Source organism: Pygocentrus nattereri, chromosome 12 (genome assembly GCF_015220715.1).
Source record: "Pygocentrus nattereri isolate fPygNat1 chromosome 12, fPygNat1.pri, whole genome shotgun sequence".
NCBI classification, from domain to species: Eukaryota; Metazoa; Chordata; class Actinopteri; order Characiformes; family Serrasalmidae; genus Pygocentrus; species Pygocentrus nattereri.
In genome coordinates, this window is record NC_051222.1 from 34,905,454 (window position 1) to 35,358,672 (window position 453,219).

Genomic DNA, 453,219 nt, shown 5'->3' on the forward strand with positions numbered 1-453,219 from the left:
CTTGAGATGATTGGTTTGAGCTCAAGTTAATGAAGCAAACAAAGTGGAACCTTTTACTGATGAAAATCTGTTCCACTGATCTTTCAGGCCACCTGAGGTTCATATTAAATTTTTATTATTGATGATAACATTAAATAATTCATCTTTATTTACGAATAATTGTAAATACAATATGTGGTAAAACAATCAGGGTTATGGTTAAAACACGTGACGGTTAAAGTTTAAAGTTTAGGGTTAGTGGAAAACTGAGCAGATACTTAGTTGCACACTATCTAAATAAAGTTTTAATGATTCATCTTTTTAAACGCTTTCAAACTTCAAATTGTTGGTTGGCATTTCCTAAATGTGTGTTAATTTAAGCCCTTAAAATCCTTATTACATACTAAGGCTTATTACATACTAAGGCTTATAATTCAGTAGCTACTGCAATGCAAATTGGATGAACTATTCCTAGGTTACAGCAGTCTATAATAAAACCTTGGCCATTTAATTAATTATTAATTTGATCGAAGGTCACGGGTATTCAATGTTGATTTTCTGCCTTGCCGCTTACTTGCAGAGATTTCTCCAGATTCTCTGAATCTTTTGATGATATTATGGACTGTAGATGATGAAACCCTAAATTCCTTGCAATTGGACATTGAGAAACATTGTTCTTAAACTGTTGGAATATTTGCTCACGCAGTTGTTCACAAAGTGGTGAACCTCGCCCCGTCCTTGTTTGTGAACGACTGAGCCTTTCAGGGACGCTCCCTTTATACCCAATCATGACACTCACCTGTTTCCAATTAACCTGGTCACCTGTGGAATGTTCCAAACAGGTGTTTTTTGAGCATTCCTCAACATTCCCAGTCTTTTGTTGCCCCTGTCCCAACTTCTTTGGAACTTGTTGCAGGCATCAAATTCAATATGAGTGAATATTTGCAAAAAACAATAAAGTTAATCCATTTGAACATTAAATATCTTGTCTTTGTGTGTATTCAATTGAATATAGGTTGAAAAGGATTTGCAAATCATCGTATTCTGTTTTTATTTATGTTTTACACAACATCCCAACTTACTATCAAAATAGTGATAATTTATACATGTAATTGCATGCTTATGTTATTTTATGTAAATGGTAACCAAGCAGGGATGTTTGATGTTTTGTAATATTGCCTCAATGGTGAATTTGAGCAGCCAGCAGACAAAGAAATTTAATTCATATGAAATTCAGCAAAAAAAACTTTTCCCCACCTTAGCTCTGCCTGTCAAATGTCTGGTTTTATAACTGACAACTTCGTGTAACCACGAAGAAATGACAAGAAAACAAAACCCTTTCTTCTTTCTTTTGCACTTTAGGTCCACAGATCTTAGATTTTAGTTTAGTTGTTTTATGTCTCAGTTCATTTTATTTTCATTGGTAGCGTTGGTAACTGCTAGGCTGTGTTTACACACTGAATAGTTGCATCTTGCTGCCTTTGTTTGAAGTTTTGTGGGTTTTTTATGAAGGTCTGATTGGCAACAATAGGTCGCTGTGAACATAGTTTAAGAACAGAAACAGAAGTAAACACATGCAGTACATCAGTCAGCTCCAGCCCACATGAAAAGGCAGCTTCACTTCCTCAACGTGGAACATGCATCACCATGGCTCTCTGTCTGAAGTGCCAAGGTCATAAGACTCACCCACACTGCTAAGTTATGTGATTTCAGTCTCGCTGTGACTGTGGCTAGATCTACACTAGCGTATAATACAATTGTATATTGTTCTGCTTGCTGCTCAAATTTCAAGTCTAAGCTAATTACAATGTTTATTTAAGGAATTTAATATTTTCGGTTTCTCTTGATAACTCTTCATCCAATAGTTGGTGCCTATATAACTTCTGCAATCCATCATTTAGTGGTTATATACCTCCATCACTAAATAGCCCTTTCTTAAAGTCATCACTGAGGGTTATGTGCATGTAATGACCACAATCATTCAAATCAGATCCCTGTCCATGGACAAACCATAACCTGAGATTAATCTAAGTACTTGTGTTTGTGTAGTAAGGGGAAAATAAGTATCCTTGCCCCACTGCACTCTTATTTTAAAGCAGTTTTAGCAATTATGTTGTACAATATTTTTTAAAATGTAAACTGAAATGTAAAGGGCAAAAAATGGAGGAATCTTGAATAAAACATGGTAATTTTATATTAAATTCACTTACAAGCATGAAAATAAATGATTTTTTTTACTGTTTGTTGATGTTTTCTTGTTCTTTTATAATAATAATAATAATAATAACAACAACAATTCCAATTACTGGTACGCAGGTCCAACAGGACAAAATAGTCCAAAAAGAGATCTTGAACACCCAGAAAATATTGATCAATACTAACATTAGTTATCATTTCTCATATATCTGAAGGATGTGGAGTATTTTTCCTAGCAGTAGAACTTCTTTGACAAAGATACAGAAACATGGGTAAAACGTTCATGAAGTTTTCAAATAAGGCAATTGGTCCAAGAAAAGTAATATATACACAGCTGATGTTTCACCTCTTCACCTACAGAAGTCTCTGTCTCCTGACCTTCTCTGTCCTGTCACCTGACCTTCAGTAGCATGTGGCCTATGCCATGTCCATTGTGACATCTTGCTCTTGCCATGCTAAGCAACTCTGGGCATTGTTTCTGGTTCTGCTTCCTTGGTTATGGTCTTTTGCTTTGTATTACGGTTTCTGAGAATCATTTTGTGTTTCTACTACAACACTATACGGGGTGTTATAATTGTCCTGCAACAATTATATTACAATAATTGTCACACGCTCCTCGATATACAAACAAGAAGTTTCATGCATAGGTGCAGTCTACCCCAAACTCAAGTATTTCTCTGCTACACACAAGACACTACAGTACACTGGACAAAGCCCAAGTGAGATGTTACGAAGTGACAGAAGCCCAGACGCTCGCGGATGAAAGGTTCCACTATTTATTCGGTTGGCTAACAGCCAAAGATACAAAAAAGGGGCAAAACACAAGGGAGTAGTCAAAGTGCAGTCCAAGAGTCCAATAACAAATCCACACAACCAGCAAAAGTACCAAAAGGGAGAGGCAACATACGTAGTCGAAAAACACGATTCTAAATGGTCAAAAATCACGGTAAGACAATCAATAACAAGAAGGAATCCGCTCAGTAAGTTTCTAAGAAAACAATACCTCGCACTGACTGTTTGTCAGAGCCGGGCTTAAATGCTCAGCTCTAATGAGGTACAGGTGACATTCCTTAAAAGTCTGGGGATTGTGAGCGCTGATAGGTGCGCGTGCCTGAGTCCAGAGTCATATGATCTCCCAGGGTGTTCTGGGAGTTGGAGTTCGCTCGTCTAGCTGAATGCGTGACATGAGAGACTTCTAAATAGTTTAATCACCCTGCATTAAGTTTCATTTTGATTTCATTAATATTGCATTATTCATCATTTTGCACAAGAACACCTTTTCGGTTGGTATAGTGTAGTGGGCTGTCGACCCCTGCTGTAGACTGGGGTTCAATCCCCTGACTGGGTAAGCACCCTACACTACACCAATAAGAGTCCTTGGGCAAGACACCTAAAACTACCTTTGTCAACCTGTATAAAATGATCACCAAATGCTGTAAATGTAAATAAATGTCAATAACTTGTTATGCAACATAAAGAACATGAGGTAGTTATCTAAACTGACATTAGATAAGAGATTGTATTGTTTATTGCTGTATACTACTTAAGAGGTAATAAGAGTTCTATAAGTCTTATTAAGAGACTAACTATAACCAATAAAGTGTGCACCACCTGAGGAGGGTGATGCTGATTTAACCCCTAATTTACTACAAATATAGACTTGGTTGTGATGTTTACAATTTGTCTGCACAATTCCCACACTGTAAAAAATGAGAGGTCAGCTTGACTCAAAATGATATAGTAACTGATTACATGGCTTTTCTTGAATTGAGTCAACTTGAAGACACCAGAGTTCACACAATTCCAATTTCTTAGTGCAGTCAAAAGTTCTCTTAATGCTTTTAGTTCTGTATCTCAGTTACGTAAATAAAATCAACTTGTTTTTATATACTCAACTTCCTCACCATCCAAGACTCTCTCTATCCTGTGAGACATTGAGTACACACTCATGGATGGCTATGGCATCACTGGGGCTCAAACTCACAACCTCCTGTTGGGTAGATGGCTCAGTCCACTACACCACTCAGGAACACATGAAAGATCTCAGATTTTGTATCTATGAATGTTTAATACACTGGAGAAAATATTTGTTGTTTTGACTTTGAAGTGTGGTATCATCTCATGTGGTGCAGCTGTGTAATAATTCATCCCAACATCAGGAGGTTGTGAGTTTGAATCCCAGCAATACCACAGTGGTCCATTTTCTGGAAACCAAAGAGGAAATATGCCAAATGGGATTGTATGATAGAAGACACCTTGACACCCTGTCCATGAATATCACGAACAGGAGTGGAGACCAGGCACAACCCTCCCGGAGCCCAAAACTAATACTGAAAAGGTCCGACTTAATGCTGAGTATATGAACACAGCTCTCACTCTGGGAGTACAGAGATCAAATGGCCCGGAGTAGTAGCCCTGGTACCCCATACTCCCGGAGGACCTCCCACAAGATGTCTCGGGGAACCTGGTCGTAAACTTTCTCCAAATCCACAAAACACATGTTGACTGGGTTGGCAAACTCCCATGCTCCCTCAACAATCCACATGAGGGTGAGAAGCTGGTCCATTGTTCCATGGCCGGGACAAAATCTGCATTGTTCCTCCTCAATCTGAAGTTCAACTATCGGTTGGGGTCTCATTTCCAGCACCTTGGCATAGACTTTCCCAGGGAGGCTGAGCAATGTGATACTCCGATAGTTGGCACACACCCTCGGGTCCCCTTTTTTAAAAATGGGGACCACCACCCCAGTCTGCCAGTCCAAGGGTACTGTTCATGAGGTCCATGCAATATGGCAGAGGCGCATCAGCCACGACAGCCCCACAATATCCACAGCCTTATGCATCTCCGAACGAATCTCATCCACCCCCGGTGCCTTGCCACTGAAGACCTTGCCTACTACCTCAGTGACCTCCACCAGGGAAATGGAGCTTGACACACCAGAGGCCTCCGGCCCTGACTCCTGTGAGGGAGGCATGTCTCCCAGATTAAGGAGTTCTTCAAAGTGCTCCTTCCACCGACCGACAATATCCTCATTTGACGTCAGAGTTTCTCCACCCTTGCTGAATACAGCTTGGGCGCAGCCAACCTGACCACTCCTGAGTCGCCAGACAGTTGTCCAGAACCTCCTTGAAACTGACCGAAAGTCTTTTTCCATGGCTTCGCCAAAACTCCTCCCACACCCTGGATTTTGCTTCTGCTATCATTGTGGCTGTCACCTTTTTCGCCTGTTGGTACTTCTCTCCTGAGTCGGGAGTCCCCATCCAGTCCCTAAAGGCCTCTTTCTTCAGCTTGATGGCCTCCCTCACCACTGGTGTCCACCAAGGGGTTCTTGGGTTACTGTCCCGACAGGCTTTTGGCCACAGCTATGCCTAGCAGTTTCCACAATGGAGGTTTTGAACAGGGTCCATTCAGACTCCATGTCCCCTACCGACCCTGGGACATGAGAAGAGCTCTCCTGGAGATGGGAGTTGAAATCATTCCGAACAGGGGCCTCTGACAGTCATTCCCAGCACACCCTCATTATTTGCTTGGGCCTACCGGGTCTGACCATCAGTTTTCCTTGCCATCTGATCCAACTCACCATCAGATGGTGATCAGTTGACAGCTCAGCATCTCTCTTCAACTGAGTGTCCAGAACATATGGTTCTAGGTCAGATGAAATGACAACAAAGTCAATCATTGACCTCTGACCCAAGGAGCACTGGTATCATGTACACTTATGAACATCCTTGTGTTCGAACTTGGTGTTTGTTATGGACAATCCATGCCTGGCACAGAAGTCCAATTACAATTCACCATTCAGGTTTAGAACAGGCAGGCCATTCTTCCCAATCATGCCTCTCCAGGTCTCCCAGTCATTGCCAACATGAGCATTGAAGTCCCCCAGTAAGAGTATGGAGTCTGTAGGCGGGACCCTTTCCAGAACCCCACCCACTTGCTCCAAGAAGGCAGAATACTCTGACCTGTTGTTTGGTGCATAAGCACACACAACAGTTTTCCTCTTTGCAATTTTAATTCACATTGAGATGACCCTCTTGTCCACTAGGACAAACTCCAACTGTACGACTCGTGAGTATACCCACTCCCGCCTGGTGCCTCTCACCCTGTGCAACCCCTGAGTAGGAGAGGGACCAACCCTATCAAGGAGTATGGTTCCAGAGCCGACACTGTGGGTGGAGGTGAGCCCAACTATATCTAGTTGGTACCTCTCAACCTCCTGCACAAGCTTTTACCATCTTGAAATAATGCACAGTCTGGCTACTGTAAATTATTGGTTTAGTAGGAGTAGGAAACAACAAAATAAAGCACTGATGGTAATCAGTGGTGGCTTTTTGTTTAGGGGAGATGGGCAGGATATTTGAATTTATTTCTATGTTTGGCTGCTGGGCTTGTTTTACATATTCATTGCTGGCCTGTATCGCGAACAAGAGACATTGTGTGAATGCTTCCTGACATATCTCAAAACCACATCAAAATGAGGACAGCTCAGCTTAACTGAACTGTTTTTTGTTTGTTTGTTTGTTGCTATGCCAGTGAAAACAGGTTATCTTATAACATCCAAGTGCTTTCACAGATTTTTCCTTGCTACTGTTGCGTGACCCAACCCATGACCCACCTGCTGCTTCCGCCTCTGCACATCTTCCTACTCTTATTGTCTCAGTCAATCGAGTTAGGAGAAAAACCACAGGGTTCTGAAGGCCTGCACTAGCCAGTCCTGCTAGCTAGCTTCATAAACTTCAGATCAGATTTATGCCGATGAGCAACAGCTGTCAGAACATACTGATGTACAAAGTGAGTTAACTGAGCTCAGTTCATTCTATTTTCAATCAGGACAGGACTATAATAAGTTACTAGTGCCATTTGCCCCAACTTGTGTTGAAGATTTTCATGAATTTTATGAAAACAACAGCAGGGAACTAATTTCGCCATTATCAACAGTGGAATTGCTTGGCTTTAAGTGGCCTTTCCAAGTATTTTGGTGGTATGTCATGTGTAGTATGGTGGAATGTTTAGGGGTTTCACATTTTCACATTAAAGTGAACATAGCCATTAATGAGGGACACACCCACTTTGTGGTGGGTGGAACGTGGGTAGGCGGCATGCTGATTTCTGGGGAAGGATAAAAGGGGAGCACACCCAGGTGAGTTTACTTCCTGATTGGTTAAACAAAGGGATGGTGGGGATTGTACCGAACTCTGTTTGGTAAGTTTGTATACGGTTGCTAACTGTTAGCAGGATGCTGGTGGTGATAGCTTGAAGTCTGCAGAGTGTAATTCCAGGTTAATTTTCATTCCTAGTGTATGTGTGTTAGTGGGGGTAGCCAACCAGGTGAGAATCTGAAAAGTGCACTTGGCAGACTCAACGGTAGGTTGTTGGTTTACTGCTTCTTATGCTGACTAATGGTGGTTGGGAAGCATGGCCTGTCCAGTAAGAGTTTTTAGCTATGGGTGAATATATTGGGTGATTCTATTTTTGGCATAGGCTGGCATGGCTGGGTATCAACCGTGGCCTAAGTGGCGCTGCTGGTCTACCGTTGTCTGCATACGTATTAGGTATGTGGTCACGTTTGTTGCTTTTCATTCATGCTTGAGCAGTGTGTGGTTTGGAATGTTTTTTGTGTACATTCTAGCTGCATGATCATTCTAGCTGGATGATAATTCTAGTTCTTCTTACAGCTATGGAGCAAGTATGCTGAGCAAGCAATCGTAGTGGTGTCAGTAGTGCCTGTTACCTGGGTAGGTCATTCAATGTGGAGATACCACTATGTGGTGGCACATGGGCCAGTGTGTGTGTGTGGTGCCATTGTTGCCATTCGTATTACTATTGACTTATATGATGTGGGTGCATAGTGATTATGTATTGTATTGTTGGATATTATAAATTGAGCAGTCATCATAAGTACTTTACATATGTGTAGACTGCATGCTTAAGGCAACATATTGGCACCCTATACTTGTGACTTTATGATTTATATTGAATCTTATTTTAATGTGGGTTTATTTTCTTTGAGTGAGATCGCAGCCGGGGTGCTTGCGGTCCACTGTTTCTTCCCTCCACTGAGTTTGTTTTTATTATTGTGTGCCTTGCAAATGGTATAAGTGTTTTCTTGTATCTATTTTTATGGATTGTAGTTTCTTGTTGAGGTTTTTAGGTATTACCACTGTTATTTATGGAACTTTAATAGTATATCACAGGTCATTTGTTCATGGTTGCACCCTGGAAGGTGTCTACTTTTATTCTTTTCGATTTTTGATTTGTGGTCAAGGGGTGGGCTGCCACGGTGCTCTGGCTGTGCCATCTTTGGGTGTTTTATTTGTTGTGTAGTATTGCTGTGGGTGATCTTTATTTGGTGAGCATGGGTTTGTATGGTCATTGATTGGGGGTACTTTTGGGGGCAAAGAGCACCGTGGGCTTGGGGCACCTCCTTGGCCACATTTGTTTATTTGGGCCCTGTGCTATGCTAACTAGTCTTGGTAAGTAGCCTGAATCCCATACAGTTATCAATAGTAACTACAATCTTTAAGACTTTGTTCTTGTGTTTTGTGGTGTGTGTGTTTGTGTGTGTGTGTTTTTTTTTTTTTTTTTTTTTTTTTTTTTTTTTTTTTGTGAAATAAAATGTACTTCAATGTTATATTCTGATTGATGCAGGTGTATTATTGGCTGGCTCTAGACACACTTTTGGTTGAGTGGCCTGTGAGAGGGGTCCCCTTCCCCATAATATAGGGGTGGTGTAGTCGAAGCTCTATTTTGTTTAGGTGTCTGCATAAGTACAAGGTGGGGCGCTTTTATTGTATTGATATTGCACCCGGTACCAGTGGGGGTAGTACGGCCACACGTGCTAAATACTTGCAACAAAAATAATGGCCTCCCCTGTGTCCCTGACACCACAACATTGGCAGTGTAAATAAAATAAGTAGCTAAAGATTAACACAGCATTTAGCCAAGATTGTTCCAAAATACAGTAGCAAAAAGGGGCATTCTCTGACAGTTATTGCATCACAGTAATTTTGTATAATTCTTAATTACAACACTGAACCATAGGAATGGGGCATTTACAACACTCTAGTTTTAACTTAAAGTATTGGATGCTTTCTTAGACAAAGATTATTTTAAAAGGGAACTTGAGGAAACCAACAACCCAGTAAACGGAACAAAGCTTTTGAAAAAAAACAAAGCTTTATTCTTACTGACCAGCCCCACAGCTAATAAACTAAGTATGTTTTTAGTCCATACTATGTCTGGAAACGGTAGAAAAAGGAGAATTTGTATATGTTTTATGTGCCCCTGTGATGTTATCTAGAGGTAAAGTGGAAGTAACTTGTAGTTGTATGTGATGAGGGGTCGAAGGGCGAGACACAGACATCGAGAGTATTATGTTTAGACAATGCTTCACTTCTCAGTAATAAAAATGCACACATGCGGCTTTAAAGGTTTAGTGAAGTGTTTCAGTAAAATGCAGTAACTATATTTAAATACAGTGTTCCATAATTTGGAACTGCAAAAAGCGGGGAGTGAGTTATTCCCTTATTGTTATGTATGCGTGGGTGTTATGTTTATATGTCTGGGTCCGTGGGAGTTGAGGAATCTGATGGCTTGTGGAAAGAATCTGTTGCACCTTCTGGCTGTGAAGGGCCGAATGTATCTTCTTCTAGATGGCAGAAGAGAGAACAGTTCATGTGAGGGGTGTGTGGGGTCAGTCACAACGCTACTGGCTTTTTGGATGCAGTATGTGGTATAAATGTTCATGATGGAGGGCAGATGGGACAGTCACTGAGGCAAGACACTGGGGATTTCTTTGGCACAGGGACAATGGTGGTGGCCTTGAACATGCTGGAACAACAGTGCGGCTTACTTAGCAACATGTTAAAGATGTCCGTAGGAACTCCCACTAGCTGGTCCTCACTGTGCTTCATCCAGGAGGGAGATATGGAAAGAGGGTGAGATGCTAAAGGGTGTGGGTAAATTAAGCTGGTAAATGATATCATTTATTTGTTTAACAACCTTGAATGGACCGATGTATTTGGCTGCAACTTGCAACAACCGCAAACCTGATGTCCTGAGTGGAAAGCCAAACCTTGTCTCCAGGCTGAAACAACGGGATCTCCCTGACACCAATCTGCTTGTTGTTGAGAGTGCTGCAGGGCCACCTCAATGTTGCAGTGGGTCTGTTCCAAGACCTCCTCACTGCACTTCATCCAGTTGTCTACAGATGGGATATCTGAGGGAGTAGCAGCCCAGGGGTGAGCAGAAGTTGATAACCTAAGGCACACTGGAAAGGGGTCATACGAGTGGCGTGAAGGAACTTGCCTATCTCTTGATTAACCTACCCACATTGTCCATTAGACTGTGGGTGATTGATTCCTAAATGTTCACAGAAACTGGACCAGACTGTCATTGTGAATTGTTACCCTCATTGGGCAGGATACACCCTGGACAGGTCGCCTGTCCATCGCAGGGCAGGGTGAAACATTTCAGAAGGTGTTAAATCTGTGACACAATATCAGAGCTTTATGGGACCAAGGGTAGAGGCATGAGTTTACCAGCGGGTAGAGTCCTGGGTGTCTTTATTTTGTGCACAAACTGAATAAGATGATAGAAATGGATGAATCCTGTACCAGCATGGCCAGAGCTAAGAGCGGAGTGAGCCCAAATAACTAAACAATCATGAAATTGATCAGGTACAGAGATTAATAGGTGGACAGTTATCAGGGACATAACCAGAACTCTTAACAGTTTCTCATCAATCTCCCAGTGAATGATATGAGATAATAAACTGGAAGTGTGAGAAGAACATGGACAATCTGGCTTGGTTAGGGTTTAGACGTTTTGGTAATCAGTTATTTCAAATCCTTGTGGTCAGTGAGCACCAAGAATGAATATTACTAGGAGTTCAGTCTCTTATGCAATTTCTTTCTGTGGGACCTGGTTTGTGGGAGTAGAATCCAACTGGGTGCAACTTTTCACTATAGATAGACAAGAGTGCACTTTTAGAAGTAAAGGTGAGGAGGGGTTCACCACTCTGTGAAAGATTGCACAATCAAATAGCACAACAATTCAAAAATAACATCTCAAAGTAAACAGCAAAGAACTGCTTTTCATAATCTATCGTATATAATAACATTAAAAGATTCAGAGAATCTGGAGAAATCTCTGTATGCAAGGGGCAAGGCCAAAAAAACCTGTATACACTGGCTGTGATCTTCAAGCCCACAGGCAGCCCTGCATTAAAAACAGACATAATTCTGTAGTGGAAATCACTGCATGGGTTCAGAAACAGTTCATCACTACATCCATAAACGCAAGTTAAAACTTGAAAATGCAAAGAAGAAACCAAATATAAACAGGATCCAGAAACCTGGCGTCCTTCTCTGGGCCTGAGCTCATTAAAAATGGACTGAGGGGAAAGTGGAAAGTGTCCTGTGGTCTGACAAATCAACATTTAAAATTCTATTTGGAAATCATGGACACTGTTCTCCAAGCAAAAGACCACTCAGTTGGTTCAGTGCACAGTTAAAAAGCCAGTATTAATGATGCTATGGGGGGCATTAGTGCACATGGCATGGGTGAGGTGAATCTGTGAAGGCACCATTAATGCTGAATACATACATGCTGACAAATGCCACCATCCAGACATCTTTTTCAGGGAAGGCCTTGATTGTTTCAGCAAGACAATGTCAAACCACGTGTATTATGTATTAAGAGTCTGGGTGCTAAACTGACCTGCTTGCTGTCCAGACCTTTCACCCACTGAGAACATGTGGAAGATTATGAAATGAAAACATGACAAAGCAGACCGTGAACTGTTGAGCAACTGAAACTTTTCAAAAAAGAATGGAAAAAGCATTTCACTTTCAAAACTACAGCATTGTCTTGTCAGTTCCCAAACACTTGGAGTGCTGTTAAGAGATGATTAAACAGTGGTAAACAAGCCCTTGTCCCAACTTTTTTTTGGAATGTGTTGGCATAAAATTCATGTTTTTCAAAAAACAAAATTTCCATTTTAACATTTGATGTGTTTATTTTCCTTTAAAATATGTAAATTTACATGATTTGCATATTATTGCAATGTATTTGTATGTGTATTCTGCACAGCCTCCCAACTTTTTTGGACAATGTGTTGTATTTCTTTAGGTGTTATGCGAATCTTGGTTCGTCCAAGATAATGGAAGAAAATTCTTTCCAGTTCATCTAAACTTTAGTGTAGATTGTGTGGTCCAAAAAATTTCTCTCAATGATGTGAACATACATTCACACCAGGTGTTAAATATATTTGACATTGTTTTATTTTAGTGTACAACACATTTTGTCTATGTATAAATGATTTGAATTATAGTTTGAGAAACTATACTGGCTCAGTTCTTCCAAATTGAAATATTAAAAAGTAAACTAACAGTCTTAAGTCTCCAGTTAGTTGCTCTTAAGTTGATCTTTTTTTTTTTTTTTTTTTTTTTTATAACTTGTGTGTTAGGTGGTAGCATTAGCTGTGGCTCTGTGACCAGCTCTGGATAAGCAAGCACCTTTTCAAGAAGTAGAGAACATAAAATAGTCCAGTGCCTGGTTGTTTGCTGAAATTGCATCATTGCTTAAAGGAAGAAATAAAGCTGGGATAAGTTTGATGTACAGGGGACCAAGATCATTTGGCTTTCATTTAGGCAGCTGAGAACGAATGCATATCCTTAATAAAAAAAAAAAATAAATAAAAAAAAAAGCTGAATCAGATTGTTAAATCCCAAATCTTGTTCAATCCCCGCTAAATTCAGGCATGTACTGAACACAAGTCCTTCATCTAATTTGCTTCTCTTGTAAGCACTGATGGATGTACTTAAATGAAAGTATATTGGAGCATACAATACAATCAAAAAAGACTTCACAGTATTAGCTTAGATTAAAATATGTATAAACAGTTTGAGTTGTTTTGGCTTAGTCTGCTCCTGGCAAAGATGCATGTTGGTAATGTATAGAAAATATGAATGTAAATTATACATAACTCTTAAGTGCACTATAAAACCATCCCAAAACAACCCCCCCCCCCGAAAAAAAAAACAGAAAAAGCCCCCAAAATTTTTATCCTTCACTGCAAAAAAAAAAAAATTAACTTGCATATTATATTCTTTGTATATGAAAAATGTTGCATTTCAGGAACATTTTGTAAATTCATTTACATATGTAAGAATCATCAAAACAAATACTTTATGACAATATATTATAGGGGGAAAATAGGAATATGCACTGTTGCCAAACACTTTTTGATGCTGCATCCACAAATGCAAGTTGAAATCGTACTTTACACTGTGGAAGCCATATGTCAGCAACTTTCCAAAATTCTTCTCTGGGCTCATCTGAAATGGACCTTACGCTCTGAATACACATTTCAGTTTGTATATGCAGGAAATAGGAAATTATGTATGAAAATAAATGACAGGTTTTCCAGGCCGAAGAGGACTAGAACAGTGCAGTTGTTATTAGTATGAAGTTTATATATAAATGGTATAGTGGTATACTAGAGGGTGACTTGCACATCTGTGAAGGCACCATTGACTGTAAAATATGTGATATTTTTCAGTGCCTTTTTCAGGGATGTCTATGCTTGTCAATAACACTACCAAGCAATTTCCTAAATGTGTTAAGAGCAGTCAAAGTGCAGTTGCCAGATGGGCCTGAGTGTCCCACTGAAAACCAGTGGTGCATCATTACATTCAACATACAACAAAAAATGCCCTAGACTGACTTTCAAAACTAGATCAATTGTCTTCAGTCCTCAAACAATTAAGTGCTGTTAGAAGGAAAGGTGATGGAGAAGCTTGTTGCAGGCATCAAATTTGGAATGAGTGAATATGTATAAAAAGTAATAAATACATGAACAATAGGATGTACTTTATGAACATTAAACTATTCTATGGCCCACCTCCTCCAGAACCTGCATACACACATGCCACTGGTGTGTCTACATGCATCCAAGACTGTATTTGCCCCTTGCATATCTTCTTCTATACATATGTGCTGTGTACGTCTATTTTATTTTTTTTATTTCTTGTAATTTAGGCAGCCTGTAGTTAAGTGCACACTGAATCTCACTGTATTTAAGAAAATGTAGTTTACAAATTACAAAAAGGTATTCAAACAAAACAGCCATAAAGGAACAATGGAAAGTACATTATGTTTGGATGTTCTGATCTTATTATTGAAATGCTGTTTTAATTAATGTGTGCATGTTGGTTTTCCATCACGTCTGAGGGTTTGAAGCAGCAGCAAAGTGTGTTCAGCCAGTTCCTGTACTGCTTTCTGATCTGAAATTACATGATAATCAGGTAGTTAAAAACACATCAACATAAATATTAATGTCAAAGTATTTTTATCCAATCCTTGATTTTCTTCCAAGCTGGAATTATAGGAAAGTCATGCAGACAACTTGGATATTTATGAATAAAAATTGGAATGAATACTGACCACTGCACAACAGAGTTAAAACACATAGAAGTGATGCATTTACTTTTTTACCCAGGACATACAATATGCACCTAAGCTGAGTGTGTTCATCTTCTGAGTAACCATTTATATTGTTAAAGAACTCCTCCCCATGGTGGTGGGTACTAGTAGACATGGACTTGGCAACTGATGCTCATGCACTCACACATCTAATCAACTTTTGCGACATTGCTGTCCACAGAGGCCAGTATCTGGCACTGCCACAATGCTGGTTAGTCCCAAATGAACCATGTTCAATTACCAAGTTGCTTAGAAAGGCTTTAAGAGTTTTGGATTTCAAAAAGCTCACAATATTCTCTCTGGATGTTGAACTCCATTGTGTATGGTAACGGTTTATTCTTATTATTTAAGTTGCCAATATTAATTATGTGGGAGTGAGGTGAGGTGCCAGTTCAAATGCTCCCTCTTCACCACTACAGTCTGGTACAGTGACTGCATTACTGCTGCCGCCTGTCCCAGCCTGTGGCTGATCTCAGGATCCCTCTTCCCATCACTCGTGAACAAGAGCCCGAGATACTTAAACTCCTCCACCTGGGGCAGGTCCTTTCCCCTTACCTGGAGTGGACATACCATCCTTTTCTGGGTTAAGACCATGGACTCAGAGGTGCTTACCCACATACCAACCACTTTACACTCAGCTGCAAACCGCTCCAGTGAGTGCTGGAGGCATCCATGTGATTCAGCCAAAAGAACATCATCTGCAAACAGCAGAGACACCACCCTCCGGCCTCCACACATAATGCCATCCTGACCCTGGCTATGCCCTGACATTCTGTCCATGAATATCATGAACAGGAGTGGAGACAGGGCACAACCCTGGTGGAGTCCAATGCTAACACTGAAAGAGTCTGACTTAAGGCCGAGTGTACGAACACAGCTCTCACTCCGGGAGTACAGAGATTGGATGGCCCAGAGGAGTAGCCCTGGCACCCCATACTCCTGGAGGACCTCCCACAAAATATCTTGGGGGACACGGTCATAAACCTTCTCCAAATTCACAAAACAGACCTTTGAGCCTGTGTGTGAGCCCCTTTCCATTCCCAAGCACCTTAGCTCAGTCCCTTACACACTATGAACCACCCACAAAGACCAGGTTGGTCTCCTAAATCATGATCCCTACAAGGCTCAATTATCTACCATTAAACCTCTCTGTTGCAAGCAATGAAAACAATACTGCAGGGGTGATTCAATCTTTAATTGATCAGGGAGTTATTGTATACACCATTTCACCCTATAATACTCCAGTTAGCCCCATGCGAAAGCCAGGAGAGTGAGATTGGTGCTTCACACCTATTGTCCCTGATGTGTGCATTCTGCTACACCCTAAGTCACAGCCTTTATCTGCTGTCACATTTAGAGGTAAAGAACACACGGACTAGGTTGCCACAGGGCTTTGTCGATTCGCCTGAAGTTTTCACCACAGCTGTGCGTGCTTCACTGTCTATTCTGTCACTCCCTGAATATTGTACTGTTTTACAATATGCTGATAACCTGTTGATCAAGACAAGATGAATCCATCTGCCCTGAGGGCTCTTTGTTGCTGCTACACCATCTGACCCAATGGGAAGTCTAGTTCCTTTTTTTTTTTTTTTTTTTTTTTTTTTTTTTCTGACAAGGGGCAAACAATGACTGTCACACAAAAAATTAAATCTCATCCACTCCTTCAATCCACCCATGGTGAAGAGGGGCATGCAATCCTTTCTAGGACTTATGAATTACTGTTGTGCACCCCAGCCAGCTCTTAATCTGACATGGTCCTGCGGAAATACTGTAAATCTGAAGTGTCCAAGCTTACCATCTGTGTTCAGAAATACATCAAGCCTTTCAGACTCTTAAGAGCTTGCACTGCTTTGTTCCAGACTACTGGACTATCAGTCCATTTAATTTCTATATACATGATCATGCTGGTGTTAACACAGCTGCATGGCCCTTGGTATGGCCCTGTGGTATACTTTAGGATGTTGTAGCTCAGAGATTGCCCAGTTGTCTAAGGGCTAAAAGCATCACTCTCTTTAATACTTTAACCCTATACACATCACATTAGGTACAAATGGTACGCAACACCCATTTGACACACCATATGGCTGCAAAGTAGAGATGTGGAAAATTGTTAGAAAAATCAGTATTATACTCTGTGATAATGATCATATCAGCATTATATTCTATGTTAATATTCAGTGTCATATCAATGTTGTATCCACTTACTAACCAACAGTATAATGATCTTTAATGCATCCCTATTCTAGCCGTACACTTTATTTCACCCCTGGCCTGCCAGTGCACTTCTACTTTGTTTCACTCCTTGGCCTCCTAGTACACTTCTCCTTCTTTGACTGATTAAGACAAGTACACCGATGAGACGCTATATTATGCTTAGGATATACTGAGACAGGGAGAGCTGAGGGGGGCCCCTTAGGGGAAGCATGGCATATGCGCTGGCTCATTACGATGTAATGGAAGGTGTCGGCTCATCTGGCAACTGGAAGTGGGGTATAAATCTAAGGCATGTAAATCTAACCACTAAAGGTACAAAAGCAAAATACACCAAGTATACTTTGAGCATTTACATCTAGACTATGTTCTGTGTGTAACTGCTCCCTTGCTGCAAGAATAAAGACTTCAGACATTGGTAATCTCAGGCTGATTATTTAAAATATTTTTTTCTGTCAAAAATGTTTTGACAAGAACTTCTAATCTCACAATCAGATCTTACCATGCCTGACTCTGAATTTTTAGAAAGTGATCATGACTGTGCTGATGAAATTACAGAGGATTCTGCTTGTTGTTCTGACATTCAAGCCACTCCCTTAGGGCATGGCCAGGAGGTTTGTCAATTGCTTATGCTTCAAATCATATGATTGTGTATATTTGGGTAGGTACTTCATGTGTGCACTTCTTAATTTAATTCTTGAAACTCACTCTGATCCATATTAATCCACTCAGGAAGCCAAAGTAATCACTATGTTGGTGTCGTGTAGTGATGTATCCTTTTTGAGCACATCAGTTTCCCATACTAAACGTTTAACCTGTACACCTTGTTCAGCAATAAGTGTTGTATTTTCATTCTAAATAACAATGCTCCTGCTACACTCACTCAGGCCTTAACTAAGCTGACCTTTTTTCTAATGAACTGAAGTTCAATGCAGGGGTCAATAATTTACTTATGCAAGTATCCAGAAAACTTACTTGCTTCTCTTCAAATGAAGAAACCTTGTTTATTGCCTTTTTCGGCAACTTCATGCGAGTATGATGGGGAAGACACCTGTGATGGATTTGTCATGCTGTGCACTGTTTTCAGCAGTTAGTTTGCCCTATCTTTCTAGCCTATATCAGGGTAAATTTTTAAGCGGAGAAGGCAAACATTTTAGATAAGAGAGCAAAATGGCAAAGATTTTGAAGGGATTTTTCCAGCCTGTGGCTCCTCCTGAGGCTTCTGAAGATATCGATACAGCAGGCCTGTCTGGCCCTGATGATTTGCAGTAAGCTTGCCAGCAGTAGAAGACATTGATGTAGATCAGCCTGCCTCTGTGAATGACAGTGCAGTACCAATACTGCCCTGTGCTCTGGGGAGCACCTGCAAGATGGAACTTTTCCTCACAGCATTGTCTGAGGGTGATGCAGACTTTTCCCTGCTGACTGATGATATCAATGCAGGGCCACCAGAGACCATGAACCTCAGTCTCTGATACTGACCCAGCACTTTCCAGTACTGACTACAGTGCCCTTTAACTGCAAAGCTGAAATGGTTTGCATCCCTGGTCCTTTGCCCTGACCTGATTCCTGTTCCCTCTGAGTCTTCTGCCCTGCCTGTAGCCTCCAAGTCTGCCTTACCAGCTGCCAAGTGCCCTTATCAGTCAGTATTGGTCCCCTGAAATTGTACCCCAAACTGCTACTGTGCTGGTTTCAAGAGTCCCTCTTCCTGCTCCCTGGGCAGCTACAGTCCCTGCATAGGCCTCCCAGCACACTGTTCCAGCGCATGTTCCACACCCAGCCTCCTGTTCAGTTAGCCATCAACATCTCTGTTCCTGTTTCAACCTTAGTTCATACCAGCCCCTGTTAATCTTCTTGCTGTAGTCCCTGTCACTGTCTGTTATGAAGCCCATTCATTTTATTGACCAGTCTTCAGCCCAGTCTTGTATTGTCTTCTGCCCAGTCTGGTGTTTTATCCCCATTGGTTCTTTTGTCCAGTCTTCACTCAATTCTGTCCATGTTCAATCATTTCATCAGTCTCTTATGTCCCATGTCCAGCCTCCTGTCTCATCCACCTTCTCAATCAACTGTCTGTTCCCTCAAGTCCCAAGTCCAGATGCCTGGTTAGCCTCCCTGTGACCTGTTCGCTCCCCATTCGGTCATCTGTCCAATCTTCTGTCTGCCCTCCAATCTACTCTCCTGTTCAGTACCTTATCCAATTCTGTAGTTCTGTTTCCGAACTCTCCTCTAGGCCAGCTCCTTTTGGTTCTGTTCTGAGCCTCAAGAGCTGCATGTTAGAGAGCGGCATGTCCGTACCATCCATGCCCTGTGTCTTTCTCTGTCTGCCTTTGTTTACCTACCCTCTTGTGTCTAGGCATGTGCTTCTCTTTTTTGCTTTACCTTTGTTTCCAAAGTTAGAACATGAAAATAAGATGTGTGCTGCTTGTGACCTTATTCGTTTGATTTGGCAAGATTCACTGTTCAGTGTTTTTACTAAGAGTGATTTATGATGAGAATGATATAGTTGGACCTCTAAATGCAGGAAATACATAATTATTCTGAATATTTAAATATTATAATAAGCCAGTGTGATAAACTTACTGGCCCTCAGAATACTCAATGCTTATTCACAACCATGCTTCCAAAAAAATAGATGTACATATTGTGTATTTAAGTTGATTGGAGAACCTGCTGGAAAGACAATCATTTCTGCAGCACCACTAATCAGGGCTTTGTGGTAAAGATAGCAGTCGAATGAATGACAAAACATTCAATATGATGAAACCAAGAATGAACTCTTTGGTCTGAACACAGAACATTTCCTCTGGAAAATACCAGGCATCTCTCATAACCTGACCAATCTCTATGGTGAACATGGTATCTTATTGAGCAGCAGAAACTAACAGTATAATGCTACTATAATCACCTGAATGGCTTGTCAGGATTGAGGAAAAATGATCAGACCAAAGGAGAGAGAAAAGTTGCCCAGTAGCATTCAGGACCCTGAAATAAGGCAATATTCACTTTCCAATATGACCATGATATGGAATACATGCAGCTAAAACAAATTCAAGAGTTGCTTTTGTACAAGGTCCATGAAAAAGTGAATGCTTGCCATAAACCTCCAGACCAGGTCCCACTTTGCTTCTTGTAGATGTCCTGCCATAGTTGCTCAACCGCCTCTGGCAGACTTGAACAACCCCACATATGACACCACTGTTATATTCCCCATGTAAGAGGTGGTACAAGGAACAATTCTGAAAATTGTGGTCTTTAATAGCTTACAACACATTTGGTGGCAGCTGAAGTATTGAAATCACCCCCTGAGCAGTGGGAGGAAACAATCCAACTTGAACTTTGCATGCATGGTACATCAGCAGTTAAATATAAGCTTGTTATGTAATGACAACTCATATACCATGTAGAGCAGAACACATAATTGATTTTGAAATGGACGTTTAAGTCTTTGTTTAGTTACTATTTTTTTTATGGATTTCTGTAGCATGTACTAATGGCATGGCAAGTGCTGTGGATTAGCACAAAGATGCAAAGACACTATTCATATTCATCTTTGATGAAGATGAATGAGGTTTAAAGCTACAGACTCTACCTCACTGAAGGGCTGGAAAGGAAAAGTAATTAATAAAAGTGAACAAAGACAGAAACACATTAAAACACATTTTCCTGGTAGTAGAAGATGACAGATCACTAAGTGAAAGTGGCATGTTTAGGATGAAATGCTAGTTGAATAAGATACAAGCAATGACTGACCTCTTGGTTGAGGACACAGTGGACCAGGAAGATGAAGGTGCCCTGCTGGGAGTTGAGGAACAGGAAGAGAATCCCCAACACCTTACTGCCATTTACGAAGAAACCCAGAATCCAGGGACAGCCGAGGATGACAATCTGGATCAAGGTTTTAAAAATAAGAATTCTAGGGATACAGAGAAAGAAAGGGAGAAGAAGGTGGATTATGCATGTTTATTTCATTTTTATTTTATATATCAGTGGGTTTATTATGGTTGGTGTACCACAGTGGACAACACCTCTGCCCTCCACATGACACTGAGCTTCAATTCCTCACTTGAGCAAGAACTCCACATTATACCAACAAGTGTCATTAAGTAAAACTCTTAGATATATTCATCTATCTCTGTAACTACATTAAACTGCAAGTTACTCCAAATAAGTGTCTGCAAATGTGATAAAAATAAATGGAAACTTTAACAAAAAAATTCAATGTGTCAATGTTATATTGTAACATACCTCATTTGTTTCATTTGGGAAAATTCACTGTTCAGTCCTGCCACAGTTTTTCTCAGAGTGATGATGATCATGATGAAGAAGATCAAGTTAAACTGCAAATGTAGGAAACAGTTACTCATTATTGCAAAACAATTCCTGCTGCATAATACAGTGATATATTATTTATATATATATATATATATAGCCCTCATAATACCTCAAATGCCTATTAACCTACCAAATAACTTCACATGATAAAAATTAAATTAACTAAGTTTTATTTAATCTACTTTGAATTAATGATTCTTTCAATCAATGTAGTTTTCTTCTAAAAAAGTTTAATCATGACCGTTAAACACTTAGTGTAGGTTTACGGTAGCAGAGAATCCCACATGACCCTGTCGCCTTGTCCCAGTAGGCCATGCCTGGTACACCCCCACCAAGAGGTGTCCAGGGGCATCTGGGTCAGATGCCCAAACCACCTCAGCTGGCTCCTCTCAATGTGGAGAAGTAGTGGTTCTACTCTGAGCTCCTCCCAGAGGACCAAGCTCCTCACCCTATCAAATAGTGTAGCCTGCCACCCTACAAAGAAAGCTCATTTCCGCCGCTTGTATTCGCGATCTCGTTCTTTCGGTCATTACCCACAGCTCATGACCATAGGTGAGGATCGGGATGTAGACCGACCGGTAAACAGAGAGCTTCGCCTTTTGGCACAGCTCCCTCTGCACCACTACAGTCTGGTCCAAAGACTGCAATACTGCTGCCACCTGTCCCAGCCTGTGGCCGATCTCACTTAACACTCAGTGAGCGCTGAAGGCAAACATGTGATCCAGCCAAAAAAACAACATCTACAAATAGCAGAGATGCCACCCACACCAGAGAGGCGTCCACACATACAGTAATGCCCTCCAGTCCTCCTTTTTTAAAAATAGGGACCACCACCCCAGTCTGCCAGTCCAAGGGTACTGTTAACAAGGTCCATGCAATATTGAAAAGGCATGTTTAATTCACATTGAGGCGACCCTCTCGTCCCCCTAGACAAACTTCAACTGCACAGCTGCCAACTAGGGACTCGTGAGTATTCCCATACCCACCCGGTGCCTCTCACCCTGTGCAACCCTTGAGTAGGAGAGGGATCAACCCCTATCCAGGAGTTTGGTTCCAGAGCCGACACTGTGGGTGGAGCCCAACTGGTTCGTACCTCTCAACCTCCTGCACAAGTTCTGACTACTTCTCCCCCAGTGCAGTTACATTCCACATACAAAGAACCAGTTTCTGCCACAGGGGCCAAGGCCTTCCTGCAATCTCCCACTGCCTATATGGCATTGCACCGCTCCCCCATGCTGGACCTTGTGGGTGGTGGGCTCATATGTATGAAGAGATTTCTTAGAACTTACTATAATAATAAAACATACAGGACCCAGAAAACTCCAGACAAAGTCCCTGTCTGTCTTAATCCAGCATCTGCACAAAGGAAGACAGAGAATGTCACATTGTTATCTGTAGTTATCTGATTATCATCTGTAGCACACATAAAAGGATTTGCTTCATAACATGTTCATCAGAAATTCTAGTAAAGAAATTACTAAATTAAATAAATTCTAATTAAGAAATTAAATTCTAACTAAGACAGTTAATGAAACTATGTTCTTACTGTTCACTGCCATATCCATCAGGAAACAGCCCAATAGACACGCCCACCACAATCAGAGGAATAACATATCCAATCACAATTAAACATTTCCAGCTGAGCACCTCCTTCTGCTTTGATTGGATCTTTTTGAGGTTCTTCACTGAGATCAAGAGAAGAACAGCTTCAAAGAACATCCACACAAAAGCAGAGAGAAAAAGGAAATGCAGAACACCTGCTAGCACTGCACACAGCTGCTGGAGAGAGAGAGAGACAGAGAATATATCAGAAAACACTGTTTTAATGTATGCATGCATGCATGCATGTTGTACTTTAGTATTCCTATTATATTTATCCACAGCTGATAAGGGAAAAAAGTATTTCTCACCGGATTAGTCTGCATGTACTGCAGGAATGTCTGTGTGAGAAGGAAGAGGAGGTGAGCCAGAAACAGGCTGATGCACAGGTTTATCAGTGGAGTGAGGTTAACTCTCATGTGTTGATGACAAAGGGCAAAGGTCAACAGAGACAAACTCAGGAAAAACAGCCCCACTGCCACAGCCACTGTATTGAGCAGCTCCAAGAGAGGGTCACTCTGGAAAATCAAGAGTAAATACTTAATTCTCATTTTTATTCTGATTGTAATGATGCAAAAAAAAAACACTTTAAAACAAAAGAAGAGGGAAAATATGTTTTGACCCACAATTGACTAATTAGAAATGTTTCTTAAAATCTGCTTTTAATATTTTTAAAATCTGCTTTTAAAACGTTTTCTGCTCTTATTTAGCCTTTGCATGGCAGGTAACAATACTGTGTTTACATCTATAAATTGATTTTGTTAAATATTTTTGTGTGCCACATATTTTATTTTTTTTTTAAAAAAAGCTGAAAAGGTCAGTATACTTTTACTCTGGATTGGTCATTTTATAGCTTTTCTCCTGAAATTATCATATGGCCTTCAACATTCTTTTGAAAACAATTTTAGCTCTTTCAGCTTCAATGCAAATAATTAAGTGTAGGAGAACTGCATACCTCCTTTAAAGCAGCCAGGTGTGACAATGGCAAAGAAAAACTCAAATCAAGAGGAAGTAACCTTGACAGGAGGCAAGAGTCCCATCCTCCTTTTGTCAACACCCAGATACAAAAACAAAACGTGACAAAACCAATAAGCAATTGTTTGATTTAATCTTGAATCTTGAAGTATGCAGTTGAAAGTATGTGTTGCCTTGTGTTCCCACAGTCTTGGGAAAAAAAAGGTGCTGCGCTGTCAGTGTCTTTTCGCTGGAGTGGTACCCTCAGTGGCAATCCATTACAATGATGTATTTAAAGTTGCATTAACTCCACACACTCCACACCAGGACTTGGTCCTGGAGCCAGGCCTGTTGATAGTGTTCCCACTCCACCCACAGTGTCGGCTCTGGAACCAAAGTCCTGGATATGGTTTGGTCTCTCTCCTACTCAGGAGTTGCACAGGGTGAGAGGTGCTGGCTGGTGGCCGTGCAATTGGAGTTTGTCCCAGTGGATGAGAGGGTTGCCTCAAAGTTAATTAAAATCGCAGAAAGGAAAACCGACCATTTTGTGTGCTTATGCACTGAACAACAGGTCACAATATTCAGCCTTCTTGGAGCGAGTGGGTAGGGTTCCAGAAGGGGCCCTGCCTGCAGATTCCTTAGTCTTGCTGGAAGACTTCAAAGCTCATACTGGCAATGACTGAGAGACCTGGAGAGGTATGATTGGGAAGGATGGCCTGCCCAATCTAAACTCAAATGGTGAATTGTTATTGGACTTCTGTGGCAGGGAAGGATTGTCCATAACAAAACACAAACAAGTTCAAACACAAGGATGTTCATAAATGTACATGGAGCTCCTTAGGTCAAAAGGTCAATGAATGACTTTGTTGTCATTTCATCTGACTTGGGACCATATATTCTGGACACTCAGGTTCCAATCACCATTGTGGTGAGTAGGATCAGATGACAGGGAAGGACTGTTTGTCAGACCCGGTAGGCCCAAATGAATAGTGAGGGTGTGTTGGGAACAACTGTGCCCCTGTTCAGAAGGATTTAACTCCCAACTCTAGGAGAGCTTTTCTCATGTTCTGGAGGAAGTGGGGCACAAAGTCTGAATGGACCCTATTCAAAACCTCAAACCCTGGAAATGTTTATGCAATGGTGCTGGAAAAGAGACTCTGATGAATAGTTGAATCTCAGATAGAGGAGGAACAATGCAGTTCAGTCTACATGAGTTTTTGGACTTGGAGATGGTTTGCCATCATGCTCCACAAGATATCTTGTGGGAGGTCCTCTGGGAGTATGGGATGTTAGAGCTGTTACTCTAGGGTATTCAGTGTCTGTACCCCCAGAATGACAGCTGTGTTTATATACTAGGCATTAAGTCAGGCTCTTTGTGTTATTGCTGGACTCCACCAAGGTTGTGCCTTGTTTCCACTCCTATTTGTGATATTCATGGGCAGGGTGTCAAGGCATAGCCGAGGTCAGGAGGACATTATGTGTGGAGGCCGGAGGGTGGCATCTCTGCTATTTGCAAATAATTGGTGGGTATAGGGATCAGCACCTCCAAGCCCAGAAAAGGATAGCATGCTCACTCCAGTTAAGGGCAATGGACCTGCCCCAGGTGGAAGAGTTTAAGTGTCATGTAAGTAGGTCTTACACAAGGGGAAATTAATTTTGTCCTTTCACAGATAGAAATAAAAGTGACAATATATCTCTAGTTTTCTTTCTAGTTTTATGGATACTCCCGGCCTTTTACAGACCTGCACAAAAAGTTTTATCCAAAGTAGGCAATTTGAAGGGGAGTCATTTAGGAAGTGTAGCCATGCTGTGCTGTTTCTTTCAGAGCCTATTAAGACTGGGTATCCTAAAAGGACTAGAAAACTTTATTGAAACACCCTTTCAGCTCCTGGCTTAACATCAATAAACAGCTTGGGAAAAATAAATAAATAAATAAAACGGCCAGTTCAGATCAGGTTCACAGTACTACATCCTTCCAGTTTAAGACATATGTTAGATCTATCTGTGCAATGTGCAGTCAGCATGGACACAAAACCTGGTTTTGTGAAATGGGTAGCAGAGGGGAATATTTAGCTCTCACATTGCCAGGGACTCTAAGGCTAGGTTCACACAAGGCAAAAGTGACCTATTTCCTATATAGACCTATTTTCTCAGAAAATCTATTTCTTTTGTTAGACTGTTACACTATCTTTTAAATCTGATCTATATGCAATAATAACCTGAACAGATCATGCTCCTACTTTGATATACATCAACAATACTTTATGCATCATGCTCAACCAGAGATATAAAATCAAAAAGGAATCAACAGTAACAGCCATTCCTGAAGGTTTCAGGTTTATCTTTGCCAACATCACAGGAGCTAATAAGTTCCGCATTCGAGCTTGCTGTAAAAAGGGCATGTTATTCGGTCATGGCTACTTTCCAGCAATGATGATAAAGAGGAAAATATGCTGGTAGCAGTGCCAGCGATGATCTCAACTTAAGCACCCCCCAACTCCCCCACCCCCTTGGTTATTGGAGGTTAAATGGGAATCTCATGCAGTTTGTTCTTAAGTTGCCCCACCCCCTATCGGAATTACTTCAATCCCTAAAATCTCCCTTATTCACTGATTGTGTTACGACCAGAACAATGAATAGGTGCTGCTGCTTACTTGCTGTACAGAATATACATTTTAAATCATTTTAGTCCTTGGCAGTAAGTAGGGTAAAATGGTTTTATGATAGAGTAAGTCACTGGGATGTTGTCAGTTCAGCTTTTTTAAGAGTAAAAAATGCTAGCAATTATTATAAGTTTCTTAAACGCAGCCAATCATGCATGTTTTTAAATCTTCAATTATTCTTACATCTGAGGCTTGGTCTGGGTTGGTCTGCATGATGAGAGCAAAGGTTGACAGGTGAACACAGGAACACACAGAGTGGCTGCTGTTGGTCTGGAGAAGGGAGCACCCATCTTCAACCCATACAGTGTTATTCCAGTATACACAGGAAAGTGTACCATTAGGATCAATTTCCTAGGAAAAAAGAGAGAGGCTGTGGTAATCATATTGTGCAGTATAAAAAGACGATTCTGTATTGCTAATTTACATACAGTGCTCTGAAAAAGCATTTGACCCTTCCCAGTTTCTTCTATTTTGACACATTTCTCACACTTGAATGGCTCAGATAATTAAACTGCATTTAATATTTAGACAAAGTTAGCCCAAGTAAACACTAAAGGCTTTTAAATGACCATTCCATTTATTAAAGGAAAACATGTTTAGCTCTACCTGGGTATTGTGCCCTTAGCTACTAAATCAATTAACCAAACTCAACTAGCCACACCCAGGCATGATTAACAGCAGATCTGCTGAATCTAAATGTCACTTAAAGAGAACCTGTCTGGTAATGTAAAGCAGACTAAAAGGTCTTTTGAGCGGCACATGATGCCACGTTCAAGAGATTCAAATACAGATGTGAAAAATATGTTATTGAAATCTACCAGTCTGGAAAAGGTTATAAAACCACAATGAAGCACAGTGAGAGCCATGACCCACAAATGAAGAAAATTTGGAACAGTGGTCAACCTTTCCAGAAGTGGCCAGCCTAGTAAAACTAAAACAACAGCACATCAACTCATCCAGGAGATCACAAAAGAGCCCAAATTATCTTAAAGAGCTGCCTCAGTTAAGGTCAATGTACACAAGTCTACAATAACATGATGACTTCACCATTGAGATGCTTTTAAATAGGCAGTTTATGCTTAAAAACCCTCCAGTGTAGCCAAATTAAAACAATTCTGCAAAGAAAAATATTGGCCAGGAACATGAAACCATGACAGAATCCTCAGCACAGCACAGACATCATGGACTGGTGGTGGGGCAGTAGCAACGTTCTTGTAGGGACTGTCTGTCATGGGCAGGGCAGATCAGATGTCCTCTGATGCAAGGAAGACTGTAGTGTCTTCCTCAGTCACAGGCAGGACATGCAGCAATGTCAATAGGTGTGAGTAGGACTGCAGCAACATTCTCAACCATAGAGAGAGCTGCTGCAACCTCTTCAGGAACAGAGATGGGAGCAGCTCTGTCTTTAGCCATGGGAACAGATAGAAACGCCTATCCATTCAGCCGTGAGAAGTGAGATGGGAGCTACAGGCAGGCAGAGAGTCAATACCTCAGCATTTCTGATCATAAAGTGAACTGACCAGCCACTCACAATGTAAATTTACCAAGACTCTTTCTCTCTGAGAAAAGCCACATTAGTGCCAAAAACAAAACCAGCATTTCACAGGGTGTTAAACAGCACACAGTCAGTATTTACTATCAGCCTCAGAGAAAGTGGGTCTTTTAGACTCCTCACAGTATTTTATGCTTTAAGAGGGAAAAGTTCACAAGATCAGTGACCACCTCTTTGATCTTGTGTGCTACCTAGCTGTTACATCTTTATAGTACATTACTTCAGCCACTTTTTAATGCCAAAATAAGGTGGTCAGCTGCATAAAACATCATTAAATAAGCTTATTATAAAATAATGGATTTTCAGCCCTGCGATGGACTGGCGACCTGTCCAGGGTGTATCCTGCCTTCCGCCCGAAGACTGCTGGGATAGGCTCCAGCATTCCCCCGCGACCCTGACGGAGAAGCGGCTTAGAAAATGGATGGATGGATGGATGGATGGATTTTCAGCAGATGATCTGCTGTGGTGACCCATAAAGGGAGCAGCCGAAAGCAAGCAAGCAAAATTTATTTATACAGCGCTTTTTACAACGGGTGTTGTCACAAAGCAGCTTTACAAAACAATCAGTATTACAGAGAGAAGAGAAAGAAAATCCGGGTCCGAGCCCCCATGATCGTCACCAGCGGCGACGGTGGCAAGGAAAAACTTCCTAAAAGAGGAAGAAACCTTGAGAGGAACCAAGACTCAGAAGGGGAACCCATCCTTCTTTGGTTGACACCGGACAGCAAACATTATTAGTATGAAGTATTATAGTAAAGTGGGAAAGAGAAGATCTGAGGGTGAGGACTGCACAGCGCTGTACAGCAAGAAGCTCAGTGGTGGTCAAACCGGTCCAGAAGGCTGGTGAGCAGCGGCATCAATTAAGGCAGAAGAGGCAACAGCATCAGACGCACAGGATGGGCAGCTGATCAGCTCGGCAGAGAAAGGAAAGAAAAAACACAGAGTTAGTTCTGTAAAGAGTGGCTGACCACAGATTACAGTAAAACAGAGCAGCAGAGACTCCAGTAGGTCTAGACCTGACAGGGAAGACTAGTCACCAAACGCTTGACTGTACAAGTAAGTTTTTAGCCTAGACTTAAAGACTGAGGAAGAAGAAGATTATAAAATAATGGATTTTAAATTAGGATTTAAATATATGAAACTCACCTCGATGTGTTCCAGGGTGAAGTTGACTGGTCTTGGGAGCTGCATGTTGGTGGTTTTGGGCAGTGTTGCTGACACCACAATGGACATCATGGTTTTCACTGTGTTGTTAGTTGTGTTAAAGAAATTGGGTTTCAACATGCTCGCCATGTTAGAGAAGCTCATGAAAGCTGCAGCAGCTGATCCTGAAGCACAGCAACAAAACTATATTATGATGAAAAAGAAGTGTCTACTCAAAAAAAAAAAAAAAAAAAATCCATAAAAGAACTGTAATGAAACACAAACATCATTAAACACAATGATCTCTATCAAACAACCACCACCTTCCTCCCTTATAACTTTTTTAAACAAGCCTCAAACTGTTCTTTTCATGAAAAGGAGACCAGTATTTCTGCCTGTTGTTACTTACAACGTTTGACATGTGCAAAATTTCTGAATATCAGAGTGTTCAGCATGTCCACGTCCACCAAGGCTGATTCTAGACCCTTTTAGGGGGGGCGCAACCCCCATGTATTTAATCATAGCCCTCCTCATTTTCCAAATGTCTGTGATCAACTATCCCGCACTTTTATTACCATGCTACGAAAAACATTCAGCAAACCATCCTTTGAATTCTCTTCATTTTGTGACTTCTTGAATTGAACTGTACTGAAGGTTCTACCCAAAGCATTCCATAACCCACTATTGCTCAGTCTGAATGACGATGAGGGGCAGGGACGAGTTGGATGCCTCACAAGATAGCTGGCTAGCTAAGATCCCAATAGATCAGGCTTGCACAATTCGTCCTGGAAGGCCAGTGTCCTGCTGAATTAGACTTTTCCTTCTCAAACACACCTCATCACACTCATTTTTTAATTGCCAGATTTAGTGGGTGTGCTTGAAAGGAGGGGTGCACAGCTCTGCAGGAGTTGTAGGGGTTTTCAAATGTTGAATGACATTTGTAGTCTTTACTTATTCAGAACATCCTGAGAGCACACCACTGTGTGGCTAGATTACTTATTGTGGTGTCAGCAGAAAAAGAAACACAGAGGAAGCCGTGATCTGCTGCAAGAAAGGCTCTTTTCTGAACTTACCAGCCAAAACAGGCACACACAGAACACAGACCTCAAGGGGGAGCCACACACTTCACCCCGATGGTGACCCTCACACACACAAAACCCACAACTTTCAGACTTAAGCCTTATCCCATTTCTTATTTTTAAGCCTTACCCCTTGTTTTCAAGTATCACCTTACCCCTAGGAACTGAGTTGCCTCAGGTAGTGGTTCAAATCTTCCCCTACAAAATGAGACCATCAAATAAAAAGAGAACATTTCTTTAAGAGGCTACTAGTAGAGGACCCTGCCAGTCTGCAGTGATAGCAGAGAAGGGTAAAGTCCAGCAACCTCACTGCTGGGCTTTAGTTAGATCCCTAATTCTTCAGTGATATGAAGCTTAAGTCAGCTATTTCTCAGCTTCTAGTTCAAATTTTCCTCCCTTAAATGGAGCAGCAGTTACATTCTGGAGCTTCAGTCATCGGAACTGCTGGATTTAAGAGAGAATTTAGCTAGCTAGCTAGCTACTGAGATATCAGCAAAGTATTATCTATTTTTATACTTATGACATTATGAAGAAAAGGACCATAATATATTAAAGCAACATTAAGCTAAGATAATACAATGCTTATCAGAATGGAGGGTTAAGGGGTAAGTGGTAGGGGCAAGGGGTGAAATGGAATTTATGGCCTAAATAAATTATTTACACTTAAATTAACAGAAATCAATGTAAATAGTGGGTTTTTTGGAGGGTGCATGCGTACCATGAGACTACGCATCAGGCCATCTGTCCAGGAACACCTCCAGAGTCTCTCAGTGCCAGCAAACTAGGCAGTTTGTTTCATTTGTAATGGTTTCTTTTACAGTGACTCTTTTATTCTTGCGTACCATACAGGTCACCCCTCTACAAAGGTGTGACAAAGGACTGCTGTTCGCACAGCCTTAAGTAGAGGGATCCACAGGTGTGTCAGGTTGTGCCTAAACAGCCCGAGGGCTTCTGGGAATGGAGTTCCCTGAAGTTATGGCACTTTGCTGCCCTCTGCTTGTGGCCGGTGGCACAGGCTGGGCATCTTGCCACTGCTGCCCTCTGCTGGTAGCCAGATTAGGCTAAAACAAATTTTTGAAAAATAACATTTTCTGCAAACATTGATGCCAGTTACTTTATTTAAGTCTTGATATCCTTCCAGTAGAATTTAATTCACTTGTTATACCATAATTGACTCATTAGATCTGATAAGGTAGGTCAGTGACTCCCATTAGGAATTGGGGGCTGATGACAATTTCAGAGGTAAAATTCTCAAAATCTTCAAACTTTGTGCTAATATTCCTTTAAGCAATAGGCTAGAGATTTGGTGGGGGGGTGGGGTAATTTATGGAAAGAAAGTCTATCAAAACAAAGTATTTCCACCTCAGTTAAAAACAAAAAAAAAGAAAAATAAGGGCGAGCTGTTCAAATCGAGGCAAGATCTGGAACACCATGGAAATTGTCAGATAGAATTACTTATATGCCAAAGAGCGGAAATAAAAGTAGCTGGCACGAGGGTGTTTCCTGCCTTCCATCCGATGACTGTTCGTCACACATCCAGCAAACTCCTGAACGGACTTCATTTCCCCGAGTTCAATGGGAGCTCATGTGACTGCAGCCTCAATTGGAGTCGGACTCGCACATGAATTCCATTACCCAGGATTCTATGGGAACTCCTGTGAACTCTGACTCATGTCTGCGCTCCTATCAGCGCTCGCAATCCCCGGAATTCCAACTGGGTTCACCTGTTTTAGATGGTCATATGACTAATAGATTTAGTATATAAGAACTACTGCGCGTCATCTTCTGACCGCCTTTATTACGTTTCTGACCATTGCTTTCTTTACCCTTTGACGACTTTGTGTTTGCTCCCTTTTTGCGCTTTTGCTCGTCTCTTTTGATCTGTGTTTTTAACTTTTGCCCTGTTCCTCAATTACGATTCTGTTTTGCCCTTGTTGCTGATTAAACTTCCCTGGTCCTTTCATCTGCTAGTGTCTGGATTCTGTTGATAGCTTCTAGCACTCCTTGCAGTAATGCAGTAATGTGTGTAACTTGGTTAGGAAAACAGTTTAGAGGAGAAGTTTAGTTCCATCATATATTTTAGTGAAGGACTCAATGTAGATATACTAGGTTTTTGGTGGTAAAATACAGGGCTTTCTAGAGTAGAGCTCTGAAAATGGTTAAGATACTCACACCTATCAAATCACTTTTTTGTTTTTCACACATGTGTGTTGTGTAACTTCTGCCCATAATAGCATGCATATTTTCTCACATAGCCTAAGATCTATGCACAGGACTGCATATAATGAATAAGAATATGAATAAATGCACTTTTCATGTCTTTCATATCTTAAAGTGACCTATTACTTAGGACATTTTGCCAATAATTTGTCACTGTGGGATTAAGAAGTAAAGTGTTTCAGTAAGGAGATCTGTGAAAGCATGTAAAGATTGCTACTATACCATCATTATTCTTTGAAATCTGGATGAGGTCAATGTCCATCTGAGTGCTGCTTATCCTCAGTTGAGGGATTTCATTCAAGGAAGCTTTTGGTCCAACTGCAAAGACTTGAATATCTGAGAACCATAACCCATAATCATAAACCATATGCTCACATAGCTATGCCATGCTAGTGTTTTGGATGTTAAGTCAAATCAAGACGATTCCTTTGTACAAATCTTTTGCAACAAAAGGCACAAATAGTTTAATCTTTGAAATCTGTTTAAAACAGAGATTTTGTCTCATTACATTTGGACAAACTAGTTTTCGCTTCTGGGTCATGGTGAAAGACCCAGTGGTGGAAACAGTGGGTATAATTCAGTCGCTAAATAATGTGCATATGTAATCATTTACCTAAGCCATTGCGAGAGATGTTAACAGAGTCGGTGGTCTCTGTTGGCTTCACCAGTGTAGACACCAGTTTCTCAGTCCTGTTCAGCACTGTGTTCCCATAAGATGCCATTTTCTCTGGACTCGCTGTTTCAACCTTCAGAAGCTGCTCTTGGGTGTTCAGCACCATGTCTAAATACTTCACTACAACCTGATCAATAATCAGAGAGAAGTTTACAAACATTAGCGTACTGCATACAGAACACAGTGTATCTATTTTATCACATTGTATAAAGTGGCTTGTCAGCTCTACTTAAAAAAAAACATACTTAATGTGGTAAGAAGTAAATTAACTAGTTTTATTGAACCTAAATAGATACTTTGAAAGAATAATTCTAACCACATGAAGTAACTTTTAAAGTAGATCTGATGAGCCATTTTATACAGTGTATTTGTTTATTGCAGAACGTACTTGTGGTGGGAGCACTTGAGCAGTGATGTTCTCAAGTTGGTTAAACAGATCCTCTCCACATTTTGGTGTGAAATTGTCCTGAAACAAAAAGTCAGTTAAAATAATCTATTTTTGAAGAAATCGTAATTAACAGACAATGTGTAATCCAAGTGTCACAAACCTTGCATTCTGTAGATACGGTAATATTTGGCACTGAAAGAATAAATAGTTAGAGAACAGGTTTTAAAGTCAGAGGTTTTGTTATGCTGGTAGAAATAAGACAATATGTAGTGGCTGTTTATACGCACAGTGGTAGTTATAATTGTCAGTACATTAATAATTGAAATGTATATCAGATATTAGAACCGTCTAATATGAATAACTCCCTAATAACCTCTTTAATCAAGTGTCGTGTTTTTTGACCAAATAGGCTGAGATTTTACTAAAAATCTAAAGAATTCAAGTGTGTTGGTGAAATAGGAAAAAAAAAAAACTTAACACCAACAAAACTAACGTTGGTGATGTCCCTGACTTATTTTTGGATTTTTCTTCACAGCTCTCACAATGTTTTTCATCAGCTGTTTTCCCAACATGTTCAATGCCTGGTTTATTTCAATTCACATGATTCAAAGTTGTCAGATGGAGAAACATGAAGAAATGTTACATCAACCCAATTAATGTCTTTCAGTTTAATTCTGTTTGCGAGAAGTGTGGTGACTCGGCATAGTTCATTCATGTACAACCAATTGCAATTTTTACTTATAATTAATTACATTTGAATCATATGCAGTTGGCACCCCATCATTTTTGGCACCCTTAGTAAAGTTAAGAAGAAAAAAAAAATCATAGAAATTGTCTTTGTGGATAATTGATCAGTTCAATCTCACACTAAAAATATGATACAAAGCCTTTAAATTAAGTAAACTTAGTCTAAGAAGGTAAAAAGCCAAATTCCCTTAGTCATTCATCAAAATGAGAAGATAAGAGAATACAAAAAATGGAATATTATGTTTGATATGAGATCTTGACTTTCGAATATAATATACAATGGCTAAAAACATCTTCATGCATGAAAATGTCCATGTCCATTGTATTGTAATTAAACAACCAGAGCAATAGGAAACCTGCCTGGAGAATTGAAGTGTATTTTGTCCCTGTGCACAGTAAAGACACACATTGACAAACTGACATTGATATAATTTATCTTCTGCAAAGCTGGAAATTTTCAGAAGATACATTTTGGGGTAACAAAGTTCTCAAAACTATAATAAGATGTGGCCTCCATGCCAACATATTACTTGGAAGGCGTACCAGATGACACCCTTTCCTTTCACAACCATGGTACAGATGATATCATAATATATTGTATTATATTGTTTCATAAGGTATATATTACATTATCACAAGTATACGCTGTACTTTGTCAGTGCAGCTATTCATTATTATTATTATTATTACTATTATTATTGTTATACTACTACTACTACTATAACTACTACTACTACTACTAGTAGCCAGTTAATCTAGTGAAATAATATGAAATTTAAATGTACCTGGTGTCTCAGCAGCAGGAGTTAAAAGAATAATGTCTGAAACAAGACAAACCAATGTCAAAATACACTCAAAAAGAGGGACAATTCCATTAAAACATAGTAGCATGTCTGAAGAATATACAGTGCTTGCAAGGCAAGAAAATGATAGCTTCTATTGAGTGTACAAATGAATGAACGAATTAATTCATCCTACATACATCCATACTTTTGTGTTCTACTACACCTTTACAGTAACATTGACATTTACACCTGAGTTCTACCACATATGCACCCTGTCATATACAGTCACACATCCCCACCTGTATATATTTACACACACACACACACACCATCCATATATAAGCTAGCAAGATAAAAATAAAATGACAAAATAAAAAAGAAGAGTAAGAAATAGGTGAGTAAGTCAGAGCATCAACTTTCTCAACAATGCTTATAATTTCCTTACAGAAAGCAGCAAATTTGAGAGAACATTATAATTTTAGCTTTAGTTTCCTGATATTTATATCCAGATGCCTTCCTGGAGCTTATTTACATCTGGACATCATTTTAGAACACCTGGGCAACACGAAACACCCGTCAGTCCCATTCCATTTTGGCTCACTTGAAAAATGAGTGGGTTCAAACTGAAGGTGTCATGTTCTGAATTATCTAGCACTTTTAAAAATGTTAATATCAAGAAAAAAAAAAAGCATTTCATGTTTGTCTTTGGATCTGAAACCTAAAGCCAATACATATCTAGTGTGAAAACTGTAGGAGTTCTGAGTAAAATAATTCAGCTCAACCCACTTAACCTACAAACTTTGTTCAAACTTAATTTTACAGATAAATTCAGCACAAAATGTGCTTTTCATTTCAGTCCTTTTATCTATTTTTACTGAATTTATTTCTTTCCGTTTCTTCTTTTGTTGTTGTTGTTGTTGTTGTTGTTGTTGTTGTTGTTGTTGTTGCTTTGTTTTGTTTTTTTTCTCCACTAGATGGCACACTAGACCAAAACTGAAAATATCTAATAGTTGAGATACTTTCTGTTCCTATGACATGAACTCTTAGGGCTGCACTATACTGAAGTAAACACTTGTGAACACTTGTGTTCACAAGCAGCACTGCTCACATCCTCATCTGCATCCCTTTTGTATATTTTGTTAAAATGATTCAGTAAATCCAGTAGAGGGGCAGATCAGGGCTGAAACATCCCGCCTCAGAATGAATGCAGGATGTGAGGAGAAGCCATTCTACACTCTCAAGTCTGAAGCTATTTTATGGAATCTCTTAACATCCGTCAAAGGATGACCGAAGAAATTTTGCCTTTTAAGTTCAGCAAATTTCTGGCCCATTTACAGTTCTTTTGATACTGTTGATAACTAAATTTCACTGTCCCTGATAAATAAATGAGTAAATAAGTAAAAATCAAAAGGAGGTAAGTCACTGCCCCTAATGCCTTGTTTCTCTCTCTTTTCATATTTTCATCCAATCTTTCACTTAAACCTTGAAATTCTGTATTTTCTTGCCTTATGCATACCATGTCCTTTAGGAAAAGTACATCTGGGTTATCTTTTTTTTTTTTTTTTTTTTGGTACATTTTTTCATCATCATCATTGAATGCAATTATTTTGCCAGAGATCAAAGGAATACAAAAGAGGGGGTTATAATTTTGAAATGGAATCCTAATAAAGCACTTTAAACACCATGTAAAGCTCAAGATGGTACCTGCACAGTAAGCTAAATAGCAGTAGTTTGGGCCGACAAACTCATAGATGTAGTAGTTTCCTGGACATGCTTTGACGCGAATTGGGTAGGATCTGTAGAAACAGCAGTCACTTCCTGAACTCCCACAGACTCCACGAGTGATTATTCCATCCTCTATCTGAGGGTGAGATCCATTCAGCCACAGTCCAACATCAGTACCACATCTGGATCGATTAACACAGCTCTCTGGCATACGGACACTCATCCCCTTATACAGCAGACGATACCAGCCAGTCCAATAGAAGTTACTGTCACAGTTGGACCCTCCAGTCTCATTAGTGCCTCTCCAGGGTTGATCCAGAAAATTGTAGCTGTTGCACGGATCATAACTTGGAGTATTAAAAGCAACTGTAATGAAAACAGATGGACATGTTAAAATGCTGAAAAAAATATGTAGTTTGTGTGTGTAAAAAAAAAAAAAAAAAAAAAAAAAAAAAAAAAAAAAAATTATATATATATATATATATATATATATATATATATATATATATATATATATAATGAACATTGGTCTATATGTGGAATGAACATTGATATATATATATATATATATATTGAATGAACTTCATCATATATCAGCCACTCTCAGGTCACTCTGTCCAAGGGATCACTGTGTATACATAATGGTCACTTTATCAGAATTCCCTTCTTTAAATCTCCACTTGGAGTTTGTTAATGCCCATTTATTGATGCAGTTTTCATTGGCCATTCTCAACTCTTCAACAGCGACTTTCATTCAGTGAATAGGAATGTTCACTACATATATATCAACGTTCAGTTCATATACAATGTTCATTGCATATATGTCAAAGTTCATTCCATATATATATATATATATATGCACACATACACACAATGTATTTTTAATAAAGAACCAGTTAACAGTGAAACCCCTAATCTGCTGTAGTATATGGGTGACATTCATGTGGCAAATTTGCCTTGGTTATTTTATGAAATTAAGGCCACTTTTGATATGCTGATGACTCCAATAGTTACACATAAATAAATAAGAAAATGATGTGATAGGACTCATTTCATTATAGTTGCATGGTTATATATCAGATATATGGAACTGGTGTTGGAGCGGATTATAAAGAGGGTGAACTCTGAAAAGATCACTGATCACTGATTTTCTATCAGCTATCAGTCAAGTCTTCAGTTCAGCAGCACACCAGATATAAATTGTGAAACTCCTGATATAGATATTAGAATCTAGAACCAGTTGTCACTGGGTTGGCACACTGTGGAATTAGACCTCTGCATTTAACCCATCCGTGCAGTGAAACACCCACATACATGCACACTAGTGAGCACACACACTAGGGGGCAGTGAGCACACTTGCCCGGAGCAGTCCTATCCATGGCGCCTGGGTAGCAGTTGGGGGTTAGGTGCCTTGCTCAAGGGTACTTCAGTCATGGACTGTCAGCCGAGGGGATCGAACCGGCAACCTTCCGGTCACAGGGCTGTTTCCCTGTTTGACTTATTTACAGTGACTGAAGAGGAATAAAATCCACTAGAACAGAGCTCTCTGTGGTTAACCTCTAAACACATCTAAGCACATATAATGACACTGTCTGCTCAAAGGTGATGTGTAATTAGCTGTTTAGGGGAATTATTAGTTTCCTTTTTCATCATGATGCTAAAAAAAGTTAGCAAATAGTCGTTGAGCCATTCAAATCGTCGCTTACTTAAAATGGTTAAATACATGAAGTATGACTTGCTCACTGGCTGTGCAGTAACTAGTATTAATAACTGCTTAGCAAGGGTTTCTAGTGTTTGTTCAGTTCAGCCATGAAATTAAATAGCTGATCAAACTGGCTGAGAGAACTGATGGCTTTTTCATTCCTCCTCTTCGTACACTGAGTGCAGGGCATTTAATTGGACTTCTCTTTTAGTTTCACTCAGCGGTCATCCTTTCTGGAAATAACTCCTACATGATTTTAATGAAATGCATTGTGTTAAATTCAAGAGAAATGCAACATGGAAGCATTTTCTCTCGCAGTCTCATGTACCAGTCTTATGTACCCTACTGTGTGTGTGTGTGTGTGTGTGTGTGTGTGTGTGTGTGTGTGTGGACCTCTGATTTTTCTCATTGCACATCTATATCATTAGCTTTTTTTTTATTGTTACACATTTTACACATTTCCATATTTCTCATTGATATTTTCTTAATTTTAAAGTTCCAAAAGCATCCTTAAAACAGATTTAACAGGGTCTAGTATACTTTTATTAATTTGATGTTTTTAGTAGTTATTTAATGAAATGTGATGTAATGTGTATATAGAAATAATAGTGTATATCAAGGAGGATGAAAACCATCACTTCAAGATTATTATTATTTTTTTACTACTACTACTACATAATAATAATAATAATAATAATAATAATCATAATAATCATAATAATCACAGTGCAGTGTCTTGGACTGATGTTCTAGCACAAGCTTAAGGAGATGTGTAATTATACCTGCACAGTATGTGGGCATTGGAAGTGACACAGCTGGCTTGACGAGTCTGTAGACGTAGTAATTTCCCGGACAGGCTTTGACTTGGATTGGGTTTGATTTGTAGGAAATGTATTGAGGATTTGATCCATAGACGTCTCGGGTGACGACGCCGTCCTTCAGGAGTGGATGAGGTCCTTCAAGCAAAAGTGAAGAGTACCCACCACAGGACACGTAACCTGAATAAAACACCCTTTCAGGCATCTGAGCACTTCTTCCCTGAAGATACAGCCGATACCAGCCGTTCCATTCCACAACCGTATCATCATAACCACTGAAGCCAGTGGAGACTGATCTCCAGGCATTATCAAGAACACTGGAGACGTTGCAGGGGTCAGAACTGATGTTTATTGATGTGGCTGCTGTAAAAACAGAACAACATTTTTCTATGAGGAAGCCTAACTATACTATATAACCTTTAACAACTGTGAAACTAAAGGTGGGCAATATAACCTTGAATTTATTTCATGATTTCCAATATCTGGACAATATTGATATAAAAAATTATAAAATAATAATAATCTACACAAACATTTTTAATGCTTTTTCAGTTAAAAGTACTTTTTTATTTAATTTTGAAATTAGGTTCATTAGAAACATCATTTGTTTCGTTTTTTAGGGTTAGGGTAGTTTAATTCACTGTTTATGGGCCCATGACAGTGTTCATGTTAATACTTTCAGAGTGATTGCTCTGTATTCTTTGATCTCATCAAGTATTACACGAGAAAACTCATTTCTGTAATGTTGGAAAAATTAGATTAGTAGTACAGAGTACTGATGCAGGGCTGCCGATAACAGTGATTTTTCTTTCATATATTTCCGATTACTGTTTTAGACGTAATTTATTTCAGCTAAAGCTTAGATTAATCTCATATTTCTATTGTTGGAATGATTTAAATTGACCACAAAACACTTCTCAGTATATCTTACATCTTTCCTACATCTGTCAGCAGTACACAATCTGCATCAAAACTTTATTTTTTCTAGATTTTAACTTTGTTTTTAATGATAGATATTCTCAAATACAGATTTTTCCAAATATACTATATTATTATTTTTAGTATTATTCATTGGTGGCAGTTCAGTTTTAGACAGTATCAAATAAAATCATATGGAAGTTTAATGTACCTGTTGTCTGCGCAGCAGGAGTTGCACTAGTAATGTCTAAAACAAGACAAGCAAAATAGAAACAGTCAACAAAATAAGACCATTGCATTAAAGCAGAGAAGCACAAATACAATGATTAAAAGTCAAGAGAGTAAACGGGTGAAGGCTTGAGTGAAAGAAAGAAAGAAAGAAAAAGAAAAATGTCCTACCCAAACTGTTACTACTGCTATGAAAAATATTTGATTAAAGAATAGAAAAATTCAAATATTACAAAAATGTAAAAAGTAAACCAATAAATAAAAATAATGAATTAATTAATTAAAAGAAAATAATAAACAGACAAGCATTGTAGTAAAATCTAGACAGAGTTCCATCCATCCATCATTGTTGACTGCTAGTCCAGACAGGGTCACAGTAGCAGTTGGGAGAGCAGAGAATCCCAGATGACCCTGTCCGGCCGCAACTTCCTCCAGCTCATTCCCGGGGACCCCAAGCAGCTCCCAGGCCAACTTGGAGACATAATCCCTCCAGCGGGTCCTAGGACGGCCCCGGGGTCTTGTCCCGTTAGGCCGTGCCTGGAACACCCCCACCGGGATTTTTCGCCTTTTGGCTCATCTCCCTCTTCACCACTACAGTCCGGTACAGTGACCGCATTACTGCTGCCGCCTGTCCCAGCCTACGGCTGATCTCACGATCACTCTTCCCATCACTCATGAATAAGACCCCAAGATACTTAAACTCCTCCACCTGGGGCAGGTCCTTTCCCCTTACCTGGAGTGGGCATGCCATTCTTTTCCGGGCCAAGACCATGGACTCAGACTTGGAGGTGCTGACCTGCATACCAACCACTTCACACAGTGAGTGCTGGAGGCATCCACGTGATTCTGCCAAAAGAACAACATCATCTGCAAATAGCAGAGACGCCATTCGAGTTTAGATCGGGCAGGCCGTTCTTCCCAATCACGCCTCTCCAGGTCTCCCAGTCATTGCCAACGTGAGCATTGAAGTCTCCCAGTAGGACTATGGAGTCTGTAGGCGGGACCCTTTCCAGAACCCCGCCCACTCGCTCCAAGAAGGCTGAATACTCTGACCTGATGTTTGGTGCATAAGCACAGACAACAGTCAAAGTTTTCCTCTCTGCGATTTTAATTCGCATTGAGGCGACCCTCTCGTCCACCGGGACAAACTCCAACTGCATGGTCACCAGCCGGGGACCGTGAGTATCCCCACACCCGCCCAGCGCCTCTCACCCTGTGCAACCCCTGAGTAGGAGAGAGACCAACCCCTATCCAGGAGTTTGGTTCCAGAGCCGACACTGTGGGTGGAGGTGAGCCCAACTATATCTAGTTGGTACCTCTCAACCTCCTGCACAAGTTCCGGCTCCTTCTCCCCCAGTGAGGTTACATTCCATGTGCCAAGAGCTAGTATCTGCTGCAGGGGCCTAGGCCACCTACGGCCTCCCCGCAATCTACCACTGCCAATATGGCACTGCCTCATGGCCTCCCCACGTTGCCTCTTCGGCCTGAGCCCGGCTGGGTTACGTTGGCTGCCTGGCAACCAGGCGCTCACCGTGGAACACTACTCCCAGGCCTGGCTCCAGGGGTAGGTCCCGGTGACCCTTTCCCGGGCAGGGTACACGATTTCTTGTGCCCGATATGCATGGAGAACTTTGGATCGTGTTAGTCTGGGTCTTCACTCCAGACCTGTTCGCCCTGGGAGACCCTCCCAGGAGCATATTGCTCCCGACAACTTAGCTCTGAAGATCCCTAGACGACATAAGCCCTTCTACAACGACAAGGCCCCGATGCAGGGAGAGTAGACAAAGTTTGAATTCCAAAAACTTCCAAAAACTTCCAAAAATCTGCATGCCAATATAATATCATAATATATTACTTCTGAGCAAAAACTAAAATGCAATACTTATAATGTGTATTGTAATAATCTATATGTAATATAAATATAAAATAACTATACAGTAACACAGCCATCCATACCTGAGTTCTACCACACTAATACAGTAACAGACATCCATACCTGAGTTCTACCACATTAATACAGTAACTCAGACATCCATACCTGAGTTCTACCACACTAATACAGTAACAGACATCCATACCTGAGTTCTACCACATTAATACAGTAACTCAGACATCCATACCTGAGTTCTACCACACTAATACAGTAACAGACATCCATACCTGAGTTCTACCACACTAATACAGTAACAGACGTCCATACCTGAGTTCTACCACACTAATACAGTAACAGATGTCCATACCTGAGTTCTACCACACTAATACAGTAACAGATGTCCATACCTGAGTTCTACCACACTTATACAGTAACAGACCTCCATACCTGAGTTCTACCACATTAATACAGTAACACAGACATCCATACCTGAGTTCTACCACACTAATACAGTAACAGATGTCCATACCTGAGTTCTACCACACTAATACAGTAACAGATGTCCATACCTGAGTTCTACCACACTTATACAGTAACAGACCTCCATACCTGAGTTCTACCACATTAATACAGTAACACAGACATCCATACCTGAGTTCTACCACATTAATACAGTAACAGATGTCCATACCTGAGTTCTACCACATTAATACAGTAACACAGACATCCATACCTGAGTTCTACCACACTAATACAGTAACTCAGACATCCATACCTGAGTTCTACCACACTAATACAGTAACAGACATCCATACCTGAGTTCTACTACACTAATACAGTAACAGATGTCCATACCTGAGTTCTACCACACTAATACAGTAACAGACATCCACACCTGAGTTCTACCACATTAATCCAGTAACACAGACATCCATACCTGACTTCTACCACACTAATACAGTAACAGACGTCCATACCTGAGTTCTACCACACTAATACAGTAACAGATGTCCATACCTGAGTTCTACCACATTAATACAGTAACAGATGTCCATACCTGAGTTCTACCACATTAATACAGTAACACAGACATCCATACCTGAGTTCTACCACACTAATACAGTAACTCAGACATCCATACCTGAGTTCTACCACACTAATACAGTAACAGACATCCATACCTGAGTTCTACTACACTAATACAGTAACAGATGTCCATACCTGAGTTCTACCACACTAATACAGTAACAGACATCCACACCTGAGTTCTACCACATTAATCCAGTAACACAGACATCCATACCTGACTTCTACCACACTAATACAGTAACAGACGTCCATACCTGAGTTCTACCACATTAATACAGTAACACAGACATCCATACCTGAGTTCTACCACACTAATACAGTAACTCAGACATCCATACCTGAGTTCTACCACACTAATACAGTAACTCAGACATCCATACCTGAGTTCTACCACACTAATACAGTAACAGACATCCATACCTGAGTTCTACCACACTAATACAGTAACAGATGTCCATACCTGAGTTCTACCACACTAATACAGTAACAGATGTCCATACCTGAGTTCTACCACACTAATACAGTAACAGATGTCCATACCTGAGTTCTACCACATTTATACAGTAACACAAACATCCATACCTGAGTTCTACCACATTAATACTGTAACCCAGACATCCATACCTGAGTTCTACCACACTTATACAGTAACACAGACATCCATAACTGAGTTCTACCACACTTATACAGTAACACAGACATCCATAACTGAGTTCTACCACATTAATACAGTAACACAGACATCCATACCTGAGTTCTACCACGCTAATACAGTAACAGATGTCCATACCTGAGTTCTACCACGCTAATACAGTAACAGATGTCCATACCTGAGTTCTACCACGCTTATACAGTAACAGACATCCATACCTGAGTTCTACCACATTAATACAGTAACACAGACATCTATACCTGAGTTCTACCACACTTATACAGTAACAGACATCCACACCTGAGTTCTACCACATTAATACAGTAACACAGACATCCATACCTGAGTTCTACCACACTTATACAGTAACCCAGACATCCATACCTGAGTTCTACCACACTTATACAGTAACACAGACATCCATAACTGAGTTCTACCACATTAATACAGTAACACAGACATCCATACCTGAGTTCTACCACGCTAATACAGTAAAAGATGTCCATACCTGAGTTCTACCACGCTAATACAGTAAAAGATGTCCATACCTGAGTTCTACCACGCTAATACAGTAACAGACATCCATACCTGAGTTCTACCACATTAATACAGTAACACAGACATCTATACCTGAGTTCTACCACACTTATACAGTAACAGACATCCACACCTGAGTTCTACCACATTAATACAGTAACAAAGACATCCATACCTGAGTTCTACAACATTAATACAGTAACACAGACATCCATACCTGAGTTCTACCACACTTATACAGTAACAGACATCCACACCTGAGTTCTACCACATTAATCCAGTAACACAGACATCCATACCTGAGTTCTACCACATTAATACAGTAACACAGACATCTATACCTGAGTTCTACCACACTTATACAGTAACAGACATCCACACCTGAGTTCTACCACATTAATACAGTAACACAGACATCCATACCTGAGTTCTACCACACTTATACAGTAACAGACATCCACACCTGAGTTCTACCACATTAATCCAGTAACACAGACATCCATACCTGAGTTCTACCACACTAATACAGTAACAGACATCCATACCTGACTTCTACCACACTAATACAGTAACAGACATCCATACCTGACTTCTACCACACTAATACAGTAACAGACATCCATACCTGAGTTCTACCACACTAATACAGTAACAGACGTCCATACCTGACTTCTACCACACTAATACAGTAACAGATGTCCATACCTGAGTTCTACCACATTAATACAGTAACACAGACATCCATACCTGAGTTCTACCACACTAATACAGTAACAGACATCCATACCTGACTTCTACCACGCTAATACAGTAAAAGATGTCCATACCTGAGTTCTACCACGCTAATACAGTAACAGATGTCCATACCTGAGTTCTACCACACTTATACAGTAACAGACATCCATACCTGAGTTCTACCACATTAATACAGTAACACAGACATCCATACCTGAGTTCTACCACACTTATACAGTAACAGACATCCACACCTGAGTTCTACCACATTAATACAGTAACACAGACATCCATACCTGAGTTCTACCACACTAATACAGTAACAGACATCCATACCTGACTTCTACCACGCTAATACAGTAAAAGATGTCCATACCTGAGTTCTACCACGCTAATACAGTAACAGATGTCCATACCTGAGTTCTACCACACTTATACAGTAACAGACATCCATACCTGAGTTCTACCACATTAATACAGTAACACAGACATCCATACCTGAGTTCTACCACACTTATACAGTAACAGACATCCATACCTGAGTTCTACCACACTAATACAGTAACAGACATCCATACCTGACTTCTACCACACTAATACAGTAACAGACATCCATACCTGAGTTCTACCACACTAATACAGTAACAGATGTCCATACCTGAGTTCTACCACACTAATACAGTAACAGATGTCCATACCTGAGTTCTACCACATTAATACAGTAACACAGACATCCATACCTGAGTTCTACCACATTAATACAGTAACAGACATCCATACCTGACTTCTACCACACTAATACAGTAACACAGACATCCATACCTGAGTTCTACCACATTAATACAGTAACACAGACATCCATAACTGAGTTCTACCACATTAATACAGTAACACAGACATCCATACCTAAGTTCTACCACACTAATACAGTAACAGACATCCATACCTGACTTCTACCACGCTAATACAGTAAAAGATGTCCATACCTGAGTTCTACCACGCTAATACAGTAACAGATGTCCATACCTGAGTTCTACCACACTTATACAGTAACAGACATCCATACCTGAGTTCTACCACATTAATACAGTAACACAGACATCCATACCTGAGTTCTACCACACTTATACAGTAACAGACATCCACACCTGAGTTCTACCACATTAATCCAGTAACACAGACATCCATACCTGAGTTCTACCACACTTATACAGTAACAGACATCCATACCTGACTTCTACCACGCTAATACAGTAAAAGATGTCCATACCTGAGTTCTACCACGCTAATACAGTAACAGATGTCCATACCTGAGTTCTACCACACTTATACAGTAACAGACATCCATACCTGAGTTCTACCACATTAATACAGTAACACAGACATCCATACCTGAGTTCTACCACACTAATACAGTAACAGACATCCATACCTGAGTTCTACCACACTTATACAGTAACAGACATCCACACCTGAGTTCTACCACATTAATCCAGTAACACAGACATCCATACCTGAGTTCTACCACACTTATACAGTAACAGACATCCACACCTGAGTTCTACCACGCTAATACAGTAACAGATGTCCATACCTGAGTTCTACCACACTTATACAGTAACACAGACATCCATACCTGAGTTCTACCACATTAATACAGTAACACAGACATCCATACCTGAGTTCTACCACATTAATACAGTAACACAGACATCCACACCTGAGTTCTACCACGCTAATACAGTAACAGATGTCCATACCTGAGTTCTACCACACCAATACAGTAACAGTTGTGCTGGTCTAAAGAAGCAATATTGGACATTTGTCTCCGTACAATCAGGCAAGGAACATATTGAACAAAGAAATCAGAGCTGCAAAAAAGTGCTACTCAAACAAGCTGAGTGCTATGATTTCCACAAATGAGCCAGCAACTGTCTGGGATACGTACACATACACACAAATATATATATATATATATATATATATATATATATATATAAAAATAAATCAATATACTGTATTAATAATAACTATATTAATAATATATACTGACTATGTAGAAAGAAAATTGCACAGACTAAACCATGTAGAGCAGAACAGGTTCCATTTTTGTCATTTTTAAAAATGGTTTCAATTTTTTTTATGGTTTAATTTTTGTATATTTGTGATTGACAGTTTATATTATGTATGTGGTGAATACGTATTATAATTCATGCATTGTTAAATTGATATGATTGGAAGAAACTTATCACAAATCAAATTTCTGTTGCTGAAATTAAAAGATCCAAAGATGCAGAAGAATAAAACTTAAGTGGGCACAAGTAGAATGTATTGCATAATAACAGATTAAAGTTTAGAAAACGGTTACAGTACCTGCACAGTAAGCTGCATTGCAGATAAGTGTCCTCACAAACTCATATACATAATAGTTTCCTGGACATGCTTTTACTCGAATTGGAGTGGAGCCGAAGTAACAGCAGTCACTTCCTGACCTCCCACAGACCCCACGAGTGACTATTCCATCCTCTGTACGAGGATGAGATCCATTCAGCCACAGAGTGATATCAGTACCACATGTTGACCAATTAACACAGCTGTCTGGCATATGGATACTCATCCCATAATACAGCATCCGGTACCAGCCGTTCCAATTGAAGTTACTGTCACAAAACTGCAGATTAGTCGCATTAGTGGCTCTCCAGGGTTGATCCAGAGGAGTGTAGTTGTTGCAGGGATCATAACTGAGAGTGTTGAATGAAACTGTCATAAAAACAAATATAAAGTGTATATAAAATGTATTTAAAAAACATTTCTGGAAAAAAGACATTCTACATAAATCTTTGGAACTAAACTGTTTACAAATGTACAAAGGCAACACTTTCACCAGACTTAGGTCCAGTCAAGCTTCAGTTAGCTGGATAAGTAAGAAATACTGTGCAGTGAGAGAACCCTGGAGCCAGAATCCAGAGAAGCTTATCTATAATTTAAACTATAAAGAACCTCTAACCAAGTTATGAATCTATATAATTTAGACAGTATAGAGTGGCCATTGTTTCATGATACATCAGTAAGCCAGATGGTGACCCCAACAATCCTGCTTAGGGCACCCAAAAGGCTTGAGCTGGACCTTGGGTACAGTGCATGTTCAGTGCTGCATAAAGGTATCATGAGCCAAATTAAAATCAAGTGTTTTGGTAGTTGGTGCTAATCCCAGTGAAATTAGAAGATTGTCTCTTAAATACAGCAATAGCTGTAGTGCTACAGGTCACTGGTTCTTCTATAATCTTTTAAACTTTTTTTTTTCAAATAACTCAGCGAGAGACTAATCATAGGATATTTCACATCTCACTTATTACGCTGCTTATTTTGTATGTGTTCTATAACCTAATTTGTAAAGAAAATCAGGATGCTGTGCAAAATGTAAAGAAACAAACTGCAGTGATTTGATATGCAAATCATTTAAAAACTATATTTCACTGAAAATAGAAAGACGATATATAAAATGTTGACACTGAATTTCTATTGTATTTTGAAACATATTTGCCCATTTTGAATGTGATGCCAAAAATGCATTTAATAAAAGTAGGGACAGAGCAACAAAATCCTGGTAAAGTTGCTAAATGATAAAAAAAAAAAACACATTAAAACAATAAAATGATTCAGTACAAAACAGCATCTCGGAGAGACAGTCTTTCAGAGTCATTCAGAAGTAAAGATAAGGAGGGGTCACCATTCTGTGAAAGACTGCACGATCAAATACAGGAATAATGTTTCTCAACATAAAATAACAAAAAACTTTTGCTTTTCATCGTCTATGGTGCATAATAACATGAAGATTCAGAGAATCTGGAGAAATCTCTGTATGCAAGGGGCAAAGCCAAAAAAACGTATTTGCTTGCAATGATCTTTGGGCTCTCAGACGGCACTCCATTAAAAACAGACATGATTCTGTAGTGGAAATCACTGCATGGGCTCAGAAACACTTCTGAAAACCACTGTCTGTGAACACAGTTCATCACTGCATCCACAAATGCAAGTTAAAACTCTAAAACACAAAAGGAAAGTACATATAAAGAGGATCCAGAAACACTGCCACCTTCTCTGGGCCTGAGTTCATTTAAGTGGAGGGCAAGTGGAAAAGTGTGCTGTGGTCTGACAAATCAAAATTAAAAATTATTTTGGGGAATCATGGGCACTATAACATCCAGACTAAAGATCACTTGTTATCAGTGCATAATTCAAGAGCCCATATTGTATCATATATGATGGTATGGGGGGCATTAATACATCAAATCAAATCAAATTTATTTGTATAGCACTTTTTACAATGGATGTTGTCACGAAGCAGCTTTACAGAATTTCGGAAAGTTTCAACAGGACTGTAAGAATGTACAGAAACCCCCTGGTGGGCAAGCCAGGGGCAACAGTGGCAAGGAAAAACTCCCTCAGAACTGAGGAAGAAACCTTGGGAGGAACCAGGCTCACCAGGGGGGACCCATCCTCCTCTGGTCAAACTACCTACAAGTGATTATATTACTAATATTAATAGCAGTAATAGCTATTAGTAGTACATATTGCATGGGTGACTGTTCCATCTGTGAAGGCACCATTAATGCTGAGTGATATATACATGGTTTGGCAACAAATGTTGCAATCCAGAGGACATCTTTTTGAGAAAAGTCCAAATACAAATATTTTATCCCTATATAAAAGCTAGATGTGGCTTTAGAAGTAGAATTTCTTTAGATCACAGTCCAGATGGATAGGAGCATATTACTGATTTGTTTATTGTCTGTAACTGAAAATTGCAACAGATGTGTTACTAATATTTCTATTTATACATGCATTTGTTTAAAAAGGTAAAAATACCAAATCTCTGAATTTTTGCTAGAACATGCTAGTCATATAATAAATTTAATGCAATATCAGCACAGAAAAATCACATATTTTACAGTGATGAACAGATTTAACAGACGTAGTCAGCACTTTTTTGTGATGACCTTAAGGGGTTTAAATGCTCATCTGATGGACTCAGACCTGATGGATGTTCACTTATGTCAGCAGTACAGGGAATTATATAAAAACAATATAAAAAACAGTCGAAATTACCTGCACAGTATGTGGGCATTGGGATTGATACAGCTGGCTTGACGAGTCTGTAGACATAGTAACTTCCTGGACAGGCTTTGACCTGGATTGAGTTAGATTTTTGGGAACTGCATCGTCCACCATTGGATCCATAGATTTCTCTGGTGACGATGCCGTCCTGTAGTTGGGGATGAGATCCACCAAGTAAAAGTGCAGTGTATCCACCACAGGTCATAGAATTCCAACACCAATCAGATTCAGGAATCTGAGCAATTTTTCCCTGAAGATTCAGACGATACCAGCCACTCCAATCCATGAGAGTGTCATCAAAGCCACTGTAGCCGCTGGAGACTGATCTCCAGGTATTATCAACAACAGTGGAGATGTTGCAGGGGTCATAAGTGATGTTCTGTGGAGTGACAGCTGTAGAAACAGATAACAGATCACTATTTCTATGAGGAGCCCTAAATGCTATATAACCAGTGAAAATGTGAAACAACTAAGAATGGCAATATAACCTCATGATATTGATACTATGATGATACTATTACTACTACTACTACTACTACTACTACTACTACTACTACTACTACTACTAATAATAATAATAATAATAATAATAATAATAATAATAATAATAATAATAATAATAATAACTTAAGTAAAAATCAATCAGTTAATCGATGTCCGGTTCTATTGTAATGTAAAAACCTACAAAATGTCAATACTTTTTAACTGAATTGTTTTTATTTATTTATTTATTTAAACTTATTGTGTTCATAAGACATGTCATTTAAGAGTATGTTTAGTTTTTGGGGAGCAGGGTTGTGAGGTTCACTGTTTTTGGGCTCATCACAGCATTCATGTTAATGGTTTGAGAGTGCTTGCTCTGTATTCTCCAGTCTTATCAAGCATTAAAGGAGAAATTTCTGTTATGTTGCATTAATGATACAGTAAAAATCCATGTCATGCTAAAATATTACCTCATTCACTTTTACACCTCACATTTTAATCTGTACAGCTCACACTAAAAGCAACACATATGGTACCTAAAACTGATTATACTTTGATATTTTAAAATGTTTTCTTACTAAAGTTGCAGTAAAAAGCTTGGGTACCATTATTTAAATTTTTCTGCTGCAAGGACTGTTTTGCTTTCTTAGACTCATGGAGAGAAATTGTTGGTGTCTACAAACTGAAAAAGACATTTTAGTATCAGTAATATTACAGGCAGGATTATGTAGCTTGTTTTTATAGTCAATAATTCTATATACATATATTTATTATGCACTGGATTTCAGTTTGAAATTATTCTAGGATTTCCAGTCATAACAGATTTTCCACTCTTCCATATGTTTTTTATTTAAGTGTATATAAACCAGCATGTTAATGAGTTTGCCTGATACATTAGTTTCATAATGCGAGTAGTGATTAATGACTCACTTAAAGTGGTCAAAAGTAAAACATACCAAAATAAAATAAAAATGTAAATTTAAAGTTCACACAATTAATACAAGACCATGTGAACTTGATGACTGGCTGACCAATGACTACTGATTTATATTCACCACTGGCTTGATATTGATCCTAACACTGGTTCATCTGTAAAGGCTGGCTTTATAACCATGAAGTATATTTGTTTTTGGTTAGTAACGACAGCTATGAAGTCTTTGGCTTAAGCTTGCCAGCATTAATATAATGAATAACAAATAATGAATATGGTAATTATTTGTAATGAATATTGTGTTATGCGTCACTGCTAATGAACAAACATGAGAAGGCAGTTTAATAAACTCTTTATTAGAGTCAGTAATAATCATTATATTAAAATGCAGTATTATGCATGTAATGTTTTTCAATATATAAAAGTCTAAAAATATATGTAGCTTACATCATAACATACTATATAAGAAATTCTTTGTATTATTATTGCTGTTGTGTTCCAAAATGTAATATTATTATTATTATTGTTGTTATTATTAAGTTAAAACAATATAACAAATGACTTATTCTCTGTGCCTATTGGTTTAGCTATCAAGTGTGCTAAATAAAAAAAAAAGTACTTTGTCTTGTTGGATTAGTAGAATGCTATTAATAATAATAATAATAATAATAATAATAATAATAATAATAATAATAATAATAATAATAATAATTTAGAATACCTTAATTAATATAGATATTTACCCACAATTCCTACATTAGAAAATGAAAACTGCAGTCTTTATTTAGACACTAAATGAGATTCATAGGAAATCTAATAGTGTTTCTAGATGAAGCTGCACTACTAATGTTCACACCTGAACTGGTCCGATTTGCCAGGGGGTTGGTTGGAATGATGGTGTTCACATCTGGATAAAAGAGAAAGTAAACTTATTAAAACAAACATGAAAGCCTAATAATCATTTGGAAGGTTCTGCCTAAAACTTACAAGCCAAGAAAGTACCTGCACAGTAAGCTGCATTGCAGACGTTTGGTCTGACAAACTCATAGACAGTGTAGTTTCCTGGACAGGCTTTGACTCGAATCGCGGTGGGTCTGTAGTAACAGCAGTTACTTGCCCAACTCCCACAGACTCCAAGAGTGACTATTCCATCCTCTATCTGAGGGTGAGGACCACTCAGCCACAGAGCAACATTAGTACCACATCTGTATTCATTAACACAGCTGTCTGCCATACGAACGCTCATCCCATAATACAGCAGCCGATACCAGCCAGTCCAGTTGTAGTTGCTGTCACAGATCACCAGTTGAGTTGCGTTCGTGGCTCTCCAGGGTTGATCCAGAGGAGTGTAGTCGTCGCAGGGATCATTAACAGTGGCTGTTGCTGAAACAAATAACATAAGCAAAAGGCGAGAGTGGTGAAGGTGTTCAAAGGATTTCTGTAGCTGTGAGCTGATTATTTTATTATTGTTTATTATGTGTTTTATGATATTACAGAGAGCTAGTCCATATAGCTCCCATGACATATTCTACTAAATAGTTGTAGAAAATGTACGCAGGATCCTTCTTACAAGTCAAAACGTTTTAGAAGTCCATATAGCTTTAGGCTTTACTTACCCAAATTTGTGTCGCTGCTGTTTGTGATGATAGTTAGGAGGACCGCAGTGACCCCTGGTGGCAAGATTAAAAAATTGCTGAATCATCACCAGTACAGCTGTATGGAAACCTTTTCTGCTGAAAGTAAAAGTGGCCACTGTCTTGTGAAGTTTACCTCACCACAGCCCACGTGTCACCACCAATTCTGTGATAGTCACACTTTCAGTGGATTCATTTTAAAGGCAGCATTTGTATTCAGAGTTTACAGTAAGTATGCTGAATAGGGCCGTCGTAGTGGCTCAAATAATCTTACTTGATTAAAAAGTATACATTAAATGCATGCATCAGCATTAGCTTGTGACTTTAATGGTGATTTTAAATTCTCCCAGCGGTTCCTCTAGCGGTCTGTCTTACAGCAGAAAACACAGCCTGATGGATCAGAGAGAGACACCTAGGGCAGCAATCAGGGCTGAAACAATTTACTCGAGAAACTCAATTGCTAAAAATCATTGATACAAGTTCTTTGCGCAGAAGCTTAGTTTAATGCATAGAACTATATACAGCTCACTGTGTTTCACAGAGATGATGATTACTGCCATACAGTGTGCTTATGCTGTGAGCAAGTAACAGGAAGGATCTGCGACTTGACGGCACAAGTTGCAAAATGGCAAAGAAGAGATAGAAACAGTGAGGGGTGAAAAGAGAAAACAGAAAATCTCAAAAGGCTGTGCATTAAAATATAACTATGGATAGTTAAGAACCTACATCAGTATGGTGATACTGAAATACTGCAGTCAGTTTGTGAAAACCTGAGCTTCTTTCATGTTATTTTTGGGCAAATAGTCTAACACACACACCTGCATACACACCTGCACCCCTAACAGTGGTATAAAATACTCCAGAAAGCTCAACTTTTGAAACTGCACTAGTTTCATCATATTAGGCTCAAGAGGCAATACAGATCACAAAAAGATGGCACTGACTTTGTGTTTCAACCTGAATCTCCAGACACAGCCCTAACTGCTGCTGGTCTGGGTATTTAACTAAAATAACCAGAACTAAACTCCGCACCATGGAGGGCCGGACCTTCTGTTCTGCTGCTCCTCTTTTATGGAATGCTCTCCCTGACCATCTGAGGGCACCGCAGTCGAGTGAGAGTTTTAAAAAAGGACTTAAAACCTGCAGCTTTAGCAGAACTTATAACCCGTGATCTTCCTGTGGAGTGTAAAGATGTTTTTATAGTACTTTGATTTCATTGAAATGCTTCTACTGTATGGCACTTTGAGATTTGCTTAAAATGTAGAGTGCGTTACAAATAAAATTCATTATTATTATTATTATTATTATTACGGTCCAAAGCACAGTACACAGTGCAAACCATGGCACCTGAGAAAGCCCAATGTAGGCACATGTAGCCTCCAGCACTGTACAAGCCCAGTGATGCATGCCAGAGGTGTAACGTTATTACTTGACAGCATAATTTGATCATCAGGCTCAGCACCAGTGTGGAAAAGGATAAGGTACAGCAGTTGAGCCAAATGGTGCAGAAGGAGGTCTTCATGTATTTTAAAGAACATCCTCTGTCCAAGAAGGAGAATCCGCTGTCACAGCGGAAAACAGATACAGTGCTCTATTAAATGCTGGAAAAAGCTAGCAGAGTCCTTGCTGTGTATTTCAGCAGCAGTATTCTTTCCAAGACGGCTCACAGCAGCCTCCCCGGCTCCAGCAAATGGTGCTATGTGTGTCATTAGTTTAAGTTTCAACTTTTGTTTTTCTCTGACACAAGCACATGGAAACCACCATGACTTACATTTACCATTGTTGTTTATTCTCCGTTGTGTAGGTGGGGAGACAAAAGCTCTGTAGACACTATCTAGATTTAAACATGAACAACTTTATTTCAAATTAATAAGATAGTGTAGTCTCTATAAAAATATGGAGAAAAACATGATTAATACAATATAACAAATGCAAGATGAGTGTAAATACACCTCACCATCACCAGACCGCGCTAAAAACAGCCAGAACTAAACAGCAAGTATAACATCTTATACTTTTAATTGACAGACAGACATATAAACATTAAACCAAGATATTTCAAGTTATGAATGAGATTTAAAGGAAAAAAAAAAGACATGAGCCAGTTATTATTGCAAAAACTATGGCCATTAAGCAGGGTTTTATAAGAAGATGGCATCAATAAACACAACCTGACAGATGTATAATAACACATTTCTGAAGCATGACATTTCCACTGTTCTAGATACCCTTATCTATGCCCTCAGAGATAATAAAGCAATACTCACATGTCCAAAGGTGTATTATATTTCTACTCATCATTAATAATCATTTGCAGAAAATAATATATATACTTGTCCACAGACAACAGGTTCAAAATATGCCTTCTGACTTGTCGTGGATTAGAAAGTCAAGTGTTATTTGTTTGCATTTTTTTGTCTGTTAAAGGTTGGGGGTTTTCAGTTTTTCTGGCAGCCAATCAGCTTATCCATAAATAAATTATGTGGTTTTGAAATGGTTCATTTCCTTGTGGTTTGATGCACCTTTTGAAGAGAGGGCTGTGTTCTATGGGGAATGTGATGTCAAATGTGATGTTTTTTTAAACAAAATGTGAATATTTGCGTACAAGGATGTGACTGTAAAGACCAGTTCTTGCCCTCAAGCACATTTACAAACGTACTCGTTGCCGCTTTATATACCTAGATTAATGCCTTTGTCATTGTTGTATGTCCTGAATGCCCACTCCATCACATACATCAACTCTATAACTATACCTAGTTGTACTAACTTTACAGCTTTACACAGATCTGGCACCAAGTTTGTTCTACTTAAGACACATACACTCTGTGTGTCAAGCTAACTTTTCATGATGCAAGGCATCATTTATGGATGTACAACTGTATAACCCTGGCCTATGTGTCCAGAGAAAATACACTGGGGTTTGTTGAAGTAAAAGGACCATGCCCTTATTGCAGTGTAAAGAAAAATCTAACTGCTGTTAACTAATTTCTGTATAAAAAGTGGTTTCCTGGTTCAGAACATGGAAATAATGTCTATTACAGCATGTAGTTAACCCAAGTAATTACATGCCTTCATTTCTTGGAATGCAAATTGCAAAAGAAAAAAGGTTATTCAAATAAAAATATCAGTCTTTCTATTATAACTTTCTGTATGACTGTATATTTCTCTGTAAATTGGAAGGACATTAAACAAGTCAGTCAGAAATAACAAAAAATCACCAGTTAAGATTAGAGACTGTGGGAGGTTGTGCGGCTATACAGTCAGTTCCATAATTATTTGTTGATATTTTATTTTACTTGTCTACCACTGCATAGTCCAGCTGAATACTAGCCCAAAATTCAAACCTTTAGCAATAAAACAGACCAAAGTTGTATTACACCCTTCTAAAATCTAAGAGAAGCTTAGCCAGTTTGAATTTATTCATTACACACACACACACACACACACACACACACACACATATATATATATATATATATATATATATATATATATATATATATATATATATATATATATATATATATATATATACATACTGTTCAAAAAAATAAAGGGAACACTAAAACACCACAATATAAACTCCAAGTAAATCAAACTTCTGTGAAATCAAACTGTCCACTTAGGAAGCAACACTGACAATCAATTTCACAGCTGTTGTGCAAATGGAACAGACAACAGGTGGAAATTATAGGCAATTAGCAAGACACACTCAGTAAAGGAGTGGTTCTGCAGGTGGGACCACAGAGCACTTCTCAGCACCTTTCTGCTTTCTGGCTGATGTTTTGGTCACTTTTGAATGTTGGTGGTGCTTTCACACTCGTGGTAGCAGGAGACGGACTCTACAACCCACACAAGTGGCTCAGGTAGTGCAGCTCATCCAGGATGGCACATCAATGTGAGCTGTGGCAAGAAGGTTTGCTGTGTCTGTCAGCGTAGAGTCCAGAGGCTGGAGGCGCTACCAGGAGACAGGCCAGTACACCAGGAGACGTGGAGGAGGCCGTAGGAGGGCAACAACCCAGCAGCAGGACCGCTACCTCCGCCTTTGTGCAAGGAGGATCAGGAGGAGCTGCCAGAGCCCTGCAGAATGACCGCCAGCAGGCCACAAATGTGCATGTGTCTGCACAGACGGTTAGAAACCGACTCCATGAGGATGGTATGAGGGCCGGACGTCCACAGATGGGGGTTGTGCTCACAGCCCAACACCGTGCAGGACGCTTGGCATTTGCCAGAGAACACCAGGATTGGCAAATTCGCCACTGGCGCCCTGAGCTCTTCACAGATGAAAGCAGGTTCACACTGATCACATGTGACAGACGTGACAGAGTCTGGAGACGCCGTGGAGAGCGATCTGCTGCCTGCAACATCCTTCAGCATGACCGGTTTGGCAGTGGGTCAGTAATGGTGTGGGTGGCATTTCTTTGGAGGGCCGCACTGCCCTCCATGTGCTCGCCAGAGGTAGCCTGACTGCCATTAGGTACCGAGATGAGATCCTCAGACCCCTTGTGAGACCAAATGCTGGTGCGGTTGACCCTGGGTTCCTCCTAATGCAGGACAATGCTAGACCTCATGTGGCTGGAGTGTGTCAGCAGTTCCTGCAAGATGAAGGTATTGAAGCTATGGACCGGCCCGCCCGTTCCCCAGACCTGAATCCGATAAATATGTGGAGAATTTAAACAGCATGCTGTTCAGTCAGGGGGGCGTTTAACATCCTAAAATAATACAGTACAGCTATGGTAATTTAGCTTTATAACTATTGTCAAAAAAAAAAAAACTGTAAAAAAGTGATTTCAGAAAAATGTTCAATATAAAATTGTGAAGAAATCCCACTATCTACAGTATACAATATCAGAAGATTAAGGGAATCTGGAGAAATCCCTGGAATGCAAGGGAAAAAGCTGATGGTCAACATTGGATGTTCATGATCTTCGGGCCCTCAGATGGCACTGCATTAAAAACAGGCATGATTCTGTACTCAAAGTCACTGCATGAGCTCAGGATATCGTTATCTATGAACACAGTTTATTGTGCAATATGAGCTGTTTCATGCAAAGAAGCCAATTGTCAACGTGATGCTCAGTTATAATGGACTGAGGTAAAATGGAAAACTGGTCAGATGAATCAAAATTTGATATTCTTTTTGGAAACCACAGATGCCATCTCCTGCAGATTCAGGAGGAGAGGGACCATCCAGCTTGTCATTAGTCCAAAAGCGTGCATCTCTGATGGTCTGGGGTTGCATTAACGTCTATGATGTGGGCAGCTTACACATCTAGGCACTATCGATGCTGAACACTATATATTTTTTTAAAACAATGCTGCCATCCAGACAGTGTCTCTTTCATGGAAGGCCTTGCATATTTCAGCATGGCTATACAAGACACCTTGCTGCATCCATCACAACAACATGGCTTCGAAGAAGAGTCCAGGTGCTGAACTGGCCAGCCTGCAGTCCAGACCTTTCACCAATAGAAAACATTTGGTGCATCATGAAACAAAAGATTGGGCAAAGAAGACCCAGGACTGAGCAACTAGAATCCTATACCAGACAAGAATGGGACATTCCTTTCCCAAAACTCCAGCATTTGGTCCCGTCGCTTCCCAGACGTTTACAGACTGCTGTTAAAAGAAGAGCGATGTTAGACAACGCAAGACGCGGCTCTGTCCTGACTTGAGAGATGAAAGTTCTAAATGAGTTAATATTTTTCATGAAACGGCAAAATGTCTCACTTTCAACATCTGATGTGTTTCATGTTCTATCATGAATAAAATATGGTTTGGGAGATTTGCAATTTATTACATTTTATTTAGATTTATTCACATTTTACACAGCGTCCCAATTTGGAACTGGGATTATTAATCTACACAGACTATAATCTACATAGAACCAATTGAAATAGTAAATCAAATAGCTTTAGCCTTAACCATCTTTAGCTTCTGTAGGATATTTTTCATGTGCTTGCTGTTTTTCAGGAAATGAAAACATTCTGACTTAACATTGACAATTTTTGCTCTGAAATGTCTTGATTGATGCACCAAGTTTATCATGGGTTAAAATATTGAAAGTCCATGTAATATGACAATTTGTGCAAAATGAAAAGTCACTGAGCTCTTTAATGTTCCCCATTCTACCAGCGCTGTTTACCTTTGGAGGTTACCTGCCTATTTGCTTTATTTTACACACATTATCAGTGGTGTGGCTGATGTACCTGCACTCAATGATTAGGAGTGTCCAAAATAACAGCATACTTTTGGTCACAGTGTAATTAATCATTTCAAAATATGTTTTTGGGGGACTGAATTATGAGTTCACGAGAGAGAAAGAAACAAAATAAAGCACTGATGCTAATCATGTGGCATAGGTATGCATGCAGATGTGGGTGGTGGTGAGTGTGTTAAGGGGGGAGGGGTGCAGGGTGCATGAATACATCTCTGTGTTTGACTGCTGGGCTTGTTTTATATATACACAGACGGCCTGTCTGGAAAACAAGAGAGGCTGTCTGAATGCTTCCTGACAAATTTCATAACCAGATCAAAACAAGGACAGGTCAGTTTAACTGAACCACTTTTTCAGAGCAGGCCTGTGAAAACAGGTTATCTAATAACAACCAAGTCCCCTCAGAATGTTGCCTTGCCACCGTCACCCTTGGCTTCCTCTTAGGAATTTGGACCCAGATTTTCTGTAACGATGCTTTGACAGCGCCTGCTCTAAAAAAGCACTAAATAAATAAACTGGCTTGTTTAGAAATGAGGTAGCAAAAAAAAGTAGCACAACAATTTGTTTACAGCATTTGGCTGAAGCTCTTATCCAGAGTGACTTCAAATTTGATCATTTAACACAGTTAGGCAAAGGTGGTGTTTAGGTGTCTTATTGGTACAGTGTAGGGTGCTTGCCTAGGCAGGGGACTGAACCCCAGTCTACAGCAAAACAAAAGGTTTTACCCACCACACGATTCCAACCTCAGTCCAGAACTGAATTAAAAACAGCCTTACTTTGAGTTTTTTGGCAGCACGGTGGTGCGGTGGGTAGCGCTGTCGCCTCACAGCAAGGAGGGCCTGGGTTCGATTCCCCGGCTGGGTGATCAGGGTCCTCTCTGTTCTCCCCGTGTCTGTGTGGGTTTCCTCCGGGTTCTCCAGTTTCCTCCCACAGTCCAAAGACATGCAGTCAGGCCAGTTGGACATGCTACATTGCCCCTGGGTGTGAGTGTCTGTCTGTCTGCCCTGCGATTGACTGGCGACCTGTCCAGGGTGTATCCTGCCTTCCAACCGCTGGGATAGGCTCCAACAACTCCCCCCCCCCCCCGCAGAAGCGGCTTAGAAAATGGATGGATGGATGGACTTTGAGTTTTTGCTTCAAGATTCAAATTAAGATATGCATGATTTATTAGTGTCAGTAAAAATATATTTTTTTTGTTTCTTCCTACAGTCCCTGTTAACTCCATCGCTGAAGAGATGACCCCCTGCTGCTTCCATCTTTCCACAACTTCCTATTCTTATTGTCTCAACAGATCAGGTGAGGAGAAAATCCACAGGCTTCTGAAGGCCTGCACTACCCAGTCCTGCTAGCTAGCTTCAGAAACACGGATCATTTTAATAGACGTCAGCGTCACTAATTAATGACGTTCTATTAAAAGACTGGTTTACCAAGAGAGACGCTGGAGGACTTTCACCTGAAATGAGTTCATGAAGCCAGTCTGGTTATAAAAATGATAACAGGACATCAGAGCCAGAATTACTCTTTTAGTACTTTTACTTTATACTTAAGTACATTTGAAGGGAAATACTTTAGTACTTTTACTCAATTGGAGGTCTAAAGGGAGAAACTTCTACTTTTACTGCAGTGATATTTTACCTTGGGGGTCTCGACTTTAACTCAAGTACATGATTTGTGCACTTCGTCCACCTCTGGTCCCTGGTTTCAGTCCCATTCTGTTTCTGTTCTCGTCTTACAGTAGTTCATACACTTTCTCTCACCATTTCATGCTACTGTTTACTTATCATTGCAGTCTCAGCGTTTGCTAGCTTGATACATAATTTCACCTTTTACAGTTAAAGTAATGCTACTGGACTTTACATCATGATACCAGCAGCAGGTTTAGAACATACATGACTTGCATGAGCTGCAGCACATCCTGGTCTGGGAAAAGGCCCAAGCTTGATTTGAGCTGTCTTTAAATGATGCCTGGGAAAAATTCAGACATGCTCAGTAGAACCTTATTGGACTGATCCATTCGGGGGGAGGGGGTTCACAGGATTCATGTCGTTTGAAATGTTCTTTTTTCATTTGATCTTGTTCACTCTGTGTGTTTTTCTAACTGAGAACAAGCTTTTCATGGATTTTGTATTTACTTAATAAGTTATTATTGATGGTCATTATTGGCTCCCCCTGCAGAGGAGCAGGACTGCTATGTGCTGGGTTGAGTGGGCAAGTGGACGTCTATTCAAGGAGCTCAATGTGTTTTTGTAGGTGAGAAAAGATGGTTGGTTGATTGTTAAACCAATATATTTTGAAGGAAAGTGTCGTTTTCTCAAGATGCATAATATATTCTTTAACTAGTTTTTTTTGTTTGTTTCTTTCATTTTTCTTTTTCTTAACATTTTGGTATTTTCTCGACACCTTTCATTAAATAAACACCCTCGTACTAAATGTGCTGTTGTGGTTTGCCATCACTGTTTCCTACGACTCATGACCTTGTCAGTAGTGATGGCCAGATGAAGCCTTGAAGCTTTCCATCCAGCTGGTTCAAAAAAGGGTTCATTCCTTGAAGCTTCATATGCACACAAAGCCCCCTGCTGGTCAAAACCTTTACTGTCATTTCAAATATTGTGATGGCCTCTTGCAACATTGTCAGCATGAGAATAATCACTGCCACAAATAGAAATAGAAACACATTCATTTGATTTTCTGTGGTTCATTCATTTATTGGTCTATTCTGTTTTTGATTGCGGTGGTAATAGAGGTCTGTTAATGTCAAAACACATGCCAGTATGACTTCAGTCAATAAATAAATCCAATAGGACGTGAAATGTTTGTTAAAACTGCTGCAGTGCTTTCAAGAGATGAGATGGTGATTGTGGGTTGATGGTGACTTTATTCATTTTTATTGGGAAAAATATTTTTCCCACTGTGCTTGGACTTGGGAGGGATCTGCTCAAAGTGTTGCCCTACAGGGGAAACTCTTCTCCTCTTACCAGGCTCCATTAAAACAAGTTCCACTATGTCACAGATAAACCGGCAAATCTCCAACGCGAACATGTGAATTTTGCGGGATCCATTGCACTTTATATATGTTCATTAATCACACCAATACTCAAACCCCTTCCTGAACCAACGAGGCTTCAGACGTCATCAGTGACATCACTCACCCTTAAGGAAGCAAGCCTCGATATGCGCTTCATAAACACCTTCCTGGATTTCTCGACATAAGCTCCGAAGCCTCGGTATCATTTGCCCATCACTACTTGTCAGAGCATATCTACCTTCACCCGCAAGCAAGGCTATCACAGTTTAAAAAATGACCAGAACAGGAAAGATTGAGGATGAATGTTGAGAGGTCAGGGGTCTGCCTAGACCTGGCATTATTCAGGGCTTTATAACGTTTCATATGTGTTTGTTCGCTTTGTTCTATTAGTGAAAACACAACTGTCCTGTGTTCATAGTGTTCTTATAACAGTGTGGCGGCAGCGCTGGCTCTGGTTTTGGGGGAAAGGAGCTTTAGAGGTGCATTAGAGCTGCTCCAGGAGTCTCTGTTTTCAGGACTCTGCTCAGTTCGTTTCTGGAAGTGTGTTTTTTATGATTACATGCCTGATCGGGTTTAGCTGGTTGGGTTAAAGGTCCACCATGACATGGAGGGAGCAGAGGTGACCTTCAGACGCTGCCATGTAAGTGCCTTTTCTGCAATAAATAGCACTTCTCTAACAGTCTCTCCTGAGTCTCCTTCACCAAGAGGCCACAGTACTGGTCATTATGACTGCAAGATAGAATGCAATCTAATGTCCGTATGCCTGTGTGGTGCACGTACATGCATAGGGGAGTTCGGCAGAACATAGACAGAACACATCTTGAACTTCAGCGCGTCAGCAGCAGATCTGGGGAGCACAAAGCTCTTGTCAAATGGTGGGAGTCAGTTTCTTCTGTTTATTCTTCAATTCTTTCTCAAATAGTTTGTACAGGTCAAATATACAAACGCTTATACAAAAAGTAACATGGCTTACCAATATACCAGAACCACAGGCCTGATTTTTGAGCTTCCACGCCTGGACTCTGCATGTTTATGTCCCGCTTATGATGGGAAATTCAATACGATCCTTCGCTCCATTGCCAATTGTGTATTTGATTTTATGATTAGTTTGTGAAATTGTGAAACTTGGCTATTTCTTGATTTTTCCACTGACTATACCAGAATCAGAAACCAGAATCGACCCAATTGCCATTTTCCAAAAACTGTAAAGTGAAAATCAAATGAACAGAGGGGACACGGACCACCATCCGTGTCACCATCATCTGAATGAAATGATTGTACAGGGTTTTTACAGTCATGCAGTTTTACAGTATGTTTTTTTAAGTTGTCAAATCATTGAGCACAATATTGTAGCCGTGTTTACTTTACATTTTAGTTTCTACGTTCCCAGATCTCCTTCCCTGTGTCTTGTCAATGTATTCGAAAATCAAGGAAAAGTTTGTTTAGTATCATTTCAAGTCCACTCGCAAATGTCCTGAACCAACTAATTTACTGACACAGCCATTCTCACTACAGATTTGTAGTTTGAAGAGCTTGGCCAGAGTTTTTTTATTTTATTTTATTTTTTTTATTATTGAACACAGGCCAGCTGTATATATATAAAACAAGTCCAGCAGCCAAACAGAGGTGTATTCATGCATCCTGCACCCCTGCCCCATTGAGGAAATAACATTTAGAAATGGTTGTGAGGGACATGTCAGTCATTATTTTGTTTCTGAATTCTACCACTCACTTAAAAATAAAGGTGACACAAAGGATTCATTGCATGATAACCACATTTGTTTCTCCAAAGAACCTTTCAATGGGTGTATCTCTAGAGAAATGGGATGTGTGAGTATGAAGAACCCTTTTGAAGATGTAATATAAAGGTTCTCAGAAGAAGCCCTAAACTGCTAGTGCAGCTTCTTGGCAAAATGACTCCAAACAGTCCCTACATACAAAATACGCAGCACAACTGCTCTTTTTTCTGATGCCATGCAAACCAATACATTCACATATATCCATCTATAGCAGTTTAGCCACGCCCATTTATGCTTAAGTTACAGAGAGTGATCCAGCCCTGACAGCTTTATGAATGACAGACAGTATAGCGTAGCCAATCAGAACAGAGATCATTAATAAGGCTCATTAATGAAACAGCCTATTTAATTACATGGTGTAAAAGAAATTAGACTCATTTGGGAATTCTCAATTGCAGGTAATTCCTACCATCTTTTAAACTCATCTGCAATAAAAATGTAGCTTTGTGCATGGAAAGGAATAATTCTACGTGCCTGCGCATCTTATTTATTTATTTATTTTTCGTTGAAGCAAATAGAAATGTAGAGATTATATTTTGGCATTGAACACATCCACCCGGCATGTGAATGCAGTGTGTACATCAAGGTTTATTAGAGCACTTAGCATTTCATACACGTCATAGAAAAAAAAAGACAACACAAAATTCCACAGCAAATTATATACATTTATATATGTGTTTGTAACAGAGATTTGAGTTACTTTAATATGTCTGAATGTTTAAGGCTCACATATAGCAGTTTGACACTCTGAATTAAAACTAATTAATTAATGTTAATAGCAAATAAGCAAAAAAAGAAATCTCTCCGTCTTTCTCTGTTGGGGCAGTTTCCATGGTTCAGTGTTGTTTCTTCAAGTCTAAGAGAAGATGACAAAAAAATTAAGGCAGAGTGTACACACACACACACACACACACACACACACACACACAGCTATTGTGTTCATTTATACAAGTACACAATGTTCTGTTTTAGCAACATGACACTATTGCACAACTACTAAATATTACTGCAAGTATAGTCTGTATAGCCACATTAGAATATAAGTATAGGCAGAAATGCATATTATAAGTGGCTGTTAACATGAACTATTTTGGTTAAGGGCAAAAACAAATAATGATACATTTAATTTTCAAGGTCCACTTTATTATGTGCTGTTATCAAATAAGTAAAAGCTCATTGTTATGAACTTCAGTGGCTAGGATGCAGCTGATCTAGCCAAAGCTGTAGATTCACAGACTGCCTAGATTTATAATCCGTGACGGCTATTTTTATTCTGGCTTCCCACAGTTGGCAGTTAGTATTAGCTGGAACAGATAAGTCTGGTTTTAAAATCTGAGACATTAAGCCATTAAACATGAGACATTGTAAAATATTGCATGTACACGCTGAGTGTGAATATGACCATGTTTATTTTGGTTTAGACTGATAGATCAAATTGTGAATATGGTGTTGTATATCACAATAATCAATGCAAAAAATATTGTATGTTTATTTCTTTTTTCACTACTGCAATAAAGCACACATATGGGATTTGCAGTACATGGTTGGTTAGTGTAGTGGTTAACACCTTTAGCTTCTACACTGTAGACTGGGGTTCAGTCCCCCACCAGGCCAAGCACCCTACACTATACCAATAAGGGTCCTTGGGCAAGACTCCTAACACCACATTGGTCTACCTGTGTAAAACGATCAAACTATAAGTCGCTCTGGATAAGAGTGTCAGCCAAATGCCGTTAATGTAAATGTATTATGTTACTAATGAGCTAACAGTGGTGCTTCAGCAGCTACGCATTGGTGGCTGAAGAGTCCAGACTACAGAGTTTCTCTGTTAGCTTGCAGTAGCTGTTATGTACTGGCAATGTACACATCATCAACTGTAGGTAATAGACAGCTTGACAGCTCATTTGCATCACTGATCTGTACCATTCCCAGTGACCAGTAAAATAATGATGAGTGTAGTAAGACTCATGTCTGTTACTCACTGGTAGACTCTCGTAAATTGAAGGACTGAATGCATCATTGTAGATTTCTTCTTCCACATTTTCATCATTCACCTCATTTCTCCTGTATCTTCAAAGTGTAAGTATTATTATGTAGGACAGACACAGTTATTTTTTAAATAGTATTATTTAAATAATAAACATCATATATTATTAATAACAATATAATATAGACTAATGCATTTACCTTAATTTTGTCTTGGTATGTTTTCTTACCTTCTCCAAAAATGTACAGCAAGAAAAGCTGCAATCCCACAAAATGCAATACCAACAGCTACATAAAGAATTATCAAATAGTCTGTAGTGACACACACACACACACACACACACACACACACAGAAACAAAAAACAAAACATTCATGAAATCTGTCAACATTTTAAAAGTGTCCCAATTTAATACTGTAACTTTTTAGGTTTTCCTTAAAGTTTAGCAGGTTTCAGCAGGTCTAAAGGTTTAAAATAAACTGTAGTTAAACCTGATGTACAGCATGATCTGGTGGCAGATGGGTCATTTTAAATGCTCAGAGCCCCAAGCCCAAGTGCATAACTGCATTCTAGCCTTAAGTCTAGCAGAAATTATGCACACATCAGAACATTCAGCAGAACCCACCCTCTCTAGCCAGCAAGACATCACATCAGTCATGTGTTTACATACACTCAGTAATCTAATCATAATCAACATTTTGCAGTTACCTGATTATCTAAGTGATCATTTAAATAGCATACTCTGATTTCCAAGGTCCTGGTAAGTGGAGCTGGATTTCAGCTTCGTAATCAGATTCCTCAGTACATGTAAACTTACTCTGATTTCCTTTGTATTTCTCAGTCTGCAACTGGCAAAACCAGACTGCTGTACCACAAATGGCAAGCAGCGATTAACACAGGAACTGCAAGACTGCAAAAAAGGCTTTTGGGGCGATGCTAAAACCAACTACATACTTGATGAAATGAAAGATTTAAATGAAATCTTAAACATCTTTATGCTTTACATGATGAATTTACATATTTCCATCTAGAAAGATCACAAGATGTTCGAGTTTTGCATTACGCTTGCATCACGTCTTATCCGGTGAGTTGATTAGCAGGTTGCAGAGCAGAAATACAATTATTGCCTGACTAATGAAAACTCAGTTTCAACATGATCTGATCACTCAAGTGCACATAAACAACTTAAACAGATTACTGACAAAATCTGATTTTCTGTTGTTATTGGATTAATAAGGATGTAAACCTCTATAAGCTCTCTGCCTTTAGCCTTTATACTATAACAGGATGGCTAAAAACAGCAACATCTTATAGATCAGAACACTCAGCAGACTCAGCACTTGGTAACCAGTTCCTCTAGCTGTGATCAAACATCACTCAGTAATCTTGTTCTTGTAACTGAACAAAATGCCAAAACAACGACGGTTAAATCATGTTGAATTGTAATCCACAGCTAAGTAAATGATGGTGCAATTGCCCCAAGAGGAACTGTTCATATCAAACACAATCAATCAACACAACCCATAGAATGTCCAAGGAAAACACTCATGATTTAGGGGCAGAGCTGGGCCAGGCTGTAATAAGAAAAACTAGCATGGAGTAAAGCATGCAGTGTATTCTCATTTAGAAGATTAGAATACTAGTGGTCTTTATTTAGACAACCAAATTATGAGAGGCTCAAACACAGAGAGAGCTGCTGGACACCTACTAGTGCCTGTATTTGATGGTCGATCAATGAATACAAAGGTCTGGTTGGTGTTTAGAGTGATGGTGTTCACATCTGAATAAAAAACAAGTTACAACAGATAAGAAACCCAATAATTATTAGCAAAACACAGACTAATGCCCAAAAACCAACAGAGTACCTGCACAGTAAGCTGCAGTGCAGAACGTTGGCCTGACAAACTTATAGATGTAATAGTTTCCTGGACAGGCTTTGACTTGAATTGGGATGGAATTGTAATAACAGCAGTCACTTCCTGACCTCCCACAGATCCCACGAGTGACTATTCCATCCTCTGTCTTAGGATGAGAGCCATTCAGCCACAGAGCAACATCAGTACCACATCTGGATCGATTAACACAGCTCTCTGGCATACGAATGCTCATCCCATTATATAGCAGCCGATACCAGCCAGTCCAGTTGGAGTTTCTGTCACAGATCCACAGTCCAGTTACATTAGTGGCTCTCCAGGCTTGGTCCAGCACAGTGTAGTCATTACAGGGATCAATGAACACAGCTGTTTTTAAAATAAATATAATCTGCATCAGTGATTAAGTCGTTTAGTGTCAGAGAACAAACTAAATTATTGAAACAAAGAAAATGACTGTTCACTATGAAAAACCAATTCAAAAAACAATTAAAACCCTGTTTACTGTTATTTCTCTATAAATCATAGGTTGAATATAAGTTCTCTAATACATACAGCTGCACGCAAATTCTGAACACCCACAGATAAAATCCTGTGAATGTTGCGTTTATTTTTTTAAATGAAAATAAGGGATCATATTTGAATCTTTGAATTTGTTGAATTTTTCCAATTTTAGCACAATTTCTATTGATTTATTGAGTTTAACATCCTGAAAAAAAAACCTGCCATAACTTTTGCAGAGGCCACATTAAAATATGCAGAAGTGTGTTCTCTATAAGCAATCATCTTAAAACTCTGCATCGCATGCATTCCTAGTGGGAGTTTCCTAGGGTGTGTTTCCACAGCTGCTCCAGCATCTCAAGTGGATTCAGACCACTGAGACATGGTTTTCTGGGCATATGTGAACACGTCAATGAGTTCAGCCCCCGAAAACAAACTGAGCTCTGACCACCTTTTAAGGTGGTTTCAGTACACAAACATAAGGGGGCAGTGAGCACACTTGCCCGGAGCAGTGGGCAGCCCTATCCACGGCACCCAGGGAGCAGTTGGGGGTTAGGTGTCTTGCTCAAGGACACCTCAGTCATGGACTGTCAGTGAGGGGATCGAACCGGCAACCTTCCAGTCACAGGGCTTGTTCCCTAACCTCCCACGACTGCCCACATATGCAACAACAGTGTATCTACTGATGATTTGAATTTTGAATTGTAGACAGGTTACAGAAAAACAGCACATGCAATTATCTTATTCATACTCTACAGATCAAAAGCCTTTTTCAGCAGTAAAAGTGTATTTTACAAAACATTACATTTTATGTTTTACACAATAACTGTGAAATGACTGTTGTAACAAGTTAATCGTGTCACATTGATTAATGCTATTATTACAGCAGATGTTCCTTATCTTAAAATATAACTTTAACATTAATTAATTAAATGTGTTGCATTTCCCCCAAAGTGACGTCCATATTACCACTGCATCATTACACTGTACATACATAACAACTACACAGGAATATTCCTGTAGTTTAGTGTTTGTTACATTTTAAAATAAGTGGACAATTCCTGTGTAATTACTATGTAGTTACTGTGTAATAATGCAGTGGTAATGTAGATGTTGCTTTGGGGGAAATACAACACATTTAATGAATGTTATGAAGCTACATGTTAATATAAGGGGCGTCTGCTGTTCTGACTCATTACAGACTGGTTTAAAGCTGAAACTGGTTACAGTGTCACAGCACTAACAACATAAACACCAGCTAAATGTCAGGAAAGCTGGCAGATGCAGTGTAAATAATGTCTTAATGTAAGTTATCACACACTTATGAAAACAACTGTTGTTCCAGTCTGAATACAAATCTAATTACATTTATGTTATAACATCAGAGAGAACCGGCTGTTACAACTATTACTTTTGTAATTACATGAAGTTGATACACACATAATTAAATAAGGTGTACTGCTTCCATCTGTAATTATTGTTAGAGGCACTTAATATAAAGTGGGACCAATTTTTTTTAATATAAATCTACTTGTGTTTTTTTTTTTTTTAACAAATGAAGAGAATTTCTCTTCATTTGTTTTGACTGTGCTGTGTAGTTGTATAATACAACTGTTGTGTGCCTGCGATGATCTGTATTGTTTGTTTCTGCTGTTCATTTGTCTGTATATTAAAATTTTGAAATCTGCTTATCTGCTTTATATTGGTCTCTGTACCCCTTTATTGTGCTCCTCCATACTCTAGTTGCTGTCCCTCCGTCCTCCTTGACTTATGTTTGAGATGTAACACTGTGTATTCTTAAGGTTTAACAGTTGATAGCTCATTGCATCACAGGTTTTGCTCTTTCTTTGTAAACATTCTCATATCATACATTTTTTGCAAGTGGGAAGCAAAGTAAGGTAAAAAAGTATTGACTAAGTATTCTTCCTCCTTCCACCACATGCTGCATGTTACCTCCAGTCTATCTCTAGCTATATCTGAGGAGACCATAACTGCAACAGAATAAAATGTTTTCCTGGATCCTGGTAAGGAATTAGTCTCCTTCTTTATTTGGTCCTAGCTAAGATTTGTCATAAGAAGTAGAAGAAGAAGAAGATGCTGATCTTGGTTAAATATTATTTTCCTTTATTTTCATTAACTTTGTCTTTTCCTTTATTTTTATTAACTTTGCAACATCTCTTAAACCTTCATCTTTTTCCATTGCCTTTTGTGTTAATCTTGACTTCATTTTGTATGTCTCTATTGGGTGATGTGTGAGGGCTGTGGAGAGGAGTCCCTTTGTCGTGTAACGACCTACAATGGTTAACCTATTACATATCTGGTTATCTATAGCTCCCCAATCTAGCAATGCCAGTTGTTGAAGGGATATCTCAGAGACATCCTGCCCCCCAGATGGGAGAGACTGTAAATTCCTGGGTGGGTCTCAACACCTCTATTTTAATTACAAAGGCAGAGGCAGTCACCCATCAAGTGGGGGTGGTTCTGGGTCATTTAGACAAAGAGACAAAAAGCAGCTGTGGTTTACATGGTTCACTATTTAAGTCCATCTTCTTTATAAGGTTATTAGACTTGCTTGGTACAAGATGTGTGTATTAAACGTCTTTTTCCTCAACAAGTCTCCACTCCTGTTCTTCAAGAAACCAATATTTTTGCCAGCAGAAGTCAGCAAGAAGAAGAAGAATAGTTCCTGTGTTAAAGGGTGTCTTGAACTCAAGCCATCAGCTTAAGGAGACATTTTCTAAACAGACTACGAAGGAAACCTTTAATTTGCTTTTTGAATTAATTCACCATAAGATACTGACCACATCAGCTGTACATCCATTATTAATAAAAAAGAGAAAACAGCAAACTTTACCTGCACAGTATGTGGGTATCGGAAGTGACACAGGTGGCTTGACGAGTCTGTAGACGTAGTAATTTCCTAGACAGGCTTTGACTTGGATTGGTTTTGATCTGTAGGAATTACATTGGCTGCTATGAAATGAGGAGAAATATGTTCCAAATATTTCTCGGGTGACGATGCCATCCTGTGGTTGAGGATGAGATCCTCCAAGTAAAAGTGCAGTGTATCCACCACAGAACATTCTCCAACTCCAACACTGATCAGATTCAGGAATCTGAGCACTTTTTCCCTGAAGATACAGACGATACCAGCCGCTCCATTCAACAAGAGTGTCATCAAAATAGCTGTAGTTGGTGTAGAAGTCACTGACTGGTCTTCTCCAGTCATTGTCAAGAACACTGAAGATACTGCAGGGGTCATAAGTCATGTTGTTTGCAGTGTCTGCTGTGGACAAAGGATCATAAAAAGCAAATATTTTCTTTAAAATTCTCACCGCTTTATCACATGCTGCAAAAATCAAAGAAGAACACACAAAAACCAAACATCAAATGTTCATGATGATTATAAAATTTTCATAATAAAATATTTATGGTGAAATACTGCTACTGTATTTTTGCTTATGTGATGCGTTGCTATTATTTAGACTAGAGTTCACTCAACTCAAACTACTGTCCTCTGAGAATAACTCAACACACAGCCATTAATGTCTAAATAGCTGGCAACACAAGTGAGTCCAACAGGTCCAAATTGCTCAAAGTTTCAATAGTTTTCAATAGTTTGTGACCAGTGTGACCACCATTACTATCTAGCACTGCCTGAACCCTCTCGGGCATGGAATTCACCAGAGCTGCACAGGTTGCTACTGCAATCCTCTTCCACTCCTCCATGATGACATCACGGAGCTGATGGATGTTAGACACCTTGTGCTCCTCCTCCTTCTGCTCAAGGATGCCCCACAGGTGCTCAATTGGGTTTAGGTCTGGAGACACTTGGCCAGTCTGTCACCTGTACCTTCAGCAAGGCAGTTGTCATCTTGGAGGTGTGTTTGGGGTCGTTATCGAGTTGGAAAACTGCCATGCTGTGCAGTTTCTGGAGGGAGGGGATCGTGCTCTGCTTCAGAATGTCACAGTACATGGTGGAATAGCAATCTTAGCAATCTTCTTATAGCCCAGGCCATCTTTATGGAGAGTAACAATTTTATTTCTCACATCCTCAGAGCGTTCTTTACCGTGTGGTGCCATGTTGAATATCCAGTGGCCAGTATGAGCAAATTGTACCCAAAACACCAAATTTAACAGCTCTGCTCCCCATTCACACCTGGAACCAGGAGTCACATGGCACCATGGAGGGACAACACAATTGGGCACAATGTGGACATGTTCACTGTGAGGTCGGCTCACTTGTGTTGCCAGCTATTTAGACATTAATGGCTGTGTGTTGAGTTCTTTTCAGAGGACAGTGAATCTGCACTGTTATACAAGCTGCACACTGACTACTTTAAGTTATATCCAAGTTTCTTTTCTAGAGTGTCGTCCCATGAAAAGATATAATAAAATATTTGCAGAAATATGAGGGGTGTATGCACTTTCATGAGATACTGTATATACATACATATTGTGTATATATACACAACCGCAATTCCAAAAAGTTGTGACGCTGTAGCCTTATAGACCTGTATTTTATTCATGATAGAACATGTCATATGTTGAAAGAGAAACATTTTACCATTTCATGAACAACATTAAATCAATTAGAACTTGATACTTGATGGCAGAAATACATTTTTAAAAAAAAATGGAACAGGGCCGTGTGTACCTTTCCATCTTCTTTTAAAAATGGTCTGTAAATATCTGGAAAGTGAGGAGACCAACTGCTGGAGTTTTGGGAGAGGAATTTTGACCCATTCTTGTCTGATGCCCGTTTTTCATGAGCTTTGGCCCAAATAAGATGGCTGCGTTTCTGGATTGTGCTGACATATGGCTTCATCATCGCATGATACAGCTTTAACTTGCATTTGTGGATTGCATGGCCAACTGTGTTCACAGACAATGATTTCTGGAAGTGTTTGAGGCCACACAGTGATTTCCCTGTACAGAAGCATGGCTGTTTTCAATGCAGTCCTGAAGTCCTAAAGATCATGAGCATCCAAATTTGACCGTTGGCATTTTCCCTTGTGTACAGGGATTTCTCCAGATTCTCTGAATCTTTTGATGATCTTATGTACTGTAGATAGTGGGATATCCAAAATCTTTACAGTTTTACATTGAGGAACATTTTTCTGAAGTTGTTCCACAATTTTTAGATGCAGTTTTTTGGGAGAGTGGTGAACAACTACCCTTCTTTGCTTCTGACAGACTCTGCCTCTCTAAAATGCTTTTTATATACACAGTCATGTGAGGTATTTGCAAGTTTCTTCTCCAGCTTTTAAATTTTTTTTTATTATGACTTACCCCGTTGTTGCCCTGTTCCAACGTTTTTGAGATGTGTTGCTACCATCAAGTTGTAAATGAACCAATGCTTGTCATGAAATGGTAAAATATCTCATTTTCAGCATCTGATATGCGTTCTGCGTTCTATTGTGAATAAAACATGGGTCTATGCAATTTGCATTTTGTTTTTGTCTAGGACAAAGTTAGCACAGCACATTTCTGACAAAAACACAAGCATCATTGTCTCGAGTTTAAGAGAAATTTGCTGTGGTGTTACTATATTACTATAGTACTATATGTGTAATGTATGTCCATAAAGCCATCATCCTTTATTTAGACAAGAAAGTCCTGAAATTACTGTGAAACCTTGGGAAGACCTACCAGTGTTCATCTGTGATGCAGCAACACTGGTCGCATTTGTCTGGATGGTGTTCACATCTGAATAAAGAGAACATTGAAACAAATATGAATGAACTTTGGCAACATTGTTGAAAAAAATGTCATCTTAAGTTTTTTGAAATAATCAAAGTACCTGCACAGTAAGCAGCACCCAAAAGATTTGGCTTCACAAACTCATAGACGTAGTAGTTTCCTGGACAGGCTTTGACTCGAACTGGAGTGGATCTGTAGTCACAGCAGTCACCTGCTGAACTCCCACAGACTCCACGAGTGACTATTCCATCCTCTATCTGAGGATGAGATCCATTCAGCCACAGAGCAACATCAGTACCACATCTGGATTGATTAACACAGCTCTCTGGCATTCGCACACTCATCCCATAATACAGCAGCCGATACCAGCCATTCCAGTTGAAGAAACTGTCAGAGATCCAAAGTCCTGTTACATTCGTGGCTCTCCAGGGTTGATCCAGAGCAGTGTAGTTGTTGCAGGGATCTTTAAAATTAACTGTTGTTGAAACAATAAAATAAGCATTGATGACAGAAATGCAAGATTTATTTATATATATTTGCTGTGGGGACAAAATGTTTTATATTCATTTGTTTCATTTTTCATTTTCCCCCCTTAATTTTTAAGCTTTTGGTGATTTCTTGATGGCAGATTTCCTTTTTTTTCTTAGAATAAATTTACTTTAATTAAAAGTTGGAGTTTTATCACTTTTTCTATCTACATCTAATCTTAAATCTAAAGACATATACAGAAATACAAAGCAACATTCAGGAAATTGAACTAATTATTCTTTAACATTGAGTGTTAATAGTGTGAAATTAATAATGAATTACATTGTAAGAAAACCTCAGTGAAAATCTTATATACAGCATATTCAAAAGGCAGATGTGTGATTATTAGGACCTAGTACCCAAAGCCCAAGGGCATAGCTGCATTCTAGCCTTCATAACTTCAGAACATCCTACAGACACGATACACAGATCAGGACTTGTGAGGACTCACATTGCAATCATATGAAAGCTTACAGTAGAAGACTAATTTTTTTTGGTTTTCTTAGACTAAATTTACATCAATTACAGTTTACATTCATATCTTATTTCCAGTGTTAGTTTGAACTGGTTAGCCACAAATGTAAGACTGAAAAAAAAACACAAGTCCACTGGAATGTATATGACAATCACATTACCTGCACAGTAAGCTGCATTACACATGAATGGCCTGACAAATTCATAGACATAATAGTTTTTTGGACAGGCCTTGACCCGAATTGGACTGGATTTGTAGTAACAGCAGTCACTTCCAGACCTTCCACAGACTGCACGAGTGACTATTCCATCCTTAATCTGAGGGTGAGAATCGTTTAGCCATAGAGCGACATCAGTACCACATCCGGACTGGTTAACACAGCTGTCTGGAATACCAACACTCGTCCCGTAATACAGCAGCCGATACCAGCCGTTCCAGTGGAGGTTTCTATCACAGTTGGACCCTCCAGTCTCATTAATGGCCCTCCAGGGTTGATCCAGAAAGGTGTAGTTGTTACAGGGATCATAACTGGGAGTCTCAATAGCAACTGTCATGAAAATAGATGAACATTTAAAAAGAAATCAGTCAAATAACAAGAAAGGTCATTTTTAGCTTAATGAAAATGTATCAGTGATGTTCTTAAAGTCTGCAGTAGATTATGGATGCTATTCTTGTTGTGAATAAAAGCATTTTAATAATTTTTTGGACATATTTTTGTATATACTAGTGTGCTATAGTCAGAATTTCACTTCATTTATTTTCACTATGTCTACTAGACTACTCTCTACTATCACCAGCTTGACAAGACATTTTAAACAGACTATGTTGGAGACCTATAAATTACTTTAAAATTAAATAAACATTCACCTTGATTTACTGGTCATATCAGCTAGACAATATAGGAAACGGCAGACTTTACCTGCACAGTATGTGGGCATTGGAATTGATGCAGCTGGCTTGACGAGTCTGTAGACGTAGTAATTTCCTGGACAGGCTTTGACTTGGATTGGGTTTGATCTGTAGGAATTGCATTGCCTACTATCATTAGAATAGACATACGTTCCATAGATTTCTCTGGTGACGATGCCGTCCTGTGGTCGAGGATGAGATCCACCAAGTAAAAGGGCAGTGTAACCACCACAGGACATAAAACTCCAACACCAATCAGATTCAGCAATCTGAGCAATTTTTCCCTGAAGATTCAGACGATACCAGCCACTCCATTCAACAAGTGTGTCATCAAAGCCACTGTAGTAGGTGTAGAACCTACTTTCTGGTCTTCTCCAGTCATTATCAAGAACCCTGTAGATACTGCAGGGGTCAGAAGTGATGTTGTTTGTAGTGTCTGTTGTGGAAACAAAATCATAAGAAGCAATTATTCTCTGCAGAATCTTCTCTGCCTTATACTCAAAATCACAGAACATTGTGCCGAAACTGAACGTTAAAATGTGAAAAGTGTTTGATGATAATGATGTTCATGATGAAATATTACGATTTTGAGGTGGGACGTCTTCCAATCACAATGACAAAGGTATTTTCAGTTCAGGGCAGCTGTGGCATTACCAGGATTTGAACCTACTATCCCATGATGATGCTGGAAACTTAAGAAGTGGCTGTTGTTGTTGAAGGTATTACTATTTTTTGTATACTGCCAAATCCAAAGTGGTGGACAATCAAAATAAGGATTGGCAGTTTACGATTTTGGGCAGAATTTGGGCAAATTTAATAATCCATGTTTAAAATGAAGTGGTACAACAGCAGCTCAACTTAAAGTAAAACGTAGAATGACAAATATGTGATTAGCTCTAAACTGTGTTTATAAATGGCTCAAAGTACAGATCATAAAAATGGTTTCAACCATATCTATCACAATGGCTATGAACTGGATGATTTACCTATCTGAAAACATGCCATCTGTCATAAATTGCTCTTGTAAAGCAACTTCTTGGCTGTAAAATTAGGATTTTATCAGAACACACCAAAGCTAAAACAAAGTTAGCTTAGGAAGGTGGCAAGTTTCCAACAAGAACACAAGCATCTTCATTGACTCCAGGCTTTTCTCTGGTGTTACCACATGAAAGGGCTCACAGGAGAAAGATGCAGGGACAATCTGTGGCATATTTCTATTATACATGTTGAAAATGTTCTCAGACTGTTTCTGACTGGCCAGTGACTACTGAGTTGCATTTACCAGTGGCCTGATATTATGTATTATAGCACAGTAACCTACTAGTGTTTATCTGTGATGGAGCAACACTGGGAGCACTTGTGTGGGCGGTGTTCAGAGTGGCGGTGTTCACATCTGAATAAAAATAAACATTGACACAAACATGAATAAACATGGGCAACAGTCTAAAGTACACAGTCTAAAGCGTATAGTGTAAATAAAGTACCTGCACAGTAAGCAGCATCACAAACATTTGGCTTCACAAACTCATAGACATAATAGTTCCCTGGACAGGCTTTGACTCGAATGGGGGTGGAACTGTAGTAACAACAGTCACTCCCTGACCTCCCACAGACCCCACGAGTGACTATGCCATCCTCTATCTGAGGATGAGAACCGTTCAGCCACAGAGCAACATCAGTACCACATCTGGATTGATTAACACAGCTCTCTGGCATACGGACACTCATCCCGTAATACAGCAGACGATACCAGCCAGTCCAGTTGAAGTATCTGTCAGAGATCTTCAGTCCAGTTGTATTAGTGGCTCTCCAGGGTTGATCCAGAGGAGTGTAGTTGGTGCAAGGGTCAGTAAAAGTAGCTGTTGTTGATATCAATAAAATAGGCATGAACGGCAAAGCAAGTTTATTTAAATATCATTGCTGTCAAAATCATCTACATCTGTCTTTTTTTCACATTTTGACATTATTTGAAATTCCAAACTTCCTTTGCACGATAAATAATGGACCAATACATAACTTATCTTTTGGTTTTGATGATTCTTGATGATGGATTTTTTTTTCTTCTTAAAATAAAGGTGAGATTTTTATTTATTATTTTTTTTCAGTGTGAGAATTAGTCTATTTCACCAAACAAAAGGTGTTTTTTTTTTCTATAGCCTCTATTAATCAAGGGTGCCAATAAGTGAAGATCAGTTAAAAATTTTTTATTTTTGAATTAAAAAATTGAAAAGTGTTGAATTAATGCTGATATACAGTATATTAAATGCACATTCATATAAATGGAAGCAATAAGTTTAAGTGACACTTTTTAATCCCACAAACGGGGAAATTTCACCTCTGCATTTAACCCATCCGTGAAGTGAAACACCACATACACACTAGTGAACACACACACACACACACACACACACACACACTAGGGGGCAGTTAGCACACTTGGCCAGAGTGGTGGGCAGCCCTATCAACAGCGCCCAGGGAGCAGTTGGTGGTTAGGTGTCTTGCTGAAGGACACCTCAGTCATGGACTGTCAGTGCTGGGGATCGAATCAGATTTCCAAGTCAGAAACTACAGCAATGATCCCTGACAGTTCAGTCTTTCAGGGACTACTGTACTGATTTACAATGAAAAGAGATCTTTATGCAGCTGTTTTCAAACGTGAATGTCACTGCTAGGTTTGGAGTGGTGCACCTCCCAAAAAGATTCATTTAAGAACAGCCCTCTGCCCAGAAACGTTTGAAGTGCTCGAGGATGGCTGAGAAAATCTGGTTGTATTAACAAATTGGATATCAACTAACACCAGGTGGACCTCAATCAGGGGGTTTCTGATAGTAATTTCTTGGATAAAAGACTTTGAAGGAGATATATAATTAACTATTTGAATTGTAATTTACCTTAAGATACTGTTCACATCAGCTGTGCATTCATTATGAATAAACAACCTGGGAAGAGACCCCGGGGAAAACCCAGGACACGCTGGCGTGACTATATCGCCCAGCTGGCCTGGGAGCGCCTCGGAATCCCCCTTGGAGAGCTAGTGGAAGTGGCTGGGGAAAGGGAGGTCTGGGCCTCATTGCTTAGGATGCTGCCCCCGCGACACGAACCCCGCAGAAGCGGAAGATAATGGATGGATGGATGGATGGAATATGGGAAACAGCAGACTTTACCTGCACAGTATGTGGGCATTGGAATTGATGCAGCTGGCTTGACGAGTCTGTAGACGTAGTAATTTCCTGGACAGGCTTTGACTTGGATTGGGTTTGATCTGTAGGAATTGCATTGCCTACTATCATTAGAATAGACATATGTTCCATAGATTTCTCTGGTGACAATGCCGTCCTGTGGTCGAGGATGAGATCCACCAAGTAAAAGTGCAGTGTATCCACCACAGGACATAAAACTCCAACACCAATCAGATTCAGGAATCTGAGCACTTTTTCCCTGAAGATACAGACGATACCAGCCGCTCCATTGAATAAGAGTGTCATCAAAGCCACTGTAGTTGGTGTAGAACAAAGTGACTGGTCTTCTCCAGTCATTATCAAGAAGAGTGTTAACATTGCAGGGGTCAGAAGTGATGTTGTTTGTAGTGTCTGTTGTGGAAACAGAATCATGAGAATCATCAGAATCATTTTCTGCACAGTCCTCACTGCCTTATACCTTATACTACATACAGTATATACACTTCTGCAAATATTCTGTTATAGCTTTTCATGGGACAAGACTATAGAAAGTAGTTAGTGTAGAGCTTGCATAGCAGAACGGATTTACTGTCCTCTGAAAAGAACAGCCATTAATATCCAAATGTCTTTTCAAATAGATCTTTTGAAGACCTGCTGGTTCTTATACAATGCCATTTTCAAAAAAAGTTGAGATCTTGTGCAAAATTGAATAAAAAGAAACGCAAACATGAATAAACATTGGCAATATTCTAAAATACAGTCTAAATCTTATAGTGTAAATAACGTACCTGCACAGTAAGCAGCATTACAAACATTTGGCTTCACAAACTCATAGACATAATAGTTCCCTAGACATGCTTTGACTCGAATGGGGGTGAATGTGTAGTAACAGCAGTCACTTCCTGACCTCCCACAGACCCCACGCGTGACTATTCCATCCCCTGTCTGAGGGTGAGAGCCATTCAGCCACAGAGCAACATCAGTACCACATCTGGATTGATTAACACAGCTCTCTGGCATACGGACACTCATCCCGTAATACAACAGGCGATACCAGCCGTTCCAGTTGAAGAATCTGTCACAGATCTTCAGTCCAGTTGCATTAGTGGCTCTCCAGGGTTGATCCAGAGGAGTGTAGTTGTTGCAGGGATCTTTAAAAGGACCTGTTGTTGAAACAAAAAATAACCATCCATGACAAAGAAGTGCAACGTTTATTTATATTTCATTGCTGGTGAGACAAAAGCTTTTATCAGGTTTTTTTGTCAGTTTGAAATCACACACTTCCTTTACAGTGCTGTGAAAAAACTTTCAAATGTCTTCAGTTTTTGCATATTTGACACATTTGAAAGTTTCAGATCATCAAAGATGATAATCCAAGTAAATAAAAATAAAAAAATCTCCTTTTACATGATGATTTTGTTAATTGAAGGGAAAATGCTGCTCAGCCTGACCTACCCCTGTGTGAAAAAGTAATTGATATTGAAAGTTAAGCTACTAAATCAAACAGTTCAAATTCAATTGACTACTGGGCTCAATTTCACGAGCCACATTGAGTTAATGTAATAAATGGTTGTGCAACCCTTGGCTGTAACAACTGCAAATGTTTACAATAATGTGCAGTGAGTCTATTACATCACTGTGGAGAAATTGGGGCCCACTTTTCTCTGGTGAATAGTTTTAATTCGGCTTCTATGGAGTGTCTGCATTCAATGGGATTCAAGTCAAGACTCGGCCAGTACAAAACCATAGTTTTTTTCTTTTTGAGCCAGAGCTGGACATGCTTGTAAACTTTGGATCACGGTCCTGCTGTATAATCTAGCTGAGCTTGAGCTCTAACTAATGATGCAATACTTTGAACGTCAGTGCTGATTTTTTCTGTGAGTTATTTAAAGGTTAAAATAAGAATACCAGAGAATCCTCTGGAAACCTACTTGGAGTGGAGGTCAGTTCAGTGCTAGTAGCGGTCACTGTTATGGTGGAGATCGAAGTGATGTTGCTCACATCTGAAAAGAAGTAAAAAAATATATATATCTATATACATATATATAAACATTAAGCTTTACCTCTTTAAAAATACATTTTTTTCTTGTGTGATATGATTTCTACAATTTCCTAATAGCAGTATTCTGAGAGCAGATTCTGTAGCAGTGGAAACGCATTCTGTGGAGTGATGAATCACGCTTCTGTACCTGGAAGTCTGATGGACAAGCCTGATGTTGGTGAATCCCAGGAGAACGTTACCTGCCTGACCGCACTGTTCCTACTTTAAAGTTTAGTGGAGGAGGGATAATGCTATGGGGATGTTTTTCCCACACCAAGTAAATAAACCTCATCTTTTCTTTTGATTCCCCATGTTTTTCTCTAGAAGTATACACACTTCATGAATAACAAAGTTTCTGCCATCATACCTTCAAAGACACTCATAATAGCTAGATAATATGCTTAGCATTTATATCATGCTACCCTATGTACATTTTCACTTAAACATTAATTGATAATAACATCAGAATTATGTTCTTCTTTTGGAAATCTTGTGTCTTTTTCCTGGTAGTCATGTTCCTTCAAAGTTTCTATATGTAACTGTAGTGTGAAATTAGAAAACTTTGAGACAAATATTTGCACTCTTTAAATGTTATTGTAATAGTTACTACTTAAACAGTCATGTTTATTCATATGAAATTACATGCTTATAATGTTCATATACATAAGTGATAACCATGCTCAGAAATTTCTGAAAACCCTAACCTCAGAATGACTTAAGTAGCTATGTTTTAGTGTAATTAGCCCACGACCACTATAACATGTGACTGGCTCATGAGTTAAATTCAACATATTATAAAATGACCATTACCCAATAAACAACCAACAGCACATTATGGTTTTAATCAGGTCATAGAAATAGTATGTTAAAGATGAAATCTATTTTGTGCAGCATGTTTAAATAATTCAGAGTCATATTTACCAAACCAGTTCATTTGGACAATATTAACTTTGCTAAAGTTACTAAACATACTGAAAACAAAAGCTGCCACTGAAAAACTTCTGACCGAATTTCTGACTTAATGACATTGCTTTTACCAAATTCAGCAGATATGTATTTGCACAAATTGCAGTCTAAGGATGTCAGTTCACCTTCACAAGCAAATATTCTCAATTATCATTATAATAAAAATCTAAACAAATGATGTGCTACTCTGAGCCTCTGCTGTGCTGAGTTGGTCTGTGAGTTATTTGAAGGTTAAAATGAGAAGTCCAGAGAATCCTCTGGAGACCTACTTGGAGTGGAGGTCAGTTCAGTGCTAGTGGTGGCCATTGTTGTGGAGGGGATAAACATGATGGTCCTCACATCTGAAAAGAAGTGGAAAAAACAAACAAACAAACAAAAACAAACATTTAAACAATATTCTTTACCGCATAAAATTACATTTCTTGTGCGTTGTAAAATTCCTACAATTTATTCATAACTATTTTTAAAAATTATTTTCATTTTGATATTTTCCAGTTGCTTTCTCAAAATCTCTCTATAATACTTTTTTTAATATTGCTGGCCACTGACTGCTGAAGCATAAAGTGCCTATCCTCTGTGAAGAACTCACTAAAGAACTCCAACTTGCCTATGGAAGCAACATCAGCAAAAGAACTTGGTTTCCTTGGCTGAGCAGCTGCACACAAACCTAAGATCAACATGCACAATGCCAAGCATGGAGGGAGATGGTGCCAGTGGACTGTGGAGCAGTGGTAATTGGTCTGTGAGTTATTTATTCAATTATGAAATGACCATTACTCATATGTCAGTTCATCTTCACAAGCTCATACTCAATTATCATTATAATAAGAATCTAAACAAATGATGCACTACTGTGAACCTCTGCTGTGCTGAGTTGGTCTGTGAGTTATTTAAAGGTTAAAATGAGAAGTCCAGAGAATCCTCTGGAGACCTACTTGGAGTGGAGGTCAGTTCATTGCTAGTGGGGGCCATTGTTGTGGAGGGGGGCGACGTGATGGTGCTCACATCTGAAAAGAAGTGGAAAAAAAACTGACATTGAATAGACTTTCATTTAAAGCCTGATATGCTAGGCACAAACCAATGATTAATTCCTATTACTGCAACATTTTAAATTGCATGGCAACCCATATTAATAAAATAGTTCATTATATTAATACTTTACGCTCCAATTGGTCAATCAGCATTTAATTCCATAAGCATTTAAGGAACTTTGTTGTGATGTACACCATTGAAAAAGATGCTACAGGGCCTCTTCTTGACATAAATGACCTTGGCAGCTGACCTGTGTGACATCTAGTGAGGGCAGCCATTCTACTGAAGAGGTTCAGAGGTGCTGCTGGACAGGATTAACTCTGCTAAAGTTACTAAACATGATACTGAACACAAAAGCTGCCACTCCAGCCCTGAAAAATTTCTGACTGAGAGCTTAATGACATTGTTTTACTGAATTCAGCAGCACAAGCGAATATTCTCAATTATCATTATAATAAGAATTTAAACAAATGATGTGCTACTCTGAGCCTCTGCTGTGCTGAGTTGGTCTGTGAGTTATTTAAAGGTTAAAATGAGAAGTCCAGAGAATCCTCTGGAGACCTACTTGGAGTGGAGGTCAGTTCAGTGCTAGTGGTGGCCATTGTTGTGGAGGGGATAAACATGATGGTCCTCACATCTGAAAAGAAGTGGAAAAAACAAACAAACAAACAAAAACAAACATTTAAACAATATTCTTTACCCCATAAAATTACATTTCTTGTGTGTTGTAAAATTCCTACAATTTATTCATAACTATTTTTAAAAATTATTTTCATTTTGATATTTTCCAGTTGCTTTCTCAAAATCTCTCTATAATACTTTGTTAATATTGCTGGCCACTGACTGCTGAAGCATAAAGTGCCTATCCTCTGTGAAGAACTCACTAAAGAACTCCAACTTGCCTATGGAAGCAACATCAGCAAAAGAACTGCATGTTAAGAGCTGCACGAAATGGGTTTCCATGGCTGAGCAGCTTCACACAAACCTAAGATCAACATGCACAATGCCCAGCATGGAGGGGAATGGTCTAAAGCATGGAGCCGTGGAAATGCATTCTGTGGAGTGATGAATCAGACGTCTGTAGGACTGTCAGAGATGAAATGACTAAGATTGCCTACAGTTCACAGTGATTTCTTGATTCTTGATCAGTAACCCAATTTCCAGCCAAAGTGACCAAATCACTTCTTTATGCTTGTATTTTATGCCCAATCTAGCAAGCAAGTAAAGTTTATTTATACAGCGCTTTTTACCACAGGTGTTGTCACAAAGCAGCTTTACAGAACAATCAGTATTACAGAAAGAAAGAAAAGAAAAATCGGGGTCCGAGCCCCCATGAGCATCGCCAGCGGCGACAGTGGCAAGGAAAAACTCCCTAACAGAGGAAGAAACCTTGAGAGGAACCAAGACTCAGAAGGGGAACCCGTCCTCCTCTGGTCGACACCGGATAGCAAGCATTGTTAGTATAAAGTATTATAGTACAAAGCAGGAAAAACAGGTGGGCACTGGTTAATTTGATTAGTTTATGATCAGCAGCAGCATCTGAGGGTGATGACTGCCCAGCGTTGTACAGCAAGAAGCTCAATAGTGGTCATGCCGGTACAGAAGGCTGGCAAGCAGTGGGCACCCGATCAGTTCAGAAGGGCCAACAGCATCAGATGCACATGATGGGCAGCTGATCAACTCGGGCAGAGTCAGTTCTGTAAAGAGTGGCTGACCACAGATTACAGTACAACAGAGCAGCAGAGACTCCAGCAGGTCTAGACCTGACAGGGAAGACTAATCACCAAAGGCTTGACTGTACAAGTTTTTAGCCTAGACTTAAAGACTGAGGCTGAGTCTGAGTCCTGAACATTAACAGGGAGATTATTCCAGAGCTGGGGGGCTTTGTATGAGAAAGCTCTCCCCCCTGATGGAGCTTTATTAATTCTAGTTATTTGTAGTAAACCAGCACCTTGTGATCTAAGTAGGCGTGATGGTTCACAGTAGTAGAGAAGTTCAATCAAATACTGAGGGGCGAGTCCGTTTAGAGCTTTATAGGTCAGTAATAGGATTTTATAATCAATGCAGTGGAGGGCTGATAAAACTGGGCTGATGTGGTCAAACTTTCTGGTTCTTGTGAGACTCTGGCTGCAGCGTTCTGGACCAGCTGAAGCTTGTTGAGGCTTTTGCTGGGACATCCAGACAGCAGGGCATTACAGTGTCCAGCCTTGAAGTAATAAAAGCATGAACTAACTTTTCTGCGTCCTGCAGAGACCATGCATTTCTTAATTTAGCAGTATTGATATAGGAAGGCTGTTCTAGTGATATTAGTAATATGTGCACTGAAGGACAGTTCAGAGTCTGTCATGACACCAAGGTTTTTTACAGATGAGCTTGATGCAACTGAGAAATTGTTATGTTTAAGTGTTAAGTTAGACAGTTTGTTTATAGTTGCTTTTGGACCAAGAAGCAAGACCTCTGTTTTATCAGAGTTAAGTAGGAGAAAGCTACTCGACATCCAGTCTTTTATATCTTTTATACAGTCCTCAATCTTGCTAAGTTTAATTTTATCATCCGGTTCGCTTGAAATATATATATATATATATGTATAAAAAAGCGTCATCGGCATAGCAGTGGAAATTTATGCCATGTTTACTGGTGCCAAGTGGTAGCATATATATTGTGAATAATATAGATCCTAAAACAGAGCCTTGTGGAACACCATACTTTACTTTTGCAATGACAGATGATTCACCCTTTACATTAACAAACTGATAGCGATCAGTGAGGTAGGACCTGAACCAGGAAAGAGCTGTTCCTGTTACCCCTACAAGGTTTTCTAATCTATTTAATAAGATAAAGTGATCTGTTGAGTCAAATGCTGCACTAAGGTCACGGGGGACTAGCAAAGACACATTTCCTTTGTCAGAGAATAAAAGATCATTTACAATTTTTACTAGTGCTGTTTCTGTACTGTGATGTGGTCTAAAACCAGACTGAAATTTTTCATGTAGATGATTCCTATACAAATAGGAGCTTAATTGTTTTGCTATAGTTTTTTCCAAGATCTTAGATAAAAAGGGGAAATTTGAGATGGGTCTATAATTTGATAGTTCACAGAGATCGAGGTTAGCTTTCATAATCAGAGGTGCAATTACTGCTAGTTTAAAAGTTTTTGGGATGTATTCAAGGCTAAGAGAGGAGTTCATTATTAACAGAATAGGCTATTGCTTATCCTTGAGTAAACCTGTAGGAATCGGGTCCAAAATACGAGTAGATGATTTTGCGGAAGAAACAGTTTTAACTAGTTCATTTTCTTGAAGTAACCCATGTGATTTCAGGCCATCTGTAGTGATTATAATATTCTCAATATTTATACTGGCATTATAAGGCAGCAGATTTAAAGAGTTTTACTGTCGGTTCTGAATTTCTATTTTTATTTTTAATTATTGTCTCAGGAGTGATGTATTGACCAACATCACAATAAACCTGTTTAAAGTCTGTCATACGATTATGTCAAAGACAGAGACCATTTACTGCAGCATTTTAAAAGAACTGGTAGCCAAATTGACCAAGTCATGTCTTTTTCTTAGTGTCTTGCACTCCATATGACAAATGTCATATGTCAAATTCAATTATGAAATGACCTTTACTCATATGTCAGTTCATCTTCACAAGCTCATACTCAATTATAATTATAATAAGAATGTAAACAAATGATGCACTACTGTGAACCTCTGCCGTGCTGAGTTGGTCTGTGAGTTATTTAAAGGTTAAAATGAGAAGTCCAGAGAATCCTCTGGAGACCTACTTGGAGTGGAGGTCAGTTCATTGCTAGTGGGGGCCATTGTTGTGGAGGGGGTCGATGTGATGGTGCTCACATCTGAAAAGAAGTGGAAAAAAAACTGACATTGAAACAACAACATTCATCACATTAACATTTAAAAATGTAAATATTTAAATCTTTATAATCTGAGCATCACCAACTACTACACCAAACAAGCAATAGACTTTCATTTAAAGCCTGATATGCTAGGCACAAACCAATGATTAATTCCTATTACTGCAACATTTTAAATTGCATGGCAACCCATATTAATAAAATAGTTCATTATATTAATACTTTACGCTCCAATTGGTCAATCAGCATTTAATTCCATAAGCATTTAAGGAACTTTGTTGTGATGTACACCATTGAAAAAGATGCTACAGGGCCTCTTCTTGACATAAATGACCTTGGCAGCTGACCTGTGTGACATCTAGTGAGGGCAGCCATTCTACTGAAGAGGTTCAGAGGTGCTGCTGGACAGGATTAACTCTGCTAAAGTTACTAAACATGATACTGAACACAAAAGCTGCCACTCCAGCCCTGAAAAATTTCTGACTGATAGCTTAATGACATTGTTTTACTGAATTCAGCAGCACAAGCGAATATTCTCAATTATCATTATAATAAGAATTTAAACAAATGATGTGCTACTCTGAGCCTCTGCTGTGCTGAGTTGGTCTGTGAGTTATTTGAAGGTTAAAATGAGAAGTCCAAAGAATCTTCTGGAGACCTACTTGGAGTGGAGGTCAGTTCAGTGCTAGTGGTGGCCATTGTTGTGGAGGGGATGAACATGATGGTCCTCACATCTGAAAAGAAGTGGAAAAAACAAACAAACAAACAAAAACAAACATTTAAACAATATTCTTTACCCCATAAAATTACATTTCTTGTGTGTTGTAAAATTCCTACAATTTATTCATAACTATTTTTTAAAATTATTTTCATTTTGATATTTTCCAGTTGCTTTCTCAAAATCTCTCTATAATACTTTGTTAATATTGCTGGCCACTGACTGCTGAAGCATAAAGTGCCTATCCTCTGTGAAGAACTCACTAAAGAACTCCAACTTGCCTATGGAAGCAACATCAGCAAAAGAACTTGGTTTCCTTGGCTGAGCAGCTGCACACAAACCTAAGATCAACATGCACAATGCCAAGCATGGAGGGAGATGGTGCCAGTGGACTGTGGAGCAGTGGTAATTGGTCTGTGAGTTATTTATTCAATTATGAAATGACCATTACTTATATGTCAGTTCATCTTCACAAGCTCATACTCAATTATCATTATAATAAGAATCTAAACAAATGATGCACTACTGTGAACCTCTGCTGTGCTGAGTTGGTCTGTGAGTTATTTAAAGGTTAAAATGAGAAGTCCAGAGAATCCTCTGGAGACCTACTTGGAGTGGAGGTCAGTTCATTGCTAGTGGGGGCCATTGTTGTGGAGGGGGGCGACGTGATGGTGCTCACATCTGAAAAGAAGTGGAAAAAAAACTGACATTGAATAGACTTTCATTTAAAGCCTGATATGCTAGGCACAAACCAATGATTAATTCCTATTACTGCAACATTTTAAATTGCATGGCAACCCATATTAATAAAATACTTCATTATATTAATACTTTATGCTCCAATTGGTCAATCAGCATTTAATTCCATAAGCATTTAAGGAACTTTGTTGTGATGTACACCATTGAAAAAGATGCTACAGGGCCTCTTCTTGACATAAATGACCTTGGCAGCTGACCTGTGTGACATCTAGTGAGGGCAGCCATTCTACTGAAGAGGTTCAGAGGTGCTGCTGGACAGGATTAACTCTGCTAAAGTTACTAAACATGATACTGAACACAAAAGCTGCCACTCCAGCCCTGAAAAATTTCTGACTGAGAGCTTAATGACATTGTTTTACTGAATTCAGCAGCACAAGCTCATACTCAATTATCATTATAATAAGAATTTAAACAAATGATGTGCTACTCTGAGCCTCTGCTGTGCTGAGTTGGTCTGTGAGTTATTTAAAGGTTAAAATGAGAAGTCCAGAGAATTCTCTGGAGACCTACTTGGAGTGGAGGTCAGTTCAGTGCTAGTGGTGGCCATTGTTGTGGAGGAGGTCGATGTGATGGTGCTCACATCTGAAAAGATATAAAAAAAAATAAGTAAAAAAAAAACCTTTGAAACAATAACATTTACCCCATGGAACTGCATTTCTTGTTTTATCAAATTCCTACAATTTATTCATAACTGCTTTTTTTTAAAGTTTCATTTGGATATTTTCAAGTTGTTTTCTCCAAAGTTCTCTGGAATAGTTTGGTAAGATTGCTGGCCACTGACTGCTGAAGCATACAGAGCCTATCTTCTGTGAAGAACTCACTAAAGAACTCCAACTTGCCTATGGAAGCAGCATCAGCAAAAGAACTGCATGTTAAGAGCTGCACGAAATGGGTTTCCATGGCTGAGCAGCTTCACACAAACCTAAGATCAACATGCACAATGCCGAGCATGGAGGGGAATGGTCTAAAGCATGGAGCCGTGGAAATGCATTCTGTGGAGTGATGAATCAGACGTCTGTAGGACTGTCAGAGATGAAATGACTAAGATTGCCTACAGTTCACAGTGATTTCTTGATTCTTGATCAGTAACCCAATTTCCAGCCAAAGTGACCAAATCACTTCTTTATGCTTGTATTTTATGCCCAATCTAGCAAGCAAGTAAAGTTTATTTATACAGCGCTTTTTACCACAGGTGTTGTCACAAAGCAGCTTTACAGAACAATCAGTATTACAGAAAGAAAGAAAAGAAAAATCGGGGTCCGAGCCCCCATGAGCATCGCCAGCGGCGACAGTGGCAAGGAAAAACTTCCTAACAGAGGAAGAAACCTTGAGAGGAACCAAGACTCAGAAGGGGAACCAGTCCTACTCTGGTCGACACCGGATAGCAAGCATTGTTAGTATAAAGTATTATAGTACAAAGCAGGAAAAACAGGTGGGCACTGGTTAATTTGATTAGTTTATGATCAGCAGCAGCATCTGAGGGTGATGACTGCCCAGCGTTGTACAGCAAGAAGCTCAATAGTGGTCATGCCGGTACAGAAGGCTGGCAAGCAGTGGGCACCTGATCAGTTCAGAAGGGCCAACAGCATCAGATGCACATGATGGGCAGCTGATCAACTCGGGCAGAGTCAGTTCTGTAAAGAGTGGCTGACCACAGATTACAGTACAACAGAGCAGCAGAGACTCCAGCAGGTCTAGACCTGACAGGGAAGACTAATCACCAAAGGCTTGACTGTACAAGTTTTTAGCCTAGACTTAAAGACTGAGGCTGAGTCTGAGTCCCGAACATTAACAGGGAGATTATTCCAGAGCTGGGGGGCTTTGTATGAAGAAGCTCTCCCCCCTGATGGAGCTTTATTAGTTCTAGTTACTTGTAGTAAACCAGCACCTTGTGATCTAAGTAGGCGTGATGGTTCACAGTAGTAGAGAAGTTCAATCAAGTACTGAGGGGCGAGTCCGTTTAGAGCTTTATAGGTCAGTAATAGGATTTTATAATCGATGCAGTGCAGGGCTGATAAAACTGGGCTGATGTGGTCAAACTTTCTAGTTCTTGTGAGACTCTGGCTGCAGCGTTCTGGACCAGCTGAAGCTTGTTGAGGCTTTTGCTGGGACATCCAGACAGCAGGGCATTACAGTGTCCAGCCTTGAAGTAATAAAAGCATGAACTAACTTTTCTGCGTCCTGCAGAGACCATGCATTTCTTAATTTAGCAGTATTGATGCAGGAAGGCTGTTCTAGTGATATTAGTAATATGTGCATCGAAGGACAGATCAGAGTCTGTCATGACACCAAGGTTTTTTACAGATGAGCTTGATGCAACTGAGAAATTGTTATGTTTAAGTGTTAAGTTAGACAGTTTGTTTATAGTTGCTTTTGGACCAAGAAGCAAGACCTCTGTTTTATCAGAGTTAAGTAGGAGAAAGCTACTCGACATCCAGTCTTTTATATCTTTTATACAGTCCTCAATCTTGCTAAGTTTAATTTTATCATCCGGTTCGCTTGAAATATATATATATATATATATGTATAAAAAAGTGTCATCGGCATAGCAGTGGAAATTTATGGCATGTTTACTGGTGCCAAGTGGTAGCATATATATTGTGAATAATATAGATCCTAAAACAGAGCCTTGTGGAACACCATAGTTTACTTTTGCAATGACAGATGATTCACCCTTTACATTAACAAACTGATAGCGATCAGTGAGGTAGGACCTGAACCAGGAAAGAGCTGTTCCTGTTACCCCTACAAGGTTTTCTAATCTATTTAATGAGATAAAGTGATCTGTTGAGTCAAATGCTGCAATAAGGTCACGGGGGACTAGCAAAGACACATTTCCTTTGTCAGAGAATAAAAGATCATTTACAATTTTTACTAGTGCTGTTTCTGTACTGTAATGTGGCCTAAAACCAGACTGAATTTTTTCATGTAGATGATTCCTATACAAATAGGAGCTTAATTGTTTTGCTATAGTTTTTTCCAAGATCTTAGATAAAAAGGGGAAATTTGAGATGGGTCTATAATTTGATAGTTCGCAGAGATCGAGGTTAGCTTTCATAATCAGAGGTGTAATTACTGCTAGTTTAAAAGTTTTTGGGATGTATTCAAGGCTAAGAGAGCAGTTCATTATTAACAGAATAGGCTATTGCTTATCCTTGAGTAAACCTGTAGGAATCGGGTCCAAAATACGAGTAGATGATTTTGCGGAAGAAACAATTTTAACTAGTTCATTTTCTTGAAGTAACCCATATGATTTCAGGCTATCTGTAGTGATTATAATATTCTCAATATTTATACTGGCATTATAAGGCAGCAGATTTAAAGAGTTTTACTGTGGGTTCTGAATTTCTATTTTTATTTTCAATTATTGTCTCAGGAGTGATCTATTGACCAACATCACAATAAACCTGTTTAAAGTCTGTCATACGATTATGTCAAAGACAGAGACCATTTACTGCAGCATTTTAAAAGAACTGGTAGCCAAATTGACCAAGTCATGTCTTTTTCTTAGTGTCTTGCACTCCATATGACAAATGTCATATGTCAAATTCAATTATGAAATGACCTTTACTCATATGTCAGTTCATCTTCACAAGCTCATACTCAATTATAATTATAATAAAAATCTAAACAAATTATGCACTACTCTGAACCTCTGCTGTGCTGAGTTGGTCTGTGAGTTATTTAAAGGTTAAAATGAGAATTCCAGAGAATCCTCTGGAGACCTACTTGGAGTGGAGGTCAGTTCAGTGCTAGTGGGGGCCATTGTTGTGGAGGGGGTCGATGTGATGGTGCTCACATCTGAAAAGATATAAAAAAAAAAAAAGTAAAATAAAACCCTTTGAAACAATAACATTTACCCCATGGAACTGCATTTCTTGTTTTATCAAATTCCTACAATTTATTCATAACAGCATTTTTTTAAAGTTTCATTTGGATATTTTCAAGTTGTTTTCTCCAAAGTTCTCTGGAATAGTTTGGTAAGATTGCTGGCCACTGACTGCTGAAGCATACAGAGCCTATCTTCTGTGAAGAACTCACTAAAGAACTCCAACTTGCCTATGGAAGCAACATCAGCAAAAGAACTGCATGTTAAGAGCTGCACGAAATGGGTTTCCATGGCTGAGCAGCTTCACACAAACCTAAGATCAACATGCACAATGCCCAGCATGGAGAGGAATGGTCTAAAGCATGGAGCCGTGGAAATGCATTCTGTGGAGTGATGAATCAGACGTCTGTAGGACTGTCAGAGATGAAATGACTAAGATTGCCTACAGTTCACAGTGATTTCTTGATTCTTGATCAGTAACCCAATTTCCAGCCAAAGTGACCAAATCACTTCTTTATGCTTGTATTTTATGCCCAATCTAGCAAGCAAGTAAAGTTTATTTATACAGCGCTTTTTACCACAGGTGTTGTCACAAAGCAGCTTTACAGAACAATCAGTATTACAGAAAGAAAGAAAAGAAAAATCGGGGTCCGAGCCCCCATGAGCATCGCCAGCGGCGACAGTGGCAAGGAAAAACTCCCTAACAGAGGAAGAAACCTTGAGAGGAACCAAGACTCAGAAGGGGAACCCATCCTACTCTGGTCGACACCGGATAGCAAGCATTGTTAGTATAAAGTATTATAGTACAAAGCAGGAAAAACAGGTGGGCACTGGTTAATTTGATTAGTTTATGATCAGCAGCAGCAGCATCTGAGGGTGATGACTGCCCAGCGTTGTACAGCAAGAAGCTCAATAGTGGTCATGCCGGTACAGAAGGCTGGCAAGCAGTGGGCACCCGATCAGTTCAGAAGGGCCAACAGCATCAGATGCACATGATGGGCAGCTGATCAACTCGGGCAGAGTCAGTTCTGTAAAGAGTGGCTGACCACAGATTACAGTACAACAGAGCAGCAGAGACTCCAGCAGGTCTAGACCTGACAGGGAAGACTAATCACCAAAGGCTTGACTGTACACGTTTTTAGCCCAGACTTAAAGACTGAGGCTGAGTCTGAGTCCCGAACATTAACAGGGAGATTATTCCAGAGCTGGGGGGCTTTGTATGAGAAAGCTCTCCCCCCTGATGGAGCTTTATTAATTCTAGTTATTTGTAGTAAACCAGCACCTTGTGATCTAAGTAGGCGTGATGGTTCACAGTAGTAGAGAAGTTCAATCAAATACTGAGGGGCGAGTCCGTTTAGAGCTTTATAGGTCAGTAATAGGATTTTATAATGAATGCAGTGCAGGGCTGATAAAACTGGGCTGATGTGGTCAAACTTTCTGGTTCTTGTGAGACTCTGGCTGCAGCGTTCTGGACCAGCTGAAGCTTGTTGAGGCTTTTGCTGGGACATCCAGACAGCAGGGCATTACAGTGTCCATCCTTGAAGTAATAAAAGCATGAACTAACTTTTCTGTGTCCTGCAGAGATCATGCATTTCTTAATTTAGCAGTATTGATGCAGGAAGGCTGTTCTAGTGATATTAGTAATATGTGCATCGAAGGACAGATCAGAGTCTGTCATGACACCAAGGTTTTTTACAGATGAGCTTGATGCAACTGAGAAATTGTTATGTTTAAGTGTTAAGTTAGACAGTTTGTTTATAGCTACTTTTGGACCAAGAAGCAAGACCTGTTTTATCAGAGTTAAGTAGGAGAAAGCTACTCGACATCCAGTCTTTTATATCTTTTATACAGTCCTCAATCTTGCTAAGTTTAATTTTATCATCCAGTTTGCTTCATATATATATATATATATATATATATATATATATATATATATAAAACTGTTACGTGCACATGCACATGGACAGTTTTTACATATTTTGCAGGTCTGGGCTCAGCCTCTGAAGGAGCTGCTCCTGAGAAGTGGGTGGAGCCTTGTTGGAGCCTTATCCTTATAAAAGCTGCCTCTAGGGGGGAATGAAGAGCAAGAGGGAGAGACAGACCACCAGAGGACAGCCACAGAAGAGCAGTTTAGGCTATGCTGCTCTGAACACAAACTGCTCTGATAGTTAACATGGTTGAATCCAGTAAAATTCCCATGCTTATATGTTTTGAGGAAAAACATAGTTTTGTTTTATTTCTCTCGAGCTGGGCAGGTAAGGAAGGGCGCGCCCATACATGCCTTCATATTCATGTAGGCCTCTAGTTGCATAGACACATTAGGTAAGGGGCGGGCACCATCCTGTGTATGTTTTGAATTATTAGAGTAGGTTTAGAGTAGTTAGTTATTTGTTTTTTGTTTTTTTTTTACCAAGGTGAGAGTATTTTTGGTTTAGTTAGTTTAAGGTTGACATTTACCCCATGGAACTGCATTTCTTGTTTTATCAAATTCCTACAATTTATTCATAACAGCATTTTTTTAAAGTTTCATTTGGATATTTTCAAGTTGTTTTCTCCAAAGTTCTCTGGAATAGTTTGGTAAGATTGCTGGCCACTGACTGCTGAAGCACACAGAGCCTATCTTCTGTGAAGAACTCACTAAAGAACTCCAACTTGCCTATGGAAGCAACATCAGCAGAAGAACTGCATGTTAAGAGCTGCACGAAATGGGCTTCCATGGCTGAGCTACTTTGCACAAACCTAAGATCAACATGCACAATGCCCAGCATGGAGGGGAATGGCCTAAAGCATGGAGCCGTGGAAATGCATTCTGTGGAGTGATGAATCAGACGTCTGTAGGACTGTCAGAGATGAAATGACTAAGATACTAAGATTGCCTACAGGTCACAGTGATTTCTTGGTTCTTGACCAGTAACCCAATTTCTTTAAATTAGATTATTATGAAGTTGACAAAGCAAAGTTTGCAAATAAATAGCTCCAAGGTCACGATCTAATTTCCTTGAATATATGGTTCAGTTGCGCTGTGTTACTCTGCCCCCCCCCCCCATTATCCAAGCTCAGGCCAGGTGTTACACTAATGTTAATAATCTGTTCTGTTTACTGCTCAAATGCCATAAAATAACCATTCCTGAATCTCAGCTCATTTCACTAAGTTCATACAGTGAATATCATGTCTAGTTTTCTCTGCATACCCATTAATCTAGCATTAGTTCCTATACTGTACCTATACAAAAGGAGACAGGCAAAACACGGAGTCGAAAAACAATTATTAATTATCATTATAATAAGAATCAAAACAAATTATGCACTACTCTGAACCTCTAGTCTGCTGAGTTGGTCTCTGAGCTATTTAAAGGTTAAAATGAGAATTCCAGAGAATCCTCTGGAGACCTACTTGGAGTGGAGGTCAGTTCAGTGCTAGTGGGGGTCATTGTTGTGGAGGGGGTCGATGTGATGGTGCTCACATCTGAAAAGAAGTGAAAAAGCTGACATTGAAACAACAATATTTACCCCATGAACATGTAAATATGTACATTTCTCGTGTGATAAGTTTTCTAAAATTTCTTCATAACAGTATTTTTTAACTTTTCATTTGTTTACCGGAAAGTCCTCTGTAATACTTTGGTAACATCGTTTGTAATAATACTGTAAAGAGAAATAAATAATAATAATACAGTAACTACCTGTTCTCTTATCATATCCAGAAATAAATCAGACATACTACCAGGTTCATAGTGATAAGGTCTCTGTAATGTCGCGGAGATAGGAGTGTAAAATAAAGTCTACCTAAAACTGTGAACTACAATACAGAACTGACTGGATTTCAGAGTTCAGATTTGACCCACAGATGACAACAAACATTTCAAACTACCTGGAAGATATTTAAAATTTAACTACCAAGCACACACACACACACACCCCTATATCCGTAGTCACACTCAAATAAACAGATTTGCTATATACTAAATATCTACAGAACACAAACACAAAGAGGGCAGAGTAAACAGCACAGCAGGGAAACAAGCATCGAGTAAATGATTCCAGCAGCAGAAGCAGTAACACGTTACAATACTTCTTCATAGTTAATAAGTAACTAATAAGGAATTAAGCAGACAGAAATGAGTAATGCTGCATAAACAGTTAACTAATCACTCTACCAAGAACTAATAATTAACTACTCAGTAAGTAAAAGTGAAGTAATGATTAGTGTAGTTCACCTCTAACTAAACAATAATTACCCCGACGCATAGAGAATTACTTAGTAACTATGGTTTCATAGAATAACTACATTACATAAATTACAGATCAATTCAATGAATTGCTCCATCTGACAAGGTTCCTCCTGAACTACTCATTTCTAACAATAGTGAACAATAGTGAAATACACTGTTCAATTGCTTGTTAACACAAATAGCTAACCAGCCAATCACATGACCGCAACTCGGTAGAGGTGGTCAAGACAACTTGCTGAAGTGCAGACCGAGCATCAGAACGGGGAAGAAAGGGGATTTAAGGGACTTTGAACGTGGCGTGATTGTTGGTGCCAGACGAGCTGGTCTGAGTATTTCAGAAACTGCTGATCTACTGGGATTTTCACACACAACCATCTCTAGGGTTTACAGAGAACGGTCCAAAAAAGAGGAAATATCCAGTGAGCGGTCAGTTGTGTGGACGAAAATGCCTTGTTGATTTGAGAGGTCAGAGGAGAATGGGCAGACTGGTTCCAGATGATGGAAAGACAACAGGAACTCAAATAACCACTTGTTACAACCCAGAAACGCAGAATATCATCTCTGAACGCACAACACGTCGAACCTTGAAGAAGATGGGCTACAGCAGCAGAAGACCACACCAGGTGCCACTCCTGTAAGCTAAGAGCAGGAAACTGAGACTACAGTTCGCACGGGTTCACCGAAATTGGACAATAGAAGATTGGAAAAATGTTGTCTGGTCTGACAAGTCTCCATTTCAGCTGCGACATTCGGATGGTCGGGTCAGAATTTGGCGTAAAAATCATGAAAGCACGGATCCATCCTGCACTGTATCAGCGGTTCAGGCTGGTGGTGGTGGTGGTGTGATGGTGTGGGGATATTTTCTTGGCACACTTTGAGCCCCTTAGTACCAACTGAGCATTGTTTAAATGCTGCAGCCTACCTGAGTATTGTTGCTGACCATGTCCAACCCTTTATGACCACAGTGTACCCATCATCTGATGGCTACTTCCAGCAGGATAATGCACCATGTCACAAAGCTCATAATCATCTTAAACTGGTTTCTTGAACATGACGATGAGTTCACTGTACTCCAATGGCCTCCAAAGTCACCAGATCTCAATCCAATAGAGCACCTTTGGGATGTGGTGGAGCGGGAGATTCGCATCATAGATGTGCAGCCGACAAATCTGCAGCAACTGCGTGATGCTGTCATGTCACTATGGACCAAAATCTCTGTGGAATCTTTCCAACACCTTGTTGAAAGTATGCCACGAAGAATTAAGGCAGTTCTGAAGGCAAACGGGAGTCCAACCTTTTATGAGCAAGTTTGCACCTAATAAAGTGGCCGGTGAGTGTAATATGTATATATATATATATATATATATATATATATATATATATATATATATATATATATATATATATATATATATATATACAAGCACTAAATGGCTATAGACTTTACTTACTTAAATCTGCAGCACTTCTGTTTGTGATTGTAGTTAGTAGGACCAAAGTGACCCCTATTGGAAAGATAAAAAAACGGTGATTGTTCATATACACAGCTGTTTACTGGATATTCCCAGAAAATACAAATAAATGAATTAAAAATGGAAAAGGTTTAAAGTTCCTTTGTGCCAGAATTCCAGTATGAGTCCTGGGCTGTTTTAGACTGAAAAATAGATAACTGTATTATAATGGCATGGAGAGGTGTGTCTGTGATGAGATGATCTCATGTAATGAGGATCAGTTGTGACACCAGGGAGAGAGAGACTAATGGTTTTACATAGGAGCAGATCCAGCACAGCTGGGAAAAGGACTGAGTTTGCTGGGGCTTGCTTGGGGTTTCCATAAATTCCATTTCCATCTATGCCAAACTTTGTGTTTTAATACTTTTTTTTTCAATACACTGAAGAGAAACCATAAAACCTTTTGTGATTTCTTCTTGCTTCAGTTCACTTCACCTATTGCTATGACTAAAATGAAAGAATGATCATATTTTAGGGTTCTGATTTCTCCATTGCAACCCTTGCTTAATGACAGTGAGAGCAAAATAATAACTAACGTTAACAAACAATAACAAGACAATGCACCAGCCTTCTTCCCACAGATAACATTACAGCACACCACCTCGACTAATAAATATGATATATTGTGAGAGCTATGAACTTACGGACAGCTATCCGTTCATCATAGTTCAAAAAGATCACTGAATAAAACTTTGCAGCCACATTTATAAGAAGAATCTTCTGCAAATATCTAAAACACTTGTTAATACTTTCACTGTTCTATTTGGCTATAAGTAAAAAAGTACTTACATCTTAAAAATCCTGTCGATTTTCTCTGCATTTTAATAATCTTCTGTGGAGATGTTCTTGTCTGCAGACCAACAGGTAGAAATGAGCCTTGTAGTTCGCACAGGATGTGAAATCTTTTTAGTTTCTTAAGCGTGAATAGTTTTACATATTTATCCATAAACAAATGACGTGGTTTAGAAGATGTTGTCATTACCTGCTAACGTGGTGTGCCATCAAAACAAAAGACTGTCCTCTGTTTTCTTCTAAGTCTTTTCCATGTAATTTGTGTAGGACACATATGTTGTCCATGAATTATATGGGAATGATTTCCATATAGCCTCCAATACATTCATTTCCATATTTCCACATGAGTCTCAGGAGCCTGTTTTTTCAAATAATTTCTAATCTAAAAAAAGGGAATCCCAAGCTGGAAGAAACATCCTGCTAACAACAAAATCCTTCTACAATAATAAGTTTGAGTAAAGACATTGGGCCAGTTAAATACAGCAAGCTGCAAGTCTGGAACCACTTTCAATTCAAGTTTTTCTGAGTTACAGCTTTTTTTATATTATTCAATTATGAATAGTGATGTGCATTTAATATTGAGGGATTGTGATAAGTGAGCATCTATAACAAATCACTAACCATGTTCTTTAACCATTAGTAAGTAAAGTTAGTTCATAGTTAGTTCATAACTGAGTATAACACTGATAATAACCTGAAACGTGTGTTACTCATATTAAAAAGTGACAGAAGAAATAATACATAGTTTATAGTAATAATAAAGTTAGTCAGTTAGTGGCATTTATTACTGATTAATGAACCTAATGATTTATCATTACAATTTCCACCATAGTCTATCACAATCAGTTTACACCATACTAATATCTTATTGTCTTAAATTTTAAGGTGCCTACAAGTTGTTTTAAGGCAATACCATGGGAACCCTCTCTTGTATCCCTACAGAACCTCCCACTGGATGAAATGTGCAAGTGCGAAGGACTCATTTTACTTCAAAAGTGACCTCTTTCTTGATTGCTGCTTGGTTTCTAGTGTAGAATCATTTGAAATAAAGGTTATTGGTGTTGTATGTATATTTAGATTTTAGGCTGCTTAGAAATAAATGCACATCCTTGAAAAATAAACGCTAAATCTCAATTATTTGTTGTTAATTCCAAAATCCTATTCAAACCCAGGTCAATTCTGGAAGGCAGTGAGCTCTATTAAAAGTATTCTCACCTTCCTATCTTGTAACTACTGATGGATGTACACAAAGAAAGCGAAGCATTCAATATAATCATTAATTATATGTCTACCTCTAAATTGTCATGTTTAAAAAATGTTAGAATCACTAGTGAATAATCAGCTCATTGGTTTTAGCATATTATGTTCTGAGCATATACCAAACTTTTAGAGAAAAGCACAGCACTGTTACTGCTGCCACTCATTTTTAAATGTCATTTACTTACTAGATATTAAAAAGCATTGTGGTAATCTTTTTCTTGACCTTTTAAAATCAATTTAAACTGCTAAGGTTTCAGAGTTACCTCTTGGATAGACAGTGATGTGTGACTATTGGTCATGTTATTTCTGGGTTTGTGCCTATTTCAAAAGGAGTTCCACAAGTCCCAATCCTGGGGCCTGTTATGCTCACAGCATACGTAGATGATATATCCTGACCACTGTTGCTGAGTGTCATGTACATTTATATCCCGATGAGGCTGTTGTGTATTGTTCTGCAAAAGCTGTGCACTTCAGCACAGTTTCAGTGATTTACAAGTTGAGCTCAATAAGCAAAAATTAGTTCTTAATGCAGTAAAGACTAAATTCATTTTAATGCAGTGAAGACTAAATTCACAGCCAAACACCTTAACCACAGGTAAGCCTGTTGGTCCCTCTTTTTCTTTTGTTTTCTGTGCAGTATTTGTAGTTCTTACTGGCCAGGTTCTAGAAACTCCTAGCAGACAACTTGTACCTTGTTCATCAACTGTAAAATGAGGTCTCACTTGAGCCAGAACTCATTTTGCCACCCTATGTAAATATCTCCTCTATTCGCTGGGAAATTGTCAAGGAGCTTCCAGAGTTTCACCCTCTAATGCCTCCGGTCAGTTAGGTGGTGCTTGTGATGGGTGCCCTCATTCCTAAGCCAATCCGGATGCCTTGGAGGTGGGGGTGGTACCATCACATCTACCGTTGGCATGGCTGGAACTAAAGCCGATGCTTCTGCCTCAGAACCCCTTGCTGCCTCACATGACTCAGGACATCAGATTAACCTATCAGCGCTCAGCTTCACTGGACTACTGATCACACACACAAACATACACACACACACACACACACGCACACACCTGTTACTCATTATGTGCCTGTGTTTGTTTAGTACATAAGTCCAGGCTTTATTTTAGCTTATTGCAAAGTATCTTCTCACTATGAGCATATAGAGTGTAACCTTCTTGCCTTTTTGTCAATTCCCATGTATGACCTCGTTATCGGTCTTGACCTTGATTTTTGCCTTATCCTTTTCTCTTTGTTTTTTTTTAACAATTCCATTTCCAAAAAATATATAAATATAAACAAAATGTAAAGATGTGCAAATCATTTAAACCCTACATTTAATTAAAAATGCTTCAAAGACAACAAATCAAATGTTGAAACAGAAATTTTATTGTTTTTTAAAAATATGTGCCCATTTGGAATTTCATGTCAACAACATGTTCCAAAAAAGGTGGGACAGGGGCCTGTTTACCACTGTTTCATCACCTCTCCTTTTAACTACATGCTGTAAGCATTTGGGAACTGAGGAGACACTGCTGTAGTTTTGAAAGTGAAATGTTTTCCCATTTTGCTTAACATTGGATTTCAGCTGCCTATCAGTTCAGGGTCTCCATGCATCCATCCATCCATCCATCTTCCAAGCCGCTTCTCCATCAGCGGTCATCAGGATACACCCTGGACAGGTCGCCAGTCCATCGCAGAGCAGGCAGACAGACACTCACAAACAGGGGCAATGTAACATGTCCAATTGGCCTGACCGCATGTCTTTGGACTGTGCGAGGAAACCAGAGAACCCAGAGGAAACCCACGCAGACACGGGGAGAACATGCAAACTCCACACAGAGAGGACCCCGGTCACCCGGCCAGGGAATCGAACCCAGGCCCTCCTCGCTGTGAGGTGACAGCACTACCCACCACCCGCCATGCTGCTGTAGTACATGCAGAATGTGGCTTGGCATTGTCTGGCTGAAATATTCAAAACGTTCCCTGAAAAAGACGTCATCTGGACGGCAGCATATGTTTCCAAAACCTGTATGTATCATTCAGCATTAATGGTGCCTTCACAGATGTACCAGTCACCCATGCCATGTGCACTAATGCCCCCTATATCATCATGAGTACTGGCTTTTGAACTGTGCACTGATAGCTGTGCACTAACACTGATAGAAAACCGAAAGTTTTTTTTCTTTTAGTGAAAGCTAATGATGTATTGATATATCGCTGTTGTCGGAAGAAAACCTTGTATCTCCAAAATGGTCAATTTACAGGAGAAGGAAAAAAACCTACTTTACTTTTAATGGAAGTCAAAGGAACCAGAATTTTTCCAAGTCATTTTGGGTCATTTCTTTTGGTCCATTCACTATAAACTTTACACACAATGTAAACAGTAAGAGGTATTTTCAAATTGTCAAAAAGTGAAAAAACGGAGATGTAAGGGTTTTGCTCCGACAGCAGTGATATATGAATACATAAATAGTGCTAGTCATGTATGTGTGTGTGTGTGTGTGTGTGCGTGTGCGTGTGTGTGTGTGTGTGAGAGAGAGAGGAGAAGGAGTTCTGCAGAAATTCGTGCTCATTGTTTTTGTTCTTCTGTTAATCTATGTCTGTGCATGGCTGCTGGACCTGATTTGTATATGTAAAAATGGTTGTGTCTGTAACAGATCAGCAGATTAGATCTGTGCACTGCCTTCATTTGAAATTCAGAATACATCATAACGTGTTTTGACTTGTTTACTGCTCACAACGTATAAACCAAACAGAGCTCTCAAGTATTCAGACACTGGTTTTCATCACACACTGAGTCAGATGTAATCCAGAGTGCTTTTAGCCATTAAGGTTAGTTTTAGTTGTGCTGGAATAACTGCTGTGCACCTGTATCTGGTTATCTACAAACTAAAATGCAAATAAAAACAGAAAGCAGTGAAATCCACTCTTAGCTGTTTTTAAATGAAAGCAGATAAAAGGCAAGCTATTTAATGATTTCTCTTCAATTTGACTGTTTTTTTTAAGAAAATACCTTCATTCTTAGATTGAATTTGCATCAGCAAATTTTTCCACAGTTAAAAAAATAACATTCCATTCCTCAACCAACATTCGCAAGGACTTTAGGTACTTGACTTTCTGCAGTGCATAATATCAACTGATTCAGAGAATCTATAAAAATCTCTTCGTGTTTAGAGTATAAGGCTGAAAAGAATCAATGCACATTGTAACTGCCTACCTGGGCAGTGCATATTTTAGTGTAACACACCTTTTGTTTGTTTCCTACCTCCCGAAGACATTAAGAACTGAGGTAGAACTATATGTCAGCAAGGGCTTCCAGAGGTTTTCCCATTATATCCACAGACAGTACAAGTAGCAGAAAGTTTGTTTGTCGACATCATTTTCTAAAGTTAAAAATAAGTGTTTAAAAGTGTTTTCACATGTCAAGGAACACTCCAAAGGAAGCCATACCCTTCCTGTTTTATTTAATGCAGCCTATGAGGTTTATGTTCTGCTTTTTTATGTTATTTATTCATGTGAAGTTGAAATGACTGCATTGCCACTACTATTGCTAATATCACTAATATGCACGTAGCTATAAGTTCGTGTGAAGCTTAAGTTAAACCCGTTTCTAGTATAAATGGAAATTAATATGCAATTCTATGATGTGTGTGAAGTTAAGGGTTAAATTCATGAAAAGTCAACATTGAACAAAGACAAACATTGATCTCTAATTCACATTTGCTGAAAGGTCCTCCCTCTAAACTGTGCACTTTTGGGGACAGGGCATTCCGTGTTGCTATTCCCAAGCTGTGGGACAGTCTCCCCTCTGAGTTGTTTGCTTGTTAGATGCTGGCTGTGTTCAAAGCTAGTCTTAAAACCCACCTTTTCCAGATGGCTTTTGGGTGAACCAGTACTGTCTTTTTTTTGGGAACTGTGTGTATTGCTTTTACATATTTTTATCTATTTTAAATTCTTTTTAATTTCATTTCTTTTAAAATTAATTTTTTTCTATGATTTTCATTGTACAGTGTCCTTGGGTGTCTTGAAAGGTGCTTATCAAATAAAATGTTATTATTATTATTATTATTATTATTATTATTATTATTATTATTATTGACATTGAGCTAATTCATAATGAATAAATAACACTGATAGTTTTACAAGGCAAGAAACCATTTCATTGCACAACAAGTTTAAAATGATATTGTAGTCTATGTTTAATGGGTATTGTATATTGGAGTTAAATAAGACATTTATGCCCAAATGTCTTCTTCTTCTTCTTCTTTCGGCTGCTCCCTTTAGGGGTCGCCACAGTGGATCATCTGCCTCCATCTTGCCCTATCTACTGCCTCCTCTACTTTCACACCAACCATCTCCATGTCCACCTTCACTACATCCATAAACCTTCTCTGAGGTCTACCTCTTCTCCTTCTACCCGGCAGCTCCATCTCCAACATTCTTTGCCCAATATATCCACTATTCCTCCTCAACACATGTCCAAACCATCTCAACCTGGCCTCTTGTACTTTTGTTTATTTCATTGTTTGTGTGATTTTTATATTACAGTCCTCACGTTTAGGAATAAGCCCTAATCAGTGCAGTTAAGAACAACTGCGCTGTCATCATTATATCAGAGGGAGGCATGCACATGACATACATACACATACAGATGGCACTGCATTAAAAACTGGCATGCTTATGTGAAGGATATCACCACATGGACTCAGGAATACTTTGACAAGTGTTTTGTCCAGTATGCTGCCATACGTAGCCTCTACTTGTAGCTGTCTAATTCAGAATATAAATATAGTATGAAGTGATTTTACTTGTTTAAAAGCTTTTAGTGTTTTCTTCCTGCTTCTTATGAGGCATACAGGTCATCAAACACTGGTCATTTAATCATCCACAGAGTGAGATCTGAAACAAAGTGATTTTAGCCATGGAGGTCCAGCTTTTTGTGAAACTGAGACCTTCCGTTTTACTCAGGCCTGTAGTTATGTAATGTGTTTGTTCTGGAGTTTTATTTGTTCAGCTATTTATTTTTAAGACTTTTACGTTTTAGCATGAAGTACTTTGGGCAATTCATGTAAAAACAGATGCCATATAAATAAAGAAAGTTGTTTATTATCATTAGTAGCAGTAGTAGTAGTAGTACTAGTATCATTACTAATAATAATTACGTTGGTTACTCTGGTGACTATGTGACAATAAACACATCATTCATTCATTATTATTATTATTATTATTATTATTATTACTATTCACAATAATAATAATAAACAAATTTAGGAAAGACCACAAGATGTGTAATGTTTCTTTTAACCTCATGGCCCATCATAATAATCGTGTACATTGTCCTGAATTCATAATTAGAATCAAAATATATTTTGCCATTAAAATCCTGAAGGTTAGCAAATGTTAGATAGCTCATTAGGTTAGGTTAACATTAGGTTAGCTTGCCTTACAATGAACATCAAATGTTGGCTACTTGGAACAAAAGTAAGCATATTCTGTGCTTGCAATGTGTTTGATTTTGTGAGTTTAGCTTAAGAAGTTCAATTGTTATTGAACTTGTTTACTTTAAAAGAAAAATAGAGATCAGTTTGTTTTCATTTGGGCATATGTATTATATATGTACTCATATATATTATTTCTAAAAAGTTCATGGTAAGCTAAATTGAGACAATTAAACTATCATCTTCGACGAGTGTGTTGCCCTGTGGTCCTGAGTGTATGACCATGTTTCTTGTGTGTTGCCCTACTCAGCGTCCAGCACTGTTCCAGTTACTCCATGTGCATCTTCTGGGGAAGTTTTGATTGTACATGTAATCCATTTTAAAATAATGACTCTTAATACCTACAAAAAGTCACTGCAATCGCATTTTATTTAAGTAACATTACAAGATGAATCATTACAACCTGTTATCATTTATGAATTAATATGTCATCAATCTTAATTAAAACATTAACCAGTATGAAGGGACAAAGGTGGGGGATTTAAAACAGACTCAAAAGTATCAAGATTAGAGGAGTCAGGGATAGTACTTTTAGGGGAAGATGGTAGGGGAGTCGAAGCAATGGGAGAGTAAAAAGTTTCGATTTTTAAAGTTTGTCATTTGAACAACATGACAGGACATTCATGCATTGAAATTATGTTGAGGCTCAGCTAATCACTCAATCACTTTCTGTGTACAGAAAATAAAAATACAAAGGAAAATACTGAGGTGGACTCACTTGTGTTGCCTTCTTCAGTCTCTGCAGGAAGTAGAGGTGCTGCTGGGCTCTCTTGGCTATGGAGTTGGTGTTGAGGGACCAGGTGAGGTCCTCTGTGATGTGGACACTGAGTCTTGTGAGTTGCAAAACAAGGGGTCGGACACCAGAGAGATCTGAAAATAGCTGTGCACAGACACTCCCCATCCAACCTGATGGAGCTTGAGGGGTTCTGTAAAGAGGAATGGGAGAACCTGCCCAAAAATAGGTGCCAAGCGTGTAGCATCATATTCAAAAGGACTTGAGGCTGTAATTGCTGCCAAAGATGCTAACAGCAAAGGCTGTGAATACTTATGTACATGTGATTTTTTTTTTTGTTTTGTATTTTAATAAATTTGCAAAACATTCAAACAAACTTTTTCACTTTGTCATTATGGGGTTTTGTGTGTAGAATTTTGAGGGAGAAAATGAATTGAATCCATTTTGGAATAAGGCTGTAACATAACAAAATGTGGAAAAAGTGAAGCGCTGTGCATACTTTCCGGATGCACTGTAGATCTCTCACAAACAAGTCTTATTTGATAAAATATTTTTATTACATCCCATGGGCTTGATTTTATTTTAACAGAAACAGGGTTACTCAAATGTAGTACTGAAACCATATTAATAGAGTTGGCTCCACCTAACTTTATAAAAAAAAAATTACTAGTTGTCACGATTGGCCTCTTCCAGTCCTGTTGCGTTTTGGTCTGGTCCACAAGCTTTTTGTTTTGATCTCCTATCCGGCCCCTTGTTTTGTGACGATTATTCCCACCTGTGTTTTCTCCTGAGTCTTGTTATCCCTTGTTAGCCTTATTGTACTTAGCCCTGTGTTTTGCTGGTCTTTGTTTGGGATGTTGTTTGATGTATGTGCTGTTGGTTTTGTTTAGTGTTCGTTCATCCAGCCCCCGTTGTAGTTTTCCAGCATTTATCATCATGTCTGACTCTCCGTACATCTGTGTTGGCCATTTGAATCTGGACCATTATGACCACGGCCCTGGATTTGCCCCTAAAAAAGTCGCTTATCTCCACATATGTGTCTGCCTCCTCGCTCCCCCGCATTACACTAGTAATTGTCTACAGGTCTCAGAAGTACAATTATTATTTTTTTTTATGAATTTACAGATGATAGCTATTATGTCGACAGATTTTGATCATTTTGTTATTGCTGGTGATTTTTATATATATATATATATATATATATATATACAGTGGGTTGCAAAAGTATTCATACCCCTTGAACTTTTCCATATTTTGTCACATTACAACCACAAACATAAATATATTTCACTGGAATTTAATGTGAAAGACCAACACAAAGTGGTATACAATTGTGAAGTGGAAAGAAAATTATACATGAATCAAAACATTTTTTACAAATAAAAAACTAATAAGTGCGACGTGCAAAAGTATTCAGCCCCCTTTTCCCTGAGTGCAACCAATTGCATTCAGAAGTTGCCTGATGACTGCTAATGACTCAAAAGGGTCCACCTGTGTGTAATCTAATCTCAGTACAAATACAGCTGCTCCGTGACGGCCTCAGATGTTGGTTAAGAGAATATTGGGGAGCAAACAGCATCATGAAGTCCAAAGAACACACCAGACAGGTTAGGAATATGGTTTTGGAGAAGTTTAAAGCAGGCTTAGGTTATAAAAAGATTTCCCAAGCTTTGAACATCTCACGGAGCACTGTTCAATCCATCATCCGGAAATGGAAAGAGTATGGCACCACAGTAAACCTGCCAAGACAAGGCCGTCCACCTAAACTTACAGGCCGAACAAGGAGATCACTGATCAGAGAGGCAGCCAAGAGGCCCATGGTGACTCTGGATGAAATGCAGAGAGCCACAGCTCAGGTGGGGGAAACTGTCCACAGGACAACAATTAGTCGTGCACTACACAAATGTGGTCTTTATGGAAGAGTGGCAAGGAGAAAGCCATTGTTAAAAGAAAACCATAAGAAGTCCCGTTTGCAGTTTGCCAGAAGCCATGTTGAGGACACAGCAAACATGTGGAAGAAGGTGCTTTGGTCAGACGAGACCAAAATAGAACTTTTTGGCCACAATGCAAAACGCTATGCGTGGCGGAGAAATAACACTGCACATCACTCTGAAAACACCATCCCCACTGTCAAATATGGTGGTGGCAGCATCATGCTCTGGGGGTGCTTCTCTTCAGCAGGGACCGGGAAGTTGATGGGAAGATGGATGGAGCCAAATACAGGGCAATCTTGGAAGAAAACCTGTTGGAGTCAGCAAAAGATTTGAGACTGGGGCGGAGGTTCACCTTCCAGCAGGACAACGACCCTAAACATAAAGCCAGAGCTACAATGGAGTGGTTTAAATAAAAGAATATTCATGTGTTAGAATGGCCCAGTCAGAGTCCAGACCTAAACCCAATTGAGAATTTGTGGCAAGATCTCAAAACTGCTGTTCACAAACGCTCTCCATCCAATCTGACTGAGCTTGAGCTGTTTTGCAAGGAGGAATGGGCAAGAATTTCAGTCACTAGATGTGCAAAGCTGGTGGAGACATACCCTAAAAGACTTGCAGCTGTAATTGCAGCAAAAGGTGGCTCCACAAAGTATTGACTCAGGGGGGCTGAATACTTTTGCACGTCGCACTTATTAGTTTTTTATTTGTAAAAAATGTTTTGATTCATGTATAATTTTCTTTCCACTTCACAATTGTATACCACTTTGTGTTGGTCTTTCACATTAAATTCCAGTGAAATATATTTATGTTTGTGGTTGTAATGTGACAAAATATGGAAAAGTTCAAGGGGTATGAATACTTTTGCAACCCACTGTATATATATATATATATATATATATATATATATATATATATATATATATTGACAATTCCAATGACAGTTATGGCAAGGAACTCTACATCTACATCCACCAAAGAGTCCATGTCCTTTCCATCAAACAAACAGATATCATGGTTAAAACATCACAGTTAAGTGCTATGAATAATGAAATTTTTATTGGTACAGTGAGTCATCTCAAATCATCCACTTGTAGTCTTGGCATATAACCAACCAACATTTAAAAGAACATGTTTCATTGGACATATATCAGATAATAACCACTGTACTCATGTCGGGTATTTTTCCCAACAAATTGAAAACTGCAGTCATGAAGTTTCTCTTAAACAAAGAAAAATCTAGAAGCAACTCTACTGAGAAATTACAGACTGATTTCTAACAATCTACAACTGGAAAACATTGAAAAACGTCTGTCCTTAAATTGAGAAGTATATACAAATATCAGTCAGATTTCCAGCCCAATCATTGTAATGAAAAGGCTCTAATTAAAGTTAATAATGACCATTGTTTAAACACAGACTCTGGAAAAACATCTCTTCTACTAATGCACAGTCTAAGTGCTGCCATTGATACCATTTACCATCAAATTTTCATATATACACCTGAAAACTGGGTTGGGCCCTCAGGAACTGTCCTAAAATGTTTCAGTTCATACCTGCAAAGAAGGGAATACTTTGTGGAAATTGGAAAAAAAAAATTAAGAAAGCGCCTGTTGCATGTGGTGTCCCCTTGGGTTCAATTATTGGGCCTCTCTTATTTAATTTATAAAAGCTGCCTCTTGGCCAAATACTGCAAGACTATGGGATATCTTGCCACAGCTATGCAGATGATGCTCAGATCTATTTGGCCCTCTCCCTGAACAACTCTAGCCCCTTGATATCACTAAATGGATAGGACAACATTTTCTGCAGTTGATTAAAGATAAAACAGAGATTATTTTATTTTGGGAATAGCAATGAAAGGCACAGACTAGCTGCCTATCTGGATTTAAGAGCTCTAAAATCTAAACAACTACTATGAAACCTTGGTGTACTAGTGGACTCTGATCTTAGTTTTAGAAGTCATGTCAAAGCAGTTACTAAATCAGCTTTTTGTCACAAGATCAGATCAGAATATCAACAAGATCAGAGATTCTCGGACTAAACCAGACCTCAGAAACTCATCCACATCTTTATTTCTAGCAGCATTGATTCTTGTAATGATCATTTACCTTAAGACAAACAGCTGCAGATGATTATAAAAGAGTTCTCACTAGGAGTAAAAGGAAAAACCACCTAAAGGGAACACATCACCCACATTCTCAAATCCCTACACTGGCTACCAATCTGTTTCAGAATAGACTTTAAGATTCAGATTCCTTTATTGATCCCAGGGGGAAATTGCAGTTGTTACAGTTGCAGCCATTTAAGTAAAAGAATAACACTTTAATACTAATTTAAGACAATATAGAGAAATTTGCAGTATGTACACGAGGTTTAAGTACTTATGAATATAATAAAGTGGCGGTGAATGTGATAGTAAATATGAAACATATTTTGTTATAAAACTGGTATGAAGCAGTTCAATTATTTAAATTAAGTTAGTGTCCCTCTGAGTTATTGCACACACGATTTGAGCCTAGCAGTGCTCTTTGATCATTAGGAACTGGTCAGTTAGTTCTGCCAAAGGTAAAGACTAAACATACAGGAGCAGTGTTCAGCTACTATGCTGCTCCTAAATGAAACCAGTTGACAGAGAGCAATAGAAGAGCCCCAACACTGGACACTCGTCAATCTTAAATGTTTGAGTAGGTTTTCAGCAGGCTTTTTACTCCGTTTACACACTTTCAGCATTTCTAGCCCTTTTCCTCTATAACAGCACATTTTTTCCCCTAATTTAACTTACATTTTTACATTTTCATTAGATTTATTATTATTTGAGTTTAATTTCTAATTTAATTTAGAATCAAATGATTTTCTCTATTAAATAAATTCATCAGATTTAAGTTTTTTCAATCATTGTACTGAAAAATCTAAAAAACCTCTGTTAAATCGGATATTTTTTTAGTAATCTTTAGTATGAAAGATCAAAAAGATAAGCAATGAAGAATGTTTTTACAGCCTATTTGGCTCTTGTATACTAGAGGCGCCAATGGGGCAGTCATGGGCTAATTGTTAGGGAACCGACCCTGTGACTGGAAGGTCACTTGTTCGATCCCCAGAGCCAACAGTAGGTGACTGAAGTGCCCCTGAGCAAGCCACCCAACCCCCAACTGCTACCTGGGTGCTTCGGATAGGGCTGCCTACCACTCCAGGCAGGTGTGCTCATTGTCCCCTAGTGAGTGTGTGTTTGTGTTTGTGTGTGTGTGTGTGTGTGTGTGTGTGTGTGCGCTCACTGCATGTATGTGTTAAATGCGGAGGTGAAATTTCCCTTTGTGGAACTAATAAGGGTCTCTTAATATTTGTGAGAGGGGAAGAACCCCAAAATTGATTGAGTGCAACTTTATATTGTGGTGCCGTATTAAGGAAAACTGAATTTTACACGTTTTTAGAAATAAAGAGGTTGATGTAGTACACAACAATAGTTATTGTTCCAAAATATACCACTGTAAACAGTCTTTATATAGAAAGACGTATTTATTTGTGATGCCATTGTAACAAATGCATTTATACATATCCGTTTATTTAGCCCCACCCATTCATGCTGGAGTTCTATAGTGTTTTACCCATGACAGCTTTTTGAAGGTGAAACAGTACAGAGTGACCAATCAGAACACAACAGAACTAAATTAGCCTTTAAGACAATCAGCTTGAAATTTTACTTCCCAATAATAGATAATCCCCAATATTTTTTAACACATCTGCATAAAAAATAATAATAACTTTCCATGTGGAAATGAATAATTCTACATACTTTTTTTTAATTAAACATAAAATTTACAGATTACATTCTGGTATTAAGCAGATCCACCCAAGATGTGGACCCAAAAAAACATTCTGCAACAAAATCTATACATGTTTATATCAGAGATTTGGGTTTGAATTCACAAAGGCTTGAATATATTACTGTATTACAGATTCACATACAGCAGTTTGAGACGCTCAGTTAAAACTTTTAAAAAGCCAATAACCCATAACATAGAAACAAAGCAATTCTTAATTAAGCTCTGTGTCCCTCATATTCTCTGTTGGTGCAGTTTCAGTGGTTTGTTCAGTTCTACAAGAAGATGACAAACATGATTATGGCAGAACACACACACACACACACACACACACACACACATATATATATATATATATATATATATATATATATATATATATGTCAAATGCAAAAAATCAAATGTTTAGTTTTCTATATCACCATCATTTCATATGCTGTTAATGGATTAATAAGGCTGATCATATCGGACTTCTGTGGACCCAAGGAAAGTAGCACCATTTGCTATCCGTTAGAAATATTTTTAAGGCCTGTGATGTCCAGCTTTTATTATTAGCAGAGACAGATATGTCCGGTTTTAAAATCACATGAATTCATTTTAAACTGTTGCAAGTATGAGTATGAACGTTTTAATTTCGTTTAGACTGAAAATCAGAGTCAAATTGTGAGCATAGCATTATGGCAAAGATATTAAAGTCTACTAGATGTTAATCCCACTAATGGGATTTGCATTTTTATGTTACTGCCAGGCTAACAGAAGTGCTATAGTGGCTATACACATGGGTATTTAAAGACTCCAGAGTTCAGTAAATTTGAAGTTGAAATGTTATCATCTTCTGTACTTGTTATAGTAATTAATACTGCGATAAAATATTGTGTTATTTCTCTGTTAACTTGTAACAGCCATTAGGTAATGCACATGTCAACATCACCCTATAGATGGCTAGCTATGGCTAGATAGCTCATTCCCATCACTGACTGATGTGCACCATTCGCAGTGAGCAGTAAAATGAAGATTTTCATGTCTGTAACTTACTGAGTCTCGTACATTTGAGCACGGGGTACATTGTCGTACAATGGTCCATCCATAATTCTGTTCATCTTAGTTTTCCTTCTTCTTAAAAACCAGATATTATTAGGACAGATGTATGCATGCTTTTTTTTACTTTCATATTTTTACATAATGTAGACGGTTGTATTTAAGATATTGTTTCTTACCGTCTCCAAAAAAATAGGAAAGCTGCAATCCCACAAAATGCAATGGCAACAGCTACATACAGAATTATGAAATAGTCTGTAAAGTGACACACACACACACACACACACACACACACACACACACACACACACACACACAGAGAAACACAAACATTCATGAAACCGAACATTTACTAATCTGTCAACTTTTGAAAAGTGTAACAAATGAATAAGTTAAATAAAAGTAAAACTAGTAAAGTTTAGTAAACTTAGTAAAACTATGGCAGGTTTACATAGCAATTTTTACCTGGTTAAAACCTCAGTTAAATGTCATGTGCAGCACCATCTAGTGACAGATGTGTGATTTTTAATGATTTAATGCTGAAAGTCCAAGTTCATAGCTGCATTCTAGCCATTTAAGCTATTCTAACAGTTTAAGCTACCAATGTGACAAACATATCAGAACACTCAGCAGACCCTGCTCAATTTAGCGAGATCATCAAATGTTTAGAGTGTATTTACATGCACTTAATAATCAAATCATAAATAATTTAAGTGGTCATGTAAACAACATCTGATTTCTTCGATCAAATTAGGGCCTGAAAATCTTAATAAATCCGATAAAGGGAGCTGGATTTTAGCTCAGTTACCAGACTTCTCAGAGCATGCATACGCTTTATCTGTGAAAATGTGCAAAGAGACTGCTGTACCAGAAATAGCAAGCAGCATTGAACGCAACACCCGTGAAATGAAATTAAGGATTTAAATATTCTTCCTCTTCTACATGATGTAGATTCATATTTACTGATGTTTAAAAAGAAAGTCAAACAGGTGGAAGAGTATCATGATGAAAATATCAGAATATTTATGATGATAAACATGCAACTCAATTTTAAATTTCAGCTCAGAAACACAATAGACAATTTCTGAAAATTGTCTGAAAATTGACTGAAAATTGACACTTCATTAAACAAATTAAGTTGACAAGAATTTGCAGGTATTAAGTAAAATCTACATCAAATATTAGCCAAATTCATAAAGACATCACAATTCTGTTAGCGTTTGCATATCAAATAGTGACATATAGGAGTAGCACAGGGTCTCCTGAAAATAAGGACATATGGCATGTGCCACTGTCTCGTAAAAAATCTTTGTAATTGTACTTGTAATTGACCAAAATGCCTAGACTACAACACAAACTTGCCCTAGGTTCCATGTGTTAAATGACACAAAAATGGGTTTTTCTTTAAAACCCAGGTGTGATTTAAACTGCAGCTTCTGGCGACACAGTAAGAAACCTGATTTACGTTTAAACTCAGGTTAAACTCTAAACCATAGCTAATCTAAGGACACTGCAGTTGCCCTAAGAGGAACTACTTACACCAAACACAGTAAATAATGTAAGTGAACAAATAGAATGTCCAAGGCAACCAGTCATGATGTACGAGCAGCGCTGTGCCAGGCTTGTAGGCATGTAGGATATCCGGTGGTTGGTTAATGTAGTGGTTAACACCTCTGCCTTCTATGCTGTAGACTAGGGTTCAATCCCCCACCTGGGTCAGCACCCTACACTATACCAATAAGAGTCCTTGGGCAAGACCCCTAACACCACCTTTGCCTACTTGTGTAAAAAATGATCAAATTGGAAGTCGCTCTGGATAAGAGCGTCAGCCAAATGCCATAAATGTAAATATCCTCATTTGGAAAATTCTATAGCCATTGGTCTTTATTAAGGCAAAAAATTGTGAGGAGCTAAGACACCTACTACTGTTTGTATTTGATGCTCCAGCACTGGATGCAGAGGTCAGGGAGGTCACATCTGAAGAAAAAAACATATTACAACAGATTATATTAGTTATTAGCAAAACTGAAAGGGGTGTGAGTTCTAAAGGAGCTGTGATGTGAACAGGAACTGGCCTGAGATTTCATCAGTGCTAAAAACAATGAGAAAGAAACTGAATCCTCTTTAAACTTTGACAGGGTATCCAAAGTATCACATTCAACTTTCAAATAAAAGACCTTGTTAAACATTTAAAGTCACAATCACTTAAGTCCAATTTAGGTTCTATTAAATGGTTTACTTAACATGTACTTTAGATTAATCATTTTACTGGACATTTACTGGACATTTCCCTGTCAAAAAGCATGACATGCACATTGATGTAGAGCAAAGATCTCATTTAAAGCTAAGATAGAGTAAAGTCAGTTGTTGTTTATCAGCAGATATTTGTTCTTTTTGTTATTTGTGCCCAGAGTATCATTACTGAATTAACAAAAAATCATAAAAAAATGAATGAATAAATTGTAACGTTGGCGTCGGCAACAGGAGTTTTACTAATTATCCCTAAAATAAGACAAACCAATTTCAAAATGCACATAACAAACGCCTGCATGTCAGGATTTATTTACTTTCAAAAGTTTTAACAACAGCTAATTATATTTTTTTCTGGATTATTATGATAAAGTCGTCTTGAACCACAAAACAAAACAAAAAAACAACAAATGATGTACTATCTAAATCTCTAGAGTGCTGATCTAGTCTGTAAGTTAATTAAATATTTCTCCAGAAACTTACCTGGAGTTGTGGTCAGTTTAGTGCTACTGGCAGGTCTTGTGGTAGAAACTGGTGTGGTGGTGCCCAGAACAAACAAAAACAAAACAGAAACTTTCGCAAAGTTTGTTAAATGCCTTAATACATCTATATCACATTTAAAATAATAATAAAAAAAATTCTTACCATCATCAAAAATAAGAAGTAAAAATGTTGATATTTGATATTTGAAAGAATTTAATTGTGGAATATTCTCAGCATTGTCACTGATATGGTAATGGCAAGTTAAAGAGGTTCTGGAGGTTTAAACACTGTACAGTTAATGCTCACTTTATTATACAATCAGATTGCTGTAGTTCAGCCACTGAGGCAGACATTGAATAATGCTTTAAGAGATGGCCGTAGCTTTCTCCAGAATGGGATGTGCAATCTGATGTATTTTCAACTCTTTACACACAGCACAGCAGATTCCATGAGTTCCTGCCCCCACATGACTGATGCAGCTTTTAAGCAGCTTGGTAATTAGTTGATGAGCTGAATCAGGTGTTTTAAGGTAATGATCAATTGAATTTGTTCAGAGCTGGAAAAGCTTGCTTAGTTAGCTCTTTAGTGGACAATGCTGAGCTAGTTATCTAATGCTGAATGCAAACTGACAATGTGGTTCAGCAGCTAAGCTTATCTAATATCCTTAAAATAACATTAATAAACATGACAAGCATTGCTCTGAAACATCCCAGCACAATCTTCCCTTGCAATACCGTACTCTGTAGAAGGTTCCAGGGTTCCAGGTCAGTCTCCCCTTTGAAGACTACCCCTTTTATTTTTATTACTGCCTGGACTACTATATTTAGAAGTCTTCTTCACAATTCAAAGATGTGGACTTTAAGAAGAATCCCACTTGTTTGCATATTAGGCTGTGATGACCTAAATGTTAAATATACTATAACACCAAAATTTTTATCATCCAAAACGTTGATTTTTACAATAAGAGACTACATGAAATATACAAGAAAAATTCTCCAAATGCACGGAAAGTTTATATTTAGTTACAAAACACAATGTTTAACACTCACCAGCCATGATACTGGATGGAATGATATTCAGGAAAACTTTTGAAGCGTTTATTGCTGATTTCAGGGAATCAGTCAAGACTGTTGCATTTGGAAGAACTGTTTCATTTTTAAAGATTATCTGAGTGTCCACACCTACTGAACCATTCCTGAAAATAGAGGAAAAGTAGACTTAGCCATCATTTATTAGCAGATTATAGTATCAACATCTATTTTAAAACCACCGTTCATAGTGTAGTGATGTTTTTATATGGCTAACAAATCAAATCAAACTCTTAATATGTCACAGCATCATATTACATTTACCTAGTCCAGTTACCTAGTCCAGTTTACCAGTTACCAATTGATTGATGTTTATTACATGTGCAATAAAGAGGTAGCATTGCAATTTAGCTGAGTCTTTGACTGGCAAATGGAGCAGGGTGACAATTTATATGAAAGCAGGATTATCGTCACCAAAATGCAGATATTTTTTGTAGTAAAAGTTAAAAATCACCAACTGGACAACTATAAATTAAATACCATGGTGCTTTGTTTGACATTGACTGATAAATAAGATTTGGATTGGTGCTGTGACCATACTCTTTGCTGAATTTACTTGTTTGTATTTTTCCCAAAAAAAAAAGAAAAAAAAAACAGTAAAAACTCACACTTGTTAGATTAAATATCTTTGTCTAAAATGAGATCAAACTAATTCATATGGTGAATAGAACTGTACCAGAGTCTTAAGACATAGCATCGGAGAAATGTGAGGGGAAACAGCTCCCTAAAGCCTCGGTTCAGCTACACATGAAAAGACAAGTGGTCAAAATACAAGCATTCAACAACAGAGACTGCTGAGATGTCCTGTCCATTTTTAAGAATTTTACTCATTATATCAGAGTTTCTCCAGACTTGATCATTTCATAAATGAATGCAAACATCATATTGCATGAGATAATATTTTGCAATTACAGAGAATAAAAAAATCCCTTTAAAAAGTCATTATTTAAAACAGCTGTCATTACTTGATTACCTCAGCAGTGATATTGTTGACCAGAGTATTGTACTCAGTTGAGGAATTATCATTGTAAGCGGGAATGAAGACTTGCTGAATTCGAACTATTAAAATAATCACTCCTTCTCCTGGCACGGGCTTAGTTGTGGTAGCTTGAGAAGATGTCCAACTGGCAGAAGTAGAGGTTATTATTGGAATCGGTGCAGCAGCTGTGGCTGTAGAGGGTGTACCGATTGGGGATTCAGGCAAAACTGCAGCCACAGTTGAGTAGGCTCCAGGTGTAGTTGGAGACACAGTTGTCGTCCCAGTTCTGGGTGAAGTGACCTGTCCTTGTGCTACAGATTCATCAGGTGAAGTTAATGATAAAGATTCTGTCTTTGAAGTCATACCCGTTTTGGACATGAACATAGTACTTTGGAAAGATTTAGTTGAAGACTCAGGAGCCTCACCTTTGGTAGATGATGCCACTGGTAATCCTGGTGCTGAACTTGTCTCGGTGGTATGGTCAGGTGTAGCTGTGGCAGACTGACTTGGTTGACCAGTGGAAGAAACGACAGTTGTTAAAAAAGAGCCAGAGAATCTTTCTGGTTCAGTAGTAGATGAAGGAGCCTGACTTCTTGTTGGTGTTGCTGGTGCTGAACTTGTATCAGCGATATGGTCAGCTGAAGTGGGGACAGACTGACTCACTTGACCAGTTGAAATATCAAATGTATCCTGTCTCACAGATGTTGGTATAGTTGACGTGAATGAGGTTTGGGTCAAAGTAGATGCTGTAGACGTGAATCTTTCTGGTTTAGTAGTAGCTGAAGGAGCCTGACTTCTTGTTGGTGTTGCTGGTGCCGAACTTGTATCAGCGATATGGTCAGCTGAAGTGGGGACAGACTGACTCACTTGACCAGTTGAAATATCAAGTGTATCCTGTCTCACAGATGTTGGTATAGTTGACGTGAATGAGGTTTGGGTCAAAGTAGATGCTGTAGATGTAAATATTTCTGGTTTAGTAGTAGTTGAAGGAGCCTGACTTATAGTTGGTGATGCTGGTGCTGAACTTGTATCAGCGATATGGTCAGCTGAAGTGGGGACAGACTGACTCACTTGACCAGTTGAAATATCAAGTGTATCCTGTCTCACAGATGTTGGTATAGTTGACGTGAATGAGGTTTGGGTCAAAGTAGATGCTGTAGACATGAATCTTTCTGGTTTAGTAGTAGCTGAAGGAGCCTGACTTATAGTTGGTGATGCTGGTGGTGAACTTGTATCAGCGATATGGTCAGCTGAAGTGGGAACAGACTGACTCAGTTGACCAGTGGAAGAAACTACAGTAGTTGAAATATCAAGTGTATCCTGCCTCACAGATGTTGGTATAGTTGACGTGAATGAGGTTTGGGTCAAAGTAGATGCTGTAGACGTGAATCTTTCTGGTTTAGTAGTAGCTGAAGGAGCCTGACTTGTAGTTGGTGTTGCTGGTGCCGAACTTGTATCAGCGATATGGTCAGCTGAAGTGGGGACAGACTGACTCACTTGACCAGTTGAAATATCAAGTGTATCCTGTCTCACAGATGTTGGTATAGTTGACGTGAATGAGGTTTGGGTCAAAGTAGATGCTGTAGACGTGAATCTTTCTGGTTCAGTAGTAGCTGAAGGAGACTGACTTATAGTTGGTGTTGCTGGTGCTGAACTTGCATCAGCGATATGGTCAGCTGAAGTGGGGACAGACTGACTCACGTGACCAGTTGAAATATCAAGTGTATCCTGTCTCACAGATGTTGGTATAGTTGACGTGAATAAGGTTTGGGTCAAAGTAGATGCTGTAGATGTGAATCTTTCTGGTTTAGTAGTAGTTGAAGGAGCCTGACTTATAGTTGGTGATGCTGGTGCTGAACTTGTATCAGCGATATGGTCAGCTGAAGTGCGGACAGACTGACTCACTTGACCAGTTGAAATATCAAGTGTATCCTGTCTCACAGATGTTGGTATAGTTGATGTGAATGAGGTTTGGATCAAAGTAGATGCTGTAGACGTGAACCTTTCTGGTTCAGTAGTAGCTGAAGGAGACTGACTTATAGTTGGTGTTGCTGGTGCCGAACTTGTATCAGCGATATGGTCAGCTGAAGTGGGGACAGACTGACTCACTTGACCAGTTGAAATATCAAGTGTATCCTGTCTCACAGATGTTGGTATAGTTGACGTGAATGAGGTTTGGGTCAAAGTAGATGCTGTAGACGTGAATCTTTCTGGTTCAGTAGTAGCTGAAGGAGCCTGACTTGTAGTTGGTGTTGCTGGTGCTGAACTTGTATCAGCGATATGGTCAGCTGAAGTGGGGACAGACTGACTCAGTTGACCAGTTGAAATATCAAGTGTATCCTGTCTCACAGATGTTGGTATAGTTGATGTGAATGAGGTTTGGATCAAAGTAGATGCTGTAGACGTGAAACTTTCTGGTTCAGTAGTAGCTGAAGGAGACTGACTTATAGTTGGTGTTGCTGGTGCCGAACTTGTATCAGCGATATGGTCAGCTGAAGTGGGGACAGACTGACTCACTTGACCAGTGGAAGAAACTACAGTAGTTGAAATATCAAGTGTATCCTGTCTCACAGATGTTGGTATAGTTGACGTGAATGAGGTTTGGGTCAAAGTAGATGCTGTAGACGTGAATCTTTCTGGTTCAGTAGTAGCTGAAGGAGCCTGACTTGTAGTTGGTGTTACTGGTGCCAAACTTGTATCAGCGATATGGTCAGCAAAAGTGGGGACAGACTGACTCACTTGACCAGTTGAAATATCAAGTGTATCCTGTCTCACAGATGTTGGTATAGTTGACGTGAATGAGGTTTGGGTCAAAGTAGATGCTGTAGACATGAATCTTTCTGGTTTAGTAGTAGCTGAAGGAGCCTGACTTATAGTTGGTGTTGCTGGTGCCGAACTTGTATCAGCGATATGGTCAGCTGAAGTGGGGACAGACTGACTCACTTGACCAGTTGAAATATCAAGTGTATCCTGTCTCACAGATGTTGGTATAGTTGACGTGAATGAGGTTTGGGTCAAAGTAGATGCTGTAGACGTGAATCTTTCTGGTTCAGTAGTAGCTGAAGGAGACTGACTTATAGTTGGTGTTGCTGGTGCTGAACTTGCATCAGCGATATGGTCAGCTGAAGTGGGGACAGACTGACTCACGTGACCAGTTGAAATATCAAGTGTATCCTGTCTCACAGATGTTGGTATAGTTGACGTGAATGAGGTTTGGGTCAAAGTAGATGCTGTAGATGTGAATCTTTCTGGTTTAGTAGTAGTTGAAGGAGCCTGACTTATAGTTGGTGATGCTGGTGCTGAACTTGTATCAGCGATATGGTCAGCTGAAGTGCGGACAGACTGACTCACTTGACCAGTTGAAATATCAAGTGTATCCTGTCTCACAGATGTTGGTATAGTTGATGTGAATGAGGTTTGGATCAAAGTAGATGCTGTAGACGTGAACCTTTCTGGTTCAGTTGTAGCTGAAGGAGACTGACTTATAGTTGGTGTTGCTGGTGCCGAACTTCTATCAGCGATATGGTCAGCTGAAGTGGGGACAGACTGACTCACTTGACCAGTTGAAATATCAAGTGTATCCTGTCTCACAGATGTTGGTATAGTTGACGTGAATGAGGTTTGGGTCAAAGTAGATGCTGTAGACGTGAAACTTTCTGGTTTAGTAGTAGCTGAAGGAGCCTGACTTGTAGTTGGTGTTGCTGGTGCCGAACTTGTATCAGCGATATGGTCAGCTGAAGTGGGGACAGACTGACTCACTTGACCAGTTGAAATATCAAGTGTATCCTGTCTCACAGATGTTGGTATAGTTGACGTGAATGAGGTTTGGGTCAAAGTAGATGCTGTAGACGTGAATCTTTCTGGTTTAGTAGTAGCTGAAGGAGCCTGACTTGTAGTTGGTGTTGCTGGTGCCGAACTTGTATCAGCGATATGGTCAGCTGAAGTGGGGACAGACTGACTCACTTGACCAGTTGAAATATCAAGTGTATCCTGTCTCACAGATGTTGGTATAGTTGACGTGAATGAGGTTTGGGTCAAAGTAGATGCTGTAGACATGAATCTTTCTGGTTCAGTAGTAGCTGAAGGAGCCTGACGTATAGTTGGCGATGCTGATGCTGAACTTGTATCAGTGATATAGTCAGCTGAAGTGGGGACAGACTGACTCACTTGACCAGTGGAAGAAACTACAGTAGTTGAAATATCAAGTGTATCCTGTCTCACAGATGTTGGTATAGTTGACGTGAATGAGGTTTGGGTCAAAGTAGATGCTGTAGACGTGAATCTTTCTGGTTCAGTAGTAGCTGAAGGAGCCTGACTTGTAGTTGGTGTTACTGGTGCCAAACTTGTATCAGCGATATGGTCAGCAAAAGTGGGGACAGACTGACTCACTTGACCAGTTGAAATATCAAGTGTATCCTGTCTCACAGATGTTGGTATAGTTGACGTGAATGAGGTTTGGGTCAAAGTAGATGCTGTAGAGGTGAATCTTTCTGGTTCAGTAGTAGCTGAAGGAGCCTGACTTATACTTGGCGATGCTGATGCTGAACTTGTATCAGTCATATGGTCAGCTGAAGTGGGGACAGACTGACTCAGTTGACCAGTGGAAGAAACTACAGTAGTTGAAATATCAAGTGTATCCTGTCTGACAGATGTTGGTATAGTTGATGTGAATGAGGTTTGGGTCAAAGTAGATGCTGTAGACGTGAATCTTTCTGGTTTAGTAGTAGCTGAAGGAGCCTGACTTGTAGTTGGTGTTGCTGGTGCCGAACTTGTATCAGCGATATGGTCAGCTGAAGTGGGGACAGACTGACTTGACACTTGACCAGTTGAAATATCAAGTGTATCCTGTCTCACAGATGTTGGTATAGTTGACGTGAATGAGGTTTGGGTCAAAGTAGATGCTGTAGACGTGAATCTTTCTGGTTCAGTAGTAGCTGAAGGAGCCTGACTTATAGTTGGCGATGCTGATGCTGAACTTGTATTAGTGATATGGTCAGCTGAAGTGGGAGCAGACTGACTCAGTTGACCAGTGGAAGAAACTACAGTAGTTGAAATATCAAGTGTATCCTGTCTCACAGATGTTGGTATAGTTGATGTGAATGAGGTTTGGGTCAAAGTAGATGCTGTAGACGTGAATCTTTCTGGTTCAGTAGTAGCTGAAGGAGCCTGACTTGTAGTTGGTGTTGCTGGTGCTGAACTTGTATCAGTGATATGGTCAGCTGAAGTGGGGACAGACTGACTCACTTGACCAGTTGAAATATCAAGTGTATCCTGTCTCACAGATGTTGGTATAGTTGCCATGAATGAGGTTTGGGTCAAAGTAGATGCTGTAGATGTGAATCTTTCTGGTTCAGTAGTAGCTGAAGGAGCCTGACTTATAGTTGGCGATGCTGATGCTGAACTTGTATCAGTGATATGGTCAGCTGAAGTGGGGACAGACTGACTCAGTTGACCAGTGGAAGAAACTACAGTAGTTGAAATATCAAGTGTATCCTGTCTGACAGATGTTGGTATAGTTGATGTGAATGAGGTTTGGGTCAAAGTAGATGCTGTAGACATGAATCTTTCTGGTTCAGTAGTAGCTGAAGGAGCCTGACTTATAGTTGGCGATGCTGATGCTGAACTTGTATCAGCGATATGGTCACCTGAAGTGGGGACAGACTGACTCAGTTGACCAGTGGAAGAAACTACAGTAGTTGAAATATCAAGTGTATCCTGTCTCACAGATGTTGGTATAGTTGATGTGAATGAGGTTTGGGTCAAAGTAGATGCTGTAGACGTGAATCTTTCTGGTTCAGTAGTTGCTGAAGGAGCCTGAGTTATAGTTGGTGTTGCTGATGCTGAACTTGTATCAGTGATATGGTCAGCTGAAGTGGGGACAGACTGACTCACTTGACCAGTTGAAATATCAAGTGTATCCTGTGTCACAGATGTTGGTTCAGTTGATGTGAGTGAGGTTTGGGTCAATGTAGATGTTGTTGTAGACTTGAATCCTTCTGGTTCAGTAGTAGATGAAGGAGTCTGATTTCTGCTAGGCGATGCTGGTGTTGAGCTTGTATCAGTGGTATGGTCAGCTGTAGTGGTGGCAGACTGACTCAGTGTATCCTGTGTCACAGGCATTGTCTCGGTTGATGTGAATGAGGCTTGGCTCAAAGTAGACATTGTTGTAGAAATGGGCAGTTGCTCAGCCATGGTAGAAGTTTGTTCATGAAGTAACCGTGTTGGAGGTACTGATTCCATTGTAGTTACAGAGTTGCCTCTGGTCAAAACCTCCAATGCAGTCACCCCTGTTGATCTCATTTCTGTTGATGTTACTTGCATATATGTTGAAATGTCTGGGAAACCTGCAGGTGTAGGCATTGATGTGTCTTCTGAATCTTCATGGTTAAATGTTCTTGATGTCTCTGTTAAGATTACAGAATCAGCCGTTGTTAAAGCTGGAGGTGACATTGCTGATCATTGAAATTCATTGGTCTTTTCACATTAACTTGTAGTTGAACTATTATCAACTTCTGACATCAGCAGAATAGTTTTTGAAGTTTCAGCTGCTGTGACAGACATAGAAACTGTAGCAATTTTAGTAGTAGATGTAAAAGCAAAAGTAAATTGAATAAAAAAAAAGAATTAAAAGGTTTTCATTATAATTGCATGGTAACATATATGTGCACAATATCTAGTGGTACATCTGAAAGTGACTCAGAAATGTTTTGAGATCAGTATTTGCAAAGTTCATCTGCCAGGTTTACACACAAAAATAGCCTAAGCTAATGATCTGCAGTTACCTTACTAGATTAGAGGGTGGGTCCACTCCTCATATTTTTTAAAATTATTATTAAGGTTAATTTTTTAATGTATCTATTTTTGTACACGCTAGTCTAGTAAAATTAGAATTTATTTAGGCTGTGTTTAGCTCTTTATTTTACTTGGCTCTAGTTTAGACTATAATAATAATGATAATAATAAAAATAATAATAAAGAAACAGCAGACTTTACCTGCACAGTATGTAGGTATTGGAAGTAACACCGCTGGCTTGACGAGTCTGTAGACGTAGTAATTTCCTGGACAGGCTTTGACTTGGATTGGGTTTGATCTGTAGGAATTACATTGTCTACTATTAACTGAAGAGACATACGTTCCAAATATTTCTCTGGTGACGATGCCGTCCTGTGATCGAGGATGAGATCCACCAAGTAAAAGGGCAGTGTATCCACCACAGGTCACAAAACTCCAACACCAATCAGATTCAGGAATCTGAGCACTATTTCCCTGAAGATACAGACGATACCAGCCGCTCCATTCAATGAGGGTGTCATCAAAGCTACCACGGTAGAGCCCACTGTCTGTCCTTCTCCAGTCATTATCAAGAACACTGTAGACACTGCAGGGGTCAAAAGTCATGTTGTTTGCAGTGTCGGCTGTGGAAACAGAATCACCAAAAGCGCTCACTGCTTTATCTCCAAAATCACAGAACAACACTTTAGTTCAGACACAACTTAAAGAGTAGTATTGTAGTGTAATGTAGTAGAGTAGAGTGTAATCCCAAGTGTATTATCCCCAATATTTAAGTATATATGGTTCAGTTTGGCCCATAAGCTGCTGTTCCTATAGCCTTGTTGTTAGGCTGAGGTGTGTGAAATTGTTTATGGAAATATGTCAACTATATATATAAAAATGCTTAAAGTTTAAGTGACACTTATTAGTCCCACAATGGGGAAATTTCACCTCCGCATTTAACCCATCCATGAAGTGAAACACCACATACACTCTAGTGAATACACACACACTAGGGGGCAGTGAGCACACTTGCCCAGACCGGTGGGCAGCCCAATCCACAGCACCAGGGGAGCAGTTGGGGGTTAGGTGTCTTGCTCAAGGACACCTCAGTAATGTGCTGTCGGCTCTGGGGATCGAACCAGCAACCTTCCAGTCACAGGGCTGGTTCCCTAACCTTCAGCCCACATATATAAACCTCCTCAGTTTGTAGATTAACAGCAGCCTTTGAGAGAAAAATCTGTGACACCTTTCTATTATGCATGCTGAACAAGTGTTCAGACGGATAGTTACCTGTCCAGTGACTAATGAGTTGTGTTTGACATTGGCCTGATATTGATATTATATAGTATGATGGTACTTCTATCCAAGGACAAACTATTATCTTTAAAATGGTAACTACACAAAGAATCCAAAACGCCTTATTTACATTTACAGTAAATTAATGGACCGAGATTTTATTATGAGCAATTTTGAAGCATTTCCGTTGGTCCATTCATCATGAAAGTTTCCCACAGTGTAAGGAATGGCTGCCATCATACTTGTTTTTCTTTTGACAGCGATAAGCAGAATATATCTTCATAACCATTATTGCTTATTTAGACAAAGTATGTAATAGCTAAAATAAAATATATTGTTAGATCTTTTGAAAACCTACTAGTGTTTATATTTGATGCAGCAACACTGGTCACATTCGTCGGGACGGTGGTCGGAGTAATGGTGTTCACATCTGAATAAAGGACATATTTATACAAACATTAAAGTAAAATACATAAACTTTGGCTAAATTCTTTAAAAAAACACAGTCAGTATTCTTTATAACTACCAAAGTACCTGCACAATAAGCAGCAACACAGGAGTTTGGCCTGACGAACTCATAGACGTAATAGTTTCCTAGACATGCTTTTACCCGAATTGGGGTGGATCTGTAGTAACAGCAGTCACTTCCTGACCTCCCACAGACCCCACGAGTGACTATTCCATCCTCTGTCTGAGGATGAGATCCATTCAGCCACAGAGTGATATCAGTACCACATGTTGACCGATTAACACAGCTGTCTGCCATACGGACGCTCATCCCATAATACAGCAGACGATACCAGCCAGTCCAGTTGAATAATCTGTCACAGATCCACAGTCCAGTTGCATTAGTGGCTCTCCAGGGTTGATCCAGAGCAGTGTAGTTGGTGCAGGGATCATTAAATGTAGCTGCTGTTGAAATGAATAAAACATGCATCAATTTATTTACATATTGTGGCTGTCAGGACAAAGCCTTTCATCTCCATTTAGTCATTTTTCCTTTTTTTTATTTAACCATTTGAAACTGAAGACTTTTTTTAGAATTTTGCTCTCCTGGTAAAGATGAGTAAATGGTTAAGATAAATTCATTTGGTGATTTAGCTTTATTTCATTGTTTATATTTTTTCTGGGGGAAGAAAATTCCTCAAAATATAATTATTATTTTAACAAAAACACATGTGCCCCAGTTATTGGCATGTATGATGTGACTCAGAAGTCAAATTCCATTAGTCACTCTTTAACATAGGAAATATAAGAGAACATACAATTAACATGAGGGTAAACCTGAAGCATCACTCTTAACACTGGAGGAGCCTTTAGTACATTACGCTTCACTTTACTTAGAGTGGACAAATACGTCTTACAAGCTCTGTGTAAACAGCTGCTGACAGTCCAGAGCCGGGACCAGGCCGCAGACAGACAGGCTAAACCGACCGTCTGCGATCTGCCTTGAGGCGTCACCCAAGATCAGCTTTATTGAGACTGTGTCTTTGCCCTGAATTAAAACTAAATTTAATCATTTTCATCAGAAATCAGTCCGTTTAAATAACCTAATCAACATATATCCATGTTCTGATGATAGCACTAACACCTTAGATCTAAAACTTGGACTACTTAATATAAGATCATTAAACTCTAAAGCAGTCGTCGAAATGAAATTATAAGCGATCATAAATTTGACTTTTATTTTCTCACTGAAACATCAGACCAGATGAATATTCACCTTTAAATGAAGCCACGCCTGTAGGCTATAATTACACACATAGGCCAAGACTATCAGGCAAGGGAGGTGGAGTCTGTATAATCTACCAAAATACTCTCGACATTTGACAGTCTGACAGGAATGGTGTTCTTGTGTAGAGCCCTTGGTAAGACACATGTTTTTCCACATAATTATTCTTACATTATTATTTTGTTTTCCCATAGAAATGAATGGCGAGGAAACATTTGTGCTCCCCACTCATATCTTGATGATGTAAGTATACTTGCAACACCCTACTAAACATGTGGCATACCATCACAACCACATGCAACAGCTTATCAACCACCTGGGCTAGTAAGCTCCAAGTGCCTTGGGCAGAGATGGCCTGCGGTTGACTCTGGGGGCAGGCCTTGCAGCACATCGTTTCTTAGATAGCCTTCAGTGGAGAAGAGTGAATCATTGACAAACCAGGGCCAATGGCAGACAGCAGACAAACCACAGGGTTAATCATAAACCTACTGCCCTATAAAGCCAAACCAGACCTTCAGTGCAGTGTAACTACTGCAGAGAGGCTGTGATGCTTAACTGTACATAAACAAACAGAGCTGGTTTCCTCAAAGCCAGAAAAAAATATCTAACTTATGAATAATAAATTCTCTTCTCAGCCTTGTCTGTATACCAGAAATCTCAAATTAGCAATAAGTAAACTGATCCCTGTCTGCTGTCGCATGAAAGGCCTATCTCAAATCTTTCCTTTATAGCAAAGATTTTGGAGAAAGTTGTGGTGTGCATATATATATATATATATATAGCTTTCTCTTTGATATAAATAGAAATAGCCAAATCTGAAGTCCCAGCTAGTTGGAACTAAACTTTATGTATTTATTTATTAATTTTATTTTTTTTATTTATTTATTTTTTTGGAGATGCAGAACTAGAAAAAAAGACTTTTGACTAAACTATGAATTTACATTTACATTTATATTTAAAGCATTTAGCAGACGCTCTTATCCAGAGCGACTTACAAGAAGTGCTTTGTCTATCTAGAGAAAGTATCTTTCCTAGTTACCAGTAGGTTAGAGAGAAAGCCAGTCCTGAGCTCAGATACGGCTAGAAACAAAAGTCACTGTAGATACACAGAGAAAAGGGACAGAGTTGAGCACAGAACTCTGTTCCATGCAGTGCAATACAATACAATATGATATACAAGTGGAGCACAATATATTGCAAACAATACTTTATTCAATGCTCAAATTTAGATGAGTTGCATAGACTTTAGAGTTCTCAGGATGGGTTCACGTAAGAAAAGCTGTGTATTCAGTTACATTTGAATTTTTAGTTATGCCGACTTTCATTTTTCACAGCGTTGCTGGTTATTCACTCCTGCACCGGGAGTCTTCTGCATATGCAAACTCAGGTGGACAGCACACGTCTGAGTGCAAGAACCGTGTCTGATAGCTGAAGTAACAGTTAGTTGCATTCTCCTGACATCGTGACAGTTTGAAAAGATGTGGTGGGGCTTTACGTGACTCAGAGGAAGTATGTGCTACCCTTTACCCTTCTGGGGCTGGTGACTTGGGGTAATATTATGTAATTAATGTTGTAGAATATATATTTGAATATTTGTATAATACTGGAACTTGTACTTCTCTGGGCTATGGGTATAGTAGATTTTCTTTGTTGTCCAATAGCAATTTGAGAATATTGTTGTTCCTTACATGTGGCATTAAGAGTTTACAATGTCAATAACACTTCAAGATGTCTTAAATATTCTAAAGTGCAGGTCTAGTGATCAATAGTTACATGCCAAACAATTTGCATCATGAATTGTGAATATGATATTCATCCTTTTTGTCTATCAAAAGGATGACAAAATGATAGATATTTTCAGTTTAGGATGCAAATTGACTATCATTTATTTATCACTTTTAAATTAAACAGTGATGACAAAAACTGCACTTTGGAATAAGAAAGACGTCTTGAAGGTTCAGTGACTTCTTGAATTTATTAGCCTTTAAGGAATACATTTAAAAAAAGCAATAAACATGACAAGTTAGAACCAACAAAAACCAAATGCTACAGATTACATACACTATAAATGATGTGAATTTAGATGATACATGTTCAGTAATTTTCATAACAAGGTCATAAAGAGTTTAGTTTGCATAATGCATAGACTTAAAAATAAAGGGACCACGCAGGTCCATGATTCATTCATCAAGGTACAAACAGTGTAAACGTTCCCTCAAAGGTGCAACAGTGGTTTTAAGGTCCAGTTGTGTACCTTAAATAAGTTTTTCCTAGTGGAAAAGTAGATATTTGTATTTTTATAAACTTTTTTTTTTTTAAAACAGAACAATAAAATAAAAGCCTGGAGGGGAGATGGGGGGTATGAAGCCAGTACAGTTTAGAAGATATCATTTCAATGGATTATGTTACAGTTATGTTCCCTAACTAAAGGTACTCAGGTCCCCCTGAGGGTCCCACCGCAGTGACAAGAAGGGTACTGCCCCAGTCACAGTGTCGTACCTATCTAACAGCGTTTTCAGAAATATGGGCAATGTTGTCGTCTTAATTCCACTCTTATTTATTTGATATATTGATATAACCAAGTTGGCCAGCTATGTTTTCCTGTCATCATTTCTCGCTGCCCCCCTAGTCACATGCTCAAATGACTTTGTCCCACTTCATATTAAGTGTCACTAATAACTTTGTAGTTTCACTTGAGTAACATATGCAACAACACTAACTACTGATGATTTAGCCAAAGTGCAGTCAACGTGTTTACACATGTATCAACTTCAGTTTAGCCTCATGTAATTACACAAATGTACCTTTTTGATACGCTACAGATCAGAAGACTTTTTCAACAGTAAAAAGGAAGCATGTTTTACACAATATTACATTTACATTTTACATAATTACTATGGAATAAGTGTTATCACAAGGCAACCGACTCACATCACATTGATTAATACTATTCTGTAATTACACTATACTTAAACTAAGTGGACAGTTCCTGTGTAATTACTATGTAGTTACTGTGTAATAATGCAGTGGTAATGTAGACGTTGATTTGGGGGAAATGCAACACATTTAATGAATGTTATGAAGCTACATGTTAATATAAGGGGGCGTCTGCTGTTCTGACACATTACAGACTGGTTTAAAGCTGAAACTGGTTACAGTGTCACAGCACTAACAACATAAACACCAGCTAAATGTCAGGAAAGCTGGCAGATACAGTGTAAATAATGCTTTAATGTAAACTATTACATACCTTTACTGCTGAAAAAACTTCTGAAAGTTGCCCTTCTGTAATGCGTCTAACAGTGACTAAAGTATTAGTAGTTACATTGTCGTTGCATATGTTATGAGAAACAATAGAAAGTGGGACAAATGATATTTTTTATGCAATTTATGTATTTATAATTTGATATATTGTATAATTTATTTGTAAAATAGCTACACTGAACAGCGATGCTGAAGGTACTGGACACTGTCTGTACTGTCTGAGGAGGTGGGGGGGGGGGGGGGGGGGGGAGGGTGTGCTGATTTAACCCCTAATTTACTACACCTATAGACTTGGCTGTGATGTTTACAATTTGTCTGTGCAATTCACACCTCGCCCACGTGAGCCGAACCTCTTTAGTCAGTAGGTATTAGGTAGGAACTGAATGGCTTTAAGCTTTACTTACTAGAATCTGCACCACTGCGGTTTGTGTCTGTAGTTAGCAGGACCACAGTGACCCCTGTTGGAGAGATGGAAAAAGGATGAATGCTCACACATTATGACGGTATGCAAAGGTGGCTTTGTGATGAGGTGATATCATGTAATGAGGCTCAGTTGTGGCACCAGGGAGAGAGAGACTGGCTTTTTAAAAGAGTGTGTGGGGGAGTAATCTATTACGGCAGGAGATTCAATGAGATGCTGCTTTGCTTTCATATGGACAGTCAATGAACCTTGTTTCAGACGCTGGCGCTTTGGTGCAACAGAGAAGACAGAGGACTTGGGGGCAGGAGGGGTCTCAACAACCTGGCATGGGGAGTCTGGCTCTTTTAACGAGCAGGCTTTGTGTAGTCTATGTGCATTTGCAGCTCAGGACTGGGTAGTAAGGAGAGTGGGGAGAATTTCCAGCGGTCTGGTAACATTTTTGGACTGATTATGGTGAGCTAATGAGTAAACTCATGCAATAAATAAATAAATAAACAAACACTCATACAAACTATATCATCCAAGTATATATATATATATATATATATATATATATATATATATATATATATATAAGGATTAATAGGGTCCCTGCTCAAGTGGTGTAGCTGCGGCTGAAGTTGGCTTTTTATTCTCATGTCTCATTCCACCTTATATCATAAAGCACTTATTCAGATGTTTGTTCCAGCGCTGGCCATTTCTAGTACGTTCTGCACTATTTAAGGTGGAATGGAAATTGTGATAAAAAAGCCTCGAGAGCTTATCAAAGTAAGTGCAACTATGTAGTGCAGGCTGACACATTAGCCTGCGCTCCCCTGAGTCTATTACTGTTTTATGCAACTTCAATATGCAAAGTGTGTGAAGACGGACAGCAGAGGGAAGAACTGCACACAACTAAAGCATGAAAAGGCTAGTTAAGGAGGATGAAGTGATATCTCAGCAAGCGGGCAGTGATAAACGTTGGCCGGAAGTCAATTTTTGTTTATTGGGGATTATAATGTCACATTTTAGACGGGAAAAAAAAGTTTTCATAGAATAATGAATCACTCAGTTCACAAGTTCAAGGCATTTCAAAGAAACCAACTCTCCAGACTCACACTGTTCGCTGTACTGAGTGGGTAACTGTGTAGCTGTGCTGCTGTCTTTAAAACATTGTGAGTTAATTTGAAGGAGGGAAAATAGACCCAAGATAAAGAATAATTATTGTATGAAATCTCAGATATAATACAGCTTTTAGTGAGTCAGCATTTCTGTACATGCATATGTGACAGAATAATGTACAGAATGAGATAAAGTACCTTTATTCCAGAACAGTAACTCATTCTGCATTACTTGATGTGCATAAGGGTAAATTCTCTCGAATACTGTGGTAACAAATTTACACACACACACACACACACACACACACACACACACACACACACACACACCTTCTGAGCCGCTTATCCTTCTGGGTTGCGGGGGGAGCCGGAGTCTATCGTAGCAGTCATCGAGAGGAAGGCAGGATAAACCCTGGACAGGTTGCCAGTACATTGCAGGGCAGACAGACAGACACATTCACTCACGCCTAGGGGCAATTTAGCATGTCCAATTAGCCTGACTGCATATCTTTGGACTGTGGGTGGAAACCGGAGAACCTGGAGGAAACCCACGCAGACACGAGGAGAACATACAAACTCCACACAGAGAGGAGGCTGGTCGCCCGGCCGGGGACTCGAACCCAGGTTAATAATTTACAATGAACTGTGCCTTTCTACATAGTAATTACACATGAACTACACATAACTACAAAACAAAAAACTACACATTGTCATCATACACAAAAAGGAACCAGGCTACTGACCAGGTATGAGCTGGACGTTCTCAGTACTATGATGGAAACAGGACCATAAGATAAAGTCGTACACAGTAAATACGCAGCAACTATTGGCCATTATCTCTTATTCAAAGCACAACCATGTATAGCATTCATAAAGTCACATACTGTTAAAGAGCGGAATTAGATTAAAGTACCGCAGTGGTAAGGGGTGTCTATACTGTAGTATGGAACATGGATGAATGAAGCAAAAACAACAGGTTAAGGTAGAAATGGAAATGTACTATACTAGAGAATTTCCTCTATGGTGGGACTAATAAAGGATTATTTTATCTTAAGTCAGTGAAACACAATACACAACAGCATTCCAGACTACCTGGAATAAAACAGTAGCTAATTTACATACACAAAGTAAACAACAAACAAACAAATACGTCCCGCTGTACCAAACATACATACACACGCAGACACACACCTATGGGCACAGACACATCCAGAGAGATGGACTTGCTATGTATAGAATATCCACAAACCAGTCTGAAACTACAGGAGCAAGCAGCACAGCAGAGGAACAAGTAGAGTCCAGCTGATGAAGCTGACAGGCCAGTGACAGAGTATCTTCTACAGACCCATGCACAGCCATGCATTCCACACATCCATGGCCCATAGCGGGTTTGCAACCTCGGAAATTCCAAGAAAGCTCCCTGGACAAAGTCTAGAGTAAAGCCTGAGTAGATCTGCTTGGGGCGCATGGTCTTTCTGAGCAGGGGTTAGAGTATATCTACTGTCCTAGTAAACACTCACACTGTGGCCACATGCTCTCAGTGGTGTGTGCTGCCAGGCCTCCCGCTGGGTCACTACTCCCCCGCACAACAGATCTTCTTGCCCATTTTGAATTTGATGCCAACAACATCTAAAATTAGCAAAGAACTTGGGAAATTCATAATTTATGGTACAGCCCCATTTCCAAAAATAGACTGTAAATAAAAATAGAATGCAAATGATATGCAAATCATTTTTAAAGGAAGAAAAATACCGGCTTTTGGCCTTGACCCTTACATACAGAGATTTCTCTAGATTCTCTGAATCTTTGAATACTCTTATGTCCTGTAGATGATGAAAAAGCAAAGGTTCTTTGCTATTTTACATTGAGAAACATTGTTCTTGAATTGTTGCACTATTTGCTCACCCACTCTTTTACAGAGTGATAAATCCCTCCTCATCTTTACTTCTGAAAGACCTTTATACCCAATCATGTTACTGACCTGTTGTCAATCAACCACCAGGTGTTTTTTTTTTTTTACACAACTTTACCAACCTTTTGTTGCCTTGATCCCAACTTTTTTGGAACGTGTTGTTGGCAATGAATTCAAAATGGGCAAGTATTTTTCAGTAAACAGTAAAATTTCTCAGTTTCAACATCTGAAATGCTGTCTATACTTTACTTTCAATGAAATTTAGAGTTTACATGATTCGCATATCAGTGCATTTTGCATTTTTATTTACATTTTGCACAGTGTGCCAACTTTTTTCAAAAAACAGTTGTAATATCGCATAAAATAAGTAAAACATTTAAGGGAAACCTAAAAAATCTCTGCAGGCAAAGGACAAGGCTGAAAACCAATATTGGCTGGCTGAGATCTTCGGGCCTTAAGGTGACACTCCATTAAATGATTCTGTGGTCGAAATCACAAGCTCAGATCTGCATGAGCTCAGGTCTAGAATCCATTGTCTAAAAACACAGTTCTTCACTGCATCCACAAATACAAGCTAAAGATCTACCATAAAAGAAGAAGACGCATATAAACGTCCTCATGGGTTAAAGAGGAGATGGACTATAGCCAGCTTGTTATCAGGGAACCGTTCAAAAGCCAACACCTGTGATGTTAGTGGGGCGCATTAGTTTGAGAAAAGAGATCCCAAACTTTTGAGCAGCTGGAATCATACATTAAGCAAGAATTTGACTTTGAAACCTACAGCAATTGGTCTCCTCAGTTCCCAAATTCCCAAAGTGTTGTTGAAAGAAGAGGTGATGCAACACCATGTGAAACATGCCCCCTTCCCAACTTTTGTGAAATGTATGTTTGGCTTCAAATTCAAAATGCAAATCAATTTTCCAAAAAACATAAAATTCAACATTTGTTGTGTTGTCTTCATAATACCTTCAATCACATGTAAGGTTTAAATGATTTGCACATAATTTCACTCTGATTTTATGACATTTTGCACAATGTCCCAACTATTTTGAAAACAATCTTGTGAAAATAATCAAAAAAATGATAAAGGATTGACAAACTTTCAAGCAGCGCTATAAATAAAAGGAACAACAAAAACCTAAAAATGTAACTGGTCTGAACAAGAGCTTACAATATGCAAATACAGCAGAAAGGCTTCTTTGTTACAATTTATTCTGGTACAGCATGGCCAACATCACTGGAGCACATTCATCATCACTTTAAAACTAATAAATATTACTCTGTGTGTTTGTTCTTGAAAAGCATTGCTGTCTTTCTAAACAAATATCTGCCTAAACACATTGTTACTGTTACTACCCTTTAAGTTAAGTGATACTTTATTAATCCCACAAACAGGGAAATTCCACCTCCGCATTTAACCCATCCGTGAAGTGAAACACCACATACACACTAGTGAACACACACAATAGGGAGCAGTGAGCACTCTTGCCCAGAGAGGTGGGCAGCCCTATCCACAGTATCCGGGGAGCAGTTGGGGGTTAGGTGTCTTGCTCAAGGACACCTCAGTCATGGACTGTTGGCACTGGGGATCAAACCGACAACCTTCCAGTCACGAGGCTGATTCCCTAACCTCCAGCCCACAACTGTCCCACATCTGAATGGTAACTGTGGCTACTTTAAAAAGAGAACAGCTAATGGCACACAGTCTATGTCATGCTGTAATTTATATACCGGATTCATTTCAACCCCATTCCTGACATTTCTAATAATGACTGTGTTACAGTTTCATTTTGTAATAAACACATAAAAACTAACCGAAGAGCTTCGTTAATGTATAGTCACACAGTCTTAACCATATTAATTTCTCCATTGCAAATGACAACTGGAGGAAAAACGACAACAACTAACATAAATAATAACCAGACAATACACCAGCCTTCCTTCCACAGATAACTGCACATCATCTCCACCAATAAATATGGCTTAAAGACGGAAACAAAAGATGAATAAATTCTTAGTTATTAGAAAAATCTCTAAACCTATGAGCAAGTATCAATTAATATTTTAATGCAAAATTTCACCAAATTACACTTTCCACCTACATTTATAAGCAGATTCATCTCCAAATGTCTAAATATTTTACAGTGCTAATTTCCTACTTTGTAAACATGGAAATAAATACTCACACGTTAAGAAACCTATTATATTTTTCATTGTAATAATCTTCTGCTGAGATGTTCTTGCCTACAGACCAACAAGTAACAAATGTGCCTTCTGGTTTGCAGCCAATGTGAAATTTGCATATCTTTCCATAAAACAAATTATGTGGTTTTGAAGAGGTGTTCATTTCTTGTTGGTGTAGCGTATTATTAGAACAAAGTGCTGTGTTCTGTTTTCTCCTGGGCTTTTGCATTTAATTTGTGACAAATGTGACGTCCATGAGTGATATGGAAATAATTTCCATAGTTTCCATATTTCCACATAATCCACAACAATCTACATCAAACAAAGATCTCAAACTTGATGACACACATCGCACTGTGACAGTTAAATGCAGCCACAAGTTTGGAACCAAATTCATTCCTGTTTAAAACTGAATTTAACTCTTCATTGAGATTTTCTCATTATGAGTTGATCATGTGCATTTCATTTTATTTAGTTTTGATATATAAAAGTATCTATAACTAGTCAATAGTGGTTAGTGTAGTGTGGTTGGTAACACCCCTGCCTTCTACGCTGTAGACTGGGGTTCAATCCTCCGCCTGCACTGTACCACCAAGTGTCCTTGGGCAAGACTCCTAACATTACCTTTGCCTACCTGTGTAAAATGATCAAATCTAGCTAAGAGCATCTACCAAATGCCATACATGTAAATTGACATGATCCTGTAACCACGTGTAAGGGAAAAAAGTTACCTTTTATTTTATGGTTATTAAGAATTAGTTATTATTTAGTTACTGATTAAGTACTTAGTCATTAGTAACTGACTACACTGTTAATTCATAGCTGCTCTGACTGATTTTTACACCAATACACTGATTTGTTACTCACATACAGAAGCAGCATAAGAAATATCATTTGTTAATACTGTTCATGATCTGTTAACTAACCTTCTCCACTGTGCAGTGCTGTGTTGAAGGCATTGTTTGTTTGAGCTTTACTGGACACTTTCCATCACCTTTACACAACCAGCTGCTTCACTGTGCTCACAGCTGTCTTTACATTATCACCATTAACTATTCCTTACTCCATATTACACAACCATTTAGTGCTACATCCCTACTACTATATTAATTACACTACAAACTCATGATTAACAGCAGCCTGTACAACTTCACTGTCAATCACAGTAAAAACTTAAGTGGACATTCCACCGATCAGGCATAACATTCTGACCACCTCCTTGATTCACTCATGACTGTCATTGTTAGAAGGTAGATTACAGAAGTACAGCCTATGTAATTACATGTGTGTACCAACTATAACTTACACTTCAAAATAGGTGGATATTTCCTGTGTAATTACTATGTAGTTACTGTGTAATAATGCAGTGGTAATGTAGATGTTGATTTTGGGGAAATGCAACACATTTAATTAAATGGTATGAAGCTACATGTTAATATAAGGGGGCGTCTGCTGTTCTGACTCATTACAGACTGGTTTAAAGCTGAAACTGGTTACAGGGTCACAGCACTAACAACATAAACACCAGCTAAATGTCAGGAAAGCTGGCAGATACAGTGTAAATAATGATATAATGTCAGTTATTACACACTTCCTTTTACTGCTGCCCCCCGTGTGTCTTCACTAGTTGTATGTGGTGTTTCACTGCATGGATGGTCTAGATTGCTGAGGTGAAATTTCCTCATTGTGGGACTAATAAGGGTCACTTAATCTTAATATTTTGAGACGGAATAGAATAGGACCTGGTTTGATTCTACTAGTCTATAGGATAAAAATTCAAATCTCAGTCCAAGGTGCACTTTGAATTTTAATTATCATTCATATTCACACATTTCCATAGTCTTGATGAGTGTGAATATTTAGAGATTCTCTTCCGCCACTACTAGGAGTGCACTACTACATACTATATACTACAGTTTATATACACTTAGATGGTGTCACAGGAGGATTTTCATGCACCACTATCTGCATTGTAGAAATGTGCTGCCTGTTGTGAGCTAGCGGGAGAATGAAGCTAGCTAACTTCGTCTGCAAATGTGCACTGTGACCAAAATGGAGAGCCATTTGCATTTCAGCCTTCAGGTACCTTCCGGTAAATGAATAATACAGGGAGACGTTTTAGATTTGTGACCCAAGTAGTGACCTATATTGGAACATGGGAGGTGAATGTGAAACTCAGACCATCTGTTATCATTCGTTTCTATGCTAAGTAGTTGCAGAACAAAATTTCTCTATGTTATACCCTATAAAGATAGTCTATGTTCTAGGTCCATTTTAAAGGTAAGTCTTTTAACATTGTTTGGAAGAACTGATAGGTTAACATGATCAATGACAGATGTTTAGACAGGAAATAAGTTCACAGTTACCTTAGTAGCAGATGAAGATCCAGTCATACACACACTTTTAGCACTTTCTGTTAAATTACATTTGGTTGGTTTTCTAATTAAAAATGAATTAAAACGATCTCAACAGCAAGCAAATGTAAATGAGGCATTTTACTGCATATTTTAGTCCACAACTTCTATTTATGTGCTAAGTTTAGCATATTTAGTATTATTTGGTAAAAATAAAACTTAAAATAAGGTTTTTAAAAAATAACATTTTATAGAGGTCTGTTCTCGTAGAGAATGTTTTCTTATTATACTTACATATTTTCAGTCAGAAAATCAACTAAACTGAATTTGACCACTCAAATGTGAGTAATTTTTATAGACATAAGTCCTGTTTCCCCATGCACGCCAGAAAAAGACTAGTTGAAGCAACTTTACTATCAGTGCTGGACTATGGCGACGTTATTTATAAATATGCTCCTCCAGCTCCCTCAAATTACTGGACCCCGTGTATCACTCTGCCCTGAGGTTCATCACTGGAGATCCGTACAGAACTCACCACTGTGAGCTGCATGCGAAAGTTGGGTGGCCCTCTTTAACGGTACGAAGGGAAACACACTGGTTGATTTTTATTTATATGACACTCTCAGGTCATTTGCCAGAATACATCACCTCATTGATGAATACAAATAACAGTAATTATCAGACTCGCTCTAGTAATTGGATCAGCTGCCAGGTTCCAAGAATTGCCAAGAGTTTTTACTGAACTGGAAAAATCTGCTTTTAGTCACAGCACCAGCTGGAATTCACTACAGGACACACTAAAACTCAGCTCACTGGTGTCACTCAGTCATTTTAAACTTTTAATATCAAACCACCTTCAGACAGCCTGCATCTGTTTTACTTAATCTTATTTATTCGTAACTTTTATTTTTGTGTTAGTTCTCCTTAGTTCTTTATCTCTTTTAGTTATTTATTTATTTCCTCTCATTTTATTTTAAGTTTTTTTTTATCATTACGTTTTTTAATTTGTGATATTGTACTATTACCTTACTAATTTCTGATCTACTTTTGATCTTAATTTCTTACCATTTAAATCTCAAGTTCTATTTTTTATCTACTTTTATCTTTTATTCACTGTTATTTTAAATTTTCTTTTAATTTAAAATGATTAATTGTAGTTATTATTTTCTTTGTCATGTCAATCCCTGTTTTTGTAAATGATCGGCTACATTGAAAATGAGGGTTGCCCTCAATGTACTTCCGAGTCGAAATAAAGGTTGATTGATTAATTAAATGTACTTACTATGTGTAATTATTTTGGAAAAGTTGTAAATATTTGGTGTTATTGATATTGGATACTTCCATGTTTACATCTGGATTTTTAGTTTTCTGCACAGTTTGAAAGGAGCAGAATGCCTTTACATTGTGTGAAAATTTCATGATGATTGGAGCAATAGAAGTGCTCCAAAATACCTTGGAATTAAATCACTTTACCTTAATATATATATATATATATATATATATATATATAAAGGTTTCAAGCCTCTACATCTCTTGTCTTAACTTAGTGTCTTTTTGGTGAGCTCTAAATTCTTGTTTTGCAACTAAACCCATGTAAAAGTTTGGTTAGACGTTAAAACTTCAGTGCTGTGGTTTTACATCCCCAAAATATTTGTTTTGGCTGCCCCTGGATCTATCCTGATTCCAAAACACTCAGTAATGTTACCTTAAATTCTACAGTGAAAGAAACTGTATATCACATTTATTTGTTCTGTATGCCAATAAAAAGATGTGATATCAAACCATCTACACTACTGAAGCAATGTTGTAAAGAGAAAACACATTGAGCATCTAGGTTTATCCAAAACTGACAAGGATCCATGAGTTTTCCTGGTTAGCTAACTGTTATCATCACACATTTTTAAAAGAGTTGGCTTTTGCAGAATGGCATTTTTATATACTGAGAAGATCTTAGCCGTGACCGTGCCAAAGTCTGTGCACACCACTGATTTTAAGCATATTTATTTTTTTATTTATGAGTATATAAATCAAACAAAGAGTTGAACAACAGTCAAAGGGTCAAAGAAAACACATTTTCTTACTGTAACATTATATATATATATATATATATATATATATATATATATATATATATATATATATATATATATATATATATTCACACACACTGACAGACGACCACATACCTTAAAATATGTAGAAGAAAGAATGAAAAAGAAAGCGACAAAGGAATTAATGTATTTAAATATTAACAATTTATATATAAACTCAAACCTCATTTTCTTCCACTCTTATAGAGGGTATCAGAAGTCTTCTCCAGCGAGATGCAGTAGTAGTTTCATTTGTGTAAAGTACTACTCTATTAAAGTTTTAAGGAATGAAAGGCTTCACTGCAATAAAAAATCAGCTTAAAATCTTGATTTTGGCTATTTATATTTTTCTATTTTTTTCCCTTAAGCTTCAGCTGTTATTCTATTGTTTGAGTGAGCTGGTCAAGCTAGAATGGTAACAAAAATTTAAAAGCAAAATATTTTCAAACAAAATATATCACTGTATTGTTACACTAATAATGTAATCAGCAATTTTACAGCAGGATCAGTGTTACTTTCCTAATCCCGAGCTCAGTTCACCATAGAATGTTCCCCTACACCAGAGACTAGAAACTATCAAAGGCTATAGAGCGTAAACAAAATACAAAACCTGAAACCATTTATTTAAAGAAATGATGCCAAATTTGTCTCAATACAATGAAATATCATTCATTTCAATGTTGAACGATCCAGGTTTTTGTAGTATGTGGTCTACAGGCAGCAGAGAATGATTGCCACCACTTCATGTACAGCTGCCTCACCTGAAAGCAGAGAGAGAAATGCATGAGAAGTGAGTCTGAACAAAAATAGTAGAGACTTCAGAAGGAAGATTTTTCCACCTTGAAAAGTCAGTGTTTTAGTAATCAGCATACACTGACCAGGCATAACATCATGACCAGCTCCTTGTTTCTACACTCACTGTGCACTTTATCAGCTCCACTTACTGTATAGCTGCACTCTGTAGTTCTACAGTTACAGACTGTAGTCCATCTGTTTCTCTGATACTCTGTTACCCTGTTCTTCAGTGGTCAGGACCCCCATGGACCCTCACAGAGCAGGTACTATTTGCGTGGTGGGTCATTCTCAGCATGGTTTAAAGCTGAAACTGGTTACAGTGTCACAGCACTAACAAGATAAACACTGGCTAAATGTTAGGAAAGCTGGCAGATGCAGTGTCAAACCTTAATGTAAGTTATTACAAGCTTCCTTATGAAAACACCTCAGTTCCAGTCTGATTAGCAATGTTAATGCATTTATGTTATCACCCTTGTGTAATTACATGAGAGAGGATAGGCTGTTATAACTACTAAGATTAACTCGTGTAATTACATGAGAGAGGATAGGCTGTTATAACTACTAAGATTAACTCCTGTAATTACATGAGAGAGGATAGGCTGTTATAACTACTAAGATTAACTCGTGCAATTACATGAGAGAGGATAGGCTGTTATAACTACTAAGATTAACTCGTGTAATTACATGAGAGAGGATAGGCTGTTATAACTACTAACATTAACTCGTGTAACTGCATGAGAGAGGATAGGCTGTTATAACTACTAAGATTAACTCGTGTAATTACATGAGAGAGGATAGGCTGTTATAACTACTAAGATTAACTCGTGTAATTACATGAGAGAGGATAGGCTGTTATAACTACTAAGATTAACTCGTGTAATTACATGAGAGAGGATAGGCTGTTATAACTACTAAGATTAACTCGTGTAATTACATGAGAGAGGATAGGCTGTTATAACTACTAAGATTAACTCGTGTAATTGCATGTTATAGGCTGTTATAACTACTAAGATTAACTCGTGTAATTACATGAGAGAGGATAAGCTGTTATAACTACTAAGATTAACTCGTGTAATTACATGAGAGATGATAGGCTGTTATAACTACTAAGATTAACTCGTGTAACTACATGAGAGAGGATAGGCTGTTATAACTACTAAGATTAACTCGTGTAATTACATGAGAGAGGATAAGCTGTTATAACTACTAAGATTAACTCGTGTAATTACATGAGAGAGGATAGGCTGTTATAACTACTAAGATTAACTCGTGTAACTACATGAGAGAGGATAGGCTGTTATAACTACTAAGATTAACTCGTGTAATTACATGAGAGAGGATAGGCTGTTATAACTACTAAGATTAACTCGTGTAATTACATGAGAGAGGATAGGCTGTTATAACTACTAAGATTAACTCGTGTAATTACATGAGAGAGGATAGGCTGTTATAACTACTAAGATGAACTCGTGTAATTACATGAGAGAGGATAGGCTGTTATAACTACTAAGATTAACTCGTGTAACTACATGAGAGAGGATAGGCTGTTATAACTACTAAGATTAACTCGTGTAATTACATGAGAGAGGATAGGCTGTTATAACTACTAAGATTAACTCGTGCAATTACATGAGAGAGGATAGGCTGTTATAACTACTAAGATTAACTCGTGTAATTACATGAGAGAGGATAGGCTGTTATAACTACTAACATTAACTCGTGTAACTGCATGAGAGAGGATAGGCTGTTATAACTACTAAGATTAACTCGTGTAATTGCATGAGAGAGGATAGGCTGTTATAACTACTAAGATTAACTCGTGTAATTACATGAGAGAGGATAGGCTGTTATAACTACTAAGATTAACTCGTGTAATTACATGAGAGAGGATAGGCTGTTATAACTACTAAGATTAACTCGTGTAATTACATGAGAGAGGATAGGCTGTTATAACTACTAAGATTAACTCGTGTAATTGCATGTTATAGGCTGTTATAACTACTAAGATTAACTCGTGTAATTACATGAGAGAGGATAAGCTGTTATAACTACTAAGATTAACTCGTGTAATTACATGAGAGATGATAGGCTGTTATAACTACTAAGATTAACTCGTGTAATTACATGAGAGATGATAGGCTGTTATAACTACTAAGATTAACTCGTGTAATTGCATGTTATAGGCTGTTATAACTACTAAGATTAACTCCTGTAATTACATGAGAGAGGATAGGCTGTTATAACTACTAAGATTAACTCGTGTAATTACATGAGAGATGATAGGCTGTTATAACTACTAAGATTAACTCGTGTAATTACATGAGAGAGGATAGGCTGTTATAACTACTAAGATTAACTCGTGTAATTACATGAGAGAGGATAGGCTGTTATAACTACTAAGATTAACTCGTGTAATTACATGAGGCAAAACTCAAGTGTAGCTACATAAAGTGTACTTCTGTAATCCATCTATAACAGTCACTAATCAATAGTAGTTAAACTGTCGTTGCATATGTTGTTCATGTGTAAGTACATACTTATTAGAGCCATGTAATATAACATGGGACCCACTGTTCTTCATATTCATACAGTTCTACAATCACCCCCTCCTTCACATGGGTCAAGTCAAGAGGCTTTTATTGTCATTCCATCTATGTACAAGTAAGTAAGTACACAGTGGAGTGAAATTACGTTCCTCCAGGAACATCACGGTAGAACATGGAACACACAGTACAAACAAACAAAAAAGATAAGCTAGAAACAATAAATATGAGAAATTAAACAGACATTAGACCCAGTAAACAGACAGGACAGTACAGCACCGACACAGCACTCATTCTGGACATGAGGTCGTGGAATAAGGTGGAGAGATATTAACCTGCTGTGATCTGTGAGTCACGCAGTCAGATGACAGACATAAACACAGCAGTTACTGAGGTAGTAAAACCTGAGTAGAACAGTGTAAACACAGTGGAGCAGCATTGATCCAGATAGGTTCATTTGCTTCATCTGTTATTTTAATTTTGTCGGTTTAATTCAACATTAAAATTTTGGGTCAGTGAGACTGGGCATAAGGTACAGCAGTTGAAGACTGACCTCTTGGTTGAGAGCACAATGGATGAAGAAGATAAAAGTGCCCTGCTGGGAGTTGAAGAACAGAAAGACCACCTCCAACACCTTATTGTAGTCCGTGAAGAAGCCCAGAATCCAGGAGCAGCCAATGATGTAAAACTGGATGACGGTTTTCAGCATCACTCTTTTGATATATTGCTTGTCACTTTTAGCCTGTTTTATTTTCAGGGTTTCATGCTTCATTGTCTTCAGAATGGAGATTATGATGACCATGATGCTGATGAAGACAATCGTGTTTGCCTGGGAAAAAAGAGATTATATTATATTATATTATATTATATTATATTATATTATAAGAATTATATTAAAATAATTTTTCATCATCAACTGCCCATGTTTAAGACAGCATAAAATGTAAATATAGACCACTGTTATTTTCCTAACATAACATTGGAAATCCTATAGGGACAGTAACAGAATTCACAGAATTAATACTACACTGATAACAATGATAACAGGAAAACAAAAGCCACTCAGAAAGGAAATTACAAGGTTTGTGAATGTCTTGGTTCAGAATTCGTAATTACTGCCATAAAACAACAGGTGAATGTAGTAGCAATATTCATGAACATCCGACAGTTTTTTTTTGGCTTGAACCAACTGAGAATACTACAGGGGGATTCATTCGAAAGAGGCCCTGACAGGGGCATCCTAGATGTTTGAAGCTCCATATACTGAGCAGCACATTGCATGTTGTTTTGTTCAGATTGATTCATGCTAGTGAGAGTAATTATAGAATATTCAGGGCCTTTTTCAAGTGAATCTCCCTGGATTGTGAAAAGCTGCAATGCAAATTAAATGTCTGGGTAACAATAAAACACTGTGGCAGAGTTTAGAACAGCAGTCAGGAGATTTTTTAACTGGAAAAGAGCGAAAAGGAAAGGAGGCCTAAGAGTAAACAAAAGCAAGGCTAGGCTAGGCCAAGCTAAGCTAATAACTAAATGAGTAAAACAATGCACGAGCAGAAGGGAAGCTAACCATAAAGATGAGCTAATGCTAAACACTGAACTAGACTGAGATAGGATAAGTTAAGTGATACTATTTTAATCCCACAACTGGGGAAATTCCACCTCTGCATTTAACCCATCTGTGAAGTGAAAAACCACATACACACTAGTGAATACACACACACTAGGGGGCAGTGAGCACACTTGCCCGGAGCGGTGGGCAGCCCAATCTGCAGCGCCCAGGGAGCAGTTGGGGGTTAGGTGTCTTGCTCAAGGACACCTCAGTCATGGACTGTCAGCACTGGGGATCGAACCGGCGACCTTCTGGTCACAGGGCCAGTTCCCTGACCTCCAGTCCAAACTAGACTAGACTGAGGCTTTGTCTTTTAGCCATGTGTGTGTGTGTGTGTGTGTGTGTTCTCACAGGAGTTCTAATAACTAAGACAAGCATCGCATTATTTTGATCATTCAATTATTCAAATTTCCTTCAGATAATGCAAAAATGATACATTTTTCTGTTGTTAATTACCGTCTACCTTGTCTTAATCATAACATGTATTTCATTTGGAGACCATTTGATCTGTTGGACCAGTGCCCTGCATATTGGAATGATTACTATTTTTAATATTTTCTATTACATGAATTGATAGTGATAATTTACTTCCACAGTATGTTCATGTCTAGATACTGTACTGTGTCCCTGTTGGCTTAAAAGCTAAAACTTACGAAACAACAGTACAATAGTACTTTGGAATTTTTACTGTTCCAAGAAAGTGTTGCAAATGTTATTGACAATTTTTTAGAGTGGCTTGCCTGCCTCCACTGTGCCACTCTCTATTATATATACTGTCAATATACTGGCAAAGGCTTGTGGGGTATGAGTAATGCCAATGTTCACTTTATAATACTAACGCTGAGGCCAAAGCTAGCCCACCGGAACACCACACTCCTCCCATTCGCGTGTCAAACAGGTTTGCCCCGCTCAGTGACGCGCCCACTGTGAAGCCTGTTAAAAGCACCCTGGTCATAGGAGACTTGATTGTTCGACACGTGAAGTTAGCTACTCCTTTAGGGGTGCCAGCGGTTACAGTTAGATGTTTATCTGGAGCCAGAGTGCTGGACATTAGTAGCAACCTTAGATTAGATGATGAGATATTCGAGGATAGTCATTCATGTAGGGGCCAATGATATCCATCTGTGGCAATCTGAGGTAACTAAGGCTAATATTAAAGAGGTGATTAAACAGGCCCAGATGATGTCCAATGCCGTAATCATGCCCCAGCTGCCACGACCTGCCTTAGACTAGCTGCCCACCCTACACTGATGTTCTCATAGACTCCTAGTTATTCCTAATACCAATATTACTGCTATCAATATTAGTAATATAATCACTTGTAGGTAGTTTGACCAGAGGAGGATGGGTCCCCCCTGGTGAGCCTGGTTCCTCCCAAGGTTTCTTCCTCAGTCCTGAGGGAGTTTTTCCTTGTCACCGAGGGGGGGGGGGGGGGGGGGGTTTTAAATTCTTACACTCCTTTTAAAAATTAACAAGTTTTTTTCTTTTCCGAAATTCTGTAAAGCTGCTTTGTGACAACATCCTTTGTAAAAAGCGCTATACAAATAAATTTGATTTGATTAATAACAGATCTGGATAAATTCTGAGACAAATATGGAGCTCTGAAATGGAAGGTTTTAGCCTCAAAAGAGAAACTGTACGCCCAATACAGCACTGCCTTAAAAGCAATGTAGATTCAATGAAGCATGTAAAACATACAACGACTCAAAGACAAGCTTTGAAGATCAAAAAAGCTAATCTGACTATGTGTGTATATAATTACACCCATTCACCAAAAAAAAGAGAATTTTTCCTCAACACATATTTGTCATGGAATACTTTGTTTTTAAGATATGTAGTACTTACTGCAAGAATGAAACAAACAGGTCCCAGAAAACTCCACAAAAAGTCCTTATCTGCCTTAAGCCAGCACCTGCAAAGAAACAAAAACCATAAAACACACACAAACATAATAATAATAATACAAATGTATATATATATATATATATATACACAACCGTTTTGGTACTATGCTAAAGGAAAGACTACCATATAATGGCTATGGATGGTTTCAAAATAGTTTATAATCATAAATACCTAACTAATCATCAATAAGCAGCTATAACATATTCATAAAAACAGCTGTTATATCTGATAAATATGGATATGTGATGAAGCTGATAGGTATAAAGAACATAAAGAAGTCAAAGTAAGCACCAAAATCTGAGGTTACTGTATAAATGAATGTAGGCTCACTATCAGACAAACAAAAGGTCACTGTTGGCCTTTTTATCGATCCAAATATTTGACATACCGTGAGATTCCCACCCCCCTATCTAATGAACTCAACACTCACTTTTCACTGCCGTATCCATTAGAAAACAGTCCGACAGACACGCCTACTATCATGAGAGGAATGCTGTATCCAATCACAATCAGATATTTCCAGCTAAGCACCTCCTTCTGCTTTGATCGGATCTTTTTGAGGTTCTTCACGGAGACGAAGAGCATCACAGCTTGAATGAACATCCACACAAAAGCAGAGAGAAAGCAGAAGTGCAGAACACCTGCCAGCACTGCACACAGCAGCTGGAGAGAGAGCGGGAGAGAGAGAGAGAGAGAGAGAGAGAGAGAGAGAGAGAGAGAGAAAACAGAAAATAAACACATTCTGATATGTTCAGTCGTATTTATACCCTTTCAGCATGTCATTACACGGTTACCATGGTTTCACGGTAAATAGTAATCATTCCAAGTTTCAGGTTTCAAGTTTGTCATTTGCCCAACTTGTCAGGACATTTATACATTGAAATGCTCGTGGTGAGGATCAGATAACCACTCTACAGAAAGTAAATAAGTAAAAGTAAAATATATAACAAATTGACATATATTAAACATACACAAAATACAGATAAATATACATAACATATAGAGAAATAGGACCCACTTCATAGTAAGTGTCTCTAATAACTCTGTAGTTACATGTGAACATCATAAGGAGCAACAGTGTAACTGCTAATGATTAAGTCACTGTTACAGATGGATTACAGGAGTAATTGACCTGTGTGTCAACTTCAGTTTTCCCTTAATGCATTACATAAGTGTGTCTTAGTAGTTGTAACAGCCTATTTCCTTGCATGTAATTAGACAAAGGTAATAACATGCATGTAATGACATGACACAGTTATTCCACAGTAATTTAGTAAAACACGCATGTAATGTTTACTGCTGAAAAAAGAATTATGATCTGTAGTGTATCAAAACAATGCATGTGCATTTACATGAGGCTAAACTGAAGTTGATACACATGTAATTACATAGCCTGCACTTCTGTAATCCGTCTGCAACATTGACTAAATCAGCAGTACTTGTTGCATATGTTGTTCACATGTAACTACACAGTTATTAGAGACCAATGGCAATGGCATCGTCTGTGGATCTGTTGGAGTGGTATGCAAATTGGCGAGTGTCCATTGGTGGCTGGAAGTGTTGAGCAGATGTGAGCTTCATCGAAACACTTCATCACTGTTGATGTTAGTGCAACAGGGTGGTAGTCATTCAGGCAGGTGACAGCCAATTTCTTGGGACAATTGTGGTTTCCCTAAATCACTGACAGTCTTAAGGAGAGGTTAAAGACATCAGTAAAAGTCTCAGCCAGCTGGATGGCACATGTTTTAAGTACACGCTTGTGGATGCCATCAGGACCAGGTGCCTTGTGTGGGTTAACTGCCCAGAAGGATTTCACCACCTCAGACAGGGGAATGGCTGGAGCACAGCTCTCCTCCTCTACTTGGAGTTTCTCAGCAGGTGAGGTGTTTGGCCCAAAATGAACATAATGAGCATTACAGTTATCTGCAAGTGAGGAAGACGAGCCCCTATCACAGATCACACCTTCTTTGTAGTCAGTAATGGTGCGCAGGCCACTCCACATATGTCTGAGATCAGAGCCAAGATAGTTGGATTTGACTTCCTGTAGCTCATTTTGGGCAGCATGATGGTCCTCTGACGGTCATATCTGGCCTTCTTGTAGCTAACCACGCCTCCATAGTTGAAAGCAGCAGAGCACAAGCTCTTAGTTTGGCTTAAACATCACCATTTATCCAGGGTTTCTGGTTGGGAAATGATCTGACATTGATGTAGCTTATGATGGAGTCAGTGTATCCATTGATGTCTGCGCCAGATGCATCAAGGAACATCTTCCAGTCTGTGGATTCAAAGCAGTCCTGAAGTGTGAAGATGGCCTCATCACTCCATTGATAGACTGATCTGAGAACTGGTTTTGCCTTTTGAAGTCTTTGTTTATATGCAGGCAAGAGAAGAATAAAGGTGTGATCAGCTTTGCTGAAGTCAGGATGGGGGAGGGGTTTGTAATTTTCCTTGAATTGGTTTTACTGTGGATAGCCACGTCTCTGTGAGCACTAAAACGCAGCAGCTCTCAATGTCACGCTGAAACCTGGTCCGTGTGTTCCTCCTGCTTCGCCAGCATGTGTGTGTTTGTAAACAAAGAGGCAGAGAAGTCACGAAAGGGCAGCCGTGCGTGCCCAAGTGTGTGTTTATGTTAAAATCCGTCTTGAGTGATGATCAGATGTTCAAAAGAGTTTGTTGATCATACTGAATGATCCCAAAAAGTGGTATGTGCAAAAACAAAACACAAAAAACAGTAGAGTTTACCTGGAGCTCTCACCAGTGCGGCCATTCTACCCCATACCGAATACAAACACTACCGTTCATATGTTTTAGGCCCTTAAAAGATATTGATAAAACCATTTATCTGAAAAAGTGTTCATTTAACTAGAAGTAACATTAGAATAAACTCAAACAACATTAATACACTAAGTACTGTTACATGTGAAGGTGTTACTTGCGGTTACCATGCACTACCTGGTTAGTATCAATATTTAGTTCAGTTAAATCAAGTGTGCTGGTGATGAAATTTAATATAACACCTTTGTTCTTTAAACTAACTCATAAGATATACTTTTTTGGAAAGAACACATTCTTTTTTATTGAATTAACATTTATGTGTTACAGGATGATAGGGAGGCGGACCCAAGTGCAGAAAGGAAAACCTGTGAGGGTCTTAAATTAATTTACTGAGGTGAGTGTGAATTGGGTGACTGTGCACATTTGGGTTCAGGTGGCTCAAACTGCCAATGCACTAACGGGGGGGGGGGTCCAAGGACTTAAAAAAAAAAAAAACGGCGGGAAAAAAGCGAACAAAGAGGATGCTGTAAGCAGTCTGCTCAAACAAAGGCTGAACTAGAAAAGTTCAATAAAAGACCATCAGAAAACAAAAGACACTTCCTCTGTGATTATGAGAGAAAGGTCGACTTTATGTTTCACCCGTTTTCTCTTTGTGGAACAAACACTTTTTGTATATCTTGGAGCCGTTTGTTGTTCAAGCCTTCTTTTTTAGCTGTTAAGTAGTTTTGGGGCAATTTCTCTCATGTTTTCCCCTCTTTTCTTTTTCCTTTTCTCTCTTTTCCTTTTTGTTTAAATACCCACCTGGGCTAAGAACCATACTGGTCACCCTTCCACAAAGGTGTGACAAAGGGCTGCTATTTGATAGTTGAGGAGTCTACAGGTATGCCAGGTTGGGCCTAATCAGCCCGAGGGCTTCTGAGAATTGGAGTTCCCTGAACTTGTGGCGCCTTGTTGCATTCGCCCTCTGCTGGCAACAAGGCGCCGCAGGCTGGGTCCTTACAATGTGCATTTATCCTAATGTTATATGATGATTTTATGGGTGCAAAAACACACATTTCTAAAAGAACTGTTTTTTTTTTTGGAATGTGCTTAGATGCCAAATAATACTACAAAACAGTTCTTATCTGCTGAAAGAGCAGGAAATTGTGTACTAATATAATTATACTCACCCGCCGAGGCTGTATGTATTTTAGGAATGTCTGTGTAAGCAGAAAGAGGAGGTGAGCCAGTAACAGGCTTATACACAGGTTGGTCAGAGCCGTGTTGGTCACTCTCGGGTTCCACTGACAAAGGGCAAATGTCAGCAGGGTCAAGCATAGGAAGAGAAGCCCCACTGCCACAGCTATTATGTTAATCAGGTCCATCACAGGATCACTCTGGGAAATGACATTTCACAGCACATTTTACTTGTTTGGGACAGATAATCTGGATCAGTTGTGCACTGACTTAGAGTCATTAGATAGTGGTGGTTGTCTTAAAAAATAGCATCAGGAAGCTATTCCAAGAGATCTTTAAAGAACTTGTGAAAGCTGGTGTGAAGCTTGGAAGAATCTATGTAAATATATAGTAGGAGAAATCATGACTGGTGGTACGCACCAGTATGTAAGTATGCAAGCCACACTTATATGCTCTTGGACTGGCTCTCTAATGCTATGTTTTAAGAGAACCTAATATACAGAAAATACCAAAATACAGCAAGGGAAGTAAATGTCGAACACCTCAATATATATATATAACATATTTACAAGGCTGCCATTCACATGAAATTTCTCAGCTCAAGAAATTGTAATATTTATTTCCACAAAAAGTGTGCAATATATGGAATAACATAGGACAAAGTATTAAATATTAAACATTAAAGTATTAAAATAGATGAACTGCAAGGAATGCTTAGTGGAGAAGCCTTTGTTTGCAACAACAGCCTTTTTTAACGTCCTATATGAATAAACTAATCTCTCACAGAGTTTAGGTGAGATTTTGCCCCATTGTTCTACACAGGTACTCTGTAATAACTCATCGATTCTAGGGGTCCTGCTGATGAATCTAGATCTTCGGTTCATTCCATGAATTTCAACTGATAATTTCATTGCAGTATGGCAATTGGTTTTGGACTGTTGTCCTGTTGGTAGGTTCCCCTCCAGCTCATCTTCATAGTCCTCTTGGATGGCAACAGATTCTTTTTTAAAGAATGTCCTGTTTCATGGCTCTGTTCATCCTCTTTTTGAAAATTTGGGTTCTGTCTGTACCATGAAAAGAAAAAAAAATAGCCCCATACCATGATGCTTCCACCACCAAACTTCACTTTAGGTATGGTATGTTTAGGGTCATATGGAGCCATGTCTCCTTCAGACATGGCTTGTTCTATTGTTCCTTTTTTTCTTGTCTTAACACACAAAATTCTCCCTGCAATCTACAGACATTTCTAGTAAACCTTAAATGATCTTCAACAAGACTTTTTTCAGTAATAAAGTCTTTGAAGCTGGAACCCACGATGGTGCAATGCCTCTTGTTTTCTCTGATAACTGTGCTCATTGATTGCCGATGTCTTTGAAGGTCTTATCTTGTGGTCCTTGCCTCTTGGCCTTCTCTTCTGACTAAATTTCCAACTGAGAGGAAATCATGTGAGGAACTCTTGTCTGTGGCCAATTGGTTGAGTGATGATCCTTCTACAAGTGGATATTGGCCACAGTGGTGCTTAGAGGAACATTTAGGAGTTGAGAAATCAGTTGGTAACCAGTGCCACTGCTGTGCTGCTCAACCATCCTATTGAGAAAGTCTTGAGAGCTTTTTTGCCTCCACCCATCATGAGATGTTTCTTGCATGACAGCTTGGTGACAAATTGTTTGTTTACTTGCATTCAGAGGTTGATACCCCTTATTCAAAAAGTGGAAGTACTAACTTGCATTTCTCTACTACCTCAGATCTTTCTATGTAATTAGCACTGGTAGTAAAACTAATTATTGGATATAAATGCTTTTTCTTACTGTATTCAATACTTTTTTCCAATGCCATTCAGTTTGCACATAACATTTTATGGATTGGAATGTAATGAATTCTTGGGCTGTGTAGTTTTATTGTGTTATCACTGTAAAACTAATTCTTGACTAGTTGAATACTGATTTCCTCCACTGTATTGTATCAATTAAATAGTGAAACTTAAGAGGTTAGTTAAGTAACACTAAAGCAAAGAGAGCACAAACATCCTCTTGGCTTTAATCTAGAATGTGTATACTAAAAGTTAATACTAAATAAACTTTGTTTGCACTGCATACACAGTAAATTTTAAATTAACCATAATTTGGAAAGCTAACATTTTGGAAAGTTAATGATGTATTGGGTAATTTTCTTATTTCTTACTACATTCTTCTATATGTCTTTTTCATCTTTGATTAATCTTACATCCTTCTCCGGTGGGTTGACCTGCACGATGAGAGCGAAGGTTGATAGATGAAAACAGGAGCACACAGAGTGGCTAATGTTGGTCTGGAGAAGATAACAGCCATCGACAATCCATTCAGAATGATTCCAGTAGACACAGAAGAGGTTACTGTTAGGGGGAAGATCCTAGCCAAAAGAGAAGGAAATTGAGAGCACTGTGCAATACTCAAAAGTTTCAGGACGCTGTTGTCTGGATATTTTTGGTGGGTGGACTATTCTCAATCAAGCAGCGGCACCGAGGTGTTTAAAAACTCCAGCAGCACTGCTGTGTCTGATCCACTCAGATCAGCACAACACACACTAACACACCACCAACACGTCAGTGTTACTGCAGTGCTGAGAATGATCCACCACCCAAATAGTACCTGCTCTGTGAGGGTTCATGGGGGTCCTGACCACTGAAGAACAGGGTAACAGAGTATCAGAGAAACAGATGGACTACAGTCTGTAACTGTAGAACTACAAAGTGCAGCTATACAGTAAGTGAAGCTGATAAAGTGGACAAGAAGTGTAGAAACAAGGACATATTGTTATGCCTGATCAGTGTAACTTCGCTGTAAATTAACTACAGTTCATTTACAATTCTTGGACATATTTTGTGGTGAGCCATGCCCAAAAGGCCTGGAACTAAAGACTAAACATCCAGATAATTTAACATCTTGGATTTCAGACTCCATCCAACTTACTAAGAATTTCCACACTTTAGTTTTGGCGCTTTGTAGATGATTAATAAGCTGTTAACAGATTACCAGTAACACATCAACAACATATCAATGAAGTAGCAGTAGTGCAGAATACACTGAGGTAAATATCTTGAAGATGTACTTGTAATACATAACTTATATTAAGTAGACGTATTCTTGATATGCTAAATAAGAAACTTGAGGTTTCTTCCATTATGCAACACTTAACCTTACCCAGCATTGCCCACAATCCATCTCTACACAATGCCTTAGTCCTAACCCTATCCCTGGCCCTAATCCTAATCCTAACTTTAACCAAAGCCTCATCCAGTTGAGCTCCAGGTACAGGATGGCGTCAGAGTATCTATTACAGCTTGTTGAGGATGTTGATGATCTGTATTAAACCTGTTAATGTTCAGTTCCTCTCAGGTTAAACATCTACAGATATGAATCTGGATATCAAAACAAAATGGAAAAAACTGAATTCAGCAGATTATAAACATTTTATTTACACAGTTGATGGCTCTTGAGCTATTGAATGTATTTACTGCTGCTACATCATTGATATGTATTGATGTTACTCAGAGTCTGCTGCTTACGGAAGCAACCATGTGACCACAAAGTTGCCAGATTGATCCCCTCTTGAGCAAGGCACCTAACCCCCAATTACTCCCCGGGCACCGTGGATAGGGCTGCCCACTGCTCCGGGCAAGTGTGCTCACTGTCCTCTATTGTGTGTGTTTACTAGTGTGTATGTGGGTGTTTCACTGCATGGATGGGTTAAATGCAGAGGTCTAATTCCACAGTGTGCAAACAAAGTAGGCTGATGGTTCTGCATAAAATTTTATCTAAAGAGGACAACTCAACATAAACATTCAACATTTGCAGTGGCAAGGACACAGAAACATCACTGGATACTGGTGGATATACATACACACTGATATAGACACTGAACTGTAGAGTACTGCACACTTGAATTGAACCATTTGTCTCTGTGTTTGCACACTGTGAAATTAGACCTCTAGTTAGTTACATGTGCAATTTGCATCCTAGTTTTATCAGCCCAATCAGAAGCAATCTTTTGGTTATTTGGCCAAATTTTAGCAAGCAGCAGGCAGTTACCAGTTTCAAATGTCGTGACCACAGTGCACCTTTTCAGAGAATTATGGGGCCCCCTATGGGCACACGGTGTGTATGTGTTTTTTTAGGTAAAAATCTAGTTCATACCAGATGCTGTGTTATGATCACCCATCACCACATACCTGATTCTATGCTGTAAGCACCTAATATCATGTGCGCACCTGATACTATGTAGTGAGCACCTGATACTATCAGATAAGCATTCAATACTATATATATAGTGAGCACCCAGTACTATGTGGTGGGCACCCAATGCTATGTAGTAAGCACCAAAGTCTCTGTGGTGAGCACCTGATACTATCAGATGAGCACCTAATACTATGTGGTGAGGACCAGATACTATCAATAAAAATTTACCATATCTGTATCTGGTGATCATCTGAAGGTAAAACAGTGCTCACCACATATAATTCGGTGCACACCTGATGATATTACAGTTTAGTATTTGGTGCTCACCAGGTAATATCTGCTGCTCACCAGATGTTTCCTTAAATAAATATACACCATACATCATTGCACATTAACCAAATTGTCCTTTCCTGTGAAACAAGGCAATTTTTGCCCATATTGAATGAAAAATTAAGACTCTGACCATCCAGAGGTTTTGCTGCAAGGTTAGTACAGTTTCAACCACAGATACACTGTTTATGCATAAACAGTGTATCTAAAGTCTGTAACCAAACAACAGAAATACAAGGAATTCTGTAAAAGAGTAACATTTAGTATGAAATTTTGTCCAATTTCAAAATTTGTGTAGACTACTAAATTCCCCAAGTGAATATAACATAGGTAAACAAAAAAAAATCACTAGTATAGCGTTTAGCTTTAAACTCACAGATATATGTTCAATGTGTCAAATTATAAAATAAATAAATAAATAAAACTCACTTCTATATGTTTTATGGTGAAGTTGACTGGTGTGGGGAGTTGTGTGTTGGTGGTTTTGGGCAGCGTTGCTGACAACACAGTGGACATCATGATTTTCTCTGTCTTCTTGGTTGGGTTGAAGAGTTTAGGACTCAGTATGTCCACCATACTGGTGTAGCTCATGAAGGCCACAGCAGCTGATCCTGAAACAAAGCTACAGATCAGACTTAAGTGTTGAGGTCTCAAGGCTGTCACACTCTTCACATAATTGTGTTTTCTTTTTCAATGATCGGTGGATAATGAATCATCAGCAGTTGGACCTTGTGCTCTCTCAGAATAGGCAACAGTAGTGTTGAATTTTCCTCATTGCTACAGTACATGCCTGGCAGTGAACTGGTTCAAACTTCAATTCTGCTAAATTGTTTTATAACTTGTGCAGAAATTTACAGAATGCTACTTCAAAATCTATCAGGCTTTTATGCGAGATAGATTATATATAAAGAATAGATTATAATAGTGTGTTATATACATCCCAATCCTGATTGTACATGTATTAATGCACCCTGAGACTTGTTAGCTTGATTCTTCCTCATACAACCCCAATTCCAATGAAGTTGGGACGTTGTGTAAAACATAAATAAAAACAGAATACGATGATTCGCAAATCCTTTTCATCCTATATTCAATTGCATACACTACAAAGACAAGATATTTAATGTGCAAACAGATAAACCTTTTTTTTTGCAAATATTCACTCCTTTTGAATTTAATGCCTGCAACACGTTCCAAAGAAGTTGGCACAAGGGCAACAAAAGACTGGGAAAGTTGAGGAATGCTCAAAAAACACCTGTTTGGAACATTCCACAGGTGTACAGGTTAATTGGAAACAGGTGAGTGTCATGATTGGGTATAAAGGGAGCATCCCTGAAAGGTTCAGTCGATCACAAGCAAGGACGGGCGAGGTTCACCACTTAGTGAACAACTGCGTGAGCAAATAGTCCAACAGTTTAAGAACAACGTTTCTCAACGTGCAACTGCAAGGAATTTAGGGATTTCATCATCTACAGTCCATAATATCATCAAAAGATTCAGAGAACCTGGAGAAATCTCTGCAAGTAAGCGGCAAGGCAGAAACCCAACACTGAATGCCCGTGACCTTCGACCCCACAGGCGGCACTGCATTTAAAACCAACATCATTCTGTAACGGATATTCCCACATGGGCTCAGGAACACTTCAGAAAACCACTGCCAGTGAACTCAGTTCGTCGCTCCATCTACAAATGCAAGTTAAAACTCTGCCATGCAAAGCGAAGCCACATATCAACACCACCCAGAAACCCCGTCGGCTTCTCTGGGCCCAGCTCATCTGAGATGGACTGACGCAGAGTGGAAAAGTGTCCTGTGGTCTGACGCGTCCACATTTCAAACTGTTTTTGGAAATCATGGACGTCGTGTCCTCCAGGCCAAAGAGGAAAAGGACTGTCCGGATTGTTTTCAGCGCAAAGTTCAAAAGCCAGCATCTCTGATGGTGTGGGGGTGTGTTAGAGCCCATGGCAGGGGTAACTTGCACATCTGTGAAGGCCCCATTAATGCTGAAAGGTACATACAGGTTTTGGAGCAACATCTGCTGCCATCCAAGCAGCGTCTTTTTCAGGGACGTCCTGCTTATTTCAGCAAGACGATGCCAAGCCACATTCTGCACGTGTTACAACAGCGTGGCTTCATAGTAAAAGAGTGCGGGTACTAGACTGGCCTGCCTGCAGTCCAGACTGTCTCCCATTGAAAATGTGTGGCGCATTATGAAGCGCAAAATACGACAGCGGAGACCCCGGACTGCTGAGCAGCTGAAGCTGTACATCAAGCAAGAATGGGAAAGAATAAAACCTACAAAGCTTCAACAATCAGTGTCCTCAGTTCCCAAACGCTTATTGAGTGTTGTTAAAAGGAAAAGTGATGTAACACAGTGGTAAACAAAGTTGATATTTCTGTATAATGATCCAATTGCCTGAAGAGCCCTGACAAAATTCAAAGTTTTATTCAAACATTTGATTCACTTTATGGCAGGAATTTATCTTTACATTCTAACTAGATTCTGGATTGAAGCAACTGGCCACTGCTGTGGCACCAGACAAGAGCAAACATTCAAAGATTGCTACGATACCATTGTTGTTTTGTGAAATGCCAATAAGGTCAATATCCATCTGTGTGTTGTTTATGCTGAGCATAGGGTTTTCTTTCAAGAAGGCTCTCGGTCCAATTGCAAAGACACGGATTTCTGAAAGATATAAAGGGGTTACAGTGATCTGATTGACATGCTGCACTGATGTTTTCTCTTTCTGAAAGCGTTTAATTAAAAGAAATGTGAAGAAGGATGAAAAATGAGGCATATGGTCCATTTTTTATCACTCACCCAAGTCATTTAGAGAGATGTTAACCATCTGCATGGTTTCTGTTGGGTTCACCAACGTAGACACCAATATTTCAGTCTTGTTCAGCACTGTGTTGCCAATGGATACAGGCTGATCTGCATTCAATACTTCAACATTCAGAATCTGCTGCTGTAGCACCTTTTTCACAATCTGATCAATAAACCAATGACAGAAAATTCCATTACAAAATGAAATATATTAACATAAATTAATACACACAATAAAAAAAACACAGTAAGAACTAAGTTTCTTGGACTTTAATTGCAGGACTTACTTCTGGAGAGAGCACTGGATTGGTGCTGTTGCTAATTTGATGAAATATATCATCTGCACATTCTGCTGAGATGTTTCCCTAAAACAAGAAGTTAACAGTCTCAAAAACTGCTCATAATAAACAATTCTTAAAGACTTTGCTGATGGTATATTAGCCAGAAATACGAGGAGTCATAATCATCAGGCCTCATGTGCGATGAACCTGTCACGAACCTGGCATTGTGGAGACATGGTGATAGTCTGACCTGAAAGAGAAGGACCATTGCTTGAGGTTAGTGGTTTGTGCCAAATGAAAACTGTATCCACTCAATTTTATTCCATAGCAATAAACATGACTAAGCTGAAATACAGCATAACTGTATTGCCACTTATAATTCCAGAAAAGTGTCAATTATGGATGTCCACCTTAATTTAGTGATCTGTGATCATTTCTTTATAGTTGCCATAGCAAAATTGATATTGATATAGTGACAAAACAATCTGAAACTGTTGCTAAAGCAGACAGAAATGTGTTACTCTAAAATGTCCCCATAAAGAGTATGTTATGATATATATCCTAACAAGGAATCCAGGGCTTTTGGAAGCCCAAACACATGGCATTTCACCATTTTTACAGTGCAGAATATTATTTACTTTTAATGACAATCACTTATTTTTGCAATGTTTATGTGGTACAAGTAGAATAAACATGTTTACCTTATCTGTACCCCTATCAAATGTTGCATTGCTTGTTCATTTTAAAATATAAGTTTTAGATTAATTTAAGAAAGGAGAAATTTAGGGAGGTTTAATACTTCTGAAAAGAGCTCTATGCAAATTTCAGAACATGCATGGTTAAATTATCTCTGAAAGTTAAAAATCTTATTTTCTGCTAATTTTAAGCTACGTTCACATTACAAGACTCGTTGCTCAAATCGGATGTTTTGCTCAAATCCAATCTCTCTGATATGATGGTTCACATTTAGTTAAGTGATTCAAATCTGTCATTAATGTGATGAACCGGCGTCCTGAAATGACCCTCATGAGCTCATCGTGACAATCATCATCAGCACAAACTAACGATAAGATAATTACCTCTGATCAGCTCTCAGCTGCATTATTAGAGCGAGACAAAGGCAAAAGAAGAGCTGTTGTGATGATCTGCTATTCCACCATATATAGGCTTTAACTGCTTTTCAGCGCTGCTGCCATGGTAACGCTGAATGATGGCGTAAGCACATTGGAAAAAAAGCACTTGAATTCCGAATGAATCTAAGCATCTCATTAAGGTTGCATGGGTAGGTATAAAATCTACAACCACATATGAAAGTGGCCCAGGTCAAATATGAAAAGATCAGATTTGTGTCCCCACAGCCCTGAAAACATCAGAGTCACACTAGGGCAAAAAATCGGATTTGTGCCACTTCAGCCTGATAATGTGAACTTAGCCTTAGTGCAGAATTTCTAGTTACTTTATATCATTTCATTCCTCTCAAAATATTAGACTCATCAAATAATGAGCAATTGTGTATTGACATGCGCCAGGTGTGTTGTCTGTAAAGGATGCTTTCACTTACTTTCACTTAGTAAATCAATCAAACACACACACACAAAAAGCATTCAGCTTTGGCTGACTTTTTACAAAAGAAAAGTGTATGTTTTTATTTTCAGTGCAAATCAAATACTTACTTGAAATGTCAAAGTATTAGGAGGCATAATCTTGCTTTTTATGCTGACTGGCAAGCACAATAGCTAATCAGCCAGTTTAAACGTTGCATATACATTTGGTAGTGGCTGCGTTTAAATGTACCCTCCTTTATTAAATTAAAATGAATGAATGAACGAATGAACTTTGTCATTGCACATTGTACTCGTACACTTGCACAACGAAATTGAAGTACAAACCCCCTTTTCTCGGTGAAAAAAAAAAGTATAAAGAGAAATAATATAACTTAAATACTATACAAATTTACACTCAGCAAAATGTTAACGAAAAAGGCGATTGCACATAACCCACAAAATTTGAATTGTTTCCAGTTATAAATTGCTCTGGCCCATTGAAAATAACTGTTAATTGCACAGTATGACATTGTGCCATAACCCATTCAGTCACATGTTTGTATTAATTAGATCAGTCACATGTTTGTGTTTAAAACAGGTGTATTTCTGGAGGTGTTTATGATTGGTAAAGCTGTTATGTAAATAAAATATATTTCAACTTAGATGTCCCTGAAACAAGAGTCAATGTCACAGCAGATTCAACAAAACAAGCGCATGTATGGCATAATTCAGTATTAACTATGGTAAACTAAACTTTCTATGAAGAGTTTATGGTGAACCTGCATCACAAGTCACAGCAAATTATGTACTGTACTATTGTGAACCTACCTGGAGCCAGTTTAGTGGTTGTAGAAAATGGGGTGGTGCTCACATCTGAATAGAGAGGGAAAAAAAAAAACAAAGTGGAAAAACTCAAATGAGTTTGCTCAGGAAACATTGCTTGGTAGATAATGTTAAAAAAACTAATGTATAAAAAATATTTCTGCGTCGTGCTAATAGTTTATTTTTACTCATAATCGCTACAAGAATGAATCACCATCAATATGATTGCACTTTCAGCTCACAGACACTCCACACTAAGAATTTCTGAAAAGATAAAGATCACTGCACTTGTTTTGAATATCTTTATAAATTTGACAGCTAATCAGCCAATTGAACCATAGCTAACAAATTTGGTTTTGGCTATATTTAAACATACTCTCATTTCTAAATTCAAAGCAGGTATATTTATGCACATTATATTAAATTATTCAAGAAAAAAAATAGTGGACTTGCACAGTGCTCACGTCTGAAGTAAAGTTACAAATTAAAAGGTATTAATAAACCCAGTTGGGTTTGAAACATGAGTTTTCTTGGTGGATAATGCTAAAATCAGTAGCATTTATGCTAGTATTTTTGCTCATATGCTTAATTTTCAGAACAAACTGTGGAACTCAACTGAGAAAATGTGTGATTCTGAATGATAATGGAAACAGGTTTATGTTTTTGTCTTCAATCTTCAATAGTAGATAACAGTAATGGTCTTGTCTGGGTTCCAGCCTGGTGTTGGTCTTGACTCAGATTCATCTACTACAAAGTACTGGTCTTCACTCAACTCAACTAATGTCTGGAATTATTTTACCTATTCACAATGCTACAATATAGTGTTTAAGGGCCTTAACAAAAATGACAACAGCTTATGTGCTACTCTGAACGTCTACAGTGGTGGTCTAGTCTGTGAGTTAAAGGCTAAAATTTTTCTCTGGAAACCTACTTGCAGATGTGGTCAGATTCGCGCTAATGGTACTGGAAGAGACTGGCGTTGTGCTTACATCTGAAGAAAGGGTATTAAACAATGATTAGAAATAAACTCAGAAAAACATAGAATCTATTGGAGTGAATGAGTGTGGGTCTTCAAACCAAAATGATATTAAAGCCGTGTGACTGGTAGTCAACTCACTCAAACCAAAACACCATTTTTCTTTTTTATCTTCATGTTATTCACAATGTTATATTATAATTAAATATAAGATACATTTGTCCAGGGCATCATTATAGTCAGAAACCCTCTGTGGCTCTATTCCAAAAGCAATACCAAGGCACATGATATCTACCAACAACAAGTCCAAGGAATTTAAAATAATGCTCTTAAAGACAAACATGCATTTCCATAGTCACATCAACTACTGCAGATCTCAGAACAGAACAAATAGACAAAATGACACATTCTAGGTAGTCATGTATGAAAGCCAACTAGCACTTTAACCACAGCTAAATTTAAACACACCCTCCTTTATTAATTCAAAGCAATAGATGAAATGTAAAAAAATATATAGCAGTTTTATCACTTCAATATTTAGATGGCCCTAAAACAAGACAATTCAACATCATAGTAGATTTTTAAAAAAAAGCAAGAACATGTCAGACATTATTTACTTTAGCTAATTATGATTATATTAAACTTTCTAAAGGCAACACATTTTGTTACTCTGAACCTACTTGCAGTTGTGGTAAGTTTAGTACCAATGGTTGGTGTTGCAGAGACTGATGTCAGGGTCACTTATTAAAAGAGGGTACAAAACAAAGATATCGGTCAATCAATCGAGTTTGCTTAAGCAAGCAAGCAAGGAAAAAATATTTAAATAGTGCTTTTTACAACAGATGTTGTCTCAAAGCAGCTTTACAGAACAATCAGTATTACAGAAAAAAAGAAAAGAAAAGAAAATCTGGGTCCGAGCCCCCATGAGCAAGCCAGCGGCGACGGTGGCAAGGAAAAATTCCCTAAAAGAGGAAGAAACCTTGAGAGGAACCAAGACTCAGAAGTCTTTGCAGGTTTGTGGAGTTTAACTGTGTGTTCAGAATTTGTCAAATTGTTTTGATTTCATCACTAAAGAAATTCATAAAATCATTGCTGCTATAGGCTGATGGCATCTGGGGTTCAGTGACTGTTTTGTCCTCTGTTACTTTAGAAATTGTGCTAAATAGTAGTCTAGGATTGTTCTTATTGTTTTCTATGAGAGAGGAGAGATAGGCTGGGCGTGCTGCAGTAAGAGCCCTTCTATAGTCTATAAGGCTCTCCTTCCAGGCAGACTGGAGCACTTCTAATTTAGTCAGATGGCACTTTTCGCTGTAATTGTCTGACAGTCTGTTTTAAAGCTTGAGTGTGATCGTTATACCAAGAGACTATTTTTTTAAGTAACATGAGTTCAGTTGGTTGAAAATGCTAACATTAGTACTACATATGCTATGTTTTTATCATATTCTTTAAATTGTTAATAGAAAAATGTGGAATTTGCTTGACTGAACTAATCATTACTGCAAGAATGTGTACATTTAAAGTACCTGTTGTCTCAGCAGACGTAGCAGCAGTAGATGTCCCTAAGACAAGACAAGCCAATGTGACTCAGCAATTCAGCAATATAACAGCATGTCTGGTATGGCTCAAGCTTGGTCCTTTTTGGATTGTTTCCTAGTTCTCTCCCCAATTTGGACACAAATACAATAATTCCACCCACTAGTTAGGACTCCCCCAGTCACACTATACCACCAGCACTAGGAGGGTGAAAGCTATTACAGGCTTCCTTCAAGACCTGTGATTCACCACCGTCTCATCTAACTGTTGCTTAATTTCACTGGACAGCACCAATCACCAGTTCTGTTACATCAGCTAACAGATGCCTGTTCTGGCAAGCATCACAGTGACAGGGGGCGCCATCCTACCCACTCAGAGAGAGTGAGACCAATTGTGCTCTCTTGGACTCCTGGCCACAGATGACTGTAGTATCAACAGGGATCAAACTCACAATCTCATGATGACAAGACCAGTGCTTACATGACTGCACTACTCTGCCCCTGAGTCTGGTCGTAAGATTATAAATTAACAGTCTCAGACTTTTCTTGGTCAGGGTCAGTGAGCACACTTGCCCGGAGCGGCGGGCAGACCTATCCACGGCGCCCGGGGAGCAATTGGGGGTTAGGTGTCTTGCTCAAGGACACCTCAGTCATGGACTGTCGGCCTGGGGATCGAACCGGCAACCTTCTGGTCACAGGGCCAGCTCCCTAACGTCCAGTCCACGACTGCCCCAATCTACAGTAAATTCATAAAGCAAGTAAGTTACAATGTAGATAAATTACATTCTGAGTTGTCTGGGTCTAAGACTCAAAGTCTTGGTATTGACTTGCAATAGCCTCTTATTTTCTTGACTGCAACACAAATCTCTTGCATTATATATTATAGCTAATTGCAAGGATACGCTATTGTGTATCATGTGTCATATGACCTGTATTGTACAAATATGTTTGAGAGCCTGCAACGAAAATGACATCAGACTATTACCGCTCTGAACCTCTATAGTGTTACCACTAAGTTAAAGGTTAAAATGTTCATCTGAAAACCTACTTGGTGTTGTGGTCAGTTTAGTGCTAATGGTACTGGTGGAGATTGGTGTGGTGCCCGTGTCTGAAGAAAGGGTAAAAAACAAAGATTAGATAAAACCACAGTAGAAAAACACAAAATCTTACTCAAAAACTTCATCCAATGTAAAATATTTGGGCACTCCACTGTTCGTTTTGTATTTTTTTTTTTTTTATCATTACTGAATCAAATGAAATAACACAAATATAATTTACCTGTTGTCTCAGCAAAAGGAGTTTCAGTAGAGGCCACTTAAACAAGACAAAATGTCACAACAAATTCAGTAAACAACAGCATTTCTGGTAGTGCTGTAGTATTTGAGTAAAGTCTCAAGGCTGCAAATTAAGTGTTTTTTCTGAGTCTACACATTATTTAGACTGTCTCAGGGTAAGGCGTACTTGTAAGATGTTCTCAAGCCACCTGTGATGACTCTGTTTGACACTGCCTCTGTGTAATGCCTCTATTTGAGGCTGACTCAGTATGTTGCCTCTGTTTGAGGCCGCCTCTATATGATGCCTCTGTTTGATTTTGCCTCTGTGATACCTGTGTCTGCCTCTGTAGGATTCGCCTGTTTGAGGCTGCCTCTGTATGATGCCTCCGTTTTGATTCTGCCTCTGTAATACTTCTGGCTGCCTCTGTTTGATGCATTTATTTAAGGCTGCCTCTGTGTGATGTCTATGCTATCCTAATCCATGAAATTCTGCCAACATTAAAAGCTCATTGGTCATTGTGACCTTTCAACATCAATGGCAACAAATGATGTTGCATGGGGTTGGGGTCTTACATGGAGTTGCGGTAAGTTTAGTGGTAGTGGTCACTATTGTTGTAGAGGCTGGCATAGTAATCACATCTGAAAAGAGGGAACAAAACCTGTTAGGCCATCCTACAATCTCCACTACCTGTAGTGTTTGTTGTTGTTGTTTTTAAAAGCATTACAGAATCAAGTGAAACAGCATGCAAGTTTAATGTACCTGTTGTCTCAGCAGAAGTAGATGCAGTAGACGTCCCTAAAACAAAACAAACCAAATTACAACACATTTATCAAGAGAAGAGTCCGGAATTCTGTAGAATGATTCACATGAATTATAACTAATTCCAGTGAGGCTCAGGGTATTATAAAATGGTTATTATGAGCCTGAAACAAACATGATAATAAATGAGGTGCTACTCTAAACCTACTTGGAGTGGTGGTCAGTTCAGGGGTAATGGCCACTGTTGTTGTAGAGAGCAATGTGGTGCTCACATCTGAAAAGAGCATATAAAACAACTTAAAACCGTTTGCTAAGGAAACTGGTAGCTGGTGAGGCATCTTTCTATTCTTCTTTTAGGAATTTTCACCGACTTCCTTGTAGAACTCTGAAAGTTATTGTGATATTCTTGGGCCAATATCCATGTTTAAGATCTACCTTCAGACTTTCAACTGCATTCAATTACAGGGAATGAGGTGGGCATTTGGGGGGGGGGTGGATTTCGTAAAGTATGGAATGTGAAGTATTTGAGAATCTTTAGGAAACAAGAAGTTTAATGTACCTGTTATAACAGCAGATGTAGTTGCAGTAGATGCCACTAAAACAAGACAAGACAAAACAAGCCAACATCAGAAAAGATTAAACAAAATATATATTTTGTATCACTTTATATATATTATATGTATATTGTGGTTGGAAGAAAACCATGTATCGCCATTTTTCACATATTTCTCTTCATGACATAATTTGAAAACACCTCTTGCCCTTTATATTGTATGTCAAGTTCATGATGAATGTACTAAAGGAAATGACACATAATGACTTGGGGGGGGGGGGGGGGGGGAGTCCAGCATTTTACGTTTTGGAGACACATGCTTTTCTTTCAACAACAGCAACATTTTATATATCTATATATATATATATATATATCTATATATATCTATATATATATATATATATATATATATATATATATATATATATATATATATATATATAAACACTGCTACAATATCTACAATAACACTGATCTACTGTAATTTATTTGAAGGATAAATTATTCCTCTCCAAACCTACTTGTAGTAGTGGTCAGTTCAGTGCTACTGGACGCGGTTGTTTTAGGGATTGTTGTGGTGCTCCCATCTGGAAAGAAAATGACATAAAACAAAGACATGAAAAATGAGTTTGTTAAAGTGCCCCAAGTTGAATTTGTATCTTATCCTTTTTTGAGTGTATTACTAGAAAGTTAAGCTAGCTAAAAAGTATGATAGCTAATCAGCCAAGCTAACCACAGCTGATAGACTTAGTATGGGCTAAATTAAAACATGCCCTTCTGTGTCACCGCAAATATGAAGGTATTAAATATATTTATGGTAGTTTTATGCGCAGAGATGTACAACATGTTACTGGTGCCAAGGAAATAAAATCTCTGACCTTTTCTTCTTTCACAAATCATACTTGCATTGTTAGAATGGAAATATTTTCTGGTTTAAATGAAATAAAATTGAACTGAATTATTGGTGTTTCTATCAAATCACAGATTTCTGTTCTCGAACGGTCATGATGAAGCCCAACTTTAGGATGATTTCGGAACATTTGTCTTCACTTCTATTTGAGTTGGGTTGTTTATAAATGGATGGTGCTGGATGTTTTTTTTTTTCTTCTAACTCCAGATTCGACAAAATAAGAGCATGTCTGCCATTTACTCTAAAATAAAATGAATTCCAGTGTGTTAGTATTAATATATCATTACTATATTATTACTCAGTTATAGTATACTATTGCTACATAATTAATGTAAGCCAGTCCACAATTTGTCATCATGCAGTCAGATTATGTAATGTTCTACTCTGACCCTCTGCAGTGCTGATTTAGCCTGTGAGTTATTTGAAGGTTAAACGAGTTTAAATGTGTTTGATTAGTATCTTTATTTTTTGTGTGTTTGTCTATAAAACATTGCAATAACTAGGAAGTTAAGCAAGTTAAAAAGTATGACAGCTAATTTGCCAAGCTAACCTCAGCTAATAGACATGGTATTGGCTAAATTAAAACATGCCCTTTGGTATTAACTCAAATATGAAGAGATTAAATATATTAATGGAAATTTTATACACACATACATATATAGAGAAGAGAAGGTTTATGTATTACTAAGAGAAGAGAAGGTTTATGTATTACTATTACCATGTTATTACGATTACACTATTATATTACTATTATACACATTCTACTATATTATTACTACACTAAAACAGGTCAACACATGATATAATGTACAACTCTACAACTTCTTCTTCTTTCGGCTGCTCCCTTTAGGGGTCGCCACAGCAGATCATCTGCCTTTCACACCAACCATCACCATGTCCACCTTCACTACATCGATAAACCTTCTCTGAGGTCTACCTCTTCTCCTTCTACCCGGCAGCTCCATCTCCAACAGAAGGAGAAGAGGTAGACCTCAGAGAAGGTTTATGGATGTAGAGGTGGTCAAGACTACTTGCTGAAGTGCAGACCGAGCATCAGAACGGGGAAGAAAGGGGATTTAAGGGACTTTGAACGTGGCGTGGTTGTTGGTGCCAGACAACCATCTCTAGGGTTCACAGAGAACGGTCCGAAAAAGAGGAAAGAAAATCTCTGAGGAACGTTTCCAACACCTTGTTGAAAGTGTGCCATGAAAAATTAAGGAAGTTCTGAAGGCAAAAGGGGGTCCGACCTTTTACTAGCACTAATAAAGTGGCCGGTGAGTGTGTGCATATATATATATATATATATACACACACACACACACACACACTATTATACAGTATATTTCCTAAAGTATTCACTTATTTAGCTTCACACACATATGAACTAGAGTGACATCCCATTCTTAATTCATAGGGTTTAAGATGATGCCAGCCCACCCTTTGGAGCTTCAACTCTTCTGGAAAAGCTTTTACAAGGGTTAGGAGTGTGTTTATGGAAATTTTTGACCATTCTTCCACAAGTGCATTTGTGAGGTCAGACAATGATTTTGGACGAAAACGCCTGGCTCACAGACTCCAACTAATTCATCCCAAAGGTGTTCTCTCGGGTTGAGGTCAAGTCTCGTTGCACTTGTGCACTGGTGTGCAGTCATTTTGGAACAGGAAGGGGCCGTCCCCAAACTGCTCCCACAAAGTTGGGAGTCTGAAATTGTCCAAAATCTCTTGGTGCTGAAGCATTAAAAGTTCCTTTCACTGGAACTAAGGGGCCGAGCCCAACTCATGAAAAACAACCCCACACCATGATCCCCCCTCCACCAAACTTTACACTTGGTACAATGCAATCAGACAAGTACCGTTCTCCTGGCAACAGCCAAACCCAGATTCATCCATCAGATTCCCAGATGGAGAAGCATGACTTGTCACTCCAGAGAACACGTCTCCACTGCTCTAGAGTCCAGTGGCGGCGCTTTACACCACTTCATTCAATACTTTGCATTGCGCTTGGTGATGTAAGGCTTGGATGCAGCTGGTCGGCCATGGAAACCCATTCCATGAAACTCTCTACGCTGTTCTTGAGCTGATCTGAAGGCCACATGAAGTTTGGAGGTCTGTGGTGATTGACTCTGCAGAAAGTTGGTGACCTCTGCGCACTATGCCCCTCAGCATCCGCTGACCCCGCTCTGTCATTTTACGTGGCCGACCACTTCGTGGCTGAGTTGCTGTCGTTCCCAATCACTTCCATCCATCCATCCATCATCTTCCGCTTGTCCGGGGTTCGGGTCGCGGGGGCAGCATCCTAAGCAATGAAGCCCAGACCTCCCTTTCCCCAGCCACTTCCACCAGCTCTCCAAGGGGGATTCCGAGGCGCTCCCAGGCCAGCTGGGCGATATAGTCATGCCAGCGTGTCCTGGGTCTTCCCCGGGGTCTCCTCCCAGGTGGACTCGCCTGTGACACCTCCTGAGGGAGGCGTCCAGGAGGCATCCTAACCAGATGCCCGAACCACATCAGCTGGCTCCTCTCGACGTGAAGAAGCAGCGGCTCTACTCCGAGTCCCTCTCGGATGACTGAACTTCTCACCCTATCTCTAAGGGAGAGTCCAGACACCCTGCGGAGGAAACTCATTTCGGCCGCTTGTATTCGCGATCTTATTCTTTCGGTCATTACCCAAAGCTCATGACCATAGGTGAGGGTGGGAACGTAGATCGACCGGTAAATCGAGAGCCTTGCCTTATGGCTCAGCTCTTTCTTTACCCGCATCACTGCTGACCCAGCACCAATCCGCCTGTCAATCTCCCGCTCCCTTGTACCATCACTCGTGAACAAGACCCCGAGATACTTGAACTCCTCCACTTGAGGCAAGAGCCTATCCCCGACCCAGAGAGGGCTCTCCACCCTTTTCCGCCTGAGAACCATGGTCTCGGATTTAGAGGTACTGATTCTCATCCCAGCCGCTTCACACTCGGCTGCAAACCGATCCAGCGAAAGCTGAAGTTCGCAGCCTGATGTCCCCAATAGGACCACATCATCTGCAAAAGGCAGCGATGTGACCCTGAGGTCACCAAACCGGACACCCTCCATCCCTTGACTGCGCCTAGAAATTCTATCCATAAAAATTATGAATAGAATCGGTGACAAAGGGCAGCCCTGACGAAGTCCAACTCTCACTGGGAACGAGTCTGACTTACTGCCGGCTATGCGAACCAAACTCCAGCTTTGTTTCTACAGGGCCTGAATGGCTCGTAGCAAAGAGCCATGTACCCCGTACTCCCGAAGCACCTCCCACAGAATACCCCGGGGAACACAGTCGAATGCCTTCTCCAGATCCACAAAGCACATGTGGACTGGTTGGGCAAACTCCCATGAACCCTCCAGAATCCTGGAGAGGGTGAAGAGTTGGTCCAGTGTTCCACGACCAGGGCGGAACCCGCACTGTTCCTCCTGGATCCGAGGTTCGACTATAAGCCAGACTCTCTTCTCCAGTACCCCTGCATAGACCTTGCCAGGGAGGCTGAGGAGTGTGATTCCCCTGTAGTTGGAACACACCCTCCGGTCCCCTTTTTTAAAAAGAGGCACCACCACCCCAGTCTGCCAATCCAGTGGCACCGCCCCCGATGTCCACGCAATGTTGAAAAGGCGTGTCAGCCAAGACAGCCCCACAACATCCAGAGCCTTGAGGAACTCAGGGCGGATCTCATCCACCCCTGGAGCCTTGCCACCAAGGAGCTTCTTAACTACCTTAGCGACTTCAGCCTCAGTAATGGACAAGCCTATTCCCATGTCCCCAGACTCAGCCTCCTCACTGGAGAACATGTCGGTGGGATTGAGAAGGTCCTCAAAGTATTCCTTCCACCGCCCAATGACGTCTTCAGTCGAAGTCAGCAGCACACCATCTCCACTATATACAGTGCTAGTGGCACACTGCTTTCCCCTTCTGAGTCGTCTGACGGTTTGCCAGAATCTTTTCGGAGCCAACTTAAAGTCAGTTTCCAAGGCCTCACCAAACTCCTCCCATACACGGGTTTTTGCCTTGGCGACAACTGAAGCCGCAGATCGCTTGGCCTGTCGATACCTGCCAGCTGTCTCTGGTGTCCCACAGGCCAACCATGCCCGGTAGGACTCCTTCTTCAGCTTGACGGCATCTCTCACCTGGGGTGTCCACCACCGGGTTCGAGGATTACCGCCCCGACAGGCACCAACTACCTTACGGCCACAGCTACAGTCAGCTGCTTCAGCAATGGAGGAACGGAACATGGCCCATTCTGAGTCAATGTCCCCCACCTCCCCCGATATCTGGTCAAAGTTCTGACGGAGGTGTGAGTTGAAGATCAATCTGACAGGTTCTTCTGCTAGACGTTCCCAGCAAACCCTCACTATGCGTTTGGGCTTGCCTGGTCTGACCGGCATCTTCCCCCACCACCTGATCCAACTCACCACCAGGTGGTGATCAGTTGACAGCTCAGCTCCTCTCTTTACCCGAGTGTCCAAAACACATGGCCGCAAGTCCGATGACACGACTACAAAGTCAATCACTGAACTGCGGCCTAGGGTGTCCTGGTGCCATGTGCACTTATGGACATCCTTGTGTTCAAACATGGTGTTCGTGATGGACAAACTGTGGTTTGCGCAGAAGTCCAAAAACTGAACACCACTCGGGTTCAGATCAGAGAGGCCATTCCTCCCAATCACACCCCTCCAGGTCTCACTGTCATTGCCCACGTGAGCGTTGAAGTCCCCCAGTAGGACAATAGAGTCTCCAGGAGGAGCACTTTCAAGCACCCTTCCCAAGGACTCTAAGAAGGCTGGGTACTCTGAACTGCTGTTCGGTGCATAAGCACAGACAACAGTCAGGACCCGTTCCCCAACCCGAAGGCGTAGGGAAGCTACCCTCTCGTCCACCGGAGAAAACCCCAACATACAGGCACCGAGTCGAGGGGCTATGAGAAAGCCCACACCTGCCCGCCGCCTCTCACCATGGGCAACTCCAGAAAAGAATAAAGTCCAGCCCCTCTCAAGGAGATTGGACCCAGAGCCCAAGATGTGTGTTGAGGTGAGCCCGACTATATCTAGCCGGTATCTCTCAACCTCGCGCACCAACTCAGGCTCCTTCCCCGCCAGTGAGGTAACGTTCCAAGTTCCAAAAGCCAGTTTCAGCAACCGAGGATCAGAACGCCAAGGCCCACGCCTTCGGACACTGCCCGATCCACAACGCACCGAACCCCTACTACTGCCCCTCCCATTGGTGGTGGGTCGATGGGAGGGGGGACTCATGTAACTCCTTCGGGCTGGGCCCGGCCGGGCACCATGAGTAAATGCCCGGCCACCAGACGCTCGCTGGCGAGCCCCTCCCCCAGGCCTGGCTCCAGGGTGGGGCCCCGGTAACCCTGTTCCGGGCAGGGTACACAAGTCCTGCTTTTGTGTCTTCATAGGGGTTATTATGGATCACACTTTGTCTGACCTGTCACCTAGGACCAGTTTGCCATGGGAGACCCTACCAGGAGCTTTTGCTCCAGACAACATAGCTCCTAAGATCATTCAAGCACGCAAACCCCTCCACCACGATAAGGTGGTGATCCAAGGAGAGGCCCAATCGCTTCCACTTTGTTATAATCCCACTGACAGTTGACTGTGGAATATTTAGTAGTGAGGAAATTTCACAACTGGACTTGCTGCACAGGTGGCGTCCGATCACGGTACCACACTGGAACTCACTGAGCTCCTGAGAGCGACCCATTCTTTCACTAATGTCTGTAGAAGCAGTCTGTAGGCCTAGGGGCTCAGCTTTATACACCTGTGGCCATGGAAGTGATTGGAACACCTGAATTCAATGATTTGCATGGATGAGTGAAGACTTTTGGAAATATTGTCTGTGTTTGTGTGTATATATATATATATATATATATATGCACACACAATATTTCCAAAAGTTTCAATCACTTCTATGGCCACAGGTGTAAAAAACCAAGTATATATATAAATATATATGTGTGTATATACACATATATATATATATATATATATATATATATATATATATATATAAACAATTTGCTACTTCAAACGTTTACAGAAACCTACTTGAAGTCGTGGTCAGTTCAGGTCTAATGGTTGCTGTTGTAGAGCCTGACAAGGTGCTCACTTCTGATAAGAGGGTATAAAACAACAAAGTTAAAAAACAAATGTCACTAGTAGTGAAGTAATAAGCAAAGTAGCTTGGAAGCTTTGAAGTATTAATATGTACAGCTTGATCTGTTTTACTGTTAGCCTTGCATTTACACTTTATGACTCTAAACTCATTTAGTCGACAGGATAAATCATTTTACTTTCCTTCAACTGTTGCTACAAAGTTCACTGTAACAACTGGCTCATCAGATGTACTTAAAAATAAGTTCATGTGGTAACAAGCAATGTAACTAGTTTTAGTCAACTGAAAAATACTTTGAAAAAAATCACTCCTTCAGATAATTTATTTAGGTTGAATACAACTAGTTTTTTTACTTATCACATTAGGTAATTTTTTTTAAGTAGATCTAATGAGTCACATTTTACAGTGTTGGAAGTCTGTTGGATGTTTTCATTTGTCGCAAATGCTTGAAATGTTGCTTGAAATTTTTACTTGTAAATTATATTTTTAAAATGACTTAGCAAGAAACTAAATACATTAGACCATTCCATGCATTCCCATCAGTGACCAATGCAAAACAAGAAGTAAAACGAGACAAGCCAACATCACACCAGATTTATCTAAACAGGAGCATGTCTGACATAATTTACTTTGAAGAAAAAAAAATGATAAACTTGTAGGAACTGTAAGAATTACAGATGGATTATATATATATATATATATATATATATATATATAAAAACTTCAGTTTAATTCATGTAACCATTGTAATGGTACATGTGTTTTAAGTTGAAGGTAATTACATTCATATTAACTTTTTCCAACGAGGCATTTCTTATTGTAACCGGAGGTATGTAATTATGTTCATTGCACTGCATCATCACAGGAAATGCCAACTTTCCTAACATTTAGCTAGCTATAGTAATACAATTACAATCAGAAATGTCTTGTTGGAACAACAGTGTGCTTTATTAAATGTGTAATTACATTAACAGAAAATACAAAAAAGTGTAATCACATGAATAAAATGAGAAGCTTTACTACTGTAATCCATCTGTAAGAGTCAATAAATGACCAACAGTTACATTGTTGTATTGTTATTTTTCTCTATAGTACTGTTAATGTGCAACTACACATTTATTAAAGACACTAAATATCAAGCCAGACCCAAGAGCTTGATTACATGCACTACTCTGAGTGCCAATCTAGTCTGTAAGTTATTTGTAATTATTTGCCTGGAAACCTACGTGTTGTTGTGGTCTGTTCAGTGCTAATGGTCAATGTTGTTGTAGAGACCGGTGTGGTGCTCACATCTGAAAAGAATGTGTAAGACAAAGATATGAAAAAGTTACTTAAGTTTGCTAAAGTAATAGGAGCTAACTTTGTAGCTAATGCTAACATTATGAGCATGTATGCTAGCGTCTAATGAACAAGTGGTTTTTGAGTATGTTTTCCAGTTTTCTGTAGAAAAATGTCAGATTGTATAGTTTGATAATATACTTTCATTAGTAGCAGAGATTATGTTGTTTATATATATATAAAATATGACTCAAATACTTTCAAAGTCATCAGGGAATTTAAATCATTACTAAAAGAAATGAAAGAACATGTACGTTTAATCTACCTGTAGTCTCAGCAGAAGTATCACAACAGATTCAATAATAGAAGAAGAATAAAAGAAGAAATTATGTAGTTTGGCTAATTACAATAATACTGTATTATATTATCACTTGTATCATTTCTCATAGATAGTTTACAATTATAATGAAGAGCCTGTAAAAAAAAACTGAACAGATGATTTAATGCTACTCTAAAACTCTACAGTGCTGATCGAGTCTGTGCGTTATTTTAGTTAAAATGAAACCTACTTGGAGTGGTGGTCAGTTCAGTGCTGGTGGTCTGTGTTGGCACAGTGAATTCTGTGGTTCTCAGATCTGAAAAAAGGTATAAAACAAAGATGTGAAAAAAGGTTGAGTTTGCTAATCTAACGAGTTCATTTGGTAGGAAATACTTATATTATTAGTATGGATGCTTGTGTCTAATGAAAAAGTTTTTCTTAAAATTTTTGCATTTTCAGTAGAAAATTGCTGGAATGAACACAAAATCTGCGTGATTGTAGACTTTTGTATGTGTTATAGTATGTCTGTACACAGGGGATTATCTAAACATTGTACTAACTGGCAAGTTCAATAGCTAATTATTTCATTTTACTGCAACCAGTATTCTGGATACTGGCTACATTTAAAGTCCTATGTTATCTCCCATATTTCATTCAAAAGACATGAATTTCTGCCAAAGTTAGTTATCACTTTACTATGTGTTCAGTGCAGAATGTTCAATTTTGTTGCCATGAAGAGCTTTTGTTATGAAATAAATTTGTCTTAGTCTGATTTATGCTGTTGATAATTTATGTTCAATGACACAGTGTGTAAAGGTTCAAGGTTCTATATAAAACATGATTAAAGCATGCTTGAAGAACTATCATTTTTAAGTGTGAATGATGCTGATCTAGTCTGTCATTTAAATGTTCTTCTGGAAACCTACTTGGAGACGTGGTCAGTTCAGTACTAATGGTTGCTGTTGTCGTAGGGGCTTGTGTGGCCCTCACATCTGTAAAGACAGATTAAAGCAGTGATGTTATAATATCAGTAGCTTGCATTCTGGTGTCGATGATAAAATGACTGTTCAAAGTGTAGGCAGCTGATAATAGCTAGCTATACGTGATACCATGAATGAATATACACATTTCCTGAAAAGGCTAGACATAGAAATGATAAGTTTAGCAAACATGTAAAGTACAGTTAAATCCACAAATATGTTGACATTGACAGATTTACTGTTAAGTGATACTTTTTTGATCCCACAACCAGGGAAATTCCACCTCTGCATTTAACCCATCCGTGAAGTGAAACACCACATACACACCAGTGAACACACACTTGCCCGGAGCGGTGGGCAGCGCTATCCACAGCGCCCGGGGAGCAGTTGAGGGTTAGGTGTCTTGCTCAAGGACACCTCAGTCATGGACTGTCGGCCAATTTTCAGTAGAAAAATGTCAGATTATATTGTTTGATAATATACTTTTATTAGTAGCAGAAATTATGTTGTTTTATATATATATATATATATATATATATATATATATATATATATATATATATATATATATATATATATGACTCAAATACTTTCAAAGTCATCAGGGAATTTAAATCATTACTAAAAGAAATGAAAGTACATGTACGTTTAATCTACCTGTAGTCTCAGCAGAAATATCACAACAGATTCAATAATAGAAGAAAGTCTGGAATTATATAGTTTGGCTAATTACAATAATACTGAATTATATTATCACTTGTATCATTTCTCATAGATAGTTTACAATTATAATGAAGAGCCTGTAAAAAAAACTGAACAGACGATTTAATGCTACTCTAAAACTCTACAGTGCTGATCGAGTCTGTGCGTTATTTTAGTTAAAATGAAACCTACTTGGAGTGGTGATCAGTTCAGTGCTGGTGGTCTGTGTTGGCACAGTGAATTCTGTGGTTCTCAGATCTGAAAAGAAGGTATAAAACAAAGATGTGAAAAAAGGTTGAGTTTGCTAATCTAACGAGTTCATTTGGTAGGAAATACTTATATTATTAGTATGGATGTTTTTCTTAAAATTTTTGCATTTTCAGTAGAAAATTGCTGGAATGAACACAAAATCTGGGTGATTGTAGACTTTTGTATGTGTTATAGTATGTCTGTGCACATGGGGATTATCTAAACATTGTACTAACTGGCAAGTTCAATAGCTAATTATTTCATTTTACTGCAACCAGTATTCTGGATACTGGCTACATTTAAAGTCCTATTTTATCTCCCATATTTCATTCAAAAGACATGAATTTCTGTTTCTGCTTTTGTTATGAAATAAATTTGTCTTAATCTGATTTATGCTGTTGATATTTTATGTTCAATGACACAGTGTGTAAAGGTTCAAGGTTCTATATAAAACATGATCAAAGCATGCTTGAAGAACTATCATTTTTAAGTGTGAATGATGCTGATCTAGTCTGTCAGTTAAATGTTCATCTGGAAACCTACTTGGAGACGTGGTCAGTTCAGTACTAATGGTTGCTGTTGTCGTAGGGGCTTGTGTGGCACTCACATCTGTAAAGACAGATTAAAGCAGTGATGTTATAAACCTGTTGTGCTTGCTAAATTAACATGAATAGATTGGTAACAAATGCTAATATCATTAGCTTGCATTCTAGTGTCGTAGGCAGCTGGTAATAGCTAGCTATACGTGATACCATGAATGAATATACACATTTCCTGAAAAGGCTAGACATAGAAATTATAAGTTTAGCAAACATGTAAAGTACAGTTAAATCCACAAATATGTTGACATTGACAGATTTACTGTTAAGTTAAGTGATACTTTTTTGATCCCACATCCGGGGAAATTCCACCTCCACATTTAACCCGTCCGTGAAGTGAAACACCACATACACACCACTGAACACACACACTAGGGGGCAGTGAGCACACTTGCCCAGAGTGGTGGGGAGCCCTATCCACGGCGCCCAGGGAGCAGCTGGGGGTTAGGTGTCTTGCTCAAGGACACCTCAGTCATCGACTGTCGGCCCTGGGGATCGAATCGTCATCCTTCCGGTCACAGGGCCAGATCCCTAACCTCCAGCCCACGACTGCCCCCTATACGAATTATACTACTACTATAGCTTTTTACCACAGCATACTCAAGTTGATATTAAATAGTGCATATGAGCTCAGCCTTCATTTTAGAGTATTTTGTAAAGCAAGCCATCAATAAGCAAATCAATAACCAAGTCAATAACCAAACTGGCAACCAAATCAAACCCATCTCAGTACTGTGAAAAGAGTAACATTAGCTGTGGCCAAATCAACTATTTACTACATTTTTTTAAATGTACCGATAAGCTTAGAAACAGCAAAAGGAACATGAAAAACATTGTAGATGACGAAAGAATTATTTTCCTGATGATGAAAAACTCAACAGATCAAGATCACCCTCTAGGAGGTTAGCATATCTGTGACAAAGCCAACAATCAAGTGAAGACTTAACCAGACTAAATAAAGAGTCTGGAACATCATTTGGACGGATAAAAATATGAACTTGTACTAGAATGATGTGATGAGGAGATGGAAATCAAGAAGGCAAAGAACTCATTTGTCAAGCATGGTGGAGGTAGTGTTATGGGCTGGGCCATGCATTCAATATATTTATGTGACGGTTGAGAAAATGAATTCTGAAGTGTGTAGAGCTGTATGACCTGCTCACGTTCAACCAAATGCTACAAAATTCATTGGTCAGCACTTCACAGTGCAGATGGGCAATAAGCTGAAGCACAGTGGAAAAGCAACCTGAGCCATTCTTAAAGCCACATGAGTGGAATGTTTTGCAATGTCCAAGTCAATCACCTAACCTCAATCCAATCAAGCATGCATTTCATTTAACAAAGGGAAAGCTGAAGAACAACCATTCAAGAACAAGTACTGGATTACCAGGGAAGAAATGGTGGTGTCTATGGGTTCTAGACATCAGGCAAATGAAGGGATTTTTAAAGAAGTGTTAAAACACCAATTTAAGCATTTGTGAATTTTGAGTCTCCAAATATTGGGGGCTATTTAGAAAAAAAATGGTTGAAATACCTACAGTGTTAATCCAATTTGCAAGTAAATACCCTGACATTAAAGCTGTTCTTCTGCAGATTGAGCTCATTTTAAATCAAATATGCTGAGGTAGTCAATGAAAATAAAAATAACCTTGTCAATGCCCATCTGGGTATATTTGTCAGCCACATGCTTTCCCACTGTATGTGCCAAAATCTAATGTCTTTGCATTAAAGTTCCTAAAAGGGCATAGAAGTAAAGCCAGAGACTCTGGGAGACAATCCTGGGAGTTATCCTGTGGAGTTATCATCAGAGAAAATAATTTAACTATGTTTACGGTTAGCAGGGCTCATTTCTAAGCTCAGCTCTACATTCACTAGTTTCAAAATGTACATCCTTCTGCGTATATAACTCTATGCTAAGGGAACAGCTTTAAACAAGCTGTCATTCATAACTGAAAGGATTCTGCTTATTTTAGATTAATAATAATTCCCTATGAATTGCTGTAACTTGCCTAGAAAAGTGAATGTTTCTTACTGACCACCACCCCCAGCAACACCAGTGTCTTGGGTCTTACAAAATCCATTAAGTCATTGAACCTATAGACAAACTTTGAAGATAAGTTTTTCTCTGCAGTGTGGCGGAAGAATATCTGGAGATGCTGTAAACCCTCTAGAATCTAATGTACTACAAAAGCTAGATAGATAAATTGCTGTTCCGTTGTTCTTTTCATGATGTGGTAATGACTCCGACTTCTGGTCGTATGTGTAGGATTGTATGTGACTGACCTTCTGACTACATGGAATGGAACAACTGCACATACACATATACTTAACCCCTTGCATGGCCATGGCCCACCGGCAAGGCCCAAAGTTTTATCACACACTTCTATATCCAAAGAACAGGTCAACCAGCTTGCATTGAGCTCCCTGTAGTTACTGACTAGTAAGGCTCAGTATGTAATAAGCCTGGGATTTTAAGGGGTTCAATGCTTTAACACATACACTTCAGAAATAAGTTTAACTTGATGTCTTCAATATATGTATGTGTGTGCATATACACATATATACACGTACTCCAGTAGCTACACGCTTAAAATATGATTCTTTGAGGTTTCTTTAGTAAGGAAAATGGTCCTATATAGAACTGTGAACACTCAAAGAACCCTTTGTTTCATTATAGGTATCTTTGCACTGTGAAGTGGTTCTTTAGACTGGTGAAGAATGTCTTGAGTCTGGTTCTATATAGCACAAAAAGGGTTCTTCTACTGTTACAATGTCAAGCCTGGAACAGTAGAACACTTTTGGAGCTATATAGAACCCTTTTCAAAAAGGTTCTATTTAGAAGCATCTACAGCACATTCTCCATCAATCTGAGGAACCCTTTCACATTGCAAAGAAACTTTCAATCATGCAAAGGTTCTATAAAAATATGTTTTTTTTTTTTACTAAGGAATTCTTGAAGAACCATAGTGTGTAGAACTGGAACTAATTATTATACATACCACACACACACACATAAAAATGTCATTTTTGTCATTTTGGATCATTTCCTTTGGTCTCTTCATCATTAAATGTACACACAATGTAAAGGACAACAGGCATTTCCAAATTATGTTAAAAATAAAAACAAAAAAACAACAAAAATGGAGATACAAGGTTTGGTTCTGAGAGCAGTGATATATGTATATGTGTCACCATATTTAGGGAAAGACAGTTAGAGGCTAATGCAGTTATCAAGTAATGGGAGGTTATATCCTAGCAATTAGCAGTTATGATGCCAACTCCATGCCACATCACCTCACACACTCCTCAAACCAATCAATTAAACTAAATGGTGACACACTGTATAGCACTTACTGACATCAATGAAACTAGAAAATGACTAAAATTTGTTCATATCATAGAAAACCTGGACTTTAGGTCATTCTAGTGCCAACATTTCCCTTAATCTGTACTTCAGTGACATTAAAATGGCTTAGCATGCTCATCTAATTGACAATGAACCACTGACATCAGTTTGATTAGTGTACCAAATCAAGAAAACTGCCTCTACTTTAGAGACTAATTGGGATAGTGTAGTGGTTAACACCTTTGCCTTCTACGCTGAAGACTGGGGTTCAATCCCCGACCAGGGCAAGCACCCTACACTATACCAATAAGGGTCCTTGGGCAAGACACCTAACACCACCTTGGCCGACCTGTGTAAAATGATCAAATTGTAAGTTGCTCTGGATAAGAGCGTCAGCAAAATGCCATAAATGTAAATTAATCCAGAATCACCATGATTGCCACTCATTATATTGAGAATAAGTAAAGCAATTAATTTGTAACACCTTCAATTCTTAGTTTGGATTAGTACTATTAAAATCTAGCATTGGTCGTTATCATAGTCACTAATCCCACAAGCAGGAGCTGTTACACCAGTGACAAATGTGGCATGAAACTTTCTAATCACTCACAAAATACTCAAACAACAAGACATGATGTGAAGGAACCAGTCCCTGCAATGCTAAGGAGTGTGTTTGCAACCACATTCCAAGAATAGCCCTCTTACCAGCTAACAACAACCCTGATAAAGAAAAATATATTTAATTAATTTCTACTTTTTTTCTTCTTCAGTGGCCGCATGTTGAATGAGACAAAAGAAACTAAACGTCCAGTGACTTTACCTGTTGTCTCAGCAGCAGGAATTGCAGTAGTTATGCCTGAAACAAGACAAGTCCATGTAAGACTCAACAAAACAAGCAATAGAGACAAATTATTATAAAGTGATGATGGCAACTTGGCAATAATGTCCGACAATTCCTCTTGAAACCTACTCGGACTGGTGGTCAGTCCCGTGTTAATGGCCAGTGTCGTGGTAGAGACTGGTATGATGGTGGTCACATCTGAAAAGAGAGCGTACGTCAAACTAAACATACATATTCATAGGGAAAACATCAACTGAAGTCTTTTGAACCAGCTTTCATTATATCAATGTCAAAAATTCTTAAATCATTTACTAAAATGAAAATCCATGTGTTAATTGACCGTTGACACATCCCAGAGCCGACATAAATCGGTGAGAATTGTTTTTTAATGTTTGCGTATGTTAGTGAAATTTCTCACATTAGTTACTCTGTATTCACATACTGACTTTGTAAATTGATTAGTATGATATATTTACATGCATTTTAAATGCTTTACAAGACAGTAGTGCGTCCTGCTATGATGTACGGTTTGGAGACTGTGGCTCTGTCTAAAAGACAGGAGGCTGAGCTGGAGGTGGTGGAGATGAAGATGCTGAGATTTTCGTTGGGAGTGACAAGGATGGACAAGATTAGAAATGAGCAGATCAGAGGGACAGTGAAGGTGGAGCAGTTTGGAGATAAAGCCAGAGAGGCCAGGTTGAGATGGTTTGGACATGTGTTGAGGAGGAATAGTGGATATATTGGGCAAAGAATGTTGGAGATGGAGCTGCCGGGTAGAAGGAGAAGAGGTAGACCTCAGAGAAGGTTTATGGATGTAGTGAAGGTGGACATGGAGATGGTTGGTGTAAAAGTAGAGGAGGCAGTGGATAGGGCAAGATGGAGGCAGATGATCCGCTGTGGCGCCCCCTAAAGGGAGCAGCCGAAAGAAGAAGAAGAAGTTTGATTTTAAATGCTCTGGAAACCTACTTGGAGTGGACGTCAGTTCAATCCCAATGGCCGTAGTTGTTGGGGTAACGACAGACGTGATGGTGTTCACATCTGAAAAACAAAGAAGTAGCATACATCAAACACAAAATATAAATAATAAAAATAGTGAAGATTAGATTTATCTCAGATTCAGCTGGTAACAGTGTATACCGCTGTGAATGTACAGTGTACAAAATTTATTGAAAAAAAAAAATATATATATATATTTATTGTTTATCATTAGCATGTTTTGTTATATTCAATTAAATAAAACATCAGAATTTAGAAAAATGTAACATTATAGAAGTAGACTTTTCTCAGATATGGTATATAATCAGATTAAAATGACACACACATCTGTAATTAAGGTAGACATGCATAAAATCCTAATAATTGCTAAATCAATGTACTATCAATAACTAAACGTTAAGAAAAAAAGCAGCGTATTATAAAATTTCACCCCTTCTGAAACCGACCACAGTATCAAAGCCAAGGAAGCTGTTTTTTTTCTCTTTTTTTCATTTTTTTTCCATTTTATTTGACTAGTATAACATTTCTGAATCAAATTAAATGGTAAGAAGTTTTAATATTACACCATTTTTAAATCAAGTGCATCTTTCATTCAAAACATTCCCAATGTCAATTACCCCTGCAGTGCTTCTTCAGTTTTGCTTATTTCTAATACCAAATAGTTAACTCTGTTGATGTTGAGTGCATTACTCAAAGGCTAAAGTATTGAGAATGTCCTCTGAAACGTCTTTGAGTTGAATTCACTTTAGCTCTAAAGCCACTGTGACACAAATCAAAAATTCTGTTGCTGAAATCTGAAGAGGGGGCATATAACCAAATGGAAAACTGATCAAATCTTACTGAAAATCACTGAAAAGATTTACCTGCACAGTAAACAGCCTGCAGAGCATTGCAGAATAATGTTGGCCTGACAAACTCATAGACATAATAGTTTCCTGGACATGCTTTGACTCGAATAGGGATGGATCTGTAGTAACAACAGTCACTGCCTGAACTCCCACAGACCAGGTGGGTGACGATTCCATCCTCTATCTGGGGGTGAGAGCCATTCAGCCACAGAGCAACATCGGTTCCACATCTGGCTCGATTAACACAGCTGTCTGACATACGGATGTTCATCCCGTTATACAGCATGCGATACCAGACATTCCCATTGAAGCTGTTGTCACAGTTGGACCCTGCAGGTGCATTAGTGGCTCTCCAGGGTTGATCCAGAGCAGTGTAGATATTGCAGGGATCATAGTTGGGAGAGTCCAAAACAACTGCAATGAAAACAGATGAACATAAAAAATAGTAAGATATCAACAGGGAATGGATCATTAAATAGATCATTCTATCAAATATACTCAAAATCAGAGTTAAAGACACATTATGGACTTCAATTTAGGGACTCTATACCTAATTAAAGCTATTTTTTAAGTACATGGTTCAATATTCCAGTTTGTCACCACACACAAGGTAGCAGTCTCTAATAGAGTGAACAGGAAGTGGACAGTGTTTAAAAAAACTCAAGCAGCGCTGCTGTGTCTGATCCACTCTTACCAGCACAACACACATTACCAGTAATTGTCTTTCCTTTTTTCGGTAATGTTGGTAAATTGCAATGTAAATAATAAATTTTAATATTATTTTTTTGCGTCAACTTTTCTTTGACAACGTTGACCTTAGATATTAATACTGATAGTATATTAATAATCAGAATAATAATCACTTACCTGCACAGTATGTGGGCATTGGAAATGACAAAGCTGGCTTGACGAGTCTGTAGACGTAGTAATTTCCTGGACAGGCTTTGACTTGGATCGAGTTTGATCTGTAGGAATTACATTGACTGCTGTTGATCACATAGCCATACGATCCATAGATTTCTCTGGTGACGATGCCATCCTGTAGTCGGGGATGAGATCCACCAAGCAAAAGTGGCGTGTAACCACCACAGGTCATATAACTCGCACACCAATCAGATTCAGGAATCTGAGCACTTTTTCCTTGAAGATACAGACGATACCAGCCACTCCATTCAATCAGGGTGTCATCAAAACCACGGTAACCACTGTAGTAGAAACCACCTGTATTTCTCCAGCTATTATCAAGAACAGTAGAGACACTGCAGGGGTCAAAAGTCATATTGTTTGGAGAGCCTGCTGAAGAAGAAAAAAAAAAGTTTTTTTTTTCTGTGAAGAACCCACATGCTACTATACCCCCAGTCAAGTTTGCTTGTGCACTAGTAAACAAAGCAGCTGGTACACTGATATATGGGCATCTCTGCAAACAGCTTGCTTAAACACTGTTCTATAAATAGAGCTTGAGAAGTTTCATTTTACCACTTTTTTATTTGAAATTTGCTACTGAGTCTTCACAATAATTCAGGGTGTTCTGAGAGCAAAAACAGGAGGGGGGGGGGGTTGTTCTTCAAAGAGTTAGAACAGATTTCCTTGTAAAGTGACCTGTGATGGTATGATGTGTCATTGTACAGTGCTGTGAAAAAGTATTTATCCCTACTTTTTGCATTTTTGCCACGTGAATATTTCAGAATGTATTAGACAAAGATAACCCATGTAAAAACAAAATAATTTTTTCACATGGGTGATAGATTTTGACTAAATCTTTATCTTATATTTATATGCTTCATTTTGTGTTTACTTATGTTGTCTTAGATTCACATTAGTTGGATGATCTGAAACATAAATGTGACAATTTAGTAAAAAAAGAAGAAATGAGATGAAGGGCAAATGCTTTTTTTTCCCTCAGCACTGTAACTTTGCTCAAAAAAAGAAAGGTGCCACAAAAGGGTCTGTGGGTTTAAAAAATGCTAAAGTTTTAAAGAACCATCATCATCATCATCATTGTTAACTGCTTTGCTTAGATAGGGTCGTGGTAGCAGTGGAGCAGAGAATCCCAGACGACCCTGTCCCCCAAAACTTCCTCCAGCTCATTCCCAGGGATGCCAAGCCACTCCCAGACCAACTTAAAGATAGAATCCCTCCAGCAGGTCCAAGGACAACCTCTTGTCCTGGTAGGCCATGCCTAATACACCCCCACCGGGAAGCGTTGAGATGGCATCAAGATCAGATGCCCAAACCAAATCACCTGGCTCCTCTGCGGAGGAGTAGCGGCTCTACTCTGAGCTCCTCCTGGATGGCCGAGCTCCTCACCCTATCAAATAGAGTGTAGCCCACCACCCTACGAAGAAGGTTCATTTCCGCAACTTGTATTCATGATCTTGTTCTTTCAGTCATTACCCACAGCTCATGACCATAGGTGAGGGTGAGGATTTAGACTGATAAACTGAAAGCTTCGCCTTATGGCACAGCTCCCTCTTCACCATTACAGTCTGGTACAGTGACCGCATGACTGCTTCCGCTTGGCCCAGCCTGCGGCCAATCTCACAATCCCTCTTCCCATCACTCGTGAACAAGACCCCGAGATACTTAAACTCCTCCGCTGGGGGAAATTCCTTTCCCCTTACCAGGAGTGGACATGCCGTCTTTTTCTGGGCTAAGACCATGTACTCACACGTGGAGGTGCTGATCTGCATACCAATCACTTCAAACCACTCCAGTGAGCATCCATATGATTCAGCCAAAAGAACAACACCTGCAAATAAAAGAGACGCCACCCTATGGCCTCTACAAATAATGTTGTCCTGACCCCGGCTACACCCCAACACTCTGTCCATGAATATCATGAACAGTAGTGGAGACAGGGCACAACCCTGGGGGAGTCCAACACTAACCTTGAAAGATACTGCAGAGTATACGAACACAGCTCTCACTCTGGGAATACGTAAAGTGAATGGCCCATAGTAGTAGTCCCAGCACCCCATACTCCTGGAGGACCTCCCAAAAGATGTATCGGGGAACACGGTCGTAAGCCTTCTCCAAGTCCACAAAACACACATAGACTGGGATGCCAAACTCCCATGCCCCCTCAAGAGTCTGTGAGAGGACCTTTCCAGGACCTTGGCATAAAATTTTCCAGTGAGGCTGAGCAGTGTGAAACCCCGATAGTTGGCATGCACCGTCTGGTCCCCTTTATTTAAAAATAGGGACCACCACCCCAGTCTGCCATCCAAGGGTACTGTTCCCGAAGTCCATGCAATATTACAGAGGTGTGTTAGCCATGACAGCCCCACAATATCCAGAGCCTTAAGCATCTCTGGACGAATCTCATCTACCCCCGCTGCCTTGCCTGTGAAGAGCTTGCTAAATACCACAGTGACCTCCACCAGGGAAATGGAACTCAACACACCAGAAGCCTCTGGCCTGACTCCTGTCTCCTCAAAGTGCTCCTTCTACTGACCAAAAATATCCTCATTTGAAGTCAGAGTTCCCCACCCTTGTTGAATACAGCTTGGGCGCAGCCACCCCGACCGCTCCTGAGTCGCTGGACAGTTTCCAGAACCTCCTTGAGGCTGAATGAAAGTCTTTTTCCATGGCCTCTCCAAACCCATGCCCTGGATTTTGCTTCTGCCACTGTTGCGGCTGCCACCTTTTTGCCTGTCGGTACCCATCTGCTGAGTTGGAGTCCTTCGGGCCATCCAGTCCCTAAAGGCCTCTTTCTTCAGCTTGACGTCCTCCCTAAACACCAGGAGGTTCTTGGGTTACTGCCCCAACAGGCACACACAAGCTTTTGGCCACAGCTACACCTGGCAGCTTCCACAATGGACGTTTGAACAGGGTCCATTCAGACTCCGTGTCCCCTACCTCTTCTGGTACATGTGAAAAGCTCTCCTGGAGGTGGGAGTTGAAATCATTCGAAACAGGGGCCTCTGACAGTCGTTCCCAGCACACGCTTACTATTCTCTTAGGCCTACTGGGTCTGACCATCAGCCTTCCCTGCCATCTGATCCAACTGACCACCAGATGGTGATCAGTTGACAGCTCAGCACCTCTCTTCATCCACGTGTCCAGAACATATGGTCTCAAGTCAGATGAAACGATAACAAATTGACAAACGACAATCGACAAACGACAATTGACCTTCGATCCAAGGAGCTCTGGTACCATGTACACATGAACATCCTTGTGTTTGAACTTGGTGTTATTTATGGACAATCCATGCCTGGCACAGAAGTCCAATAACAATTCACCATTCAGGTTTAGATCGGGCTCACTGTTCTTCCCAATCACGCATCTCCAGGTCTCCCAGTCATTGCCAATATGAGCATTGAAATCTCCCAGTAAAACTATGGAGTCTGTAGGTGGGACCCTTTCCGGGACCCTTTCCAGAACCCTGCCCACTCACTCCAAGAAGGCTGAATACTCTAACCTGTTTAGTGCATAAGTACAGACAACAGTCAGAGATTTCCTCTCTGCGACTTTAATTCACATTGAGGTGACCCTCTCGTCCACTGAGACAAACTCCAACTGCACCTTTGCCAGCCAGGGACTCATGAGATTGTTTGTGTCCATTGTGCATGGAGTTTTTGGATCGAGTTAGACTGGGTCTACTCTCCAGACTTGTTCACCCTAGGAGACCCTATGAGCATCCAATCATCAGCAATAATGAGCCACAATTAGGCATAATATAAACATAGACAGATTTAAGGTTATACAATGTAGACAGCTTATGGTAGTCACTGTTATTAGTCAGCAAACTAGCATGGAGGGCCCTCAAAAAGCTATAGCCAGCATTAAGAAGCTTTGGGGTCTTGATGGTTGCCAATCATCATCATTGTCATCTTTCTTTGATGAGTATTAGATTAACATCCATATGATACATATTTGCTTGGCAAAAAATGTTAACAATATAGCTCAATGAAGCATTTAGAAGCTAAAATAGTAAGAGATCCATTGAAAACATACTAGTGATTATACTTGGTCCTGTTGGAGGTGTTGGGGCAGTGGTTGGCGTGATGGCATTAACATCTGAAAAAAGGACATAAATACAAACATTAAAGTCTAATAACCAATAGCTGAAGGCTTTAAAAATACATGCTTGTAAAAGTAACAGAGTACCTGCACAATAAGCTGCACTGCATATAGTTGGTCTGACAAACTCATAGACATAATAGTTTCCTGGACAAGCTTTGACTCGAATTGGGATGAATCTGTAGTAACAACAGTCACTTCCTGACCTCCCACAGACTCCACGAGTGACTATTCCATCCTCTATCTGAGGGTGAGATCCAGTCAGCCACAGAGTGGTATAAGTACCACATCTGGATACATTAACACAGCTCTCTGGCATACGGACACTCATCCCATAATACAGGAGCCGATACCAGCCATTCCAGTTGAAGTTGCTGTCACAGATATCCAGCCCAGTTGCATTAGTGGCTCTCCAGGGTTGATCCAGAGATGTGTATCTATTGCAGGGATCATGAGGGGGAGTATCGAATGCAACTGTCAAGAGCACAATGAAATCGATATATTTTAGAAATGTTTTACCATTATTATTATTAAAATTCCTAACTTAAGTTCTTCCTAATTAAGTTCTCACTCAGTGTTGCATATTAAATGCTAAGAAGCCAAAAGTTTGAAATATGTCTTAAAATTCCCTCAGCATACATTCAACATGTTTTGTGATGTGTTAGCATCACTCAACTTCTAAACTTATGCCTTGCTCAGACTCCAAGACTCTGCCATTATACCCAGAAACGTAGTCACTTCACAGCTGATTTACTGTATCATGCTTTGTGATGACATGTAGTCTTATAGGAACCCTTTTTGATGAAATTACATCACATCAAATTAACACTACCAGTAGGAATTCTTATAAACAAATTATACAAGTATCTTCTAATTTATAGTTATTTTTTTATGTCAACCTCCGTGTTAGACAATTTACCCATGAAATCAGATGAAAGTGTGCTGACCTTTGTAAATTTGGGTGATAGCTATAAAAAGCAAGTACATCTGAAAATATTAACTGTCAACTTAAAGGGCAATAATAAAGAAAGTTAAAACAACCAGAGCTGTTTAACTTAGAGCAAAGCAGCTTGTAGAGGGGGACAGAAATTTCTTCAAGAATCATGGTCAGAGATTCACAGAAGTTGAGAGCATTTTGACATCGCCAGGTTTCCAAACTACAATTAGACACAAACTTGAGAAGCATACAGGGAAAAAAAAAACACTTCCTTTTTGTGCTAAATTTATAACCTTTTTAAAAATATGTTTTGATGTGTGAATAATTTTGAAAAAAAAACATTTAAAGTTTACACTGGGATATATTCAGGAAACTGATACATATATATATATACATATATATGTATATATAAAATGATCAAAAACACATCAAATCCTTTCCTATATTTAATCTATATTAAGACCTTGTGATTTGGCTGCCTCTGCCAAACAAGTTGAAACTAGGTTGTGGTAGCAACTTGCAGCGGTGATCCAAAACACACATCCAGATTTACACAAACGTGGTTAAATGATCTGAGAATCAAGCTTTTGACATGGCCATTCCAGCTCCCTGAGCTAAACCCCAAATAAAAATCTGTGGTGTGAGTAGAAAAGGACAGTCCTACAGAGAGGACTGAGGACCCCAAAGGGTCTGAGGAGATTCTCTTTTAAGGGTGACCTCTGCAGCCTCAGGTCACTTGCTCTTTATTTTCTAATCTTTTCTGATAAATGAATTGAGAAGAATGTAATTGGAGTTATTCAACTGGGCAGACATGTTGGGCTAAATTGAATATGTAAATGATTAATGGTTCAATCAGGATTTATATGCCTTCCAATTCTGATTGAATTCATTCGAAGTCATTCATTGCTTTGGCAGTGTATAAACTGCCTACTGTTACTTCTGGTACTTAATTTCAAATGTCTAGTTTTGCTGTACTAGTGCAAATGTTCTTCTGAAAAATGGAACAGTTAAAGTGTCAATAAGCACACTAAAGAAAAAAATGAATAAATTAAGTATTAATGAATTTAACATTATACTTAATTTTGGAGCCATATGAATAAATGAATTTCCTAACAATAAAAATGGCTAACTTTTGCTTACTGGCTATTTTGCTTGGACATTGAATAAATAATAATAACAGGAAATTGAATAAATGAAAGCAAACATTGTATGATATATGCATAGTAGGCAAGTAGACAATCTCAGATCCTTAGTAGGGGTGACTTTTCGAACTTGAAACATTCTTTGGTTTAACTAGTTGTGTACAAATACAGTATTAAATACGGTGGGGCTTAAAAGTTTGTGCATATGAAACAAAAATATTAGACTAGCTCCTTCACGTACTGAAGAAAATGATCCAATGTTACACATCAGTGAGTGGAAAAAATATGTAAAACGTCAGGATTAGCAGATTTTTTGAAGATGAAATTTGAGTCAGGTGTTTTCAATCAGTGGAATGGCAGTTATAAGCATGTAAGTGACCACACTGTTTTATTCAAAGAACAGGGATTTATCAGTTTGATTTTCGAACAGTCTGATCTTCACAACACGTTTGTGAAAGTGTATCATGGCATGACCAATGGAGATTTCTGAGGACCTCAGAGGAGGAGTTGTTGTGGCTCATCGGGCTGGAAAAGGTTACAAAACCATCTCTAAAGAGTTTGTATTCCACCTCCACAGTCAGACACATGGATTGTAAATGGAGAAAATTCAAGACCATGGTTATGTTATACTCCCAGGAGTGGTTGTCCAACAAAGATCATACCAAGAGCAAGGTATAGTCTGCAAGGTCATAAAGCAGCCCAGGGTTACTTCTAAGCAACTAAAGACCTGTCACACAGCGGCTGGCGTTAATGTTCTTGAGTCCACAATCAGATGAACACTGGACAACAATGGTGTGCTTAGCAAGGTTGCATGGAAAAAGTCATTGCTCTCCAAAAAGAACATTACTGCCCATCCGCAGTTTGCTTAAGATCACACTGACAAGCCAGAACGTTATTGGAACAATTTTGTGGGCAATCGAAATAGATCTTTTTGGTTTAAATAAGAAAGTGCTATATTTGGAAAAAAAATAAATAGTATAAGCTAATTATTTATCCAGATAGGGTCACAGTAGCAGTTGGGACAGCAGAGAATCCAAGATGACCCTGTGCCTTACAACTTCCTCCAGCTCATTCCTAGGGACCCCAAGCTGCTCCCAGGCACAAATACAAATAAATAAATAAATATATATATAGTTCCAGCATAAAGACCTTAGCCCATCTGTGAAACACGGTGGTGGTAGTTTCATGGTTTGGCCCCATTTTGCTGCATCTGGGTCAGGACGAGTTACCATCATTGATGGGACAATGAACTGAATTATACCAGCAAATTCAAGGGAAATGTGTACACAAGTTGTTCTACCAAAAAAATAAAATAAACACTTCGGAATGGCCAAATCAATGTCCTGAATTTAAAGCTACAGAAATGTTGAACCAAAACACTTCTTAGGAGGAGCCTGCAATATAGTGACTAGCTTACCCAATATGAGGATGGAACTAGCAATCCCTACATTAGAAACAAAGAGCTACAGGATGCACAGGCAGTGGGAGATTGCAGGGGGGCCCTTGGCAGCCTAGGCCCTTGCGGCAGAAACTGGCTCTTGGCATCTGGAACCAGGTACCATCTAGATACAGTTGGGCTCACCTCCACCCACAGTGTCGGCTCTGGAACCAAATTCCTTGATAGGGGTTGCACCCTTTCATACTCACGGGTTAATGCCCCAGATGGAGCAGTTTAAGTATCTCGGGGTCTTGTTCATGAGTGATGGGAAGAGGGATCCTGAGATTGACTGCAGCCTGGGACAGGCGGCAGCAGTAATCCAGTCACTGTACCTGACTGTAGTGGTGGAGAGGGAGCTGAGCCATAAGGCAAAGCTTTCTGTTTAGCGGTCGGTCTACATCCCAACCCTCACCTATGGTCATGAGCTGTGGGTAATGACCGAAAGAATGAGATCATGAATATAAGCTGCAGAAATGAGCTTTCTTTGCAGGCTGGGGGGCTACACCCTATTTGATAGGGTGAGGAGCTTGGCCATCCGGAAGGAGCTCGGAGTAGAGCCGCTACTCCTCCGCATTGAGAGGAGCCAGCTGAAGTGGTTCGGGCATCTGATTCGGATGCCCCTGGACGCCTCCCGGTGGGGTTGTACCAGGCATGGCCTACTGCGATAAGGCCCCGGGGTCGTCCTAGGACCTGCTGTAGGGATTACATCTCCAAGTTGGCCTGGGAGCGGCTTGAGTGTCCCTAGGAATGAGCTAGAGGAAGTTGCAAGGCACAAGGTCATCTTGGATTCTCTGCTGCTCCAAATGCAACTGTGACCCTATCTGGATTAAGCAATAAGCCACAGACCAGGCAAGGAAACAGACTCAAGTTCAGAACTGTAGATACTCCAGAATGCAAGGTAAAGAAAAAGAAAAGCAAGGCTGAAAGAACTCAGGACCCAAGAGAATACCTTCATCAGTTCAGCAGAAAGACATACACATAGCACCATAAACGCAATCCTTAAGTAGGGTTCCCACAGCTGTTACCACTCAGCCCTAATTACCCTTTAGTGGTGCCTTGTCTCCTCCTAGTGGCAGGAGGTGGCCTAGGATCACACCAATCTGATGTGCAGGACTAATCAACACCTACCAGAAATGTTTAACCGCAGTTATTGCTAACCACAAGGTGGTTACAACAGATACAGCCAAGCCAATGTTCACACACCATTCACTTTTGTAATATTGGATCATTTTCCTCAATAAATAAAGGATCAAGTCTAATACTTTTTGTCTCATTTATTTAATTTGATTCACTTTATCTACTATTAACCCCCGCGACCCTGACAGAGAAGCGGCTTGGAAAATGGATGGATGGATGGATATCTACTATTAGGACTTGATTCAATGTCTATCACACAACATTTGACATTCCTTTTCTGAATAAAAAAAAATTTCTTTGCCTTTTTACACTGTTCATTTCATCTACACAAGTCATTGTGAAAAGACTGTAGACAGGAGACAGCAGACTTTACCTGCACAGTATGCGGGCATTGGAACTGATACAGCTGGCTTGACGAGCCTGTAGACGTAATAATTTCCTGGGCAGGCTTTGACTTGGATTGGGTTTGATCTGTAGTAATAGCATTTTCTGCTCTCAGTCACAGAACCATAAGTTCCGTAGACCTCTCGGGTGACAATGCCATCCTGCGGTTGTGGATGAGTTCCTCCGAGGAAAAGTGGTGTGTAACCACCACATGCCATGTTACTCCAACACCAGTCAGATTCAGGAATCTGAGCACTTTTCCCCTGAATATACAGCCGATACCAGCCATTCCATTCAACAAGAGTGTCGTCCTGACCAAGGTAGCTGACATAGTAGTAACTTCTCCAGTCATTATCAAGACCTCTAGAGACATTGCAGGGGTCAAAAGTGAGGTTGTTGGGAGTCCCTGAAAACAAACAAATGATAGTTTGAGAAGTTTTAGAAACAAGTAATAATTCTATTAGAAAAAGATTACTGCTACTTGGGTCTACTGCAGGTGAAAGATCTAAGCAAAGACCAAATGTTGACAGATATATATCAACTTGTTTGCAACAGGTAAATCAAAAAGGCAGAAATAATGAATGATTTTAAATGCATTCTTTATATAGATGCAAAGAAAACAAACAGACAAAGTTGCTGAATTGACTGATTACTTATTAGAATAACTTAATGTTATCCCATTGTCACTGTAAGCTAAACTATCTATACACACATGGGGCAGTCATAACATACAGAACTTTGAATGATGGCAGCAACAAAGGAAGATAAGTTCCTAAACTCATAGGTCTGTGTGAGGTGGCTATTCCTCACAAACTAAAATCTTCCTATCAGCTATGTTAGAGTTCCAGTGATCCTGAAGTAGCCAACCCCTTTTGATGTGTACACAGTCCTCAACACCTCCTGTTATGCTCTGTGGAACTAGCACTTGCCAAACAGCACCACCCAGAGCTGCAATGTCCAAGTTTTTGGCAGCACTACCAAACAAGCTGTGATGCAGGCCAACAGACAAGCTTAACCCTACAAACTTCCGCCTCACTTGAATTGCTATCAATCTCTTCAGCACAGCAGTTAGCATGAAGGAGTGGGCTGACACAGGATCATGTCAGCTCTCCCTACCACAGTGACTGCTTGCTCCAGTGAAGCCATCAATACGTTTTTTTTTTTTTAACCCTTTATCTAAAACAAGTGTGACACCCCTGCTACCATCAGTTATTAAGGTAATGTCAAGGTAATATTACAAGTAAGCATTGATGTCTTAATGGTGGCTGAATATGATATTTATCATCATCTTTGTCATTATCTTTAATTTTAAGCAACTGCATCTATATAGTATATGTGCATTTTACCCAACCTAATGCTTCCACTTGCAGTGGTACGTATTTGTTTAGTTTTATTGAGTATCTTATTTCAGCTTTCATAGACATCAGCTTTAGCTTGGCTGATGCTGTATACTGCAGGTATGTACTCAAGACTGATGCCTGACTAACCCGTGAGAACAACTGTATTTGCCATTGGCTTAATACAATTTCTGGGTTACCTGTAAGTATTTGTTTAATATTCAAATAGCACATGGTTACTTGAAAAAACAGAAAACCAGTTTAACCAAGAAAATATGAAAAATATTAAAATATTGAGTACATTGGAAACTTACCGGTGATTGTACTTAGTCCAGAATCATTGGTTGCAGTGGTTGGGGCAGTGGTTGGAGTCATGCTGCTGACATCTGAAGAAAGGACATATAAATACAAACATGTGTTTGGTTGGTGTAGTGGTTAACACCTCTGCCTTCTACACTGTAGACTGGGGTTCAATCCCCCACCAGGGTAAACACCCTACACTATACCAATAAGAGTCCTTGGGCAAGACTCCTAACACCACCTTCGCCTTCCTGTGTAAAATGATCCAATTGTAAGTCGCTCTAGATAAGAGCGTCAGCCAAATGCCATAAATGTAAATGTAAATTAAGGCTTAATAACCATAGTTGTAAAAGCATATGCCTATAAAAGTAACAGTTTACCTGCACAGTAAGCTGCAGTGCAGATAGTTGGTCTGACAAACTCATAGACATAATAGTTTCCTGGACAGGCTTTCACTCGAATTGGGATGAATCTGTAGTAACAGCAGTCACTTCCTGACCTCCCACAGACCCCACGAGTGACTATTCCATCCCCTGTCTGAGGGTGAGAGCCATTCAGCCACAGAGTGGTATAAGTACCACATCTGGATTCATCAACACAGCTCTCTGGCATACGGACACTCATCCCGTAGTACAGCAGCCGATACCAGCCATTCCAGTTGAAGTATCTGTCACAGATATTCAGTCCAGTTGCATTTGTGGCTCTCCAGGGTTGATCCAGAGCAGTGTAGTTGTTGCAGGGATCATAACTGGGAGTGTTGTAAGTAACTGTTATGAAAACATTTAAAAAGATACTTATTTAATATAGGTTATTTTACTCACAGAACTCTTTATTTTATTCTTTTCTTGCCAAAACTTTGATTCTGTGTCAGTTAACTATTTTGAGGTGTTGATTTTGAGGTGTGTTTTGGATCATTGTCCTGCTGGAAGAGCCAACCACAGCCAGGTTTAAGTATTCTGGCTGAGGAAGGCTTTGATTTAACATCTGCTTGTGCTTGATGCAGTCCATGATACCATATATCCAAATAAATTGGCCAGGGTTTGGATGAGGTACTTCTCTGCATGGCTTTCTAAGTGTCTATGCCAAACTCACCTTTGGGGATTTTTGCTAAAAGCTTCTATTTTGGTCTCATCTGGTCATGAAGATGAGACCGGTTCCACTGAAAGTTCCAGTAACGTCTTGTAAACTGTAGCACTTAAGTTGGTCCTTGAGAGCAGCAGCTTTCTTATGGCAGTATAAGCTTGTTGGTGTTGTTTGACTGTAGTTTGGGAGATGTTCTGACCCCAAGACCTAACTAATGTCTGCACTTCGCGATCAGTGATGCTTGGAGATTCTTTGGCTAATTTACCCACTGTGTGTGGTGACAGTATAGGCATAATTTCTCTCCCTGGCAGATTCTTAACATATCCAGCTGTTTTAAACTTATTCTTGTCCAAATAGTGAAACTGGCCATTTTCAACTGTTTATTTACTTTCTTCTCACCATTTTCTGATTTGTGCAACTCAATATCTTGTTTTTACACATAATTGTTGTTTTCTCTGCTGTTTCTCATATAGATGGATGACCGAGGGAATTTGGCCTGTGTTTCATCTCATATGCATACCCCCAGTGAAACAGGAAGTCAGAACCAATCATTTGATCCTAATTGCTTAGGTGAAACAAAATTGGGAATGGGAATACTTCATATATAAAATTTTCCGAGAATTGTGACATGCATAGATATGAGAAGAATATTTATGTCATGATATTTTTTTTCTTTCTATCATTACTCTTAAAGTAATGGTTTATTGTTGATAACGTTGTGAATAAAATAAAAAGAATAAGCCATGAACTGTTTTCATGCAGCACATTTTTTTCTTGTTTACCATGAGTGGCAATATTTATGGAGGGCACTGTATCATAAAACCACATTAAATATTATGACCACCAGAGATCATTTTCAAAATCAAAATGTAACCAAATCATGGTCCTGTTTATAGTACCTTTTTACAATGGACTTTTAAGTAGTCATCAATGATTTCCTATTTCACCAGGATATCAATTTTTTAAATTCCTTTACTGTCTGTAACAAAGTGGACATTTGGGGTTTGTGGTTTTACGTAAGTGCAAACTAAAGCTATTATTATCATTTATTTATTTATTTACTTTTGGCAATAAACAATAAACACTAAAAGTGGGTTTGGCATAAATAGAACAGGTACACAAAAAAGAACCTCATACCCACTGTTGAGTATGGTGGTGATGATTTTGGATGTTTGGCCTTTAAAAGTTCCTCGAACCCCAAAGGGATACATGAAGTTTCACTGATACGTTTGGGAAAAAATGAAAAATGTTAAATCTGATAAATGATTAAATGGTACTTAATGGCTCTCAATTGGACTGAAAGTGTAATAAGTGGATGAGTGGTTTCTTTGTATTTACCATTTGCATATAAAAAGTACACACTATGTTTAAGTATATTTTCCTTCCAATGATGTCTATATTATTAAATTATTAGTTTATGCTTGTAGACTGCTACACACTTTTGACTCATCCATGCACTACGTATCATTTATCTGCAAAATGTAATTCATTTCTTAACACAGCTCATTATGCAAAGCTAATATAGCAAACAGCAGACTTTACCTGCACAGTATGTGGGCATTGGAATTGACACAGCTGGCTTGACGAGTCTGTAGACGTAGAAATTTCCTGGGCAGGCTTTGACTTGGATTGGGTTTGATCTGTAGAAGCTACATTTTCTGCTTTGAGTCACAGAGCCATAAGTTCCATAGATTTTTTGTGTGATGATGCCATCCTGTGGAAGCGGATGAGATCCTCCAAGAAAAAGTGGTGTGTAACCACCACAGGCATCCAAACTCCAACACCAATCAAACTCAGGAATCTGAGCACTTTTACCCTGAAGATTCAGACGATACCAACCTCTCCATTCAACAAGAGTGTCATCCTGACCACGGTAACTGTTGTAGATGGATCTCCAGTCATTATCAAGAACACTGGAGGTATTGCAGGGGTCAAAAGTGATGTTGTCTGCTGTGGAAACAGTTTGATGATGAAAGACAATTCTGTCAAAAACACTCTCTCCTACTGCAAAGGTCTACAGATAGAAGATCTCAGGACAGAGGGCAAAAGCTGACTGATATAATGACATTTTTGCAGTCAAAATGAAAAGTTTAAGGTCCATTTTTTTGCCTTTGTGAGGCAATGTTGTTTATTTTAATGACTGTTTTACTATACATTAATATGCTATTGATCCAAATGATAATAATAATAATAGGGTAATAATAAAAGGTAAAAAACAATCAGTGAGGACAGGAATGAAAGAAAGCAGGTAAGTTTTAAGATAAGCTTTAAAGGAGGAAAGTGAGTGACAGTCACAATAAGATTGTGGTAATATGTGTCGTAGTTTGGGGGCCATGACCACCACTGAAAGATCTGCCTCCAACAGTAGCCAGTCTAAATTTCGGGACAGCTAGACGACCTGTGTCAGAGGACCTACGTGTTTGGGCCCTGAGCGCTAACTTTTGTTGCATTTCTTCAGGAACTTGATGATAGGCGGTCCTTGCCAGAATGCACAGTTCTGGTGCCACCTTTCCCCAACCTATCACACATTGCTTTGCACAGACTCCACAGTGGTCTACACTTGACTGCCATGCTTGATCTCAGCCAAAGTGCCATCAAAGTGCAGCTTAACTTCCTCTGCTTTGGAAATGTCTGCGGGACATTGTGTTGAAATTTCATGATGACCAAAAAAAAAAAAAAACCCTAACCCTAACCCTAGAGATGGTTGTGTGTAAAAATCCCAGCAGATCAGCAGTTTCTGAAATACTCAGACCAGCCCGTCTGGCACCGACAACCACGCCAGGTTCAAAGTCCCTTAAATCCCCTTTCTTCCCCGTTCTGATGCTCGGTCTGCACTTCAGCAAGTCGTCTTGACCACCTCTACATGCCTAAATGCAGTGAGTTGTGGCCGTGTGATTGGCTGATTAGTTATTTGTCTTAACAAGCAACTGAACAGGTGTACCTAATAAAGTATATATATATATATATATATATATATATATATATATATATATATATATATATATATATATATGTATAGAAAGAGAGAGAGAGAGAGAGAGCGGGGGGGGGGGGGGGGGGGGGGGATAGAAATCATTGTATCTACTAAACACAAAGCCCAAAGTATATTGTTTTCTGGAAATACTACACAAGGTGAAACAAATTCCACTTCAAGCTATGTAAGAGGACAGTGCAGCACAAGCCAGACAGGGTAAGATTTCATAACTGCTAATTCTGAAAAGAAAGGGCTATTTGACTAACATGCAAAGTGATCAGACACAATGTGATTGGTTGGTATAGTGGATAACAACTCTGCCCTCCATGCAGCAGACTGGGGTTTGATCCCTTGCCCAGGCAAGCACCCTATACTATGCCATTCAGAGTCCATGGGCAAGACCCCTAACACTGCCTTCACCTAATCCTGCTGGATAAGGGCATCTACTGAATAATGTAAATGCAATGCTTGAAAATGAAATGTCCATAACAAAAACAGCGCTGGTTGTCAATCAAACAATGATATCTAGTTTATCTTCTACCTAAGGCTTCAAACAAAATTCAAGGATAACTTATGTCTCACTCTGAAAGGCTTACTGTTGTCTAGAGATGCTACAGGCTACTAGTATTCAGCTTGTTTGATATAATGTCATATACCACACATACATCAATAATCACATTAGTAATATAATATAGTAATTAGTAATAACCATCACTTTGCTTCATTCAAACATTGTTCAAAATATTCTGAGATTGATCTAATAAATAATATTAACATTCATTTTAGCAGTTATACTGTTACTAGTTCATCCGGAAAAACATTCATACCTGTCACTGCAGTACCGGTTATCGCTGTTGGGGCAATGCTCGGAGTGATGGTGTTTACATCTGAAGACAAGACATACATGGAAGCTTAATCATCATTGAAACATTTTAAAAATGAGAGACAAAGCTTATAGAAACCAACAAAGTACCTGCACAGTAAGCTGCATTGCAGAAATTGGGCCTGACGAACTCATAGACGTAATAGTTTCCTGGACAGGCTTTGACTCGAATTGACATGAAGCTGTCCCTGTAGCCATTGTAGTAGTAGTAGTAATAGTACCGATAGATCCACAGTGAGTTGATACAGACCCCACGTGTGACTATTCCATCTCCTATCTGAGGATGAGAACCACAGAGCCCCAGAGTGATGTCAGTACCACATCTGTACTGATTAACACAGCTCTCCGGCATACGGATGTTCATCCCGTTATACAGCAGCCGATACCAGCCGTTCCAGTTGAAGTCTCTGTCACAGATACTTAGTCCAGTCTCATTAGTGCCTCTCCAGGGTTGATCCAGAGCAGTGTAGTTGTTGCAGGGATCATTAAAAGTAACTATTTTTGAAACAAACAAAAAAAAACGTGCATCAGTGGTGACAGTGGTGAAGTTCAAGGTTTTCCATACTGATGTTCAATAACCAATGATTTGCCTTTTTGTTACATAATAATCTATAATAAGTTACATAATAATAATAATAATAATAATAATAATAATAATAATAATGCAGACAATTTAGCCTATACACCTGTTTTCTCTACTAAGCTACTTATTCGTATACAATTGAATCAAATGTATATGCAGGAACTCTCTTATACACTCAAAGTTTTAGCAGTAATCTTTAGTAGTTTTTAACAGTAAGCTTTATTCTTTAAAACCTTGGTGCTAAATCGCTGAGACTAATAAACTTCTTGTTTGCTTTATAAGTCTTTGGATCATTTAGCACCAACATTACTTGAATCTTTCCCATCTGCTGTTAGAAGAAAACCTTGTATCTCCATTTTTGTTGTTTTCTAATTTTTGATGTCATTTGACATTGTCTGCTGTACATTGTGTTGAAATTTCATGATGAATGGTCCAAAAGGAAACAGCCTACAATTACTCCGAAAACAATCTGGCTCCTTGGACACTTAGCATCAAGATTACTCAAATCCTTCTCCTTTAATAATACACACGTATATTATTAATTCTCCAGAAACAACTTTCCAATGTCTAATGTCATCTAGTGACTGATGTTTTAAACCAGAGTTTCTCTTTTTGGTGTAAATTAGATGTCCTTGCAAAGATTTACCTTCACCAGTTACAAGGGTGATGTTGATTCTACTACCCAGACAGATTTAGCAACATTATGCATTAGAAAGAGCTTAACCAACATGTTAAAAAAAAAAAAAAGTAGAAAGTTAACTCATCTGTCTGTTTATCAGCTTGTCCAACCAGTAATGGGAACATTCCATGTGTGTATTTAAAGATTTTACCTTACAAGAAGATTATGTTTTTTACATATTGTTAGTATGAGATCCAGTTGGTGTCACTGTGTATATATATATATATATATATATATATATATATATATATATATATATATATATAAGATTTGATAAAGCAAAATATACATTTAATCTGTATTTGTAAGTGGCTTTTTGTTCTGATCTAGATATCAACATCATTAGAGAATTAAATGAAATCATTTGAAATTTGAATTTACTGTATCTGCTGACTCAGCAGTAGTTATCCCTAAAGATGACGATCCAATGTCTAAGTGAAAACATAGCGTGCTGACCATTGTTTAATCTAAAATCAAAACTTTTGTGTAGAATATGAAATGGATATAATGAATTTATAATGGACCTATACCATGCTGCTCTATTCCGTAAGACGGATCACGGTTGAACAGGTAAGAATCCCTCTGGCGTCCTACCTGTGGTTGTATTCAGCTTCGTACTAATGGCTGCCATGGTTGTGGTAGAGATCAACATTATGGTGCTCACATCTAAAACAGTGTCACAAAACAAACATGTAAGCCTTGTTCAATGCTTATATCACATAGAACAAATCACCACATAAAGCTTATAAAACAATAAAGGTACCTGCACAGTGAGCACTACAGAATAATGTTGGCCTGACAAACTCATAGACATAATAGTTTCCTGGACATGCTCTGACTCGAATTGGGGCAGATCTGTAGTAGCAGCAGTCACTTCCTGACCTCCCACAGACAAGGCGGGTGACGATTCCATCCTCTATCTGGGGGTGAGATCCATTCAGCCACAGTGGGGTTATAGTACCACATTTATTCTCATCAACACAGCTTTCTGGCATACGGATGTTCATCCCATTATACATCAACCGGTACCAGCCATTCCAGTTAAAGTCCTTGTCACAGGTATAAGTCCCAGTTGAATTAGTGGCTCTCCAGGGTTGGTCCAAAGAAGTGTAGTTGTTGCAGGGATCATAACTGGGAGTGTTGAAAGCGACTAATTTGAAAGCAAGTGAAAAAAGTAATGTATCAGTTATGTAGCAATGCATTTACATCTATAGCAGACACTTTAGGAGACACTTTTATCCAAAAGTAACTCATACAATTGCTTTGTCTATTTAGAAATATTTTGACAAGCTAGCCTAAAAAATACCACCAGGAATCTGTGTTCATGTTTTGATACAAAGTTATCTACGTGTCTTCTGTGACAGACTGAGTTCTGCATTCTGGATAGTGAAAATGGTTGGAATGTGGAGGCGCTAATGGTCGTCTTCAAGCAGGGCCTCAGTGGTGAGGGGATGAGATGTCCACTCAAGAGGCTCCCACTTCTCTCGAGAAATTGATCAAGCAGGCCTTGTTAACTGGCTACGAGAGCACTGCAGAGAATGGGGTCCTATGCCTCCCTGTTATGGGATCCCACCTCCATGGATACTGGAGCCTTAATTACCCCCTGCTTTGTCCAAACCACCCAAGTGGCCCATGCATTTGGGGTGTACACCAAGAGGATTCTCGCATGCAGAAAGACAGGTGCCTCTACTGCAGGCTAGCTGGTCACTTCTGACCTCAATTCCTTGAGCTAGTGGGAAAAGATAGGGTCCATTACAATTGTGGGGGCATGTAATGGAGACAAATTAGCACCACAAAGTACCTGGGTTGTTTCTCACAGACACTCTATCCTGGGGGCAAGGTCAGGAGAAACCTGTCCAGGCCTTCATAAACTCCAGGGTGGCTGGTAACTTGGCCACAACCTTAAACCTGTCCCTATTTGAACTAGAAGACCCCATATCTCCATGGAGGGAGTATATCAAGGAGGAATTGGCCCTGGGCTTTATCCAGCCATCCACATCACCTGCTGATGCCAGTTTTTTCTCTGTGATACATGAGACCCTTTAAGATGGTAAATCCAGTGGTTTACCATCTTCTCCTCCCCTGCTCGATGCACATAAACCTGACATTCCATGTCTCATGCCTCAAACTGGTCCTCTGCAGCCTCCTTGCTCTTATCCTGCTCCCCCACCTCAACATCTGTTTGTTGGGTCCCCAGCCTTCACTGTCCAGTTGCTTTTTGACTTCCATCAGAGCTGCGGGGATACCCTATATTTGGTGGACTTATGGAGGAATATAAGCCAGAGGAGTGCCAGCTTGGCACATTCTGGCCCCTGGGCTAATCCAGGCATTCTGGAGGGAACACTCTGTGGGTTTGGGAACGTGAGGGCCATTCCTGTAGGAGAACTGTAACTTCTGAATCTCCTGCTAGGGTGCCCCTGGCCACCAGAGGGAGACATAGAGTAGAGTATGGTTGATTAGAGCTGATGATGATCAGTTGTGCTCAACTGATTTAAGGGCTCACACATGGTTCACTGCTCAGTCCTGAGTTTTGGTCTTGGCCAATCTGGTAATTTATGGTATTGTGCTCTTGAGCTAAGGGTCTTGGACCTTTGGTCCTCTCAAGTTAAACTATTGAGTTAAACTGGAAAGATTAAGGCTCATCCAATATTATCAATGCAGGCAAACATCAGATATTGAATCTGATGCAGGCAGCTCAAATAAACCAGTGAAGGTTACCTGCTGCATTCTGGAATGACTTGCAGTAGTTCAGTCTAGAGATAACAATCAAGCTTCAACAGCCTCCCTGGAAAGGAAGGGTTAAATTCTCCAGATGTTTTTGAGGAGAAACCTGCATGAGTGTATCAGGTTTGCAAGGAACAAAGGACTACATACTCAGCCTTTTTAAACTCCTTTTATAGTATAAAAATCAATAGTATTGTATTTCCATGCCTGGACACTTAGTTGCACAACATTTCTATGTCCAGTTGAAATTTCTTACTTTTACCTCCATGTTTTCTGTTATTCTTTATTAATTTAGTGTGAAAGGAAGTAATTTAGCTTAAATCGTCTCTAGCTGCTTGCAATAACTAAAGAATGTGTTTTCTAAGAGAACAAAGCAAGTTTCTATGGACAAGAGTGTCTGCCAAATACCCAAAATGTGTACACTGAAAAATTGTTCTGCAGCAACCGTAACACACTAATAATATCAGCCAAATACCTCCTCAGATAAAAGATAATAAGGCAATAGCAAGGGTTTACCTGCACAGTATGTGGGCTTTGGAATTGACACTGCTGGCTTGACGAGTCTGTAGACGTAGTAATTTCCTGGACAGGCTTTGACTTGGATTGGGTTTGATCTTTGGGAACTGCACTGTCTTCTATCAGCCACATAACCATTGGAGCCATAGATTTCTCGAGTGACGATGCCATCTTGTGGAAATGGATGAGATCCTCCAAGAAAAAGTGGTGTGTAACCACCACATAGCATGTAGCTCGCACACCAATCAGATTCAGGAATCTGAGCACTTTGCCCCTGAAGTTTCAGCCAATACCAGCCGTTCCATTCAACAAGAGTGTCATCAAAACCAGGAGTATTGGTAAAAAACAAGCTGTCTGGTTTTCTCCACTCATTGTCAAGAACATTGGCGACATTGCAAGGGTCATAAGTGATGTTTGGAGTTTGTGCTGTAGAAACACAGTCATGAGAAACAAAAATGAGCAACATTTCTTAATATATACCCAGTGAATGTTTCAAACACTTAGATCATATCTTATGTGAAAAGATAGGTTTGTTTTTTTCTCTGTGTACCTACTCAGATTATGGGCAGGCTTACCACTTAGCACTTGCCATTAGTTATACTCATTTGTTTGTCTATGTCACGATTGGCCTCTCCCAGTCCTGTCCATGTGCTCCTTTGATTTGGTCTTCCATGTGTGTTTGCTTTGGTTTAGTCCTGCCCCCTGTTTGATTTCTCCGCCCCTGATTGTGTTCACCTGTCCCTCATTACCCTTTATTTAAGCCCTGTGTTTGGCCTTGGCATATGCTGGTCTTTGTCCTTGCCTTGTTTGATGTATCGTCTCTGTTGGATATTTTGGTATGTTGTTTGAACGGTTTGTGTTGCTCATCATGTCTGTACCTGATTCTGTCCGTATTGGCTCTATGACCCTGGACCGTATTGACCACGACCCTGGATTTGCCCTTAATAAATCTCGCTTATCTCAGCACATGCGTCCGCCTCCTCGCTCCCCATTACAGTCTGACTCTGATTTTTAGGTTTACTGAATTACATTTCCAATTGTAACATAAGCTCATTATTTGTTTAATATGTATATATGATGACAAAATATCTTTTGTCTGTGTAATTAGACAGTTTAATTTTGAAGTTTGCATATTAACATGTTTGTAAGTATGTGTTCTTTACCCATTGACCTTTTTGTAGGAGACAAATGAAAACTATATTCAAAGGTTTTTACATAGTTTCCTTTGTGCTGTTGAGTGCTGTAAACAAGGCAGTGTCACTGAGTAAGAAATAAAAAATCAAAGAATCCCTGCAATTTGTTGAGCTCCTGATCTGACATTGCAGATGAGGCTCTTTTTTTTATGTCAACACAAAAAAGTTGTTTCCTTGTTCATTAAATGGTGAATGTAATACAAGATAGGAAGGATTAAAATGTATGCAAATCTTCAAATACTACTCCTTTCACATGGAGAGATCTAAAGCACACCTGATCTTCACATCATGCTGGCATGCAAAAATACACTATATTGCGAGAAGTATTCAGTCACCCATCCGAATAATTGAATTCAGGTGTTCCAATCACTTCCCTGAATAAAACAACACATCAAAAAGCCTTGAAGCGTTTGCCTTGGTAACCTCATTCATATCAGACCAGTTACACCAGTTTACAACGACCACACCTTTGGTCTAAAACTAGGACTGCTTAATATTAGATCCCTGGCATCCAAAGCCATTATTGTAAATTAATTATTACAGATCATGATTTTGATGCTCTGTGCCTGACAGAACCGTGGATTAGACCCGATGAGAACCTTAGTCTAAATGAAGCCACTCCCACAGGCTACAGCTATGCACACAGCCCCCGTTTAAGCGGTCGGGGTGGAGGTATAGCAACCATCCATACTAAAGCTTTAGGCGTGAACCAGAAATTAGGACCTACATTTTCTTCTTTTGAAGTTCTTGTACTTAATATACTTGATCAAGGAACAAATAAAAATTCATTTTTATTAATCATAATTTACAGGCCACCCGGTCCGTATTCTCAGTTCTTACAAGAATTCTATCAAGAGTTTCTATCAAGCCTAATAACGTTTTCAAGTAAAATATTATTTGTCGGAGATTTTAATATCCACATAAAGTAAGGCATTCATATCTATCATAGACTCCATGGGATTCACCCAAATTATAAAAGGGCCCACACACCACCTCAACCACACTCTACACTTAATACTGACCTTTGGTGTAGACATAGTTAACTTAGCCATTCTCCCCCAGAGCCCAGCCGTCTCAGACCATTACTTAATCTCATACAAAATCCAGTTTAGTGGTAATGTGCGTTCATCACCATGTTATCAGGTTAAGAGTACTATAACTTTGTTCAGAGTCAATCGCTACAGACCTCCAAACTTCATGTGGCCTTCAGATTAGTCAAGAACAGCTTAGAGAGCTTCATGGAATGGGTTTCCATGGCCGAGCAGCTGCTTCCAAGCCTTACATCACCAAGCGCAATGCAAAGCGTGGAATGCAGTGGTGTAAAGCGCCGCCACTGGACTCTAGAGCAGTGGAGACGTGTTCTCTGGAGTGAGAAATCATGCTTCTGCATCTGGGAATCTGATGGATGAATCTGGGTTTGGCGGTTGCCAGGAGAACGGTACTTGTCTGAGTGCATTGTACCAAGTGTAAAGTTTGGTGGAGGGGGGATCATGGTGTGGGGTTTTTCAGGAGATGGGCTCGGCCCCTTAGTTCCAGTGAAAGGAACTCTTAAAGCTTCAGCACCAAGAGATTTTGGACAATTTCATGCTCCCAACTTTGTGGGAACAGTTTGGGGACGGCCCCTTCCTGTTCCAACATGACTGCGCACCAGTGCACAAAGCAGGTCCATAAAGACGTGGATGAGCCAGTTTGGTGTGGAAGAACTTGACTGGCCTGCACAGAGTCCTGACCTCAACCCCATAGAACACCTTTGGGATGAATTAGAGCGGAGACTGCGAGCCAGGCCTTCTCGTCCAACATCAGTGTCTGACCTCACAAATGTGCTCCTGGAAGAACGGTCAAAAATTCCCATAAACACACTCCTAACCCTTGTGGAGAGCCTTACCTGAAGAGTTGAAGCTGTTATAGCTGCAAAGGGTGGACCAACACCATATTAAACCCTATGGATTAAGAATGGGAAGTCACTCTAGTTCAAATGCGTGTGAAGGCAGATGAGCGAATACTTTTGGCAATGTGGTGTATATGTGAGAATGCCATGAAATAGAGCAAAATGTAAAATTTAGATGTGGCACTCGTTTGGCCGTGTATCTCCACTTCTATTTTCTCCACCCACTGCAACTGTAGCCCTGATTTTTCTGTCTCAAAGTTTTCGAATATGTGACAAACTCCAATGATTAGCTGGAGAAACATCACCAAATGTGTTCATCTTGCACACATCTGTTAACTGGAGTTAGAATTTCAAACATTGGGTATCTAATTTTTTAGTCATAAGATATTTTATCATATATCAGACAAAATATAAAGTTTATACAACCATTAGAAAGTTATACATCTCAGTAATTTGCTATACATGCAGTAAAGGAAATAAGTATTTGATCCCCCACTGACTTTAAAAATTTTAATACAAAAAAAAATAAATGAAACGTCTCATAATTTTATGCCAGCTTTATTTTAACAGTGAAACATAGAATATCAAAAGAAAAACTGAGAAAATGACATGAAATGAGAAATAAAAATGAATTTGAATTTCATTAAAGGAAATAAGTATTTGCCCCCTTAGTAAAACATCATTTAATACTTGGTGGCAAAACCCTTGTTGGCAAGCACAGCAGTCAGACGGTTCTTCACTCACTTCAGGAGTAATTTTGGCCCACTCCTCTCTGCAGATCATCTCCAAATCCTTAAGGATTTTAGGCATGCATTTGGAAACACGAAGCTTCAGCTCTCTCCATAGATTTTCTATGGGATTGAGGTCAGGAGACTGGCTAGGCCATTCCATGACCTTGATATGCTTCTTATGGAGCCACTCCTTTGTTTCCTTGGCTGTATGTTTTGGGTCGTTATCGTGCTGGAAGACCCATCCATGACCCATTTTCAGCGCCCTGGCGGAGGCAAGGAGGTGGTCACCCGGGATTTTGCAATACATGGCCCAGTTCATCTTCCCGTCAATGCGATGAAGTTGGCTTGTGCCCTTAGAAGAAAAACACTACCAAAACACAATACTTCCACCACCATGCTTGACAGTGGGGATGGTGTTCTTAGGGTCATATTCTGTATTTTGCTTCCTCCAAACACGTCGAGTTGAGCTCAATTTTGGTCTCATCTGACCACAGCAGCTTCTCCCAGTCTCTCTCGGAGTCATTAATATGTTCATTGGCAAACTTGAGGCGGGCCTGGACGTGAGCCTTCCTGAGCAGAGGTACCTTGGCAGGTGGCCTTTTATACAGGTGACAATTTGGGACAGGTGTATCTCATGTAGATAACGACTTCACTGAGATTAGGGTGTGTCAGTGGGCTGTGGGAGCCAACATTACTCACGGTTTTCAGGGGATCAAATACTTATTTCCCTCAATGAAATGCAAATTATTTTTCATTTAAATATTATTTAATTTTCTAGATTTTCTTTTTTGATATTCCATCTCTCAACTCCATCTCCATCTCCAACATTCTTTGCCCAATATATCCACTATTCCTCAACACATGTCCAAACCATCTCAAGCTGGCCTCTCTGGCTTCATCTCCAAACTGCTCCACCTTCACTGTCCCTCTGATCTGCTCATTTCTAATCTTGTCCAGCCTTGTCACTCCCAACGAAAATCTCAGCATCTTCATCTCCGCCACCTCCAGCTCAGCCTCCTGTCTTTTAGACAGAGCCACAGTCTCCAAACCACACATCATAGCAGGACACACTACTGTCTTGTAAACCTAATTAATGGTTTATTAAACAATGTTGTTTATTGAGTGTTACTGGCTCCGGTAACACCTGGACAGCCCTGACACATATGCTGGCGTGCTGCTTGCTCTGCTTTTAACATATCATTCTTGAACATGTCCTGAATAGCCTTGAGACCCAGTCTCTTCTTGTTTGCTACTGGATCTAAAACTTCAAAAACACCAATGTACAAATGCCATACTTAATAGAATTGTATAATTTGTACGGAAGGTGTGAATGCATTGATAACAGCTTCTCTAAATTAGATATTAACTATTGTTGAGTATTGGGGTAAAGCTTAATTAATTCTAATCTTTTATTTGCAAACATTCTTAAAATTATGTCAATGAAGAAGGATAAATAGGAAATAGTGACCTTAATTCACAAAGACCAAATATGGTAGTAAAATTGGAGTAAATGATGAGATTTCATAATTGCTATTTTATCCACTCTGTCTTCCAACCTTCTTTCTGTTTTTTTTTTTTGGTGTTGGATTTTATATTTTCAAGTAGTTGCTGCTTATTACTCTCAATACCTTACAACCACCAACTTTTGGAAGTTACTTTTTTCCTTGAAATTTGTGAGATATTTGGAAAAGACTCATATCAGGTCCTGTCTGCCTGTTTCACTGGACCCACACTAGTTTATCTCAGTTCAACAGAGGAGATCCACACTGTACTGGCCCACCTGGATTGTCTAAATTAATGTTTCAGAATGTTGTTCATTGACATTAGTTCAGCATTTAACACAGTGAATCCCTGCAAGCTGATCTTAAAGCTTAGCCAGCTTAGTATCAGCACATCTCTGTGCAATTGGATTCTGGACTTGCTGACTGACAGACCTCAGTTTGTTAAGTTAGACAAACTCCTCTCCTCCCCATCATCCAGAACATCGGTGTGCCACAAGGCTGTGTGCTGAGCCCTCTTCTGTTCTCCATGTTCACCCATGACTGTGTTCCTGTTTATGGCTCTAACTCCACGATCAAGTTTGCGGATGACACCACAGTGATAGGTCTGATCAAAGGTGATGATAAGACTGTCTACAAGGAAAAGGTGCAGCACCTGGTGGCATGGTGTGATTACAATAACCTGGCGCTCAACACCCAGAAAACCAAGGAGATCATAGTGGACTTTAGGAGGGGTAGAGTGTGTGGCTCTCATGATCTCAACTGGTCCCTAAACTCCTCAATCATGGTCAAAAAGGCACAACAGAGTCTTAACTTCCTACGAAGCCTCAAGAAAGCTCGCCTGTGTCCAAGGATACTGATGAACTTTTACCACTGTACAGTTGTGAGCATCCTCACAAACTGTGGTTCAGGAACTGCTCCGCGTATGAAGGCAAAGCACTCCAGTGGGTGGTGAAAATTGCCCAATGCATCACAGGTGCCCAATTACCCTCCACTGAGAACATTTTCCATTTTCAATGGGCTTTTCACCCTCTTCCCATTTGGCAGGTGTTACAGAAGCCTCCTCTCCCACGCCAGCAGGCTTGGGAAGAGCTTCTTCCCTGAGGCTATGACCCTGATGACCTCCGCACTACCACTTTAAATGCAACTTCACTGTTATTGTACTTTACATCCTAGTTTTATTACACTATTCATATCTGCACAGTCTATTGCAGCACTATTTATATTTGCAACAACAATTACTGTACAGGTTTACTCTGCATACAGGACATACTACATCTGTGTCTTTGTGATAATCCAGCACAGAAATTCAAACATTTCAAACTTTAGAGTCAATCTTTCCATTCCATCTTGTCTGAGAACCAATGAGAGCTGGAATAGACTCCTTTTGCCTCCCAGGACCCAGAAAGATGAACAGCTTGGAGTGTGTGTGTGTGCACAAATCCAGAAAATGCCTCTAGACTCAAGAAGGTTAACAACAGAAGAAGAATTTGGCTACTTGTTGCTCTTGAGTCAGCCTTGAGGGAACAAAGGAAATAGTCCCTGGCCACATTGAAGAGTCTCTACAAGCAAGCAAAACTTCCTTTGGACAACACTGGACAGCAGATGACAACACAATAAAGTGATAAAACAGCAAGAAGAAGATGAATGTCGAATGGATAACTAAATGATGAAAATTGAATATCGACTAGTGAATAAAGTAAGTGAGCCTGGTATTAGATTTACCAATGACAACTAATGGCAACTGTTAAGAGCAGAGTGAGATTTACATCCATGACTGTCGACAATTAATATGAGTGTGTAATAATTCCCGTTAGTGAGAGGCAGGTGAATATAGTCTAGGACTGAATAGTTCTACTTAGAGCCCATGCAGATTACAATCTCATCTGGAGGGTGATGCAAGTGAGGCTTCCTAGTACATCAAGAGGTTGAGCATACATGCTGGCTCCAGTGGCTAGAGGTCATTTGATTTAGTCTCTTGGGTGGTTGTGTTTGGCCCCAGTGAGCAGTGTCTCTCACATGTTCAACAAAACATGAGCCTTAAAAATGTGTAGCACCACTCTTTACAAACACAGAGCAAAACTTAGAAAACAATCATAAGAGACTGACAAACTAAACATGTAATAATCCCTGGACATGCGTTGAATTGGGGTGGAATTGGAATAACATCAGCTATTCCTGGATTATCAAAGGCCCCACATGTAGCTACTCATTTATCCATCTGAAGGTGAGTACCAGCAAACCAGTAAAGTAAACCATATCTGGCATATCAGTGTTAATCCCATAATACAGTAGCTGGTACCATGCAGACTATTCAAAGTACCCTACAGATGTACAGTCTAGATACATCTACTCAATCCTGGTGTTTCAGTTCGGTGATGTGTACAGTGCCATTGTTGCTCAACTAGTAGTTATGCCTTTTTTAATGGAATGAATGCCTGGATAGTTTTTGATTGCACTTACTTATATTTTCAGCACTGCTGTTTGTGAGGGTGGTTAATAAGATGATCGTGACCCCTGGTGGAATGAAAGTAAAAAAAAAATATATAATTACTGAATGTGCACAGATAAGATGGTGAAGCTTACAGTGTCTACTTACAGTAAAAAATGAAAAAGTCTTATTTTACTTTATCATGCTGCCATGATCACATGTTACATACATACATTCTTCCATGGAAAAAAATAGGCCAAGTGCAAAGTGGCTAAGCTTGTCATGGTCTTAACAGTCAATATTGTTCCGCTCAGCATTTGTGGCTTTGAAACAATTGAAAAAACATTGCTGAGCTAGTTTGTGTTGAATGTGAGACCAAATGTTCTCTGTAGGTTTAAATCTGGACTCTGACCAGTCCAAAACCATTAGTGAAAGCCATCAGCATTTTGGGAAAGAACAAACCTACACAATGGAAAGGGCGGTTGGCAATTTCTAAAAAAAACCACATCCTTTTCAGTCCGGACCATATCTTTAACCTTTTTGTCCAAATTTGCTCACTTTTGAATAGTGACCTTCTCGGAATCTTTTCCTAGAAGAGAAGTTCTCCTTCAGACTCCTTGTTATAACTAGACTTAAAAATAATAATAAAAAAGAATCCCAGAATTTACTGAGGTCTCAGACTTTTGGACCTGGCTGACTTTACAGAGGTAATAATAAACTTTAATACATACCAGCTTTAAATTCATGTATGTGGTTAATCTGTGAAGTTTCCAGTGACACCCACGTTTTATTTTGTTTACTATAAATTATTTTCATCACTACTATCATGGTTGGTAATATGAGCTAATTTGACTTCATACACAAGACTCATTTGAATTATGCCAGCTGAGAACCTCTTCTGAACCAAGCCTGGTTTCCAAAAAGCAAACTCCTCTTGAGTTCTTTGAGTTCTCTAAACATTAGTAAGGACATTTTTCAAGAAATATGTAAAACAAAAAAACAAAAACACCTTCCTGGAAGCTAAAATGATTGAAGCCTTTAGTTTAAAGAACCGTTTAAAGTAAAGTCTAGGCCCTGAGAACCGCAGAGAGCCCTGACTAATGCTTTAATGTGACTCTAGTCATATTCATTACAGAAGCATTTCCAAGAACACGAGCCCTTTAGACCAACCGTCATCTTCTGCTCCATCACACCTTCTTTCCTCAGTCTGCAACCCACCTAATGTTGAGTGTTTACTGCAAAATCGAATTCATACGATGTAATCCAGGGGTGAACAACTCTGGTCCTGGAGGGCCGGTCGGTGTTCAACCCAGTTTGGAGGCTTCCCTACTCAACCACAACCACTAAACCTGACAATTAGATACATTTACAGCAAAAACTGTCTTAAAAACACAGACCCCCTTTTTTAAAACCACAAAACATCAGCAGGCGGTTTGATTCTGCATATGGATGAGCTCTGATTTGCTTTTGGCTATAAAGTCAAAGACACACAACAATATAGATGCTCAAGAACAGTAACAATAACATGAATGATCTTCTGTCCACAAGTTTAAAGACTCATAAACTATTGGCACTAATAAATAGTTAAATAATATGGCATGAAAAAAGGTCAGCCTGACAGCTGCCTGTACACAAACATGCATGCAGAAATATTTAAAAATTTAAAAATATATATATATATATTTTTTTTTTGCCCATGCTACTTTCCAAGAATCATAAAGGAAATAAGGAGAATACTTACTAGTTAAAAGGTTTATTGCACTTCTGTCCATCGTGAACAAACCTTTGTGGAAAAAGGGATATTCATGTCCGCATGTTGAAAACATTCCTTCTGGCTTTTCCAAAGATTTGAAGACTATTTTTTATTTCTGCTTGTATTAAACGCCGCTGATTTGCATTTGTTCTTCCGTTAGAGGCTGGGGGTTTTCTGTTTGATAGGCAACCAATCGGCTTTTCCGTAATCAAACAATGTGGTTTTGAAAAAGTGTGGATTTCCTGCTGGCTCCTTTTACCTTGTCAACAGAGGACTGTTTAGTGACCAATGTGACCTCCACAAATGGGGCACCTGGCTTGGTCTCACCTTCTGACTACCTAAGCATGCAAGGACAAGACCGTTGAGGCCATCCACAGACCTCCAACACATCCCAGAGTAATCCCTGCCCGGAAGAACATTTACTGTACACAGTTACTGTTACTCCCTTCATATGTTACATTCGATATGTGTGGTTTTATATAGAATGGCAATGGTGTCCGATTTATGTTCCCATCTGTCTAATAAGCCGTCAAATATGGTGTGTAAGTAAACTTTTAGTACAATAAGTACAGAGCTATATGTTGGCTAAGCCAGGGAAGTCAGTCGAGTGACAGAAACAGTCCTGTTTTGTTCTATAGTGTCATTAGCCTGCAAACTGACTGATACTGGTAACCATCTCCACTTACACTCCTTCAACATACAGCTGTTCACACGATGGTTTAACATTTACTGGATGATGAATTTTCTTGCATGTTAATTTGTTGATTAGTATTTTTACATTGGTACCTATTCTACAATGGTAAAAGCTTGCCTGGTATTGCAGGAAAGATGCTTGGTTTGGAGTCAGGAGGTGTTTAGGACTTACATAACAATGTTTAGAGATGCTCCTCTGTCACTGTTAGGAGTTTTGAGTATAATAGTGATGCGTAAAGATCAGCAGCAGCGTATTCAACATTGCTTATGATATAAAATATGAGTTAAGGGGTGCTTTCACAAATATAATATGACATATAGCATGGATGCAAGTTAGTGTAATATTTCCTTGTGTATGGCCTCTGGCCTTGTTTTGCATATATAAACGTACGTCTGGTAGAACTAGCTGGAGAAAACACAAACAAATCTATGTTCCTGCTTCCTGTCATATCTCAAAAGCATCTCAGTGCTAAAAACGTCCAGGACAGATCAGTGTCCATGGACTGTTTTATTGATGCATTTATTTTCCAGGGCAGGATGTCAATGGCAAAACTGAAAAATGATGTCATGTTATAAGAAGACAAAGCTTTACATAGCATTTAATAGCATCTTGCTGGAGAAAACAGGTACAACAATTGCACAACTGAATTAAAACCACACACACACACACACACACACACACACACACACACATTTTCTAAGCCACTCCACCCTCAGGGTCGCGGGGGGTGCTGGAGCCTATCCCAGCGGTCATTGGGCGGAAGGCAGGATACACCCTGGACAGGTTGCCGGTCCATCGCAGGGCAAAATTAAAACCATTAAAATCATGCATTGCTTTATTGGTTAGTTTTGGCTCTTAAATGGAAAAAAGTCATTTTAGTAAATTGAGAATTCAGTTTACTAAAGATCCATTTCAGCTTGCCTAAATTGTCGGAGTCAAAGGATCTATTGATGGCGACTCATTTCATGAAATAAGAAATCCAAGATTTGGCTCTGAGAAATATACACTGCAAAAGATACCCATGCCATAACAGGGTCAGTTAAAATATATACTTCTGTTTTATTCTGCATTGGTAGCTGTTTAGCTTTTATTACCTTAAACCCTTTGTGACCACCGTATTACTCCCACCCATTTTTTTTTTCCCATCCTGTAACCTCAACATTGAGGACAGCACCCTGCCCCCACCACACTCCACTATTATGAAGGCCTTCATTACCTGATATGTTGTGTTAGTTTTGGAGCTCAACTTTGCTGGGTGGTAGATCATTAAGATAAGGTTTGGGCACCTATGACGGGGAGCATTTTGGGTATAAAATGAACTGATGAAAGATGATATACTGATGTACTGAGCTGCATGTTTCTAAAGCATTTGGGAACCGAGGAGAACAATCACTGAAGTTTTGAAACTGGAATGTTTTCCTATTCTTGTTTGACATAGGATTTCAGCTGTCATATTGCACCTTGTACCTTTCCACTACTTTTTTGGCTTAGTATTCTCACTTGAGACTCCACGGGACCTGCACCAGCCAAGCCTATTGGCTGAAGATCATAAAACTCTTTGAGAGGCTGTTCCTTAAATCCCTTCAAACCTTAAGTTCAACTATCAGATACACATAGGTGTGGATGATGTGCTACTCTGTGCTCCAAAGAGCTCATTTAGACATAAGGAACAGATGGAGAAGCGTGATTGGTCACTCCAGAGAACACGTCTCCACTGCTCTAGAGTCCAGTGGCGGCGCTTTACTCCACTGCATTCCACGCTTTGCGTTGAGCTTGGTGATGTAAGGCTTGGATGCAGCTGCTCGGCCATGGAAACCCATTCCATGACGCTCTCTACGTTGTTCTTGAGCTGATCTGAAGGCCACATGAAGTTTGGAGGTCTGTAGTGATTGATTCAGAAAGTTGGTGACCTCTGCGCACTATGGACCTCAGCATCCGCTGACCGCTCTGTCATTTTACATGGCCGACCACTTCGTGGCTGAGTTGTTGTCGTTCCCAATCGCTTCCACTTTGTTATAATCCCACTGACAGTTGACTGTGGAATATTTAGTAGTGAGGAAATTTCCCGACTGGACTTGCTGCACAGGTGGCGTCCGATCACGGTACCATGCTGGAATTCACTGAGCTCCTGAGAGCGACCCATTCTTTCACTAATGTCTGTAGAAGCAGTCTGCAGGCCTAGGGGCTCAGCTTTATACACCTGTGGCCATGGAAGTGACTGGAACCCCTGAATTCAATGATTTGGATGGGTGAGTGAATGAATGAGTACTTTTGGCATAAAAGTGTATCTCCCTTTAATAGATCAATTAGTAATTTTGCAGTTAATTATTTGCTCCTTCATTCAACATCTAAATATCAAGCAGCCAAACATACCATCCTCCTCTACTGCAGGAACACACATTTCAGTTGGAGAAGGTCAGCAGAACTGTGCTCTGTAGTATTTGTTCTGCTGAATTTCACAAATATGTTATTTTTGCTGCTTTTACTAAAACAGTATAACCAGCTTCAGCAATTTTACAACCAATCCAGGAAGCACAACAAGGTAGGAATGGTGACCATAACAGTGAAGGGCAAGACAGGACAAAGTCCACAAAACAGGTGATGTGTTGGAACCATGAATCCAACAAAGCCGGCAGAAGTACAAAAGGGCAAATCCAAAAACAGGGTCAACAAGAAAACAGGCAGGAATTCAAAACACGATAAAGATCAGTACAGAAAACGCTCAGAAGTTTTACAAGTTAAAGCAATACTTCACAACTGGTCTACTCTAAACCAGTCTGTAATGTGTCAGAACAGCAGACGTCCCTTATATTAACATGTAGCTTCATAACGTTCATTAAATGTGTTGCATTTCCCCCAAATCAACATCTACATTACCACTGCATTATTACACAGTAACTACATAGTAATTACACAGGGACTGTCCAATTATTTTAAAATGTAACGTTAACACTAAAGTACAGGAAAGTTTCTGTGTAGAAGATACAAAAGCTGAAACTGGTTACAGTGTCACAGCACTAACAACATAAACACCAGCTAAATGTCAGGAAAGCCGGCAGATACAGTGTAAATAATGTCTTAATGTCACTTATTACACACTTCCTTTTACTGCTGGGGAAAAATACAAACAAACAAACAAACAAAAAAGCTGCTGTTCCAGTCTGATTACAAATGTAATTAGTTTTCTATTACCCTTGTGTAATGAAATGAGAGATAATAGGCTGTTACGACTATGAACAGACACTTATGTAATTACATGAGGCAAAACTAAATCTGCTACATATGTTTAATAACATAATATATACTTCTGTAATCCATCTGTAACAGCCACGAAATCATTAGTAGTTACATTGTCATTGCATGTTATTCACAGATAACAGCATAATTATTAGAGATACTTAATGTAAAGTGGGACTGAAAGAAAAAAAACTGTATGGCTAAAATAAATGCATAAATAAATGTTTATATTGTAATTAAGACCCCACTAATTGGATTAGCTAAGCTGTAGTACTGTAATCTCTTGAGCTTTTGAGCTCGTCATAGGCACGGGATTCAAAAATCTCATTATTTACAACTATATATTTTAGGACAAAAAAAGGCAAAACACTTTGAGAAAAAGTTAAATATGCAAAAATTATTTTAGACATTTTTCAAATAAAATAGCATGACCATTACATTTAGTAACAGGCTTTATAGGTAAATAGAAGTAACAGAATAATTGTTATTTTTAAAAACATCAGTTTGTTTATTAAGTGGTTTTCAAAAGCAAAATGGAACATTGTAAATCTATCATTTTTAATGCAATTATCTTCTTATTGTAAAATACACAGAAAAGAGTATCATAAAACCACATTTCTTTTAAAAAATTAGACAATAAAACTACAGTGAAGAGACAAACAGCAGCAAAATATACAGCTAATAGTGGAAAACACAAAAGACAAAAAAATCAATTCGGACTCCACAAAAATGTAAACAAAACAAAATTGTGCAAAACATTTAAAAATACATCATTTCATTATTAATTATGGTTTGAATTTGTCAGCCTGGTCCTTTCCAACCTTGGACTAAGCTGAATCTTGTTCTGCAACAGTGCTAGTTTACATTTTATGGTGGTTTTTTTAAGGATCTTACTCTGAAGCTTTAATTTAAGCGTGAATGTGATGGAGATCCGTTCAGTGTCATCTGGCTGCTTGTTAAATCCAATTTTTTGAAGAAAGGGCGAAATGATTTCATCCACTTCTTGTATTGCTGTCTGACCTGGAAGAATAACATAGAGTGTAGGTTGTCAGCAAGACTAGAACAGAGGAGCAGTACTCCAGCTCAACAACACCAACCCTAATTAACTGACTTTCTTCCAGACATCATCAAACGTTCAACCACAGTGTAACTTTGAGATCAATGTTCATGCCAGCAACATTGAAAACGGATACAAATAGAAATGGGAATGGTTGGTTACTGTTGCACTAAAAATGCAGAGATGTTTAAAAGTGGTTTGTTAGCAATTTATAATAACAACTTCATATATGCACACCTAGGACCTAGCAGGTCATGGCATTAGATTTCCGGGTCCCACTTTATTAAATGTCTCTAATAACTGTGTAGTTACATGTCAATAACATATGCACCAACAATGCAACTACTAGTGATTTAGACACTCTTACAGGTGGATTATAGAAGTAGATTTTATGTAATTACATTTACGGCATTTTGCTGACGCTCTTATCCACAGCGACTTACAATTTGATCATTTTACACAGGGAGGCCAAGGTGGTGTTAGGAGTCTTGCCCAAGGACTCTTATTGGTATAGTGTAGGGTGTTTACCCAGGTGGGGATTGAACCCCAGTCTACAGTGTAGAAGGCAGAGGTGTTAACCACTACACTAACCAACCACCGTTTAATCACACATGTATCGGCTTGTTTTTGCCTCATGTGATTACATAAGTGTGTTTTAGTAGTTGTATCAGCCTATTCTGTCTCATGTAATTATATAACGCTGTTGTCGTAAGAAAACCTCGTATCTCCAAAATAGTAACTTTACAGGAGAAGGAGAAAACCTACTTTACTTTTAATGGAAGTCAATGGAACCAGAATTTTTCATGAGTCATTTTGGGCCGTTTGTTTTAGTCCATTCATCATGAAGATTACAGGCAATGTAAAGGTCAACAGGCCTGTTCAAATTACGAGAAAAACTGAAAAATGGCAAAAACGGAGATACGAGGTTTTCTTCCGAAAGCAGCGTGTTTTTAGTAGTTGTGTCAGCCTATTCTCTCTCATGTAATTACACAAGAGCAAAAAACAAACATTCTCCTGGCATTAGCCAACCCAGACGTGTCCATTAGATGACCAGATAGGGAAATGTTTTTCGTGTTCATCACTCCACAAAGCTAATTGTTCTAAACTGCCTTCTCGGACACATCAGAGTAAGGAAATTAATAACAAATTAATGGAAACTTAGGATTTTTTGACAAGTGGCAATGGCAAGAGGCCTTTAAATACAGAAGGAAAGCATGGTATGACAACCCGTCGGTTGTTGTATTTGATTTTTGCTTGATACAGCAATCAGATCACAATTTCCTGCACAAGCTTTTGGTTAACAAGTTGGTTAACAAATCTTTGCTTAGCAAATCGTATACGCCAGAAATCCAGATATAGCCACATAACACCAAGCAGGTCTTTCAGTTAAACAGGTAAAATGAAATGCTCAGGCGCAACAGGTGGTGACTGACCTCTTGGTTGAAGATGCAATGGACCAGGAAGATGAAGGTGCCCTGCTGGGAGTTGAGGAACAGGAAGACAATCATCAACATTTTACTGCCATTTACAAAGAACCCCAGAATCCAGGGACAGCCGAGGATGACAATCTGGATCAGGGTTTTAAAGACAAGAATTCTAGAGATAGAGAGAGAGAGAGAGAGAGAGAGAGAGAGAGTTGCCTTTACTGTTACAATTGTAGCACAAGCAGTTTTCAAATGTTAAATAGGGTGTTTGCTGTACACTTTATATACAGATCACTGTTTACATTCTGCATTTACTGTACTGTACTGCAATTCACCGGCACATCTCTGTCTATATACCTGATACACCTGAATATCTGACTATGCAGTAACTGTCTCTATGTCCAATACACCTATAACACTCGCCTACGCTCATCTTGTCTACATTCGACACCTGTACCTACTGACTGCACATTTTGTCTGTCTTTTACTGTCTTTTGTCTTTGCACTGTTTACTATACATCTTTTATTACTGCACTGGACAAGTAGCCCAATAGTGTTTCATTATACTGTACTACCCTGTAATGTATAATGACAATAAAGTTGAATTGAATTGAATTGTTACCTCATTTGTTTCATTTGGGAAAGTTCACTATTCCGTCCCACCAGGGCAGATCTGAGGGTGATGATGATGGCGATGAAGAGGATCAGGTTGACCTGCAAATAGAGTGAATATTCAGCAAGGCATCATGGTGCCCTGCTTAAATGTGGTAGCATTACAACAACCTAATTGGATGTCTCAGAACTTACTGTAAGAATAAAACACACAGGACCCAGAAAACTCCACACGAAGTCCCGGTCCGTCTTAATCCAGCACCTGCACAGAGAAAAGCAACATGACACTCGAACATCAGCCTTAAATAGGCGTAGACTAATCGAATGAAACCCTCAGCGCTCTCCACACTCACTGTTGACTGCCGTAGCCATCAGGAAACAGTCCAACAGACACGCCCACCACAGTCAGAGGAATGACGTATCCAATCACTAGCAGAAATTTCCAGCTAAGCACCTCCTTCTGCTTTGATCTGATCTTTTTGAGGTTCTTCACGGAGATGAAGAGCAGCACAGCTTCAATGAACATCCACACAAAAGCAGAGAGGAAGAGGAAGTGCAGAACACCTGCCAGCACTGCACACAGCAGCTGGAGAGAGAGAGAGAGACAGAGAGAGACAGAGAGAGAGAGAGAGAGAGAGAGACAGACAGACAGAGAGACAGAGAGAGACAGACAGACAGAGAGAGAGACAGAGAGAGACAGAGAGAGACAGAGAGAGAGAGAGACAGAGCGAGACAGAGAGAGACAGACAGAGAGAGACAGAGAGAGAGACAGACAGAGAGAGAGAGAAAGGTAGAAAGACAGAGAGAAAGAGAGAAAGAGAGAGAGAGACAGAGAGAGAGAGAAAGAGAGAGTGAGAGAAAGAGAGAGAGAGAGAGACAGAGAGAGAGACAGAGAGAGAGAGACAGAGAGAGAGAGAGAAAGAGAGAGAGAGAGAGAGAGAAAGAGAGAGAGAGAGAGACAGAGAGAGAGAGAGAGAGAGAGAGAGACAGAGAGACAGAGTAAAGAGAGAGAGAGACAGAGAGAGAGACAGAGAAAGAGAGAGAGAGACAGAGAGAGAGGAAATTATAAATAAAAAACTTTTGCTTGCATTCCATTTCTACTTCATCATCCATGAAATGTAACGTATGAACTAATCCTTAATCATCATCTTATCATCATTCAGACATTTTTCCTGAGATGAGGAGATATTCTCACCTTGTTCGTCTGAATGTACTGCAACAAACTCTGGGTGAGCAGGAAGAGAAAGTGAGCCAGAAACAGGCTGATGCACAAGTTGATCCGGGCATTGTTGTTCACTCTCAGGATTCGCCGACAAAGGACGAAAGTCAAGAGAGCCAAACTCAGGAACACCAGACCGAGTACCACGGCCACTGTGTTGAACGGCTCAAAGGAAGAGTCATCCTGGAAATCAACGAACCATAAGAGATTTCTGTTTCGACATGCCTACAAGTTTCCGAACATACTATGAGGGTTTTTAAGACCAACTTTTGAGACATTTGTAGAAATTCGAATATTGTAAGATGCTATGAGATCAGTGACGTTCTCCAGAACTAAAGCAGAATTACCAGTAACTAAAGTATGTTTGGCCCCTAAGCGGAGGACTCTGTTCTGTTGATTTATTAGAAAGAAGAACTCTAAAATTTACCAAATCTATCTGATACATCAACACAAGTTCAGGTGCAGACGACAAAACTTTCCTTAAGGCATGGACAGAGGAACCCAGAGAAGCCTAGACTGGTTGGTTCCTGCTGCATACTGGAAGTTGGACTCCCATCACTCAGTAACTGAGAGCACGTAGAAACAAAGAGGAGGATATAAAGAGTTTTTTTGTTTCGCTTTTGCTCCTCGTTTTTCTCACAATTTTAATTTTTAAGGACTCTTTTTTAAGTGTAACAAAGACGAGATGGAACAGACTCGCCTACTAAAAAATGATTTCAAGATGACTACACCAACATACCGAACTTGCAAGTTGCAAGAGTAGCATCTTAAAAAGACCAGGAAACTCCACACTCGCTAACAAGATATGTGCTCTGTGCCTTCTTTTAACTTCACATCTCATAAGTCAAATCACACATGAGAACACACAACAGGCACCTTCTGAACCTCCACCACAAGATTAGAGCCAAACTAATGCTCTTGTCTTAATGCTAAAAACTCTAATCTAAGACATCTTGTTCTTCAAGAAAGCAGAAATCAGACTAATGTGACCATCGTTTGTAAGACTGATATCTAATTTAGATCACTAAGTTCAGGCCCAGCCTGTGCTGGCGGCCACCAGCAGAGGGCGATTGTAATAATTTCAGGGAACTCCAATTCCTAAAAGCCCTCAGGCTGATTAGGCCCAGCCTGGCACACCTGTGGACTCCTCTACTTAAGGCTGTGGCAAACAGCAGCAATTTTTCACACCTTTGTAGAGGGGTGACCAGTATGATACTTAGCCCAGGCGGGTATTTAAACAAAAAAAGAAAAGAAAACAAAAGAAAAGGAAAGAGGGCTGGAATAAACAAAAGAGAGAAATTGCTCCAAAACTACTTAAAAAACAAAAGAAGGCTTGAGCAAGAAACGGCTACAAGCCACACAGAAGGTGATTGCTCCACAAAGAGTAAACAGGTGAGACATAAAGTCTACCTTCCTCACAGAAGAAGTCATCTTTTGTTTTCTGATTATCTTTGGATTGTTTTCTATCTCAGCCTTTGTTTGAGCATGCTTCTTTCATCATCCCCTTTGTTTGCCTTTTCCCAGCCTTTTTATTTCCCATTTGTTGAGGTGTTTTTCCCATCTTCATCTGTGCTACCCTGTGGCACAGTGTTAACTCCTCGGACCGCCAGTCAGTACATCGGTGGTTTGAGCATGGCCCTGAGCCACCTCAACTCCAAGGTTGTCATCTCTGTGCTTGGATCTGCCTCCCTGCCATCCCATAACACTAAGGATTGGTTTGCCTGGCAGAGATAAGGCCTAGTCCGAGAGTGAAATAAGGTATATGGAGCCTGGAAATCTAGAACAGGTAGTCCAGGAATAGGATCAATCAGTCTGTACAGTGTAATATATCTCTTCTTGGACTTTCTTTCTCCTACCTGGGGTGGTTTAGTCTGCATGATGAGAGCGAAGGTTGACAGGTGAACACAGGAGCACACAGAGTGGCTGCTGTTGGATTGGAGGAGGTAACAGCCATCTACAGTCCATTTGGTGTTATTCCAGTACACACAGGAGATATTACCATCAGCTTTAAAGTCCTAGTCAAAGGGAAAAAATATGCACAGCATTGAACTTTGGCTTTTATCTCATTAGTAATCTTTGGTAGCACAGATATCAACAATAAGTGGGTAACTAGATGGTAATATCATGGCAATAAATTCTATTTACCTAAAAATGACTATACTATACTATATACTATATGTTTTCATGATAATAACTTAATTGCAACAGTAAAATGTGAGGTCAAGTAGTTGAAATTGAAGTTGTACCAACCTAAAAAATATTTCATAGCTATTAAGAAATAATAAATTGAATTGAGATAAATAAATGTGTGATGTAAATATATGTGCTGTGAACTAATTCAATTTACTGATCTGATTTCTAAGCCTGTAGGAGGACCTACATATTGTAATGCCATGGAGTGAGGAGGAGGCGGACGCATACGCTGAGAGAAGCAAGATTTATTAAGGGCAAATCCAATATCAAAGTCTAGACAGTCCAGGGTCAACAAGCCAACATGGAGAGAACGAGGGACAAAGATTATGAAAATGAACACAGGAAAAACACACAACGGAAGCCGGAAGAACAACGTTAAACAATACAATACAAAGACCAAACAACTAACAGGAAAACACAGGGCTTCAATACACGGAATAACGAGGGCTAACAAGACACAGGGGTCTGGAAACAAGGGGGCAGGACTGGGAAGAAAAAATAATGGACAAGACCTAAACAAAACAAAAGCATATGGAGGACTGGGAGGGGCCAATCGTAATACATATAAAGGTAATAAAACAGCCACGTGTGATTATAATGCAGTAATTTAGTCATCATTTCAGGACAAATACCCAAATTATACTGATGAACTGATATGAACACTTTATGTAAGATGCAGTAACTGAAAATATAAGCCAAAAAATTGTCACACGACCCTCCGGCTCTGAGACCTAATCAGAAACCTTCTCCTAGAACCCTCTGGAGGATCACGTGACTCCTGACCCCTCCGTTTGCTCCAATCATCAATCGTAGTCTGCTGAGAATTGGTGTTCCACCTGTCACTGGTAGCAAGCATTAATAGAACGCCTGGGCTGATAGAGGTAGATTATGCAAGGTATTGCGTCTTTTCCTAAAGTTACTGAGCATTTCATTCTATTGGTGTTTTACTGCTTCCCATCATTTTGCCTGATTTTCGACTTGTCTTTTTTGCCGGACCCTTCTGGACTGGTTACTGCTATTTTTTTTGTTTGTCTTTTTTGGGTCTGACCTGTGCCTGGGTACTGACTACGACTCTGGATTCAAACAGTAAAGCCTCTTTTTGCCTTTTTTACCCGTGAGTATCTGCATCATTCTGCCACATTACAAAAATAAGCTAGTTTACATTTGATAGCTTCAGTAAATTTTCATATCACTGCAACTATTATAATGTAATTTAGTTTCATTGTAACTATGAACAGCACACTGTGTCTCACCATTTAAAGATATAAGTAAGAAATAAAGCCAAAACTCATTAATATTTTACAGAACTAATAACAATTTCAGCAGACCTACCTCACTGTGTTTGGGATAATAACCCTTTTTTAATTAAACCCTATAATGAGTTGAAAAAAATAGGGAAATCTATTAATTAAGCAAATATTATGCTGTAAAAGCAGGAAAGCTTATGACTATATTATGACTTTTTGAGTTTTACATCAATAGTTACCAATGAATTATTTTGCCTTAACTGGAAAATTCACATTTATTATGGGTAATTGGAGTTTATTACCATTATTGCACTGTTGTTACTTTATTGCCAACTAGTTATCAAATCAATAACTAACTTATTATTTAACAATAATAAAATCATCAACATGGAATGTTATACACACTTATAAAGATGCTTCTTCAAGTGTTATTTGGTAAATTGAGTAAAGAATGTGGTGCTATGCAGAACCATGAACACTCACACAACCCTTTGCATGATTTAAAGGGTACTTTGCATTGTGAAATGGCTCTTCAGCTTCATGGAGATTGTGTTGTGGGAGGTTATATATAGAACTTTTTGAAATTGGTTCTATGTTGAACCAAAAAAGCATTCTCCTATTGCTACAAGCTTGACATAGTCACAAATCCTCTTTGGTCCTATCCAGAACCCCTAAAAGGTTCCATATAGAACCATAAACAGCACATTCTTGGTCAAGCTGAAGAACATTTTCAGGAAGCAAAGAAAGCTTTAGTCATGTAAAGGGTGGCTTGAGTGTTCATGGTTCTACATAGAACCACTTTCTTTACTAAAGAACTCTTGAAGAACCATCTTTTTTTAAATGGCAGTACAATTTGTAACCATCATGTAGCCATTTCTTGTGGATGCCCATCAAGGCTGTGAATACTGTGTTATGAAATTCTTCTTTGATACAGACTTTGTGGTTGAACCTTTAGCTTCTACTAGGAAGTCAATAACTCACTGCAGTGTGTTTCAGGGTGAAGTTGACCGGTGTGTTGAGCTGTGTGTCGGTGGTTTTCAGCAGAGTGGCAGACACCACCGTGGACATCAAGGTTTTCTCAGTGTGTTCAGCTGTTAGAAATAAGTTGGGATCCAGCATGTTTGTAACGTTGGTGTAACTCATGAAGGCCACAGCAGCTGATCCTGAAGCCCAAATCAATAAACAAAACGCTTAAGCATGGCTCGTTCTGGATCATGTTCAATGGTCAGGGCCCCCATGGACCCTCACAGAGCAGGTAGTATTTGGCTGGTGGGTCATTCTTAGCACTGCAGTGACACTGACATGATGGTGGTGTGTTAGTGTGTGTTGTGCTGGTACAAGTGGATCAGACACAGCAGTGCTGTCCACTCTAATAGACACTCCTACCTTGTCGGTCCACCTTGTAGATGTGAAGTCAGAGACACCAGCTCATCTGCTGCTGCACAGTTTGTGTTGGTCGTCCTCTAGTCCTTCATCAGTGGTCACAGGACGATGCTCACAGGATGCTGCCGGCTGGATATTTTTGGTTGGTGGACTGTTCTCAGTCCAGCAGCACTGCTGTGTCTGATCCACTCAGACCAGTGCAACACACACTAACACACCACCACCACATCAGTGTTCCTGCAGTGCTGAGCATGACCCACCACACAAATAGTACCTGCTCTGTGGTGGTCCCATGGGGGCCCTGACCACTGAAGAACAGGAAATAATATAACACATTTTCACAAATACAAAGGATATCACGATACCCTTGTTGTTTTTTGAAATCCCAATGAGATCAATATCCAAGTAAGCTGTACTTGTGCTGAGTGGAGGGATTTCTGTCAAGGAGGCGTTCGGTCCGACTGTGAATAGCTGAACCTCTGACGGATAAAATAAATAAACACAAACACAGACAATCAGACAAGTGAGACTAATTCTATGGCTCGAATACACTTGAGGATGAGGTTAATCCTCAGGTCTGCAGAGCAATATAGCAAACGTATCGAAACATTACCAATGCATTTTGTAGTTTTGTATTCATTTACCTAAATTTGGAAGAGTTATGGGTGTGACGCTATAGGTTGCTGTATATGTGACCAGTGCAGACACCAGTTTCTCAGTGGCAGCCAATATAGTATTAACATGCTCCACATTGTTTTGGTTAGGTGCTCCATTTATCACACCATCATTCATCACCTTTGACAAAATGTCAACCACAACCTGCCAATTGCGAGAGAGATAAACGTGCTTAGATACCTAAACAAGCAACCACATGGTCAATCAAAGCACTATGAAGTCAGGAAAGCAACGAAGCGAGAGTTCCTCACATATTTTGGCAATACTGTGAAGTTGCTGTTGAGAATCTGGGCCACAAGATCCCCTCCAGAGTTCACAGTAAAATAAACCTATAGAACAAAACAAGGTGAAATTATTGATTCACACATTAAAAGAAAAATCGGTCTACGTAACACATTCATAACATCTTACATAAACACTTGATAGCATGTCCAATAATGTTTAAATCAACATTTCTAAAGTGTACATCTTCTTTATGACACTAATGTGGACACATTTTTCAAAGTCATTTCAAAGTCATTTTCATCGACATGCCTCTGTTCTGGACAGGCAGCATAAACATGACCTTGTTTTACCCCTTTGGTTGTAACAAAGCAGAACCAGCCAGATGCTTGCAGGAAAATAAATAAATAAATAAATAAACAAACGTAAAACGGGGCTTTATTGTTGTGGGGTGTTGAGCAGAACGTAATATCAGTGAACAGATGATGGCCAAATCCAGCTGAGTAGTATTGGTCATGTTGTGCTTTGACACTCAGGCACATTTTGCTTTTTCTTTCAACTTCTTTTGTTTTTAAGCATTTGAATTTTGCACTTTACTATATTTTTCTCCTTTTTACTCTGTATTTAAGGGGTAGCTCAGCTGTCTATGCAAGTTTAATATAGATAGATAGATAGATAGATAGATAGATAGATAGATAGATAGATAGATAGATAGATAGATAGATAGATAGATAGATAGATAGATAGGAGGTTTCCTATCTATCTCCAAAATGGTAATCCAAGTAATTTTGGGTCTTTTTGTCCATTCATGATGAAATGTAAATACAATGTAAAGGACAGCAGGCGTTTTCAAATTATGTCAAAAACTGAAAAAAAGGAAGATATATATATATATATATATATATATATATATATATATATATATATATATATATATATGTGTGTGTGTGTGTGTGTGTGTGTGTGTGTGTGTGTGTGTGTGTGTGATTTACTGTCCATATAGTAAAGTGTCAAGCAAAGCTACAAATGCTTAAGAAAAAGGGTAAATAGAAGTAAATAGAATGTAAAAATAACACAGTAGTCCATATAAATAGCACGTAAAACTTAAAAATCTTGAATTAAACAGTCAGGAACATGTTATAAAGTGTTTATTTACAGGTTATCACTTTTCACTTCAAGCCTTTTTGCCCCTAAAGGCCCTTTAAAAAGGATTGCTTAGTAATGTATTGCATTTGGTTATCTGAACTAAACTTTTGATGATTATTTCATTCTCTGTTTTTATTTTAATTGAATGAATTTGAATTGCTTATTGTCACATTGTTTTGTTTTGACGGTATAGTCAAATGTTGAGCTTTTTGCTCAACAGGACAGGAAAAATTGACCAAAAAAAGAAGTCAGCTTTGTTTTGCATGTTATTGAAATCATTTCTAATTTACATAAGAATAGGTGTATCTATTTAAAATGAAAAAGGGAGGAAGGAACTTTTAGGTATATTCATAAGCCAATTCATATGCATTTAATTGAATTAAATCCTGTTCGTGATAAGAACACTATTATAATTAGATGAAAAATGGCATACAAAGTGATTTGCAGGAAATTATTCATTCAGGTTGAGTTTAGACCTTTCAGTGAAAAATTTGAGGGGGACTTATGACTTCAGATAGGGCATAGCATTGTGTGGAAGCTAAATGTAAATGTATCCATCAAATAATAGAAAATCCAAATTTACAATATTCCCCAGTGCATAATAATAATAATAATAATAATAATAATAATAATAATAATAATAAGCCACATTAACTGAATATTGCTTTTTTTTTTTTTTATGTCATGCATAAAAACAGGGGTACACTGTAGGGCTTGGCTAATGGAAATTAGCCTGTTTTGGGCCAAATGGGTGGTCTTAAAGCAGCGTAACGTATGGTATCAGGGGTCACTGTGGGTCACTGTGTTATTTAAATAGGCTACAAGTTTGATTAGTCAACTGTGACTTACTAATCAGACAGGCAGTTAGTTAGCCAGCACTGTTTGGACAGAACTATACATAACCATTGGGTTTATTAACGTGTAAGTTGGATTCATTATCATGTAAACAGAAGCAATTTTAATGTACTGGAAACTTCACATCAAGTCTGATGGGTAAAATGCTCAAATAAGGTAGAAGAGGAAGGAGAAATGGTTCTGGCGATGACTAACATTTAACTTAATGACTGCACTTACATTTCTTCTATGTTTCCTCTGCCTGTTTAATCTGCTGAAGCCTTGGAAAATAGTTCAGCAAATGTATGCCAATCCAACAAGAGCATAGCCGTCCGGTATAATATCCACTCTTGCCACCAGAGGTCAGCCTTACTCGAGTTCTGAACTGTTTCCTAATAATATCTAGATCTGATTCTCCTGCAGCGTATCTGCCTCCCTTTATAAGACCCATCACATTGCATGCTCTCTGTGAAGTACTGACAGTGTGTCTGTTAACCGAGCCACATATCTCCTCATTTACTTGATTTATGGTTTAACATTTAACTTAATAACTACACTCAGACCATTTCTATGGTTAATCTTTGTTTGCTCAAACTGGAGATTTGAGCAGTTTGTTGCTGGACTATCGATACATCATGTGGTTTGATCATCCAAGCCGTTTTGAGATTCCATACGTCATTTATTTATTTATGTTTACATTTATGGCGTCTGGCAGACACTCTTATCTTACAATTTGATCATTTTAGAGTTAGGAGTCTTGCCCAAGGTATCTTATTGAACCTCTGTCTAGAGCGTAGAAAGCAGATGTGTTACCCACTACACTATTCCAACCACCACTTACTTGTTTGTTTGTTTAAATTTGCGTGACTGAGATATATTTCAAGGGATTTTCTGACCAGGGATAATGGATTTGGCAAGGCATTAAGAATTATGACTGTTAGCTGATGTTCTATTGGGTTTACCACTAATATGAATGTGAACGAGGTTTAAAGGTTGAACACTACATATGTGAGGAATTTCCCCTGAACTTTGAGCTTAGTGTGGGTTACAGCTGTGACTTGCAGTGCTATGATTCAACTACTTAATGTTATAGTTGCACATTTTGTATCAGGCTGCTGATGTAACAAACACAGTTTAGCTGGACCTGTTAAAACTGGTGTACAGCTCAAAGCTCTAAGTCCAAATTTCAGTGGGACAAATTTCTGAATGAGATCAGTTATTTTTCTTGCATTAAAGCTCTTAGTTTGCTACATTTTTTCCCTACCAAACTTTTTAGTTTGTTCTTTTAAATCTTCTCCTCTTAAACCTTTGTCGTGTGCACTGAGACTTGAATGACGAATAAAGTCCATGACTCGTTTCTGACCAGGCCTTTTGCATGTGATAGATGCCTGCATGGTGTTGAGTATTAATGCCCACATCCGCCCACTTCAACCACAAAATGACACGTGAGCAGCAACACAGCCAAAAACAAACAAACAAACACACCAGCGCCAGTGAAGCTTGGCTTCGCTACTTTATATCTGTGCCAGCATTATACACTCTCAGAAATAAAGGTACGGAACTGTCACTGGGGTGGGACCCTCAAAAGGTCCATCTCAGTACCTTTAGGAAGGGAAACATAACTGAACCGTAATCCACGGAAACACCCCGTCTCGCCTCGAGGCTTTTGTTCTACTGCTTTTCAAACACTGAATTATTAAAAGGTACAAATGTGAACTTTTCACCTAGAAAAACATATTTAAATACACCATTAGACCTGTTGTTCCTTTGAGGGAACAATTACATTGTTTGGATCTTGATGAATGAAAATTGTATCTGTACAGTACCTTTATTTCTAATAGTATATTAGCTAATCATGCTAAAAGATGTCTACATGTCAGCTGACATTACATATAGTCAGTTACTATAATAGCTAATGCTTAATAAACATTTAATTGATGCATGAGTTGGGGGCAGTCGTGGGCTGGCGGTTAGGGAACTGGCCCTGTGGCCGGAAGGTTGCTGGTTCAATCCCCAGGGCCGACAGTCCATGACTGAGGTGTCCTTGAGCAAGACACCTAACCCCCAACTGCTCCCTGGGTGCTGTGGATAGGGCTGCCCACCGCTCCAGGCAAGGGTGCCCGCTGTCCCCTAGTGTGTATGTATTCACTAGTGTGTATGTGGTGTTTCACTTCACGGATGGGTTAAATGCAGAGGTGGAATTTCACCGTTTGTGGGATTAAAAAAGTATCACTAACTCAAATAATGAGTAATTAGTGACCTATTAATGTTAAGGGTTAATAGTGACTAGTATGCTGTGCCGTCTACTTGCAATTGCCTTGTTCGCCTTTTGAAAAAGAAAAAAAACAAACAAAGTGTAACAAGTTCAAATTCAAATTGTTGATGATTTGCAATGGAAATATTATCCGGATTATGTCTAAGAGATGCACGACAGAGGGATCACACGTAGGCAATCTGCCTATCAAATACAGCTGCATGCTACTGCCTCAGTTTAGTTCTTTTTCTCTGTGTGTGATGTGAGTGTAACTGCGTCTGAATGCTGAGCCTTCTATCCCGTCACTTACTGGTTTTATGGTTTATTTGGATTTGTGTCTGAACTCTTGGACTTTTGGCACCAGTTTGGGTTCCCTGCGGTACTTTTGCTTCTGAATGCTGTGAAGTTTTTCCAAGTGTTTGGACTGGATTTGGCTCTGCTTCTGTTTCTGTTCTGATTTTTGAACTGTATTCTTCAGTCAAACAGGAAATGGATTCTACCACATCTGAAGAGCCTTCCTTACAATAGACTCACGCCAATGGAAGAAAAACGCAGTTTATGACTTCCATCAGTAAAAGGAAAGTGAGCACCATTGTAGCACTCTCAGACACTTTGTGTGGTCCTTTCAGGTGAAACAAACACTCAACAGACTCTCAGAAACACATCAAAAACATTTGAGGGTTAGGATTAGGTTTTGAGTTGAGGTTAAGGTTAGGGTAAGGATTATGGCCAGGGTGAGGGATAGGATTAGGTGTTGGGTTGAGGTTAAGGTTAGGATTATGGCCAGGGCAAGGGATAGGATTAGGTGTTGGGTTGAGGTTAAGGTTAGGATTATGGCCAGGGCAAGGGATAGGATTAGGTGTTGGGTTGAGGTTAAGGTTAGGATTATGGCCAGGGCGAGGGATAGGATTAGGTGTTGGGTTGAGGTTAAGGTTAGGATTATGGCCAGGGCGAGGGATAGGATTAGGTGTTGGGTTGAGGTTAAGGTTAGGATTATGGCCAGGGCGAGGGATAGGATTAGGTGTTGGGTTGAGGTTAAGGTTAGGATTATGGCCAGGGCAAGGGATAGGATTAGGTGTTGGGTTGAGGTTAAGGTTAGGATTATGGCCAGGGTGAGGGATAGGATTAGGTGTTGGGTTGAGGTTAAGGTTAGGATTATGGCCAGGGCGAGGGATAGGATTAGGTGTTGGGTTGAGGTTAAGGTTAGGATTATGGCCAGGGCGAGGGATAGGATTAGGTGTTGGGTTGAGGTTAAGGTTAGGATTATGGCCAGGGCAAGGGATAGCTTTTGGGTAAGGCTGGTAAGATTAAGTTTTATGTAATAGAAGCAACATATTAACAACACATCTGCTTAATGTAAGTAATGCAACAGACCATCTAGAAGATATTTACTTCAGTGTATTCAAATACTTCACTACTGCTGTTGGTGTGTCACTGATCTGTTAAAAGTTTATTAATCATCTACAAAGGACCACTCCAAATAAAGTGTTACCAAAATGCTACAAAACTGTCCCTGGGGCAGTGGGGGTGGTGGTACCTTCAGGGGTATATCTTCAGGAGCTTTAGTTAGGGAAAGTGATTGTACCATAATCCATTATGTAAAATTATATTGACGGAGAAGGTGTTTTGTATGATTTTATGTAGAATAAAAAGGCTTGGCGTCCTGACAATGGAAGAACCCTTTTAGGTGCTATATATAACCCTTTTCAAAAAGGTTTTATGTATAACCTTCTACAGCATATTCTTCATGAGTCCAATAAACCATGTAATAATACAAAGAACCCTTTAATCATAAAAAAAGAGTTAATTGAATGCTCACAGTTCTGTGTATAAACATTTTCTTGACTAAAGAACCCTTAAGATCCATCATTTTTAAAAGTGCAGGGTATGGGTGAAGGATGGTTGTCCCCCCACAGTAATTAGTGCATGAATCTTTTTCATGTCGAAACCCTGTTTCATAAATCCTTACTTAGAACTGAACTTTCATGTTTGGCCATTTTAAAGTAAAAAAAAAACTGAGGCCTGAGATTTTCTGTTCTACTATGTTATACTATGTACCACATAAGTTTTCTGGCATACTTACTTTTTTGGTTTCCATGATGAGGCTGAAGGTCGACAGGTGAACACAGGAGCACACAGTGTAGGTGCCATTGGGGATAATTTGAATAGTTTGACAGCCGTCTACAACCCATTCAGTGTCCTTCCAATACACGCAGGAGAGGTTTCCATTAGGTTTAAGGTCCTAAAATACATACATAAATATTTACAACTTTGAACAGAAGTCAGCCTTATATTCAGTTGGGCTTGTATTACCCCTTCAGTCTTCTGTAGGATGTAAATATTGATTAATAATTAACCCTTATCACTCCCACAACAGGGAAATTTCACTATACTGAGCACACTTGCTTGGAGTGGTGGGCAGCCCTATCTGCAGTGCCTGGGGAGCAGTGGGGGGTTAGGTGTCTTGCTCAAGGGCACTTCAGTCACATACTATTAGCTCAGGGATCGAACTGGCAACCTTCTGGTCATACGGCTGGTTCCCGAGCCTCAAGCCCCCAATTGCCCTACTTCCTTTTGGCAAGGAATCATGCTATTTTGTATAAAGTGTAACAAATAAACAGTTTCTTGTCAACTGCCTTTTAATCCAATTATTTACAAGTCAACTTCTGATTCGCCAGCGTATTGCTCCTATTTTCCTGTTCCACATTTTAGTGTGTTTTAAGTGTTTTGACAGTTTCTCATTGCAGAATAAACATCTGAGAAAAACAACTGGAGTGATTATGAATGCAAATAAGCCCATTTGTCTCCAAATCACTGATAATCACTGTTAATCTTAATTATTTCTCTTTGCCTGTTTGTTAGCTGCAAGTTAGGCGAGATTGTTGTCTGCATTGCTATGGTGACCCACAGTCTGCATCCCAGCCTTCAGGGTTAATGGGTGAATTAACATTTCTACTTTAACTGCAGCATTAAACATAATTTACTGTTTAGGCTGTGTTGAATGATCAGCAAAGCTTTGTTACCCTGTGGAACTACGACAGGGCAGTAAAGAAGCCGCACGTGGCTCCAGAGCTGCGTGATGCCGACTTCTGATAGAGACAAGTGCTGCTTTAACTCACTGCAGTGTGTTTCAGGGTGAAGTTGACCGGTTTGGTGAGCTGGGTGTTGTTGGTTTTAAGCAGTGTTGCTGACACCACAGAGGACATCATGGTTTTCTCTGTGTCCAGGTTTGAATTGAACAGGCTGGGGCTCAGCATACCCGACAAGTTGCTGTAACTGGTGAAAGCCACGGCAGCTGATCCTGAAGCACAGCAAAACATCCATCACTAAAACAAATACGAATTCGGGTATGAAAAACAAGCATGCAAAAGATTTCCACGCTACCGTTATTGTTCTTTGAAATCTCAGCGAGATCGATATCCAAGTAAGCGTTGCTTGTGATGAGTTGTCGAGTAGTTCTAGTTTCAGGTCCAATCGCAAGTAGTTGAACCTCTGATAAGCATAAATGGCAAATGAAATATATTTAAACACACATTTCTACACAGTGCAGAGCAAAACTATATAGAAATTTACTTAGTAAGATATAGAAAACATCAATGTGAGTCATTTCACGCCAACTCACATCATGGTTTTCCAGGTAAATAAATGGCAGCACTTTATAACATTAGACCCCTAAACACTAACAGTTTATTGACATACTAACAGTTAATTGACAAACAAATAATTTAAGCAATGACAGCATTTTTAAAGGGTATTAAGTAAATTATTTGGGTGGTGGATCATTCTCAGCTCTGCAGTAACACTGACGTGGTGGTGGTGTGTTAGTGTGTGTTGTGCTGGTCTGAGTGGATCAGACACAGCAGTGCTGCTGGACTGAGAATAGTCCATCAACCAAAAACATCAAGCCAGCAGCGTCCTGTGGGCAGCGTCCTCTGACCCCTGATGAAGGACTAGAGGATTACCAACACAAACTGTGCAGCAGCAGATGAGCTGTCGTCTCTGACTTTACATCTACAAGGTGGACTGACAAGGTAGGAGTGTCTAATAGAGTGGACAGTGAGTGGACACAGTGTTTAAAAACTCCAGCAGCACTGCTGTGTCTGATCCACTCAGACCAGCACAACACACACTAACACACCACCACCACGTCAGTGTTACTGCAGTGCTGAGAATGACCCACCACCCAAATAGTACCTGCTCTGTGAGGGTCCATGGGGGTCCTGACCACTGAAGAACAGGGTAACAAAGTATGCAGAGAACCACATGGACTACAGTCTGTAACTGTAGAACTACAAAGTGCAGCTATACAGTAAGTGGAGCTGATAAAGTGGACAATGACCACAGTGGCTGATGTGGTGTATACCAAGCGAAATATTGATAACGATTAACTTAAAAAGAATAAATAAATATTATGAATTGATTAATTGTAAATAAGTAAATGCTTTTAAAGTTGAAGTCTTACAATTTAGGAGTCATGACTATAAAGTACTAAGCTTAACTGTTAAAAATGAGCCGAACTGAAATATTAACTGGTATAAACCGATCATGAAGAACCTTTTCTTTAATGAACTGTTGTTGTGTCAGAAATGTTAGTCAATAATTAGTCAAAACTTATAGTTAATAAGGGATATTAATCAAGAGGATCATATAGAACTTTGCACTCATCTTTGAAATGTAAACATTTTACAAAAATTGTGGTTTTATTATGTTTTCCTAGATTTCTACATGTGAAGCCACATCATGCCTTGAAAATGGCTTTACAGCTAAAAATCAATTTTGGAGGATTTTTAGCACAAGATTTTCAAAAGTGACTAACATTTGGAAAACTACTGATGTGGGTTGATGTGGAATGACCGTTCACTTTCCTCCAGTGACAGACATGCAGTCCATCCATATATTCCATGCTGTGTTTGTACCTAAAGTCTCCAGATCCATCTTGATGGAGTAATCTGCCGGTGAGTTCAGCACCAGCATGGACAGCAGTCTTTCATTGGCATTGAGTACCGAGTTCCCATAAGACACCAGCTTCCTTTGGTCAGTAGTAGCATTTCTCAGGATATCGGTAGCGGTCTGCACCTTCATCAGATACTGTACTACAACCTAAACATGAACGAAGCAAACGATTACCGAATTCATTTAAATGGTGAGTCACATCATTTGCACAATAATGTAATAATAAAAATATAAATAACAAATAATTAAAATATCCCTCACATTCTCTGAAATCACAGTAGCCGTGCTTTTCTGAAACTGGCTCAGGACGTCCTGTGCACAGTCTGCTGTAAACAGTGTCTAAAGCAAAAAAAAAAAAAAAACAAACAAACAAATAATCAAAAACATCATAACTGTGGGGTGTGACGGGGGGGGGGGGGGGGGGGGGGTATTTAACAAAGCAGAATTTCTCATTAAGATGGATAACTTTTGCATAAGTTGTCAGGCTAGCCAAGAAATCCTGCTTTGTGAAATACAACCCTGGAATAATAATAATAATAATAATAATAATAATAATGCTAATAATAATAATAATCATCATCATCATCATAGCGAAAAAAAATGTGTAACACTTTCATAAATGTTTAATAGACTGTCCCGTATCCTTCATGCTTACCTTGCAGTCATTACTCTCTTTGATAATAAGTTCTGGAAAAGAGTTACAACATGTTTAATTCTGAGTGACGTAAGTCTGAACATAGATAAACAAGTATTTATGAATGAATAAACTTTATTCATAGATTCTGATGCTGGAACAAGATGGGTAAAACCATTGACCACTGAAAGGTTAGTGTGGAGTGTCACGTCACAGTGAAAATTTATGAATGTCAGTGAAAATCCTGTAAACAGAATATTTAGTCATTTTTGTGGTCTGCCCTGCCCTGCATGTGTCTTTCATTGGTTCTATTTGCGCCAGCCTTTGTTCACCCTCCCCTGTGTGTTCTTGCCATGTGCTTTTCTTATTGATTTGGTCTTTGTCTCCTCCCCTTGTCCTTCCTCCATATCATCTGTAACACCTGTGTGTAGTTTACAGTCCCACTCTCTCATTGGCCCCATATATACAAATAGCATATACCCCTACTTGTGTGCTTCTCGTTTTGGTTTGTCTGGCCTTGTTATCTCCTGTTTGTTTTCTAGGCCCTTTTTTTCTGGTTAAGTAATTCTTTAAGTCACCTTTATGTATTCATTTTCTTTTGTTTTATTTCAATAAATACAAGGACTTGCACATGTGTCTGTTTGTTTCTCCTAACGTAACACATGTACTACAGGCGTATAGCTACCTACCATGATGAAAACGTGCTCTTTCAGTCAGTAACAATGTTTACGACTGGCTATAAATTGGATGGTTTCCTCACAGTGGAGTGAAGCACACATGTCTTTACATGTTTCATAGACCAGCAATGCTAATCTCTTTTTAACAATAGTTACATACACGGTCATATCAAAAGTCATGTTATAACAGTGCGTAAATCGATTATGAAGTAGTGTTTCCTCTGAGGACGGCTTGGCAATGCCCACAGTTGTTTAAGTTGTGAGGTGTGAGGTTGAACACTGGCTAATGCACTCATGGCAAGGTGATGAGTTCATCTGAGGCATGATGCTGGGTGTTGGATTGATGGGAAGTTCAATTTCTGAAGTTATGTGGGCCTTGATCCACAGTGTCGCGTGTGAACTTGGAATATGTCATAGAAGGCTTTACCACCCACAGTGGACAGTGCAAGGGCGATCCAGGGGGGTTGATGATTGTGACTGGCGGTGTCGGGCTAGAATTGCCTTTGTGAACAGAGAAGTGACTCTGAGAAATCAAACCAGTCATTTATCAGAGATCAAATCCATTTAAAGCAGGGGCTCCACACGCAAATCCCGCAGGTCAGTGCAGCGTTCTTTGTTTCTATGGGATGTGGGAGCAGGAGACCCATCAGTTCTTCTGTTGACAGTAAGACGCTGGACACAGTACCTCACTTGAGCGTGCAATGTTCCTAACTGCACCCTGGAAGACTGGCAACATGTGGTGTGGTCTGATGAGTCAGAGTACCAATCGTTGTAGGCTTTGGGCGTGATGCAGACCTGATGAACCCATGGGCCCCAGTTGTCAAAAGGCACTGTGCAGGCTGGTGGCGTTTCCTGACTGGTGTGGGGTGTGTTCTCATGGCATGGGTTGGGTCCACTGGTCTGCTTAAACATGCCATTGACCATTTCACTGCTTGGTGACCATTTGCAGCCCTTCATGGACTTCATGTACCCGTACAATGGTGAGATATCCCAAGCCATGGACCCAATTGTCAAGAATTGGTATGAGGAGCATTCTGGAAAGTTCTAGCAAATGATGTGGCCTGCATGTTCGCCGCAATTTAGCATTTATGGGATGTGGTCTAGAGGTTCATTCATGCCAGAGATCCTGGGCCAACAGAAGGGGAGGCTAGACAGCATGGCTCCACATCCTTCCAGATGTCTTCTGTCCTCTTGTGTGATCAATGACACGTTCAGTTTGTCAGGGTAGAGGGGATCCTACACCATACTACGTCCTGTCCCATGACTTTTGGCATGTCAGTGTATTTGGAAAATCATAATTGACAACCATTAAACTGTTAATTAAACTATCACCAGGGGCTTTATATTTATGAATAAAATATATGTTCTTTAAGGCAAGAACACAGGATAAATCACTAGCACGTTAACCAGATTAGGTTTAATCAACTTATCAACTTTTTATCATCTTCACCATGAGTTTGTGTAGCTAAGTTTGTTAGGTATCTCTGCTGAGCAGGCATAAAATGCATGCGATGTTGTAATGTTAGTGAGATATCTCCTGCTCCTGTCTAAGCAGTTCACCTCTCTACAGTTTACCAGCTTGTAGTGCTACATAATGTGTCCGTACATTGGCAATCATACACTGTTACCATGTGAACTTAAAAATGGGATCCCGGCTGAACAGCATTTAATCTCACAAGCCAGATTTTCTGCCTATTATCTGAGAGATATGTCATGCGACCATTACCTACATTTGAGACCAAAACAAGGGCTGCACCTAAACAGCTGCATTAAACCTCCTTTCCTACTTGCTTTCTTTGGTTTTGCCCAATCTGCAATCCAAGAAATTGGTCAATCAAATTTGTCCAGAAGGCCTTTTTTTGCAACAACCCCTGTATGTTCAACTATATTAGACCATCTTACCTCAAAGCACATTCAGCATGTTTAGTAAAGCATAGCTTATGAAAAATAACCAGCACCTGTACATTCATACGAGTCTCCTGTGGGCAGGTAGGCATCGGGAATGGAGAGTCCAGATTTACACACACAGCTGCCATAAGGGAGACCACACTGTGCGTGCTCACCACAGGACGAATTTCTGCAGGATGAATGTCCTGTGGAGAAATGAAACGAACACATCAAACAAATGTTACTGAGCTTGCCTTACGTTGTCCACCAACTCACACCTTCTTACACTGACGCTATAGATTCTGTATCATCAGTAGCCTTCACATGCTTCACTACTGCTACTTCACCGATATGTTGTTGATATGTTATTGATGTGTTACTGATAATGTGTTAAGAGTTTATTAATCATCTACAAAAGACCACTCAAAATAAAGTGTTACCAAAAAAGTTATGTCCATTGTTCTGGGCAGCAAATGCTTTGCTATACTGTTTGATTCATTCAGTCCAAAAGTGTTTGCATTTGTATGAGACTGACATACCATGACTGATTTTCAGTTTTATTAATATTAGTGAAATGTGATCTTGGGTATTATCCACAATAAAATGCCCACAAAATGTCCTTTTTCCAAGCTGTTTTGTAAGTTATGACACCCAGTTCCCAAGTTTTAATTGAAATACCTGATGCTTTTCTGGGTGTTTCCAATGGTTCAGAAACAGAGCTTTAAAAATTGTGAAAAATTGCAGAAATATATGTAAATGTAATTTCCGTATGGTTAAAATTGGCCATAATTTTAAATAAAAGGAAAAAAATTAAAATGCAATCGTCACAGTATGTTTAACTTATTTCCTCTCTTTAATGTAAACATCACGGAGTCATTTAAAAATCAGTCTATAAACAACATGTACTCTTATTCTTACAATCAAAACAAGCTTTCTTAGGGTTGTTGGACCTTTTTAGCATAGAGTATCAGTACTCAGGAGACATGGGCTCATTTACCCTTCAAATAGCCAGGACTCAGCAAGGCTTTCAAATATCTACCACACAATCTTATAATATAAGAATTATTGACTCAGCTGGGTTTTGCTGTTACAGGACAGTGGGGAGGCAGACCAAAATGCAGAAATGGGAAGGAGTAAGGAGATTTATTGGGGCCATGGAGTGTGTGTTTGTGACTTTGCAGATGAGGTTAGGGTTAGGGTTAGGGTGGAGTTACCGCTGCGCCACTGGGATGCACATGCACCGATAGGTTAAGCACCTCAAAGAAGGTAAAAGAGAAAAAGCAGGAACGTCAAACAAAGGAGACACTGAAACCAGCATGCTCAAACGAAGGCTGAACACTAAACATGAAATAAAAGGAAATGAGAAAACAAAAATGACTTCCTCTGAAATATCAAGGAGAAGTCGAACTTTAGGCATCACTTATTTGCTCTTCCTGGAGCAAACACCACTTACAGAGCAGGGAGCAATTTGTAGCCCAAGCCTTCTTGTGGGTTTTACATAATTTTGGGACAACTTCTCTTTGTGGTCCTGTTTTCTTTCTTTCTTTTAGTTTTGGGGCAATTTCTTCTCTAAGACCTCTTTTCTTTTATTTTCTTATACTAAAACTACATTTTTTAATACTTTTTCTTATACTAGACTAAATACCCCATCTACAAAGGTGTGACAAACATTACCATTTGCCACAGCCTTAAATTAGGGGAGCCTGCAGGTGTGTTGAGTGAACCTTATTATGTGGCTCCTTGCTGCCGTCGTCCTCTGCTGGCAGCAGGTGGGGACAGCTGGACCCTTACAGGACTCCCCCCCTTGGGATGTCCCGAGAAGTTCCCAATCCACGATGTGGTGTGCTGGAACCAAAGACAGCTCATCAGGCCCATAGCCCTCCCAGTCTACCAAGTACTGGACCCCACCCCGCACACAGTGGGAGTCCAGGAGGTGGCAGACTGTGTACACTCGGGAAGCCAGCGACAAAACACGGCTCTGTGTGCCGGGTGGCACAAAGGAACGGCCAAGGTGTCAAGGTGTGACGCATGGAATGCAGAGTGGATTCACACGGAGGGTGGAAGGCATAGCCAGTAGGTGACTGAGTTGATCTGCTGGTCGACCTTGAAAGGCCCCGTATATTTAGCTAGCTTTTTGGATGCCACATGCAGTGGAAGATCCTTGGCCAAGAGTCAGACCCACTGGCCTGGGCAGAAGGTGGGTGCCGGACACCTCTTGCAGTCTGCCACCTGCTTTTTGGTCTCGGTAGTGGTAAGATCAGAATCACAGGCCTTCCGTCATGCCCTCCAGCAATGCTGTATGAACTGCTCTGCTGCAGGAACCCCAACCACCTCATGCTCCTCTTCCGTGAAAATGGGAGGAGGAAACCCAAACTGGCATTCAAAAGGCAACACGCCCGCAGACGAATGCCAGAGAGTGTCATTGGCATATTCTGGCCAGGGTAGATACTCTGCCCAAGGGGAGGGGTTGGTGGAGGTCAAGCACTACAGAGTCCAGAAAAGGTCTTGATTGACCTGCTCCATTTGGCCATTGGACTCCCTGTCTCCGACACCGTAGTTGCTTTCAGCGAGGGAAAGACGTTAGAAAACGGGTGTCCAGGAGAATGCATATACCGTAGAAACCCTCTAACATGGACGGCAGCTCTTGGGTGGCTAGTTCATCCTTGAACCTCCCGTTAAGCCCCTGCTCGAAGATGGCCATTAGCGCCTCCTCTTTCCAGCTGCTCTCAACTGCCATGGTCTGGAATTAAATAGTTTGGGACAATTTCTCTTTGTGGTCCTCTTTTCTTTCTTTCTTTTGGTTTTGGGGCAATTTGTTCTCTCAACTAAGCACCATACTGGTCATCCCTCTACAAAGGTGTGACAAATGTTGCTGTTTGCCACAGCCTTAAGTAGGGGAGCTCATTGGTGTGTTGAGTGAACCTAATTAGTCCATGGCTCCTTTCCGCCATCCACCTTTGCTGGTGACAGGCAGTGCAGGCTGGACACCTTGCTGCCGTTGCCCTCTGCAGGCAGCAGGTGGGGCCAGCAGGACCATTACATCTGCAAACATTTCTATTAATTCCTGATTATTAAGCCTATAATTGTAAGGGGTTAAGTTTATTATTGCAAGCTTATCATTTCCTACTTTCAATTTTAAAATGTTTGTCATGATTTGTTCATGTGGATTGTGCTAATAAGAGGCTTAGGACAATAAATGGATTGGCATATCTCAAAGTCTCTATATATGCATATTTCCATTAGCCTCAATTACTGCTTGAAGACCAAACTATGTTGAAGCCTGAGAGGTTTAATTGCTTTTACAGTAACCGTGCTGTAGTCGCCAAGCTATACCAGACCACATTTCTCCTGACAGCAAGAAGCAAGTATCGGTCAGTCTGAGGTGCCAATATTGGGGACTGTTAACATGGCCCTAATAGAGTTACTTGGTGTAATCTACTGGTGCCTGTACATGTCTTCTCCAAGTCCACTTTTTAAAAACAGAACCTCAGGATTGTAAAGGTACTTACGTGAGGCATACAATCCATTGGTTGGGACAAGATAGTAGAGGATAAGCCCTCCACCACAGTCCAGAGAGGTAATGTTCTGCTGAGCACATTGGACGCCAGTACTCCAGTAAAGTGCATCACATGTATACAGTTGAAATTGTGTTGAACTGCTGCTATTGGAAAAGAGAGAGGAAAGCATTGGGGTCGAGTTGGTATTGGGGCAGGAATAGACCATGCGATCGCCTCCAACACCAGTGAAGCTGTACCACCCCTCCTTCAGGTTAAGATCATTCCTTGGTCTGCCAGGGAAAGTGGCGCTAAAGCCAATATTACGCCATGGATCTCTCAGCGTGTTATGCCTTTGGCAAACATCTGAGTGGAAGACAAAATTAAGGATGTCACAATTACAAACTTTATATAGTTCCATATGCAAATAAATGATAAATAACACAATTTAAAATGTTAGAAAAAGTGGTAGATGTTACCATAATCTAGGCAATCTCCCCACAGTTGATCTCTGGTATAATTATTAGTCATGCTGCACCATGGTTTAGAGTGATAAAAACTAACGCAAGTATTGTAGTAAAGTCCATTGTAAAAGAAGGGAAATACACATCGAGTCCCATTCACCGTGACGTTGTCTAGGGATATACAAACAATATGTTCGTATTAGAAGCATACAAAAAGAAGATTACACACACACACACACACATTGCCCTCCACAAATATTGGCATCCTAGTAATCATGAGCAAAATGGACTGTGAAAACGATCTTAATTAACTAAATTGTAGTAAAAATTGAACTTTCCTTTAACGTATAATAATCAACGTGAACTAAATTGTGTTTCTTATGAATGAAACCTAACGTAAGTACATTGCCACTCATATTTTATGTTTTAAAGCTCAACTGAGTTATTAGGAACACTGGTCAAGCATGTCTTTCTCATTCACTGGGAAATATTTTCCAAAAACAAGCCAAAATATTGACTTATCTGACCAAAGCACACATTTATACTGTGCTTCAGACCATCTGGACCCAGAGAACTCAATGATGTTTCTGCTTCAAGTTAGCAGCAGACCTTCTTATGTGATTATGGGTTTCTAAAAAATGCCCGAGCAGAATATTTAGAAAATAATTGAAAACAAGAAGACCATTACCAGGGATCAAACAGGTCACAAGTTTGAGGAGAAGGCGATGTCACTGCACTAACACAGCAGAGGTGACAAGAGCTGAGTAGAGGGGCTTTTAAAGCCCTCCCTTGTTACCAATTCACCTGCTTATTGTACAGTAGAATCCCTCAAAACACTGTAAATGAAACATTCTGTACATTTTTTGACCCTTTCAAAACTTCTTTGAGTGTGTTGCAGGCATCAAAATGAAAAATGGGATTTGATTTACAAAATTCAATCAAGTTATTTAAGTAAAGACTTGAGAGAATTTTAAAAAATATATATATTGTAGCATTTTACAAAATGCCCCAACTTTTCTGCGAATGGAGTTTGTAAAACTAGATAATTAGCAGTAAGCTTATAAATGTCGGTAGCAGTGGAGGGATTCTTTAGGCACCTCACAATTCGATTTGATTATGATTTAAAGGGCGATGCGATTATAAAACGATTAACGATCAATCTTGATGCATTTTCTTTAAAACCATCTTGGTAGTTTTAAAGCGAAGCACTTGTAATGGTCCATAATGCATTTTTTCCCTTTTATTAATAAAACAAATGGAGGTGATGTGGCAAGTGAACTGGAAGACTCTCCTCCACTGCTCTTGTTTGGAGCACATTAAACGCTGCCGCCACACATGTGTGATAAAATGTGCTGTTAGGGTGAAATAAGATCCTGTGGTAATGGACGTCCACACAGCGCACGTTACAGCCGTCCTGCCCGTTTACTTCAGTGATTTTATAACCTCGGTTTTGGTCTCGGCTCCAAAGTGTGCGGTATAGCGTGAAAGCCCTGGTTCTCAACGACGGAGAGCTGATGTGCAGACTGCAGGTTGCATAGCAACGAAGTCTCAGCTGGCTAGTAACGAACAGAGAGACGAGCGTTCAGAGATGAATGGACTTATTCGCATTCATACGCACCTCAGTTGGTTTTATGGTATGTTAACTGTTGGGGGCAGTCGTGGGCTGGAGGTTAGGGAACTGGCCCTGTGACCGGAAGGTCACCGGTTTGAATCTCAGAGCCGACAGCCCATGTCTGAGGTGTCCTTGAGCAAGACACCTAACCCCCAACTGCTCCCCGGGCGCTGAGGATTGGGCTGCCCACCGCTCTGGGCAAGTGAGCTCACTGCCCCCTAGTGTGTGTGTGCTCACTAGAGTGTATGTGGTGTTTCACTTCACGGAAGTGGAATTTCCCCGTTGTGGGACTAATAAGAGTCACTTAATCTTAAATCGGTAATGTGAGACCGCCTCTCTCTAAAAAGCTGCCATGACGAAGTCGCTTCTCTTTTGAACTTTCTAGTTCCACCTTAAATGGTGCAGCAGTTACATTTTTGCCTTAGGCAGAATTTACATTTACAGTTACAGCATTTGGCTGATGCTCTTATCCAGAGCGACGTACAATTTGATCAATTTACACAGGCAGGCCAAGGCAGTGTTAGGAGTCTTGCCCAAGGACTCTTATTGGTATAGTGTAGGGTGTTTGAACCCCAGTCTACAGCATAGAAGGCAAAGGTGTTAACCACTACACTAACCAACCACCATTTGCACAATTTAAGGTGGAACTGGAAAATTTGAACGAGAAGCTGGACAATAAGAAACGACTTCAGCCTTGCAAATCAATCAAATGTTGAGAGACATTTTACAAGCGACTGTTCTAGTTTTGAGAAAAGGTTTAGAAAAGTGGCTAGAGCTAAAACTTAAAGCCGAAAAAGTGTTCTCGTTTATATTGTTTAGGCTATACTAACCTAGAACATTGACACACAGTAAGACACACTGGGTATTAAATGTATTAAACCTCCCAAAGTGGTTTAACCTTGTTGAAAGGACAAAATGACATTTGGGTTGTGACTCCTGACCTAACCTGGCTTTTAATGCAGAGGCTGCCGGTAAGATTTCTCGCTCATCCAGCTGTGTTTTTGTTGTGTGCCGCCCAGACTGTCCAGACGCTGCACTTTACCCACTTCCAAGTTCAGCCTTTTTACGTTCTGTCAACAGTACAGTCTAATTGAAATATTTGGAAAATCGATTCAGAATCGTTCACGTCCGCATCGCGATGCTCCTAAGAATCGATTCGAGTAGTAATAGATAATATAATGTAGTAGTAATAGATAATAATGTAATAGATCTGTAATAGATATGTAATAAAATGTAAAAGTTATGTAATGTTGGATCATTCTTCTCAATAAATAAATGACCAGGTCTAATATTTTCCCCTCATTTATTTAATTTGGTGCTCTATCTACTTTTAGGGCACATGTACAAATTTTATAGATATCGAAAATTTAAAAAACTTGTATTTTAACTTTGAAAAGCTGCATGTTCACATTCTATACAATATCTGGTAATTCCTCCCAACAATTCCTCCCAGCTGAGCATAACTGGAAACCCATTAGGAGAGTTTGATTTGTTTGATTTAATTGTATCATGGAAAGAATATCAGCTGATGAGGAAACTGGGGAAAAATGCAAATTGAATTTTGTTGATCTAACTGAAAGGCAGAACTATAAAAAGAAGCTGGGAGAACATTTACCTCAGATGCTATCAGATACCTTAGAATTTTTAAAATTGAGCTGACGTTCATTTCTAAGAGTGCACTAGAAACAGTGACATTTCTACTTTTACTTAAGCATTGCATCTGCATGCTGTGTCCACCAGTGTTTCATAGCCAGTGCATTGATTTGCTGTTTACTTACAGTAAAGTTCAGCAGCACCATGTGTGGTTGTAGTTAGTAGGAATGCAACGATGCCTGGTGGAGAGATATAGAAATCACTAGTTACTAATTTACACAAGTTCAGACATTAAGTGGCCACATCTAAGTGAGTTACTCAATAGGCCGAGTAACGTAGAATGCACTCGCGGATACATTTGACTGCAAAACAATAACTTCTAGCAGGTTCAACAACACAACAGCATCATCAACCACAAAACTGTAGATTTGAACATTCGATAGGTCATGTTTTAAGGCCTTGTTTCTTAGGAACAAGTTATATGTTTACAGTATTTTTTGCATGGAACTTTGCATATTGATGAAGCTGATAACAGTTCAGAAGCATGCATCTTTGTTCACTAATTTTGCATCTAATTTTCACCGCGTGCCAGACAAAAGATCATTATTCATTATTCACTTCACTTTCATTACAGTTAATGCAACAAGATTTTATAAGTCATTTTGGACCATTTCTATTGGTCAATTCACCATCAAGTTCTGACCAGGCATTAACAGCATATGGTATTTTCAAAACAAAATTACAAAATGAAAAATTAACAAAAAAGGATGCAACAGCAATGACATAACGATGAACTGAAACGTTAATCGCAGCGTATGTGATGAAATGGTAAACGGTAAAAATTCAGTGATGGAAAGAGTAAAAACGGCAGGACCATGTCGTGTAACATTCTCCCAGAAATATTACAAATGATCAATTAACATGTGAAGTCAGATCAATACTTGTATGAGTTCAGTTGAATGACACAAAACACAGAAAGTATTATATTTCTTGAGAAAATGATGAGATGAGCTCAGAGAAAGAGTACTCACATGGCAGAATGGAGCCCATCGCTCTTCAGTGTGGTCCAAACAGAAGAATGTGGCAGTGAAGAAGTGACCAGATGAGAGCACTAGAACACTTCTCATGACATCATCCACTCTAGGACCAATCACGAAGCAAGAGCGGCTGTATATACAGTAAATATGCTCCATTTAAAACTGCGGGAGTGTGCCCGATTCGGGGGACAAGCCAAAGAATACAACTTTATTCTCAGCAGCTTGAAGCTGAGCTAGAATGGGGTGAGCAGAGTCAGTTGGTTGATTTGTTGTTTTTTTTATTTATTTGTTTGTGTCTTTATTAATAAAGTCGTTGTTTGATGTCTACAGATTATTGATTGAATAATCATCTACAGAACATGGCAGAGGAAGAACCTATAAACCACAGTGTACCAGTAAAGAAGCCCTAATAGTATGAAAGGCAAGGTCCACTGTACATGAATTTGTTAGCTAAAATCTGACTTCTCACTTATTTTCAATAGAGAGTTGCAGTAAAAATGCTGAGCAGTTGTGAGAAAGGCTGAGCAGGATTCAAATTACTTATTTAAAATAAGTATTATTTAAATTATTAGAACTGATCAACTGAAAAAAGGCATCTTTCCACAGAAAACCAAAGGTGTACGTCATTTTTTAGTCAGCGTCATGTGCTACATTTTCCAAATCTCACTAGATCTTCTGAACGATGGAATGAATAACAAAGTCTAAATATCATTATTGCTACATTTGATCTGGCGAAGCTCATTTATTTGATCGGGGTACATTGGACAGGCTGTTAGTTCAGTGTACAGGAGTTGGCTTGTTTGTAGCAATAACTGTTTCCTTAAAAAGCCATAATTCAAAGAATCTGTTAAGTTTAGGAGGGTGGATGTACAAGACAACTAGTACCTGCTTTAGAACTTTCGTGAAGATGAACGGCAGTCTTGATCTTCAAAAAGCACCATTCATGTATCTCATAGAGAAAACTTCTTAGATTCAAAGTTCTTTATTTGGGTAAGCCTATAAAATCTCACTTTTTCAAAAGAATTGAATTAAAATGTAAGCATTGACAAACTGAGCAGTGCAATGGACAGATACCGGATTTTTAATATGAATAATTAGGCTTATTTATTTGACTGGTGGAGTCACTTTGAGGCGGTTGTATAACACTTCATAGGCTTATAAATACACAGTTATGTGTATGTTGTATGTTGAGAAGAAAATATATGTGGTTCACATGTGAAATCTGTGCACTCTTAGAAAATTCGTTTTTTTTAATAAAAATTGTATTATGTTATTTTATTGTTCTGTTTTAATCCATTAGGTTATGACAAGGTGCAAATACACACATTTCACCTGCGGGGGAAAAAAAAACTGGTCCCATTTTATATTAAATGTCTCTAATAACTGTGTAGTTACATGTGAACAACATGTGCAACAACAATGTAACTACTAATAATTTAACCACTATTACAGATGGATTACAGAAGTTCACTTTATGTAATTACACATGTGTGTCAACTTCAGTTTTGCCTCAAGCAGTTACACAATTATATCAAGCGCATCTACATTACCGCTCAATTATTACACAGTATCTATATAGCAACTACACAGGAACTGTCCACTTATGAAGTGTAACTTTGAAACGACGCTACAGGAAAGTTCATGTGTAGTTGTTATGTTATAATTACAGAACTGTATTAATCAATGTATTGTGGTTGTTATTTACTTTTACTGCTGAAAAGGCTTCCAATCTAATCAAAAAGAGACAGTTGTGTAATTACATGAGATAAAACTGAAGTTGATACATACGTCTAATTATATAGGCTATATTTGTAACACTGACTAAATCATCAGTAGTTAATTTTGTTGCATATGTTATTCATGTATGACTACGCAGCAATTAGAGACGCCTAACATAAAGTGAGACCAAAACTTATTTATGGTAAGTGATTGGACCCTAAAACACTGACTATACCTTGATGAATGAAAAATAGACCTACACAGTACCTTTACTTCTAACAGTGTAGAATGCAGAAATACCTTCCTATGTTGACTTTGCCTTCATTTCATTTCCCTAACACATCTCCATCTTCTCAGGTTAAACTAGACTAAATACTTGCTCACTTTGTCCACTGGTTTCAAACTAATGGCAGCTTAAAACCTGGACTGGATTGGACAGCAGAAACGATTTTTGTTGGGTCAGTGAGTGATGAGATGCCCCTTTATTAATATCTGATTCATATTAAAATGATGTACAATGTACAAAAATGATGAATATTGAAATATTCAACCCCCGCCTTGCCCACTATTTGAGACCATCCTGCAGTGTGCACCATTCATGCCCCTCCCCTATGGTAATAACATGAGTAATCACTAATGGACTACTACAGAAAGCAACGACAAAGGCCTGCCTCGCAAAATATGTTCAACTTATGCATGTTCATGACTCATTTTCAGATTTACAAAGGCTGAGAGATGCAGATGTGGCTACTTCATTTTAAGACAACAGTTAACCATGACTTAGATGTCATTAATCCAGGTGTGCATGCAAGGATGCCATGGTCTTTATGTTAAACACCCAATGATTCATCAGATGCTTCACCCTGAATGGTCCAAGAGATGTTTATGAGCCAAAATCCCAAACTTTATCTGTCCCAGGTCAGACTAGCTCTTAATATAAGTTGCCATGTTAATAAAATGTGCTCTATCATCATGAGATGGAAAATGCCAGGTTGGATCACAATAAGCTTAAAGTTAGCTGGAAATCCTGCTCTGTGAGCCTCCAGCCACCAAATTCAACACTAGCTTTGATAACACTGAGAATTCCCTCCTTTCATCTCAGAAGACTGGAAAGTAATTATCCAGCAGGCCAGCTATGTTTCATTTCAGGGAATGCAGTCCCATTGACCTGCTAATGTTTTGGAGAAGAGCCTAGAGTCAAAAGAGCTTAGTTAAATGTTGTGGTCTTTATTTCTAACAATGTGAGTGTTTGTTACAGCTGCTACTCCCCTGTTCTGTTTGTGTTGACTGATGAGAGAAGCTCTTTGTTTTATAACTAAGAATGCCTGAGGCAGCAAAATACAGCAGATGAAAAGAGGATGGATGTCTGTACACTCCAACTACAGTGGGATATATAGAGTGGCCAGAGCTGAGAAGAATACTTTGGAATGATAGCTGAATGCTGAAGTCCTAAATGTGTAAAGTATCTTCTTCTTCTTTCGGCTGCTCCCTTTAGGGGTCACCACAGCGGATCATCTGCCTCCATCTTGCCCTATCCATTGCCTCCTCTACTTTCACACCAACCATCTCCATGTCCACCTTCACGATATCCATAAACCTTCTCTGAGGTCTACCTCTTCTCCTTCTACCCGGCAGCTCCATCTCCAACATTCTTTGCCCAATATATCCACTATTCCTCCTCAACACATGTCCAAACCATCTCAACCTGGCCTCTCTGGCTTTATCTCCAAACTGCTCCACCTTCACCGTCCCTCTGATCTGCTCATTTCTAATCTTGTCCAGCCTGGTCACTCCCAATGAAAATCTCGGCATCTTCATCTCCGCCACCTCCAGCTCAGCCTCCTGTCTTTTAGACAGAGCCACAGTCTCCAAACCAGACATCATAGCAGGACGCACTACTGTCTTGTAGACCTTCCCTTTCACTCTTGCTGCTATCCTTCTGTCACACATCAGCCCTGACACCCGTCTCCACCAACTCCATCCTGCCTGCACCCTCTTCTTCACCTCTTTTTTGCACTGTCCATTGCTCTGGATGGTTGACCCAAGATATTTGAAGTCATCCACCTTTACGACCTCTACTCTGTGGTGTACAGTTCTTCCTAATAAAGTTAGTGTGAATAAAGTTAAACCAATGACAAATGCAACTGGTTGATTAACCAAGTAGCTTAAAGTTGTTATGTGTAAAGTATATAATTAAAAATTTAAAAAAGCCTAATTTCTGGACATACACAATAAAAGTGACCTCACTTTATCCTTTCACATATACTTTCGAGTTTGTTTTTATCTGAAGCATTTGTCGCTTTGCATGTCTCTTTGCTATGTAGACAGTAAATTACTCATAAATATGCTATGAACAGTCATTTATCTAAATCTTAGTGTGATGGTGCAACTCAACGCATGAAGAAATTTGACAAGGCTGTAATACTCATCCATTCCCTGTAGATGCAAATCAAACATCCACAAAACATGCATTTGAGTCGGGTTAACTTCCATCACTTTTGAGGTAAAGCTAAAACTGGATTTATCAGTCTTTGGGATAAAAAGTGCAACAGTTGTGTCAATCAAACGAGGTAACAAATTCACAACTATACTTGTGACTTCTCCAATACCGAAAGCAAGGAAGAGTATCAGTAATCACACACACACACACACACACACACACACACACACACACACACACACACACACACACACACACACACACCTTCTAAGCTGCTTATCCCTTGGGGTCACAGAGGGAGCCTATACCAGCAGTCATTGGGTGGAAGGCAGGAGAAACCCTGGACAGGTCTCCAGTCCATCACAGAGTGGCATTTCATTGAAAATAACTTTTTTCCAATATAAAAAATGAGGACTTTTATTTTGAAAAATGTCTCTCAGTAAAATGAGTAGTTCATATTAATACTGTCTACGCTTATTATCCATCTTATCAGCTCCTCTTACTGTATAGCTGCACTTTGTAGTTCTACAGTTACAGACTGTAGTCCATCTGTTTCTCTGATACTGTGTTACCCTGTTCTTCAGTGGTCAGGACCCCCATGGACCCTCACAGAGCAGGTACTATTTGGGTGGTGGATCATTCTCAGCAGTAACACTGACGTGGTGGTGGTGTTTTAGTGTGTGTTGTGCTGGTACGGGTGGATCAGACACAGCAGTGCTGCTTGAGTTTTTAAACACTGTGTCCACTCACTGTCCACTCTATTAGACACTCCTACCTTGTCAGTCCACCTTGTAGATGTAGAGTCAGAGACGACAGCTCATCTGCTGCTGCACAGTCTGTGCTGGTCATCCTCTAGTCCTTCATCAGAGGTCACAGGACGCTGTTGGCTGGATGTTTTTGTTTCTCAGTCCAGCAGCGACACTGAGGTCACTGAGGTTTAAAAACTCCAGCAGCACTGCTAATTCAATGACAAATCATCCAAGGCTCTAGTCAAGGGTAATGAAGGGGCAACACTAAACAAGTGGACCAGCACACCAATTAAATGCTCAAGAAAATAGTTTGCATTGCATTCAAAGCATAGAGTCATGGGGGGTTTTGCTTCAGAGCTTATGCAAAAATAAACAAACTAAAAAACTGCTAAAACCACCGCCCTGAAAGAACCTTCCCTAATCCAAAAGAAATCACAGTAGGTCCTAGCCCACTTTCCTCAGCAGGTGAACAGACACATCAAAAATAATACATAACCGTGACTAGTACACTATAGTAGTGGTTAAACCGGCAAGATGGTACACATATCAAACATATCAAAGCACAAATGTAAACATTAAGACTAGTTAATACTTCTAACTTGTCTGTAATTCTAACTAATCTTGGCAAAAAACACATACTAAAAGAGCAGCACTGTCACAGCATTTCCCAGAGACTGCCATGGACCACATGGTGACACACCATGGACCGAACTGCATTTCATCACTGCCCTTTTATTTGAGAGCAAACCTTCATGCAGCAGCCAATCACTGCTTGCATTGTAAAGAGTTGACCAGCAGAATCTCCACCTAGAATCTGATTTTCCCCATTGTGGGATTAATAAAGGATTATTTTGTCTAATCTTAGAAAACAAGAAAACAAGACCAGCAGAGGGCAGCACCAGACCGCTGACAAACACAGTTTAGTTACAAGTTTATTTGTCATTTGTACAACATGTCAGGACATTTATACATTGAAATGCTTGTGGTGAGGATCAGATAATCACTCTACAGAAAGTAAATAAGTAAAAGGAAAATATAAGAAATAAATTTAAATATATTAAACATACACAAAATATAGAGAACATACACATTTTGTGGTTTAAGTGAGTGTGTTGTTGTTCTTTAAAGTGGCTTAGTGTTAAGGTGTAATTGTCCACAGTAGAGATGATATGATAATAATACTGACAGAGTGACTGATTGAAGTGGTAACTGGGGACGGACCCACAGCTTCACAGCTGGTTCATTCATGGGAGGATGGTGAACAGGCCGTGAGGCTGTCTGACCAGATCTTTTTGATCTTCCTGAGGCAGCAGGACTCGTAGACGTCCTGTAAGGCTGGGTGTTTGTTGCCTATGATGGCTTCTGCCATCCTCACGACTCCTTTAAGGGCCTTGCGGTCACAAGCGGTGCAGCTGCTGTACCAGACAGTGAGGCAGCCCATGTGGATGCTCTCTATGGTGCACCTGTAGAAGTTGGTGAGGATCTGAGGAGGCAGACCAAACTTCCTGAGCCTACACAGGAAGAAGAGACGCTGATGGGCAGAGCTCCCTATAGTGTTGATGTGGTGGGTCCAGGTGAGATCATCAGTGAGGTGTACGCCAAGGAACTTCACACTGCTGACTCTCTCCACTTTGGCTGCATTGATGAACAGGGCAGAGTGACCAGCCCTCTGTAGTTGAGACAGAGACTGTTGTCATGGCTCCACTCTGACAGAGCACTGACCTCGTCTCTGTAGGCTGTTTCATCTCCATCAGTGATGAGGCCTAGGTTGGTGGTGTCATCAGCAAACTTGAAGATGATGTTGGACGTGTGTTTGGCTACACAGTCATGTGTATACAGGGAGTACAGGAGGGGGGCTGAGCACACATCTCTGGGGAGCCCCTTTGCTCAGAGTCAGTGTGGAAGAGAAGCTGTTTCACCACCTGGGGTCTGTCCAGTATCCAGCTGCAGAGACGAGAGCTCAGACCCGAGTCTGTGAGCTTAGGAATGAGTTTGGCAGGAATGATTGTGTTGGGGCAGTCGTGGGCTGGAGGTTAGGGATCTGGCCCTGTAACCGGAAAGTTGCCGGTTTGATCCCCAGGGCCGACAGTCCATGACTGAGGTGTCCTTGAGCAAGACACCTAATCCCCAACTGCTCCCCGGGCGCCGTGGATAGGGCTGCTCACTGCTCCGGGCAAGTGTGCTCACTGCCCCCTAGTGTGTGTGTTCACTAGTGTGTTTGTGGTGTCTCACTTCACGGATGGGTTAAATGCGGAGGTGGAATTTCCCCGGTTGTGGGATCAAAAAAGTATCACTTAACTTAAGGCTGAGCTGTAATCTATGAACAGCATCTTACATGTGTGCTCTTTCTGTCCAGGTGCGTGAGAGCAGTGTGTACCTTTAGGGCAATGGCATCGTCTGTGGATCTGTTGGAGCGGTATGCAAATATACTCTCACTGGCCACTTTATTAGGTACTTGCTAGTAAAGGTTGGACCCCCTTTTGCCTTCAGAACTGCCTTCATTTTTCGCGTCATACTTTCAACAAGGTGTTGGAAACGTTCCTCAGAGATTCTGGTTGGTTATTTGAGTTCCTGTTGCCTTTCTATCATCTGGGACCAGTCTGCCCTTTCTCTGACCTCTCACATCAACAAGGCATCTTCGTCCACAAAACTGACCGCTCACTGGATATTTCCTCTTTTTCGGACCGTTCTCTGTAAACCCTAGAGATGGTTGTATGTGAAAATCCCAGTAGATCAGCAGTTTCTGAAATACTCAGACCAGCCCATCTGGCACCAACAACCACGCCACGTTCAAAGTCCCTTAAATCCCCTTTCTTCCCCGTTCTGATGCTCGGTCTGCACTTCAGCAAGTTGTCTTGACCACCTCTACATGCGTAAATGCAGTGAGTTGCAGGCATGTGATTGGCTGATTAGCTATTTGTGTTAACAAGCAATTGTACCTAATAAAGTAGCCGGTGAGCGTATAGTCATTCAGACAGGTGACTGGTTCAGATGATTTCTTGGGGACTGGAACAATTGTGGTTTCCTTAAAGCACTTGGGTATCACTGACAGTCTTAAGGAGAGGTTAAAGACATCAGTAAAAGCCTCAGCCAGCTGGTTGGCACATGCTTTAAATACACGGCTGTGGACACCATCAGGACCAGGTGCCTTGCATGGGTTAACTGCCCTAAAACTACCTCAGACAGGGTAATGTCTAGAACACAGCTCTCCTCATCTCCTGGGAGTTTCTCAGCAGGTGAGGTGTTAGTTGCCTCAAAACGAGCATAATGAGCATTACGGTCATCTGCAAGTGAAGAAGAAGAGCCCCTATCACAGATCACACCCACTCTGTAGCCAATGATGGTTCGTAGGCCACTCCACATACATCTGAGATCAGAGCCAAGATAGTTGGATTCCACTTTGTCCCTGTAGCTCCTTTGGGAAGCCTGATGGTCTTTGAAGGTCATATCTGGCCTTCTTGTAGCTAGCCAGGTCACCAGAGTTGTAGGCAGCAGCCTGAGCTCTTAGTTTGGCTCCAACCTCAGCATTGATCCAGGGTTTCTGTTTGGGAAATGATCTGACATTGATTAGTGGTACAATGTCTTCAGTGCATTTATTGATGTAGCTTGTGATGGAGTCAGTGTATCCATTGATGTCTGTGCCAGATGCATCATGGAACATCTTCCACTCCGTGGATTCAAAGCAGTCCTGAAGTGTGAAGATGGCCTTATCACTCCATTGATAGACTGATTGGAGAACTGGTTTTGCCTGTTTAAGTCTTTGTATGCAGGCAGGAGAAGAATAAATGTGTGATCAGTGTTGCCAAAGGCAGGGTGGGCAAGGAGTTTGTAACTGTCCTTGATTGTGGTGTAGCAGTGGTCAAGAGTCTCTAATCCTCGAAATTTTATGTGCTGGTAATATTTAGGCAGAAGCTTCTTCAAGTTTGCCCTGTTTTTGTTACCATCTTTTTCTTACTTCTTTAAGTGTTGTTACTTCTCATCACTTACAACAATGAGGAGATTGTTGATTTCAGGAAGGATAGAAGAGTGCACACACATCTTGAGCATTGTGGGGAACCTCACTTGCTCACTCCACACATCACATCTCATCAGAAAAGCAGAACAATGCCTTAATTTCATCAGGAGGCTGAGAACAGTCAACCTGACAGTTCTACGGGTTCCCAGTGGAGAGCATTCTGAAGAGCTGCATCATAGTCTCCACTGCCATACCACCACATTTGCAATAAAAATGTCTAAGGAAAGCCAGCTGTCTGCAGCTGGATTCTGGATTTCCTTACGAGCAGACCCCAGTCTGTTAGAACGGGTGTCCACATTTCTCCCACACTCACTCTCAATATTAAAACATCAAGGCTGTATCTGATCACACATGCTGTACACCCTGTTAACCAATCTACATCAGCAAGCACAACTACAACACCATCATGAAGTACAACAGTAGTGGACCTCTTTAATAATAACATGGAAGAGTAAAGAGTGGAGGTGAAACTTCTCACAGAGTGGTGCACCAACAATCACGTGAGATGCTTCATGGTCATGCATGTAACATTGTAAGAACCAAATAGATGGTTAGTGGTTTCAGAAAGGAGAGCATGACCATGAAACTCACCTGGTGACTCAACACATCACATCTCATCAGAAAAGCTGAACAACACCTTTTTCAAATACTTGCACAAAGTCTTCTTTTCTATTGAACCATTTGTCTCTGTGTTTGCACACTGTGGAGTTAGACCTCTGCATTTAACCCATCCGTGCAGTGAAACACCCACATACACACTAGTGAATACACACACTAGGGGGCAGTGAGCACACTTGCCCAGAGCAGTGGGCAGCCCTATCCATGGTACCTGTGGAGCAATTGGGGGTTAGGTGCCTTGCTCAAGGGTACTTCAGTCATGGACTGTCAGCCGAGGGGATCAAACCGGCACAGGGCAGATTCCGGTCACAGGGTCCTAACCTGACCAGCCCACAACTGCCCCGCAGACTGCCCTGATGACCAGTAGGGCAGCTTGCATGCTGTCTGATAAACAAAATGATTAATAAATTCATCAAATATAATCAGCATGAAATCTTGAAATGCTTCTCCTTTGTTTATCCTTGCCCCATGGATGGAGTTGAAAATACTGGATTAAAATTCAAAATAAGAGTCCTGATAACACTAAAGACCAAAATCTATTAAAGGTCTTATACATTTGTATTTTTTAATCTGATATGATAATGTGGTTGGTTAGTGTAGTGGGTAACACCTCTGTCTTCTCCGCTGTAGACTGGGGTTCAATCCCCCACCTGGGTAAACACCCTACACTATACCAATAAGAGTCCTTGGGCAAGATTCCTAACACTGTCTTCGCCAAATGCCGTAAAAATGAATAATATTAATTTATGTATAGTAACATTAAATCTGTTTATACAGTATATATATATATATATATATATATATATATATATATATATATATATATATATATATATATATATATATATAGTGTATGTTGAAAATTGGTTGTGATGAGCTGTTTTACGTGTGTAGAGTGACTATGAAAACAATTCAATTAACAATTAAACAATTAAACATTTTCAATGAACTTCTGTTACTTCCTTTGATAATTTCAAGTGAAATTGGACCATGCTGTACCTTTAGCTTTTACTATTGTTATTGTGATTAAATACTCATAACTTTAGGATGACTTAGTCAGAATGGAGTCCGAACAGGCCAAGTCAGAATAGAGTTTTATTGTTATGTTTATTACAACCAGAAAACAAATTAACCATGGAAATAACAGAATCATGATATGTTGGTTATGTTACAGTTTTAACTGTCTGACATATGAAGTAGGCCTACAAATGTATGGAGAACATTTGATTAGCAACAGTTATTTTCAAATATCACCTAAGAAAATCTAAAAAGAAAAGCTGACAAGTAAAAAAGGTTTGTTTAAAAAAGAAGAATATTAAACAATAGTGATGTTAACCCTTAGAAACACTATGCATAACATTATTCTTCATTTTTGTTTTTGCCAAAAATGGCAAAAGATGAAACTTATAAAGGCCATCATTAGTCAGCAACAGTAAGAATTAAACACATGGATGCAGTAAGTTAGTGTGAGAGAGATTTTCTCTTTCATTTCTTTAAATGATAAAAAGTTTTGTGTGTAAACTTGCAGGATAATATTTTATAGAAAAAAAGAATCAGTATTGTTCCATTCAGCACTAACGGCTTCAAACAGCTAAAAAACATTGCCAAGCGAGTTTGTGTTTAATGCAAGACCAAATATTCGCTGTAGGGTTTAAATCTGGACTCGTGCCGCTCCAGCCTTCATTTTCCGGATGTCTTAGGAGCAGATTTGCTTGAGAAGCAAGAACAAGACAAAAACTTTTTGTACTGCTGCCTGATCTGAAAGGATAAACAAACAAACACACAAATCAATCAATCAATCAATCAATCTATTAAGTTGAGTTGAATAGGTAAAACAATGAAACACTGTCGCAGAAACTGTAGAACCAGTTTAATTTCTGATGAAAATCTAATTATATGATGCAACAAATTTGTCTATGAACTAAAAAACAAAAAACGAAAACTGTAAAGAAATTAAACCCCTTACATTACAGAAACTCAATGCTGGTCCTGGAGATCAACCACCCTGTAGAGTTTAGCTTCAACCCTCATCAAATACACCTGATCCAAGTAATGAAGGCCTTTAGGAGCATCTGAGAACTAGAGCCAGTTGTCCTGGATCTGAACCATCCAGAGTGGTAGATCTCCAGATCTCCAAGACCAGGATTGAGCACCTCTGCCTTACATGACCACGGGCAGACCGGTGGGCCCAGAATTTTATTACACGCTTCATTAACCTGAGAGTAGCTCAACCAGTCTGCAGTGAAGTCGCTGAATACTAAGTCTTAGCACATTATAAGCCTGGCATTTAAGCATTTTATATGTAAATATAAAAGATATGGCCATCAATCAATCAATCAACCTTTATTTTGACTTGGAAGTACATTGAGGGCAACCCTCATTTTCAATGTAGCTGAGCGTTTACAAAAACAGGGATTGACATGACAAAGAAAGTATTTATATTCGATCATTTTAAATTAAAAGTCCATTTAAAAATAACAGTGAAAAAAAGATAAAAATAGATAAAAATAAAACTTTAGGTTGAATTGATAAGAGATTAAGATCAGAAGAAGATAAGAGATTAATAAAATAATTTAAAAAGTAATAAAAAACTAATTAAAATAAGGTCAAAAGTAATAAAGAACTAAGACAAGAACTAAAACAAGAAATAAAAGTTGAAATAAAACAGGTACAGGCTTTCTGAAGGTGGTTCGATATTAAAACTTTAAAATGACTAAGTGACGCCAGTGAGCCGAGTTTTAGTGTTGCCTGTGGTGAATTCCAGCTCGCCGGTGCACAGTAACTAAAATTAAAGTAGCTTTGAGTGTCACAAGCAATCCAGAAGCCTGAAGACCCGAACAGAAGACAAGAGGTCCTGCTTTATAATAAGTCTCCAATATAATTACACATGAATAATATATGCGACAACATTGTAACTACTGATGATTTAGTCAATGTTACAGATGTAATTACATGTCTATCAACTTCACTTTTTCCTCATGTAATTAGTGTAACTCCTACAGAGGAGCTTTCCTGTAGTTTAGAGTTAAAGTTACACTTTAAAATTAGTGGACGGTTCCTGTGTAGTTGCTATGTAGGTACTGTGTAATAATGGAGTGGTAATATAGATATTAAATTAAAAGAAATGTTAGGAAAGCTGGCAGATACAATGCAAGTAATGTCTTATTGCAAGTTATTACACACATCCTTTTACTGCTATTAAAAAAAATTGGAGAAAAAAAAGCTGTTCCAGTTATTACAGTGCAATTACATTTGTTATTACCCTTGTGTAATTACATGAGTGAGAAGAGTCTGTTAATATTAAGATACACTTGTGTTATATAAGGTGCATAAGGTGACAGTGACTAATCATGTGTTGTTCACATGTAGCCATACAGTTATTAGAGACACTTGATATAAAGTGGAACTGTAAGGGACATCTAACCTCATGGTTGAGGACGCAGTGGATAAAGAAGATGAAGGTGCCCTGCTGGGAGTTGAAGATTAGGAAGAGAATCATCATCACATCGCTGCTGTCTGTGAAGAAGCCCAGGATCCAGGAACAACCAATGATAACAAACTGGAGCAAGACTTTCAGCATCACACTTTTAATGAGATCATTATCACTTTGTGTGAGTTTTGTCTGCAGGACCTCATTGTTCAGCTTTCTCAGGGTGGAGACCATCAAGAAACCGATGCTGATGAAGATGATCAGGTTTAGCTGCAAAAGGAGAGGGAATAGTCCGGACAAACAAAATGATTATATAGCTGCACAGCTCAACTCCACCAGGCAACAAGGAGTTAACCCTCTGGGGTCGACGAATGTGCCGACGTGCCAAACTCAGTGCATGGTCTTTGTAGTAATACTGTGCAGAAATACGGTTCAAACAGTAAATTCACTCTTTCCATTCCATCTGAACACTTGCACCTGTAATTTTGTTCCAAGGCGCACTGTCAGGTCTAAGTCTAAGTCTAATCATACGTGGCTCACATTCAGAGGTATGAGCATAGGTAGACAAGTTGAGACACATGCTGCCTGTCTCTCACTGTGTGAAAATATATTCCACTACTTTTGTGAACCTAAAACGTTGGTAAATCCACATCAAGTTCCAAAAAATCACCCATATGACGAATCCTCACAAGCGATACTAAGAATTCCTAAAACCAGATTTCATTTTTTAAGCTTTAAGGCCCAATAGTTTTCCTATAAAGTGCTCCAGGTCAAAAGGGCCTCTTTATACAGGCCGAGTCAAAAGTCACAGGACACCGTTTTATCTTACACACTCAGAAAAAAAGGTACGACACGGTCACTGGGGCAGTTCCCCTCTTGTCACTGCGGTGGTACCCCCAGGGGTACATCCCAGTAAGTGATACTTTTTTGATCCCACAAATGTGAAGTGAAACACCACATACACACTAGTGAATACACACTAGGGGACAGTGAGGACACTTGCCTGGAATGGTGGGCAGCCCTAGTGGTGTGGTGGGTGTTAGGTGTCTTGCTCAAGGACACCTCAGTCATGGACTGTCGGTGCTGGGGATCAAACCAGTGACCTTCTGGTCACAGGGCCAGTTCCCTAACCTCCAGCCCACGACTGCCCCCCCCAACCCAGTTTAGTCAGGGAACATAACTGAACCCATTTTCTAAGTTGAATTGACTCCACACCTCCCGCCTCGCCTCCAGGCTTTTGTTTTATTGTTCTGATTTAAAACATTTGGTTACAAAAAGTCACAAATATCTACTTTTCCACTGGAAAAATCTCATGTAAGGTACATCATTGGACCTTAGACCCTTGCTGTACCTTTGAGGGTATGCTTACATTGTTTGTACCTTGGTGAATGAATCATGTACCTGCATGGTACCTTTATTTCTAACAGTGTATTTTATTTTTTATGCTGTCACAAGCCTCAACGATGCGGTTCTGAAGGTGGTGTTTGTCGTGGATTTTCTCAGCATACACAATTTATTTGAGATGATCCCAGTTATAAAAGTCGATAATAACATAAAAAAATGAAATAAGATAAAATTGTGTCCTGTGACTTTTGGCTCACCCTGTAGAGAGAGGCAAGACTGCTCTAAACATTTTGATAAAATATGATAAGTGAGCCCTTAAAGGTGAATTTAAGGCTACATGCAAAAATCAAGAAAGACCCCTCAGACCCCAGCCAGTTAAGACTGGGTCAGATATTACCAAATGGTTATTATGAAATATGTTGTAATAGATGCTGAGTAATATTTTGCCATGAATGTGGCAACCATGAGAAAGTACCTAGTTATTTTTAGGTAATGGGACGGTAGGCCTTATATATGTTTTAGTGGTTGGTTAGTGTCGTGGTTAACACCTTTGCCTTCTACGCTGTAGACTGGGGTTCAGTCCCCACCTGGGTCAGCACCCTACACTGTACCAATAAGAGTCCTTGGGCAAGACTCCTAACACCACCTTGGCCTACCTGTGTAACAATAATCAAATTGTAAGTTGTTCTGGATAAGAGCGTCAGCCTAATGCCGTAAATGTAGTGGCACGGTATCTTGACTTGGCTTAAGCTCTGCTGAGAATGGAATGTCTATGTGATTTCTCTTATAGCTATTCATACAGATATAAAAAATCGGACTTTTTACACATCGCTTATTGCCCCTTGAGAGGACACTTGTTCTTACACGTTGTTGATCTTAACTGGTCAAAAGCAAAAGGTTGACATTCAAGAAAAAAATCATATTGGTGAACGAGGCCCTTCTTTGTAAATGAAATCTAAAGAATATTTTAAAACATAAAGGAAAGACAACATAGTTTTGCCTAGAACCATGTATCCAAGCTAAAAACCGTGTATTCTTTAAAAGCTTAGGAAAAATAGTACTTTAAAAGCTTAAAAACTACGGGAGTGTTTTTGTAATTTTCTTAGTGACTTTAAAACATAAAGTGTACGTACTGCAAGAATGACACAAACAGGTCCCAGGAAACTCCAGAGGAAGCCTTGGGTAGTCTTAAGCCAGCATCTACAAAGAGAGCAATGAATAGGTCATTAAATAAATGACATTTGGTCACATTATGTCTAGTAATATAAGAGCCTCATGCTCTCAGGGCTAACAAGAGTGCACAGCAACTTTAACATGTGACAAAAACGCTCATGACATTAGACATCATAGCATCTTTCATTACATTTGCTATGAATTGTGACATGACACACTGCAACAAAATCTGCCTGTTGCTGATCATTTCAGGTTTGACAATGCAATGAAATATTAGTGTCTATGTGTTTTGATTCCAGTTAATTAAACTGAATGCACTCACTGATCCAACCTTAATCAAACTTCTGCAGAGAGCTGATTATTCCAATGGTCATGTAAACACTGTGATTTCTAAGGCTACGTTTACACAGCAGGTAAAAGTGGCCCAAATCTGATTTTCTCACCAAATCCGATTTTTTTGTTTACCTGTTCACACTATATGTGACCTTAGTCTGAACAGATCAGCTTCCAAACCGACCCGCATGAGCAAAAGGACAGAGCTTCCCGTGGCTCCTTTAGAGGTAGACAGTCATGACGACTGGAGAACCCCAGTCGCTCCTGGTTTCATCTTCGCCAGCATCACTAGAGCGATAATGAAGTTCCAGTGGTTGACAGCTGGACTCATCATCCCCAATGTGTTTGAGTTCAGCGTATAAAAGGCACGTTATTCGGCCATGGCCACTTCTTTGGTTCATGTCCTCGGGTTCTTTAGACTGTTAACTGACGCTGCAGCCTCGGGCTCCTCCTGCTTCGCTCGGCCGTTTCCTTCAAAACCTCTTCAAACCCGGAGCGGCTGCGATGAGCCTCTACTAAAGTCGCAGCAGGGAGAAATGATGACGAATGTCAAGTTGTATTGAAGTAAAAGTCGCATGAATTCAGATCTGGCCGTTCAGACTGAGTCGCGTTGCCGCAGATCGGATACAGATCGGATTTCAGTACCACATATGAAAGCGTCTCAAACCGGCATTGACAATGTCAGATTCAGTGTTTTTATCTGTTCACACTGAAACAGAAGATCGGATCCGGGGCACTTCTACCTGTGGTGTAAACGTAGCCTTAGACAGGAGTAAGGTCTAGAAATCAGAATAAGAAATCTGTTAGAGGCTGGATTTTAGCTCAGCGATCAGATTTCTCAGTGCATGTGAACTCTTACTCTGAATTCTTTCCGATTTCTCAGTCGGCGCATGTGTAAAAACAAACGCCGGTACCAGGAATGAGCGGCGCCATCGTGAGACACAGCAAACCACTTTTGGAGTGACCCTGAAACCAAATAAATGCTTGACAATACTAAGATGATGTGTGTTCATATTTCCAGTGAAAGAAGACTCATGTAGACCTGGATTCTCCCCATTATCTGACTGCCTGAGTGGAAATGCGTTGATTACTAACAAACATCTGAGTTTCTGCAGTCATCAGATCACGGAGAGCATGTAAACGCACTCACTGGCTGCTGCCGTATCCTTCAGGAACCAGTCCAATGGACACGCCCACCACAGTCAGAGGAATGACGTATCCAATCACAGTTAAACATTTCCAGCTAAGCATCTCCATCTTTGGTCTGATCTGGGTTAGGTTCTTCACTACGATGAAGAGCAGCACCGCTTCAATGGACATCCACACAAAAGCAGAGAGGAAGAGAAAGTGTTCAACACCTGCCAGCACTGCACACAGCAGCTGGAGAGAGAGAGAGAGAGAGAGAGAGAGAGAGAGAGAGAGACAGAGAGAGAGAGAAAGAGAGAGGAGAGAGAGAGATAGAGAGAGACAGAGAGAGAGAGAGAGAGAGAGAGAGGGGAGAGAGAGAGAGACAGAGAGAGAGAGACAGAGAGAGAGAGAGAGAGAGAGAGAGAGGGAGATGCTCATTTCAATCGATTTTGAATTTTGTTACCATGGCATCCATGAAACCTTACTCCCACCACGTGGGCGAGTGAAGACATACCTGGTAAGAATGTACATAGGTAAATGCGCTCACCACATCAGAGGCTATGTCCAGCAGGAAGGTCTGTGTGAGCAGGAAGAGGAGGTGAGCCAGAAACAGGCTGATGCACAGGTTGATCAGAGCCGCGTTGATCACTTTTGGGTTCCGCTGACAAACAGCAAAGGTCAACAGAGCCAAGAACAGGAAGAAAAGTCCCACCGACACGGCCACTGTATTGAGCATGTACAAGCTGCGGTTATCCTGAAAAAAGACCATTTTGAGATGTTCTGAGAACATCGTGAGTGATCTCCCCGAGCCACTTCCTCACAGCAAGGAACTTAAGACTTTTCTCAGGTCTCAGATAATGTTGGGAGCATTGCTTAGTGTAAAACAAGCCTTAAGCCTTCTGACACGTCTCACCCGGTCTCTTACCTTAATAGAACCGCTGGCTTGCATAATGAGAGCGAAGGTTCCTGGGTGTACACAAAAGCATTTCGAGTGGCTGTTGTTGATCCGGATATGTTTACAATTTCCTTCCACCCATTCAACGTCTCTCCAGTTCACACAGTGAAACATGCTTCCATCCGTAATCACCTAGCAAGGACATAGGAGAGCAAATAAAAGCAGAAAGCATGTCAAACTTCTTTTATTTGCTGTGCTTTTAGTTCTTTTAGCGATAACATTTTAAAAAATGAATGTAAAAACTTTAAACACGGTGTGACACGGTAATATTTTCCATAGATTTCACAGATCTGCCTTGCATCATTTTCAGAAGTTCACCTTACATCCTAAATTGATCCAGCCATGGTACTGGGGTTATGCGTTGGGAAGTAATGTATTAGTACTTAAATCACTTCTTTCAGCTTACACATGTTTTGAAAATAGAAAATATAGAACAATACAAGCGGCCAAAATGAGTTTCGATCATCCGGGAGGGACTCGGAGTAGAGCCGCTGCTTCTCCACGTCGAGAGGAGCCAGCTGAGGTACTGTTTGGATGGTGGATCATTCTCAGCACTGCAGTAACACTGACGGGGTGGTGGTGTGGTAGTGTGTGTTGTGCTGGCCTGAGTGGATCAGACACAGCAGTGCTGCTGGAGTTTTAAACACTGTGTCCACTCACTGTCCACTCTGTTAAACACTCCTACCACCCTGTAGATGTAAAGTCAGAGACGACAGCTCATCTGCTGCTGCAGTCTGTGTTGGTCATCCTCTAGTCCTTCATCAGTGGTCACGGAACGCTGCCCACAGGACGCTGTTGGCTGGATATTTTTGGTTGGTGGACTGTTCTCAGTCCAGCAGCACTGCTGTGTCTGATCCACTCAAACCAGCACAACACACACTAACACACAGTGTTACTGCAGTGCTGAGAGTGATCCAAGCTCTGTGAGGGTCCATGGGGGTCCTGACCACTGAAGAACAGGGTAGCAAAGTATCAGAGAAACAGATGGACTACAGTCTGTAACTGTAGAACTACAAAGTGACCCTATATAGTAAGTGGATAAAATGGTCAATGAGCGTAGAAGCAAGGAGGTGGTCTCGATGTTGTGCCTGATCCGTTTTTACGACATCAGTCTGAACAGATCATGCTCCTAAACTGGTCGAGTTTTCAAATGGGAATTTTTCTGATTAACCAGTGTCTCTGTAACCCTGGAACTCTGAGGATGATCACATACGAAGTCAGTCTTCTCTGAGAGTTTGGGGTAAAATATGACTGCATGCCAACTGTTACAGTTGTCTACACTGACCTCAGGCTTTGTGCTGAATATCTACATATAAAAACAAGACATAAGAAAAGGAAAGCAGCTGATCCACTGTGACAAACACAGGAGGAAGAAATGCCACCATGTGTCCCCGAAATCCATTGTTCACTTGCCTGTCCTCAAAGCCCCCGACATTTCTGACAGTAAGAAATCACATTTCAAAGAGTTGAAAGTGGCCTTCACTGTGATGCATTGGTCCAAGAACTCACATCCACTGTAGTAGCTGCCACGTTTACACATACCAACCTACTCTTGTCCCTTCAGATGTGCTGACATCACTTGTTCTACAGGAGTGTATATATTTAACAAGAACAACAATTCTTCCACTAATTGTAAGGAACAGATGCAACTTAGGAACTTACTGGAGCATGTTCCACGGTAACATTAAAGGGTTCACTGTCATCAAAGCGCTTTTGTCTGGAATGTTCTTGGTTGCTATTATAGAGAAATTTGAGTGTCAGTACTGTAGACATCATAGTTTTCTTTGCGCTGGAAGATGTGTTGAAGAAGTCAGGTTTCAAAATGCTTGACATGTTAGTGTAGCTCATGAAGATCACTGCCTCTATTCCTAAAGCACAGAAAACGACCAACATGCGATCAATTTCAAAAATCTGTAATGGCTTCAGATATTTTATGCATTTAAAAGGGGTTCTTGAATTTGGTTCTAATAGTGCTAAGCAGGACTATAAGAAAACAGGCAATACGTTCTATAAGAATAAAAACAATGGGCTTCATTCACCAACAAGTCGTAAGAAGAAATTTGTTCTCAAAACCCACTTTCACAGCTTCGGATTCTGACATTCACCAACGTTTTCTTAATTGGGATTTGCGCTTAGGTTAGATCCATAGAATGTATAGATTTTTTTCTTAGGACATTTCTCAAAAACATGTTTTAAAAAATGAGTAAATATTGGTGAATGAGGCCAATTCATCACACTTTAAATGTACCACTACTATACCCGTGTTCCCGTTTGAAAGCTTAGTGAAGTCGATATCCAAGTAAGCAGTGCTTGTGTTGAGGGATGGAATGTCCATGACGGAAGAATTTGGGCCAAAAACAAAGACCGCAGCCTCTGAAATAATCAAAATCAGACGCAGTGATGTTGCACAATATATATAATAAAGCTTTTGTCCCTACTATATTTGGTGACATGAAATCTACTATGATTATTTGCTTGTTGTTAGTCTTTAAACTGTTAGCCATAAGTTAAACTTCAATCCTATCAAAATCATGACAACACTTTACCTCAAGGAACACATTGAAGGTTTGAAGGTATGTTCAAGTCTTGTTCTTTTTTATAGCAAATTCAAAATTATACATAGCTGGTTGGTTAGTGTAGTGGGTAACATCTCTGCTTTCTCCACTGTAGGCTGGGGTTCAATGCCCACCTTAGCAAACACCCTACACTATACCGATAAGAGTCCTTGGGCAAGACTCCTAACACTTCCTCCACCTACCTGCGTAAAAGTAATCAAATTGTAAGTGGATGAGAGCGACAGCCAAAATGCTGTAAATGTAAAAATACACTTTTTTTTTTCTTTCCAATATGCATTAAGCTTTTTTATCATGACCTGTATTAGTACACAATCGGAGACACTGTAAAATACCTACTGGTATTTGAGGGGTTTCGATGTCAGCTGGCTATTCCATTGTTGGCTGGTTGATAACTCACACGCCATAGTAGTGCTGATGCTACAATGGCAGCAAAAATTTTTTTTGGAAAAGCTTGTTTTTTGGTTAATTAATAAGCTCATCCACACACGAAGGTTTCGCACATCTCCTCTTTTGTCTTTGGTTTGAGAAATGAGTAACAATTCATTCCTTCCACCAAACCCAAGGCAAGTTTTCAGATTTACTTATATGCCACGGCATATTATACAGTATTTCAAAGGAATCCCGTTGAACCAATTTGAGGCATCCATCCTGAGGCAGACCCGTGGTGCGTATCTAGTTGGTTAAGAACGACAAACCTAATGAAGTCTTCCTTCACAGGCATTGACGGCTCTTTGGACCTCAGTGACTGCCTGAATTCTGGATCCAATAGAAATCACAAGACTTAAGGTTTGGCAGCTACAAATGCCCCCACCATAACACTACCTCCACCATGCTTGATGGATGAGAAGATATGCTTTAGATCAATAGCAGGTCGTTCCCTTCGCCCGACTGTTCTCTTCTCATCATTGAGTACAAGTTGATCATTGTCTCATCTGCCTATAAGATGTTGTTCTAGAACTGTATACATTTTTTTATTGATATTTTTTGGCAAACTCTAATCTCTAACAGGTTTTCCTGTTTTTGAGGTTTATATGTTGGGGTAAACCCTCGGTTATTTCTCTAAATGTTTACCTGCTGGGGTGTTCTTGATCTCACTAACTGTTGTGAATGGAAAGAAATCTTCACAATTGTTTTCCTTCTGGCTCTCTTAATGAATTAACCAGTAAGTTCTTTCATTTTAAGCATGTATCAAATAGTTCAATTTGGCTACTACTTGTCTAATGTTTTTGCTATCGTTCCAATGGGTTTGGTTTGATTCTAAGCATAATGATGGCTTGTTTCACTGGCAGTCATAGATCAACATCATATTCCTAGGGAACAAATGTAAATACACCAAAACCAACTCAGAATATCACACTTTGCCAACTAGCAAATATATGTTGATATGACTGAATGTGTTCCTTAAAATAAAGTATTATCAAAATCCTTATAGGGAAATGTGACTTGTTGGTCTGTGATGTTACTCGGCTTTTGACCAGTGGTGGACAGAAACTAATTAAAAGTATAGTTACTGTACTTAAGTACTTTTTTCGTGTGTCTGTACTTCACTGAAGTTTTTTCCGTTTTGACTACATTTCAAAGTCAAATATCTGACTTTTTTCCACTACAAATCTGTCGTTCCTTTTAGTTTCTGTGTGTATAAAAACATGTCAAAATGAAAGAAGCGTGAAGAAAGGCCACCAATCAGGGCACAGCGGTCACTTTGTTCTGAGCTTGTTTTGACCTGTTGGACATACCGACCAATCAGTGTTGAGTTAATGAAGCCAGTCTGGTTATAAAAATGATAACAGGACATCAGAGCCAGAATTACTCTTTTAGTACTTTTACTTTATACTTAAGTACATATGAAGGCAAATACTTGAGTACTTTTACTCAAGTGGAGGTCTAAAGGGAGGAACTTCTACTTTTACTGGAGCAATATTTCACCTCGGGGGTCTCTACTTTAACTCAGGTACTTTATTTGTGAATTTCGTCCACCACTGCTATTGAAATATATGGAAAAGGAAAATGTGGTACAATTTAAAGCTGTTTATATATATTTTTTATCCACTTACTTATTGATGGAAGAGAGATGCTTGTGTAGTAAGAGGTGTTTGTTTTTACCACCAGTGCAGATACCAGTTTCTCAGTTGCATTAAGTACAGCGTTTCCATAGGACACCAGTAAAGTGTCGTTAATTGATGTATTTATCAGAACCACTGTCGAATTCATTAACATATCCAAAGTATGGGTGATAACCTAACCAAGCAGAGGAAAATATAAGTGTGGTTTTCAAATGCAAAATGCACAAAATAAATGACTGAACTAAAGGTTTCTCACAACTGGTGGGATCACTGTGCTGTTCTGAATCTGACTCAAGAGGATCTCTACACACTTCACTGAGGAGTCACCCTGGAAGAAAAGTCAACTTTAAAGCATGCATTTAGTTTTGCAGTAAAGAATGACTAATGATCATTCCAGCTAGGTGTCAATTCCTACTCAGCTTTTCATACGTACCTGGCATTCTGGAGATGGTTTTATGGGGAGATCTGAAAATAGTAAATAATAAATATAGATGCATGCACACACACAAAAATAGTAATAATAAAATACATACATATTGACGGTTTAAGTTCATGCTCTGGTATGTATTATTATCTTTTCTTCAGGGTTCAGAGTCAGATCACGGTTGTGCTCTTCCAGCTTTTGTTACGTGGTGTGATGAGCACTTTCTTGACCTTAATGTGTCAAAAACTAAGGAATTAATAATTGATTTCAGGCAAAACAAAAAGGAACCAAAAGCTAGTGTCATACATGGAAAAGAGGTACAAATTGTGGACACATATGTATCTAGGGACTGTATTAGATTCAGAGATTAGATACAGAGCTGGTTGTTAAGAAGGGTCAACAAAGAGCTCATTTATTGCGTAAGCTGAATTCTTTTCATAGAAAGTTTGTCATAGTGTTGTGCAGTTTCTACCAGGCTTTTATTGAAAGTGTCTTAACTTTATTGTTTATTTGTTGGTTTAATGGGCTGTCGGTGAGGGACAAGAATAGCCTGAAGGGTGTTGTAAAAAATTGTTCAAAGATAATTGGAGTTCGACAGAGAGACCTGGTCTCCCTGTGGGAGAAACGAGTGGCTCAGAAAGCGAAAGGAATCATCACTCAGTGTGATCATGTTTTGTCCAGTGAATTTACGGTAATGCCGTCAGGTCGGCGTTATATTACGCCCTTCAGTAGAACAAATCACTATTCCAAGTCTTTTATTCCTTCTGCTATCAAGCTATTAAATGTGGATAATAGTCTTTTTAAATGATTGTTACATTGTGTTTGTGTGTATATGTGTATAGTTGTGTGTGTGGACGAGAAGGCTGCACATGAATTGCCCTCTTGGGACTAATAAAGTTCTGTGAACTGTGAACTGGTCATATATGCCAACTCATTTTGACTGAGTGAGAATGTGTGACATGTTTCGTTCAGTGAAGTATTTCTATATGCATGTATGAACGTATGCAGTGTCGTGTAAGAACTTTGGGGCTGAGGTATCTGGAAAGGGCATTTTGTAAGAGTGCTGTGTTAATATACCAACATACAATTTTAGACTTTAGTTATTCCAATTTTGTTGTAGTCTGATTGCAGATGTGATTTTAATTACAAAAATGTAACATAAGTGATTTTTTTTCTTCCTTTAGAAGCCGAGAAGACCTTATTTTAATAAATGTCCATTTAATAAAGCTGATTCAATTATAAAGACAAATAAAGACAAAATTATCCAATGAATCCAAGTTCACAGTGTAATTTAACTCGAAATGAAGATTAGATAGATTGCGAAGTCAAATTCATCAGATGATTTCAGTCTGCAAAGCAATGATTGGTCAGTTTCTTTCATATTTGTCTGAATTCATATCAACAAATAAGCCTTGAAGGACTAGAGGATGACCGACACAGACTGTGTAGCAGCAGATGAGCTGTCGTCTCTGACTTCACATCTACAAGGTGGACCGACAAGGTAGGAGTGTCTAATAGAGTGGACAGTGAGTGGACACAGTGTTTAAAAACTCCAGCAGCACTGCTGTGTCTGATCCACTCAGACCAGCACAACATACACTAATAAACCACCACCATGTCAGTGTTCCTGCAGTGCTGCATCAGAGACCACTGAAGAACAAGGTAACGAAGTATCAGAGAAACAGATGGACTACAAAAAGTTCTGCTTCATACATTTGATTGAACACTTTTAAACAGAGCAACTAATACTGTCAAGCCGACTGCAGGATCAGAACATTTGAAAGCTCTCTTCATGTTAGTTCAAGAAGCAAAGCCTGCACCTGTACATCCATAGGTGCTTCCTTGGGACAGGACGCCATCAGGTACGGAGAGTCCAGGGTTGCACTCGCAACTCCCAAACAGAAAGCCGCACTGGGCGTACTCACCACAGGACGAGTTACTGCAGGATGAATGACCTGTAGAGAAACGTGTCAGAAGTCAGAAAGAGTGTCAAAAAAACCCATTTTACTCACTTTACTACAAATCCCTGCTGGTGGCGTCCTGCATGAATGAAAAATTACGCATGGCCACGACTTAGTAAGGTGTGGGGATGAGATGAATAAGCTGTGGGCATGTCTTAGTAAGGCATGGAAATGAGATGGCTTATTAAGCTGTGGCCCAGGTTTAATTACCTCATTCTGGTGCCTTACTAAGTCATGGCCAAGCATTAGGATCTTGTTCCCACACTTTACCAAGTCATGGCCATGACTTGATTATTGTCACGCATCCAGTGAAGGAGACGGACTTCATCTCCCGGAGTGCTAGGGGAGACCACGTGAACGATCACGTGCTCTCTGACTCCAGCAAAGGAGAAGACGTCAACCCCCAGGATTCTCAGACTGATCACCTGGTTTCCCCTCGCGCCTATCAGCGCTCTCAGTCGCCTGATTATTGAACCCGTACGCCTGAGACTCATCTACTACTGGGATATTTAAGCTGGGACTCAGGTTCAGACCTTTGCGAGGTATTGTTTAGGCAATCTCTGACCGATTCTTCTACCTGTATCTGATTTGGGTTTTGCCCCATTTGTACGTTTGCCTCCTTGGATTGCTTTGTGACTTGGATTTCTGAACTGTGTTTTCCCCTTTGACTGTGGATTATTAAACCACCTCGTCTTACCCGCGGGCGTCTGCCATTCTGTCTGCACGTTTCAATTATCCTGTTCCCATGCTGTAATAAGTCATGTCCATAGATTATTATTATTTATAAGGTATGTCACCAGCCTGGCCCCATAATTTACCTCACAAATTGACAAATTGTTAGATTATATTTGCTTGTGACAGCTGTTCTCTGCAGAATCCAGACCACATTTTCCCATTTCGACCAGTTACTTTCATTGTCTTCAAATCACAGATGCGTATCTGATGCTTTAATCCATGGACACAGTATTGTTCCCCATCTTATTGTAACTAATATCATTATTCTTTATTTGCTAAAACTGTCATATTCCCACACCACGCAGCAAATGCTGGACAGCTGGTCTGTTTGTGGTCAGTGCAGTCTTGTCTTTCGGTGTGGACATTCTTCCCAAACCAAATTTCTGGACAGTCCCTAAGTGCATGTTAGGTTCAAAAAGCTAGACAAGTTTGATAAACAGAACCTCAGGGCTTAGACAATACTCACGTGAGGCATACAATCCATTGGTTGGAGAAAGATTGTAGAGGATCACCCCGTCATCACAGTATACAGTGCTAATGTTCGCTTGAGCACAATCGATGCCGGTGCTCCCGTAGAGTGCATCGCAGGAATACAGCTGAAGCTGTGTGGAACTGCTGTTATTGATGAGGTATTTAGGGGTTGTAGAAGAGTTGCTGGGACAGTAATTCACTAGGCGATCTCCTCCAACACCAGTGAAGCGGTACCACCCTGGCATCAGGTTAAGATCTTTCGGTGGTCCTCCACAGACGGACTTAAAGCCAATATTACGCCATGGGTCACTCAGTGTTTTATAATTCTGGCAAATAGCTGAGAAGATGGTTGAACAAAAATAAATGAAGTTAAGTGATACTTTTTTAATCCCACAAACGGGGAAATTCCACCTCTGCATTTAACCCATCCGTGAAGTGAAACACCACATACACACCAGTGAATACACACACACACTAGGGGGCCAAACCCAAAACATTAACTTCCAGTGGTAACAAGTAATTTAACTAGTTTAACTAGTTTTATTCAACCTAAAAAAAAACACTTTCAAAGTAAATTTTTGAGGTGAACAAAAACTGTTCAGTTGCTTTTTACTACACAAATTACTTATTTACAAATTTACTACACACCGATTTGTAGTGTATCAAACTGATATGAGGCTTTGTTCCAACAATTTATTTCAGCATTCAAAGTTCTCAGTGTTAAGTTTGTCCTTAATAGCTGTAATCTTTACTAAATGTCATTCAGTAAATCACTTTTAAAGTATGTCAATGGAACCAGATTTTTTTTGGGTTGGTTCTTTAAGCGTGAAATTTGCATACAATGTAAAGGGTTTTCAAATTATTTCAAACTAAAAAACATCAACCATCTAGTCGGAGTAGAAAGGCTCCTTAACTTTAATTAACTTTTCTACCACAGTGAGATACATTACACTGTGACTCTATGGTACTGCTGCCACCATCAGGTTGAAGAAAAAGCATCAAGATACTGGCTGGCAGGTTCACTTATAACACACTATGAAATTTGGGCCTAGGGCTTGGCTTTGGACACCACTGGCATACTATAAAGGTTTAAGGAAAAATGTATATTGGTATATATTATATTACTCTATTTCCATCAACTCTCTTCATTGTCCATCTCTATTAGAATTAGTCACAGTGCATAGAGTTTTTAGCACAATGTCTGTAAACTTCCATTGTAAAAGAGCGGACATTGCTTGTTGCAGTTCTTACAATCTGAACACTGCAACACACTGACACAACCACAACTTTAGTACAGTTTGCATAGCACTACTATATCTGATTGCTTACAACCAAAGCCCATTTATCTAAAGCTTTGTTTGCACTTCCCTGCAGCTGACATGAAGTACTGTGAATATAGGTTGAAAAGGATTTGCAAATTATCATATTCTGTTTTTATTTATGTTTTACACAATGTCCCAACTTCATTGGAATTGGGGTTGTATATATATATATATATATATATATATATATATATATATATATATATATATATATATATATATAAAACTAAAAAAAATAGTTCACACAAATAGTACAGACCAATAAAAATGCTCCAGAATTGCTTACAATTGCATTCAATTTTTTTGTCTCTAAAATTAATTTTGTAGGTCAAAAGCTCCATCAATGATGTCTCATGGTTTATGGCGTTTTTATTGGAAGTTTCAAAGCCTCATGCTATGGTTTCATAGCAATAGCATTGCTTAACAGTTTACTTACAGGTATTATCAGTTACACCATGGGTGACTGTAGTTAGCAGGAGTGCAGCGATCCCTGGTGGAGAGATAGATGAGTTACTCAGTAAAGTGCACACCATCATATTTCTGCATCTTTGCTTGGATGTTTAGGTACATGTACGTTCATTTTTAAGCCAAGCAATTGTGCGAGAACATAATTACACAGTAACTGGGCAAGAACATCTGCAGAAAAGGGTTCCTTGTAGAGGGTATTTAACATACTTGCATTAGCATAACACTATATCATGTATATTCAACAACATAACTGAACTGAAAAACATTTGGTTTAGCAGTTTACATTAATTAAGCCTTAAAATACCACGTTTATTACACATTAAAGCTCACCGATCAACAACACGGTGGACTACAATGCAAACTGCCTTAGAATAACTGAGTTATTCTTAAGTTTAACCTTTGTGCTCTGTTGACATTGGCTTTACAGTCTTGTTATTTGGAGAACCAGATCCCCCCCCCACCCCAACCCACACACACACACACACAAAAAAGTGGGCTTTCACATTTCAGGAAGGGAAAACTATGTACATTACCACAAAAAATATATAATTAAGTCAATCTTCCAACTGTTAAATATATATTTACATGTATTTCCATTAGTGAAACCCACGCACTGTTTATATTATCATGCAAAATATTGCACAGTCCATCTGGTTCTTCTCCAGAGCACTACTTGGAGTTTTCCCTGTATAAATTGGTGTTCCTCTAATTATTCATTTTTAAGCTGAAAACATAAGGTGAAATGTTACTTGGCCAGTAATGAAAAAGGTTTTAAATTGACGACCTTCCAGTCTTGATTGACCATGGCTTTTACTAGACTAGTTCTGGGTTTAAGTTAATGCAGTATTGGAGATTTGATGAACAGCAGTGCTGGAACCTAGACTAGTGGTAGTAGTGTGTATGTACCCTCATTATAAGGCTGAGTGGCTGGGCATTGATTCTGCTGCAACTACACCCATAGGGCCCTTCGACTACTTGCAGCCCCAGGTCTCACAAGCAGCTTAAAGAAAATATATGAGCTTATGTGTGTACAAATATAACAGTATATAAATATATTCGTAAGCACAATAAAGTTTCTTTTGCATTGTGAGTTTTAGCAATTTATTTCAGACCTAAAGTATCTCCTAAATAAGGATGGAGACACCAAACGTCACTTCCTACACACTTAAAAACAATGGTTCCTCAAGGATTCTTTAGTACTGAAAACAGTTCTATGTAGAACCATGAACACTCAAAGAACTCTTTCTATGATAAAATAAAGGTCATTTGCATCATTAAATGGTTCTTTAGATTGATGGGCACTTTTTTTATAACTTCCAACCTTTTCAAAAAGGTTCTGTATAGAAACATCTACAGCACATTCTCCATCAATCTGAAGAACCATTCTAGGTGCTATATAGAACTCTTTTGAAAAGGGTTCTATATCTCCATCTCAACCTGAAGAACCCTTTCACAATGCAAAGAACCCTTTAATCATGCAAAGGGTCCTTCATATGTTCATGGTTTTATATTGAACCATTTTCTTTACTAAAGAACCCTTGAAGAACCATCCTTTTTCAAGAGTGTATGCTGATAGATGCTGGCTGCAGTTCCCCCAGACCCTCAGCACTTCCCCTAAAGTCATCATTTATACCATAAATGTTAAATATTGTTAAATAATAAGGTGTTACAGGATTTCTGTGCATGATTGTCAACTACACATTGCAAAGGATGCTTAAACCTTACCAGTCATTAAGAATATGAAGGTTTATGAATATATGCAATTATGCAAATTGCAAATGCCAGACAGACAATTAATTAGAGAAATATTCAAATCATTACCCATTAAATCTTAACCTATATGTTTCCTTTTCTAAGGTAGGCAAAGTAGAGCAGCTATGTTAGCACCGGTGGCAGAAGTACACCTTACTGAAGAAGTGCTTTACTTAAGTAAAAGTACTAGCAATCAAGTAATAAAAAAAACATGAAATAAAAGTCAACTTATATGTTTTACTCAAGTAGGAAAGAGTATTTAATTTCTTATTCAGGTTTTTAAACAGGGTATCTTTTTATCAAGGGTTAGAGGTACATGTCCATCAAACCAAGCATACAAAACAGAACTAGAGGCATCATCCACAAAAATCCACCTTTCTAGAGCATCTGAACAGTCAAGCCTGAACACACACACTTCTTCTTCTTCTTTCGGCTGCTCCCTTTGGGGTCGTCCCTTTAGCGGATCATCTGCCTCCATCTTGCCCTATCCATTGCCTCCTCTACTTTCACACCAACCATCTCCATGTCCACCTTCACTACATCTATAAACCTTCTCTGAGGTCTACCTCTTCTCCTTCTACCCAGCAGCTCCATCTCCAACATTCTTTGCCCAATATATCCACTATTCCTCCTCAACACATGTCCAAACCATCTCAACCTGGCCTCTCTGGCTTTATCTCCAAACTGCTCCACCTTCACTGTCCCTCTGATCTGCTCATTTCTAGTCTTGTCCATCCTTGTCACTCCCAACGAAAATCTCAGCATCTTCATCTCCACCACCTCCAGCTCAGCCTCCTGTCTTTTAGACAGAGCCACAGTCTCCAATCCAAACATCATAGCAGGACGCACTGCTGTCTTGTAAACCTTCCCTTTCACTCTTGCTGCTGTCCTTCTGTCACACATCAGCCCTGACACCCGTCTCCACCCACTCCATCCTGCCTGCACCCTCTTCTTTACCTCTTTTCTACATTGTCCATTGCTCTGGATGGTTGACCCAAGACATTTGAAGTCATCCACCTTTACGACCTCTACTCCTTGCATCTTCACCTTTCCACCTGCCTCCCTCTCATTCACACACATGTATTCCATCTTGTCTCTACTGACCTTCATTCCTCTCCTCTCCAGTGCAAACCTCCACCTCTCCAGATTCTCTTCCACCTGCTCTCTACTCTCACCACAGATTACAATGTCATCTGCAAACATTATGGTCCATGGAGCCTCCTGCCTGACCACACACACACATACTGTCTTGAAATGCCACTGCATAAGGCTATAGCCTATTCCTAACACCAGTGCAGTCATCACTCTATATATTCCAACATTTTCACCCTGACAGAAAACAATAGTAACCAGTCATAAAGCTGGATTCACACAAACACAACCAACACTGCCTTCTGCTCACCATACACACAACTTCTATGTAAAGATAATAAAATCAGACAGCTGAGGTTTACAAAGTTAAAACTACAAAGTTAAAGATTTACACATTTAAAACCTGATAATAATAGAAGCCAAAAACACAGGTTACTGCCTCAGCAGGTAGACCCAAATGACCACAGCATGAAAATTAAATCAAACAGCTGATGTGCGAAGATGAGACAAAACAACACAGCAATCTTAAACACCTAAACCTCATCCTCCTAGGCTAAAGCATACTGCCACAGCAGGCATGGAACAAGGTTTATGGTCTATTTATGTCTTTCCTTTACTGATTTCATGCACTGCCGTACCGTCAGTACAGGCGTCTAAACGTAACTGCTACATCATTTAAGGTGGAACAGGAAATGAAGCTTCATCTAGTCTCCATACAGTGTTTGGATCTCATTTACAGTCACAAGGCTGTATCGCCTGAGATGAGGGCTGCCGACATGGGTGTTACATTTACAGTCTGTGCATTATTGTGCTGTGGGTTTAGTCATTAGTGCCCAGTAACCAGCCCAAAACACTACCCGTCCACCGGAAATTCTCCCGACTCTCCCAATTTCCCACTCTGGCACTAAGTGAGGCCATGAATTCAGGCTTTTTCATAAGTATCATGCACATTAAGTGTTGGTTCAACGCCACCCTTTTCTGGCATGTTCATGCTGGGACCTGTAAGCCATAAGAGTAGCCAATCATGGTTTTACTATCAACCCCCGCCCCCCCACTCTAGTACACAGCCAATTTGCATGAATAGGAAGACAGGGAGATTCAATAGATAAGATGGATTGTTACAACTAAAGTGACAAGGATGTTCAAAATGCATATCCAGAGCGACTTACAATTTGATCTTTTATTTGTATTATTATTTTTACAGGAGGCGATGTTAGGAGTCTTGCCCAAGGACTCTTATTGGTATAATGTAAGGATTGAACCCCAGTCTCCAAGGCAGAGGTGTTACCCACTACACCAACCAACCAACCAAAGTATTTGTACCTCTCCTAATAACTTAATTCAACACAAAACAGAACAAGTTAGATTCTATATTTCCGTCCAAGATGAGTCACTTAGCTTCATACGCCACAGATTTGAATCGTTTTTCCCCTTATTGTGGATATTGAATCTGTGTCGTGATGTATGTGATAGTTTTAGACTGTTCTAAGCTAGTTCTAGCTTCTCAAAACAGTTCACTGCTTCAGATTTGAGAGATTACCCTTAAAAGTTCTACCAATAAAGCTTCAGGGAGATGCAAATGTACCTGCATTGTGATTCATCTAGCCTTTTGTGTTAAGAAGAGCAGTGGCTTATAAAGCTGTCGCATGCTGAGCCATGGCTACCTGTAAATAGGATAGTTCTACACATCATATTTGATAGTTTATTAGATGTGGAATATAAATGTAATACTGTCATAATTTCTAATAACACTGTATTTGCTCATTTTAATTCTAACTGTGAGTTACATCTTAAATATTAAGTCATGAACATTAGCACGTGGTCTCTGTAACTATAATTTTCTGGTCGCCACATTGAAATCCTCACATTAGCATATTTGAGTGTATTGGACTGCAGTAGGTTCAGTCTCTTTTGTGATCTACAAAACTACGGTTCTTTGTAGAGCCCCATGAAACACCTCCTATTGATGTGCTAAGAAAGTCTGGGATTTTCAATGGAAAATATGAATTCTGCACATTCCCCACAAATATCATTTCATCTAATCACAATAAAGGATTCAAGAGGACTTAACCAGTTTAAAACCATTGTTTTTAAAACTTGTTAACTGCATTACTCTTACTAGTATTTTGCATACAGATGAAGCTGATAACAGTTTCCTTGCAGTATACAAAGGCACAAACATACACAAACGCAACACCAGGAAGTTTCTCGGCTATCATATTTCCAGTCAATACTTCCAGAGAAGTCATGTAGTCAAAGCGGTCATGTTTGTCATTTAGAGATTGTTGTAAGAATAGTATAAGATGAGCTAACTTGTATTAATATAATGTGATTAAGTAACATTTCAAAAAAAAATTCAAGCAGTTTTTTTTTTTATCCAAGCAATTTTACAATCACCTTCATAATTATTGACCATTGCTAAAGATGAGCACAAAAGGTCAAGAAAAAATGCCTTTTGTGCTTAATTCTCAAAATTATGAGACAAAATTTAACCTTTAAACTAAGGAAACTCAAAACATAGACACAGAAAACGACATCACCGCCGCTGTGGGTGGAGACCCTGTGACGCGTTTGGACTGCTTTTCCTCAAAGGTTCCTGGAAGCCTCATTAAAACATGTCACCATGACTCCATAAAGTATCATGAGATGTTACATCTCTGGCTGGAAAATCTGGCTGCTTTTGCTACAAAGCTAAAACTGTCTCGAGGTGGAATCTTTCAGCAGGACAATGATCCAGATCGTGTGTTTAAACCAAAGGAAAATGGTTCAATAACCACAAAATCAAGCTTTGGATGTGGAGGGACTATGACAGAGGTGTCAAATTCAGGTCCAGAAAGTAAAAGTCCTTCCCAGGATTTTGTTCCAACAGGCTGGCTTCTCTAGTTAGATCACACCACCAGCAGAGCTGTCCAGCCTGTTGGAACAAAATCCTGGGAATTTGACACCTCTGCATCAAGAAATACGAATTGCTGTGATTTTAGCAAAGGGGGGTTGAACAAAATACTAAACGTTTTTACGAAATTTGTGATTTTTTAAAATACATTTTTGGCTAAATTTACTTCCGTTAAGTTTAGTTTTCTCTCATATTTTCAGTGTGAGATCGAGCCGATTTACTACAGAACAATTAGTGGAATATACGATAGGCTAGATTTAAGAGTAGATTATTGTCCATATTTTACTAATTTATTTCTTTTGCAGTGAATCTTGACTAAAGCATTTTCTTCTTCCAAACTATTGATTATGAAAGCAATGTTAAAAGAGGGATACTAAACAATGTATCAGAGCATACTTCACAATATAGACTCTGACTTGTAAAACTTATTTTGCATCGCAATTCATGGTCAGAAAAACTGAGCCCTAAAAATATTTGGCTTTGATGTGAAATCATCAAAAATCTAGTCAAAATATGTAATATTTCTCATTGCCAGATTGCAGTAAGACGACTATTACTTTTCAGTATTTATATCTAGTGATAATTTGCAATTGGACAATAAATTTGCTCATTTTGAAGCATCATTTGTTGAAACCAGCAAAAGTTTTGGTACTTTTTTCCTGAAATAAGCAATAATCTTATTTCAATTGGAATGAGAAAACCTTGCTAGATAAACACACAAAATGTAAACATCCTATGATCTTATACCGAGAATATTCTTCCAACGATCTCGTCATGAGAAATTCCAGCTATCTTGATTTCAGGATCTCGCTCGCCCGAGGGATATTTTACTGAAATGTATGTCCGAACATACATCGCTTTATCCATGTTCCACACATGGTTCCCAAGGTTCCCACCTGTAAAACCCCCTGTCTCTGATATGTTAGCGCTGCTCTAACACACCCACCTCAGAGGGGGGCTTGGAATAGCTTGTTACTTAGCAGTTCGAGTAGTTCGGTCAGCTATGTTGGGACAGGACCTGTACCAGCTTTGGCCATTACTGGTTCAGTTCTATCAACAAAGCAATGAAACGGGACATTTTTCAAGCTAATCCTGGGATTAGATTAGAGAAAGTGAACACTCACATGACTGAATGGAGCTCATCTCAATTCACAGACCTGAAAGAAGACAGCAGCAGTGAAGAAGCGTCCAGCTCAGCGCAGAAGGACATTTAGTCACATCATCACCCACGGCTATTTTGTATGTATTTTAATGCAGGTCTAATCCAGTCACTATCTGCACATATTCTTAGGAAGAGCCTGGAGCTCACAGCCTTTAGTCAAATGTTGTGGCTGTGATGGCTGTGGTGTTTATGTTCTCCTCCAGCCGTTTTTTGCTGATTAACAACCGACACTCTTTTATTTACAACAGAGAATTTGGCTTGAGACAAACAAAGCAATGAGAGTAGAGCATGGGGCTCTACTGCGGCGTTTTACATAGTATGACATCACTTCTGTGGAATAACTGCAACAAGGTAACCTGATCACAACACGTTGATTAATATCATCCTGTAATCACACTGTACTGTTATAACAACTACACGGGAGCTTTCCTGTAGTTTAGTGATAAATAAGTGGGCAGTTCTTGGGTAGTTGGTATGTACTTACTACTTTGTGCGTAATTCAACACAATTAACGTTATAAAAGTTACATTTGACCATAAGGGGACGTCTGCTGTTCTGTCACATTACAGAACGGTTTAAAATAAAATAAAATAAAATAAAAAAACTTCAGGAAAAGAATGCTGCTCCACTGTGTTTATGAATTTAACTACATGAGAGAGAACAACCTGTTACAACTGTTAAGATAGACGTATAATTATATAAGAAATTCTTCTGTAATCCATCTGTAACAGTGACTAAATTGTCCGTAGTTACAATGTTGTTGCATATGTTATTCATGTGTAATTACATAGTTCTTACACAGACACAATATAAAGTGGGACCAAAACTCAAAACGATAAGCAAAATTTATTTAGCAAGATTTCTCGAGTTCTTATCAGCAGTGTTGACAGAGAGATTCGCTCGAAAGAGGCCCAAATATTTTGCAGTAACTCTCGTTAAAAATGCACTACATACCTTGACATATGTGGAATCGATTGCAGTGTATGTGATGCTGGAGGTGATCTCCGTTTTGGATGCAGCTTTCCATGTTTCTGATCATATCGGGTAGCATTAGAGAAGTTAAACGCTCTGGTCACCACTCCGACACAGGGGCTTGTTCTAAGCTTCATATACTGATGAGAACATTGCATCCTGTTACAGAATATTCGGGCCTCTTTCGAGTGAATCTCCCTGTAGTTCTTCATATGCTCCTAAATATCTCCAATCAAATAAGAAAATATTAAATATGTATGAATTGAGACAGCAGGTGAGAAAAGCAGACTTATTATGTTATTATTATGATACCAAAGATTCTGTTCCTATACACAATAATATACACTCACTGGACACTTAATTAGGTACGGAGTATGGTCTGAATATTCCAGAAACTGCAGATCTACCGGGATTTTCACACACAACCATCTCTAGGGTTTACAGAGAACGGTCCGAAAAAGAGGAAACATCCAGTGAGCGGTCAGTTGTGTGGACGGAAATGCCTTGTTGATGTGAGAGGTCAGAGGAGAATGGGCAGACTGGTTCCAGATGATAGAAAGGCAACAGGAACTCAAATAACCAACCAGAATCTCTGAGGAACATTTCCAACACCATGTTGAAAGTCTGCCATGAAGAATTAAAGCAGTTCTGAAGGCAAAAGGGGGTCCAACCTTTCACTAGGAAGGTGTACCTAATAAAGTAGCCGGTGAGTGTATATTCTATATAGCTACTCTTGGTATCTACTCCTCAGTGGGGCCAAGAACAAGGAGATGGTGGTTGACTTCAGGAGGATGAGGATGACCAAAGCCAGACCAATAAGCATCATTGGACTGGATGTTGAGCTGGTTGAGACCTATAAATACCTTGGGGTCCAACTGGACAACAGGTTGGGCTGGAGGGTCAACGCAGAGGCTGTGTCCAACATGGGGATGAGCAGTCTCTGCAATCGGAGCAAGCTCAGGTCTTTGACCTCTTAAATAGCCAGAGCCAACCAGCAGGCCCAAAGTTTTATTACACTTCTCTTACCTGAGAAAAGCTAACTAATTTGCATTGAGAGCCCTGTAGTTACTGAGTAACAAGCCTTAGTTTGTCAGCCTGGGATTTTAAGGGGATAATGTTCGCAGTAAGATGAGACCTTCCACCAGTCTGATTTTACTGGTCTGTTCTATTCATTCAGTGTGAAGTAGCAGGTACTATTTGGGTGGTGGATCATTCTCAGCACTGCGGTAACACTGATGTGGTGGTGGTGTGTTAGTGTGTGTTGTGCTGGTCTGAGTGGATCAGACACAGCAGTGCTGCTGGAGTTTTAAAACACCTCAGTGTCGCTGCTGTGACCACTGATGAAGGACTAGAGGATGACCCACACAAACCGTGCAGCAGCAGATGAGCTGTCGTCTCTGACTTCACATCTACAAGGTGGACCGACAAGGTAGGAGTGTCTAATAGAGTGGACAGCACTGCTGTGTCTCATCCACTTCTACCAGCGCCACACACACTAACACACCACCACCACATCAGTGTCCCTGGCAGATTTTCTATGTTGATATAATACCTATGTCAGATATTAGCTAGTAATATTAGCTTGCTTTGGTAAAGTAACTGTCATTTTACCATTTTAATGATTTAAGTTCTGGTTCAGGTGCAGAGTGTGGAGGACATCAGAAGGCCTTGAGGCGATCAGACGTAAAACACAATATTTGAGTGTTTTAAGTTGTAAATCGGTCAGATTTGACCTGAACCCGACAGGAAGGTTAGTGAAACAGTAATAAGCAGCCAGTGTGTTGCCAAGTACTGGCTTTATAGAATTTAATAAGTGCATTACAAGATCATTATATCCCCCAGTTTACTTTTTTTCACTGTATTTGTGCCACTGAGGTTTTTTGAATAATGAATAAATATGGAAAACATAGAATTTTTAACATAAACAATCTGAATCGAAATAAACAAATTTGAATATCGGCTTCGTCGAATTCTTAAGCTCTAAATCAACACTAGCAATGAAATCAATGGCATCCTAATTCGAAAATGTGTTGTTTACCTGACTCCATACATCAGTAAAAACGGGATAATATAATGAGATCATAAAGTGCAAATGCATAAATCAGCCAGATACAAGGATCCTAATGCAACAAGACAGTTCTAGTCTCTTTGCTTCTGATAGGATGAAATACACACTTGTTAAAAGATCAAAAATATTTCTCTATATTCTAATATTTCTACATTTTTGCTAATGTGCATAACTTTATTAGGTCATAGTGAAACACAGTGAGACCAGTTGGTGGAGGCTGCAGAACTGGTTTTGTTCTTGTCTGTGCACATCACTAATTTGCATTTGAGACCAAAACAGCATTCACTTTTAATAAAGGTCTCTTTATAAAAACGTTCATCTTTCCCATTTTACCTGGCGCATGCATGTCCTGTGTTTTGATAGATAGGAAATGGTTCCTGGATGACGTTCCTGCTACAAGAAGCTTTGTAGCTTTGCAGGGCAGTGTTACAGTTCCTTTACATGCATGCTGTCAGGCCAACAAACAGGTTGAAGTTGGGATGAACTTCCGTGTTCAGGCCAGAGGTGCAGAAGTGCAGGAACTCTGCCCTCCATCTGAGCAAGGTCCACTTCAACACAAAAGACATCAAAAACAAAGCAATGTATGGAATTGACACTTTAAAAAAAAGTTGAATCTAAGCAACAAATGGATTTTACTACCTTTTACCTGCCTTGAAAACACAAACTAGATCATGCAGTTAAATTCGACATTAAAAGTGTTTTAAAAAGTCAGAGACGTTCTACTGCAAGAAGATCAAATATTGGCTTGGTTTAACTCATCACAGCTGAAGACAGGTTGAAAGCCCCTTGGCCGCAGTGATTATTTGGCTTCGGGATGTCACTGTGGTTGTAGTGGGCTGGCCTGAACACAACTCCATGAATATATTATTAATGTGGCAATGATGTACATTTGAATATACCAAATGCACCTCTTTTTAACCAGCTGACCATTACAACAAGGTCTCTAAGGTCCACTAATCATATAAATTCTGCTATGTATTTGTGTTACTAGGCAACACTTACCATCAGTGTCCATCGTTAGTGCTACTGTCCATGCATCCATCCATTTTCTAAGCCGCTTCTCCCTCAGGGTCGCGGGGGGGTGGGGGGTGGGGGGGTTGTGCTGGAGCCTATCCCAGCAGTCATCGGGCAGAAGGCAGGATACACCCTGGACAGGTCGCCAGTCCATCGCAGGGCAGACAGACAGACACAGACAGTCACTCACACCCAGGGCCAATATAGCATGTCCAATCGGCCTGGACTGTGGGAGGAAACCTGGAGAACCTGGAGGAAACCCACACAGACATAGGGAGAACATGCAAACTCCACACAGAAAGGACCCTGGTCACCCGGCCGGGGAATCGAACCCAGGCCCTCCTCACTGTGACAGCACTACCCACCGCGCCGCCGCGCCGCGTGCTACTGCTCCTCCGCCTTTCCATCCACCTTGCACATAATCCACACAATTTCGTCTCAGACACCAGTTTTACTTTCTGAAACCAGTGGACGACGTCTTTGTCCCCCCTCGCCACCTTGTGCATTAATATTCTTGCAAGAGTCGTATTTTCATTTCATTATCAGCTGCTTCCTTTCAACTGTCGGTTTGCGTTTGACGGCATTTACGATTGCGCTCATGAGCGAGAACCGAGAGGAGGTGTCGCGTGTGCTGGTTTGAAGAGCCCTGATCAGAAATTGCGAGTGAGAAGAGTGAGAGGCATGCAGCGTTTCGCATTGCGCGGATCTTAAAGCTGCTGTACGTCGTGTGTGCTGTCAGTTGTTATGATAGTGCTTAACATTAAAGTTCAGCTAGCTAGCAAAACATTAGCTTGTTAGCTAGGCTAGGTGGCAGTATTTAAGTGAAGCTGAGCTAGTTAGCTAAATTGCTAGGATTGTTGGATGATTAGCTTGGGATTGTGTGTTAATGCCAAGTCAAAAAACGACCGAGCACCAGTTAAACGTTCCACTCGTGAGCGGATTTGGCTCCTATGATAATTGTACTATGGCTTTTTCTATAGATAGTTGGCTAGCTAATGTTGACATGCTTGTAACAGACCTCTGTTGCTCTAGGTAACATTAAAGGGCCCACATTGTACTTGTTAGTGTAGTATATTTATTTATTATTTATTTATGATGCTTGTTTGCTGGTTAATGTTCCAAGAGTTCGTCATTGTAACTTGACTATTTTCCATCCTGTCTTATCCTTTAAGATGAAACAGGGTGCAGTTGTTAGTGTTCAGCATGCTGTTAAAGGCAGATATATGTATAGTATTGGTTTTTATGACATCTCAAAAACAGAGAATCCTAAATTGACATATATTATTGTAACGGAGCTCTCGTCCGTTCCATGCTGTGAGCTAGTGTAATGGACAAAAACACAAGACAACCTCAAAGTTTTAAAGACTCTTTTATTGTTACCCACATGGCTGCAGTGGCAAACCACCTTTTTGAGACTCTGCAAAACAAATAAAAACAATTGTGATTATCTTGCACTGTTCAGGGTGGCCAACTGATGGTGTAGAGAATGACCAATTTATCTATGACTCTATTTATTTGAAATAACGTTGTTTTGAGATGAGTTTGACTTACCTGCTTGTTCCAGCATGGCAGCAGCCTGTTGCAGGTCAAAGGATCCGAGCCTAGGGGGTTTGTGGGTTATGTAGTCTTGGGGTTGTACTACAAGTGGAGTGTTCCATCTCCCATGCTTGAGCAGGGGGAGGGGGACCAGCTTTCATGGTTCCAAATGGTAGTGTTGCAGTATAAATGTTTTAATATTAAATGTTTTATATTTATATTAAAATATTGATTAAATAATAAAATAGATTAACTAAAGTAAAATGTATAAATATAATTTGAATTTGTATTTTTTAAAACTTACCTGCAAACTTACCTGTGGTTGGTGGAATCCAGTAGGTTAAGGGGCTGGTAAAATGGAGAACTCGCATGTTTGGTTAGTGAGAGTGAAGCTGGCTTGGCGTGCAGATGTGTTTGTAAGGCCACGGTTGAAGGCATTTTTTGATATGAGTTTGTATCAAGTTGATCAGTTTATTTTGTTTTGTTTTCCCTTTATTTTCATTTTCATTTTTCTTTTTCTAATTAATTATTTTTGGGATTTTGGAACACCGTGCACTTTTTACTGTGGACTTAATAAACCTTCCTGCATCGGAACTTCCAGTTTTCCAGTTTTTTTAAACCTCCACTCAACTATCCTGTAACAATTACCCATATGGATTGAGGAGTGCATGGTTTTGCATAATATGATAACTGATGATATGGTAGTGTTGCTTGATAACACATACTTTACTAATGAGTTTACCAATAAACAAACTAACTTCATTTGGTGTCATATTTTGGCAGAGTCTGAAATCTGTTTGTTGCCACCATGCCTGGGGCTAAAACAAAAGAAAGCTGTGCAGCCGCAACCGTTGTAGAGGATGAGGTTGAAGATGTATCTCAAGGTACTAGTTAACGCATTTGCTTTGCTTGTCGCAAGTAGGAACATCACGCCTCACAGCGAGGAGGGCCTGGGTTCGATTCCCCGGCCGGGTGACCCGGGGTCCTCCCTGTGTGGAGTTTGCATGTTCTCCCCGGGTCTACGTGGGTTTCCTCTGGGTTCTCCGGTTTCCTCCCACAGTCCAAAGACATGCGGTCAGGCCAATTGGACATGCTACATTGCCCCTGGGTGTGACTGTCTGTCTGTCTGCCCTGCGATGGACTGGTGGCCTGTCCAGGGTGTATCCTGCCTTCCGCCCGATGACCACTGGGATAGGCTCCAGCGACCCTGAGGGAGAAGCAGCTTAGAAAATGGATGGATGGAAGTAGGAACATCATATTGTCACTGTCATCAAACGATTTACATAATTTGGGGCAGTCATGGGCTGGAGCATTAGGGAACTGGCCCTGTGACCAGAAGGTCACTGGTTCAATCCCCAGCGCCAACAGTACGTGACTTAAGTGCTTGAATTTTATAGGTAAGTTCAACTTGTTACCATTATTTTTCTATTTTATTACTGGCCACTGCTGCATTTGTGAATGACTAACACATATGCATGTAATTTTTAGGTAAATACACCTCGTTGTTGTTATTTACACATTTTATTATTAAATTGTCACTGCTACAATTACCGATTATTCAGTAAGAACTAGAAAATAAGCATGAAGCTTTTAGGTAAAAACTTTAAAAAAAAGGTAAATACTTTTATTTTACCATCTTATTACAAATGTGTTATCACTACAAACACCAGCTTATTATTCATTATGAACTGGAAAGTATGCAGGTAATATTTTGGTAAGTACAACTTGTTAACATAATTTTACCATTTTATTACTGACTTATTACTGCTACAATTACCATTTTATTAATTCATAACAACTACAAAATTAATTTAAATTTAATTTTTGAATAAATACAATTCATTACCACAACACTACCATAGCATTACCCTCTTATTACCAATCTGTAAAGTAAAGTGCTACCAAAATGAGCTTTTTTCCCCTTCCAGCTGAGGAACTCTGCACAAGGGACTTCTCTTTCCACTGCCTACCATTTGCAAATGATTCATTCTCACTACAAAGTCCTGATGTCTTTGTGGTGTTTCCCATCCATCCGTTCATTAATATTTAAATTTTGGCTGTTATTTTTCTGCTGATTTGCTGGGCCAGTTGAGTCATTTGCTGGGTTATTTCCTTGGTGCTGGCTAATTTCTGGGTGGACTAACAATTACATTAATAACAGATTATTGATTTTAATAAAAACATGTATGAAACAAAACATTTTATATAGGATGTGTGACCGTAACTCAATAAAGAGATAAAGACAAGCCGGTGTTGGTTCATTTATTAAAGAATAACTTTTATAGTATAGCCTTTTTGGTTGTTCACACATACTATCACATAAATAACATGTAAAGTCTGATGATACAGTTTTAATCATAAGCAAATTGACCTGAATTTATTAGCTTGATGGGTGACTCAGGCCTAAGAGTATCTCAAAGAGGATAAACATGCAGTCAACCGTCTATAAGGTTCTCTTTAAGTAGATTCTTAGTGGTGTTTGAAAGACGTAAAGATTTCAGAGGTTCTTGGTATTGTGTAGTGAGTTGTGGTTGGTCTAGTGTAGTGGGTAACACCTCTGCCTTCTGTACTGTAGACTGGGGCTCAATCCCCACCTAGGTAAGCAACCTACACTATACCAATAAGAGTCCTTGGGCAAGACTCCTAACACTACCTTCGCCAACCTGTGTAAAAATGATCAAATTGGAAGTTCCTCTGCAGAAGAGCATCTGAGACAGGGACAGTATTGATCAAGAATTTGAGAACATTTCTTTGTGAATAAATCAAACAAGTCATGCTATAATATGAGTTTTATTGGGCATTCAGATATTTGACATCAGTGCACCAAACACCCTGTCCAAAAGTGACTTTTAACACGAGGCCATTAGGCACTGCCAATAGGAGGCAGGAGGCTCATTGAAGCTTTGACCTAATTCAACCAATCACTTCTGAAAATGTTTTACTCTTTTGAAATATTGAGCACTGCTGACATCTGCTGGTCAAATATGTGTACATCCATTATGAAAAGCCAAAATAGAAAACATATTCCACCCAATCAATACTAATACTAATCAATAATAGTTATATACTGAAAATAAACAAACCTGAGTTTGTCTATAATATACATGTACATTGTTGTGTACATTATTTATTATATCATGTGGGTTGTCTTGTTATGCATGCATGCACAGCATGTCAGGCACATGTGCATATAAAAAAATCAGACTTTTTGTGGTATGTTTACTCACTTCTAAAACGTTTTTACTTTAAAAGTGGTGGTTGGTTAGTGTAGTGGATAACACCTCTGCCTTCTACGCTGTTGACTGGGGTTCAATCCCTGCCTGCGTAAACACCTTACACTACACCAATAAGTCCTTGGGCAAGACTCCTAACACTACCATCGTCTACCTGTGAAAACAGATCAAATTGTAAGTCGCTCTGGATAAAAGCATCAGCCAAAATGCTGTAAAAAGTGTACCTTTTTTTATTTTTAAGACTTTATACAACAAAACTCTAAAATATCCAAAATGACAAGGAAGATACAAGCTATAAAGCACTTTATTTGCATGACAGAAGAAAAAAAACAGACTCTTATAACAAGTGTCAGTCATTGCTAACTCTCTTTGGTAGTTTAACACACCGCTCCTTCCTATCCAAAGGTCTCTGAGCCATTTGAATAATGAGTCATTAATTCGAATGAGGATGTGATGACGTCTTCTTGGCTGGTGCCTTGGTGACAGATTTGCAGCATGAGCAAACCATACTCAGGTACTTCCTATACTGCTGCCTCACCTGAGAATTTCAATAAATAAATAAAGAAACAAACAAATAAGATGTTTTTTACTGTTTATGAAAGAAACAGTGTATGCATACCAGCTCCTTTTGAAGTACACCACTAATGAAAGGGTTGAAAGTCATTGGGGATACATTTAGCCATATGCTGTATTTATGTATTGTGTATGACGCTCCTATACTGTAGACAGCATGAGAAAATAATAATGAACTGTGAGAATAATGGTTTAAAATGATATTTTTTTAAGGTTGCTGTAGGCCCAGTTCTGTCAGTTGCTCTTCAACAGTCTATCTATTACAATTGACAGTTGAGCTTGGGGCAAAATACAAATAGTGGCATTACAAGCAAAGAATATTTTAGACAGACAATAGCTCTGGTAATGTATGACGAAGACTGTAATTAGTCCATATAGCATAAATACTACTGTTAAAAAAGTGTCTATAGAAATGTACTAAATAGGCGCAGCAACTATTGTTATCCATAATAAGACCAAAAGAGCTTTACTGAGCATTTATTTTCAGATGAGCCTGTCAAGCTTTTTAAGCACCAACTTAAAGCTGTATAAACTGCAGTATCACTTTAGTTGACCCATAATCTTGCCATGTAGCAGGTTTTAGGTACATTGCTTCCTTGAATCTACATAGAATGGTTTGCAACACATTCAGTTCATTAGCCACCTTTACAGCTCAATCAGAATAGAATAGTCCAATTGAGGGCATACGGTATACAATTTCTATCCAGTTGGTCGAGGTGGATAATCCTGTAAATAATCTGTTAAATAGAAGAACAATGTCCATGTAAACGCCTGTATCCGATTACATTCCCTATCGGAAAGTCAGTTCTGCATGTGTCACGCGTCATAGTGAAAGTGTATATTGTTCAGCATGGTGGAGCAGAAACTGGTCTGCAGAGGAGATGAAGTTGATGCCCTGATCTTTAAAAGACGGCGGTGGGACGGATGTCCAGTTTATGTGTCTCGAAACACGTCTTCCTCTCAGCCTTCTTTAATAAGGACATGTACACTAAGTGGTTCTCTATGCATGTACAAAAATTTGGACGAGATTTCTTGTAGTGCACATATAAACAGAGATTTCCCATCACGTTGTTGAGCAGAGTGAGCATATAAACACCTCAGTCTTAATCTCAATCAGACTGGCAAAAATCTTTACATGTAAACAAGAAACTAATTTGGGAGAATGGTGTGGACTCATGTTTAAGATCATTTTTACCTTTTGGTTGAGAACACAGTGAACCAGGAAGATGAAAGTGCCCTGCTGTGAGTTGAGGAACAGAAAGACAATCTCCAATACTTTACTTCCTTCTGAAAAGAAACCCAAAATCCAGGAACAACCAAGGACAATAAACTGGACAATGGTTTTGAAGACGAGGATTCTAGAGATGTAGTGAAACAGAGAAGGAAGAAAGGCTGAAAATCACATCCATCTTCCAATGGATGCATTTGTGTGTTTGTTTATTTAGCTACTGGCATGGCAGGTGCGCAAATAACAGTATGCTAGTTTCCTAAAGATGTTTGGTTACCTGGTCTGTCTGAATTGGGAAACCTGATTGTTCAGGCCTGCCAGAGCATATTTCAGCATGACGATGATCACACAGAATAGGACAATGTTGGACTGCAAAAGAAAAGAGCATTATTCAGATAAAGTAGCACTACAGATAACCACAGACTCCAATAACACCATTTTTTCTTTCTTTCTGGGACTACCAACAATCTACTATTGTAACATCCATCCAGCCATCAATTTTCTAAGCCGCTTCCCCATCAGGGTCGCGGGGGGGTGATGGAGCCTATCCCAGCGGTCTTCGGGCAGAAGGCAGCATACACCCTGGACAGGTCGCCAGTCCATCGCAGGGCAGACAGACAGACACAGACAGTCACTCACACCCAGGGGCAATTTAGCATGCCCAATTGGTCTGACTGCATGTCTTTGGACTGTGGGAGGAAACCAGAGAACCCAGAGGAAACCCACACAGATACGGGGAGAACATGCACACTCCACACAGAAAAGCATTGGTAAATTATTACGCATTTTTGATCCACTTTATTAAAAACATATGACTTGTAGTTGCTCTTACTGCCCACTTCACCAGCCTTATAGATTCACTACATAGGTCTGTCATCAGGACTGTCCAGATACTATTTACCGTAACACAACAGGGACACTTTTTTGTGCAGTACTGTACACCAAAAAGGTGGAGCTCCAAGGTAGAACTTACGGCAAGGATGACACAAACAGGACCCAGGAAACTCCAGGTAAAGTTCTTCTGAATCCAGCATCTACACCAACAAAATTGCATACAATACCCATAGCATTCAGTTATAAATGAGCACAAGCTTAAGTCAGAGATATGATGTTCCAGTAGCACTGAAGGTTAAACCACAGTTTTAACCACACTCACTTTTCACTGCCATATCCACCAGGAAACAGACCAACAGAAACGCCCACTACAGCCAGTGGAATGACATATCCAATCACAATCAGATATTTCCAGCTAAGCACGTCCTTCTTTGATCTAATCTTTGTCATGTTCTTCACAAATAGGAAAAGCAGAAAAGCTTCAATGAACATCCACACAAAAGCAGAGAGAAAGAGGTAGTGCAGAACACCTGCCATTGCTGCACACACCATCTTGGGAGAGAGAGAGAGAGAGAGAGAGAGAGAGAGAGAGAGAGTTACTTACTTGTTATTATCCATTACCTTGCAATCCATATCATTTATACAGTGTTCCATGCCAAATATGTGGTCTTGACTCAACAAGAGTTGTGCTCAAGTCACAAGTTGACTTGCTGCTCAATTTGGCCTTTATTTGTACCCTACATGTACAACTTTTTTCAAGACTTAAACAAAATCAAAACATAAACAAAACTGATTAAATTAGGGCTGACAATTTTGAAGCGATAGACAAAGAAAATCTTTCGTTTCCCACCTTATGTGTGTTACTTTGCCTGCCAGTTTTGCTATGGTCATGTGCAGTTGTTACTCCTGTGCCACTTTCCTACAGCATTCAGTGCCATCCATTTCAGTCAAGTAACAAGCCATTCACTATAGAAAAACTTTGAGTCTGATGGACACAATGATGCACTACATGCAGTAAATGCTGCATTTAAAAAAGAGGCAAAACAACTTGGCTAATTTGCAGCATCCTGAAGCCCCTCCACCTTACATATCCCTACTCATGCTCATTTTAAGGACAAATGGGCTCTTAGGCACTCAAAGTAAATTGACACTCCATGAGAATGTATTCTGCTCCCCAGAAAAGGGGATGTCACATTGGTGTCAGAAGTGGGATTGCCCGAGACTGCTGGTAAAGTTGGTGCAACTCTTGCAAGAGATTGACCAGACAACAGCTGCCAAAAGAAAGAATCAAACCCAACAAGGAACAGACAACAGCTCAGAGGCTCTACTGGACGCAGATACTGAGTGCCATGTCTACTGGATGCTTCTCAATAAAGCTGGAGAAAGGCAACTGCCAAGGAGAAACACCAGTAGCTAATGAGCCATTATAACAGATAACAACCAAAGCTGAAAATATTGGCCTCTTCCTGGCTTCTTTCTAGTCAAGAGTCTGACTAGTCTACATGACATTTGGTTTTCTAGCACTGCCGAAAGAGGGGCTGCAGAGATGAACCACTGCTGCAAGAAAGAGCCAGTGTCTGCAGAATATGTGAAGAAGGCCACCCAGTGAGGGATGCATGCCCCCCATATTTCCAACTGCTCATGGAAAACAATATTGTTAGAAAACAACAGGTGAGGATGAATGTATCTGTGTCAGTATGTATATGACAATGGATCCTTTCAGTTGTGCACAGTAGCCCTGGTCAGCTGTTCAGATTGAAAACAAAGACAGTGACTTGTGGTTTTATGTTGATTACTATTGTCTCAAGGCTGTCACCAAGCTAGACTCCTTCACGCTGCCCAGCACTCTTGATTGACTAGCCTCCTTTAATGGTTTAGCTTATTAGAGCTGTCAAACAAGTATTGGCAGTTGTGTTGTTACATTAACTGCAATTTATGAGCTATTTAAAAGTACAACACTCTTCTTACATGTTGACTCAGCTTTGTATAAAAGTGCAAAAAGCCTTATTGAGATGGAGCTATTAAAGTTCTGTTACCGCAATGCACTCTGGAACTCTATTCCTATCACTGAGGTTTGATTATCCAGAGACCCTAAAACCCACATAGAATAACGTAAGAATAAAAGCTTCAATAGAGAGGGGATAAGAATGGCCAAGGCAGTGTTTTGTACAGCAACTTTTGGATTAAGATTTAGGGCACATTTTCCTTGTTCAGCACTGATTAGGGTTAAGATGCATGTAGCTCATTACACTTCCGAGGGTGTACAAAGGTAATTACACTCAACTTGTAACGGCGGATGTAGCCTAAGAATTCTTGTGTGAGCAGGAAGAGGAGGTGAGCCAGCAGCAGACTTATACAGAGGTTGATCAGAGCTGTGTTGGTCACTCTTGAGTCCCTCTTACAAAGGGCAAAGGTCAACAAAGCCAAGCTCAGGAATACCAGCCCCACTGACACAGCTATCATGTTGAGTAGCTCTAAGAGAGGGTCACTCTGTAGATCCATAATTCATCAGAGATTCAGGCACTGACATCTTGCATGCTCAACAATTCACTATTAAACTAAACAGAGAGCCAAGACGTCCTTCATATTGCATATGTTTATTGTTTATTAGATAAGAGAATACGTATTAGAGCAGAGTTATTGGAGTGGCACCCCTAAATATGTGCATCACACAGGCTCAAAATACAAGGGGCAAGAAAAAGAAAGCTTCTTGTTCTCTCTGGTACTTTTCTGTTAACCACTCTTCCTTATTATTGTTTGCATCTGTGTGTTGGGGGCAGTCATGGGCTGGAGGTCAGGGAACCGGAAGGTTGCTGGTTCGATCCCCAGAGCCGACAGTCCATGACTGAGGTGTCCTTGAACAAGACACCTAACCCCCCCAACTGCTCCATGGGGGCTGTGGATAGGGCTGTGCACCATTCCAGGCAAATGTGCTCACTGCCCCCTAGTGTATGTGGTGTTTCACTTCACAGATGGGTTCAATGTAGAGGTGGAATTTCCCCGTTGTGGGACTAATAAGGGTCTCTTAATCTTGTTTGTCACACCTGTGTCTTGTCATCAGTGTTATATGTATACATTCCTGGTTTTATCAATCAATGTATTTAGAAAATCTTGCTTTGCTGCACTCGTTTGCTTTGTCCCTGTTTCTAGCACTTTCCAGCTTTGGTTTTTGGCTGGTTGATTATATTTATGAATAGTCTGAGAATTGACCTGTTCACCATTTCAAGAAATGTTTAAGCAATACAATGACATCAAAATGTCAACATATAATTTGCTATTTAAATGTAATGTCATAGCCAGATGTTGTTGAAATGGTTTATAACCATGTGAAGCCCTTATAAATGCCACATTTTTTCAACAGATTTTTTAGTTCAATTCACTATGTCATGATGTTAAAGGTAAATAATTTATATGCCAGCTGAAAATATATGCAGGGGAAACGGTGTGGAGATTTTACATAAAGAAGGCTGACTGCATGATGGGCGTGTCATTTGCATCCTTCATAACAGCCTTAGTTTAGGTTTAGGTTTCAGATAAATAACTTGAAACATTTATCAAATCTATCATCAGCACTTAGAAAAACTGTATTTTTGGCTGTTCCAGCCCACTTTAACTTCACTTTAGCTTGATATATAAGCACTTGTATTTAAAAGTCACTATTATTTTTGTATTATTGCTTGAGAAATCCACTGTAGGTTATAAAAAATGTACATTATGTATAATATCTGGAATATTCCATAAGTTACACATTCAGCAGGAATCTGAATCGCTTAAAGACAGAACAAAAAAATATCAATTTTGAAATGATTTTCAATGATGTTATGACCACTGAGGTCGTCTTTAAAAGATCAACCTTGTGACACAAATGGCATTAATATAAAAGAAGCATTAAAATTAAAAGACCAATTCAGCCACTTTTCACTCCATTGCTCATTTAAATCATTGCAAACAAAGAAATCTTGTAAAAATGAAACATAATTCCAGTGAGAACCACAATTTTGAATGGTTAAATGCATCGTCATAGATGCAACACTGAAACTGATTTTAAAAAATCAGTAACAATAATGGCATCTTGAGCATGAAATCAACCAGCTGGTCCTATTTGCTTTTCTTATCTTTCTTGGTCTCTTGATATTGTTTTCTCTAATGTTTATCTTGGATTCTAAGCTAATAAGCAGCCCAAGTCTTTTACTCTGTGCACTATCCCTCTATCCTGGGCTCTTACCTGGCCTGGATTAGGCAGCATGATGAGAGCGAAGGTCGATAGGTGAACACAGGAGCATGTAGAGTGGCTCTCGTTGGTGTGGGTGACTTTACAGCCATCTTCAACCCACTTGGTTTCCTTCCAGTGCACACAGGTAAGAATGCTTTTAGGCTGCAACCTCTACTGAAGAGAAATGGGAGAAGAAAAAAACAAAAACAAAGGGATTAGATCATTTGTCATATCATCTATACATCACTCATGTGTTATGTATGTTTTGAAGTGAACTTACAATGTACGGTAACACTTTATTTGAAGGCTACCTACATAAGGGCTTCATGATGCGTTCATAAGCGCTGAATAATGTTTATGAAGCACTACTTGAACATTTATTAAGTGCTTATGCCGGTTCTGAAGTAAGTATGAAAGCATACTTACTTATGTTTTGTTACTCTACTTAAGTACCGTTTTGGAAGATTTGTAGTTTATTGGCATATTTCTTAAATGGAATTCTTATGTTTTCAGTCCTATTACATTTCCAGGAGAAAAACCTGTTTTTCCTTACATTTTTATTTAAACTTTCAAAGTACTGATAACAAAACAAAGTAGATTTAAGAAAAAAAAAAGTTGTGTGACGAATCAGTTAAGTTCTCATGCATTTAATTTTTTTTTTTTAATTTTTTAAAATCCATTCAAATTTATTTATTCAGGGTAAAAATCACAAAACGAATTTATCTTTTGATAGCGATTACCACGGGATAGTCACTGCACCAAACACAACCAAATGTAGAAAATTTGCAATTTATTTGTTTAAAAGTTGGATCAACAAATTAGTTGACCAGAAAAACTGAAAAATATCAATCTTCAATTCTTTAACAACAGTTTAAATTCTGGTTGTATTTGGTTCATGTTTGGATCAGGTTTCAGCAGATGTACTGATGGAACCACAGTCACTACGTAATTGAAAGCTTTCTCAGAACTGATCTGAGCTGAGATTTAGCCATCTGTTTGTGTTGAATGACAAAGCTGTATACAGGGCAGCTCTAGCTATACTGAGTCACACCAATGAGCCTTCCTCTTTGGCCAGTGTCTTAGAGTACTAACCAATTCCATTGGCTGCCAGTCAGCTGATCAAAATCAGCTGATACTTTTGATACTTCTGACTATATGTTTTCAAATACTGTTTTTAATTTTATAATTGGTCTTTCAGATATAAGACCATAAAAAAAGAATAATCTTTTAGATTCTTTAAAAATACCACTTGATCAAACCTTAATAACTCACAGCAATGTGTTTCAGAGTGAAGTTGACCGGTTTAGTGAGCTGTGTGTTGGTGGTTTTGGGCAGTATGGCTGACACCACAGTGGACAACATGGTTTTCTCTGTGTTAACAGGTGAGTTGAAGAAGCTGGGCCTCAGCAACGTTGACAAGTTGGTGTAGCTCATGAAGGCCACAGCAGCTGATCCTGATGGAGATAAAAGTCATTTAAATACATAGAAGCAGTTTTTTTCCTAAAAAGTAGTCGCTGGTTTTAGGTAAACAACAGTCGCCATTAATCCTTAAAAATATATTTAAGTACCCTTGTTAGGAAAAACAACCACTATGGGATAGTGACTGCTTACACTGCATCAAGAGAACTCTGTTATAGATTGTTAGAACTGTTATTTAATCTCTTGTTGTTCACCTAGATTGTCTAAAATATGATCAAAAGAATGTTTTCTTTTTGTTGTTGTTTCCATCATTCGTTTGCAGCAAGAATTGCATCAATTCTGTCAGAATGTCTTAGACATTGAGGCTCAACATAAATGGAGCCGTCTTGATGAGAGTTAAGATGACCACAGATTGTGTATGTTCTACTGTGCCATCTAGTGATTAAATTGACCAAACTTTACGTTTTAATTCCAGATCAAGTGGTACTAACCAATGAGATGTGAGATATGCATGCATAAGATGTGTAATGTAATCTGGTAATCACAGAATCTGGCTGCTAGTACTATGTCCTTCAGAATATGTCATGAGAAGATATGAAAGCCCTTTTTTTTAGCAGAAGAAGTCTGTTAATGTAATCTGGCGCGACTTGACTGGCTGATTAATACGGGATGATATATCTGTGTAATTTCCCCATGCTACCCCAAGAAGCCTGGATCGAAACATCATTGTGTGGATGTTCATGCCAATGTTATATAACAGACCCCACGCTCCTGAGCAAAAATGTTTTTTATAGAAACAGTCCTAGAAATATTCGGTAAGAAGGACACTGTTCTCACTGCCTACATAAGCTTGTTATAAAATCTGACATAACCCTACATAGACGTTTATAAATGCTCATTCCAATAGGCATCTCTTTATAAAGGATGATGTCAGACAAAGATAGATAAAGTTAAGTGATACTTTATTAATCCCACAAATGGGGAAATTCCACCTCCACATTTAACCCATCCGTGAAGTGAAACACCACATACACACTAGGGGGCAGTGAGCACTTTTGCCCACAGTGGTGGGCAGCCCTATCCACAACGCCTGGGGAGCAATTGGGGGTTAGGAGTCTTGCTCAAGGACACCTCAGTCATGGACTGTCGGCCCTGGGGATCGAACCGGCAACCTTGCGGTCACAGGGCCAGTTCCCTAACCTCCAGCCCACGACTGCCCCCTCAAAAAAAAAAGCACCCTTTATGACAGATCTAATATTAAAATAGGAGTCTTGGGATAATCACTTATTTGTTTGGTCCTTCATAAGATCAGTTAAATGTTTGTATTTGACAATTGTATGGTTTTAATCATTGTCTGCAGTACCTACTTTCCTCTTCTGCATACCATTGGGAAAGAACCTGAGTATTACGATACCATTGTTGTTCTTTGAAATCCCGATGAGATCGATATCCATCAAAGCGCTTCTTATTGTGAGTTGAATCGTTGTTCCCAAGGAGGCGTTAGGTCCCACCACAAACACTATAACATCTGAAAAGACAACCCAAGACGGAGATTCTCTGTGTCCATTTTTGCCGTTACATATGTCAACACTGCGGCAGTAGTTTTTATAGATTTAACAGACTTGAATAAAGTCAAAAGACGAGTGATGTGTCCTTGCAATCAAAACACCAAAGGCCAGGAGGCTGTATCTTTCACTTTTTTATGTTAAGGCTAATATGTTGTCAAAAATAAGACATCTATAATGACAATTTCTGGTAATGGTAACATGGCACTTTAATATTATTGGAGAACTCATGACAGCATATGGCATATATGTTAATGATATTGTTACGTCAATGTTATATAGCAGGCTTCTAATTATGTGCTATCAAATTATGCTTTGTCTCTGGGAAATGTGATTGAGTGAAATAACAAGTATCCAGTTTCAATAATACTTGAGTAAATTATGGTTCTTCCAAAATAACATTTGAATTTTAGGTATAATAACTTAGTAATAATAAACTCAGATAATTTCAACGTCTTCTTGTGATATTCTGAAGCTTATCATTCAGTAATTACATGGAGTTATGTAAAGTTATAGAAGTGGGTTATAGAGCTTTAATGTGAGTTTATAATGGCACACGTGACTGCAGAAGCTATTTTGAAGAAGTCTTCATACCTAAAGTTGGAAGAGTGATGTTTGTGACATTGGTGGTGTCTGTTTCCATCACCAGTGTAGACACTAGTTTCTCAACAGCATTCAGTACAGCGTTCCCATACCATACCAGTTGATTTTGGTCAGTGACTGTGTTTTCCAGAACATTCATGCATTCCAGAACCTTCTCCAAATACCTTTCCACAATCTAACCAACAGACAGGCAAGTACATCACTACACATGTGCATGTAAAAGCCATCAAAACATGCATGTAAAGCAATAAGGCATAACATTATGACCAGCCAACAGTGTCCTGTGGGCAGCATCCTGTGACCACCGATGACAGATTAGAGAATGACCAACACAAACTGTGCAGCAGCAGATGAGCTGTTGTCTCTGACTTTACATCTACAAGGTAGACCCACAAGGTAGGAGTGTCTAATAGAGTGGACAGTGAGTGGACTCACTGCACAGCAGCACTGCTGTGTCTGATCCACTCGTACCAGCACAACACACACTAACACACCACCACCACGTCAGTGTTACTGCAGTGCTGAGAATGATCCACCACCCAAATAGTACCTGCTCTGTGAGGATCCATGGGGTCCTGACCACTGAAGAACAGGGTAACAGAGTATCAGAGAAACAGATGGACTACAGTCTGTAACTGTAGAACTACAGAGAGCAACTATACAGTAAGTGGAGCTGATAAAGTGGACAAAGAGTGTAGAAATAAGGAGGTGGTCGTAATGTTATGCCTCATTGGTTTATATTCAGGCAACAACTGTGCCAAATATGGTACACCTCACCTCCTGTGGCAATCCTTCAGCTGTGATTTTCTGAATGCTGCTCAAGAATTCTTTAGCACACTCTCCTGTGAAAGTATCCTAAAGAAAACAAGTTTCCTTTAACGTCTTTATTCCTTTGCACTGAAATTCCTTTATTGTTCATTTCAAAAAAGATTTTGTATAGTTAGAGTCAGCGCAAACATACCTTACATTCTTCTCTCAAATTGAGAATAAGTTCTGAAAATAGAAAACTATAGATCATGTCACATTTCACTTTACTCTGAGGGTTATCACAAAAGTTCTACCAGACTTTCCACAACAATCTTTACTGGCTAGTATGGGCACTTGTACTCGGATTTCTCACTATAGATAGCACAGACGTTGCTTAGGTCAAAATCATTGGAACACATTCAAAGCCCAAGTTTTAATAGGTTGAAATATAATTTATATACCCTCTCCTTGGATCACCACCTTATCGTGGTGGAGGGGTTTGCGTGCTTGAATGATCTTAGGAGCTATGTTGTCTGGAGCAAAAGCTCCTGGTAGGGTCTCCCATGGCAAACTGGTCCTAGGTGACAGGTCAGACAAAGTGTGATCCATAATAACCCCTATGAAGACACAAAAACAGGACTTGTGTACCCTGCCCGGAACAGGGTTACCAGGGCCCCACCCTGGAGCCAGGCCTGGGGGAGGGGCTCGCCAGCGAGCGTCTGGTGGCCGGGCATTTACTCATTGTGCCCGGCCGGGCCCAGCCCGAAGGAGTTACATGAGTCCCCCCTCCCATCGACCCACCACCAATGGGAGGGCGCAGTAGTAGGGGTTCGGTGCGTTGTGGATCGGGCAGTGTCCGAAGGCGTGGGCCTTGGCGTTCTGATCCTCGGTTGCTGAAACTGGCTTTTGGAACTTGGAACGTCACCTCACTGGCGGGGAAGGAGCCTGAGTTGGTGCGCGAGGTTGAGAGATACCGGCTAGATATAGTCGGGCTCACTCCAACACACAGCTTGGGCTCTGGGTCCAATCTCCTTGAGAGGGGCTGGACTTTATTCTTTTCTGGAGTTGCCCATGGTGAGAGGCGGCGGGCAGGTGTGGGCTTTCTCATAGCCCCTCGACTCGGTGCCTGTATTTTGGGGTTTTCTCCGGTGGACGAGAGGGTAGCTTCCCTACGCCTTCGGGTTGGGGAACGGGTCCTGACTGTTGTCTGTGCTTATGCACCGAACAGCAGTTCAGAGTACCCAGCCTTCTTAGAGTCCTTGGGAAGGGTGCTTGAAAGTGCTCCTCCTGGAGACTCTATTGTCCTACTGGGGGACTTCAATGCTCACGTGGGCAATGACAGTGAGACCTGGAGAGGTGTGATTGGGAGGAATGGCCTCTCTGATCTGAACCCGAGTGGTGTTCAGTTTTTGGACTTCTGTGCAAACCACAGTTTGTCCATCACGAACACCATGTTTGAACACAAGGATGTCCATAAGTGCACATGGCACCAGGACACCCTACGCCGCAGTTCAATGATTGACTTTGTAGTCGTGTCATCGGACTTGCGGTCATGTGTTTTGGACACTCGGGTAAAGAGAGGAGCTGAGCTGTCAACTGATCACCACCTGGTGGTGAGTTGGATCAGGTGGTGGGGGAAGATGCCGGTCAGACCAGGCAAGCCCAAACGCATAGTGAGGGTTTGCTGGGAACGTCTAGCAGAAGAACCTGTCAGATTGATCTTCAACTCACACCTCCGTCAGAACTTTGACCAGATATCGGGGGAGGTGGGGGACATTGACTCAGAATGGGCCATGTTCCGTTCCTCCATTGCTGAAGCGGCTGACTGTAGCTGTGGCCGTAAGGTAGTTGGTGCCTGTCGGGGCGGTAATCCTCGAACCCGGTGGTGGACACCCCAGGTGAGAGATGCCGTCAAGCTGAAGAAGGAGTCCTACCAGGCATGGTTGGCCTGTGGGACACCAGAGGCAGCTGGCAGGTATCGACAGGCCAAGCGATCTGCGGCTTCATTTCTTGTCAAGGCAAAAACCCGTGTATGGGAGGAGTTTGGTGAGGCCTTGGAAACTGACTTTAAGTCGGCTCCGAAAAGATTCTGGCATACCGTCAGGTGACTCAGAAGGGGAAAGCAGTGTGCCACTAGCACTGTATAGTGGAGATGGTGTGCTGCTGACTTCGACTGAAGACGTCATTGGGCGGTGGAAGGAATACTTTGAGGACCTTCTCAATCCCACCGACACGTTCTCCAGTGAGGAGGCTGAGTATGGGGACATGGGAATAGGCTTGTCCATTACTGAGGCCGAAGTCGCTAAGGTAGTTAAGAAGCTCCTTGGTGGCAAGGCTCCAGGGGTGGATGAGATCCGCCCTGAGTTCCTCAAGGCTCTGGATGTTGTGGGGCTGTCTTGGCTGACACGCCATTTCAACATTGCGTGGACATCGGGGGCGGTGCCACTGGATTGGCAGACTGGGGTGGTGGTGCCTCTTTTTAAAAAAGGGGACCGGAGGGTGTGTTCCAACTACAGGGGAATCACACTCCTCAGCCTCCCTGGCAAGGTCTATGCAGAGGTACTGGAGAAGAGAGTCCGGCTTATAGTCGAACCTCGGATCCAGGAGGAACAGTTAGGGTTCCGCCCTGGTCGTGGAACACTGGACCAACTCTTCACCCTCTCCAGGATTCTGCAGGGTTCATGGGAGTTTGCCCAACCAGTCCACATGTGCTTTGTGGATCTGGAGAAGGCATTCGACTGTGTTCCCTGGGGTATTCTGTGGGAGGTGCTTCGGGAGTACGGGGTACATGGCTCTTTGCTACGAGCCATTCAGGCCCTGTACAAACAAAGCTGGAGTTTGGTTCGCATGGCCGGCAGTAAGTCAGACTCGTTCCCAGTGAGAGTTGGACTCCGTCAGGGCTGCCCTTTGTCACCGATTCTATTCATAATTTTTATGGATAGAATTTCTAGGCGCAGTCAGGGGATGGAGGGTGTCCGGTTTGGTGACCTCAGGGTCACATCACTGCTGTTTGCAGATGATGTGGTCCTATTGGGGACATCAGGCCGCGAACTTCAGCTTTCGCTGGATCGGTTTGCAGCCGAGTGTGAAGCGGCTGGGATGAGGATCAGTACCTCCAAATCCGAGACCATGGTTCTCAGGCGGAAAAGGGTGGAGAGCCCTCTCTGGGTCGGGGATAGGCTCTTGCCTCAAGTGGAGGAGTTCAAGAATCTCGGGGTCTTGTTCACGAGTGATGGTACAAGGGAGCGGGAGATTGACAGGCGGATTGGTGCTGGGTCAGCAGTGATGCGGGCTCTTTACCGGTCTGTTGTGGTAAAGAAAGAGCTGAGCCATAAGGCAAGGCTCTCGATTTACCGGTCGATCTACGTTCCCACCCTCACCTATGGTCATGAGCTTTGGGTAATGACCGAAAGAATAAGATCGCGAATACAAGCGGCCGAAATGAGTTTCCTCCGCAGGGTGTCTGGACTCTCCCTTAGAGATAGGGTGAGAAGTTTAGTCATCCGGGAGGGACTCGGAGTAGAGCCGCTGCTTCTTCACGTCGAGAGGAGCCAGCTGAGGTGGTTCGGGCATCTGGTTAGGATGCCTCCTGGACGCCTCCCTCGGGAGGTGTCACAGGCGAGTCCACCTGGGAGGAGACCCCGGGGAAGACCCAGGACACGCTGGCGCGACTATATCGCCCAGCTGGCCTGGGAGCGCCTCGGAATCCCCCTTGGAGAGCTGGTGGAAGTGGCTGGGGAAAGGGAGGTCTGGGCTTCATTGCTTAGGATGCTGCCCCCGCGACCCGAACCCCGGACAAGCGGAAGATAATGGATGGATGGATGGATGGATGGATGGATGGATGGATGGATGGATGGATGGATGGATGGATAATTTATATACATTTTTAAGTAGTTTCAGTTTTTAATCAGAGCACCTGAACATCCATAAGAGTCTCCTGTGGGCAGGAACCCATCAGGTATGGTGATCCCAGGTTCACACTCACAGCTACCATAAGCAAGACCACAGCGAGCATGCTGACCACAGGAAGAAGGACCGCAGGATGAATGACCTAAAAGTACAGTGGCAGACTTTTTTGTTCCAAAATGTAATGAACAGTTTGAATTTTCCAAAGTAGTTAAAGCTGCCGGTCACTGTGAGATGATTTGTAGCTCTAGTTACCAGCCTAGAGTTGTTATTTCTCCTTTACACAATGCCTTGAGGCCACTTATCACATTTGTGTGAGTTTATGTACCAAAAACAGTTAGAATTCATTTTTACATGATTGCTTTTCAACCTCTCTTTATTCATTAGAATTAAACAGGCTGTATTTGCTACCGTGCCATTAAGACTGATGTATCGCTGTTGTTGGAAGACATCTTTGTATCTCCAAAATGGGAACTTTACAGGAGAAGGAAAAAACCGACTTCACTTCTAATGTAAGGCAATGGAACCAGACATGTTCCCAAGTCATTTTGGGCCATTTCTCTTGGTCCATCCATCATGAAATTCACAAACAATGAAAAGGATAACAGGCATTTTCAAATGATCTCAAAAGCTGAAAAACAACAAAAACACAGATACAAAGTTTTCTTCCAACAACAGCGACGTGTAAGTGACCTCCTCTCTTCTAATTTGCAGGCCTGTGTTATGCCTCCTTGAAAACCACAGACTAGGTTGAAACACTATACCTTTAGGGCGAACATAGGCTAGATAAGCAGATATCACTGCTGTCAGAACAACTTTTTTGCATATTTTGAAAATTTTGGCCTTTATACTGTGTGTAAATTTCATGATGGATGGACCAAAAAAAATGGATTAAAATGACCTGGAAAGATGTCTGGTTCCATTGACTTACATTAAAAGTAAAGCATGTTTTTTCCTCCTCCTGTAAAGTTACAATTTCGGAGATACAAGGTTTTGTTCTGACAGCAGCGATATATATAAGTGGTTGCCCTTTAAACAGTTGCTTGGTTAATTCAAATCGGGTTGCTTTTGTTGCCTTGTTCCCATAAAGACTGCCTAGATTGAGGACTGAACACTATATTTTGAGACATTAGCTACATTCCCAGTCAACAGTTCAACACTGAAGTTTCCTTTTTGACTGTTACTCACGTGTGATGTAAGTCCTATTGATTGGAGTCAGATAATAGAGGACCAGCTCTCCGCCACAGTCTACATGCTGAGTGGGGACTTCACATGTGTTCAGGACAAAATCAGAGTTTACATTGCAGTCAATGAGCACGACAGTGTTATCAGCGATGGTGAAGCTTAGGCAGTAGTAGGCCATGCGATCTCCTCCTATACCACTGAACTCATACCACCCCTCCTGCAAGCTACTGTCATTCACTCGCCATCCAGAGACAGAGGTGAAGTTGAAGCCAATGTTCCGCCATGGGTCAGACAGAGTCTCATGATAAAGGCAAACATCTAAGAAGAAGAGGATGACATAGGAGCCTTGTCAAGTTCTGATTGTGCATACATTGTACAATATGGAAAACACACAGAACAAAATATACCGTTTCATAAATTCAGATGATATTACCGTAATCCAGGCATTCTCCCCATTTTCTATCTCTGTTATAGTTGTTAGTCGTGCTGCACCACAGGACGGACCAATCGAGGCTAACACATTCTGCGTAATAGTTTCCGTTGTAAAGGAATGGAAACACACATGGAGCTCCTGCTGAATTGCCATTAATAGTGACATTAACTAGGGAGAGAAAATAAATCAGAAGATTAATAATAGATCAAAAATCACTCAAAAAGTCCCTTTATAAGAATTCTATTAACGATAAGTTCACAGAGAAAACAAAATCTGACAGGCAACATAATTTTTTTCCTCAACTAAATTGATATGTTCAAATTTTGAAGTAGAAACACTGAATATTCTTAATACCCAACAATATGTCATACAATGAAAACAACTTTCAGGCACCTGACAAAATTCCATATTTTTTTCTTTCTTAAGTAGGTTTAGTTCAGTTATTTATGATATTAATATTTTTTTTTCTTTTATCATTCTGTTCTTTTAAAAATTGCCGAAAACTGGAGTTATTACCCAGCACCTGGTTTATCTAATCAATACTTCGTTAGGTTAAATCAAGAGTGCTGGTGATGAAATTCAGTCCAAAAGGCCTCTTAAAATCTGGAGCCCGCTTTTGTCCTCCAACTAGCACAAGATATGAACTATTCAATTAAAAAAAAAGAAATACTTGTCACTTTTTACTGTATTTATGTTCATATCTGTTCTAATGATATCTGGTGTTTAACAAGCAAACACTAATTTCCACAAAAAAATGGGTTTAAACAATGATTGTAGGTGCACTGTACTGTATATGTAAAGCTATACTAACTACATCATAAATGCATTATAACTATATATGTATAACTTACAATGTAAATATGTATTTCGCTGTTGTTGGGACAAAACCTTGTATCTCCATTTTTGACGTTTTTCAGTTATTAACATAATTTGAAAATACCTGTCACCCTTTATACTGTGTATAAATTTCAGGATAAAAGGACCAAAGGAAATGACCCAGAATCACTTGGAAAGATGTCTGGTTCCATTGATTTACATTAACAGTAAAACAGGTTTTGTCCTTCTCCTGTGAAGTTACCATTTTGGAGACATGAAGTCATTAATGCTTTGCATCACAGTCTTATAATTACACTAAAGTCTTATCATTAAAAAAAAAAAAGAACAGGAGAAGCTGTACAGAATATTGTCCAGGAGCTGGGGTCACATTAAAAATAAGCTATACAAAGAGGGTGAGAGGATTAAATGTTAGTAGTGGAGCAGCTGGTTCTGCCCCTGAGTTTGGCAAGTATTAATACAAAGGTAAAGATACAATTTTCAAAGATTCCAAAAGCTTAAACGATCAAATTAAGCAGAAGTTATACATAGATACTGCACAGGAACTGCATCCATTTGTGTTGGGATTAAATCAGCCCATAATATGCAGTTATATAACACACGATTTGGAGTAATATGGGAGCCACTTTTCTCTGAGGATCTATGAATATGAGTTTTTATCAGTGCTGTGTTGAAGATGATGACTTACATTGAACTGCAGAGCCACCACTTGTGACTATCATGAGCAGAACTAGAGTAACCCCTGTTGGAGAAATATGAGAACACTACATTTTGTCAGAATACTCTCATTCGTTTAGAAAGACGGATCTAGACCTGGAAGTGAGGACAGAACACTCACCTGGCAGAGACGAGCCCATCGCCTTTAGTGTGATCTGAGCAGAGGTAACCGAACACAGTGGCAGTGAAAAAGCATCCAGCTCAGGGCTGTAGTGCACTTTTCTTGACATCATCCACACCACGGCCAATGAGGGAGCAGGCCTTTTCTGTTTTTTTCTCTGTCTCCACTTTGCTCATGTGCATTTGAACATGACCAATATGAACATGGTGATATGAAGCCTTGTTAAAAGTGGGAAATATTTGTCCATAAGCATGAACGTATATGCCTTGTTTTACAAGGCACTTAAAGAAAAGTAATTATGGTATGAACTTATAATAAGTACACCACACATTTCCATTTAATGAAATTGAACCAGCACACAAGCTTTTGTTTTTGTTTGTTTGTTTTGTTCCCATGGAACAAAGTTAAAATCATCATCATCATCGCCGTTGACCGCTTAATCCAGATAGGGTCGCGGTAGCAGTTGGGAGAGCAGAGAATCCAAGACGACCCTGTCCCCTGTAACTTCCTCCAGCTCATTCCCAAGGACCGCAAGGTGCTCCCAGGCCAACTTGGAGATATAATCCCTCCAGCGGGTCCTAGGGCGACCCCAAGGTCTTATCCCGGTAGGCCGTGCCTGGTACACCTCCACCAGGAGGCGTCCAGGGGGCATCCAAATCAGATGCCCAAACCACCTCTGCTGGCTCCTCTCAATGCGGAGAAGTAGCGGCTCAACTCTGAGCTCCTCATCCTATCAAATAGCGTGTAGCCTGCCACCCTGCGAAGAAAGCTAATTTCCGCCGCTTATGTTCGTGATCTTGTTCCAAAGCTGGGACGGAATCCACATTGTTCCTCCTCAATCTGAGGTTCAGGTATTGGTTGGAGTCTTCTTTACACTCCTGTACACTGTTAGAAATAAACGTACTATGCAGGTACATTCAATCATAAAGGTACAAACAATATAAGTGTACCCTCAAAAGTACAACAGAGTTTTCCTGTTGGAAAAGTAGATATTTGTACATTTTCATAACCAAACATTTTAAATCAGAACAGTAAACTAACAACCTGGAGGAGATGCGGGGTGTGTGGAGTCAATACAACTTATAATTTCAATATAATTTATAAAAATATAATTTCAGTGGGTTATGGTTCAGTTATGTTCCCTGACTGAAGGTATCAGGATGTATCCCTGAGGGTACCACCACAGTGAGAAGAGGGGAACTGCCCCAGGGACAGTGTCGTACCTTTTTTTCTGAGAGTGTACATATTATTATTGTTATTTTGTGTTGGGCTAGGGGCTAGATGTAAGTCTTCATGTAAGTCGCTTCATGTAATTGTTGAAAACTCTTTCATATAAAAGTGTAATCTGTTTTCTTAAAATGGCTTGAAACTAACTTTCAAATATTTCTGAACTGTTTGAACGGCGCGGTGGGTAGCACTGTCGCCTCACAGCAATAAGGGCCTGGGTTCCCCGGCCGGGTGACCAGGGTCCTCTCTGTGTGGAGTTTGCATGTTCTCCCCGTGTCTGCGTGGGTTTCCTCCCACAGTCCAAAGCCATGCAGTCAGGCCAAATGGACATGCTACATTGCCCTTAGAGTGATTGTGTCCTGTGATGTGCCCTGTGATGGACTGGCGAGCTGTCCAGGGTGTATCCTGCCCTCCGCCCGATGACCGCTGGGATAAGCTCCAGCAACCCCCAAACTTTCCCTATGACCACTTTACCTAGAAACCTGACCTTTAAAAAATGCGGTGATACGTATTTGTTATAATGAGGGCTTTGTAATTTTTGCTTTCAGTAGTGATGTTCTGCTTTCACAAATGAGTTTTATAGCACTGCAGCACCTCTAATAACATTTATATAAACAAAGGCTTTAAAACCTACAAAGGTTTTTACAACTACTCCTGCTCTGCATATCTTCCTGGAAAGTCCTTAGGTCACAGGCAAATGTTGTGGCTGTGATGTCCAATGACTTTTGGATGATGCCTGCAGCTACCTGTCTAACATGATAGCGTTAATAATTAACAATACATAAAATTGTCCTTACAGCTGCAAATGTAACTCGGAAGGAAAATATATATGACACACACAATATTACAACTGCTACTAATGATGAATTATAGTTTAAAGTATAATAATGATAAAGATCCATTTAAACACATTGAGAAAAGATGGTTTAATTAAGAGTTTAGGAGTCATTTTCAACTGTTTCTGAAATAGGAGTACTGAGCCTGACTCTCTAATAAAAGTTAAACGGAGCTCAGTCCAACTGAGTGCCAGTATCTGCAGATCTAGGATTCCATGCTGGAACACAAACAGACGGACATCCGGTGAGGTGTACCCGTGCTTCAAGGCCATTTACAGTTTACAGTCTACTTTTCAAGACTTATAACTGACGGACTGAGAAGGTGGACGGGGAGCAGTCAAATTTATATTTGCATGCACCCCGGTGAACACCATAAAAACCACATAATATTTAAGCATCGAAAAGCAAGAGACGGGGGGGTGGGCACAGAGTGAGAGAGAGAAAGAGAGAGAGAGCAAACAAGTACATTTTATTTATACAGCACTTTTTACAACAGGTGTTGTCACAAAGCAGCTTTACAGAACAATCAGTATTACAGAAAGAAAGAAAAGAAAAGAAAATCCGGGTCCGAGCCCCCATGAGTGTCGCCAGTGGCAACAGTGGCAAGGAAAAACTCCCTAACAGAGGAAGAAACCTTGAGAGGAACCAAGACTCAGAAGGGGAACCTCTGGTCGACACCGGATAGCACACATTGTTACTATGAAGTTTAAAATAAAGTGGGGAAAAAAAGAAAGCAGTGGCTGATTTGATGATGCAGCAGCAGCACCAGCGGTGGTCAAATGTGAGCGCAGTCCTGTTTTTTCTGACTAATGTGATAAGCTGACACCTAATAAAAGCTAGCACAGCTAGCTAACTGATCTTAGCAATGCTCTGCCAAGTTATTTATCATCAGACATTATAACAGCCCCTTTAATCAGCAGGCCCATGGTTTTATTACACGCTTCTACGACCTAATAACTGCTCAGATAGTTTGCATTGAAAGCCCTGCCATAACATAACAGCTGTCGATGCTGATCCAGATTCCATTACTAGTGGTGGACGAAGTCCACAAACCCTGTACTCGAGTTAAAGTAGAGACACCCAAGGTAAAATATTCCTCAAGTAAAAGTAGAAGTTCCTCCCTTTAGACCTCCACTTGAGTAAAAGTACTAAAGTATTTACCTTCAAATGTACTTAAGTATAAAGTAAAAGTACTAAAAGAGTAATTCTGGCTCTGATCTGGTCCTGTTATCATTTTTATAACCAGACTGGCTTCATGAACTCATTTCAGGTGAAAGTCCTCCAGCGTCTCTCTTGGTAAACCAGTCTTTTAAAAGAACGTCATTAATTAGTGACGCTGACGTCTATTAAAATGATCAGAAGCACAAAACACTGAAGGTAAACAGTTTCCATCAGGGAGAACCGAGTGGCTCTGAAATCACTTTTTACACACAAGCAAAGTTTCAGTTTCAGATTTATTTACAACTTAGTTCCAAGTTTAAGTTGAATAAAAACTGGCTTTAAACTCAGGATCACAGATGAGCTCCTTTACTATGTTGATCTGTAGGCGTCTGTTCATAAACATAAACCAGCCCAAACTCATTTACTATAAAATGAAATGGTGTTTGTAGAAATTCAGAAAAAAGCCGCGTCAGTCTCGACTGCATATGTGGACATATTTCTATATTGAGTTCTATTTACACAAAGTTAGGTTAGTTCATCATTTATGTTGAACAGACTCTCCCAAAGTTTTACGCTGCTGCGCTGACGTTGAACCGCGTGTTGCACTGGGTCGGTCTGACCAACAGGTCAAAACCAGCTCTAAACAAAGTGACCGCTGGGCTCTGATTGGTGCTCTGGCTTTGTGCTTCTTTCGTTTTGACATGTGACGTTTTTATACACACAGAAACCAAAAGGAACGACAGATTTCTCAAAATGTAGGAGGAAAAAGTCGGATATTAGACTCTGAAATGTAGTGGACTGAAAGGAAAAAGACGCCCAGAAATGGAGAAACCTCAGTACAGACACACCAAAAATACTAAAAGTACAGAAACTAATTACATTTACTCAGTTACTCAGTTACTGTCCACTGCTGTCCATTACACATCTTACCATGAGCCCACAGCAACTTCAGTCTGTAACTGAGCGAGCAAATAGTATTAGTAGTTGGTTTGACTGACATGTCATTTGATTGAAGATATTTTAGTCTGAAAATAACAAAAAGTAAGACCGCTGCTTGTAATGTACATTAACCAGCATGCTGAGGGGTGGCAGTACGGCTGCATCGGACAATACAACTAGTTTAATCAAGCATTGGTGGATCTTTCATGGGAGAGAGAACCAGGACTCTTGCTGACTACCAGGCAGTGACTCTTACTGATGCTTTCCAGAAACGCGATACACTTCCAGCAGACAACCCAAAGGCTGGAGGGATCGCAGAATGGTGGGCTGAACTTCATTATACTCGATGACCAACAACTGTCTGGAAGTGGACCATGTTGGATTTTGCAGCCTGTAGGAGCTCTTAGAGCCCAGGTATAATCTGCCAACCAGAAAATACGTTTCAGAGATTCAGAAATTCAGAGACTGCTATACTGAACTGTCCAACCGAGCATCGTCACGGTCAGCGGCACAGTCCACAAGATGTTAAAGCCATGACCTTCACAACTGATACTCGGACCTCGGATGTGAGCCCAGTGTCTCTCATTACACTCTGTGAACAAGAGTGTGCAGGTGAAAAAGTGCAGGAGTCTCACAGCAGCTCAGCTTTAGCCTCCATTGGAGATATGCTTAGTGATAGGAAGACAAACTTAAACACAGTACCAACAGCATCAATGATAAAAAGAGGAATCTGTACCAGTATCGGCAGATAAAACTTTTAGGGGGTTAATAATGATGTCAATAAATACAGCAATCTAGAGAAAGTGGCAGTAGAAATACTGTAGAAGCTGAGCTTTGAGATGATTGCTAAGAATGAACTGGTTGAATGGTAAATTGTGGTCCAGACATGGTTTCTATGTTCATCTGGAAGGCTGGATAAGATTCGTTTTTGGGCAGGTTCCAGCTCCAGCGCTGGCGGGTAGGGAAGGTCGCCGGTTTGATCCCCAGAGCTGACAGCACATGACTGAGGTGTCCTTGAGCAAGACGCCTAACCCCCAACTGCTCCCCGGGGGCCGTGGACAGGGCTGCCCACCGCTCCGGGCAAGTGTGCTCACTGCCCCCTAGTGTGTGTGTGTGTGTCTATTCACTAGAGTGTATGTGGTGTTTCACTTCACGGATGGGTTAAATGTGGAGGTGGAATTTCCCTGTTGTGGGACTAATAAGGGTCACTTAATCTTAATCTTAACCCAGGCTGCATGTTTGACAACCCAACTCTTGTATGCAAAACTTTGATCACACCTCATCAAACCGGTTAACACACTAGGTCCATCTACCTTCTACCATCTTACTGGCCTTCTTATCAGATACATCTACCATGCAGATACAAATGCAGTTTTATCAGCCCGCCAACATAAAAGCATCACAAGCCCACCACTGAGCAGATACTATTTAAATAGTGACACTCCCTTCTAGTTCCACCTTTCTGGTGGGCAGTTAGAGACTGAGGTCCATCCAGTTCGTGTTGACCGTCCTTCAGTATGGAATTGTCTAGTCTAAGCCACAAATGACCAGTTGGGTGGCAGGTTTACATTCCAGTAAAGGAGCCATGGGCGATTCAGGGCTCAGACCCAATGAGACATGTGACTGTGATGTGTTGGTGCTGAGTGATAAGAAATCCTCGTCTGCGTTGCTTACTGGAGCCACTCTGTGCTTACTTGAGGCGTGCCTATGGATGAAGACTGAACTCAAGTGATTGGGTGAGCAGAATTGGGTGGGATTCATTTGGTGTGACTCCTGCCATCTGCTCTGCAGTGGGTGGCGTTCCACTCTCAACCTAGCAGAGATACCAATGTGTGTGAAAACCCGGCAACACTGCTGGGTTCATAGACACTTCTCCACATGGGCCTTTTCCAATAAAGAAGAACATCACTAGGGGTGTTAGTATTAAAGAGGGTTAAACGTAGCATAAATAACATTTTCCTCAACAATATATCGACTGCTGAATTAACCCTTCAGCGCTATAAGTTTTAAGGAAAACATAAAGGAGAATTTTAAAGTCCAAAAATGCAAATTTTTAAAAAATAAACAATTGTCAAAGCACTTAATGACCAAAAGGCTTTTGGCTGTCCAGAAATGAGTTGTATCACTGAATATATATATAGTTTTTCAAAATAAAAGAGAGGACTTTTATTTTGAAAAAAAAAAACATCAGTCCATATAAATATCATGTAAAACAATATTTAATGAATGTTGATTTAATCATTAACGAACACATCATGAAGTGTTTATGGGAGATGCTATGAATGTGTTATGTAGGCACCTTTCAAGTAAACTGGCACCAACACTATACTGACACCATGTCAGTGTCAGAACTGTGGACCACCAGCCGAATAGTGCCTGGTAAGTAGTGGCCATTTGTTCATCTCTTTCCATTGATGGTGGAGGGGATGATAATGTCAATAACTATAGTTAATAACTGTAAACCTACATATTCCACATATATGACAGGTATTACTTGTGCATGAACTCCTTGCTGCTTGCATACATGAGCCACTGAATATAGTAGTGACAATTTCAACATACATTCAATAGAGAAATGTACATCAAAACATGATAATAAGTCATTACATATGTAGTATTTTCTTTGGGGTCATATACACTCACCGGCCACTTTATTAGGTACACCTGTACAGTTGCTTGTTAACACAAATAGCTAATCAGCCAATCACACGACCGCAACTCACTGCATTTAGGCATGTAGAGGTGGTCAAGACAACTTGCTGAAGTGCAGATCGAGCATCAGAACGGGGAAGAAAGGGGATTTAAGGGGCTTTGAACGTGGCGTGATTGTTGGTGCCAGACGGGCTGGTCTGATTTCAGAAACTGCTGATCTGCTGGGATTTTCACACACAACCATCTCTAGGGTTTACAGAGAACGGTCAGAAAAAGAGGAAACATCCAGTGAGCGGTCAGTTGTGTGGACGAAAATGTCTTGTTGATGTGAGACGTCAGAGGAGAATGGGCAGACTGGTTCCAGATGATAGAAAGGCAACAGGAACTCAAATAACCAACCAGAATCTCTGAGGAACGTTTCCAACACCTTGTTGAAAGTGTAGCACGAAGAATTAAGGCAGCTCTGAAGGTAAAAGGGGGTCCAACCTTTTGCTCGTACCTAATAAAGTGGCCAGGGAGTGTATATTACAGGTGTAGCGCTCCCCCTAGTGGTCTCTACTTTCCTCATCAGCAAATACTTCACTCAGTATCTTCAGAATGTCCTACACAAACCCAGAAAACTGTCTCTAAAATAGAAGAGAAGATTTTCAATATTCTGTATCACTTTTCAAGCAGAGACTATTCGGCAGATGGTCTCTGATAGAGCAGGGTGGGTTTATTGTGGGCTGCACTGCTCATATAGATACTGAAACTACAGTTTAACTTAGAAAGTTAACCTTAGCCCACTAAAACCACACATGATGTAGAGGATGTGAGAAAGGGGTGGAGATATGTGCTGGACACAAGCGACAGGAACTCACCAACACACAGAAGCAAATGTCTTTATTTCAACATGCTCTCTGTGCTCGGAGGGCGTTTCCTTCAAGATCAGATGAAGCAAACTGCAGCCTCTTAGCCCATCGGAAATCTGCACAATGGATAAAATGCTCTAGAAGGAGACCAAAGGACAGCTTGGTTGAAGATCAGTTTGTTCGAATCCAACAGGAGCCTCAGTCATAACTCTGCTTCGTGAGGAGAACAGTGAAGGAGCCCAATGAGGAGCCTCAGAGTCACCATCGTCATGCTCCTCTCAGGTCAGAAAGTTATTCAGCTGTTCTTTAGATAGAGTAAGGAAATACATATGTCTGTGCATCATAGCAAGATGACTAGTGAAGTTAATAATAAGCCTGTGTTTCATTTAATGGTTGAGCTTTAATGAAGGAGCTTTACAAGTACTGAGAAAAACGGCTGCGTTTGCTGCATTTTCATATTAAAGTGTGTCTGTTCTCTCAATTTGTGGCAGTTGTGAGTGGCATGCTACATGTCGAGATCACAGAGACAGGAAAAGAGGGAAACATCGCTGTCATCACATGTCCTTATAGTAAAGGATATGAATCTTACACCAAGTATTTCTGTAAGGGAGGCTATACAGACTGTGAGACTCTTGTAAAATCTAATGGGAATGACTCCTGGACATATACAGACAGAATCACTATGAATGACAACACAGAGCAGAAAAAGTTGGTAGTGACCATCCGTGACCTCAGAATGGAGGATGCAGGAGATTACGGCTGTGGAATCGAGACAATAGGACGAGACCCTTTTACTTTAGTCCATCTGAAAGTGATTAAGGGTACGTGCTGTTTGAGTTGCTCAGCTTATAGTTTCTATTCCGTGTTCACTGTGGACGTCATGAAGGGTTGAGCTGTCTGATTTCTCTCCATCAGCTCCTAAGCCACCAAAAAGAACTCAATCAAACCCCACCCGGTCTTCACCACCACCTCCCACCGTCTCCACCGACAAAACAGGTAAGATATTTTCCAGCATTTTTGAATGAGCTTTTTTAGCTTACAGATTGACCCTCAGGATGAGAGTTCCCTTGTTCAGTTTTTTGATGAGAATCAGTAACATAAAGTGACACTCTCTCTTTTTTTCTCTCTTTCTTTTTTCTCTCTTTTTTTTGGGGGGGGGGGGGCGCGTGGTGGGGGACGAGACCCTTTTACTTTAGTCCATCTGAACGTGATTAAGGGTACGTGCTGTTTGAGTTTCTCACCTTATGGTTTCTATTCTGTGTTCACTGTGGACGTCATGAAGGGTTGAACTGCCTGATTTCGCTCCATCAGCTCCTCAGCCCCCGAAAACAACCCAACATTTTTTACCCCAGTTATGTTCCACACAGGACTCCTAGACATCACAATGTTTTACCACCAATAAGCCACACTGAGTCTCACTTCCCCTTCAACTTTGACCTTCACCAGTTTTATGCTTCGTTTTCAGGTTTTAAAGTAGAAATCTGAAGAACAATGTAATGAATGTGTACATTTAAATCTCAAAATAAACGTGTTCGATCAAAATAATTAGGAATAACACATCGTAACGTGGATTTTCTCAACACAGAATACCAAAACCCTTAGAACGCTACAATTTTTGTGACTGTTTTTGTTATTTTGGGTCAATTATAATTACAATTATAAAGTATTCACATGTGACAGTCACACATGCCCTATGTTGTTATTTTCAGGAGACCCTGGGCTACTCAAATATGCCATTGTTCGACATGTGAATGATAAAGATATGAAATTTCTGTTATTATCTCTACATTTTGGCTAATTTCTGATCAAAAATGTGCCCAGCACCTGCTAAATTTAGCATCTTTTTAACTATAGATATCTTTCAGAGATTGTCTGAATGCCTGTGAGCTGAAAGTGCAATAATATTGAAGGCGATGCAATGTTAGTTATTAGTAGTAAACATGAACAATTAGCTCAGCTATTACCGCTTTTCTCACATCTCTAGGTGGAAACTTCTGCAAAAGCAACAGTTTCTTGTGAAATGTCTCTCAATGTTCGACGTTTTATGAGGCTGAAGTCGCTTCTCATTAGCAGGCTTATTGTTTAAATCCTCCCATTCCACCTTAAATTGCGCCTGGGGCACCAGAATGTAGGGTTAAAGGGTAAATCAGCAGTTCTACATTAACTCCAATGTTTAAGACCATTTACTGTTAAAATGTTTTAGAAAGATTAGGACAGCAGATTATTTTGTTTGCAGCTGAGCCCTGGGCTAGTGAATTCTTACAGCTTGTAAGAATTTAGTGTCTCTGTCTGCTTTTCTGATCCCACCTTGACCTGCCTGCTTGTTCTCCTTCGGGGCTCCAAGAGAGCACAAGAAGCAAAGACACACACATAAACATGCATCAAAAGGTCCACAACACGCTCAGTTACTTGGGACAAAAGGGCCTTTTTGTACACTTAAAAGCAGACGTGGCTGCTGGTGGTCAGTACAGAGGTAAACATTTCTCAGAGCAATATGCAGATGAGCCGAGGCGTGAAAGAAACAGGAAACCACAGCTGAACAAGACGTGGCTGCCAAGAAATGTACTTGAAGGTCAAGACGTTCACAGACTTCCATCCGTTTTCTAAGCCGCTTCTCCGTCAGTGTCGTGGGGGGGTGCTGGAGCCTATCTCAGCAGTCTACGGGCGGAAGGCAGGATACACCCTGGACAGGTCGCCAGTCCATCGCAGGGCAGACAGACAGACACAGACAGTCACTCACACCTAGGGGCAATTTAGCACGTCCAATCGGCCTGACTGCATGTCTTTGGACTGTGGGAGGAAACCGGAGAACCCAGAGGAAACCCACACAGACACGGGGAGAACATGCAAACTCCACACAAAGAGGACCCCGGTCGCCTGGCCGGGGAATTGAACCCAGGCCCCCCTTGCTATGAGGCGACAGCGCTACCCACCACGCCACCGTGCCGCCCCGAGAATTCCTTTCATTCCCCTCTTAAAATGGAGTGTCCACCACCAGGGCTGGGTGAAACACCTGCAACAAGCCTTAGTTAGTACAGGAAAAGTCCCAGCCTACCCAAATTTTGTTTAGGATTTGAGCTTGCTCGGGCATTTACTCCACAAGTCAACTAACCTGTGACTACTGAGAACTGCGTCAGCATGCAGCACATGGAATAATGTTACAGAGAGCCCAACATATGCAAATGAAAATAGTCCAAATTTAAACAAAAGAATCAACAGGTGCATTGCCAGTGTATTCAAGAGAGCGATTAGAGACATGTTCAGACAACAGAGGGACCAATGCCGTGGCAGGGGTAGAAGATCTTTCAACAGAGTGCACAGCTGCTGTGACCCTGCAATGTTCACGCATGTACAGAGGACTGTGTATAGTTAGGCAGGACGTGTAGTGTGTTTCTTTGAAACTGAAAGCAAAAGTGGGCTGAGTGTCCTCATGGACTAGGATCCAGAAAACGGCTGAACACAAGTCTACAACAGTGTGTTTGTGTGTGTGTGTGTGTGTGTGTGTGTGTGTGTGTGTGTGTGTGTGTGTGTGTGTGTGTGTTATTGGATTGTGCAGGTGGTACGACAAGTTCATTTACTTTGCTTTATACAGTTCACAATGTAATAGACCCACATGGTCCTTGTATTCTGCTTATAATGAATTAGAGATTCCCTGATCTTTTGGACAGTTTACTGACATCTGAGGTGTTTTTGATCATGAAATTGGCCCCAGTCACTCCCACAGAATTCACTTTGGCCCATTATATTCATTACCACTGATTGAAGATAATGCCGCCCCAGTGTTTACAAGAAAACTAAACCTTTTGCAATCTACATACAGTTCCATAAGCGTCAAATCACCAGAAATAAGAGTCTTAGAACGCATTATCAAATTAGATGCATCTTCAACAACCTGGGGTGCATTCTGTGGGCAGCCCTATGCATTCACCGGTTTCCAGACAACAGGTTGTCCGGTGTGTGTTTTAGGGCCTCCTGTCTGATCCTTTGATTTTTGAGGTTGACTCATCAGAGCACTTTTGTCTACATTCTCTGATCCACTGCCCCTCTTTCCCACAATAATCACATGCCCCTTGCCTGTTATTACTTATTACCCCTTATTCTGACCCTAGTACATGAGATAAGATCAATCTATAATCTGGATCTGAGAGCTGGGAGTAATTTTCAGCAGTGAATCAGCACATTTGTGTGGTTGGAATGTGTAGGGATGGAAGACTGGAAACTATCTGTTTTATTACAGTAAGATCAGGTGCTATAAGCATTATCACATTGCCAGGAATTGAAAAAGGTGCAGCAATATTCTGCTGCTGTGAATTACAGGATGTCACATTCTCTACATCAGAATTAGAGTCAGAGTCAGGAAGAGGACTAGCAGCAGAATCCGTGTTGGTTTCACTCTCTGAGTTAATCAACCCTGAAGTCAAAATGTTCAGTAATGGCCTTGTATGCTGAGGAGGAGCTGAAGGGACCAGGGAAGTCAGACTCTTTGAAGTTAGTACATTAATACTTGACTCTGTCTTGTTGTTAACCCTGATTTCCCTTTTAAGGGTTTTAAATCTTGGTGTTTTACTCGACCCATCCATCCATCCATCATCTTCCACTTCTCCGGGGTTCGGGTTGCGGGGGCAGCATCCTAAGCAATGAGGCCCAGACCTCCCTTTCCCCAGCCACTTCCTCTAGCTCTCCAAGGGGGATTCTGAGGCGCTCCCAGGCCAGCTGGGCGATATAGTCACGCCAGCGTGTCCTTGGTCTTCCCCGGGGTCTCCTCCCGGGTGGACTTGCCTGTGACTAACCAGATGCCCGAACCACCTCAGCTGGCTCCTCTCGACGTGGAGAAGCAGCGGCTCTTCTCCGAATCCCTCCCGGATGACCGAACTTCTAACCCTATCTCTAAGGGTGAGTCCAGACACCCTGCGGAGGAAACTCATTTCGGCCGCTTGTATTCGCGATCTTGTTCTTTTGGTCATTACCCAAAGGTCATGACCATAGGTGAGGGTGGGAAAGTAGATCGACCGGTAAATTGAGAGCCTTGCCTTACTTGACCCATCACTCAATTTTGATCTGCACTTCAAATTCCTCACCAAGACTGCATTCTTTCATTTACGTAACATTGCTCCTGTCTGATAAAGATGCCTAAACTCTGGTTCATGCCTTCATTATGTCCCGTATTGACTACTGTAACTCCCTCTTTGTTGGTCTCCCTGTAAAGTCTATCCAAAAGCTACAGTACATTCAGAGCTCTGCAGCTGGAGTTCTCACCCACACTAAGCGTTCAGCTCATATCACCCCCATTCTCTCCCAGCTACACTGGCTGCTGGTCCCGTCCCGTATAAAGTTTAAAATCTTACTTCCAAAGCTCTGCATAATCTTGCTCCCCCCTACCTCAGAGAACTGCTGACCTCTTACACTCCCTCTCGCTCTCTCAGGTCTTCTAGCAATAACGCACTTGCTGTTCCACACCAGACTTTCCACCTTGGGAGGGAGGTCCTTTAGTGCCATGGTCCCCAAACTCTGGAATTCTCTTCCTCAATCCCTCAGGGAGGCTCTTCTCTTTCCTCTTTTAAATCTGACTTTTCTGTTTAATGGACATTTTTCTTCTTCCTCCTCCGTATAGTTTTTTTTTTTTTTTTGCTATGTGAAGCGGCCTTAGATTTGTGAAAGGTGCTATTATTATTATTATTATTAAGGATGACACATTTATCCCATTCAATTTTCCTTTTACTCCATGTCACCAGACAATGATCCATATATTCATAATCCCATTTGGGACCCCCTACACAACCTCATATGCCTGTTGCTGCTAATCTCATATAAGTTTCCTCAAAGGATCAATTTCTTGGATGTCCGACCAAAACAAGAACGAGATCCTTCTGTCCATTCCGTCAAATTATTCCACGGTGGGTTAGATGAGTTCCATGGGACGGTGAACTCACCTAAATTATTCCTGTCCATCCAGTCCCAGATTAGCTTTTACAGTTTTACCTCCTATTTTTATTTGGCGATCAAGCAGAATGGAGATTGGGATCGGTCTTCACTACTTGGCTGTTCCAGTAATGGATAACCCAAACAAACTTCTGTATCCTATCTTTCAAGGACCTTGTAAATTCCCCCTGGAATTCACTCCCGTAATCTGCTCAATATTGTAGCTCCTGTTGCCTCAGGGGAGGAACATCTCTAAAAGATCACCATCAAGGAGAATGAGAATATGAATAACACCCTCCCTCTGGTGATCTATTCCTTCTTAAGTGATTAACAATGCCGTAGTACATAGAAGCATATCATTCAGAAGCAATCTTAGAAATGTGCATTTATAAGGTCTTCATAGCGAGTTCTTTGGAAGCTATTCCCAGGTGATTTGGAAGAATTTACGAATAGAGCTGTACTGATTATGTATTCTCTGGTGGTCACTTTCCATTGGTGGAAAGGGGGTGGTGGGTGGGGTGATAGGGTGAGGGGGTGAGAGGTGATAAATTCTGCAGAAACAAAAATACCTGATAAAATGGTCAACTAATCTAAGTACAATGTATGAAATAATCTGTTTTTACTGTCTTTGTTTTGAATATATAGTTCTGAATGTATGGCCAACCATCATCTCTGCTGCACCTCATTCAGTCACACTGTAACGGAGCTCTCATCCGTTCCATGCTGTAAGCTATTGTAAGGGACAAAAACACAAGACAACCTCCAAGTTTTAAAGTCTCTTTTATTGTTACCCACATGGCTGCAGGGGCAAACACCAGGCGGACCTTTTTGAGACTCTGCAAATCAAAACAATTGTGATTATCTTGCACTGTTCAGGGTGGCCAACTGATGGTGTAGAGAATGACCAATTTATCTATTACTCTATTTATTTGAAATAACGTTGTTTGAGATGAGTTTGACTTACCTGCTTGTTCCAGCATGGCAGCAGCCTGTTGCAGGTCAAAGGATCTGAGCCTAGGGGGTTTGTGGGTTATGTAGTCTTGGGGTTGTCCTGTAAGTGGAGTGTTCCATCTCCCATGCTTGAGCAGGGGGAGGGGGACCAGCTTTCATGGTTCCAAATAGTAGTGTTGCAGTAGGAATGTTTTAATATTAAATGTTTTATATTTATATTAAAATATTGATTAAATAATAAAATAGATTAACTAAAATAAAATGTATAAATATAATTTGAATTTGTACGTTTTAAAACTTACCTGCAAACTTACCTGTGGTTGGTGGAATCCAGTAGGTTAAGGGGCTGGTAAAATGGAGAACTCGCATGTTTGGTTAGTGAGAGTGAAGCTGGCTTGGCGTGCAGATGTGTTTGTAAGGCCATGGTTGAAGGCATTTTTTGATATGAGTTTGTATCAAGTTGATCAGTTTATTTTGTTTTCCCTTTATTTTCATTTTTCTTTTTGAATTAATTATTTTTGGGATTTTGGAACACCGTGCACTTTTTTGCTGTGGACTTAATAAACCTTCCTGCATCAGAACTTCCCGTTTTCCAGTGTTTTTAAACCTCCACTCAGCTATCCTGTAACGTTTTTGGTGTCAGAAGCGGGATCGGCCTCAGCTGAGAATATCCGGAAGTAAAGATGCCACAGAAGTCCAAGCAAGACAGAGGAGCAGTAGAAAGATGGGAGCTGGAACAGGCAATGGGGCAGAGATCTTCAGAAGCCCAAGGAACAGCTGCAGCGCAGGATTCCATGCAAAGTGAGGCAGCAGTAAGACCAGCAACCTCCACAGAGGGGATAATTGCAGAACTGGCAAGTATGGTAAAAGTGCTGGTTCAGTCCCAGGTGGCACGGGATGAAAGGATCTCACAAGTGGAGGCAAGGCATGAGCAGCGGTGGAGAAGTGTCCAGCACCAGTTCCAGCAGCTCCAGGGCCATGTGGAGAGTAGCATCCCAGCCTCTAGTGAACAAGGAAGTGAGGCGGCTTGTAGTAGACCAGTCTCACCACAGAGAATGCGGCCAATGGGGGACTTTAAGGAACCAAAGCTCCACCCATTGACTGAAGGTGATGTGGAACATTTTTTAGCAACATTTGAAAGAATTGCAACTGCATGTCGCTGGTCAAGAGAGAACTGGGCCATACGTCTGGTGCCCCTGCTGACAGGCAAGGCCCGCAGTGCCTATGTGGCAATGGACATTAGTTATACAAATGACTATAAAAAAGTGAAGGAGGTGATTATTAAAAAAATATGAGATCAGTGCAGAGACTTATAGGCAAAGGTTCCGAGCAACTGACATTTGGCCTGATGAGACACCACGGGAGTTGTATGTAAGACTCAAGGAACTGTTTGCAAAATGGACCAAGCCAGAGGAACACACTGTTCAACAAATGTCAGAAATCTCATCTCATCCTAGAGCAATTCATGAGGATGGTGAGCCCAGACATGGCAGTGTGGATCAAGGAGCATGACCCTGGAACAGCAGAGGAGGCAGCCAGACTGGCAGAGGTCTACATCTCGGCACGGAAAAGCACCACGGGACATAGCTTTAGCCAGTGGACTCCAAGACCTCAAAGTAAGTCTTTTGGGGATGGTGGGGTTCATGGTCATACCCAAAGTAAAAGTAAGGCATTTAGCAGGCAGCTAGATAAGTCTAGTAAACAGGAGGTGAAATGTTACTGTTGTGGGGAAAAGGGACACACCAAGCCATATTGTCAGGCTAGGAAAGCTAAAAACAGTACTATCTTATGTGCCAAGACCATCCTTGCCACAATCTGCTCAGGTGACACCCAAGAATGTTGTTCAGGTCCTTGTTAATGGGCAGGCAGCCCGGGCCCTAGTAGATACAGGAAGTACACAAACTTTGGTCCTAGAGAGCTTAGTTCCTAAGGCGGAAGGGAGTGAGCAGGTACCAGTTAAAGTTTGTTGTGTACATGGGGATGTTAAGGTTTACAACACAGTAGAAATTTTTCTAACCGTCAATGGTCAAACCTTTTTTTTTTGCCAGTTGCATTAGCTGCCAATTTACCTCATCCAGTGGTGTTGGGCCAGGACCTTCCCATTTTGGGTGATTTGATTTCACAGGTAAAAATATGTAATGTAGTAACAAGAGCGCGGGGTATTAACGATAGTTGGAGAGAGTTGCCTTTTGCTGACTCTGTGATTGAGAGTGAGCCAGTAAAAGTCCCCAAGTCCAGAAGTGAGAGGTGCAGAGAAAGTCAGGGGCACTGAATTGAGCAGTGAGGTTGTTTTGCCAGCACCACCTGTTACTATAGATATGCAAATTCCAGAAGACATAGTCCAGCTGCAGAAGGTAGATCCTACACTGCAGGGTTGGTTTCAGAAAGTGTCAGAGGTTGATGGAGTGAGGCAGGGAAAGCCACAGGTTTTGGCCGATGTCTTGAAAAAGGGCATTCTGTACCACGTAAAGGGTGGGGTTGAGTCCTTAGCTGTGCCAGTACCTCTCAGGCGGACAGTAATGACACTAGCAAGAATTGGTAGCCGTTGTAGTTGGCCATTATTGTATACTGATGTGTGTGAATTTTGTAAAACCTGTCCAGAGTGCCAGCTTACCTCGGGGAGAGGAGTCACCCATGCTCAGCTACAAAATCTTCCGGTAATTGATACACCATTTGAAAGAATAGGGTTGGACATAGTGGGGCCCTTAGAGAGGAGTAAGAGTGGGAATAAGTACATCCTTGTGATCTGTGATTATGCCACAAGATGCCCTGAGGCTTTTCCTCTCAGAGATATAAAGGCAAGACAGATTGCTAACTGCTTAGTTCAGTTGCTCTCACGAGTCGGGGTACCCAGAGAAATTATTACAGATCAGGGCACCAATTTTCTCTCAACTTCTTAAACAGGTCTATCAGTTGCTGGGTATTAAAGGCATTAAGACCACCCCCTACCGTCCTCAAACAGACGGTTTAGTGGAAAGATTTAACCGAACTCTGAAGACTATGCTTCGCAGGTTCATCTCTGTCGGGAAAGGACTGGGACCAGTGGTTGCCATATCTGCTGTTTGCATACAGGGAGGTACCCCAGGCATCCTTAGGATTTTCTCCATTTGAGCTGTTGTTCTCGAGACCAGTACGAGGGCCTCTTGACTTGCTGAAGGAGCTCTGGGAGGGTCCACATGGTGAACAAAAGAATGTGGTCCAGTATGTAATCCAGATGCGGGAACGTCTAGAGCAGATGACATCACTGGCTTGGGAGAACATGACAAAAGCTCAAAAGAACCAGAAAGCCTGGTATGACCGTAATGCCAGGGAGAGATCCTTGTCTCCAGGCCAGCAGGTGCTGTTACTTTTGCCGACCAGTGAAAATAAGCTCTTGGCCAAGTGGCATGGGCCATATGAGGTATGCCGGAGCGGGCTAAGCAGATCTTTCATGTGAATCTCCTTAGAGTTCCATCCAAGATCAGAGTCGGTGGAGACGCACCTGTATGTGCGAGCTGTGGGGGAAGAGGAGGAACCAACAGAGCAGTACTTTCCTACCGGTAGCAGCTCACAGGCTGTGGATGTGCTTCATCTACAGTCATTCCAGCAACAGCAGCTGAAGGAGCTCCTGGACCCAGATCTGTTTCAGGAAAAACCAGGATATACTAATGTGGTCCCCCATGACATCACTCTCATCGAAAATGCCCCCGCACAAAAAAAGAGCTATCGCATTCCTGAACGTTTGCTCCCTGCTCTGAAACAAGAACTGGACATTGTTCTCCATGGGTGTTATTGAACCTTCTACAAGTGAGTGGTGTAGTCCTAGTGCCAAAAAAGGATGGTACTATTAGGTTTTGCATTGATTTTATACACATCAATGCCCTCTCAAAGTTTGACTCCTATCCTATGCCTCGAATTGATGATCTTGTAGAGCGGATGGGACAAGCAAAGTTTATTACATCTCTGGATTTATGTAAAGGTTACTGGCAGGTTCCACTAACAGATAAAGTGAAAGAACTCACTGCATTTAGGACCCCCTATGGACTTTACCATTTTAGGGTCATGGCATTTGGCCTGCAGGGGGCGCCAGCAACTTTTCAGAGACTTATGGACAGATTATTGAAGGGAACAGAATCTTTTGCTGCAGCATACCTTGATGACGTTGTCATTTTTAGTGGAACTTGGGATGACCACTGTGAGCATCTTCGGCAGGTCTTGGCGCGATTAAGGAGGCCGGGCTGACTATTAATCCGAGGAAATGTGCTTTGGCAAAGAAAGAGATCAGCTACCTGGGCTTTGTCATTGGTAATGGGGTGATTCGTCCGCAGCTGGAAAACGTGGAAGCGATTCGCAACTGCAGTCCCCCAACAACTAAGAAAAAGGTGAGATCCTTCCTGGGATTGATGGGATGGTATCGCAGGTTTATACCTAACTTTTCTGCGAGAGCCTCTGTCATGACAGATTTGACCAGGACATCAGCTCCCAACAAGGTGGTCTGGACGGAGCGGTGTGAGGAGGTGTTCCAGGACCTGAAGAGCGCACTGTGTGGGGAATCTGTTCTGCTGAGCCCAGATTTCGATCAGCCGTTCATCCTGCAGACTGATGCTTCAGGTGTTGGCCTGGGAGCGAGCGGTGTTACTGCAGGAGGTGGAAGGACAGCGCAGGCCTGTTGCTTTTCTGAGTCGTAAGATGTTTCCAAGGGAGCAGCGGTACTCCACGGTGGAAAAGGAGTGCCTGGCCATCAAGTGGGCACTGGACTCCCTGAGATATTATCTCTTAGGGAGGTCTTTTCTGTTGGAGACTGATCATTGGGCTCTGCAGTGGCTGGAAAAGATGCGAGATTCAAATGCTCGTATTACACGGTGGTATCTTTGATTGCAGCCTTTCAAGTTCGCTGTTCGATATCGGCCTGGGTCTTCAAACCAGGTAGCCGATTTCCTGTCCAGCGTTCCAGAGGATGCAGAATAGGTGGGTCTGTGAGCTAGGCTCCCATTGATTGGACTACGGAGCTTTGGTTATGGCACTGGACTGCATGTGCCATTTTCAGAAGGGGGGAGGAAATGTAATGGAGCTCTCATCCGTTCCATGCTGTAAGCTATTGTAAGGGACAAAAACACAAGACAACCTCCAAGTTTTAAAGACTCTTTTATTGTTACCCACATGGCTGCAGGGGCAAACACCAGGCAGACCTTTTTGAGACTCTGCAAATCAAAACAATTGTGATTATCTTGCACTGTTCAGGGTGGCCAACTGATGGTGTAGAGAATGACCAATTTATCTATGACTCTATTTATTTGAAATAACGTTGTTTTGAGATGAGTTTGACTTACCTGCTTGTTCCAGCATGGCAGCAGCCTGTTGCAGGTCAAAGGATCCGAGCCTAGGGGGTTTGTGGGTTATGTAGTCTTGGGGTTGTCCTATAAGTGGAGTGTTCCATCTCCCATGCTTGAGTTTAATATTAAATGTTTTATATTTATATTAAAATATTGATTAAATAATAAAATAGATTAACTAAAGTAAAATGTATAAATATAATTTGAATTTGTACGTTTTAAAACTTACCTGCAAACTTACCTGTGGTTGGTTGAATCCAGTAGGTTAAGGGGCTGGTAAAATGGAGAACTCGCATGTTTGGTTAGTGAGGGTGAAGCTGGCTTGGCGTGCAGTTCTGTTTGAAAGGCCATGGTTGAAGGCATTTTTTGATATGAGTTTGTATCAAGTTGATCAGTTTATTTTGTTTTCCCTTTATTTTCATTTTTCTTTTTGAATTAATTATTTTTGGGATTTTGGAACACCGTGCACTTTTTTGCTGTGGACTTAATAAACCTTCCTGCATCGGAACTTCCCGTTTTCCAGTGTTTTTAAACCTCCACTCAACTATCCTGTAACACACACACTTCCTCAACCAGCACAGTACATCTGAAACAGGTCTGGATCCACAGTACAGTCTGTTTAATACAAACATCACATACTAACTTGCACTCAATGCATGAAGGATTCCGTTTTTAACCTCTCTAAAAACACAGACATGTTCCTGTCATTCCAGTTCTCAGCTCTACTGCAGCCCCTTATCTGGCTGTCTTCACCCCACTGAGTGTAGGTGCTGCCCTGCTCCTTCTTGTTGGTGTGTCTCAGGTTTTTTATGACAGACTAAAGAGGAGCACTGCAGGCAGTTCAGGCTCAGGTAATAAAATAAATGTACATGTACACAAATCCAGAGGTGCACAAACACAGACTAACACTTGTGCTTTCTTCTGTGTGTGTTTTTAGTCAACTCTCACCACTCATGTGGGCCACTCACAGGAAGTGCTGAGGTAGGTGACCAGGTTTAAGGGTGCTTAAATTTTCTATTTGCTCATGCTGACTTGCGAGTGTATGGAATACTCTGAGCACATAGGCTCACTTTATAGGTATTCAGTTATTGATTATGTATCAGACACAGCAGTGTTGCTGGGGTTTATCCACGTCAGTCCAAATATCCAAGTCTGGGGTCAGACGCTGACCATAGATAAAGGGCAAGAAGTTGGCTCATACAAACTGGGCATGAAAAAGGTCAACTATAGTAGTTTCTAACTCAGTGTACCAATAATTTAAGTTGGTCTAATAACATAGCCAGGGTATGCACTTCAGGTGAAAACTGTAATGCCACACACTCTATTTTTGCCAGTCCGATTTAATACATTCCGATTATAGATTAAGACTGGGGTGTTTGTATTCACACACTACTCAACAATCTGATGAATATCTCCGTTTACATGCTCTCTACATATGGTCCAATCCAAAATGACCTGTATGTCTGGAAAACCACTTAGAGTAAGTGTTACCATGACAGCGAGCATCACGTGAGTCAGAGTCAGAGTCCGAGTGAGATGAGCAGCAGTGAGCAGTGCTTGTGTTTTTAATTGGTGTCAGACTCAGGAAAACGTCGTTCACATGTCCTTGTTAAAGAAGGCAGAGAGGAAGATGTCGTGTTCTGAGACATATAAGCTGGACGCTCATCGCCCTGTAGATACATGCATTTACATGAATATTATTCTTCTAATTAATGGATTATTTACAGGATTACCCACCTTGTTTAATCAGATAGAAATTGCCTTCCAAAAGGCATCAATTGGACTAGACTATTCCAGTAGTATGTACATGGATGTATTGTGTTCCGATTGAGTTATTAATCTGAGCTATTAGTCGGATTTTTAACGGATTAGTGTTCCTTCAGTGCTGAGAATGGTGCACTCCCAAATATCTGACCAGTGGTGGTCTTATGGTGGTGCTTCCTCACTGACAGGTAAAAGGAAGTGATACACTGTAACAAACTGGCTAAACTTAATAATTATAATATAAACCCACACCGTGCATTGATATGATAGATATCTGATGAAATGGCCAACACATAAACTTTCCTCAGGGATATTCACTATATTTCTGAAATATATACACTACATGAACAAAAGTATTGGGACACCTACACATTACACCTACAGGAGCTTTAATGTCATCCCATTCTAAAACCACAAGCATTAATAAGTAATTGGTCCCCCTTTTGCTGGTTTCACTATTCTGGGAAGGGTGTGGGAATTTTGCCCATTCATCCAGAATGGTCAGAAACTAATATTGGATGAGAGGGCCTGGCTCGCAATCTCTGGTCTAGTTAATCCCAAAGGTGTTTACTGGGGTTGAGGTCAGGGCTCTGTGAGGGCCGTTCAAGCTCTTCCACACCAAACTCACCCAGCCAGGCCTTTATGGAGCTGCTTTGCGCACTGGGTTGAAGTCATGCTGGAACAGAAAAGGTTCTTCCCCAAACTTTTCCCACAAAGTTGGAAGCTACAATTGTCCAAAATGTTTTGATGTACAGCCAGACAGAGAAGCGTGATTAGTCACTCCACAGAATACGTTTCCAGGGGTGGCAGACTTTACAACACCCCATCCGATGCTTGTCATTGTGCTTGGTGATGTAAAGCTTGCATGCAGCTGCTCAGCCATGGAAGCCCATGCCATAAAGCTCTTGGTGCAGTTTTTTTTGCTGATGTTAATGCCAGAGGAGGATTGGAATGAATGATTCAGCAGAGTTTTGGTGGCTTTTATGCACTTTGTGTGGTCTGACAGGTCATGGCTGGGTTGCTGTGGATCCTAAACACTTTCACTTTTCATTACTACCACTCACAGTTGATCGTGGAATATTTGGGAGGGAAGAAATTTCATGAACTGACTTGTTGCAATGGTAGCATCCTATTACAGTACCAGTCTCACATATTCAGTGAGCTCTTTAGAACCACCCATTCTTTCACAAATATTTGTAAAGGCAGACTGCCTGGGTAGGTGCTTGATTTTATACACCTGTTGCAATTCGACTGAAAAAACACCCGAACTCAAGGGTAAAGAGATGTGTCCAATACTTTTGTCAACATAGTGCATGTAATAAAGGCTTCACGTGAAAAAAGATAAACAAATAAACAAACAAATTAATTAATTAATTATCTTATTTTCCAAAAAAGAGAAAAGTTGACAAACTTTGGTTCCAGATATTTTCTGGATGCCCTTAGCCGTCACATTGTTTTGTTAACTTCCATTGCTTGATTTAACACAAATAAGCACAGATTAGCCAAACCAGGTATAGGATGATAACTACAAATAACACTAGACTTCCTCGAGAAGAGGTTTGGAAAAGATTACATGAACACTTTCAAATTCATAAAACTATTGCTTGTTATTTGAATGTGTTTTTTTATTATTATTATTCAAATATTAGTGTTTTTATGAGCAAATGAATGCCTACTGACTAGATGAATGGCCAAAAGAGTACTTATGGAGTACTATAAACAGGTTTCAGGCACATGAAAAAATGATACTCAAAAAGCTAGTTATCAGCTTAATATATGTTTAATTTATTCTAAAATCACCAATATTAGTCAAGTCAAGGTAAATTTAGCACCTTTTATGCATAGCGGCAGTTCAAGGTTTTGCACAGAAAAGGAAAGCTTTATATAGTAATACAGCTTATAACATTCCTGAGATGTAGCGCCTCAAAAGTTCTTTCGCCAGCATTGTTATACAGACATAAGAGATGCATTGGAAGTAAGATGAGCAGTTGCAATTATATTGAAGTCATTTTCAGCATCTAAAGTGAGGAAAAGCAGCAAAAGTTACCACCAATCTTACTTTGAAGTAATAACAAACTCTAAGCTCTTAATCCATCCTTGGAGTTCTCTTGCTAGCAAATCCTCCAGAGTTGATGAAGTAATAGGAGTAATAGGAGAACCGTTAGATGTACCTGAGATATTTCCAGTACTTTAAATGGGGAAGAGCACCACTTCCCACTTTCACCCACTGAGTAGCATCCATAAGTTTAGAAGTAAGAAGTAAGAAGCAATACCAGCCTCTGATCTCTTCATTTATTGGGGTACTTAAAAAAATAAGTAAGTAAATAAATGAAACAGTTGATGAAGCTTAATTAACATTTAGATGTCAAATGAATCAAACATTTAAATTATGGAGCTAAAGATAAAAGCTAATGAAAGAGCAAATAAAATGAGGTGTTTTTCTTCAAGCAGGATACAATTCATCTTAATCCCTTAAAATTTCAGGTTTATTACATGCTAAGACTTATTATTCAGTAATTACAGGGACTTCAATGCAAACTGGCTGAGCTATTTTTAGGTCATAGAAATGTGTGTTAAACGTTGGGCCTGCCAGTGGGTCCTGGCCATTTGTGGGATTCAATTATTTGTTTATGTTTCTAGGAATATTGCTTAGTAGTAAATTCTCTTAAAATTCTGTTGTGTTTACTGTTTTAGGATGGAACAGACTATGAAAATAATTCACCTGGAAATCAGAAGTCTGTGACAATGAGCCTGGACTACCAGAACGTAAACTTCAACACCCAGCAATCAGATTCAGTCTGCCAGAGCCTAAACTCCAACACCAACCAATCAGAATCAGTCTACCAGAGTCTAAATCCAAACGCCAACCAATCAGTCTACCAATGCTTAAAATCCAAAACTAACCAGTCAGATTCAGTCTACCAGAGCCTAAATCCAAACACCAACCAAGTAGATTCAGTCTACCAAAGTCTAAACTCCAACACCATCCAGTCAGATTCAGTCTAACAGAGCCTAAATCCCAAAACCAACCAATTAGATTCAGTCTACCAAAGTCTAAATCCGAACAATCAATCAGACAGTCTACCAGTGTTTAAAAACCAACATCAATCAGATTCAACCTACGAGAGCCTAAAGTCAATGCCAGCAAATCAGATTCAGTCTACCAGTGCCTAAAGCTGAACACCAACACATCAGTTGTTAAAAACCAACATTAACCAAACAGATTCAGTCTACCAGAATCTAAATCCGAACAATCTCAAAAAATCTCGAAAATCTCAGCATCTTCATCTCCGCCACCTCCAGCTCAGCCTCCTGTGTTTTAGACAGAGCCACAGTCTCCAAACCGTACATCATAGACAGTCTATCAGTGTTTAAAAACCACCGCCAATCAGATTCAGCCTACCAGGGCCTAAACCCCAACATCAACTGTACACATTATACTTTTCCCTTTAGATTTGATGTAGTTCAATGACATTTTCTTGCTCCAAGAGTAGTGCAAGAGCAAAGTTAACACTGACTTAAGGGTCAGGCCTCTTGATATTCAAGTCCTTGACTATTTTGAGCTACAGTGGGAGTCGTGCGGTTTTAGATTTACTTCCAGATGTCGCTGTGTGTTTCAGTTCTCCACTGAAACTTTTTTTTTTTTAAATCTTACGTCATCTTGCAAATACTGGCAAAAGCTGTTCATAAATACTCAAACTTTGCTTATGAAATATGTAATATGAAATCATTCAAAAGCTCATAAATGTTTTACGAAGCCACTGTGTAGGTAGCCTTCCTACAACATGTTGACAGAGAGTGTATATTGAACAATTCTGTGCTGCTGCAAATCGGGGCATTTTTTATGTATAAGCCTAAGAAACCAACTTTAGCGTCGTTCTGATACTTGTGGTATAGACTGTGAAGCTTCCTCATCCTCATTCGGTCTCTGTGTCTTAAATCCTACATCTCTTCTAGTAGTTCTAGTAGTTCATCCATATATCTTGAATTATTTATTTATATGTATGTCCTGATAATGTGCTCAGTTTATCCATTTGGAATGTTATAAAGTCAATTATCGCCTGTTTTTATTTACCCAACAAAATACTCAGGGATTTAACTTATATTTTTGTTTATTGTGCAATAAACATGTTTTCATACATCTTGTTTACTTGTCACACTTGAATGTTTCAGATCATCAGACTACTTTTAATTTTACACAGATAACCCGAGTGTCACGATTGGCCCCTCACAATCATCCATGTGCTTTTGTTTACTTGTCCATGTGCTTTCTTTGTTTTGATTCTTCCATGTCCAGCCCCCTTGTTTCTTGACTCTGTCTCTGATTGTTACCACCTGTTTTCCACCTGTGTCTTGTGAACCATTGTTATCCCTGTTGTATTTAAACCCTGTGTGTTTGCTGGTCTTTGTACTGCTTGATGTGTGAGGTGTTTGTATTGTTTGAAGTATTCTTGGGTGGAAAGGCAAGGCAAATTTATTTATATAGCACCTTTCATACACAACGGTCATTCAAAGTGCTTTACAAATGAAAAAAAACAACAGAAAAATGTAATTAATGTAAATAAAATAAAATTTATGTAAATAAAAAAAAATAATGAACATAATTAAAACAATAGATTTAAAAGAAGTTAATCAAAGTTAAAAGAAGGAGATAAAAAATTTGAATAAAAATAAACATGATTAAAACAACAGATATAAAGAAGTTAAATGAATGAGCATAAGGGTGGCGTTACAGGATAAAAGTGGATTAAACTGAGCTAAAGGCTCAAACAGGAAGGTTTTCATTCTGGATTTAAAAGTGTCGAGTGTTGGGGCTCTTCTAATGCTCTCTGTCAACCGGTTCCATTTCAGAGCAGCGTAGTAGCTAAATGCCGCCTCTCCGTGTTTAGTTTTTACCTTAGGCTGCACTAACTGACCAGTTCCTGATGATCTGAGAGTTCTGCCCGGCTCATATTGCTGGAGCACATCTAATAAATATACTGGTCCTGCACCATTAAGACATTTATAGACCAGTAATAGTACCTTAAAGTCTATCCTGTAACATACTGGTATCCAGTGTAGGGATTTAAGGATACGAGTGATGTGCTCCCTTCTTTTACTCCTAGTGAGAACTCTGGCAGCTGCGTTTTGAATCAGCTGAAGCTGTTTGATTGTCTTTTTTGGGAGTCCAGTTAGGAGCCCATAACAGTAATCAATCCTACTAGAAACAAAGGCGTGGATGAGTTTCTCCAGGTCTGCTTTAGCCAGAAAATCTCTGATTTTGTTGATGTTTTTGAGGTGATCAAAAGCTGATTTGGTGACAGCTTTGACATGACTGTTAAAAGTGAGATCAGAGTCCATTTGTACACCAAGGTTACGTACTAGTTCTTTAGATTTTAGGCCTCTCAAATCTAGATAGGCAGCTAGTCTGTGTCTTTCATTGCTATTCCCAAATAAAATAATCTCTGTTTTATCTTTTATTCAACTGCAGAAAGTTGTGTTTCATCCATTTGTTTATGTGCTCAAGGCATTTGCACAGTGAGTCTAGGGGACCGTAGTCATTTGGGCAGAGAGCCATGTAGATCTGAGTGTCATCTGCATAGCTGTGGTAAGGTATCCCATAAGTATGCATGATTTCACCTAGAGGAATCATATATAAATTAAATAAGAGTGGCCCCAGAATTGAACCCTGGGGTACACCACAGGTCACTGGCACAGTCTCAGAAACATTACCTTCCATTTCCACAAAGAAGCTCCTTCCTTGAAGGTATGAACTGAACCATTTTAGGACAGTTCCTGAGAGTCCAACCCAGTTCTCAAGTCTATCTATGAGATTTTTGTGGTCAATGGTGTCAAAGGCAGCACTGAGATCGAGCAGTAGTAGAACAGACATGTTTCCTCTATTCTGTATACAGTCTGTACATATAGTCTGTATTTAGGCGAATGTCATTGATAACCTTAATTAGTGCAGTCTCAGTACTATGATTAGGTCGGAAGCCTGACTGAAATTTGTCTAGACAGCTATTTGTGGACAGAAAGTGCATAATTTGCTTGAAGACAATTTTTTCTATTATTTTTCCAATGAATGGTAGATTAGAAATTGGTCTATAATTATTCAACAGGCTTGTATCTAGAGTTTTCTTTTTCAAGAGAGGCTTCACAACTGCAGTTTTTAATGCACTCGGAAATACACCTGACATGAGTGAGGAATTTACTATTTGAAGAATGTTCACTAATATTGAGGAAAAGACTTTCTTTAAAAACTTGGTTGGTAATGTATCAAGACTGCAGGTGGATGATTTGAGATGACTCACTGTATCAATTAAACCTTCTTCATTAATAACACTAAACTGGGACATGTTGAACATGCTTTTGCGTGGTTTTGGAGAGAAAATAGTCTCGTTGGTAGATGTAGGCGTACAGATAGCTTGTCTGATGGTGTGGATTCTAGTATTAAAAAATTTTGCAAACTGGTGTTTTGTTTATGCTGGCTTTCATTGTTTGTTTATCCCGTGTTTCTTTCTTTACGTCTGTTCCCCGTTCTCTATGTGTTGGCTCTGTGACCCTGGCCTGTCTTGACCCTGATTTTGGATTTGCCCATAATAAATTTTGCTTGTCTTCGTACATGTGTCCGCCTCATCATCGCTCCCCTGCATTACACCAAGTACAAAATGCTGTTTGTAAATGATTTTCCTTATTGAAGGAAAATGCTGTAGGGCTCTAATATTTTCCCATGACCATTTAAATAAAGTAAAGAAAGCTGACGTGAAACGAAACAATGTCACAAACCCAAAAATGATACAAAAGCTTTAACATTACAGAGTCTTCCAGGGCAAAACTGATCTCAGATCATCTTCTACTCACATTCAAATGCCTTCAAGAGGAAGTGGCTAACTGGTGACTAAGATGGTGGTAAATTCTGTGGTTTCCAAGACGGGCCAGAGAGGGGTAGGGGTGGCAAGTGAGAGAGAGAGAGAGAGAGAGAGAGAGAGAGAGAGATGGGTGGGCCTCTGTCATTTCAGGAAATCTTAAATCTCTGATGACAAACACAAGTATGCATAAGGACACCGCTCACTTCATCATATGTCAATTCATTTGAATCATGACCATCATCTGGATCATCATCTTCACTCTGACGCCTGGTGAGTTGTTCCTCTCACATCTGTGTTGAGTTTAAGATGATCTTTACAGACTCAGAGACACACAGTGTGTTGGATCAGTGACTGATGAAGAACAGAATAATTTCTCGTTTATTGCTGTATCTTAGTAAGATATAGTAAGATCAATAGAGTTTCAGTCACTCATATTGTCCAGCTGACTTTTTCAGACCTAAAGCTTTTCTTACCAAGATTTTAAAAGTATTTCTGGATGGAAATAATCTCCACTTCTTTCTTACCACATCCTGCGTCCCTCTGGGCAAAGAAAACTTCAGAAATCAATCACCTTTTTGGTGAATATGTCATTAAGCTGACTTTATAAGCTCAAGAGAGCCTTTTGGTGTGAGAACCTTACTCCAGAACCTTATAGATAAAGGAGTGAATCACTCAAATATATACAGCCCTGGCTTTATTTTATGTTAAAAACGGCCACAAAAGGCAGTAAGTTCAGGACAATTATTTTGGTTTTATAGTCTGTTGTAATATTCAGAGGTTAAACAAAGGTCATGGGTTCAGTGGCTTAGACTTAGAGGAAACCTTATTTCCTGTTATTCCTCAAAAAGCTTCAGTGTAAAAAAAAAAAAAAAAAGCCAACCCAAAAATACCAGTGGTCTTGGAAAAACAGTTGACCACCGATTGGTCTAGTGCAATGGGGCAAAGATCCAGGTCCCGGGAATAATGGGCTCTGGAGACTGGTCAGTGGAGGGCACATCCTACTGTCTGGAAAGCAGGTCGGGCTTGAGATTTTTTGACCCTGACTAATTTGATAGCACAAAATCCAATTGGCTAAAAAATGTCACCCACCTGGCCTGGTGTAGATTTGAACATTTGATCTGTTGAATGTGTACCAAGTTCTTTGTGATGGTCCAGACCAGGAAGGAATGCTCTGCACCCTCCAGCCAATGCGTCCACACTTCTAGCACCAGTTTCACTGCTAGGAGCTCTTGATCCCTGACCTCATAAATGAATTCTGGGATGGAGTTTATGGTCTTATTTGGAGCACTGGGACTTATGCCAATAGCTGTGTTTACATGCACTCACTCTACTCAACAATCTGATGAAAATCTTCGTTTACGTGGCGACTACAAGTAATCCGATGCAGAATGACGCGCATGCGTGGAGCAGCACTGAGAGTGACCGTTACCATGACAGTGAACATCACGTGAGGTCCAGTCGGCGTGAGATGAGTTTCCAGCAGTAGCGCTTGAGGTTTTAATGGCTTTAAACTGATGTCAGACACTATAAAGGAAGACGTCGAGACACATCAGCTGGACGTCCATCCCACCGCCGTCTTTTAAAGATCAGGGCATAAACTTCGTCTCCTCTGCAGACCAGTTTCTGCTCCGCCATGTTGACCGGTATAAACCTTTCACTCTGACGCGCCGCGCATGCGCAGAATGTTCTTACACCTTCCGATAGGGAGTGTAATCGGATTCAGGCGTTTACGCGGATATTATTCTTCTATTTAACGGAATATTTAGAGGTTTATTATTTATGATTAGAGGATTGTATTCCGATTGAGGTGTTTATATGGACGTATTCTCTTCCGATTGAGCTATTAGTCGGATTATTAACGGATTATCAGGCTGCATGTAAATGTGGCTAATGTCAGACGCAATGACATCTACTATGAATGGAAGGGCAAATCAGGCAACACTTCAATTCTATGAAACCTTTCTAGTCTTATGGCGTCCAATAGAACTGCCTTATGCTTTTTAATGAAGGCTGTCAGTGGGGAAGCCATCATGCTGAAGTCCCAGATGAGTGGAGGGAAGTGGGGTGTGGCCATTCTGCAATGGCCTTGATCTTGGCTGGGCTCATGCTCAACCATCTTTTAGATACCAAAAACCCCAAAAAGGCGTCTGAATGAGCATGAAAGATTTCGGTACCACCTTCTATGAATCCGGTATCTATAATGCATTATAAGTGCATTTATAAACATCTATAAAGCATTCATAAGGCTTTATAATGTTTGACATAAGCATTTGTAACTGTACATAAGTGTAAGTAATTACACACATAACATGCTATAAGAGCACATTATAAGGCTTTACAGCACTATAATGCTATAAAGTGCTATAATGCCCTATAATACATACATGTTCCTGTTCTCTGGAATATTGGTGAGACCAGCATCATAAAGTTTTATAACAACTGCTTTGTTTATTCTCATAATGCTTTATAAAGATTCACAGTGAGAACCCCATTCTCACTGGCGTACTCTCTAATGCTCACCAGTATCATTAAAATAAAAATGACTTTATAAGGGTTATAAAGGGTTTTCCAATTAAAGTAGAATTAGGTAGTAATAATAACAATGTTCTTACCATAGCAACATGTCTGTGCTCTCAGGGACAGACAAGGTCTGCATCTCAGGGATGACAAAACTTCGTCAGCATGGAAGCCTGCGTGTTGGTGGACCACACCATTGTGTGATGATAGATGAAAGTAAATTCTCACACAAAAGAAAAGTGTGGAACCTTCAATGTTTGTGTGTGTGTAAGGTTTGATCATCTTAGTCTTATTGATTTTATTCATTTTATTGATTTCCCAAATGAAATTAAGTAAACGCATTCTCTACAGAGAATATACTCACACCCACCAGCCACCTCTTGTGTACACCTCCTTGTTTCTACACTCAGTATTTTATTAGCTCTACTTATCATATAGGTGCACTTTTTATTTGTACAATTACAGACTGTAGTACATCTGATTTTCTGTATACTTTACTGTATGACCTTGTTGTTCAATGGTCAGGACCCCCACAGGACCTAATGGATCAGACGTATCAGTGGGGCTGGAATATTTAAAAACTGGATCCACTCACGCTGCCCACAGAATGCTTTTTGGCTGGGCGATTCTCAGTCTAGCAGTGACCCAGTGGTGTTTAAACACTCCACCAGCACTGCTGTGTCTGAGCCACTTACACACCACCACCCTGTTTGTAGAAATTCAGAAAAAAGCCGCGTCAGTCTCGACTGCATATGTGGACATATTTCTATATTGTGCTCTATTTACACAAAGTTAGGTTAGTTCACTGGGTTGGTATGACCAACAGGTCAAAACCAGCTCTAAACAAAGTGGCTCAGACCCAATGAGACCACCCTCCCTCCCTCCCCCCACCACCTATTTTTTTCTCCCTAATCAAACCGTTTATCAGTTTATGATGTTAATTAGCTGATACACATATGGATAGTTCTAGTCTAGCACACACTGGCTTTAATATAAACACACAGGCACAACAGCTAGCTTCTCGAGTTCACTCGAAATCAAACAGTGGACAGTGGTTGATTGACAACTACACATGTAGTATTTTCTGAACTGGACATCAAAACATGATAATAAGTCATTACATATGTAGTATTTTCTTTGGGGTCATATACACTCACCGGTCACTTTATTAGGTACACCTGTTCTGTTGCTTATTAACACAAATAGCTAACCAGCCAATCACATGACCGCAACTCACTGCATTTAGGCGTGTAAAGGTGGTCAAGACGACTTGCTGAAGTGCAGGCCGAGCATCAGAACGGGGAAGAAAGGGGATTTAAGGGACTTTGAACGTGGCGTGGTTGTTGGTGCCAGACGGGCTGGTCTGAGTATTTCAGAAACTGCTGATCTGCTGGGATTTTCACGCACAACCATCTCTAGGGTTTACAGAGAACGGTCCAAAAAAGAGGAAATATCCAGTGAGCGGTCAGTTGTGTGGACGAAAATGCCTTGTTGATGTGAGAGGTCAGATCAGAATGGGCAGACTGGTTCCAGATGATAGAAAGGCAACAGGAACTCAAATAACCAACCAGAATCTCTGAGGAACGTTTCCAACACCTTGTTGAAAGTTTACGATGAAGAATTAAAGCAGTTCTGAAGATAAAAGGGGTCCAACCTTTTGCTCGTACCTAATAAAGTGGCCAGTGAGTGTATATTACAGGTGTAGCCCTCCCCCTAGTGGTCTCTACTTTCCTCATCAGCAAATGCTTCACTCAGTATCTTCAGAATGTCCTACACAAACCCAGAAAACTGTCTCTAAAATAGAAAAAAAGATTTTCAATATTCTGTATCACTTTTCAAGCAGATACTATTCGGCAGATGGTCTCTGATAGAGCAGGGTGGGTTTATTGTGGGCTGCACTGCTCATATAGATACTGAAACTACAGTTTAACTTAGAAAGTTAACCTTAGCCCACTAAAACCACACATGATGTAGAGGATGTGAGAAAGGGGTGGAGATATGTGCTGGACACAAGCGACAGGAACTCACCAACACACAGAAGCAAATGTCTTTATTTCAACACGCTCTCTGTGCTCGGAGGGCGTTTCCTTCAAGATCAGATGAAGCAAACTGCAGCCTCTTAGCCCATCGGAAATCTGCACAATGGATAAAATGCTCTAGAAGGAGACCAAAGGACAGCTTGGTTGAAGATCAGTTTGTTCGAATCCAACAGGAGCCTCAGTCATAACTCTGCTTCGTGAGGAGAACAGTGAAGGAGCCCAATGAGGAGCCTCAGAGTCACCATCGTCATGCTCCTCTCAGGTCAGAAAGTTATTCAGCTGTTCTGTAGATTGAGTAAGGAAATACATATGTCTGTGCATCATAGCAAGATGACTAGTGAAGTTAATAATAAGCCTGTGTTTCATTTAATGGTTGAGCTTTAATGAAGGAGCGACCTACTGAGAAAAAACGGCTGCGTTTGCTGCATTTTCATATTAAAGTGTGTCTGTTCTCTCACTTTTGTGGCAGTTGTGAGTGGCATGCTACATGTCGAGATCACAGAGACAGGAACAGAGGGAAACATCGCTGTCATCTTATGTCCTTATAGTAAAGTATATGAATCTTACACCAAGTATTTCTGTAAGGGACTCTATAAAGACTGTGAGACTCTTTTAAAATCTAATGGGAAGGACTTCTGGACATCTAAAGACAGAATCATTATGAATGACGACACAGAGCAGAAAAAGTTGGTAGTGACCATCCGTGACCTCAGAATGGAGGATGCAGGAGATTACGGCTGTGGAATCGAGACAACAGGGCGAGACCCTTTTACTTTAGTCCATCTGAAAGTGATTAAGGGTACGTGCTGTTTGAGTTTCTCAGCTTATGGCTTCTATTCCGTGTTCACTGTGGACGTCATGAAGGGTTGAGCTGCCTGATTTCTCTCCATCAGCTCCTAAGCCACCAAAAAGAACTCAATCAAACCCCACCCGGTCTTCACCACCACCTCCCACCAAAAACAACGAAAGCCATGCTCCCACCATCTCCACCAACAAAACAGGTAAAATATTTTCCTGCATTTTTGAATGAGCTGTTTTAGCTTACAGATTGACCCTCAGGATGAGAGTTCCCTTGTTCAGTTTTTTGATGAGAATCAGTAACATAAAGTGACACTCTCTCTTTTTTTCTTTTTATCTATGATTTTGAGGGAAAGTGCCCTCGCTGTGTTGATTGGGACACTGCAGTTGTATCGCCTTTTTACACCCCCCAGCCCCTGCCCTGCCTTCGCTCGCCTCAGCAGCACGCACATACAGTACAGCTAAATAAGATCTGATGTGTGAATCCTGTCACTGATTTAACCCTTTGTTTGAATATGAAGGGCAAAAAGCAGAGCGATTGTATTAGGACTTTGGGAGATTTTTCAAGCCAAATTACTCACTGATGCTGACGTCACAGCTCGATGACGCCACGCTAAGTAGTTAGGGGTGGGTCTGCTGAATGTCCTGATTTGTGGATCATGTCTGTAGCTTAAACCGTTCTGAGGTTATGAGGACTAGAGGTGACCCACCGTTTTGCCTGCAAAATGCAGTCTAAGGCTTTAAGGGTTAAGGCTTTGCTCCCGGAGCATTTGAAGGAAAGTTTGGAAATTCTAGGGTTTTTTCAGTTTAGCGGCCTCGTTTAAGAATTATATTCAACCCTTTCAACTCTAGTCTTATTTTCCAGGTTTATTCCTGAGACTTTTCATTTAGGAATAATTCTCAGTAAATGATTCCATAATCACCATGGAGTTTGCATGTTCTCCCCGTGTCTGCGTGGGGTTCCTCTGGGTTCTCCGGTTTCCTCCCACAGTCCAAAGACATGCAGTCAGGCCAATTGGACTTGCTAAATTGCCCCTGGGTGTGAGAGACTGTCTGTGTCTGTCTGTCTGCCCTGTCATGGACTGGCGACCTGTCCAGGGTGTATCCTGCCTTCCGCCTGATGACTGCTGGGATAGGATCAGTGGATTAGATGATATATGTGTGTGTGTGTGTGTGTGTGTGCTTTATAGTATCTGCAGTATCTTCAACTGTGCACAGGGCTCAAGAGGCCAGAGCAGAGGCCACAACCCCAAATGTTAAAAAGAGACATTTCGTCTTTCAACCAAACCAAACCACCTTGGGAGCCACAACGTTCTGCACCCATTTTACCACCGTGGTGGTACATACAGTTTTTCTCAGTGTGGGCTTTAAGCTTTAGCTCAGCTATAACCGCTTTTCTCAGATCTCTAGGTGGAAACTTGTGCAAAAGGAACAGTTTCTTGTGAAATGTCTCTCAATGTTCGACTTTTTATGAGGCTGAAGTCGCTTCTCATTAGCAGGCTTATTGTTTAAATCCTCCCATTCCACCTTAAATTGCGCCTGGGGCACCAGAATGTAGGGTTAAAGGGTAAATCAGCAGTTCTACATTAACTCCAATGTTTAAGACCATTTACTGTTAAAATGTGTTAGAAAGATTAGGACAGCAGATTATTTTGTTTGCAGCTGAGCCCTGGGCTAGTGAATTCTTACAGCTTGTAAGAATTTAGTGTCTCTGTCTGCTTTTCTGATCCTACCTTGACCTCACTCTGCCTGCTTGTTCTCCTTCGGGGCTCCAAGAGAGCACAAGAAGCAAAGACACACACATAAACATTCATCAAAAGGTCCACAACACGCTCAGTTACTTGGGACAAAAGGGCCTTTTTGTACACTTAAAAGCAGACGTGGCTGCTGGTGGTCAGTACAGAGGTAAACATTTCTCAGAGCAATATGCAGATGAGCCGAGGCGTGAAAGAAACAGGAAACCACAGCTGAACAAGATGTGGCTGCCAAGAAATGTACTTGAAGGTCAAGACGTTCTGTTCTGACACACAGACTTATGATCATGAATTTAACGAACTTGGTGTGCTTGTAGACTTTTGTACATGCAGCACATGGAATAATGTTACAGAGAGCCCAACATATGCAAATGAAAATAGTCCAAATTTAAACAAAAGAATCAACAGGTGCATTGCCAGTGTATTCAAGAGAGCGATTAGAAACATGTTCAGACAACAGAGGGACAGATGCCGTGGCAGGGGTAGAAGATCTTTCAACAGAGTGTTGAATTACAAGCACAAGGTATAACACAACTCTAACATAAAAGCAAAAAGTCTTCTGGCCTGCTTGCAGCTTTGATAAGCATAGATTGAGAGATTACTAGCACGTCATCCCACAACGTGCCATCAATAGCTCACCCTGATGCTGCTGAGCCAGCACAGCTGCAGTGACCCTGCAATGTTCACGCATGTACAGAGGACTGTGTATAGTTAGGCAGGCCCAGGGCTGGGGCAGAGCACAGGGACGGTTTCAGTGCTGAGAGGGTCTCTGCCATTTCTGTGGTCCATTCAATCATATCAGGAGCATCTGACTTGCAGCCCATTCTCAAAATCTCATCATAATAAGAGCAGTCTGGAATCCATGCATGGCAGTCATTGATCAGGCCCAGAAAAGACAACACACCTTTTTGTGTGGATGGAGGCCTAAAACTGAATGAGCTTTATTCTGTCCTTTCACGCTCTGTGGCTTCCCTTTGACAAAGTGAAACTGAGATAGGAAACTGGTTTGACAGCACCGCAATTTGTCACGAGCAGCTTTGAAACCACAGGCAACTAAATGCTGAAGGAGACACATAGAGCCAGCCTTGCACATGGCCTTGCTTTCCTGTCAGTAGCAGGTCATCAGCAAACTGCAACACAGTACGGCCTTGAGGGTATCCAGGGAATCTCACATGGCTGTGACAAAAACAGCTGGAGAAGCCTCACATCTGGGAGACGCTGCCACGTGTAGTGTGTTTCTTTGAAACTGAAAGCAAAAGTGGGCTGAGAGTGCTCATGGACTAGGATCCAGAAAACGGCTGAACACAAGTCTACAACAGTGTGTGTGTGTGTGTGTGTGTGTGTGTGTGTTATTGGATTGTGCAGGTGGTACGACAAGTTCATTTACTTTGCTTTATACAGTTCACAATGTAATAGACCCACATGGTCATTGTATTCTGCTTATAACGAATTAGAGATTCCCTGATCTTTTGGACAGTTTACTGACATCTGAGGTGTTTTTGATCATGAAATTGGCCCCAGTCACTCCCACAGAATTCATTTTGGCCCATTATATTCATTACCACTGATTGAAGATAATGCCGCCCCAGTGTTTACAAGAAAACTAAACCTTTTGCAATCTACATACAGTTCCATAAGCGTCAAATCACCAGAAATAAGAGTCTTAGAACGCATTATCAAATTAGATGCATCTTCAACAACCTGGGGTGCATTCTGTGGGCAGCCCTATGCATTCATCGGTTTCCAGACAACAGGTTGTCCGGTGTGTGTTTTAGGGCCTCCTGTCTGATCCTTTGATTTTTGAGGTTGACTCATCAGAGCACTTTTGTCTACATTCTCTGATCCACTGCCCCTCTTTCCCACAATAATCACATGCCCCTTGCCTGTTATTACTTATTACCCCTTATTCTGACCCTAGTACATGAGATAAGATCAATCTATAATCTGGATCTGAGAGCTGGGAGTAATTTTCAGCAGTGAATCAGCACATTTGTGTGGTTGGAATGTGTAGGGATGGAAGACTGGAAACTATCTGTTTTATTACAGTAAGATCAGGTGCTATAAGCATTATCACATTGCCAGGAATTGAAAAAGGTGCAGCAATATTCTGCTGCTGTGAATTACAGGCCGTCACATTCTCTACATCGGAATTAGAGTCAGAGTCAGGAAGAGGACTAGCAGCAGAATCCGTGTTGGTTTCACTCTCTGAGTTAATCAACCCTGAAGTCAAAATGTTCAGTAATGGCCTTGTATGCTGAGGAGGAGCTGAAGGGACCAGGGTTAGTCAGACTCTTTGAAGTTAGTACATTAATACTTGACTCTGTCTTGTTCTTAACCCTGATTTCCCTTTTAAGGGTTTTAAATCTTGGTGTTTTACTCGACTCATCACTCAATTTTGATCTGCACATCAAGTTCCTCACCAAGACTGCATTCTTTCATTTACGTAACATTGCTCGTGTCCGACCGTTCCTGTCTGATAAAGATGCCTAAACTCTGGTTCATGCCTTCATTATGTCCCGCATTGACTACTGTAACTCCCTCTTTGTTGGTCTCCCTGTAAAGTCTGTGGATTTTTACATCTGTAGTAGCATACTTTTAAGCATTAATATCAGAAGGCATTAACTCACACTTAGTTTTATGACATTCTCATGGCAGCGCAGGTGAAGAACAGACAGTACGTGACAAACATGCAGAGATGTACACAACAACAGGAAACCGGCCAAGGCCACAAACTGAAGTAGGTCTGCGCTTAACCATTAGAACATGAGGTTTTCGTTAGAACATGAGGTTTTCGTTAGAACATGAGGTTTTCACATCCATATATGGTAAACTATATGTCCATTGCACCCACTAAACAGGAACATGTACACATTTAGGTTTAGCCTATACGCACACACACATTCAGCTTCAGGGTATAAAAGGACTCAGAACACATTGGGAGGTCAGAGCTTACTTGGGAGATACATGATGCATGTTCTCTGTTTGTAACCTCTCCAGAATTCTGTAATAAAACTTTGTTTGTTTCATTTCAGTCTGATCTACTCGTCTCATTTTTTTTGCATCAACGAACACGCAGGACAGGTTTCGTCCACAAGTCTATCCAAAAGCTACAGTACATTCAGAGCTCTGCAGCTGGAGTTCTCACCCACACTAAGCGTTCAGCTCATATCACCCCCATTCTCTCCCAGCTACACTGGCTGCTGGTCCCGTCCCGTATAAAGTTTAAAATCTTACTTCTCACTTCCAAAGCTTTGCTTAATCTTGCTCCCCCCTACCTCAGAGAACTGCTGACCTCTTACACTCCCTCTTGCTCTCTCAGGTCTTCTAGCAATAACCCACTTGCTGTTCCACACCAGACTTTCCACTTTGGGAGGGAGGTCCTTTAGTGCCATGGCCCCAAACTCTGGAATTCTCTTCCTCAATCCCTCAGGGAGGCTCTTCTCTTTCCTCTTTTAAATCTCACTTAAAGACTTTTCTGTTTAATGCACATTTTTCTTCTTCCTCCTCTGCATAGTTTTTTTTTTTGCTATGTGAAGTGACCTTGGATTTGTGAAAGGTGCTATTATTATTATTATTATTATTATTATTATTATTATTATTATTATTATTAAGGATGACACATTTATCCCATTAAACTTTCCTTTTACTCCATGTCACCAGACAATGATCCATATATTCATAATCCCATTTGGGACCCCCTACACAACCTCATATGCCTGTTGCTGCTAATCTCATATAAGTTTCCTCAAAGGATCAATTTCTTGGATGTCCGACCAAAACAAGAACGAGATCCTTCTGTCCATTCCGTCAAATTATTCCACGGTGGGTTAGGTGAGTTCCACAGGACGGTGAACTCACCTAAATTATTCCTGTCCATCCAGTCCCAGATTAGCTTTTACAGTTTTACCTCCTATTTTTATTTGGCGATCAAGCAGAATGGAGATTGGGATCGGTCTTCGCTACTTGGCTGTTCCAGTAATGGATAACCCAAACAAACTTCTGTATCCTATCTTTCAAGGACCTTGTAAATTCCCCCTGGAATTCACTCCCGTAATCTGTTCAATATTGTAGCTCCTGTTGCCTCAGGGGAGGAACACCTCTAAAAGATCACCATCAAGGAGAATGAGAATATGAATAACACCCTCCCTCTGGTGATCTATTCCTTCTTAAGTGATTAACAATGCCGTAGTACATAGAAGCATTTCATTCAGAAGCAATCTTAGAAATGTGCATTTATAAGGTCTTCATAGCGAGGTCTTTGGTAGCTATTCCCAGGTGATTTGGAAGAATTTACGAATAGAGCTGTACTGATTATGTATTCTCTGGTGGTCACTTTCCATTGGTGGAAAGGGGGTGGTGGGTGGGGTGATAGGGTGAGGGGGTGAGAGGTGATAAATTCTGCAGAAACAAAAATACCTGATAAAATGGTCAACTAATCTAAGTACAATGTATGAAATAATCTGTTTTTACTGTCTTTGTTTTGAATATATGGCTCTGAATGTATGGCCAACCATCTCTGCTGCACCTCATTCAGTCACACACTTCCTCAACCAGCACAGTACATCTGAAACAGGTCTGGATCCACAGTACAGTCTGTTTAATACAAACAACATCACATACTAACTTACACTCAATGCATGAAGGATTCCGTTTTTAACCTCTCTAAAAACACAGACATGTTCCTGTCATTCCAGTTCTCAGCTCTACTGCAGCCCCTTATCTGGCTGTCTTCACACCACTGAGTGTAGGTGCTGTCCTGCTCCTTCTTGTTGGTGTGTCTCAGGTTTTTTATGACAGACTAAAGAGGAGCACTGCAGGCAATTCAGGCTCAGGTAATAAAATAAATGTACTTGTACACAAATCCAGAGGTGCACAAACACAGACTAACACTTGTGCTTTCTTCTGTGTGTGTTTTTAGTCAACTCTCACCACTCATGTGGGCCACTCACAGGAAGTGCTGAGGTAGGTGAAAAGGTTTAAGGGTGCTTACATTTTCTATTTTGCTCATGCTGACTTGCGAGTGTATGGAATACTCTGAGCACATAGGCTCACTTTATAGGTATTCAGTTATTGATTATGTATCAGGCACAGCAGTGTTGCTGGGGTTTATCCACGTCAGAGTCCAAATATCCAGGTCTGGGGTCAGACGCTGACCATAGATAAAGGGCAAGAAGTTGGCTAATACAAACTGGGCATGAAAAAGGTCAACTATAGTAGTTTCTAACTCAGTGTACCAATAATTTAAGTTGGTCTAATAACATAGCCAGGGTATGCACTTCAGGTGAAAACTGTAATGCCACACACTCTATGGCCCTAACATGTAAAGATTTTTGCCAGTCCGATTTAATACATTCCGATTATAGATTAAGACTGGGGTGTTTGTATTCACACACTACTCAACAATCTGATGAATATCTCCGTTTACATGCTCTCTACATATGGTCCAATCCAAAATGACCTGTATGTCTGGAAAACCACTTAGAGTAAGTGTTACCATGACAGCGAGCATCACGTGAGTCAGAGTCCGAGTGAGATGAGCAGCAGTGAGCAGTGCTTGTGTTTTTAATTGGTGTCAGACTCAGGAAAACGCCGTTCACATGTCCTTGTTAAAGAAGGCAGAGAGGAAGACGTCGTGTTCTGAGACACATAAGCTGGACGCTCATCGCCCTGCAGATACATGCATTTACATGAATATTATTCTTCTAATTAATGGATTATTTACAGGATTACCCACCTTGTTTAATCAGATAGAAATTGCCTTCCGAAAGGCATCAATTGGACTAGACTATTCCAGTAGTATGTACATGGATGTATTGTGTTCCGATTGAGTTATTAATCTGAGCTATTAGTCGGATTTTTAACGGATTAGTGTTCCTTCAGTGCTGAGAATGGTGCACTCCCAAATATCTGACCAGTGGTGGTCTTATGGTGGTGCTTCCTCACTGACAGGTAAAAGGAAGTGATACACTGTAACAAACTGGCTAAACTTAATAATTATAATATAAACCCACACCGTGCATTGATATGATAGATATCTGATGAAATGGCCAACACATAAACTTTCCTCAGGGATATTCACTATATTTCTGAAATATATACACTACATGAACAAAAGTATTGGGACACCTACACATTACACCTACAGGAGCTTTAATGTCATCCCATTCTAAAACCACAAGCATTAATAAGTAATTGGTCCCCCTTTTGCTGGTTTCACTATTCTGGGAAGGGTGTGGGAATGTTGGTGTGGGAATTTTGCCCATTCATCCAGAATGGTCAGAAACTAATATTGGATGAGAGGGCCTGGCTCGCAATCTCTGGTCTAGTTAATCCCAAAGGTGTTTACTGGGGTTGAGGTCAGGGCTCTGTGAGGGCCATTCAAGCTCTTCCACACCAAACTCACCCAGCCAGGCCTTTATGGAGCTGCTTTGCGCACTGGGTCGAAGTCATGCTGGAACAGAAAAGGTTCTTCCCCAAACTTTTCCCACAAAGTTGGAAGCTACAATTGTCCAAAATGTTTTGATGTACAGCCAGACAGAGAAGCGTGATTAGTCACTCCACAGAATACGTTTCCAGGGGTGGAAGACTTTACAACACCTCATCCGATGCTTGTCATTGTGCTTGGTGATGTAAAGCTTGCATGCAGCTGCTCAGCCATGGAAGCCCATGCCATAAAGCTCTTGGTGCAGTTTTTTTTTTGCTGATGTTAATGCCAGAGGAGGTTTGGAATGAATGATTCAGCAGAGTTTTGGTGGCTTTTATGCACTTTGTGTGGTCTGACAGGTCATGGCTGGGTTGCTGTGGATCCTAAACACTTTCACTTTTCATTACTACCACTCACAGTTGATCGTGGAATATTTGGGAGGGAAGAAATTTCATGAACTGACTTGTTGCAATGGTAGCATCCTATTACAGTACCAGTCTCACATATTCAGTGAGCTCTTTAGAACCACCCATTCTTTCACAAATATTTGTAAAGGCAGACTGCCTGGGTAGGTGCTTGATTTTATACACCTGTTGCAATTCGACTGAAAAAACACCCGAACTCAAGGGTAAAGAGATGTGTCCAATACTTTTGTCAACATAGTGCATGTAATAAAGGCTTCACGAGAAAAAAGATAAACAAATAAACAAACAAATTAATTAATTAATTATCTTATTTTCCAAAAAAGAGAAAAGTTGACAAACTTTGGTTCCAGATATTTTCTGGATGCCCTTAGCCGTCAAATGGTTTTGTTAACTTCCATTGCTTGATTTAACACAAATAAGCACAGATTAGCCAAACCAGGTATACGATGATAACTACAAATAACACTAGACTTCCTCGAGAAGAGGTTTGGAAAAGATTACATGAACACTTTCAAATTCATAAAACTATTGCTTGTTATTTGAATGTGTTTTTTTATTATTATTATTCAAATATTAGTGTTTTTATGAGCAAATGAATGCCTACTGACTAGATGAATGGCCAAAAGAGTACTTATGGAGTACTATAAACAGGTTTCAGGCACATGAAAAAATGATACTCAAAAAGCTAGTTATCAGCTTAATATATGTTTAATTTATTATAAAATCACCAATATTAGTCAAGTCAAGGTAAATTTAGCACCTTTTATGCATAGCGGCAGTTCAAGGTTTTGCACAGAAAAGGAAAGCTTTATATAGTAATACAGCTTATAACATTCCTGAGATGTAGCGCCTCAAAAGTTCTTTCGCCAGCATTGTTATACAGACATAAGAGATGCATTGGAAGTAAGATGAGCAGTTGCAATTATATTGAAGTCATTTTCAGCATCTAAAGTGAGGAAAAGCAGCAAAAGTTACCACCAATCTTACTTTGAAGTAATAACAAACTCTAAGCTCTTAATCCATCCTTGGAGTTCTCTTGCTAGCAAATCCTCCAGAGTTGATGAAGTAATAGGAGTAATAGGAGAACCGTTAGATGTACCTGAGATATTTCCAGTACTTTAAATGGGGAAGAGCACCACTTCCCACTTTCACCCACTGAGTAGCATCCATAAGTTTAGAAGTAAGAAGTAAGAAGCGATACCAGCCTCTGATCTCTTCATTTATTGGGGTACTTAAAAAAATAAGTAAGTAAATAAATGAAACAGTTGATGAAGCTTAATTAACATTTAGATGTCAAATGAATCAAACATTTAAATTATGGAGCTAAAGATAAAAGCTAATGAAAGAGCTAATAAAATGAGGTGTTTTTCTTCAAGCAGGATACAATTCATCTTAATCCCTTAAGTTTATTACATGCTAAGACTTATTATTCAGTAATTACAGGGACTTCAATGCAAACTGGCTATTTTTAGGTCATAGAAATGTGTATTAAACGTTGGGCCTGCCAGTGGGTCCTGGCCATTTGTGGGATTCAATTATTTGTTTATGTTTCTAGGAATATCGCTTAGTAGTAAATTCTCTTAAAATTCTGTTGTGTTTACTGTTTTAGGATGGAACAGACTATGAAAATAATTCACCTGGAAATCAGAAGTCTGTGACAATGAGCCTGGACTACCAGAACGTAAACTTCAACACCCAGCAATCAGATTCAGTCTGCCAGAGCCTAAACTCCAACACCAACCAATCAGAATCAGTCTACCAGAGTCTAAATCCAAACGCCAACCAATCAGTCTACCAATGCTTAAAATCCAAAACTAACCAGTCAGATTCAGTCTACCAGAGCCTAAATCCAAACACCAACCAAGTAGATTCAGTCTACCAAAGTCTAAACTCCAACACCATCCAGTCAGATTCAGTCTAACAGAGCCTAAATCCCAACACCAACCAATTAGATTCAGTCTACCAAAGTCTAAATCCGAACAATCAATCAGACAGTCTACCAGTGTTTAAAAACCAACATCAATCAGATTCAACCTACGAGAGCCTAAAGTCAATGCCAGCAAATCAGATTCAGTCTACCAGTGCCTAAAGCTGAACACCAACACATCAGTTGTTAAAAACCAACATTAACCAAACAGATTCAGTCTACCAGAATCTAAATCCGAACAATCTCAAAAAATCTCGAAAATCTCAGCATCTTCATCTCCGCCACCTCCAGCTCAGCCTCCTGTGTTTTAGACAGAGCCACAGTCTCCAAACCGTACATCATAGACAGTCTATCAGTGTTTAAAAACCAACGGCAATCAGATTCAGCCTACCAGGGCCTAAACCCCAACATCAACTGTACACATTATACTTTTCCCTTTAGATTTGATGTAGTTCAATGACATTTTCTTGCTCCAAGAGTAGTGCAAGAGCAAAGTTAACACTGACTTAAGGGTCAGGCCTCCTGATATTCAAGTCCTTGACTATTTTGAGCTACAGTGGGAGTCGTGCGGTTTTAGATTTACTTCCAGATGTCGCTGTGTGTTTCAGTTCTCCACTGAAACTTTTTTTTTTTTTTAATCTTACGTCATCTTGCAAATACTGGCAAAAGCTGTTCATAAATACTCAAACTTTGCTTATGAAATATGTAATATGAAATCATTCAAAAGCTCATAAATGTTTTACGAAGCCACTGTGTAGGTAGCCTTCCTACAACATGTTGACAGAGAGTGTATATTGAACAATTCTGTGCTGCTGCAAATCGGGGCATTTTTTATGTATAAGCCTAAGAAACCAACTTTAGCGTTGTTCTGATACTTGTGGTATAGACTGTGAAGCTTCCTCATCCTCATTCGGTCTCTCAGTGTCTTAAATCCTACATCTCTTCTAGGAGTTCTAGTAGTTCATCCATATATCTTGAATTATTTATTTATATGTATGTCCTGATAATGTGCTCAGTTTATCCATTTGGAATGTTATAAAGTCAATTATCGCCTGTTTTTATTTACCCAACAAAATACTCAGGGATTTAACTTATATTTTTGTTTATTGTGCAATAAACATGTTTTCATACATCTTGTTTACTTGTCACACTTGAATGTTTCAGATCATCAGACTACTTTTAATTTTACACAGATAACCCGAGTGTCACGATTGGCCCCTCACAATCATCCATGTGCTTTTGTTTACTTGTCCATGTGCTTTCTTTGTTTTGATTCTTCCATGTCCAGCCCTTGTTTCTTGACTCTGTCTCTGATTGTTACCACCTGTTTTCCACCTGTGTCTTGTGAACCATTGTTATCCCTGTTGTATTTAAACCCTGTGTGTTTGCTGGTCTTTGTACTGCTTGATGTGTGAGGTGTTTGTATTGTTTGAAGTATTCTTGGGTGGCAAGGCAAGGCAAATTTATTTATATAGCACCTTTCATACACAACGGTCATTCAAAGTGCTTTACAAATGAAAAAAAACAACAGAAAAATGTAATTAATGTAAATAAAAATAAAATTTATGTAAATAAAAAAAAAAAAAACATAATTAAAACAATAGATTTAAAAGAAGTTAATCAAAGTTAAAAGAAGGAGATAAAAAATTTGAATAAAAATAAGAAACATGATTAAAACAATAGATATAAAGAAGTTAAATGAATGAGCATAAGGGTGGCGTTACAGGATAAAAGTGGATTAAACTGAGCTAAAGGCTCAAACATGAAGGTCTTCATTCTGGATTTAAAAGTGTCGAGTGTTGGGGCTCTTCTGATGCTCTCTGTCAACCGGTTCCATTTCAGAGCAGCATAGTAGCTAAATGCCGCCTCTCCGTGTTTAGTTTTTACCTTAGGCTGCACTAACTGACCAGTTCCTGATGATCTGAGAGTTCTGCCCGGCTCATATTGCTGGAGCACATCTAATAAATATACTGGTCCTGCACCATTAAGACATTTATAGACCAGTAATAGTACCTTAAAGTCTATCCTGTAACATACTGGTATCCAGTGTAGGGATTTAAGGATACAAGTGATGAGCTCCCTTCTTTTACTCCTAGTGAGAACTCTGGCAGCTGCGTTTTGAATCAGCTGAAGCTGTTTGATTGTCTTTTTTGGGAGTCCAGTTAGGAGCCCATAACAGTAATCAATCCTACTAGAAACAAAGGCGTGGATGAGATTCTCCAGGTCTGCTTTAGCCAGAAAATCTCTGATTTTGTTGATGTTTTTGAGGTGATAGAAAGCTGATTTGGAGACAGCTTTGACATGACTGTTAAAAGTGAGATCAGAGTCCATTTGTACACCAAGGTTATGTACTAGTTCTTTAGATTTTAGGCCTCTCAAATCTAGATAGGCAGCTAGTCTGTGTCTTTCATTGCTATTCCCAAATAAAATAATCTCTGTTTTATCTTTTATTCAACTGCAGAAAGTTGTGTTTCATCCATTTGTTTATGTGCTCAAGGCATTTGCACAGTGAGTCTAGGGGACCATAGTCATTTGGGCAGAGAGCCATGTAGATCTGAGTGTCATCTGCATAGCTGTGGTAAGGTATCCCATAAGTATGCATGATTTCACCTAGAGGAATCATATATAAATTAAATAAGAGTGGCCCAAGAATTGAACCCTGGGGTACACCACAGGTCACTGGCACAGTCTCAGAAACATTACCTTCCATTTCCACAAAGAAGCTCCTTCCTTGAAGGTATGAACTGAACCATTTTAGGACAGTTCCTGAGAGTCCAACCCAGTTCTCAAGTCTATCTATGAGAATTTTGTGGTCAATGGTGTCAAAGGCAGCACTGAGATCGAGCAGTAGTAGAACAGACATGTTTCCTCTATTCTGTATACAGTCTGTACATATAGTCTGTATTTAGGCGAATGTCATTGATAACCTTAATTAGTGCAGTCTCAGTACTATGATTAGGTCGGAAGCCTGACTGAAATTTGTCTAGACAGCTATTTGTGGACAGAAAGTGCATAATTTGCTTGAAGACAATTTTTTCTATTATTTTTCCAATGAATGGTAGATTAGAAATTGGTCTATAATTATTCAACAGGCTTGTATCTAGAGTTTTCTTTTTCAAGAGAGGCTTCACAACTGCAGTTTTTAATGCACTCGGAAACACACCTGACATGAGTGAGGAATTTACTATTTGAAGAATGTTCACTAATATTGAGGAAAAGACTTTCTTTAAAAACTTGGTTGGTAATGTATCAAGACTGCAGGTGGATGATTTGAGATGACTCACTGTATCAATTAAACCTTCTTCATTAATAACACTAAACTGGGACATGTTGAACATGCTTTTGCGTGGTTTTGGAGAGAAAATCGTCTCGTTGGTAGATGTAGACGTACAGATAGCTTGTCTGATGGTGTGGATTCTAGTATTAAAAAATTTTGCAAACTGGTGTTTTGTTTATGCTGGCTTTCATTGTTTGTTTATCCCGTGTTTCTTTCTTTACGTCTGTTCCCTGTTCTCTATGTGTTGGCTCTGTGACCCTGGCCTGTCTTGACCCTGATTTTGGATTTGCCCATAATAAATTTTGCTTGTCTTCGTACATGTGTCCGCCTCATCATCGCTCCCCTACGTTACACCAAGTACAAAATGCTGTTTGTAAATGATTTTCCTTATTGAAGGAAAATGCTGTAGAGCTCTAATATTTTCCCATGACCATTTAAATAAAGTAAAGAAAGCTGATGTGAAACGAAACAATGTCACAAACCCAAAAATGATACAAAAGCTTCCAGGGCAAAACTGATCTCAGATCATCTTCTACTCACATTCGAATGCCTTCAAGAGGAAGTGGCTAACTGGTTACTAAGATGGTGGTAAATTCTGTGGTTTCCAAGACGGGCCAGCGAGGGGTAGGGGTGGCAAGTGAGAGAGAGAGAGAGAGAGAGAGAGAGAGAGAGAGAGAGAGAGATGGGTGGGCCTCTGTCATTTCAGGAAATCTTAAATCTCTGATGACAAACACAAGTATGCATAAGGACACCGCTCACTTCATCATATTTCAATTCATTTGAATCATGACCATCATCTGGATCATCATCTTCACTCTGACTCGTGAGTTGTTCCTCTCACATCTGTGTTGAGTTTAAGATGATCTTTACAGACTCAGAGACACACAGTGTGTTGGATCAGTGACTGGTGAAGAACAGAATAATTTCTCGTTTATTGCTGTATCTTAGTAAGATATAGTAAGATCAATAGAGTTTCAGTCACTCATATTGTCCAGCTGACTTTTTCAGACCTAAAGCTTTTCTTATCAAGATTTTAAAAGTGTTTTTGGATGGAAATAATCTCCACTTCTTTCTTACCCCATCCTGCGTCCCTCTGGGCAAAGAAAACTTCAGAAATCAATCACCTTTTTGACGAATATGTCATTAAGCTGACTTTATAAGCTCAAGAGAGCCTTTTGGTGTGAGAACCTCACTCTTGTAGATAAAGGAGTGAATCACTCAAATATATAAAGCCCTGGCTTTATTTTATGTTAAAAACGGCCACAAAAGGCAGTTGCACAGATTTTTCAGAGCAGTAAGTTCAGGACAATTATTTTGGTTGTATAGTCTGTTGTAATATTCAGAGGTTAAGCAAAGGTCATGGGTTCAGTGGCTTAGACTTAGAGGAAACCTTATTTCCTGTTATTACTCAAAAAGCTTCAGTGTAAAAAAAAAAAGCCAACCCAAAAATACCAGTGGTCTTGGAAAAACAGTTGACCACCGATTGGTCTAGTGCAATGGGGCAAAGATCCAGGTCCCGGGAATAATGGGCTCTGGAGACTGGTCAGTGGAGGGCACATCCTACTGTCTGGAAAGCAGGTCGGGCTTGAGATTTTTTGACCCTGACCAATTTGACAGCACAAAATCCAATCAGCTAAAAAATGTCACCCACCTGGCCTGGTGTAGATTTGAACATTTGATCTGTTGAATGTGTACCAAGTTCTTTGTGATGGTCCAGACTAGGAAGGAATGCTCTGCACCCTCCAGCCAATGCCTCCACACTTCCAGCACCAGTTTCACTGCTAGGAGCTCTTGATCCCTGACCTCATAAATTAAATCTGGGATGGAGTTTATGGTCTTATTTGGAGCACTGGGACTTATGCCAATAGCTGTGTTTACATGCACTCACTCTACTCAACAATCTGATGAAAATCTTCGTTTACGTGGCGACTACAAGTAATCCGATGCAGAATGACGCGCATACGTGGAGCAGCACTGAGAGTGACCGTTACCATGACAGTGAACATCACGTGAGGTCCAGTCGGCGTGAGATGAGTTTCCAGCAGTAGCGCTTGAGGTTTTAATGGCTTTAAACTGATGTCAGACACTATAAAGGAAGACGTCGAGACACATAAGCTGGTCGTCCGTCCCACCGCCGTCTTTTAAAGATCAGGGCATAAACTTCATCTCCTCTGCAGACCAGGTTCTGTTCCGCCATGTTGACCAGTATAAACCTTTCACTCTGACGCGCCACGCATGCGCAGAATGTTCTTACACCTTCCGATAGGGAATGTAATCGGATTCAGGCGTTTACGCGGATATTATTCTTCTATTTAACGGAATATTTAGAGGTTTATTATTTATGATTAGAGGATTGTATTCTGATTGAGGTGTTTACATGGACGTATTCTATTCCGATTGAGCTATTAGTCGGATTATTAACGGATTATCAGGCTGCATGTAAATGTGGCTAATGTCAGACGCAATGACATCTACTATGAATGGAAGGGCAAATCAGGCAACACTTCAATTCTTTGAAACCTTTCTAGTCTTATGGCGTCCAATAGAACTGCCTTAGGCTTTTTAATGAAGGCTGTCAGTGGGGAAGCCATCATGCTGAAGTCCCAGATGAGTGGAGGGAAGTGGGGTGTGGCCATTCTGCAATGGCCTTGATCTTGGCTGGGCTCATGCTCAACCATCCTTTAGATACCAAAAACCCCAAAAAGGCGTCTGAATGAGCATGAAAGATTTCGGTAACACCTTCTATGAATCCGGTATCTATAATGCATTATAAGTGCATTTATAAACATCTATAAAGCATTCATAAGGCTTTATAATGTTTGACATAAGCATTTGTAACTGTACATAAGTGTAAGTAATTACACACATAACATGCTATAAGTGCACATTATAAGGCTTTACAGCACTATAATGCTATAAAGTGCTATAATGCCCTATAATACATACATGTTCCTGTTCTCTGGAATATTGGTGAGACCAGCATCATAAAGTTTTATAACAACTGCTTTGTTTATTCTCATAATGCTTTATAAAGATTCACAGTGAGAACCCCATTCTCACTGGCGTACTCTCTAATGCTCACCAGTATCATTAAAATAAAAATGACTTTATAAGGGTTATAAAGGGTTTTCCAATTAAAGTAGAATTAGGTAGTAATAATAACAATGTTCTTACCATAGCAACATGTCTGTGCTCTCAGGGACAGACAAGGTCTGCATCTCAGGGATGACAAAACTTCGTCAGCATGGAAGCCTGCGTGTTGGTGGACCACACCATTGTGTGATGATAGATGAAAGTAAATTCTCACACAAAAGAAAAGTGTGTAACCTTCAATGTTTGTGTGTGTAAGGTTTGATCATCTTAGTCTTATTGATTTTATTCATTTTATTGATTTCCCAAATGAAATTAAGTAAACGCATTCTCTACAGAGAATATACTCACACCCACCAGCCACCTCTTGTGTACACCTCCTTGTTTCTACACTCAGTATTTTATTAGCTCTACTTATCATATAGGTGCACTTTTTATTTGTACAATTACAGACTGTAGTACATTTGATTTTCTGTATACTTTACTGTATGACCTTGTTGTTCAATGGTCAGGACCCCCACAGGACCTAATGGATCAGACGTATCAGTGGGGCTGGAATATTTAAAAACTGGATCCACTCCACTGCCCACAGAATGCTGTTTGGCTGGACATTTTGGCTGGGGATTCTCAGTCTAGCAGTGACCCAGTGGTGTTTAAACACTCCACCAGCACTGCTGTGTCTGAGCCACTTACACACCACCACCCTGTTTGTAGAAATTCAGAAAAAAGCCACGTCAGTCACGACTGCATATGGACATATTTCTATATTGTGCTCTATTTACACAAAGTTAGGTTAGTTCACTGGGTTGGTATGACCAACAGGTCAAAACCAGCTCTAAACAAAGTGGCTCAGACCCAATGAGACCACCCTCCCTCCCTCCCCCCACCACCTATTTTTTTCGCCCTAATCAAACCGTTTATCAGTTTATGACGTTAATTAGCTGATACACATATGGATAGTTCTAGTCTAGCACACACTGGCTTTAATATAAACACACAGGCACAACAGCTAGCTTCTCAAGTTCACTCGAAATCAAACAGTGGACAGTGGTTGATTGACAACTACACATGTAGTATTTTCTGAACTGGACATCAAAACATCATAATAAGTAATTACATATGTAGTATTTTCTTTGGGGTCATATACACTCATGGGCCACTTTATTAGGTACACCTGTTCTGTTGCTTATTAACACAAACAGCTAATCAGCCAATCACATGACCGTAACTCACTGCATTTAGGCATGTAGAGGTGGTCAAGATGACTTGCTGAAGTGCAGGCCGAGCATCAGAATGGGGAAGAAAGGGGATTTAAGGGGCTTTGAATGTGGCGTGGTTGTTGGTGCCAGACGGGCTGGTCTGAGTATTTCAGAAACTGCTGATCTACTGGGATTTTCACACACAACCATCTCTAGGGTTTACAGAGAACGGTCCGAAAAAGAGGAAATATCCAGTGAGCGGTCAGTTGTGTGGACGAAAATGTCTTGTTGATGTGAGAGGTCAGAGGAGAATGGGCAGACTGGTTCCAGATGATAGAAAGGCAACAGGAACTCAAATAACCAACCAGAATCTCTGAGGAACGTTTCCAACACCTTGTTGAAAGTCTGACATGAAGATTTAAAGCAGTTCTGAAGGCAATAATGAAGGCACCTAATAAAGTGGCCAGTGAGTGTATATTACAGGTGTAGCGCTCCCCCTAGTGGTCTCTACTTTCAGCAAATGCTTCACTCAGTATCTTCAGAATGTCCTACACAAACCCAGAAAACTGTCTCTAAAATAGAAGAGAAGATTTTCAATATTCTGTATCACTTTTCAAGCAGAGACTATTCGGCAGATGGTCTCTGATAGAGCAGGGTGGGTTTATTGTGGGCTGCACTGCTCATATAGATACTGAAACTGCAGTTTAATTTAGAAAGTTAACCTTAGCCCACTAAAACCACACATGATGTAGAGGATGTGAGAAAGGGGTGGAGATATGTGCTGGACACAAGCGACAGGAACTCACCAACACACAGAAGCAAATGTCTTTATTTCAACACGCTCTCTGTGCTCGGAGGGCGTTTCCTTCAAGATCAGATGAAGCAAACTGCAGCCTCTTAGCCCATCGGAAATCTGCACAATGGATAAAATGCTCTAGAAGGAGACCAAAGGACAGCTTGGTTGAAGATCAGTTTGTTCGAATCCAACAGGAGCCTCAGTCATAACTCTGCTTCGTGAGGAGAACAGTGAAGGAGCCCAATGAGGAGCCTCAGAGTCACCATCGTCATGCTCCTCTCAGGTCAGAAAGTTATTCAGCTGTTCTTTAGATAGAGTAAGGAAATGCATATGTCTGTGCATCATAGCAAGATGACTAGTGAAGTTAATAATAAGCCTGTGTTTCGTTTAATGGTTGAGCTTTAATGAAGGAGCGACCTACTGAGGAAAAACGGCTGCGTTTGCTGCATTTTCATATTAAAGTGTGTCTGTTCTCTCACTTTTGTGGCAGTTGTGAGTGGCATGCTACATGTCGAGATCACAGAGACAGGAACAGAGGGAAACATCGCTGTCATCGTATGTCCTTATAGTAAAGGATATGAATCTTACCCCAAGTATTTCTGTAAGGGAGTCTATAAAGTCTGTGAGACTCTTGTAAAATCTAATGGGAATGACTCCTGGACATATAAAGACAGAATGTCTATGAATGACGACACTAAGCAGAAAAAGTTGGTAGTGACCATCAGTGACCTCAGAATGGAGGATGCAGGAGATTACGGCTGTGGAATCGAGACAATAGGACGAGACCCTTTTACTCAAGTCCATCTGAAAGTGATTAAGGGTACGTGCTGTTTGAATTTCTCAGCTTATAGTTTCTATCCCATGTTCACTGTGGACGTCATGAAGGGTTGAGCTGCCTGATTTCTCTCCATCAGCTCCTAAGCCACCAAAAAGAACTCAATCAAACCCCACCCAGTCTTCACCACCACCTCCCACCGTCTCCACCAACAAAACAGGTAAAATATTTTCCTGCATTTTTGAATGAGCTGTTTTAGCTTACAGATTGACCCTCAGGATGAGAGTTCCCTTGTTCAGTTTTTTGATGAGAATCAGTAACATAAAGTGACACTCTCTCTTTTTTTCTCTCTTTTTTTGGGGGGGGGGCGAGACCCTTTTACTTTAGTCCATCTGAACGTGATTAAGGGTACGTGCTGTTTGAGTTTCTCAGCTTATGGTTTCTATTCTGTGTTCACTGTGGACGTCATGAAGGGTTGAACTTCCTGATTTCGCTCCATCAGCTCCTCAGCCCCCGAAAACAACCCAACATTTTTTACCCCAGTTATGTTCCACACAGGACTCCTAGACATCACAATGTTTTACCACCAATAAGCCGCACTGAGTCTCACTTCCCCTTCAACTTTCACCAGAATATATTTATTGTTATTTATCAATGATTTTGAGGGAAAGTGCCCTCGCTGTGTTGATTGGGACACTGCAGTTTTATCGCCTTTTTACACCCCCCAGCCCCTGCCCTGCCTTCGCTCGCCTCAGCAGCACGCACATACAGTACAGCTAAATAAGATCTGATGTGTGAATCCTGTCACTGATTTAACCCTTTGTTTGAATATGAAGGGCAAAAAGCAGAGCGATTGTATTAGGACTTTGGGAGATTTTTCAAGCCAAATTACTCACTGATGCTGACGTCACAGCTCGATGACGCCACGCTAAGTAGTTAGGGGTGGGTCTGCTGAATGTCCTGATTTGTGGATCATGTCTGTAGCTTAAACCGTTCTGAGGTTATGAGGACTAGAGGTGACCCACCGTTTTGCCTGCAAAATGCAGTCTAAGGCTTTGAGGGTTAAGGCTTTGCTCCCGGAGCATTTGAAGGAAAGTTTGGAAATTCTAGGGTTTTTTCAGTTTAGCGGCCTCGTTTAAGAATTATATTCAACCCTTTCAACTCTAGTCTTATTTTCCAGGTTTATTCCTGAGACTTTTCATTTAGGAATAATTCTCAGTAAATGATTCCATAATCACCATGGAGTTTGCATGTTCTCCCTGTGTCTGCGTGGGTTTCCTCTGGGTTCTCCGGTTTCCTCCCACAGTCCAAAGACATGCAGTCAGGCCAATTGGACTTGCTAAATTGCCCCTGGGTGTGAGAGACTGTCTGTGTCTGTCTGTCTGCCCTGTGATGGACTGGCGACCTGTCCAGGGTGTATCCTGCCTTCCGCCTGATGACTGCTGGGATAGGATCAGCGGTTTAGATGATATATGTGTGTGTGTGTGTGTGTGTGTGTGTGTGTGTGTGTGTGTGTGCTTTATAGTATCTGCAGTATCTTCAACTGTGCACAGGGCTCAAGAGGCCAGAGCAGAGGCCACAACCCCAAATGTTAAAAAGAGACATTTCGTCTTTCAACCAAACCAAACCACCTTGGGAGCCACAACGTTCTGCACCCATTTTACCACCGTGGTGGTACATACAGTTTTTCTCAGTGTGGGCTTTAAGCTTTAGCTCAGCTATAACCGCTTTTCTCAGATCTCTAGGTGGAAACTTCTGCAAAAGGAACAGTTTCTTGTGAAATGTCTCTCAATGTTCGACGTTTTATGAGGCTGAAGTCACTTCTCATTAGCAGGCTTATTGTTTAAATCCTCCTATTCCACCTTAAATTGCGCCTGGGGCACCAGAATGTAGGGTTAAAGGGTAAATCAGCAGTTCTACATTAACTCCAATGTTTAAGACCATTTATTGTTAAAATGTCTTAGAAAGATTAGGACAGCAGATTATTTTGTTTGCAGCTGAGCCCTGGGCTAGTGAATTCGTACAGCTTGTAAGAATTTAGTGTCTCTGTCTGCTTTTCTGATCCCACCTTGACCTGCCTGCTTGTTCTCCTTCGGGGCTCCAAGAGAGCACAAGAAGCAAAGACACACACATAAACATGCATCAAAAGGTCCACAACACGCTCAGTTACTTGGAACAAAAGGGCCTTTTTGTACACTTAAAAGCAGACGTGGCTGCTGGTGGTCAGTACAGAGGTAAACATTTCTCAGAGCAATATGCAGATGAGCCGAGGCGTGAAAGAAACAGGAAACCACAGCTGAACAAGACGTGGCTGCCAAGAAATGTACTTGAAGGTCAAGACGTTCTGTTCTGACACACAGACTTATGATCATGAATTTAACGAACTTGGTGTGCTTGTAGACTTTTGTACATGCAGCACATGGAATAATGTTACAGAGAGCCCAACATATGCAAATGAAAATAGTCCAAATTTAAACAAAAGAATCAACAGGTGCATTGCCAGTGTATTCAAGAGAGCGATTAGAGACATGTTCAGACAACAGAGGGACCAATGCCGTGGCAGGGGTAGAAGATCTTTCAACAGAGTGTTGAATTACAAGCACAAGGTATAACACAACTCTAACATAAAAGCAAAAAGTCTTCTGGCCTGCTTGCAGCTTTGATAAGCATAGATTGAGAGATTACTAGCACGTCATCCCACAACGTGCCATCAATAGCTCACCCTGATGCTGCTGAGCCAGCACAGCTGCAGTGACCCTGCAATGTTCACGCATGTACAGAGGACTGTGTATAGTTAGGCAGGCCCAGGGCTGGGGCAGAGCACAGGGACGGTTTCAGTGCTGAGAGGGTCTCTGCCATTTCTGTGGTCCATTCAATCATATCAGGAGCATCTGACTTGCAGCCCATTCTCAAAATCTCACCATAATAAGAGCAGTCTGGAATCCATGCATGGCAGTCATTGATCAGGCCCAGAAAAGCCAACACACCTTTTTGTGTGGATGGAGGCCTAAAACTGAATGAGCTTTATTCTGTCCTTTCACGGTCTGTGGCTTCCCTTTGACAAAGTGAAACTGAGATAGGAAACTGGTTTGACAGCACCGCAATTTGTCACGAGCAGCTTTGAAACCACAGGCAACTAAATGCTGAAGGAGACACATAGAGCCAGCCTTGCACATGGCCTTGCTTTCCTGTCAGTAGCAGGTCATCAGCAAACTGCAACACAGTACGGCCTTGAGGGTATCCAGGGAATCTCACATGGCTGTGACAAAAACAGCTGGAGAAGCCTCACATCTGGGAGACGCTGTCACGTGTAGTGTGTTTCTTTGAAACTGAAAGCAAAAGTGGGCTGAGTGTCCTCATGGACTAGGATCCAGAAAACGGCTGAACACAAGTCTACAACAGTGTGTTTGTGTGTGTGTGTGTGTGTGTGTGTGTGTGTGTGTGTGTGTGTGTGTGTTATTGGATTGTGCAGGTGGTACGACAAGTTCATTTACTTTGCTTTATACAGTTCACAATGTAATAGACCCACATGGTCCTTGTATTCTGCTTATAATGAATTAGAGATTCCCTGATCTTTTGGACAGTTTACTGACATCTGAGGTGTTTTTGATCATGAAATTGGCCCCAGTCACTCCCACAGAATTCACTTTGGCCCATTATATTCATTACCACTGATTGAAGATAATGCCGCCCCAGTGTTTACAAGAAAACTAAACCTTTTGCAATCTACATACAGTTCCATAAGCGTCAAATCACCAGAAATAAGAGTCTTAGAACGCAATATCAAATTAGATGCATCTTCAACAACCTGGGGTGCATTCTGTGGGCAGCCCTATGCATTCATCGGTTTCCAGACAACAGGTTGTCCGGTGTGTGTTTTAGGGCCTCCGGTCTGATCCTTTGATTTTTGAGGTTGACTCATCAGAGCACTTTTGTCTACATTCTCTGATCCACTGCCCCTCTTTCCCGCAATAATCACATGCCCCTTGCCTGTTATTACTTATTACCCATTATTCTGACCCTAGTACATGAGATAAGATCAATCTATAATCTGGATCTGAGAGCTGGGAGTAATTTTCAGCAGTGAATCAGCACATTTGTGTGGTTGGAATGTGTAGGGATGGAAGACTGGAAACTATCTGTTTTATTACAGTAAGATCAGGTGCTATAAGCATTATCACATTGCCAGGAATTGAAAAAGGTGCAGCAATATTCTGCTGCTGTGAATTACAGGCCGTCACATTCTCTACATCGGAATTAGAGTCAGAGTCAGGAAGAGGACTAGCAGCAGAATCCGTGTTGGTTTCACTCTCTGAGTTAATCAACCCTGAAGTCAAAATGTTCAGTAATGGCCTTGTATGCTGAGGAGGAGCTGAAGGGACCAGGGAAGTCAGACTCTTTGAAGTTAGTACATTAATACTTGACTCTGTCTTGTTGTTAACCTTGATTTCCCTTTTAAGGGTTTTAAATCTTGGTGTTTTACTCGATTCATCACTCAATTTTGATCTGCACATCAAATTCCTCACCAAGACTGCATTCTTTCATTTCATCCCATTTGGGACCCCCTACACAACCTCATATGCATCTTGATGCTAATCTCATGTAAGTTTCCTCAAAGGATCCATCTCTTGGATGTCCGACCAAAACAAGAACGAGATCCTTCTGTCCATTCCGTCAAATTATTCCACGGTGGGTTAGATGAGTTCCACAGGACGGTGAACTCACCTAAATTATTCCTGTCCATCCAGTCCCAGATTAGCTTTTACAGTTTTACCTCCCATTTTTATTTGGCGATCAAGCAGAATGGAGATTGGGATCGGTCTTCGCTACTTGGCTGTTCCAGTAATGGATAACCCAAACAAACTTCTGTATCCTATCTTTCAAGGACCTTGTAAATTCCCCCTGGAATTCACTCCCGTAATCTGTTCAATATTGTAGCTCCTGTTGCCTCAGGGGAGGAACACCTCTAAAAGATCACCATCAAGGAGAATGAGAATATGAATAACACCCTCCCTCTGGTGATCTATTCCTTCTTAAGTGATTAACAATGCCGTAGTACATAGAAGCATTTCATTCAGAAGCAATCTTAGAAATGTGCATTTATAAGGTCTTCATAGCGAGTTCTTTGGAAGCTATTCCCAGGTGATTTGGAAGAATTTACGAATAGAGCTGTACTGATTATGTATTCTCTGGTGGTCACTTTCCATTGGTGGAAAGGGGGTGGTGGGTGGGGTGATAGGGTGAGGGGGTGAGAGGTGATAAATTCTGCAGAAACAAAAATACCTGATAAAATGGTCAACTAATCTAAGTACAATGTATGAAATAATCTGTTTTTACTGTCTTTGTTTTGAATATATAGCTCTGAATGTATGGCCAACCATCTCTGCTGCACCTCATTCAGTCACACACTTCCTCAACCAGCACAGTACATCTGAAACAGGTCTGGATCCACAGTACAGTCTGTTTAATACAAACAACATCGCATACTAACTTACACTCAATGCATGAAGGATTCTGTTTTTAACCTCTGACATGTTCCTGTCATTCCAGTTCTCAGCTCTACTGCAGCCCCTTATCTGGCTGTCTTCACCCCACTGAGTGTAGGTGCTGCCCTGCTCCTTCTTGTTGGTGTGTCTCAGGTTTTTTATGACAGACTAAAGAGGAGCACTGCAGGCAATTCAGGCTCAGGTAATAAAATAAATGTACTTGTACACAAATCCAGAGGTGCACAAACACAGACTAACACTTGTGCTTTCTTCTGTGTGTGTTTTTAGTCAACTCTCACCACTCATGTGGGCCACTCACAGGAAGTGCTGAGGTAGGTGACAAGGTTTAAGGGTGCTTAAATTTTCTATTTGCTCATGCTGACTTGCCAGTATATGAAATACTCTGAGCACATAGGCTCACTTTATAGGTATTCAGTTATTGATTATGTATCAGGCACAGCAGTGTTGCTGGGGTTTATCCACGTCAGAGTCCAAATATCCAGGTCTGGGGTCAGACGCTGACCATAGATAAAGGGCAAGAAGTTGGCTAATACAAACTGGGCATGAAAAAGGTCAACTATAGTAGTTTCTAACTCAGTGTACCAATAATTTAAGTTGGTCTAATAACATAGCCAGGGTATGCACTTCAGGTGAAAACTGTAATGCCACACACTCTATTTTTGCCAGTCCGATTTAATACATTCCGATTATAGATTAAGACTGGGGTGTTTGTATTCACACACTACTCAACAATCTGATGAATATCTCCGTTTACATGCTCTCTACATATAGTCCAATCCAAAATGACCTGTATGTCTGGAAAACCACTTAGAGTAAGTGTTACCATGACAGCGAGCATCACGTGAGTCAGAGTCCGAGTGAGATGAGCAGCAGTGAGCAGTGCTTGTGTTTTTAATTGGTGTCAGACTCAGGAAAACGCCGTTCACATGTCCTTGTTAAAGAAGGCAGAGAGGAAGACGTCGTGTTCTGAGACACATAAGCTGGACGCTCATCGCCCTGCAGATACATGCATTTACATGAATATTATTCTTCTAATTAATGGATTATTTACAGGATTACCCACCTTGTTTAATCAGATAGAAATTGCCTTCCGAAAGGCATCAATTGGACTAGACTATTCCAGTAGTATGTACATGGATGTATTGTGTTCCGATTGAGTTATTAATCTGAGCTATTAGTCGGATTTTTAACGGATTAGTGTTCCTTCAGTGCTGAGAATGGTGCACTCCCAAATATCTGACCAGTGGTGGTCTTATGGTGGTGCTTCCTCACTGACAGGTAAAAGGAAGTGATACACTGTAACAAACTGGCTAAACTTAATAATTATAATATAAACCCACACCGTGCATTGATATGATAGATATCTGATGAAATGGCCAACACAAAAACTTTCCTCAGGGATATTCACTATATTGCTGAAATATATACACTACATGAACAAAAGTATTGGGACACCTACACATTACACCTACAGGAGCTTTAATATCATCCCATTCTAAAACCACAAGCATTAATAAGTAATTGGGCCCCCTTTTGCAGCTATAACTGGCTTCACTATTCTAGGAAGGGTGTGGGAATGTTGGTGTGGGAATTTTGCCCATTCATCCAGAATGGTCAGAAAATAATATTGGATGAGAGGGCCTGGCTCGCAATCTCTGGTCTAGTTAATCCCAAAGGTGTTTACTGGGGTTGAGGTCAGGGCTCTGTGAGGGCCATTCAAGCTCTTCCACACCAAACTCACCCAGCCAGGCCTTTATGGAGCTGCTTTGCGCACTGGGTCGAAGTCATGCTGGAACAGAAAAGGTTCTTCCCCAAACTTTTCCCATAAAGTTGGAAGCTACAATTGTCCAATAAGTTTCCACTGCTCCAGAGTCCAGAGTGGAATGAATGATTCAGCAGAGTTTTGGTGGCTTTTATGCACTTTGTGTGGTCTGACAGGTCATGGCTGGGTTGCTGTGGATCCTAAACACTTTCACTTTTCATTACTACCACTCACAGTTGATCGTGGAATATTTGGGAGGGAAGAAATTTCATGAACTGACTTGTTGCAACAGTAGCATCCTATTACAGTACCAGTCTCACATATTCAGTGAGCTCTTTATAACCACCCATTCTTTCACAAATATTTGTAAAGGCAGACTGCCTGGGTAGGTGCTTGATTTTATACACCTGTTGCAATTCGACTGAAAAAAACACCCGAACTCAAGGGTAAAGAGATGTGTCCAATACTTTTGTCAACATAGTGCATGTAATAAAGGCTTCACGAGAAAAAAGATAAACAAATAAACAAACAAATTAATTAATTAATTATCTTATTTTCCAAAAAAGAGAAAAGTTGACAAACTTTGGTTCCAGATATTTTCTGGATGCCCTTAGCCGTCAAATGGTTTTGTTAACTTCCATTGCTTGATTTAACACAAATAAGCACAGATTAGCCAAACCAGGTATAGGATGATAACTACAAATAACACTAGACTTCCTCGAGAAGAGGTTTGGAAAAGATTACATGAACACTTTCAAATTCATAAAACTATTGCTTGTTATTTGAATGTGTTTTTTTTATTATTATTCAAATTTTAGTGTTTTTATGAGCAAATGAATGCCTACTGACTAGATGAATGGCCAAAAGAGTACTTATGGAGTACTATAAACAGGTTTCAGGCACATGAAAAAATGATACTCAAAAAGCTAGTTATCAGCTTAATATATGTTTAATTTATTCTAAAATCACCAATATTAGTCAAGTCAAGGTAAATTTAGCACCTTTTATGCACAGCGGCAGTTCAAGGTTTTGCACAGAAAAGGAAAGCTTTATACAGTAATACAGCTTATAACATTCCTGAGATGTAGCGCCTCAAAAGTTCTTTCGCCAGCATTGTTATACAGACATAAGAGATGCATTGGAAGTAAGATGAGCAGTTGCAATTATATTGAAGTCATTTTCAGCATCTAAAGTGAGGAAAAGCACCAAAAGTTACCACCAATCTTACTTTGAAGTAATAACAAACTCTAAGCTGTTAATCAATCCTTGGAGTTCTCTTGCTAGCAAATCCTCCAGAGTTGATGAAGTAATAGGAGTAATAGGAGAACCGTTAGATGTACCTGAGATATTTCCAGTACTTTAAATGGGGAAGAGCACCACTTCCCACTTTCACCCACTGAGTAGCATCCATAAGTTTATAAATAAGAAGTAAGAAGCAATACCAGCCTCTGATCTCTTCATTTATTGGGGTACTTAAAAAAATAAATAAGTAAGTAAATAAATGAAACAGTTGATAAAGCTTAATTAACATTTAGATGTCAAATGAATCAAACATTTAAATTATGGAGCTAAAGATAAAAGCTAATGAAAGAGCTAATAAAATGAGGTGTTTTTCTTCAAGCAGGATACAATTCATCTTAATCCCTTAAAATTTCAGGTTTATTACATGCTAAGACTTATTATTCAGTAATTACAGGGACTTCAATGCAAACTGGCTGAGCTATTTTTAGGTCATAGAAATGTGTGTTAAACGTTGGGCCTGCCAGTGGGTCCTGGCCATTTGTGGGATTCAATTATTTGTTTATGTTTCTAGGAATATTGCTTAGTAGTAAATTCTCTTAAAATTCTGTTGTGTTTACTGTTTTAGGATGGAACAGACTATGAAAATAATTCACCTGGAAATCAGAAGTCTGTGACAATGAGCCTGGACTACCAGAACGTAAACTTCAACACCCAGCAATCAGATTCAGTCTGCCAGAGCCTAAACTCCAACACCAACCAATCAGATTCAGTCAATCTGAACCTAAATCCCAACACCAACCAATCAGAATCAGTCTACCAGAGTCTAAACCCAAACGCCAACCAATCAGTCTACCAATGCTTAAAATCCAAAACTAACCAGTCAGATTCAGTCTACCAGAGCCTAAATCCAAACACCAACCAAGTAGATTCAGTCTACCAAAGTCTAAACTCCAACACCATCCAGTCAGATTCAGTCTAACAGAGCCTAAATCCCAACACCAACCAATTAGATTCAGTCTACCAGAGCCTAAATCCCAACACCAACCAATTAGATTCAGTCTACCAGAGCCTACATCCCAACACCAACCAAAGTCTAAACTCCAACATCATCCAGTCAGATTCAGTCTACCATAGCCTAAATCCGAACAATCAATCAAACAGTCTACCAGTATTTAAAAACCAACGTCAATCAGATTCAACCTACGAGAGCCTAAACCCAATGCCAGCAAATCAGATTCAGTCTACCAGTGCCTAAAGCTGAACACCAACACATCAGATAGTCTATCAATGCTTAAAAACCAACATTAACCAAACAGATTCAGTCTACCAGAGTCTAAACCCGAACAATCAATCAGACAGTCTTGTCTTCTTCTTCTTACGGCTGCTCCCTTTAGGGGTCACCACAGCGGATCATCTTCCTCCATCTTGCCCTATCCACTGCCTCCTCTACTTTCACACCAACCATCTCCATGTCCACCTTCACTATATCCATAAACCTTCTCTGAGGTCTACCTCTTCTCCTTCTACCCGGCAGCTCCATCTCCAACCAACATTCTTTGCCCAATATATCCACTATTCCTCCTCAACACACGTCCAAACCATCTCAACCTGGCCTCTCTGGCTTTATCTCCAAACTGCTCCACCTTCACTGTCCCTCTGATCTGCTCATTTCTAATCTTGTCCAGCCTTGTCACTCCCAACGAAAATCTCAGCATCTTCATCTCCGCCACCTCCAGCTCAGCCTCCTGTCTTTTAGACAGAGCCACAGTCTCCAAACCAGACATCATAGACAGTCTATCAGTGTTTAAAAACCACCGCCAATCAGATTCAGCCTATTAGGGCCTGAACCCCAACATCAACTGTACACATTATACTTTTCCCTTTAGATTTGACGTAGTTCAATGACATTTTCTTGCTCCAAGAGTAGTCCAAGAGCATAGTTAACACTGACTTAAGGGTCAGGCCTCCTGATATTCAAGTCCTTGACTATTTTGAGCTACAGCGGGAGTCGTGCGGTTTTAGATTTACTTCCAGATGTCGCTGTGTGTTTCAGTTCTCCACTGAAACTTTTTTTTTTTTTTAATCTTACGTCATCTTGCAAATACTGGCAAAAGCTGTTCATAAATACTCAAACTTTGCTTATGAAATATGTAATATGAAATCATTCAAAAGCTCATAAATGTTTTACGAAGCCACTGTGTAGGTAGCCTTCCTACAACATGTTGACAGAGAGTGTATATTGAACAATTCTGTGCTGCTGCAAATCGGGGCATTTTTTATGTATAAGCCTAAGAAACCAACTTTAGCGTCGTTCTGATACTTGTGGTATAGACTGTGAAGCTTCCTCATCCTCATTCGGTCTCTCAGTGTCTTAAATCCTACATCTCTTCTAGTAGTTCTAGTAGTTCATCCATATATCTTGAATTATTTATTTATATGTATGTCCTGATAATGTGCTCAGTTTATCCATTTGGAATGTTATAAAGTCAATTATCGCCTGTTTTTATTTACCCAACAAAATACTCAGGGATTTAACTTATATTTGTGTTTACTGTGCAATAAACATGTTTTCATACATCTTGTTTACTTGTCACACTTGAATGTTTCAGATCATCAGACTACTTTTAATTTTACACAGATAACCCGAGTGTCACGATTGGCCCCTTCCAGTCATACATTTTGGATTTGCCCATAATAAATCTTGCTTGTCTTCGTACATGTGTCCGCCTCATCATCGCTCCCCTGCATTACACCAAGTACAAAATGCTGTTTGTAAATGATTTTCCTTATTGAAGGAAAATGCTGTAGGGCTCTAATATTTTCCCATGACCATTTAAATAAAGTAAAGAAAGCTGACGTGAAACGAAACAATGTCACAAACCCAAAAATGATACAAAAGCTTTAACATTGCAGAGTCTTCCAGGGCAAAACTGATCTCAGATCATCTTCTACTCACATTCAAATGCCTTCAAGAGGAAGTGGCTAACTGGGTACTAAGATGGTGGTAAATTCTGTGGTTTCCAAGATGGGCCAGAGAGGGGTAGGGGTGGCAAGTGAGAGAGAGAGAGAGAGAGAGAGAGAGAGAGAGAGAGAGAGAGAGATGGGTGGGCCTCTGTCATTTCAGGAAATCTTAAATCTCTGATGACAAACACAAGTATGCATAAGGACACCGCTCACTTCATCATATGTCAATTCATTTGAATCATGACCATCATCTGGATCATCATCTTCACTCTGACTGGTGAGTTGTTCCTCTCACATCTGTGTTGAGTTTAAGATGATCTTTACAGACTCAGAGACACACAGTGTGTTGGATCAGTGACTGGTGAAGAACAGAATAATTTCTCGTTTATTGCTGTATCTTAGTAAGATATAGTAAGATCAATAGAGTTTCAGTCACTCATATTGTCCAGCTGACTTTTTCAGACCTAAAGCTTTTCTTATCAAGATTTTAAAAGTGTTTTTGGATGGAAATAATCTCCACTTCTTTCTTACCCCATCCTGCGTCCCTCTGGGCAAAGAAAACTTCAGAAATCAATCACCTTTTTGACGAATATGTCATTAAGCTGACTTTATAAGCTCAAGAGAGCCTTTTGGTGTGAGAACCTCACTCTTGTAGATAAAGGAGTGAATCACTCAAATATATAAAGCCCTGGCTTTATTTTATGTTAAAAACGGCCACAAAAGGCAGTTGCACAGATTTTTCAGAGCAGTAAGTTCAGGACAATTATTTTGGTTGTATAGTCTGTTGTAATATTCAGAGGTTAAGCAAAGGTCATGGGTTCAGTGGCTTAGACTTAGAGGAAACCTTATTTCCTGTTATTACTCAAAAAGCTTCAGTGTAAAAAAAAAAAGCCAACCCAAAAATACCAGTGGTCTTGGAAAAACAGTTGACCACCGATTGGTCTAGTGCAATGGGGCAAAGATCCAGGTCCCGAGAATAATGGGCTCTGGAGACTGGTCAGTGGAGGGCACATCCTACTGTCTGGAAAGCAGGTCGGGCTTGAGATTTTTTGACCCTGACCAATTTGACAGCACAAAATCCAATCAGCTAAAAAATGTCACCCACCTGGCCTGGTGTAGATTTGAACATTTGATCTGTTGAATGTGTACCAAGTTCTTTGTGATGGTCCAGACTAGGAAGGAATGCTCTGCACCCTCCAGCCAATGCCTCCACACTTCCAGCACCAGTTTCACTGCTAGGAGCTCTTGATCCCTGACCTCATAAATTAAATCTGGGATGGAGTTTATGGTCTTATTTGGAGCACTAGGACGATTTGGAGCAACCCTTATGCCAATGGCTGTGTTTACATGCAAAGACATGCAATCGGATTACAGATTCAGACGGAGGTGTTTATGCTCACTCTATTCAACAATCTGATGAAAATCTTCGTTTACGTGCCGACTAAAAGGAATCCGATGCAGAATGACGCGCATGCGTGGAGCAGCGCTGAGAGTGACCGTTACCATGACAGCGAACATCACGTGAGGTCCAGTCGGCGTGAGATGAGTTTCCAGCAGTAGCGCTTGAGGTTTTAATGGCTTTAAACTGATGTCAGACACTATAAAGGAAGACGTCGAGACACATAAGCTGGTCGTCCGTCCCACCGCCGTCTTTTAAAGATCAGCGCATAAACTTCGTCTCCTCTGCAGACCAGTTTCTGTTCTGCCGTGTTGACCGGTATAAACCTTTCACTCTGACGCGCCACGCATGCGCAGAATGTTCTTACACCTTCCGATAGGGAATGTAATCGGATTCAGGCGTTTACACTGATATTATTCTTCTATTTAACGGATTATTTAGAGGTTTTCCCCCCCCCGTTCAATCAGATAGAAATTGTATTCCAATGGGCCTCAATCGGATTAGTCTATTCCGATTGAGGTGTTTACATGGACGTATTCTATTCCGATTGAGCTATTAGTCGGATTATTAACGGATTATCAGGCTGCATGTAAATGTGGCTAATGTCAGACGCAATGACATCTACTATGAATGGAAGGGCAAATCAGGCAACACTTCAATTCTATGAAACCTTTCTAGTCTTATGGCGTCCAATAGAACTGCCTTATGCTTTTTAATGAAGGCTGTCAGTGGGGAAGCCATCATGCTGAAGTCCCAGATGAGTGGATGGAAGTGGGGTGTGGCCATTCTGCAATGGCCTTGATCTTGGCTGGGCTCATGCTCAACCATCCTTTAGATACCAAAAACCCCAAAAAGGCGTCTGAATGAGCATGAAAGATTTCTTTAGCGTCACATAGAGGTGATTTCTCCAGCAGAAGTTAGAGAACCCGTCGGACATGAGCCATGTTTTCATCTACTCTCTGGCCTTAAATGTTAATGTCAATAAGGTAGACTGACACAGCACTTCAGAAACTCATGCAGGACCTCATTGATAAAGCACTGGACGACTGCAGGAGCATTCATGAGTCCAAACAGCATTACAAGATGGCATTATAAACACAGTCTTCCACTCATCCCCTTGGCGTTCCCTAATGAAGTTATAGGCACTGTGCGGGTTCAGCTTAGTAGAAACCGAGGCCTGCTTGAATGCTACGGTCATTAATGGAAAGGAGTAGTGGTCTTTCTCCGATATTTTATTGAGACCCTGGTAATCAGTGCAGGGTCTAAGGCCACCATCCTTTTTTCCCACAAAAAAAAAATAAATTCAGCCCCCACAGCTGAGGTGAATGATTGCATGAAGCCCAGAGCCCATTAGATATCATTTGTATATGTGTTCATGACTGTAGTCTTCTTTTGAAATAGGAAATCAAGAAACTTGCCAGGAGATAGATGTCCACATGATGGGTTGAGTAAATATTTTGAGTAATATGTGCACACATCCTGCTACAGTTACTGAAATACTGACTCACACACACACACACACACTACACAGAAATACATATTTAGCAACATAAAAATACCAAAAATTATGTTTTTAAACTAGATTTGTTACAGAATTTGATCTGATCCTATTTTGTCTTACAATCTTATATCTAACCCAGCATCCTCATCTGATATTGAGCCCAATTCTGATACTCAGTGATATCTCACAGCAATTATAATGACAAACATCAAATTCCTTTGAAAATTAAAGCTTTATTTGCTTCACACATCCACTTTCCTAGTGATTGAAGCTCATTGTTGATGGTCTCATCACTCGGGTAATGAACTCCAACTCTCCACTCTCTCTAATGCTAATGCAGCAGTTACCACCTCCACCCAGAGCACTGCAGAACCTGTCTTCTGTATACCTGATACAGTTTTCAGTGCCTTGCATTCATTTTTGCATTTTATGAAATTTTACATTTGACAGTTTCACTTAAATATTAAAACAAAACAACCAAAACAGTTCACATGAAGTTCATTTGCAGATCATACCCAGTGCTAAATTAGGATCATTTTGGTGTAAAATATTCCATTTGGTCTCAATGTAACACTATAACCTGCTGTCAATAGTTACTAATCAAATTACACACTAAGCTGGTGCAGTTCATCTGATACCTTTAACAGAAGGTTGAGTAAACTAACTGCTTCAGATTCGTTTCAATTAACAACAAAGTATTTATCCACGAAAATCAAAGAAATATCCAATTTATCTCAAAACTGTAAAAAAAGTAAACAAATCTTCAGAGAAATATATTTCTCTCTACAGTCTAAATAAAACACTGTTTATCTAATAAGTTAAAACATTGTCAGCTATCCCCCTTCTGGTCACCAAAGGTCTACCTGTGAGTTTTAACACGGTCACCATGACAACCCTAATGTCTGCCATCTGATCCTCACTTCCACCCTAATCCGCTCTGCTATACTAACCTCTCAGTTGCCCTCACACTTTGTGACGTATTGCCAGTTCCTCTGTGTTTGCCTTACCAAGCCTTGTTTATTCACCTGTCTTTGTTGGTATTTTTGACTTTGGCCTGGTTTATCTGACTGCTTTTTGGCTTTGACCTCTTTTTCTGTCCTCAACTTTGCCCCTTGGATTTCCCTGTTTTAATAAAAAACTGAAAACATGCACATGGATCCTCCTCAAGTTGCTGAGAATCAACTGTTACAGACATACAGATGAAGGTTAAAAAAAAACAAGAAAAGATGCCAACATGAAGAGACAGATAGCAAAGCAAATTTTGAAAAGGCGTTTGAAATACAGCTGGTTCCAGTGATTTGAAATGAAATTGTAAGTAAAAAAAAACTTTTAAAGTTTGAACAGTAACATTCCTCTTTACGACTAACAGTTCAGTGTGAGACACTAACAACGACCAGCCTGATGCTCCAAAACTCCATTCATACCAACTCTCTCTCTCTCCGTATAGCAGATCTAATCTTTTCTGACTGTGCTGTAAATCACTGAGGGATCTTCCACATTCTGAGTTGGTGACCTACGAAACAGAGAAGGTGAATCTTTAATGTCTATAGACCAAAAATGCTAAATAATCACTAAGTTTATAAGAGAAACCCACCTTCACACTTTCTCATCTTCAATAAACGTGCTCTCCAATACACTACAATTATTTAACAACACAGGCAGGCGCAGGTACTGAGATGAGAACTGAGGATTTTGGCAAAATATCTGATGCACCCATGAAGATGCTGCAGTGTAAAATGACACTATAAATATAAACTTTAACACTGCTTTGTGTATGATGGATCATTGCGCTGAACTCTTAACGCCAAATCGAGTCCTCATAGTAAAATATGATTGAAGTGGACACCAAATTTCATCAGAGTGTCTTACCAAAGCATTCATTTTCCATTTTCCTTTGATACTCATCAGCAGTAAAGCTGTAAACAGAGATAAACTGAAAAATCCTATTTAAAAGTTCAAGGTTTTAAAGTGAATTTATAGTCACCATTTGCACCTAAGAAGGTGTTCATTCACCCTGGGTACTGATAATTGAATTAATGATGAGCAACCAGTTAATGAGCAGCTACACATCTGTCAAGGCTTAATACTAATAATGACACATTATAGTGTTTAGAACATAAACATTCGGATATTCGATGTATTCAAGTGAATGAGGGACATATTCCTTACCCACAATACTTTGATTTCAAAGGCCCAGTGAGCCCAATTTGCATTTATAAAGCATAAAGTATAAATAATGTGAATGCCTATTATTTCTTTTTTCTTAATGATAATGATAAACAGCTCACATAAGCTCATCACTCTCCAATAGCTTACATTAAACAGTCCCAAACTGCCCTGCTTTATGATCCGAACAACCCAGCGAGTTGTTATAATGGCAGAAGGAATTCCCTTCTAGTTTACTGCTAACATAGGAAGGGAAATCCCATAAAGGTGCTCATAAAATTAGGTGCCTGAGCCTTACATTGCTGTATGTTAAACACAGTTTCTCTGGGCAGCTTCATATAATGGTGCATGGTATACTGTAGACTGGGGTGCACTGTAGACTGGGGTTCAATCCCCACCTGGGCAAGCGCCCTACACTATACCAATAAGAGTCCTTGGGCAAGACTCCGAACACCACCTTGGCCTGCCTGTGTAAAATGATCAAATTACAAGTCGCTCTGGATAAGAGCGTCAGCCAAATGCCAGAAATGTAAAAATAAAGGCTCAGTGAAACTCACTCAGTGTTGGCAGTGCGGTGGCGGAATGTAACGCTAGCATATTGGGGGTCCCCCTGCTGGTCATTGCTAGTCACTTGATCGTTCCTCTTTTGGATTGTTGCATACTGAGCATCATCAGCTCCAGAGTCAGCAGCCTGTACAGGTCTGGATGTGCTGTGTGTAACGGTGGTGTAGATGTTTTCATCCTGAAAGTGAAGCATTCATGGAAAACAGTTTTTTGAAATGGTGCAAGTCTGAATACTCCTTTACATTTACAGTGTGGTGTGGTTGGTTGGTGTAGTGGGTAACACCTCTGCCTTCTACGCTTTAGACGGGGGTTCAATCCCCACCTGGGTAAGCACCCTGCACTAAACCGATAAGAGTCCTTGGGCAAGACTCCTAACACCACATTGGCCTACCTCTGTAAAATGATCAAAAACTGTAAGTTGCTCTGGATAAGAGCAGATGCCGTAAATGAATACTCCTTTATGTTTTTTCTCAAAGAAGAAACAAATCTGCTACCTACTAGTGAAAATCAGCACTTCAGGTGGTCCAGTTTACCTGTTTTGACTTGTTGTGATTAGTTTCATGTGTTTTCTTCATTCTATAAAAACAGGACAAAACAATGAATGAATTCTAATTGAAGGTCCAAATCGGTCTGTTGATGCATTACTGAGGAACAAGCCAAACGGTAGGATTTTTGCTATCATTTGCTGACCTGAAGATGCAGATTAAAACAGTAATGAGCAGAAGCACAAAACTTCCTACTCCAACTGCAATCCAAACAGCAAACAAGTTCTGCCCTGCAGGAGAAAAGATGAGTACCATCACTTTAATCTGTCATCATTCTACATGTGGATGCTGAAACACAGCATTTCTCTCATTATTCACCACCTACTCTTCAGAGTGACCATCACAGTTCCATTCAGAGCTCCATGGTCATTCTGAGCTTCACAGTAGTACAGTCCAGTGTGGTCAGCAGTGATGCTGATGATGCTGTAATTCTGTCCAGATCCTACAGGTGAGGTTCCACCTTCTTTAAACCAGGTGTAGATCTTCACAGGTGGGTTTCCATCACTGCTGCAGGTCAGAGTCACTGAACTGCCCTCCACTATTTCACCAGAGGGACTGATGGACACTGAGACACTCTTTGGAGGATCTACAGATAGATGTGATAGGATTGCTTTAATATCTTCTGTAATCACAGTAACGAAATGTTTTGCTGACACTATTAATTGAGATTTACCAAGTAAGACCTGTCCCATTATCCAATATCTCTGTAAAAGTAACACTTTAATTTGAGTGCCTTAACAGAGTATCAGTAACACATCAGTGAAGCAGCAGCAGTGAAGCATTTGAATACATTGAGGTAAATATTTTTAAGATGTACTGTTGACACATTAATTACATTAAGCAGATGTAGATGTGCATTGTTTAGATTAAGTAGTTGATATGTTACATGAAGTAGATTAACCCTTACCTAGGCCCTAGTCCTAACCCTAACCTAACCTAAACCTTATCCTTCACCTTAACCAAACCCTAATCCAGTGCAGCTCCAGGTACAGGATGGTGTTGATGGTCTGCATTAAACCTGTTAATGTTCAGTTCCTCTCAGGTTAAACATCTACAGATATCATCATAAAATCATATTAAACCCACATCTGACTCTGAGGCTGTGAGCAGTAGAGCGGAGGTGTTGAGATCCTCCTACAGCACAGCTATAACTGCCTGCATCCTCACTGCTGACCGTCTGCAGGTGGAGCTGGTTGTTCTTGATGGTCTTTGTGGTTAAAGGATGTCCATTTTTGTACCAGATGAATGGGTCAGTCAGACTGCAGGTGGTCTTACATGTCAGATCTGCTGTTTGTCCCTCGGTCACTTCTTCAGGAGCTTTTACACGGAGCTCTAAGACAATAAGAGGACCATCAGATTAGAAGGGAAAAGCTGTGAAGTCAGTGAACCTCATTCATCAAATCTGCACAGAAATGAGGACCGATTTGACCGTTATTTTTCAGGCATGATCATCCTAACCTTGAATTCTTTTTCAGATGCTAGTGATGGTGTGATTGTATAGTGTGCTTTGGCTAGCATAATGTTGCCTTGGAGGGGAACCCTCAGGCCTTTTAGTCCCTCAAAGAAGCCCTAATGATTTCTGGGAACTAAACAAACGTCTGAAATTATTTTCCTTTTGATTTTATTTATTTATTTTTTCTCAATAAAATCATGCTTGTAACTAAATGCTGCAAGTCTTACGGCTTGTTTCACTGTAATGCACCCCTTTTCCTCTCAAGCAGGCTCTGCATTGTGGATTGATGGAATAAAGGAGAGTCAGGGAGCACCAAACTGTGGTGCATCAGTTGGTGCTGCTGTTTTATTAGTTGGACCAAAAAGGTTAAAATGTTTATTTTCAGTGTTAATGCTGCCACATTGCAGTAAAGTTTAAGATGTAAATAAAAGGGTTAAATTCTTGAAACATTGAGCGAAAAATGGCAAATCATTTGTTTTTCTCTGTGGAACCTAGGTCGATATAGCATGCTCACTCATTGGTTAGGACTTCAGGAGCTGAAGAGAAGGACTAACATGTTAGGATATGATGTAGGAGCTTCTTCAGAAAGTCAATGATAGTTCTTAACCCTGTCTGTTTAAAAGTTGATATTTTGCCTGGCTTGACATGGATAAGGTCAGAAAGAAACTGAGCAGATGAACTGAATGAGGAGTAAGACCAGATAAAATGATGTAGGAGTGAATCAGAACAGAAGCTGAACATCATTAGAGCAGATTAATAAAATCAGTAATGATAAATCAACATGAATATTCAGAGCAGTCATGAATAAAAATGACTCTGAATCCAGAGCTGTGTCTTATAGCTGGACAATGGGCTGATTAACTCACCTGTAACTCTGAGCTGAACTCCAGGTTCACCTGCCCATCTTTCTTTTTCTTCATTTGTTATGATTCTGAAGTAGAACCGATGTTCATCCTTCTTCATCACATCACTCAGTTTGAGGGAGAAGTGTTTCTGATCATCAGTTAAAAACTTGACTCTGCCTGAATAAACTGGGTCTTTACTCAGATCAGTCGGCTCCACACCCTTAACTGGGTCTATGAACCAGAAAGTCTCCGTCACTGTGAGACCTTCTGGGTGAGTAAAAGTTCCGTTCATAAACACTGTGGATCCATTTAAAGCACAGATTTTCTGTTGGTTGTACTTCACACTCCACTCTGTTCTAGAAGCTCCTGAAACATATGATGCATGAAAGAGCTGATTACAGAGTCTGGAGCCCATAAGACAGTCAGAGTTACTGTAGCTTACAGCTTCACTTCTCTCCTCTCCAACTCCAGCAGCTACTCTACACCACTGAGCTGATTCTGAGAAGAGCTCTGAAAGTGCTTCATCAGAGTGAGGGAGGCTGGGGAGAAGCACTAATCAGCAGCTCTGAACACAGTGAATATGGGGAACTTCTAGACATTATCAAGTAAACAGTGCAGTTCTACATCACAGACGTGTGTAGAGAACATATCCAGTGTGCTGCTGTAGTGACGATGTTACAGTAGGATCTGCTGACTCACCAACAATCATGAGCAGGAAGACCAGAGGAAGAGGAGGAGTCATTCTGAGTGACATCACGGTGAAATACAGCCGAGTTTCGCTGAGCTTCAATAACGAGATATGAATTTACATTTGTATTTATCTAATTTATCATTTACTGATGGATATCGGTCACAGAATTTAACATGTTTATATTCAATAAACAAATGCACATTAAAAAATACCTTCTTACCTCACTGTACGGAGCGTTATCTATGCTGTGAGAAGAGCAAGTGAAGACTGCAGAAATGTCTCTGAGGTTTTAAACTGTTTGTGGTTCATTTGCTTCTTGCTTTTTTTTCTCCTTTGTTGTTTTCATGTGCAACAGCTGGTCAGTCCAAAACCAACCCTCTTTATGTCCTAATCAGATTGCAGTAATACAGTGTGAAGCAAGTGAAGACAAGTACTCTACTTTCAGAGGCTGCTAAGACCGTAGTCACTAATACCCTGTTTAAAGTTAACAGAAAAGCTTATTCCTGTTAATAACCAGTTTATAATTGCTTATTACTAGATTATCTAGAACAGTATTTACCTTTTCAGTGCAGGGCAATATAAAATGTGCACATCCAGTCAGAAGGAAAATGACAAATTACATTTTTTGTTGATCAAGGTATAAACAACGTAAATGTACCTTTAAAGAAACAACTGTGGTCTATATTTCCAACGGTGTACCTTACCAAACTCTAATGTTTAAAACAGAACAATAAGATAAGAAGCCTGGTGACTTGACAGGGTGTATAGAGTTAACGAAACTTCAAAATACTAAATTGAGTGGAGTTTAGTGCAATGATGTTTACTATTTAAAGGTAAGGAAGGCAGATCCTTGAGGGAACCTCAGTGACAGTTTAGTACCTTTTATTCCTGGCAGTGTAACTGGTTAATATCTAGGCCCTGTAAAGCATTACCACACTTTTAAAATATGTTTCTTGTTATACTAAAACGGATTTCTTCTCCCACCTTTTTGACCAACTAATCAGACTGGGTAGACACATTCAGTCAGACTGATGCAGAGAAAGGACATCACTGTTGACATATAGGGGGAGCTCTAACACTCTCTAATGAACCTGTTGAGTCTCATGTAGAGAGAGACCGATACAGAGAGATACATGTTGGCCAGAAATGAACCCAGTACTATTCACCACACATGCAGTCTGATCTTTAGAGTCTGACCAGATCAGACTGAGCCCTAAGACTGCCAAAAAAAACAAACAAACAAACAAAAAAAACTGCTCAGTGGTGACAACAGTTTGGGAATTTTGTGTAAGGAGCTGGAGAACGACCTACCAGCTGTGCAGCGAGTGGGCGGAGCTTGTTACTGTGATGCTTGTTAAGGAGCTATAACGCAGAGGAAGGAACGCTAACATTAAAACATATTGGGGCCCTAAATGGCTCAACCGTCTATGCGTTGGCCCTGTCATTAGCAAGTTTGATCTGGTGATGCTACAGCCATCCGTAGCTGGGAGTCCTAGAAAGCACAATTGGCCTCGTTCTCTGGGTGGGCAGGATGGCCCCCCCATCACTCAACGCAATGCTAGTCAGCGCAGGCATCTGTAAGCTGACATAACAGAAACTGGCGGTTTCCTCCTAGGGCGTTTGGCTGTCCAGTGACGTTGCATGAGTAGCAGGTTGAAGAGACCTCAGTGGAAGCCTTCATCCTCCTAGCGTTGGTGGTATCGTGTGATTGGGAGAGTCCCAACTAGCACATGGACTTGGAGATGACTAAATTGGGGAGAAAACTGAGTAAAAATGTCAAACATACACACCTTCTAAGCTACTTCTCCTTCTGGGTCATGGGCAGGAGCCTATCCCAGCTGTCATCGGCCGGAAGGCAGGATACACCCTGGACAGGTGTCAGTCCATCACAGGGCCGACAGACAGTCATTCACACCCAGGGGCAATTTAGCACGTCCAATTGGCCTGACTGCATGTCTTTGGACTGTGGGAGGAAACCAGAGAACCTGGTGGAAACCCACGCAGACACGGGGAGAACATGCAAACTCCACACAGAGAGGACCCTGGTTGCTCCGCCAGGGAATCGAACCCAGGCCCTCCTCGCTGTGTGGCAACAGCACTACCCACCATGCCACCACACAGCAGACAAAATTTAATAGAACACTCCAGGTCATGTGTTATTGCTGCAAATCACAGCCATGATGCTATTTCATGATAACACACTCCCTCTCGTCTTCTATTGCTTAAATATAACATTGTTAATTCTGGGAATCGTCATGACAGATGCCATAATGTTTGATGTCCTGACAGTTTATGTCACAAGCATATTTTCCCAGTTCAGTATATCTGAACATAATGTGTCATGGCAACTCATGAGAGCATAATATATATAAACAATGAATGAAGTGAGGCAGGAAGTATGAGTGAGAGTTTTATTGTAGGGAACATGAGAGCTTCTTTAGACGTATTAACAACAACCTTCCTCGCATGAAAAACACAAGAACACATGCGTCGTTTCACTTTTAATTACCGTTTTTGCCGATAAAAGCTCAGCTTGGGAATGAATTCGGTTTCATGCGTCCTCCATCCTTCATTTCACTGTTTATCCTCTTAGTTGTCAAGTTCATCTTCTAGGCGGTATGACAAAAGAAGTTAGCTGGAAGTGATTGACTCATTGCTTAGATGTTGCTCAAGTGCAACACAGCAATACAGTAAAGGAGAGACAACTAGGTTGGCCTCTGTCACTTCAGGAAGTCTTAAAGCTCTTGTGGTCAGCGTCATGTATAAGGACACGGCTCACTTTGTCGTGTGTAACTGACCTGTTAGGTGTTTGAATCATGACCATCATCTGGATCATCATCTTCACTCTGACGCCTGGTGAGTTGTTCCTCTCATATCTGTGTTGAGTTTAAGATGATCTTTACAGACTCAGAGACACAGTGTGTTAGATCAGTGACTGATGGAGAACAGAATCTTCCTCTTCCTCTCACTCATATTCATCACTGTTACTGTCTTAGTGAGACGTTTCTGTGTAGAGTTTCAGGCTCTCGTGTTCTACAGGCTTTTCAGACTAAACAGTCCTGAGTGACGTCTCAGCCTCAGAGTTAGTTTATTACTCCCATACAACATGTTCTCTTTTACAGCTGGACTCAGCGCTGGAACTGCTGTAACTGGACACAGTGGACAGTCAGTCCAGATTAGATGCTCCTATGATTCTGGATATGAGAACAACACGAAGTATCTCTGCAAAGGAGAATGTTCTGTCTGGAGACCTAAAGTCATTCCAGTTCAGTCTGGATCTGCTGAAGATCAGAGATTCTCTCTGGATGACGACACAGCAGCCAGAGTCTTCACCATCACCATCACTGACCTGAGACCAGAGGATGGAGGAAGATACTGGTGTGTGGTAAAGAGGCCTAAATCACTTACTGACCTTTACACAGAGATCCTATTACTGGTTAAATCAGGTGAGTGACTGACGGTTCAGACTGATATCAGTGTTTAATAAACAGAGAATCAGATCAATATTCCTGTGCATTCAGTGAGGTATTAGTGCTAAGAGGTGAATTCATGCTGTATCTACTTTCTTTCAGAAATCGCTGATGCTCCCCTTCACTCCACATATTCTCCTCCATCAGTGCAGACACAATCCACACCTCCCTCCAGTTCTCCATCTACAGGTATCAGCTCTTTCTCTCAGTCCGTTTTCTTACTTGTGGATCCATCAGTTCATCCAGTGAACCATTAGTGACTGTTGATTTATTATATGTCCTGCAATATGAAGGCTTTTTTAGTCTTTTTGAGGTATAAGTCTGTTAAATGATCAGGAGTCTGACTCGAGTGTACCAACCCTAGGGGCTGATTTCACATGGTAACAGTGCTTCTCAAGCTTGGTCCTATAGGTCCAGTGTCCTGCATATTTTAGTGCTTGCTGTTAATGAGCTGATTATTGGGATTAGGTGTATTGGGAGCAAGGAAAACACAAAAAATGTGGGGCAGTGGGCCCTCCAAGACCACTGATCTAGAACTCCTCCACTAGAGACTGGAGAAAATGGTTTGCTGGTTCAAGCTAAAAAATGGCAATACCTTTATCTAGAAAGAATTAGCTCCAGGATTTTAAAACATAGGAATAGATAGTCATGCCTCCCTCTGGACCGCCAACATGACCACCTCAGACAACAGTTCCCAGAACTCCTTGCTCCGTCACATGACTCAGGACTCTAATCACTCCACCTATCATTGCTCAGCTTCTCCAGACTATTGATCATTCACATCTCTTCCTTGTTTCCTTTGTTTCTTAGTTTAGTATATAAGCCTGGGCTTTAGCTTAGTGCCTCACTGGTTTCCTATATGTGACTTTTCTGTTCATGACTTTGATTCCGTCTGTATCCTTTAGTCCTGTGTTGGTTTTTCGACTCTCTGCTTTGGTTTATCGACTCCGATTTTGGACCTTGGCATCAAAGATCTTGACCCAAGCCTCTGCTGAGAGCACCTCATTCCATCTGCCACCGTTACAGATCAATACATTTTATAAAGCACACAGCCTTTTCATAACCATAATGCAGCATCATTACCATTGCATTTATTCATAGCCTGCTCCATCTGCCAGTGCATGAAATGACTTGACTCAGCAAATCTAGCTTAAATACTTGGTAATGATGGCTATACTTCTAAACCAACCTATTGGTCATTCTGTGTTATAATCAACTGACTAATTAAGGTCTCTATGTTGCTAACCACTTAGCTTTGGTTACTAACTGCCAACAATCTAACACCTGTAGTCAGCTAGCATAGCACTATAGATTTCAGTTAGTCAAAAAAAATGCAAAAACAAAAGTCATTTATTTATTTATTGGTTTATTTTATTTGAGAAGGGGGTTGTAGAAGTGATTATAACCAACAAATGTATGGCTGGGTGCAAGCCCGGGTTTATTGTGACATGAAAACTTGTAGAATTTCCCATTTTGAACATCTGATTTGTTCTATCTGTACCATTTCCAATTTTTTTACAAGGTTTAAATGGCTTGGACATCACTGCGTTCTGTTCTTATTTACAATTTGCACAGTCTATCAAGTTGGGAATTGGTGTGTATAAAGCCTTAACCATGTAACTGTACCTTTGTATAAGCAGTTTTACAAGCTTACGTCAAAAAGTATTATGCAACTCTTACAACTTCTAAATACTTAAAGGAAGCATTATGAATAAAGCATTCATAGGAAGTGTTATGTGAGATGGTGAACAATGAGGGGAATACTGTACAGACTAAAGTAATGGAAATGATCTCTGCTGCAGAGCAACATTGGTCTATTTGGATTGCAGTGGGAGGAGGAAGCTTTGCCCTTCTGCTTCTTATTATTCTAATGTGTATCTACAGGTCAGTAAATTATAGCAACATCCTACAGTCTGGCCAAGAGATGTGTTTGTAGATTATAATAATGCATCAACAGATAAAAGGAACTGTTAACTGAGTCTAATTGGACTGTATTCATTTGCTTTGAGCTGTTTCCACAGGATGAAGCAAAGACCTGCTGGAACTGATCACAATGAGACCAAACAGGTAAACTGACCACAAACCAAATCACCACAAAAAGTTTGTACACTGTTAGAAATAAAGGTGCTATGCAGGTACATGATTCATTCACCAAGGTACAAACAATGTAAGTGTACCCTCAAAAGGTACAGGAGTGGTTTTAAGGTCCAGTGGTGGACCTTACATGAATTTCTCCCAGTGGAAAAGTAGCTATTTGTACCTTTTTGTAACCAAACGTTTTAAATCAGAACATTAAAATAAAAGCCTGGAGGCAAGACCATTCATCTGGTACAATTATGTTCCCTGACTAAAAGGTATTGGGATGTACCCCTGAGGGTACCCCCATAGTGGCAAAAGGGGAACTGCCCCAGTGATGGTGTCATACCTTTTTTTCTGAGAGTGTAGGGGCAGTTTCTCTTGCAGGGTATATTTGTATTTGTTTCTTGTTTGAGAAACCCAGGAAAGGATGTTTGAAGTCAGGACACTTCATGAAAGTGTTTATAGGATAGGAGTCTTTTCTGCCTCATTTCCAGAAGATTAGACATTTAAACTGTTCATGAACTCTTCACCTTCAGGATGATGTCCTCTACACCAACGTTACACCCAGCACATCCAGACCTGTACAGGCTGCTGACTCTGCAGCTGCTGATGTTATGAATGATGAAGTGACCAGCACTGACCAGCAGGGGGAGCCCCAATATGCCAGTGTTACATTCCACCACCACACTGCTGCCCCTGGGTGAGTTTCACTGAACTTCTATACAAAGTTGTTCAGAGAAAAGTTATTTAAAGAAAGAATGTAAGTCTTAGAAACACATGCTTATTCCCGTAAACACCTTTATGGGATTCCCAAAGCTAACATCTAAGAGTGATAAGCAGCATTGGCTTATCCAAATTATTCATAAGATTAAAAGGTTAAAATTCTAGTGATTGATTTGTGTGTCCACACAAAAAGAGCATTAAACTGTTTGGACAGTAGTCATGACTGTAGGTTCTTTTATTTGGACTCTGAAAGTTTTGAAGCAAGATTTAGAATAAGATATGAGCCTGTGATGGTTTGGAATCAAAGTGTTTCTGGCAAAATTATTCAGCTGTTGAATTTATAAATTCGGCTTCCGTCTGTTTTCTTGGCAAAGCTTAATAAAAGCATAATAATGGAAAACTAGTATGATGTTCACAATAAGCTGCTGCGTGATACACACATTACGTCACTGTAGAAAATGTTAGTGTTTAATATCCGCAGACCTCAAATCAGCATCATCACAGGTTTATAAAGTGTCATGAAAGACATTTTCTGGGTGAGATGGGAGCTGTATATCTCTTGGACAGAGGGGAGGAGGTACCAATGATCTTCTCAGCAGTTCTCACGATGCGCTGGAGTGTCTTGTGGCAGGACACGCTGCAGGTGCCGTACCACACGGTGATGAAGCTGGTCAGGATGCTCTTGATGGTTCCTCTGTAGAAGGTGCACATGATTGGGGCTGGGGCTCTGGCTCTTCTCAGTTTGCGGAGGAAGTAGATGCGCTGATGAGCCCTTCTGGCCAGTGAAGCTGTGTTGTTGGCCCAGGAGAGGTCCACTGTGACGTGCACGCCGAGGAACTTGGTGCTGTTCACCCTCTCCACAGCAGCACTGTTGATGGTCAGAGGAGCATGCTGGGTGCACGTTCTCCTGAAGTCCACAACGACCTCCTTCACCTTCTCAATGTTCAGATGGAGATTGTTGTGTCTACAGCACAAGGCCAGATGACTCACCTCGCTCCTGTAGTTTGTCTCATCGTTGTTGCTGATGAGTCCCACCACAGTCGCGTCATCGGCAAACTTGATGAAGAGCTTGGAGCTGTGCGACGGTGTGCAGTCATATGACATCAGAGTGAATAGGAGGGGGCTCAAGACACATCCTTGGGGGTCCCCCTTGTTCAGTGTGATGGTGCGGGATGTGTTGTTGCCGGTCCGTACTGCCTGTGGTCTCCCAGTCAGGAAGTCTAGCAGCCAGTTGCTCAGTGAAGTGTTCAGCCCCAGCCTGTCCAGTTTGAGAGTGAGCTGCTGGGGGATGATGGTGTTAAATGCAGGGCTGAAATCTATGAAGAGCATTCTGACATAAGAGTCCTTCTTCATTCAGCTGCTCCCTGTAGGGGTCGCCACAGCGGATCATCTGCCTCCGTCTTGCCCTATCCACTGCCTCCTCTACTTTCACACCAACCATCTCCATGTCCACCTTCACTACATCCATAAACCTCCTCTGAGGTCTACCTCTTCTCCTTCTACCCGGCAGCTCCATCTCCAACATTCTTTGCCCAATATATCCACTATTCCTCCTCAACACATGTCCAAACCATCTCAACCTGGCCTCTCTGGCTTTATCTCCAAACTGCTCCACCTTCACTGTCCCTCTGATCTGCTCATTTCTAATGTTGTCCATCCTTGTCACTCCCACCGAAAATCTCAGCATCAGTCCAAATCTAATAATCTAAGAGTCTGTAATCAAATACTCCATTACTCTGCTAAAGATGTGAAAGTGTCAAGTTGTGGTTTGTTTTAATAAACTTTGTGATTCTTTTTGCTCTTCCAGTTTTTAGACATTAAAGTTTCACTTTCTTTGTTTTGTAGGCCACCAACTCAGAAAGTAGAGGAGCCCTCACTGATCTACAGTACAGTAATAAAATATTAGATCTGCTGAAGAGAGAGAGAGAGAATGAATGGAGTTTTGAAGTGTTGTGCTGGGTTTGTTGTTGCTGTGCATGAAATTAAACTGTAATTTGTAATGAAGAGCAAATAAATTATTAAAGTTTATTTTTTATGCACATATTACATCAATAATTTGATTAGCTGTATTTTTAGTCCTATATATTTTTATTTTTTTTCCTTTTTTTATCTTTCATATTTGTTTCTTAGACTTTATTTAGTAAGTACTGCATTTTGATAGTTATGGACTTATTATTACTAGGTTTTATTAAGAATAACAACAACTATAAATTTATTATAAATTCAGGCTTTCTGCTATTCCAAGCCATCTTTAAGAGACATTTATGTTTGTTTGTTTGATTTCTGTATGACAAAGAACTTCAAAATCAAATGTATCACAGTCCATTGGTTTTGTAAGCTTGACAACAGTTCATAGTGTTACACTGAGAACAAGCTCTAACGTCATGCTGGTGCTGGCTGTATCTCACAAATTTCCTGTTTTTGCATTCATTGGACAAATTGTGTAAATTTTATCTTCGGGTGTTCATCTTAGCAGAAGGTTACTCAACACTGTCCTCTGTTCTCATTCCCTTCAGAAAGCTCACTTAGGACCAGGAGCTTTTTTGTCTTACGTTGATTCGACAGGTCAGAATAAGATTTTACACAAGTTAATAATAGAGAAGTAAACCTTCTCTTAAATCCTAATTGAGGAACTTTGTGTTACAGCATCTTATTTCCTCTCTAGTTAGGAAATCTTGGCTTACTCAATCGAAGCCACCAATCAACCGTCATGTCTGTTACCTAGCAACCAACCATACGCCCACAGTTGAAACGTAAACATGTGAGGAAAACAATCAAGTTGCTTATCCAGACAGCAAGGTAATAATAATGATGCGAAAAAAGTCAAACACAATTAAAATGCTATAAACTAATAAGTAATAAACAGACACACGTTCAAGTTTCTTGACTTCTCTCCTCATTCTTCACCACTGACACTGTAATGTTTTATCTGAGGAGTTTATCAACATTAACACTTAAAGGTTAATTTTGGTAGTTTACACAAAATTACCTCAATAAGGCATTTTCTGTGACATGCAAATCTGCTCTCTATTTTTGTCAAATTGAAAATGTCATAGCATGTAGAAATAATGCTGAAGGTCCCTGAAGCTCTACAGAAGACTGTATGAGGTGCTGTACAGTGGAACTGGGCTCTGCAGTGCTCTGGGTGGAGGTGGTAACTGCTGCATTAGCATTAGAGAGAGTGGAGAGTTGGAGTTCATTACCCGAGTGATCGATGTTCTGAACACACAGCAACTTCTGAACAATGAGACCATCAACAATGAGCTTCACTCATTAGGAAACGTACAGCTTTACATCCAACACAGCCTGGATGGTGGATGTGTGAAGAAAAGAAAGGTTGGCACAGACATGGACATGATTTGGATATAATCTTCTCTCGTCTGTCATTAAAAATCTCCACCACTAGGTTAGAAACATGGAATAGGAATAAAACACTTTGTATCAAAGTATCTGTGTTCTGTTTTTTATTAGATATGAAGTGTCAATATTGATGAGTATCAGATCTGACCACGTATCAAATTTAGCCTGAAATACCACACAATCAGATCTGTAACATCACATTAACTGTGAATTTCTTTCCTTTGTAGAGTGTTTCAGTAAGTGTAGGAAGAAGAATGCAGGTTTTGTTAGAACTTTCTTTCAAAACAATGCAATATACAATCAGTTTATCGGCAAAACGTCATTCACAGAAACATGTTTAAAGCACAGATGATTTCTAATGGGAACCCCAAACTATTTGGAAAAAGATAAAGGCAAACTGTGGCTTAATTCACTAAACAAGTGAATTTATCAGGTTCATATTCACCAAGGCTTGGAAATCTGCGTAACTCTGGTGGGCTGAAAATAATTGGTCATTGTTGGGTTTAGCCACTGAATCTGATTGGTTGTTTGGTGGGATTTGCTATACTGGGTTCATTGTCTTGGAGTGTTAATTTCTGGGTGGATCATTTTCATAATCAGTTGCATCCTATAAACATAAACAATATGAATGAATAAAGTAGCGGTTCGAACCTCGGTCCGGGCGCTTCTTCAGTGGGTCAGTCGTGGGCTGGAGGTTAGGGAGCTGGCCCTGCAACTGGAAGGTCGGTGGTTCGATCCCCAGCACCAAGGTGTCCTTGAGCAAGACACCTAACCCCCAACTGCTCGCCGGGCGCCGTGGATAGGGCTGCCCACTGCTCCGGGCAAGAGTGCTAACTGCCCCCTAGTGTGTGTGTATTCACTAGTGTGTATGTGGTGTTTCACTTCACGGATGGGTTAAATGTGGAGGTGGAACTTCCCCGGTTGTGGGATTAAAAAAGTATCACTTAACTTAAAGGTTAGATGCTTAGCTGCTAATTTTAGGGGTTGGGAACAGAGAAATCAGGCCCTGTTCAGTTGTGTGGGGCAGTCGTGGGCGCAAAGTCAGGGAACCAGAGACCACAAGATCGCTGGTTTGAGCCCCCAAACTGAGAGTAGATGACTAAAGTGCCTTTGAGCAAGGCACCTAGCCTCCAATTGCTCCCTGGGTGCTGTGAATAAGGACTGCCCACCACTCTGGGCAACTTTGCCTTCTGCCTCCTAGTGAATGTGTTCACTAGTGTGTCTGTGGTGTTTTCCTGCATGGATGGGTTAAATGTGGAGATGAAATTTCCCTGTTGTGGGACTAATAAGTATCATTTAACTTAAAAGAGTCCTCCACCCACTTGGCCAGCTGGCCGTTTTAAATTTGTTTAAAGGACGTAATCCTCCATCATTCTGACTAATTAAGAACAAATCAAATCTACTAACCGATTATGTTGATCAAGGTGTTATAATATCAGGTTCAAGATGAAATCTCTCTTCAACAAATTAGTCAATTTATGCTGCAATAGCAGTGAAACTGGACTAAATATAAATGTTCCTACCTTCTTAACTCTGTTGATTAATCTTTAGCAGTGGAAGGCTGGCATTTCAGCTGTTTATGTAGGGAAGCACCTAGAATGTCCGAGGCTTGTGAAGATGGGGACTGTAATAAGGTGCTGTGTTAAATCCTATTCTAAATGATTTGTTTGGACAATCAGTTCCAACCAGTTGTAGAAACAGGATGTTTAGTTTGTCCTTTCAGGAGTCTGTTCAGTGTCTGTACTGTCACTTTAAGAGACAGTAGAGTTTGATGTCATCACTGGTCTCTGGACTGTTTGTCTGCAGTTTGTGAGTCAACAGGAAGAGGGCGCTGTTTTGTCTGCTTAGTGAAATTGAAAACTGTAATTGTGTACGTTCTCTATATTTTATAGTGTTATTTGTTCAGTAAAGTCACTTAGAAAATGGGTGAGAGAAATAAGTGCAGACTTGACCAAACAATGTTTGGACTATTTAGGAAACTGTCTTACTCTGATTTGCAATTGATGATGCAATTTAGGTGCTAATGATGAATCAGTGTCAGTGCTTGGAAACAAGTACCTGAATACAAGTACCTAATTTAAATACAATTTGCACAAGACACACCCCAATGTTTGTCAATACATACATATCAATACACTTAATTTACATGTTTGCTTACGTGTGGCCAAAAATGCATTTTGAGACCTGTTTGCCAAAATCATGGATCACGCTAAGGAAAAAGTTTTATGGGTCTGCACCAAACGACAATAATTATTATAATAATAATAAAGAATAAAATAATAATTTGAGGGAGAAGTGTTTCTGTTAATCGGTTAAACACTCTGACTGAGTAATCTGGGTCTTTACTCAGATCAGTCAGCTCCAACCCTGGAACTGTGTCTATAACGCGGAAAGCATCTGTCACTGTAAGAGTTGCTGTCAGAGTTACATGTAGTTTCTCTCTACCTTCAGCAGCTACTCTACAACACTGAGCTCTGAAAGTGCTTCATCAGAGTGAGGGAGGCTGGGGAGAAGCACTAATCAGCAGCTCTTAACACAGTGAATATGGGGAACTTCTAAATCAAATCAAATTTATTTGTATAGCGCTTTTTACAACGGATGTTGTCACAAAGCAGCTTTACAGGATTTCAGAAAAGACAAAGTTTCCACAGGACTGAAAGAATGTACAGAATGTACAGAAACCCCCCAGTGGGCAAGCCAGGGGCAACAGTGGCAAGGAAAAACTCCCTCAGAACTGAGGAAGAAACCTTGGGAGGAACCAGGCTCACCAGGGGGGACCCATCCTCCTCTGGTCAAACTACCTACAAGTGATTATACTACTAATATTAACAGCAGTAATATTGATATTAGGAATATCTAGGAGTCTATAAGAACATCAGGGTAGGGTGGGCAGCTCATCCAAGGTGGTTGGTGGTAGGCGTGGGCAGCTGGTCTGAAGTGGGTAGCAGGGGGGCTCGGCAGTCAGTCGTCCTTCAGTGTCCAGCCGGACATGTGGGCAGTTGTATACTCGGAAAAAAAGCAGGTAAATGGGATTAGTTTTGTTCTATCCGTTTGTATATAAACAGGGAATGTAAACATTTACAGAGTGTGGCTAACGACTCCGGCAGATCTGACTATGACAGCTTAACTAAAAGGAGAGAACCGGAAGGACACACAGACACGGCAGCACTCTGAAACAGTTCGGCATCCCTCCGCTCCACCGTCCACAAACTTGAGTGACCGCATGCGAGCAGCAGGACGACAGCACCAGCGTCTCAGTTTACTATAATTCCCTGTGTCCATGGACCCCTGGATCTGCTGCCTTTATCTAGGGGGGAACATTACCTACCAAAAGCTAAACTGAACAAGTGTGTTTTCAGCCTAGTCTTAAAGATTGAGACTGTGTCTGAGTCCCAAACAGTTTCTGGAAGATCATTCCAGAGTTTGGGGGCTTTATAAGAAAAAGCTCTTCCCCCTGCTGAAACCTTCTGAATTCTAGGAACTATTAATAAGCCAGCGCTCTGGGTTACTTCTAGACATTATCAAGTGAACAGTGCAGTTCTACATCACAGACGTGTGTAGAGAACATATCCAGTGGGCTGCTGTAGTGATAATGTTACAGTAGGATCTGCTGACTCACCAACAATCATGAGCAGGAAGACCAGAGGAAGCGGAGGAGCCATTCTGAGTGACATCATGGTGAAATACAGCAGTGAGTATCAAAAAGGAAATATGAATTAATATTTTACAGCAGAAGATATCCAGTAAACATATGTTTGAAACTTTCCTCGCTGTACTGAGTGTTACACTGTGAGAACATCAGATGGAGACTGAAGAAACATTGCCAAGTTTTTTTTGGTTTTTTTTTGGTCTTGTGAAGAAGATAAAGTCTATGCAGATCATTGACCACTGTTGGAAGGTATCATCCACCTGGCATGATGTGGATTAAGTCATCTGACTTGCTGAGCATAAACCAAGTTTTTGTGATCCATTAAGACCAGAAAAGGATGTTTGGCACATTCCAACCAATGTATCCCGAGTTCCAGAACCAGCTGATCAACTGAGCATAAAAGCTGGATTACTTCAGTTTTAGTTAAAGGTGGTTTTCTAGTAAAAACAGTAGAAATGCGGCAACGATTTGTTCTCAGCTTATATCATAAAATTTGTCAATGTAATTATATACAAATTCTGCCCTCCGTTCCTTTTCAAGAAAAAGGTCTTAGTTAGACAGATCCCCAAAACCCAATTTTGACCACACAAGACATGATCCCTGAGATGATGTCCTCAAGAGGTGTGGCCAGTACTGCATGTTCTTTGTCACAGCACTTCCAGTCAGCCAGCTTTGTCATACCAGTAGAGCTGAACAGACCTGCTACCTTTCCCTCTTTTTGCACCAAATCAATCTTAGGTGTTGATGTGCCCAGCTGTTTAATTCTAACCTTCTCATCATAAGGAAGACTATCAAATGGCTTTGCCAAAATCAGGTGGACAATATCAGCATTGGCTGCCATCATGTGAACCTTGCTACCTGGCTAGTTCACTCCAACCTAGCCAGCAGTGTGAACGACTGATTGAATGAACTAATGAAACAAAATTAAACTCCAACAAGGAAATACTATGAGTGCGTTTTATTTACACAAAGAACAATGGAAATGCGCAAATAATTTCACCAAGCAAACACCAAGAAACGGGCTGCAGTATGTCTTTTGATGTAAATAGGTCAAAATACCTGTCAATCAAAAATGGATTCAGCCTTTCGGCTGATCCTCCAATCATCTTGGAGAAGCCCTACATCCCAACCTGCCCACATCTCCATTCACCCCCAGAGATGCTCAGTGTCTGGGCACGGGACAAAATCGTGGCATGTATCCAATGACCAGCGAGTTTCAAAGCAATGAAAAAACCTGTCCCATGCAGTCCCGTTGAAATGAAGACGCTCAGCTTTTGATGCATTTGTAGTCAGTGAAATATTAACACAACTGTACATATTTGACCATTTAATTGCCACTGCTCTATATGTCTGCTACTACATGCACTTGAATTATGACTTTTGAAACATGATTCTACAAATTTTCCATCACACTGTAGGATCGGTAACACATACACTTGGGTTGTAACTTCAAGTTCACCTTCAAGTTGTGTCACGTTAGGTGTTTTGGGAGCTGTAGGAGCTTTCTGTGAGCATGGGGGGTTTGGTGCTTCCAATGCATTCCTTATCATTACCAAGATGATAGGCATTAATCGCTTCACAGCAGGGGAGTGGGCTACATGGTGGCTGGATTCCCTTACGAAAATAGCTTTAATCATTCTAGAGTTAATAAAGTGTTGGAAGACAGCAGGAGTGTTCATTAAACCTAAAGGTATCCCAAGGTATTTGTAATAACGGGTCAAATTTTGGCCTTCCCCTTACTAGACCTCCAACAGGTCGTAATGCCCAGAGGGAACTCTAGACAAGTCGAGACTTGTAAAAGTTTCGATTTATCTAAGAGCTGGTGTGGGAGTCTCAATGCAAGGCACTTTACATTGAGATCCCCTGCCTACCACAGCCTGGGTCAGCCAATCCAGGCATGGCTTATATCATTGCAACCAGGGGAACCCTAATATTAACTGCATCTCAGGCACCTGGATGAGCAGCAATGAACTCTGCTCCATATGCTGACCTATTGGAAGGCTCACACACCCTGTCCCCAGAGGGCAAAACCAATGGCTTAAACCTATACAGGGGTCTCCACATCAACTAGGGGCAGATTTAGGGTTTTGAACATTGAACTCCTGATGAGAATGGCAGGTACCTCCCAACTCCATGGGGTGCTTAGTAGACTCGAGAGGTATGGGAGAGGAGCAAGGGCACTCAGGGATGTATCATTATAGCATGTGTGCTCACATAACCAGTTGTCCAACTTTAGGCCTATTTAATGAGGGAATCTGGCATGTCTCGGGTGACCAGAGGCCCTGCTGGAAGACAGCCTTCAAAGCCTTTGCATTTCAACTCTGAGACATAATCTACCACTAAGTGCTGAACCAGCCACACATTTGATGTTTGTTGTTTTTAGTGTATTACTCAACATTTGTATTCTTTCAACCACGCTCTTCCAAAAAAAAACTGATTCAGAATCAGTGTCCTGCACTCTAAAAACGACTTTAACTGATAGATTACAAACAGTAAAACTGATCTCAGATCATCTCATCTTTTACCCACAATAACAAATACATTCAGGAGGAAGTGGCTGACTTGTTGCTAATATGTTTCTAAACATTGGGTTTCCCAACACAGACCAATGACAGAGAGGCTGGCAAGTGTGAAAAAGCAAGAAAGAGAGAGAGGGAGGGAGGGAGAGAGTGAGAGAGACAGACAGAGAGAGAGAGAGAGAGAGAGAGGTGGTTGGGCCTCTGTCACTTCAGGAAGTCTTAAAGCTCTTGTGGTCAGCGTCATGTATAAGGGCACAGCTCACTTTGTCGTGTGTAACTGACCTGTTAGGTGTTTGAATCATGACCATCATCTGGATCATCATCTTCACTCTGACGCCTGGTGAGTTGTTCCTCTCATATCTGTGTTGAGTTTAAGATGATCTTTACAGACTCAGAGACACAGTGTGTTAGATCAGTGACTGATGAAGAACAGAATCTTCCTCTTCCTCTCACTCATATTCATCACTGTTACTGTCTTAGTGAGACGTTTCTGTGTAGAGTTTCAGGCTCTCGTGTTCTACAGGCTTTTCAGACTAAACAGTCCTGAGTGACGTCTCAGCCTCAGAGTTAGTTTATTTCTCCCTTATACAACATGTTCTCTTTTACAGCTGGAGTCAGCGCTGGAACTACTGTAACTGGACACAGAGGACAGTCAGTCCAGATTAGATGCCCCTATGATTCTAGATATGAAACCAACATAAAGTATCTCTGCAGAGGAGAATGTTCTGTCTGGAGACCTAAAGTCATTCCAGTTCAGTCTGGATCTGCTGAAGATCAGAGATTCTCTCTGCATGACGACACAACAGCCAGAGTCTTCACCATTAACATCACTGATCTGAGACCAGAGGATGAAGGAAGATACTGGTGTGGGATAAAGAGGCCTAAACCACTTCCTGACCTTTACACAGAGGTCCTATTGCTAGTTAAAACTGGTGAGTTACTGACGGTTCAGACTGATATCAGTTTGTTATAAACAGAGAAATATATGACAAATTTCCTGTCTGGTCAGTGAGATTTTAACATTAAATTATGGATTAATTTAAGATGTTTCAAATTTTTTTTACATGTCGCAACTGCTGTCTCTCACTCCACATATTCTTCTCCTTTAGTGCGGGCACAATTCACACATCACTCTAGTTTTCCATCTACAGGTATGAGCTCTTTCTCTCAGTTTGTTTTCTTACTTGTGTATCCATCAGATCATCCATCAGATCAACCGTTCATACCTGTTGATCTATTATAACTTCTGTATTATGACAACTCAAGAATTCCTCAACCTCAAAGATGACATGAAATGAAAAATGGAAGGGTTAATCAATATGAATTTTAATTTGACATGCACGGAGACAAACAGCCAATTACATAGCATTCTTTGGCAGCCACAAGCAAACATGCCATCTGCATACCCTACTCAGACATATATGTATGACCTTTTAACGCAATAGACAGGCAATGGACAGAACAAAGGACATATGTATTGTATTGCCCAAACCTTGTTACACAATGTGGACTTTGAGTTTAAAGGCTCTTATGAATCCCCATACCTTATAAGGACAATGTACTCTTAGGTGCTCAAGGTTCTTTGTTGGTACATGGAAGACCACACACGGCAGTGTATACTTTTCCCCAATGCAGAACAGAGCCTTAAGGTTGATGCTCTCCTCCAGCTCAAAACTTGACACACTGGTGATGATCATAGTGGTGTCCCAGCATCCACACTGCACAAAGTAATAGCTATATATTTCATAAAGCGGTAAATGGGTGGCATCACTTGGTGACATCAGTTTAGCACCAGGACTCTATATTGAGCAATGCTGTTGTAATACATGCAGAATTTGGTCTGGCATTGTCTTGCTGAAATAAGCCTTCCCTGAAAAAGATGTCATCTGGATGACAGCAGATGTTGCCAAAACATATTTATCATAACAAGCTGAGTGGTCTTCAGCCCGGAGGACACAGTGTCCATGATTTCTAAAACGAATTTCAAATTTTGATTAATCAGAACCCAGGAGACTTTTCTACTACAGCTCAGTTCATTTTAAATGATCTCGGTCCCAGAGAAGGTAGCAGCATTTCTGAATCCTGTTTCTACATGGTTTCTTCTTTGCGTTTTAGAGGTTTAACTTGCATTCACAGAAAGTGGTTTTTGGAAGTGTTTCTAAGCCCATGAAATGATTTCCACAGCAGAATCATCTTTTTTTAAATTTATTTTTTAAAATGCAGTACAATCTGATGGACCAAAGAACATGACCAAATATTGGTTCTTCTTTTTTTGGCCTTGTCCTTACATATAGAGCTTTCTCCAGATTCTCTGATTCCCTGAAAAATCTCATTTTTAACCTTGGATATGTTGTCTTTGTACTATTTTCAGTTAAATATTGGGCTTTTGCCTATTGGTCATTTGCACATGGTTGCATTTTGTTTTTATTTACATTTTCCATAGCATCCCCAATTTTTTGGGGTTCTATTTTCATAAAAATTTGAACAAGAGGCTGAGCGACAAGAATGTAACTGCTGTTTTCTAGCTCTGCAAATATTAGTTCAAATATCAACAATGATTCTTTAGAGTCATTTGCTCAATGACTCATTAAAAACTTTATCAGCTATGAATATTAATTTAAAATTTTGAATTGTCTTAAGTAGCATTAAATCCAGTGTGGAGAAGTGATTGTGATTCACTGCTGGCTTGGTGCTAACATAACACTATAGCTAATATTAGTGGAATTGTATTAGTATTAACTTCTTATATTTCTGTTAATATTAGCATTGATATCATCCCAGCTCTCAGCTCTGTATATTCATGGTTTACTCTAGACTACATTATTTATTGATAGAAGTAAATCAAGCACTAAAATCCAAAATATCTTTGACCTCTGATGTTTAAAATTTGTGTAATCTCTGATTCCAGGTATCATCATTCTGTATGTTTTTGTGTCATTACTGGTCTCAGGAATTGCTCTTGGTGTTTTAGTCTTATTGTACAAATGGAGGAAGTTTCAAGTTACATTAGCAGGTATTTCACATGCCACATTTAAAGAAACACTGCTACAAGTTAAGTATAAGTTTCACCATTTTACATTCTGTGCATCAGTAAATGTAGTTAAACAGGAAAATGATTTTCTATTTGCAATGAAACAAGCAGATGGTCTGTTTTCTTTAAGCACTGATGATATGCTCAAAAATAATATTTGAATATTGTAGGCCTTAGGTTGAGTGGCCATGCACAGTGGCTTCTGGCAGGTGCTATATTCTCAAAGTAAAACAAATACATTTGTTATAGTTGTTTCATTAGTTAAAATGTAATTTTGTTTTTTTATTGCATCGCTGTAATTAGTGTGTTTTTAGTGTCCACCATCAGTGGATGTTGTGCATGGCTTTTGTTGACCTTTCCTGTTATTTTCCTTGTGAGTCAGCAGCAGTGTGCTGGACATTTCTTGCTTACTGTTTAAATATATAATCCAAAAAAACGCATTTGTCTGTGTGCTCAATGTTTTTCCCATCTCTTTGTATGTTGGTGTTCATTGGTGTCAGAAGTGGGATATGACTGACAAGTCAGAAAAAGTTGAGTGGTGCATGAAGGAAATTAAAAGCAAAAAATAACAAAGATATAGCCCTTTAGAGGGGGTACTGAGCACTACACCTGCCCCTTGCCCAATGGGTCAAGCCATCTGAAGGTGAGGTGGCCACCTGGGGAAAACAGCAATGGAAACAACATGGTGTGGCTCTGGAGTGGAGCTCAGCTATAGCCTTACCTTAGGGAAACAGTGGACATCCACTTCCCATGCTTTAACACTAAAGATACCTTTGAGTTGTATACCACAAAGCTGCAAGTGTCTGCCCTGCATTATGGCTGGACAGCAGCCACCACTGCTATGCAGATGTGTCTGGCACTGGAGGGGAAAGCTGAGCTGAGATTGCACATGCAGCTCACCACACAGCATTCAAGCAGCCATTGCCAAGGCAGAGAGGGCAGAACTCTGGCAAGCAATAGAGTATTACATGGCAGAGTAGCTCAAGGAGGAGACGGCATGTGAAGATCCCCCCACCAAGAGGTGACAGAGCGACTAGTATACCTGCAGTGTGGGAAGAGTGGACAATGCACCAGTCAATGCCATGAACCTGAGCTGGAGGGGAAAGCAGATATGGTAACTGGCCCAGAAGATCTGCTGTTGCTGTGGAATTTGGATTCTGTACAGCATAGATGGGGAACAGCTCACTACTACGTATTATAAAGAGTTGGGATTCCCTGGCAGCGTGGTTTTTGTTCCCAATAAAGGAAGTCACCAGCTTGGGAAAGTTGAACATGCAGCATTAGAGGCAGTTTGTAGATCTCTGGAGACCAGGTAAAGGGCACCATAGCTTTTTGTGGGTGAAACTGCCAGTCATGGAAGAGCTAAACATGCAGGGCCACTTCCAGTGGATGTATCCCCAAGGAGCCACTGTTCTGAGGACAAAGCACCTTAGAGAAGACTGTGGGCACAAGCTGCCAAGAAGCAAGGATCCTATGGCACTTGTGGCCTCATAGACTATGTTCGGGCTGTGACGGTTGTGAATTTTATTGTGTTCTCTTGTGAGCAGAAAAGTGTACTTTTAGTATTCACTGTTATTAGGTATGACTGTTGATGATGTTCCATGCTGTTTGCCCTGTGTGTCTGAAGTGCTGGGCTGAGCAAATCTTGCTGCCTGTTGAAGTGCCTGTTCAAAATAAAAGTGCAATTGCATGTAGATACATTGCTTTCCATGCCTTCTTTTACACCAGTGCAACAGCATTATAGCTCTGCAAAACTCACATATAAAAATCAAGAGAAGAACAATAATGGTATCAGCATCACAACTTGTTTCTTTGTTTTTCCTCCAGATGTTCAAAGCTCAATTACAGCTCAGAGAAATCCCAGAAGAGATTGGGTAATTTCAACAGTGAACATTGAGAATAAAGAATTTAAAATATAAAATGTTTAGTCATTGTATTGCTGTTAATAATGTGTTTATTTTATAGGACACACCTGATCATGAATATGACGTACCTGGTAATCAACATTCAGTGACAATGAGTCCAGTCTATGAGAGCCTCAACCCCAACACCAGTCAACCAGATTCAGTCTACCAGAGACCACGTTTCAACTCCAACCAATCAGATTCAATCTACCAGGGCCTAAATCCCAACACCAACCAATCAGATTCAGAATACCAGAGTCTAAACCTCAACACCAACCAATCAGATTCAGTCTACCACAGCCTAAACCCCAACACCATTCAATCAAATTAAGTACACCAGTGACTAAACCCCAACTCGACCAATCAAAATAAGTATACCAAAGACTAAACATCAACACTGATCAAATTTAGTCTAACGGAGTCTAAACCTTAACACCAACCAATCAGATTCAGTCTACCAGAGACTAACCTTCAACACCAATCAAACCTGAGTCTTAAGCTTTGATGAATCTGAATGTGATAAATTAATTTGAAGCTTGTATCATTTTTTAAAATAAGGACTAGTACCAGTCTTTAGCTGGAAATTAAGCTGTGTTTCACTTTCTTTTCATTTTTAGCTAGTTTAAGGATCCTGTTGTGAATACTTGTGCCTTAAATGTCAAACTGGAGGGTGGCACAATTTTACATTTTGTAGAAAACTACTTTATGAAACATACCAGATACCATTCATTTCTATTTACTATTGATGTTTGTAGAATTTGTCTGCTTTTGAAATAAATAATAGACAGAGAACTTCATAGCAGTCTTAGCACTTTCTTTAGAGTTGTTTTTTTTACTTTGTTTATATAGTAACATCTCTATTTTGACTCTATTTTGCACCTGTCATGGCAATCTTAAAAGGTTTTCCCTTCTTTTGTTCTGAATGTTTGTTAGAATTTAGTAACTTTTTTTTTCATTTTCACTGTACTCTGTGTTCTTAGTTTACTTTAAGCATACACTGTAAAAAATTATATCAGCTTCAACTTAAAAACTTAAGTTCAAAAGCTGCCTTAAAGTTTTAAGTTAAATGAAATCATTATTACCATTTACTTCAACTCAAGACTTAAAGTTTAGTTTGGCTTTGAATTCCTTCCTGCAAGTTGATTAGACTGTCTAGTGCTTGTTGTTTCAACTTAGCAATGCAAGTTTAAAGTTCAGATGACTTACTAAAACAAGTTGTGTTTACTGGTTCCATTTACTGGTTTCAACTTACATATTTAAGTTATTGTACACCTTGACATTACTTTTTAAGTTAAGATAATGTTCAAACATTTATTGTTTTAAATTGTGAATCTTAGTTACATCAATAAAGACCACTTCTGAGGCAATATCTCATTTTTATTTTCTTGGATTTAACATTGAATATACAATAAAGAACTAGAAAATCACAACACAAAAACAGTTCATGTATAATGGTACAAAAGTACTTGAATACACATGTATAAAAGATACGCATGTATGCCAGAATAATTTATCAAATTTTATGTATGGCCTAATACATGTCAACAGTGACAAATAAAATAGTCTTAATTTCCTGTGTAAGTGCAGGTTTGTTTTAAACTGTAACAATAGAAAACATGAAAAAGAAGCTGTGTTGTGCTGACATTCAGTTCTCCCTCATGTGCAAGCATGTCACACAGCAGTATGGTCACAAACACCTACAATCGAGCCTCCTGTATCTATTGTAATTCAATTCACAGAAATAAAATATTAACCCTTATTTACTAACAGAAATAAATTAAACAAATCCAAGGAATTTGTTAGGCTCATTCTGCTGAGGGACACACCTGCACATAAAGGGAGTTGAATTATGGCAAGTGTGGGCTTGGAAAGGCAACTCATGGAATAACAACATTCTACAAACCCATCAATGTCAAGTATAGGACGGAACAGCCCACGTAGATGATGACAAATTGCATCAAAGTTATTCTGTGTGAAAGTAAACTGCAATGTAAAACTAACCAACCGACTAAATTTGCACAATCCTATGAACTTTGGTCCAGACTTTCAGGTGCAAAAACGCTGCAAATGGCCAGAGACTTCAACCAACTGACTAAATGTACACAATCCAACAAAAATATGAACCTTGGTCCAGGCTTTGGTCCAGACTTTCAGGTGCAAAAATGCTCCAGAGACTTTACACTATACATAATTGCATCAATCATCTTATCCATGCCATGGAGTGAAGGGGGTGGTTTCCAGGCATATTTAGCCTGATATCAGTACACTGATCTTAAGAATGCTGACATAAATAGTTATGTATAGTGTTTTAAATATATTTAGTGCTGTAAATATGTTCAACGTTTATTCTTATTATATCAGTACGATGTCATTTATTTCATAAAACATCTTATGTCAGGTTGCGAGAACCGACATAAGCACTTAATAAATGTTCAAGTAGTGCTTCATAAACACATTATTCAGTGCTTATGAATGCATTATAAAGCCCTTATGTAAGTAGCCTTCAAATAAATTGTTACCGACAGCTCTCACAGCTTCTCATAGCTGTATCATGCAATTGTAATCACATACATGAAACACCAGATCAGTGGACAGTGAGACCCTCTTTGGAGGATCTACAACAGATGAAACATTGAAAAGACAATAATTTAATGTTTGCTGAGTATCAGTTAACTTTAAGTTAATACCTCAACATTACCTTATGTAACATTAATCTGCACAGCAGTGGATCTTCTCTCTCCATGATCATTCTGACTCTGGCATGTGTATTCTCCACTCAGATCTGATGTTAGGAATGCTGTAGGTTTCTCCTTCTCCTGCTGATGTTGATCCCTTAAACCAGGTGTTGTTCTTATCAGGTGGGTTTGCATCACTGGTGCAGGTCAGATTCACAGTACTGCCCTCCACTGTTTAACCAGGGGGACTGATGGACACTGAAACATTCTTTGGAGGATCTGCAACAGACAACAAATTTTAGAGGAAATATGTTTACAGAGTTTCATCTGAATTTAATTTTGTAACAGGGTTACCCTGGGGGTGGAATTGAACCCAGACCTCCAGGTATGGGACGTTAAAGGATTACTGGTTGAACCACTGGTTGTGGACAGAGGGAGACATCAATGGGACTGCACAAGGACAGGTGGCAATGAAAAAAACAAAACAAATAGCATCACTAAACAGTCTAGAAATGCTGTCCCAGGGAGAAGCCTTAACTAAGACTATTCCAAAGAGGAGAAACCAAGAAACACCCCTCACTGGGATTGAACCATGGCCTTGAGGGTCATGACCAGTGCAGAGCCAACTGAACTACTTCACCACTCAAAACCTGAACCAAAAGTGGGGCAACCAATGGCTCAAGAAAGGGAAGAGAACAGAAGATTTTTTTTCATGTTTTCTAGTTGAATTTATTATTATTACCATTTTAATAGGTATGCCATTGTCATAAGTGACTCAAATACAAGGCTCAGAGGTATCAAAAGCAAACGCTGGGGGACTTGAAAGCAATTACCTTGATCAAGAGGTGCGTGCAAATGGCATGCAAACTCATGACTGCACACAAAACAGATAAAGAGCCACTCATAAGTAGAGCTGAAAACAGATGTGACCAGTTGTCTCTTATGTACAGGTCATTCTCTGGTTCCATCTAGTGGTAGCACTGGGTCTGACCACATGATATCTGACAGGGCTCCTATCAGTTGCAGACAGAGACTGACCTAACACAAACGTAATATTTCAACATTAAATTACATGCAACATCTAACAGCACAACAGTGGATCTTCTCTGTCCATGGTCATTCCAAATCTGGCATGTGTATTCTCCACTGTCCTCAGATCTGATGTTGGGAATGTTGTAGGTTTTTCCTTCTCCTAATGATGTTGATCCTTTAAACCAGGTGTATATCTTCACAGGTGGGTTTGCATCACTGCAGCAAGTCACTGAAAAAATTTTGAGGTAGCACAAAAAGCCATAGTTATTTTTAAAATGTTGTATCTAACTTTAGATCCTCCAAAGAGGGTCTCAGTGTCCATCAGTTCCTCTGGTGAAATAGTGGAGAGCAGTTCAGTGACTGAAATCAGTTAAGAAAAATCCCAAAAGAAATGGTAAATAGAGTCCTGTTCGTCTTCTTGCGGAACACCAGAGGGCACCTTTACACTAGTTCATTGTGTGCTCAAGAGTTTCCAGATTGGCATTTTTCACCAAATAGGGTGAAAATGGATGGATGGATGGACAATATTTTAAGTACATCCATATTAAGTTCAGTCCATTCTTACGTTTGTGATATGGACTTAAGCACATGCTAGAAAAATGTATTATTAATTATTAATAATTAATTTGAAGACCATGGAGGGGGTACTGGATAGTGCCCCCTGTGGGGACTCCATTGTCTTGCTGGGTGACTTCAATGCTCACGTGGGCAATGACAGTGAGACCTGGAAGGATGTGATTGGGAGGAACGGCCTCCCCAATCTGAACCTCAGTGGTGTTTTGTTATTGGAGTTCTGTGCTCACCACAGTCTGTCCATAACAAACACAAAGGTGTGCATAAGTGCACATGGCATCAGGACACCTTAGGCTGCAGTTCGTTGATCAAGTTCATAGTTGGGAACGTCTGGCAGAGGGCTGTTGTAGGGCTGTCTTGGCTGACATGCCTCTGCAACATCGCGTGGACATCTGGGGTGGTCCCCCTGGAATGGCAGGCTGGGTGGTGGTCCTGCCTTTTAAGAAAGGGGACCGGAGTGTGTGTTCCAACTATCAGGGGATCACATTTCTCAGCCTACCAGGTAAGGTCTATGCAGGGGTACTGGAGAAGAGAGTCCAACTGATAGTTGAATCCCAGCTGGAAGAGGAACAATGCGGGTTTCGCCCAGGTCGTGGAACACTGGACCAGCTTTTTACCTTCACCAGGGTCCTGGAGGGTGCGTGGGAGTTTGCCCAACCAGTCTACATGTGTTTTGTGGGTTTGGAGAAGGCATTCAACCCCATCCCTCAGGGGATCCTGTTGGGAGTGCTCCAGGAGTATGGGGTGAGGGATTTGTTGTTACAGGCCATTCAGTCCCTGTACAAACGGAGCAGGAGCTTGGTTCGTACGGCCGGCAGTAAGTCAGATTGGTTTCCAGTCAGGATTGGACTCCGCCAGGGCTGTCCATTGTCACAGATTCTGTTCATAACTTTTATGGACAGAATTTCTTGGAACAGCCAAGTGGCGGAGGGTGTCCAGTATGGTGGCCTCAGGATTTCACTTCTACTTTTTGCAGATGATGTGGTCCTGTTGGCATCATCAGGCCAGGACCTCCAGCTCTCTCTGGACCAGTTTGCGTCAGTGGAGTGTGAAGTGGCTAGGATGAAAATCAGCACCTCTAATCTGAGACCATGGTCCTCAGTCGGAAAAGGGTGGAATGCTCTGTCCAGGTCGGGAGTGAATTCTTGCCCCAAGTGGAGGAGTTTAAATATCTTGGGATTTTGTTCCTGAGTGAAGGAAGGATGGAGTGAGAGATTGACAGGTGGATTGGTGTGTCGTCTGCAGTAATGCAGACCCTATACCGGTCCGTCATGGTGAAGAGAGAGCTGAGCCAGAAGGCAAAGCTGTCAATTTACCGGTCAATCTATGTTCTGACTCTTACCTATGGTCACGAGCTTTGGGTAGTGACCGAAAGAATGAGATTGCAGATACAAGCGGCCGCTGCTCCTCCACGTTGAGAGAAGCCAGTTGAGGTGGTTTGGGCATCTGGTAAGGATGGCCTCTGGATGCCTCCCTAGGGAAGTGTTCCTGACATGTCCGACGGGAAGGAGACCCCGGGGAAGACCCAGGACACGTTGGAGGGGTTATATCTCTCGACTGTCTTGGGAATGCCTTGTTATGCCTCCGGAAGAACTGGAGGAGGTGGCGGGGAGAGGGAGGCCTGGGTCTCTTTGTTTAGGCTGCTGCCCCAGTGATTGGATAAGCAGTTGAGGATGGATGGATGGATGGATGGATGGATGGATGGATGGATGGAATAATTAAGTTGTAATCACAGTGGTCAACTAATCATTGTAAAGTTTGTCAAGCTTGTTTTAGGCTACAATGCCAGTCAATCTCACTATCAATAAGCCTCTCAAGACAGAGTCATAGTCATCTTAAATAATGTTTCAGTAGACTGGTCTGGATAAAATCATTATATTTACTCACTTATTTACTCTGGAACATCTGACCCTTCACAATATCCACAGTAATCACACCCCACACCGACTTTCACAGTTAATTAAATGACAATCGATAAGGTGCTCTGTTCCACTTTAGAATAGGGTGCATAGTAATGCCCTTGTACAGCACTTATCAAACCAGTAGCTGCTAATTAACTGGCTATTCAGTTGTACTTTGTAAAGCTATTTCAAGCTCTTAAATGTCCAGGATCCACCAGAAGGTCAACCAGTTTGTATTATAGTCCAATTAATTACTGAATAATAAAACTTGATGTGTAATAACCCTGATACATTAAGGGATAACCCCTTCAAAGGGCAGGACCCACTGCTGGGCCCAGTTTTATTATACACTACCTATAACCTCAGAGTAGCTTGGCCAGTTTGCTTGTAGTTACTTAATGATGAGCCATAGTATGTAATAAGCTTAGGATTAAGCCCAATAAGGGCTTATAAAGGATGTTATAATGTCCAGTTATACTGAGATATCATTATACCATCTAGAATTTTTAGTTCTGTACCGAATAAATAAAGGAAACATATGAAGGAAAAGTGCCTTTTATCAGTAAATAGTTATAGTGGGTTGAGTGTTTTATTTTATTATATCTTTTATTTTTAAAATCTAAAACTACCTAGAGTACTTCAAAGACTTTTTGAGCAATCATGAAGTTCTACTCTATTATGAAAATAGTGCGTGTGTGTGCGTGTGTGTGTGTGGCTGAGACATGTATGGGTGCCACATTTATGGCTCTCAGTAAAGCCTCTACAAAGCCTGAATGTAGAGCTCGCGGTTTGAGCTCAAACTCAAAAAAAGGTCAGGGTTTTGTAGCAGGACCACGTGCCAGCAAGAGTAACCTCGCCTTAAACTAATGCAGTGAGATAAAGCAGGTTTAGTTCAGATTATTAAAGATGATGAATAAGACTGACATTCTAATAAACAACTTTTTAACAGATCAGCATGAATGAATAGCCTCTCTGGATTGGCATTAACTTTGCTAAATTTACAGAATTGGCTCTGGTTTTCCGTTTTTGGGGAGACAAGAACTAAACCATTGATAGTATGATATGTTCTGAGATGCAGGAGACTTTATTAATATACATTGCCAGATTTTTTTATGAAAACATTCAGAATTAAGAGCCTATTGGCATTTTAACAGTAAAGAGAAAAAACAAACTGCTAGCTATGCGAGCTTTTATGATTTTAAAAGCTTACTGGGAGGTTTTTAATTTTTTTTTTTGAATGACGAAGCACATTCACTTGTACTCTGGCTGTGGTTGGTTTGATGCCTTTGCTCATGAGGTGGGGCCCATGCACACAGACCAGTAAGACCACCCACATCTAAGCGTCACATCAGCAAACACCGCTACTGAAATGGTCTCACTCGTTTAGACACTTCAGTCTTTTTGGTTTTATTTGGGTGCTCAGAAAGAGGCTCGTCTTGATATGGTGAGTGCCATACATGTTGAACTTAACTAATTAGTACCTAATTAGTAGTATCATATTGATATTCGTTACATTCTTTATGTCATTGAAACCAGTGCGAAGACCAGTTTTGCACTTATGCTTCTGATATTTAACTTATTCAGCACAGACCTGGGACAGAATCTCTGTAAAGCTTCTTTTTGTGATAGTCTGTAGAAAAACTGGTGTTCAGATGAAATTGTACTGAATAGTAACAGATAAACTGAACTGCTGTGTCTGATTAGAGTAAGACATCCTTGCTGCAGTGGTTTCAGCAGATCAGCCTTACGAATGTGATGATTATGAGCCAATAAAGAGGAATTCATAAAAATGACTGAGTGCTGTTTATTGTGCAGATTTGTTTAATGATGTCACTGAGGACGGCTCTTCTGCGCCTCTCTCTGGTCTCTCTGTCTGTGATTCTGGGTGAGTCCGAACTGTTTAACTAGACTTTTTGGGGAACAAACTTCTAAAAGCGACTGTTCATTGATAATTTGAATTATGACGTTTCTCAGAGCTGAAATAGTCCTGAATGTTCACACTTAATGAGGCCCCTTTTTCCGTTGGTTTGCTGAGCCCCCCCACATCCTCTCACCCACCATGTGACTGCACAACTTGTCAAGCTTTGTGCTTTGTGGTTTTTGCAGAAAATTAGGTCAGCTTTTCACTGTAGTGGCACAAAATGGCAAAAGGAGGAGAATCTGTGAGCTACACTCACAAAAATAAGTGCTTGGCTGTTACTAAAAAACTTCAATATTTAACCCTTTTATTTTCACAAAAGGTGTTTTTATGAGCCACACTTTAATAGGATATTTTAGGAAGTTCTTCTTTTGGCTGTGCTCTGAAGAAACCTTGTAGGAACGTGTTTGAAAAGTGCACAGTAACTCTGACTGTCTTATGGGCTCCAGACTCTGTAATCAGCTCTTTCATGCATCATATGTTTCAGGAGCTTTTGGAACAGAGTGGAGTGTGAAGTACAACCAACAGGAAATCTGTGCTTTAAAAGGATCCACAGTGTTTATGAACGGAACCTTTACTCACCCAGAAGGTCTCACAGTGACAGAGACTTTCTCGATCATAGACCCAGTTCCAGGGGTGGAGCCGACTGATCTGAGTAAAGGCCCAGATTATTCAGGCAGAGTCGAGTGTTTAACTGATGAGCAGAAACGCTTCTCCCTCAAACTGAGTGATGTGATGAAGAAGGATGAACATCAGTTCTACTTCAGAATCATAACAAATGTAGAAATAGAAAGATGGGTGGGTACACCTGGAGTTCAGCTCAGAGTTACAGGTGAGTTAATCATCCCATTTTTTAAGTAATAATGCTGCATTTAAGCAGCGTCACAAACTGGAAAATATATATTTCCCTACTTGAAAATTGCATTCGCACGGCCAACATTCAAACCATATTGGCAACTGGTCAACAGGGGATTATAGATGATACATGAGTTTGAGAAGTGATCCATAACGTGACCTTTCACCTTTTTACACAAGTGAAAATTGTTAAACTTGCAGTGAATGTGAACAAATACATACCCCATGTGTTTGCATGCAGCACTCTTAGATGTTTATCTGCTCTACTGCCTTTAACTTGATGTCATGCCTGTCACAACATGACCCTGGATTTTACTTAAGTTCCTCATTACTGTAGCTGAAAATAACGCCACTGAAAATAGTGTATGTAATTAATGTGTAATTACATATTAATGATACATGCTACCACAATGTAACTGCATGTGATTTATTCACTATTAAAGCTGACCAGTAGTAGAACTTGTTAATATAAATGTCAACGTCAATATGTGCCCATAATTATGCACATATAATAGCAAAATGTCATGTTAAACTATCACCATTGTTATGTACTGACTCAAGTGTAACAGGCTAATCTGGTATTGATCTTTTCTGACTTTTGTAACAGGTTCTATGGTCTAACTATGTTTCTGCTGTAGTATTGAGTTTGTATTGTAATCTAACCACAGATGTGGCTTTAACCCATTCTGCAATGGTGGTAATTATACCTTCATTATCTGTCATGTGACTCTGGTTCACTTTAAAAAGAGTGGATGCTTTCTGTGTAGTTGTTATGTAGGTAAATTGAAATAACAGATTGGTAATCTACACATCATTTTTGAGGTAGTAGTAGGCAAAATGCATAATGTAGGTAATTCCACACCTCCGGTTACAATCAGAAAAGACTTGTAAATACAGCTGTTCTTTCCAGCGTAGTTACCCGAACCTTATTATACATGTGTAATTACATACTAGACAATAATGCTTTTAGAACTATTAAGACACTGGTGTTTTACACAGAAAATAAATTTAAACATGTGTTTTCATAAACTGCATTACTGTAAGGCATCTATTACAATAAAAATATATCACCAGTAGTTACACTGTTGCATGTATTGTCATTCTGTGATTACACAGTTAATAGAGACCCTTAATAGAGCCTTAAATTGAGGAGAATAAAAAGATTGAGAACAGCATGGTTTAACACAGAATTGTCTGACTAGGCGCAGCTTTTCATTCCTGATTTGATGTTTATCTCATTGTCTTAGAGCTCCGTGTAGAAGCTCCTGAAGAAGTGACAGAGGGAGAAACAGCAGATCTGACATGTAAGACCACCTGCAGTCTGACTGACCCAACATTCATCTGGTACAAAAATGGACGTCCTTTAACCACAAAGACCATCAAGAACAACCAGCTCCACCTGCAGACGGTCAGCAGTGAGGATGCAGGCCGTTATAGCTGTGCTGTGGGAGGATCTCAACACCTCCGCTCTACTGCTCACAGCCTCAGAGTCAGATGTGAGTTGTTGTTGTTGTTGTTGTTCCACAACGTAAATCAAAGCAAGGTTTAGGTCCTTAAAAATGTATTTAAAGATAATTTACTTTTTATTCCTTTCTGTTTTAGATCCTCCAAAGAACGTTTCAGTGTCCATCAGTCCCTCTGGTGAAATAGTGGAGGGCAGTACAGTGACTCTGACTTGCAGCAGTGATGGAAACCCACCTGTGAAGATGTACACTTGGTTTAAGGGATCAACATCAGTAGGAGAAGGAAAAACCTACAGCATTCCCAACATCAGATCTGAGGACAGTGGAGAATACACATGCCAGAGTCGGAATGATCATGGACAGAGAAGATCCACTGCTGTGAATTTAACTGTGTTCTGTAAGTTATTGATGATTTATTAGGCTCTTTCATTTTTCACGTTCCACAACATATTTTCTCATATATGTTTTCCCATTTTATCTTGTCTGCTGTAGATTCTCCAAAGAACGTCTCGGTGTCCATCAGCTCCTCTCGACACACACTGGTGGGCTTTTCAGTGACTCTGACCTGCAGCAGTGATGGAAACCCACCTGTGAAGATCTACACCTGGTTTAAAGAAGGTGGAACCTCACCTGTAGGATCTGGACACAGTTACAGTCCTCTACAGAGTGGATCTTACTACTGCGAGGCTCGGAATCAGCATGGAGCTCAGAATGCAACAGCTGTGTCAGTGGAAGTAAAAGGTAATGAAATGCAGCCTTATTAACAACAACAATGCTGTAGACATCACTGTGGTCCAGTAATGCTACCTCTGATCTACTAGCTAAACTGTCTTATTTAATCACATTACCTTTTTATATAATTTTTTAAAAATGTGACTGTCATTCAATTTCATGCAGGGTTTCCATATGCTGTTATTTATGCAGTTGCTGGAGTTGGATGTGGAGTGATTGTCCTTGGTGTTATCAGCATTTTCTTAATACGGTATTCAAATATCTAACTTCCTGAGGCCTGGGTTATTTTCACATGTATACTCCCATTGAAAAAAGGGGGCTAATCCCAAAAAGGCAAATCATTATGATAAACTTTTAGACAGCCTCTTACAGAAAGAAGTCAACATTGCCAAGATAGTTCATATTTAATATGAAAACAAATGTCCCCTATAGAGTTTAAATGTGGAGTCTAAATAGGCCAAAACCACCAGTAAAACCATTAGATGTTGGGATTGGGCCTTTTTTTACTACGTAAAGGTTAGAGACTGTTCTAGTGCTGTTGAAAAAGCATTTGAAGCAAAATAAAGAATCTTCTAGTAATGATGCCATGTTCTCTCTTGACTCCAGAAATAAAAGAAGAGTTAAAAAGAGTGAAGACCTCTTAGTGGTAAGTGAAGCTTTACATACTAAAAACTGAGCTCTCAAGGAATGAACGCTACCTTTCCTCTTTCCATCCTCTAGATGGCAGTGTTATATCTACACCTTTATTTGTTTCAGAACTTAAAAAAATACTTTTTTTTAACTTAAAAATACTATTTTAAATCTGCTGTTAGAGGCACATTTGTGCAAATGTGGAGGTAGGACACCTTTTGATCTTAATATGAATGGTCAGTTTGGAAGTCATGTTATTTTTCTACTGTGCATAACATCCGGCGGCAGCGCTGAACTGAAATAACTGCCAGGAATGGCTGCAAAAGTGATGCATCTTGCCTCTAAGAATATAAAATTATAAAAAATATGCTGTCAACTAGTTACATAATCCTATTTAATGTAATGTGTCCTGTCATCACCCTTCAATTCATCCATCATCTTATTATTTCAGGTAAAGTCTGAGTTTCTACAGTGTTTTCTTTTCTCATATTACAGGATACAGTCTATTCAGAGATTTGGGCCAGATCTGCAACCACTGATGCAGCACTGAACAGATCAGCCTCTCAGGAAGACGTTTATGCCAATGTTTCAGCCAGTAGACCAGAAGAAAACGGCAAGGCTGAGAGTTCTCCAGTAAAAACATCTGTCTGTATGGCTGCTGTGGAGGTGGAGGTAAAAGAAGAGTCTCAGGAAGACGAAGTTCAGTATGCCAGTGTCAGATTCCATCATTGCTCCCCACCCATCAGGTGAGATACACGCAGATTATCAACATTTACACGGTGTGTAAAACTAAATGTTCAGCACTGTATAAAAGAGAACCTGTATGTCTCTGGAATTGTTTTAAACTAGAAACATATTTTTAGTCCTGTTAACACGGTGGTGTAAGGGTCCAGCCTGCACCGCCTGTGGCCAGCAGAGGGTGATGGCAGCAAGGCGCCCAGCCTGCACCGCCTGTGGCCAGCAGAGGGCGGTGGCGGTGAGGAGCCATGGACTAATCAGGCTGACCTATTCACCTGTGAGCTCCCCTATTTAAGGCGGCACCAAACGCCAGTGTTTGTCACACCTTTGTAAAAAAGAAAGCTGGAAAACAAAAGATTGAAACTGCCCCAAAACTGGTAAAAACTTGCCCCAAAACTTGTTCAAAAGAAGGCTAGAACAAGAAACAGCTCCAAGCCATGCACAAGTCTTTGCTCCTTGAAGAGCAAACCAGCTAAACCTAAAGCTGACCTTCCTCTCATGATTGCAGAGGAAGTGTCTTGTTCTCTGATCATCTTTTACTTCGCCCTTTTCTAACTCAGTCTTGTGTTTGTGCGTGCCTGTTGTGGCATTTCCTTTGCCATTTGTCCCTGCCTCCTTATTTCCACCTTCCTTGAGGTGCTTTGCTCATTGTCGCCGGTTTATCCTAGTGGTGCAGTGTGGACAGCTGATCATTACAGTGGCGGTTCCAAAATGGGTCCAGGTCACCTCACTAGCAACACCAAACACACACTCTGTTGCCCCATATATCTCCTTACTCCTTTTTTTATGCTGGCTTTCAGTTCTACGCTTGGGTCTGCCTCACCACCATCCCATAACAGGTGGAACTCAAGAGCTGATGACCGAGCGACACCTTGATTAAATAAAACCTTTTTTAGCATTTGAGGTGTTTTCATTTATGAGGTCAGACACTGATGTTGGACGAGAAGGCCTGGCTCACAGTCTCCACTCTAATTCATCCCAAAGGTGTTCTATCGGGTTGAGGTCAGGACTCTGTGCAGGCCAGTCAAGTTCTTCCACATCAAGCTGAAGCATTAAGAGTTCCTTTCACTGGAACTAAGGGGCCGAGCCCAACTCCTGAGAAACAACCCCACACCATGATCCCCCCTCCACCAAACTTTACACTCGGCACAATGCAGTCAGACAGTCAGGCAGTCAGTCAAGTACCGTTCTCCTGGCAATGACCGGCAGTCTTGGCGACCTCTGCGCACTATGCCCCTCAGCATCCGCTGACCCCGCTCTGTCATTTTACATGACCGACCATTTCGTGGCTGAGTTGCTGTCGTTCCCAATCGCTTCCACTTTGTTATAATCGCACTGACAGTTGACTGTGGAATATTTAGTAGTGAGGAAATTTCACGGGATGTCTGTAGAAGCAGTCTGCAGGCCTAGGGGCTCAGCTTTACACACCTGTGGCCATGGAAGTGATTAGAACACCTGAATTCAATGATTTGGATGGGTGACTGAATACTTTTGGCAATATAGCACACATCCTATGTAAAATACCTCTCTGTTTGTTCAGCAAGCTTCTGAAATGGCAAAATTGTTCTCAAACTGAATTTCTACAACACACCCCTCAAACACTAACTGCACATTTTGTTATGATTGAGCTGAACTGAAGATGCTAGTATAGTCTTGACATTTAAAGTTAGGTTTAGGAGTAGATTTAGTGTTGAAGTTAAGGTCATGATTAAGTTCAGCAGTCGGTGTACGTTTAGTGTTGAGGTTAAAAGTGTAGGTTTAGTGCCAGAGTTAAGATTAAGTTTAGGAGTAGGTGTAGATTTAGTGTTAAGTTAAGGTTAGGTTTTTGGTTTTAAGGTTAGATTAAATAGAATCTTTCCCACTCAATTAAGTTGCATTGAAATAGGCATATTGAGCATCTACATAAACACACGATAAACACAACACTTTTTTTTCTCCTTCAGTTTAAATGTGGTATTTGATTGGCTCAGATAAAGAGCAATGGAAGCTAGTCTTACAGTGCAGGGTATTTTCAAACCTTTTTCCCTTCTTTTTTCTGCAGATATGAAGGTGAATCAGTAGACAATCCTTCAGCAATCTACAGCAGCGTAAAACGAAAAACTCATTAACCTTCACTTCACCCATCCTTCATCCCTCATCTCTCAGCTCTTCTAGATGACAGACTTATTTTCCCCTAGTATTGATTTTTTCTTATTTCTTTTAAATAGAGCATTTCAGCACTAGTGATTTCATCATTTCAGACTGCGCCTGCCGAAGAAACTGTTTACCTACTTAATGCAATGCAAAGACAGCCAGCTTTACCCTTTGGCTCTGTTTTAATGAATGCAAAATAGCTCATGCTGAAATTACTGTGAAAATTGTAAGTTAAGCATAATAAACTTTGTTTCTCATGGTTTGACTAGATGTTTCTCTGTAGATTAGATGGTTTCATAAGAAGGGAAAGCAAGAAAGGGGGGGGGGGGGTTCTTTCAAACCTTGAGCTCAAAAAGTTGAGAGAGAAAGTGGGACTGCTGATAATACAAGACCTGGTAGGCCACCAAACCTTCCTTATCAGATAAACAGCACTTAAAGCTTTCATCTTTCAGATGATCAAGCTCCACTCTTACCTCAAAGCTGAAAAAAAAAAATGCACAAGTGTTTTTGTCTGTGAGGTGGAAATGTTTCTTATAGCTGGCAAGAAGATCTGAGAAAAAGAAATGGACAAAAAGTAATTATCAAACCAAAAAGCTGCTGTGCTGTTCTAGAGTCCAGACCTCAACATCGCCGAATGTGTTTAGGAGTTTTCAGAGGATGAGAAGCAGGAACTGCAAAACCCACTACTAAGAATGAACTTTGTTGTTGGGTAAAAATATTCCTGCAGGTTGTCTTACGAACGGAAAGCGATTCTCTTGAAAAGAGGAAATGAACAATGCTGTATCATATTTAATGGTTGAGTATCGTATGTCATTTTCTGTTACATGTGATTTCTCCTTCGTTTCTGATGCTAAACGTGTAAATAATGTGTACTTATTGTCTGTGTTAACTGGAAATGGAATAAATGAAAGGTGACTGTTACACAGTTCTCTATGTAATCTTTCTATTTCCACTGATTACTGTATGTATTCGGCTCTGCAGGGAATTTGGTTGTAGCATTAAAGATGTTCTCGTAGTCTGGCTCCGTGTCTTCAGCGGCTGGAGGACGACTACGGGAGACTGAACTCTGCTTTCCAAATGAATTTCCATCACAGTCAGATGCATCAAACTGTAAAAGATGAAATTAAAATGGATTGTTTAAGTGCTCTTTTCAAGCCTAATGGGATCATACATTCAAATGTGATGTGTTGCTTAGGTCAGCATGGCCAGACCTGTCCTTTGATTGCAGAAGCCCCCCCCCAGTTCTCTCACCTCTTTACTTTTTGAGCAGCACTGGGACTCCAGGATGGGATGAGCACATACTGTACAGCAGAAAACAAATTGATGAAAATGAGTGAGCAATATAGATAAACAGCCAAAAGTATGTGGACACCCACACTAGCCAGCCACTTTATTAGGTGCTAGTAAAAGGTTGGACCCCCTTTTGCCTTCAGAACTGCCTTAATTTTTCATGGCACACTTTCAACAAGGTGTTGGAAACATTCCTCAGAGATTCTGGTTGGTTATTTGAGTTCCTGCTGCCTTTCTATCATCTGGAACCAGTCTGCCCATTCTCCTCTGACCTCTCACATCAACAAGGCATTTTCGTCCACACAACTGACCGCTCACTGGATGTTTCCTCTTTTTCGGACCGTTCTCTGTAAACTCTAGAGATGGTTGAGTGTGAAAATCCCAGCAGATCAGCAGTTTCTGAAATACTCAGACCAGCCCGTCTGGCACCAACAACCACGCCACGTTCAAAGCCCCTTAAATCCCCTTTCTTCCCCGTTCTGATGCTCGGTCTGCACTTCAGCAAGTCGTCTTGACCACCTCTACATGCCTAAATGCAGTGAGTTGTGGCCGTGTGATTGGCTGATTAGCTATTTGTCTTAACAAGCTAATAAACCTAATAAAGTGGCCGGTGAGCCTATATTTCAGGCAGTCATTGCTAACAGGTACATAAAATAAAAGACTCAGTCATGCAATCCCTAAAGACAAATACTGTCAGTAGAATGGATCAAACTGAAGAGTCCAGGGACTTCCAAACTGGAACAGTCACAAGATGCCACCTTTCTAACATATCAGTTCATCAAATCTCTGTCATGTCAACATTAAGGGCCATTATAATGAAGTGTCTAGGAACAACAGTTCAGGGGCAAAGCAGTGGGCCACACAAGCTCACAAACTGAATGTGGAAGCAACATCTGCAAAATAATTCCACCCAGCTAAAAACCTCTCTTCAGTCTTCTCACTAAGGTTGGCAACTATATGTAACCATCATCTAAGAAAGATCCACAAAGTTTTCATTTCATTTCAGTCTAGGACCACATGAGTTACACAGACATGAGCTGGAGATGTGCACCAGCATACCGCCATTAGACTCTGGAGCATGGAGTGATGCATTACATTTCACTATTTGCTCGTCTGATGGACAAACCTGGGTTTGGAGGATACCAGAGCAATACTGTGTACCAGAATGCATAGTTCCAACAGTAAAGTTTGGTGTTGGAGGGATAATTGTCCCATTTAGTGCCCATAACAAGATAATTGTTTGCCTCATTTGCATATATATTTATAAATACTGGGAGCAGAATATGATAATGAACCACCACTTAGTAAAAGCTGACAATGCATTGTTTTCCACTTAAAAGTCAGCTCCACATTAAAGCCTGTGGTTTTGGAATGAAAAGTTCAAGATGTGATGTGTGGGTGTCTACATACTTTCATGTAGTATTAATCACAATTGACACACACACACACACACAAAATTATTATTGCACGAAAAGTAATTGCTTGAAATGAAGGGTAACGACTTACTGTTGTAATATAAGCCTAAAAACGCCAGAATCCAAACCACCGATGTCATTAACAAGACGCATACAGAGACAATGAGGTAAGTCCGCCAGTCTGACAAAGCAAATAAAACACATACAAAAATGAATTAATCTCTTGTAACTTCTAAAATTCTGCCTTACTGTATTTTTAATGTTTTATTTAGAGCAACCGGTACAGTATATGTGGTCATGTTCTCTACAAGCATGCTGCACAACCCCCCTGTAACTTTCAGCTAGCTGAGCCACAACTTCCTGAAGTAAAACCACAACAGAGCTGCCACTGAGTCAGTCGAGAGTGCCAGCCTGAGTCACTCTGCACTCTGTAACCATGGTGACAGAAGCTAAAGTTGAGACTTGCTCATGTTCACTAGGGTTTGCAATCACATAGATCATAAATCACTAGCAAGTTAAAGACATTTTAATTTCCTCACCTGTTGTTTTGGCGTTATTAGATTGATCTGAAGCTGCTGGAGCTGAAACAGAAACTATAAGAGCAGAGTGGTCACTCAGGAGGAGAGTTGAATGCTCATATAACTACGATTACAGGTGTTTGTGCGAGTACCTGCAGCAAACGTGGCATTAGATGTTGAAATGTTTCCTAGAGAAGTAACTGTTGTTGGAAGATGAGTGCTGGAGCTCGGTGATGGAGAGGTCTGTGGTGCTGTGAGAGAGAGAGAGCGAGCAGGAAATGAAGTAAACAGAAGACCTCCTTGTGTTCATTAATGGCCTCCGTAGTTTTCGTTTTACAGCCAAAGTTGCAGCTTGTTCTCGATTTTTAATCAGATTTTCTCTATAATGTCAATCTTACCATCAAGGACTGTAAGGATCACTTCATTATACGTATCACTAAAAACTCTGTCCACTCCACACCAGTATTTCCCAGCATCTTCCTTACTCAGTCGAGCGATTTCCACAGTGAAGACTCCCGTCCCAGAATCCGTCAACCGATATCTACCAGACGATTTCTTGGTGGAGTCTATCAGAATATCCACATTTGTTTCACATGGGTCTTTGCAGAAGTACTTCTTATTACTGCCAGCCCAAGAATGCGAGCATGTTATCGAGACTGAGCTGCTTTCATAGCCATGAATTTCTTCCCCAGATGTTTTGTACCTCTTTACTGTTGAATGAGTAAAAATGCACAAAGTCAAGATGTATATTTTTCCTATGCTGTGCGTAAAAGGCTGAAAAAAAGTACAACTTACCCAAGAGAACAACACAAATGAGCAGCTGAGGAACCTTCATTGCTAATGGAAATGATCACACTTTCTCTTCAGAAGCTCATCACACCTTACAGCTACAGTGAAGTTCAGCAGTTTGAGGTGGCGGTGAAGCAAAGACACTTGAAGAAAGCATCACTAGGTTAAAGGCGAGGAACTAATCACATGTGGTTTGACTGAGGAAGTGAACACTGCACCGTGTAAATACAGGGAACTCAAGCATGAGCTCGAAAGTTCACATCCACCCAGTTATATCGGCCTACATTCACCAGCAAAACCTCAACACCCAAACTTAGACCATCTCAAAAACCTGTGAAAGCAGCGGCCTGACCAAGCATGATGTAAAAAAGTGGAAGTCACTGTGGCTCAGTTAGCATGAAGCAAAAGTGTCTGTTCACTTTGTGGCATGTTAAAAAAAGGAATAAATCACACTCGACCGAAAGTCTGTTCACAAAAGAAACTCGGTACAGACCCTACAGATAATGTTCCTCTTTCCTTTGAAAATGGGTGAAGGTTCTTCACAGGTGGACTGATCTCATATGCATCCCATCTCAAAATTACAGCCATGTATATGAACTTTAATAAAAAGAGCATCTACAGTTGACAGGCCAGCTATTTATTTATTTATTTATTTAATTATTTATTATTTTGTAAGCCATACGCCAGAGCACCCTGGGGGGGCCGCACTCTGGGAAGTTTGAGGGGATTGAGAAGGACAGTGGTCCACTAATTCCATTATAACTAACATTTCACCCTCTGCATTAACAGAGCATAAGCACAAAATCAACCACAGATCCAATCAGCATTATTATGTATTTTAATTAAACATACAGGTTGAATTGAGCAGGGTGTTGTTTATCCATTATATACTCATTATTTATTGTGTGAGTGGCAAACGTATGTGAACCTTTAGGATTAGGAGATCATTTGAAGTTGGTGCCAGGTGTTTTCAATAAATAGCATGGCAATCAGGTGTGAATGCCCACCCAGGTGGGAATGACCACCCAGGGATCTTTCACAGTCTGATCTTCACAACACATGTTTGAGGAAGTGTATCCTGGTGTAGCTGAGGTTATTATTTTTATTTATTTATTTATTATTATTCACTTTTTTTATTTGTTTTGCTGTAATAATTTTGAGATATTTGTAATGTGAACTTTACTTCAGTTTTCTAATTGATGTCTTTGTGTAATGAAAAGTTAGTAGTTGAATAGTGAGACTGCAGCTGGGGCCTCGATTACTGTGAGACCCAGAGCAAGCCCACGTGGCAGTTTTAGCCGGGTTGGTAGAAGCAGAGTGGATGCTGAATACCTCTCCTCCTAAAATGTCTAACTAAACATATAAAAGCCATGAATTTCGCTTAAAATGCCACATAGAACGTAAAGCTAGGGACCCAGAATGTGTTTAATGGTGTGTGATAAATTTATGATGAATTTGAACAGAACTTTGATGTTTAGCTCACGTTTGACTATAGGGGGTGCCAGAGAGCTATTCTGGCTGCCTGAGCTTACTACTGCCCCATGCTACTTTTGTTCAGGTATGTTCATACCTTATGCGTTTATAAAGTGGATTTAAATGAAATATCTGAGATCTGTCGGCCTCTAATATGTTAGTTAAGATGCTATACGGTCACGATGCATTTATAAGTTGTATTAATGCCGTTCTTTTTTTGTTTATGTCTCCCAAGCACCACCTGGTGGCACTGTTGTGTACAGCATTTATTTAGAGTTGAGAATCTTTTAAGCTAATCTGTAATACTTTAAGCATTGTAACTTGAAATCAGTTATAGACTGTTTAAAGTTTTAGTTAATCTTCAGTTTGCTATATATGTTTGCATTATAATTTATTACACATGTCTTGTGAACATAAGAGAAGCATAGTGGATGCTTGTATGGGGAGTGCGAGAGCGCTATTCTGGCTGCCTGAGCTTACTACTGCCCCATGCTACTTTTATTCAGGAATAAACCTTCAGATCTCCACTTCCTGGGGTGTGTGTGCCTGGTCTCAACTACAGTTTCCAGTCTGCTACAATGGCATGAACAAAGAACGTTTCTGAGGACCTCAGAAGAAGAGTTGTTGATGCTCCTAAGGCAGGACAAGGTTACAAAACCATCTCTAAAGAGTTTAGACTCCACCAATCAGAGAAATTGGGTACAAATGGAGGAAATTCAGGATCAAAAAAGTATTTAGTCAGTCGCTGATTTTGCAAGTTCTCCTACTTAGAAAGATGAGAGAGGTCTGTAATTTTCATCATAGGTATACTTCCACTATGAGAGACAAAATGAGAAAAAAAAATCCAGGAAATCACATTGTGGGATTTTTAAAGAATTTATTTGTAAATAATGGTGGAAAATAAGTAGTTGGTCATCCACAAACAAGCAAGATTTCTGGCTCTCACAGACCTGTAACTTCTTTAAGAAGCTCCTCTGTCCTCCACTCGTTACCTGTATTAATGGCACCTGTTTGACCTCGTTATCGGTATAAAAGACACCTGTCCACAGCCTCAAACAGTCAGACTCCAAACTCAACCGTGGCCAAGACCAAAGAGCTGTCGTAGGACACCAGGAAGAAAACTGTAGACCTGCACCAGGCTGGGAAGAGTGAATCTACAATAGGCAAGCAGGTTGGTGTGTAAATCAACTGTGGGAGCAACTGTAAGAAACTGGAAGACATACAAGACCATTGATAATCTCCCTTGATCTGGGGTCCACGCAAGATCTCATCCTGTGGGGTCAACATGATCATGAGAATAGTGAGCAAAAATCCCAGAACTACACGGAGGGACCTGATGAATGACCTGCAGAGAGCTGGGACCAAAGTAACAAAGTCTACCCTCAGTAACACACGACGCCTCCAATACTGCAGTGCCAGGCGTGTCCCCCTGCTTAAGCCAGTACATGTCCAGACCCGTCTGAAGTTTGCCAGAGAGCATATGGTTGATCCAGAAGAGGATTGGGAGAATATCATGTGGTCAGATGAAACCAAAATAGAACTTTTTGGTAAAAACTCAACTCGTCGTGTTTGAAGGAAGAAGAATGCTGAGTTGCATCCCAAGAACACCATACCTACTGTGAAGCATGGGGGTGGAAACATCATGCTTTGGGGCTGTTTTTCTGCAAAGGGGACAGGACGACTGATCTGTGTTGAAGGTAGAATGAACGGGGCCCTGTATCGTGAGATTTTAAGCCAAAACCTCCTTCCATCAGTGAGAGCATTGAAGATGGAACGTGGCTGGGTCTTCCAGCATGACAATGATCGCAAACACACCGCTCGGGCAACGAAGGAGTGGCTCTGTAAAGAGCATTAAGGTCCTGGAGTGGTCTAGCCAGTCTCCAAACCTCAACCCCATAGAAAATTTGTGGAGGGAGTTGAAAGTCCATGTTGCCCAGCGACAGCCCTAAAATTTTCGGCCACCCCCAGTCTCCCGCCGCTCTCTCGAAGAGATCCAACAATGCTTAATCCTATAGAACTGTGATGAAAAGACCAGAAGCAGCAATTCATGGGAGGAAACCCATCAGCACAACAGACCTTCAGCTGTTTTGTATGGAGGGCTAAAGCTTCACCAATCTAATGTGCAGGACTAATCAAAGATTCACATATTTTTGCCATAATTACTATTGGAACATTTCCCTCAATAAATAAATGACCGATTCTAATATTTTTGTCTCATTTGTTTAATTTAGTTGTCCTGATTTTATAGCTTGTGTGAAAATGTGATGAAGGTTTAGATCAAATTCATGCAGAAATACAACTCTAAAGGGGTTATAAACTTTAAAGCTCTTTAACAGTTGACTGCTTTGTATTATGGCCATTTTAGCTGTATTTATAAGGACTGTTTGAGATTTTATTAAGAATTTGTTTGATTCATATTACTGATATGTTGTTGGAGTGTCTGTCGGTGAAGATTCGTGTGAGAGGAAAACTTATGCCTACATGGAAGTTTGTTTGTGGAAACCAGAGTGTATATTTTGGTACCCGTTTTATCACACTTGTTGAAATAAAAAGAAGGTTTGTATGGATGCCAAAGTGTTCCTGTGCGCACCGTTTCATCTTTATAGACCCAAGCAGGCTTGAAAAGTTGTGCAATGTCAAAAGTGCACATCATATAAATATATACTGAACATGTTCTTGCACCTATTACAACTTTTACAGGTTGTTCTTACAACCTTTCAGGTTTATTGCACACTGTGTGAAGATCAGACACCAGCAGAAGAAGGGATTCACTATTAAAACTGCCTGATAGAGGGCACATTTTTCCATCAAGGTAAATGCAGTTAAACAGCTCAGCCCATGTAAAGTTGATGATGCCCTCTGCTGGAGATGAAGGATAATCAATTACCATAATAAATTGTAATGAAGATTTTTTTTTTTTTGTTAAATGGTAAATTCTCGCTCAAACCAAACAAACAGAAGTTTAAAAATGCGGTGAAATGTTTACAGATTTTTGTTTTAATTGTAAACTCATTTACTACAGTAAAGTGCTTCAGCTCACATGCTACAGCCTTTATGATATGTGTATTTAATATGATAAGCATCATCTCATTATCGGCTATTTCAACGTAATTTTTTGTTCAGAACACAAGCACAAAACAGACGATTCTGCACTAATCTATCTAATCATGTGGAACTTGAGCTTTAATTTTTTTCACAAATTATAAAAAATAGTCAGATCTTTCACTCATGTAATGGAAAATTCTGCTACATAAAAATATTGTATGAGTTTTCATTCAGACAAATTTGCTTCAGTACATAGAGATGGTTCAAAGTTTAGGGCAACAAAACTACATATATACAAATATACACCAGTCAGGCGTGACATTCTGACCACCTCCTTGTTTCTATGGTCATTGTCCACTTTATCAGCTCCACTTACTGTATAGCTGCACTCTGTAGTTCTGTTTCTCTGATACTCTGTTACCCTGTTCTTCAGTGTTCAGGACCCCCATGGACCCTCACAGAGCAGGTACTGGGTCATTCTCAGCACTGCAGTAACACTGACGTGGTGGTGGTGTGTTAGTGTGTGTTGTGCTGGTCTGAGTGGATCAGACACAGCAGTGCTGCTGGAGTTTTTAAACACTGTGTCCACTCACTGTGACTCCATTGGACACTCCTACCATGTCGGTCCCCCTTGTAGATGTAAAGTCAGAGACGACAGCTCATCTGCTGCTGCACAGCTTGTGTTGGTCATCCTCTAGTCCTTCATCAGTGCCCACAGGACGCTGTTGGCTGGATATTTTTGGTTGGTGGACTATTCTCAGTCCAGCAGCGACACTGAGGTGTTTAAAAACTCCAGCAGCACAGCTGTGTCTGCTAAACATTACGGGTCATCAGGAGAGCCGGACTGAGGGTTCCCGAGCTGTGTACGGGTCATCAGGAGAGCTGGACTGAACAGCCTGTGTGAGGGAAAGAGAGAATGAAGCAGAGGAGGAGAAATGAAGAAGGTAGGAGTTCTTCACAGATCTAGAGGGAGGATTTGTGAAGAGACACTTACTGCAAGTGTGTGGTACACATCATCAGAGGATCTGGCTGAGGGCTGAAGAGCTGAGTATGTGTCGTCCTGAGCTTTAGGGTCAGCGATCTGGACAGAGGATGGGTAGAGAAGGTGTAGAGAGACTGAAGGAGTTCAGGGATCCTCACTAGTTTAATAATTGATTTGATAAACCATCCTGACTGTAGTTTAAAAATAAGCTGTCCTATGACCCCAGATCATATGATGATTTATGTGTTCATCTGCTGCCATGTATTTGGTGGCTATTTTCTTTTGCTTTATGGTCAGGTCTGTAAATAACCAGAAGGGGGAGCTCTCCATTATAATGAAGCTAGGGCACTGCATTGTACTGGTGTGTAGGGAGTTTTGTACCATGTCTTCTCATCTGAAAGATCTGATTTGGACATTTACTTAACAATTTTGAGCTTGCTGGTTGTACTGGTTCAACTGAACTCACTAATGAATCATGTTGGTGTGGCACCCTGATGTTTTAAGTGTTATGTTTCAGAACTTGGTCCTTGTTTCCCCTCTGGAAGGTCAGTTTTTTTGTTGTTTAAGTGTTGTGTATTGTTCTGGAACTGTGCTCATGTGTTACTGTCATGCATCCCTTGGCTCAGAGGCCTCTAGTGACACCATTTCCCAGAATCCCCAGGGGGATCACATGATTTTCAGCCCTCTCTCTCACTACAATCACTGCTCTCTGTGTCAGAAATACTAACTTGTTGCACCTGTTCGGGTATGAAAAGCTTAGTACAAAGCCTGTGGTTTTAGACTAGTTCATTGTGAGGTATTGTGTTCCGTTCCTCGTTCCCGATTTTCATGGTATTTCGCATCGGGAACGAAGAGGGGTAAAGCGTGACATGTCCGAATAGTTTTGCATTCACAATTTGAACTCTGCCGTTGATCGCATATTAGACCGTTGTCTTACATGTGCACAGAATAACCCAAAACCGGCCGGACCGCACCAAGTTCTTCCTAAACCGGAAACACCTTTCCAAGAATGGCAAATCGATTTCACACACATGACGACTGTAGGGCCGTACAAATATTTACTGGTCTTAGTAGATAAATCTTTTGTTGGACAGAGGTGTTCCCATGCAATAAAGAAAATGCAAATACAGTCGTGACAAAACTATGCCAAGAAATCATACCACGTTACGGTGTCCCCTTAGGAATAGACTCCGACAAAGGCACACCGTTCACCTCCAAAGTCACACAGATGCTCGCAAAGCACCTGAGCATAGACTGGGCTTTCCACATCCCCTATCACCCTCAATCCTCGGGTATGGTCGAAAGGGTTAATCGGACTATAAAAGGGCGGTTATGAAAGGCCATGCAGACGCAGAACATCACTAATTGGGTGAAGGTTTTACCTGTAGTTTTGGCCAAACTGCGGATGGCGCGCACAGACACTCTGGGTGGTCTGTCGCCGTATGAAATTGTCATGGGACGTCCGTTCCCCCTCCCATGGCGTCAGAAAACGGCTCTGGGGGGAACGGCGGACTTGGATGTGCGTCGCAGCAAGTACACCGCAGGGTTGTTAACTGTTCTGAATGAATACTGGGAGAGGGTCAACCAAACTATCACAGACCCTCCCAAGGTCCCAACCCATGCTTTTAAGCCGGGCAATCAGGTATTGGTCAAGAAATTTGAGAGGAAGGGTTTTTCAGACTCCCCTTTCTCTGAACCCACTACTGTACTCGCTGTCACACGCACGGGGGTATTAACCGATCTTTTTCTACAGTGGATTCATGCCTCCAGATGTCAGTCAGCCCCGCAGTGATGTATATACATGTTAGACGTCTAACTATTTTTGTTTCCTATCTCTAACCTGTCCTGTGTTACAGAAGTATGTTGCAACTAATATTAATCCTGTGCCTGGTGGAACGTGCTGGCGGATCCCCCATGGATAACGTTTTCTGGCAGTATGCTTACTGGACAGCCAAGCAGTACACCAATGACTTCTGCTACGTGTGTCACCTGATGCCCTCCAGTGTGAACAAGCACTCCATGGTCACGGCCCCCCAGGATCTCTCTGCTACTCTGCAGGCTGTAGCATACACCTGTCTATCTCCTGACTGTTTGAATGTTACTCATTATGATTACCCTCACATTAATTATTCTCTTTCTTTATCACAGGATTTTTGTTCTAAAACTCGCAACACTACAGATTTTGCTACATGTTTGCAGTACATTCTTAAATATGTCCTTACTAACTCCTTACTAACTCCTTACTAACTCCTTATTAACTACTTACTCCTTATTTTGCCATGGCTGTCCCCATTATCTGTATGGTTTTGCTGTTGTTGTGTTTGGGTCCTTGTTTTTCCAGATGCCTCATGGAAAGGGTCTACACGCTGGCCTCTGCGATGCGACCCCCGCGGCCCGTATACCAGCCTCTCATCTCCAGCACCAACCATATGTATGTGTGTTCCCACGCACCACAGTAACTAGCCCTGTTATGCCTCACCAGTTGGTGAGGCATAAAAGAGGGGAATGAAAGGGTTAACTCTGCTCCAACTCTGCTCTAAGCAGACTTTGCAGCAAGCATAGCTACTGTCCTTGGCAGTTTGCACAAACAACTTGCTCCTCTTATCGGGACAACATTCTGTCCAGAACCATTTGTTCTCTTTCATAGGTAAGATTATCATACACAGAGCAGAAGCCCCCCTCCTTTGGGCAGTTCCGGTGGTCCGTGAGTGTCAGCTTAGCATTTCATGACTGTTAGACAACTTATTTGGGTCCACCCTGTTTGCTTGTACGCAACAGGGCAGGACGTGTTTGTATAAAAGAAGGAGTGCCCTTCTTTCTTTGTGCAGAAGACTTAATAAACTCTTTGATTGATTACGAGAGTGGTTCTGTCTTTCTGCACCGAGCGCTCCCGCTGCAACTGAGACTTTCCACAGGACAGGTGATCCACTCTCTGGTTCCTCTTCATGAACGGACCAAAAACGGCCGGTCCTTTCAGCTACTTGTTCCAAAAGCCGCCAATGGGTTTTATTCTTCTGATTATTGGAATTTTTTCTGGTTCTGACTCTGGCTCTTTTTTCCTTTGCCCTTTGGACTGTTTGCCAGGCTATGTTTGTGATTTTTGTGTTTTTGTGTCTTTTTTGGATTCAAACCTTTTCTCTGACCACAATTACAATGTGGATGCAAGTGCTATTTAGATTTCTCATTGTAATAATAACAATACTACTACTAATATATTTATATAATCTTTTCATGCCAGTGGCAGCTCAAAGTGCTTTACAGACAAGTGATAAAACATCCTTATACAAGAAGTCATAATGAATGTATTTAGTCATTTGTCTGTTCTAGTTTGCTTTCCTACTTTTGACCAGCCTTAGGGACTAAAACCATTTTGATTTTAGCTCCAGTGTTCACGTTGTAGCAGTTTGAAGGTTTTAGTATAACTCCAGTAATTGTGTGAGATCTTTTAATGTTTTTGCACATGGAGTGTTCCTGGTCTGTTGAGTTTCCATATTTGTCATAGATGTGCTGGCAGCTGCATGTTTGGTATCAAGCAATTTTTATTCTAATGTGTGGGGCTGTTACAACACCTGGTAATAAAATTATATGGATGGATGGATTATATATATATTTCACAGATGGGTTAAATGCGGAGGTGAAATTCCCCCATTGTGGGACTAATAAGGGTCAATTAATCTTATTTTCAAAGGTTTTGAGATGGGCTCAGACTCTTACCAGACAAGTACAGTGAGAAGAGCTGCAAGCCCACAAAGAACAGCCACGACAGCTACATACGGGACCACAGAGGGGACGACTGAAATAGAGATCAAGAGATCATCACCTTACCAAAAGGATTCAGCCGCCAGCAGCAGGCAACGGCGATAAAATACTATAACTTCAGGGAACTCCAATTCCCAGAAGGCCTGGGACTGATTAGGCCCACCTTGACACACCTGTGGACTCCTCTACTTAAGGCTGTAGGCAACAGCAGCCTGTTGTCACACCTTTTGTAGAGGGGGGACCAGTATGGTATGCATATATACAAACAGAAAGGAAAACAAAAAGAAAAGAGAAGAGGACTAAGAGCAAGCAAGTGAAACAAAGTCCGCCTTCCCTTCAGAATTACAGTTGAAGTCTCTTGTTTTCTCAATATCTTTTATCTCCTGTTTCTAGTTTGTTCGAGTTGCTTTCAGCCTTTCCTCTGTTTGCCCTTTTCCCACGTTTTTATTTCCCATTCCTTGAGGTGTTGTACCCATTGTCACCTGTGCCTCCCAGTGGCGCAACGGTAACTCCATATATCGCTTATCAGTACATCGACAGATCGAGCCTGCCTCTGCTTTGTCTCAACCCAAACGTTCCAAATTCACGTGTCATTGCCTCAGTACGTTTATTTAACACCCTTTCTCATAGGTTTTTATCTTTGCACTTGGGTCCATGTCCCTGCCGTCCCGTAACAGAATAGTGGTAACCTTCGGCCTTGCTGGACTTGCACGTGTACTCTCCACCATCCAATGAACTGATCTTAGTGTAATCTTTGCCTTTTCCAATCAAATGTCTTTCCTTAAACCAAGTGTGCTCACCCACAGGTGGGCTTCCATCACTGCTGCAGGTCAGATTCACTGAACTGCCCTCCACTATTTCACCAGAGGGACTGATGAACACTGAGACGCTCTTTGGAGGATATAAAGATTGACAACAATGATAATTGTTAGGTCTTACTCTGCATTTTGTGTTTTCTAATAACTGTGTAATAATACTTAAAATGCATGGAGCAACAATGTCATATACTCTCATATACTTACATGTGGAATAATGTAACGTGGGGGAGTGAGGAGGCGGACACACACGCTGAGATAAGCCACTTTTATCATGGGCAAATCCAGGGTCGTGGTCAAAACGGTCCAGGGTCATAGAGCCAACATGGATAGACAGATATACAGACATGTACATATATACAGACATATACAGAGGCTGCTGAGTGTGAGGGGGAGCTGGACCTGGAGGAGTACACATCTGCTGTTCTCAGGTACATCAGCAAGTGCACGGAGGATGTCACTACCACCAAGACTGTGACTTGCTACCCGAACCAGAAGCCCTGGCTGAACGCAGAGGTGCGTTCTCTGCTGAAAGCCAGGGATGCTGCCTTCAGGTCTGGGGACTCAGGTGAACTCAGGAGGGCTAGAAGAGAGCTGACTGTTGGAGTCAAGAGGGCAAAAGCAGCATATGCTCTGAAAATCCAGGGACACTTTTCCTCCCAGGATCCACAGAGTATGTGGAGGGGCATCAAGTGCATCACGGACTATAAATCCAACGTTGCACAAAGCTCCAAAGACCCATCCCTGCCTGAGGCTCTCAACAAGTTCTACGCCCACTTTGAGAATCCTGACACCCCCCCAGCACCAAATTCACACATTCACCAGGAGAGGAGCCCCTCAGCATGACACCAGCAGAAGTAAGGAGGACGCTGAGGAGGATCAACCCCCGGAAAGCTGCTGGCCCGGACAACATCCCCGGAAGGGTGCTAAGAGACTGCGCCGACCAGCTCTCGGACGTCCTGGCGGACATCTTTAACGCCTCCCTCATCCAGGCAGCAGTCCCCACTTGCATGAAGACTGCCACCATCATCCCGGTCCCCAAGAGCTCTGCAGTGACGGGTCTAAATGACTACCGGCCAGTGGCCCTCACGCCGATAGTAACAAAGTGCTTTGAAAGACTGGTTCAGACCCACATCAAAGCCACCATCAACGTCACTGTGGATCCACACCAGTATGCGTACAGGAGGAATCGATCCACAGAGGATGCCATCTCCTCTGTGGTCCACACTGCCCTCACCCACCTGGAGCAGAAGGATTCCTATGTTCGTATGCTCTTTGTGGACTTCACATCTGCTTTCAACACCATGATTCCTCAGACCCTGATAACAAAACTCTCCTCACTTGGACTGAGCTCTTCCATGTGCAACTGGGTCCTAGACTTCCTGACCAACAGGCCGCAGTCTGTGAGGATCCACAACATCTCCTCCCCCACCATAACCCTCAGCACTGGCTCCCCTGTGTGTTGAGCCCCCTCCTGTTTACACTGCTTACATATGACTGCTCACCTATCCATCCAGGCTGTCATATTGTGAAGTTTGCGGACGACACAGCAGTGGTTGGATGCATCACAAACAGAGATGAGTCCAACTACAGGCAGGAGGTGGAACACCTGGAGGGTTGGTGCAGAGAAAACAACCTCTGCATCAACATAAAGAAGACGAAGGAGATGATTGTGGACTTCAGAAGGGGCCATCATGACCACCTCCCTCTGCACATTGGAGGTTCTGAGGTGGAAGTGGTCGACAGCTACAGGTACTTGGGTGTACACCTGAGCAGCAACCTCACCTGGAGCAACAACACTTCCACTCTGGTCAGGAAGGCACATCAGCGGCTCTACTTCCTCAGGAGGCTGAGACGAGCTGGACTCGGGAGGGCAGTCCTCACCTCCTTCTACAGATGTGTGGTGGAGAGCGTCGTGTGCTCCAGCATCAACGTGTGGCATGGAAGCTGCTCTGCTACAGATAGGAAAGCACTGCAGAGGGTGGTGAAGGCTGCACAGAGGATTGCTGGAGTCAGCCTCCCCAGCACCACAGACATTTACACCTCCAGATGCAGGAAAAGGGCTACCTGCATCAGGAAGGATCCCACCCACCCAGCACATGCACTTTTTGTCCCGCTCCCCTCAGGCAGGAGGCTGCGGAGCATCAAGTGCAAAGCAACCAGACTCAGAAACAGCTTCATACCAGAAGCTGTAAGGCTCCTAAATTCCAACTGAACACACTGCACTGACACTTACAAGAACAAGTACTGTTACAGGCACTGTCACTTTAAACCGCACTGAGACACTTTATCTAGACACTTTATCCACTGCTCTAATTCAATATCATGCTGCTATAGCAAACTTGCACTCTGGACTTCATATTGCTGCTAACTGCCTACTCTCCTACTCTCCCTCTCTTGTGTACTTTCTATTTATTTATCTATTTTAATAACAGCTCTTGGGTGTAAACTGGACCATGAGATCTTAATTTCGTTCCACCTCATGTACCATGTGATGCAAATGACAATAAAATCTCCTTGAATCCTTGAATCCTTGAATGATGACAAACAATAAACAGTTCAAACAACACATCAAACAAACAGCACGATCAAACAAAGACCAGCCAAGACAAGGGGCAAAGACAGACCTTATAAAACAGGGATAACAAGGGACAGGTGAAAACAATCAGGGGTGGAGTCAAGAAACAAGGGGGCTGGACCAAAACAAATGCACATGGAAGATCCAAAACACAAAGCACATGGACAGGACTGGGAGGGGCCAATCATGACAAATAGGGTGAACTACTGATTTTGCAACCAGTGCCCACTGCATCGTCACAGAAAGTACCAAGTTTTCTAGCAGTTTTGTTGTGCTGTAGTAGTGTGCTTATGTTGTGCTATAGTAACCAGTGTTCTGACTTTAAATAATTCTGTGACAGTATTTACACAGCACCAGCAGATGTCCAAGTCTATAAAAATTAACCTTTAAAATAACTTTAGCTTCTTCCTCCACACACTTGTACTATTACTTTTACTTTTTCTCTCTGTTACCAAAACTAACGAACACACACACACACACACACACACACACACACACACACACACACACACAGTATTCGATCGTCTGGCTTCACACGCATATACATTTGAGTGACCTCCCATTCTTAATCCATAGAGTTTAATATGATATCAGCCCACCCTTTGCAGCTATAACAGCTTCAACTCTTCTGGGAAGGCTTTCCACAAGGGTTAGGAGAGTGTTTATGGGAATTTTCAACCATTCTTCCAGAAGCGCATTTGTGAGGCCGTGACAGAAAGACTTCATAGTTTCACTGAAAGATAATTTTGGATTTTGCAGAAGTTTCGGGGAAAGCTCGTCTGTTGCTGCTGCTAAGAATGTCACATGCTTCCTGTAAGAGGCATGCGTATATTAATAACTCTGGGTTTCTGTCTGAGTTCATAACTAGTTAAAAAAATACACCACATCTAGTTTGACATCTCAGTGCTGTCTCTGTTCTCACCACGTTGGAGATGAACCTCGTTACAGAACGGTGAGATGTTTTCTTTAATTCAAAGTGTTTTAATAGCTTATGAGAAAGATACAGTACATATTTGGTTACATGATTCAGCTTTAGATATGTTTATTTTAATTTTACTGTCATGTGGGATTGTTCTGGGGGGAAGCCTGGAGAACATATGTTCACAGATGCTTAAGAAATAAGATAAAAAACAAATGTTGCAAATGAAGTGCATAGTAATTTATGTTATTGTCCAAGGAAAAAAAATATGATGCTTTGGGAGGAGAACAGCTCTAAATGAAGGTGATCCAGGTTGCTAAGTAGAGACCTCCCCTTGTGAAGAACCAGCTGGTCATGGATACTCAGAAATGCCTCTTTAATGGTTGTTTTCATAAGTTTTTGTTCTTCACAGTCAGGTTTCAATAAGACACAATTATGAATTATGAATAAAAACAGATTAAAGAAAGCACAGACTTCCAGATAGTGTCAGCAGTTAAAGTTTTCAGCTAAAGAAATTACAAGAACATCTGGAAACATTTCATTTAACCGTCATTACTTTAAAAATCTCTTCCAGGCTGCTGTGATGAGGTCATTGAGAATGGCTCCTCCTTTTCCTCTGGTCTTTCTGCTCATGACTGCTGGTGAGTCAGTGTTTGTTGTGGTTAGTGGTTTCTCTCAGAATCAGCTCAGTGGTGTAGAGTAGCTGCTGGAGTTGGAGAGGAGAGAAGTGAAGCTGTAAGCTACAGTAACTCTGACTGTCTTATGGGCTCCAGACTCTGTAATCAGCTCTTTCATGCATCATATGTTTCAGGAGCTTTTGGAACAAAGTGGAGTGTGAAGTACAACCAACAGAAAATCTGTGCTTTAAAAGGATCCACAGTGTTTATGAATGGAACTTTTACTCACCCAGAAGGTATCAAAGTGACAGAGACTTTCTGGAGCATCGACCCAGTTAAGGGGGTGGAGCCGACTGATCTGAGTAAAGACCCAGTTTATTCAGGCAGAGTCGAGTTTTTAACTGATGATCAGAAACACTTCTCCCTCAAACTGAGTGATGTGATGAAGAAGGATGAACATCAGTTCTGCTTCAGAATCATAACAAATGAAGAAAAAGAAAGATGGACAAGTGTTCCTGGAGTTCGGCTCAGAGTGACAGGTGAGTTAATTAGCCCATTGTCCAGCTAAAAGACACAGCTCTGGATTCAGAGTAATGTTTATTCATGACTGCTCTGAATATTCATGTTGTTTTATCATCATTGATTTTATTAATCTGCTCTAATGATGTTCAGCTAGCATGGATAGATCAGAGGAACAGGCATGATAAAAAGAAACATAGACTAAACACACAATGGAAATCTGAAGAAACAAGACCAAACAATATAATACATACAATACAAAGACCAGCAACCTAACAGGGGAAAACAAGGGGCTTAAATACAAGAGCAGGTAACAAGATACAGGTGGAACAATCAAGGGTGGACTCTAGAAACAAGGGGGCAGAACAGGGAAGAAGCAAAACAAGGAAGCACATGGAAAAGACCAAAAGATAAACAAGCACATGGAGGACTGAGAGGGGCCAATCGTGACACACTAACTAGACCTTACACATCAAAGTACAGTCAAATCTATTCGTAAATAGATTGTGAAATTAGCACAATATCAATACAAATGGAAATTAATAATAACACTGATCATTTTCCACACAGCAGTTCTTGTACTAAACTCGATATACCAATTAAAGACTGCAAGTCTAGCTGTACATAACTGTTAAAGTAAATATCCACCTCCCTCAAATACAAAATATAGTTACATAGTACAGTAGAACATCTTGTACTGTAATATTTTCCCTCAGAAATCCACAGTGTTATGAAAGTAATCACATAACACAGTCACATATATAAGTCTATACCTATACATACATGTCAGAGTTGGCCAGTAGGGGGAACACTGCAACACTCACTCATACCAAAACTCCCATATGGCTTTTGAGTCTACTGCATAGATTTTAAAATTTTTTTAATGGCTCACTATCAAAACATCTGCATTAATCAGGGCTGCTCTATGTAAATGATATGCATGTGTGGTTGATGATAATATAAGTTTTTTCACAAAGAGTCTGACTTTACAGCTTTTATCTGATCTGATGGTCCTCTTATTGTCTTAGAGCTCCATGTAGAAGCTCCTGAAGAAGTGATGGAGGGAGAAACAGCAGATCTGACATGTAAGACCACCTGCAGTCTGACTGACCCAACATTCATCTGGTACAAAAACGGACGTCCTTTAACCACAAAGACCATCAAGAACAACCAGCTCCACCTGCAGACGGTCAGCAGTGAGGATGCAGGCAGTTATAGCTGTGCTGTAGGAGGATCTCAACACCTCCGCTCTACTGCTCACAGCCTCAGAGTCAGATGTGAGTTTAATTTTTGTTCTTTAAGTCTTTAAGTCAGCTTTATTGTCAATGTTACGTCATATACAGGACATGTCAGAGGACATACAGAGTGCTGAAACTGTGTTGCTCTCAGACCCCACGGTGTTGCAGTAACATTAAACAGACCGTAAACAGGAATCTGTGAATCGTAAAAATAAGCATTAAATGTAGAAAAATAAAAACATCATAAATATAATCAATTCAGAAATAAAGAAATAAAGTGGTTGTATTTCATGGCTAAAATCCTGATGTGTTGTTCTTGCGTAAGGTGACACCAATCATCCACTCCAGACTATTTGTTACTCAGTTTACTTTATCTGTTGTCCATGTCACTTACATCTAGCAAGTGTTCTATCTCAAGTTTTCAAGGAACACTTCAGACTCTGGGTTCAGTTGTTATTACAGGCACAGCACACTCAGACCAGGCATTAGGCTCTGGACCCAAATGTGAATACAATGTACAAGGTACTCCCCTCTCTCTCTTGATGTGTCAGAACCTGCTTGCTCATCATTAATCCAAAGATGTATCCCTTATTTTGGCCCAATTAAATTTAACCTATTTAAAAGGTCCACTTGTCTTTTTGGTATCTGATCATTAAAGAGAGCGAGCTGCATCTTTGGTACCCAGCACCTCCCCTGGTGCTTATCAAACACCTGTTTATACACTGGCATCCTGGTGGCTTAAGGTTCAAAGGGTTTATTTGAAGGCCTTGGCTGCTTAGAAGAGTTCTTGGATTTTCCAGCACAAAAAGTCTCAGGGACTTTGTTGCTTTATGTACACTTTCTAATGTCCTATGTATATAACTTGTATTAAGGACATTCTCTTTAATCATCATGTTGGTTACTATATTAGACATTTTCTTTCTATTCCGTCATATCCGGTATGCTTCTAGATCCTCCAAAGAGGGTCTCAGTGTCCATCAGCTCCTCTGGTGAAATAGTGGAGGGCAGTTCAGTGACTCTGACCTGCAGCAGTGATGGAAACCCACCTGTGAAGATCTACACCTGGTTTAAAGAAGGTGGAACCTCACCTGTAGGATCTGGACAGAATTATAGCATTATCAGCATCACTGCTGACCACACTGAACTGTACTACTGTGAAGCTCAGAATGAACACGGAGCTCAGAGGTCAGCTGGAGTGTCAGTCCCTGTTGAAGGTGAAGGACTAAAGGTTGTCGTATGTTCTCTTCTCTAGATCATTTGTTCATTCATTCACTGTTAACAGCAGATGGTGAATAATAAGATAAATACTGTGTTCCAGTGTTCACTTTTACAGTAATGACAGACTAAAGTGATGGAGATGATCTTCTCTGCTGCAGGTCAGGGTTTGTCTGCAGTGTGGATTGCAGTGGGTGGAGGGGGAGGCTTTGTCCTTATCAGTGTCCTAATCTGCATCTGGAGGTCAGTAATCCTTCGAAAAACATTTTCCAGCCATGTGAAAAAATGTTGGGGGTCTATCAGTTCAGCATCAGCAGTTAAAGTCTATTATTTGTTCTCTTATGTTTTCGTATTTTGGTTGGTTGGTTAGTGTAATGGGTAACACCTTCTTCTACGCTGTAGACTGGGGTTCAATCCCCCACCAGGGCAAGCACCCTACACTATACCAATAAGAGTCCTTGGGCAAGACTCCTAACACCACCTTGGCCTACCTATGTAAAATGATCAAACTGTAAATCACTCTGGATAAGAGCGTCAACCAAATGCCATAAATGTAAATATAAATATTTTCACAGAATGAACAAAAGAGCCACTAGAACTGACCACAATAAGCCAAAACAGGTAAGCTGGCCACCACCCAAATGACCCTTAAAATAAAGAGGTCTATTAATTCTCATTTGTTTCTTCATGAAGAGCTACACAGTTTCATGTTTGAGGCACGTCCAGGGCATTAATCTCTTTTCCATGAATGGCTTTTCTTCAGGATGATGTCCTCTACACCACCTACAGACCTGGACAGACCACTGCTGATACTGACGCTGATTCTGCAACTGGAGTGGCTGATGATGTCCATTATGCTACAGTCAGGATTCAGAATGATAAAGTGACCAGCACTGACCAGCAGGGGGAGCCCCAATATGCCAGTGTTACATTCCAGCACTACACAGCTGCCACTGGGTGAGTTTCACCAGCATAACTCACTTCTATATCAAGCTGCTCTTTGTATAAATGGATCTAAAAGTGTAAAGAATCCTGCACTACAATTACTCTTATGAACAAAAGCTTAAATATTTGTGGTTCAACTTTTTAAGGCCACCCGATTGTTCGGAAACTCTTAACCTGTTACAATGACTTCCTGTTTCACTTCTGAATAAATATGAGACGACACAAAGGTCCGATTCCCTTAGTCATCCATTAAGATGTGAAAGATTAGAGAATACAAAAGATCCACTTTAAAAATCAAATAAAACAGTGTTTTAATTTGGTTTCTGGGTAGATTTTTATTTAAATTAAGTCCAGTTTGTGGTTCTTGAGGTTTTCAGATCAAAGCCAGATGGTCTTTTTACTGCAGAAGTGCTGATGTGAGTTTCTCTGGTTTGTTTTGTAGGTCACTGACTCAAACAGTGGATGAGCCCTCAGTGATTTACAGCACAGCAACCCACTGAGGAATTAAAGGAGGAGAGAGAGCGAGAGAGAGACAGAGAGAGAGAGAGAGATCCTTTGGATTAGGGCCTCAAATGAACTGCAAAATAATAAGAAAGTACAAGAACTGTGTTTATGCTGGAGGAAGAAAAGCAGTGCAGTCTTACTGATTACTGCTGTTGAAAGAAAACCTTGTATCTCCAAAATAGTAACTTTACAGGAGAAGGAAAAAAACATGCTTTTGTTTTAATTAAACCCTTATTAGTCCCACAACAAGGAAATTTCACCTCTGCATTTAACCCATCCGTGAAGTGAAACAGCACATATACACTAGTGAATACACACACACTAGGGGGCAGTGAGCACACTTGCGCGGAGCAGTGGGCAGACCAATCCACAGTGCCCGGGGAGCAGTTGGGGGTTAGGTGTCTTGCTCAAGGACACCTCAGGCATGGACTGTCGGCTCTGGGGATCGAACTGGTGACCTTCCGGACACAAGGCTGGTTCCCTGACCTCCAGCCCATGACTGCTCCTTAATGTAAGTCAAGGGAACCAGATGTCTTTCCAAGTCATTTTTGGTAATTTCCTTTAGGGCATTCAACATGCCTTTTCAAATACTGTCAAAAACTGAAAAACAAGCTTCTGTTCCCATGACAGCGGTATATTTGTTTATTGAAGTGGGAGCAGAACGTCGTGTTTTGTCCTTTTATGACATGTAATCACTTTGCACATCTATTGTTAAATGTTAAAGAATCAGAAAAGAGAATTCAAGCTTTTCCTCTTCCCCAGAGGAAGGTGGAGACTGCTGCACTAGCGTCAGTGGGTTATTAGAGTTCAAAAATCAAGTGACGAGGGTTACACTGTGACTTCTGTACAAAAAGACCACCAACAGTGAATTGTCTAAAATCTGATGATGCTGTGATTTTGAATGCTGATCAACATCCATGTGAAGCAATTAAGTGTGTAAATAAACCTGCTGTGGATGTTTCCTCTTCTGTGTTATCGTAAATCTCTACCTATAGATGGCAGCACCACACTGAACAGGATTCAGATACGACTCGAAGGTTAATGCTGGATCTAATTACGATTTCAGAACTGAGAGCAGAGCTAAACATCACCCCACACACCAGAGGCCTCACTGCTTAAAGCAGGGTTTCAGACCCTCGATCCTAGAGGCCCACTGCCCAACACAGTATAGTGATCTACACCTGATCAAGCTAATCAGATCAATAACAACCCCTTACTGAGTGGAAGCAGAGCAGATGAAGCACTAAATGTGCAGGGCAGTGGGTCTCCAGGACAACACTGGCTTACAGACAGACTCTTATAATCTCAGTAATTCAAAAACACAGTTTATTGTAATAATGGGATGAATGTGGCTCTTTTGTTCATTCTGTGAAAATATTGATATTTACAGCATTTGGCTGACGCTCTTATCCAGAGCGACTTACAATTTGATCATTTTACACAACTTGGCCAAAGTGGTGTTAGGAGTCTTGCCCAAGGACTCTTATTGGTATAGCGTAGGGTGCTTGCCCTGGTGGGGGATTGAACCCCAATCTACACTATAGAAGGCAAAAGGTGTTACCCACTACACTAACCAACCATCCACATACTTAGTAAAATCCAAGTCAGGGTAACTTTTACATACGATTGAGTGTGATTATTTAAACTACTGACATTAAAGAAACCCTATAATATCTGTCTGTGAACCCACCAAAGAGGGTCTCAGTGTCCACCAGTTCTTCTTTTATTGAAACAGTGGTGGGCAGTTCAGTGAATCTGACCTGCAGCAGTGATGGAAACCCACCTGTGAAGATCTACACCTGGTTTAAAGAGTTCAATCTTGTCTTGTAATGTGACCCAATACCGCAGCAAGTAAGTGCTACCCAAAGCTCTTCCTCTAGATGGCAGTGTAGGACTGAGTGTTTTAGGATGGAGGGGTGAAAAGGTGAGGGTGCTGTCCAAGGTGCTGTTCTGAGCTCCTTACCTTTTGGTTTCAGCCAGTAAATCATGATGGAGATGATTTGATTCAAACAGTAAAGCCATTAAACGACAGATGGTTCATAAACTTTGTCAGTCTAGATGTTTGGTTTAAACAGAACACGGTGTAAATAGGAACTTCAAGTGTTTTCAATAAGGGTTCTTTTTTTAAAGGGTTCCACTGGAGTTCATCAGCATTTTACACCTCTGTTCTCTGAACTCTATTGAAAGTGTGTAACTGCATGTGAACATTAACACAGCTTAGGTTCCTAATAACACACAGCAGATAAAACAGCGCCCTCTTCCTGTTAACTCACAAACTGCAGACAGACAGCCCAGAGACCAGTGATGACGTCAAGCCCTACTGTCTCTTAAAGTAACAGTACAGACACTGAACAGACTCCTGAATGAGGAAACTGGGACATGGAAATGGAGAAATATGAGATGGGTGAGAGACGAGTGGCTGTAGTGAACACATTTTGTGAATAACTTTATTTGCTAATGAGTTTTTTTAGAACTGTGGTTTATGATGTAGTTTACTAACCATCAGGCTGGCAGAGTAAAGTAATGAAGCTGTATCAGTTTAAACAGATGGAGCAGTTTTATACATGAATCTCAGTGTGAACACAGTAAACTGAACGTTGAGGTTATGAAATAAAAAGCTGTGTTAAATTGTATTGATTGTTAAAATTGTTAAAAATGGTGTTGAACCTGCAGCAGATCAGTCACTGTGTTCTTCAGATGATCTGATGGTGTTTATTCTATCAGCTGGGTAACACTGTACTGAGATCAGCTCTGATAAACACACCAGTAGCCACGTTTACATGCTGCCTAATAATCCGTTAATAATCTCAGAGTAAAGCTCAATCTGAATAGAATATGTTCATGTAAACACCTCGATCAGAATAGTCTAGTCCGATTGAGGCCATTTGGAATACAATTTCTATCCGATTGAACAAGGTGGGTAAACCTCTAAATAATTCCTTAGATAGAAGAATAATATCCGTGTAAATGCCTGAATCCGATTACACTCCAGTCAGACTGGGTAAGTACATTCTGCGCATGCTCAACACGTCATAGCGAAAAGGTTTATACTGTTCAACACAGCGGAGCAGAAACTCGTCTGCAGAGGAGACAAAGTTTATACTCTGAGCTTTAAAAGACGGCGGTGGGACGGACGTCCAGCTTATGTGTCTCAGAACACGACGTCTTCCTCTCTGCCTTCTTTAATAAGGACATGAGAAGGACATTTTCCTGAGTCTGACACCAATTAAAAACACAAGCACTGCTCACTGCTGCTCATCTCACTCTGACTGGACCTCACCTGATGCTCGCTGTCATGGTAATGTTTACTGTCAGTGTTTCTCCGCGCATGCACATCAATTTGCATTGGATTACTTGTAAATGAGCATGTAAACAAATATTTTCCATCGAGTGTTGAAAAGGGTGCATATAAACACCTCAGTCTGAATCTGTAATCCGATTGTATTGAATCGGACTGGCGGAAATCTTTGCATGTAAACACAGCCAGTGATGACTGATGCTTCATACAGTAGCAGGAGAAGAGGAGGGGCTGGATAAAGTCCTACATAATTACATGTATATCACACACGCACCTTCTAAGCCACATATCCTTCTGGGTCCCAGGAGCCTATCCAGCAGTCATTGGGTGGAAGGCAGGATACACCCTGGACAGGTCACCAGTCCATTGTAGGGCAGACAGACATATACATTCACTCACACCTAGCATGCACAGTAGGCCTGACAACATGTCCTTGGACTGTGGGAGGAAACTCCACACTGAGAGGACCCCGGTCACCTGGCCCAATCAAATCCAGGCCCTGGGAATCAAACCCAGACGCTTCTCGCTGTGAGGCGGCAGCGCTACCCACTGTGCCATCGTGCCGCCCTGTGTCTAACATCAATAACTTGAATTGACTGAAAGAAAATCCAGACTTTGCAAAAGTTTAAAGTCAATTTAAAGTCAATCATAAAGTTGATCTCTTGCTGCAGCTAAGAAGGTCACATGCATCCTGTTAGAGGAAACATCATTTAAATGAGCCTGGCCATTTCTGTGAAGAGCAGCAGATCATAGTTATACGTGTTAACCACACGTCTATCGTCTCTGTTCTGTCTCTGTTCTCCACATTCATCACTAGAACAATCGAGACCAGCCTCACCACAGAACGGTAAGACGTTTTCTTTAGTCCAAAAGGTTTTTTTGTTTGTTTTTTTGCGATCAAATGTTTTTATTTTTATTTTGTAACAGAGTGCTCCAGCCTAATACAAAATACAATGTGTTCAAAAGATTTTTAGCAGTTTATGATGAAGAATACAGCCGACAACACGTAGTATATGAAGTATTTATGTCCGTGCTGTAGTCTGTGTTGTGTGTTCTGCCATCGTTTCAGTTAAACTCAACACATAACAAAGAATGTCATGTTTTGCTTTATTTCTTGGTGTGTAAAACTTTTGGAAGGTGCAGCCTGCAGGTCCTACATGTACACGGAGAAGGTGCTCCACCTTCACTTGGCCTTAAATTCTCACAGATGTCTAAGCAACACCCATTATTTTACCAGCCATCTGGCTAAGATCTAAGATTGTAAAGAGATCTGTACAAAAAAAAATAACTAAACATATAAATAAATAAATAAATAAACAAACAAACAAAAACACGTTGTTTTATACATTTTTCAGAAACGTGTTATATTGTGCATCCCAGGTAATATAAAGAAAGCTGCAGTGTACTGGCTTTGGTTAAGTTATAATGAACATTTACTGAATACCAGTTTGTATGTAAGTAGAGCCTAAAACAAATGCAACGAAATCAGCTCTACAACATCAGACCTCCGAAAACAATAAGGCTGAATGTCAAACGGCTCTCTGCTCTTTATATATTGCACTATGTAAGTTAGGAAATTTTGGCTTCCACAGCCAAATATCCCGCTTGTTGTCCAGTCTGAATGGTGCACACATGGCCACAGTGTCCACAGTGGCTCTCTATTAGACGCACTGAGCTCTGTGTAGATACAGCAGCTGTTATTTTAAGACCTGCATGCTGCACTTTGTACTGAGAAAGGAGCTGTTTGAGACTCTGTCTAAAACAGTTGGTGGTGTCATGTCAGCTGACCTGAATACTGCTCACTGATTCGTTAAACAGATTTACCGGGTTCTGCTGGAGAACAGCGCTGGTGCTTCACTGTTTCTGCTGTAAAACGTGAACTTGCAATGTCTTCATAATGAACAATAACAGTTTTAGTGATTAAAACATTTAGGGTTCAGAGTGTGCTGTGTGTTATGAATAATGAACTATATGAGAAAAAGAAATGGAAATGAAATAAGGCATTTAATAAACTGCTTTTCTTTAAAAGCATTTATTCAGTAAAACACAGACATCACTGCTGGGTTTTACCTCTTAAGGAAGATGACAATCTGGAAACATTTCATTTAATAATGTCATTAACTAAAAATCTCCTCCAGGCTGCTGTGATGAGGTCATTGAGAACGGCTCCTCCTCTTCCTCTGGTCTTTCTGCTCATGACTGCTGGTGAGTCATTTTGTTGTGGTTTGTGGTTTCTCTCAGAATCAGCTCAGTGGTGTAGAGTAGCTGCTGGAGTTGGAGAGGAGAGAAGTGAAGCTGTAAGCTACAGTAACTCTGACTGTCTTATGGGCTCCAGACTCTGTAATCAGCTCTTTCATGCATCATATGTTTCAGGAGCTTTTGGAACAGAGTGGAGTGTGAAGTACAACCAACAGAAAATCTGTGCTTTAAATGGATCCACAGTGTTTATGAACGGAACTTTTACTCTCCCAGAAGGTCTCACAGTGACAAAGACTTTCTGGGTCATACACCCAGTTGATGGTGTGGAGCCAACTGATCTGAGTAAAGAGTCAAATTATTCAGGCAGAGTCGAGTTTTTCACTGATGATCAGAAACACTTCTCCCTCAAACTGAGTGATGTGATGAAGAAGGATGAACATCAGTTCTACTTCAGAATCATAACAAATGTAGAAAAAGAAAGATGGCTGGGTAAACCTGGAGTTCAGCTCAGAGTTACAGGTGAGTTAATCATCCTATTATAAATAATTATAACTAATACTGTATAAATCTATAGATATTTAGCAAATTTTATAAATAACGCACACATTGTCAATGAGAAAAAAAGAAGAAAAATAAACATTGTGGAATGGTGGTAAAGGTGATCAGAGAAAAAATTCTTAACTTCTAATGAATTTAAATCTATTTCTGTTGCTCAGTTTTTCATGAAAACTTTATATAATGTAATGCACATAATGTTCTGCTTAAAATACAAAACAGTTGATTTACTAAAATAGCTCATGCTGTAATTTGATAAGTCAAACAGCCAGCGTTTTAAATATATATATATATATATATATATATATATATATATATATGTGTGTGTGTGTGTGTGTGTGTGTGTGTGTAAAATCCCAAAAATAATCACATTATTTTCCCAGCTGAAAAAGGATTAATATTTTGTTAATTTCACAATTTATCATTTTCACTTGTTATAATTTTAATACTATGAAGATATTTATTCTTTGGCCAGTAGGGGGAGCAGTGGACCTGTGAATCAACCCTAAACTCCGCCTATGGTTAATGCGCCTCTGAATAGTTTTCTTTTCTTTGTTAAATTTGTAAATTTCTGCAGGAATTTTTTTTATGAGCGTAAATTTTGGTGTTGCTTGTTTTGGTTTGCCCAAATCGCTGCTTGTTTTGATGTACAACAGTTTCCTGAATGAGAAGCAGAGAAGATCAAACATCACTCAGTTTAGTTTCATCTGCTCTGGTTTCTACACTCATTGCTGACTTTCATGAATGAGGTTCACTGACTTTACAGCTTTTCCCTTCTAATCTGATGGTCCTATTATTGTCTTAGAGCTCCATGTAGAAGCTCCTGAAGAAGTGACCGAGGGACAAACAGCAGATCTGACATGTAAGACCACCTGCAGTCTGACTGACCCAACATTCATCTGGTACAAAAATGGACGTCCTTTAACCAAAAAGACCATCAAGAACAACCAACTCCACCTGCAGACGGTCAGCAGTGAGGATGCAGGCAGTTATAGCTGTGCTGTAGGAGGATCTCAACACCTCCGCTCTACTGCTCACGGCCTCAGAGTCAGATGTGAGTTTAACTGTTTATTTCTTTTTTCCTTGAAAACAAATAAAAATGAGACAGTTCCATCTCGTTTGACAAACCTCAAGTAATAGATATCACTATCGTAAATATGGTTTTAAAAAAAAGAAATTAAAGAAATAAATCATTTTTCTAGATCCTCCAAAGAGGGTCTCAGTGTCCATCAGTCCCTCTGGTGAAATAGTGGAGGGCACTTCAGTGAATCTGACCTGCAGCACTGATGGAAACCCGCCTGTGAAGATCTACACCTGGTTTAAGGGATCAGCACCAGTAGCAGAAGGAAAAACCTACAGCATTCCCAACATCAGATCTGAGCACAGTGGAGAATACACATGCCAGAGTCGGAATGATCATGGAGAGAGAAGATCCACTGCTGTGCAGATTAATGTTCTTTGTATGTTGATGATAATTTATTAGGATCTGTCTAATTTTTAGGTTCCAGTTATTGTTTCTCAGAATTTGTTTTTCCTTTTTATCTTGTTGTAGATCCTCCAAAGAGGGTCTCAGTGTCCATCAGTCCCTCTGGTGAAATAGTGGAGGGCACTTCAGTGACTCTGTCCTGCAGCAGTGATGGAAACCCACCTGTGAAGATCTACACCTGGTTTAAAGAAGGTGGAACCTCACCTGTAGGATCTGGACACAGATACAGCATCATCAGCATCACTGCTGACCACACTGTACTGTACGACTGTGAAGCTCAGAATGATCATGGAGCTCTGAATGGAACTATGATGGTCACTGTTAAGAGTAGGTGGTGAATAATGAGATGAAATATCCCTGATTCTTATTTAGCGCTTTATTATCGTTTCTTAGATTCTTAGAATACAATCAAAGAATCACTGCTATTTTCAATATAGTGTGTGTATGTCTGTGTGTGTGTGTGTGTGTGTGTGTGTGTGTGTGTGTGTGTGTGTGTGTGTATTACAGCAGGTGGTTCAGTGATTCTGTATTCAGTGGTTCTGTATGTGGTTGTTGGAGTCAGTCTCTGTGGAAATGCAGTTCTGCTCACTGTGGTTTTCTGGAGGAGGTGAGGTTCATATTATTGACTTCTTCTTTCCTTTATTCTTCTTGTAGTTTATGTAATAATGGTCAATCGTATTGCTTTAGTTTTGCTTTGTCTGAAACCCAAGTTCTATAAATAACCAAGTTTATGAATTTTAGCTATACATGAGGGAAGTGCACAGTAAACATATCAGTTCAGATTTGTTACTTTTTTCAGGTACAGAAGGCCGAGCGGGAAGCTGGAAAAGAATGATTATGAGGTGAACATTCAATAGATTTCCATCCATCAATAATCCTTACAGCAGATCCATTAAAGATGGGTAATAAGGGGTCAGTAATATGGTAATAATATGCTAATATTATATTAAGCATTTTATTAACTTTAACATTGTATTTTACTTGTTAATGTTTTATTGTCATATTATTCCCCACATTATACTGACCTATGAAGTAAAAATTTGATCTAGTAAAGTATTTATGTAATTACAGAATATTTTCACTAGACGGGTCAATAAGACTGAGGCAATAAGAATGAGCTTTGTGTGATGCAGCTGTGAGGAGGTGATGGTGCTGTTTAAAGCTACAGAGCTTCAGTTCTTAGTCAGTAAATCATGATGAGGTTTATTTTCTCTACTTCAGTGAAAGTTCTTACAGTAAACTTATTTACTGACCCCTAAACTCCTTCAGTCTCTCTACACCTTCTCTACCCATCCTCTGTCCAGAACACTGACCCTAAAGCTCAGGATGACACGTACACAGCTCTTCAGCCCTCAGCCAGGTCCTCTGATGATGTGTACCACACACTTGCAGTAAGTGTCTCTTCACAAATTCTCCCTCTAGATCTGTGAAGAACTCCTACCTCAGAAACTAAATGTAGTCTTCATTTCTCCTCCTCTGCTTCATTCTCTCTTTCCCTCACACAGGCTGTTCAGTCCAGCTCTTTGGCGCTCTGATTATTCGGACATTAACTTGAATGTCTGAGTCTGTGTCACTTCTTTATGAGGAGGGCAAGACGATCCCTTTATTTTAG

The 453,219-nt window shown here is 40.1% G+C and overlaps 22 protein-coding genes and 1 long non-coding RNA gene across 47 annotated transcripts; 9 read left to right on the forward strand and 14 right to left on the reverse strand.

The window, feature by feature from the left end:
- Positions 1-13,392: 13,392 nt before the first annotated feature.
- LOC108443869 (adhesion G protein-coupled receptor E3-like) lies at positions 13,393-41,075 on the reverse strand. The gene is made up of 16 exons (XM_037543302.1): positions 41,042-41,075; positions 39,218-39,616; positions 36,712-37,098; positions 35,008-35,043; positions 33,636-33,667; positions 33,476-33,553; positions 33,028-33,214; positions 32,637-32,750; positions 29,119-29,300; positions 26,604-26,771; positions 23,115-23,321; positions 22,751-22,980; positions 22,494-22,560; positions 21,118-21,209; positions 20,623-20,785; positions 13,393-14,462 (listed from the first exon to the last, which is right to left on the reverse strand). The coding sequence occupies exons 1-16, from the start codon at positions 41,073-41,075 to the stop codon at positions 14,370-14,372; spliced, it is 2,469 nt and encodes an 822-aa protein (XP_037399199.1). The 3' UTR covers positions 13,393-14,369.
- Positions 41,076-65,060: 23,985 nt separating this feature from the next.
- LOC108443868 lies at positions 65,061-99,468 on the reverse strand. Of its 12 annotated transcripts, none has more exons than XM_037543642.1 (26): positions 99,402-99,468; positions 98,553-98,606; positions 96,264-96,335; positions 92,770-92,841; positions 89,551-89,622; positions 88,891-88,962; positions 88,226-88,297; positions 87,474-87,545; positions 84,249-84,320; positions 83,587-83,658; positions 82,921-82,992; positions 81,576-81,647; positions 80,433-80,807; positions 79,630-80,055; positions 77,950-78,324; positions 77,787-77,858; positions 76,476-76,901; positions 75,717-76,103; positions 74,654-75,028; positions 74,503-74,559; positions 71,705-72,133; positions 68,344-68,718; positions 68,187-68,258; positions 66,709-66,790; positions 66,475-66,562; positions 65,061-65,348 (listed from the first exon to the last, which is right to left on the reverse strand). In XM_037543642.1, exons 1-26 carry the CDS (start codon positions 99,430-99,432, stop codon positions 65,343-65,345), a joined length of 4,350 nt encoding a protein of 1,449 aa, XP_037399539.1. In that variant the 5' UTR covers positions 99,433-99,468; the 3' UTR covers positions 65,061-65,342. The 12 variants fall into 12 exon arrangements, with proteins under 12 accessions (XP_037399539.1, XP_037399538.1, XP_037399540.1 ...); XM_037543641.1 differs by having other exon boundaries at positions 71,705-72,136; XM_037543643.1 differs by lacking the exon at positions 88,891-88,962 and having other exon boundaries at positions 71,705-72,136.
- Positions 99,469-112,317: 12,849 nt separating this feature from the next.
- On the reverse strand, positions 112,318-125,641 carry LOC108443878 (mucin-5AC-like). 8 transcript variants are annotated; one of them, XM_037543638.1, is made up of 10 exons: positions 125,473-125,641; positions 123,325-124,883; positions 118,474-123,117; positions 118,177-118,241; positions 117,462-117,607; positions 116,413-116,460; positions 115,603-115,656; positions 113,859-113,934; positions 113,677-113,757; positions 112,318-112,916 (listed from the first exon to the last, which is right to left on the reverse strand). In XM_037543638.1, exons 2-10 carry the CDS (start codon positions 124,837-124,839, stop codon positions 112,856-112,858), a joined length of 6,690 nt encoding a protein of 2,229 aa, XP_037399535.1. In that variant the 5' UTR covers positions 124,840-124,883; positions 125,473-125,641; the 3' UTR covers positions 112,318-112,855. The 8 variants fall into 8 exon arrangements, with proteins under 8 accessions (XP_037399535.1, XP_017580257.2, XP_037399536.1 ...); XM_017724768.2 differs by having other exon boundaries at positions 118,474-122,923; positions 123,146-124,883; XM_037543639.1 differs by having other exon boundaries at positions 118,474-119,581; positions 119,804-124,883.
- Positions 125,209-137,235, reverse strand: LOC119264680 (uromodulin-like). The gene is made up of 6 exons (XM_037543303.1): positions 137,166-137,235; positions 131,951-132,004; positions 127,085-127,462; positions 126,909-126,980; positions 125,613-125,895; positions 125,209-125,212 (listed from the first exon to the last, which is right to left on the reverse strand). Exons 1-6 carry the CDS (start codon positions 137,191-137,193, stop codon positions 125,209-125,211), a joined length of 819 nt encoding a protein of 272 aa, XP_037399200.1. The 5' UTR covers positions 137,194-137,235.
- A 4,628-nt stretch (positions 137,236-141,863) lies between these two features.
- LOC119264780 (adhesion G protein-coupled receptor E5-like) lies at positions 141,864-149,100 on the reverse strand. The gene is made up of 4 exons (XM_037543653.1): positions 148,890-149,100; positions 148,400-148,466; positions 145,499-145,774; positions 141,864-142,368 (listed from the first exon to the last, which is right to left on the reverse strand). Exons 1-4 carry the CDS (start codon positions 149,060-149,062, stop codon positions 142,282-142,284), a joined length of 603 nt encoding a protein of 200 aa, XP_037399550.1. The 5' UTR covers positions 149,063-149,100; the 3' UTR covers positions 141,864-142,281.
- A 1,031-nt stretch (positions 149,101-150,131) lies between these two features.
- Positions 150,132-190,147, reverse strand: LOC108443879 (the record flags this gene model as incomplete). The annotated part of the gene is made up of 32 exons (XM_037543304.1): positions 150,132-150,465; positions 151,202-151,227; positions 152,404-152,610; positions 154,634-154,798; positions 157,384-157,565; positions 159,525-159,638; positions 159,774-159,942; positions 160,067-160,144; positions 160,279-160,310; positions 162,433-162,477; positions 163,358-163,417; positions 164,926-164,961; positions 165,983-166,042; positions 166,213-166,248; positions 166,782-166,847; positions 166,969-167,004; positions 167,177-167,242; positions 167,528-167,563; positions 168,043-168,108; positions 174,507-174,569; positions 175,800-175,865; positions 176,421-176,486; positions 177,097-177,162; positions 178,045-178,110; positions 178,645-178,710; positions 182,867-182,902; positions 183,017-183,085; positions 183,854-183,925; positions 184,747-185,145; positions 185,599-186,024; positions 189,691-189,753; positions 189,844-190,147. Coding segments are annotated over 32 exons (3,576 nt in total), but the record flags the coding sequence as incomplete, so codon positions are not given.
- A 4,887-nt stretch (positions 190,148-195,034) lies between these two features.
- On the reverse strand, positions 195,035-197,106 carry LOC108443866 (uromodulin-like; the record flags this gene model as incomplete). Its single annotated transcript, XM_017724750.2, has 4 exons — positions 195,035-195,057; positions 195,111-195,200; positions 196,446-196,517; positions 196,812-197,106. Coding segments are annotated over 4 exons (480 nt in total), but the record flags the coding sequence as incomplete, so codon positions are not given.
- A 2,219-nt stretch (positions 197,107-199,325) lies between these two features.
- LOC108443865 lies at positions 199,326-206,114 on the reverse strand. The gene is made up of 7 exons (XM_037543305.1): positions 205,874-206,114; positions 203,397-203,783; positions 203,228-203,299; positions 201,462-201,866; positions 201,316-201,375; positions 199,384-199,464; positions 199,326-199,330 (listed from the first exon to the last, which is right to left on the reverse strand). The coding sequence occupies exons 1-7, from the start codon at positions 206,100-206,102 to the stop codon at positions 199,326-199,328; spliced, it is 1,239 nt and encodes a 412-aa protein (XP_037399202.1). The 5' UTR covers positions 206,103-206,114.
- A 97-nt stretch (positions 206,115-206,211) lies between these two features.
- Positions 206,212-215,442, reverse strand: LOC108443877. The gene is made up of 3 exons (XR_001859186.1): positions 215,357-215,442; positions 213,648-213,701; positions 206,212-206,299 (listed from the first exon to the last, which is right to left on the reverse strand). It is a non-coding gene; the product is annotated as an uncharacterized LOC108443877 (long non-coding RNA).
- A 4,579-nt stretch (positions 215,443-220,021) lies between these two features.
- LOC108443870 (adhesion G protein-coupled receptor E3-like) lies at positions 220,022-245,741 on the reverse strand. The gene is made up of 20 exons (XM_037543306.1): positions 245,690-245,741; positions 245,226-245,576; positions 241,788-241,922; positions 239,174-239,205; positions 238,780-238,857; positions 238,482-238,665; positions 236,950-237,057; positions 236,685-236,866; positions 235,649-235,807; positions 229,361-229,438; positions 229,079-229,253; positions 228,800-228,913; positions 228,033-228,214; positions 225,468-225,626; positions 223,588-223,794; positions 222,746-222,978; positions 222,588-222,654; positions 222,403-222,494; positions 221,790-221,952; positions 220,022-220,319 (listed from the first exon to the last, which is right to left on the reverse strand). The coding sequence occupies exons 1-20, from the start codon at positions 245,739-245,741 to the stop codon at positions 220,203-220,205; spliced, it is 2,868 nt and encodes a 955-aa protein (XP_037399203.1). The 3' UTR covers positions 220,022-220,202.
- A 14,798-nt stretch (positions 245,742-260,539) lies between these two features.
- Positions 260,540-284,774, reverse strand: LOC108443875 (adhesion G protein-coupled receptor E3-like). The gene is made up of 15 exons (XM_017724762.2): positions 284,702-284,774; positions 277,809-277,862; positions 276,046-276,387; positions 274,704-274,838; positions 272,893-272,924; positions 272,716-272,787; positions 272,451-272,634; positions 270,080-270,193; positions 269,483-269,688; positions 267,791-267,952; positions 267,413-267,619; positions 266,888-267,117; positions 265,365-265,431; positions 262,882-263,157; positions 260,540-261,215 (listed from the first exon to the last, which is right to left on the reverse strand). Exons 1-15 carry the CDS (start codon positions 284,718-284,720, stop codon positions 261,138-261,140), a joined length of 2,178 nt encoding a protein of 725 aa, XP_017580251.2. The 5' UTR covers positions 284,721-284,774; the 3' UTR covers positions 260,540-261,137.
- Positions 284,775-293,122: 8,348 nt separating this feature from the next.
- LOC108443864 (adhesion G protein-coupled receptor E3-like) lies at positions 293,123-311,985 on the reverse strand. Of its 4 annotated transcripts, none has more exons than XM_037543377.1 (16): positions 311,941-311,985; positions 310,269-310,436; positions 309,839-310,153; positions 308,661-308,795; positions 304,959-304,990; positions 304,775-304,852; positions 303,989-304,172; positions 303,244-303,357; positions 301,683-301,864; positions 300,423-300,581; positions 298,481-298,687; positions 296,520-296,749; positions 296,337-296,397; positions 295,641-295,732; positions 295,331-295,493; positions 293,123-294,100 (listed from the first exon to the last, which is right to left on the reverse strand). In XM_037543377.1, the coding sequence occupies exons 1-16, from the start codon at positions 311,957-311,959 to the stop codon at positions 293,996-293,998; spliced, it is 2,244 nt and encodes a 747-aa protein (XP_037399274.1). In that variant the 5' UTR covers positions 311,960-311,985; the 3' UTR covers positions 293,123-293,995. The 4 variants fall into 4 exon arrangements, 3 of the variants coding, with proteins under 3 accessions (XP_037399274.1, XP_037399273.1, XP_037399275.1); XM_037543376.1 differs by lacking the exon at positions 311,941-311,985 and adding an exon at positions 311,791-311,832; XR_005131157.1 differs by lacking the exon at positions 311,941-311,985 and adding an exon at positions 311,791-311,832 and having other exon boundaries at positions 294,081-294,100; positions 295,331-295,422.
- Positions 311,986-319,661: 7,676 nt separating this feature from the next.
- Positions 319,662-321,625, forward strand: LOC108415943 (CMRF35-like molecule 1). The gene is made up of 4 exons (XM_037543307.1): positions 319,662-319,888; positions 320,098-320,427; positions 320,522-320,602; positions 321,591-321,625. Exons 1-4 carry the CDS (start codon positions 319,849-319,851, stop codon positions 321,623-321,625), a joined length of 486 nt encoding a protein of 161 aa, XP_037399204.1. The 5' UTR covers positions 319,662-319,848.
- A 23,340-nt stretch (positions 321,626-344,965) lies between these two features.
- On the forward strand, positions 344,966-350,941 carry LOC119264820 (CMRF35-like molecule 5). Of its 2 annotated transcripts, none has more exons than XM_037543838.1 (5): positions 344,966-345,221; positions 345,429-345,758; positions 345,853-345,960; positions 350,172-350,248; positions 350,544-350,941. In XM_037543838.1, exons 1-5 carry the CDS (start codon positions 345,182-345,184, stop codon positions 350,895-350,897), a joined length of 909 nt encoding a protein of 302 aa, XP_037399735.1. In that variant the 5' UTR covers positions 344,966-345,181; the 3' UTR covers positions 350,898-350,941. The 2 variants fall into 2 exon arrangements, with proteins under 2 accessions (XP_037399735.1, XP_037399736.1); XM_037543839.1 differs by having other exon boundaries at positions 350,167-350,248; positions 350,544-350,844.
- Positions 350,942-351,086: 145 nt separating this feature from the next.
- LOC119264821 lies at positions 351,087-357,424 on the forward strand. Its single transcript, XM_037543840.1, has 4 exons — positions 351,087-352,084; positions 352,206-352,343; positions 352,430-352,473; positions 355,970-357,424. The coding sequence occupies exons 1-4, from the start codon at positions 351,958-351,960 to the stop codon at positions 356,279-356,281; spliced, it is 621 nt and encodes a 206-aa protein (XP_037399737.1). The 5' UTR covers positions 351,087-351,957; the 3' UTR covers positions 356,282-357,424.
- A 7,252-nt stretch (positions 357,425-364,676) lies between these two features.
- LOC108443863 (CMRF35-like molecule 3) lies at positions 364,677-375,391 on the forward strand. Its single transcript, XM_037543837.1, has 7 exons — positions 364,677-364,932; positions 365,140-365,469; positions 365,564-365,644; positions 370,826-370,864; positions 370,975-371,112; positions 371,199-371,242; positions 374,561-375,391. The coding sequence occupies exons 1-7, from the start codon at positions 364,893-364,895 to the stop codon at positions 374,912-374,914; spliced, it is 1,026 nt and encodes a 341-aa protein (XP_037399734.1). The 5' UTR covers positions 364,677-364,892; the 3' UTR covers positions 374,915-375,391.
- A 5,731-nt stretch (positions 375,392-381,122) lies between these two features.
- On the reverse strand, positions 381,123-386,374 carry LOC119264818 (B-cell receptor CD22-like). The gene is made up of 9 exons (XM_037543832.1): positions 386,284-386,374; positions 386,072-386,156; positions 385,394-385,738; positions 384,161-384,406; positions 383,400-383,660; positions 383,220-383,304; positions 383,063-383,105; positions 382,523-382,707; positions 381,123-381,312 (listed from the first exon to the last, which is right to left on the reverse strand). Exons 2-9 carry the CDS (start codon positions 386,124-386,126, stop codon positions 381,252-381,254), a joined length of 1,281 nt encoding a protein of 426 aa, XP_037399729.1. The 5' UTR covers positions 386,127-386,156; positions 386,284-386,374; the 3' UTR covers positions 381,123-381,251.
- Positions 386,375-388,776: 2,402 nt separating this feature from the next.
- LOC108443873 (CMRF35-like molecule 5) lies at positions 388,777-394,265 on the forward strand. Of its 2 annotated transcripts, none has more exons than XM_017724758.2 (7): positions 388,777-388,919; positions 389,186-389,509; positions 389,636-389,722; positions 391,336-391,417; positions 391,543-391,600; positions 392,149-392,312; positions 394,181-394,265. In XM_017724758.2, exons 1-7 carry the CDS (start codon positions 388,880-388,882, stop codon positions 394,239-394,241), a joined length of 816 nt encoding a protein of 271 aa, XP_017580247.2. In that variant the 5' UTR covers positions 388,777-388,879; the 3' UTR covers positions 394,242-394,265. The 2 variants fall into 2 exon arrangements, with proteins under 2 accessions (XP_017580247.2, XP_017580248.2); XM_017724759.2 differs by having other exon boundaries at positions 391,555-391,600.
- Positions 394,266-402,116: 7,851 nt separating this feature from the next.
- Positions 402,117-409,584, forward strand: LOC108443874. Its single transcript, XM_017724760.2, has 7 exons — positions 402,117-402,203; positions 402,472-402,795; positions 402,973-403,014; positions 404,772-404,876; positions 406,722-406,768; positions 406,860-407,087; positions 409,579-409,584. The coding sequence occupies exons 1-7, from the start codon at positions 402,164-402,166 to the stop codon at positions 409,582-409,584; spliced, it is 792 nt and encodes a 263-aa protein (XP_017580249.2). The 5' UTR covers positions 402,117-402,163.
- A 4,753-nt stretch (positions 409,585-414,337) lies between these two features.
- Positions 414,338-421,376, forward strand: LOC108443862 (sialoadhesin-like). Its single transcript, XM_037543308.1, has 11 exons — positions 414,338-414,423; positions 414,795-414,864; positions 415,385-415,729; positions 417,000-417,248; positions 417,355-417,612; positions 417,708-417,956; positions 418,113-418,197; positions 418,554-418,593; positions 419,073-419,323; positions 419,471-419,592; positions 421,357-421,376. Exons 1-11 carry the CDS (start codon positions 414,421-414,423, stop codon positions 421,374-421,376), a joined length of 1,692 nt encoding a protein of 563 aa, XP_037399205.1. The 5' UTR covers positions 414,338-414,420.
- Positions 421,377-422,224: 848 nt separating this feature from the next.
- Positions 422,225-425,569, reverse strand: LOC108443871 (CMRF35-like molecule 1). 2 transcript variants are annotated; one of them, XM_017724757.2, is made up of 7 exons: positions 425,467-425,569; positions 425,157-425,381; positions 424,824-424,922; positions 424,693-424,746; positions 424,245-424,334; positions 422,700-422,749; positions 422,225-422,556 (listed from the first exon to the last, which is right to left on the reverse strand). In XM_017724757.2, exons 1-7 carry the CDS (start codon positions 425,504-425,506, stop codon positions 422,392-422,394), a joined length of 723 nt encoding a protein of 240 aa, XP_017580246.2. In that variant the 5' UTR covers positions 425,507-425,569; the 3' UTR covers positions 422,225-422,391. The 2 variants fall into 2 exon arrangements, with proteins under 2 accessions (XP_017580246.2, XP_017580245.2); XM_017724756.2 differs by having other exon boundaries at positions 425,070-425,381.
- Positions 425,570-438,998: 13,429 nt separating this feature from the next.
- On the forward strand, positions 438,999-444,284 carry LOC108443872 (B-cell receptor CD22-like). The gene is made up of 9 exons (XM_037543467.1): positions 438,999-439,064; positions 439,606-439,672; positions 439,843-440,187; positions 441,196-441,444; positions 442,356-442,619; positions 442,782-442,863; positions 443,196-443,241; positions 443,384-443,577; positions 444,008-444,284. The coding sequence occupies exons 2-9, from the start codon at positions 439,615-439,617 to the stop codon at positions 444,063-444,065; spliced, it is 1,296 nt and encodes a 431-aa protein (XP_037399364.1). The 5' UTR covers positions 438,999-439,064; positions 439,606-439,614; the 3' UTR covers positions 444,066-444,284.
- A 5,220-nt stretch (positions 444,285-449,504) lies between these two features.
- On the forward strand, positions 449,505-451,721 carry LOC119264682. Its single transcript, XM_037543309.1, has 4 exons — positions 449,505-449,572; positions 449,741-450,085; positions 450,927-451,168; positions 451,674-451,721. Exons 1-4 carry the CDS (start codon positions 449,515-449,517, stop codon positions 451,719-451,721), a joined length of 693 nt encoding a protein of 230 aa, XP_037399206.1. The 5' UTR covers positions 449,505-449,514.
- Positions 451,722-453,219: the final 1,498 nt, after the last annotated feature.

Excerpts from the sequence above, each read along its gene's own strand:
- LOC108443869 (XM_037543302.1), bottom strand. The coding sequence starts at position 41,075 with ATGAGTGATGGGAAGAGTGATCGTGAGATCAGCC. Across the intron at positions 35,044-36,711 it reads CTATTTAGCTTACTGTGCAG|ACATTATTCTTTTAACTCCT; the intron begins GTACCATCTTGA and ends GTCTTGTTTCAG. Across the intron at positions 32,751-33,027 it reads CATCTCTCGCAATGGCTTAG|ATATTCAAGTCTTTGCAGTT; the intron begins GTAAATGATTAC and ends TATGGTTCTCAG.
- LOC108443868 (XM_037543641.1), bottom strand. The coding sequence starts at position 99,432 with ATGCAGAGAAAATCGACAGGATTTTTAAGAT. Across the intron at positions 80,056-80,432 it reads TAATGCTGCTTACTGTGCAG|ACACTACAAACAACATCACT; the intron begins GTACGTTATTTA and ends TTTCCACAACAG. Across the intron at positions 66,563-66,708 it reads GCTGTACATTTTTGGAGAAG|ATACAGGAGAAATGAGGTGA; the intron begins GTAAGAAAACAT and ends TACACTTTGAAG.
- LOC108443878 (XM_017724763.2), bottom strand. The coding sequence starts at position 124,839 with ATGCCTACACCTGCAGGTTTCCCAGACATTTCAACATATATGCAAGTA. Across the intron at positions 118,242-118,473 it reads TCAACAATATCACTGCTGAG|CTGAACCGAGGCTTTAGGGA; the intron begins GTAATCAAGTAA and ends TTTCATGTGTAG. Across the intron at positions 116,461-117,461 it reads TCCATCCAGTATCATGGCTG|TTTCTACCACAAGACCTGCC; the intron begins GTGAGTGTTAAA and ends CCACCACACCAG.
- LOC119264680 (XM_037543303.1), bottom strand. The coding sequence starts at position 137,193 with ATGAAAAATATAATAGGTTTCTTAACGT. Across the intron at positions 132,005-137,165 it reads TATAATAGGTTTCTTAACGT|GGGTCACTGTGGTCCTGCTA; the intron begins GTGAGTATTTAT and ends TCTCTCCAACAG. Across the intron at positions 127,463-131,950 it reads CCGCAGTGGTGCAGATTCTA|CAGCTACATTTAATGATCCC; the intron begins GTAAGTAAAGCT and ends TCATTTCAACAG.
- LOC119264780 (XM_037543653.1), bottom strand. The coding sequence starts at position 149,062 with ATGTTCATTCAAGCTGTGATGCTCTTCGTCTCCGTGAAGAACCTCAAA. Across the intron at positions 145,775-148,399 it reads CTGTTTGTTTCATTCTTGCA|GCAAACACGATTGTCTTCAT; the intron begins GTAAGTACTACA and ends CTTTTTTCCCAG. Across the intron at positions 142,369-145,498 it reads ATTGTGCTCTCAACCAAGAG|GTGAGGCAGCTGTACATGAA; the intron begins GTCAGTCTTCAA and ends CTCTGCTTTCAG.
- LOC108443865 (XM_037543305.1), bottom strand. The coding sequence starts at position 206,102 with ATGCTATGTGGTGGTTACACACCACTTTTTCTTGGAGGATCTCATCCA. Across the intron at positions 203,300-203,396 it reads CTGTAGTGCTCACTGTGCAG|ATGTGAGCACCATAATGTTG; the intron begins GTACCTTTATTG and ends ACACTGTTTTAG. Across the intron at positions 201,376-201,461 it reads CAATGCAGCTTACTGTGCAG|ATGTAAACACCATCACTCCG; the intron begins GTACTTTGTTGG and ends TCTTGTCTTCAG.
- LOC108443870 (XM_037543306.1), bottom strand. The coding sequence starts at position 245,741 with ATGACTAATAATTATACCAGAGATCAACTGTGGGGAGATTGCCTAGAT. Across the intron at positions 221,953-222,402 it reads TCCCAAATGAAACAAATGAG|AATTCTTGTCTTTAAAACCC; the intron begins GTAACAATTCAA and ends CTCTATCTCTAG. Across the intron at positions 220,320-221,789 it reads ATTGCATCTTCAACCAAGAG|GTCAGACAGCAATACAAGAA; the intron begins GTCAGTCACCAC and ends TTATTCTTCCAG.
- LOC108443875 (XM_017724762.2), bottom strand. Across the intron at positions 276,388-277,808 it reads TGGTGTAACTGATAATACCT|CTATTTGCCAGAATTATAAA; the intron begins GTAAGTAAACTG and ends CCATCTTCTCAG. Across the intron at positions 270,194-272,450 it reads CATCTCTCTTCCATCAATAA|AGGCTGCGGTCTTTGTTTTT; the intron begins GTAAGTGGATAA and ends TGATTATTTCAG.
- LOC108443864 (XM_037543376.1), bottom strand. The coding sequence starts at position 311,824 with ATGATAGTCACAAGTGGTGGCTCTGCAGTTCAAT. Across the intron at positions 304,853-304,958 it reads ATTTGAGAGAAGAATGTAAG|GATACTTTCACAGGAGAGTG; the intron begins GTATGTTTGCGC and ends TGTTTTCTTTAG. Across the intron at positions 295,733-296,336 it reads CTGTTTGTGTCATCCTTGCC|TCCAACATTGTCCTATTCTG; the intron begins GTAAGTTCTACC and ends TTTCTTTTGCAG.
- LOC108415943 (XM_037543307.1), top strand. The coding sequence starts at position 319,849 with ATGAGGAGCCTCAGAGTCACCATCGTCATGCTCCTCTCAG. Across the intron at positions 319,889-320,097 it reads CATCGTCATGCTCCTCTCAG|TTGTGAGTGGCATGCTACAT; the intron begins GTCAGAAAGTTA and ends AATTTGTGGCAG. Across the intron at positions 320,428-320,521 it reads CCATCTGAAAGTGATTAAGG|CTCCTAAGCCACCAAAAAGA; the intron begins GTACGTGCTGTT and ends TCTCTCCATCAG.
- LOC119264820 (XM_037543838.1), top strand. The coding sequence starts at position 345,182 with ATGAGGAGCCTCAGAGTCACCATCGTCATGCTCCTCTCAG. Across the intron at positions 345,222-345,428 it reads CATCGTCATGCTCCTCTCAG|TTGTGAGTGGCATGCTACAT; the intron begins GTCAGAAAGTTA and ends CTTTTGTGGCAG. Across the intron at positions 350,249-350,543 it reads GGCCAAGGCCACAAACTGAA|TCTGATCTACTCGTCTCATT; the intron begins GTAGGTCTGCGC and ends GTTTCATTTCAG.
- LOC119264821 (XM_037543840.1), top strand. The coding sequence starts at position 351,958 with ATGTATGAAATAATCTGTTTTTACTGTCTTTGTTTTGAATATATGGCT. Across the intron at positions 352,085-352,205 it reads GCACAGTACATCTGAAACAG|TTCTCAGCTCTACTGCAGCC; the intron begins GTCTGGATCCAC and ends CTGTCATTCCAG. Across the intron at positions 352,344-352,429 it reads TGCAGGCAATTCAGGCTCAG|TCAACTCTCACCACTCATGT; the intron begins GTAATAAAATAA and ends GTGTGTTTTTAG.
- LOC108443863 (XM_037543837.1), top strand. The coding sequence starts at position 364,893 with ATGAGGAGCCTCAGAGTCACCATCGTCATGCTCCTCTCAG. Across the intron at positions 365,645-370,825 it reads CGTCTCCACCAACAAAACAG|TCACACACTTCCTCAACCAG; the intron begins GTAAAATATTTT and ends CACCTCATTCAG. Across the intron at positions 371,243-374,560 it reads CACTCACAGGAAGTGCTGAG|GATGGAACAGACTATGAAAA; the intron begins GTAGGTGACAAG and ends TTACTGTTTTAG.
- LOC119264818 (XM_037543832.1), bottom strand. The coding sequence starts at position 386,126 with ATGTCACTCAGAATGACTCCTCCTCTTCCTCTGGTCTTCCTGCTCATG. Across the intron at positions 384,407-385,393 it reads AGTTCAGCTCAGAGTTACAG|AGCTCCGTGTAAAAGCTCCT; the intron begins GTGAGTTAATCA and ends TTATTGTCTTAG. Across the intron at positions 381,313-382,522 it reads CACCGCACTGCCAACACTGA|GTCACCAACTCAGAATGTGG; the intron begins GTGAGTTTCACT and ends TCTGTTTCGTAG.
- LOC108443873 (XM_017724758.2), top strand. The coding sequence starts at position 388,880 with ATGACCATCATCTGGATCATCATCTTCACTCTGACGCCTG. Across the intron at positions 391,418-391,542 it reads ATTCTAATGTGTATCTACAG|CTGTTTCCACAGGATGAAGC; the intron begins GTCAGTAAATTA and ends ATTTGCTTTGAG. Across the intron at positions 392,313-394,180 it reads CACCACACTGCTGCCCCTGG|GCCACCAACTCAGAAAGTAG; the intron begins GTGAGTTTCACT and ends TTTGTTTTGTAG.
- LOC108443874 (XM_017724760.2), top strand. The coding sequence starts at position 402,164 with ATGACCATCATCTGGATCATCATCTTCACTCTGACGCCTG. Across the intron at positions 402,204-402,471 it reads CATCTTCACTCTGACGCCTG|CTGGAGTCAGCGCTGGAACT; the intron begins GTGAGTTGTTCC and ends TCTCTTTTACAG. Across the intron at positions 402,796-402,972 it reads CCTATTGCTAGTTAAAACTG|TGCGGGCACAATTCACACAT; the intron begins GTGAGTTACTGA and ends CTTCTCCTTTAG.
- LOC108443862 (XM_037543308.1), top strand. Across the intron at positions 418,594-419,072 it reads AGAGTGAAGACCTCTTAGTG|GATACAGTCTATTCAGAGAT; the intron begins GTAAGTGAAGCT and ends CTCATATTACAG. Across the intron at positions 419,593-421,356 it reads TCAGGCTGACCTATTCACCT|ATATGAAGGTGAATCAGTAG; the intron begins GTGAGCTCCCCT and ends TTTTTTCTGCAG.
- LOC108443871 (XM_017724756.2), bottom strand. The coding sequence starts at position 425,506 with ATGAAGGTTCCTCAGCTGCTCATTTGTGTTGTTCTCTTGG. Across the intron at positions 424,747-424,823 it reads TAATGCCACGTTTGCTGCAG|TTTCTGTTTCAGCTCCAGCA; the intron begins GTACTCGCACAA and ends CTGCTCTTATAG. Across the intron at positions 422,750-424,244 it reads TTTAGGCTTATATTACAACA|TATGTGCTCATCCCATCCTG; the intron begins GTAAGTCGTTAC and ends TCTGCTGTACAG.
- LOC108443872 (XM_037543467.1), top strand. The coding sequence starts at position 439,615 with ATGAGGTCATTGAGAATGGCTCCTCCTTTTCCTCTGGTCTTTCTGCTC. Across the intron at positions 442,620-442,781 it reads AGTGTCAGTCCCTGTTGAAG|GTCAGGGTTTGTCTGCAGTG; the intron begins GTGAAGGACTAA and ends TCTCTGCTGCAG. Across the intron at positions 442,864-443,195 it reads GTCCTAATCTGCATCTGGAG|AATGAACAAAAGAGCCACTA; the intron begins GTCAGTAATCCT and ends ATATTTTCACAG.
- LOC119264682 (XM_037543309.1), top strand. The coding sequence starts at position 449,515 with ATGAGGTCATTGAGAACGGCTCCTCCTCTTCCTCTGGTCTTTCTGCTC. Across the intron at positions 449,573-449,740 it reads CTTTCTGCTCATGACTGCTG|GAGCTTTTGGAACAGAGTGG; the intron begins GTGAGTCATTTT and ends CATATGTTTCAG. Across the intron at positions 450,086-450,926 it reads AGTTCAGCTCAGAGTTACAG|AGCTCCATGTAGAAGCTCCT; the intron begins GTGAGTTAATCA and ends TTATTGTCTTAG.